We start from the raw sequence: 576,716 nt of genomic DNA, 5'->3' as shown, positions 1-576,716 counted from the left end.
ATTCCCTAATCTTTATTCCCATTAAACTTAAATATTGTTGTTCCTGACTCTTCAGAACCTCTTCTGAAATATCTTGGTAAATGAACCCTCCATTTCATATGGTTCAAAAATTCTTGCAGGGGCCAGGGGAGTGGAGAGAATAGAAGGAAAAAAAAAAAAACAGAGCAGAGAGATGAGATAAACCAACAGCTGGGAGCTGGCTGGGCCAACCAAAGGAAAATTTTAGTCATTGGTTGAGCAACACACAGAGTGACCCTCAGTAATGTTTGTTACAGACAAAAGTGCTTTATGTGAACAGATATTTTGCAGAAGTAAAGGAAAGAGGTAAGTGTCAGGGTTAGGTCACTGTCATACATATCAGAGAGAACATACATGCCCTGGGAATTCAAGATTTCAGTAATTTGGGCTCCACTAACCATGGTTAAAACTCAAGTGACCTTAATTAATTAATAATGCATTGAAGGGCCCTCTGTCCTTGGCCACGTACATACTAGAAACAGGAAAGGAACAATTGGTTTATTTCCCCATACAATTTATAAAATATGTTTGTTTAAAATTCATGTATGTGTATTTTTTATGGAGAAAGCAAAACAGAGATACTATAGCTGTTATTTCATACAACACTAGATTTGAAAGAAAAAATGCATTAACTGACCAGAAAGAGTCTAGATAAAATTCTTCATAGTTACTTTAAGTAAAAAAGGGTGTGAACTGAAATTTTCCAACTCAGGACCAACTCTGTGACTGAACGGATATGATTTAACACCTCCTGAAAGTCCCTTATATTAACTGGTAAACTTAAGGAATTAGCCATTTTTAGGGGATCAAATGAATTGATATGATAAGTGTCATCTATCATTTTATGTATTGTATATGAGAGACTTGAGGACATAGGTTAAAAGATTTTTTTCCCTTTAATGTTCAGAAATGTAAGAATTTCAAAAATAAGAGTGACCTAGCCTCTCAGTATGTAGTCAAGAAGACAGTCTTAAATCTCCAAAGAATATTAGATCACTGGAAATATTGCTAAAAGATCAGATATATTTCTCCCTCAGGGATTAGAAAAGAAAATAAATTTTATCCTTTTTCTAAATACTTCTTATAATAAAAATGTAGCTATATTAATGACAAATTACCTTTGATTAGTTATTACAGCTTACGTTCAAAAGTAATATGCATGATGACCACTAAAAAGCATAGAAGATAATACTGCTTTAACCACATTAATAAAGGATTATTGCTTAAAGGATTCTAAAACTTTGGAAATCCAGATCTTAACTAAAAGATAAAAGTAAATTATTAGGTCTGCTCCTATCTACTTTGAATGCACTTCTAAAAATCTGTATGAATTAGGAACATTCTCTATTGCTGTTATTGATTATTCATAAGAATGAGAACCATATCACTAACTCCTTCTCTTATCATTCTTCACTCCATATTAAAAACAAAGTAATATAGTGAGGAAGGGAATCTTAAAATATGAGAAAACTTTATAATGGATTTTCTAAGTTAAGGAGAACCTTTTAAAGGGGAAATATTTTTAAAACAACAACAATCTATGAATTATACACACCTCTTCTAATACTTGGGGTTACCTTTGCAGAAGAGAAAATCATATCATAGAAGAAATAGTTAATTGATCTAGAAGAACACATAGCTTCTTTCTTGAAATGTTTTTAAAACTACTAGAACTAGGATAATGCAGTAATTTGTACTTCTGAAAGATTAACCTTTTCAGTATTTTGTCATTAACCTGAATTTGGTGTCCCATTTCTAAGTTTGGTCCATTTTTAACTATCACTAAAGCAAAAGTCAGATTGAGTTCCTACATTATTCTAAAATGTCTTTCTTAATGTAAATATCTAATAAAACAATTTACCTAGTAGGAAGTTCCTAATTTACCATTTCTGTAATTCTCTCATAAACCCAACAGCATCTTAGCTGGGTTTTAGGGGCCTCCTCTCCCTTTTTGCTATAACAATACACTTTGATTCTCCAAAGTAGGATACATTTTTCTCTGCCTCCTATACTCATCAGTGTTTATCAATCACTGCAGTGTCAGATGCCTTTCCTGGGAAAACCAGAGCTCTGCCCCACTCTATAAAATGAAAATACCCTTACCTCAGCACTACCTCTGTTAACTATGAGCAAGGCTTTACTGAAGGAACAATAAGAAAAGCAAAAGATGATCGGGACAGAAATGAGACAGCCACAGAACAGAGGTCTTCATAGTGTACATGCTCAGAAACTATTCAGTAAACGGACAAACTTACAAATAAATGGAAATTAGGAAAATGTTGTGCTCTTACTCCTGAACTAAGAAAGGGGATAAAAATGTTTGTGGAATCCAAACTCAGAACATATTTTATAATGGAAACATTATACTAAATTGTGGTTAAATGCTACTCATATTGTAGTATCATAAATAAGTTTTTATAGAATGGTCTTGGGTTTTATCCACCATTAATTGCATTCACTACAAGAAATGGATCTGAGTTTCAAATAATGAACACAGGTTACATGCCAACTTTATTATCTGTTAAATACAAATAATGGGGACCTAAGAAATGCTGACAGCCTGAACCTCACTAAGAGATTTTAAATCACTCAATCCAACTCTGAGGTGGGTTCTTGTCTGCATTTACATGGAGTAGAGCTTATTGTCATGTGGAACTGAAAATGGAGAGAAGGAGCAGTTGTGGCTCAAATGCCACTCTTCTTAGCAAGATTTAGTAGACTTATTGAAAAGGGATTCCTTCAATTGTTTTATGTCCTTAGGACAATTTCCAGAAATTTTACATAGTTGTTAATTTATAATTTTCACCAGTGAGGATTGCTTCACTGGGAAGAAGATCCATGGAGCACCTCACTCCACCATTCTGGAAGTTCCCTTCTTGCTCTTAAGTCTTAATTCTGATCCCTAGCTTTCTTTGCTTTCTAGATATAGGAGATGAAAGCCTCTACATAAGCTGTCAAGGAGGCCCTCTACTTTCACACTTGACTTGGAATTACCATTTAATTGCTCTCAGCTTTTTATTATATATTTTTAGGATTTCTATCAAGCTGAGCAAAACTCATCCAATCCCACTTTACTATTTTCCCCATATTCTTCAAACCCTGGTAACAATCTCACTAGCTAACACAATCCGTTCCACCGGAATATCATTCCAATTAACACCAATGAAAGTATTAATAATAGGACTGCCATCTTGTGTTAGGAGTTATCTGTGTTCTACCTATTATCAATGATAATGTTCTCATTGTCAGTTGAGTAATGAGAGATTCAGCTTAATGTTAGGATGCTATTAGGCAATAACCCCTAAGGGTGAACACCCGTGGAAAGGAGGTGCTGGAAGGAGAATGACGCAGAGGAAGAAGCTAAGCTGAAATGAAGGCTCTGTGGCATCAGTCAACCCCAAGGTGAGCTCTAGAGCTAAAATGGTGCATCAGAGTTATAAGGATTCAAAATAGCCAACCTTGATACACCACCTCATTCAGTCATTGAATATGGGCCATGCTTTGAAGGACATGGTATTGATTGAGGAGACTTTCTGAAACTGCAGTAATCCTTGAAGGAGCTGGCAGTTGAAGGTTCTTGACCAACAGGCCTTACAAAAGCAGTAAAAACAAGACCTTGAAAACAAATCATTGAATGTAAATCATGACATGATATGTTACCACGTCTACCTGTAGCCCAGGTCTCAACTCCAAAGATGAAGGAGTTTCAGACTCTCTTAGTATCTGGTCTGAATACAAGCATTGCAAATATTCACCAACTTAACTTTCAGAACTTTAGATCTTAGAAGTGATAAGACTTCTTGTACAAGGGCTAGGGTTTTTATTCTGTACTACAACTAGGAAGGACACTATTTTCCCTTGCACACTCCAATCTGAGCTTTCGCTCTAAATTTACTGTTGCTATGAAAGATATGTCCTACTGTAGGATTCAAAGTTTCAAGAAATCCACATATCTCAACCCTATATTCAACATCTATCTGTTCCCACGGTTGATCCCATTGACACAATTATGACAAAATCATTACCACGCAAAACAGAATCAAGTTCAAACCTTCTGATTCGAAATTCTGTGGTCTGTAACTGACTCTGAATACTCAGCACATCACAATAGAAGCAGAATTCATATCATGGGGGAGACTGAGGGAGAATAAAGGAAGATATTCTTTCTGAATATATGGTGCTTTCTGAATGATCCATATTTAATAGGTAGACAAGAGAAAAAATATTTTTATTAATAATATGGCAATAATTTTGGAGAAAATGTCTCATCTTTTCTCAACACATTTTTATCTACATATTGACTAAATGAAGGTTTTGTCTTAGCCTAGCAAATAGTCATTGCCCCTTTGATTCCTTGAGCACAATATCGTATAAGCTATAATACTAGCTTCTGTAATGGAATTTGCTAGTCCCAGAACTGTATATACACTGGAACTGTATATAATAAACTCATAAATCCAAGTCTTTCTAGAACTCCTTAACCCTAGGTTGTCTAAAGATGTTGAATTGAAAACATTTTAAAATATATCTCCCATCCTCCTTCTTATCAATCTCTTTAAAAAATTCTTTAGGGGTGTCCTTGTGGCTTAGTGGGTTAAGCATCCATAACTCTTGATTTCTGCTGAGGTCATGATCTCGAGGTCATGAGACTGAGTCCCACGTCACACTCCGAGCAGGGAGTCTGCTCAAGATTCTTTCTCTCCCTTTCCCTCTGCCGCTCCCCACCATGCATGCTCTCTCTCTCTCTCTCTAAAATAAATAAATAAATCTTTAAAAAAATTCTTTAACTTGAGCTCCAATATCTCTAGGTCCTGTGGCTCTAGATACTTCTAAAGCATTCCAAATCTATCTAGAGAAAAGGTGTAATGTCTTCAAGTAGAGATAGCATTTCTTCTTGGGAGATAAGGGGCAATCTAATTTTGGAGAATTAATGATTTCAGCTGCTCTATATTTAATATGAGAGAAATAGCAGCCATTTTCTAGACTATGTGCCCCAACATAGAATATATAATGCCTTCTATTTTTTTATTATGTTATATTAATCACCACACTTTACATCATTAGTTTTTGATGTAGTGTTCCATGACTCATTGCTTGCATATAACATCCAGTGCCCCATGCAGAACGTGCCCTCTTTAATACCCATCACCAGGCTAACCCAACCCCCCACCCCCCCTCCCCTCTAGAACCTTCAGTTTGTTTCTCAGAGTCCATAGTCTCTCATGGTTCGTCTCCCCCTCCAATTTCCCTTCCTGCTATCTTCTTCTTTTATTTTTTTTAACATATAATCTATTATTTGTTTCAGAGGTGCAGGTCCGTGATTCAACAGTCTTACACAATTCACAGGACTCACCATAATGCCTTCTATTTTGTTATATTTTATGTTATAGTATTTTAAAGTTGTATAGGACTATTGTAGCAATAGCACACAATGGCCAGAGGCCATATAAGTAGTAACCATGGAACTTACTTACACAGCTTCAAGTGAGGGCCTTAATGGTTCAGCCAATCAATGACTATATATAGTATAAAAATTATTAGCCTATCTCAGTCCACAATTGTTTCAGTTAACATATGATTCAAGTTGGATTAATCAGAGTGAGGCATAAGAATTTGTTGATAATTAGGGGAAGAAATGTGAACAAGGAAGCAGGTAGCCCAGATTGCTGCTGGGAGCCATCTTAAACTTTGATGAGAACTACCATTCTGAAAAGTTAGAACTATAATATCTGAACAGACCAGTTCCTGTTGACATTTTAAGTCTCTGAATAGCCCCTCATATCAGCCCTCATTTACATAAGTAGAAAATTTCTATGATTTAACTGAGCTTCAGTTTTCTGTTATTTGCCATTGAAAATATCCAATTTATCAAGGATTTTAATACACATCATCTATTTTTTTACTAATTTGAGAGGAGGATTTAGTGATTCATCAGTTGCATATAATACCCAGTGCTTATTACATCAAGTGGTCTCCTTAATGCCCATCACCCAATTATCCCTTCTCCCCACCCACTGCCCCTCCAGCAACCCTCAGTTTGTTTCCTAGAGTTCAGCATCTCTTATGATTTTCTTCCCTCTCAATTTTCATCTTATTTTATTTTTCCTCCCCTTCCCCTTTGTTCATCTGTTTTGTTTATTAAATTCCATAAATGAGTGAAATTATATGGTATTTGTCTTTCTCTGACTGACTTATTTCGCTTAGCATAATACCCTCTACTTCCATCCATGTCATTGCAAAAGGCAAGATTTCATTCTTTTTGATGGCTAAGTGATATTCCATTGTATACCTCTGGTCCCAAAGAATTCACCTAACAACTTGAAGGTAAAACAAAGACTGAAATCCAGGTATTTGGATTGCTATACCTGTAGACTTATTTTAACTTTTCTCATTATGCCTAAAATTATCATTTTAATCTCCAATTATAAGTGTAGTTCTCTTTCAAATTTGTGTATGATATCCCAGACCCCTCTGTTTTTGTTGTTTCTTGGGTAAAAAAAAAAACTAAAATAACTATCTATATAAAAATAAAGTTCTGAATAATTTCCCTTGAAGTTATTATTCTATTATAAAACATCAGTTAAGTATTTAATCTAAACCAAGTTCTATGGGTACAAAATACCCTCACAGTCTAATTATTGAAGCAAGTAAATGAATATATAATTATGGTAGGCATGTTAGGTCCTATAAAAGAGAAAAACCACAAAATGCTGTGGAGGTCTATAGGCTAGACTACACATGTTGGGAAAAGGTTCACACCAGATATAACATTTAAGCTATAGCTTGAATGATAGAGAGGGGTTTACTTAGCAGGTTGGGAAAGACACACCAGGCATGAAGCTTAGCACAAATATGAAAACTGTACTTGCTTTATAAAGAAAAGGAGATAACAGAGAGAAATAAGATCTATGATCACTTACTAATTAACTAAGATCAAATGGACACCTTATACATTCTCTAAAAAGATAACCAAAGGCAAAAAGATACAGCACATTACTGATAGTTTCATAGTTCTGCGTGAGACCAGAGATGGTACTAGAACGGAATGGAGTATATGGAACCACAGTGTGGCCTGAAGGAAACTTAAAGACTCACTTGCCAAGGACTATCTATTTCACTGACCTGCCACAGTGCTCCTGGTGGATGCATCTTCAAAACAAAATCCTGACAGGGTAAGAATTTTCATCCATGAAGTATGATGATTTTTTAGAGCATCAAGAAGCAGAAACTCTCAGAGCCTGAAGAAAAAGAACAGGGGGGGGTGGCCTATGTTGAGAAAGGTAGATTCCCAGAGGACCCATGCAGGAGGCAACTGGACAGATGGTGAAGTCCTGGGGGATGGAGCACCAAAAGGGAACAAAATGAGAACAAAGGCAATCCAAGTCATTTGATAGACTTTTATTTCTAAGAAGCAATCATGGAAAGAAATAGATGGAACATGGTTGGTTCACATAGGTTAATGTAGAAAACTCTAAGGGCAGACAAGAGTTTTAGTGAATAATGCATAGAAAAAAATCCCTTTTGCAACAGACAACATTTTTTTTAGGAAAAGATCAAGGATAGGAGGATGCTAAAAGCCCCTACATTTCATTTTTTTAAATAACATTTCTTGTTTCATAGCACAAAATTAAATAGACTCCTACATTTTGATATAAAGATGGGGGGGAAAAAGTAAATGATACAGCTGACCCAGCAAACTCACAAATGGAAAAATGAGTCTTTAACTGAAAAAGGCTTGTTAAGATTGGGGGTTGGCCAAGACATCTTATCCTAGATGATTTACAGTCAGGAAAAACTTATCTGCAATTCTAAAACTGCAGACTAATATTTTATACTGTAAATAAGAAGTAAACTTTGCCATAGATTTTGGAAGAAAATCACTGTTTTAGATTAAGGCTTCCTATTTATATTCACAGACCTGCAGTTGGTAAAAGCTTACTGGCTAGAGGATTATACTGATAAGAATAATAATAATAGTTCATCAAACAATTACTCCGTCAGGACTTGCTCTGAATTGTTTACTTATAATGTTTCATTTTATCCTCCCAACAAGACTATGAACAAGATTATTATTGCCCCAAATTTATAGATGGGATGTACTGGGCAGGTTTCCTCTTACCCAATGACACACAGTAAGATTTAGAACTGAAAAAGAACCAAGAAGGCAGACCCAACCTATTTTTTTCCTGCCTGTTAGGTGGAGATTCTCTGTGCTATTTCTTTAATCTGCTACATTTTGATATTGCAGGGAAAATTACAACAAATGTAATTGTGTTTAGGGTACATAAATCAGTATATTTGTGTAGAATTAGGAATCAAGAAACTTGAGTATATGATGTCTTTCTGTCACTGCCATGTTCTCTTTAGACATGTTCTTCACACCCTTCTATCTTTAGTTTTCTTATCTGTACTAAAAAAGGTGTAATATTATTTTAAAATGGTCTAGGATTCTGGAACTATACCAGCTAAAGCTGCGTACTCACAAGGTCCTTACCTTTCAGAGTTTAAAATCAAGTATCTATCAAAATCGAGTGTCTACTGAAATCAAGTATCTACTTTTCATGTTTTTTTCTGCCCCTTTCTGACATACCATAAGTAATCACGGGGTACTATATGTTTTTAGCACTGATTTGCAGCCTGTGTTAAATTTTTATTCCTTTACAACTGTATCTGGTTTGTCTCAATGTGAGTTTATCTAATTTCAGGACAGATACCATGCCTTATTAGTGTCTTCTGAAGTAAGATGCATCCTCAGAATACTACATCCTTAATAAAAACATAATGGGATTATGTTACTCTTTGAAACTTTAGTAGAATTCTAAAAGATAACGCAACATTATTCAACCAAGGATTTCTATGGGGTATGAAGAATATTCCAAGACTATTCTTATGTTTGGAGTGTAAATGCAACAAGAATAAGGAAATGTTGGAGGACTCTTGAAGGGAGGTAGTTATATGCCCTCAAAGGAAGGACAAAGAACTCGTACACTGGCCTTGAGCATCTGATTAATCAATATTTTATTAAAAAATATATAATATAATGAGAATACACACACACACACACACACATAAACACTCATGCCGAACACACAGACTGCTTCTGGATGATTCAATTTTAAATATTCTATGCAACCATCATATTGCATGTCTCCCTTTTCTCAATTGGGACAGGAGTTTGGAAGATATAAAATTTGGTTATGGAAGCTATAATTCTCATCCATGTTTTGTTCTTTTTTTTTCTTGGAGATCAGGGTATCTATCTTCTTTATAATAAAGGATATTTCTTGTGCTGATTTGTTTTGGTGCCTGAGGAGAAGGATATCTTTATGTTTTTCTCTCTGGGCATTTCCCATCAAGCTTTCCCTCAGAGTTTTGATGCACTTTGCTTTGAGCCTTCCCTCAGAAATAGTGACTTCCAGGTATAATTTCCAAATTCGTGTTCCAAATATACTGTTTGCATTCAGTAGCTGCCTGTGGTTATGTTTCTCCACAAGTTGACTGTTCTTGGACTTTTTTGTTGTTGTTTGCTTTTAGGCACTCATCAGAACAGAAGTGTTACAGATGCTTCTTAGACGCTGAAATGGCCACATCTTGAGGCTACAACATGGCAGATGTGCGCTGGCTGCCTGTCACCTAAGCTCTCATTTACAGCTAGCCCCAAATGCCCCTGACGTCCCTCCTGCAATCATATAAATTAATGAAACATCAGCCCCCAAAATATAAATACTGAAGTTCTGAAACCCAGATTTAGGTTACCAGAAAGACTATTTCTTTATCATCATCACAGTTCACCGGCAAATGATAGCATTTCTGTGGCAACAGAAGTAAAATTCTGTATATAAACAGTATGTTAGCCCCACTAGCTCATTCATTTCTACCATCAGAGATGCTTCTGAAATTTTAATGTCTTCTTCCTTACTTCCTTACTACCTTACTACCCTAGATCCAGATTACTTGTTATAATGATGAGTAGGACCTCTTGCCAAACAAATTCAACAGTATTTATTGCTTTGCTTACTAGATTCTGAAAGTGTTCAATATTTGAATCCTACCACTTTATCCTGTATGTTATACATTCAATATTTTGTACATTTGTACAGTGTTACATATAAGTAACTAGGAAATCTTACTAAGGATCATTTCCCTAATAAGAATAGGAGTATGAAAGTAAATACTATATTGTCTACTTCTTCAGTATTCTTTATACTACTTTGCATGAGTCTGAAAATATAGAAAACACCTACTAGTTTATGTAAAATTTATCTCATTGGAAAACTTTAAAGATTTTTTTCATACTCACCAGAATCAGTGAAAGTACAGAGGAAAAGAAACTCATAAATTTGTTATGACTATAAGTTGTTGCAACCTTTCATAGAGGCATTTTGTCATTATCTGTCAAAATTTCTAGGTATAATACATTTGAATCAGGAATTCCATTTTAAAGAATCTAGTCTATGAATATTATCAATCAAGAAAATAAAGATATATTACAGCATTTTGTAATAGCATTACTTTTATTAGCAATAAAAACGAAGTCAATCTGAACATTCATCAACATGAGACCGGTTAGATAATGCTATATTCATACCACAGACTCTGAAGCAATACTTTAAAAAATAAAGCAGACCTAGATGTACTAAGAAAAAGAAAATTCATAGTATACTGTTAAGGCAAAGACAACCTAAAACACAAATAAACAAGCAACAAACAAAAAATATATCAAAATTTGCAGAACAATGTATATAGTACAATCATTCTAGTAGCACAAACACACCACATGTGTTTGGGGAAGCTGTAGGTATGCATATCAAATGGGGTAGGGAAGAGAAATCATTTTTATTTTGACTAATATTTTGGATGTTTTTTTTAATTATTAATTTATTTGAATGCCTATTATATTCCAGACAATGTGCTAGGTGGTGATTTCATTTTATTGTAACAACTGTACTTTTTTGGTCATTTGAAATTATTTGTTTTTTAAATATGTTTTCTAAAAATACTATCATGGTTCATCACAGAACTATGCCTTTAAAAGTACTGAAATTTGTTTATATAGGCCACTCAAGGAAAATGGCAAGATTATATTCTAAACAAGTCAGAGCTGCAGGCATGTAGAATCCATTAAGCTTATCATGACAGAACTATGTAAAATCCTTGAAAAAAATTCCTATATCAAGGTGCATGATGAAAATCTTACATATGGATGTATATCAAGTTTTCATAGGAGTTGCTGAAAGAATGCTGGCCTTCTAGCCAGACCATAATAAAAAGGAACTAATTGCCTTAAAAATTGTCTCATGCTTCTGCTGAGCATTACATAGACCATGGTATCTCCAACTGGACATGACTTTAGACATCACTTTGCCCTTAATTGTGGATGAAAGTCATATATTACAGTGGTAATAGCATAACAGTTTGGAACAAATGGATATGATTCACAGCCTTTCTCAACCACTTAGTAATGTGTGATAAGGTACAGATTACTTAAAATCACTGCTTCATTTTTTTCATCAGTAAATAGAGATACTAAATATAAGTTACCTATGGTTGTGTAACAACTCGATAAGTGAATGCATATAAATAAAGTAATGCATGTAAAGCACTCAGTATAGCACTTGATACATAATAAGCAACAAATAAATATCTCCTAGTACTATTATGTATAATATTTTTGATGATTGAATTTAGAATGTGTGATTCTTTGGGGCATTACAAATTCTTTAGAGTATCTATTTATATGTTTTATGTTTTTCCACTAGTTGACTAGTTTCCTATTGCTGCTATAGCAAATTGCCATAAAGTTAGTGACTTAAAGTAACATACATTTATTATCTTTTAGTTCTTAAGTTCAGAAGTCTAAAATGGTCTGCAGGACTGCATCCCTTTTGCAGGCAATAGGAGAGAATTCCTTTCTTTGCCTTTCTCAGCTTCTGGAGAGCACCTACATTCCTTGGTTCTTGGCCTCTTCTTCCATCTTCAAAGCCAGCAATAGCTGGTCAAATCTTTCCCATGTTACACCACTTTTACACACTACTATTACAGTCAAATCTCCCTCTTCCATCCTCTAATAAGAATCCTTGTGATTACATTAGGCCTGCCTAGATAATCCAAGATAATTACCCCATCTCAAGATCCTTAACTTAGTCACATCTTCAAAGTCCTTTTTAAAGTAACATTAAGTAACATTCACAGGTTCTGGGGATTTGGATATTAGCATCCTTATGGAGCCATTATTCAGCCTACTACAACTAGTAAATAAATTCAGGCCAATTTGAATAGATTTTCAAATTTTCTGTTTCAAAAACTTCATCTGTCAGTCATTCTGTTATATTGGGGCAGTGTGAATTCTGTGTTCAGTTTCACTATAATTATCCAATGAGATGGTCAGACTGTACATGTACATCAGTTAGCAATTAATGAGTACTCATTGATATAACAGAATCAGTTGCTCCCTTGAGAAAGTTTGTAATTTCCTACTTAACCTCATAACATCCTTTATTAGACATCATCTAAGACCAGGAAGAAATTTTGATTCTCATTAGAATGTAAAAGCTGAAAGTGACCTTAAAACCATCTTTTCAAGAATATCCTCAAGTGTGTTCCATAAAATGTTAGATCTGGGAGATATAAATACTTGGCTCTCAGAAAGAGATTTCATGGTCAAAAAAGGTATGTAGGGGCGCCTGGGTGGCTCAGTCATTAAGCGTCTGCCTTCGGCTCAGGTCATGATCCCAAGGTCCTGGGATGGAGCCCAGCATTGGGCTCCCTGCTCAGCAGGAAGCCTGCTTCTCCCTCTCCCACTCCCCAGCTTCTGTTCCCTCTCTCACTCTCTCTCTGTCAAATGAATAAATAAAATCTTAAAAAAAAAAAAAGATGTGTAAACCACTGTATATTATATACCTTATTTTGAGATAAAAAATTCATGTGATTATATTATGTTAATTAACCTGATAGGTTTTGCAAAAGTAAATTATTTTTATTTAGAATTTCATAGATTTTATAACAACACAAAATTTATTTTTCCTTTTGTTCATTTTTTTTTTCAAAGAAGATCTATGAAAATGAGTCCATTGCACACCACTGTGGGAAAATGACTAATCCAGTGCTTCTCAACTGTTGTTTCTGGGGCAGTAACATCAGCATCAAGAGAGAACTTGTTAGAAATGCAAATTCTCAAAAAAAAAAAAAAGAAATGCAAATTCTCGGTCCCTACCTCAGACCTACTGAATCAGGAACTCTGGAGTAGGGCTTAACTATGTTTAAACAAATTCTCCTGGTGATTTTGATGTCTTGCTAATAAGCAAGAATCACTGTTCTAATCCAATCTGTTTGCACAGTTGAGCATGCTCAGTCCCAGAGTTTACATGCTCCTTCTGCCCTGTAGATTAGAGTTTTACTTTGTGTATTGTCAGACCTTAGGCACCCCAAGTCTCAAATTATTCTGCCATTTGATCATCAACTTTTCCTGATGTTCCACAGTGACACCCATTTTCAGCACTGGCCTCATAGCAACAGGCTATGTAGTTGTTCTCCCTGTAGAGGATTTATTCTCTTATGCTCATGCTTTGATTCTGTATCTCTAGGTAGTATTTACAGCTTGAATGGACATAGTATATCTTAATATTGCCTCTGTCCCTATTCTAAAACAAATGGTAGATCAAACTATTGTTTCCTTATGTACAAAAAGTCTTTCTATATTTTTAATCTAAGAAATGGTTTGGAAAAGCCAAATGATTCTTTTCTGTAGCCTCCTTATCTTTGTGTACAAAAAAAAAAAGGCCACTAAAACCAAAGATTTAAAAAAAAATCATTGTACAAATTCCTTTGTTAAACTGAACTACCTAAGTTTTGCTGTCATACTGTTTTCTCTTCAATATATGATGGTACAAGAACAATGTTAAATGAAGTGGGTAGTATTGCAGGAGAGAAGTTCAAATCACAGAAGTAAAAAGTTAGAATATTTGTCATTTTGATGAGTTTAAGTTTATTTTTATAAGGAAGATTTTTCTTCCCTAAAATTGTTTCTGGAATGGCAAATAGTTTCTTCCCATTATTAAAAGGTGAAGTTGTTAAAAAGAAAAAAAAAACCTGCTCTGGAAATAATCTAGCATCCTAAAACACTACTAACGTATGATTAGAGGAAAAAAGCTAATTAATCAAGCAAGAAGGGTGAGGAAAACAAATTTTATAAAAAAGGAAAGAATGCTAAATTTAAATGTGAGTTAAGAAATATAACTGGTAAAGACTTTTAAAATATATAAGGAAGAACACTGATAACAGAAAATTTTATTTGCGTGAATTTTGTGATGGTGGTCATGATGGTGATGGTTTTTAACTTTAAGAAAAGGAAAGATGATAAGGTAGGCAAAATTTGTTGGAAAGCAAATATTGAAAAGAAAGCCTTTTTGGAAACTTTTTTTTAAGTTTTTTAAAAATTAGTTTTAGAGAGAGAGTGAGGGACAGGGAGCGAGAGTGAGCAGGAGAGGGGCAGAGAGAGAGGGTGAGAGAATCTCCACACTCAGCATGGAGCCCAACACGGGGCTGGATTTCACAACCCTTAGATCATGACCTGAGCTGATATGAAGAGTTGGTTGCTTAATCAACTGAGCCACACCAGGCACCCTGGAATTTTAAAATTTGTATTTCTTATAATCATTGGTGTTATGCCTTTCCAATTATATATAAGCTGAACAGAAGAAAAGTAAGTCTTCTTTAGCCATTTATGAGAATGTAGTTCTACCAGTGTGATTTCCCCTCCAGCTGTCACAAGCTGAGAGGATATATTCCCTCTGGGTAATTTAAGAAGCCTGGCAGTAACATGAGTGGAAGGCAGTAAATAATACTGTCACCTGCACTTAAATGGAATTTCTGATGTCTTGTTTTTCATTGCTGTCAGTAGTGTATCTTTCCCTAAGACAATATTTCATCAAACTTATAATGAAAATGATAATGTGGCCATGGTTTATTTATAGCATAACTTCCTATCGGTTGGGTTGTGTTTTTGTTGTCACATTAATCAAACACAAACTTGAAACTCTTCAAAAATACTTTTCCAAAACAAACACTTTTAAAAACATAGAAAGAGACAAATTTTAAAGCCACAAAATTTTTTCAGTATAACATCAGCTAAAATAATGCATTTTCTTTTATTATTAAGAATTTTGGTGAGACACAAAATTTTCATGAAAACAAAGACAATATGGCCATATCTACCAAAATGAAATTACAATTTCCACTAAAGGAATTTTCTGAAAAAAGTAAAATGGTCAAGAAAACAAAATCTCTGGCCACTGGCCATCTTCATACAGATTGGAAGAATATACAAAAGGTTTCATTTCATTAAAAATAGTTTTGGTTTTAATAATTTTAAAACTTTTTTCAAACAAAACATGATAGCAAACATGCTGCTTTTTATTAGATAAAATTCAAAGAAAAGCATATTGTATGCTCAATATTGAGTTTGTATTCATATTTCATATTCATAATTTATAACATGACCATATTTTATAGGTATATGACAGAATCAATTAGGATTATTGGTCATAAAAATGATTTATAAGGTGAAAGGAAAAGAATATTGTTAGCACAGAATAGAAGCATACAAAACTAATTTCCAGCAATTATCAGTTGTGTGAATCTTGGGTAAGTTATTTAAACCCTCTTAGTGTCTTCATCTATAAAATGGGTATAATAGTAGTACATACTTCATAGGGTTGCTACAAAGATTAATAAGTTAACATTTATAAAGTGCTGAGATGAGGTCTATCATATAATAAGAGCTAGATAAATATTTATTAAGTGAAATAAATAAATGGGACAAAATAAATTGGGGACAACAGCCATTTCTTATTTTAAATATTTCTAATGGTGTCTCTAGTAATTAAGCACTGTTATCCAAGACTGAAAATGTCATTCATTAGAAAATTAGTACATTCAATAAGAATGAATTTAATATTAATAGTTATTTGCACATAATTGATGACCTCATAAAGTTAAATATGAGAGTGTAAAAGCAAAAGAAGAAAATCTTATATATTTAGCAAGACTACTTTTGAATTACCTATAATAAAAGATTCTTCAAGATGAAAATTGTATTCAAAGTAAATTATATTTACATGACACATAGCAGAGTAAACAATGAAACAAATGCAAGTGTCCAAAGTATGAGCATAGGACAAATGCTAACTCTCAATTCTCTACTTACATTAAGTAGATAAATAAACGATGTAAGAACTCATATATGAAGACGACCCCAAACTGAAAACCTGAAATGTTTACACATTTCTCCATTTCACATTAATCTAAAGAAGTTACCTACTGTAAATCTAACTAGTTATTAGAATTACTAGAAAATGTAGAAGTATTGTTTTGTGTGTTTTGGTGGGGCATGGAGTGAGGGAGAATCTAAACGGAGTTTTTCATCTAAACAATATTTAAATTATCACTAAATCATATTGTAAGAGATATAATGAAAAATACACAAAGAAATATACCTCATTAAAAATCAATTCCACAAGTGGTGTGTTTACTTCACTTGTGGGCACCAGAATTTTGACTGCAATAGTCAGTTCAAATAGCAATTTCTAAAGAACAATGATGGGAGGGGTCTTTGACTTGGAACTTTGAAAACAACAGGAATGACTATTTAAGAATAATTTGGTCATCCAGTATGGCTGCAGGCATGGATAGTCTGTGTGTGGGCCCCTGCAGGAACTGATGTTTTGATAGGATTATAAAAACAATGAAATTTAGGATATTGGCAAGAGCAGTTGAAGTGATGGACAACAGACTCTAAAAAGGATAAAGAAGGGCCTCTGCATTTGAGAAAATAATTCCACTCAATTTGTACTTGAAAAATACTTGGTCTAGTGGAATCAAAGAAATTTTCCCTGATATTTTGGCATTATTGATATATTTTTTGAGAGCAGTGATTCTTCAGCCATTGTATCAAATTGCTCTGGGTAGTTGTGAACATATAGTAGGCCTACTGGCATATTTTAACAAGCATATAATCTTTTTAACTATAACTGAAGGCAAAAGTTGTTATGGTGATTTCCTTCAGATAAAACACTGGGTTAAAGAAAGAAACTTCAGGTCAACACCAAAAAGAACATGTGTTTATGGTTATAATCAAGAATTGTAGCTAATAATCTTTTAAGGAAATGAAGTCAGAAAAATAGCCATTCAATTCACAATGTTGAAGGATAACTAAATGAGGAAAGTGATAATTATTGATCATTTAACCCAATCAAAAATATATCTTTTGTATACATTGAGGGCTTAGAGGAAAGTAAGGAAATGTTATTGATAATGAGAAAATAGATCCTTGTAATGTAGTGGCAGAAATGTTAGCAAAACTGTCATCTGCAGTAATGTACAATATAGAAAATATACCTCGTTATAAGAAGATCTCCAGACAAAATACTGTAATTACTTCCTGGATTGATTCTTCTTGCTGCCTATAATAAAATGTGAGAGGAGAGAGAGAAACCAAAGAATGAATTGTTAAATGTAAAGGATCCAGGGCTCTTGTCCTAGCCACTTTCTGCTGCTATAACAAAGTACCGTAGACTAGATGATTTATATACAGCAGAAATTTTTCATAGTTCCAGAGACTGGAAGTCCAAGATCAAGGTGCTAGCATGGTTGGGCTCTGGCAAAAACCCTCTTCTGGGTTAAAGACTTCTGAATTCTCATGTATCCTGGCATGAAAGAGGGCTAAGGAGTTCTCTGAGGTCTCTTTTATAAAGGCACTAATCCCATTCATGAGGGCTCCATCCTCATGACCTAATCACCTCCCAAAGGCCCCACCCTTTAAGACCTTCATATGGGGGTTAGGATTTCCACATATGTGGAGTATGTATGTGGGGGGCACAGATCATTTGTCTCTTTAGTTCACAGACTTGAGATAAAGAAAGAAACCTTGATGACCTCTACCCAAAGAACTGAATTCAAAGATCCTCATTTGTATACAGACTTGACTGAGATGATGAGATTTTGGATCTGAAGCCTTAACTTGTTGTTTAATAAGATGGGACCTTGGAGAAGTCTGGGGGTAAGTGAGTACATTATACCCAGGAGAGAAATGCAAATAATTTTGGTCATTTTAAAACATAGCCTAGAAATTCTTTGACACTCATCCTATCAAGATTTGGGGTCCATATCCCATCACAATAAATCTGATCTCTGTGACTAAGCAATAGAATAAAGTGGAATTGATGCTATGCTAGTTTCTAGGCCTTAAAAAACTGGCACCTTCTATACTCTGTTGTTTGAGATACTTGCTCTTAGAACCTAGCTACCAGTCTGTGAGGATGCAGCCTGTGGAGAGGCCCACACAGTTAGTCATGTGGACAGAACCAAGGCTCCTGGCTCTCAGTCTCAGTTGGGCTCATGATCATCAACCAGTACCAATCTGCAACCTATGTGAGTAAATCAACTTAGAAATGAATCCTCCAGTACCCAGTTGAGTGGTCCCAGCTATCTAGAAAAGAAGTAAGTTTTCTCTTACTTCAGAACCTGACCATATTACAATTTCATGCAATAATAACTGTGATTTATTTATGTAGTAACAGACAACCAGAACAGTAACTATTACCGAACAAATAATCCTGAATATGAAGATGTTTCATGAATAAAATTATGAGTGCTACAGAGGAATAAGGGAATAATAAGGGAATCCTTCCCTCTCCTGAATTAGTCCAAGAGGTTGGGTGGGTGGGTGAGAGGGGTGTGTGTGTGTGTGTGTGTGTGTGTGTGTGTGTGTGTGTGTGTGCGCTCACGTGCTGTCTGTGTACCACATCTCAAACCTATTCCTAATTTCCAGGGGTTGTAATAGAGTTGTTTTTTAAGCAAGTAATCTCTCTTTGTCTAGTATCTCACACTATGCAGTCCAGGTCTCTAATAAAATAAAGAACCTCTGGAAACTAGCTCTTTTTCTTTTAAAGGAGAGAATACTAAAGTTTTTTTTTTAATTAATTCGAAGTTCAAAGTGAATCATCAAAATAATGATCAAAAAAGAAAAAAATATTAATTCCTATATCCTTGTTGTTTGAAAGACTGAGGCTGACACAAGTTTTTATTAGAATAACTAATATTAGAAACCAATTGGATTTATACTCATGACATTCAAGCCAAATATTCAACTAGTTTCCATGCCAATCAGTAAAACCACTGACAAATACAATTCTACTTTTTATAACACTGTTATAAAATAGTCCATAAACATAAATCAAAGGCAATTTTTCTTCCTTATAAAATGATAAGGAAACAAATAAGGTCACCTTTCTAGTATTTCCTCTCCTTCATCTCTTCCTTCTTTTATAACTCTTCAAAAAGTTAGAAGTTACTATATATCCTCAAAATCTAGTTGGAGAGCAACCCATTTGCTTTTCAATCTCGTAAATTTACAATTAAGTTTTAGGTAGAAAATATGCTTTGAAGTTGTAAATATATTATTCAACCAAAGACTATTCTATGAAGTGTTAATATTTTTACCATTTTTCAGTGAATATGGGGTGTTTGGCTTATTCTTTGTGGGGAATGTGTTTCAAGTTGTACAGTTGTACATTCTCGCTGAGCGAGAATACCTGATATGTGTCTCCTGGAAAGTGTGCAATTTACCCGTTCCAGTTGGTGGGCACAGCAGCTGCAATGTGATCTGGGTTATAATCTTAGCCATCTGAAATTAACTCTGCTATTGACCAGACCTTTAGCAGACATGGCAAGAATCACTTGATTTAAAGCTCTTTTGAATTATGCTCCAGTCACTGAATTACAGATTACACGAGATGAAAGGACTTGGTTTTTAACCAGTGTATTCTCAAAGACAACCAATCTGTGCACTTTAAGTGGGCTCAGTGTATACCTGAGAAAAAAAAGAATTAAAATTAAAATTTATTTAGGGGCACCTGGGTGGCTCAGTCAGTTAAGAGTCTGTCTTTGGCTCAGATCATGATCCTGGGGTCCTGGGATGGAGTCCCACATCAGGCACCTTGCTTAGCAGGGAGTCTGCTCCTCCTTCCTCTGCCTCTCCCGCCTGCTTGTGTGTGCACATTCTCTCTCTTTCAAATAAATAAATAAAATATTTAAAAAAAATATGACAAGTAGAAGGTTTTTCTTCCTAACAGGCATATAAACAAACAACTGGTGAAAGGATGTGGCATTTGGTGGGGATCAGTGTTCCTGAAATATGATGATAAATTAATACTGGGGCATTCACTGAGAAGAAAGGATATTAACCCTGGTTATGTAGTTTCTGTATACATAATCTCAAAAAGCATGACATAGAAGGGTGAATCATGGAATAAAAAATGGGGAACCTTAGGTAATCTTTATGGTCCCTTTCAACTCTACACTTAGAAATATTCATAGGTAATTTTCTTTTTTTTATTTTTTTTAAAGATTTTTTTATTTATTTATTCATGAGAGACAGAGAGAGAGAGAGAGGCAGAGGCAGAGGGAGAAGCAGGCTCCCCGCCGAGCAGGGAGCCCAATGCAGGACTCGATCCCAGGACCCTGGGATCATGACCTGAGCCGAAGGCAGACGCTTAACCGACTGAGCCACCCAGGCGTCCCAATAGGTAATTTTCTTTTTTTTAGAAAGGAAGCCTAAGTAAGACAAATGTAAAGTCATTGAAAGATAATAAACTGTTATGAAAGAGCATAGATTTGGAGTTTTTTAAATCACTGCTCTGCCTCTTATCAGACAAACACCTTACTTTTTTAACTCATTAATAAAAAAGGTAAAATAGCTTACAAGTTTAATTATTAAATTTCTTATTACTTTTTAAATGTATGTAGCATACCTATAAATGTTTAATTTATTGTAGAAATATGAACTCATGAAAAAATATTTGTTATAAAATTTTATATGTGAATATATCAAATACATATAAAATATGTATTTTCAAGAGATCAATTTAAGAGAAAAACTCATCTAAGCTCTCTATAGAAAATAAGTTCTAAAAGTATAAAAATTGTTCTTTGTATCTAAAATGTTATTTTAAATACATGTAGTACACAAAGACTTACCTCCTCCTATTAAATAAACAATTTACCATAACCTATTTAAAAGATGTTTCCTTTACTATTACATATATTCCTATAAATGTATCTTAAGTTACATTTTTCATATAAGTGTTTGGAAAATTTAGGCCAATATTTCATTATGGTTTTTAATCTCTCATTGATCCATTCAAACCAAACAAGGCTTGCCCAGATTTTTGCCTAAATTTTCACTTAAATATATGTTTTCTTCACATGGCATAGGGCTAGGAAGATAATTAACTTTGTTGATCAGGACACTGTCTCTTGTTTGCCATTCCATAAACTTAAATTCCTGTTTCATCCATGTAGCCATCAAATGATCATTCTCACTGATCATTGAGTTTGATCATCCCTATATTTCAGAAAAATGTACAAATATATAAAATTGCTCTTACGAATTCTAATGAAAAGGTTTAAAAAAACCTTTAGTTTCAAAACTTCTTTGAAATTCTACAATTTAATGTAAACATGTTTTATTATTTAATTGAAAAATTAAGTCTAAACAGAGAAATATAGAAACAGTAGGAATTGTATCAACTCTAAAATTAGTGATTTTACTCAGTGTTCAGCATGTCCAATTTGAGCCTTGGATGAATCTAGTTCCACAGTTCTCATTGTTAGTTCAGTTTTAGACAGTAGCTGGGATATTCTAATTGATTATATACTTTGAGCATGACTATCTTCCTACTCACCCCACCATCAGAATTTGCTGCCTGGTCAGGTGTTAACTGAACAGTTGTGGCCATGCATATGGAAAGCAAATTGCTCTAATGGGCAGCTTTTTGTAAGTAGAAAAAATAATGTTGGTAATCATTTCACAATATATGTAAATCAAACCATCATGCTGTATGCCTTAGAGTTATATAGTGAAGTATGTCAATTATTTCTCAATAAAACTGGAAAAAAAAAGAAAACATAATGCTTATAGAGACACAGGGTCTGGCTTACTACTAGGTTTACATACCTATCTGTTATATGTGGGAGCCATAATTGATTCGTTTTTCCAGTTTGAGCAAATTATTTGAGCTCAGAGAGTAACAGTTACAAACCTAGATATTTTTAGTGCATATAAAGTTTCATCTACAAAACCATCCATTTTTTTCTAAAAACATTTCCCCCCTCACCTTTAGATATGCAACAAGAATAGCTTTTGAAGTAAAAACAAAACGAAACAAAACAAAATGGGTTAACAATCCTACCTTCCCATCTGCTAACTATATGTGTAAACTTGGACAAGCTACTTACTCTCAAAAATTCTGCTTCCTCACTAGCAAAATAAATGAGAAATTAAATTAGATGGTGTGTACCAAGCACTTAATGCAGTGCCTGGAATATATAAATACTTTGTTAATGTTAGCTATTACTGCATTATTATTATCATCATCATATGTTTCCTTCCAAAATTCCTTTCAACAAATATATATTGGGACATATCTATTCTCCTAGAGTTTAGGATGAAATGTAAATATATAAAGTATTTAGAAAATATATTACAGTGACATAAATGTCTTTTATTTTTCTTATAGTTCAAGGATTTCTACAAATACACTATGAGCCATATTAAGTATGATTATCTTTCTTTTACATGCAAGCAAATTAAAAATTAGAGAGTAGGTATCCTGAAAATAGAATTGCATAGCAAGCATTTTTTCCATAGCATCATGCTACTATTTACTCTTAAGAAATAACTAAATTACATAAATTACGTATTTCCATTTATAAAATAATTTTTTTGCCATTGGCAGCCAAGATCACTATAGGATAAAACCCAAGAAGGGAAGAGTTCATAGAAGAATTTGCAAAGAAAGTCTCTGAAAGTAGTAAGTACATATAGAAGAGAAGTAGTACATGCCAAGGAGGGTCAAAAGCATGGCCAAAAGCAAGGAAGAAGAAATAAAGGTGTCCTATGTATAGGACATGCTATACATACTAACTCTTCCTCTATTCCTTCTTCTTTTATCACTAGACAGCATTTTCCATCCCTCCTTCATTCTTTCAACATTAAACATTACTTCCTTAGCATTTCATTGATAGTATGATCCTTCCTAAAAAATCACTGCATTTCTTATCTAACATATCCAAATTGTTAGGAAACATTTTTGAAATTCAAATAATCTGATGCAATTGTCTGGTAAGTTTCATCATTTTTGACATATATGAAATTGAATGTGTTTTAACATGACATTGAATTTGAAATCACCCAAGAAATAGCCATTAAAAAACTGCATCAAGGCAACAATTTAGTCATAATTCCCTTCACTTTGAAATAGCCATTAAGCATTCTTGATTAAACGAACAAAACAAAACAAAAACTATATTGCCAAAATAGAATAAAATTTGGGTGGCTGTTAAACTCATACAGATAAATCAAGGACCCTTTCCTCAATCAAGTTGTGAAAGAGCCTTGGAGGGTGATGGGCATAAAACAGTGTTGGAGCCATGAATATTTAGAGTACCATCTTTTAGTCACTTAAACTGTTTAGTAAGCTTACTTGATCTTGTTACACTGGTGAAATGATTACAAAGCCTGAAACCTGAATGTTGAAATATTTGCACTAAAAAAAAAAATAGATTCAAGAAGTTCCAAATCCCACAAATTTAGTATAGTGTAGAAGGCTCATTCCTATAAAAATTTTCTTCTGAAAACCTGAAGGTTTGAATCCATTTTTTAATTTAGTAGACTAAATTCCTTATGGATATGAAGACTCTAAAACTAAAAAACGTTGATGCTTTTATCATTTGTGAGTTTTCAAACATTAGACATTTTTTAAAATACATCATATGTTCTATTCATAATAGAGATATGTATGGATTCCTTAAATTAAAAAAAAAAACTGAGTCTGTGTATTTGTGTATTTGGAGGCAGTCAGGTAGGGAACAGTTAGAAGAAAGAAAACTGCAGTGGTTAAGGAGGGTAAAACTTTTGTCAATAAGCTTTTGTTTCAATAAGTAAATAGGGAAAATGTAGTAATAGCTCACTGGAAGTTGACCATCGGTCCATTTCTTCCTTTAATGGGTTTTGTTTTATAATTCTGGTTACAAAACTGGTATTGAGACTACTAGTAGTTATTCAGACCTTCTTCCACCCAGGTAGTTGAGCAATGTCTTATTCTGCTCAAAAGCAGAGGTTATCTTTTTCTTGTTTTTTGTTTTGTTTTTGTTTTATACATCTTATGGTCAGTTTCATCTATATAGTGTTTGGTAAAGCAATAAAGATTTCTAATCTCATTATTCACCTTTACCAAAAGGAAGAACTATAAAAAATAAACTAGATCATCCAGGAATTCAAAGGTGAAAGAAAAGAGGTAATACAATTTATATCTATATCATCTATATCAACATCTATTGATATGGACACATACACTCAGTTTTTAGTAGTTTGTAGTTCCCACCATGTTTCCACACCCAAATAAACTACATAAAATATTTTATTAAATGCAGAATTATTTTTGCTCTCCTTCTTTAGATTCATTGCTTTGGTTTGTATTCCCCCTAAAGCAAACGTTGAGATAGGGACTTGAATGCAGGTAACTTATTTGGCAGGTAATCAGGAAGCATAAAGAAGGGAGTTAAGGAATTAAGAGAATAAAGAGAGAAAAAAATCAATCAGGGGTTATGTTAATTAGCTAATAATCATCCTGGGTAACTCCTCTAGGAACTCTATAAGGAACCATGGAGACTGAGCTCCAAAATTGCCCTACCATGGGATGGAAACTGTTGCCCATTCACTTCTGAGTCTCACTGGTAAAGGTTTTTTCCTGAGGGGGTTAAATCCCTGCATATAGCAGATTACACCTGGCCTCTGGATTTTTGGTGTCTGACAAAGAAAAATCTGTGCCCTTGATACAAGAGCTTGAATGTACAGGGAACTCTGCTGCAGAATGTGTTAATTTGTATACTTGTGCACTTACGAACTCATTCAACAATGCTTGTCTCTGGGATTATAAAATGTGTTTTTTTTTTTATTTTTTTTATTTCAAATAACTCACAGGCTAGTGAATTATATAAAGATAAGAAAATATGTTACAACATAACGCAAGCCCTGGGAATTTAAAGAAGTGTCTACCTTGCCTACGGATGTCAAGAAAAACATCACAGAATAGTTATTATTTGAGGTCAATTTTGGAGGGCATATAATTTTATTCTTTTCTTATCATAACTCTATTAGTAAATGCTTTTTTTTTAACTTGTGCCTTATAAGGAGTCAAATTGTTCTATACATGGAAAAGCACTCGGACCTGGGAGCCAGGCTCACTGGGTCCTAATCCTAGCTCTGATATCATGAACTGAAAGAGTATTAACCTCTGCAGATCTCAATCTTGTTCAATAAGAGCCTTTTCAAACTCTATTTGAACGCTGTAGTCATGGTATAGAAAAATATATAAATAAATTAAAAAAATAAGTTTGCACAGATGGATTATTTTCATATCCCTTAGTTATCCTGGATGGTCCAACAAATAAACTCCTGGAAATGTAAAGGTAAAGGTTGATGGCCTCACAAATGTAGCACATGAATATTTTGCTAGCAGCTGTGATACTGAGGTCATGTTATTAAATACCAAAGGGCATTTGGGCTAAAGACATTCTGAAGAAAATTAGCTTACCTCTCTATATATTAAAAAATCTAATTTTATTTTTGTTTTTCATATCACTTCTCTGCCTTGTGAAATTAGAATTATTTAATATATCGTTGGCATTTTTCATTTCTTTCTACAAATTCACTTGCTAAGTTAAATATCTATCTTTTGATAAGCCTGATATTAGCTAGATTTAGAAATCATCACTAGATTTAATATCCTTTCAAAATTTATCTTTACAAAAAGTATTGTATGATGAAATACTGATTCTCCCCTTTCTATAAATGAGAGATGAATGCTAGCAAAACAAAAAGCCAAAACCAGGGTGCTGTTGTTTGCACTTCCTTACCTTTTTGTTTTTGTTTTTTCTCAAGGTGAATACTGTTTTTGAATTTTAGCTCTTTGGTCTCTCATATTTTTAAACTTTAGTGATGAAATGTGTAAAGTATAAAGCATGATATGTGTCTAGATATTAACCAGAAGTCAGAAAGAAGTGTTAGAATGCTCAGAGAGAATGAGATTTCCCCAAAGAGTGCTCTCTTACAGTGGGTCAGCCTTAAGCAGCCAGCTTTCCTCAAGAGTCCCTGGTATTATCTCTGCTGTTGTTCTTTGCTGATAAAATTTGAATAATTCTCTCTTAAAAACTGTGCGGAGGCTTTTACCGTTTGCTTATGTATCCATAATAAAATAAAACATAGCTTGCTTCAGAGCTATCATTTTAGGTTGAGGAATTGTTTACACAGAAAAATAAGACACGTTTCTTGAGAAATAAGTACTTGTTGGTTCCTTTCAATTTTAGGTGGTGAAAGGAAAGCTATGGTATAATCATTATTAAAAGTAAAAGCACTCATGAAGAAAAATAATAAAATAAAAGGAAAAAAAACAAGAGCCACGCCAGTATCCGCAACTACTCATAAAAACTTCTTTTTGAAAAATTCATTAGGGAATAAAAGATTCAAAGAGACTAACCTGACACATATTAAAATAAGAAGAAAGAACTGTGTGAAAGGAACTCCAAGCCTGTGTATAGACGCAGAGCAAAGTTAGGAAGTGTATTTATGAGAAAAGAAAATTCAGGATAAAAGTACAAGAAAGAGTGTCATGAATTCCTTAACCATCTGTGCTCACTTCTTTAGTTGCATCCCTATCAGGCTTCTCATTTTGTCTACTACTCAGGAAACCTGCCTCAGAGATCAGGGTGGTTGATTACATTAGCTAAGGCCATGTTACATCCCTCTGTGTTCTAATCCCCTGTGGTGAGAGATGATCTTGGAAGTAGGTAGGGATTTGTGTAGATTTTGAGATTCATTCTATGCTAACATGATGTACTTTATTTAAGTAGAAGAATTCACACAACTAGTTTGGAAAAGCAATGTTCCTGCATGGAGAAAGCTGATTTATTTGGAGTCAATGAATGATGAATTTGTTCTCTGATATTGTATCATTAGATTCATGCCAAGACAGGAAGCTTCATACGATCATTATGAAACTCAACTTTCTAGACTAAGTTGTTTCACTTTAATTGAGAAATCTCATTTGAAGCATAGCCCCATACCAGGTCAAAATGTACATGGTACAAGGAGCACACACACAAAGAGCATTTAGACCTACTACTACCCTGGCCTTGGTGGCGGCTGCCTCCTGAGGAATGCCTGATTACATTCAGTTTCAAAGGCAGGCTCAAATGCAGTCACTTAACTCTTTGTCCTCTGTTTCCAGGGAAGATGGGAAGAGCAATTCACCTCTCAAAAGGAAGCAGTGCTTTTTCCCCAGTGGATCCTAAAGCTTAACAATGCCATGTATATACTGGTACTGATGTGGGAAACAAAGGCAGAAGAAAAATTATTAAATTTCCTTACCACCTACAGCCCACTGACAAGTCCTTGAAACAGGCAGTGACATTCCTCTAGGGACTCAACTATCTTGATGTCAATACTTTGCTAGGGACAACAGGCAATCTTAGCCCAACCCCCAGGATCCTGTGAGTCTACTGTAATATATGAAAATTCTTTTGGAAACTTCCTTTATCTCTACCCCCTCAAGATACATATTGGCAATCATCCCTCAAGCCTATGACCCACTGATATATATCTCATGACTCAGATTTTATTAGACAGTAATAAATAACCCTTTCCCAACAATAGCTAGTCCCCTCCCAGCCCTGGAAACCTTGTTTCCAAAATTCCTTAGACTTACGCTATCTCTAACCCCCTCCCAACTTGAAAGGATAAAATGGGCCACTCCTCATGACCCCAGTGCAGCTCTCTCTGCCCATGGGTCCTGTGCCTGTGCCTTAATAAAACCACCTCTTTGCACCAAAGATGTTTCAAGAACTCTTTCTTGGCCATTGGCTTCAAACCCTAACATCTTTTCCCTACATCAGTACTGCTCATTATCCCTTTGAAAAATCCTATATACACATAAGAATCATTACAGCTCTTTTTTTGCCAAACGATTTTATTTTCTAAAATTCTTAACTAGCTATATTAGACTCCCTAAATTTAGACCCTAAAATTTTCCTTATAGAAGTAATGTTCTGCTTTTCAAGCTTCCAAGGAGCCAGCTTTCTTTCAGGCCACCAGGAGAGCGGTTCTGAAACTTCCCATCTTTAAAGGATTCCCCTGATAAAAACAGGCCCACCTGGGATAATCTGCCTTTTGATTAACTCCAAGTTAACTGATTAATGACCTAATCAAAAAAGTAATACCTGATCATATTTATTTGATCCATCCCATATTCAAGGAGGGAGGATTATATAAGGCATATAAAGCAAGGCACACGTATCTTGGAGGGACATGTTAGAATTCTGCCTACTACACTCATTACAAATCTGTTTCTGTTCTTGAATTCTTATTTGATTCACTTTTGATTACTTAGACTTCATCAATGCATAGGTACTTTGAGAAAAGATCCTAGGACTATAGCCCCTGAGTTCTTTTCTTTGAGAATGTCAGTCAAATGTTGCTTTTACTATAAACGATAACTTAGCTACGTAAATATTTTTAGGTCATTTTTGCTTTCCCTCAGAATTTTATAGGCTTTCTAGATGGTATTGAAAGTTGTTGTGGAGAAATTTGTGATACTTATGATTTCCTGCTTTCCAGCCATTGCAGGAGACAGGACTATTTTTCCTTCCTAGATGTCTAAAAAAGTCTTTCTCTGAAGGCCATAATTTATCTCAGATCATTCTAATATCTGTCTTAATTTAGGAGGAATTTTTCCCTTTTTTATCTCTTTATAGTTTTCTTGTCCATTATCTAGATTCTCAACTTCAGAGTCAGCAATCATCTTTATATGAGATCATCTTTGCCCTCCAAAGCTCTCATCTTCTGTAACTTTTAAAATCTTTTTTTTCATTGAATTTATTATTAAGTATTTCACCCAGGGCATACATTCAACATTTTACCCTTTTTCCTATCTCTTGTTTCTAATTTATTTATTAGAGCTCTAAATGTAGATGTGGGTTTTTTTTTTTAAAGATTTATTTATGTTAGAGAGAGAGCACATGTGGACATGTGCAAGCAGGGGGAGGGGCAGAGGGAAAGGTAGAGAGAGAGGGAGAGAAGCAGACTCCCTGCTGAGTGCAGAGCCCCATGCAGGACTCAGTTTCAGGATCCTGAGATCATGATCTGAGCTGAAAATAAGAGTTGGACACTTAACCGACTGAGCCACCCAGGTGCCCCTGTAAATGTTATTTTGAACTTTATTATTTTTACTAGCCTTGAAATTTCCCTTTTCATTTTACTCTCTTATATAATGTCTTGTTTTTGAACCTATTGTTTTATTGATTTTGTATTTTTATTAAGTTCTGTATAGCTCAAAACATACTTGGAAAGTTTCCTTCCCTTCCTAGAACAATAGATTTTCTTGACTGGGTATTTCATCTGTTGTGAATTGCTATATTCTGTTTACCCAATATTTTGCTATAATATGTTTGTTTAGTTCCTGGACATTTTTTAAAACCTTGCCGTTCGTAATGTATGTACCTCTAATCTTAACATTTATTTTCTCTGACACGGTGAGGGTTAATTCTCTTTGACACTTTCACATTTTATCCAAACTACGGTTTGAGGACAAGATCTGGTTTTCTATCCATTTATCTGCAGTTTGAGTTTGTAGTGTTGAAAAAGGGAAGAGGCTACAAGAAAATACCTGCGCATCTTCTAAGGAAACTGTTTTCTATTTTATCTTTGTAATTCTTTTAATGTCCTGTAAAGAGCACAATCCATACAACCAGGGGTATTTCCTGCTATAAAAGACTTTGACTCATTGGAAAAGGTAATTTCCTAGAAACCATTTACAGTGCTGCTGAGATCCTACTCTCAAAGTTTTAATTTTGACTTTATCCCATGCTGCCTAGTCACATGTTCAGTCTGCATCTCCCCAAACGAGGGCTCTGACTGAGAGACCCCAGGATTTTGTCAGTTCCCCTTCTGTTTTCATTTACCCTTCTGCCATGGAGATGAGGATGCCAACAGAATCAGAATATATTTTGATACAGAAATTTCTATTTCTTTCTTTGGTCATCATTTTTCAAAGTTTTTGGCATAAGATTTTATCACTTATTTATTATATATTAGGGGAGAAAAATCTGTGATGAAACTTCACTCAGTCTTCTTTACCTAAAAGTTTCCATTACTTTGCTTCTCTTTTTTAAGAGCAGAATTAAAATATTTGAAAAAATCTAGTGGTCTAAATATATCACTGGCTTAAAAATTGTTGGATGCCCATGTAGCTATAAATAAGAAAAAGGAAGCACTTTTTTTTCTATGAAAAGATCTCCAGGATACAAAATTAGATGGAAAAGAAAGAATAAAGAACAGAGTATACGGTAGTATAAAATGAAAAAAGGAATGGTATAATAATGGTGTGTATGCTGATGTGCTAATACGTGCCTAACTATCTCTGGAAAGAAACATAAGTAATTGATGGAGATAGGAGACTTTAGACTATATTACTATATTCTACCTTTTGAATTTTTAAACATATGAATACCTATCCAAAATAAATTGAAAGAGCTGACTTAAAAATGCATTATCATTGCATATATTATATTCAAGAGGCTGTCCAAACTATAATTGTCTTTCTTCCTCTTCAACTCCAAGCAAAATGAACATAAGTTACTGCCTATCCTTATTTTCTGGAGAGGCCAGCAACGGTTCTTCCTGCAAAGATTCGATGAGTAATTTGTTCATGTATTAGTTTTCTAGGGCTCCCATCACAAAGTACCACAAACTGGATGGCTTTAAACAAGTGAAATTTCTGTGTCAAAGTTCTGGAAGCTGAAAGTTCAAAATCAAGCTGTTGGCAAAAGAACCATGCTCCCTTTGAAAACTGTAGAGGGATCCTTCCTTGCCTTTTCTTAGTTTCTAGTGTTTTGCTGGCAACTTTTGGCATTCCTTGACTTGCAGCTGCACAACTCCAACTCTACCTTATCATCACATGATATTCTCCTTGTATGTGGTGTCCTCATATGGCATCTTTTTGTAAGGATACTAGTTATGTTGGAGTAGAAGCCCAACTTACTCAAGTATGACCTTGTCTTAACTAATTATATCTGCAATGATCCTATATCCTGAAGTACTGGGGGTTAGGGCTTCAATATATTTTGAGGGGTAACACAATTCCAGCCATAATAGCTAGACTTCAAAATACTAGTAATATAGTGACTCCTCTAGCATTTGAGCAATTCTCCTATTGGCAGAACACTGTCATATATATATAAAACTTTTCAAACCTGAGGGGTATTTATGGCTCACCTAGCACTCCCTGTGTTTTTTTGTTGTTGTTGTTTTTAGGTTGTATCTTTTTAATTTCAAGTTTTTATTTAAATTCCAGTTAGTTAACATATATGGTAAAATTGGTTTCAGGTATAGAATTTAGTGATTCATAACTCACATATAACATCCAGATCTAGCACTCCATTTAAAAAGGTGTTTAGTAAATGTTGGAAAATTCTAAAATAAAGCTATACTTATAAGGGATAAAGAAAACACGTATCACACCCATGTATATGCCAACCAGGTTAAGAAAGAAAAAATTATCATTACTTTGAAAGTTTTTATTTATCCCTTCCTAAAGCCAATTACTGTCTTATCTTCTTAGATGAAATAATTATACAAAATTTGTGCTTTTCATAACATTGTTATTTACTTTTGCATGTTTTTTGAGGTCTGCATTACTTCAATTGTATGGTATATATTCTCCTTGTTTCTTTTGCTTAAGACTTACATTTTTTTGCAAATTTAGCCTTACTGATGGATGGAGCTCTAGTTCCTTTGTTTTTTACTATGTATTTTTACTATGTATTCCCCTATGTGAATACAACAAAATCCATTTATTCATTTGACTGTTGAAAGATTGATGGGTTGATTTTCAAAGACTTTTTTCTTTTTAAAACATCACTGCTTTAAACATTTTGTACATATCTCTTACTTCAGGTATAGGAGTTGAATCGATGGCATAAGAATGATTCTGCATAATTTCATGAGGTTAATCCAACTTGTTTTCTAAAGTAGTTGTACTAGGGGATAATGATTTTGGTTGTTCTGCATCATTACCATAACTTTGTATTTTCTAGCCTTTTAATATTTGCCCCCTTGTTGAGTGTTAAGTGTTATTGCATTGTAGCCTTATTTTGTATTTATTGGCAGCTTTGGCTTCCCCTTTGTAAAGTGCATGTTCAAGTCTTCTGACCATTTTTTATTATACTGTTTACATTTATCTTATTGATTTCATGACTCTTTTATATGTTTTTAATACCATCCTTTGTCAGATATATTTGCTGTAATTTCTTCTAATTTGTGGATTGTCTTTTCATTCTATTTATGATGCCCCTTAATTAACATAAGTTCTTACCTTTGATGTCACTAAATTCATCAAACTTTTCATTACATGGTTTCTGTGTGTGTGTGTGTTTAAGAAAATTTTTTACCGTAAGACATACAGATGGCTGAGAGACACATAAAAAATGCTCAACATTACTCATGATCAGGGAAATACAAATCAAAACTACAATGAGATATCACCTCATACCAGTCAGAATGAGTAAAATTAACAACACAGGAAACAACAGGTGTTGGCAAGGATGTGGAGAAAGGGGAACTCTCTTACACTGTTGGTGTGAAGGCAAACTGGTACAGCCACTCTGGAAAACAGTAGGGAGGTTCCCCAAAAAGTTAAAAATAGAACTAAAATAGAACTACCCTATAATCCAGCAGTTGCACTACTTGATATTTATACAAAGGATACAAAAATACTGATTCGAAGGGCGCCTGGGTGGCTCAGTTGGTTAAGCGACTGCTTTCGGCTCAGGTCATGATCCTGGAGTCCCGGGATCGAGTCCCACATGGGGCTCCCTGCTCAGCAGGGAGTCTGCTTCTCCCTTTGACCCTCCCCCCTCTCATGTGCTCTCTCTCTCTCTCATTCTCGCTCTCTCAAATAAATAAATAAAATCTTTAAAAAAAATACTGATTCGAAGGGATATATGCACCCCGATGTTTACAGCAGCATTATCAACAACAGTCAAATTATGGAAAGAGCCCAAATGTCCATCAACTGATAAATGGGTAAAGAAGAGGTGTTGTATACACACACACACACACACACACACGTATATTGGCCATAAAAAAGGATGAAATCTTGCCATTTGCAATGACATGGATGGAGCAAGAAATTATTACACTAAATGAAATTAAGTCAGACAGAGAAAGACAAATACCATATGATTTCATGCATATGTGGAATTTAAGAAACAAATGAACATGGGGGAAAAAAGAGAGGCAAACCAAGAAACATACTCTTAACTATAGAGAATAAACTGATGGTTACTGGAGGGCAGGGGGGCTGGAATGGGGCAAATAGGTGATGGGTAATAAGGAGGGCACTAGTTGTGATGAGCACTAGGTGTTATGTATATAAGTATTGAATCATTAAATTCTATACCTGAAACTAATATTATACTGTATGTTAACTAACTGGAATTTAAATAAAAATTTGGAGGAAAAAAAAAAGAAAACTTTAACTTGATGGCTTAAAAATATTCTCCCGTACGGTTTTTACAAAACTTTTTAGTTTGCCTTTTACATCTAAGTTCTTAAGACAACTATAATTGATTTTTTTACATGAAAAGAGGTAGGATTTCAACTTTATTTTCATTCCATATAGAAAATTATGTATCCTAACTTCATTTAACCAAAAATGTTTTTGCTACTAGTTTGCATAAATCAGATTACTATTTTTGTAGATGTATTTCTATGTTCTCACTTCACTAATTTGCTTATTCCTTCACCATTAAACTGCTGAATTAATTACTGTAGTAATAAAATAATTACAGCTTATACAAAAAAGCAAGTCTCCCCACTTGTTCTACTTATTGATTAATTGGTTATTCTTTGCCCTTTGCTCATTCACATAAATTTTCAAATAAGTTTATCAGATTACATATACACAAGTATACATACTTACATAGAAGCCTGTTAAGATTTTTTTTTAGTTTCTTGACTCTACTAATATAATACTGTGACTTCTAATCAATAAACATGATTAATATATCCATTATTTGGTACTTTTTCAATGTCTTCAAAATGTTCTTAACATAAAAGACATGCATAACTTATCTTAAATCATTCCCAGATACTTTATATTCTTTGTATTTTTGTATCATAATTATTTGTTTTCTCAAGTACAGAAATGTGATTGATTTATAGAAAATGAATTTCTTTATCCAAAAAACTTTCTAAATTCTCTGACTTAACTAGTTGGCTATATTTATCTCATCTTTTGATTTATCAAATACTAAGGAGGCTGAGTTAAAATCTCCTAACAATGTTGTAATTTTTTAATGTCTTAACTGATTTAAACCTTCTCTCATCTGACTAGAAATACAAACTATTCTCATTTTTGTAGGATTCATCTACTGCTTTATTTCCAGTTTTCCCATCTAATTTTGCATCCCTAAACAATATAGTTTGGGTTTGCCTATTGAAATTCATATAATTGTATTATAGACTATGTAAAATGTTGTATCTGGCTTCTTTTTCTCAATTTACCTTTTTGTGTTATTGACTTTGACTTTGTTCTTTTTTTTTTTAAATTTCTATGCTATTGTTTTGTATGACTATTCTCTGATTTAAATAGTCATTGAAATGTTAAGGATATTTTCTGGTTACCACAATACTGGGACTTCACTATGGATTTAAAAACAGCTTATTTTTGTTTATTCTCAGTATTAGTTTTTTATACCTCCAATCAGCACCAATGTTCAGAACAGAGCAATTTTCTTTGTTTTTTGGGGGGGGGTAGTTTGCTATTTCCGGTTTGCCTTTATACCAGGGTGGTCTTTTGTGCTTGCAGCTTTATAGAGAGTCTCCTATTTAACTTCTTACCTTGTATTTTTATGTCCTATTTCTGAGACTTATGAAACTTAATTTACTCAGTTTTGCAAATGCCTTCAAGACATAAAGCAGCTTCAGTGTCTCACGTATTTCTTTTAGTATGCACCTTCATTTAGTCTTAGGCTTGACTATTCCTTTATTTCTTATCAGCAATCTGATGCATTTAAGATGACGTTTTTATAATATTCAAAGCTGTAATTGCTTTTAGTAAGAGGCTTAACCTTGGTACATTGTTCAGCATATTACAAGAAAATAAAGTAACTACTTGCACTTTTTCAGTGTGCTCATTTAGCAGTTTTGAAAATGGTTGAATTCTTTCATAGTCCTCCTATTGAGAAGTATAGTCTACATCCCCACTCCTTGAATCTGAGCCCTGCAACTGTTTGAACAATGGAATACACTGGAAGTGACATTGTGTTTCAGGCTCAGACCTTAAGAAAACAGTAGCATGTACTTATCTCTTGGGAAATCTGCTTTTTCAAATTACATCATGTATGCAACTATTTACTTTGCGTTACTATTCTCACTAGTTGACCTGGTGCTCAATCATCTCAGTCACTGAACTAGGCAAATCAAAGTTGTGGTTTAAACAATTATTCTACATGTTTAATGTAATGTGTTAGTGTAATAAGCGCATAGCAAAGTATTCATAACATTTTCAGAGAGAAGAAATAAATTATATTAAGAGTATAATTAATGGGTTTACTTGTATTTAATATAAACAATGATGCTAAGCATATATTATCAAATATTAATAATGTGACCACGCAAAAGATATAATAAGAAATAGGTAGAGGTTTTTTTTTAAACCACACATATATTATTTGGGAAAAAATGTATTCCAAAAGATATAAACTGATGTGAAATAAATATAAAAGGCAAATAATACTGTCTGATGCTGTGATTCTCAGCTGTGACTCCAAAGTAGAATCACATAGCGTTTTTAAAAATTAGCTAAGCTCCATTAATATCCAGGAGGCATACCAAGGAGGCAGGGTTGAGAAGAACTGGGTAAAGCAGTGGGTCTCAACCTTGGTTTAACATTATAATCATTTATGAAGCTTTTAAAATACAAATTTCCAGAATGTATTCCAGACCAATTAAATCAGAATTTCTGGGGGTGGGATCCATGCATTAGAACTTTTTAAAGCTCTTATACTTTTCCAATGTGCAGCCAAGTCAAGAACCACTGGTCTAATACCTAATTGGTTGTATATACTATAATAATATGAGGAAATACTTTTAAAAACTAAAAATTATATAAAATTATATTTTCATTCCCATTAATTCCATCTAAATTAATATAAAATTTGGCTACAAACTCTTTTAAGTACATTTTACTGAGACTAAGGAAAATAAATCCTCCTAGAAAGAGAAATTCAGTGATGGGTAGAAAATTTTAAATGAATGGTCTATTCAACTTGGAAAAACTAAGAATGTTTTTCTAATCAATACAGTCAATTACTTCATTCAATCAAAAGTCAGACTCTGATATCAATTTAACACTACACAAGCATGGCTTCTCACCCAAGTAAATGAACAAAATATTGAATTTATTTCATTTATTCATAAAAAATACTATTGATCATCTATATATGCTAGCCATTGATTTAAATGCTGGAGACACAGTAGTGAGAGAAATCAAAGATCCTTACCCACATAACGCTTATAATCTAATGGGAGACAGAAAATTTTAAAAGTCACTCAAATATCTGTATAATGACAAGTCATAAAAAGAGGTATGAAGAATAGATTCATGGTGCTATAAGACATCTTTCAGGAGAACTTTGCAGAAGTGACCCTATGCCAAACTTTTAAAAAGTGGCAGCTTCCACCTCCTGTCTACTGGACCCTCACTCTTGGAATCCAGCTATCATGATGTATGTAATAAAGAAGTTCAATCAGCATGGGGGGAGATCTACATAGAGAAAAGCCAATGCCCCTGGCCACAGCCCTGGCTGAACTCCAGCCAGCTGCAAATTGTCATACGTGTGCATGAGCAATCTGGAAAAGTAAATCACACAGTCCTCTCTTTTTCCAGCGTTGTGGGATCAGGGAGACCTTCTCAGAAAGCTTACTTTTGAAGACGGAGTAGGTGTTATGGAAATGTGCAAAGGCCTCTGACAGAAAGGTCACTTACAGTTATGATCTATCTATAAATCACAATATTTTACTTGGGCAATTGACTGGATCATGTGCAAATATGATGACTATTACTTAAAAATGTATTGAGTTAGAAAACAATGGAAAATCAAATATATTTTGTATAAAATATCACTAGCAACAGGACACATAATGGTACTAAAAGAAAAAGCAGTATATGGTAAAAAAATAAAGGTGACTAATGATAGGTATAGATAAATCAAAAGAAATTTTAAAAATTCACTCTATAATTTGCATATCTAACCATATTCATGAAAATATGCTATTTTTTAAACAACAAAAGATTTTTTTTAGGATCCAGCAAAACCATATGAGATCCATAATTTTTTTCCTATTTTTATTTCGGATTAAAAGAAGATAAATGTAGAGTCTTCTCATCAGTTTCTGTGAAATACTTGTATTGAATTCAACCTTATGAGTTCCAACACTCGAATACCCATGTATACACTTAAATATTCAGTTTCAACCCACTGATTATGAATTATACTCACAATGCTCTGAGATATCCTTGCATAAACATTCCTATGTAAAGGGGAGCTGGAAGATGAGTGAAGCATCATCATTATATTCAGCTTTTTGCCTGCAATTTAGAAACAAATGTATGTTGAAATGTTTTCCTGTTCATGTGTTGCCCTCCTTCCTGGCACTTGTCAAGACATGATTGAAAACAGTGATACAGTATTAAGACTCAGAGAAAATCCTGACATATGATGGATTAAAGCATAGAATTAGTCAGACCTTATGATTTTCAGACAACTTCTGCAACTGCTTCTTTTTGATTCACTAGTGAGCTGAACTGAGCATGAATTTTTATCCTTCTCAACATTGCTCAAATTCATGACCTACCAGTTCTCTAGAAAGTCCAAGCCCTCTCTTAAGCGCCATTGAGGTCACCAACATCACTAAGAAATTATGATTTTTGAGTTAAGTACTCAGCTACATAGTAGTTCACGTTGTCCCCTGTTTTTAATGTGTCCCATTGGGTATTAATAGTGGTCAGATTTATTTTTCATAATTTAGAGCCTGCTTTATGAAATATTAAAATGTTTATTAATGTTTGGAAAAGTGGCAGAGGCACTAATATATACTGCAAGCAGCACACTCCTGTTCTTCAGCCACATACTAATTAGCCACACATATAAAAATACATCAATTAGGGGCGCCTGGGTGGCTCAGTCATTAAGGGTCTGCCTTTGCAAAGCTCAGGTCATGATCCCAGGGTCCTGGGATCATGCAAAGCCCCACATCAGGCTCCTTGTTTGGCAGGAGGCCTGCTTCTCCCTCTCCCATGCCCCCTGCTTGTGTTCCCTCTCTCACTGTGTCTCTCTCTGTCAAATAAATAAAATCTTAAAAAAATAAAAATAAAAATACATCAATTAAATTTTGTGTTCATTGTTCAGAAGGCAAATAGAAAAGGGAACATAGAAGCATATTTAAAGATCTTTGGGACAGGTTAGTGTTTATTTGAAACTGTAGCCATTAGCTCAAACTAGTTATAATAATATTTAATGGTCATAATATTTATGCACACATATTATGTACAATAATTTAAAAGGGTTCTTACCTCAGCACACATAAATAAAAAATAGTAAATTCCCATACGTTACTAAAAACCAAAATAAAAATCATATACTATAAAATTAGAAATCTTCTGTGTTTCTCAATCATCATTACCAGATCCAGCACTTGTTTCCCCCAAGAATGGTAATGAATTCAAATTTTTTCATTCACCCTTCTGACCACCTGCTGTAAGCTACATTTGAGAGATAACTGAAAAGATCTAAAGATTAAAACTTTCTGCCCATGGACCAGTACCATACATATTATATAGTCCTTGGTTCAGCTGATCCCACTAACCAAAAAGTAAAATTATTTTATAAAATCACGCATTATAGTGTGTGATAGCCATATTTCTACAAGCAAAATGTCACTAAACACTAACATTTGCCTTCTGACACCAGTTGCCAATATAGTGATCAACATTAAGCAAAATTAAGAATAAATTAAATCAATACTAAAGACTTACTTGATTCATTGTTAATTTTAGCAGTGTGAAATTTGCTGAAACATGCTTTATAGGGCTTTTGCAAATAAAGATGCTTTTGACCTATTTGCCACTTGATGATCTTTGCTGGAAGAGAAGATAAACAGAAGTGAGAAATTAAGCATAAGGCAAAATAAATTCCCCATTACCGCAATTTTTGACATACTGCTATGCACCAATTTCACCAACAAACTCAATTTAATGAATTAAACACAGATAAGCAATTCTGCCCTTTATGTTAATGGGGCTAAGAACCAATTTTGTATTTCTCTTGTAGGTGACCTTGTTTCCACTGTGAGAGTGTATCCTGCCTCTCCTATTACCAGTGAGGGGCACTCGGAAACTGTTTTATCCATCCCTCTGAGCCTGTTAAAATAATAAGTAAACCTAATAAAATAATAAGTAAAATACAAATAATGATACCTGCCTTAAAGGAAACAATTTACATAAATCACTAATCATAATGTAATATAATCCTTTAAGAAGTATTAGCTCTTACTGTCATGTTAAACATATAAAACACAATAATTTTTTAAATCATTTTCAACATTTTCATTGCTCTTAAAACTTAAACTGAAACTTTAGGAAGTTATCTAAACTATGAAGGGAGGAATAGGAAATAAGGCATTATAAATGTCAATTGGATAATTACTTCCCACGTTGCCTAGTACACAATGCTATCATTTTGAAGAATTTCTGTATTTATGCTTCTCATCATTCCGAAATGTATTTATATTTCAGATAGCTGTTGTTTTGAAGTATTTTGTAAGAAAATTATAATATGCTATTCACCCAGAGAAGGTTGACAAGCCATCTTTGATCATTTTTACTATAAACATAATCTTGACTGTGGGAGAGTGGAGTTTTGAGTGAATGTACACAAGGACACAGGTATTAAAAACAGTTGGATGACTGACTACAAGTTGACTGGCAGGAATATTAACAGGAAGTGATTTTCAATGGAGGGTGTATACTGACCAATTCCATTAACCATGATTGTTAATGGAATACCACAATATGAATTATATGAATTGTTAATGGAATACCACAACAGACTGTAAGAAATTCTTGTTTACTATTTGGGACTGAGGATTAAATTTTTTTTTTTTTTAAGATTTTATTTATTTATTTGACAGAGAGACACAGTGAGAGAGGGAACACAAGCAGGGGGAGCGGGAGAGGGAGAAGCAGGCTTCCCGCCAAGCAGGGAGCCCGATGTGGGGCTCGATCCCAGGACCCTGGGATCATGACCTGAGCCGAAGGCAGACGCTTAACGACTGAGCCACCCAGGCGCCCCGAGGATTAAATTTTTGTTGGTGTGAAATCTACTGTGAATAACAAATATGTTATGAACCTTTGTCCCAGAAGGATTAATATACACTAAGTTTTTTATAATTTGTTTGCTGTTTTCTTTTAAGCCATGAGGTTTTCATAGAGGCCAAAAGTTAAATGAGATCAAGAAATAGGAAATATCTCTCTCCTCTCTTCCTCCATCTCTCTCTCCCTCTCCTTTTAAAAGATTAAAGAAGAACCACCCCCTACTAACTGTAGATAATTAAATTAAAAAAAGATAACAGAATTTATAAATTAATAAAAGGGGATATATAAATACATTTTGTTCACTTAATTTTTTTTTTTTTAGATTTTATTTATTTATTTGAGAGGGAGAGAGATAGAGAGTGAGAGCGCAAGAAGCAGGGGAAGGGAGAAGCAGAATCCCTGCTGAGCAGACAGCCTGATGCTGGGCTAGATCCCAGAAAGCTGGTATCCTGACCTGAGCCAAAGGCAGATACTTAACCTCCTGAGCCACACAGGCACCCTTCACTTCATATTTATTAAGAGGATTTTTTTCAGGTATATAATTGAATACTAAGCTAATCATCAGAAATACCTGCTAGGGAACCTTATCAATTCCTGTGCAGTATTTAATGTATATATATTATTTCTCTTTATTTTCCCATATAAAAATATGTGACTTTAGAATACTGAGCCTTCTGAACTTACTTTTTGTTTATTTAAATCTTCTCCCTCCATATTGTAATAAATTTGTTTTAACTTTTACTATCTATTATGGGATCTTTTATTAATATATAGCAGTATTTATTAACCTTTGGGAGAATCACAGACCACTTCTAAGACACTAATGAAAGCATTTCCAGAAAAATGCATACACTCAAGTACACACACAGATACATATAGATACATACACAATTTCCTATAATATAAAGGAGTTCATACACATCCTGAAGCCCATCTGCAGACCCAATAGGACCACAACTGAAGAAATCCTGATCAAAGGTTATTTTTAACCTGAACTACATAAACTCTCTTTTGAGAGTTCTGAAGACTTTGAATCAAAAGACTTGGTTTCCTCTTCAAACTCCACTCCTCAATTCATTTATAAAATTAGTATCTTCATTTATAAAATTTAAAAAATTGGCATCTACGTCTCTTCTGACCTAAAATTCTCTGGGTCTAGGCAAAGAGTAAGTTCCTTTAAAAAAAGAAAACTGTTCTTAAGAATTACTAAAAGAAAATCAGTTACAGAATAGGAAGAACATTTTTTGTTTTTCTATAGCTTATTGACATGAGGAAACTTAAATAGAAAATGCATGTGCCATCTGAATCTTGTTAATATACATGAGTTTATAGCTTTTAGCAGTCTCACATATGGGGGGAAAGTGAATCAATTCAAAAGAGTCATACTTACATATGATATGAACTGTGTTTTCATATTTTCTTTTTTTGGGGGGTGGTTTAATGATACTAAATGCTAAATTAATTGAGTAGAAGTATAACTGCATTAAACATTTAGACAATAAATTCAATTTTATTAATGATACCATCTTTTGCAATAAGTGCCTGAATGTTTCTAAGGAAATAACCATTATACTGACCTAGGCTCACACATTGACAAAGGAAAAATATGTACATCAACAAACCTGACAGCCTTTGGTTGACTTAGCTTAATTTTGAACTTTGAAAAGTAAAGAGTAAACATATTTCTACTTAGAAATGTCCTCCTGCACATATCTTCTATAACTAACTTCAAATTCAATTTTGAAACGCATGGGTTAGAACATTAATTTGAGAAATAGAATCTAGTTTTCTCTTCCCAGAAATGAGAGGAAACCTACAGCAGCAAGCAAAACTAGAAAAAATGTATTCCACCCTAAAAATATCAAGAAATTCCTATGAGATATAGGATATAGGAGACCACATTGAAGGAAGGATTGATTCAAAACTCCCACTCTGTAAGAGAATATCTTTCTAGAAATAGGTGGAATACGCTGTCACAGAATCTGGCATGTGAAACTTAAGAAGACATTGAGCTTATTGGGGGAACCTATTAATTCCATGACCACTGTATGAAATATTCTTGAATCAAGATATCATGAATAAAGGGAGTAGGAGGAAATTTTTGGAGGTGACAAATAAGTTTATGGCACAGACGGTGGTGATGGTTTCATGAATGTTTACTTAGCTTCAAACTCATCAAGTTGTATATATTAAATATGTACAGTTTTTTGTATGTCACGCAAACTTGAAAAAGTGGTTAAAAAATATAAAAGAAAATCCCTAGGATAAATGGAGAGACGATTATTCCCTGTTGGCCTACAAGAGTTATCAAATTCTAAGATTAAGTTTCTAAAATCATAATGCAAACTAATTAGATTAAAAGATGTGACTTCACTAAACTGATGAAAGTCATTTGATATAGAATATACAAAATACATCATATATAGAGAGAATATATATATTTTGAATATAGGATATATTTTAGTGAACCAACTACAATCTCAGAATCTGTAATAATTTACTGTGGATTATATTAAACTTAAATATCAAAGATAAATCATTTATATGGCAAATTTATGTTTGTTACTAGGAGTAAGCTTAAATTTTCATAATTTTTAAGATTAAATTATTCTCACACAAATGCAAGATTTTAATTAAAAATTGACACAGAAGCCTCTACTTGAAAAAATACTCTATTAGTAGTTAATTGCTGATATACTTGAAAAGTATTTCTTTGTTTTAAAAGATTTCTATGCTGAAATTTTCACTAATTCAAATTGACTCTTTCTCTCAAACTCCCACATCTTCCCACAAACTTCCCACAAACCTCCCTCCCACATTTGTGATGTTAATTCAAATAGGTGATATTTTACTGCTATGGCATTCTCCATTTCCAATTTAGAATTATATCAGATAAATCAAATTAAAAATAAAGCAAAAGCTGTAAAATTAAATTTAAAAATATATATTATGGCAGCATTTCTTTCTCACTTACATATGACATAGACACTTCTGTCATTAGCAATAAAGGCACCATCATTTCAAAGCCTGGCAGACAATTCACATCAACAAGAAGTACATTAGCTTCCTGTATCAACTGTCACTAACAAATTCTGGACCACGTAATCTGTTTCCCCAAGTAGCTAAGTTTCTAAAGTATTATAATGCAAGGAACATAACTCTACATTTTCCACTCTGTGCCTCTGGGCCTGTTAGATTGAGACTGAGACCCACATTAATCTGAGGGAAAGCTTTCAACTCAAACTGTCCCTTCAGCCAAATCTGAGAATATAAAAATCTTCAGTTCTTTCTCTTTAATGACGTGAAAATGGAAACAAGTCTCCATACCCAGAAAATATTCGTGGTTCCAAGAGCTCATATTGTGAGAAGTCTGTCCCTCTGAAATAGACAAATGGTAAAAAAGATGAGAAGGGGAGGCTATATTTAGAAAATTTCTATTTTGTGTTCTTAACAAGAGTCAAGATAGTATTACATCTGGAAAATTAGGCCAGCAGTTATGTAGAGAGAATAAATTGAAATCAGTAAAGATAGTATGAAGATGAAAAAACTGACAGCTAAATTTAAAATTATATCAGAGACAATAAGCAGAATATTGAAGACTCAAGAAAATAAAATTGGTCCAGGAAAGCACAAATACTTTCTCAAAACTCAAAAGAAAATAATAAAGAAATTAAAATAATAAGGAAAATGAAAAATGGAGAGTAGACCCATTATACTTATAATAGAAAACACAAAAAGAGAAAGCAGATGATTGAAAGTCAGTAAGCCAAGATGCTCAACACATGAGGATGTGCCGGAAATGAGGACTGTGGAGAAAAGAGACATGGCTGACCCTCAGACTCATTTCACAAGAGGACCATTTAAGATTCATTGTTTGTGCATAACACCCCATGATCCATGCAGAATGTGCCCTCTTTAATACCCATCACAAGGCTAACCCATCCCCCTACCCTCCTCCCATCTAGAACTCTCAGTTTGTTTTTCAGAGTCCATCGTCTCTCATGGTTCATCTCCCCCTCTGACTTACTCCCCTTTATTCTTCCCCTCCTGCTAACTTCTTCTTTTTCTTTTTTGTTAACATATGTTGCATTATTTGTTTCAGAAGTACAGATCTGTGATTCAACAGTCTTGCACAATTCACAGCGCTCACCATAGCACATAATCTACCCAATGTCTATCACCCAGCCACCCCATTACTCCCACCCCCCACCACTCCAGCAACACTCAGTTTGTTTCCTGAGATTAAGAATTCCTCATATCAGTGAGGTCATATGATACACGTCTTTCTCTGATTCACTTATTTCACTCAGCATAACACGCTCCAATTCCATCCATGTTGTTGCAAATGGCAAGACCTCATTCCTTTTGATGGCTGCATAATATTCCATTGTGTATATATACCACATCTTCTTTATCCATTCATCTGTCAATGGACATCTTGGCTCTTTCCACAGTTTGGCTATTGTGGACATTGCTGCTGTAAACATTGGGGTGCACGTACTCCTTCGGATCCCTACATTTGTATCTTTGGGGTAAATACCCAGTAGTGCAATTGCTGGATCGTATGGTAGCTCTATTTTCAACTGTTTGAGGAACCTCCATACTGTTTTCCGGAGGGGTTGCACCAGCTTGCATTCCCACCAACAGTGTAGGAGGGTTCCCCTTTCTCCACATCCCCGCCAACATCTGTTGTTTCCTGACTTGTTAATTTTAGCCATTCTGATGGCTGTGAGGTGGTATCTCATTGAGGTTTTGATTTGGATTTCCCTGATGCCGAGCGATGTTGAGCACTTTTTCATGTGTCTGTTGGCCATCTGGATGTCTTCTTTGGAAAAATGTCTGTTCATGTCTGCTGCCCATTTCTTGATTCGATTATTTGTTCTTTGGGTGTTGAGTTTGATAAGTTCTTTATAGATTTTGGATACTAGCCCTTTATCTGATATGTCATTTGCAAATATTTTCTCCCATTCTGTCGGTTGTCTTTTGGTTTTGTGCACTGTTTCTTTTGCTGTGCAAAAGCCTTTTATCTTGATGAAATCCCAATAGTTCATTTTTCCCTTGCTTCCCTTGCCTTTGGCAATGTTTCTAGGAAGAAGTTGCTGCAGCTGAGGTCGAAGAGGGTGCTACCTGTGTTCTCCTTTAGGATTTTGATGGACTCCTGTCTCACGTTTAGGTCTTTCAACCATTTGGAGTCTATTTTTGTGTGTGGTGTAAGGAAATGGTCCAGTTTCATTCTTCTGCATGTGGCTGTCCAATTTTCCCAACACCATTTGTTGAAGAGACTGTCTTTTTGCCATTGGACATTCTTTCCTGCTTTGTCAAAGATAAGTTGACCATAGAGTTGAGGGTCCATTTCTGGGCTCTCGATTCTGTTCCATTGATCTATGTGTCTGTTTTTGTGCCAGTACCATACTGTCTTGATGATGACAGCTTTGGAATAGAGCTGAAAGTCCGGAATTGTGATGTTGCCAGCTTTGCTTTTCTTTTTCAACATTCCTCTGGCTATTCGGGGTCTCTTCTAGTTCCATACAAATTTTATGATTATTTGTTCCATTTCTTTGAAAAAACTGGATGGTATCTTGATGGGGATTGCATTGAATGTGTAGATTGCTCTAGGTAGCATTGACTTCTTCACAATGTTGGTTCTCCCAATCCATGAGCATGGAACGTTTTTCCATTTCTTTGTGTCTTCCTCAATTTCTATCATGAGTATTTTATAGTTTTCTGAGTACAGATCCTTTGCCTCTTTGGTTAAATTTATTCCTAGGTATCTTATGGTTTTGGGTGCAATTGTAAATGGGATCGACTCCTTGATTTGTCTCTCTTCTGTCTTGTTGTTGGTGTATAGGAATGCCACTGATTTCTGTGCATTGATTTTATATCCTGCTACTTTACTGAATTCCTGTATGAGTTCTAGGAGTTTTGGGGTGGAGTCTTTTGGGTTCTCCACATACAGTATCATATCATCTGCAAAGAGTGAGAGTTTGACTTCCTCTTTGCCGATTTGGATGCCTTTGATTTCTTTTTGTTGTCTGATTGCTGTGCCTAGGACTTCTAATACTATGTTGAATAGCAGTGGTGAGAGTGGACATCCCTGCCACGTTCCTGACCTTAGGGGAAAAGCTCTCAGCTCTTCCCCATTGAGAATGATATTCGCTGTAGGTTTTTCATGGATGGCTTTTATGATATTGAGGTATGTACCCTCTATCCCTATACTCTGAAGAGTTTTGATCAAGAAAGGATGCTGTACTTTGTCAAATGCTTTTTCTGCATCTATTGAGAGGATCATATGATTCTTGTTCTTTCTTTTGTTAATGTATTGTATCACGTTGACTGATTTGCAGATGTTGAACCATCCTTGCAGCCCAGGGATAAATCCCACTTGGTCATGGTGAATAATCCTTTTAATGTACTGTTGGATCCTATTGGCTAGTACTTTGGGGAGAATTTTTGCATCCATGTTCATCAAGGATATTGGTCTGTAATTCTCCTTTTTGATGGGGTCTTTGTCTGGTTTTGGGATCAAGGTAATGCTGGCCTCATAAAATCAGTTTGGAAGTTTTCCTTCCATTTCTATTTTTTGGAACAGTTTCAGGAGAATAGGTATTAATTCTTCTTTAAATGTCTGATAGAATTCCCCTGACAAGCCATCTGGCCCTGGGTTTTTGTTTGTTGGCAGATTTTTGATGACTGCTTCAATTTCCTTACTGGTTATAGGTCTGTTCAGGTTTTCTATTTCTTCCTGCTTCAATTTTGGTAGTTGATACATCCCTAGGAATGCACCCATTTCTTCCAGGTTATCTAATTTGCTGGCATAGAGTTGCTCATAATATGTTCTTATAATTGTATTTCTTTGTGTTGGTTGTGATCTCTCCTCTTTCATTCATGATTTTGTTGATTTGGGTCATTCTCTTTTCTTTTTGATAAGTCTGGCCAGGGGTTTATCAATCTTGTTAAATCTTTCAAAAACCAGCTCCTAGTTTCGTTGATCTGTTCTACTGTTCTTTGGTTTCTATTTCATTGATTTCTGCTCTGATCTTTATTATTCTCTTCTCCTGCTGGGTTTAAGCTTTATTTGCTGTTCTTTCTCCAGCTCCTTTAGGTGTAGGGTTAGGTTCTGTATTTGAAACCTTTCTTGTTTCTTGAGAAAGGCTTGTATTGCTATATACTTTCCTCTCAGGACTACCTTTGCTGTATCCCAAAGATTTTGAACAGTTGTGTTTTCATTTTCATTGGTTTCCATGAATTTTTTTAATTCTTCTTTAATTTCCTGGTTGACTCATTCATTCTTTAGTAGGATGCTCTTTAGCCTCCATGTATTTGAGTTCTTTCTGACTTTCCTCTTGTGATTGAGTTCTAGTTTCAAAGCATTGTGGTCTGAAAATATGCACGGAATGATCCCAATCTTTTGGTACCGGTTGAGACCTGATTTGTGACCTAGGATGTGATCAATTCTGGAGAATGTTCCACGGGCACTAGAGAAGAATGTGTATTCCATTGCTTTGGGATGGAATGTTCTGAATATGTCTGTGAAGTCCATTTGGTCCAGTGTGTCATTTAAAGTCTTTATTTCCTTGTTGATCTGTCCATTTCAGTCAGGGGGGTTTTAAAGTCCCCCACTATTATTGTATTGTTGTCCATGTGTTTCTTTACTTTTGTTATTAATTGCCTTATATAATTGGCTGCTCCCATGTTAGGGGCATAGATATTTACAATTGTTAGATCTTCTTGTTGGATAGACCCGTTAAGTAGGATATAGTGTCCTTCCTCATCTCTTATTACAATCTTTGTTTTAAAATCTAATTTGTCTGATATAAGGATTGCCAGCCCAGCTTTCTTTTGGTGTCCATGAGCATGGTAAATGGTTTTCCACCCCCTCACTTTCAATCTGGGGGTGTCTTTGGGTCTAAAATGAGTCTCTTGCAGACAGCATATTGATGGGTCTTGTTTTTTAATCCAATCTGATAGTCTGTGTCTTTTGATTGGGGCATTTAGCCCATTTACATTCAGGGTAACTATTGAAAGGTATGAATTTAGTGCCATTGTATTGCCTAGAAGGTGACTGTTACTGTATATTGTCTGTGTTCCTTTCTGATCTATGCTGCTTTTAGGCTCTCTCTTTGCTCAGAGGACCCCTTTCAATATTTCTTGGAGGGCTGGTTTCGTGTTTGCAAATTCCTTTAGTTTTTGTTTGTCCTGGAAGCTTTTTATCTCTCCTTCTATTTTCAATGACAGCCTAGCTGGATATAGTATTCTTGGCTGCATATTTTTCTCGTTTAGTGCTCTGAAGATATCATGCCAGTCCTTTCTGGCCTGCCAGGTCTCTGTGGATAGGTCTGTTGCCAATCTAATATTTCTACCATTGTAGGTTACATATCTTTTCTCCCGAGCTGTTTTCAGGATTTTCTCTTTGTCTCTGAGACTCATAAGTTTTACTATTAGATGTCGGGGTGTTGACCTATTATTATTGATTTTGAGAGGGGTTCTCTGTGCCTCCTGCATTTTGATGCCTGTTTCCTTCCTCACATTAGGGAAGTTCTCTGCTATTATTTGCTCCAATATACCTTCTGCCCCTCTCTCTCCTTCTTCTGGGATCCCAATTATTCTAATGTTTTTCGTCTTATCGTATCGCTTATCTCTCGAATTCTGCCCTCGTGATCCTGTAGTTGTTTCTCTCTCTTTTCCTCAGCCTCTTTATTTTCCATCATTTGGTGTTCTATATCACTTATTCTCTCTTCTGCCTCATTTATCCTAGCAGTTAGTGCCCCCATTTTTGATTGCACCTCATCAATAGCCTTTTTGATTTTGACTTGGTTAGATTTTAGTTATTTCTCCAGAAAGGGTTTCTCTAATAACTTCCACGCTTTTTTCAAGCCCAGCTAGTATCTTTAAAGTCATGATTCTGAACTCTAGGTCCAACATTGTACTAATGTCCGTATTGAGTAGGTCCCTGGCTGACGGTACTACCTCTTGTTCTTTTTGCTGAGGTGATTTTTTTTGTCTTGTCATTTTATCCAGAGGAAAATAGATGAATGAGAGAACAAAATGCTAACAGGTTAACAATGTCCCCAGCAAATATAGTGTATACAAATCAGAAAAGACCTGAAACCAGGGGAAAAGAAAGGGAAAGAAAGAGAAAAGAGAAAAAAAAATAAAAACAAAAACAGAACAATACAAAAAAAGCAGAATATGATCTGATAGGATCAGGCTAGTGCATAGATCAGTGCCACACACTAGATTTTGGGCGTATTTTGGTCTGTTAGAAAAAAGTGCCTCCTAAAATTTTAAAGGAAGAAAGACATATATGTACAAAATAAGGGTTGATACAATGAAGGGGTGGAAGATGACTGTAAAGATGAAAATTATAAAAGATTCTATAAAAGGAATTGATAAGATAAGTTGTTTGAAAAAAGAAAGAAGAAGATTTAAAAAGAAAAAAAAAAAGAAAAAAGGGAGAGAATGTGATCAAGCAGGAGACTAGAACAAAGCCATACACTAGTGATTTAGGGTATATTTTGATCTGTTAGAAGAAACTGTATCTCAAAATTTTAAAGAGAGAACAACTTATATATATATATGCCAAAAATAAGGGTAACTACTATGAAGGGATAAAATATGACTCTGAAAATGAAAAATAAAAAATGTTTTTTTTTTTTAAAAAGGGATTGATAAGATGTTGGTTGAAAAAGGGAAAAAGAAAAATTCAAAAAAAAAAAACAGTTAAAAAAATTAACTTCGATGAACTAATGAATCATGGTAAAAAAAAGCCATGAATTCTATGTTCAGTATTCCCCTAGCGCTGGAGTACTCCCGTTCTCCTTGATCAGTAAACTTGGTCTTGGCTTGCTGGCTGTTCGTGCTGATCTTCGCGGGGAGGGGCCTGTTGCCGTGGCTTCCAAATGTCTTTGCCGGAGGCTGAATTGCCCCTTCCTTGTCGGTCCGGTCTAAGCAAGCTGCTCGGGTTTGCTCTCAGGAGCTTTTGTTCCCTGCAAGCTCTCGGTACAGCTTTGGAGGACCAAGGTGAAAATGGTGGCCTCCCAATCTCCACCCGGAGGAGCTGAGAACTCGGGGCCCCGCTCCTCAGTGCGCCCCCAGAGAAAAGCAGTCACTCCCGTCTCCCTGGTCTCCGGCCGCACTCCGTGCTCACCTGGCCTGTGACCCAGCATTTCTATGTCTGGCACCGGACCCGTGTGGAGTCTCCAAACCCAGCAGATCCCTGCGGTGCGCTTCCACGCCACTCCTCCCAGGGGAGGAAGGAGAGTCTCCCCGGCTCTGCCGCTTGTTGGGTCCCTGCTGGAAGAGCAGTGGCCCGACTGGGCCGCGGATCACAGTTTATGGCAACCCCGAGCTGAGAGCCCGCGCCTCGGCTCTGCCTCTGCAGCCAGCTTCCCTGCTCCAATACCTGGGAGCTCTGCCGCACTCAGGCACCCCCAGTCTTTCTGTGACCCCGAGGGTCCTGAGACCACACTGTCCCGGGAGGATTCCACCCCCCCCACCCCCCCACTTAGCCATTGCAGCGACGTCCCTCAGCGGAGCCGACTTCTAAAAGTTCTGATTTTGTGCTCCGCGGCTCTATCACTTGCCAGAAGTGGCCGACGGAGGCCCCCTCCCCCACCATCTATCCTCCTGAATATCGCCTCGGATTCACTTCTCTGCATGTCCTACCTTCCAGTAAGTGGTCGCTTCTCTGTTCAGAGAGTTGTTGCTACTCTCCTCTTTGATGTCCTGTTGAGTTCGTAGGTGTTCAGAATGGTTTGATCCCTATTCAGCTGAATTCCTGAGACCAGACGAGATCTAGGTCTCCTACTCCTCCGCCATCTTGCTCCGCCCCCTATCACAACACAGTATTAAAGTCATTGTCACCACATAGTTTCCTTTATATATCAAGGAGTTGACATCATTTTAAAATAAAATTTTAATTGTGTCTTGAGAGCAACATTTTTCACCTTTGGAAAATTATTTCCAAACTTGTATTGAAATTCAAAACAAGATGGATTTAGTTTATAGAAATTCCATTCATTTATGGTAACATCAGAAATAAACTAAGTAGATATACCAACATTACAGTTAGCAAGAAGTGAAAGAGAAATTAAAGCATGAGCAATAAATTAAAACTCAAAAGGAACTGCAGAAAGCATTAAAGAAAATCAAAATGCTGATATAGTTATTAAACAATTTCAACAGAAGTGAGAAAATCTTATTAAGTTGGTTTTGCGAAGAAGCTGGAACACAAGCTCCCTGTACTCACCCACAACTAAACCTCTCTTCAGGGTGCTCCTTAGGAATCAGCCTATATCCTTGCGCTAAAATGAATGCAGGTTCTCACTGCCTCCACACCTTCCTTCTCTCAAAATCCCAGTTCCTAAAACTCCTTCAAAGACTATTTCCTACAGGAGGTAACATGCAAAGTTCTTAATTTAATTTAATATGAATACAGTTACTTATTGAGAAAAGAACTTGCTATGATTGAGGGAAAGTCAAAAAGTTAGTAAAACTTGGTTGCTGACCTCTAATAAGAGTTTAACAATGAGCAGAGAAAGACACATGTTGGACATAGACAACAAGGATAGAAAGCAGGAGGTGAGAAGATCTATGGAAGCTATTAAAGGGGCATTCGGAGCTTGGGAAAAGTGCCCAGCACCTGAGTGTTTTAAATGTGTTTACAAGACTTTTTCTATCATAAAGGGAAATAATCATTATCATATTTATTTTGAAAACAGTAAAATATTTAGAAAGTAAATTAGAGAGTATTAAATCCTAGGTCATTGTGATGGTTAATTTTGTGTCAACTTGGCTAGGCCATAGTACCTAGATATTCATACCTTTTAAATATAACTAAAATTTATTTCACATATTATGAAGTATGTATCTCAATTATCCTCCACATAAAAAAGCCCACATCACTGTACTAGTTGTAGGTAACTAGTTCAAGGACAAGCTAACATTCAATTTAATTTAGATATGAGGGAGTAGTTCTACCACCCTCATCACATAGCATCCATATCATAGTCAGTAGTCCCCAGATACCAAGAAGGGAAAAAGGCAACATGAGAACACACACCCAATCATTAAAAGGACAAGATCCAGAAATGGCACAAACAAGCACCTCACTTCCATTTTCTTTCTTTTTTCCCTTTCACCAGTACAAAGTCACATAATTATGCCTAGATACAAGGGAGTCTGAAAAATGTAATCTTTAGCTAGAGGGTCATATACCCAGCCCAGATAAAACTCTATTAATATGAAAATGGAAAAAAAAAGAATATTAGGGCACTACCAGCCATCTATCACAATTGTTATTTTCCTTATAAATTAAAATGTCAACTTATATAGGCTAGGTTATTTCTCCTTGACTCTTCTCTTCCACGGGTCTTTGTTCTGTTGCTATGCCAACAACATACATGTTGTATGTAACCTTACAATGGTTAACTAAGTGTTAACCTTTAATGAGGTTTCTCTGCCCCTTTAACTTTTCTTAACTCTTCCATACAAATTTTAAATTCTCACTATTCAGAGACAACATGATACTTTATGTAGAAAAGTTAAAAGACTCCACCAAAAAATTGCTAGAACTGATACACAAATTCAGTGAAATCACAGGATATAAAATCAACGTACACAAATCTGTTGCATTTCTATCCACCAATAATGAAGAAGCAGAAAGAGAAATCAAGGAATTGATCCTATTTACAACTGCACCCAAAACCATAAGACACCTATATACTCTGAAAACTATAGAACACTTATGAGTGTTTGAAGATGACACAAAGAAATGGAAAAATAGTCCATGATCATGGAATAGAAGAACAAGCATTTTTAAAATGTCTACACTATCCAAAACAATGTACACACTTATGTAATCCTTATCAAAATACCACCAACATTTTTCACAGAGCTAGAACAAACAATTCTAAAAATTGTATGGAACCACAAAAGACCCCGAATTGCCAAAGCAATTCTGAAAAAGAAAAATAAAAGCAGAATGCATCACAATTCTGGATTTTAAGCTATATTACAAAGCTGTAGTCATCAAGACAGTGTGGTACTGGCACAAAAAATGGACACATTGATCAACGTAACAGAAAAGAAATGGACCCACAACTCTATGGTCAACTAATCTTCAAGAACATAGGAAAGAATAGCCAGTGAAAAAAAGACAGTCTCTTCAACAAATGGTGTTGGGAAAACTGGACAGCCACATGCAGAAGATTAAAATTGGACTACCTTTTTATACCATATACAAAAATAAATCCAAAATGGATGAAAGACCTAAATGTGAGACAAGAAACCATCAAAATTCTAGAGGAGCATATAGGCAGCAACCCCTTTGACATCTGCTATAGCAACTTCTTACTAGACATGTCACCTGAGACAAAAACAAAAATGAACTATTGGGACTTCATCAAGATAAAAAGCTGCTGTATGGTGAAAACTAAAAGGCAGCCTATGGAATGGTAGAAGATATCTGCAAATGACATATCTGATAAAGATTTGTATCTAAAATCTATAAAGAATTTATCAAACTCAACACCCCAAAAACAAATAATCCATTTAAGAAATGGGCAGAAGACATGAGTAGACTTTTTTCCAAAGAAGACATCCAGATGGCTAACAGACCAATGAAAAGATGCTCAACATCATTCATCATCTGGGAACTGCAAATCAAAACCACAATGAGATATCACCTTATACCTGTCAGAATGGCTAAAATTAATAATACAGGAAACAACAGATGTTGGCGAGGATGTGGAGAAAAGGGAACCCTCTCACACTGTTGGTGGGAATGCTAACTGATGCAGGCACTCTGGAAAACAGTATGGAGGTTCCTCAAAAACTTAAAAATAGAACTACCCTATGATCCAAAAATTGCACTATTAGGTATTTACCTAAAGGTTACAAAAATACAGATTTGAAGGGGTTCATGCACCCCAATGTTTATAGCAACATTATCAACTCTAGCCAAATTGTGGAAAGAACTCAAATTTCCACCGATTGATTAATGGATAAAGAAGATATATATATATGATGGACTATTACTCGGCCATAAAAAAGAATATAATCTTGCCATTTGCGACAAGTGGATGGAGTTAGAGTATATTATGCTAAATGAAATAAGTCAATCAGAGAAAAACAAATACCATATGATTCATTCATGTGTGGAATTTGAGAAAGAAAACAGATTAACAAATGGGAAGGGGGGAAGGAGAGAGGAAAACAAACCATAAGAGACTCTTAACAATAGAGAAAAACCTGAGGGTTGATGGAGGGAGATGGGTGGGGGGTGGGCTAGATGGGTGATGGGTATTAACGAGGGCACTTTTGATGAGCACTAGGTGTTGTATGGAAGTGATGAATCACTGAATTCTACTCCAGAAACCAATATTGCACTGTATGTTAACTAAAATTTAAATTAAAAAAAAAAAAGAAGTTAGCTCCATTACTTGTGTGATTATAAGTTCTGTATCTATTTCTACCCATGAAAATCTTCTTATCCAAACTACTATCCTGGATCTGTCTTCCAGGTGTCTCATATTTTCATTAATTATTTTCAACCAAATGTGGTGAGATACTTCTACTGGGTTTTTCCTACCATCAAAACGGTTCACCAGTGAACACATTATCTTTCAGAAAAAATTGTGGGATTTTTTTAAAAGATTTTATTTATTTATTTGCCAGAGAGAGAGCACAAGTAAGTAGAGCAGCAGACAGAGGGAGAGGGAGAAGTGGGCTCCCCACTGAGCAGAGAGCCCGATGCAGGGCTCAATCCCAGGGTCCTGGGATCATGACCCGAGCTGAAGGCAGACACTAAACTGACTGAGCCACCCTGGTGCCCCTGTTTTTAATTTTTAAATTCAAAATTCACACTACTTAGTTCATAAGTCCTTCTGGTTTTTATGGAAATAATCAGGACTCTTCATAAATATCCCAGTATGGTTCTGCTTCTAAGACCATGATAGAGTTATACTTTCCTACCCTTGCAGTGCACCATGTGATTTTCTTTGGCAAATAATATATAAGCAGAAGTAATGTGTGACATAACTGGCCAGAACTTTAAGAGCCCATTAGCAATTTCCATGTTCCCTTCCCCTGCCCTTAATAATCACCGAGGAGCTTGCCCTTCCTGATTTTGTACTCAAGCAGAAATGGTAAATGGACCTAGAGCATTTCACTGACACTGTTATTTTCTCAGGTCTCTTTTTACCTTTCCATTCGTCAATCCCCAGCAATTGAGGGCTGAACACATAATAAGTATTTTAGAGTTTTGTTTTTTGCTTTGCTTTGTTTTGTTTTTATAAAAAAGAACAAATTGAAGAGAATGGGGTAGAAATAAGGGTAGATTTCACAGTCTACTGAGTGAGTGAGAGAATGCAAAATACACAACTGGATCTGTTAGCACCCAGAACAGTGAATTTGAGAAGCATTAAAGGTGAACGGGTTGTTTTGCCTCCTAGTGGTGGCATAGTTTGTTCTGGCTCTTACTCTTGATAAACTAAATATATCAGAAAGGTATTCTAAGATTGTATCAAGTAAGTCTAAACAAAGGTAAGTATGTTCTTGTTTTTACAACCACAATTCTGGCATGTGTTATTCCATCCTCTTTCTTCCTTGCTACAGCCTAAGCAGCTACAGAAGTTTATTGCTGCTAAAGTATCCCCTCAGTAAGGGAATAACCAAAGAAGGCTGCTCTATTGCCCCTAACTAGTACCTTTTGAAAAGCTGGAATAGTTCCTTTACAACAAGCAGAGAGAACAGAATCCAGTTAGTTTTACTGCTACAGTGTCACTTTTAAAGACTGATCCTATATAAGCCAGATAGACAATTATGTTTTGTAGAATAAATCCTATTATCCCCTGCTCGAGCTTTAGGAATTCTTGAGGAGATGATTAAACCTACTCTTTTACCACTAAGATCAGCCAAAACTGTTACACAGTTGGGCTCCCAAAGCCCAGCTCTTTGTAATCAGCTCTTTCAGTTCCCAGTTATTTTCTGAGAAGAATTCCTATGAAAATTGAATCAAGTACATATGGTTCCAGAAAGATCATATTGATTTCCTCTTTCTTCATCTCCAGGGATAATTTTTTTTTTTCTTTTAAATCTGAAATACAGAGATCTTCTTAAAGTCCCCCTTCCTCTGGATAATTAGGGCTGATTAACCTGTAGTCAGCCCTATGATTTCCCCAAATGATTCCAAGATGTAATCTCTCCTTTTTTAGACTCTATTCTTTACTCTTTAAAAGACTACCTCAGTGATTTTAAGGTGAGGTTTCCATCTTGGACTTTGTGATGAAGTAGTTGACATTTCTTTCACCAATAAGGGGCAAACAGTTAACCTCTGATAGAGGTTGATATATTACAGAAATTTTCTCTATTGCAGTTTTGGGATAGATATCCTTCAAAATAATTTTTAATGGAATTCTTCTTCTTTATCTCTCCAGTACCAATTTCTCCTTCCTTCCAGCAAAAATACTGTGATTTTCTATTAAAGAATTACTCCTCTCCTGGTCCCAGTCAATGTGGTTTAACTAGAGTTGACTCTACCCTTAGGGACCAATTGGTGTAAGTAGGTCAATTCATCTCATCTTCTGGCTAAAATCAGTGTATCAGGGATAGACATAAACAAAGTAAGTAAAAAAATTTCTGGGGCTCTGGTGAAAGAGCAGTTTTCTTTTTTCTACTGGATTTTTGTTGTGAAGTGTGAAACTCAGAGATTCTACTACAGTCATCCTTACCCTCAGGAGAGGATAAAGGCAACACAAAGAACAGCTGAAAGACAAGTCTTGTTGACATCATTTAGGTGAGCAACATGGGAAAAGGAACCTACTCCTTTGGTGTCTTCATGAAACAGTGTACCACACTAGCCCAGGTAATTTTGGAGAGGAAAAAAAAAAAGTTCTACATTGTCCAAGGCACTTATATTAAGCCAGGCAGCCAAATCTATAGACTAATACATATCTAAAAATATAAACATGACATAAGCATTTAAAATATGCTTAACATTGCAATGATACCTATTCTTTGAACTCAGCAGTGGACCTTTGACTTCAAGAAATCTAGTGAGAGAAGAAAGAATATAACTTGATAGTGTCATATATTGTTTTTTTTTTACAATTATGAAATCACTTAGTATTGCTTATTTATTATTTCTTTATTTATTTTTATTTTTATTTTTTTTTAAGATTTTATTTATTTATTTGACAGAGAGAGATAGCGAGAGCAGCAACACAAGCAGGGGGAGTGGGAGAGGGAGAAGCAGGCTTCCTGCCGAGCAGAGAGCCCAATGCGGGACTCAATCCCAGGACCCTGGGATCCTGACCTGAGCCGAAGGCAGACGCTTAACGACTGAGCCACCCAGGCGCCCTCTTTATTTATTTTTAAAGATTTTACTTAGAGAGAGAGACAGATAGCAGGGTGAGGGGCAGAGCGAGAGGGAGAGAGAGAATCTCAAGCAGACTCCACGCCTGACACAGGGCTCGATCTCATGACCTAAGCTGAAATCAAGAGTCTGACGCTTAACTGACTGAGCCAACCAGGCACTCCTATTTATTTATTTATTTATTTTAAGTAGGGCTGTAACTTACCACAATGAGATCAAGACCTGAGCCAAGATCAAGAGTCAGACACTTAACCAACTGAACCACCCAGGTGCCCCATTATTACATATTTAAAAAAACAAGACATGTGGTTGATTTTGACAGAATACTCTTAACTACAGTGTTGTATTATTGTCACTATCTTCAATGAATGTTGAAACTTTATGTGAAGCATAAGCAAATTTGATTACTATTAGTAACTTTCTTCCATCTAATGAGCATAATAATACTCTATCCTACAAATATGGTATTAAAGTCACTAATTACCCATGAAAACTACTCTTCAGTAGAAGTTTCAAAACTCATTGGTATTTTAATGAATTCATTGAGCCTAGAATTATAACGAAAAAGTTGTTACTGTGGTACAAATGTTCAGATTTATTGACTTTTGCCTTATATTAGGATAAACACAGACCATGTGTTAAGAATTAAATATTTTGGATATGTTAGATAATAAAATGAAGATTGTCACTAGTTCTTAACACACTGGTTCTGGAACATACACTGACAGAGGAGTCCAAGACAGAGGTCTCGACTTTGGTAATTGGAGCATGTATGGAACATTTCCTGGGTCTTCATTCCTCTGTGGTAGGAATGTTCAGCTCCTATCAGTTCTAGCAGGCTCTCTCACCTCAAAATTCACAGTACATGCCATTTATACCACCCATTTTATACACATGTGAAACTGGAAGCCAACTGTAATATAAAGAGTATTGCAGGACTATTTTATGTGTTTATACATTTTTGTCAACATATTTTAAGCATTTCAAGTACAATGGGCATAGTTCTTGAGTATAAAATATATTATAAAAACAGCTTTATTTCTTTGATATCATGTGTACATTTCTGAGCACAAAATACTCCTTAAATATTTTGTTGAAATGACTTGATAATCATTTCTATTCTTTCACTGCATAATAATGAATTACTAACAAAGTAAGATTGAATTACATGTGACTGAACTACCTATTGATGATTTAAGCTACTTCAAAACTGTTCTCAATGCCTTTTTTAAAATAGGTAGGTAGAAACAGGTTCTTTATAATTTGTGTTGTAGGTATGTATATATAAAAGGGTCTAGAGCTAGGTTGAGCGATTTCCATAGAATTATAAGGCAAGAACTAAGGTAGTAATTTACTTTTGACAAAGAATTTTAAAATAAAATAAGATTTGAGAAACAAAGTTCTAGTGCAAAATAAGTATATTCTATAAATGCAACTATAAACCCTGGACAGAATGTATAGAACATCTATTTGATGTCTCTCAAAAGCAAACAGTAGCATATAAATAAGAAAAGAAGACCATAATTGGAAGCATCCCCAAATAAGTTTTCATTTTTCCCCTACAGTATCCTCCAATCTCATCTCCAAACAAGTCCAAAACAAGTAACCACTGGGGTGCAGGTAGAGAGACCTCAAGAAGAAACTACCTACTTTTTTATGACCAAATATTAAACATTCTTTTATTTCATATATGGTTACATAGTGTTCTTCATATTATCCTTTCCTGATTCCATTAAAAAGCAAAAGAGGCCAATCAAATTCATTGCAAGATCTTTGTTATACTGAGTATAATGTGTAAGTCTGGGAGCAGATTGTCCTCCTTTGTTTTTTAATTTTTATTAACAAATAATTTGATTCAGGGGTACAGGTCTGTAATTCATCAGTCTTACACAATTCACAGAGCTCACCATAGCACATACCTTCCCCAATGCCCATCACCCAGCCACCCCATCCCTCCCACCCCCCTCCACTCCAGCAATCCTCCGTTTGTTTCCTGAGATTAAGAGTCTCTTATGGTTTGTCTCCCTCTCTGGTTTCATCTTGTTTCATTTTTCCCTCTCTTTCCCTAGGATCCTCTGCCTGTTTCTCAATTTCCACATATCAGTGAGATCATATGATAATTGTCTTTTTTGATTGACTTATTTCACTTAGCATAATACCCTCTAGTTCCATCCACATCATTGCAAATGTCAAGATTTCATTTTTTTTAATGATATTCCATCATATATATGTGCCATATCTTCTTTAGCCATTAATCTGTTGATAGACATCTAGGCTCTTTCCATAATTTGGTTCTTGTGGACATTGCTGCTATAAACATTGGGGTGCACGTGCCCCTTTGGATCACTACATTTGTATATTTGGGGTAAATACCCTGTAGTGCAATTGCTGGGTCATATGGTAGCTCTATTTTCAACTTTTTGAGGAACCTCCATACTGTTTTCCAGAATGACTGCACCAGTTTGCATTCCCACCAACAGTGTAGGAGGGTTCCCCTTTCTCTGCATCCTTGCCAACATCTGCTGTTTCCTGACTTGTTAATTTTAGCCATTCTGATTGTTGTGAGGTGGTATCTTATTGTGGTTTTGATTTGGATTTCCCTGATGCCCAATGATGTTGAGCACTTTTTCATGTGTCTGTTGGCCATTTGGATGTCTTTGCAGAAATGTCTGTTCATGTCTTCTGCCCCTTTCTTGATTGGATTAGTTGTTCTTTGGGTGTTAAGTTTGATAAGATCTTATAGATTTTGGATGCTAGCCCTTTATCTGATATGTCATTTGCAAACATCTTCTCCCATTCTGTCAGTTGTCTTTTGGTTTTGTTGACTGTTTCCTTTGCTGTGCAAAAGCTTTTTATCTTGATGAAGTCCCAATAGTTCATTTTTGCCCTTGCTTCCCTTGCCTTTGGCGATGTTTCTAGGAAGATGTTGCTGCAGCTGAGGTCAAGGAGGTTGCTGCCTGTGTTCTCCTCAAGGATTTTGATGGATTCCTCTCTCACATTGAGGTCTTTCATCCATTTTGAGTCTATTTTTGTGTGTGGTGTAAGGAAATGGTCCAGTTTCATTCTTCTGCATGTGGCTGTCCAATTTTCCCAACACCATTTGTTGAAGAGACTGTCTTTTTTCCATTGGACATTCTTTCCTGCTTTGTCAAAGATTAGTTGACCATAGAGTTGAGGGTCCATTTCTGGGCTCTCTATTCTGTTCCATTGATCTATGTGTCTGTTTTTGTGCCAGTACCATACTCTCTTGATGACAGCTTTGTAATAGAGCTGGAAGTCCGGAATTGTGATGCCACCAGCTTTGCTTTTCTTTTTCAACATTCCTCTAGCTATTCAGGGTCTTTTCTGGTTCCATACAAATTTTAGGATTATTTGTTTCATTTCTTTGAAAAAAGTGGATGGTATTTTGATAGGAATTGCATTAAATGTGTAGATTGCTCTAGGTAGCATAGACATTTTCACAATATTTGTTCTTCCAATCCATGAGCATGGAACGTTTTTCCATTTCTTTTGTCTTCCTCAATTTCTTTCATGAGTATTCTATAGTTTTCTGAGTACAGGTTCTTCGCCTCTTTGGTTAGATTTATTCCTAGGTATCTTATGGTCTTGGGTGCAATTGTAAATGGGATCGACTCCTTAATTTCTCTTTCTTCTGTCTTGTTGTTGGTGTATAGAAATGCAACTGATTTCCGTGCATTGATTTTATAGCCTGCCACTTTACTGATTTCCTGTATGAGTTCTAGCAGTTTTGGGGTGAAGTCTTTTGGGTTTTCCACATAAAGTATCATATCATCTGCAAGGAGTGAGAGAAACTATCTACTTCTAACTCAAGAAGTGGAAAAGGGAACTCCTGAAGTACCAAGTGTGGAAATGGCTTTTTGTCTTTTTCTCTAGTCTCTCTAATCTTAGGCCACAAACAATCCTATGATGAGAAATGGACCCCATAGGAACCAAACTTCTAAAGAAGGGAAACTTTTTTTTTGATTGGGGGAGCTGTAATCTCATGAGGGTAGGTCACATTATCCATTGTTTTTTCTCTCTGTTCTCCAGATGTGGGTGCAGGCCTGGAAAAGCCTGGTCAGGAAAGTACCACTCTACTAGCTGGATGACTGAAGAAGAGAGCCCTAGAAAAGTGGTAAGTACTGGAGAGATTGCAGAGAAAGAGAGAAGCCCATGAAAATAAGCCCTTAAAATTGTTTGTGAACTTCATGAGCTCACCCTCAAGCTGCACAACTATAGATCTGATCACACTTCCAAAGAACCTGAGAAGTGAACTAACTTAGAGACCACCACCCTGGTCCAGGAACACTGGGTGATGCACACATGGCGTATTTTGAATAGCACCAAAAAGGCTTTGAAAATTAAATTGACATTAGAACCACAGCACACTGAAGGTGTGCTGGAACTTGTGCCCTGAAACTAATTAGGTTAACTGTCTGATAAAACAAAATTATCAACATGCCTTATAGAATTTATAAGATTCAGAATTTTATAACATTTAAAATGTGCAGATAGTAATCCAAAATCTCAACTCACATGGAAAAAGACAATCATCTCATGCCAGGCAGAGATGACAAGACATTGTACTTATGTAACAAACACTCTGATGTAACTATTATAAAAAGACATCAACACACAAGTGTAAACATTCTTGAAGGGAATAAAAAAATATAAAGAAACACCAAAGAAACAGATAAGAACAATTAGAAATTTTACAAATGAAATATACATAACAGAATTTTTAAAAAAACACCCTCACTGGAGAGGCTTAAAATTAAAATGGAGATTACAGAAGAAAGAGTCCATGGACCCTGAAGACAGATCCATAGAAGTGTCAAATCTAAACACAAGCAAGAAAATAGATTAAAAGTAAATAAACACAGTCTATAGGGATTATAATATGCATATTAACATTTGACAAGTCTACTCAAAATCAAATACTTACCACTGAAAGTCAAATGTAGATTTTTCTACTGTGTAGGTCTCTTTAACTACCTCCCTCTTATTATATACAAAAATTAACACAAAACAATTCATAATGAGGGGCGCCTGAGTGGCTCAGTTGGTTAACCATCTGACTCCTGATTTCACTCAGGTCATGATCTCAGGTTCATGAGATCAAGCCCCATGTTGGGCTCCGTACTCTGCGGGGAGTCTGAGATTCTCTCTCTCCCTCTCCCCTTTCCATCTGCCCCTCCTCCTGCTCCCTCTTTCTCTAATAAAAAAATCTTTAGAAAAAAAACAAACAGTTCATAACCCTAAATATAAAAGGTAAAACTTTTAAAGGAAAACATGGGAGAAAATCTTCATGACCTAAGATCGGGCAATGAGTTTTTAGACATAATGCATAAAAGAAAAAAAATGATAAATCAGACTGTATGGTAATTGATAGGCATTATTAAGAGAATGAAAAGACAAGCTATAGATTGGGGAAAATAATTGCAAATCACAAAACCAACAAAGAATTATATATTTAAATAGAAGAACTCTCAAACTCATAACAAACTGATTTTAAAATGGTTAAAAACTGAACAAACCCTTCACCAGAAAGAATACAAGGATACTAAACAAGTACATGAAAAAGATGTTCAATATCAGTAGCTATTAGGGAATGAATATTAAAGCCATGATGAGATAACACCACATACTATTAGAATGGCTAAAATAAAAAACACTGGTAATACCAACTTCCGGCAAAGATGCAGAGAAATTGGAGCTCTCTTACCTTGCTCATGGGAATGCAAAGTGGTACAACCACTGAAAATGTTTCACAGTTTCTTATAAAAGTAAACATATACTTACAGATGACCCAGCAATGCCACTACTGGGTACATAAATTTCTATAGCACTATAGTCATAATTTCTAAAACTTTGAAATAAACCAGTCTCAAAATGTTACATACCTTAAAATTCCATTTATATTACACTCAAAAAAAAAAAAAACAAGACTGTAATGATGGGAAAGAGATCAATGGTTGACAGCGTTTTGAGGCAGTGGAAGCACATATCACAAAAAGATAAATAAGGGAGGTTTTTTTTGGGCAATAAAACTGTTCCATATTGTGATAGCAGTGGTGATGATTACACAGGTCTATACATGTGTTAAAATTCATAGAACCAAAAAAATAACATCCATTTTACTGTATAATAACTTAGAAATTAAAATAAATACTTGTAAGACAAATGACAGAAATTGCTAGAACGGAAGAAGAAAAAGAGATACTTTAGTGATCACATAATGATTATGTTTGCCATAATGATTTTATATTTCTAATCTGGACTTCTTTGATAGTAAAATAAGACCATGTATTCTGTTTCCTATGAATCCTGAATACAAAATTTTTGTGCGTGCTGGATGCCCCAACACATGATGCCTGACTGATGACTATCAGTTCACATACTGTACACCATTTAAGCACTGTGGGAGAGGGGAGAAATTTCTGTTTGGGATTTCTGTTAGCTTCTATGTCTTTTGAATTATGAGGTACAAACTACCCACATGTCTTTTTCTATAAATCTGGTAATAAATTTCTCTCTCATCTGAGTTACACACAGCAATAAGAACATAAATGTAATACACTCTGACACAGGAGGTGGGGGTGGGGATAGAATGGAAAATTACTCATTTCCTCTTTTCCTTCTTTATATGGGTAGGAGAATTAACTGTTGTCCTGGCTAAGTTCCAGCTCAGGTAATTACTTTCTCCAAAAATTCCCACTGTAGTTTTAATTGAACAATTTATTTTTTACTTCCTGTCTTAAGTCAGATACCTATGCCTATTTTCAACTACTGCAGAAATATATCTACTCTGAGGTAAAATTCAAGAGACTGTGGATGTAGCCATTTTCATAAAAAAGCAGTATACTTTTTAAAAAAGGATTTTATTTTCTTTCTGGATGAAAAAGAGCTGAGTAAGTTTAAAATAAGAAGTTCCCTCTCCTCTCTTCAATGAAAAGATAGATGATGAAATAAAACTATGCTTGAGTCTTCCTAGCACACGAAAAAATCAGCAAGGCAATGGACTTATTAACATCTGATACTTTTGCAATATCTGAGAAAACATTAGATTTCCATTTTTCATTCCCAAGGTCAAACAGTTATCCACACTAGTAGAATCACTGGCCAGCTACGCCCATTTATAAAGTTTCAGAAATGGTTTCTCAGAAAGCCATTTTTTCTCCTGGGTATCAGAAAGTAATGCTAAAATGCAAATATCAGACCTAAGTGATCATAGGTGTTTTAATAAAGGAATAAGGCATTATTATTATAACTACATATGAAAGGCCTTTTTTTGATGATGAATTAGGTTAGCAGATTCCAAACTTGACTGATAAGAATTAATTGAGGCACTTGCTTAAAATACAGATTTCCAGACCCCTCTCTTGGAAATCAGAGAAGTTGTTGCTTAAAAAAAATCTGACCTTACAAACCCTCCATCATCCTTCCCAATCCCAAATCTTCATGTCAGTTCCCCATCTGCCAGCCCATATAAGGCTCTCTCATCTCAAGATTGGTCACACAGTGGAATGATAAGAATTAAAAATACTGATACCTAACCCCACCACAAAAGATTCTGACTTGATAGCTTTGAGAAGTAGGCATTGATATTTTCAAAGTTCCACAGCTGATTCTAACGTGTACCCAAAGTTGACACCCACTGAATAACAATGGTTCTAGAATAATCTAGAAAAAAAGTGATGAAAATTAAACCCTGACTTTCTGACCACATTACCATAATACACCAGGTACTGCAGAGATGCAACAACAAAGTGAAAAGCACACACAAGCATTAGAATGAGCGATCTGGGTTTAAATTCCAGATCCACCATTTTTAACATGATCGATTGCCACTTAAAAGACAACTTGAGTGAGCCTCAGTTTTCCAGTTATATAACTGGGAAAATAGTGCCTATGAATCAAACAGGTAAACCAACTTACCTGCCATGGTCACTTTCTCATCTGGCTTAGCCAGCCCTTTCCATAGGCCCAGGAAGTGATTGTCCTATAAATAGGGTGGCCCTCTCCATCTGCCCCAAAAGAGTTCTGTTTATGCTTATTAATTAGTAAGCATGCTAGCTTTTATTCTCAAAAGTGCTCTAGTTTGGAATATTAACTAAGTAGTCATCTTTCTCATATACCACATTTTTCACTCACCATTTACAACTGATTGCTCTAAGGGAGAAAGCTGGTCCATAGAGTTAACTGGGCCAATCAGATTCTTTATATAATTTTATCTAAAAGATAGAGGGGCACCTGGGTATTTCAGGGTAGCTCAGTCGTTTAAGCATCCCACTCTTGATCTCAGCTCAGGTCTTGATCTTGGGGTCATGAGTTCAAGCCCTGTGTTGGGCTCCATGCCCTGTGTTGGGCTCCACGCCCAGTGTAGACCCACTTATAAATAAATAAAAATAAATAAATAAATAATAGGGTATAGATGGCCAACAGACACATGAAAAGATGCTCATCGTCACTTACCATCAACGAAATGAAAATTAAAACTACAATGAGATATCACCTCACACTTGTCAGAATGGCTAATAACAACACAGGAAACAACAGGTGTTGGCAAGGATTTAGAGAAAAAAAAAAAACACTTGTGTACTATTGGTGGGAATGAAAACTGGTGTAGCCACTGAGGAAAACAGTATAGAGTTTCCTCAAAAAGTTAGTAACAGAACTACCTTACCATCCAGCAATCACACTATCAGGTATTTACACAAAGAATACAAGACCACTAATTCAAAGGGATACATGCACCCCTATGTTTATGGCAGCACTATTTACAATAGCCAAGATATGGAAGCAGCCCAAATGTCCACCAATTGATGAATGGATAAAGATGAGGGATAGAATATTATTCAGTCACAAAAAAGAATGAAATCTTGCCATTTGCAGCTACATGGATGGAGCTAGACAGTATAATGCTAAGCAAAGTAAGTCCATCAGAGAAAGACAGATATCATATGATTTCACTTATGTGGAATTTAAGAATCAAAACAAACAAAGGAAAAAAAATATATAGAGAGAGAGAGCAAGAAACAGATTTGTCATTATAGAGAACAATCTGATGGTTACCATAGGGGAAGGAGGTGAAACTGTCTCAAAACCATGTCTCATGAGGAATGGCTAAAGGAACCAGAGCAGAAGATTTCTGTGGAATCTCAGAGAATCTATGCCATGAAAAACCTTTTTTTCTTTTAATTTCCTTAAGCTAATTTAGATGGATTTTAGTTGCTGCAACCAAGTCTTCACTAAGACAATTTAACTGAGTTATTGCAAAAATTAAATGAAATAGTATAGATAAATTGTGTGGAACTTAATTGGGACTCATAAATAGAAATTGTGCTAAGCCATGATGAATATAATTATCGAAGGGACTAAAGTAACTGAAGCATATGTGGAAGCAGGTGAATAGGTGGTGAAACTGTCTCAAAACCATGTCTCATGAGGAATGGCTAAAGGAACCAGAGCATTTACCCAGCACAAGGGTATCCTCTGAAGGCCTACTGCAATTTTTTCCAAATGCTGAAATCCTATCATATAGAAGACGACTCCAAAGACATAAAAGCGGGAAGCTGTGAGGAGTTATAAGAGGATGGATGGAAGTGCTTTAAGGGGAAGAATGTTCTTCATCACTGAAAGAATTGAGCACAGGAAGTTTCTTAGGAATGCAGAAAATTTAAACCAGCCGATGTTTAAAGTCTTTACAATCTTAAACTTACATAAATTTGTGAAATAAAACAGAGAAATTTGATCTTTCTAGGCCTTGGTTTCCTCTTCTGTAAAATAGGATAGTAACTGCATTATCTACCTGCAGTTGTTAGAAGAGCCCAATGAGACCTTAGAAGACTACACAATATTCTATAAAATATAAATTGAAGAATCAACCTCTGACTAATTAAAATCTCCATAAAGACGTGTGATGTGTAATTTTAATCGGCACTCCTTTAAATGCTTAAAATATACATTAGTAAAAAATAAAAAATACATAAATACATTAGCAAACAAAATAGATAGTAACAATTTATTTTCATATATAATGTGAAACAATTATATATGAAACAATTCTTAATATTCTGGAGAATCTTAACTATGATAAGTTTGCAGCATGAGCTCAGGACTCAATCACTTTACAAAATTAAGGAGAAAAAAAAAGCTGATCAGGCGAACTAGCAGGACCTACAAGGAAGGACGGATAAAACTAGCTTTAGAAAAAAAAAGAAAGAATCACTGATAGACTATTAAACCTCCCCCTCTTACTAATTCCCTCACCCCCTTCCACCACTACCCCATCATTAACAAAAGAATAGCTTTACCATTTAGCCTTCTCAGTAACCCTTGCTTTAACCCCAGGTCTTGAAGTCTCACAATAACATCTACTTAGGTTGTGCTTCTGACCTGTTTCCTTAACCATGGACAATCTTATCACTGAATCACTGACATTGCCCCTCCCCCAACTCCTCTTTGAGAATTATTATTCATTTGATAAATACGTTCTGAAGGGATCCTTAGGAACTAGGCACTGGGGTTCTAGGCACAGGGGATTCAACAATGAGTTGTTCTCCTTTACAGTATTTATATTCTAGAGAGCATACAGACAGATGATATATATAGATACACTGTATGTGTGTATATATACATAATATGTTTGTGTAAGGAAATTAACAATTTTCCTTTTTAGATCAAATTACAAGTGGATATCAACTAAGGGCTTTCTCAAAACACCCATATATATTCTAATTCAGTAGATCTAAAGATATAAAATTTGAAAAGTAATTTTGATAGGTATATTGGATTCTAAATTATTGTACCAAAAAGAGAATTAGGTTAAAAAATAAAATTAACTGACAAAGCTTTCTCTTCCACCATCCCATCCCACCTATGGTTAAAACAAAAAATCTTTAGCTTATATGGCTGAATTATATAATGCACAGGATTTGTTGTTTAATTCATGCTCATTCATAACACAGACATTCATTTAAAGAACTGTAATGCTTTAAAGTATCTTTAATTGTTTATGGAATGATCCAGTTTTTCCTAAATCATTCCTAATGCAAGAAGAGCATGTTCAATCAGAGAGCTATAACTATTTTATTTCAAAATCAACTTGAATAACCGTAATGGTGGGTGACATAGTCTTGAATAGTTTTACTGGAAATAGTTTTACTGTTTTTAAGTAGGAAAGAGATGGAGAGACTGTACTACATTGCTCTTTCCATTCACATTTTCAAGAACAGTGTATGGCTGTTTATCTTTGCTGAAAGGTGTAAAGCCTCTATGCACTGCTTCATTATTGTTACTGTTTCACTAAAAGAAGCTGACAGGTCTTTCAACATTCCCTCCTATTATCATGCACTCCAGAATGCTCAGGTTATTTTCATTCTGATAGAAACTACATCACACTTTTTCTGAGTTCTTCTCCCTATAGAAAAATGAAAACAAACTAACTATAGGTCCTAGACTGCTTCTATTGTTCACTGGATTGTATTTAATCACCACCAGGTTTATTAATTTATTTGTAGGTCAAAAGAATGCAACATGGCATAGTACAATGTACACCAGAACTACAATCTTTTTTTTTTCCCCCCAGGGAAAATCTCAGATTTTAAAAGACATTTAGTGGGTCCAAGAATTGATAAAGCAGCTGGATATTTCTGAACATCAGGAAGCAGGATATTATAGTGGGAAGAAATGGACTGGGGAGACAGATCAATTTGGGTTAGAATCCTGGCTCTGTCATTTTCACAGTAGCCTTAAGCTACCATACCATAACTAGCTATTTGTCTCATCCATAACTATGAAATAAGATTTTAACACCAATCATTCAGGGTTGTTGAAATGCTAAGTGATAATATATCATAAGCTCCTAAAATAGTTTTCATTATAACTATGAACATGTCTACTAAATGAATGGACATCTGCATGAAAAAACATATCTGTCCTTTAGTCAATACACATATTATAAAAGCCAACTAAATAAAACATAGTATAAAGCACTACAAAACTGTTCAGAGGTTTGTAATACCTAGTAAAAAAAAATCTTTTAGTTACTCATCTAGTATTTTGTCTAGTCTCTATCAAAGAGACTAAAATATTCCAAATCTGGAATGACTGATAGAACCAATAAATTTATAGGTTATCTTGTTCGTCTTGTTAATAAGATTATAGGTACATAATCAGTCATCCTTTCTACAGTTGGCGTTCAGTTTGCCCATACATTATTATTTCCCTTCAGCCTTTTTTTATCCTGGTCATTTACTAAAGTGATAGACTTCTGAAGGATTAGAAAGGTAAGAGAGAGAGGAACAGAGAGAAAAAGGAAGAGGAGGGGAGCGGAGCAGAGGAGAGAAAAAAGACAAAAAACTCTAAGATTTAGTTTAACTCCCAATTAAGAGCAAGCTGCGTCATAACCCTCCTTGATGAATTAGTTTTGTTTTTGTTTTGATCATAAATAATGGACTATGACTTTAATAAATTTAGGGGAAAAAATTCTTATCCTTGAAATGTATTTTTTCTATGAATTCACTGTTGCTTTCTTCTTTAAATTATATTAAAAATATATGATCCACCCTATTTATAAAACATTCAAGTAGTATATACATATGTACCAAAACATGAAGCTATTCTGCTACCTCCATCCACTTCCAATTCTTCCCTACTATCAACAGGCATTTCCCCAAGCTCCAATATAAAAATAAACTATATACAGCATGAATACGTGGCTCTGGGTGTGAATGATTAGACACTGCAATCAAGCAGCCTTGAGTTTAAATCCTGGGCCTTCCTCTTCCCAGTTGTGTGACCTTGTGTGTGTGTGTATTACTAAACATCCCTAACCTCGGTTTCCTCATCTGTGAAAGAGGATAATAATGATAACTTGTTACAAGGTTACTGAGAGAATTTAAGTAGATAAGTCATTCAAGTTCCTTAGCATAATGTCTGGGATAAAATGAACATTCAATAACTAGAGTTATGGTTCTTTACATTTTCTTCATATATTCTTTTTTTGTTAATTTTCTTGTTTTCTTACAATGGGCTAATGTAATTCATCAATATATGCTTTTTTAATTTGTACTTATTCTATTTTTAGTAGACTAATTTTTACAGCACTTTTAGGGTCATAAGCAAAATTGAGAAGAAGGTACAGAGATTTCCCATATACTCCCTACGCCTACACATGCACGGTCCCCCCATCCCCATTATCAACATCCTCTACCTGAATGGTACTTTTTTCATAATTGATCAAACTATACTAATACATAATCATCACCCAAAGATCACAGTTCACACTAGGGTTCACTCTTGGTATTGTACATTTTATAATGATATGTATCCACCATTATAGTTTCATATAGAATAGTTCCACTATTTTTAAAATTTTACTGCTTACTGATATTCTGGAAATATCTGTTATTTAATAAGAATATTTCTTGCTTACCCTTCCATTATTGCTAGCATCAGAACTTTGTGATACTTCCTTTGTATTTATTTGTGTGTTTTGCTTGACCCAGGCCCACTTTCCTGTATACAAAGTAAGGATCATTCTGCTATAATGTTCAAGCATCAATGTAGGTATATTACTCACACTCTTCTCATAGAAGAAACAAGGGAGAAATTACATTCAGCAGTGACATTCTTTTTTTTACTAGTGACATTCTTTTTTTACTTATTCTTTCTTGTTCACATTACATTCTTTTACTAGAAAAAAGAATGAATAGTGTAAATGTTAACAAAGTTATGTTCAATACACATATTTAAAAAGAATGTAGACACCATAAATGCATATAATATTGAAGAATGAGAAAATCAGCCACAATACCTGAGACACAAGAATAGTCTTCTCTTGATATAGACCATAGCACGACAGACTTAAAGATTTACACGATCTCTGATCTGGTGTGTAATGGGAGCAACGAGAAGCTCATTGCCAAAACTACACCCTTGGTTTCTGCCAGGATGTTGAAATGTCACCATTAGAATTTTTGTATTTATGTTCTTTATTAAAATGCCCATGGAAGTGAACAAATCACAAGTTATTATCAGCCTACATGTAAGAAAAAATAATCAATGCTAGTTTAGAGAAAGGCAAGGTAAAGGAAACAGGATAGGTGTCTAAGAAGAAGAGGGAGAATTTCTGGTGTGGGAAGTTATGTGTGCGTGTGCGAGAGAGAGTAGAACTAAAACAATAGATGAGGGAAGTGATTATATCCAAGACTAAAGTACAAACCGTCCAAACAGGCAAAATTTCTCTTTCACTTAAGAAAATGACTTAGAAGCCACTGTTATCCCTACGCCCTCAAGAACAGAAATGTAACAACATCCATCTTCAATGACAACAGAAAAAGAAATCTGAGAGTTGCAGGGCTGGGTAACCTTGCAAGTACTGCCACAGCCACAGTCTCCCTGATTTACGGCAATGCTAGGAATTGAGGCTGTCTCCTTTCTGAAGTACTGCAACATGCTATAAAAGGGCACTCTGAATCACAAGGCATAAAATAGCATGTCAAGAGAGGGATATTCCAAGTCAAAAATAATGGTAATAAATCAAAGTAGTGAATGTGGTATATGGTTTTATTTTGTTAAATAAAGTCTTTGCTACACTTTTTAGTACACTCTGTTGGAAACTAGTCACGACAGTTACACACAACTATAGGGATTTTCATTTTAATAAGTATTCTCAAAAATGATACACTATGCTGCACTCTAAAATTAGAGAAGCAAGTGGATTTTTTCAAGGGATATATAAATTAACTGGAGTTCCATTTGTATTTTTAAAATTAACTATAGTTTACCTATGAATATATAAAGATGTAAATAGAATGTTTTAATTATTAACACTTAGTGGGCCCTGTGTGTATGTGTACGTACATGTGTGTGTTTTAATTTTTAAAGTCTAAAAAATAAAAACATAAATTTATTACAAAAAGTTCAGAGTTCAAAAAAAAAACAAAAAGTTCAGAGTTCATTTAGTCATGAATTAATTAGATATGCTATGAATACCAAATACTTTCCTCAAAGAAAATTCTGCAATATCTTGATTAGAATTGAATGAATCTTAAAATTATTTCCCTATTAAAAATTTATCTTTCAGAGAAGTTCAATAGGTTTAGTCATATGATTAGTTACTTGTGAATATCTAAAATTTTTATACTCAAATAATCATGGGCTTAGGATCACCATCTGTCTATCCTGTTATTTGTTTTATACTATGGTGGACTCTTGGGTCCCAGTACTTTAAATTTACTCTTTTGAGTACTTGTAAGTGGCCTCAAAGTCTATGACATATAAAAATTTACAATTTGTCTTTGGCACAAATTATCATGCTTTAGCTCTCAGACCTAAGACAAATATTACTGTGGCTTCATGTTCTCTCAGTGTAACCAATATGTTTGATGTTCATATGTGAACAATTACTCCCTCCCACCAAATAAACAAATAGAAGCCAATTGCTAGTACTTGGGAGGGTAATAAAGAGAATGGGTAAAGGGCTAATTAATTCTTAGTCTTAAATCAGAGGTTTGAGATAAATAAAAAATTAGAATTTTGAAGGTTATTGTATGCTTCTTATTTTACCACATGCTTTATACGAAAAACAAGCAAAAAGTGATTTGTAAAACTGGTTCAGTGTTCCATCCACAATTGTTCATCTATTAAAAGAGAAAACAAAACAAAATGGAAAAGGTTATGATTTTATGGTGCAAAGATGTGCAAAATGACCAATGATTCCTAATGGAAAAATAATTCACATGAAAAGGTTTTAAAATATGTTCATGCTTGTGATTTTTAGACATCATGAAGGAATCTGGTTGATTTTCTCTCACAAACATCAACGTAAGAACAGCTTTTTCCTTTATACACAAAAAAAGAAAGTGATATAATGTAAAGAAAAAAATGATGTCCTGAAGAATCAAATAAACAGAAATTCCAATTCAAGCATCACTTTTTACTAGTCATATGACCTTGGAAAACTATGTCTTTAAGTTCTAGTTTCCCAATCTACAAATGGGACTTAAAGTTGGTGTGAGTATTAAATAAGGTAGTGTAAGCAAAGTACCTGCATACAGAAAGCAATCAATACATAGTTTTAAAGAAAACAAGTAGTATCTGATTTAAGTTGTTTTTCTAGTGGAACAAATGACTCCATATTACTATTTACCGGTAGACATTTATGGCATATCCAAGATTAGAAATAGGTTACGGCCATGAGTCAAGTCTAGAGCTTTGTATTCATTAACTAGTTATTGATAATGCTTTTAAGTAACTAACCTAACTGGCCAGCTAAGCCAGTGTTTACATAGATTAGACACACACACACTCACACATTAATTTACAAAATAAGCATGTATTTTAGTACAAATTCCAAAGTCTAATTATCTATTTACTACAATATAGCAAACCACTTAATCACAATGTTGATCAAAATGCATAAAAAATTAATTTTTGTGTCTGCTTTCCATGTATATAAAATGAGACCTCATTAGTATTCAAATACAGTTATAAAATAAAACCATTACTTCACATATCACTATGTTTATAAAGCAGCTTATGGTAATTGTTTATTTAGTAGCTGTAACTTAGGAAATTAATAGCAGAGGATAAGAGAAAATTCAATTAATCCATTCTTTATCATTCTACAATCACCTTTGATATTAGCTAGCTTTTGATCTTCAATCATTACATAAAATATATACAGCTTTTTACTGAACGTTATTATAAAGTATAAGGGTACTTTTGAATTAAGATTTTACTCTACAACTTACTATAAATAACAAATGTTACTTCATGCTTTATCTTTTTAAGATTTTTTTTTAAGATTTTATTTTTAAGTAATCTCTACACCAAGTGTGGAGCCTAAACTTAACACCCAGAGACCTAAAGTCACAAGCTATACTGACTAAGCCAGTCAGGCACCCCTCAAGATTTTTTTTAAACCACTTCTGTTAAATAGAATCTCCTTGTTCAATGTGCTTATTAGAACAATTTTTCTCCAAGTTATTAGTAAATCACTTGCTTTTCTTTCTATCCCACCTTCAAAAATTAATATTTATTATCCTTTGAAGAAAATAGATTAAGAAAAATGAGATAAAATCACTTTGTATGAACTCTTCATGACACACTTTCATCAACATGAATCAATGAGGGATCAATAGATGGTAGAGAAGTAGTGAGAATCTGGCACTTTGCTAAGTATTAGAACAAGTAGCCATCATAAGAAGTAAGTCCAGAGATAAATTAAAACTGTTTCCTACAGCTTAATCTGTATTCAGAATAATCTTTTAGTACTAAATCAAAAGGAGGTTCTAAACTGAAAATACACCAACTAAGTAAGCTTTTGCTGTATATACTGTAACACAATATTAAATACACCTCTGCTTGTCAGGTTAAAAAACAAAGGTTACTAAAATGAGCAAGGTTTCAATCACCTCTCCCCAGATGATTCAAGGTGACATAAATTATTGAACAAGTACAAAAACTTCTTTGATCACATTACTATAACAGATTATTTTGAAACTATTATAGCAACTCATTGGTTTTCCAAAACACACCTTAGACTTTGAAGTCATATTTTAAAGAAACTCACAGTCACAATTTGCTAATATGGTATTACTATTCAACATGTTATTGATAATATTTAATTTGAATCTAATATCTTATGCCAGTAATAATAAGACATCAGTTCAATAAAACAGATTTATAAGTTAATCATCAGCTATTGTTTAAAATTAATTAGTTTACTGATAACCTATCCCCTTCCTAAAAGCATCTGTGATGGCCTAGGTAAAATAAAACTGGAAACAACATAAGGCAATAGAAAACTAAAAATTAAACCTTGAAGGAATGACTGTTTTAGATAATCTTTAAGAATTAAGTTCAAAACTAAATTCTGAAACTCTTACTAGAAAAAGTGAAAAGAGCAACCATCAAGTTACTTATCAGTAGCAATGGGGGGAGGAGAGTCCTAATTCCTGTTATAGAAGTAAGAAAACAGTTTGCATAGGTTCATTGAACTTACGAAAATGAAAAAGAAAAGAGATGTGTTATACTGTATATCAGTTTTACTAAACATATTAGAAAATTCTAATAAGGCAGTTCCATGGGGTAGGGCTGAAATAAGTAGAAAAATAAGTAGCATGAAGTAAGTAAAGTAAGTAAAGGGAGGGCTGAAATAAGTAGAAAAATAAGTAGCACGAAGTAAGTAAAGATGGTTCTAGATATGAACCATCTCAAGTCCTGTCTTAATTCAAGATTAAATTAATACCCCATTTAGTGTAAAGTTTAACAAAATAAGCTTTAAACAGTAAATAGTAAAAATATCTTCACTGAGAATCTACCAAGAACATAAGGTACAAGTATTCTAAGTATTGTTTGAAAGAAAATGTGTCAGACACCAAACATTGGGACACGTCTAGTAAAGTTTTATTGTAAAAGATAAATTTTAATTGTATAAAGTTTTGTCCACTTGAATCCTTTTCTAGGTATATAGGGCTACATGGAGATAACTGTAGGAACTGCTTTTGACCGAACCTCTATTTTTTCCCTGCAAAGTAATTAGATATGTTAATGTTGCCAGTCAAAATATCAACGTTCTATGTTGTTAATATGAACAAGATAGATTTGAATGATAATTTTTAATTTAAAAAAGCTAACAAATGTCATCTCTACCTCTGAGAAACAAAAATATTGATTATGTAATATCTTGATCCTTCTTACCTTTCTTCACCTGACACAAAGGAGATAACATCCATTCCCCTACAGAGACCAATCTCCCATGTGCCAATGGATATCATTCTTTCCTACCTTCTCCAGGACTACACTCATCAATTATTCCATTCTCTTCTGCATCATCCTCTCTTTATTTTTTACTATTTCTACTGGTTTTGAACTACAATATTCAACCTGTTCTAGTTCTATATTTTTTCATGTTCTATTTGCACTTCAAATACAGATTCCTCTCACTGTTTTCTTTTTGTAGGCAGGTTTAAGCTTGGTTGGGAAAATAAGTAAGAAGCATATACATCTAAAGACTATTTTTACTTATGAGTTCAGGAAATAATTGGTGAGAATCTAGAAAACAGTTGATAAATTTGGAACAATAATCATGAAGATAAAATTAGCTTACTAAAGATAATATTGAGGATGTTGAGAGATTAGAGTGGCCATAGCTAATATCAACCTTTTCATTCTAATTATTATACATGTTGAGAACTAGATGTCTTTCATAAAGAAAAAGACAAGCAAAAACCTTCAACTTAATGAGACTATAATTTTGACAATGAAAACTCTTAAACTTGTGATTTCAACAAGTACCATGACTCTGTTTTAACTTATGCTTCCACATTTGAACATGCTTAAATATCAACCAAATGGTTATTACTGATAAGGTTTTGAATTTCTAAATTTTAAGTGACTGCTTTGAATAAATATACCTTCACTATTTTAGTTCCTTATGAACATTTTAAATGTAAATTTTACTCTTTTATAATTATGTCATTTTAAAATGTGTGACTTTACATACAAAATGCAACAATATATTTCCTCGGTTGATATGAGGTCTCACTCAAAGAGTGTTCACTAGGAAAAAGAAAACACAGCAGGGATAGATTGAAGACTTAATATAGAGGTGCAAGAAAGATACAGAGTGATTTGTGGGATCTACACAGAACTTGAATCCCTGATTCCAGTTTATTCCTGATGAACCCTAGACTTTGGAGACCATAAAATTCTTCCATAAATCCTCCTCTTAAAAAATGTTTCTTGGAAAACAGAGGATCATAGGGAAATGGAGAGAAAAATAAAATAAGATGAAATCAGAGAGAGAGACAAACCATAAGAGACACTTTTTTTTTTAAAGATTTTATTTATTTATTTGACAGACAGAGAGACAGCAAGAGCAGGAACACAAGCAGGGCGAGTGGGAGAGGGAGAAGCAGGCTTCCCGCTGAGCAGAGAGCCTGATGTGGGGCTCGATCCCAGGACCCTGGGATCATGACCTGAGCTGAAGGCAGATGCTTAACAACTGAGCCACCCAGGTGCCCCCCATAAGAGACTCTTAACAATACGAAACAAACTGAGGGTTGCTGGAGGGGTAGAGGGTGGAGAGATGTAGTAACTAGGTGATGGGCATTAAGGAGGACAATTGATATAATGAGCACTGGGTGTTATATGCAACTGACGAATCACTAAATTCTACCTCTGACACTAATAATACACTATAAGTTAACTAACTGAATTGAAATTTAAAAAAAAAAAAACTATAAAAATGTTTCCTGGGAGTTTGGAAGATGGCAGAAGAGTAGGAGAACTCTAGGCTCATTTCATCCCCAAAACACAATTAGATAACTATCAAATAATCTTAAATACCCCAGAAATTGACCTGAAGATTCCACAATTAAAGGGAGAGAAGAACCTACCTACACTGAAGGAGGTAGGAAGTGCAGAGATTTGGTTTAGGAGAGAAATAGATCAGGGGTGCTGCAAAGGGGAGAGGGCAAGAGGGATAGGAGCACACAGGGGAACACACAAGGAGAACACTTCCGCAAAGCCACTGGTTTAGGAAACAAGAGTTTCCTAAGAGAATTTCATGAGTTCTTGTAACCAGCAGGGCTTAAAGACTGGAGTTTTAAAGGTCAGCAGGCTTGGCTGGGATAGAGCCCCAAGGGCACTGCACTGCTCCTGGGGAGAAGGCAGGCAAACAACTCGGGGGGCAGCAATCTGAAGAACAGCTAGGGCACACAGAGGGGAGATTATTCACTTTTTCAGAGTGCATCCCTGAGAGGCAGTATTTAGAGACACCTCTCTGAGAACAAAGGAACTGGCCAGTGCCATTTCCAACCTCTGCACCTCAGAATAAACACAGAGCAAACACTTGTGGGAAGTAGCACAGTGCTGACACTGGCTGCCTAACTTGCTTACACCAAACCCCACCCCAATGAGATCTGGTAAGACTTCTCTTCTCAGTCAATCTTGCCTCAGTCCCAGCACGGTGGGACCCTCCCCTCCAAACACCAGCACAAACCCCTGCTCACACCATTTCTTCCAACCAGAGTTCTGCAGGGCCTCAGTTCTGGTGGAAGTGATGTCAGGTCTCATTTCACAAGCAGACCAGAGCATACCTAGTTAAAACTCCTGACATTCAGACCAGGGACAAACACTGCCCACAGCAGGCAAGAAGAGCCTCTGCAGATGACTAGCATGAAGGATAGAGTAGCCAAAACACAATAGGAGAGCACATGCAGCACACACCAGAGACATTCCCTGAGGTACTACATGACCTCCTCTTCACAAGGCCACTACTTTCAGGAGCAGGAGACATAACTAGCTTTTCTAAGACAAAGAAGGCAAAGACTTAGACAAAATTGAAGACAGAGGAATTTATCCCAAATGAAAGAATAAGATAAGACCACAGCCAGAGATCTAAGCTAAACAGATATAAGTAACATGCCTGATGGAGAATTTAAAAGCAACAATCATAAGGATACTAGCTGGGCTTGAGAAAAGAATATAAGACACCAGTGAGACCCTTACCACAGAGATAAAAGAGTTAAAAAAGAATCAAACAGAGATGAAGGATATAATAAGCAAGATTAGAAACAGGCTTGATGCAATGAACAGCAGGCTGGAAGAAGCAGAGGAATGAATTAGTGACTTTGAAGATAAAATAATGGAAAATAATGAAGTTGAATGAAAGACAAAGAATTGTGCAACATGAGAATAGACTTAGGGAATTCAGTGACTCCACCAGATGTAATAACATTCATATTATAGGAGTCTTAGAAGAAGAAAAAAAGAGAAAAGGGGGGTAGACAATTTATTTGAAGAAATAATAGCTGAAAACTTCCATAATTTGGAGAAGGAAACAGATATCCAGAACTCCCATCAAAATCAACAAGAGCAGGCCAACACCAAGACATATTTTAATGAAATTTGCAAAACACAGTAATAAAGAAAAAGTTTTAAAAGCAGCAAGACAAAAGAAGTCCTTAACTTACAAAGGAAGACCCATAAAACTAGCCGGAGATTTTTCAACAAAAATTTGGCAAACCAGAAGAGAGTGGCATGATCTATTAAAAGTGCTGAATGGGAAAAATCTGCAGCCAATAATATTCTATTCAGCAAGATTATCATTCAGAATAGAAGGAGAGATAGAGTTTCCTAGACAAACAAACTAAAGGAGTTTGTGACCACTAAACCAGCCTTGTAAGAAATATTAAAGGGAACCCTTTGAGAGCAAAAGAGAGACCAAAGTGACAAAGACAAGAAAGGATCAGAGAAATCTCCAGAAACAATGACAAAACAAGTAACAAAATGACAAAATACATATCTATCAATAATTCCCTTGATTGTAAATGGACTAAATGCTCAGGTCAAAACACATAGGGTGTCAGAATGGCTTAAAAAACAAGACCCATCTATATGCTGCCTACAAGAGATTCATTTTAGACTTAAAGACAACTGCAGATTGAAAGAGAAGGGAGAGAGAAACATTTATCATGCAAATGGCTGTCAAAAAAAAGCCAGAGTAGCAATACTTAGACAAACTAGACTTTAAAAAAAGACTATAACAAGAGACAAAGAAGGGCACCATATCACAATAAAGGGACAATCCAACAAGAAGATATAATTGTAAATATTTATATACCCAAAATGGGAGCACCCAAATATATAAAACAATTAATAACAACCATAAAGGAACTAATTGATAATAATGAAAAACAGTAGGACTTTAAGACTCCACTTACAGCAATGGACAGATCATCTAAACAGAAAATAAACAAGAAAATAGTGGCTTTGAATGACATACTGGAACAGATGGACTTAAACATATATATTCAGAATAGTCCATCCTAACACAACAGAAAGCACATTCTTTTTAAGTGCACATGGGACATTCTCCAGAAAGATAAAAAATTAGGTCAAAATTCAGAACTCAACAAATACAAAAAGATTGAAATCATGCCATGCACCTTTTCTGACCACAATGCTATAAAACTAGAAGTCAACCACAAGAAAAAATTTGGAAAGACCACAAATACAAGGAGTTTAAACAACATGCTACTAAACAGTGAATGGGTCAACCAGGATATCAAAAAAGAAATAAAAAAAAAAAGTAAATGGAAACAAATGAAAATGAAAACACAATGGTTTGGGATGCAGCAAGAGTGATCCTGGAGGGAAGTATGTAGCAATAGAGGCCTACCTCAAGAAACAAGAAAAATCACAAATAAACAACCCCAACTTTATACCTAAAGGAGGTGGGAAAAAAACAACAAATGAAGACTAAGGCCAGCAGAAGGAAGGAAATAATAAAGATCAGAGCAGAAATAAAGTTTATAGAAACAAAAAAATAAAATAGAACAGATCAAGGAAAACAGGAGCTGATTCTTTGAAAAATTAATAAAATTGATAAACGTCTAGCCAGATGTATCAAAAAGAAAAGAAAAAGGACCCAAATAAATAAAATCACCAAGAGAAAGGAAAAATAACAACCAGCACCACAGAAATACAAACAATTATAAGAGAATATTATGAAAAACTATATGCCAACAAATTGGACATCCTGAAAAAAATGGATATATTCCTACAAACATATAAACTACCAAAACTGAAACAGGCAGAAATGGAAAATTTGAACAGACTGATAACCAGAAAAGATTGAATCAGTAATCAAAAAACTTCCTACAAACAAAAGTCCAGGGCAAGCTGGCTTCACAGGAGAATTCTACCAAACATTTAAAGAACAATTAATACCTATTCTCAAACTATTCCAAAAATAGAAAAGAAAGGGAATTATCCAAATTCGTTCTATGAGGCAAGCATTTTTCTGATACCTAAACCAGGTAAAGACACCAGTAAGGAAGTAAAACTTTCAGTATTTGCAGATGACATGATACTCTATATAGACAACTGGCTGGAAAAAAAAAAAAAAAAAACACTAAAACTGATACACGAATTCAGTAAAATTTCAGGATACAAAATTAATGTACACAAATCTGTTGTATAGCCACACATCAATAATGAAGCAGCAGAAAGAGAATTTAAAGAATCAATTCCATTTATAATTGCACCAAAAACCATAAGATACCTAGGAATAAACTTAATCAAAGTGATTAAAGACCCATACCCTGAAAATTATAAAACACTGATGAAAGAAATTGAAGGTGACACAAAGAAATGGAAAGACATAACATGCTCATGGATTGGAAGAACAAATATTCTTAAAAAGTCTACCCTGCCCAAAGCAATCTACACATTTAATGCAATCCCTATCAAAATACCAACAGCATTTTTCACAGAGCTAGGACAAACAATCCTAAAATTTGTATGGAACCACAAAAGACCCCAAATAGCCAAAGCAACCTTGAAAAAGAAAAGCAAAGCTGGAGGCATCACAATTCTAGACTTCAGGTTATATTATAAATTTGTAGTGATCAAAACAGTATGATACTGGCACAAAAATAGACATATAGAGCAATGAAATAAAGAAGAAAACCCAGGGGTGCCTCAGTGTCTCAGTTGGTTAAATGTCCAACTCTTGATTTCAGCTCAGGTCTTGATCTCAGAGTCATGAGTTCAAGCCCTGCATTGCACTCCAGGCTTGTTGTGGAGCCTACTTAAAAGACAGGAAAAAAAAAACAAACAACCAACCAACCAACCAAACAAACAAAACAGAAAACCCAGAAATGAACCCACAACTATATGATCAATTAATCTTCAACAAATCAGAAAAGAATATCCAGTGGAAAAAAGAAAGTCTCTGCTATAAAGGGTGTTGGGAAAACTGAACAGCAACGTGCAAAAGAATGAAACTAGATGATTTTCTTAGGCTGTACACACAGATAAATTCAAAATGGATGAAAGATCTAAATGAGAGACCTGAAACCATAAAAATTCTAGAGGAGAACTCAGGCATTAACCTCTTTGACATCTGCCATAGCAATTTCTTTCTAGATATTTCTCCTGAGGCAACAAAAACAAAAGCAAAAATAACCTATTGGAACTTCGTCAAAATAAAAAGCTTCTGCATAGCAAAGGAAACAGTTGACAAAACTGAAAGATAACCTACTGAATGGGAGAAGATATTTGCAGATGACATATCTGATAAAGGATTAGTATCCAAAATATATAAAAAACTTACACAACTCAACACCAAAAACAAATAATCTAATTTAAAATGGACAGAAGATATGAACAGACATTTCTCCAAAGAATACATACAGATGGCCAACAAACACATAAAAGGCGCTCAACATCACTCATAATCAAGGAAATGCAGATCAAAACTACAGTGAGATAATACCTTACACCTGTCAGAATGGCTAAAATGAAAAACACAAGAAACAACAAGTGTTGGCCAGGATGTGGAGAAAGAAGAACCCTCTTTTGCTGTTGGATGGAATGCAAACTGGTGCAGCCACTCTGGAAAATAGTATGGAGTTTCTTCAAAAAGTTAAAAATAGAACTACCCTGCAATCCATCAATTGCATTACTAGGTGTTTTCCCTAAAGAATACAAAAATACTAATTCAAAGGAATACATGCACCCTGCTATTTATAGTAACATTATCTACACCAGCCAAATTTTGGAAACAGTCCAAGTGTCCATAGAGTGATAAATGGTTAGAGAAGTTGTGGTATGTATATGTAATGGAATATCATTCAGCCATAAAAAAGAATGAAATCTTGCCTTTTGCAATGACATGATGGAGCTGGAGAGGATAACGCTAAGTGAAATAAATCAGTCAGAGAAAGACAAATACCATATGATTTCACCCATATGTGGAATTCAAGAAACAAAACAAATGAACAAAGAGGGAAAAAAGTAGAGAAAGGTACAAATCAAGAAACAGACTCTTCACTAGAGAACAAATTGGTGGTTACCAGAGTGGATGTAAGTGGGGAGATGGGTGAAATAGGTGATGGGGATTAAGGAGTGCACGTGTTATAATGAGCACAAGGTGATGTATGGAATTATTGAATCATTATACTGCACACCTGAAACCAATATTACACTGTATGTTAACTAACTGGAATTTAAATAAAAACTTTAAGAAAATAAAAGTTGAAGTGTTTCTTGTCCTCATCATGCAGAATTTCTAGGTAATCATCTGCAAAGAAAAGATTTTTCAGAAGAGTTGTTTCTGCACGCCATCTTGACTTGCTCACCTCATACCATTCAAAGGACTGCAATCTACCTTCAACCTATACTACTTAAACAACATGAAGATTAAATGAGCATGTTTTAGTATCTTCCAGCAATGATTCAAATCATGAATCATTTTAGTTTGTTTCATAAGTGGACCATAATATTCTGGCACAGACTTCTGTTTTACTTGGGAGTTTCTCCACACACTGGCCTTTCTTCTGTTCCTAAAACATGCCAAGCATGTTCCTTCCTGAGGCTCTAAGAAAGAATATTCTCATCTTCCCCCATGAACCCCAATTACATACACATAAACACAAAGGCACTAGTGTCTTGCCCTGATTAATACCGATTCACCATAAAGTTCTGTTTTATTTCTTTAAAATATTTTATTTATTTATTTGACAGAGAGAGAGCAGGAGAGCACAAGCAGTGGGAGCGGCAGAGGGAGAGGGAGAAGCAGGACCCTGCTGAGCAGGGAGCCCGATGTGGGGCTCGATCCCAGCACCCTGGGAACAGGACTCGAGCTGAAGGCAGTTGCTCAACCAACTGAGCCACCCATGTGCCCCTCTGTTTTATTTTTTTAAAAGATTTTATTTATTTGTTTATCAGAGAAAGAGAGAGCACAAGCAGGGGGAGCAGCAGGCAGAGGGAGAAGCAGGCTCCCCGCTGAGCAAGGAGCCTGATGTGGGACTCGATCCCAGGACCCTGGGATCATGACCTGAGCCAAAGGCAGATGCTTAACTGACTGAGCCACCCAGGCATCCCTAAAGTTCTGTTTTAATATCATTTCTACATTGGGACCTTGCACTTCACCCACATAAATTGAGTTTCTCTGTCTTACTCTCATGGCATGCTATACTTCTTCATAGAAACGACCACAAGTTGTAATCGTGATACAACCTGTTTCATGTCTGTCCAAAACCCTAACCACACAACATCCTCTAAAAACTGTGGTTCCCCTGAGAAAAGATGCCATACAGTTGAACTTTGAACAATGCAGGAGTTAGGGGCACTGACCACCCCGTGCAGTCAAAAATCTACACGTAACTTGTGATCTCCAAGAACTTAACCACTAATAGCCTACTGTTGACCAGAAGCCTTACCAATAATATAGTCAATTTACACGTTTTGTATGTTATATATATTATATAGTGTATTCTTATAATAAATCAAGCTAGAGAGGGGTGCTTGGGTGGCTCAGTCGGGTAAGCCTCTGCCTTCGGCTCAGGTCATGATCCCAGGGTCCTAGGATTGAGCCCTACATTGGGCTCCCTGCTCAGCAGGGAGTCTGCTTCTCCCACTCACTCTGCCCCTCCCCCCACCCATGTGCACTCTCTCTCTCTCTCTCGCTCATTCTCTCAAATAAATAAATAAAATCTTTAAAAAAAACAAAAATATCACGCAAGAGAATAGAAAAAGTCATCAAGAATATAAGGAAAATACATTTACAGTACAGCACTGTATTAATAAAAAAAAAATCCATGTATAAGTAGACACACACAGTTGTATATTTCTGATGGTCAACTATATTTAACACCAAATATCCTATGCTTTTCCCATAGTTCATGCTTAATACCTGGCAATACTTCCTATTTAATTTAAACATAGATTTATGTTTATTCAGCCAAGACTTTTTTTAGTACTCAAGACTACTCTCTGGTTATAAAAGAAATATTTGGAAGTATTAATTCTTTAAAATATATTAGAGCCTGAACATAAAATAGTTCTTCTAGTGTGTCAATGTTTATCTACTAGCATTGGCTGTCTATAATGCGGTCTGGTGGCTGACTCTGATGCCAAGGTTAGATTCAGCAAAGAGTAATGAGACAGATAAATTCTCTCTGCTAGGGACAAAGAAGGAATTGGCAGAATATAGTTCTTGATTTTCATGTTTGACATTCTTGGCCTAGTAAAATTAAATCACCCAGGATGCTAACTATATACTTAGTTGAGTAATTGTCTTATTTGAATTATTATTGAGATTAAGTTCTAAAATCATCTTATTATTTTACTGGTTTGAAAGAAATACAGGGATGAAATCTAATTTACAGGTTAGTCCAAATGCTTTTATAGCCTAAATCCATTCAAAATGTCTCTTTGACATTTGAGGAAATCAGTGGGTGGACCTTATGTTTGATATCATATCACTAAATCAAGGCTCAGGAGAACTTAATGTCCTCCAAACTCTGGCTTCTAAGTATTTTAACTAATTTCATTTGCCCACCTGGAAAATAAGGATTATACAACCTTATATGAGTAACTATTAAAGGAAACTCTACAATATTTTCAAAGTTATACTTAATTACATTTTTGTAAAAACAATTTTTTAAGATTTATTTATTTTAGAGAGAAAGAGGAAGAGTGCGAGCAGGGAGAGGTGTGGAGGGAGAGGGAGAGAGAGAGAGGGAAACAGACTCTGCACTGAGCATGAAGCCCGACATGGGGCTTGATCTCATGACCATGAGATCATGACCTAAGCTGAAATCAAGAGTCCCAGGCTTAACTGACTGAGCCACCTACATGCCCCAAAACAAATACTTTTTAAATACTGGCTTTAATCTTGGTGTGACAGAATGTTGAATGGCAAAACATCAAAAGACAATAATTTAGATACAATTTCTAAAAATAAATAATTACTTTAATTTGAAGCAATAATGCATATTAGTAAAGAAAGGGCCCAGCCTTGGATATGATTCCAGAAAAAAATTCAATAGTCTCATTTAGAATTAATATCACTTAACTCTTGGGAAGTAGAACTCAGTAATTCAGGTTTCATTATGTAAACATCTTTAGCATTTCATTTACTTTCTGAGTGCAAACAGCTGGTGAAACAATAGAAGTACAAGATTATTTGAAAATTAGTTCTTGGATTGATTCTCAAAATGGCTCTAGGACAGAAGCAAATGTTTCAATCTGTTGTTTTACTTGAAATTAGTATTTTTCTTCTTGATAAAAAATAATAATTTTTAAGGTAAAATCTGGAGCACAAAATTATGATTTGTGATATAAAAAAATAACATCAAGAAAGTAAGCAAATATAAATATCACAGTCAGTCTTACTCCCAAGTTATAGTCTAGATATTGCCATTAACCATATCTGTACCCCTTCTTTAATTTTAGGTTCAAGCACCCCACTTTCTGTCTGCTTCCAGGTCCCTTTAGTACTACAATTCTAATTACTTTTTTTAAATAATTTTTTATTGTTATGTTAATCACCATACATTACATCATTAGTTTTTGATGTAGTGTTCCATGATTCATTGTTTGTGCATAACACCCAGTGCTCCACGCAGAATGTGCCCTCTTTAATACCCATCACCAGGCTAACACATCCCCCCACCCCCCTCCCCTCTAGAACCCTCAGTTTATTTTTCAGAGTCCATCATCTCTAATGGTTCGTCTCCCCCAATTCTAATTACTTTTTAAAATCCCCTCTGTGACCTACAATAAATTGATTATACAAGCTTCCATCATTCTTATTTCCCTATTTCACTATCCAGATTAGTTTCCATGTTTCTTTATTAAAATCCCATGCATATACTTTAAAAGCTTTAACTGTGCCAAACAAAATCTCAATTCTAGTTAAATCCAGCTAATTGTCTACTCCATGCATGCTTGTACCATGCAGCCAGGTCACCCTTAAATTTATGACCATAAACAGGTGGGCCTTAGTGCTGTAATGAATCTACCAGTATTTCCTATCTTCTTCTTAAACTTCCCACATGCCTTCTTTCATTCTCATCCCAAACACTGACTTGCTTCCAATTTTACTGAATCACACAAGCAACAAGAAAAGCCCTTCTAACCACTTACCACTTTATGTCAATCCAAGAATTGTATGTCTGTTTACACTCACCTCTCTTATTAGATGAACCATTTGTCCTATCTACAGTCAATCTTTCTAGTGTGTGCTAGAGTGAGACAAAAAGGATGATATTACATCACTCTGGTAACTTTCCACTATTTCCCCCACCATTTTGATTATTTATTTTTTGAGTATGTTATTCTTATTCACAAACATTACTTTTGTCATCTAAAGAAACCAAAAAAAACAAGCAAACAAAAACAGTTGACTCCACATCCCCATCTAGCTCCAGCTCTTTATCTCCACTCACTTTTACAGAAAAACTTGAAATATTTATCAGTATCTTCTGCCTCTTCCCATTCTCTCTTGAACTTGCCCTAATTAGGTTTTCACCCTACCATTCTACCAACACCACTCTTGACAATGTCACCAAAGGCTTCCATGTTGCTGAATCCAATAATCAAGTCTCAGTCTTCTCATAATTTGTTATAGCAACAAAATTTGATACAACCGATGTCATTGGTCATGCTTCAGTCTCCCTTGCTGGTCCCTCTTCATCTCCCTAACATCTAAACACTGGAGTATATATGAACTCAAGTGTCTATACTCAGTCCTTATGTGATCTCAGCTGGCATTTTATTTTAAAATTCCACCTATAAGTTATTTCCAAAATTATAGCCCCGTCTGATACCTTGAACTCTAGATCTGTAGTTCCACTTATCTACTCGACATATCCACTTGCATATCTACTATACATTCCAAATGTTTTATGTCCAAATCAAACTCCCGGTGTTCTCCCCAAAACCTGCTCCTCCTAAAATTCTCTACTTCCCAGTGGTAGCAACTCCAATCATCCATTTGATCAGGACAGAACCCAGAATAATTTTTTATTTATTTTTTTCTTTCACAACCTAAATCAATCTATTAGCTAATCCTACTACATCTATCTTTAAAACATACCCTTAATCTGTATACTTCTCATGACCTCCACTTCTGCCATGATCAAGGCATAATTATCTCTGGCCCAAACTTGTGCAGAAGTGATCAATATGGTTTTTTTTGTTTTCTGCTACTTTCTCCCTTGTTCACTTTGCTCTAGCCACACTAGCTTCCTTGATGACTTGGAACAGGATAAACATACTCCTACTCAGTGCCTTTGCCCTTTGCTGTTCTCTCTGTCCAGATTATTCCTCTCCCAGATATTCACAGGTCTCATTTCTATCAACTCCTTCAGATATTTATTCAAAAATCCTTTCTTGGTAAGTCCTTCCCTATTAAATATTATATCCCATCCCATATCTTTAGTAGACATTTTATATATACATATTATATATGATATAGATTTGATATATGAATGACTATTCTATGTGGTATTTCAGAGGCAAGTATTATTTTTCAAAGCAGGATACATTAATTACTCAAAGCATCAATCATTTATATGGTCAATCACATTCCTTTGGCATCCTTTAATTTTTGTTGTTGACCTTACAACTACATAGATAAACCTTTCTACTCTGTAAATAATAATTAATGGATATATTAAAATATGATTGATAGAGATATTACATGAGGTTTAGAAAAAAAAATAGGCCTGAGATGATTATAACATCTAAATTCTGTTAATTTCCTTAAGGTGTTTTTTTTTTTAATTTCCTTAAGGTTTTAATCAGAATCTAATTCACATTGCTCATCTTAAAATGAATAAAAGCTTTAAGAGGAAAACAATATATGATTTTCTTCTAAAGTTGTATATGGTACTACATTATTTTGAACAAATTAAAATAAAATTTGTACCAAATCAAAAGCTGCAGTACTAGCAACACTACTTTTCAAAATGTTACTGATTTATAAAAGCAGATAAAATCATTAAATGCAAGAAAAAAATACAAAGTTTGACTTGATTAAAGCCTTTAAGGCCACATTTGCTAGCCAAATCAATGGTCTAAACTGGTGCTCTCAAATTTTATCATTCATAAAAAATCACCTGAATGGCTGGATAAAATGTAGGTGACTGAACCTCCTATTTCCAAGTTTTTGACTCTGGGGTGAGGCCTGATCATTTGCATTTTTATCAATTGTCCAGGTGATGTTAATTTGGTAACCACACTTTGAAAACCACTGGTTTAAAATATCATGCAGATTTACTGAAAGATAAACTCCAGAAAGAAACCAAAAAAAACCAAAACCAAAACAAAAAAAAAAAACCTCCCACTCTTTCCCCATACTTAGAGAAAGAAGACAGTATTCATTTTTTTGTTGATTGGCTGATTTTAGAATTTCCTTTTGCTGTGTGTGGAATTCACACCACCCTTCAGCCAACATCACCAAAACAAAACAATTTCAGAACAATATGGGCTTTAAAACATGTATCTAAGAATATCGTAATATCCTAGATTATGTGTCTGCAACTACAATCTGTAGTCTTATACATATAACTCCCTGTTGTGTTACTTCTATAAGGGGAAATCCAGGATAAAATGAACAGAAGTTTTAGAGTGTCAGAGCATTATATCAAAATCAAAGCAACAGTAGTTCAGAGAATCTAATTCTGTGGTGTTATTCTTGATTTACTAAATATGCAGTTGAATCTCTTAAAATCTAATTGCCAACATAAAGAGAAAAACCCTTAGCTTTTCCTCATAGCCTGTACTTTCTACCGACATTTTGCTATAAATTATGTCTTCTGGATTAAACCCAATTATTTTTAGCCACCATATATTCTCTTCACACTCTTCAAGATTAATGGTGTTATGTGCCCAACACCATGCCATAATATAGTGATGTGTCCCAGATGGGCCATGTACCAGCCCTCCACCCTCCACACTGAATCATCAAAGTAAAAGAGAAAGCAATGGAATTCACCCAAGCAGAGCAGAAAGAAAAAAATAATAATAATGAAGATAACTTAAGAGACATTTGGGGCAACATCAAGTGAAATAACATTCACCTTATAGGAATCCCAGCTACAGAAGAGACAGAGAGGATCATAAAAATTATTTGAAGAAATAATGACTGAAAACTTCACTAATCTGGGGAAGGAAATAGACATATATGTCCAGGAATTCCAGAGAGCTCCAAAAAAAAAAGATGAACCCAAAGAAATCCACACTTATACAGATTAAAATTAAAATCGTAAAAATTAAAGATAGAGGATCTTAAAAGCAGCAAAAGAAAAACAACTCAATGGAAACCTCATAAGGCTATCAGCAGATGTTTCAGCAGAAACTTTGGAAGCCAGAAGAAAGTGGCACAAATATTCAAAGTGCCGAAAAGGAAAAAAAAAAAAAATCCAACCAAGAATTATCTATCTCGTAGGGTTATAACTCAGAATTAAAGGAGAAATTAAGAATTTTCCAGATAAGCAAAAGCTAAAGGAGTTCATCACCAAACCAGCCTTACAAGAAGTGTTAAAGGGACTTCTCTAAATGGAAAAGAAATGGCACTAGTAGCAAGAAAGCATATGAACATATGAAAGTAAAATTCTCACTAGAAAGGTAAATATAGGGGTGCCTGTGTGGTTCAGTTGGTTAAGCGTCCGACTCTTGATTTTAACTCAGGTCAAGTTTTCAGGGTCATGATATCAAGCCCTGCATTTGGCTCTCTGCTGGGCATAGAGCATGCTTAAGATTCTCTCTCTCCCTCTCCCTCTGCCCCCTCACGTGTGCTCACACTCTCTCCCTCTCTTTCTCTAAAAAAAAAAATATATATATATATATATATATAGTAAAGGGAGAAAATCAATCAGTTATAAAATATGAAGTTTAAAAAACAAAAATAGTAAAATTAACTAAAACTACTATAACTGGCTAAAAATAAAAAGTCATAAAATGTGACATCAAAAATATAAAATGTCAGGAGGAATGTAAAACTTTGGAATTTGTTCAAAGTTTAAGTTGTCAGAACAGATATTATATACCTGAAAAGTTATATGTAAGTCTCACAGCAAACACAATAAAGACTTAGGGCAAATACACACACACACACACACACACACACACACACAGACACACACTCACAAAGAAAATGAGAAAGGAATCTAAATACAATGCTAAAGAAAGCCATCAAACCACAAAGGAATAAAGAAAGCGACAAAGAACAGAATAGGGACTATAAAAACATTCACAAAACAGTTAACACAATGGCAATAAATACATACCTATCAATAATTACTTTAAATGTACATGGACAAAAATCTATATCAAAAAATAAAGTGGCTGAATGGATGAAAAAACAAGACCCATCTATATGCTGTGTGAACACACACAGACTGAAAATAAAGGGATGCAGAAAGATACTCCATGCAAATGGAAATAAAGAGAAAGCTGGTGAGGCTATACTCATAGCAGACAAAACAAACAAATAAGGGCATTACATAATGGTAAAAGGGTAAATCCAACAATAAGACATAACATTTATAAATATGGATGCACCCAACATAGGAGCACCAAGATACATAAAGCAAATATTAATGGACCTAAAGGGAGATATTAACAGCAATACAATGATAGTGGGGGGATTTTAACATCCCAGCTTACATCAACAGATGGATCATCAAAAAATAAAATTAATAAGGAAATCTTGACCTTAAGTGACACATTAGACCAGACTTGATAGAGCCATACAGAACATTTTAACAAAAAACACCAGAATACACATTCTTCTCAAGTGCACATGGAATATTCTCCAGGATAGATCACATTAGACCACAAGAGTCTCAACAAATTAAAAAAGATTGAGATCATATTATATTTTCTCTGACCACATGATATAAAACTAGAAATCAATTAGAAGAAGAAAACTGGAAAAACTCAAAAATATGAAAATTAAATAAAATGCTACTGAGCAACCAATAGGTCACCAAAGAAATCAAATAAGAAATTTAAAAAATACCTAGAGACAAATGAAAATAGAAATGTGGCATACCAAAATCTTTGGGATGCTGCAAAAGTGCTTCTAAGAGGGAAAATCATAGCAAACAGGTCTACCTCAAGAAACAAGAAGATTCTCAAATAAAAAATCTAATCTTACATCTAAAGGGTCTGGGAAAAGAACAAAGCTGAAAGTCAGTAGAAAGAAGGAGTAATAAAAACCAGAACAGAAACAAATGAAATAGAGACTTAAAAAATTGGAAAGGTCAATGAAACTAAGAGCTGGTTCTTTGAAAGGATAAGCAAAATTAATAAACTTTTATGTAAAGTAACCAAGAAAAAAAGAAAGAGGGCTCTAATAAACAAAATCATATATGAAAGAGAAATTACAATTGATGCCAAAGAAATACAAAGGATCATAAGTGACTACTATGAACCATTATAAATTAATAAAATGGATAACCTAGGAGAAATGGATAAATTCCTAGAAATGTACAATCTTCTGAGACTGAATCAAGAAGAAAAAGAAAACTTGAGTAGACCAATTATTAGTAAGGAGAATGAGTCACTACTCAAAAACCTTCCCAAGAGGGGCACCTGGGTGACTCAGTCAGTTAAGCATCCGACTCTTGATTTCAAGCTCTGGTCATGATCTCAGGGTAATGAGACCAAGCCCTGTTTTGGGCTCCACACTCAACAAGGAGTCTGCTTCTCTCCCTCTGAACCTCCCACCACTTGCACACACTCTCTCTCAAATAAATAATTAAATCTTAAAAAAAAAACACACACACACACAAAAAAACAAAAGACCCTCCCAACAAACAAAAGTCCAGAACCAGATGGCTTCACTGGCGAATTCTACCAAACATTCAAAGATTTAATATATATTCTTCTCAAGATCTTCAAAAAATTGGAGAGGAGGGAACACTTCCAAACTCATTTTATGAATCCAGTATTAACCTGATACCAAAACTATTTTATGGTCTTCCAGTGAGACTTAGACATAGTTCAACATCTCAGGTTTTGGGATTTTTGTGTGTGGTTTTGTTTTGTTTGTTTTTTGGTTATATGTAAAATGGGGGTAATAATACCACCTTACCTATCTTAATAGCTTTTGGTGAAGATCAAATAAGAATGAATGTGAAAATGTTTGAAAAAAATTTTTTTAAAGATTAAAGGGACTATGAACAGAAAAATAAGACTACAGTATATACTGGAAAGTAGTTAGTGTTTCTGATTCAGTGTAAAGTATAGCTTGATTGAGAAAAATGAGACACTGGTACATACAAGGTTTATCTTTCCCTTTTATTTACAGTTCTTGATAAGCAGGCAACTGAGAAGACAACTCCTAAAATGAGCATAGTACATCAGAGATAGCTATCATGACTGAGCCTACTCAAAAGGTAACGTTTGTTTCCACTATTGCTTTTGAAAAAATCCTAGCTTAAGCCACTTCCTTCCCAGTGCTTCCATTCTTGCAATCTGTCAGAAACACCATTTCATTCTACATTTAAATTTTAGAGGGAATAAACTCTAAGGCATTTTTATTCAAAATACTGACATCATTCTCATCTATAAATTTTACACACTAATATACCTTTCATGAAAAATAGATTTTTCAAAAGTATGCAGTACTTTTTTGTTGATAATGTTGACATACAATAGGTATGTTAAAATGACTGCTATTAAGTCCTCAGAGATATAGTGGCGCACAGAAAGATGACAGCCTTCATTTGAGCTCACAAAATCTTAATAGATAACCGTAGTCTCTAGTGGTTTAATTTCTGAATATAATTCTGAATCTATTTTTTTAAATTAACATCTTAGAGTGTTGTTACAGAAATAGTGATTAAAGTAGAATTAGAAAAAAACACAAAAGTTCAAATCATGAATTTATATAGAAATAAAGGACTGAATGTGGTCTACAGGTTATTCTGACCATATAAAATTACTTGGCAAGTGCTAGAAGAACATCTAGATTCAAAAACCTCAAAAGCTACCATGACTTTTAGTTACAAAAGAAAGTATATCCTACATGAGAAAATTAAAAGTATTGATTTAACAACCCTGCCAAGATAATCATGAGTTTGGCACATTTTATCTGTCTCTATGGCATGACATTAAAAATAAAATCTGAGAACCTAATTGGAGTACATTAATGTGTGGAAGTTAATGAAAACTTAGATACTGAAATCGAGAATAAAATTTTCTTTGATTTACATGAAAAGGAAAAAGTCCTTGATCATTAGTTACTATCTAATGGGCTTCTCCATCCCTCAGGATTAAGTAAAAAATAAATCAAGGAACCATATGATAAATACCAACAATAAAATATCAGGTGGTTTAAAATAAACAAAAGTAGACTAAGATTTTAATTACTATTGGTGAGTAAGGTCTTATAGGTCTTAAGAAGGAATGAAATAGAATTCCAGAAAACGAAAACCCCCCTTTTCAGGGAAAAACAAGGAAAGAAGGAAAGAAGAGTTTACCTTCCAATGATTTCCCATTAATGCTAGAAACTAAAATCTCTGCCATAATTCTAATTGTACTTATTAGACCCAGTGTGGCTGCTCATGTCCAAAGCAGTAAAAAGCAATAAGGCAAATGATTACTGAGGCCTTATTTACCCCTTTGTGTTTGTGTCTTTTTGATATTCTACTTCATTTTTTAAATGATTAAGGATGCTTTCACAGTTACAGTGTAACAAAATTAAAAAATGGATGAGGAAATAAAGGCAAGGAAAAATAAAGATTGGAAGGTAACATGAAGTAGGACTAAATATATAGATATAGATGATAAAGATAATGGTAGATATATGGATATAGTATATTGATTATAGACACCATAAATTCCTATAGTTACTATAAATGTATTACAAATTTGCCTCTAGGCTTAAATTAACTATAGAAAATCACATTTTTTGAAATCTTTAATCCTTTAAAATCAATAATGATCAAAAGTGAATGAACAAAGGTATTTAGACTTATTGTGGAGATCATTTTGTAAAGTATATAAATGTTGAGTCACTATATTGTACACCTGAAACTAATATACTATTGTATGTCAACTATACTTCAATTTTAAAATAGGAGTAAATGAACATATTTGAACCATAATCTCTCATTTGTTTGATATTCTCCAGATTTCTCTATAGTTCTCCCTTAAAAGTTCCTAGATCTTATATTGTGCAACTGAAAGACAGGAGTTGAAATTTAACTCCTCTTATGTGATACCAACATTGATTTCCATGGCAAATATTATTTATATTTGACATCTATGTAACAAATTATTTTCTGTATTTTTCTCATATTATCACCATTCCTTTACTTCTCTAGTTATTATAATTCCTGAGAGGAAATCACAGATGATGCTTAATACATTTCTTCATAGGAAAGAAAAAAAACTGTCCATTTTTCATTACTAATAAGAACAATAAGAGTAATATTAAACATTTATTGCTAATGGGGTCAGAAGCCATTGACTAAGCAGAGTAGCACTGCTGCTTTTCCAGCTTTTATCTAAAATACATGCTGGGCTTCTTTATCCACCCATTTAATCTCTTAAACTTTTAATCTAATTTCTTCTTTTAAATCCTTTTTTCTTGTTTTGTTTGGTCTCCTAACCCTTGAAGTTCTCTTAGATAAGCTCTAAATTCAGTTGAAATAATCCCTATTGATTCCTGTGTTTCTCATAAAGCTTGAAAGCAAGAAAACAAACTCATATCAAAAGCTGAAATAAATGTCAGAGAGCTAATAAAAACAATAAATGCATTTAATATTTAAGTTAACAATAGATATTTGCAGTAGAAACATACATGCAAACACTTCATAACACTAAATGCTCAGTTAATTCTTATATACCCCTACACAGCAGATACTTCTATCCCCATTTTACAGATAAGGGAACTGAAGAGAGGCTGACTAAGCCCAAAGTCATAGAGTTACTGAGAATTGGAGCTGCAATTTTAACACTAGCATGGTGCTCCAATCCATGCTCAAACCTCCAAATTGCATCTCCTAAGATGGAACTCTTCAAAGACAGACTTCCTTGTTCCTTATGCAGCTTCTTATATAATCCTGATTATTTGCTCTCCCATATCCAGCTGCTCACACCCCTTCCTAGTAATTTAACATTACCAAATAAAGCATAATCTAGATTAATTTATTTCACCAATATGTAGAATGACATAAATGGTTAGCCCTCAAATAGATATATCTTTAAATTCCCAAGCTAATTTGCTAATCACCCATTTGTGTAATTTTTCTAGGCTCCCAAATAGTAGCAACTCTATGAAAATTGTAGACATTTTGAAATTCAGAATGTTGAATTCACCTTAAGGCTAAGTGAAATATTGGCTAAATAGTCTAATATATCTAAATGTCAAATACAAATTTTAGTGTGCTAAATGAGAACACTATCTATTGTTAATTAGTTCTACGATTATGACTCAAATGATGGACAATTTGCATAACAAATACTTTCAAATTGTAAGTGCAAAGAAGCAATGGGTTAGGATAAATAAAAAGCATCTGTCATTTCTGTTCTTTTAATTTTGCCTCTGAATAGGTGAGGATATTTAATTTGCATTTCTGGGTTCAGTCCAATACAATAAACCTTTTCTGAGCACCTATTATCTTTTAAACCTCTGAACTAGGTAATGGAAAGAAGAGAAGCTACTTGTTCTCATGAAATTTAAGATCTACTAAAAAGAATCAAATATGTATAGAATAACTACAATACAGGGCAAACTGCTATGAACATAAAGGAAAATGAAATGCTATTAAAATTTATACAAGGGAAGAAATTGAAGATAGACATTATGCAGGACTGGGTCCTAATAAATAAACAGATATTTACAGGCAGAAGTGGAGGACAGACACTACCAATGGAAGGAACATCAAGATCAAGGACAAAGTGGCAGGGAAGATCAATATAGGCTCTGGGAGTGGCAGATGCTAAGCATGGCTTTGGGGGGCAGTGGAAGGAGTAATAGGAATAAAATGACCACTTGGGATCAGATGATGGGGACCCTGAAATCCAAGAAATACAAGTGGAAGTCACAGAAGATTATGGAATCAAAGAGTGATATGATGATATGTGATTTGAGAAACTTTCTCTCATGGCAGTGACCAAAATTGACTGGAGAGGCTGAATGCCAGAGGTGGGAAACCAATTAGGAAGCTATTACAGTTGTACAAACTATAGGAAATGAAGGAATAGGTCAGGTCAGTGACAATGTTAACAGAAAGGAGGAGATGGGGAAGTGCAGAGGTAGAACTGACTTTTCTTGGTAATTTGTTAGACTTGATTTCTAAGAGAAAGAAAAATTAAAATTAATTCTAAAATGGCATATCTAGTTGATTGTAAAAAATATGAAGCCATTAACCCAGTAAAGGATTATAGAGGAAAATGTTTGGTGTTAAAGACAAATCTGATTGTAGAAATGATTAATGTGAGGTCATAGGACAAAAATCTATGTAAAGATACCTATTAAACATTTATTAATTTAAGTATGGAACTTAATGGAGAGATTGAGGGAATAGATGTATATTTGGGAGTTGTTTGGATATAGAAGATAGCTGAAATTATGGCAATAAATAACATGGCAGAGAAAAACAAAAAGACAAAATAATATAGAAAAGGAAAACTGAGAAGAGATTCTTAGAGATAATATGTATATTTTAAAATAAAAGTAGTTAGGAAGGAAATGTCAAAGGTTAGCATTGAACAATGACACAGAAGCCTAAGAATAATTTTCATACAGAAGATAATGAAATAGAAGAGGATGAGAAATGAGGTGTTATTTGATTTTATAATGAGGAGACTTTTTACAGAGAAAATTAAGAAGATCACTAGGGATAAAAACTATGTTCCTAGGAAGTGAACACAATGAAAAAATGTAGATGTGGAGTATATAGATTTATGGAAAAGTGAAGAGTAGGTTTACCAAGAGTTATTAAATGACAAATTATACTGTTGTAAATATTTATTATATTGTTATTTATTTTATTTTATATGTTAACCACTTTTGGCAGCCCAGCATGTGAACTCTATCCTATGTTTGTGGGATGTCTCACTGTATAAATTTTGGTGGGTGACATTAAAAGCTACAAAGTCATTCCCTTAAGCTCACCCTTAGCAGCTAGGGCAAAAACACAGGACTGAGGATTGTTCATGCACATGCTTCTGCCCACAAGTTTGATTCTGAAGTAAACCACACAGACATGTAGAGAATGGACAATTTCTTTCAGGAGCAGCAGCAGCAACATTCTATTTCTAGAAGCAGCAGAACCAAGTGCCACCAACAGCAAGTGTACAGCAGTGGTGGTAATGGCATTTCTCAAGCCATTTCTGAAATATTATTTTGGATGTAGTTTTGGCTATGCTGCCCATCTTGGTTCTTTTCCATTTTTTGTTTGGTTTTCTAGCCTTCTAGTTCGAAGAGCTACTCAATATGCTATAAATGCATGACTTGCTTGTGCAAATCATCTTGAATTGATTTCTGTTTTTTATAGCTAAGAATACTGATTGACACACAAGTATGATGAAAGATGAAAGTAACCAGGAATTTCAGGCCTCTGGCTTGAGAATATTTGCAGTCTCTGACCATGATATCCAGTCTTGGTAAAAAGCAACTGAAAAGAGTAAAGAATTAATTTTACAAAGTAATAAAAGGTCAATAGGGACTTGAGAACTTGATGAGAATAAATAATAGATTAATGAGAACAAAAAAGTGAGAGAAAGGTTACAGGAGAATTTAACAGTTCAGTATTGTAGAATTTAATAGATGATATGATTCCATGCTTTCCAGGTAACTGCATGGCATCAATTTGAGCTTGCCAATAGCTACACACCCTTAAGGAGTGGTAATCATATTAACAGGAAACAGAGAGAAGCCATATTTGGGTGTTATTTGGTGCCACTACTTCCCATCAACCTTCCCTTCCCTTCATGTAGTGTTTCTTTATCCCCTCAATTCCAGTACATCTGGTGGCTCTCCTAGGCTGACTTGATAGCACTTGATTTACTTTATATTCCTTTTAAATGTTCATATCCAAGTAATACTTACATATGGTAAAAATTGAAAAAGAAAAGCATATAATGAAAAACAAGTTTCCTGCTTCAATTCTCCCCAGCATAGTCCTATTCCACAGAAACAAACATCTCTATTTTTATATTTTTACTTCTCCTGAGGTAAGAGTTAATTGAAAGAAAGAAGAAAGAAAAGAAAGAAAGAAAGAAAGAAAAAGAAAGAAAGAAAGAAAGAAAGAAAGAGAAAAGAAAAGAAAGAAAAAGAAAAAAAAAAAGAAAGGCAAAGAAAGGAAGAAAGGAAGAAAACTCCTGAAAATTCCCACTATGTACGTTTGGTACAAAATGAACCATCATCGTTTATATTCTGCAAGTGGAAATCTCCAAAAATATATATAAAATAGAATTGCCATAGAGTTACATTACTCAGGAAACTTCAAACTTTGTTTCTTCTAAAACAGGATTCCTGTGTTGGTAGATGTGTGTGTGTGTGTGTGTGTGTGTGTGTGTGTGTGTGTGTGTGTGTGTGTGTTTGCTTATCTATTCACTTGTTCATGCTTGGGATTTTGTTTCTTTTTTTTTAAGATTTTATTTATTTATTTGAGAGAGAGAATGAGATAGAGAGAGAGAGCATGAGACAGGGGGAGGGTCAGAGGGAGAAGCAGACTCCCTGCTGAGCAGGGAGCCCGATGCGGGACTCGATCCTGGGACTCCAGGATCATGACCTGAGTCGAAGGCAGTTACTTAACCAACTGAGTCACCCAGGAGCCCGGATTTTGTTTCTTTGATATGTAACTGAATATCTGAGCTTAGAGACAGAGAGTAGAGAGTGCAAGTGGCTTATATCTGTGTCCTCTTTTTAAGTAATCAAGGCAAAGCACAAATCAAAGTGTACAGTTACTCACATTTTATTTGCCTAAGCATCTATGTGCTTTTAATTATTTAATTCGAAGTATTTATCTTCCCCCTAAGAAAAACCAATGAAAAATTAAATTTGGTAGCAATTTATGAAAATTAAGATCTCATCTAAACAATGATTTAGAATTTAAAGATTACAAACTCAACTGACTTCAACTACTTGACTTCATACAGAAATTTATTATTAGAATATTTGAAAATTTGAAAAATGAATTTTAGGGTTAGGGCTAAAAATGTTATCTATTTCATCCTCCTACCCAATGGACAAACTTTTCTGGAATATATTTTTTAAAGATTTAATTTATTTTGGGGTGCCTGGGTGGCTCAGTTGGTTGGGCATCTGCCTTTGGCTTGGGTCAGGATCCCAGGGCCCTGGGATCGAGTCCTACATCAGGCTCCTTGCTCAGCGGGGAGCCTGCTTCTCCAGCTCCGTCTGCCGCTCCCCCTTCTTGTGCTCTCTCTCTTTCTGATGAATAAATAAATAAATAATTTTTAAAAAGATTTAATTTATTTTAAAGAGAAAGAGAGAGAGCACACATGCTCACATGAGTAGGGGGATGAACAGAGGGAGAGAATCTTCAAGCAGACTCCCTGCTGATTGGGGAGCCTGACCTGGGGCTCAATCTCACAACCCATGAGATCATGACCTTAACTGAATCCAGGAGTCAGACGCTCAACTGACTGAGCCATCAGGGTGCCCCTGCAGGAATATTTCTAATTCAGGGCATCTATATGTTGGAAAACTCTAGCATTGGAAAGTTCTACCCTATTATCAAGCCAATTTCCTTCTATAATGTTTTTTCTTTTGTCAAAGTTATACTGACCAAAACAACATAACTTAAGTACCCTTCATTCTTCAGAATCTAAAAATAACTGAATAAAACAATTATTTCTCCTAATATTCACAGAAACTTTAATTACTCTTCATATAAAACAAACCTATTTTTCATTCTCTCTTAAAATGAAAACAATAGTCCAGGCATTATATCATTGATACAAGTATTTCATAAGATCAGAATGTTCCATCTCTAGTAACACAGCCTAAGAAAGAATTAACTTTTTTTGACAAACGTGATATCATATTGACAATATGGTCTTCCAAAGTCCTTAATGTTTTCAATATGTACTGCTTTCAAGCCAGTCTCCCTTTATACCATTTTATTTGCATGAGTTCTGTACATATGATTTAATGGGGAAATGGTGCATTCACTGCATAGTTCCATTTAACAGAGTTTTCAGCCATTACTCATTTGTTCATGCAGAGCACAATCCAACAAATGATTTCAAAGACCACAGAATAAGTTATCAGCTTGCTATAGGCTTGACATAATAAGGCTGTCAACAAGTTTTTACTCAAGTGAAATAAATAGCCATAAATAATAATTATGTATTATTATTACTCCTCAAGGCATTTTTCAATAATTGATCTACATCATGTAGCAGAGGCAAAAAAAAGGGGGGGTTGTTATGATAGGACTTACAACATGTGAAAATATATTAGCCTTACCTTAATATAGAATCTTATAATTTCTTCCAGTAAAGGCAGCTCCCCACTTGGTAGTAGGTATAGATAACTTAGCTTTGATAGTAGCTCGCCAGTCTGAGTTTTATATATGTCCTATTTTTGTCTCTTCATGCTAGCTGCCTTATCAACAACTATCTTCCTGTCAATATCTTTCTTTGGTCATAATTTCTCCTCGTGCTGTCATGATTTCCTTCAAGGAATTAACGAAGGCAGTTAGAGAATGCCAGTGAGTATACGGAAATTTGGTTTTCTTTGACTGAGCTTCAAAAGAAGACAGGGGAAACAATTATTGAGCATCCTCTATGGTACAGGCACTAAGCAGAGGTATTCCAGAAATATATCATTTCAGGCTTATAAGATGCTGTAAGTGACATACCGTTTTTGTTTTAGAATGAAAAAGGTGACAGAAATAAGAATCAAAGAGGTTAAAGTAATTGGCTGAGTTTCAGAATGTGATTCAGCTGAGATTCAAACACAAATTTTTCTGACTCTGTATCCATTCTCTTTCCTCCAGAAGAGTTTAGGTGAGATTCATTATGTTTAGTAGAGGAATTAGGAATTCCTTTAAGCATTAAAGAAAGTGTGGCATATCTTCTTTGGATCTCCAGTATAAAGAGATTCTGAAGAGATATGGAACTCCAGTTTCCATGTGTCATAGGACCGAAAAGCTTTAAATGTGGATGCTGTTTTATGGAGGCTCCAGGTGAAGAAACAGAGTGATTATTTCATTATATTTCTTTGCCCAAAGTAAAGTTGAACAAAATTCACAAATTCAGTTCCATGGCCCACTAATGAGAGTTTACAAATAATTATGAGACCACAGAAAACTTTGCAGAAGCCAGACACATTGGGATAGCAGAGAGTTACATAAGGTATCTGCTGCATAACCATTACTAGCTTATAAGTGCAGTGATCTCACTCTGCTTGTTTCATCTGCCAATTTCAAGATGACCATCTTAACCATCCAACTTGTCCTTTCATCTCCCCATTGTTTTTCTTTGCAAAGATGAAGTAATAAGGTGATATTTTATGTTGTATTTTGCCTTTTATGGGCTCAAAAACAGCTCAGTTTGTTCAAATTTTTCATATATTGAAGGAATGTCTAACAAGGCTTTTGTTGTCAATGGATTTCCTTTTCACAGATGTCTGGCTTGCTTACCAGCTGTAGTTTGATAGTTATTACAGTTAATTTACTTAGAAAATGAGGGTTTCACTCTGCAGCCAAAGGGTATTTTACACTTAGACGACAAATCCAATGCCCTTCTAATTGCACTGGCATACTTGGACTACCATGCCTGACCTTGCTCATAAATCTCTAACTCAGCAGTGTAGACAGTAGCCTGGGTTTAGAAACCTCTTCGCAACATACTGCTCTATCAGCAGTCAAATTAAGAATCTTCCTCACAACTATAGTTGGGAGGGTTAAATGATAGAAGTAGAGAACCATTTTAATCTTTGAGTGAAAATCAGAACACCAAACCCAGGAAGAAAAGAATATATAACCTATTTTATCATATAGTTAAACCCCCCCCAAATGTACATAGCTTGCATTTAAGAAGCACCAGATCCTTGGATTCAAGGAGCCTAGAATTACTAGGAACATGATGAAAGTCAACTCAGTTCTTCTTCTACATTGCTCAATTTCCAGTCAAATAAAAATTTTGTTTCTGTCATTACTATGATGCAATAATAATATGCATAGTGCATTGTCAGGAATGTTAATGCAAGTGGACGAATAAATTTTCTCAACTGGATGTATGGAGAAATACCAAGAAACCCCATGACTCAAGACAATTTTTCCAACCAATTCTACACCTTTAGAACTTCATTAATTTGTGGGTTTTTTTTTCTTTGAAATGTATTTATATTCCCAGGATGAATCATATTTTTCAAATGTTAATGTGGTAATAGATCTTGTCAGATTGCCTTTCTCCTAACCAGAAAAACTCAGAGTTAAGGTTCTTTTATAACTCAGAGTTAAGGTTCTTTTATAATACTAACATGGAAATAAGTTTGTGTATAATTATTAAGTGAAAAAGGCAAGTAGAAAATCACATGTATATGTATATACATGCTTATATATATATATATATGGTCACACACACACATACACACACACATATATATACAATCGCAACTATTTAAGATAAAAAATATAGAAAAAGATTGAAAGGAAATATAACAAAATAGTAACAGTCATTGTTTCCAGGAGTGTAGATTCTTATATTTACTGATTTTGTATTTTCTAAATGCTTTATATATTTTTTAACTAAAATTTTAAAATAATACCAGGCTCTTGAGAAAATGGTATGTGTTTTACATTGTGCAAAAAGTTAAAGTGAAACACTGGCACTAAGAGCTGGCTCTTAATGCACCCTTGCGTTTCTCCTCCTATTAATTTCCTGGCTGGCTCTTTGGCAATTGCTAGTGTCCAGGATGTCCTCCCACTTCAATTGCAATTTTGTTGACAATGTGTTCCCCTGACCTTGGTTAACTTTCATGCTCTACATTCAGAATTGTGTAAAGAGTTCTCTATAACTTTCCCCTGTTTCTAAGTGCTTAGACTCTACATGTCACTATCACATTCCTCCCTAAGGAAGAATCAATTTTTGTTGTATCTTCCTGTCCTTTTTTTTTTTTTTTAAGGAAATGATTTTCCCAAGGAAAAGTCCTTTTTCCAAGGAAAACATCAACCCACCTTTCTTTGGAAGATTTATCTTCTGTAGGATTTGATGTCCCCCACCTAGAAATTGTCCCTTAACACATTATGGTATTCTTTTTCATAGAACTAGGAGATAATGAAATCTCACACAAGCCTGTTTTTCTGCTTTGTTCCTTCAGCTTTTTAATTTTTTTCCAAAGGAGATAGGTGTGAGTGCTTATTAGAAGTATCACAGTGTAAGCCAATTACGGTGTCATAATACATAATACAGTGTCACACACTAGGTTGTTTTTCAAACCAGTGAACTACTTTTGTTTTATCTATTTGCTTATTATTTGGCTAAAAAATAATAAGTTAAAAATAAAAAGTGAGTCATATGATAGACTAGTAATACAAATTCCCTAAAAGCCTCAATGTACAAATCAAAGAAGCCTGTTGAAAACTGAATGTGAGTAGAATTTCAGGATACCATGTCTTGTTAAAAAGTCATTGTTATCTAGTGAATCCACATTAAATCAGGTGTTTAATTCAAGGGAGGCTACTAGAGTTTTATTTAAAAGAAGAAAAAGAAAAATCTATGATTGGCTATGATTTAAAAGAAATCATATAGGACTGGTTTAAGATTTGTCTCATCTCTCCTAAAAGCTCATAAAACAACTGATCAGTAATACATTTAGCAATTTTCAGAAACTTTGAGGGTATAAAATGCCAGATGTAACCAGAAATCTTATTTTCAGGGACAATATATATTTCTTTCAAGATTTCACTAAAATTAGGAGAGCAAGGGTGAATTGTATTAAAGAAAGACTGTGAATTTGAAAGCAGGCATTGTCATCTGCAGTTTGGGGTCAGCATCTCAATTTCTCATCTGATTTGTCTTAGTCTTCTCAGATGTAGAAAGATTGTGAGGTTAGCTGGGGCTATGTCATGCAGCTGCTCTGCTTTATTGAGAAGGCTGGTCCAGGGAAACTGAGAGCTGCTTGAGGTCCTTTGGGCAAAGTTGATCCACTGGTTTCACACCACATTACTGCCTTTCAAAGCTGAATGATGGATTTGCAAGTGGATTTAAGAAAGTTAAGAGGAGACAGAATAATTTCGCATTATGCTTTATTCTTATGTCTTTGTCCATTCACCTATCTCAGGAAACATTAAACATCATACTTATTTTCACTGATGACTAAAACTATTCACCAACTTTCAGAAGTAAAACTATGTCCACTTCCATTGTATAATATAGTTTCTACACAGATAAATTTTTATGTTTAAAAATATTCTTTTTCTAAAGATTTTTTATTTATTTGTCAGAGAGAGAGGAGAGAGAGCACAAGCAGGGGGAGCGGTAGTCAGAGGGAGAAGCAGGCTCCCCGATAAGCAAGGAGACCGGTGTGGGAGTCAATCCCAGGATCCCAGGATCATGACCTGAGCCCAAGTAGACACTTAACTGACTGAGCCACCCAAGTGCACCTGTTTAAAAATATTCTTGATATGATTTTAACACTTAAAATATACTTAAAATGAAAAATACTCTATGTAAATCAGAAACCAAAATAACCACGTTGGACTTTGAAAGAGTCTCTCATTTTAAATGTAGATTCTGTATTATCCCTATTCATAAATGAAGACTAACAGATGGTATTTCTTCTCAGAAACAACTGACAAGTGTGATATTTGCTTTTCCTTTTCCATTTTAAAGGAGATATAGGAAGAACTTTTATATTATTTTCCTTTTTGTTAAATAAAACTTTCCCAATTTAAACTACTCAATTCAACATAGCTAAAAAGTGAAAGATACAGCAAATCAGCTACTCATATGTTTTTCGTTATACTCAACAATTACTTTTAGTTCTTCATACCCTCATAGTTTCCCTCCAGTTTGACTGTTCAGCTTTCATGTAAATACTGTGTGGATCTATATGGTGTCGAACTTTACTTTCTTTTCCCCCAAATCAAATTAATGTTAAAAAGCAGGTGGTTTCTATTATGTATGCCTCCCCCCATTTCACTGATATTATTTCCTGGGTAAAATAAATTAAGACCAAGACAACTGGCTAGCATAAATGTAAGAGATCTGAGTTCTTATGGTCAAATCTGACCCAAAAAGTGGAAGCCTCTAAGATTTTATATATTTTCAAATTACAATAAGGAACCAAGTTTTCTCCCACAAGCTACATCACCCCATAAACACCCATATCCATTGATAAGTAGAAGAAAAGCAAAGGCGACAGTATCAGGTGGGAAGGAAAGGATTCATCAGCTTGCACTTCATTCTTTCCTTACATGGGAGTGAGGAAGCATGCCCAGAAAAGAAGGGAGGTAAACTCAGATTCCTTTGTAAGCATGCTAATGAAAGGCTTTCAGGCAAATATACTAGTGATATTTCCCTGAAAGGCTTTATGGATAGAATGCTTTTAGTAAAATGTACCTGCTCATTCTAGGATTACCTACGGAAAAATACAAATAAACAAATAACAACAACAACAACAACAACAACAAAACCCTGGAATCTGTGAATCAAGAGAAATAACATGTAAGCTATATAAAATAGAGATGTATTTATGACTGAAACAGCCCCTTTTGTGTATGTGATTTAGCCACATACATTACTTTGGGAGGTCACATATTAAATCTTGGTCAGAGCATGCAACAAAGAGGGACCCAGGAAATGACATTGGCTGTGTCAGACTTCTCCATGCCCCACTATTCCTTGAGATTACTTACATCCTTGCAGTTACTAGTAAAGCTGATACAAGGTAAAATCTCTGACTCTCATGAGTTTGAGATAAAATCAGCTCTGTTGTGTGATCTCAGCAAGAGAAACAATTCATGGACATGCTGTTTTGTCATGAGAGGTCTCTAATCCTATATGGTCCATGTGAGTTGTTGATATTATGATCCTCAACATTCAACTGCAAACCCTGAGAATTCTAGACTTTAGCAGACATTCTGACACCTTATTTCAAAACTCAAAATTCCCAATATCTGGGTTACATACTAAAGCCTGGAAAACATATATCCTTGAATTTTACACCAAGCCTACATTTGTTAAGTATTCTGGTTAAGCCAAGGTCCTCAACTATGTTTGTTTCACAGATATTCTAGTTCATTTAGAATAAAGCCAGTAATGGCCATTTAAAACCTTTTTGCCTTTGACCGCACCTTCCAAGGAAAAAACAAAGTTTTCTTCCCCCATTATTTATAATTTTATTTTAATATCAGATTTCTGTGCAATTAAAAACATTTTAATGATAATTTTATATCAGATTGTAAACTTAATAAATCAGTATTAGTCATTTTGAATGTTAACAGTATCTTGATTCATGAACATTTACTCAATTACTCATAAAGCATTTGTTTTATTCCTACTATGTGGCAGATGTGGTACTATGCTAAAATCTATAGCAAAATAAAATACAATCATGATTCTTTTTTAGAAGAGTGTTTAATAAGTAAAGGGAGTAAATCAGGTAACCAAGTAATTAAAGTAAAATGTGACTAATATTAGTTTAAGTGCTGAGCACTATGGGAACACAGATAATGATGAGCTGGAAGGAAGAGTGGATAAGATTCCTCTCAATAGGTGCCTGTTGGTCTAAGCCTTGAAGACTGAGTCAGGTCATGTGCAGGAGGATGGAAAGGGCATTTCAATGAAAAGAAAGAGCAGGTATGTAAGCAAATCATGAAAGATGGCAATTGTTCAGAAACAGATAAGAGAGTGTATGGAGTGACTGGAAGGCAAAGGATATACTGGAGTAAAACCAGTCTCTAGTAAAATACCCTTTTAGAAGCTATTGTAGCAGCTCTGGAATCAAATCTGATTTTGCTGACATTAATTAAGATTGGGGCAGAGAATTCTTTTTGAAAAGCAGGAGGAAAAGTAGGAGAGATTCAGAGGTGCATGAGTATGGTATGAGTAAAAAATAAAGGAGCAAAGAAGGATTTGTAGGAGTAGCAGGCCTCTAGGCCTTTGGGTTTAAAAACTGGGGTGATAAGACTCGTTTGCATAAGGATTACAGGAAGAAAAGCAAGTAGTTGAGAAGTAGGCTCAGACCCACTCAATCGTATGCCTCTGGGCCCTTGACCATGCTATTCCCTCTGTCTGGGAGGCACTACCACCTTTTACCCTTCTCAAGTGACTTCCACAGGGCTTTTAGATACAAACTAAATATTACTTTCCAAATATTTCACAAGGAGCAAGCAGTTTACTGTTTATATATCTTCCTCACATGCCATCGTCATTACTTCTTTCTTCTTCCTCCACTGAAACTGTAAGGTCCTCCAGGGCAGAAGTCATACTCATTTCTTTAAATTCAGCATATATCACAAAATGAGCACATAACCATTACTGTTTTGTGTTTTTACTATTTGTTATGCCTTTTCTAAATTAATGATAACAGTACCAAAATTGATTAGCTTCAAATTATATTTTTTGTCAGTAGAAAAACCTGCATACATCTTAAGAATCAGATATAGGCTTGGTTATTCACCTTTGCCTGTAAATTCTGCCGTATGTTTTCTTGTGCCGACGTAAGCATACTGTTAGTATACATGTATGTACACTGAACGGTCAGCAGGAAAAATGATACCACTACTACTACTAATGAGAATTCCTTTGATATTTCTCCAAGCCTCCAAAACATTTGAAAAGACTAATTGTTGTTGTTGGCGAATGATGTCTGAATTTTTATGATTCTAGGCAGCCAATGAATCAGGAATCAATGTATTTGTCACTTTCTGTCTTCTAGCTTGGTTGCTTTTGTGCTCCAGTATTCCAACAATGTAAAGTGTTAATGCAACTGACAGGTAGTACCTGTAAAATAAGCTCTCTCTTCTCTTTTTAATGGATCCTGGATTGAAGAGCTAAACTAGAAATCTTTTTGATCTAAATAGTTCTAATTATCTTGCTCAAAAGATATATGTCCCTTTAGTTGATTACCTTTCTTAGTTATCTAAGGAACATAGTATTTTTTTTCTTTACTAGTCTCTGTTTCTTTTAACTAATTTCCAGATTTTTCAGTGAAGTATAAAACCTCATAGTAAGTGAAAACTTTGCAATTTCCACTGGGTTCAATTTCAATTAATTCAAATTTTTAGGTCAGTCCTAAGGACTGCATTATATGTCTACATTAGAACAAACTAATAAGTGAAACAAAAATATCAACAGCTCACAGCATCACAAGCCTGGAGAATTATGGAAGAGGCACTTTTCCCGAAATGCTTATCATCTACATATGAGCCCTAATGACCATGTTTTGATGATTAATTTTCAAAAGAAATGGCTATCCAGGCTAGAATATTTTCCTACCACTGCCTGCTTAAAAAAGAATTCTGTGTTCTGAAATAATGTAATAATTAATAGTCATGGCTGCTGCTTCTTGTTGCTTTTTTTTTTCTAGAAAAGCACTTCTTTTGGAGTTTGTTGTTTTGACATTCTGCCAAAAGGATTTCCTCAGAAAAGAAGTCAGTGGATACTGTGTGCTATAGCTCCCATACTCATTTGAAAGCTAACAGAGTCTTAGCAGGCTTTCATTCACTCCCAAATACTATTACTGCCAAGCATATTAAATAATACCCCCCTTTTATGTATCTTTTCAATCTGAAAGAGAAACCCTAAATTTCAATATGTGATGTGCACCTGTATTGGAGAATTTTCTTTTAAAAAATCACTCAAAATTTCAAAACTATAAATGGCTACAAACTGCTTTATCAACACTTTTTAAGCAACCAAGGCTTTCAGGACACATATATGATGAAAATTTCCATTATGAGGCTTGATATGGCTTCAGGTTGTTTACTCTAGTGAAGCAGGATACTCAGGGTGCTTCGAAGATTTTATTTTATTTTTCAAAAAATTTTTAAAGATTTTATTTATTTATTTGACAGAGAGAGACACAGCGAGAAAGGGAACACAAGCAAGGGGAGTGGGAGAGGGAGAAGCAGGCTTCCTACGGAGCAGGGAGCCTGATGCAGGGCTCGATCCCAGGACCCTGGGATCATGACCTGAGCTGAAGGCAGATGCTTAACTGACTGAGCCACCCAGGTGCCCCTTAGAAGATTTTAATATGATGTGATTTCCTGAGGGACTTACAGGTAATTATAATTAACCCCAATCCAAATGCAAATATCCCAAGGCAATTCTGTATTACGGTGGTCTTCTAGATTTAGGTCTTTCTGGTCTGGGTACCTCTGAAGGCCAATGCCCATCAAGGATGTCATTCTGATAATATCAGGCTTCCTTCCTTAATAGGTAGATGACAGACATTCCCAGAATGGAAAGTCATATTCTTGAAAAGCCTCTACTTTTTCCCTTAACAATGCCAGTCAGTTAGCATTAACTTACTGCATTAACTTACTGCATTAACAGCATTAATTGTTAGACAAAGTGGTAAACAGACAACCAATTTAACTTGATTTTACTTATCTAGAGACTAAGAAGGAAAATATTTCCTATAATGTATCAGAAACCATATGAAGCACTTTACATATTTAATCCTCCAATAATCCTAAAAGAATGTTATCTTTTTAGAGAGAGAGTGGGGGGGGGGGTGGCAGAGGGAGAGTGAGGCAGAGAAGCAGACTCCCTGCTGAGTGAGGAACCCTACGCCCATACCAGGCTTGATCCCGGGATCCTAAGATCATGACCTGAGCCAAAACCAGAAGTCAGAGGCTTAACCATCTGAGCCACCCAGGTGCCCCTCTTTTCTAATTTTTATATGAAGAAATTCCTAATCATAGAAGATAATAGCTTAAGTATGATAGTTGCTTTCTTTGCATATTATTTCATTTCCTAGCTTTGTGTTTTTTTAATACTCTAAACAAAGAGTTTTCAAAGAATTCCCAACTGTTCATGTCACTCATCTACTTACAATCATTTATTCTTTTCATGAAAGGATGAAGATCAAACTCTTAACATAGTCCTGAGGCTCTTTGTCCCATCTCTCCAGACATTTCTTTCCTCTCTCTGGTGTTCCAGATAAAGCCTTCTGCTTCCAAATCTCCCAATATGCTGGCTTCTTTCTACCCAAGGGAGCATATGCCGTCCTTTCCATTCACGATGATCTCTCCAAACCTCTCCACTCCCAATATGTCAAGCTTACTCATTTTTGAATTCTCAAAATAAATTGCACTTCCTCAGGCAGTTAAAAAATATCATTTCTGTAAGACTATTGCAATATATATTTTGGTACTATAAGGGCACATATTAAATCTTGTTATATACTATATACTAACTTTTCTTAAATCATATACTTTTCGTATCACCTATAACTGCATGGTCTAAGAGGATATGAGCTAGGTTTGCTTCATTTACTGCTATAGCCCCATGACCTAGAACAGTGTTTGGCACATAGTAGGTGCTCAATGAATATTTGTTGAATGAATGAATGCATGAACAACTATTATTTTTTTAAGTAGGCTCCACCCAACTCAGTGCTTGAACTCACAACCCTAAGATCAAGACCTGAGCTGAGAGAGTCAGACACTTAACCAACTGAGTCACCTAGCTGCCCCGAATGAACAACTATTCTGCAGAATTAGTTTCCTTATTTCACTTTAAAACACCTTATGTGAATTTACCCTGAGTTAACGTTTCCAAAGGTTTGTTTTTTTTTTCAGTTTTCTTTCATATCTTAAAAGCTCTTAGCTGCCTTTCTGTGAAATATGAGAATTCACAAGGTTGTAACATGTTAAAAAATAAAATAAAATACTTGTTTTCACTCTTAAGGCCCCAGATTGCAGTTGTGTCTGTATATTATTGATTATATAATTTAACCTACATTTAACAAAACATAATTTTGCTTCTTGACAGTCTTATTTAATGTACATTTGTTGGTTTTGATAAATATGTACTTCAGAGAATTATAAGGGAAATCTGAAGTTGAATAAAAAGAAATTCATCTACCAAAAACATGGTCTGACATTCATTCCACTACTAAGATTTTATTGAATGTAAATAAAAATAAAATACATGTATTTGGGCTTCTGTATAAAAGAAGAATAGCACATGTTCTAATTTTACAATTTCTATTTTGTGTAACCCCTTTGCAGCTCTAAACACTGTTGACAAGTCCTTTCTTGAACCTCCTTCCTGGGTGTACATGACACTAAGTTTTTCCTCTTAATTATCCTCCTTTGTCTCTTACTTTTCCCCATTACTTCCTTTTCTGGCTTCTCTTCACTATTTGTTCCTTAAACAAGCATACACTGAAAGGTTACTACGTATCTGGTACTTAGCTGTCCTTGAAATACAGCAATGAGGAAAACAAATATAGCCCTTATCCTCATAAATCTTGCTCTCTTTTCATCTCACTATATCCCCTTGAAGGGTATTAATTCAAGTATTTGCCAACTTCTACACGTTGATAACCACAAAATCTGTATCTAGCCTATACTGTTCTCCTAAGAACAAGCCTATACTGTTCTCCTAACCACCTGTGAATGGGTATAACCGCCTAGATGTTTCACAGGCATCTCACACTCCGTATGTGCAAACTGAACTTGCCATTCTCCTCCTAAAGTGTATCCACACTCTATTATAGCTGGATAATCTACTTCACAATCTCCCAAAGAAGGAACATGCAACGCATTCTGACTTTCCGCTTCCTTTATTCTCTAAATGCAATTCGTCCTCAAGTCTTACCTAATAACCTTTTCCCTTATCCTTTCTCACTGCCACTCTCCAAATTTAAACCCTCCTCATCTTTCTTTGGTATTACAGTATTTGCCTCCTAACTGGTCTTCTTTCATTTCTTTTTATCTCTAGTCCACTTTTCATACTGCCACTAAAGTGATATTTCCACAATTTAAATACATCCCATACTTAAAACCCAAAGATGGCTTTTCATTTGTTATATTTTGTAGCATCGTATGTGTCCTGATTTGATCAAAATTTGCCTCTCCAGACTCCTATTTCTTATCTTGTACCTATGATGCTATCATATCATAAAGTTCTCTGAATGAGACATGTTATTTTAGATTTCTATACCTTTATAAGGCTTTCCCTCTGCCAGAAATAGCCTACCCAACTTCTCTACCAGTCAAATTTAACCACCAGAATTCAAATTAGACACCTTTTCTATGAAGCCACTCCTGACCTCTCCAGAAAAAGCTCTGCTACAATGAAGGGTTTACAAATATAAAACATATTATTTTCTACCACAATTATAAATTTACATATGTGCCTCCTCCAACGGTGAACACCTTTGGAATCTCAGGACCTAACACCATGAACCATAGCACAAAATGTGTCCTTAACAAATGTTTGTGGAAAGAGTAAGTTAATGACCATAAGTAAAGTAATAATAGATTAGAGTTCTCCTCTGACAAAGAGTCCCTGCAATGAAAAGTCAACTAGGAAAGCAAGATGGGTATCACTAAACCATATTTATGATAATTCAAACTAATATTTTATGAACTATTATAAACCAGAAGAGAAGACAAAGGTTTGCAAAAAAGGTTTTCACTTTTGGTCGGGGTTGGGTGGGTGGGTGGGTAGAAGTCATCCTTGGGCATTAGCAGATACTAAATTTTGGTGTTCTGCTCCTGAAAATACCACCTACTTCCTGTCCTAGCCTCTGAATTGTTATCTCTATTTTCCCTTGGACAATCTTAGCTTAGCCATTTTATGAACACTTACTACCTTCTTGACTACACTTCCTTATTGTTCATCTATAAATTCCTTAACCTCAACATGTAACTTGAGTCTGATCCTTAATTACTGCTTTACTTGACCTTACATATAGCAGAGGATGTCATTGTTTGGCTACCCCAAACCTACCCCTCTCTCTTCTTTCTTTAAAAGAAAGCATGGGGGAGCTGTTGGAGAAGTTTTCTCACTGGTAAGCAAGATATCCAGGAATATTTGTTCCTCTTCCTTCCAATGGAGATATATATGAATATTTTTATGTAGAAGATAATCATCCCTATCTGAACAAATTTTTCATGACCATTTTTTGGAAGACATGAATGATTTGTTATTGTTAATGTTATTGTTAATCACATTTCATTCTTTTTAATAAAGATGATGACAGCAAGTTTTAAGAATCTTTAACTCCTACTTATAAATGAATTGTGTATTAGGTTTCTTGTCTAAAAGTTACAGAGTATTTTTGTTTTTGCAATTGAGAGAAAATGTCATGTCTAGTAAGTGCTTAATGATTAAAAATGGATTTTATCTCATTTTGAGAAAACAAAAACTGAGAGTCATGTTGAATAGATTTTGATTTGAAATTTACTTCTCTTGGAAAATTAAAGATAATCTTTTTCTGGTACATGTGATAGGAATTCAAAAATGCTAAGGTTCCCATATTATTTACATTTTGTATCCCTAAGAGACATATAGATCAATGGAACAACATAGAAAACCCAGAAATAAATCCACAATTATGTGGCCAATTAATTTTCAACAAAGCAGGAAAGAATATCCAATGGAAAAAAGATGTTCTCTTTAACAAATGGTGTTGGAAAAACTGGTCAGCAACATTTGTAAAAGAATGAAACTGGATCACTTTCTTACACTATGTACAAAAATAAACTCAAAATGTATTAAAGACCTAAATGTGAGACCTAAAACCTAAAAATCCAAGAAAAGAATATAAGCAGTAATAGCCTTAACATCAACAAAACTAAAAGACAAACTACAGAATGGGAGAAGATATTTGCAAATGACTTATCTGATAAAGGGTTAGTGTCCAACATATATAAAGAACTTACACAACTCAACACCCCAAAAACAAATAATCTAACTTAAAAATGGACAGAAGACATGAACAGACATTTCTACAAAGAAGACATACAGACGGCAAAGAGATACATGAAAAGATGTTCAACATCTCTCATTATCAGGGAAATGAAAGTCAAAACCACAATGAGATAGCACCTCACTACCTGTCAGAATGGCTAAAATCAACAACACAAGAAAGAAGAGTTGGAGAGGATGTGGAGAAAAAGGAACCCTCATGTACTGTTGGTGGGAATGAAAACTGGTGCAGCTACTGTGAAAAACAGTATGGAGGTTCCTCAAAAAGTTAAAAATAGAATTACCCTATGATCCAGTAACCACACTACTGGGTATTTACACAAAAAATACAAAAACATTAATTCAAAGAGATACATGCACCCCTATGTAATTCAAAGGGATACATGTACCCCATTATCTATAATAGCCAAATTATGGAAGCAGCCCAAGTGCCCATCAATAGAAAAATGGATAAAGAGGTGGTATATATTTACAATGGAATATTATTCAGCCATAAAAAAGAATGAATTTTGCTGTTTGCAACAACATGGATAGAGCTACAGAGTATAATGCTAAATGAAATAAGTCAGTCAGAAAAAGACAAATACCATATGATTTCACACTCATATGTGCAATTTAAGAAAGAAAACAAGCAAAGGAAAAGAAAAGAGAGAGATAAACCAAGAAACAGACTCTTAACTATAGAGAACAAAGTGATAGTTACTAGAGGGGAGGGGAGTGGGGGAATGGGTTAGAAAGCTGATGGGGATTAAGGAGGGCACTTGTGATGAGCACCGGGTGATGTATGGAAGTGTTGGATCACTATCTTGTATACCCAAAACTAATATAACACTGTATGTTAACTATACTGGAATTTAATTAATTGATTAATTAATTTTATATCCCTAATAAAATGATTTGATCCATAAATAGTTAGAGCCACATTTCTTTAAAAGATCTTAAAGGAAAATGAGAAGTAAGCCTTAGCTTTTGATGTAGCAGCCTTGGGGTGATGGAGCAGTGGGAAGCTGATCTTGCCCTAACAGACAGGAACGAAAGAATACTATAGGAGGATTCTGATATGAAACAGAATTGCTGCTACTGGTTAATACCACCTGTCTTGTGTGGGCACCACTGTAGGCTCAAACCTTTTCCTCTAGAGCCAGTCTCTTTTGCAGCCAGTCGAATACACCTCTAGGGGAAGAGTTCCTGTTACCTGAGAGTACCCTGCCTTAGGAAACAGGATGTGCAGAGTTTTAATGACACTTCCTTGTTTGTCTGGTATGCTAATAAATTTGCCTTTTTTTCCCCCTTTTTTAAAGCCTCAGTACAGAATGTGCTCTATCCATCTAGAACATATGGATGGGTTGGTAGCATTAAAACAGGCTGTTCTTGGGGCGCCTGAGTGGCTCAGTCGGTTAAGTATCTGCTTTCGGCTCAGGTCATGATCTCAGGGTCCTGGAATGGAGCCCCACATCAGGCTCCCTGTTCAGCAGGAAGCCTGCTTCTCCTTCTCCCACTCCCCCTGCTTGTGTTCCCTCTCTCCCTGTCTCTCTCTGTCAAATAAATAAATAAATCTTTAAAAAATGATAAAACAGCCTGTTCTTAATATCTCATTATAATTCAGAAGTCACTACAACATTAATAATAGTGAAATCTATGATACTGCTTCAATCTCAGGATAATGGAAAAATAGGTGAAAAATCCCACCATAATTTATAAATGAAAGGATCCCTAGAAATTCCCATAACCTTTTCAAGCTTCTTAATGTAGTCGATTTATTTATTTTGATTAATAAATTAATTGAGCTTTAAGCATCTACCTTTCCGTAGGGGAAATTTAGTTCTAGTATTAAAAGAAAGTACAAAAATCTAAGATAGAAAAATATACCAAATAATAAATAAAGATCTATTATAAAAATTAACTGGGTTACTAAGGAAACTCTGTTAACAGAACTCTCCAAATTTAAGATTTAGTAATCCAGACAAGTATTTTATAGACTTGTTATTACTACAAGACATAGTTATTACTACATATAAAACTAAGTTTCAATATATAAATCTATACTAAGTATACTTTTTCATAATAGAAAGTCAAATCATTATAATAGAAATTTATAGCACTAAAAAATTACATAAGAGAGTTACTATGCATTCAGAAAAGATCTAAGTTCAGTATAAACCTGATGATTTTTTGCACCTTTAAATTGCCTGAGTATATTTACTAAAACACTTGAAATCATTGTAATTCTGCTCTCATTTCTCTAGATCCCCTAAGAGCTGTCAGGTGTATCCTTGGAAACATCATTGCTTTTGTTTTCATCAGTTCACATATTCCTGAGACTTCCCATTGCTTGTCAAAATAATTAATACCTGAAGTAGAAGAAATAGATATACTGCATTTTAATATAAACTTTTTGAGGAAAAACATGCTTAAAGAAATGGTCTATTAAAAGTGAGCTTTCTGTCTTTGACCTTTTGGTTGCATTGCAAAAACATTTCTGATCTGCTTAAAGAATTATGGACACAGCTGTCATCTCTAAAGTTAATGAAGGGTTTATTTTCAAGAGAATATCTTGCCAAAGTTTTGAAAAAGTCTGGATGTTAATCAGTTTAGGGTCCACTTCACAGTCAATGAGAATAAATATGACAAAACCATTCTATGGAAAATGGGTGAAAGCTTATGAGAATTTGAAGTGCCTATCACTTCATAATAAACATATTTAAGCCAGTTGCATATTCTTGCCAGTTACAAGTAACTTATCGACCACTTCACTATGTGACCATGGAGTCAAAACATCTTGTTAAATTAGCATATCTAATTCTTTTTATGATCCACTACAAAACACGATAGTGGTTCATTTTCCCAGGGTATGACAAGTACCTGACATCATGCACTTAACATTACATCATCCTCCGTATAACACACCTGGAGTTTTTAGGGCCCACTGACTCTGCTTTTAGTCTATGGTTAGGAACCTTTGTCCCCTTGTATAAAGTCACTCTCTGGAGTTACTTAAATCAACACCAAGTCCCATAAGATGGGTAAATGGAATACTATTCCAGGACCCACACATCAATAGTACTAATGAAATCACAAATATTTGGGAAAAAAGAATATAGTTTTCCTCCCAATATATTACATGTTTAAAAAATTTACTCTTTCACAAATTAAAAGTAATTAAATAATAAGAAAAGTTTGCAAATATCACACAAGTTCTTAGAAAACATTCCATACTACATACTTTTCTCTATTGGAAGACCCAGTGATGTAAGGGCAAAAATGTGATGCCTTTAAAAGGCTACTAATTTTATATCATTTATAAGACTTTTACTTTAGAATTTCAGATAACCAAAAAGAATATTTTTAAAAAACTTTAACTTCCAAAATCCTCAAAAATAATTCTTGTGCTATTTTTTTAAAGAAGTAATTATTAGAGTAAAAGAAAATTGTATGTGAAAGTGTCTAGAAGAGTGTTTGGCACTGAGCAGATACTCAGGAAAATCAATATTCTCATTCCTTATCCCTCCCTTACCAAAAGAATGTGAACAAAATTTTTCAATACACAAACATAGAGACTTTTCAGAGATGCTAAAATCTCCTATTCAAACAGCAGTTTTTACACTCTGGAATTTTATTTCGTTTTATTTTATTTTAACATATTACTAATCTTTAAAATCCTTAATTGATGTTACAGGTGGTAATTACCTCAAAGCAGACAGACATTAGTTTTATATGCTTTCAGGAAAGTTTAAGGTAAATCAATGTAGAGTTCAGTAAGTTTTATTACTGAAGTATATAATTTTATACTCCTGCACAACATCCCAAATAATAAACCTTCCTCTAGTTGACTATTGGTGCCTAAAAAATCCTTTAACAGAAAACAAATCTTGTATTCCGCAATTATATATTAAGTTTAAATATGCAAATATAATTTGAAAAGAGTAGCAATCTGACTTCAATTTACCACAAAGTTGAAAAGACTGACTCGAGAGCCTCTGTGGTAGCCAGTTTTGACAGAGGAGGAGAGATTAAAGAGTGCCATGGTGTAAGGAAAGAAAGAAAGTGAGGAGCTGAAGAGGAAATGAATTAACCAAGGGCAAACTTTGTCTTTTACCAACAAAATCCTCCTCTTCTGCCTTTCCATTTTCCTATCTCTTTCTTTCCCTCTGTCTTACTTCCCAAACACTTCTTTTCTTGGGAGGGTAACAGCTGTGTGCATATTTTCAGGATTGTGGAGGTCAAGAGGCAACACACTAGACACTTCTCAATGCATTCTTTTTAGGTGTTCTAGATAAAAGAGTTGGTCTGGGGGAAGGATTTAAAAGACTGAAAGGAAAAGAACCACTGCAATTTTCTTTATGGTTTTCTCTTAGCCCTCAAATTACAGAAAGTGATCCCTTCCTGCTTTTTTAAAAAGAAGTCTTGCTACTATTGTAACATGTTTACATCTTCTTACTGCATAGAAGTCATGAAAAACTGAATTAATGGACATTTTCTAGGGCTCTACTATAAATTATTCAAACTTAAAAGCCAATTTCTTTTTATCATTCTTACTCCCTGCCCCAGTTAAAATAAGAAAAAAATTAAATTATTCCTATGACTTATAAGACATGGTCACTATTATTTCGTCTCTGAATTCTCTTGCCCTTCCAGCCTTCTTACACTTTACTGAAGGTCAGGCTATGTGAATATTTGCTTCTGTGGATTAGAATTGGATAACCAGTAGGTGGTAAAGTTGAGTAAAGTTCAGAAAATTGCACGGCAGACACAACAAGACAGAGATGCAAGGTACAATGGATTTGCAGAACAGCATGAGCCTGTGTAATTTAGCATGACCTTTCTGGTTTTCTTTGCGGGAGTGTACTATTCATTGGCAATTAGGGGAATTTAGCATGAACTGTGTGAGGTTTATTGAGTCTGAAGTTTTATATTGAATTTCTTGGCCTGATTGCATAGTAACTACAAAGTTTTCTATCAAGAGATACTTGGATTTTTGTTCATAATAAAAAACTTATCTAGATCCTAATCTTTCTGCTCTTTTCCCCACTTCCAACACCACTACCACAGAAAGAGCTCACTTAAGAAATAATTTCCTAAAGATTAAAACTCTTTCAAGGACACCCTACTATTTAACATCTATAATGAGAGAGTTCTTCCTTTTGGTGCAAGAAAAGATTGTAGCTAGAAATAAGAAAATATTAAGGCTTTAAAAAGCACAACACATATACATTCAGATTTTTTTTCTTTTATAGCAAGGTGGATTATATACCTTGTTAATTTACGCTTACAGAATAAAATATTTATTGTGGATCAAAATTTACCTTATCAACTATAAATAAAAGCTGATTGCTTTTTAGGATTCTCTCTGTAGCTGAACTTTGTATATGCCCAAGTAGTAGTTGCAATTATTTTCTAAAATACATTTTTTAATTTTGAAAATAAATTAGGATTCCCTAAAGAATAACTATTCTATTGATTCCCCCAAAATGCAAGCATAAATAGATGGGGAGTAATTCAATGAATAAATCATTTGATTGCATTTATCATAAAAGTCTCACTTTTCTATCGTGCAGAAGGGAAGAAGTACAAGGCAGTAGTGCTGTACCATTCAGAAGAATACTGTGTTTAATATGTTTAAGATGCTTTGAAAAGAGGAAAATATTTTTTCCTTTTATTTATGCTTTGGGAGTTGAGCCCAAGAGGACTACATTTGTGATACAAATCACATTGAAAATGAAAATCTATATCCTGAATTAATCTTTAAAGGTGTTCAAATGATATCATAATTTATTGACAGTATGAAGGTAACATATGCTAACAAATTATATAGCACTCTCCACCATGAAATTAAATGAAAATTTGGATTATAGATTAGGATGCCATTGGTGCTAACTGATCTTTATTCAAATTGTTGAAAACACTCTATTTTTGTATCTAATGCTAAAGAAAAGAGTAGCAGCATCTCTTTTTGGAATTCCAGTGTTTTGTTTTGTTTTAATTTAACCTTGCCATTAAAAAAAACAGGAACTAATTAGAATTTTGGAGACCGGAAAAATATGGAATTGTTTCCCTAGCAGAAACAAAAATGTTCTTTTCTAATGTTCAAATTGTTAATATAGTTATCTCAACTAGTGACTCTTGCATTTCATAAGTTAAAAGTAAAATGAAAAAAAATATAGATTTAGGAAACTACAGAAATAATTTCATAGATTCCACCAACTATCTCTAAGTTTATACTATTTTTTATGAATTCAAATAAATCAAAAGACAGTTAAGTTTTAAAATAAGTCAGATTAAGGATTTGTTCTACTTTAATGTTTTTGGACTGATTTGGCTAGCCATGTTGATCAAATAATTGAATTTGTTTGTTACAGAGAGTGAACGACATAGAGTTTCAAGCAGCTACAGGCTGATAGAGCCACAGTTTTGTTTTGTTTTTTTTTCTTAAATGGGGGTCTAATGTGGAAATGTTAATTCCTCATTTGCCTACCCAGACAGCCCTTGCATTTATACCCCCTGCCACAGTGCAACACTTTCTTTAGCACTTGGAATAAGCAGTGATGATATTAACAGTTGAGTTTGGTAGAGAGAGTACTGGACTTGGAATCATGAGGACTGTTTCACCATTAAATAGCTCAACACTCTTAAATAAATGACAACATCTCTCAATCACACTTTCTCCCTCAACTCTAAAATAGAGCTTAGACTAAATGGGATTATAAAGATTCCTAAAGCTCAAATTCCTGTAGCTTGTTCCGACCAAACTCTTTTAGCGAGTCCATCTTCTGTCATTTGTAAGATCACTGGCCAAGCAATATTAGGAATGAAAATAAGAATGAAACAAACTTGATTTCCATTGGAAAAATCAAACTAGAGTTAATCCATTAATCTTATGTCCCATCATGAACTTACTGTATTATCAAGGCAGACAGAAACAGAGTGACAAAGACAGAGGAAAGAGAGGCAGCACATAAAAAATTTTTTATGTATCATCCTCACAATTTTTAGAAATTAAATATTTTCAAGGTCTAGCCTATAAGGACAATCAAGAGAAAACCAAAATATAAAAAGATTTTTGTAATTGGATTACTAAATATAAAGTAATTTATAAAAATTATTGGATATAAACTATTCATATATAATTGAATTTTTATTACAGATGATGGATCAAATATGATGCATTTTAGTATTTCATCCTAATTTTCCTAAAATATTAAACTAAAATATAGACAATCATACCTTCCTTTATGTGTTAGAATGTTAGAATGTGTTCCTCATTATGTATTCTTTTCAGAGACCTGGCTTTTGAATAGTATTTGGTTATGAGGTTTGGGGATTTAAAGAACTTCATTAATCTTAGGTCCCATCATGAACTGAAGAGTAGCATTTCTATACCATCATTTCGAAGTGACCTCTTATTGCTAACACTAGTTGTTCCATTACAGTTAGAATTAAAGACTAAGGAAGCTTGTTTGAAGGAAGCTTAATGTGGTTTTTCACATCCAAAGACTCCTAATTTGCCACTGCAAATATATGACTAAGTACAGCAGTTATTCATCATTTTGATGCTACAGCAAAACGAGCATTTGTGGCCATGCTATTAAAAGGAATGGAGGGCATTGTTTAAGATCTTTTTTCTTTTCCCAGACTTCCAGATACATTAAAATACTAAAGAGACACAGTCATGCAGCCTTAGAATATTCAGTGATTTATAAGAAAACATTTCAAGGCTGCATCATGGGAGATAATAAACAATCTATTCATTAAGTCAATCATTGATATGAAAGGAAATTAAGAACTGTTTATATGTAAGTAAATAAGCACACAGACATTAAATCCAAATTTAAGAGTATTAAACAACTTAACTATATAAATATTTAATTTCTCTATTTCTTAGAGTACCAGAAACTTTTATCCTCTTAAAAAGCTTATAATGGTTAATATATAAAACAACCAAGGGGAAAAAAAGATTCAAGGAAACTGTACCTTTTGTTGTTAATGCTTTGCAGAATATCTGATCTTTTAAAGAGTATTAACTGTCAAGTGGATACCAGATACTTAATGTTGTTTGGGTTGTTGATGTTAAAAAGTTAGTTAGGCTGTAAGGGGGAAAGGAACTAACTTTTACTGAGCATTCAATATGAGCCTGGCTCTATGCTAAGCATTCTAAATTCATTCCATTTAATTTGAGTTCATTAGAGGACTGTGAAGAAGAATTTGCCCTTTAGATCCATAGGTCAGAGCTCTTACAGCCATGAGGAACTAAAATGACTCTGACTGATTTTCCATACTGACAGAGCAATAATTTAAATGCTTTTGATTTCTTTTTAAGATTCGATTTTTTAAATAACTTTTTATCAGTCTACATAAAGTAGTCAGGCTGATTGCATTATATTTTATCTCTTATATCAGAGTCATGCGCATGAAACCAATGCATAATGGACATGAAAGAGTTAAGAGACAATAAATCTGCTGCAGTAGGTAGTGATATTTCTGACAGGAAGGAGACTTATGGGTCAAGAATACCTTGCAAGTACCATAATGTAGTGAAGGAGCATATAATTACTATATTTTCTTGTTTTCTGTATTTTCTGGCATCTGGGGTCTTGCTGACTGGGGAGAGATTACCCCTCGCACGACTCCAATTCTTGGAGATAGCAAGCAACTTAACAAGGCCACACCTTTGCTTTTCCAAACCAACCCATCCAGAACCCATACCTCTGACCACCTTCTTGGTTTAACTCCCATACACAAACCCAATATTCCCCCTGCCCTAAATAACCCCAAGGCCAGAAACTGGAAAATTAGGGAACACCCGAACAGCCCAGACTGCCAAAATTATTCAAACTATCCAGCCCTTTTCAAGCCTGCTAAGCTGTTTACCCTGCCTCACCTATTCCTTCCCATGGAAACCACAATAAAGATTCTGACCAATGATTTCCCCCTCATTCCTTCTGCCTCCTGACCAAAACCGTTGCTTCCTCATTGGCTTTGCATGGCATGGCATTCCTCCTCCTCTTGAGAACTCTAGGTAACAAGCCATCTTTATAATGGTAATCATCTCCCAATCTTTCCAAACCTGAATAAAAACAAAATCCCAGGCACATTTTAAATCAGAGCAATATTCAGATTACAGTTAGTCCTGAAGATGCTCTCTTCTTTCTAACCAAAATGCTAAGGAATAGGGAGGAAATAAAACCTTTTCATTCTATCACTGCACCTCCTTGCAACAGGGACCAGATGAAGACAGGCCAAAAGGTCACAGCAAATTCACAAGAACCATTCCTGGAGTAACCAAGTAACCAGTTGCAAGGATCTTTGAAAGAACATTGGGGACTTCCATATAATTTTTTATGCAGTTGAGATTGGTGATATCTAGAGTTATAGAAATATAGTTAATAAAAATTATGTACTTAGAACGTAATGTGTGTAAATTTGAGCAGGAGACAGAGAATTACCTGTAATTTGTACAAAAGCTCTGGTGCAGTTAGGCAACAGATAATGCAGAACTCAGAAGTAGAACACTGGAGAATATCAAAGTAAAATTATGATAGAAAAGGGAAGGCTCCCTCCTAAGATTTGAAGAAATGTTTGCTTATACCACAGGTCCATTATTCTAATGGGAAGGGTTTGGAAAAAAAAAATACCAGAACCACATTAAATAAGAATTATAACCATTCTGCATAGTTCTCCTCCCACAGCATGGGTTTAGCCACTTAATTATTCCTTAGTTGTAGTGAATTTTTCATGATCTTTTTAAAAATAGCTACTTAAGCCAATTGTCAGACCCAACTCATAATTATGGTCATCATACTAATGCCCAGCCTAAACACACCAGGTAGTCACTTCTTTCATCCATGCTGCCTTAATAAAAACTTATTTCATCCTGGTACCAGCAATTTTGTTTGGTCCTAGTGAAGAGACAATCATAAAAGCAATCTTTTTATTTTAATCTGTCAATCACCAAAGAATAAGAGTGGGGTGAAGGCTATCTGGGGAGCAATCTAATTATTTAAATCTACTAACAATTCAATTTATTGACTTGACCAGTTCATATATTTATTGGTTCATCCATCAGTAAATGTGGATGGAGTACTACTCCATGCCAAGCCCTCTAACTTCAAGATTATAATTGTGCACAAACCTAGCATGTTCTTTTTAAGTTTAGAGTCTAGTAAGAGAAGTAGACATTGAAAAAACACCTCACAAAAACTTAATCTACAATTGTGGGAAGTGTTAGAAAGGAAAGGAAATGCCCATGAAATGAACTAATAAGCCATATAAGTAATTTGATGTCATAGAATATTTTTTAAAGAATGTCTGAATTTCGTATCTCATAAGCAGATGCTCTGCTTTGTAAATATTTTGTTGGAGAAACTGTACTCAATTTAGCAGTTCTTTTAACTCTTACTGGTTTTTCATTATGTCAGAGTTTCATGGTTTATCTTTTTAAAATTTTTTTCTCAAAACCTAACAGCTTGACCCTTATAAGACTTCCCAAGCATTTTATAGGGCAAGAAGATGGTATAAATTATTTACTTTGTAAATGCCTTTCTAAGGAATTTTTCCAATACCAGCAAGAATCTGTGTTTCAGGGATTATTTTCTGGCCAGTAAGAATTAGTCTCTATCTAGTCATTACATACTACATCATTCATAACTCATCTACATGAAAAATGTGTCAATATTTCCTTGGTGCATACTGAGCTTCTATCTCTATTTAGGTAACTAATAATCTTAATAATAATCATAATGATAAATAGCCCGTAATTTCATACATATTTGAAAGCTCTTATGGTTATATGACTTTAACCAAAGAAGCATGCATGATATAACATTTATGGAGCCTTTATGATGTGCACTATCTTTGGATCAAATACAGTTTGATAGTCAAGCTTAAAGATCATGTCTTTCATAACAGCAAATTGCCAATAATTCAAGTGTGTGAGTGTGTGTGTGTGTGTGTGTGTGTGTGTGTGTGTGTGTAATAGGAAAATTCTCTACAATCACATTTAGTGTAATGACTTATATACTTGACTTCATTACTTCCATCTTATTTCATTTATGCTTATTAGCTATTTTCAGCATTTTTTCTCTTCTCACAACAACTCTGAAATGTAGCATTATTGTATCCACTATCGAATGGGAGAATTCTGATTCTGATGAAAACGCTTTGGGCTTTTAATCTTTGAGTATGATTTGGCTTTTTCAAAATGTTACAGAAATATATTTTTAGAAAACAATGTTTATATCAGGATTTAATGTTAAATTTCATCAAATATACTTGGCACTATATTAAAATAATTACATTAATCTTTTTTTGATCTATTGATAAAGTGAGTTATGTGTTTCTAATACTGACCATCTGCTTAACCCTGAAAAAAAAATCTTGGTTGTAATCTGATACACATTTACTAAGCACCGCCTTCTCAACTGCATTATTTTATTAGTATTTTTACATCTATAATCATGAGAGAAATTGGTCTGCCTTGCTTTTGGTGTTTTCTGAGGTTTAGGTTTCAAACAAGCAGCTTCTGTGGCATCTTCATATAAATTCTGCTGGGTGGCATAGTTCTGGATAGGGTTTGCCAAGGAGAATGCAAAGCTATACTCAACACCCTCCCAGAAATGGAATTTCTGGATCATATGGTGGTTCTAGTAGTTTTTCTGAGGAACCTCCATATTGTCTAGCATAGTGACTACACCACTATACAGTCCCACCAGCAGCATACCAGAAGGGTTCCTTTTTCTCCCCATCCTCATCATCCTTGTTATTTCTTATCTTTTGGATAATAGCTATTCTAACCAGTGTGAGGTGGTATCTCATTGTGGTTTTGATTTGCATTTCCCTGATGATTAGTGATGTTGGGCATCTTTTCATGTGCCTATTGGCTAGCTATATGTCTTCTTTAGAAAAATGTCTATTCATGTCCTTTTTAATAGATTGTTTTTTTCACTATTGAGTTGTAGGAGTTCTTTATACATTTTAGATATTAAACCTTATGGGATATATCATTTGCAAATATTTTCTCCCATTCCACAGGTTGTCTTTTCATTCTGTTGATGGTTTTCTTCACTGTGCAGAAGCTTTTGAGTTTGAAGTAGTCCCACTTGTTAATTTTTGCTTTTAGTACCTTTACTTTTGGAATCAGATCCAAAAAACCACTGCCAAGGCTGATGCCAAGAAACTTACTATCTATTTTTTCTTCTGAAACTTACAGTCTTAGATTCAAGTCTTCAATCCATTTTGGGTTTTTGTGAATGCTTTAAGACAGTGGTCTAGTTCCATTCGTTTGCATATAGCTGTCCAGTTTTTCCAGCACCATTTATTGAAGAGACTGCCCTTTCCCATTGTATATTCTTGCCTCCTCTGTTGTAAATTAACTGACCATATATGTATGGGCTTGATTCTGGGCTCTGTATTCTGTTCCTATGTGTCTGTTTTTAAGCCAGTACCATGGTGTTCTGATTACTAAGTAATATAGTTTGAAATCAAGGAGTATGATGCCTCCAGCTTTGTTCTTTTTCAAGACTGCTTGGCTAGTCAGGATCTTTTGTGGTTACATACAAATTTTAGGATTCTTTATATTATCTATGAAAAATGTCATTGGAATTTTATTAGGGATAGCACTGAATCTGTAGATTGCTTTGGCCAATATGGATATTTAAACAATATTAATTTTTCTAATGCACGAACACAGACTATCTTTCCATTTATTTGTGTCTACTTCAATTTCTTTCATCAATGCCTTATAATTTTCAGTGTACAAGCCCTACACCTCCTTGGTTAAATTTACTCCTAGGCACTTTATTCTTTTTGATGAAATTGTAAATGGGATTATTTTCTTAATTTCTCTAATAGTTAGTGGTTAGTACTTAGAAACAACCAATTTTTGTATACTGATTTTGTACCCTGCAACTTTACAAAATTTGCTTATTAGTTCTAACAGTTTTTTGATGGAGTCCTTAGAGTTTTGTATATATAAACTCATGTCCACAAATAGCGATGGTTTTACATCTTCCTTTCCGACTTGGATGCCTTTTATGTCTTCTTCTTGCCTAATTGCTCTGGCTAGTACTACCAATACTATGTTGAATAAAAGTGGCAAAAGTGGGCATACGTGTCTTATTCCTGTTGTTACAAGAAAACTTTTTAGCTTTTCACCACTGAGTATGATGTTAGCTGTGAACTTGTCATATATGGTCTTTATTACGTTGAAGTACATTTCCTCTATACTCACTTTGTTGAGTTTTTAACATAAATGGTTGCTGAATTTTGTCAAATACTTTTTCTGCATCTATTGAGATGATCATATGATTTTATTCTTCACTTTGTTAATGTGGTGTATTGCATTGATTGATTTGTGGATACTGAACCATCCTTGCATCTCTGGAATAAATCCCACCTGATCATGGTGTAAGATCCTTTTAATATAATATTGAATTCGGTTGCTAATATTTTGTTGAGGATTTTTGCCTCTGTGCTCATTTGGAATGTTGGTCTGTACTTCTCTCTTTTTGTGGTGTCTTGTTCTGGTTTTGGTATCAGGGTAATGCTGGCCTTGAGAAATGAGTTTACAAGTGTTTCCTCCTTTTCAATTTTTTGGAAGAGTCTGAGGAAGATAGGTATTAAATGAACTTATCCCTCTCAAGGAGAAGCTCCATATTTGTGAGATCCTATGCTGGGAGTAATGTTTCAGGAAGACTGTGGCTCTACCTCTCCTACCTATCTCAGTGTAGCCCTTTTATTCTTTCTTATGGAGAAGCTTCCAGCTAGTTTTCAGGTCTTTTTCAGAGAGAACTGTTCCATATGTAACTGTAGATCTGTTGTATCTGTGGTAGGAGGTGAGGTCAGGATCTTCCTATGCCACCATCTTGGACTACCCCTTTATAGTTTTTTAGAAATCTTTTTAGGCATAGAAAACTTGCAAGAACAGTACAAAGAACTTCAAAATATTTGTACTCCAGATCCACCAAATTCTAGTATTTTACAGAATTTGCCTTATCATAATTTTTGTACCATGAGAGTACGTAGAACTACATCAAACTAAAAAGCTTCTACACAGCAAAAGAAATAAGCAACAAAATGAAAAAGCAACCTATGGAATGGGAGAAAATACTTGCAAATCATTTATCTAAAATATCTAAGAAACTTAATGGCAAAAATAATCTGATTAAAATGGGCAAAAGACTTGAGCAGACATTTTTCCAAAGAAGATACACAAATGGCCAACAGGTACATGAAAATATGCTCTACATCACTAATCATCAAGAAAATGCATATCAAAACCATAATGAGATTTTACCTCATATATGTTAGAATGATTATTATCAAAAAGATAAGAACTAACAAGTGTTGACCAGGTTATGGAGAAAAAGGAACCCTGGTGGGTTCCCATTACTGGTGGGAATGTAAGTTGGTGCAGCCACTATGGAAACCAGTACGGAAGTTCCTCAAAAAAATTTAAAATAGAACTATGATAACCTAGCAATCCTACTTCTCAATATATATCCAAAGGAAATGAAATCACCATCTCAAAAAATTATATACACCATCATGTTCACTGAGGCATTATTCACAACAGCCAAGACATGGAAACTACCTGAGGATCCATCAATAATGAATGGATTAAAAAATGAGGTATACATACGCACTGGAACATTATTCAACCATTAAAAAAAAGGAAATCCTACCATTTGCTACAACATGAATGGACCTTCAGGGCATTATGCTCAGTGAAATAAGTTAGGCATAGAAAGACAAACAGTATATGATACCACTTAAATGTATAATCTTTAAAATACCAAATTCATAGAAACAGAGAAAAGTGGTGGTTACCATAGTTTAGGGGGTGAGGGAAATAGGAGCATGTTGGTTAAAGGGTACAAACTTCCAGCTTATTCCAGATGAATACTTATTCCAGATGAATGAGTTCTGGGACTCTAATAAACAGCATGGTGACTATAATTAAGAGTTTTGTATTATATACTTGAAAGCTGTTAAGAAAGTAGATCTCTATTTTTTTTAAAGATAGATTTATTTATTTATTTATTTATTCAGGAGAGAGAGAAAGTGTGGAGGGGAGGAGCAGAGGAAGAGGGAGAGAGTGAATCCCAAGCAGACTCCCTGCTGAGCATGGAGCCTGATGCAGGGCTTGATCTCACAATGCTAAAATCAAGAATCAGATACTCAACCAGGTGCCCTAAGAAAGTAGATCTTAAATGTTATAAACACACACACACACACACACACACACACAAATGGTATCTATGTGAGAAAATGGCAGTGTTAACTAACCTTATTGTGGTAATCATTTGGCAATATATACTTATATTAAATTATCATATTGTACAGCTTAAACTTACTTATGTTATATATCAATAACAACTTAATAATGTTGGAAATAAATAAGTAAAATTCACTATCTTAACCATTAAAAAAAAAGAAGCCAAACTTTCCAAAAATAAAAAAAAAATTTCATGTCTGAGTGACTATTTCAACAGGTCCCTTTCTATGACATCCCTTAAAAATAAAGGGGGCTGCGCCTCACACTGACATTCTGAAATGTTACCTCAAAGGATACCACCCTTCCAATCAGATTATCATTCTCCTATCAACCTTAGTATCAACTAACCTGAACAAAAATCTTTTCTTCCTTTTTAACTAGCTACAATTCATTTGTCTCATTGTTAAATTAATTCTTTCCCATTTTTTGCCACTGAATATACCCTCTCTCCAAAGCCATTCCCATCTGTATATTGGTAGCCTCATTCACACCAGGTGATAGAGTGCTGCATAAATAGAAGCTTGTTTCCTTCCCCTCCTGACTTGACGTGATCAATGAAATTACCTCGGCTTATTCACATCAAGTTTACATTTGTTGTGATCCTACTTCTGCCCAGTCAATCTCACTGGAAAAAGGCACTGGCCCAGGACTTCTAAAAGACTCATCTCTGCTTAGAGAGTTCTGCCACTTTGCCTCCCTCCTCACACTGGACTGGAACATTATGGTCCTCTTTCATGCCCAGACCAAATGGTCATCTTCCATTCCCAATGTGAAATAGGATTTGGAGACTTTATTCCTCTCTCAGGAGCCAACTCTAGACTTGATCTTCTAACCATTTTTTTTTTATTCCATTATCCCTGATGGTCATAAAGAGGAAAGTGGAACTGTGAGGAAAGCACTAATTTATGTCTCAAAATAATATAATCCTTCTCTGTCCTATAACAGGACAGAGTTCAAGCCCTTTCTACAAGCAGAATTGAGGGAAACAAAAAAATGGAACTAGTCCAGTCCAATGTGTGTACACATTAAGTCTCTTTATTTTTTCGCTGATAATGGGAAATACTTAAGTAGATACCAGTTAAGCACATGGTGCTTTGTATTCCCATCAATTTGCTTAAAAGGATAGTAAGACATGCATCAACACATTCCAAGATATATATAACCCTACAATAACGAAGAAAGTACTCTGGTCCCTGAGGTTTCTGCAGTCAGCTCTTTTATAGCTTCAGGTTCCTATGGTACAAATACAAGTGAGCCAGTGGCGTCCTTTAAAAATTTCCTGTGGTCTTTGCCCTCAGAAGACAAAGGCATTCATTTTATCTTTTGCCCCCAAATATAACAAGCTGGAAGTCAATGTCTCCCTAGGTAGAAGGAACTATTACTGTTCTGTCTCCATCCCCCTGGAGGAATAATTCAGCCCCCAATAAATCCATAGGCATTAAATAAATGTTTGCTAAAAATAACACTGGAATTTGGAACTCATTATTAGATACTGGCTGTAACGGATTTCTCAGACTATTTCTTGGATAAATATTCTGATGAGCAGGAAAAATGCAGCAATTTGTAAATTGCCATAATTAACCTGATTTCTAAGTTGCCATTGTGTTCTGTGCTATATATATTTTTGCAACTTTGAAGCTAACAAGCCTTTCAAAAAAGAAAAAAAAACCCACAAGAATTCCATGCATTTCAACACTTTAACACATGATTATTTATCATATCACTTCACTTGATTCTCATGAGTGAGATCTGCATACATTACTCTGGAATAATCTACATAAACTGTAAACTGCTATACAAATATAAACTATCACCCCCATTACTAATCATCATCATCATCATCATCATTATTCATAACAATCTATCATTTTCTCTCCAGGATCTCCCTGCAAATCACCACTTCCTCATCTATACACAGTCAGTCACTGCCCTTCTAGACCCTCATTGCCCCATGCCTGAATATCACAATTTGTTGTGAACATTTTTTCCTAACTCCTTAATATCCTAGCCCCAATCCATCCTATGTAGGACTACCAGATTTATCTTGCTAAAAAACTGCATTCACTGTGTTTCAAAACCTCTAATTTAATTCAATATTCACTTGAGAATATATCATGTGTAAACATTCACTATAAGAAAAGCAAAGGTGAACAAGACAGGAAAGCAAAAATGTACACACAAATTAGTAGAGTCCTAGGTAGAACTGACAGGTGACAGAGCAGAATTAAAACACAGTGCTATGGAAACTCACAGATGGTAAGGCTTAATTTGGGTTGAGTAGATTTGGAAATGTTTAATTGAGGTGGTGGGATCTGGAGACAGTTTCAAAGGAATGGATGAATTTTGAAAGGCAGAGATAGGAAGAGCTACAGGAGGAGGAAATTGTGATAGAGGCACTTGAGCAGAAGAGTACAGATTGTATAATACAAACAGCAACTGAACAATTACGTTGAAAACTACAGTGTGTGAGGGGCAATATATATCATTATTCATTTCCACTGTAGATCACATAGCCCCCTTGGGCCATCTACCATGCAGCACCCAGATTAGAAATACTAAGAGAGTTTTATAAACAGAGGAAAAATTAGGGTTCCTTTATTCTTTATATCATCTGTTGGGTGAGGATTTTTTTTTAATTTTACCAAACCAAAATTTTTAATTTATCTGAAAATGGAACAAAGCAGTTTCCAAGACAGAGATCCTTAGTTCTTCTTGAAGAAAGCAAATAGTGATTGAAGTGAGTAATAAGAAAAAAGTTGGAGACAGTCGTCTTCCTTGTAAGTTGGTTTCTTACTGCTCCATGACTTCAATCAAATACCTACCTCTGTTTCTAAGAGTCCTAACAACCATTTGCACCTCCAAGCAAGAAACAGGTTACAATCTCTTTTCAGCACTGCCATTTGTCTTTGCATTTTACTGTTCCAATCCTGACACAGATCGTTCCCACTGCATAATCTCCAGTTGCTGTGCATTTGTGTACACAAAAATGTGGAATGAAAAATACCTAACAATTTACTTCATTTTTTTTCTGTGAGTCTTGTTTATGTTTCTCGTTATCTGGTCATTGTGATTTTTTTTTTTTTTTTTTGCTCATATCAAAACCCATGTTTTTATCCGGAATATAACAAGAATTTACAAAGCAATTCTTTATTTGAATTAAATTTATGGCTATTGAATAAGGACAGGACTTACATAAAAAGGCTAAAATTAGGTACAGAAAAGGTAAGAAATCCTGCTCTTGGTGCTCCTTAAATACCAAATTATAAGACTGACTTCTGACTAAGGTAAAATTGTTTAAATCCTCAACTGCGAATTCCTTGTTATTGTATATTAAACAAGACCAACAAAAAAGTCCAATTCCTTCTCACCAAAGTGGTTAAAAAAATATTTTTTGTTATCATCTTGCTGCTGCTTCTACTTTTTGATTTTATCTTTGGGTCTCATGTCCTTATTCACCAGCATCTGCCCATCATACCTGCTTTTCCAGGTTCTTGCTGGAGCTGCTTCCTCGTCTCTCTTTATATCAATGCTTGAAAAAGCATGCTTAAGTAAAAAAATCTTTAAAAGTTAAGTATATTACAGTACACCAAAACAAATTATGTAATATATGGTGATTAACATAACAATAAAACAATTTAAAAAAGTTAAGTATATTACTCTCACACGTCCAAAGGATTAAAATAATCCTACTCCTCCATCCAGAGCAATTTCATCACCAGGTTGTATAAGAACCCTCTCTTGATGTATTTATTTAATTATTTCCTTTTATTTCCATTCTCATGTGTTTTGAAATGCTTTAGTTTAATGTATACTATAAAAATATGGATTGTGGGCGCCTGGGTGGCTCAGTTGGTTAAGCGACTGCCTTCGGCTCAGGTCATGATCCTGGAGTCCCGGGATCGAGTCCCACATCGGGCTTCCTGCTCAGCAGGGAGTCTGCTTCTCCCTCTGACCCTCTTCCCTCTCGTGCTTTCTATCTCTCGTTCTCTCTCTCTCTCAAATAAATAAATAAAATCTTTAAAAAAAATAAATAAAAATAAAAATATGGATTGTAGTTTGCTGTGTATGAATTTTTTATCTCCATTAATACTATTGTTCTATAGCTCTCATTGTAGCTCTTAGGCATATCATGACTGCTTGAGAGCAAGAATTCTGCAGCCAGATTGCTGAAGTTCAAATCCCAGCACATACACTTACTTTGTGACATTATGTACTTTAATTTCTTCATCTTTAAATTGTGGATAATAATAATACATCACAGGGCTGTTATGATCTCGGAACAGTAATTGGCAGGTAGTAAATACTACATAAGTGCTACCTATTGTTATTAAGATGATTTCTATTTTTATATGTTATTGTTTCATAAAATCTATCCATGTTGCTATGTACAGCTGGGCTGTTGCTTCTAACTGCTGTATCCTAGCTCATAGTTTGTGTCACCATGTTTCATTTCTCCATTCTTCCAACTAAACTGCCTCCAACTCCCCATCATCACAAACAATGCCCCTCATATATGCCCCCCAAGCACCTTTGTAAAAATATTTCTGTGCAGGGCACCTGGGTGGTTCAGTCGGTTAAGTGTCTGCCTTTGTGATTCCAGGGTCCTGGGATCGAGCCCCGTGTTGAGCTCCCTGCTCAGTGGAGAGTCTTCTCCCTCTCCCTCTGTCCTCCCGACTCATGCTCATGCTTTCTCTCACTCTCTCTCTCAAATAAAGTCTTAAAAAATATATTTCTGTGGTATACATCCAGGAGCAGGAGGGTTAGATTATAGGTCACAAATGCATTTAGTCTGAGTAAATACTCTTAGGAGGAACTCAGAATAGCTGCCTGACACAGATTTTACAGTCCCACTAGTAATACAGAAGATTCATGCACCCTTGTATCCCTAAATTTGCATTATTCACCACCAAACTGATGGTTATAAAGTGATGCATCACTGCTGCTTCAACTGTACTTCTCCAAATACCAGTCAGACTGAACATCTCTTTAGATGCCTGATAACTTTTGTGGTACTTTTTCTGTGAGTACCCCATTCCTACCTTTGCCTTATTTCGTTGTGGTTAATTAAGTTCCTTGTGTTACAGATATTTGTCTTGTCAGTTTTAGACATTGCAAATAATTTTCCCATTCTTGTATCTGTCTATTTTTTTATAATGTCCATAATTTAAAAGAAATCTTCAAATTTTATGAAATCAAATTAATCCATTTTTTACCTCATGATTTGTGCTTCTAAGGTTTTCTCTATAAGGTCTTTCCTCTACCTTACATGACAAAAATAGTCTCCTATATTAGAATCTATCAATTTTGCAGGATTAATATACCTGAAATTCAACTTTGTAGTAGTAAGTGGAAATTCACTTTTATTTTTCCATAAAGACAAGTTTTTCCAACATTATTTAGTAAGCAATCTATTCTTTCTTCAGTAATCTGGGGTGAGATAATTTCTATGAAACATTACATGGCCAAATCCTAGATGCCTGCTATATAAAGACTATTATAGTGTTCAAGTCTGTATACTTCTCTCTAAGCAGATCACAGAGCTCTGTCAGGTATGCACCCAAAGCTTTCATGTTTAATCACCTCATCCGAAATTTATGTGGGCATTTATCTCATTAAGCTCACATGGAAGAATAAACTCAAAGCAAATATTCATCTCGCCTTCCTGCTCACCCTTAGAGATTGGTCTGCTTATTTAAAGGACAGATATAAGCAGAACCTAGTTTGGGCCTTGGCTTTGGATTCCATTTCTGAGCAGTGGCCTTCAGTGTTTTCTATGCCCAAATTTACTTGGAAGTCTGTCCTGCATTTTTATTCCTCTAGCTATTATTGCATCTCTCCTTTCTGACTCTCTACTTCATAAGAATTTCATTCATTCAACAAATTTTGAGTAGCTGTTAACACTCAGCAAAGTGCGAAGTACTAGTTAAACTGTATGAAGAGTTTAGTGAACAACTGTGAACAATACAGACAGGGTCTCTAACTCAATGGAGTTAACAGTGAGGAATAAATTCATTAAATGAATAGCTAAATGTGTCTATAAATTGCGAACTGTGGTTGCTGAGAAGGAAATCTATAAGGTACTGTGTAAGACTATAATGGGGAGGGAGAGACTCACTTAGATTAGAAATTAGGGAAGGCATTTTTGAAGTAGTGGAATTTAAACTGTGAGCTAAGGATGATGTAGGAATTTGCATAAGAAGCAAGAGCAGGAAGGAGAGATCCAGGCAGAGGAGCTGGATGTGATGGTCCTGAAAGAGGAAAGAAGTTGATGGTATCCAAATGTGAGGCCCCGCAAGAGATCCAGGTGGCTACCAGGAATGTTTTATATTGTGTTCTGGGGCCATGGTTGAGGTAACTGGAATTTGAACCAAATGATATATATATCATCTCACTATATAGAGAGAGAGCATGCACAAGTGGGGGCAAGGAGGGGAGGGACAGAGGGAGAGAGAATCTTAAGCAGGATCCTTGCCCAGTGCAGAGCCCAACATAGGGCTCAATCTCACAAGGTCATGACCTGAGCTGAAATCAAGAGTCAGTCACTTACCCAACTGGGCCACCCAGGCTCACCAACCAAATGAATATTTCTAAAATGGAATTCTCACCAAGGCCAAGATTCCATGGTGTTTCTAGAGGCACTTGCAGATTAAGTACATTTTTATAAAGTACATTTTGATATTTGTAGATGTTCCCTATAATGAGAATCCTAAATCAGAATACAAAAGAGAAAAATCAGTTCTTCCACTTGGGATGTAAATAAAGAGGGTATTACTTCCAACCTAACTATGACTAAAAGCCAGACAATCTATATAATATTAGCTTTATTTCAGCCTATCAGAGCGCCACGATTTTAAAACAACCAAGATTCAAAATTCCAAAGTGTAACAAGCTGTTTCAAGGAAAATTTGAATCACAAACTATTTTGATCTTGGCAGAGCATGGATGGAAGAAATGGCAACCACAAAAGTAAGAAGAATAACTTTTAACAAATCTTAAAGGCTTACTATAGGCTACCATCATAATTCAGAATCCCTAGGAGCCAAAGACACAAAAAGTCTATAAACACTTACTAGCAATTTAAGACTCTCTGCCAGTTACTCACAAAAAAGAAACTGGGGGCAGTGCCAGAGACCTGGAAGAACTGCTCTCTTGGGCACAGGCACAGAGGTATGCAATCAGCTGTACCATGGGTAACTAGCACAAACCTAGGAGTGTTCTAGACTTGACTCATCATACAAACTAAAACCCCCACACTGACTTCCCCTTCCCCACCCCAGAAAAATGTTGGTGGCCCCTGGGAAAGGGTTAGAAATAAACTCCATGTGGTATTAGGAAAAGGCCAGAAAGCACTCCTACCTGAAAATCCCATGAAAATGATTTCAGTTGCTGGGGGATGGGGATGGACATTACCCACCCTGCATTGAACCTAAACAAAAACCATCAGTCACTGGGGTAAGGACAGGAAATACACTCATACTCAGGATCTTAAGCTGACCCAAAGCAGAGGTCTGCTGCTCTAAGGGAAAAGCAAGTAACTTGTACCCAAGACCCTTCAAAGACATAACGTAGAATTCAACTGGCATAGAGGGGAAGGTGAGGTATATTAAGCAAACTCACTCCTCAGGCTGGGAACACAAAGCCTTACTAAGACTATGACTGGAGAAGAAAAACAGAGGCCCCCTTCCCTGCCACTACTAGTAGTCTTGAAGCCAGTGAGAAACAATGGCACTCTACTACTGGAGGAGGTAAAAGAGCTGAAAGAAACCCATTTGTGATGCAGGCATGCAAACCTACCAAAAACTACGAATGGATCTTACGTGAAGGGGAAACATTCAGAACCACCACCACTTCCACCTCCACCATGTAAATCCCAGACCTGCACTACAGAAAAAATGGCAACAGTCTTCCACTATAAGAATTTAAAGTCTGTGGTGAATAATAATACTCAGTGAAACTACTGAAATTAATCAAATTCCCCATACTATTAATGGCCTGATAGGAAAAAAGGTCTGACCATTTCAAGACATAAACACTATTTACCTTAGTTTTTACTGATTTTCCACACATAATATCGGCAATAAAACGATTATGAGACAGAAATATCAGCAGGAATAATAGATCCATTGTCAAGAAATCAAGCAATAAAAAGAAACAGACCCAGAGATGCACCAGATGTTGGTACCATCAGAAACTTTAAAATGAATATGATTAGGGGCGCCTGGGTGGCTCAGTTGGTTAAGCGTCTGCCTTTGGCTCAGGTCATGATCCCAGAGTCCTGGGATCGAGCCCCGCATCGGGCTCCCTGCTCCGCGGGAAGACTGCTTCTCCCTCTCCTACTCCCTCTGCTTGTGTTCCCTCTCTTGCTGTGTCTCTCTCTGTCAAATAAATAAATAAAATCTTTAGGAAAAAAAAAATAAAATGAATATGATTAACAGTTAAAGTATAGATGAAATGAACAAACTCTTAGAAGGAACAGATAATCCCAATAGCCCTCTACCCATTAAAGAAACTGAAACTTCTCCCAAAGAAAATTCCAGGCTGAAATAGCTCAACAGAATAAAAGAATTAATACCAATTTTAGGTAATACTACTTCATAAAGTAGGTGAATGGGGAACATCAGCCAACTCATTTTATTAGGTCAGCATAACCTTATTACCAAAATCAGAAAAAGACATTACAAGAAAAGAAAACTACAAGCAAGTATACTTCATGAATACAAATGCAAAAATGCTTTTTAAAGGTATCAGCAATCAAATCCCACAACATATAAAAAGAGTAATAGGTCACAAGGAATTTAGGTTTATCCTAGGAAAGCAGGGTTGGTTTAACATTGAAAAAAATCAATCAATATAATTCACCATATTAACATACTGAGAATGTATATGACCATCTCTGTAGATACAGAAAAAATATTTAAAAAAATTCAAATTAATTAAATTTACTTAAAATTCTCAACAAACTAATTTCCTCAACTTTACAAAGGGCATCTATAAAATAACTACAAACATATGCACAATAGTCAAAGACAGAATTCTTTCTCCCTAAGATCAGAAACATGGCAATGTTATCTGCTCTTATCACTCCTAGTCAACACTGAATTGCAGTAAGAATTTAAGAAAAAAAAAAGCATACAGATTAGGAAGGAAGAAATAAAACTATTTCTCTTCATAGACAGCATAATTATTTACATAGTAAATTCCAGGGAATCTACAACAAAACTACCAGAACTAACTAAATTTAAGCAAGGCCATAGGATGCAAGTTAAGTATTTTAAAAACAATTGCATTTTCATACACTAACAACAAATAATTGCAAATTGTAATTTCAAGAACAATATCATTTACATTAGCATCAGAAAAATAAGAAATTGAGATAAATTTCACAAAATATGTATAATGCCTACACTTGAAAACCAAAACATTGCTGAAAGGATTTAAAGACGTGAATAAATGGAGAAATACACTGCAAGGTAGAAGATTCAGCTGTTAAGGTGTCCATTCCCCACAAATTAATCCATCAATTAAATATAACCCCAGTCAAAATGCCAGGAAGCTCTTTTGTAGAAATTAACAAACTAATTCTAAAACTTGTATCAAAATGCACAGTATCTACCTAAAATATCCAAGACAATTTTGAAGATTAAAAAAACTGGAGGCCTAGAACTACCTGTTTCAAGATTTCATAAAAAGTTATAGTAACTAAGGTTGTTGTTTTGGTGTAAGGATAGACAAGAGAGACCAATGAAGGAGGACAGAAAGTTCATAAACAAACCAGTGTATATGATCAGCTGATTTCCAATAAAGGTGTCCATATAATTCAATGGGAAAAGAACAGTCTTTTCAATAAAAGGTCCTGGAACAGCTGGACATCTATATGCAAATATAAACTTCAATCACACTTTTTAATGATATAAAAATTAACTCTAAATAGATCACAGATCTAAATTTGAGAGCTCTACCTACAAAACTTCTAAAAGCCAATATAGTACAAAACCTTTGTGATTTTAAGTTAGTAAAATATTTCTTAGATGCTCAAAGCACAAACCATGGAAGAGAAAAATGATAAATTTGACTTCATCAAATTTAACTTTCCTTCTTCAAAAGACCCACTAAGTCAAGGGAAAAACAAGCCATAGATGGAGAAAATATTTATAAAACTCATACATGATAAAGAACTTATATCTGAAATAAGTAAAAAAAATCTTACAACGTAACAATAAAATAGCCTAATACAAAACGTGTGAAATATCTGTACAGACACTTCACTAAAGAATATATATGAGTGGAAAGAAAATAAGCATATGGAAAGATTCATAATATCATTAGTCATCAGGAAAATGAAAATTAAAAACCACAATACTTGGAGCACCTGGGTGGCTCAGTCAGTTAAGTGTCTCACGCCTGGTTCCAGCTCAGGTCTTCATCTCAGGGATGTGATTTCAAGCCCTGTGTTGGGCTCCATGCTAGGCATGGAGCCTACTTTAAGAAAAAAAAGGTGGGGGAGCCTGGGTGGCTCAGTCAGTTAAGCATCCAACTCTTGATTTTGGCTCACGTCATGATCTCAGGGTCATGGGATCGAGCCCTGCATTGGGCTCCACACTGGTTGTGCAGCCTGCTTGAGATTTTCTCTCTCCCTTTCCCTCTGACCCTCCCCCGATGCATGCTCTCTCTCCTTCTTTCTCTCTCTTTCAAATAAATAAATCTTTAAAAAAAATCACAATATTCCACTGCACATCTATAACAAATGCTAAAATTGACAAGAGCTACATTATTAAGTGCTGGCAGTAATGCAGAATGACTGGAACTTACGTATCACTGGTAATAGTACAAAATGGTACAGCTACTTTGAAAAACAGTTTGGCATTTTCATATAAATTTAAACATACAGTTATCTTGACGCAGTAGTCCCCTCCTCATTACTTACCTAAGAGAAATAAAACATATATCCACACAAATACCTCTGCCCAAATGTTCACAGACCTATTCATAACATCCATCCTGGAAATAATCAAATGTTAATTAATTGCTAAAAGCTTAAACAAACTATGTTACATAAATACAATAGAATACTCATCATCAACATAAAGTCTAAACAACAGATACATAAAATATGGATAAATATGAAAATCATTATAGTAAGTGAAAGAAGCCAAACTTGAAAGGCTACATGATGTATGGTACCTTTTAGATGACATTCTTTTTTTTTTCTTAAAAGATTTTATTTATTTGAGAGAGAGAGAGAGAAGATGAGTGGAGGGAGGGGAATAGAGAGAGAGAGAATCCTCAAGTAGACTCCATGCTGAGCACGGAGCCCAATACAGGGCTGGATCCCAGGACCCTGATCATGACCTGAGCCAAAATCAAGAGTCGGGTGCACAAGTAGATGACATTCTTTAAAAAAAAAAAAGAAAACCAAAATTTAGAAAATTTATTAATGTTTCCCTGGGACTGGGGTAGAGAAAAGGTACTGACTGCAAAGAGGCATGAGTGAAATTTTTTTTTAAAGATTTTATTTATTTGACAGAGAGAGACACAGTGAGAGAGGGAACACAAGCAGGGGGAGTGGGAGAGGGAGAAGCAGGCTTCCCACCGAGCAGAGAGCCCGATGCGGGGCTCGATCCCAGGACCCTGGGATCATGACCTCAGCCAAAGGCAAACACTTAATGACTGAGCCACCCAGGCGCCCCATGAGTGAACTTTCTGAAATAATGGATGTATTCTGTATACTGATCATGGTGGTGGTTACATAACTACATATATTTGTCAAAACTTTAGAAATGAGAATTTCATACATATACCAAAGTACAGAAAACAGTATAATACCCATTATCCAGGTTTGACAATTATCAATATTATGTGAATCTTATTTCATTCTTAAAGTACATTTTAAGCTTTATATCAGTTCACTTAAAATATGTCAGTAGGTATTTCCAAGTGATGAGGACCTTTTAGCATTGTCACACCAAACAAAAATTTATGGCAAGTTCTTGATGTAAGTTAACAGATAATAAATTATATTTTGTTTTGCTTTTTTTTCAGATGGGAGGAATGATAGGATGTTTCTGTGGTAATGGAAATAATCTAATGGAGGGAAAAAAATGATGATGCAAGAGACACAGAAAATATTGGTGGAATAATACCCTTGAGTAGGCAAGAGAGCCATGGTGTCTAGTGCACAAGTAGAATTAGACAAGAACATGAGTAGTTCATCTATAGTGAGCAGTTCATCTATGGTAACAGGTGAGAAAGTACAGTATTTGCTATGGTTATAGATGTTAGGTAGCTTGAAAAATGGAGTGGTGAAAGTGTGTGAAATTTCTCTTCCATCTGTTACTATCTTTAGTAAAAAAGATTTCAGTTTGTTAACTGAAATGGAGGACAGACTGGATGGTTTGGAGATTTGCAGAGATAAGATAATGTGTCAAGTAATAACCCAAGAAATTGAGAGAGTGACTAGGAACATCCACTATGATTTTAAGAGCCCACTTGAAAGTTGTGGTCACAGATTTAAGGAGAGACTCATCATCATGGTTGGATATTTTCCTCCCACCACATTCAGCTCCAGAATGGTGGAGCTATCTACTGGATATTATAGATTTCTGTGGATCACATGATTAATCCCAATAGTCAGAGAAAATGCAATCTAGATGATGCAACACCCAATTTGAGTCTAGAAAAGTAAGTAGAGATTGATCAGGAAAAGAAATGTGGTGAAAGAGAGGGTAAGGACACACAAAGAGGCACTGAAAATTCACAAAGGCAGAGAAATGAAAAATAAATGCTTGAGTTTAAGAAAGTATAGCAACTTGATTATTTTGCTGAAATTTAATATGTGAAGAATAGAAAGGTAACACATCAAACTAGAAAGAGATGTAGATCATGGAGAGCTTAGTTTTATCCTATAGGCAATGAAAGGTTAATGAGTGGTTTTAAACAGGAGAGTGAGAAGGTTTAGTTGTATAGTTTGGATAAAATATTAAAATAAAATAAATATATGTAAAGACTTGGGAAGACACAGGCAGAGTTGAGAAACCACAATATAACGCCTGTACAGGAGTCTAAGCAAGAAATCATGAGAATCTGAATCAGAGCAGTGGAAAAAGGCAAAAAACGAGATTAAAAACTTAAGAGGGTAGAATTAGCAGGATTTAGCATGACAATATAGTGGTTGTGGAAAATAAACATTAGAACTTTTAACTTTTATTTTGAAAACATTAAAAATCAGCTTTCCTTAAAGATGTGGATTGAAAACATGTGGAAATAATATCTAACTCATTTTGGAGTGCTTGCTTAGTATATTTTCCTAAGTGCAAAGATCAAAAGAGTTTGGAGACCACTGATATGTTAGATATAGGAAGGAAGTAGGAGGGAAAAGGTATGTGGAAGACTGGTTTCTACTTGAGTGACAAAATATCCTTTCTGTTGTTGCTGTTACCAAATGACATTGAAAATAACAAAACAGAAGGCATTTTTAGGGAGGAATGACATTATGGTTATTTAATTTTGGATGTATGTTGAAGTATCTGTGGGACATCTTGGTAGAGCTTTCCACCTGACAGTTGAATAAATGAACTTAAAACTCAGGAAATGAAGATAAAATTTGGAAATTAACAATGTACAATAATGGCTAAAACTTTGAGAGTTAGGTAAGCAGAAGAATACTGGGAAAGGGTAATAATATTTGGTGGCAGAGATGGTAGCATTGTTGATGATGGGTGGTGCATGGCAAAAAAGACACTCATGATAGCAACCAAAAAAGAAAGAGAGAAAGAGATACATGAGGAAAACTGGAAGAGTTGGATACAGAAAAGTATAGAATATTTTAAGGAGTATGTGATCAATAATGTCAATGCAGGAAAGGGAGAATGAAAATAAGTGTCAATTGAGTTTTTTAATTGGTACATTTACATTCTTTATGAGAGCAGCATTTTAGGAACAGTAATTGGTAACAGAAAGACTAGTCAGTTGAAAAGTGAATAGGAGTGAAAACGGGGAGAGAGTGAATACAGACTTTCTTTTTTTTAGAATTTTGGATGAGTAGGGTAAAAAAGATTAATTTTACATCCGTCCACTTTAATTCTTCATGTCCATGACTATAATTCCTCATCATCTTTAACTGGACTATTATAATAATACTGTCTCCTAGGAATGAAAGAAATGAAGAAAGAAAAAAGAGAATATAAATATCAAATAGTAATAACAACAACTGCAATGACAGTATTTAACATTTTATTCCCATTGGGGCAACCCATTGAGGTAGGCCCTGTTTTTGTTCTATTTTTGTAAATGAACTAACTGAGACAGGTTATTTAACCAAAGTCATGCAACTAGTAATGTAGAAATGATTGCCGTGTACCTTGAGATCAAACTGTGTCACCTAGAGTCAGCTTGGCCCACTCTGCCTCTCCGAATCTAAATAAGATTAGACAGAAAGCTCAGACTTTCTCAGAGCCACCTCTGGCTGAAATTGTCTACGCCTCGTGAATTTTTAGTCTTGGTTCCATCTCATGAGGTTGTTCTTTCCTGTCCACTCTATACTGGTTAAGAAACTCAACCCCTCGGGGTGCCTGGGTGGCTCAGTTGGTTAGGTGACTGCCTTTGGCTCAGGTCATGATCCTGGAGTCCCGGGATCGAGTCCCACATCGGGCTCCCTGCTCAGTGGGAAGCCTGCTTCTCCCTCTGACCCTCCCCCCTCTCATGTACTCTCTCATTCTCGCTCTCTCAAATAAATAAATAAATCGTTAAAAAAAAAAAAGAAAGAAACTCAACCCCTCTTCTTTAGCTTTCACAAAAAGAAACGCCATTCCATGTGTATTGAAAGGTCATGCTTTGTAGAATTTGACTAACTGGAGAGAAAGAAGTAATATCACTGCAAAGAGAACACCTTCACATTTGATACCTTTGTTTTTTAAAAAGTCCTTTGAACAATTTTGCCATTTGGGGTCTCTCTCCATGTTGCTTCATTCCATCTCTTTCCCTCTCTCATTGCTACTCTCAAGACCCCAAATGCTAGCATATCTTTTTTTTTTTAATAACAAGGTAATTCTGCTCTAGGATTTTAAAAATATCTTCAATCCAATTTCCCTGGTATCTTTCCCTCCAATTGCTAGTTATCAAAGTCACTTATCTTTATTTTTCTAAGTAAAGATAGTTCCTTTTCTAAAAGGAACTTTATTTCTAATGAATAAAAATATACTTTTTTTTCCCATTCAGTTATACATATAAAAGGTTTTGGATATGTATCTTTTGACCTATAATCACAATTGATTATATCATTATTTTTGTTGACTGTCACCATATTTAAGGTTAATAATTACAAATGTGGCCTCAAAATAACTACAGCAAAATTAAAAACCTGACAAAACTCATAATTCACAATTTAGCTATTTTCTAGTTGAATATATGTATAATTTCATTTCCAATTTATGATTTAGTACAAACATGAACTTTATGAGAACCCAAAGATTTATCATTTGAATAAAAGTATACTTAATATAAGTTGAATTGCAGGAAAGCACGAATGAAAACAATACTAAAGGGAAACTTAACCTTAAAAGCAAATAATGGTGTTTCCTCATGTTGATGACTCCATTTGTCACATAATATAGGAATACAAATGAGAAAATGATAATTTACCCTCAAGGCTGAGTTCAGTTGGAAACTACATGAAGTTAGGCATTATAATGACAAAGAAACAAAATTTCAAAAACGTTAAATTATGCCCCAGTCATATAACTAAAGATGGCTGAGTTTTCTGGAGGGCTATAATTGGTCTAAATATCACACCTAATTTGAACATTTCAGGAGTATAAGAATTAGAACATTCTGACAAAAATCTCATTTACCCATTCATGCCACAAACATTTATAGAGGGACCACTATATGCCTGGACCCGTGCTAAATGATAGGAAGCCTTAGTTATTTCTCTGCCTAACTTTCCCTGTAAATAATCCCTAAGTGAGTAAGCCAAATTTCTGTATAAATCTATTTTAATATTATTTTCTCTATATCCTAACTTTACACTCTCATATTTTATGCAATATTCCGAAAAAAGTTATACTGAAAACCATATTTTAAAGTTAGAAAAGTGGAGAGACACAAGAGAAACAAGAAGGCCATTCTGAGTTTCTAGAGGAGTCTTTTTTTTTTTGATGTAGTGTTCCATGATTCATTGTTTGCATATTACACCCCGTGCTCCATTCAATATGTGCCCTCTTTAATACCCATCACCAGGCTACCCCATCCCCCCATCCCCTCCCCGCTAGAACTCTCAGTTTGTTTCTCAGAGTCCACAGTCTTATAAGAACATGTGTACTCACCTTTTCTGAACCATTATTGTTTTAGTTTGAGTTCCCTGGGGAACAGACTCTGAGACAGGAATTTACATGTAGATATTTTCTTGAAGTATGCTCCTAGGAACAAGATTTCTAAGGAAGTGAAGGAAGAAGAATTGGGCAGAAAGAATATCTCAACTGTGTTACAGTGACAACAGGGGACTTAGGAGATCATACAGGAAGTTCTAGAGTCAGGATGACTTTTCATATGTGCCTGGAATTGAGGCAAAAGGACTGAGTCCTTGAAACCCTACAATGACCAGTCATTGGGTATATCCCAAGGAAGGGGTAATGATTTTTACAAGGCAAGTCCCTTTGGTTAAAGGCAATTGCTAGAGAGGGACTTAACTATGAGCCAAAAGCAACCAATATACCTGACAGCTGGGGAAATGAGTGCCTAGATCATGAAAGGAGAGACCTGGGCAGTCCACCAAAATATCCACTATAGCACACCCTTAACATAATTTGGATCCAATTACTTTGTATAATAAGTTTTCCCCATTTAAGGACAGCTCAAATGTATTCTTTTCCTGATAAAACTTAAAAGAGGGAAGTTAGTAGGGAAAAACTATAGCCCCCACCACTGCTTCTGATCTTAGAGGTACTATCAATACTCATCATCCCCCTCTTCCATAATCCACTCTAGATTCCCCTCACCCTCATCTAGTACCCCTACCGGGGTGACCCAGAATTTTATCCCTGAAGATTCTGAGTCACTGGTCATCATACCCTTCTCAGACAGTAACTGCTTTGCTTTTATACTTAGAATCAAAACTTGCCTGTATACCACAAAATGCCCCCAAGGAACACTTGGGAGCCAAATGCATTCTTCTTGCCTCCATTATATAACAGTAGCCTTTCTTCCCCCATAGTGATCAGGGCTAATTATCTTTGCCAACACAGTAACTTCTTTCTTTGCTTGCTATTCTCTTGCCACAAGGTACTTGAAGCAACCAGAGAACATCTATAGCTTAAAATTGAATAGGATTCATGCTGTGTCTCCTGGTAGATGCATCTCCTCTCTGGGACGTAAGAACTCTAGTTTCTAAGAACCTAAAATGTGGGGTTGAAATCACAAATGGCCAACTGGGTTACCTGGAATAATGATAAATCGGGTCACTCCTATTTTCACATCCTGGTTCTTGGAATTCTACATCCCTATAATGATAGTTGCCTTTGAGTGCATAGTGTCCAATCAGGTGCCTCAGCTGCAGCTTTAATATGCTGTCCCATTGTTCTATAAGGCCAGCAGCTTCTAAGATAGGACTTTCTTTGTTGTAAAGTGAGTCACTTAGTCCCATATGATGTCATATGGAATATTGTGTCAGTAGATCATACATTCTATCAGTCCATGAATAGTGATGCTGGCTGAGGCTCAGCAAATGCAAATATATATCTAGAACATATGTTGATTCCATCCTGGACCTGCTCTGAGCCTCACCCAAAACCAAAAACTTCCAGGCACTTGTGAGTGGGTCAGGGAATTATGCCCAAGTCCTGAGAATTATGAGATATAATAATTTGTCCTATATTTTGGAGGGGATGGCCCAGCAGGCCCCAGACCACTCTCTACATAAAAATTTCATTGACATAATGGACCAATGAATTTTTGTAGGGTTTAAACCCTATCTCTAAGGATGTCATATCCTATTAACCATTTCCATAAATCTCTCTGTGAGTTGGTACACACACACACACACACCCCTCTGATATTGCCACTCGTTACCTTACTTCAATGGTTTCAGATGGTTAAGTGCTATGACCTGGTTTCTATTACTTCAGAATCCTATCACTTCCATTGCTATTAGGGACCCCAACTCTTAACACCATCTCCCCTCATCACTTGTAATCTACAGAGGACAGCCACCACTGAGAAACTCATTAATGCTGGTTCCTTTCACCAGAACACTTCTTATTACTTTGGAAAATGAGAGTGCCCTGTGTATTCGCAAAGTACATCTCTCTAGCATGCTTACTTCTCTGTGTCTTTTGATTTCTTCTTCTATGGTTTGTCATGGCAACTCTGTCATTTCTACATCACTTAGTATGGGCCAAGCTTCTAAGAGCCAACTTAATTCCATTTTAGCAGCATTTCGTAGGACCTTTAACAGTGTTAAATTCTGTAACAGAAGAGAGTACTCCCATATCAGGAGAGTACTCCCTTATCCAACTTAATGTTCTAGTCTCCTTTGATTCAGTTATCCCCAGAATCCAGTTCCACCCATATTCTCCAGACTCCTGCTGGTTCATATTGGCTAGGTCCCTTCTCTTACATACTAAGCTGACCATTACCCTGGTTGGGTTATGTTATTACTTGACAAAAGGAGAGATGGAGGAGAAAATTTTTGTCTACATTATCTTCAAGAAGAATTATAGTGCTTGTCTTCAAAAAGGAAGAGTGGACCACTTCTGTAGGTTCGGAGAGTTAAAGGAATGTGAAGCTTCAAGGTTTTCAGTCAAGTGTGTTGATCCAAATGTCCCTATCCCAAATCTCAGGATTCCATACCTTCCCAATTAGAGCCCTGACCTTGACATTGAGACTTGCAGAGTCTTGCCTGCAAGACTTGTTCTACTTCCTTTATAATTAAGTCTGAGCCCTGATTCTCAGCATGTTCTGTGCTCCATCTGCAGAAGACTCATCTACTCCTGTATAGTTTACCATGTACCTTTACTAAATATGAGCAATAAACCTGGGAATCATTATTACCTTTAACACCAATACCCCTAAAATTTTGAACTATTGAAATTCTCTTCTCTGATTCAACTTCCTCATTCTACAGCTTGATCTACTGATCCTGCTCCAACCTCAACATAATTTAATGTTGATTCTATGTCCCCTTCCTGATTTCATTCCCTTCCTTATCCAGTCTAAATCCATTTCAACTTGTTCTTACAAGTATTCACAAATTCTATGGCCTCCCCAACTTTTTACCATGACAACTTTTCTAATCAACCCTGAAAAAAAATATTTTTCTTATTTCTCTCCTTTGCACTATTGTACATTGCTGGATAACATTCATGTAACAGTAGAAATCAACTATAATAAAATTTGTAGTTTTCATTTTCAAAGTGTATTTAATGTTTTCTACCCACCACTGTATTCACCAACTTCTCATAATTCTCTTTGTCAATGGAATAAAGTAGTTTCAAACCCAATCTAATATGATATGATCATACCAAATTAGATTTCAAACCAAATCTAATATAATCAATCCTTCATTCTCAATAAACTCCTTTCTTTGTAAAAAAGCAAAAGCAAAAACAAAAACAAAACAAACCCATCTGAGATTTTCTCCTTCAGCTTCAGCTTACCTTCTACATGTAATCTATAACATCATCAGTCCTAATCTTCCTCAGTGAGAGAAAACAATAGTTCTGTTCTTTTGCACACTAACATCTCCATCCATGACTTTTATTTAGGAGATTTCTAACAACAGCAACAATAATAGCTGTCACATATTGAATGGTCACCTGCACCAGTCACTAGGATAAGCACATTAAATAAATTGCAACATTTAATCTTTACCATAATGCTTAATTATTCCCATTTAATAAGTGACAAACCTAGGCTTGCCCAAGTTCACACAGCTAATAAAAGATAAATCCAAGTTTCAAACCCTAGTGGTCTAGTGTCAGATCATCCAAGGTTAGCATTGACCAAGACTTCCTTCTTTATTGCTAAACCTCAGTCTATTCCCATCATGTTCCTCTTGATCTCTAAACATGCTCAAGTATTTTTATCTTAAAAATAACTTTCTTCAGTCTTGATTTCTCTTCAAACCACCACTCTAGTTTCTTCTATTTTATGATCAAGCTCCTTAGAAAAATAAGATGTATGTCCTAACTGCCTCCACTTTCTCATCTCCAATTCATTCATCAATCTTCTAGAGTCTACCTTATTCTCTCATTAATCTAATAAAATTGTCATCAATCACTTTACTGAGAACCAGCAGCCACCTGTCAATCCCATTATGATCAACCTCTCTGTGGTTTTCATTCTAGAGTCAACTTCTCTTGACTCATGACACTATTCTTATTGACTTTCCTCTTATTTCTTAAGTCCCCTATTTCTCAGTCTTATTTACTGTTCTATTTGTTTTTTTACTAAAATATTGGTCTCCTTGCCCTTCTCTCTCCTTATCCCTCCCTCACACGCACCTCAATACAAAAACTTTAGAGAGCTGATCACCGTCCTGAAGAAGTTTACTAACTAGTTCACTGAGCAATACTATACACAACACTCCAAACACATTTACAGAACTTACAGTAACCAGATACAAATGACTATACAAAGCATTATGGTACATTAAGTGTTTGAGGAAGCACAGGATAGAAGATTCAGTTGATAAGGTAATTCATTAAGGTAGATTTCTCAGAGGAGCTGTGTGTTGAAGAACCTGTGGAAAATGAATTCTCTCTCTCATCTACTTAACTTGGAAAAGATCATTCATTTTCCTTCATTCTCAAAGACAGCCAAAGAAAACAACTCAGCTAGCTGCTTTAGTAATCAATCCTGTATGTTTAATGAGCCTTACTATTTTAATTTAGTGATCCATGAAATCATAAAAAAAAATTGGTGGAATTCAAATTCATAGTCTTTACCATCACTTTGCACATGATCCATATTATAACCAATTAAATAAAATTTTCTCATTTTTATCAAATGCTGGAATAGGTAGATTTGAAGATGGCTGACTATCATTTTTACAAATGACTTATTCATGTGCTCAAAGCCATCCTATGGATTTCCTACATTTCTTTGTCTTCTCCAGGCCCCACAGTCATAGTGTCATAAATATCCAGAGTTGGTGTCCCACAGAGTTGTTTTAAACCCCATTTTTTTTATTAGCAGTGTAACCTTCTGTTTATTACTTGAAATGAGTCTTCATTTTTTCCTATACATGGTAGGAACAATTACACACACATACAATTAGGATATTGTAAGAATCAATGAGATAATTTGTATGAAAGAGCCTGACCTAAAGAGGGTACTCACTAAACATTGGTCTTCTCCCTTTCTTCCATTTCCATTGCAAATTGGGACTATTTTCCCTTTGCCTATCTTATCCTTCATTTATATAGCAAATAAAGCATTAACTTTGAAAAACAATCTTTAAATCAAGTTGTTTACAATTTGTTGGCATTATGAATATATGGTAATATGTCTTGCACCTCTAGCATAGTGTGTTTGATATTCCCAAGAAAACTTAAATACATATATCTTCTGTTGAAGTCATTGTGTCCTATCAGTGTAAGAATTATGGTAAAAATAATTATGAAGAAATTGCCAATCTATCACTCTGATGGCTCTGCACACTTTCCTGATGCTTATTCATTCTTTTCTATTTTATTTAAAGAAATATTATATGTCTTTTAGTATAGAGAAGGTAGTAAAATTAAAAATCCAAGTAGGAAAATGTGCAAGGAAAATTATGCCTATGAGAATTTAGTGGAAACTAAAATTTGAAAACACATGTGTTGTGGGAATCCATATAAAATATGGAAAAGACCTTCATAGAAAAAAATAGTTAAGTTACTAAGATATCTCTAAAATGCAATAAGAATGAGATGTTGGTATGGAGAAAGCTTAAAATTGGTCGCCTTTGAGGAGCTCTAAGGTAGGCCAAGATTAATTTAATGATAAAATGTAGTGCTTTTGGGGAAAATAAAATGAATGTACTTTTTTTTTTTGGTCCACTAAAAATGGCTTCTTTTCTAGAAGAAAAAGAAATGGATTTGAAGACGATCAATATTACTTGTGGAACAGAAGAAACATGTAACTTATAAAACCAAGTCCATTTGGGATTCATTCCGAAGGTGAGGAAAGTGGCAAATGTTAGGAGAACCCTCCATCAGCTATAATTCACATCTCCCTATAAACTGGGATGGGACCTACAGGCTACAGAAAAAATGAATATAGCTCTATATTAAAAAAGGACCTTTAAACCATAATGAAGGTCTTGTTACTTTTATTTTCAGAGAGCAACAGTCTTATAGAATGTGCTAGAATTTTTTTCTCTGACCCATTTTATCTCACAGTTTTCAGTTATTGGCTCTAAATGATACATCTCCTTTAGCAATTTCTAAATTTTTAAAGTTAACATTGCTTTGCATTTAAGATGCTTTGGCAGGGACTGTAATGAGAATTTTAAATTTGAGCAAAACCTCTTGAAGTTCTAAATGAGGCCATCAAAGAGAACATTCAACAGATGGAAACAGTGATTGATCTAAAGCCTCGAGTCTTGTTTTTAATCTCTTGTTTTCCAGCAAAGAGAAATTTTACAGAATCTTCTCTCTTCCTAAAGACTTAAACTAAAATAGATAGTTAAAATAGAGATACTACACTCTAAGGATATTTATAGAATGGAAAGTAAAAAACCTTATGTCCAATCCCAATCAAGAAATAGGATACTCTAAAAAGAATGTGGATACCTCTAGTTAGGGTTCCTGTTCTGTTGCTACTCCTAAATTAATTTTTCACTGCTGGATGGAGGGCAGTCCCCAGAATTCTCATGCCTTTAGATTGCTCACCAAGATCTATGACTTCCTCTGATTCCTTGAGACACTGCTAGCCTGCACTTATCGGCTCCCTTCCACCTACAGAGAGCTTCTCCTCACTTTCTCCTTTTCCCATATACCAGCTGAGTAGAGATGATGCTGAGAATGTAAAGGAAGGCAGAGGTACAGCTATAAACAGTCTGGATGCTCAATACACCTCATGGATGCTAAGCTTTTCTATAAGTAAGAAATAAATTTTGGCAACCATCAGTTTGTTCTCTGTATTTGCAGGTTGCCAAATTAGTATGTAAGGTTTTTGTGTATCAATTATATTTCAATAAAGTTATTTTTAAAATTTTAAAATACTAAAAAAATTAGCTTCATACAACATCTACTACATGCAACTTTTGATAAATAGTATTCAATTACAGAATGCAATATCATACCAGCACATGATACATTATAGGTATTCAGTAAATGTTTGTTAAATTTTACTGCTTTTTAACACAGTGATTTTCCTCAGCAATAATTTCTCAGATAAAACTTGGATAAAAATAAAAAAAATAAAAAAAACAAATAAACTCTCATTGTGTTAAGCAACTAAAATGTTCCAGTTAGGCTAACTATTGCAATTAGCCTAAACTTTTCACACCATATCCTGAGAATTCCACACAAACATAGAGTGAGAAAATTTGGAAAACAGACCAGCTATTTGAGATAATTTCACAAGTAAAATCTCTGTCTGATGTGGGTTTAAAGGTTTTTAATGTTCTTAGGGAAAACAATAACCAACCCTATCATTAGTGTCTGTAATGGTTAATTTTATGTGTCAAGTTGGCTAGACCACAGAGTCCAGATATTTGGTCAAACACATCTGGATGTTGGTATGAAGGTATTTTTTAAGATGAAATTAATATTTAAATCAGTAGATTTTTTTTTTAAGATTTTATTTATTTATTTGAGAGGGAGAGAATGAGAGACAGAGAGCACAAGAGGGAAGAGGGTCAGAGGGAGAAGCAGACTCCCCGCTAAGCAGGGAGCCCGATGTGGGACTCGATCCCGGGACTCCAGGATCACGACCCGAGCCGAAGGCAGTTGCTTAACCAACTGAGCCACCCAGGCGCCCTAAATCAGTAGATTTTTGAGTAAAGCAAATTACCCTCTATAATGTGAGTGGGTCCCATCCAATCAGTTGAAGGTATTAAGAAAAAGAATGACCTACCCTGAAGTAAAAGGAATTTTATCATTGGACTGTTTTTGGATTCAGTTTCAGCATCAACTCTTCCATGAGTCTCTAGCCTACTGTCCAACCTTGTAAATTTCGGACTTGCCAGCCTCCATAATCATGTGAACCAAATCCTTATAATGCATCTTTCTCTCTCGCTCTCTATCGTGTGTGTGTGTGTGTGTGTGTGTGTGTATGTGTGTCCATTTTAAAATAAATCAGATCAAATTTGAAAAAACATACCATTACCAATTAGTCAATGTCAAGTAAAATGGCATTCTAGGTTCAGTTTGGAATTAATACACTTAACATAGAAATATGTTTAGATGTTTTTTATGAGTCTTGCTACTGTTTATTGTATCCAAATTTGTCTCATTTTTTTTCAATTACAATTAGAAACAATGAGTTAAAATTTAAAAAGGCTGACCCCAGAAAGTTCAAACAGAAAAACATATGCACATGAACTGAGAGCAATAAACCATTTTTGAAAATTACTTACTGAGTGTTCACTTCAGCAGCACATATACTAAAACTGGAACAAAACAGAGAAGATTACCATGACCCCTGTGCAAGGATGACACAAAAACTATTTATTGGACATCTCATATTGGGCACTGTGTTAAGCATGGGTAATGTAAAATTTGTAGAAACATGGTTCCTGTCTATGGTAAGTCAGGTTTTCCAAAAATAGCAGTAACAATACCTCTTAACCCTCATGCTCTTTGACTATATAAGTATGATATTCCCCCCATCAGGAGGCAGTCTGTCTCCTTCTCTTGAATCTAGATGACATTTTACCTCAACAAACACAGTATGTCAGAAGTAATAAAATGTGATTTTAATACAAGAATATAACAATGCTATGTTCTTCTGCCTTACTCTCTTGAGACACTTACTTTGAGGGAAGCCAGATGCCATGTAAGCAGTCTAACAACCCTAAGATTTCTATGCTGAGCCCAAACTACTTCACATGGAGAGGAAGATGGCAGCAGAGTAGGAGGACCCTAGACTCACTTTGTCCCATGAATACAACTAGATAACTATCAAATCATCCTAAATACTCCAGAAATTGACCTGAGGGCTGGCTGAACAAATCAGGAGAGGTTATTTGTTCATCTCAGAGTGTGTCCCAGGGAGGCAGCATTCACAGAAATTCCTCCAAGAACAAAGGAACTGGCAGGTGCCATTTACCTCCTCTTACACCTTAGCATAAGCACAGGGCCACCTGGGGGAACCAGCATAGCACCATTCACTTGCTACCTAACTTGTTACACCAAGCCCTGACCTCATTGAGATCCAGTGGAACTGCCCTTTCCAGCAATGCCTGACTCAGTGCCAGCATGGTGGGCCTCTCCTCCAAAAGACAGCCTAAACCCCTGCCCATACGTGTCTCCCAACCAAGGAGTTTTTCAGGACCTCAGCTGCAGCAGCAGTGGTGACAGGTCTCATTTCACACATGCACAAGAGCATATTAACTTAAAACTCACCATTTAGGTCATGGACCAAACACTACCCACAACAGACAGAAAACCTCTATAGATGACTGGTTTGAAGAATAGAACAGCCAGAACAAAATAGCAGAGCACACACATCGCACACTGGAGACCTAAAGACTAGGCCCTGGGGAGCAGGGGACACCAGACTGAACTACAGGACTTGTTCTCCATAAGGACATTACGCTCAAGAAAAGGAGATGTAGCTGACTTTCCTAACATAGAAGCAGGCACAGAGACTTAGGCAAAATGAGAAGACAGAGAAATCTGTCCCAAATGAAAGAACAGGACAAGGCCACACACAGAGATCTAAGTCAAACAGATATAAGTAACGTACCTGATAGAGAATTTATTTTTTCTAAAGATTTATTTATTTATTTATTTACTTACTTACTTACTTACTTACTTATTTATTTTTATTTATTTTAGAGAGAGGGAGCGCATGAGCAGGAGGAGGGGCAGAGGGAGAAGAAGAGAATTCTCAAGCAAACTCCCCACTGAGCATGGAGCATACCTGATGGGACGAAGAGCAGGCTGGAAGAAGCAGAGGAACAAATTGGTGACCTAGAAGACAAAGTAATGGAAAGTAATCAAGATGAACAAAAGAGAGAGGGGAAACGTTATTTAAGCAAAATGAAAATAGACTTATGGAACTCAGTGACTCCATCAAACATAATAATATTCACATTATAGAAGTCCCAGAAGAAGAGAGTGAAAAGAGGGCAGAAAATGTATTGGAAGAGATAAGAGCTGAAAACTTCCCTATTCTGGGGAAGGAAACAGATATCCACATCCAAAAGGCAGGGAGAAACACACCCCCAAAAAATCAAGCAGATCTACCCCAAGGCATATAATTAAAATGGCAAAATACAGTGATAAATAAAAAAATATTAAAAACAGCAAGACAAGAAAGAAAGAAAGAAAGCCAGTTACATACAAGGGAAACACCATAAAACCATCAAGGGATTTTCAGCAGAAACTTTCCAAGCCAGTAGAGAGTGGAATGATATATTGGAAGTTCCGAATAGGAAAAATCTGCAGCCAAAAACCTCTAGCCAGCAAGGTTATCATTCAGAACAGAAGGAGAGATAAAGAGAATCCCAGAAAAACAAAATTTAAAGGAGTGGTCAAGAGACCACTAAACAGCCCTGCAAGAAATATTAAAGGAGACTCTTTAAATGGAAAGGAAAGACCAAAAGTGACATTTTAAAGGTAGGAAACACAAAAGCAGTAAAAATGGAAATTTTTTTAAAATACCAGTCAAGGAAATCACAAAATAAAAGTATGTAAAAGATGACATATACCTAAAACATGGGAAGTAGACAAGTAAAGAAGGGGTTCAAAATTAAATGACTATTGACTTAATATAGACGGCTATATGCAGAAGATAGTATATACAAACCTAATGGTAACCACAAATCAAAAACCCCTAATAAACTTGCAAAGAATAAAAAGAAAGAAAACCAAATATATCAGTAAAGAAAACCAGCAAACCATGAAAGAAAGACAAAAAGGATCAGACAAATCTTCAGAAACAACCACAAAACAGGTAATAAAATGGCAATAAACATGTATCTATCAATAATTACTTTGAATGTAAATGGACTAAACACTCCAGTTAAAAGACATAGGATGACAAAAGGAAAAAAAAAAAGACTCATTTATATGCTGCTTACAAGAGACTCATTTTAGACCTAAAGACACCTGCAGATTGAAAGTGAGGGGAGAGAAAAATATTTATCATGGGAATGGATGTCAAAAGAAAGCCAAAGTGGCAATATTTATATCAGACAAACTAGACTTTAAACAAAGACTGTAACAAGACAAAGGACACTATATAACAATAAAGGAACAATCCAACAAGAAGATGTAATTGCAAATATTTATGCATCCAATACAGGAGCACCCAAATACATGAAATAGTTAATACTAAACATAAAGGAACTAATTGATAATAATACAATAATAGTAGGGGACTTTAACAACTCACTTACATCAATAGATCATCTAAACAGAAAATCAACAAGGAAACAATGGCTTTGAATGACACACTGGAACAGATGGACTTAACAGATATATTCAGAATGTTCCATCCCCAAACAGCAGAATACACATTCTTCTCAAGTGCACATGGAACATTTTCCAGAATAGATCACATATTGGGCCACAAAACAAACCTCAACATATTCAAAAAGATCAAAATCATACCATGCACCTTTTCTGACCATAACGTTATGAAACTAAAAGTCAGTCACAAGGAAAAAAATCTGGGGAGACCACAAATACATGGGGGTTAAATAACATGCTACTAATCAATGAATGGGTCAACCAGGAAATCAAAGAAGAAATTTAAAAAGTATGTGGAAACAAATGAAAATGAAAACACAATGGTTCAAAATCTTAGGGATGCAGCAAAAGCAATTCTAAAAGGGAAGTTTATAGTGATACAGGCCTACCTCTGGAAGCAAGAAAAATCACAAACGTTCTAACCTTACAACTAAAGGAGCTAGAAAAATAACAACAAACAAAATCTAAAACCAGCAGAAGGAAATAATAAAGATTAGAGCAGATATAAATAATATAGAAAAAAATAACAACAATAATAGAACAGATCAATGAAACCAGGGGTTGGATCTTTGAAAAAAATCAATAAAACTGATAAACCTCTAGCTAGATTTATCAAGAAAAGAAGAGAAGGGATCCAAAATAAATAAAATCACAAACAAGAGAGGAGAAGTAATAACAAGCACCACAGAAATACAAACAATTATGAGAATATTATGAAAAACTATATGCCAACAAATTGGAAACCTTGAAAAAAATGGATAAATTTCTTCTTTTTAAAAGATTTTATTTATTTATTTGTTGGAGAGAGAGAGCACAAGCAAGGGGAATGGTAGGCAGAGGGAGAAGCAGGCCCCCCACTGAGCAGGAGCCTGATGCGGGATTTGATCCCTGGGATCATACATAACCTGAGCCAAAGGCAGATGCTTAACCGACTGAGCCACCCAGGCATCCTGAAATGGATAAATTTCTAAAATCATATAACCTACCAAAACCGAAATTGGACGAAATAGAAAATTTGAACAGAATGATTACCAGCAAAGAAATGGAATCAGAATCAAAAAACTCCCAACAAGGAAAATTCGGGACCAAATGATTTCACAGGCAAATTTTACCAAACATGTAAGGAGGAATTAATACCTATTCTGTTCAAACTATTTCAAAAAATAGAAGAGGAAGGAAAACTTCCAAATTCGTTCTGGAGACCGGCATTTCCCTAATACCAAAACCAGATAAAGACACCACAGAGAAAGAGAACTATAGACCAATATCTCTGATGAACAAAGATGCAAAAATCCTCAACAAAATACTAGCATACCAATCCAACAATACATTAAAAAAATCATTCATCATGATCAAGTGGGATATATTCCTGGGTTGCAAGAGTGGGTTCAATACTCACAAATCAATCAACATGATATATCACATCAATAAGAGAAAGGATAAGAATCATGATCATTTCACTAGATGCAGAAAAAGCATGTGACAAAGTACAACATCCATTCATGATAAAAAAAAAACAAACCCTCAACAAAAACCCTTAACAAAAACAACAAAACAAAAACAAAAACCCTTAACAAAGTAGGTTTAGAGTTATAAAGGTCATATATGAAAAACCCACACTAACATAATCCTCAATAGGGAAAAACTGAGAGCTTTTCTCCTAAAGTCAGGAACAAGACAATGATGTCCATTCTCACCAGTTTTATTCAACATAGTATTGGAAGTCCTAGCCACAGCAATCAGACAACAAAAACAAATAAAAAGCATACAAATTGGTAAGGAAGAAGTAAAACTTTCACTATTTTCAGATAACATGATGCTATGTACAGAAAACCCAAAAGACCCCACCAAAAAACTGCTAGAACTAATAAGTGAACTCAGTAAAGTCGCAGGATACAAAATCAATGAGCAGAAGTCTGTTGCATTTCTATACACTAATAACGAAGAAGAAGAGAAATTAAGAAAACAATTCCATTTACAATTGCACTAAAAATATAAGATACTTAGGAATAAACCTAATCAAAGAGGTGAAAAGACCTATACCCTGAAAATTATAAAACACTGATGAAAGAAACTGAAGGTGACAAAAAGAAATGGAAAGATATTCCATGCTCATGGATTGGAAGAACAAATATTCTTAAAACGTTTACACTGCCCAAAGCAATCTACACATTTAATGCAATCCCTTTCAAAATACCAACAGCATTTTTCACAGAGCTAGAACAAACAATCCTAAAATTCATATGGAACCACAAAAGACCCCAAGTAGCCAAGGCAATCCTGAAAAAGAAAAGCAAAGCTGGAAGCATTACAATTCCAGACTTCAAGTTATATTACAAAGCTGTAGTGACCAAAACAGCATGGTACTGGCACAAAAATAAACACACAGATCAATAGAACAGAATAGAAAATCCAGAAATAAACCACAACAATATGGTCAATTAATCTTCCATAAAGCAGGAAAGAATATCCCCTGAGAAAAAGACAGTATCTTCAACAAACGGTGTTAGGAAAACTGGACAACAACATGCAAAAGAATGAAACTGGTCCACTTTTCACACTATACACAAAAATAAACTCAAATTATATTAAATGCCTAAGTGAGACTTAAAACCATAAAAATCCTAGAAGAGATCACAGGCAGTAACTTCTCTGACATCATAACAATTTTTTTTCTAGATATGCTCCTTGAGGCAAGGGAAATAAAAGAAAAAATAAACAATTGGGATTACATCAAAATAAAAACCTTCTGCACAGCAAAGGGAACAATCAGCAAAACTAAAAGGCATCCTATGGAATGGAAGAAGATATTTGCAAATAACATATCTAATAAAGGGTTAGTATCCAAAGTATATAAAGAACTTATACAACTCGGCACCAAAAAAATGAATAATCCAATTAAAAAATGGGCAGAAGATATGAATAGATATTTTTCCAAAGAAGATACCCAGATGGCCAACAGACACATGAAAAGATGCTTAACATTACTCATCATCAGGGAAATACAAATCAAAACTATAATAAACTATCACCTCACACCTGCCAGAATGGCTAAAATCAACAATACAAGAAACAATAGGGGTTGGGGAGGACATGGAGAAAGGGGAACACTCTTCCACTGTTGGTGGAAATGCAAACTGGTGCAGCCACTCTGAAAAACAGTATACAGTTTCCTCAAAAAGTTAAAAATAAAACTACCCTACTATCCAATAATCATACTCCTGGGTATTTATCCAAAGACTACAAAAACACTAATTCAAAAGGATACATGCACCCCAGTGTTTATAGCAGCATTATTTATAAGAACCAACATACAGAAGCAGCCCAAGTGTTCATTAGTTGATGAACAGATAAAGAAGAGTTGGTATAATATATATAATGGAATATTATTCAGTCATAAGAAAGAATGAAATCTTGCCATTTGCAACAACATGGATAGAGCTAGAGAGTATAATGCTGAGCAAGATAAGTCAGTCACACAAAGACCAATATACTATATGATTTCACATATGTGAAATTTAAGGAACAAAACAAACAAAAGGGAAAAAAAAGAGTGAGCAAGGCAGTCAAGAAACAGACTCTTAACTATAGAGAACAAAGTGATGGTTACCAGAGGAAGTGGGTGGGGGGATGGGAAAATAGGTGATGCAGATTAAGGAGTGCACTTACTGTGATGACCACCAGGTGATGTATGGAATTGAATCACTATATTGTACAGTTGAGACTACAATAACATTGTATGTTAAACTAATTGGAATTAAAGTAAAAACAAATCAAAACAAAACAGAAAAACTAATTCACACAGACAGACCACACAGACAGATCCTAAGAATATATGAAGAAAGAGAAAGAGACTCAAACAGCTCCAGCTCCTCCAGTCCTGTGTTTCAATTCCATCCATGTGAGATAGTCGACTACTATGGACTGAATCATGACCCGCACAAAATTCACATGTTGAAGCCCTAACCCCCAAAGTGACTGTATATGGAGATAGGGTCTTTAAGAAAGTAATTAAGATTTAGAGGGCACCTGGATGGCTCAGTCTGATGAGCATCTAACCTTCGATTTTGGCTCAGGTCATGATCGCAGGTCATGGGATCAAGCCCTGCCAAAAATTCCTCGCTCAGCTGGGAGTCAGCTTGAGATTCTCTCTCTGCCTCTTCCTCTGCCCCTCCCCCTGCTCATGCTTGCTCTCTCTCTCTCTCTAAATAAATAAAATCTTTTTAAAAAAGAAGGTAATTAAGGTTAAATGAGGTCATAAAGGTGGGGCTTAATCCATGGAACTGGTATCCTTATAAGACAAAGAAGAGATACCAGAGATATCTCTCGTTTCATGTCTGCACAAAGAAAAGGCCATGTGAGAACACAGTGATAAGTCAGATGACTGCAAGCCAGGAAGAGAAACTTCACAAGAAACCCACTCTGCTGGCACCTTGATCTTGAACTTCTTGTAATGGCAGTCTGAGCATACTAATATAAAGACTTTGAGCCATAACCATAGTCAAACCCTTCCCAAATTCCTGACCCACGAAAACCATGAAAGGTAATAAAATGATGATCCTCAAATTAAGTCACTAAGTTTTGGTGTGATTTGTTACACAGAAATAGATAATTGAGACATTGCCCTTGAGGCACTCATAGGGAAGACAAAATATATAATTATTCATCAAAACACTACATTAGTTATAGATCAAATTCTTTGAACTGGAAAGTAAGCAAAGAGAGGACAGAAGGTTTTTGAACTGGAATTTTTTTTTTCTTTTTTTGAGAGAGAGAGGGAGAGAGTGGGGAGGAGCAGAGGGAGTCTTAAGCAGACTGTACTGAGCATGGAGCCCAATTGGGGCTCAATCTGATGAACTGAGATCACGACCTGAGCTGAAACCAAGAGTCAGACAGATAACTGACTGTGCCACCCAGGTGCCCCTTGAACTGGAAATTTTTAAATATTAAATAATTGGCTGGAAGTAGACCTGGGATGAAGACAGCTTAGGTGGGTTCAAACTGGGGGAAGGGAGGTATCACTAAAGTAGATATTACTGAGGTATACTATGAATTGAACTATATCCCCCAAATTTCATATGTTGAAGCCCTAACCACCCCCATGTGACTATATGTGAGATGGGGCCATTAAGGAGGTGACTAGGTTAAATGAGATCCTAAGAATGGAGCCCTGATGTAATAAAACTTGTGCCTTATAACAAGAGGAAGAAACACCATAGTTCTCTCATCTGTAAGCCAGGAAAAGGGCTCTCATTGGAACCCGACCATTCTGGCAACCTGATCTAAGACTTCCAGCTTCCAGAACTGTGAGAAAATAAATTTCTTTTGTTCTAAGCCACCCAGTCTATGGCATTTTGTTATGGCAGACTGAGCTTACTAGTACAGGTGATTTCATACTTTTTTTAGGACTTAATTAGATTATCAAACCCTTAGTAAATGTGGAGAAAAATAAAAATATGTATATCATTTGTCTGATCCACATGTTAGTCTACAAGCAACCTCAAGGCAGGAGTTCTATTCACTTAGGTACATCCCAGCATCTAGATTACTCCTCTATCTGAGCTAGTAGTAATTGCTGAAAGAAGGGAAAAAGGGAGGAAAGAGGAGTGAGGAAACCAAAATCTTTCAGTGATATAGAACCTAATACTATCTAGTAGAATATCTAAAATAACCCAGAGAAAGAAACCTTTCAGAGAGAATAAGTGGAACATATCAATTAGTGGAATGGAACCTGCCAAAATGGAGAAAATGTCCAGAATCACTGGGTTAAACAGGGTCAGCAGTACACAAAAGGCTGTATTTTTTTTTTTTTTTTTGTCTATGCTTTAGCCCACTCATTCTCAAAACTTTCTTCCTACTCATTATTCCCTAATAATTATTCAGTGCTGGTAGAATCACCTGTTGTGACCAGTCTGCAGTGCATGGCCACCTGCTAATCCCCACCTTGCTTTCCAACCTCCAACAGCTTTCCTCTCCTGACTTTTCAGTGTTACTCCATAGACTTCCCTGAACTCACTGTTCAATTCTTAAAGGTTAATACACATCTAGTTTTGGACACTTTTAAATGCAAAGAATGTAAATAAATGTGCATCTCACACAAATCATTTTAAAAGAGGCTAAAACTTTTTAAAGGCCAACTATGTCATTAATAAGAAAAAAGCCATTTATTGTGTATTTAAGAATTCAAAAGTGAGTGCAAAGCAGGAAGCGAAAGATAAGCAGAAAGAGAAATTCCAGTCCAAGATCTCTCAGTATAACATTTCTCTGTCTTTGTGATTGTAAGCACTCATTTATAGTAAGTAGATTTTTCAGTGAACTTACTCTAGACCAAATTTTTACGTGGCCTTTTTACTGTAATCAAATATCAAGGTGGGAAGACAGACCAGGCCAACTCCTAATGCCCCTGCCTTCAGCTCCTTTGATTCCATAACTCTGGGCCAGATTGCCTATAGGGTCTCACTGGGGGGAACAAATTGAACTAAAAGTTCAGCTTCCTTTACACTGAATATTACTTTGTAGTGACTTGCTATTTAATCTTAGGTATAACTTGATCAGTCATTACTCCAGTTTCCCCTAAAGGGAGTTACTTTTTATTGAGATGGGACTAGATTTCCAAATTTACTTTTAATATAGATACATATTTCCTACTGGACCTCTTCTTGGATCTATGCGGTAGTAAAACCTATTGGATTGTGGATTATGTATGAAGGATATATATTTATTTCTGAATATGACCAATTCGAAATATGGGGTAAGAGTTGAGCCCTATATTGCAAAATAAACTAGAATTTTTCAGTGTCCTAACTATAAGCCACATAACAACTCTGTGATACAGATAAACCCTGAAAGAAAATAGGACTGCATTATGTATGATGAGCTATGAAAACACTACTTTTCAGCTAAAAGGCAACCCTAAGTTTTGGGTTAAAATAGGTGACATCTACCTTATATCCTCTATGACTATTTGCAGACATGGGAGAGCAGAACTATTCTTTTTTTATTGTTATGTTAATCACCATATATTACATAATTTGTTTTGGTGTAGTGTTCCATGATTCATTGTTTGTTCATAACACCCAGTGCTCCATGCAGAATGTGCCCTCTTTAATACCCATCACCAGGCTAACCCATCCCCCTACCCTCCTCCCCTCTAGAACCCTCAGTTTGTTTTTCAGAGTCCATCATCTCTCCTGGTTCGTCTCCCCCTCTGACTTACTCCCCTTCATTCTTCCTCTCCTGCAATCTTCTTCTTTTTCTTTTTTCTTAAAATATGTTGCGTTATTTGTTTCAGAAGTACAGATCTGTGATTCAACAGTCTTATACAATTCACAGCGCTCACCGTAGCACATATCTTCCCCAATGTCTATCACCCAGTCACCCCATCCCTCCCCCCCCGACCACTCCAGCAACCCTCAGTTTGTTCCTGAGATTAAGAATTCCTCATATCAGTGAGGTCATGTGATACATGTCTTTCTCTGATTGACTTATTTCACTCAGCATAACACCCTCCAGTTCCATCCACGTTGCTGCAAATGGCAAGATCTCATTCCTTTTGATGGCTGCAAAATATTCCATTGTGTATATATACCACATCTTTTTTTTTTTTTAAAGATTTTATTTATTTATTTGAAAGAGAGAATGAGAGAGAGAGAGCACATGAGAGGAGGGAGGGTTAGAGGGAGAAGCAGACTCCCCGCTGAGCAGGGCGCCCGATGCGGGACTTGATCCTGGAACTCCAGGATCATGACCTGAGCCGAAGGCAGTTGCTTAGCCAACTGAGCCACCCAGGCACCCTATACCACATCTTCTTTATCCATTCATCTGTCGATGGACATCTTGGCTCTTTCCACAGTTTGGCTATTGTGGACATTGCGAGCAGAACTATTCTGACTACAACTTATCCTCAAAACCAACTTCAAATACAACTGGACAACAAAGGCCATAAATATTGATTGATTGGTCTGAATGAAAAGGTATGCAACTGGCTCAAAAGGAAAATAATTTCTCTTGAACAATTGTACTAGATAAAACTATAAAGTAATTTTTAATTTCCACAAAACACACACTGAAATCAATATTTAGCAAGTTAAATGTTGCACCAATTCATATGTAACATTTAGAATTTTCTAAAGCTTACAGAGCGTAAAACAATGTATAGTGTTACCTGATAGCCAGAATAATGATTATTTCAAAGTTAAGCCTCTGACAGAAATATCTTAACATGCAACCCACTCAAGTGCTGCTTCAGATTTATAATTATTTTTGTTTTTGAGAATTTTGAAAATAAGACTGTCATGAATTTGTGTTTACATCCCTAATGCAGCTAGATTTTAGCTTCTAGAAAAAAATTTCTGGGCTCTGATGACTCCATGAGAGTTTAGTCTGTCTCTGTAGCACTGTTACGTTAATTTTACAATGGATCCTTTATAAACTTGTGATCCCAGACTTCATGTTTACCCTGGCTTCATTTGGACTTCTTACTGCACTCGGGTAGCTTTGGGGCACTCTAACATTTCTCTGCAACTTACATGGCAATGCTAACTCATACCACATCCTCACTTCTCACCCTGTATTCCCTGACAACCTGTGAATAATGAGTGAGTCTTCACTGGGTGATTGCTTTGTGAAGAAAAATGAATAATTTACCTGATAATCATGGTCATCTATCAGACTATGCATTTTTTCCTAATAAGTGATTTTGCTATGTTTGCTTAAAACTTATGCTGAATTTTTCATGAGTTGGATGACTGCTTTTCCAGCATCTGTTTATAATGTCAACTAACATTTTTTTTTTTTTATGAAATGAAACCTTGGAAGATGAGAACAGAAAAAGGGGGTGTTTAAAAAGATATATTACCTTTCAGAATGGGGGCCCTCTGTGCCTGAATTACAAGAAGTTCTCCAGAGATTTCAGAGTGATTTAACTATTTTCAAATCTTCTGTTCAAATGATCACATGCTGCTCAGCGTATTATGTGTCATTTGCACACTTCTTAAAGACCAATTTGTACTTGATGTTTTGAAAGACAGGAATCATGGGAGGTGAGTACTTACATTCAAGTATTCTTGATGAGTAACATCTAAAGGTCTGAGCACTAAAATCTATTTAAAAGCTAGCTTTAAACCTTACCAAAGCAGCTAGTATGTCTCTTTGAGAATATTAAAGGCATAGGGGTGCCTGGGTGGCTCAGTTGGTTAAGCATCTGCCTTTGACTCAGGTCATGATTCCGGGGCCCTGAGATCAAGCCCCACTGCGTTGAGCCCCCGCAATGAGTCCCCAAATTGAGCCCCTGCATTGAGCCCCCACATCAGGCTCTGTGCTCAGTGGGGAGCCTGCTTCTCCCTCTCCTTCTGCCCTCCCCCCGCCATGCTCTCTCTCATGATCTCTCTCTCTCTCAAGTAAATTTTTCCACTACCAATGGAACAGTGAAAATGATAATTTAAGAATAAGGCTGTGGAAAGGCTTAGTCCAAAATGAATTGGATTTCAAAAAGCTGTGGGTCAAACAGTACAAATAATAATGGTCACAACTTAAAATTAAACTCTTACTTCTAGCAAAAATTTTAGAGTTTAGCTTAGAAGATGAAAATATATAAAATTTGTATAGTGTTTTATAATTTATATAATTTAGTAAACAATTATACATTATCTTATTTGCTCCTCCCTCCTGGGATTTGGATATTAATATTGTATTTTATTTATTCTACGTATTTGAAGGATAGCAAAGATACAGGAAAATGCATAAAGAACTCTCACCCTAAGTGTACAGCATGATTTTTTTTACATGTATATGGACCTGAGTAATCACACCCAACTCAAGATATAAAACATTTCCAGAATCCCATAAGTTTTCCACTATTATTTATTATCACTGATTAGTTGTCTACTCTCATACTTCATACAGATAGAACTATATAATAAATATGTGTTTGTGCCTGACTACTTTCTGTCAATATAATATCTATAAATTTTATCTATATTGTATCATATACCAGAGTTGGTTATTTTTTATTGCTGCCTAGCATTTCATTGTATGAATATACCAATATTTATCCATTCTCCTGTTGATATTGTTGCTATTATTAATAAAACCGTGAACATTTGCATAATACTTTTGTTAACATGCACTCATTTGTCTTTTGTACGTAACCGGGAGTGGAACTGTTTGGCCATAGGTTCCATACATATGAAGAAGTTGTTGAACAGTTTTCCAAAGTGGTTATACAACTTTATACTGCTATGAGCAACATATGTTCCATATGCTTGCTAACACTTCATATTATCAGTCTTTTTAATTTTAACCATCAGGTGGATATGTAGTAGTATTTTATTGTGGAGTACTCATTTTAAAAATGAGAAAACTAAACTCAGAGCAATTACATGGCTTAACTATAATTACATATATAGTATTAGCTATGACCCCTAATCTTGGTGTCCTGATTCTATATTCATTCTTTTGTTTTTTCTATTAAACAATGCTAGTGTTCTTCCTTCCTTCCTCCTTTTTCTTGGTCTTATCTTTGTATTTTTGTTATGAAAAATTTCAAACAGAGAAAAGCAGAGAGAAGCATATAAAATTTAGATTTAACAATTGTTTACATTTTGCTATATTCATGTATTTTTTGCTAAAAACTTAAATTACATACATCATGACATTTTACCCCTAAATATTTCATTATGTACTTCTAAAATATAAGGATATTTTCTTATATAAAATGAATTTTATCTCAACTCAATTAACAATAAGCCCCTCATATTATCTAACAACTAGTCCTCAAATTTATCCAATTAATATGTTTTATAGCTGTTTTGTTCAAAGTAAAAATCAATCACGACCATGCATTCACTTGCTATGATTCTGTGATATTTATAAGAATTCAAATGCAAGTTTCAATATTATTATTATTATTATTTGGCAAAGTGTAATATTAAGCCTATATAAAGTTTTTTCTCTTCATACTGAAATCAAGTATTATAGAACATGGCATAGCTAAACATTGTCTTACATATTTATTTAGCATTTATTAAAACTCTACAACGTGTTCAGACACTGGGTACACTGTAAATGAGTGGCTATTACACCAAGATATCAAATATTGTTTCTTAAAAACAAATACCCCAGTGGTGCTCAAATAAAAGAACATGAAAAATGCAATTGATATGGAGAAAAGAATTAATAAAGAAGAGATCTTGGTCTTTGTTCTTTAAAGGATTACTATTAACTATGCAGCTTTTTTCTCACATATAATTTCCATTCTCAGTAGGAATTGATTAACCTTTTATTGCTACTATTATTACTAATGGGTGGAATACCAGATGAAAGGAGTCTGTATTCATTCTGAATAGAAAATCAAATGAAGCCCACACACCGTTCTCAGTACAAAACTGTATTAGATTTTTCTTGTCGCTCCAATTAAAATTTGAGTCTGTTTAAATATTCACGGCATATCTAAAGCAAATATGTACAATAAAAGTTTACTGTATTTTTTGGTATCTATTTTCTATAAAAGCGTGGGCCACTAAATACACCAGAAAGAACCTAGATACTCATAAAATAGCAGAGGGCTGACCAGCTAATTTAAGATTGATGCCACTTCTTACCCCCATTAGTCTTAAAACAATTGACTACCATGTATTACTGCTCAGTTACTTCTAGATTATTTATATTTGCACAACTCTTACCTTAAAATGGAAAAAAATCGGAGGGGCAGTTCATACCTGCTGGATAGTTTTCTTCTGCATTTAGAAAAGAAAAATAAAAATTTCTTCTTAAGGAACTGATTATGGCCCTCTTGACTTTCTCTTAACTACGTATCTGAGAGTTATCTCTGTAAAGTACTGCCAATTTTAGTTTCCTCAACATTTGCTCTTTTCTAGAGGTTGTTCCAGGAGCAGTACAGAAAGGCCTTGACTTTCCTACAGCTAGTTCAGTACTTGATATGAACACAGGGAATGCCAGTCAGACCCAGGCTGGAAGTTACTCCAAGAGCTGAAGAAAAGTCCAAAAAGCAATTGTTTTTCTTCTAAGAGTCACTGATTCTTCACTGGTGTTCAACATGTTGGTGAGAATTTGTGGTGTTTCTTAGTTTGGGGAGGTGGGGGAAGGTTGTCAGGATATGACCTTTAGTGGAAATAAAGTCTGTACAAAACCAAACGTTTCTTACTAAGACTTCTGCAGCATAACTTAAATCCAAACAGTTAAAAAAAATCATTCAAAACACACCACTTCAGAAATCAATAGCTTCTTTGAAGGCACAGTAACACTTAAATATGTTTGACTCAGACGCATAAATTTGGTTGGCTGGAAAGCTAATTACACTTTCAACTTGCTCTAATAGAATTTCAAAAAACAATTAAAAAAATACGTCCGCTGAAATCAACATTGGACAACTGTTACAATAGAATCTTGAGGTAACAAGGAAAACAGGCATCGTCTGACAGTCTTCTATTTGTCCTTTTGCCCATTTTGAGGTGTGTGGAATTTTACCGGCAGCAGCAACTGTTGCCAAGATGATAGTTCCATTCTTCCTGGGCAGGAACCACAAAGTGAAACTGATGAGAAGAACCTGCACCGAGAGCTTTTCCACCACCTTTCAGTCAAGCCCACTTCGCTCAGCGGTGAGGGACTCCCCGACGCCTGCGCGGTACCCAGCAGCCGTTGCGCCCACACTTCCGACACTGGTTGTCCCACACTTCCGGCGTCCAGCAATGCGGCTTTCGGAGGACTGCACACCAGCTCCGGATAGGAAGCACTTGGTCTTGGTTTTTGAGCCCTTCCCAGCCTATCGGTGTCATTTTTATTTCTTCTGGAACGCAAACAAGCAAGGCAAAGCACTCGTCGAACACCCGGGGAGATCCCATTGCCTCCTCCCTGGCTCTGTGACTCCCCTGTGCGGTCTAAGATCTTCCCTCTCCCTTTTACCGGAACTGTCAATTATTTTGGGAGAAAAAGAAAGCGCACTCTCCCAAAAGGTTGTGAATAGCTGAGCCAGAGGTTTGACGCATATAGAGGATCTATTTTTCCTTTCTCTAGAGTGGCAGTATTTTTACTTACAAAGTTATTGTTAATGTTCTGGTTAAATTATGGAATGTGTGTCAAAGCAAGGCTTTCAGTTCCTGCCAGAATTTTAAAAATGAGCACTGAATGCTGGATCCTTTTGGAAAATCAACCATAGAGGAAAACAAGGTATCTAGAAATAGGGGTGGGGGTGAAGTGTGGAATCCATGAAAACTCTTTATAGAGAGAAAGTGAATTCAACTATACAGAGTAGCCCGAAGTAGTTTGGCTTGTGGCACAGTAAGAAAATAGATTAGAGGGGCGCCTGGGTGGTTCAGTTGGTTAAGCGTGTGCCCTCGGCTCAGGTCATGATCCCAGGATCCTGGGATAGAGTCCCGCTTTGGGGTGAGGGGGTGGTGCTCCTTGCTCAGCGGGCGGCCTGCTGCTCCCTCTGCCTCTAGCTTCCCCTGCTTGTGTTCTCTCTCTGTCGAATAAATAAATAAAATCTTAAGAAAAAAAAGGAAAATAGATAAGAGAAACATCTTTCAAACTTTAGTCTTTTCCTGCTATCAGTTTGGAATCATGCCTACATTCTCACTACAGAAAGCAGGGAAAATTATCATATATTAATGGAGTTGTCCATGAGAATAATATGAAGGATGTGCAAAAATTCTACTTAAAATGTTGATGAAAATAACCATTGGAATTGACAGTCTGAGCACTAAATCCTCTGCCCCTCCATCTGTGAACTCCTGGTGCTCTTAGATTATAAACTAGAAAGACAACCTCCCCCCAATATTTCAAACAAAACAAAACAAAACAAAACAAAACCCTCATCTAATGAGAAGCTTAATGGAAAAATAAATGGCAAAGATTACCCATTATCTTGGGGAACATAGTGCTTCGGTCCTAAGGCTTCTCACCTCCTTTATCCTTGATTTCACTAGGGGGGGAAACACATTTACAATCTGGCCCTTGTAATTCCCCAGTACATTTCATCATATACAGAAGCCAGTATCTCCAGATAGATAGGAGTACACAGGCCAAAACTGTACTGAGTACAATTATCTCAAATATTACAATCTGAAAAACATACACTAGCCTGGTGATGGGTATTGAGGAGGGCACGTTCTGCATGGAGCACTGGGTGTTACGCACAAACAATGAATCATGGAACACTGCACCAAAAACTAATGATGTAATATATGGTGATTAACATAACATTAAAGTACTATTGATATTGTAGCTTCAGTCCGATCCTTTAAAAGTTACCACACCTGGGCATTCTCCTGACTCAAGCCAAAGTAGCAGGAACTTTTTTTTTTTAAGATTTATTTATTTTAGAGAGAGAGTGGGCGGAGGGGCAGAGGGAGAGGAAGAGAATCACAAGCAGACTCCCCATTGAGCCTGAGGTGGAGCTCCATCTCCAAACCTCAAGATCAGGACCCTGAGGTCACAACCTGAGCCAAAACCAAGAGTCTGATGCTTAACTGATTGCGCCACCTAGGTGCCCCAGTAGCAGGAATTTTTATACTCCTATTGTTTATAGGGAAGGAGAGGGAAGAGGCAATTTGCAGGTCTTCTGGCTCTCCATACGCAATGGACTTCAGTGTTTAATAGCCATTCTCTATAAAAGAGCTGCTGGTGCTGGCTGTTGGAAAAAAAAAACCCACCAAATACTAGGGGATCTGAGTGGAGCCCAGACATTAGCAACTTAAATCTACCTCTTGTGCCATTCAGATTCATTTGCATCTCACATTAAGTTTACTCCATCCTGTTATGGATTAAATTATTTTTCAGAGTCCAACCACATAGTAATTTGAATAGGGCAAGATAAAGAATTGTTAATTATAGGGGATTAGGGTAACAAAGGACTGCTAATAGGAAGCAAAGTGAATTCTAAATAACCTAAATAACATTCTAAATAACATAGGAATGCCAAAAAATTCCAAGGCTGAAAAAGAGCTCTAAAGAAAACAACTACTTAATATAAAGTCATGAGCATTTGGGACAGGATATGGAAAAAGTAGACATATTGAGAAAATGTTAAAGTTCTTATATAAAAGAAATATAAATATTAACATCCAAATAGCCAAGAAAGTAGAAAAACATAGGAAGAATGGGATAAATTAAAAAAAGATTTAAAATGTGCAAATATATAATCATTGTCAGTTGACACTGATTTAAAGTTAAAAAGCTCAGGCTGTCAGTATGTAATTTTTATTTTTTTTTAAGATTTTATTTATTTGAGAGAGAGAATGAGATAGAGAGCAGGAGAGGGGGGAGGGTCTGAGGGAGAAGCAGACTCCCTGCTGAGCAGGGAGTCCGATGCGGGACTCGATCCCGGGACTCCAGGATCATGACCTGAGCCGAAGGCAGTCGCTTAACCAACTGAGCCACCCAGGTGCCTGTAATTTTTAAAAAATCTGGCTACATGCTCTCCACAAAGGATACCACAAAGGATACAAAGGTTGAAAGTTAAAGAATGGAAAGTATCTGGAACAAAGGAACCAAATGATGTTGCTCTACTGACATCACACAAAACAACTTTAAGCCAAAACTTCGTAAGAGTCTCTAAATAATACTTTTTAGAAGACTTAATTCACCAAGAAGCTACAAAACTATTCTAAATATGCAGGCATAAAATAAAATACCCTCAAAATATATAAAGCAAAAATTGAATTGTAGGAAGAAATTAACAAATCCACCATCATGGCAGGTGATTTTAACATAGCTATAAATGCTATGTCATAAAATGACACATAAGAAAATTAAAAATACATTTGTAAACTAACAAGTATAATTTTATATATATACAAGTGCAGATCACATTCTTGAACGACAGTTGAAGAAGTAACAAAAATATGAGTTTTTAAAAATCTACATATCTTAAAGATTATAAAAGTTTTAAAGAAATCAGTAATCAGACTATCACAATGTAAATTTTAAAATCCATAGAAGTTAATAATGAAATACTAACATACCAAATCTTTAAAAATACAATGACAGATGACCTGCAAGGAAAAATTTTAGCCCTAAATGTACATTTTAAATAAGAAATTCTGAAAATTAATAAGTAAAATCCTTCACTTAGAATCTAATAAAATTAGAATAAATCCAAATAAAATAGAAGGAAAGGATATAGTTAAGAGCATATTTTAAAAAAAGCAATTGAGAAGAAAACACAATGGGGATGATCAACAAAATCAAAAGTTGGTTCTTTGAGAAGAGTTAATACACCAGCCAAACATCTGTTAAAATCTCATGAAAAGAAAGAGAGAGAAGGCACAGGTAAATAGCATTTTAATGTAAAATGGGACATGACTATGATTTTTTTAAAGACTAATATAGTTAAATAATGTAGTTAAATAATTTTAAATGGATATATTTCTTAAAAATGTTACTTACAAACTTAAAAAAGAGATAATAGAAAGCCGGAGTAGTTCTATAAACATTTTTTTAGTTAAAGGCAATCATTAAAAATTTTCCCACAAAGAAAAGGCCTGAGTTTTAGAGGAAATTCCACCAAATTTTCAGGGAAAAACCATTTCAATTTTGTACACTTAAAAAAAAAAAGATAAAAATAGACACCATTTCACTTAATTAAACCAGAATAATCTTAGTACAAAATTGAGAAAGCACATTATAAGAAAGAAAAAATCCCAGCCAATCTTTCACATAAATGCAAAATCACAAATAATATATTGGTGAACCAAGTTTAGATATTTATTGAAAGAATAATATGTTATATCCAAGTAGGATTTATTCCACGAATTCAAAAATAGTTTAATATTCAAAAATAAATCAATGTAATTTACCAGATTTACAGAATTAGGGAGAAAAAAAATCACAGAATCATATCAGTTGGTGAAGAAGAACTTGATAAAATCAAAAATACATTTTTGATTTTTAAAAAAATTACAAACTAGGGGAAAGATCACTGTGAAAAAATGTATCGATAAAATTCTATATTTTACTGAATAGTGAAAGTTAAAAGATTTCCTTTTATGATTTGAGGCAAGACAAGGACCTCCACTGTTGGATGTTTTATTCAGTATTATACTAGATGCCTTAGCAAATTTTAGTAGATGTCCTAGCTAGAGAGTAAGAATAAATAAAAAGTGTGAAGATTGGAAAGTTAAAAGTGAAATTTCAGGGGTGCCTGGGTGGCTCTGACATTAAGCGTCTGCCTTTGGCTCAGGTCATGATCCCAGGGTCCTGAGATCAAGTCCTGCATTGGGCTCCCTCTCACACTCCCCCTGCTTGTGTTCCCTCTCTCGCTGTCTCTCTCTGTCAAATAAATAAAATCTTAAAAAAAAAAGTAAAATTTCAGTTCTAATCATATCAAAGGTGATTGTATATAAAGGAAATCCAAAAGAATACACAAATAAATTATTAGAACAGACTGCTGGATAGATGATTGCTTTGCACAAATAATTTGCATTTCTACATACCAGCAACAAAGAGAAAATTAAATTAAAAAAATTTCAGGTAACATGAAAATATTAAATACCTACAAATATATTAAAAGTGGTGTGAAACCCTGATACAGAAAACAAAAACACTGAGATTTATTTTTAAAAATAAATCTTAAAGAAATGGACTGATTGGAAGACTCAGTATTATAAGATGTGTGTTCTTCCCAAATTAATCTATCCATTCAATACATGCCAAACAGAGCTTTATCAATTTTCATTTTAGGCCTGGCACAGGAATTAATAAGCTGATCCTGGAATTTGTATCTAAATGCAAAGAACTAAAAATAGCCCAGAAAACCTTGAACAAAGTGAGCTAAAAATGACTTGCTATATATCAAGCTTATTAAAATGTAATAATTACCTCCATATGGTATCAATATGAGAATGAACAAATATACAAGAGGAATCAAATAGGGATCCCAGAAACAGACCTCAAACAGACATAGCACTTGATAATTGATAAAAATGTCACATTAGAGCACAATTTCTATATGTCAATACTAAGATAAGCAACCCAACTGTAAACGAAAAGGGCAAGAGACTTTAACATATAACTTACAAATGATAATAAAATGATAATATTCAAACAGCCAGTAAATCTATGAAAAGGTTTCCAAACTTAATAGTAACCAGAGAAATACAAATTAAAACCACAATATACCATTTCTAGTTTTGGGATAAAATGAAATACTCACATTCCACCCTATCTACCTCAATGAATACAGCTATAAAACCTTGGCAGAATGCATGCAACAGCTGTTAGAAGACAGACAATTAAATATCAGAGGAGGATTGCAGAAGACCAAAATTAAAAGTGCCACGGAATTGTCATTGAGTTTGACATTTTGTTCTTCCAGTATTCCCTGACTTGAACTCAAAGCACTGGTGACCCAAAAAATGGCCCAAAGTCAGTGAATCCCTCTAGTTCTGGCTCCAGGAGCTGGAAAGAGAATTTTTTTTTTTTAAGATTTTATTTATTTGAGAGAGAGAAAGCACAAGCAGGGGGAGTGGCAGAGGAGAGGGAGAAGCTCCCTACTGAGTGGGGAGCCCGAAGCTGGGCTCGGTCCCAGGACCGAGGGATCATGACCTGAGCTGAAGGCAGATGCTTAACCGACTGAGCCACCCAGATGCCCCTGGAAAGGGAACTTCTAATGGTCACGGAGAGACCAGCATTTTGTTTATATCAGGTTTTTTTTTTTTCTCTTTTATCTGTCCATTGTCTGTGATCCCAGCACCCCAGCACTTCCATGGTGATAGTGGTGGTGGTGGCAATGACTGTTAAGGAGAACCCACAGGAAACAAAGTTTGATAATGGGAAACTTCTCCAGTTGGTGAAGCTAGGGTTTTAAGAAGGTGAGGCCAACCCGCATTGCTTTTTCTCTCTGTCTTTCTATCACTTGGCCCTAAATATGAGCACAGTTGTGAAATTATGCAGCAGAGGGGGTAATTAAACGCCAGACTCCTAGTGAAAGGACCATTTCAAAATAGTACTTGACCACCTATAGCAAAAGTAGTAGCAATGTAGTAATGTATGACAGTATTGCAAAAGGATGGGAGGAACTGGAAATAAACAGTTGTAAACTTATATTGTAAACTTTTTATACTTAGGTGAAGCAGTGTGATATAATTGGAAGGTAGGCTGTGATTAAAGATAAAAGGTATTTTATATATATATATATAACTTGTTATTATATATAACAACTATATATATAACTATCGTCATGTTACATATAATTATATGTAATTATAGTTACATAGTCACATGTGCATATATAACTCCGTATATATAGATATAGATAAATCGATATAATAATATGGCAATAGTGGAGATAAAGTGAAGCCTGAAAAATACTGAATTAACCAAAAGTAAGCAGAAAAACAGGTAAATTAAACAACAAAAGAAATAAAAATGGAACAATGGTAGGTTTCCATCTAATTATATGAATAATTACATTAAACATAAAAAATTTAAACACCAATTGAAAGGAAGATTTGATAAAAAGCAAACCTTGACTACATGCTGTCTACAAGAAACCTACTTTAAATACAAAAACATAGATAGGTTAAAAGGATAAAATAAGATATACCATGCAAACAGGTATCAAAAGAGAGCTGGTATGTCTATATTAATAAAAGACAAGGTAGACTTGAGAACAAAGAATGTTACCAGGGATAAAGTTGGGATATTACATACACATTATTGGGTTGATTTACCCCGAAGACTTAAAAGTCCTATATGTGTATGCATCTAACAACAGAGCTTCAAAATGCATGAAGCAAAACCTAATAGAATTATAAGCAGAAATAAGCAACCTACAAGTATAGTTGTAGATTTTATCACTCTATCTTAGTTACAGGACAAGTAGACAGAAAATCAGTTAGTATATTAATAAAATTAGTTTGACCTAAACAGGACTGTGAACCAACTTAATTAATATTTATAGTGTACTCCACTAGCATCAGAATATACAGTTATAAAGTATACATGAAAAATCACCAAGTAATCCATATACTAGGCCTTAAAATGGCTTAACTGATTTTAAATGATTAATATCATATAAAAGGTATTCTCTGATCATATAGATTTACGCCAGAAATTAATAACCATAATATATCTGGAAAATCTCCAAATATTTGGAAATTAAATAACACACTTCTAATTAACTCAAGGGTCAAAGAGGAAGTCAAAAGTTAATTAGAAAATACTAATTGTATTTCTTCAGCTGAGTGATGGTTACACAGAGTTTCACTCTGTGAAAATTCACAAGCTCTACATTTTATTTTGTGTACCTTTCTGTATATATATTTCTTTCAACAAATAAAATTTAAAATGGAACGGAAAAATTCCTAGAAAAGTATAATTTAGCACAACAGAATCAAGAAGAAATTAAAAGGGAAGTTGGGGCAAGACTGCAGCTACAGTAGGCAGGCTACTTGGGTAAATTCCCCAAACCCCTACAAAATCAAAGTAATTAGGATAGCAGAGAAAAAAGTCCACAGACAAAAGCTACAATAAACTAAAAGACGAGTGATCTCCACAGACTTCAAAATTAAGTGGGTATGGACAAACAGCAACAGCAATAGGATATGTGGGGGTGTCTAAGTGCCCAACAAGAAGCAAAGGTAAAGCAAAAAGACCTGTAAGAATCCCAGAATCTGAAATGTCAGCAGGTATTCACCTCTAAGACAGAGTCCCTACTCAACATAGAAAGCTCAGTAAGCCAATCGGAGAAGAGTAGACAAATTTATGACAGAACTCATGGGTAAGAGTGAGGGGAAACACAAGATTCAGGTGATGCTGGGGTGATAACAGGCCATAGGAACTTTTGAAACTAGCCAACACAAGCTCTCTTCCAGGATAAAGCCCTAAAAGAGGAGAATTTACTCAGAGAATCTAAGTTGAGCCAGACAGGGACACACTGGCTAAGGAACAGGACAGATGATACAGATAAGAATGGGGAAGGAGAGTAGAGGGGACATAGAAAGGTCAAATTTTTGTACACCTCAAAGCAACCTCAGGAAAGGGAACCCTTGAGCTGAAGCTAGCAGTTTCTCCTGGCCCACGCTTCCCTACTAAGAGTTCAGGAAAATCCATCTTACTTGTATCTTACTTATACTTCACCAACAGAAAAGGGTAGTAGTCAAATCTGAACAGTTATGTAACAAGGTTATATAAACTCTCCCCTTTACGAAGACTAGAAAAATCTTTATTGCACCAACACCTTTATTAAGTAGTGACAATTTACTGTGTTACAAGGTCATATATGAGAGACGATAATGTGTTGTGTGGACCTCATTTGCATCAGTTGTGTTCAAGTTTTGGCAAAAAAAAAAAATGTACTAATACAACTACCATAATACACATAAAACCCAGAGAGGTGGAATTTTTGCCTGGTGCTTTCTTGTAGTTAAAATTCATCACTGGGTCAGTAAAGTATCTTAAAACATTTAAGGAAACTTTTAGTAATAGCAGAGAAGATGTTTGCACAGTGATGGATGACAACATAAACCCAGATCTATTAAGTTCAGGAGCTTGCATCATTAATGTCAGTAATTATTTCAAGCAGTGACTGCCCAGAGGAAAAGTGGTCTGTGCCACTACAGAAAACAACATAGCAATAGCTTTTGGCCATTGTACAGATTTACGGCGCTACAAAAACTCATTAGTTTGGGCTTTTCTATTCTTCATTCAAACACCTATGGTGAGTATAATGAAATTGGACTAAATAGCCAAAAGAAAGAAGCACACACTTTTTGCAGGTGGAGGTAGGGTTTAGGCTCTGATCAAATATGAAGCCTTGTGACTGTGTTTCCAGCTGGGCCCTAACTGAGTTTCCATATTTTCAGGCCCAACTTCTCAAATTTTCAGCTGATGTTTTGTTTTCCTTTTAGATTTTGTTAGTTGGTGCATTTTTATTTTAAAAATTGTATTTCTTTCTGTCAATTGTATAAATGTGTCTATCTGGTATGGTTGCAGGCATTTGTGCAACTGCCAAAAAAAAAAAAATCTGTCAAAGTAGAAGTCTGAGATAATTATATAAACTCAGGTGTTAAAAATATTTTCAAAATATTTCATATGCTATTAAAAGTATAGCATCACCAGCAACGTGTCAACTAAGAAGGACAGATGACTCTATTAAAAAAATATTAAATCCAATGCTAAAAATTTGGAAATAAAGACTCACTGTAAAGGTTTTGGTAAATTATTAAATTACTCTTTGTAACTGTTTCACTTCTTCCAATTCTAATTTTCCCTTGAGATACTAAAAGGAAAACTTCTTATTTTAAATAAAAAACATAAAAGCAACAGCTTTTGTCTTGGACTATCAAAGTAGCCTAATCTAATTTCACCTACACTCATTCTGCCCCTACTCACTTGACTACTTGTCTGTTTTCAGTATATCTTCCTGTCACATTATCATCCCACCTTCCAAAATCCCATCAAAATAATAGAAAATGGGTAAAAAGATATCTAATCCATAACAGCTTTGAGGATTGAAATTGACAATATCAAAAAAATAATTTCTGCAAGATGGAAAGAAGGGACTGTATTAACAGATAAGCCAGGGTTGGAGGTAATTCTTGAACAGACACAAAGAGAGATGGATCCAAGGCAAAAGCTATTCCTGGTACAGTATCAGTTCTGGAGGGTGAAGGAATTGGGACAGAGAATTGGGACAGAAATCGAAGTTGAGTACTTTCTGAAAACATGGAACATTATATTTAGGAAGAGCTAGGACTCCAGGATTGGGGGTTGTGAGGTAGAAGCATAGTCAGTCTACCTGTTTGGTTCATACATGCACAAAGTAGAATCGGCCAGTGGATGAATGTAAAACATGTTTGTTGAACAAATTAATAAATGAATGCAGAAAGATTACTCTTATTATTTACCAGCCATGAAGAAAATAAACCGACTGAATTGTAACCCTGGAAGCAATTAACTCCAGACCCACAGTTACAGAAATTTCAAATTCACCCACTCCTCAAGTAAAACTAGACTAATCAGGAGAAAATCCCCAGCCACAATCTTTTTCAAGGGTTCACACTACCCCAACTCCAAATATCAGTTCACTGGTGTTCCTAACCTTCTACTCTGCAGCCTCAGCCATCACTGCAGTAGTAGTTGGACTGCTCTCCTCAGTGTTGTCCTTGCTACCATCCTTCCCCAACTCATCCCCTGGGAGCCAGAGGTCCTTCCACCTCAAGAGAGAAATTTCTGCCTATGTTAACACTGATTTCAGTCACCTTCGATAATTGATTTCCCAATGATTAAATTTTGTTCCACCCAAAGTAGCTATATTCTTTTACTAAGTTATGTCACATTCCTCAAGGCTGAGGAGGTATCTGTGTGACATACCCCTTCCTCCCATGTTTAGACTCGCTCAGTAAAAATTACCTTGTGTCCTGAGAGGCCACAGATCTTTGAGTCCACTGAAACTTGAGCCATGCAGAGCTCCCCTGGGTTTGGCCAAACTCTGTTACTCAAGACCCTCAATCCTGATACAAGTATCCCCCAGTTTTCAAAAGTTTGCATTTTGCCACTACTCTTTTACAAAAGACCTACATTAGTACCTATTTTCACTAACAGAAAGAAATCTGAAGAGGATTTTTGCCTTTACAAAAAGGCGAAGAGTGAAAATAGCACTCAGTGTTTTGCAGCAAGCAGTTATAGAGGCAGAGCACCCCAAGCAGTGAGAGTGGCACCTCCAAGCGCCTTCCCCGAGAACTACACTTAGCATCTCAGCATCCAGCTACCAGAGTTTTGACTGTGTGAATATCTGTGCTTTATCTTGGATTTTCTTTGGTGCATCTGTTAGGCATCTGTTAGCAAGATGTGTCCTAAGGTGTTAGAAAAGCCTGAGAGGTTATTTTTGGGGTCTGGGAATGTTCAAAAATTTTTCCATATAAATTAGTGGTAATTGCTTCTTTGATCTATGCCATTTTGGCTTTGAATGTTTTCATAGGAACACTCTACTTTTAGATAACAAGGGAAAACTGTATTTGCACATACGGTCATAGTTTTAGTCGTTCCTTCACTGTCTTTTCAAACTGCCTAGGGAATCTTTTGTGCAAAATACTTCCCCGGCCTAAAAAAAAAAAATCCCTGGCCTACTAAAATGACCCAGATTTCCTGAAATGAATGATCCTCTGGAGTAAGTTAAGTAGTCATCATTACCATTGTCTACTCAAGGTGTTTAGAAGCTTTCCAATTGAGTAGCATGGTAACTACACTATTTTGTTAATCACTAGAACTATTTTAGCATCACAAGTTTTTTTCTGTTTTTAAATCTTGGAAAGCAACCATGAATAATATTATGAGTATAATATTATTAGACTGGCTTATTCACATGAAGATATCAATCCCTTCTTTTTAGTCATACCCTATTATTTTGACCTCAAACCCCTCATTGCCTTCCTTTGCCTCATGTATCTTAATTTTTTCATCATGTTCCCAGGGCTGAGATTTGTTAAGCCAAATTGATCTTCTGATAATTCTCAGTGGTTTAACATCGGTCAGTCAAAATAGGAATTTTTATGGTTTAAAAACTTGCAAGAGTTTCTGTGATAAATTTGAACCACAAAATTAGAGTTGATACTGTGAATTTCGTATTTTTTGACATTTTTTAGCTCCACTTCTAAAGTCTTGCTTTTTTTCCCCCCATCTTTGTTTCCCCATACCTCAGTATCCCTGCACCCTTCACAACATTCATACGAACAATCTAGTTTCTATTTCACTATATTTTTCTTGGGGCTTATATAACAATTTACACACACACACACACACACACACAGGTTTTGTTTAACAAAACAATAGTGTCATACACATATTTTTGTGTATCTTGATATTTACATTCAAAAATACTTCAAGAAAATCCTTCAGGTTAGCTGAGAGAGCTCTAAGTCATGCGCTTTAATGGCACAGTGTGTGGAAGTACTGTGCTTTAGTCACCCCTTTTCTTATTGACAGGTATCCACATTATTTCTGGTTTTTCACCATTAGAAACAACGCTACCATAAATATCCTCAAACCATGGTTTTTCATATGGGTGCCTTTATTTCTGTGGGAATCACCTCCCACAGAAAAGGATTACTGGGTCAAAAGGTATATGGACTTTTAATTTTAATAGATATTGCTAGATTACTTTCAAACTGTTTCTCTGCCAACTACACATGAAAGTATTGCTTTAGAGATTTTAGTTCTTTTAAAATACAAAATTTTAAAATTCTATCCTAATTTCAGATATTGAATACTTTAAGAGGATGAATTATTGCTGATAATTAATATTGCTTTTTGTTAAACACTGTTCAATACAAATTTTATGAATCCAAGCACTATAGTTTCTAATTTTCCAACCTCATCTGCACTAGGAATGTTGCCATCAAATTAAAAACAGCAACAAAGAAACCTAAACAGATGGCCTTCCTTACTATTTTCCTGGGCACTTAATATCCTTAAAACTCAATTTACTGCCAAGGTTACTGTAATGGTTTCAAATCTTGCCTTTGCAGCGCTCAAGAAAAGAATTAGCTCTCCTCCTTGTCTGTGCTAAAAATAGTTTTACTGTTGATTAGGGGTTTTGTTTAAACTGAAATTAAAGAGAATGGGAATAAGATGAAGCTACGTAATAACATCTCAGTCATAATGGATTCTCAATATAAGGAAATCTAATAGGCAGCAGTCTTTCACTGTTCATATTCAAAGGCAAACTGTTTTAAGACAGTCCTTCTCAATACCTGGTTATCATTTTTGAAGTGTCCAATACCCATTAAATACTGGCTAATTATGATTATAGACCAGATTCAAAAAGAGTTCAGACTTGTTTCAGTGATATATCTGTAGAAAAAAAGTAGGTCAACACTACTGTATTCTCATAAATTATCTTAAGTAATGTTTTTATTTACACTGAAAGGTATATGTGTGTTTATACAATACTTTGTTTCCACAGACTACACAATAAATATATCACCTCCATCAGTATTCCATATAACTTATAATTCTCATCAGGAGTCCTTTTAACTGGGGCAGGTGGGTGGCTCAGTCGGTTAAGCTTCTGCCTTCAGCTCAGGTCATGATCCCAGGGTCCTAGGATGGAGTCCCATGTCGGGTTCTTTGCTCATGGAGGAGCCTGCTTTTCCCTCTCCCTCTGCCTGCCACTCCCCCTGCTTGTGCTCTCTTTTTTCTCTCTGTCAAATAAATGAAATCTTAAAAAAAAAAAAGTCATTTTAATGAGAAACACAAAGACAATTCATATTTTAGTGCCTAGTATGGCCACTGGTTTAAAATCACATTTAATAAGTTTATTTTGAAAATGCCAGTGGGATATGGGTAGGAGATCACCTGAATTAAGCTTCAGTAACATGGCACAAAATATTAGAACAAAAGGGTAGACTAGGATGATCCCAAGAAGTTAGTTGGTTAGTACATTTATTTTAAGCCAGAAGAAATGAGGCCCACAAACATTTAGGTGCTGAGATGACATGGTTTGCTGTTCATGGTATCAAGACTAAAATACACACTATTAACAATTCGGCCCCATTGTTCTTCACTGCACTATGTAATATGATTAAATTTGAAAGGAGATTAAAGTTAGGTAAAGCTCTAGCCTGTGGAATATAGAACAGGGGTACCTTGGAAGGAAATCAGAAAGGATCACATCAGTTGATTCCCTAAGGAACTGTGGGCAAATGATGAAGAAGAGGTATATTTCCTAAGCAACAGCTTTGTCCAGGGGCCAATGTCCATACAGCATTTAAAAACAGCATTAAACCTATTGTCAAGATCCCCTCACAAAGTAAAAACTGTGCAATTGAAATAAAAATTTAAAATAAATAAAGTAAAAAAAAAACAAAAACAAGAAACAGTATGGATGGTGGCCTCTCAAGGTTACATCCTTTGATCTGCTCTCTATGGCTGTGTTTTAACAGTCAAGAGGATTCTGTACAGGGCTTTATTTTAGCTTTGCTCTCATTAAGGACTCATAAACTTAATTACTTCATATTCCTTAAGAAACACAGCTTGAGATAATTACTTCATTAGAAAAATTTAGCAGTGTTCATTCTCTCTCAAATAGATTCTTGTTCTAGAATTGCTGAAGGTTTTATTTGTCCTTTTATTCTGAATGCAAACCTCTTCACCTTCATGTGTCTTATAAAATTGCATTTCAAATACCGTTTAAGGAGAAATTAAAAAATCCTGCTTTAAGTCATTTTGAAGGATGCTCCTTATTAGCATAAATCACAGCTTAAAAGGTTCTAGAGATGTGCACTACTGGTAAATAACTATGAGGTATATGGTATATGATAAAAGAATAAAGAATAGAAAAATTTGACTTTAAATTGTTTTCAACATAGCATTTCAGTCATGATAGATTAATATATTTCATAAAATTTGCTGAATAAAAAGTGATTACTTAAGCTAGAAATTCTTCAAAGAGAAGTTTTTAAAGAGAATTTGAAATAAATTAGATCTGTAGTTGCCAGAATATTCAAAGATGTTTAAGTTTTACAATTAATTACTATGTCATGTTCCTCTTCTGTTGAAAAATCTTCAGTTATTACTCACAACCTACAGGAGAAAGTCTGAATTACCCGGCCAGTCAAGTTTATCTTCCAGTATTTTCCCTTAAACAAAACCTCCACACTAGTTAGAGGGTTTTATACAAACTCCCTCATTGCTTCTTGTAGTCTCACTCTGCTCAGGCTATTCTCAATATGCCCTCTACTGCTCCTGTGCTGTTTTGCTCTGTTCCTATTGTTCTGGATGAAAATCCTGCTACCCCCACGGTCACTTAACCCGAGGTAATACCTGCTTCCTCTGAATCTTCCTATCACAATTGCTCTCAGGACTCTTCAGGACTTACAAAAGATGCACTTGTATTCTCATCTTTTCTTGTACAAGTTTTATCACTCTCAGTCATAAGCTCCTTGAGGGTAGAGATTCTCTTAATTTTCTTAATTAATTATTTAATTCAAGATTGATTTCTTCCTCAGGTCACAGTCCAACGTGGGTTGACAGGGAGATTTTGCTTTTCACAAATTCAAGTATCCAGGCTCTAGGGGCACTAGGAAAGAGAAAAGAAAGCTCATAGAGAAGGCACACCTGCACTTTATGCCTTGGCTAGCTTACTTACCATCAGTGAAACTGATTAAATGCCCTGCAGTATACTTAGCCCAGGAAGAAGAAACTGATTTTGGAACATTAACCAGTCTCTGCTGTACCCATCATCCATTCTAATAAATACTTAAGCCAAAATAATTTCATGATTATAAGCAAAATATTAATGCAGTTATGTTGATATAATATGGAGATCATTTGACCAATAGAAGCATTTTGATTTCCATTATCTGATGATTTCCAATGAAACTGTAGTTAATTATATTTGATGTTGAAAGAGAAAGGATTTTAGAGATGCTCTAAAAAAGATGAACTTTAGCATTTCAGGTAAAGACTAAATATAAATGTGTTATTCAATAAAGAACTGACACTTATTCTGATAGCAGATCAAAGCCTAAATCCTGGATTAGATGATCAAATTTTAACAGCCAACATTTTAATAACTGTCTCCCCCAATGTATCTCAAATGCACTCTATTAGCAAACATGACAGTCCACTTATTTCCATGGTGCTTAGCATTTCATGGTGGCCTACTGCCAACAGTAAAATATGGAGTGGGAAACATGCCAAAGAAGTTAACTAATTTTAAAAGCTAAAATACTGCTAGTGGTGAAAATTCAGGGTTTATATTGAGGCTAACTGCCCTGACCCTGTTTAAACTCATCAGATAAGTAGGTGCCAACGTATTTTAAATAATAACTCTTAATATTCTGCTGAAAAAAATGTAGGTAAATCAATTTTGCTATAAAGAACATGTTAGTAAATTTTTGTCACATAAAACATTTTAACACTGGAGAATATAAAACAATTCAAAAATACATTGCTAATCCATTATACATAGATCTGTCTGTATCACAAAACCTAGAGTATGAAAAAATTCACCTTTCAAAACAGGAAGGAAACATGGAGAAACTGAATAAAGTACAAAAATATGTTTAACCTTGGATTGTATAGGACATTTCTGTCATTTTATAACCGGTAAGGAAAAGATAAAATAGGAAAATATGTTACTCCTGTAAAAGGCTGAATGAAGGAAAAGATTATAACCATACCTAAAAGTGTCTGATCCACAGTAGGAATTTAATAAAGACATACTAGGTGACTAAATGAATAAATAAATAATACAGTTAAAAGAGGTTTGAACTTAAAGTCAGAAGAACTAGGTTCCAGGCTATGCAATCACCAACTAGCCTTATGATAGCAAATAATAATGAAGGCTTGCTAAGGAATTGTTAAAAACACATACATTGCATCATAATCCTATGAGGTAGCTACTACTACTATGCCCATTTTACCAACAAGTAAACTGAGGTACAGAGGAGTTAAATAACTTGATGACAGAGCCAGGATCTAAATTCAGGCAGTCTGCCTCCTGAGCTCTCAGTTTTATCTACTTCATTATTATTTCTCCTCTATATAATCTTGGGACCCCCTCTTTACTTTCTGAGTCATAGCTTCATTTGTGAAATAAAGGTTTTGGATTAGATGTCCTCTAGCGTCTTCTGTATTTCTAAAAAGTTTATCCCAAAGTGGATTTGGATTTATACATGCAGTTAGTACTCTAAACCAGAGTACTTCCTGTAAAGGGCTAGATAATAAATATTTTACGTTTTGCAGGCCACACATACTGTCACAACTGTTCAACTCTGCCATTGTAAAAGAGCAATAGACAATACATAAACAAGCAGTGTTCCAGTAAAACTTTATTTACAGAAAGAGGCTGTAGTTTGTTGGCCTATGTCTAAACCATCATATATAATATAGAAACAGTAAAGACAGGCTTAGCAAGAACCAATTTAGAAATATTCAGCATCATTGTCCTGGGAGAGATCTTGACACATGAGATGTTCAAGTCTTCTGCCTTCAGAACTACATCATTTAGGACATATGACTGTCTATCTGATTATACAGATTCAAACACCAAATTTATCTGTCCACTTTTATAAATAAAAGATAAGCACACATGGTGTATTTCAAAAAGGTATTTCCAAATAATGGTTAGATTCTCAGTTAGGTCACTCAAGCCTATCAGATGCATGTTATAGCCAAAATAATACCAATATGCAATGACCCACTCACACATGCATACACACACACACACACACACACACACACACACAGAAGGAAAACACACATACATTTTAGTTATAATCGCTGCTAAAAAGAATTTAGTAAACTATTATTTTTATTAAAAATACATTCCACAACGAACAATAAGCAGAAAACATATTTGTAACAAGAACATAAGGTGTTTCCTCCCTGCTTTACCTATTAAAGGAGTGGAGGGGAAAGTGTGGTCTAAGGTTTCAAACTATGTTCCTTCTGTATTATTGTAATAATTCAAAACTTTGATATTTCATGCAGCAAATAATCTGATATTCTGCTTTGTCCTTGGCACGGGGCTAGAATTTCTGGGAGAGGGGAATTAATAACCTTTGCCTCTGTCCTTCTGAAATATATACTTAATTTTGGGGAGATGACGTTCCCAAAGAAAAGTGTTTACTACTGATCCATTTGTTGAATAATAATGCTAGCATTAAATAATAAGAGTGAAAAAAACAATTCAAAATAATACAAGAAATAGCATGTGAGACTATATAATTATTTACAAGAGGATAGTGGAGAAACTGTTTATAATTTAAGAGAAATGAGAGAATACTTTGGATTAGAGTGACCCAGTAAAGTTTTGGAGTTTATTCGTTATAAGGTTCTTATACTAAAGACAAAGTGGTGTAATATTATTTGAAGGTAGACTGTGGATAACTAAAGATGTGTAACATAAACCTGAAAGTTGCACTAATATAAAGAAAGAAATACATCTAATAAACCAGTGAAGGGGATAACATGCAATCAACTAAAGCAATCCAAAAGAAGGCAGGAAATAAAAGGGGGGAGTAAAAACAGTTGAAACAAACAAGATGAGAAATGCAAATATAAAATGTAAACCCAAACATATCAATAATTACATGATATGTAAATGGTCTAAACATCCTAATTAGAAGGCATGATTTGCCAAGACTGGGGAAGGGGTAGAACTAGGCTCAATAAAATCACTTTAAACATAAAAATATATAAGGGTAAAGTAAAATAATGGAGAAAGATCACACAAATCCTAAACAACAAAACAAAACCTTGGAATAGCCATATCAATATTAAATTTAGAAGACTATTAAATATTAGATATTAAATTCAGACTTCAGAAGAAAAAATATTACTAGGGATAAACAGAGTTACTTCACAAGGATAAAGCAGTTAATTCATCAAAGGTATACAACAATCATAAAATTTATACACCTAATAATTGAGCTTCAAAATGCATGAAGGAAAAACTGAACTGAAAGGAGAAACAGAAAATCCACAATTACAGTTAATTTCAACATTACTCTCACAGTAGCTAAAACAAGTAGCCAGAAAGGTCATTAAAGATACACAAGATAAACAATACCAAACAACTGATCTGAGATTCACAGACCACTCCACACAAAAACAGCAAAATATATATTTCTTTTAAGTTACATGAAAAGCATTTACGGGTAGATAATCTGGGACATAAAACAATTTTTAATAAATTTAAAAGGATTAACATAAAGAATGTTCTAGCCACAATGAAATTAAGCTAGAAATCAGTAACAGAAATATAGATGACCCTTGAACAACACGGTGTTTAGAGGAGCTGACACTCCCACTCCCCATAGTGGAAGATCCACGTATAACTTCTGACTTGCTCAAAAACGTGACTACCAATAGCCTACTGTTTACTGGAAGCCTTACTGATAACAGTCAATTAATACATATATTTTTGGATATTTTATGTATTATATATTCTTATAATAAACTAAGCTAGACGGAAAAATGTTAAGTCATAAGGAAGAGAAAATACATCTACAGGACTGCACTGTAAAAAAAACTATAAATGAACCTGCGCAGCTCAAATCTGTGTTGTCCAACTGTATACCTGGAAAAATCCCAAAATATTTGGAAACTAAATTACACATCTCTAAATAACCTATGTATCAAACAGAAAATCAGAAGGTAAAATATAAAGTATTCCCGACTATATAAAATGTCAAGATTTGTGGATGCAACTAAGGCAGTACTTACTGGGAATTTCATAGCACTGAACACTCATACTAGACAAGAAGGGTCTCGAATAAATGACTTTAAGAAACTAGAAAAACACGAGCAAATGAAACTGAAAGTAAGTAGAAGGAAATAAAGTTCTGAGTGGAAATCAATGGAACAGAAAACTGAAAAAGAGAAATTGTTGAAACCAAAAGCTAGTTGTTTGAGAATATTCATAAACTTCTAGCCAGACAGATCAAGAAAAAGCAGAAGATACAAATGAACAATACCAAAACGAAGAGCAATGACATCACCACAAATTCTACACATATTAAAAGGTAACAAAGTAATATTATGAACAGCTCAATGCCTATAAATTTGAAAATTTGATAAAATGGAGAAATTCCTTATAAGAAATTACCAAAGTTCACTTAAGAATAAATATGTTGAATAGCTACATATCCATTAGAGAAGTTGAATTTATTTTTTGTAAAAAATCTTATCACAAAGAAAATTCCAGGTTTCACTGGGAAATTCTACCAAATGTTGAAGGAAAAAATATACCATTTTATACAGACTTCTAGAAAACAGATGAACACTTCTCATTTTATGAAGCCAACATTACCATGATATCAAAATCAGAAAAAGAAAACTACAGATCAATATCACTTATGAACATAGACATAAAAATCCCTAACAAAATTTTAACAAATCAAATATGACAATATGTAAAAATGATAAAATATTATGACTAAGTAGGGTTAATCTTAGGAAAGCAAGGTTGGTTTAGCATTAGAAATGTTGGGAAGTTACCATATCAACAGACCAAAAAAGGGGGAAATTCATGCAAATATTACTTTCACATAAAGTATTCGATAAAATCATTTCCAAACAGAAATTCTATTCCTGAAACTCTCACCAAAATAGGAATGGAAAGGATTTTCCTCAACTTGTTTAAGGCATCCACAAGTAACCTACAGCTAACATAATTGCTAGTGTTGAAACACTTCCATTATAAGGGATTCGTCAATTTCTCTTTGCAGTATTTATCTTTTGATAATCAGCTTTATTGAGGTGAAACTTAAAATTCACCTATTCTAAGCGTACATTTCACAGTACTTTTAAAAAATGTAGTCATGTAGCCATCATTACAATCATGACATAGATGTCCCCTCTGCCTCTATGCAGAAAATCCCTTTTCTTCACACCCACCCCCAGTTTAGGCCCTGGAAACCAGTAACATTTTGTCACTATAGATATACCCTTTCTAGAACATCATGTAAATGGAATCCTATAATATGTATACTTTGTGTGCATCAGTAGGTGGCACTTTTTAATGCTGAGTTGTATTCCATTTTATGGAATGAACTACATTTGTTTATCCATTCACCAGTTGAGGTTTGTGTTGTTTCCAGTTTTGAACTATGATGAATAAAGCTATATTATTCATGCATGCCTTTGTATGGACATATCTTTTATTTCTTTGGGGGAAATGCCTAGAAGGAATATTGATGAGTCACATAGTGAAGTGTGTGTTTAACTTAATTTGAAAAAGAAAAAAAACAAAACAAAAACTAAACTTCCAAAATGGCTGTTGCCGTTTTCATTCCTACAATGAGTCTTATGACATTCACTCCAGCATTTTTCTCTTCAGCATGTTTTTCTTTCTCTACTGCATCATTTCCACTCACATATAAACACACTTCCATTTTCCATTTTAAAAAAGTCTTTTGACTCCAGACCTCCTCTAGCTACCACCCATACTCTCTTTCCCTATTCAGCAATGCTCCTAGAAGGATCAGTCTCCAGTCTCTCCTCTCAGCATCATTAACCCTGCTCCAAACAAACTTCACTACTCCATCAAAACTGCTTTTATCAAAGCCACCAAATCCAGAGATCAATTCCTGTCATCTTTAAAACTACATTTTCACAGTTTAAAATTATTCATCTCTCACTATGGATTCTGTGAGTGGCAGTGTTGTTATTTCATTTATCCTATCCTGAATATCAAAAATATTTCATTATATGTGCAACCCTCAAAACATGTCTGTTTAATGAATAACCAAAGAAATGTCTTTAACATCTTGGAATTGAAAAATCAAACTAGAGCATGCCATAATTTAATAATCATAAATTTAGGTAGAATTCTGTTAAGGTTAGATTAATTTCTGAGATTTATTTTACCTTCACAGATTTCTTAGATGCTTATGAATAACTATAGAGATGAAATTTTGAAAACAGATATTCAAAGATTTATATATGAGCGCTTAATTTTTGACAAATTTGTTTATATTGTTATCATAAAATATAGTTTCTTATAATGAATCCTGTAAAATGTATGAGGTACCCGTTCACAAAGTAGAAATAAAGTCTGTCCTAAGGACTTATACTTTAAATAATTAAAAACAAAACTGAAAGGCAAGGCAGGTTGTATTTATTTCTATTCTAAAGAGTATTCTTAAAATAATAGGTACAAAAATAATTTACAATGCTAGCTACGTAAACTACCATATTTTACATTTTGTTTCACCAAATTGCTAGGTTATTGTTCATAAAACATTTATTTAACAAATGAAAACAAACACCTTCTGGTTCCAGCTGAATTCACTTTTCTAAAATGTAACTGTTATTATCTAGATCTTCCTTCAGTTTCCAATCAAAATCATCAATGAATATTATAAAACTAAGTTAAAGTTCCTTCTCCATTTGTATTTCCAATTACCATGTAAGCGCTTTTAAAAAAGGAAATAAAGCTGCAATTTCTTAGTATCAATAACAGTAACTCAGGAGCAGAATAGGAAGAAAGGAAACCATAAACACGTATTACAGCTTTCCAAAATTAAGTTTGAAAGTAGACAGAGCTTGGTATTTTGAGTAACCTAGGACTCTCTTACTTAACTCCTATCAACCAGAGCTAAAGGGAGCAGCAATATGTCAAATTAACTTGCTCAATTTTCTTTTCTCAACTTTTTCAGTGCCCTTTATGAACACCATTACTGAGCAGCTACTGTTAGCATTTACAGCATAAAACCTAATTTTGGAAGGTTGATATTACAATAGCCTAAATATCACAAAACTGAAAATCGTATGGTGCCGGTTGTTTCATGATACTGAAACGAGAAATGAGTTTGTGGATGAGCTATATTTTTGGTTTAAAAAAAAAAAGGCTTCAAACTGGTTTTAATAGTTGACTTATATTTAAATATAAGTAATGCATACAAAATGACTACTACCTATAATTTAGAAAAACTTGTTAAAATTGCTAACTGAAAAATATTTTTGTGTATTATTTTTCATATATTAAATGTGACAGTTATAAGAAAATAGACCTTAGCATATTATATTAATCTCATTGGAGCAAAGCCTTCTATTTAAATAAAACACGGTGTTAGTCATTTAAAATAATTTAGAAATTATTCTCCTTAATGTTTTTAAGTTCAGTACAAATAAAATTTATCACTAAGAAAAATGCATAATAAATGAAAGTCAAATGCTTATCAGTATGAAATAACTAATCTTTCTTTTAAATGAACCATGTAGAGCCTACATTTCACATGAAAAATTATAAGCTGATATAGGTACCAAAAGCAATTCCTAGAAAAACAATTATGTCTGAGAACAATAGTCTTCTTAGCATTTGCCATGTTAAATATCATTTATTTCCTCCATATGTAAAATCAGTAATTGTGGCTTTGTCTATTTTCCTTTATATGTGCAGACAAAACATGAAGAAAACAAATGTCTTCCTTGTTTCTGTGGACTCTCTCTCTGGCTAGTCAAACGATTATTTATAATATTGATGCTTCTTTCAAAACTCATTTGGAAAAATAATACTTTAATCTTCTGGTGAAGAAAGATGTCGGTTGGGACTAGCTCTTAAACATAAAGAACCATAAGTAAATTAGATCTGATTCTAAAACAACCTCACGGAACAACGAACTTAACAAAAATGAATTTACTTCATGTCACAAATTGAGATAATTCCTACTTGAATATATATTATTATATTGAAAAAGTCCCAGTATTGATTCACAATATGTGTATTCACAAAGCATATGTTGTTATAGATACAGAAAACAATCAAGTCCCTCCGTTTCCTTTACAAATAAATAAAACACGACATTTAACTGTGTACTCCACCGTCTATGTGCTCTGCACTCTAATGTTCCTCATGTCTCTCAGCACCACTGGTCGGTAGTTTTGTTCCAAAATCTCCATGTATTCAAGGTAATCACTCACTCGAAAACCATGTAGTGCTTCTTCCTGTCAAAAAATACAAAGAGAAGTTAATTCACTGGGGTAAAAAAACACAATTCTAAGTTAATGAATTTTAAATAGTTGACTTTTTTTTTCAGCTATAGATGTGGGCTGTAAATGTGTAATTGCTTTTTATCTAGTAGGCTGTGTATGTATGTGATAGCAAGAAATCATGTACCTATGAAACAAAGTTGTCTGTTTTTAAAACCAAATTTGCTTTACAGCTTAAAAAAAAAAAGACAAACTCTTAGATAATGAAATCTTCCTAATATTTTGGATAAAGTTTCAATTATAGAATGATTGTTCACATATTTAATTAATAAAGAACCTAAAGCTTATCAAAGGATACTATAATGTTGTAAGAAATATCTGTTCTACAGCTCTGAAGGTTCATAAAACCTTCAATAGTCTGTAACTCATAATGTTGGTACAACACATGTCTATGCTAATTCTGAATTTAACAGTTAGTGTCCCAAATGAGGCACTCAAGAATAAATTAAAACAGGAGGAATATTCACTTAGAGTCTTGGAGACTTTAAGGGACTTGTACAGCTATTTCTTTTAGCATTTCCAAAGACTAGCTATGCAGTACCTACCCTCCAAAGTAAAACAAAAATTCTAAAGAAAAATCATATCTGATCCAATGTAGTATTATGTCCAGAGTTTTGGAAGCTATTTTAAAAATTGGACAATTCATGCCTTTCTAGAGATTACAGTTTAAAGGTAAAAGTTACTAACAAAAAAAAAGCAGTTCAAAAAGAAAATATATTATCCTATACCAGATATTGTGTGAGAGACAATCAGTTTATAGTGAGACTCGTGAATGTATAACAACTAGAAAAACATTACATGCAATTCTCACAAAGAATGAATGTTTGTACAGGCCTCCCTCAGATGTCACTGCTCACTTATTTAAGTAATAGTTCATAGTTTGCAAATAACTTGGGAGAACTTAAACTTATTTTGCCATGTATCAGCTAAAATATGGGTAACCTGGAGGAATAGCTGGTACATTAAAAAATATTATTACTGATCTACAAGTCTGATGTTATAACTAAAAGAATTAAATGATGTATGCATAATATTATAACATTGGCTAGAGCTAATTCCTTCCAACATAAAATTTGAACTTTACTCTTAATTTTAAAAATAATTGTAATGTTATCTATTCTTTTATTTCTTCATTAACACATTCATTCTTTTTTTTTAAGATTTTTATTTATTATTAGAGAGAGAGAGAATGAGAGATAGAGAGCACGAGAGGGAAGAGGGTCAAAGGGAGAAGCAGACTCCCTACCGAGCAGGGAGCCCGATGCGGGACTCGATCCTGGGACTCCAGGATCATGACCTGAGCCGAAGGCAGTCGCTTAACCAACTGAGCCACCCAGGCGCCCTAACGCATTCATTCTTGATTATAAACTGAAGACACAAAGATTAATTTGGCAAGTCCCTGTCCTAAAACATTAACAGCTGAGGTATACATTGTGTCTCCAGTTTTATGTATAAGCAACTCAATCAAAGGGAAGATGTTAATCTTATGAATAGCAGAAAAATATTGGGTCTTCATAAATTTCTCTCCTATCAAAAAACACTTCACTTTGCTTTCGGGGAAAAATAAGATTGAAGTAAGACCATTCTTACTGTTCAAGAATTCACTTTAAACAGTTACCATTGTGGTCATGGAAATATTGATGAATTTCTCCATTCTTTTCATTCAAATTATGTGTGATTTGGCACTGATCAGCTCCTCATTAAAACTATATCCCAGTTGGAGAGAAATTATAGTAATGTGTTATTCTAACCAGATAAAAACCCAATGTCAGAAAAATTGCTTTAGTGCATATTCATGATTTTTAAAATAATGCTTATTGTTCATTAACTGAATCACAATAGGAGATTACACCATTTGAACAACAGTTCTAATAATTCTTTTCTGGGAAAAACTATGTAAAATCTATTGAACATCTTTTAATTACTGTCCCACTTAATTTATAAATAAAAACTACTTATGGAGAACCATTGTTATCACTTGTTTTACATATATTTATTCCTTAAGATGTTTTCTGAAATATTGGCTTAATTTTGGACATTAATTTTAAAATAAAGAGAAAATACCCTTATAACTATACTGAAGAGACACCCATATTGCAAACTGGTGCAGCCACTCTGGGAAACAGAATGGAGTTTCCTCAAAAAAGTAATTGCTTTTAGAAAGTAGAACCCAGTAATTGCACTACAAGGTATTTATCCAAAGGATACAAATATAGTTATTTGAAGGGGCACATGTACCCCAATGTTTATAGCAGTACTAACCACAATAGCCAAAATATGGGAAAAGCCCAAATGTCCATTGGCTGACGAATGGATAATGAAGAGGTGGTAATATATACACAATGGAATATTATGCAGCCATCAAAAGAATGAAATATTGCCATTTACGATGATGTCGATGGAGCTAGAGAGTATTAGGCTAAGCAAAATAAGTCAAAGACAAATACCATATGATTTCACTCATCTGTGGAATTTAAGAAATAAAACAGATGAACATAGGGGGAAAAAAGGGAGACAAACCATAAAACAGACTCTTAACTATAGAGAACAAACTGAGGGTTGCTGGAGGGAAAGAGGATGGGGGATGGGTTAAATGGGTGATGGGGATTATGGAGGGCCCTTGTGATAAGCACTGGGTATTGTATGTTAGTAATGAATCACTGAATTCTACTCCTGAAACTAATATTACACTGAATGTTAACCAGAATTTAAATAAAAACTTGAAACAAAAAAAATGGCCAATTATGTGTATAAAGGTCATATTTCATAAGAGAAAAATATTCATTTTTAAAAGAATGTTTTTAAATGATGTAGTTCATTGTTTAAATTTTACAATTTATAACTCTGAATAAAATCTTCAGAATCTCCAATTCTACTTTTTGTCTTCAGAGTGGTATACTTTTCCTTTTATCCTAAATGTTCTCTAATGACTTTAGTGGATAACTTTACTTTGTAATTATAACCATTTAAACTGCCAGCTTATCATTCAGTTTATAACAGACCATTTCCTCAGAATATCACTTTATCATTTTGTTTATAGACCTCAGGATAAAAATATGAATTCCCTTATTCCTTTTTATTTAAAGTAATCTCTACCCTGAACATGGGGCTTGAATTTATGACCCCGAGGTCAAGAGTTGCATGCTCTGCCGACTGAGCCAGCCAGGCACACCTGAATTCCCTTATCCTTTAAATAAGCAGACATATGTAATTATATAAGGCAACACTATCCCTTTTTTATATAAACAATGCACTATTTCAAGGTTTTTTTTAATATGTTACTTATGAAGCGGTTTATATCTTGGCTAGAAGTTCATTTTGAGCATATTGCATTTTCTTTTTTGTACCTAATGATTTTTCAACCAGTGTGCCTTTAATGATTGGCTCTCTTCATTAATTCTGGGTTTCAAATGTTGAATCATCAAAAAGCATTAAAAATTACTATTCTAGGGCACCTGGGTGGCTCAGTCAGTTAAGCGTCTGCCTTCAGCTCAGGTCATGATCCCAGGGTCCTGGGATCGAGTCGCTCAGGCTCCCTGCACAGCGAGGAGTCTGCTTCTTCCTCTCCCTCTGCCTCTCCCCTCTTCTTGTGCTCTCTCGCTCACTCTCTCAAATAAATAAAATCTTTTAAAAAATAATAAAATAAAAATTACTGTTATAAACCACAATATTTCATGTGCATTCAATATTACATGATATGGCACATACACAGCTTGCCTCTCTCCTTTATATACAGAACCCAGTTTCAAATATGTATCCACTGATTTTCTTTTACTATTGAGAACATTTAATTAGAAGGTCCACTGAATTCAGGGTTTTTAAAAGGGTAACCAGACTAGTCGGTGAGAGACAACCTGATATACTAGGAAGGAGTACAAGATTTGGATTCATACCAAAAGTGGGTTCAAACTCCCCTGTATTAGTTACTAGGTGTATGAACCTGGGGATGTTTACTGACACTCTAAGCCTCAACTTCTCATGTGCAAATGCAGACAATAATGGCATAAGGTTGTACTGTCTGAACTCCTTTTCATGGACTATAAAACCTTATATGATCTGGCTCCTGACTCCTCTCTTACTGTTCTATCTCACCTTGTTCTGGTCACAGTGGTCATCTCAACACTTTCTAAGTGGGCTAACCTCATACTTACCTCTAAGATTCTGCCTTTGCCCTTTTTCCTATTTAGAAGAATTTTGCCCTGAAGTCCTTGCATTGCTTTTTCCTTTGCTTCATTCAGATCTCTGCTTACTCTCTCAGAGTAGCCTTTGCTGGACTATCTAAATAGCATCTCTAACTTAGTCTGACTCTCTTAAGATGTTTGATTTCCTTATAATAAGATCTATCAATACCCGAAGCATTATCTATTTATTCAAATATTTGTCTACCAGTAGAATGAAAGGTCAATGTGGGTAGGGATATGGCCTGTCTTGTGACAGAGCTGTGCCTGGGACACAGCTGTTGTACAATAGTTGACTAAGTCAATGAGGGAATTAACAATACCCATAAATCCCTTTGCTCAGTGCCTGGCATTCAATAAGCACTCAAGGTATCAATGGTAGAACATCTTTATTAACTGATGGTCTCTAAAGTGGCTAAGTTAGATTTTCTTGATCACGCTACAAATCTGTAATGTTCAACATCGAAGACTATTGACTCCAGTCTGTTTTTCAACCTCTTGCTAAAAAGATAAGGGAACAATTCACTTAAAGTATTATATTGTCTTATCTTGCAACTTCTCAGGAATATGCCTCTTATAGAAATCAAGCTATACCTATACTTTCAAACATTACTTGTATCAAAGTTTCCAAAAATAATTTCTAGCAAAAATGTTTTTAGAGCTACTACAAGCCCTGTAAATTTGGAATTTTAATCAAAGGTAAGCTTTTTGGGTTGGTAAATAAATACAAAGTACAAAAAGATTGAGTGTGTTAACATTACATGCCTTAGTTTTATGACTTTAGGATCAAGTTTAGGTATTTTCTGCTATATTCTTTCCCAAATTTAATTATTAATGTATTTGAAAGGTGATTTCAAAAAGACATAATAGTTCTTTATAAAGTCTAAAAACAAGTCACTTTGAGTGGGTTAAATAGGAACAATAATCACCTGGAGACATACAAAAGTTTAACACAAAAGGTGTAGAATTTAATACACACTGAGATAACTTAAAGGATTTACATGAATATCAAATCTCACATAAGAAACATCAAATTATATAGTAAGAGTCACATGAGAGAAGTTTTGTGAACTTAGCTCTGCTCTTTACCTTTGCTAGAGATGATTTTTTTGTGTGTTGTGTTTGACCTATCATGACAAAGGACCTTCTTTCTTGGTCAAAGTGGTAGAAAAACAACCAATCTGTAAGTAATGTTTTTTCTAATATGTTTCTCCTGGGGTGCTTGGTATAATTAGAAATTTCTAAGCCCAATAGCCCCCAAACTTCTGAATCCCTGGTGTTGGCATTCTGGATTCAAGTTTCAAAGGTAACATTTTTACATATTCTAAAGGTTTCAAGTTATTTGAGATTTTATACTAAAACCTGGCAACTCAGGCCTGTCATGAAAATTGTTTTGGTAGGTCTGTGGAGGAGTCTAGATATGTCAGTTTTAATAAGCACACTAATGATCCTCAGTATTAGGGACGTGTATATAGTGTGTGTAGTTCTGGATAGAGTATGAGGTTCAAAAATATTTAGGAAAGAGTATGTAAAAGATTTTAACTCATGCCACCTCACACTGATCAGAATGGCTAAAATTAACAACTCAGGAAACAAGAGATGTTGGCGAGGATGCAGAGAAGGGGGAACCATCTCACACCGTTAGTGGGAATGCAAACTGGTGCAACTACTCTGGAAAACAGTATGGAGATTCCTCAAACAGTTAAAAATTCAACTATCCCATGACCCAGCAATTACACTACTAGGTATTTATCCAAAGGACACAAATGTAATGATATCGAAAGGGCACATACACCCCAATGTTTATAGCAGCAATGTCCACAATAGCCAAAATATGGAAAGAGCCCAGATGTCCATCAACAGATGAATAAAGAAAATGTGATATATACACACACACACACACACACACACACACACACACACACACACAATGGAATATTAGCCATCAAACAGAAAGAAATCTTAACCATTTGCAATGATGTGGATGGCACTAGAGGGTATTATGCTAAGTGAAGTAAGGCAGAGAAAGACAAATACCGTATGATTTCACCCATATGTGGAATTTAAGAAACAAAACAGATGAATATAGGGGAAAGGAAGAAAAAATAAAATGAAAACAGAGGGAGGCAAACCATAAGAGACTCTTAACTACAGGAAACAAACTGAAGGCTGCTGCAGGGGAGGGGGTTTGAGGATGGGGAAATTGGGTGATGGTTATTAAGGAGGGCACTTGATGTAATGAGCACTGGGTTGCACTTATATGCACCTGATGATTCACTAAATTCCATCCCTGAAACTAATAATACAGTATATGTTAACTAAATTGAATTTAAATAAAAAATTTAAAAATAATAAATAATAATTTATAAAATTATTAAAAAATAATAAATAAATAATTTTAACTTAGCTGAGGGATACATGGGCATATGTGATGGCTAGGGAGATGATCCAATCCCGGCTGTGTAAATGAGGGAATAAACCTTGATCAGACACAATGTAAGAGAATGATCCTGACCTAGATCTGAAGTATATGCCAGGTATTACTATGATTTACTAAGATGGCTATGGGGCTAGAGAAGAAAAAATGGGAGCAAAAGTATATAGTCTATCTATGGACTTGGAAAAAAGGCCTATTTTGCTTGCTGTGTTCTCTACACATCTTTTTCTTCAGTTAATAACAAGAGAAGGATGGGACAGGGATGGGACAGGGATGTAGATGTTCAAATAACTGCTTTTTTTTTTTTTTTAAAGCACTTGCAATGTGCCAGATAATGTTCTAGAAGTATTTTACAAAAAGATATCACTTAATTCCTCAACAATTCCATGTAATAGGTATTATTTCACAACGAATTATACAGATGAGAAAACTGAGGCACAGAGAGGTTAAGCAAGGTATACAAGCTTACAGAGTGAGAGCCAGAATTTGAATACAGGCAAACTCAAGCGATATAAGAACAATGAGAAACACTTACTGCAAACCACAGTTAACATAAAACTGAACGTGTTTTATCTATTCTCTCAGATGATGAATTATTTTTTGTACTATGTATACTTTTGTCTTTTAAAAGCTTAGCAATTCATGTGATGTTTCTCAGTCTGATCTCCATTCCTTATCTGTCAACATGTTCTGGTAACAGCTGCAGGAACAACAACAAAATTCCTCTTGACAATTTACTGATTGGATTGAAATTAATCTGATTTTTTCATAATTATAAATTGATTTTGCCATAACATGCAGGATTTAGTTGAAGCATTTTAATTAAGTATTTTGAGCCTTCACAGCCTGAATTTCACTGGAAGGCATTCTTTTCCTAACCGGGCATTTCAGTGAAGTTTTCCCCAAGTTGAACTCAATTGAATTCACAAACTAAAACCAAGATCACTGCCAACCTGTTATCATGCTAGAGAGAAATGCAATATAGCCAGTTGGTTAAACAGTGGGTCTTCTCAAGTACTATTAAACTCTTTCTAAACTGGCTTGCTTTCATGAGTGCGTGAGAGTGAGAAAGAGAGAGGAAGAGAAAGAGACACTCCACTTAAACTTTAGACTTTCAAGCTCACTGGTATATTTGAGAGTACTGCACTTATTTTTCTGGATGATGTTTTTCTTTCTGGTAAGTGTGATGCCCATCATCTGTCACAGATTAAAACATCCAGGACCCTAAATCCAAGGACTAAGCCCTTCAGCAAACCATCAAAAGTTGTCTTAGCTCAGGACTGATGTATCAATCACTGCATGTGGGAATAATGCACTTATTATACCTAAGTATATAATAATGCTGCTCTATTACCAAACCCACTTATTTGTTGTGTCTACAAAGATATTGTGGAAAACTCAGAAAACACCTTGTTGATATCATCTTATATCCATGCCATTCATTTAATCATTTAGTGGTTTAGCCAAAAGAGGAAAAATAAAGTATTTGGGGTTTGGGGATGATTTTGTTTTTCAAGTAAACCTGGTTTGACTATTCATGTTCACCACCTGGTCTAAGAAATTCCAAATCATCTTTTTAATACATTGATCATGAAGAATTGCTCAGTGGGCTATCAGAAATGTAGTCAATGAGTCTAGGCTCCCAATTACCTAATTTAAAATCTCGAGCCTAAACCCAAATGAATACAAATGGGTTAATACTATCTCTATACTATATGCTTCAGACAGATTATTATTCCTAAAGCAATGCTTCTATCATGTTACTCTCTGTCAATAAATGAAGCTTAAACTAGGAAAATTTTAACTGCATATTTTCAATCTTCTGGAACCATCTCATTACCTGAAGTTTCTCAGGATAACTGATAATAGTTGAAAACATGTTTGCGGTTTTTCAATATTTTGGAAAACTTTCAATTGGGCCTGATTATTTGAACATATTTACCATAGTCAGATGCTTATTTTATCTATTTTATATAATGATTCAATGCCCTCCTTTTAAAAAGTTTTATTATGCAAGAAGTATGGACCCATTCTTCTAAAATCAAAACAATAACAATAACAAATACACTAAAAAGTAAAAGTCCTCTGTTCTACTTCACCTCTTCAGAAGCAATCGTATTTAAATATGTATAGTCAGAAAATAACATGTAATCTATGTAAGAATAGTATTATGGTTGTGGTATATAGTTATATGGAGAATTACTAAGTTTTTTTTTTTCACCCTTTGCACAAGTCTGAGATTTCTGGATTAGAAAGTATAAAACATAATTCCCCAGGTTTAATCCTTATAACTACAGTTGAATGAGAAATTTTTAAATCTATAACTATTTCTGACTTGCGTTGTGTTCAGGGGAAGGAAAAATGAACATCACTTTTAAATCCTTATAACTACAGTTGAATGAGAAATTTTTAAATCCTATAACTATTTCTGACTTGGGTTGTGTTAAAGGGAAGGAAAAATGAACATCACTTTATTAGCTAAAGTTTCACTATTGGTTAATATGTGAATAAGTGGAAAAGAGTCTATATATTTATATACATGGGAAACAACAGGTCATAACAGGACTTTATAAAGTAAAGGGGCATGTAAATGCATATTTAAATAAACCATGCTGGAATTTATCTCACAAGAAAAATAACTGCCCACCAAAAGAGATCAGTGAACTTGAGACCTACCTGTTGAAAATAAAACAAAAAATAAAATGGAGTCCAGTATCAGAAAGATATTTTTCCTAATCCCTGAGATGAATGCAAACAGAAGGAGTAAGAAGTAAGGTTAGTTCCAGGACAAGTGCTAAAATTAATTCTTTGCCAACATGTTCTTAGTTTGGATTTAAATCAATTCAATTAAAATTTTAGTAATTTAAATAGGACTTGAGTAGTAACCTTTTCCCCCTCATTTAAAAATTCCTAGTTTTAAACTGATAGTTTTATCAAGAAGTAGTCAACAAAGAGAAGAAACTGCAATAATCACCAACATTAATTAGATTTAAAGAATTTAGTAATGTTTGTTACTAAATGTGAACAAAAATAAGTTCATCTTTCCCTTTATATGTATTAGTTGTTTATTCTATCAGCAAATACTTATTGGGCACCTATTATATGCCAGCTACTGTTCAAGGCATTGAAAATACATAAGTAAACGAGATGGACAAAATCACTGTCCTTGTGGAACATAAACATTATACTGAGGAAGACTGACAAAAATATACATTAAAAAATTTCAGCTAGTGACAAATACTCTAAGAGAAACTGAAGTGGGATAAAAGGTTAGAGCATTACAGGTTAGAGGATATTATAAGGTCCTGGGAAAATTTCAGACTCTGAAATTCCTATAATTGACCACAGTAGTGATGAAAGTGTCACTTACTAAAAAGGACCCCACATTTTGTTCTCAACATAATCCCCATTTGTTTAACCATCCCTGTTCTCCAAATTACTTCTTGCAGATAATTGTTTTCTTTTTCTACCTAAGTTTTCCTTTTACATGTACAATCATTGTCTTGGTATATTTTTTTCATTAAAAATGTTCCTAAGGAGTACCTGGGTGGCTCAGTCGGTTGAGCATCCAACTCTTGATTTCAGCTCAGGTTATGTTCTTGGGACAGTGAGATGGAGCCCTGCATCAGGCTACCTGCTGGGCATGGAGCCTGCTTAAGATTCTCTCTCCCCCTGCCCCTCACCCCCACCATGCTCATGCTGACTCTCGCTCTCTCTCTCTCAAAAAAAAAAAAAAAAAGTTCCTAAGATAGCAATTCCAGTGATATATGTAGACAGTTTGAGACCTTTTGAATTCAGTATTAATGAAATAAAAATTCTTGATAGTTTGGCAATCTTGAATAATCAATGATGTTTATTTATAGAACATCATGATTAAAGGGAAAGAGCTCTGACAAGTATCTAGTGGTAAAGAATAACGATAAAATTAAAACTACAATGAGATACCACCTCACACCAGTCAGAATGGCTAAAATTAACAAGTCAGGAAATGACAGATGTTCACGAGGATGCAGAGAAGGGGGAACCCTCCTACACTGTTGGTGGGAATGTAAGCTGGTGCAGCCACTCTGGAAAACAGAATGGAAGTTCTTCAAAAAGTTGAAAATAGAGCTACCCTATGCCTAGCAATTGCACTACTGGGTATTTACCCAAAGATATAAATGTAGTAATCCGAAGGGGCACCTGCACCCCAATGTTTATAGCAGCAATGTCCACAATAGCCAAACTATGGAAAAAGCCCAGATGTCCATCACAGATGAATGAATAAAGAAATGTGGTGTATATATACATACATATATATATGTATGTATACACACACACACACACACACACACACAATGGAATATTATGCATCCATCAAAAAAGGGAAACCTTGCCATTTGCAATGACACAGATGGAACTAGAGGGTATGATGCTAAGTGAAATAAGTCAATCAGAGAAAGACAATAATCATATGATCTCACTGATATATGGAAATTGAGAAACAAGGTAGAGGATCATAGGGGAAAAGAGGAAAAAATGAAACAAGATGAAACCAGAGAGGGAGACAAACCATAAGAGACTCTTAATCTCAGGAAACAAACTGAAGGTTGCTGCAGTGGAGGGGGGTGGGAGGGATGGGGTGGCTCGGGATGGACACTGGGGAGGGTTATGTGTTGTGGGGAGTGCTGTGTATTGTGTAAGACTGATGAATCACAGACCTACACCCCTGAAACAAATAATACATTATGTTAATTTTAAAAAGTAAAAAAAATAATGATAAAATTAATTAACAAATTATTTGCTGATCTAGAGAAAACCTAGCAAAGGACAAATGCTGGTTTTGGTGTATGCATGTGTATGTGTGTCTGTGGGATGGTGAAGGGAGCAGGGGGAGGGAAATACTTGAGGGAATCTCTCAAATTCAAGGAGAGATTTTAACTTAAGACAAATACAGTTGGATTTCCATCAAGAATTGCACACAGGGATGCATTTATATAACTGTATTTCCTAAAGTTCAGAGCTTCAAAACACACTACTGTGAGAGAGAAAGCAAGTTATATTTTGTTTTAAAATATTAACTTACATAATGTAGTGACTTTTTAAAAAGAATGTTATGATAGAATAATCTTTCATGGAAACATTCTATAGAAATAGGTGAAAGTTTAAAAAAATATAGAATATGAAGGCACAGGAAATTGCATGAAATATTTTTAAAATGTTTCAAACCTCTGTCCTAACATAGTAGCTTGAGCTTTTAGTGACCAGATAAGATACAAAGAATAGACAGATAGATAGATACAGATATGAAATACATCTTGTGGGATAGAACACTGGCTAACAGACATCTCAGCTTCTTCACACTGCAGTCCCACCACTCCCTAGTGTGTCATCTTGAGCAACTTAAGTTGGTGCCTCAGTTTCCTCATCTCTAAAACGAGAATAATAGTACCTACCTCTTAAGGTTGTTTTCAGATGATCGTCAAGAAAAGTGTCTGACATATAAGCATCCCATCAAAGTTAGCTATGAACTCTCAACCACAATTTTCCCCCTAAAGTTACTTACTTTTAGGAAAACCTGCAGATCTTGAGTCTGAGTGTGCTGCAGAATGTCTTGCTGCAGATGTTTGAATATAGCTATACAGAGATACACTTGATAATCAGGACCAAGGAAAACACAAGTAGCAATATAATGGCAGATTTCTATCCAGTCTAAATAATTCCAAAAACACTGAGTTATCCATTGCAGGCAAATCTAGAAAAAAAGAAGTTACTTCATTAGAAAGCTTATAAAACCATACTTTAAAAAAGCAGTAACCACTAACTCACACAAAACTAATGAAGAGCTTGGCACATGATCCAAATGGAAAGACATCCTAGGATGCTTCATCTATTTGCTTAATGCGTGAGAAAACTTTCATGGCCTAGGGACTCAAGACTTAGAGGTAACTCACGGTGTTCATACTGCTCATATACGTATTGCTAAATGCCTTCTTTATTCATACAGTCCTCTTACCCACAACATCAGTCTGCTCTCTACAGATAACAAATGCTAACAGACCATTTTAATTCAGAGATGTTAGTTTTTTCTACCCTACCTATAATCACAGATGTATAATTATGCAGATGACAGATTGCTAAATGTTACATAAATGCAAATGGACTCTTGCTGAATCAAAAAATCATTTAAACCAAACAGGATTATATAACATAAAAAGTGGAAGTTAATGTAGAAAATAAAAGTGAGACTTTTACAAAAATCATTTATGTTACTCTTTGAGTAACATTCAGATTGTTCAGATTATAAAAGGAATACGTGCCCATTGCGGAAAAAAAATAGAAAGAGTAAAAAAAAAAAAAGCATAGTAACAGTGGCACAGTGATGAACACTGTTAACATTTTGGTACATCAGTGCTATGGGTGGAATTGTGTCTCTCCCCCAAAAGTATGTCCAAGTTCTAAACAACCCACAGTGCTTGTGCATGTGACACTATTTGGAAACAGGGTTTTTACAGAGGTAATCAAGATAAAATGAGATCACTAGGGTGAGTCCTATCCTAATATGACTGGTATCAGATAAAAAGGGAAAATGTGAACACAGAAACACAGAGGGAAGATGAAAAGACACACATGGGGAATGTCATATGAAGACAGAGGACTGGAAGATGGCATTTACAAGTCAAAACCATCTAAGGCTATCAGAACCTAGGAGAGAGGCATCAAACAGTTCTTTCCCTAGTGCCTTCAGAGGGAACACAGTCTTGCTAACACTTTCATTCTGGACTGCTGGCCTCCAAAATTGTGAGTCAATAAATTTCTGTTGTTTTAAGCTACCCAGTTCATACTGTTTTGGTACTGCAGTCCTAGGAAACTAAGATAATTACTTTCCAGTATTCTAATTTTCATTTATGATTTACAAATTACCATTGAAGAAATATTTCCTTTGTTGAATCTCTTCCCTTATACTTTTGTTTTTGGCGGTGGGGAGCAGGGAATGGGAACAGATATGATGGCTTATCTCAATTTGTCATAGATCTAAAAAACAGATGTACAAATCTTCCTTTTTTGTTCTATGATTTTACCCTTTTAAAGATATATTCTTGAATACTTTCTAAAACTCATTTTTTTAAGATCTGATTCAATATGGGGAATGCTGATTCTACCATTAAGTGGCTTCAACATGGTGTATTAGTCTGCTCAGGCTAGCATAACAAAGTACCACAGACTAGGTGACTTAAATAACAGAAATGTATCTTCTCACAGTTCTGCAGAAGTCTAAGATCAAGGTGTTGGCAGGGTTGGACCTCTCTCCTTGGCTTGTAGATGCCAATCTTCTATGTTTCACCTGGTCTTCCACTGGATATCTGTGCCCAAATTTCTTCTTTTAAGGACTGTAGACAAATTGGATTAGGGCCTACCCTAATGTATCTCATTTTAACTTACCCCTTTAAAGACCCTGTCTCCAAATACAGTCATTCTGAGGGTAGTGGTGGTGAAGATTATATGAGTTTTGGGGGTGGGGTGACACAATTCAGCTCATACCAGATGGTATTAATGAATTTTGTTTTCCCTATGTTATTACTTATGTCAACCAATAACATTTTAATTTCTTTTATATTATATTATAGGCTATTATAGGCATATCTTTCTATCTCATTTTCTACTCATATTTCCTATTATTGATAATGCCAACTACATATCACTAATATTTTCTTCTGGTTTTTTTACTGTAATTCCATTCTCAGGTACAAGATTTTGCTTTTATAAATATTATGAGCCCATTCTATAAGGCTCAAAACCTAGTCATAGAGCCTATGAGTTAAGTCAGTATTGAATTTTATCTATGAATGCCCAATGTTATCAACAGGTAGAATATATTTGATTTCCTTTTGTCCCAACTTTAGTCTTAGCACTAATAGGATTCTTCTCCCAGATCTTGACCTGCAGGGTAGCTTGGCATGCAGAGCTCATTACCAAACTTCCATTGCCCACATAATACGGCTCTACAGCACTGGGGAGAAAATATCTTCTACTCTTACTTTACTAGATAGGTTGAAGCAGTCATTTTTAAAAAAAACAATATTTTTAATTCCTTTAATGCACTGCTGCCTCTGTTCTTTGCTATAGCTATTAATGCCAAGCAACTTATGGCCATACTGTTAATAAAAATGAGTCTCTGGATGAATTAAGGAGAAACAAAAGAAGAGTAGAAATTCGTACAGATGATCCCTGCAGCCAGAAAAGGCAGTTCCCATTCTGCTGTCAGTTTTAGGGGTGAGTGACATGTAGACAGAGATGAGGGGTCACAGCATTTGTCCATCTTTTTCAGCAGCCTTACTGTTCTAGAGGTTGGACAGTGTGAAACTGCTGATCCTCAACTCATTTTGATCTTGAAACCTCACAACTTTATATGGTTCAAACAAAGATATCTGAAGTTAAAATATATGTAGGGAGATACTTATCTTTATTGGTTAAAAGAAAGCCACCCCAAAATCTGCAATTAGTTCTTTCTTATACATAGTTATTACTGCAGTTTTCTGGCATTTACATACATTCAAGCATTGTTTTCTGTACATTGTCTATTTTTCTTCCATTAAACAGAAATAATGCCTTTTTCTACATATGGGAAATTTAGGAAAGGAAAATGAGATTATAACTGAAAGCACTTTGAAAGTATATAAAGCACTATATAAATGTTACTCTATAACAAAGTACAGATGTTTATTATTCATTTAATATTTATCAAGTACCTAATATACAAACAAGCATTATAATTTTTAAGTGAACAAAAGACATTTAGTCCCTGCTCTCATAGAGCTGACACTCAAAGGGGAGATGTACACTTTTTAAATATATGTCCCTCTTCATTTGGCAGAAATTATATCAGCTAATCTGTGTGCAAGATGATTTAGAATCATTAAACTGTAATAGAATTCTAAAATCACATTCCCCTAGAAGACTGAGCAATGAGTCACAGTATTTAATCCTTAAGCAAATAACTTCTCTCTTTATAGAATGCAAAGGTTTGCAAATCAGCTAACAATCTAGAATTCTAAAAGGATAAAGGAAATAGTATGTGTCCAAGCAGAATGATAAACTCATAAAACATTTTTTATTATGGAATTTTTCAAATATATACATAAAAGGAAAAACAGTACATGAACCAGACCCATCAGAGATTCAAAATTTTGATTGGTAAGGTTCTTCAGCACATTTCCCGCTCCAGATTCCCCTTCTTTAAACTTTTTGAAAGAAATACATCATAAGTTGCTATAAATTATATCTGTGTTTGCTTTAAAACACACAGAAAATCTCAGTTACCAGTGGCATCAGTTTTTCTTTTTATCTATCACACAAGACAAAAATAATCTTAGAAAACCAGCACTACCACAAGTAATATGATTACTTAAAACAGTATTTTTGCTGTTCTATGTCTTTAGACAACATATCACTTCACACAGATTCCTGTGTTTTAAAGTGATTCTCATGAGTTTATACTATCCAATGTGTAGTTAGGTTCATTTGATTCAGTTTGACTTTGTATTCTTAGGGACAGAATTTGTTTATTTTGTTGGTTACATGTTTTTATATCACTATATAAAAAAATATTTAAATGATTCCAAAGTAAAAATATAAAAGTAAGGTATATTCCCTGACTCTTCAGCTCATTCCTTCCCTATCCCTATAAGCAATCGTTTAAAAAAATGTGGTATATTCTTTCATGTTTTTAATAAAACACATTTGTACATGCATTTGTATGTTCACTCTTTCTTGTATAAATGGTAACATACTAAACACTCTCTTTACCTTTTTATCACTTAAGAAAGGATCCTGAATATCACTCCAACACAATATACAGAGGTATTTTTCATTTTTACAACTGCATGGTATTCCACCACAGATAAGCCATAATTTTTCAACCAAACTCCTATTTATAGACGTTTGCAGTTTTTAGTCTTTTGATACTATAATCAGTGCTATAACAAACATTTGTATGTATTTTCAAATTTTTGTGAGATAATCTCCCGGATAGATTTCTATACATGAGATTGCTGGGTTAAAGGGTAAATGCACGTAAAATTTTGCTAGACACTGCCAAATTCCCTCTTATAAGTCCAAAGATGTACTGCATCTTCAAAACTAAGAAGCTGAGTTCTTCCATTCATCAAAAAAAATCAGTGATGAAATGGTTTACAAAGAAAGTGAAACAAACTAATTACATTTGTTTTTATAGTAAAACCAACGTTCTTTAAACCCAATTACTTTTTAAAACATTTAAATGGTGTTTTAGGCCTAGGTGTTTAGGTGTTTCTAAGTGATTTAGAAAATCACTTGTATGATATACATGAAAACGTACCACAACCTTCCTAGGAAATTCTGCTCTTCAACCATACTTAAGCTATTAAAGGACATTAAGATGCAACACTGAGATAAACATAATTATTTTATCTGAGGTAAATTATTCTCACTTGTATCTAGATCTAAAAAACAATCTTCAAAAAATTCCGTAAGAATTAAGTAAAAAAAGTTTGGTTAAAACAATTTTTTATGGATACCTGATTAAGTCAGAATAAGTATAAATTAAATGACCAAGTTTTATAACTCAAAGACAATGTTTTTACAACTCTTCTGGCTTTATTTTATTTGCTCTCACCATAGAAAGAATATTAGCAAAGAAAGAAAGAAAACTAATTTCAAAATCAAAAGATGTGGCTTCAAGTGAAGTCCTTGCTATCAAGGTAACCTCAATAAGTCAATTCACTGACTTCACTGATTCTGAATTTCTACTTCTGTCACATGAAGTAGTCAAAATTTTGAATGAGATAAGCTCTGGAAATACATCTTTACACTGCAAAGAGTTGTTATACATAAGAGTATTTCTGTTGTACTTCTAGGCAAGATACTATATCACACACCCAAAGAACCTCAAGATAAATCAGGCACACATACCTTTAAGGATCTTCAACTATTAAAGAGATAAAGGACACATCTGTGTCCTATTCCACAAGGCAAGATATAGATTTCTACTGGAAGTATAGAAACAATACACAAATTCAAATCTACTTGTAGTTCATTGAAGAAAAATTTTCCACTTGGACAAACATAAAGGATAAGTAGCTGACACAAAGATGTGGCAGAGGGAGAAAGAAGGTACTATTTCAAGTCATAACATCAGCAACATGAGAGGAGGGAAAGCCTGGGGAGATAGAGATACATATATAGATAGATAGATAGATAGATAGATAGATAGATAGATAGATAGATAGATAGATATAGATATGTAGACATTTATGAATAGAGCATGAATAAGAAACATTCTGCTTTGCATTTATATAATTCTGCATTTTCAAAAAACACTATGTCACAAAATATGAAACGTTAAGAATAGTTTTTTTTTTTAAATCCAGTCTTCATGATGGGAGGAGGAGAAAAAAACAGCAAAGGAGAAACAACCATGAGGTTTTTCTAAAGTATATTCAGAGGATTATCCATGTTAGCCCATTTGTGGACACAGTAGAGTACAATGATATGCAGAATAAATACACCAAGGAATTATAAGAGATAAATCATTAAAGATATGTGGTACTTCTTAAGCTAGGAAAGTTAAATAAAGTACAATAAGGAAAGTGTTTTACCAAAGGATAAAATTCGTCAAAAAGTTAATTAGAATATGTGATTTTTCTGTTCATTTAAAAAAGGAGGACTATATATTTGGAATTTCTATTTTCCACTCTCAGTTACTCTTAAACTCTAATCAACATATATTTCTATTTTAATTTTTTTTGTATTCTAGTTGAACATATATTTTTACTCTAGAGACATATGTATTTTATTTAGCAACCTACTCACAAATCCTTCATTAATCAACCAATCCCTTAGTGTCTGTAAATACACAACTTCAAAAAGCACTGCTCCTAATTAGATCAAAATGAATAAGCTTTGAAATACGAAATCTGTATCCAAATGATTACTTAAGCATCTACACCTATTCATTACTTAAAAGTTGTTTCATATTTTATAATTAGCAGTAAAATGGCAAATAATATCAACAAAGCAATGATATATATTTAAGGAAGAAAATGATTAGCTCACAAGAGCCATTAAAAAGGCATTTTTACATTAGATAATTTAAGAAACATAACAACATTACTGCTTGGAAATAATGCAGTGGGTTTTATTAGATAAATCTGCTACATATATGCAATTTCAAATTGATAAATGCCAAAATAATAAAAAGGTATCGAATTGATACAGTGAGGCCAGAGGTACTACAAGTTTCCCCACAGTTCATGGTAGTCTATTTTAAAATTTAAAGGATATATGTTAAGAACTAATAAATGATTGAAGGCATTAGACAACATATATTACTCAAGACTAGAATGGCAAAAAGAGCTCTCAGGAACATTTTGTTCCCTAGCTTGGATTTTTAGAAGAGTAGAAAGAATAGATTATTCAGCTTACAGTAAACATTTAGGTATCTACTTCCAACCAGAATTCAACATTTTATGATTCAAAATTTCCAAAAATGTTTTAGTACATGCCAAGTAAGAGCTACAACTGCTCAGGAAAGAATATTCCTTTTCATTACATGCAATTCCTTGTTATATTTAGACTTAATAACTTCAGGAAATTTAGAACTCAACAGGCACAGTAACCAGATGCAAGTAAATGTAATTACATGACATAAGGGCTCTTCAAAATAAGTCTAAAGGCACATTACCAAGAACTATATGGTCTAGTTAAGAGGAAAGGTTGCCAGGAGGACAAATCCAAGGAAATGCAACCATTGTTTACTATTAAGAAATCTATCAATGGTCACATAAACAAGTCACATAAACCCCAAGATCAAGATAACCTTAACCCTAGAGGAACTTGACAAAATTCAACATTCTTTTTTGATTAAAAGAAAGGAAACAAAATTCAATATTTTACATAAAGTAGAGGATTCTTCCATAGCACGACAGGGAATAATTCTCTTAATGGTGAAATACTAGATGATTTCTTAATAATTGTTCAAGTCTAAAACAAGCAAGCCACTACTTAGAATTATTCTGGAAAAATTACAGAATTTAATTAACAATGAAACAGAAATAAAATACATTACAAAATTGGAAAAAACACAAATCTAGAAAAAAATGTACGACCTAATGATTATAGAAAATTTAATGCCTTCACTAATTATTAACAGTAACCACAAAGGAAATAAAATTGAAAAAGATTTCAAGCTACACTACTTAGAAATATCTGTAATAAGAAAGATATTACACCTATATGGAAAAAATATACAACTTTAGTAAAATATAATACAAAGAAAATAAATGGAAAAACTTACTACATTCCTAGATAGAAAGGCTGAGTCAGTAAGGACATAAACTATAAATTACTTTGAGAAAAGTGAACATAATAGCATTTTATCCACATCCGAATGCCCAATTAGAAACAGGAAAAATCACTTTAGAGGGCATATAAAGGAATCAATAGAAATAGTTAAATTAGCTTTTTCAGGGGGAAGTTAGGAAGTGTATAACAGGCTGATTCTTACCAGCATTAAGACATAATATAAGGATGTAATAAGAAAAATGTAATAAATAATACAATAGTAAATACCTAAAAACACTAACAGCAAATAAGTAAGTAATAAATTACAATAGTAAATAAAATACATAACAGGAATTGAAGAGATTTGGGTAGTGGGGTTACTTTTAAAGAACATACAAATCAATAAGAAACACGCTAAGACAGGTAGGTAAGCAATTAAGAAGATTCAATATTAATTAGGCTATGGAATTACAGTCAACCTTGCTAATTTTTAAAAATTCACAAAATTTTAAAAAGAGAAAATGCCACCTATTAATTTAGCTATTAGTTTTGAAAAAGCCTAATACCCAGACCTGAAAAACAGATACTTTCTTCATTTCTGTTAGAAGAGTAAGATCAAAGCAACTTGATAATATGTGTCAACAGTCTTAAAAGTGTTCATATCTTTTGGTTGAGTATTTCTACCTTGTGGAACTCTGTTCTAAAGATTTAATTCTAAAAACAGAAAAAGGTTTAAGCTCTAAAATTTTAAGTTGTAGCCTGCTTTTAACAGTAAAAAACAATACACCCCTCCACCAATGAAGGACTGCCTATGCACAGGAGGCACTCCTGCATGTGACAAGCACAACTCCAGGCCCTGGAAAAATCATTAATCCTTCCCAGATCCCGAGAGCAGAAATAGAGAGCTGGGCTTTCTTGTTAGGTTAAGATACAGTATCTCAAATGCCAGATGTTCAGTCTTAAGAATTCTTACCCTCAGTTACCTCACTTAATCCTTACATTAGCCTTAGGAAGCAGATATTATCTCCATTAAAAAGCCTACATGTCATAGACTTCCAGAATGTCTATGTCCTTGAATAGTTGAACTTGAAATCTGAATGCCAGGAATCTACTATAAAGAAATCTGTATATTTTAACAGACTTAGGGGAAAAAATTCAGTTAGAAAAGTATGAATACTTATAAAATGATCTTATTAATTTAAATGTATTTCCTATATTTGATGAGAATTTAACTTTCTTTAAAGACACTGAGATCTGGGAGTTGAAGAAATGCTATTTCTTCTGGATTACCTGGGATGGTGCAAAACCAGACATGTGAAAAGCTGAAAACACAAGTGGCACCTCCACCTTCAGGAGCATTTCAATGTAGTGAGTGCTGCAAAAATATACTGGATGGATGCCAGATTCTATAGTGTCAGTAGCTAGGTACCTCTGCATAAAAAGGAGAAACAGAATTAATGAACATGCGACTAATGTAAAATAATCAAACCAATTTACCTAAGTCTTTTGCTTTGAGTTGCTATTTCAAAATTAATGTGGTGGCATAACAAGTTACTGCAAACATTATAATTATGTAAGCTAAAAAGTCAGAATGTTATAAACATTGCAGAAAGAATAAATCTCAATTAAGGCAATATTTATACCTTCCAAGACAAAGGAATAAAGTTAATACTGTAATTCAGTGCCTTGTGAAATGAAGGGGATGGCTGTTGCATGAAAGAATAAAAGTACGAGTACACAAGCAATAAAGCTTTACATTTCAGTACTTGAGTGTATTTCTAATATGCTGGCTATCCAGCTGGCTTTGGCCAATGATTCTATCACATTAAAAAGTTTTAGTTTGTCAACTCTTTGGGATATCTGCATAGTCCCCTTTTTCTAAGATAATATTAACCTAAATCTGAACTTGAGATACTAATAACTGAAATTGGGAACTCCATAAGAAATATATCACTAAAACTGGGAAAAAATGCATAATGCATTCCCATCAAAGTTCTTAGATCAGCTCTTTTCTATATATTTCTATAATAATTACATATTAATCTTACATAATTTATATATTTTATATTTTACATTTATTTATATGCCCATTTATATAGGTGTCGATATATGTACACACATCTTCCAAACTGGCATTTTTCTCCAATTTCTTCATAAAGTTGGTTATATTTTCAGTTTGGCTCTTAGGTACAATTTATGTCATCATGATCACTCTATAATACTTCAATGAGTGTTACTATAAATCCAATATCTAACCACAACATTTTAAAACAAAGAATAAACTTGGGAGGTATCATTTTATGTCAAGAAAAACTGACAGACTAGCAACTATACCCAATAGACTTATACTAAAAATTTATAATCAAATTAATTCTGAAGAATGGATAATTAAGAAACTTCTTCCAGAAAGGCATTTTATGTTCTTTACTGGGTAACTGTAATAAAGAAAATTAATGCTTTTAAATTAAAACAAACCAACTTATATATAACAATTATATATGAGTTAAAATGAGGATTTCTTTCAAACTTTATTGCTAAAGTGCTTTTAAGGATTTAGGTTTGAGTTATATACTAAAATTTCTGAAACCAGTAAGATGATTTATCAGTGGTTTTTCCGTTTTATCATTTATCATCATAAAGGACAATTTACCATTTCACACTGCATATATATTTATAGGAATATATATATAGAAATATATATTTTATGACAGGTTCTCAGAGATACCTCAGAGTACACACACAAAGAATTAATTTATATACTGATGACTGGAGACATACGATAGCACATTAAGTGGACATCTTATAGCCAACCTCAGGTGAATGTCTAGGACAAAAAATAAACTTTCTTGAGTAGTTAAAAATAATATAAACTTAGGGGCACTGGGGTGGCTCAGTCAGTTAAGTGTCTGACTCTTGATTTCAGCTCAGGTCATGATCACAGGATCATGAGATCGAGCCCAGAATCAGGCTCGTCTCTATAGCGAATTTGCTTGAGATTCTCTCCCTCCTTCTCCCTCTCCCTCTCCCTCTGCCCAAGTCCCACCTACCCCCCAACTCATCCCCACCCATATGCACGCATGCTTGCTCTCTCTCAGGTAAATACATCTTTAAAATATATACACACACACATACATAATGTATATGTATAGGTACATATACATTAACATATACATATTAAAATATATGTATATATACATACATATAAATATATAGTATTCATATATACATATATAAACTGAAAATTTGTATCCTTTATCTTCTTTTATGAAATATACATTTCATTAATGACTATTTGTACAGAATTAATGAGTTTAAAAAACACAAAAAAATCAACTTATACATATATATTAATTTTCAATGAAAGTTTAGGTAATAATTTTCTGAATATAAGCATAATAGTAGTGTAAGAAATGTATGTATAAGAAATAATTCTTATACAATGTCTTTTCTATGTTGTATTGAAAACAATATATTTGGAGTAGGTGTGTTTAGAGATGGAGACAAGAGATTAATTATAATTACACTCTCAGAAAAAACAAGCTATTACGTAATGGAGTCCCAAAGCTCAGGCTAGAGTTCTTCTACTCTTATAGATTACCCCGTGTTGGAAGAAATTATGCCATACATTTTTGTAACCAACATAACTCCCAGCACCAAGCCTTGCATAGAGTAGCTACACAACAAATTATTGACTGAATTACAAGAAAAGATGTTAATGATTGTACCTTGTAATCACAGTACACTCACTTATAATAAAAGTTTTATTAATTGGTCTATTAATTGCCACTACATAACTAATTTATAGTAAATGGTGTTCATAAAAACAGATCAATAATAACTCTGATCTACCTAAATACAACACAGTCTTCTGAATCATCAAATTATAAAGCCTGTTTGTTATACTTTTAGTGTTTTGATGTATTTTGCTTAGTCACAACTCTCTGAAAAGATGGCAACTTTTAATAAAGGTAACTGTAAGTAAAATTCAGAATATAGGATTAAGCACAAAACATGTAAGAAACCAGCATGTAATATATCATCTAAGTGACATAAAATAACATACAAACTATGCTAAAACTGTGAAAAAGAATATCAGTAAAACTTTTGGGTTGGGATGTACTAGAAAGCATCATAACAGGAAGCAAGGACTTTATAAAATAATACTTTTTAGAGTATTTTACTTTAGATATTAAAAATGAAAGACATGCGCCTTAAAAAACAGACCATAGTAAGCAGTCTTTTGGTTTTTCCCTTCCACTACTGGTAGTTCTGATGAGTCACTCTATTCCTGACACTAGAAAAATCTAGTTCTACGGAAATTAAATAGAAAGACCCTATGAGAAAGACATTCCATCCACAAATCTATATTCCATATTCAATGATGCTATCAAAATAAATCTAATAAAATCCAAGCCGCTAGAGTCCTGCCTGATTTCAATTTTATGGAAAGAAAACCTATTAGAGCACAACATCACTGTTATGTTAAAAATAAAATGTGTTTTGAAAAAGTTATATTAGTCACCGTATAGTACATCATTAGTTTTTGATGTAGTGTTCCATGATTCATTGTTTGCGTATAACACCCAGTGCTCCATTCAATATGTGCCCTCCTTAATACCCATCACTGGGCTATCCCACCCCCCCAAGCCCCTCCCCTCTGAAACCCTCAGTTTGTTTCCCATAGTCCATAGCCTCTCATGGTTCGTCTCCCCCTCTGATTTCCCCCCTTCATTTTTCCCTTCCTTCTGTCTAAGACTATCTAAGATTTTTAAAATCTTCATGTACAATTTAAGGAATTATTCAAATTCTGGTTAACAGAAGGAAAATATTCCACTGATTAGAGAAAAACTGTACACATTCTTTTGCCATTTGCTTCTGACTGTTCATGTGAGCAAATTTCGCATTATGCTTAAGTACAATTCTTATTCAGGAATTACATACAGTTATTTCAAGCATAAAAATATAAAATTTCAATATTTATAATATATTCCTCCTTGATTCTTTGCTTTTATATTCCTTATCACAAATACATACTGTAAAAACATGTAATACATAGTTTCATTGAACTCCACATATGCTCACGATCCCTTAACTTATTTATCCTTGGGTGCAATGTGATTGCACTGTCCATGTGCAGTATGTCATAGGAAAGGTTCGGGAAGTATTAGCCTATCTTGTATAATAGACAGTTTTCCCAAGTTGGAGATCTTAATAGCAGTAAGTAAAACAAAATACAGAAACGTTAGTAAATTGAGGGATGCTCTTACCTCTAAACTCTAAGATCTCATGAAGCTAGTAAAACCCTTTAAAAAGTCAATCAGAGAAAGACATGTATCATATGACCTCACTGATATGAGGAATTCTTTTAATCTCAGGAAACAAACTGAGGGTTTCTGGAGTGGTGGGGGGTGGGAGGGATGGGGTGGCTGGGTGATAGACATTGGGGAGGGTATGTGCTATGGGGAGCACTGTGAATTGTGTAAGACTGTTGAATCACAGACCTGTACCTCTGAAACAAATAATACATTATATGTTAAAAAAAAAGAAGATAGTAGGAAAGGAAAAAGAAGGGGGGAAATCAGAGGGGGAGACGAACCATGAGAGACTATGGACTCTGAGAAACTGAGGGTTCTAGCGGGGAGGGGGTGGGGGGATGGGTTAGCCTGGTGATGGGTATTAAAGAGGGCACGTATTGAATGGAGCACTGGGTGTTATAGGCAAACAATGAATTATGGAACATTACATCAAAAACTAATGATGTAATGTATGGTGACTGATATAATAAAATAAAAAAACAAATAAAATTAATACACTACAATAGTGTAATCAAAACTCATCATAGATTTCCAAACTCATCATAGATTTCCATATTCCACATAGAATACGTTGACAATTTTGACCTAATTATTTTCTTACACTGTAATTTAACTGATTCTAACAAAGACAATAAAAAAATTCAATAGCTCCTTTTACATATGTATTTTTTATAATTTACTAAATGACAAGTTTAAAATTTAATAATCCATCTATTATCACTAATCTTTCATTCAGTTACCATTAGATAAGACACCAAGCATTTGGGAAAATGTCAAATCTGTGTCTTCAAAGAGAATCAGACAAAAAGCATTCAGGTAGAAAATGAACATAAATTATTACGGACCCCTCTACAAATAAGATCCCAATGAATTTAAATAGGATTTGCCTTAAAATTTAACACACTCATTTAAAGACAGAGCAAAAAGTCTTACAGAAATATGTAGTCTTGGCAACCAAAGGAAAGCAGAGGTCAGAAGCCTGGAGAAGTGCTGAAGAAATCTGAGTGTTTTCTCTTTGTCCCCCAACATTATCATGAACAAAGAAGATACAAACCAGTCATGGCCAGCATAAGTCCCCTGCAGGCAGACTGAAACCACAGTTAAAGAACTTTTGCAATATTTTATCTTAGAAGATAAAATATAAGAACTCCATTAATCCTCATTTCCAGGATCCTGATCAGGAAAGAGATATTGATACCTAGTCCTCATTTTATCTTCAACCAATTTACAAGCTAAATTGCTGTTTACTTACATAAGTAAAGGAGGGCAATGGAACTAGTAAATGCAGAAAAAACTATCTGCTTTGTGGCAACATTTATTCAAGTCATTAAAATCATAGTATCACTTCTTTCTCTGGTTTAGGTTACCTGCTAAATTACTAAGATAATCAAATATTTAAAAATCCATACATTTTTAGAATTCAGTAATGCAAGTGGTCCGTATGCTTTTTTCCCTTCAAGTCAAACCTATTTCTGAAAAATAACCAATTCAAGTAAAATAAGTATATGTTCCATTGTTATTCTAGATTTACTAACTCTAGAATATTCTTATTCTAGATATACTAAACCTATTTTTAAAAATTTCTTATATGTATCTGAAAATATAGCCTAATAACTTTAATTACTCAGTTTAAGATTCAATAAGACTGAATTTAGTAATTACTACACAATTTAATAAAATTCATATTTAAAATAGAGAATACTATAAAGGTACATCATAACGAATCAGCAATATAGGTTAAAGTATTATTTTATTATACATGTGTTAAGGTACCCTATCAAAGAACTATGAAAAACACATAATGTTCAATTACTGTGAATCCACTCAAAAAGGATACGAAGAGCAGATTTTATGGAAGCTTGCTGCTGTTTCAGGAATCTCTCACAGTGCTTTAAAACCAAGGTAAGATCATTTTCTGCACTGTCTTTTAACAGGCTGAGAAACTTGCCATATCTACATTAAAAGCCCACAAAACATACAAAATGAAAAACATCAGGCTCTGCGTTGCAAATTCACTTTTTTAAAATCCATCAAGCATAGTCCTCTTGAGATCCCAAGGTTTTAAGTTTTCTTTTACTTCTAGAACAACTATGCTACACAGAACACTTATAGGGAGAGCTTAACACTCAATATATGTTCCTGATAATTATATCTGGATTAGTAGTAGTTATCTGCTAAATATTGACAAATTTAAAGGAAAATAAAACAGTGATGAGAGAACAAAATGTAGATACTGTAGATAAGAAGAATACAAGCATTTTTTCCTGAACTTAATCTAAAACATGCAATGTTGACAGGTTAGACTGACTGAATGTTAAGTCTAGAAGCAATTTCAGATTTCATCTAGTCCAAAGGTTTTGAGAGGGAGCACTTCCCCTGTTGGGGCCACTTGGGAAATTCATGGGGGCGTTTTTGATTGCATAGTGACTGGGGGCACTAACGGCAGTTGGTGAGTGATCGTCGGGAGGTTTGATGTGGGACAGTCCTGCACAACCACCTGCAAATGGCCTGCCTGTTATTTGCATGGGTGAAGAAGCTATTCATAATAATTTGAAACCAATTCTGTTTTATATAAGATCATATTTTTTTCTATATTTTTTATGACACACTGAATGCAACTATGTGTAAATCAGGGAAAGACAGTACTTTCATTGTTTGAAGCCTAAGACTTGTTCTCCATTTTGGAAAGTCACTTTGCCAGTGGCAAAACTCGAGCAGTATTTGAAGCACCAAGACACAATCAGTCTCTATTTGCAGCTGCCAAAGTCACAATGATTCTATATGGTTGACAGCTATGTCATATACTGTAGTTGGGCACAAACATTTCATTACAAATTACTTTCCATTTACTTCTTACCAATAAGACATTATATTGAATTTTAAAAATATGTGACTAGCTTGCTCATGTTATCTATGGATTCCATTTCAGAATAGAAATTGGACATTACAAAATAAAAAGCAGATATAGGGTCACAAAACAATGAGTGACATGCTTTATGCGATACAGATGGATTAGCCAGAATTACTATCACACTTTTCATTATAATGCTATGAATTTATAAAAATAGTCATTTTAAAAGCTTCCATATGCATCTTTTTTATAACTGATTCTAAAGATTACCCACTGAAGTAGGATGGAACTGTTAAGATTCCCATTTAATAAGCAAGAGAGGAGACTCACTCCTTAATTCACAGTCTGCTGTTTAGCTTATGTCTTTTGAAAATTACAATTTGAGTACTAAAAATTCAAACTACTATAATTGGTTAATTCATTTTTAACTTCAGTGTCTATCCTTAAGGTACTTTTGTACTCATCACCATAGTTTGACAATTAAAATCTATTATATTTTAGAAAATGGCATGATTGTGCTACCAATGTGCTGATTTTTACAATGCATTTTTTTTTTTTTTGGAAAAAACCTGTAGTCATAGAGACTTAAATGCACTGTAATTAGCCTCTGAAATGATAATGAACTATAACTGATTTACCAGCAGAGGTAATTAATCATGTGCCAATATCCCCAAAACAAAGTTATTATTTTCTGAATGATAAACTCTGCATTTAAAGTACACAAAATAGTCAGTTGTTAAATACTATTAAGCACATATCAGGAAGATAAAACAAATTCTAGAAATGCACATGGGATTTTTTCCCTATAATATACCTGACAGTCATTTTAATGCCAAGCTGCTGCACAGATGAAAGACTTTCGTTCTTCACATTTGCATCAGTAGCTAAAAACAACAGAAAACTGGGTTATAAAAATGTATAAAAGTCTGCATAATAATCACATTTTAATTGAAAATTGATGAAAGTAATATTTTTACATATTTTAATGTGAATTTTGAAAACACTGATGAATTTGTTCTTTTAAGAGCTGTCAGTTATATTTTCAAAGAAATTAACAGGAAACTTTTTACAAATAACTTTTCTCCTATAAAAATCATTTAAAAGCATATTAAGTACAAAACAACTAATTGTAGTTTTAAAGCAATCTATTTTTACTTGGGTCCCAGAACACAAAAGCTATTAACCACAAAATGATCTAGAACATTGTACTTTCATCAAGCAATGCATATATAAGACTTCAAATTACAAATATGTATAAGTATGGTTGTTCACTTCTTAAAGATTTAAACATGAGTGTCAAGAGGGAATAATCAGTATACTGCTTATAATGTATAACAATATACGAGGGTGGAGTCAAGAAGGTTCTTCCAGCAGGAGGATTTTCTTTGTGGAGCAGGAGTTGTGATCTACCAAAAATGAAGAGGCTATATGGTATAGAGGACAACAGGAGTGGTTGAAAATTTGGATTAGGTCTGGAGAACATGGATGACGCAGCTAACAGTGAATGCTCAATAGCATCATTAGATAGCACTGAGGGTTCTAGTTGTAACTTTCAATTTTGGCTAAAGAAACTATAGCGTGCATGTGCATACACACACACACACACAGTATTAAGGGAACTGTCCAAAATCACATATCTAGTGGTAACAAGGACTAAAAGCTGGGTTTCTCATACTCATGTCAGTAGTTTGTTTTTTTTTTACCTTCTATTACACACTGCTGCATCTCATCCTATCAGTATGATCTACTTAACTTGTGGGCTCATTCATTCCTTTTAATACACCTTTTCTGATAAAATAAGTGTGGAGCACCATGCTAGAAGCTATAGGGAATAAAAGATAAATTATACCTCATGCCCTAAAAGAACTTTCCATGTAGTGCCAGAGATAAAATTCGTATATAGATAACTCTGATAAAGATGTTTTAAAGGACTAAGTGGAACAAGAATGGTACAGATAAAGTGTTATGTGAAATCAGAAAGAGAGAGATTACAAAGAAGTGGCACTTAAATTGAACCTTAAAATATAGCTAGACTTAAGATCTACAGAGATAAGGAAGAACAACAAATTAAACATCACTGTTATCAAACATCTACTCATTGGACAAGCAATAATTCATCTTTTAGCACTCTTAGAAGTAAGGTACCCTGTTTCTCCTAGTCTCATGCCCCAGGAAGCCCTCATAATTCCAGCCAAACCAGACTGGTCTTTTACCTACCTAGACTGGTAATTGTCTTTAAAAATAAATTAATTAATTAAAATAAAATGAAATAAACTTAAGTGCTCAGTTAATTTCTTGACAAGCTACATCTCAGTTTTACTTATTCAGATCAGAACACAAACTTAGCAGTATTGTTACAGTTGGCCTATAATGAGCAGTGATTTTTTATATATCTTAGAATTCCTCCCTATTTATAAATCTAACTGTACTAATAGATTTACATTCTAGATGTAGAGATTGCTAAGGACAGCTTTGCCCCATTTATATGAGCCAGTATCTTTCTCCTAGACAAAAAAAAAAAAAAAAAAAAGATTTTCCATTACTTTATACCAAAAACATACATGTCACAAATTATTCTCTCACAAAATGGCCAATTTTTAAAACTATTAATCATCATTCATATGTTCACCATAATGTCAAGTTCTTAGTCTTATCAACAGCATTTTTAAAAAGTCAGCCATAATTTAAATAGCTTTACCAATGTCCACTACAACACAATCAGATTAAATTCATTTGGGTAGTGACCAGGAAGTTCTTTCTGTGTCAGTACCTGAATACAATTATGGTGATCCTCTATGTTATTATTAATTGTATTTTAATTTCCCAAGTTTAAATAATGTAAGATTTCAGTGCTGCAGTGTTGGTTACACTGGCTGAGTTTGCAAAATTTAAGTAGTTCCAATAAAATATTTTGGCTTTATACATTTCTATAGCCATGAAATAGACCTACCTCCTAGCAACTATCATAACAGGGTATTATAAGATTGATTTTTTAATTAGTAATATCATATTTTATTGAGGTATACCTTACATTCAAAGAAATATAAAGATCTTAAATGTATAGCTTAATTAATTTTGACAAATGCATACAAGCTGTATAACCCAGACCCCTCTAAGATATGGAATATTTCCATCATCTAAAAGTTCCCTCATGCTCTCTTCTAGCCAATTTCTGCACAGCCTTCTTCCCTAAACCAGCCACTGTTCTGATCACTTTCAGTTAGTTTAGCTTTACCTAGAACATCATATAAATGGAATCACACAATATGTATCTTTTGTGTTTTTTATTTCACTTAACACAATGTTTTGAGATTAATTCCATGTTGTAGCATGTATCAATAGTGCTTTTTTATTATGAGTAGTATTCCATTATGTAAATATGGTAAAATTTGTTTATTCAACATATATCCTTAAATTCATTTTTTTGGGACATTTGTGTTTCTTTTTTTCAGATTTTGACTTTCATGAATAAAGAGCTCTGAACATTCCTGGGCAAATATCAAAGGTGAGCTATTACCTTACACCTGTCAGAATGGCTAAAATAAAAAAGATAAGAAGTTAACAAGTGTTAGTGAAAATGTGGAGGAAAAGGAACCCTTGTACACTGTCGGTGGGAATGTAAACTGGTACATCTACTGTGGAAAACAGTACGGAGATTCCTAAAAAAATTAAAAATAGAAATACCATATGATCCACTAATTCCACTATTAGGTATTTACCCAAAGAAAATGAAAACAAACACTAATTCAGAAAGATACATGCACCCCTATGTTTATTGTAGCATTATTTACAGTAGCCAAGATATGGAAGCAATCTAAGTGTCCATCCACAGATGAATGGATAAGGAAGATGTGGGGTGTGTGTGTGTGTGTGTGTGTGTGTGTGTGTGTGTGTGTGTGTGCATGTGCACGCATGCACACACACAGGAGTATTATACAGCCATAAAAAAGGATGGGGTAACAATGCCATTTGTAACAACATGGATGGACCTAGAGGGTATTAGGCTAAGTGAAATAGGTCAGACTGAGAAAGACAAATACCATATTATTCCACTCATATATGGGAAAAAAAAGAACAAACAAAAAGCAGAATCAGACCATAAATACAGAGAACAAACCGGTGGTTGCCAAAGGAGAGTGGGGTGGAGGGTTAGGCAAAATAGGTGAAGGGGTTTCAGTTATGGAATGCATAAGTCATGGGGATAAAAGCCACAGTATAAGGATTATAGTCACTGATATTGTAATAGCAACGCATGGGGACAGATAGCAGCTACACTTGTAGTGAACACAGCATAATGTATAAACTTATTGAATCACTATGTTGCACACTTGAAATTAAAATAACATTGTGTGTCAACTATACTCAAAAACAAAACAAAACAAAAAACAGTAAAGTTATTCAGGCTGAAGAGAAATGATACCAGATAAGTACACAGATACATACACACACAACACACATAACACCTGTACAAGAGTATAAGAAATTGTAAATGTATGGGTAAATATAAAATTACTTTGCTCTTGTTTCTTAATTTACTTAAAATAATTGACTCAAAGGGAAAACAACATGTAAAAGTAAAATGCATAGAAAAAATAGCACACAGGAAGGACAAATGGAAATAAACTTTTGTAAGGTTCTTACATGAAAGACATGGTAATTCATAGTACACAAAAATATCAAAATCACAGATAAAATTTTAAAACATCAGTAATCATGTAAATGGGCTAAAAACACCAATCAATGGCAGAAATTCTCAGACTGAATTAAAAACAGAAAGCAAAATGCAACCATATGCTATATATCTTTAGATGCCATTTAAATTAAAAAACATGATATATTAAAGTTGGGAAGACATACCAACACTACTTATAAGAAAGCTGAATGTCTATATTATTATCCGACAAAATACACTCCAGGGCAAGGAGTATTATAGATAAAAGACTTTTTTTTTACATGATAGCATAGTCAATTCATCAAGAAGAAAAAGCAATACTAAATATATATTTACCAAATCGGAAAACTTCACAATATATGAAGCAAAAACTAAAGAATTAAAGGGACAAGTAGATGAATATAAAATCATAAAGGGAGTTCAACACTACTGTAACAGTATTTGGTACCAAAAGCACACAAAAATTTAGAAATTACCTAGAAACTCTGAATAGCAGGATCAACTAAATTGCCCTTATTGGTTATTTATAGAACACTACAACCATCAACTCTAAAATATATACTCTTTTCACTTGTCAAAGGAACATTTACTAAGAACATTTATTAGCCCATAAAAAGTTTCAAAAAAATTGAAAGAAATTAAATTATACAGAGAATAATCTATAAACACAATAGAATTAAAATAGAAACCAGTAACAAAAAGATATCTGGAAAATCTCCAAATACTTGGAAGTTAAGCAACACACTGCAAATTAATCAAGGTCAAAGCAAGCTAGCAGCTAAATTAGAAAATATTTTTAATGAAATGATAATTAAGACATTTCTAAATATGCTTTGGAGGCAACTGAAGCATTGCTTAGGGGAAACTTTATAACTCTATATACTTATATTAGAAAAGAATAAAAGTTTAAAGTCAATGATGTAAGCTTCCAATACAGAGGCTAGAAAAAGAAGAGGAAATTAAACCCAAAGTCAGCAGAAAAAAGAAATAAAATATAACAGAAACCAAAAAATACAAAATAAAGAAGCACAGAGGATATCAATAAAACCAAATGTTGGTTCTTTGAAAAGACCAATTATATCAACAAATCTCTACCTGGCTTATAAAGAAAAAAGAGAAAGAGAAAACACAAGTTATCAGTATCAAGAATAAAAGAGGAAATATCACCATAGATCCAACAGACCCAAGAAGAAATAAAAATCCAAAGAGTTTTACATTTATTAATGAAGTTGAATTAATATTTAAAAAGCAGACCATGAAGAAAACTTAGACCCAAATGGTATCACTAGTAAATTCTATCAAATAAGTAAAATAATAACAATCTTGCACACTTAATAAGCACAGCAAAACCAGATCCCCAAACAATTCAAAGACATTAAAAGAAAACTAATGACCAATATTGCACATGAATATAAATAGAAAAAATATTTTTAAAAAATTAGCCACTCAAATTCAGCAAAATATTAAAAGGATAAAGGATCACGATTAAGAAGAATTCATCTCAGAAATGCAAAGTTGGTTTAACATTCAAAAATCAATGTAAAACTTTTCCCCTAAGGATAGGAACAAGTAAGTTATATATTCCTGCTTATATACTCAATTAAGTTTTAACAAAATATAAAAGCAATTCAATGAGCTAAGAAAGCTTTTCAATCAATTGTTCTGGAACAACTAGATCCCAGGGAAAAAAAGATGTAAACCCTTACCTCACACCATACACAAAACATAACTCAAAATTGATTATATAGACCTTCAGGTAAAAGGCAAAGTATGAAGTATAGAAGATTATCTTTATGGACTTGATGTAGGCAAAGATTTTTCTGAGCAAAACCCTGAAAGTACTGACCATAAAAGAAAAACACTGACAAACCGGACTTCATCAAAATTGATCTTCTACTCATCAAGAGCCACTATCCCCCCCCAACCCGTGGAAGAAGTTTTTTATATATTTTTTTAAATTTTATTGTATTATGTTATGTTAGTCACCATACAATACATCATTAGTTTTTGATGTAGTGATCCACGATTCATTGTTTTCATATAACACCTAGTGCTCCATGCAGTACGTGCCCTCCTTAATATCCATCATAGGGCTAACCCATCCTCCCCACCCCCTCCCCTCTAAAACCCTCAGTTTGTTCCTCAGAGTCCATAGTCCATCAAGAGACACTATTAAGAAAATGACTAGAAAGAGGCGGAGCAAGTTGGCGGAGGAGTAGGAGACCTGGATTTCTTCTGGTCTCAGGAATTCAGCTGAACGGGGATCAAACCATTCTGAACACCTACGAACTCAACAGGAGATCAAAGAAGAGAGTAGCAACAACTCTCTGAACAGAGAAGCGACCACTTACTGGAAGGTAGTACATGCCAAGAAGTGAATCCAAGGTGATATTCAGGAGGATAAACGGTGGGGGAGGGGGCCTCCACCGATTCTGGCAAGTGATAGAGCCGCTGAGCACAAAATCGGAACTTTTAGAAGGCGTCTCCGCTGAGGGACGTCACTCCAGTGGCTAAGCGGGAGGTGGAAACCTTGCGGGACAGTGTGATCTCAGGACCCTCGGGGTCACAGAAAGACCGGGGGTGCCTGAGTGCGGCAGAGCTCCCAGGTATGGGAGGGGGGAAGCTGGCTGCAGAGACGGAGCCGAGGCGTGGGCGGTCAGCTAGGGGTGACCATAAACTGTGATCCGCGGCCCAGTTGGGCCACTGCTCCTCCAGCAGGGACCCAACAAGCAGCAGAACCAGGGAGACTCCCCTTCCTCCCCTGGGAGGAGCGGTGCAGGAGCGCACTGCAGGGATCTGCTGGGTTTGGAGACTCCACATGGGGTCTGGTGCCAGAGATAGAAACGCTCAGTCACAGGCAGGATGAGCACGGAGTGAGACCGGGGAGACGGGAGTGATTGACTGCTTTTCTCCGGGGGTGCACTGAGGAGCGGGGCCCCGAGTTTTCGGCTACTCCGGGCGGAGATTGGGAGGCCGCCATTTTCACTCTCATTCTCCAAAGCTGTACCGAGAGCATGCAGGGAACAAAAGCTCTCCAGAGCAAACCCGAGCACATTACCTAGCCCGGACTCACAGGGCGGGGCAATTCCGCCTCGGGCAAAGACATTTGGGAACCACGGCAACAGGCCCCTCCCCCAGAAGATCAGCATGAACAGCCAGCCAAGACCAAGTTTACCGATCAAGGAAAACGGGAGAACTCCAGCACTAGGGGAATACTGCACATAGAATTCATGGCTTTTTTACCATGATTCATTAGTTTTCAAAGTTAATTTTTTTAACTTTTTTTTTTGATTTTTCTTTTTCTCTTTTTCAACCAACATCTTATCAATCCCTTTAAAAAAAACATTTTTTGTTTCATTTTTAGAGTCATATTCTATCCCTTCATAGTAATTACCCTTATTTTTGGCATATATATATATATGTTGTTCACTCTTTAAAATTTTGAGATACAGTTTCTTCTAACAGATCAAAATATACCCTAAATCTCTAATGCATGGCTTTGTTCTAGTCTCCTGCCTGATCACATTCTCTCCCCCTTTTTTTTTTCTTTTTTTTAAATCTTCTTTCTTTTTTCAAACAACTTATCAATTCCTTTTATAAAATCTTTTATAATTTTCATCTTTACAGTCATCTTCCATCCCTTCATTGTATCAACCCTTATTTTGTACATATGTAAGTCTTTCTTTCTTTACAATTTTAGGAGGCACCATCTTCTAACAGACCAAAATACACCCAAAATCTAGTGTGTGGCACTGATCTATGCACTAGCCTGATCATATTTGATCATATTGTTTTTTGTTCTGTTTTTGTTTGTTTTTATCTTTTTCTTTTTTCTTTCTTTCCCTTTCTTTTCCCCTGGTTTCAGGTCTTTTCTTATTTGTTTAGAGTATATTTTCTGGGGACGTTGTTAACCTGTTAGCATTTTGTTCTCTCATTCATCTATTCTCCTCTGGACAAAATGACAAGACAAAAAAAATCACCTCAGCAAAAAGAACAAGAGGTAGTACTCTCTGCCAGGGACCTACTCAATATGGACATTAGTACGATGTTGGACCTAGAGTTCAGAATCGTGATTTTAAAGATACTAGCTGGGCTTGAAAAAAGCATGGTAGTTATTAGAGACACCCTTCCTGGAGAAATAAAAGAACTAAAATCTAACCAAATCGAAATAAAAAAGGCTACTAATGAGGTGCAATCAAAAATGGGGGCACTAACTGGTAGGACAAATGAGGCAGAAGAGAGAATCAGCGATATAGAAGACCAAATGATGGAAAATAAAGAGGCTGAGAAAAAGAGAGAGAAACAACTACTGGATCACGAGGGCAGAATTCAAGAGATAAGCGATACCATAAGACGAAACAACAGTAAAATAATTGGGATCACGGAAGAAGAAAGAGAGAGAGGGGCAGAAGGTATATTGGAACAAATTATAGCAGAGAACTTCCCTAATGTGGGGAAGGAAACAGGCATCAAAATCCAAGAGGCACAGAGAACCCCCCTCAAAATCAATAAAATAGGTCAACACCCCGACATCTAATAGTAAAACTTACGAGGCTCAGAGACAAAGAGAAAATCTTGAAGGCAGCTCGGGAGAAGAGATATGTAACCTATAAAGGTAGAAACATTAGATTGGCAACAGACCTATCCACAGAGACCTGGCAGGCCAGAAAGGACTGGCATGATATCTTCAGAGCACTAAATGAGAAAAATATGCAGCCAAGAATACTATATCCAGCTAGGCTGTCATTGAAAATAGAAGGAGAGATAAAAAGCTTCCAGGACAAACAAAAACTAAAGGAATTTGCAAACACGAAACCAGCCCTCCAAGAAATATTGAAAGGGGTCCTCTAAGCAAAGAGAGAGCCTAAAAGCAGCATAGACCAGAAAGGAACACAGACAATATACAGTAACAGTCACCTTACAGTGGCACTAAATTCATATCTTTCAATAGTTACCCTGAATGTAATGGGCTAAATGCCCCAATCAAAAGACACAGGCTATCAGATTGGATTAAAAAACAAGACCCATCGATATGCTGTCTGCAAGAGACTCATTTTAGACTCAAAGACACCCCCACATTGAAAGTAAAGGGGTGGAAAACCATTTACCATGCCAATTATATAAGGCAATTAATAACAAAAGCAAAGAAACACACTGACAACAATACAATAATAGTGGGGGACTTATCACCCCCCTCACTGAAATGGACAGATCATCTAAGCAAAATATCAACAAGGAAATAAAGACTTTAAATGACACACTGGACTAAATGGACTTCACAGATATATTCAGAACATTCCATCCCAAAGCAACGAAATACACATTCTTCTCTAGTGCCCATGGAACATTCTCCAGAATAGATCACATCCTAGATCACAAATCAGGTCTCAACCGCTACCAAAAGACTGGGATTATTCCCTGCATATTTTCAGACCACAATGCACTGAAACTAGAACTCAATCACAACAGGAAAGTCGGAAAGAACTCAAATACATGGAGGCTAAAGAGCATCCTACTAAAGAATGAATGGGTCAACCAGGAAATTAAAGAAGAATTTAAAAAATTCATGGAAACCAATGAAAATGAAAACACAACTGTTCAAAATCTTTGGGATACACCAAAGGCGGTCCTAAGAGGAAAGTATATAGCAATAGAAGCCTTTCTCAAGAAACAAGAAAGGTCTCAAATACACAACCTAACCCTACACCTAAAGGAACTGGAGAAAGAACAGCAAATAAAGCCTAAACCCAGCAGAAGAGAAATAATAAAGATCAGAGCAGAAATCAATGAACTAGAAACCAAAAGAACAGTAGAACAGATCAACGAAACTAGGAGCTGGTTCTTTGAAAGAATTAACAAGATTGATAAACCCCTGGCCAGACTGATCAAAAAGGAAAGAGAAAGGATCCAAATCAATAAAATCATGAATGAAAGAGGAGAGATCACAACCAACACCAAAGAAATACAATTATAAGAACATATTATGAGCAACTCTATGCCAGCAAATTAGATAAACTGGAAGAAATGGGTGCATTCCTAGAGATGTATCAACTACCAAAACTGAAACAGGAAGAAATAGAAAACCTCAACAGACCTATAACCAGTAAGGAAATTGAAGCAGTCATCAAAAATCTCCTAACAAACAAAAGCCCAGGGCCAGATGGCTTCCCAGGGGAATTCTACCAAACATTTAAAGAAGAATTAAGACCTATTCTCCTGAAACTGTTCCAAAAACTAGAAATGGAAGGAAAACTTCCAAACTGATTTTATGAGGCCAGCATTACCTTGATCCCAAAACCAGACAAAGACCCCATCAAAAAGGAGAATTACAGACCAATATCCTTGATGAACATGGATGCAAATATTCTTACCAAAATACTAGCCAATAGGATCCAACAGTACATTAAAAGGATTATTCACCATGACCAAGTGGGATTTATCCCTGGGCTGCAAGGTTGGTTCAACATCTGCAAATCAATCAACGTCATACAACATATTAACAAAAGAAAGAACAGGAATCATATGATCCTCTCAATAGATGCAGAAAAAGCATTTGACAAAGTGCAGCATCCTTTCTTGATCAAAACTCTTCAGAGTATAGGGATAGAGGGTACATACCTCAATATCATAAAAGCCATCTATGAAAAACCTACAGCGAATATCATTCTCAATGGGGAAAAGCTGAGAGCTTTTCCCCTAAGGTTAGGAACGCGGCAGGGATGTCCACTCTCACCACTGCTATTTAACATAGTATTAGAAGGACTAGCCACAGCAATCCGACAACAAAAAGAAATCAAAGGCATCAAAATCAGCAAAGAGGAAGTCAAACTCTCACTCTTTGCAGATGATATGATACTGTATGTGGAAAACCCAAAAGACTCCACCCCAAAACTGCTAGAAATCATACAGGAATTCAGGAAAGTGGCAGGATATAAAATCAATGCACAGAAATCAGTGGCATTCCTACACACCAACAACAAGACAGAAGAGAGACAAATGAAGGAGTCGATCCCATTTACAATTGCACCCAAAACCATAAGATACCTAGGAATAAATTTAACCAAAGAGGCAAAGGATCTGTACTCAGAAAACTATAAAATACACATGATAGAAATTGAGGAAGACAAAAAGAAATGGAAAAACGTTCCATGCTCATGGACTGGAAGAAAAACATTGTGAAGAAGTCAATGCTACCTAGAGCAATCTACACATTCAATGCAATTCCCATCAAAATACCATCCACTTTTTTCAAAGAAATGGAACAAATAATCCTAAAATTTGTATGGAACCAGAAGAGACCCCGAATAGCCAGAGGAATGTTGAAAAAGAAAAGCAAAGCTGGCGGCATCACAATTCTGGACTTCCAGCTCTATTACAAAGCTGTCATCAAGACAGTATGGTACTGGCACAAAAACAGACACATAGATCAATGGAACAGAATAGAGAGCCCAGAAATGGACCCTCAACTCTATGGTCAACTAATCTTTGACAAAGCAGGAAAGAATGTCCAATGGCAAAAAGACAGTCTCTTCAACAAATGGTGTTGGGAAAATTGGACAGCCACATGCAGAAGAATGAAACTGGACCATTTCCTTACACCACACACAAAAATAGACTCCAAATGGTTGAAAGACCTAAACGTGAGACAGGAGTCCATCAAAATCCTAAAGGAGAACCCAGGCATCAACCTCTTCGACCTCAGCCGCAGCAACTTCTTCCTAGAAACATCGCCAAAGGCAAGGGAAGGAAGGGCAAAACTGAACTATTGGGATTTCATCAAGATAAAAAGCTTTTGCACAGCAAAAGAAATAGTCAATAAAACCAAAAAACAACCGACAGAATGGGAGAAAATATTTGCAAATGACATATCAGATAAAGGGCTAGTATCCAAAATCTATAAAGAACTTATCAAACTCAACATCCAAAGAACAAATGATCCAATCAAGAAATGGACAGACGACATGAACAGACATTTTTCCAAAGAAGACATCCAAATGGCCAACAGACACATGAAAGAGTGCTCAACATCGCTCGGCATCAGGGAAATCCAAATCAAAACCTCAATGAGATACCACCTCATACCAGTCAGAATGGCTAAAATTAACAAGTCAGGAAATGACAGATGTTGGTGGGGATGCAGAGAAAGGGGAACCCTCCTACACTGTTGGTGGGAATGCAAGCTGGTGCAACCCCTCTGGAAAACAGTATGGAGGTTCCTCAAACAGTTGAAAACAGAGCTACCATACGATCCAGCAATTGCACTACTGGGTATTTACCACAAAGATACAAATGTAGGGATCCGAAGGGGTACGTGCACTCCGATGTTTATAGCAGCAATGTCCACAATAGCCAAACTGTAGAAAGAGGCAAGATGTCCATCGATAGATGAATGGATAAAGAAGATATGGTATATATACACAATGGAATATTATGCAGCCATCAAAAGGAATGAGATCTTGCCATTTGCAACGACGTGGATGGAACTGGAGGGTGTTATGCTGAGTGAAATAAGTCAATCAGAGAAAGATGTATCATATGACCTCACTGATATGAGGAATTCTTAATCTCAGGAAACAAACTGAGGGTTGTTGTAGTGGTGGGGGGTGTGGGAGGGATGGGGTGGCTGGGTGATAGACACTGGGGAGGGTATGTGCTATGGTGAGCGATGTGAATTGTGCAAAACTGTTGAATCACAGATCTGTACCTCTGAAACAAATAATGCAATATATGTTAAGAAAAAAAAAAAGAAGAAGAGAGCAGGAGGGGAAGAATGAAGGGGAGTAAATTGGAGGGGGAGACGAACCATGAGAGACGATGGACTCTGAAAAACAAACTGAGGGTTCTAGAGGGGAGAGGGGTGGGGGGATGGGTTAGCCTGGTGATGGGTATTAAAGAGGGCACGTTCTGCGTGGAGCACTGGGTGTTATGCACAAACAATGAATCATGGAACACTACATCAAAAACTAATAATGTAATGTATGGTGATTAACATAACAATAAAAAAATTTAAAAAAAAGAAAAGAAAATGACTAGACAAGCCACACAATGGAAGAAAATATATGCAGTATAAATTAGACAAGAAATTGTATCCATAATCATTATATAACCACCACCTATAACTTATAAAATGTCATAAAATTCATATAGAAATGATGGGGGTAAGTAAAGCAAAATACTTGCATAGACATCTCAAAAGAAGTGTTCAACATCATTTGTCATCAGGAAAATGCAAATTAAAACCACATGGAGATACTACTGCATACCCACTAAAATGGCTAAAATTTAAGACTGAAAATACCGAGTGTTGGTAAGAATAAGGAGGAACTGGAATTGTCATACATTGCTGGTGAGAATGTAAAATCGTACAACTATTTTGGAAAATGGTTTGGCAATTTTTTATAAAGTTAAACATACCTCTACTCTCTGATCCATGAATTCCACTTCTGTGTATTTATACAAAAGATTTTTTATAAACGATTACCAGAACAATTCTAATTTAGATTAGATGATAACACTTAAAATTCTAGTACATATAAAACTGGATTATTAAACATGAGAAATATTTATCTTCATTAATATATATATCTGTGTGCTTGTAATACTAATGTTCCTCTTCTGGAAAGTATAATACAGCTAAATATCTTAATAGAAGTAGGAGGAATGTGCAGTGGGCTAATGGTGCTAATAATGAGCCTTCCTGAAGCCACTGTATTCTATAGATCAGGGTGACTTCTAGAAGAAGATGCTGACCTCGCTATCAATGAAGAATGGAATAGTTAAGGATCAAGGTGAGAGGAGTTGCCCAAAAGGACTATGACACTCATGTTACATGATTCAGATTCTTAGTTCTTTCCCATGGAAGGAAAGAATCATTTCAGATTTATCTAGCTGTCTGTCTAAGGAGTCCTTTTAACTTTTCTGTGGTTATACAAATAATTCCTCAGACCTATTCCTTCTCTAAAAGTTTATGTTTCTGTATATTCAGAATAGAAACTTAATTCTGCACATTTCAACAGATAATAGTTCCCAATTACAGCTGTACATCAAAATTCTCTGAGTTTTTTTTTAAAAGTAAAGATAAACAGACTCCACTCCAGACCACCGAATGAGATTGCTGAGGGTAAAATATCCAGTCATTTGTATTTTTAAGGACCTCTACAGCTTATTTCTTGTGCACTGAACTTGAGATCCACATTTAAAGGAATAAAAGTAAAGTTTAGATATAGTTAAAATCAGATAGTAATACTTCACTTCACAAATTTCACTTTAAAGAATGTAGTAGTTAAATCTTTAAAAAGGCTTTTAAATGAGAATATATTGGGGTATTAGGCATACCATAACAAACATCAAATATCCACTCAAAAAAAAACCCCAATATTAAATAGATATAGGTGACAGTAGTGTGAATAAAACCCCTTTGAAAAAAATAACATTTTCCAAGCAGGAATAAGAAGTGAGAAAATAATTTTCTATTTACTAAATATTTTATTAAAAGAGACACTTCAATTTTAAATTTCTGTTTGATATATGACAACTTGACAAACAAACAGATCTTGGACTACAAAAGTTCGGTGAAATAATCTTTTGTTATATACAATCTGGACTAAATACAACTTACGAAGTAGGAACTAAAATCTTCAGAAATAAAACAAAATTGATAGGATAAAATAAATAAAATTCAGTGATAAAAATGGATGTCTTCAAGGGACTCTGATGTATCACTGGTAACCAGTGACTTACTGAAATGTGCAAATCTATGTATGAGATATGTTAATAGGTGCTTAACACTGAGTGAATGAAGAGATAAATGAATAAATGAACAAGAAATTGTACTTCATATCAAATGGAGAAAGTTGGAGATGGAAATAGATAGGGACTTAAAAATATTTTCTATACATTGAAATTAAGTAACAAACGGACGATATAGCTCCCACTCCCTGGAGCCATTATGAAAAGTATAACAAGTTGGGGCGCCTGGGTGGCTCAGTCGTTAAGCATCTGCCTTCGGCTCAGGTCATCATCCCAGGGTCCTGGGATGGAGGCCTGCATCAGGCTCCCTGCTCCGCAGGAAAGCCTGCTTCTCCCTCTCCCACTCCCCCTGCTTGTGTTCCCTCTCTCACTGTGTCTCTCTCTGTGAAAAAATAAATAAAATCTTAAAAAAAAAAAAGTATAACAAGTTGCTGATAAAAAGTCAACCAAACAATGACACCTGTAGCATCATACTTACCCTACTTAATGTCTAATTTAATCAAAGCATTAACTCTTTGAAGTAACCGATCCATGTAATTGTAAATATAATGGTCTCAGAACAAAATGAGTTGGAAAAATTTACTTAATATTGACTGAAATTACTCACTCTGGTAATGCAGTCTATTCTATTTTTGGTTTGCAAAGCTAGCACATAGGGCAGTAGAAGAAATGATATCTATTCTGCCTGGTACTTGGCTAATGGTGTGGAAAAAAAATTAATTTTCGGAAGAGTAAAGAATTTTTCCACTGGAATACACTTCCATGGTTAGAGAAGCAGTTACTGCTTGGCTGTTTAGTGATTCTTCTAAAGCCCTGCTATAACTGTTATAAAGTCAAAGAACTCTCACCACCCAAAGAAGTCAACCCGTCATATACTCTCTTCTACCTCCCTCCTTTCCCAGAGTCAGTCTGCAGATTCTGTTGCTTCTCTTTTAACATACAGTTTAACTATCCATTTTATTCAATTCATACAGACATAAAATTCAATTTCTGGTGGCCAAGTTACTGTAAGAATATCAGCCTCCTAATTGGCATAGTCAGCATTATTTGGGAAAAAGGATTTCTTCCCATGTCCTTATGCTATTACCCTTTCCTGCAAGGCTCCCCTTCTCCTGTTTTTTCTTTTAGCCATACTAGAGCCACTCCTCTTGCTCCATTATCACTTCTTCCTGTCTTTCCTGACAGCACTAGTCAACACTGATCACTCTTTCCACCGAACACTTATGGCACTTAAAAACAAAAACCCTCATTTGACAATAACCCAATTCAAATACCACACTTAAAGGCACAATGCCTGAAATAAAGCAGCTAGCTGGAAAATGTCAGTTTTCCTTATTTTTTCTTACTAATTGTTGCAATTTATTTAATTCATCATTTTAGGTGTATGAATTATTTCCCCTACTTGGGGATAGTCTAATTAATTCATATTATATACTTCCTTGCAATTATTAAGCATACTCATAAACATGCTCCATAAATGGAAGGTGGAAAAGAGTGTATTTGCTGAATATCCAAAGAAAGTATAAAAGGTGTTTAACAATACATATTAAGTTTACAAGTATTTCAATAGTCAAAAGGTGAAACAATGCAAAATTTTCTGATTTCTTCCCGTTTTGATTAGCAACATAAAGAGTAAAGGTATAAAATTAAAAATATTTCCTACTTTTAAAGGAGTACTTAATTTATCATTTAAAGAAGCAATTACATTAGGAAAAAAAAAATCTCCAACTCATTCCAGGGAATTGAACCAACAAAAAATTAACATTGGTTAAGATTTGGAAAGATACCTATATAGATTTACAAACTGCAAATGTGCAGAACTTTGTTCATTCCTCTTTCTTTAAGGGGATAAACAGCTAAACTAATTTGATTTTTCCAGATCTGCAAATTTTATAATAGATTGGAATCCTAAGGGAACTAACAACAGATGGATGATTGTGTTATTCTAATCTCAGCTACCTCAGGGTTTACGCAAGCTGTCATTTTTAAAAAGACAATCAATTTCTCATTTTAAGAAACATGAAAAAACACTGAATATATCTATCCTGCATTTTCTTTTTTATATCAAAGCATGGTTTTTATTTATTTAAAGTAAACAGAGTGAAATTTTATAATAGGAAATAATTGTTCCACCAGCCAAAAAAAAAAATAAATGATGAAGGGTGAGGATATCTTTAGCCATGGGAAGAAAACGATATTAGCAACAAGCTTAGCCCATATCATAACAGCATATATTACACAATCAAGAAACAGGAAGCCACCTTATTTTTGGCTGTACTCTGAAACTCCAGTGGATAGCTATTCATTTGGAACCTTTAAAGAAATTAAATGCACATTTGGGGTTTATCTGCCTAGATAATACATTCAAAAGAGCCAACATCTGAGAAGTCCCTCATCATAAAATTTAGAAATTCAACAGAGGGCAGTGAATGTGTACACACTGGGCAATTAGTCTTGTTGAGTATTTAGATGATGTATGTAACATAATGTTAATTTTAGATTATTTACAGAAAATATGATCCAACAGAACAATGTGCCAAGCTGCAGAAACTGGAGATTATAGTGAAACTAGGGAGATACCTACTCTGGCCATGCAAATCTCCATAACTATCACTTTTTATTTCCTCTCATACTCATAGACTTGACCATTAATCTCTGTATCTTTTCACATATATTTTCAGGTTTATTCATAGTGTTATAATTTTCTTCACAAATGCTTTTTTTTAAAACTCTCTTCACAATTCCTGTTCCTTCCTCTGTAGCTCAGTTTCCTGATTTTAAAAGTGATGATTATGCCTACTGCAAACAGTAGTTTTAGGGTTGAATAATATAACACACATCAAGTTCTTCAGCACACTATTTAGTTCACAAGAGGTCCTCAGTAGGTATCAATTCCCTTCACCTACCTTAATCTGTTTATTGCTACCTTATGTTTTCCTCTCATTTCTTTGTTCTCATTTTCTTATGTTCTCTTTTATCCCTTTGCCAAATTTGCATTAAAGGTTGCTATGTAAATAATTAGGTATATGTTCATACGTGTATTTGTAAATATCAATATATTTAGAATTGTTTTTTTTTTTAAGATTTTTAAGAGAGAGAGATAGCGAGAGCAGGAACACAAGCAGGGGGTGTGGGAGGGGGAGAAGCAGGCTTCCGGCCGAGCAGGGAGCCCGATGTGGGACTCGATCCCAGGACCCTGGGATCATGACCTGAACCAAAGGCAGACGCTTAACGACTGAGCCACCCAGGTACACTATTTGTATGAATATAGATGCTAATGAAACAGTATATATATTTAATTCAATAAAGATATATAAAATACTATATTAAAGATACAAAGGAGTTTGAGACCTAATGGAATAATTTAAACTAGCCACATACAATATAATAAATATCAAAATGGTAGTTTAAAGTGAATACAAAGAGTGCAGAAGAGGAACATCTACTTAGGAGTAAGAGGGAAGGGAACATTTTAGCTGCAACTTTATAGTTAAGTTTTACATTATCATATGGGAAAAGAAAAGCTCATCTAAAGGAACAGTAGTAGCAAAGGTTCAGTGACATGAATGCACAGGAGGCCTTTGACCAGTGGTGGGTAATAGCACCAGAAGGATAGGCTGGGCCAGACTGGAAGCATATATATATTTTTTTTAAGGAAATAGGACATTTAGTGTCTAACTTGAATAAATATTTAAATGATGAGTTCTTCAGCAAACAGAGAAGTCATTTTACCCTTACAAGGAAGAGGAGCAGATTCCCTTGATTATCTATTTTCATAAGTCTCTGCTACTTCTCTGCTTTCTTCACGATTTCTTTACCGACTCTCATGTCCTGGAGATTCACCTTTGGCAGATTTCAGTTCTGCACTCTAGTTCATCCTTTATACAGTCACTAAAATAATCTTCCTAAAGTACAGATGAGTCAAAGCTTTTGCTCAGAAATCTTAAAGGGTTTAATCTACTGCCTATTAAAATTAAGACAAACTGATTGATAGTTTATAAAGCCCTCCTCCTTCATTCTTTTAGCTATTCTTTGTCAAATATTTCTTAACACTGTCATTCTAGTTGCAGAGGATATGACAGATAAGACGCGAAAACTACCCTACAGGAGTTTACTGCACATTAAGACCTTAAGTTGGAATATGAGAAAGCCATGACAGAGATGCATACTGGCTTTATATACCAAGCTGATGATTTAGCAATATATATTTCCAACCCATATCTTCCCCCTAAATTCCAGATTCAAATATCCAATGTATAAAAAAATATGTCTATTTAAATGTATAACAAGTATTCAAAACCTAACATAAAAGCAAGCTCTTCACCTCCTCTCTCAAACCTATTTCTCCCTCATTCCTCCCCATCTCAGTGTATGATAATCTAATCCTTCCCGTGGCTTGGATCAATGAGTTGGAGTCTTCTTTGATTCCTTCCTTTCTCTCACATTCCACTGTCGATCTGTTACTCAATTCTGTTGGCTCTATCATCAAAATATACCCAGAATCCAAATACTTCTCACTATCTCCCACTGACATCCTCATCGAAACCACTGCCATTTTTCATCTGGATCTTCTCAATAGCTTCCTACTTCATCTCCCAGTCTTAACCCTCTGTCCTCCCTTCAGTCTTTGCTCAACACAGGCTCCACAGCAATCTTTCGTAAAAATATAAATCAGAGCCTGTGTTCCTATGTTCAAGACGCTGCAGTGACTTTCAAAAACCCTCTATCATCCTTCCTTCTCTGACTTCAATACCAACAATGCTTCTCCCATACTCCTGGTCAGCCATACTCGTCTCTTTCCTGGTCACTAGCTGGAATTCTCCTCTCCTGAAAGTATCTACATCTCTTGCTCCCCACTTTGCTAGTCTGAACATGATTAATAATGTAACCCCCATCCCCAGTTAGCACTCTCCAGCCCTCTTCCCTGCTGTGTATTTCTCATTTGCCGCCATACTATTTGATATACTAAAGCATTTGTTTATTGTCTGTCTTCCCATCAAAAGGCAAGATTCTTTCCCTCTTTTGTTTACTGCTGTGTCTATATGCTTATAAAAATTCTATTAAATAGTAGAAAACTGTAAGTATGCGTTTAATCAATGAATGTGTCTTTGAGTGGGGGAAGGGAGAAGCCGGCAATGCTGCTAATAGTTTAGTGTTCCTGAAAAATAAACAGAAGGCATGGAGAAAAAAACATGATGCCAGAAAGGAAGAAAAGGGAAGGAAAATGTAAGGCTTTGGGTATCAAGGTAAGAAGCTTAGACTTTAGGCAATGGTCAATGTTGATCCTTCCAAGGAAGGATCTTCCTTGCACTTCAAGGAATGAGTAGGTCAGATTTGCACTTCAAAGGTCACTCTGAGAGCAGCATAAAGGATACCTTTGAAAAGAAATCAGATTCCAATCAGTGACACCTGGAAAAGAGGCTGTTGTAATACCCTAGGCAAGAAGTAATGGGGGCCTGAACAAAGAAGTGGTCAATTAAGTAGATAAATTTGAGATCTATTAAGAACATAGAATTAACATAGTTTGGTAATTGAGAAGAAAATATGGACTTAGATCATTATTCAGTTTCTGGTTTAGATGGGCAGTAGATGATTGTATTGCCCCCCAAAACACAATGTAGAAAAGGGTATATGTTAATAAGGTATGATGAGGTGAGGGCCCTGCTGGACATTTAGAGTTTGAGGGTTTCTGTAGCACATCCAGGTGATGTTTACCTTTTAAGCTGCTGGGAATACCACAATGAAGCTTATGGTAGATCTCTGAATAGAAGATGTGAATTTTGAAGTTATCAACATATGCGGTAGGTAAAAACAGTACAAAGGAGATCCTAGAGGATAGTGGATAGAATCAAAAGAGAGGAAGACAATGCCTTAAGGAAAAACAACTTTTGATGGGTAGATCGGAAAAAAAAGCTCAAAAAAGAGAAAGTTACAAGAAAACCCAGACACTTGCACAGAAGAGACTGAGATATCTATACTGTATATGGCACCAAGTGAGAGATTTTTAAGATGAGAAACCTTGTGCATATTTTTAATCTAATTAGACAGCTCTATGAAATATTATCTATTTTTTTAGATAATTAAGTGCTTTTCAAAATTCAAGACGCTTAAAACATACCTGTATATTCCACTGAGGGGAAGTAGCATTCAGATGCGCTTTCGGAGAGATGAAGCACAAATTTTTCAAGCAATTCTAGTAAAGCTGTAATAAACAAGATAATAATTAGGATATTAAAGGTCAAGAATAATACATGATAATGCATCTCTGAAGTCACAGACTAGTAGATAAAAGTCATCTGAACTTCTTCACAGTTACACCCTTAAGGGGGTCCAATTCAAAACACAAAACACTTTAATATTCATAACAATGTTTTTGATGTAAATTAAATTTTAATTGCTTCACTGAGAACCTATTCAATGTAAAACTGGAAAAGAATCATCTGTTATCTTTAGATTCTCTAAGGATTACTTCAGAATTCGCTAAATGATCTAGATACAGAAAGAAAATCATCACTAACTAGGCTATAATATCTTATCGTCATTATTCACACATGCAGAAAAAAAAATTATCTAAACTCCAAGACAACAATCAAGGCATAACTCCCTTCCCTTTCAAGACCAGGGCATATTATGTGTTTTATACACTTGGCAACTTTATATCTGTTTAAGGCAACTGGATCAAAAGTAAGCTTGCCAGCAGTTGGGTGGAGGGAAAGATGCATAGGTAGAACACAGGATTTTTAGGGCTGTGATACTCTTCTCTATGACACAACAATGGTGGGTAAATTTCCCCATTATACATTTGTTAAAATTCATAGAATGTGCAAACACCAAGAGTGAACCCAATGCAAACTACAGACTTTGGATGATAATGATGTGCCAATGTAGGTTCGTTGATTGTAACAGGTGTTATAGTGGGGGAGGTTGTGCATGTGTAAGGCATAGAATGTATATGGGAACTCTCCGTACTTTCTGCTCAATTTTGCTGTAAATCTACAATTGCTCTAAAAAAGTTTATTAATCAAAAAAACGTTGGAAAAGACACCTATCTATCAGTGAAACAGTAAGGAACTGTATCAAAAAAAAAAAAAAAGTAAGTTTTTCTCTATCTGGTTTAGAAGAAACAAATGATTCCTGGACTGGACTGATAATGCCACTGTGTTTGCATTTACCACTCTCAAAATGTATGTAATGAGATGAATTATACTTAATATAGAATCCAGAATTGGTTTTTTGGAAAGAAATATATCTATAAAGTAAATGATATGCATACACAGAATATATATATATATATATATATATATATATATATACATACATATGTGTATATATATATATATATAAAACAAGCAAGCTTAAGCCACCTTTTAAAACTGCGTTACATTCAGGATATTGACTATGACCTATATTAACTAAATGGACCCTTTTTTCATATCCAAGTGCATTTTAAGCACATAAGTCATAAAGAAAATTAGTGTTCAACATGTGAAAAATGTGAAATCAAACAGGAATAACAAGCGCTTTCCAACAATTGTAGCTCTGACAAGCTACATATCACAGTTTTTAATGGCCTAAGATTAAAAACAAAAATTTTAACGAACCAGGAGAGATGATGGACTCTGAAAAACAAACTGAGGGTTCTAGAGGGGAGGAGGGTAGGGGGATGGGTTAGCCTGGTGATGGGTATTAAAGAGGGCACATTCTGCATGGAGCACTGGGTGTTATGAACAAACAATGAATCATGGAACACTACACCAAAACAAATGATGTAATATATGGTGATTAACATAACAATAAAAAATTAAAAAAAAACAAAAATTTTAATCACTGAACTCTATTCATATTCTGATTTCAAATAAAGTATTAAAAAGTATGAGAATATAGTAGTGGAGGGTCAGAAAGGGCAACAGTATTGTCAATTATTTAAACTTATAGTTGTGTAACGGTTCTATCTTTACATGCATAGGGATAAATTCTCTCACAGAAAAATCTTTCAAAGTTTTAACCTATGAATCTATACATAAATAGCTCTTAGGTGAGCTTTCAACCTCCATGTATTTGTTTATGTTATTTAATATAAAGAGGAAAAATGAAACAAAACGAAACCAGAGAGAGAGACAAAACATAAGAGACTCTTAATCTTAGGAAACAAACTGAGGGTTGCTGGAGGGAAGTGGGGTGGAGGGATGGGGTAACAGGGTGATGGACATTGGGGAGGGTATGTGTTGTGAGCACTGGGTATTATAAAAGACTGATGAATCACAGACCTGCACCCCTGAAACAAGTAATATATTATACATTAATCAACTGAATTTAAATTAAAAAATTACAGTCTTGAGACTCTTGAGATTATAATTTTTTAAGAATATCTTAATGAATTTTAGAAAATCATTCTGAATCAAACTATAAGAATAAAATGTGAGATACACATTAGTAACAAAGATTATATAAAAAGAATTTTAAGTGGAAATATCCATTTAACATTATAATTATTCTCATTTTAGCACAACCGTATGTTTGCTACATGCTATGCACCGAAGTAAAGTGCCTGAGTTAATGGGAAAGGTCACAGCGTACTGCTAAGCAATTCTTTGAATCATATGCCCAGAATCAGGTTTAGCCATCAGACAGATACCTAAACACACTTCAGTGAAATAAAAAAATTCTTTATCATATCTGTGGAGCTAAACACAATATAATTTGAAACTGAAAGAGTTACCAGACTAACTGCAGACTTTGCAAAAGCACACTATTTTATGGCAAGTACTGATCTTGAAATGCAAAATTATGCCATTAGATCCATACACTGGAGGCTTTTAGATTAACTACTTTTATATTTTGTATGCAAAAATTACATCGCCAAACTATCTGGAGAAGGTTCTGGATTTCTACTGATTCCAATAGACTCATTTTGCCCAGCAACCCTTATAAACAGCACTATGCACTTCCAAATATTTTGAGGGATAGGCTATAATCATGGAATAATACTAAACACTGATCTACATACAGTAGTTGAACACGTGGCTAAAATCTCATTGGCACATCTAACTAACCAAACATAAGTGTAGCTGAACTTGCATAATTACTAGAGTGGCTATTTATCTCAGTATGGCCAACCACTTCACTCATTGTCAATTCACTAAAAATTCCATCATCTATAACTCAAGGAAATTAGTTCATATCATGAAACACTTACCTTTAAATACAAATTAACTCTAGAATATTACTGTCCAGAAAGTTAACCATAAAATATTCTTTTCATCTTAAGTGGATCTTTTTATTTCAAATGACAGACCTGGAATTTCTAGAAAGGATTTTAGATTATAAGCTGCCTCCTTTAAAACATATTTATTCCATGGGGCTGGACTATGACACAGACTATAAAAAAAATGTATAAGATATATATATATATGTATGTATGTATGTATGTGTGTGTGTACATACAAACTACAAAGGGACATGGGTTTATCTAATGAGAAAAGACTGAGGACAGATTGTTCAGGGATACTTGGGTATTGACTAATTTCTCCCTTGGCACTGCTGTCACAAGAGAAGCTGGTTCCAAAACTAAGGCAGCTCAGTGTTTGTAAACATGCAAAATTTCTCCTGGATTCATTCTTTTTTAATTCTTTTTTATCTTTTATCACTGCTAGCATATCATAAGATAATTACAATAGAGACCCAATGTTTTCCCAATCAGTCCATCTTACATGGAACCACCAGAGGCTTTTTCCTTGAACACTTGCTTATTCAAGAACTAAATCATGGCTCCCATCTCCCTACCCCATGAAGTTAACACTATACTCATGGGTTTCAGGCACTTTACAATCTTACTGCATCCAACCATATCCACATTTTATACAAATTATAAGCACAGTCAGACTATTTTTCTCAATGTTCTCAAGTAGTTTATATTCACTTTCCTCTATAATTTTTAAGAAAACTTATTTTGTATAGAGTCTCAGGAATTTGTGAGGATAGTACAAAGGTAGAGGACTTTTATCCCTTCATTTAGGGTAGGTCTGCTGTTGACAAATTCTTCATTTGAGAATATCTTGATTTTCTATTCCTGAAGACTATTTTCAATGCATAGAGAATTCAGATTAACAGTTCTTTCAGTGCTTGAATGTCATGCCACTTCCTCTGTCCTCCATCTTTTCTGGTGAGAGGTCCATGGTCAATGGTATTGATTTTCCGCTGTAGGTATGATGTTGTTTTTCCTTCTCTGCTTTCAAGATTTTTTTGTCTTTAGTTTTTATAAGTTTGACTATATTGTGTCTTGGTATGGAATTCTTTGGGTTTACCCTGTTTGTGGTTCTTGAATCCATACTTTTAGATTTGGGTTTCTTGATAAATTTGGAAAGTTTTTAGCTATGTTTCTTCAAATACATTTATAGTCCTAACCTCTTCCCAGGTCTCCAATGGCACAAATGCTAGACCTTCTGTTATGGTTCCACAGGTCTCTCGGTCTCTGTTAATTATTTGTTTTGTTTTGTTTTTCAGTCTATTTCCTCTCTGTTGATACCTTCGAGTCACCAATTCTTCCCTCTGTCCATTTTATTGTTGAACCAATCCATTTAGCTTTTTATTTTGGTTATGGTATTTTCACTTCTAAAATTTCCTTTTGGGTTTTATTTCTTTGCTGATACCTTCTAATTTTAAATTTGTTGCATGTGTGAGACAAACACATGTGGAGGGGAAGAAGGAGGTCTGGCCCTGTTACCACTGAGTGATAGTGAAAATCCTTAACTCTCTAAGTCTTCTCTGATACAATCCTAGCAAGGAGTGGCAAGGGTGTCCCATTACTGCCAGGTAAGGATGGAAGTCCAGACTGTGCCCAAGTCTTGCTAGCAGGATTTTCTGCGGTGTTTGGCTGGATTAAAGTGGTCACTCTCTATTAAAATGTATCCTGATAGACTACCCCTTTCCTGGTCCTTTTCGCTAGAGAGTATGCGTTTATTGACCCCACCTTTTTATCCTGCATCTGATGATGTTCTTAATCACTCATTCTAGGATATATGAGGCAAAAAGAAAATCTAGGGAATTCATCTCTGAGTTGCCCATAGATTATGTCACTATTCTCAGAAAATATACTGTCTCCAACAACAAAATATAAACATTTTTATTTCCCCCTTTTAATTTTATAACAGTTAAAATGAAAACCATAAAGCATGGCTAATAACGTGGACAATTTTAAATTACAGCTTTCAAAAAAATCTACCTTATATTTCCATTAGAACCCTTTTCTTAGACCTTTATTCAAAATTTAAAAATGATTTTTAGAAAACAAATGCACATATATTTGAATATAAAACAATTTATTTGCTAGTTTAGGAAACAGCTATTCCCTCACAATAAAATTTCAATTTCCTTAAGAGTGACTAAATTTACTTGGCTAGATGTGGCACAGTTTCAAAATACGTGTCAATAAAAAAATCAATAAGGTTTCCAAAAATATAGCAGTATGGTATAGTGAAAGCTGGTGAAACTGAGTAAATGGTTACCTGGGTAAAGGCAGATCAATGTTCCAACTGCTTACCAAGACCTCTTAGTTTAAAAAAAGTTTAGTAGTTTCTCAGATTTTAATATTTTTTGGCAGTTTTTGGGCTGCCTACAATTTTACTGTCATTAGGAGGTGAGGGTCGGTGGGCCTCTTCCTCCATCTTCTCTCTCTCAGCTTCCCTGAATTTCAGATTATAATTTTTGTTTTCCAGGATCATAAGTTTCTCAGAAGTCAATGGACTTCTGGAGTCAGTATTATGTATTCTAGACATGTCAACACTGGTCTTTAGGAAACACAGCTTTCATTAATATAATATTCATACCAAAAATACCACAAAAATTAAACAGCATACTTACCACTTCCACTGATTATATCAGGTTTGGCCTTCATCATTTTACAAAATTGTCTTCGGCAGTTTTCTATCCACTCGGTTTGTTTATCAGACATTTTGAAGCGTAATAAAAGTTTGCCAAGATCACTGTCTAATAAGAAACACAACATGTTATATTATTATAATGAGATGGTAGAAACACCGAAAAATAAGTATTAATGTTAAATATATAAACAGTTACAAATTCCAGAAATAGTATATAGCTTTCAAAAGAAAATATTTTTCTGTAATTACATCTTATACCATCAATTATACTTATTAAAATCCTATAAAATGAATTTATTAAAAGCTCACAAAATGGATTGATTTGTAACCATAATTCTTGAATGTTTTTTCTTACATGAACATGATTCATTACTGAGTATTTCAAGCAACAGACATCAAATAACAGATGTGATAGATGTAAGATTTCACTACCTAGATTGACATGAACATTATACTCCTTTCCCATGCACATTCAGACACAATTTGATTCATTTCTTTAAAAGCAAAAAGAAAACATAAGCATAGAAAATTTCTAGTCAATTATTTATTTCCACTTCTTGCAAAAAAATTATACCAAAAATGAGTGGTGCTGAAAGAGTGTCTATGGCTAAAATATAACTTCTTACTAAGCAATTTCATGAATACATGGCAACTTCCATCTAATTTTATTTTTCCATTTTAACTTTATTTTTATTCCCAAGAGACTTTTCCATCTTCCATTTTAATATCATTCCCGTGAAATTTTGTATTAGAAAACATCTATAAATAATATATTAAAAAGGATGTAGGTATCCTTAAAAAAAAAGATATACAAGTACTTATCCAAACAAAAATATACTATCTTCCCACACACATATAAAGATTCAAGGGGGAGAAAAAAGAGGCAATAATGTTTTCTTATTTTCCAGAAGATCATGATGAAATAAGTAGTCACATAAACTCATACCTTTTAACACTTTCCTTGAAAGAGATTTGGGGATCAAAAAGGAACAAGAGCCTTTTGAAAATAAAGGGTCAAAGTCCTGACTGCCCCTGTCCAAAGATGTGTCTGGGAACACTAACACTACAAAATATATTGGCCAAAGCTCTCTTTGGGCTGATAAATCCCAGCAGGAAGATAACAGTGGTCAATCTAATACTACAGAGAGTTTCAACCCACTCTTACCTTCTTAAAAAAAATAATATTATTTTTATAATAATAAAGCAAGTCCTTACTCTTACATATTTAAAAAATTAATCTTTCTACCATACCAACTATTTTCATTTTTCCATCCAGTCTTTGTAAAAAATACATTAAAAATATATGTATGGAGTTCCTCCTCCCAAGTTCCTACTTGGCTATAATAATCAAGCCAAAGTCACTTGCCCTTATGAAACCCACATGTCATAAAACATATGCTTATATATATATACACACAATTATAATACTACAATTAAGACACACTTATCACTCTTATGATCTAAATCGGTTTTATTTAACACTGAAAAAAGCAGCTATATGTCACACAGTCCTCATGGTTATGATATCTAAAATATTATGTTTAAATATATAAATCATAATTTATGTAAATATGTCCTTATTTGACAAGTCACCAAAAAAAGCCTCCTCATATCAAAGCTACATATTCTTTTATAAAAATACATGAGTATACAAATAAATATACCAAACATATGTATATTCACACAAATATACATATGAACCAGAATGAATTGTGTTGTTGAAAGAATGTGTATTTCAGATGTTTAGTACTAATCTATTCTCTTTGAAAATTAAGACCAAAATGATCCTGTAACATTTCATAAATAGCCTCAATCAGAAGCAATAACTACAGAAAAATTAAAGTTACTAAGTCAAAGGAGAAAATGATTCTTTTTAATAAAAACTTTCAAAACCTTTAACCTAAACTCAAGAAATACCAAAGCTGATAATTTTGTTGAATTATGTTACTAATAACAAAGTTATAATGTTAAATGTATCTTAATATGAATTAGGTAAAATACTTGATTCAACAGCATTAAAATAATTTTTATAGTTTCCACTTAGAATATCTACCTTACTTCTTTCCCAAGAACAAACTACCTAAAGCCTAATAAGAGTCACTAGTGGCATATGACTGCAAAGACAAATGTAGTTTTTCATCTCTGTTTCTTCCTCTATATCATCTTTTCTATCCATGTATAACCTGTCTTTTATAACTACTACTATCTCCTTCAAGTAGAAGATGCCAATGTAGCTCTTTTGTAAATTACCTGCTCTTGAAAAGTCCTATATTATCTGTTCCCTCTTCCATCCTGCCCTACACCCTCCTCTTGCCCTATCCTTTCACATTAGCTATTCTGTTTTGCTTTTTATCATCTCATTCTAAGAAAAAGAGCACAAGGTATCACAACTGTAAACAGTGCTGAAGCAGCAGATGTGGTGTGCATGTGAATCTACCAGTTGGTGGAAGGGCTAAAGGGTTCAGTTTACCTGGAAATTGGAATTTAGGCTGAGCTAGAGACAGAGTGACTACAAACTCCTAGAGACAACTTGGTAGCCTTTATATGTATCTGGTTACATTTTCTCAATCAATGAGAGTGTGAGCTTTTCTTTTCTTTTTTTTTTTTTTAAGATTTTATTTATTTGAGAGAGAGACAATGAGAGACAGCACAAGAGGGAAGAGGGTCAGAGGGAGAAGCAGACTCCCCGCCGAGCAGGGAGCCCGATGTGGGACTCGATCCCAGGACTCCAGGATCATGACCTGAGCCGAAGGCAGTTGCTTAACCAGCTGAGCCACCCAGGCGCCCGAGAGTATGAGCTTTTCAATTTGCATTCCTCGCGGTTAAAAATATTTAGTGATTTGATATAATGTTAACTGAAAAATACGTATATCTGTGATATTTAGGTTTGAGGGGAACAGTGATTCCTTTATTTCCCCCTCCAAATCTGGGACTAACAGAGTAGTAGATAGGAGTAGATAAATGGAGTCCAAGAAATCTATGTTAGTACTGAAACAGCTAAAGTAGACACCATTACTTAGATCTGCTGCCATATGAACTTCCAAATGTCTTCCCTGAATTAAACTAACCTATTCAATCACAGACAATGACAGACAACCAAAGGCCTCTGCTAACTAAAATGTACCAATATAACCTAAAGATAGGCTAACATGAAAGTACACCTTACACAAGTAGGCTAATCCAAGATTTTCCAACCTTCTCCCAAGTTCCCCTACCAAACATTCTTCCTACCTTTGTGCAGAATAAGTGGGCAAGGCCAGAGAAAGGCCAATGGTGTTAGACCAGCAAAGGCCCTTGGACATAGAAATGAGGCAAGAGGAAATGGAATCACAGGAAGGAATACAATAACTCTAGTAACTATGCGAGTAGAGCAAATATAAATCTGATGTTTTCCCAAAATTTCTATGTTTATAATAACACAAAAGAATTAAAACCCAGAGTTTTGCTTCTGGCCATGATGGAGGTACTAGGAATAGACTTGCTGTCCTGCTGTAAACAACCTGAAAACTGAATAAAATATAACAAACAATGGTTTCCAAACATTGGGCAACAGACAGTACAGGACTGTTTTGCCTGAGAAAAGGGAACTTTACAACTGGCCTTTTATCTTGAAGGAAATTTCAAGATCACTATGCAGGATGGGGATGCTATGGAGGTCTTGCAGAGTTGAAGAGACAAGTCAAATTGCAGAGACTGAGGAGGCTAAAAAAATTTGGGATCATAGTACTGAAGAGGAAGAGCAGAGCAAAGAACTACAGAAATCCGTGTAAGTCTTCGTCAAGCGGATTGCAAAATAATCAGCTATGCAAATGAAGAATGAAACTCCACAAGGTTGGGCAAAAAAACAGTTGGGAGCTTGTAAAATGAACAATTTCCAGAATATACTTAGTGCTAGCTGATGTCCAAGTTCCAGAGTGAAGAGTCCTATAACTACCAGGGTAGTCCATAAGGGTGCCAGAAAAGTAACACCTTAGTAATAGAGTTAAATTTGCAATAAAGGCAACTCTACACCCAACATAACCAAAAAATGAAAGTCTTGAAGGATCAAACTGATCCATGAATAACTTGACAGCACTCTAAAAAATGTCCACTACTATTTAAAGAAAAACAAAATGAATGAATGTGTGTGAATGAATGATGTGAATGAATGATGTCTGATATTCAATAAAGAAATCACTAACATGAGAAACGGGAAAAATGTGGCTCACAATCAGTAGATAAATCAATAGATCCAGAAAGGACTAGTGTGGTATGATTAGCAAAGATTTTAAAGCAGCTATTTTTAAGTATTTAAAGAAAATGTGAACAAAACCAAATGTTTTGGTACAATTTAACCAAATTATACTTTATCCATACTAGAACCCCAATCAGTAAAAAGAGATAGCAAATGGTACATGTAACAAACTGGCTGCATCTCAAAACCATTATGCTGAGAGAAAGAAACCAGGCACAAACAAAGTATCGTATATGATTCTATTTCTATGAACCGCTAAAAAAAAAAAAAAATAGTATAGGAAAAACTAATCTTTGGTAGCTATTCGCAAGCGGACTATGTTTTGCTCTCCAGGAGTTACTTCAGCAGTCTTCACAGACATTTCTGATTGTCACACCTAGGAGTGGAGAGTACAGAGAGAGTTCTACTGGCATCTAGTGGGTGGAGACCAGAGAGGCTGCTAAAAATCCTACAAGGCACAGGACCAGACCCTCTGGCAACAAGCAATTACCCAGCCCAAAATATTAACAGTGCTGAGGTTGAGAAATCCTAATCTATAGTAGCGGGGGAAAAAAAAATCAGTAATTGCCTGAGGCTGGGAATAGAGAGCAGTCAACTGCAAGGGACAAAGGGAACTTTTGTGGAGTCATAAAAATGTTATATATTTGATTATGGTGGTGCTTATGTGTGCGCAGACATGTCAAAATTCAAACTATTCTTAAAATGGATGTATTCTGTTGATATAAAAAATTGATTATACATACATATGTGTATGTAAATGTGGGGTATAATTGAAAGTGACAGTGACTAAAAGCTTCTAAGCATATTAGTGCCTCTAAAATACGAGCTATTAGAGTTCCTAATTTGGTATAAAGTCTATATAAGAACTCAATAAACTTCAATTAAAAGTATGGGCATGTATAAAATGATTCACTTGAAAAGAAACCTAGTCACAATTTTATAATAAAGTGTTTTAAAGTATAAATTTTTAAAATCCTCATTGTTGTATCTTCTTATGAGGTTCTGGCTCCTTTCTCGGTACAATCCAGTCTCCTGTAATGAAATGAATATTCACTTCTTAGGGTTATGAGAAAACAGTTGATCTATTTCACCAGGAAGAATCCAGGTTTATATTCTACACACTGAACACAATTTCTTTCTTAACTCACATTTTTTATTCAATTGTTTTTATATACTTCTTACCCTACAGTATTATTTTTAGAGAAAGTACCATATCATAGCTTAGTTTCAGTGTATTAATTATACATCTAGTTATGAGGTTACCATGTTCAACTACTGTTTTGTTTTCCCAAGACTGGTTTGGTGTGTCTAGTGAGTATATGCTCTTCTTCTCTTTGCTCCTTCAGACCACTATGATTTACAGACAATGCAAAGTTGGAAGAGAAAGTAAAAAATCTATTTTAAACTCATTCTTTAATACCATTGAGGAAAATGGAAAAAAAAGGGGGGGACATCAAGTTTCTTGTTCACCAATTATTGTTCATATCTAAACTCTGAAAGTCTTTGTTATGGTGAGCACTATAATTTTTCATACTTGAGGATACTATATAATTTTTTCTCAAAAGATTATTACATAGAAATGTTATATTGATTATAAAATTATTATGGACAATATAAAAGGAACCTCAGTTTCAAAGGGAGGAAAAAATATAAGCTCATGTTAAGTGTGGAGAAAACCTGCTATTTACATGGAAAACTTTTAGTACTTCTTTCCTAAATGCAATTGTGAATGCCCACTTTACACAGAATATCGTAACAGATTCTGCAAAAGAAACAAAATAAATGGAAGATTTCATAAACTAACTAGCAACAGATTCCTAGGTTTAATTTAGATAGTCACCTTTGTCTTATCCTGAACCTTATTTGTGTAGTATTTACTTTCCACTTGTATTTCTGCTTGTCCTTGTCCATGTAGTTTAACACAGTCACTTCAGGTTACTTTTATTATAATAAACAAGGGAAGACTTTGGAGTGGTCTCTGAGAAGCAACTGAAAATATGCCCCAATTCTGTGTATTAGTTCTCTGTACATCTCTAAATTTGGGAGTATCTAAATTCATTACACATTTTCATTTTATTTGAACTGCATGGACTCTTAACACATGACATCTATATTTTACACAGTTATTCTTCACTGTGGAATTATATCACTTTTCCTTTTTTAAAATACGTGATAATCGGGGTGCCTGGGTGGCTCAGTCGTTAAACGCCTGCCTTCAGCTCAGGTCATGATCCTGGGGTCCTGGGATCGAGCCCCGCATTGGGCTCCCTGCTCTGCTTCTCCCTCTCCCACTCCCCCTGCTTGTGTTCCCTCTCTTGCTGTGTCTCTTTCTGTCAAATAAATAAAATCTTTAAAAATAATAAAATATGTGATAATCATTTACTATAAAAGAAATGAGTCACATTTCAAGAAATGAGGAATTCGTTTTCCCTTATCATCTGCACTTAAACTAACAGGTGATCTGTTTTCCCTGGTTGCTATAGATATGTATGTTTCAAGCATGAAGTAAGTAAGTACATGAAAATAAGAAGTTTTATTATTCAAAAGTAAATACTTACTCTGATTTATAAGCTAAGTATCTCAACAACTGCATCTCGAGATTTACTACAGTGAAAAGAAACCATAATCTCATACTCCCAGTCCCCTCAGTTACCAGAATGATGTCAAATAAAAGTCATTTACCTTTACCTGCAGAAAATAAATCTTAATTGCAAGGTTAGAAACAATAAGAATAAAATGTCTGACTTGACATAAAGGCCTAAATAAGTAGTTGATAGAAGAGAGAATTCATCACTAAAAATATAGACTGACTATATGTACCAGACATAGTTCAAAAGCTTTTAAAATCAGAACAATATCCATCATTATGTTGTACTATATTTTATGTAATTCCTTACTATTTTCAAAGACTCTTACATAGTTTTCCTATGGCATTCTGTTCTTAGTTGACTGGAGAAGGAATGGTAATCCTAAATCTATCGGACTAGCAATGAAATAATCTGGCCTACTCAACTTGTTAATTGGGTAACTTTCCTTCTTTTATTAAATTGTAGTTGTTGTTACAGTTCATCTCATTCTCCCTTTTTTTCCTCTTGAAAAGTTTACTTCTACATATTATGTAGGTAGTATTCCAATTTTGATCTATACTATTAAGATTACATAATGGATTGTTATCCCATTGGTAAATTTAAAAGGCAAAAATAATTCATCAAGGACATGGGCATGGACTTAATGTCTGAAAAGAGAGAAATTATCAAAGTGTCAGCAAGAAGTAGCATCAGTGAATAAAGAATTAAACCCAGTAAGGACACAAAATTTATTAAACAAAATCAATACAGATTAATGAGAATGGTCTTGTTAAAATAAGAACATTATTCCAATGACAAAATTACAGTATTTGTAGTTGAAAGTCTAAATTTTAATATCTTTTAATACAAACGATTTAAAATACCAGCCTGTCTTGAGAGCTAGGATAAAATATGCAGGCATCATAAGAATGCAACTACAAAACCCATAAACTTTATTTCTCATTCACTGCACAATGCCTAACTCCAGAGACAGAGACTATAGTACTCTTATTCTTCAGTACCAGCTCTAATTTAGAAACTTTCTCTATTATATTTGTTTCTTTCTATTGAACAAAATACATTGCAAAGATTATTTTATAAATAGTAGTCTGCAATTACAAAATGTTCAAAATTAATTTATATGTGATACCTATCAAAAAGCCTTTTCTACCCCCAAACATATTATTAAACATTGCCAATGGTTTGCATTTTTGTTTATGCTTTTATAAGGAACCAAATCTATGCAAATAATTTAGATTTAATACAGTGGCTTAGATTCAAGTTTCTCACCTAAGAATGGTCCTAACAGACTTTGATCAGTACGTGGAACCTAATTTCAACATATATTTTATACTGAATTCATTCAGAGCTGAAAATGTACAAACTGAAAAGTAAATTTTAATTGGAATTCACTTCAATTTTGTATGATGTCCTCCCTCCTGTTCTTATTAATTTGAAGAGAGAAAAACTACTTCATGTTGGGGAGGGGAGATACTACAGTGAGATAGTTATATCTCACATATTATGAACTTTAAAAATGACCTGTTTTCTCATATAGGAATAATGTCATCTAAGAATATCCAATTAAAAATATCTGAACAATCAGACTATAATGATTTTAACATTATGTGGCGCATTCCATTAAAGGGAATGATTATCACCAAGGAACTTACTCTTTTATATAGTATTTGAAAGAGAATGTTTCGCCAGGCAGAAAATCAATTTCCTATCAGATAAGTAAAAATGCAGCAGAGGAAGCAGTAAAGTTAAGATACTGAAACTACAAAAGATTAAACTTGAAGTAATCACAGAATAAAGGCTGTACATTTTTTTGGTTATTTTTTTCAATTGTGGAAAAAAATGAGATGTAATGCTAACAGTGTGTACCTTTTATGTGCTATAAAAACATAAAGTACCATTTTGTAAATGATAAAATAACTATAATAAAGGTGTATACTTCATGAATGATATATACAGGAGTCTAGCTGAAGGGGCTTTCTAACTGCAAAGCTACTGATGCTCTAAAAACATGAGTGAGATAAGAGATTATTCTAGGTTTGAGTAAAAACTTCTAAATTTACATATTAACCTGAAAGGAATTCCCAACGCCCACTGACAAAGATTTGGAAGATAGTGTTTGATGAAAGGAAAAATAGAAAAGAAATTCAATTGTTAATTCATCCATTCATTCAATAGACATTTACTTTTGTCTACTACCTAAGGCAGGCAGCATTTTTGTCTTATGGAAGTTACACTCTAGGGCAGCTGATAGTGAACAAATACACAAACTCATAGTAAGGTACAGTGCTAATAGAGGAATCCACAGAAAGCAAGCCAGAAGGGAAGAAGTATGTTTTAGATAAGGTGGAGATAACTTCTCTGAAGAAGTAACATTCAGATTCAGCATAAAAGGTTAAGAAGGAACTACCTGTGTAAAGAGGAGGAGGTAGTACTCCAGGAAAAGCGAACATCAAGAGCAAAGGCCCAGAGGCGTAAACTTAGTGTATTCCGAGATATGAAAGAAGTTCCCCAATCATATATCCCATAAGGAATTTATATCTAGAATATATAAAGAACTCAATAATAAAAAGACAATTTAAAAAATAGGCAAAGAATGTGAATAGTCATTTCTCTAAGAAAGATATATAACATGAAGAGATGCTCAACATTATTAGTCATCAGGGAAATGCAAACCAAAACCACAATGAAACTGCACTTCACACCCACTAGGATGGCCAGATCATAACATGATGATGATGATGATGATGATGATGATGATGATGATGATGATGATGATGTGGAGAAATGAGAATCTCATAATACTGTTGGTGAAAAGGTAAAATGGCGCAGCTGCTTTAGAAAACAGTGAGCCAGTTTCTCAAACTATTAAACATAGAATTACCATATAACTCCGCAATTCTACTTCTAGGTATATATTCTAGAGAAATAAAAACATATGTTCACGCAGAAATTTGTACATGAATGTGTACTGCAGCATTATTTCTAATAGCCAAAAGGTGGAAACAATCCAAGTGTCCATCAGCAGATATAAATATATAAACAAATTGTGGTATTTGCACATAATGGAATGTTATTTAATTATAAAAAGGAATGAAGTACTAATCCATACTACAACATGAACGAACCTTAGAGATAAACCTTGAAAACATTATGCTAAGGAAAAATGTCAGTCATGAAATACCACATACTACACTATTCCATTCATATGAAAAGTCCAAACTAGAGAAATCTCCAGAGACAGAAAGTAGATTAGTGGTTGCTTAGGGCTGGGTGAGAGAAGTGGGGGAAAAGGGAGTACTGGTGGTGAAAATGAGGTGGTGAGATGTTCTAAAGTTGTTTGTGGTGATGGTTGTACATATCTATTAATATACTAAAAAGTCACTGAATTGCATGCTTTAAATGGGTGAATTATATAGTATGTTAATTACATTTCAATAAAGCTGTTTTTAACTAAACAAAACAACAAGACCTATAGGGTTATGCAGAGTATGTAGATCAATTACTATAGCGAGAAAGGCCATGAGATGAAGTCAAGGGCAAGGGAGAGAAAAGAATGGGAAAGTGACACATTTGTTTATACAGCTGGCTCCCATTAGCTGTTACTGTTTACTTATTAGAAAGCCCAAAGGAGGTAAACTCTCTTGTTTTGTTTCGTTTTTTGTTTTTTAAGAAAGGGCCTTTGGAAGGATATATGGGTAAAGAGTGATATGGTGGACTTGTAAGGAACATGCCGAAGTTCACTTGCATTAGGAGTCACTAATATATTTGAGGCTTTCAATGAGTAGCCATCCGAATTTCTAAGATCAAAGAAAAACAATGCCACGTGGCCCTGCTGCCAGTGGCCCTGGGAGTCAGTGCTGTGCTTTTCCTGCTGGGATGGCCCTGTCAGGAGTACTAGAAACATACAAGCCATGACACAAAAAACTCAACTCTCTACTTTGAAGATACCAGCCCCAGCTGAGTGAATATAGATCCAAATGGTCTCCTGATAAAGACATGCATTCCACAGTAATAAGGTATATAGAGTACAGATGTAATCTAGAATGCTGATTATTTTATAATATAACATAAAGATAATATCCAAGTTATTTCTACCACGTGGAAGAGAATTTTTTCATGTGTGTAAGATTATTTATATATCACACACGTGCACATGTGTACATATATACCTGTACATGCTTATATATGTATACACATAATGTACATATATACATACACAAATAGATAATATTAATCACTAGCTTTTAAAGGGCTTTTACATTTTAGTATGGTGACTCTAAAATGGTGCACAAAGAAAAATAACTGAACCAGATGATGTCTCAAGATTCTTATTTACAGATGAAGATAAATTATCTAATAGCTAACACTAATGCCAATGAGCTAACAAGAGGCAATTTAACAGATGAGGAGATGCTAACTGTAGCAAGGAGGATAAATGTAGAAGCTGGGAGACAAATGAGAGGATGTCACCATGTGCATACAACCAAAGTTGATTTTTCCCCCCACAACAATGAAATTATATCCCAAAATTTTGCAGTGCAAATGACAAGTAAAATAACACCTATCAGAATCAATGGATCATTTTTTTCCAATAAAAAAAGCAAAATGAAAAGTATAAGAACTTCTGCCTTCAAAATAGCTATGTTTTAAAGTATTATAAGTTTAAACACAGTATATTTAAAATTGTACAATGTTTAGTTTATTGAACTGTATTTAACCAGAAACATACTTTCAATTTAGCTTTACAGGTGTTAGAAATTCATTTGGCTCCATTTTTCTCATTGAGTTCAGAGAGATATCTCTGTGATGTACATTCTGGATTATCCACTGGTGCCTAGATCATTCTCTCCTGCTTAACAAAACTAGGACCACTATTATTAGGAGAACGTATTAGGTATTGCTATTAAATTGAGAATAATGTCTTAGTCAAATACTTGTGTTTTAGAGACAAAGAGAAAGAATAGAAGTTGTTGTCCAATATGGTGGGGAAATGTGGAATTAAAGAGGTTTGAAATGGTACTAAAGTAAAACAGCATTGACAGGAATGAAGCCACAAATGTATTGGGCCTTGTTAGCGATGAGAAGCCATTGGAGGGTTTCAATTAAGGAGTAACGTGATGCAATGAACATTTCAGCAGCATTACTCTGGTTGCTGTGTTGAGAACACACTGACTACTTGGCAGATTACTGCAATAATACAGATGAGAGAGGAAGGCTGTCGTGCAAGAGAGAAAGTAATTTCAGATAGGCAGAGTCAAGAGTGTTTGCTGACAGATTAGATGTGGGTATGAGGACAAAGAGAAGTCAAAGAATGCCTTCAGGTTTATTGCCTAAAGAACTGGAAGCAAAAGTTGCCACTTCTAAAATGAGTAACAAAACCAAAGGAATAGATTTTGAGGAAGTATGAGAAGTTTATGTCAGACTTGTTAGACGTGATATGCTTATTAACCCTCCTAGCAAAGGTGTCAAGTAGGCAGTTAGATATGAATGCAGAGTTGAGGGGAGAGATAGAGGTTAGAGATATAAATCTGACAGCCATCAGTATACTGGGCAGGATTTTAGTCATGAGATGAGATGTTCCCCAAGAGTAAGTACAGCTAGAAAAACAGGCGACTAAGAACTGAGCCCTGGGGCACTCCAAAGCTTAGAGGTTAGAGGGAAGTGAAAGATCAAAGGAGACAAAAGAATTTGCCAGAAACACAGGAGGAAAATCCCATCATGCATTTTCTAGAAGCCACGTGAAGAAAGTGTTTCAAAAGAAAGGGAGGAAGTGAACATGTTAAATAATAATGTTAAATCTAGTAGGATGAGGACTGATCTAATCACAGTGTAATGGTAGGAGTGAAAGCCTCTTTAGCTTTGTGGGTTCAGGAGAGAATGGAAGGAGTTACTGGAATATCAAGATTAGACAACTCCTTCAAAGAATTTTGCAAGAAAAAAAGACAGAAATTTAAAAGTGGGTTCAAAAGAAGATATTTTAAATATGGAAGAATTAACAGTATGTTTGTCGGTTCACAAAGAGCCACAATGGAGACCCACCCACAACACCCCCCAAAAACAGCAATAAAGGAAAAAGGGAGAACTGAGAGAAGCATTATCTTTGAGAAGAAGATGGAATGTAGCAGCCAGCCTTTCTCAGTGACATTGGCAGTTTATTTATAGTAACAAAAACCCAAAATTGGAATAGATTCAGCTAAGTGAGTTGGTGTTTATCAGGAGCACATGGAAGATTTTTTTCTATTTCCTCAGTAACCTAGAAAACAAAATTATATCATTGGATAGGATGGGCAGGGATGGAGTGAAGGTTTGATGAGAGAAGATTTTAAAATGGTCATCTAGGAGAGTGGGAGAACATGGACCTGGGGACACCATGTATGACTACCCGGCAGTATGATGGGCCCACTTACGGTTAATAACCATTCTACAGTTATCTTCTGGGCTAGACAGAGATGCTATTATTACTCCCTTTTCTAAATCACTCACAAGAGTAGAGCAGGAATAAAATTATATTCCTCTGTAAACCAATTCCTAGGAATTGATGTTGTATCATTTCTTTTCAGGAAGTGTCCATTTAACCTTATTTTTCTTATTTCTGTCTGCCCTGTTCTGTTTAAAAAAATAAGGGACATTTTTTTAATCGAACTATTTTGAAGAACCAAATTATCAAATATGACAGTCACATAATAAAACTGATAATGAATGAATCTGTTGTTCAAAAAATTAATATTAATTTCCAAGTGAAACTCAGCAAAGATAACAATGTTTTTATTATAACAAGGAAAGGATCAGGAAAAGGGTTGGGGTACCAAGAATGGATCATGTCTTAATACATCATTTTATCTCCAATGCCTAGTGAAGCACCTGGTAATTAGCACTTGAGAAAAATGTTAAATAAAGGAATGAGGGGGCAAATAAATGATGAAACCTACAACAACAATGACAAAATATAAAGGCATTAAGAAGAATGAAAGTAGGAACAGGAAAGCATGAGAGTAACAGATTGAGAAAGGCTTGGGTTCACTGAAAGATTTGAGTCAGTGGGGTAAAGTGTTCAAAATGGTATTCTCTCAAGAGTTTTTTCTTGAAAAATACTTCCTATCACTCACACATCTCTGAAAGCAATAGATTAGGTTGCACAAGAGGAAAACAAAGGCAAAATTTTTAGTGCATTATAAAGACAAATATTAACTTTAGGGGCACCTGGGTGGCTCAGTCAGTTAAGTGTCTACATTTGGCTCAGGTCATGATCCTGGGGTTCTGGGATTGAGCCCCGTACTGGGAATCCCTGCTCAGCAGGGGATCTGCTTCTCCCCCTCCTTCTGCCCCTTCACCTGCTCACGCTCTCTCTCTTGCGCTCTTTCTCACTTAAATAAATAAAATCTTAAACACCTTAAAAAAAAAAACCTTAAAAAGCTCCCTTTCTCTTTCCCTAACCCCTAAGTAGATTGAAATAAAAAACAAAGCACAATTTTTGTCTCTATGCAACTGTGAGAAATATAATGTGTATCTCAAACACTGGATAGAAATAAAAACAATACATATCAATTGATGGCTTCTTATAATAGTTTCAAAGCAAGTAAATGTAGGAAAAAGTGAAAGATACATGAAGTCTCACACAGAAACATTTTTTTAACAATCACTCCATAAAATCTTAACCTATGTTAAATGAATCTTATACCTGCTATTTTTTTCCAGCACTTCAATAGTATTAAAGAAGATCGCACTGATAAAAGGTTTAACTTCTCAAATTAATGAGTAGTTTGATCATGTGTCTTCATATTTCATCTTAGAATTCTCTAAGAATGGTTTGAATTTTCATTGCTCTCACAATAAAGTCTTGAGCTACACTTGTCTTATGGCTGACCTTGGCATACCAGTTGTCTCACTTCTGGTCTCTCTTGCCCTCACATACCAAATCTCAGACATCCTGAACTACTCACAGTTCTCTGAATATAATTTGCTCCTTTCAAGCCTCTCTGCTGTTTTCCTTTGTCAAAAATGCTCTTATATTACCCAAAAATACATATTTCGTGCCTTGCTTTAAACATTGATTTTCTTTGGAAGGGTGTCCTGCATATATGCTATGTTAGCAGGCTACACATTTGACTATTTAGTTCCTAACACACTGCACTACCATACAATTATCTAATTACTTGTATGTATTCTCCAAAAGTTCATGAACTCATCTGAACTTTTATTATATTTATATAATTTATATTATATTTATATTTCAAATCTTGAGGACCCAGAACTTATGCATGGCATGCAGATACTAAAAAATATTACTCTGCTGAATAAAGTCCTATGTATCTAGAATTCATCAAAAATCATAACTCCTTTTTTTAAACCCAAAAGGTTCTGATAAGAATTATTCAACATCATACAAATAATTCAGTAAGAAACTTACAAAGAAATAGGCATAAATGTATCTATATACACAAGCTGAATGAAAAATAGTATTAATCTCCCATAATACTACTTTATCTTTTTTCAAATTATAACCACAAAAGCACTAAAATAACATGGCAGTTGATGGTAAGTGTCTTACCGTTTTTTAGATCAGCATTTCTTGTAACTTCTGACAGATAGCAGTTTGGTAAAGGATATGATGAAAACATTGGCCAAGGATATGGATCATCACCCTAAAAAGAAGACAAATGACTTCAGGAAGTAATATAATATATTGAATTTTAAGGCTTTCTGAAATACAAATTTAAACTGGCTTTTGTTTCATAGATACTAGAGTTGTAGCCTAACTAACCAAAACCTATTTGACAATTACAATTCAATACTCCAAAGGATAATAACTGAAATGAAATGTAATAGAAATGACATTACACAAGTCCTGAAGACAAATATATGGTAACTTGTTCTAGCAACTAGGACTGATAATGGTAGCCTTACTATTTTTTTTTCCATCAAAGAGAAATTATAGTCTTCGAAAGAAACCTGTATTTCCTATATTGAAATAGGAAACAAATTCAAAAAACCAAACTGTTTATCTTGTATTATCAATCATTTCTATCTCATCTTTCCCAGACTGACAGAGCAAAAATGTACTTAAAAAAAAAAAAAGGCGCTTCAAGGGAAAGACAATGTCTATGAATATTGATGAAAGAAGTACTCAATATTGCTAATTAAATACAAAAAATATCTTCATCTAATAAAAATTAGGTATCATGAAAAACAAAGACAGTGAAAGTAAACATCATAGACACAGAAAAATGACAACTTTTTAATGAAACTATAGCCTACTTGGCAACACAAACTAACACTTATGACCCCTCTGTCACAAAGAATGCTATTTTCATTTTATGTTATTTTTTAATTTTTTATTGTTATGTTAATCACCATACATTACATCATTAGCTTTTGATTGCTATTTTCATTTTAAAGTGTTTATTTGTATCCTACAGCTTTTCTATTGACAAATATTCCTCTTTACCCTACTCACCTTCTCCAGTACCCTTGGGGGCAAAATACGTTCCATGGGACCACCAATAAAATTTATTCTAACAAGAACATGATTTCTCTCTACCGATAAGCCATCAATTATGAAATCCCTGAAATATAAACATATCAATTTTGTTATCTTGATTGAATATGGTTTAATTCCAAAACCAACAGTGGAATGTAAAGAAAAAAGAAAATTTTCTATAGAAAAGTCTGGAAAAAGATTAACAATGTATCACTTAAAAAGGGCTAAATTCACTTTATCTTATAGTTTTTGTCAGAAAGCAAAGAACTGATGGAGATATAATTGATATAATCAGATAAATATTATGAAATAATATTTTCTTGTCAAATGTTACTGCATTTAAAGAAATGGAATTAAGACCTACATTATTTCCACAATGACTTTTTCACATTTTTAGTAAAGGTTCCCTTAGGTTCTAGACTCAGCACCTTAAATTCAAAATCTAAATGTTGCTTTTGAGCAGGTTCCACACTTCCTGCAGCTGTTAATACCATCCTTCTATATCAAATCTAGAGAATCCAGTAATGTGCCTGGTCTTCTATATTCTTCTAAATCCCAGCTAGAATGGAAGCACAATTTTTTTTTAATTACTGACATGAAAACAATACCAGATATTGAATGTGTATTCAAAATGTCAGCCAAATTAAAGTAATGACAAGTGTAGTAGAAAAAAATCATCAAGATATTACCATAACCTCGTTTTGCAATAAACGGAGCTTATGAATATGAATTAACATAATTAAGAGAATGAAGTAAAGAGTTACTACAAGGGACACAAAATCAAACATTTTGTTTAATGACTCTTCTTACACATGCAGCCTGAATTTAAAGGTGATACAACTTCATGGAACCATCAATAAAATCAGGTCTTAAACAAAAACTCAGAAAGGAGTACTGTTCAAGCTTTCCCCATGAACATCTATCACAATCTTTCTAATGGTGACATTTATATTTTAATTGCTTTTTACTCTGTTATTCGAATCTGTTGAATTCAGATAGGGGAAAACATGAAACTATATACACAAAATTACTGTCTTAACAGAGCATCTGTAAAGAAAACTATTGTTAATAATACTGTCTTAACAGTTTTGTTTTTGTTTTTACCTGTGGCTTTCAGAGGTCTCTAAGATATTTTCTTCTTGAGCATTTAGTAACATTTCAGATACTTGATACTGAGCCTCTAGTAGGAGAAGAGTGTCTAGATCACAGCATACCACACTTAATAACCTATATAAACAGAAACAATAAAAACAGATTTTATAAAATATATTCTAAAAGTTTAGAAACTTTCTTGGTGTCTCAAAGTAATACCTACACATGGAAATACAAATTTTATGAGAAATATCAGTTACTTCAAATACATTTGTAATAATTTTGATTAGTAGTAGACTTCAAAAGTTTTTCTCTTTGGCATATTATTTAAAGACCATGGGCAATTTCTAATCCAGTTTTTCTAAAAAAATTATCTAAATCTAGGACTAGTAAGTTCTCACAACTAATTTAAAAATTATACAGGGAACATTAGCAAATCCATAAAAACTGCAAATTGCCACCACTTTTTATCAACAATTAATTACATAAGAAATGACAGAATCATTTTGCTACCAATCCAGGAAATGCTCACTAGGTGAAATGTCAATGTCTGACTTTATAATGGTCAAATAAAGCTGAGAATACCAAAACACACTGATCTCTCTCTAAACATGCATGATTTCCACCTGTCTCTCAACATTGCTAAAAGAAAGGTAAGTGGAAATCATGTGGCTCCCATTGTGATACAAGAGGACATTCATTGCACAATCTATGAAATATTCTTGCCAAGAAAACTGAACCTGAAACTAACCAACCATTACTACACATTACACTATCAGTTTACAGGAAATACAAAAATCAGAGAAATATGTTAAAAAAGATGACCATAAGGAGGAAAGAGTCAACCAAATCAATAATTTGGAAAATCCCACACATCATTATATATTATTTCTTCTGGGGAAAAAATATGAAAAATGGATAAGGTAATTTATAAATTAAAAGCAAATGTGAAGATTTTGTTGTGACTGTGATTCAAGCAAAAACTGTAAAATGCATTTTTGAGTTACACAGGAAAATATGGGATAGGTACTAGAGGAGATCAGGAAAATGGTGTTAAGTTAGCTGTAACAATGACAAAGTGGTAATGCTTTTTTTTTTATAAACAGGTCTTATATGTTAGAGATACATACTGAACTGTTCATAGGTAAAATGGCATATCTGGAATTTGCTTTAAGGTACTTACGAAAAAAGTGTGTATGGGAGTGAGAGAGCTAAAACAAGATTGGAAAATACTGGTAATTGATAAAAACAAGGTACATGAACTTTCATTATATTATTGCTCTTTCTACTTTTTATATGTTCAAAAATTCTATGATAAAAAAGTATATAAAAAAGATAATGTGAAGGTAACAGCAGGGGCTAGGGTAGATTGAGTGGTTAGGGACAATTTCTCTGAAAGGTGGCATTTGAGGAAACAGGAGATCCAAGAAGAAACTAACCTTCTAATCACTCATTTCCTAATTTATCTTAGAGTTATAGTCAAACATGAGCATAAAGTCATACTTATAAGAATACTTATTGCTGAGTGGTCATAAGAGTAAATAAAAAATTTTAAGTGTCCACTCATAGAATGAAGTTCAAGTGTTTGGAGTAGATTTTATAGTGGTATACTATGCAGATATTAGAACAAAGCAGCTACATATGTTTAGAAAAAGAATTATCTCCAAAGTACGTTAAGTGAAAAAGGAGAGGCACAAAGCATTGTATACAGCAGTAGCATTTGAACAAAAATGGAAAAGCATTTGAATATAAATAAATACATATTTGAGTCTTTTTTGTTTTGTTTTTGGGGTTATTTAAAAAAGATTTATTTATTTTGAGAGAGCAAAAGAGCATGTGCACACAAGCAGAGGGAAGGGCAAGGGGAGAGGGAGAGAGAGAAAATCTTAAATGTGGAGCTGATGTGTGGCTCAATCCCATGGCCCTGAGATGGACCTGAGCCAAAATCAAGAGTCAGATGCTTAACTGACTGAGTCACGTAGGTGCCCCTAAATACGTATATGTTTTTACAAAGAATCTCTCTCCAAGGACAAAACAACTGGTAAGAATTGTTAGCTTTGGGGATGGGGAGGAGATCTGAGGGACTGGAGAGGAACATACTTCTCGCTGAATGTCTTTTATAGTTTTTGAATTTTGGTGCAATTGCATGCTTTACCTATTCAATAGCATCCATAGAGAGAAAAAATGTTTGGCAGATGCTTTTAAGAGTCAAAAATGGCAAGAGGAGTTAAAATCGTGGAGTAGTAGGAAGACGTTATGTTTCCCTCATCCCTTGAACACAGCTAGATAATTATCAAATCATTCTGAACACCCAGGAAATTGATCTGAGGACTGAGAGAACAGACTGCACAACTAGAAGAAGAAAAGAGGCCACATCATGGAAGGTAGGAGGTGTGGTGATGTGATTTGGGGAAGAAAAGAATTGTGGGTGCTGCAGAGAGGAGGGAGCCCTGATCATGGAGAGATGAGAGGAGAGAAAAAAAAGAGAAAGAGGCAGAGAGAAAGCACACAGGGGATTACACAAAAACACTTCCCCAAAAACACTGAGTGCAAAAATAAGAGGGGCTGATTATCCCAAGTTTTTATAAACAGTGCAGCTTCTGAAGTCTTAGAAGTCCACACCACTGCCAGGATAAACCTGGGGGGCATAGCAGTGCTCTTGTAGAGAAGGAGGGCAGAGGCCCTGGAGCTGATGGCATGCTCTGAGGATCCCCTGGGTCATGATGGAAGAGAGTTCCCCATCTTGGAGTGCATTTGGGAGAGGTGTCTCCTGTCTATCAGGAGACAAACAGCCTCAGGTGCTACTGAGCTGCCCTGTTCGTTAGCATATGAGCAGAGATGTCTGCTGAGGGCAGCTAATCTGGATGTGGGCTTTTTGCCACACTTTACCATAAACTCCAAACTCCTGAACTATCATTTACCATAAACTCCAAACTCCTGAACTATCATGCAACTGCTTTTCTGGGACAAACCAGTACTAGCCACAGCTCAGTGAGACCCTCCCCCAGAGGATCAGTGCCAGGTCTCAAAAATTTGGAGTTTTAAAACCCAGCTGCAAGCCTGAGATAAAACACAAGAGCACTAGGCCACCGGTAGGCAGATGGCTTGGTCACACACAGCGTGAAGGCAGGAATCTCATGGAAGCCAGGGACACCAGAGGGGAGATTGTTTGTTCTTCTGTGAGGGCTTCCTGAACAGTGATGGGTGTGAACTCCTCTGTCCATGAACAAGAGCAGGCTGATACCATTTTCACCCCTCCTATCAGCACAGAAGGACTTTAGCAAGAGGCACAGTACACACAGTGGAGGCTTGAGTAGCTTACACCACACCCTACCCCCTGTGCTCTGCAAGTCCCTTTTTAATAGGGCAAGTGTGATTGAGAGCCAGAGCAGCAGCAGGGCCCTCCCGCAGAAGACCAGCACAAACCCCGTGCATGCACCAGGTATACTGATCATAGGCCACTGCAAAGCTTCAGCTCTAGTGAAATTAGGAACAGGAACAGCTTTCCTAACACACAAAACACAGACATAGACAAAATGCCAAGATGGAGGAATTCATCCCAAAAGAAAGAACAAGAAGAGGTCATGGGCAGGGAGCCAATCAAAACAGATATAAGTAATATACCTGAACCAGAATTTAAAACAACAACCATAAGGATACTAGCTGGACTTGAGGAAAACATAGAAGAAACCAGAGAGACCCTTACCACAAAGATAAAAGACCTAAAAACTAGTCAGGCTGAAATAAAAAATGCTATAACCAAGATGCAACAGACTGTATGTAATGAACACAAAGATGGAAGAAGCAGAAGAATGAATAAGTGATATAGAAGATAAAATTATGGAAAATAATGAACCTGAAAAGAAGAGGTAAAGAAAAATTTTGGATCACAAATACAGACTTAGGGAACTCAGTGGCTCCATAAAGCATAATAACATACATATCATAGGAACCCCAGAAGAACAAGAGAAGGAAAAAGGGGCAGAAGGTTTATTTGAGCAAATTATAGCTGAAAACTACCCTAATCTGGGGAAAGAAACAGACATCCAAATCAAGGAGGCATAAACAATTCCAATCAAAATCAACAAAAGCCTGCCAACACCAAGATATATTGTAGCAAAATTTGCAAAATACATAGATAAGGAAAGAATGCTGAAAGCAGCAAGGGAAGACAAATCAGGTTAGCAGCAGATCACTCCACAGAAACCTCGCAGGCCAGAAGAAAGTGGCATGATATATTCAGTTTGCTGAATGGGAAAAATCTGCAGCAAGAATATTTTATCCAGCAAGGCTGTCATTCAGAATTAAAGGAGAGACAGAGTTTCCCAGATAAGCAAAAACTAAAGGAGCTCGTCAACACAAAACCAGCCCTACAAAAAATACCGAAGGGAATTCTTTGACAGGGAAAGAAAAACCGAAAGCAACAAAGGCCAGAAAGGAACAGAGAAAATCTCCAGAAACAATGACTTTACAGGCAATACAATGGCACGAAATGCATATCTATCAATAATCTGAATACTCTGAATGTAAATGTAATAAATGCTCCCATCAAAAGACACAGCATATCAGGATGGATTAAAAAAAAAAAAAAAAAAGATCCATCTGCATGCTGCCTACAAGAGACCCATTTTAGAGCTAAAGACACCTCCAGGTTGGAAGTGATGGAATGGAGAACAAATAGAACAAAATACAAAAATAGCAAAAATAGAACAAATACTGCTAGGGGAGGGATAGAAATTGAGAAAAAAATGTCATGGCTGCCCATTACAGGCAAAACATAGCAAAATAACTCCTCCCCTCCCCCCTGCCAAGAATAAATTCTTGAGTAAAAACAACAAATTTCTCAAAATTTAGGGATATAACATACATGGAAAACCTTATTCTCTGTTTCCAACAGTGGAAAAAGAATACATAAGACAGCACCAGGAGTATCCCTGGTCCTACTATGTTTCTTAGTAGAAGGAAGAAGGTGGAACAAGGAGTCAGAAAAATCACTTATTAACTATTAGTTATAGAGATAATTATTAATAACAAAACTACCTCCATAGTAAGATAGGTGGGGACAGCACAAAAAAGGGACACTCACACACCCAAAACTTAGGCCTATAGAAAAATTCCAGGTAACTGGAAATATAACCCTGCTTTTTCTTCAACATGAACCTTCTACAAACAGCTAATAATGAAATACTTCATCTCTCTCCAAAAAGAAATACCATGAGATACATACAAAGGTGCTCCAAGAAAAAGGAGGATAGATATTGTTAGAAAAATAAGAAGGATCAACTAAATAATAAGGCTTTCAGTTATGAAGGTATAGGGAAACCTAGTGACCTTTCTGCTTTCTCTAGGCTACTAAATAATCAATAGGAAATGAAACTGACCCTCAGTGTCCTCTGGTTTATGTTGGAAAGAAGGGGTCTATAGGATCTAAATGTACCATGAGATGGTCCAAGGTGAACTGGAGCAACTCTGAGAGCAAATACACGCCAGACAGAATTCTCCTCATTAGAGAATGAGTAAATAGAAACTTTAACAAATGATGTAGAACTTTTAAGATCTACAAGTACTAGGAATAATGTAAAGCTTAGCAAATTTGGCCCAGCAATAAATTAAAAGAATAGCAGACTGTGACCAAGTACAGTTCCTTCCAGGAAGAAAAGAATAGTTTAATATTAAAACATCTCCTGATGTAATTCATAACATCAATATGTAATAGAAAAGAACCATATAATCATCTGACCAGATGCTTAAAAGCTACTCAAGATTCAACATCCACACTCTATTCCCTGCCCTCCAAGAAATTTTAAGTAAATTAAAGAAAGGTTACTTCTTTAATTTGATTTAAAAAACAAATTTATCTCAGTGCAAGAGCTAAAAGCATAAACAGGAAATGCATTCCCATTAAGGTCATGAGGAAGGCAAAATTGCCTATTATTATTTAACATCTTCTAGAAGTTTAAACCAAATTCAAAGACAGATGAAAATAAAAAACAATCTGAAAGGAAATAAGGTTCATTATTAGAAGACAATGAAACTGTTTAGTTGGAAACCACTCCTCCATGACATAAAATTCAATTTACTTAATTCTAAGAAATACTGGTTGAATATCTACTAAGTCCCAACCACTGTTGGAAGCGCCCAGGATACATCACTGAACACAAAGGCACAAAAATCCCAGTCCTTATGGAATGCAAAATACTAGAGGAGGGGAAGACAATATAAAGAGTTAAACAAAACACAGCATGGATACAACTAAAGCAGGAAAGTGAATAGAGTTTTAACAAGGGGGTAATAGGGATGGATAACTGTAATTTTAAGTAAGGTGGTTAGGAAAGACCTTACGGAGAAGGTGACACACTTCAGTAAAGACCTGTAAGAAATGAGGAATCAAGCCATGGACCTATCGGAGTGAAAAGTGTCCCTGGCAGAACAAGCAGCTTGAAAAAAGGACCTAAGGCGGGAGCATTTCTGGCATGTTTGAAGAGTGAGGTGCCAAGTATAACTGAAGAGGGAAAAGTATTAGGAGATGAGGTCAAAGTAATATTAGGGGTCCAGAACACACGGGACTCTCTAAGGCCATTGTAATAACTCCAGATTTTTCTCTGATGACATGAGAAACCACTGGAGTATGGTTTTACCCTGAAAGGAGAAACCTTGTGAGTATAGAATTGACATGATCTGGTTTGTTTTTAAATGGGATCACTCTGGCTACTGTATACAAAATAGGCTGAAATTAGGCAGGGACCCAAAGAGATACACCAATTTTAAAAGCTATAGCAATAGGCTTATAGCAATAAGATTAGATAATGACTTAAAAAGGGTTTTGTTAGTAAAGAATCTATTAAACAGAAGAATAGCTCTGTGGTGAACAGACTCTTGGGGTGGTCCCTACCCTCCTGGTACTCATGATTCCCTTGAGTGTAGGCAGGGGACCTTTGACTTGCCTCTAATCAGAGAATGTTAAAGGTGAGAGAACAGATATGATTATATGATTATATTACATAAGAGTTTGGGTCCTTCTTCCTGGAATCTCTCTCCTTTGATAGCTTTGAAGAAGCAAGCAGCCATGTTGGGGAAAAACATGCAGCAAGGAATTGCAATTGGTCTCTAGGAGTTGAGGGCAGCCTTCAACAGACAACCTGCAGAGGCCTCTAGCATCTAGGCAGCAAGAAAACAAGACCCTTGGTCTTAAGACCATGAGGAACTAAATTCCACCAACAATCTGTGTCAGTTTGAAAACAGAACCTTCCCTAATTGAGCTTCACATGAGACCACAGCCCCAGTTGACACCTTGATTGTAGCCTTACGAGACTATAGACAGAGGACCCAGCTAAAGGTGTACCTCGACAGAAACTGGGATAATAAACGTGTGTTGTTTCTGGGGTGCCTGGGTGCTTGCTCTCAGTCGTTAAGCATCTACCTTCGGCTCAGGTCAAGATCCCAGGGTCCTGGGATTGAGCCCCGCATCGGGCTCCCTGCTCCGCGGGAAGCCTGCTTCTGCCCCTCCCACTGCCCCTGCTTGTGGTCCTGCTCTCACTGTCTCTCTTCTCTGTCAAAATAAATAAATAAAATCTTTTAAATAAATAAATAAATAAATGTGCGTTGTTTCAAGCCACAAAGTTTCTGGTAATACATTATAGAAAAATAGAAAAAAACTCCAAGACTTATATCTAAGCAACTAAAAGTATGATGTGCCGTTTGGTTGATATGGAGAAAATAACTAGAAATAAGAGGAAAAAAATTATGTGTGTGTGTGTATGAGATATATGAATATGAGAATTATGAGGGTAACCAGTAACAAAATACAAAAAATAATCTACATATAACATACTAGTAGTAACATACCAGTAAGAACCAATTAAAACATTACCATGGGAAAAGAAATTGTGTTAACAATAGCAAAAATAATAACACAGAAGATACTAATAAGAAATGCATAGGTCCTATATGTAGAGAGCCAAAATATGTCACTAAATAATGTAAAAATTTTCACTAGACATAGCACCTATCTGGATTAGAATATTAAATATCATAAAGATGTGTATTCAATTCAGTTATGAAGTTAGTTTAAATGTACATTATGCAATAACTTAAATATTAAGCTTTTTATAAGAGTTCAACAAAATACCTCCACTAATAATCTAAAAGAAACATTTTTAAAAGAGAATAATGAAATGAATGAATAATTTGTATATACATTAAATCTCATAGACTATCAGATGTTTACCATGTTCTACATTTGGGAGAGGCATAACATATTTAGTCTCACAACTCTGTGAGGAACTTTGTCACTCTCTCCACTTCCATATGAGGAAATAGAAGCATGGGGAGGTTAAAAATCTTATCTAAGATTACTCTGGCAATGTGATTCAAGAGTCCATGTTCTTAACCACAGACTGATATTTCCACATACTGTAGTACATACAGAGGAATATAATATTAGTCTACAAATATTAAATTCACAAAAGATATAGAAAACCTCTTTGGAAAAAAACATATTAATGAGAGTAACTAAAGAACACTTAAACTAAACAGAGATATATACCATGTTAACAGACTGGAAAACTCAGTATTATAAAGATGTCAATTAACTCACTATTGATCTATAGATTCATTCCAATGATAATTAAAATCCCAGTGGGCTGATTTGTGTGACAAACTGAATGTAAAACTTATATGGAGGGGCGCCTGGGTGGCTCAGTCAGTTAAGTGCCCAACTCTTGCTTTCGGCTCAGGTCATGATCTCAGGTTATAAGATCGAGCCCTGCACTGGGCTCTGTGCTCAGGGCAGAGTCTGCTTGAGATTCTTTCCCTCCACCTCTGCCCCTCCCCCCACTCACTCTTGCGTTCTCTCTCTCTAAAATAAATAAATAGAATCTTAAAAAAAATTATATGGAAAGAAAAAAAGTAAAAGTAGCCAAGATATTTTTGAAAAATAAATGGAAAGAATTCCTCTATCAGTTATTGTAATTTATTACAAAACTATACTAATTAAAACAATGTGATATTTGTACAAGAATGAAAAAAATCCAATTGTCCACAATAGGAAATTCAGAAACAGATACCTGTTTTGCAACACAATGAAAAATTATGCATGTATGTATACAAATAAATATGTAGCTGACATTTCACATGTAACAGAGTTGTTTATAATAGCCCAAAGTGAAAAGCAAAAATGTCCACCACCAGCATAATATATAAACAAAACACAATATATTCATACAATGGATTATGCAGCAATGAAAATAAATTAACTGAAATACATGCAACATTAATCTTAGAAACAATGCTACAGAGAAAAGGTCAGAAATGATAGAATATACAGTCTATACTACCATTAATATACAGCTCCAAAAGCAGCAAAATTAAAATATATTGTTTAGGAATACTTGCCTATATAGAAAAAATATAAAGTAAACCAAAGAAGTAAATTTAGCCATGAAAGTCAGAATAATGGTTACCATTAGGGGGAATGAAAGGACTCATGATCAAACAAAATGCACAGTGCTAGTAAATTCTCTTAAACATGTTTACTCAATGGGGATTATGTGGACATTTATTTTACAACAATTTGTTAAGTTATAGGTTTATATTTTATGTAATATTTATATTTTTAAAATTTCAGAGAAAACTTAAGTATTATGCTGGGTGAGTAATGGAAAAAGTAAGTCATTACATCCATAAGAAGTATAAACATGAATGTAACAAATAAATCCAGAACACTAATAAAAACGCATATTCCAATAATTATGCAAAAAGATTCTTATAAGACTCAGTAACAACTAATACCATTCACTACTCAATTATGTAATCATCTAATGAACAGATCTTAATGGCTCATTAATTATAAGCTAGCAGTCAGACTAAATATGGAAGGAAAAGCCTAAGTAAGACAATCTTTTTAGCCTAATGATAATATTAAAGCTAAGTTTACAAAGTGAATAGTGTACAGATTATTTTATATCCACTAACCTAGAAAAATGATCAGAAAATCTCAAAATGTAAACATGAGTAGGTGTATAAGCAACAAACTGTTAAGTTTAATTTTTGTTGGTCCTAATCCCAATTTCCAGAAGTCATGAAAAAAATCTCTTCATTTCACATATAAAACAAGATGGTTATATCCAGAAGCATTCCAAAGAAAGTCAGCAATTAGCCAAAATAAATCCAAATTCACAGGTAAACTGGATAAAAGTTTTAGTGGTATATTTCCAGATTTTTTTACGAACAAAGTATTAAAAACAATTTAAAGTAATAAGTTTATGTAAAAATATCAACAGTAAGTACCACGGGCAAATTTCACAATACAAGATTTACACAAGGTCTCCTATGATTTCAGGGTAAATCCATGTTCTCTTTGTTAAATAAATATTCTTGTCTGATGAACATAATCTCCAGCTCCAGCCATCAGGGCTACTTGGTTCATAAGCCCATGTGAGTAAGCCACTAGGGTAGCTATGGAAAGAAGCTGACCCATCAACAAAAGAGATTATTTTACCTCCTTTATAGAAGGAGAGATCCCATTCAAGAACACTGACATGAGTCAAAAATATCTTAGTCTGGGTATATTCTCAGAGGACCATCTATATACCTCTTCTACCAATCTTCTTAAACCAGTCTTCCAATCTTTTTTTACTCTGAGCCCCTGACCATCCAGGACAGCATTTAGGCATGTTCTATAAGTTTATAAATCAATATCTGAAGTCATATCTCCTAGACAAAATGACTAAGTAGACATGCTACTTCAAAATTTTCCCTCTGAAAAGCTATGAAGCTATAGTAGCCCAATTCTAACAGGTAGTAACATATCATGCAGAAACAGATTTAGTTTTTTCTTCTTCCCGGGTCACCCAGTTAGAGAAACTTCCCAGGAGCCATAGGTAGTCTCGTGAATGTGTGCACCACATGTTCATACAATTTACTTATGTTCTCAGGGCCAGTTAATCTTCTTATAAATACTACTTGCACATGGTAATGGAGTTATATGCATATAAAACTTTGTTTTGGAAAATAACATAATATCCAATACCTAAAAAAATACCATATATTGCCTGGTGATTCAGAGTATCTTGTAAGATAGCACTTCAATATTGCAAGGTATTGTGCCCCACATGATACCATACTGAGTTTTCAACATGCCATTCCACCACTATCTAAGATTAGCTACTTCAGGGGCGCCTGGGTGGCTTTGTTGTTAAGCATCTGCCTTCAGCTCAGGTCATGATCCCGGGGTCCTGGGATCGAGCCCTGCATCAGGCTCCCTGCTCAGTGGGAAGCCTGCTTCTCCCTCTCCATTCCCCCTGCTTGTGTTCCCTCTCTCACTGTGTCTCTCTCTGTCAAATAAATAAATAAAATCTTTAAAAATAAAAAAAAAATAAGATTAGCTACTTCAGGGAGGAAAGGTTACATTATAAAACTAGTGAATATTGTGGATGTTAGCTCAATGCTTTTTTTGTTGTTAAATTAGTTTCTTGGTCAGAAGTGGTGTTTATGGATACCATGACCTTCAGTAAGTACAGAGTTGGTAAGATCATCTTTGGTAGAGAACCATGGATGTCAAATTTCATAGGAGGTATAAGAAGACATTTAATGTTATTAGCCTGCCACCAAATAGATAGCTGGTTGGTATCTCCAGATTATGTGCTATATTTTGAGTCCTCTTTTGCAATTTGGGCACTCAGTGGTACCTAGCTAGATCATCTGTGATGAGAGAATTCATGTCATTCAAATCATGGATAATTCCCTATGTAAGTTTAGCTATTGTGCTACATTAAGTCATGGCATCTATAAAACAACACTTTTGACCAGGAAACTAACAAAAGAAGCATTGAGCAAACATCCACAATATCCACTAGTTTTATAGTGTATCCTTCCCTCCCTGAAGTAGCTAATCTTAGATAGTGGTATAATGGCATGTCGAAAACTCAGTATGGCCTCATGTAGGACATAATACCTTGTAATACTGAAGTGCTGTCCTACAAGATACTCTGAACTACCACCAACCAATATATGGTGCTGTTTCAGAACTGTAATATGGGTCTAGGAGCTAAAGGGTAGAAGTAGAAATGATCATTTTCTTTGGTTTTCTCACCCCTCAACTTTGTAGCATGCAGCATGGGGGTGGAGGACTATAGTTTTGAGATATTATTCCAAAAAAGAATACTTCTATACTTCTACCACAACATTCCTCTAACCTTTTGAGGCTCCTCAAAACCCTGGAACAATAAGCAAAATAAAGTAACTTTGTAGACTAGAGGGATTGACCATGATCATAAAAACAAATAAACTAACAAACAAAAAAACCCTACTATTGTTCAATAGAGACACAGAAAATCAAGCGTAGTGTCCACGGAATACTCTGTAGTACCTCCTAATATTGCCATATCTAGGAATAAAAGTTAAGGAAGATTAATGTGGCTCAATACAGTTAAGACCACTAAGGACTCAAGAACCACAAGGAAGCTCTGGGTTGCCCTACTAGATTAAAAAACCCTAAGCTCAGGCTGGTTGGGTATCAAGGGAAAACAGAATGAAGTAATTGGGTAAAGAAGGTATAAATATCAACTAGAGCCTCATATCCACTTGTAGAAATGAGGACTACAGTAGCTAACCATATTTTCAACCTTGCTCTGGTTTAAGCAAGCACTTAGGTATTAACCAATTTCCTTTTTTTGATTTCTTTTACCTCCTATTTTACATAGGATGTTGATTTGTAATTTAGTCTATAGGCTAAAGGATATAAGTAAGTGACTGTAAATGAACAAAGAATGAAAATCACCTAGAAATTTATGCTAACATTGAAGAGACTCTAGATCTCCCTGTCAGGGAAGAGGGTAAGGGCACTTTTGTTTGTGAGAGGGAAATTATTTTGTGCTAGTGAAAGAACGTTTGTTGCTATCATTGTTGTCTGGAGCTTTAATGCTCTAAGGTTTGAATGACTCAAAATATTTAAAGTGATCAGACTCATATCTGGCACACAGTAAGCAATGCTGTAAATATCTGACATTGTTATATTTTACAGGAACATCTCGAGATATATTACTGCTAGATATACAGGGAAAAGCAAGCAAATGGAAAAAAGATGTCTTATTAATACTAAGAAAAATAAATTTGGGGAGGAAAGGAATAATAAAATAAAGGAGAGATAAGAGGAATAGGAAAGGAATAATAGAATAATAGCTCTTGAATTGGCAGAGAGTAACAGTTAACCCTCTTCAGCACAATACCCTTTTCTCTCAGCTGCAGTAACTGCCTCTGACTCATGATTTCCAGAAGGTAAAACCTCCAGTGTTCTGCCAAAAAAGGGAAAGAATGGATAGGAGTAGAAAGAACGTGAGGGCATACCTGAATCTTTTCATTTCAACCCTGTTCGTGAAAGTCTTAGACTTTCGCCTAGTCCTCTACTTCCATCCATGTCCATGTTGGTGCCTCTGGGTCCTAGTACTTCTAAAATGTGACACAAAAAGTTGCTTCTGGGCCTCCCCTTGTCACCTTGGGTTTTAGCTTTCCCGGCCTACTCAATCATTTACAACTATCAATTTGTTTTGTAACTCCTCCAGTTATATTATGGAAGGTTCCATCCCTTCAGGCGACTGTAGGGCGCCTGGGTGGCTCAGTTGGTTGAGCGACTGCCTTCGGCTCAGGTCATGATCCTGGAGTCCTGGGATCGAGTCCCACATCGGGCTCCCTGCTCGGCGGGGAGTCTGCTTCTCCCTCTGACCCTCCCCCCTCATGCTCTATCTTTATTAGCAGGAACACAAGCAGGGGGAGTGAGAGAAGGAGAAGCAGGCTTCCCGCTGAGCAGGGAGCCCGATGCGGGGCTCCATCCCAGGACCCTGAGATCATGACCTGAGCTGAAGGCAGGCGCTTAACAACTGAGCCACCCAGGTGCCCCATGCTCTATCTCATTCTCTCTCTCAAATAAATAAATAAAATCTTAAAAAAAAAAGAATGACTGTAAGGCATCTTGACATTTATGTTGTAAAGCACTACAGGTCTATGGGGTCAGGTATTACATTCTCTGGAATCAGACTATCTGGGTTCAATACCAGCTTCACTAATTACTAGCTGTGTCACCACAAGCAAATGGCTTAACTTTTCTATAGTCATTTGTAAAAATGGGAGATAAGAGTACCTATTTCAAAGGGCTGTTCTGAAACTGTTTAAATGTAAAACCGGTATCAGTACCTAGGACACAGTGAGAACTTTGTAAGGACGAGGCTATGCCGTAACAGAGGCAGCAGTGTATTTTTTAATGATAGTCTAGGCATACATTAGTAGATACATAAAAAATGAAGCAAGTGTAAAATCATTTAATCATTAACTTCAGGGAAAAAAATACTATGAAAAATGAAATATAGTCATAGTATACTACTTGGCCCATAAAGAGATAATATTTATATAGACATAAAAATATAAGCTTTTTTTTATGTTATGTTAATCACCATACATTACATCATTAGTTTGTGATGTAGTGTTCCATTATTCATTGTTTTCGTATAACACCCAGTGCTCCATGCAGTAATACCCATCAGGGGGCTAACCAATCCCCCCTCCCCCCTCCCCTCTAGAACCCTCAGTTTGTTTTTCAGAGTCCATAGTCTCTCACGGTTCGTCTCCCCCTCAGATTTTCCCCCCTTCATTCTTCCCCTCCTGCTATCTTCTTCTTTTTTTTTTTTTTAACATATAATGTATTATTTGTTTCCTAGGTACAATATAAGCTTTTAATAGTGACTTAATCAGATTTTGGATAAAACTATAAAGCAGGGAAGGAGGGACAGCAGAGGACATCTAAATCCTAAGCTTCTAAATCTCTAATGACAAGATAAAATCTAAAGTTTAAAAATCACAACATAGTATAAACATGTTACTCAAAAATCTGGAGATGAATGCCAGAAAAAACCAATTCAAGGAGTCGAAAGTGACAGTCTCTGAGGACTGGGACTTGGGAGTACAGAAGGATGGGGAGAGGACTACTCTTCATTCTTAAATGCTTTTCCCGTACTATTTGGCTTTTTAAACTATATATCTTTATTACTTTAAAATATTTTATTTAAAGATTCTATTTATTTATTCTATTTATCCACTAGAGAGAGAGAGTATGAGAGGTGGGAAGGAGCAGGGAGCTTGATGCGGGACTTGATCCCAGGACCCCGGGATCATGACCTGAGCTGAAGGCAGACGCTTAACCGACTGAGCCACCCAGGCACTCTATACCTTTATTACTTTAATAAAAATAAATAAAAAATAGTGTTTGGTAGATGTGACACAGACCATGAACTAATATCTTTTCTAGCTGCTCTGACAAAAAAGATAAATATAGACTCTGTGCTGGAAGTGGAAAATAAATTTAAGCCACACAGAATCTGGACCCTTACTCAGTCCTTTACTTTTGCTCAAGTAGATAAAACAAAAACACATATATTTGTTTTCTAAGCTCTAAATTGTCTTTTTTAAAAAGTTCTTTTTACCTTATTAAATTTTATGTCTAATGTAATGAAACTCAATATGATTTAATTTTTCATCATACAGAAAAATGTTTTGGGTAAAGAAGTTAAAAAAAAAGATTTAAATGCCAATTTGGCATCCCAAATAAGCTTATCTTGCTTATATAAGAAACCTCAAACAAAATTCCCCCTGGGCAAAGGATTTAGGCTCAATAATAGGAAACTTGCATTACTGATCTACAAAAATGGAACTATTCTTAGGGGAAGGAGGAAAAAAAGATCAAAGTATACTCAGAACTTCAAGGCAAATACTGTTAACGAGGGTCACCAGACTCCTAAGACATGCAAGATTTTGTGCTAAACATTAAGAATCAAATTGGTCACCATTCTTAAGAGATAACAATGTACTGTGAGGGGCCTGGGTGGCTCAGTCACTTAAGCATCTGACTCTTGATTTCATCTCAGGTCATGATCTCAGGGTTGTGAGACTAATCCTTTCACTTTTTTTTTTAATTAATTAATTCATTTATTTTTTATGTTATGTTAATCACCATACATTACATCATTAGTTTTTGATGTAGTGATCCATGATTCATTGTTTGCGTATAACACCCAGTGCTCCATTCAGTACAGCCCTCTTTAATACTTTCACTCGTTTTAGAATGTATCTTGAATATTACAGATTCTCCCAGGAGTCTGCTAATAACCCAAATCAAATCTCACCACACGAATAATTCTCTGTTCTTAATTACTACATACTTTGTATGTCACTTTCAAATATTACATCATTAATATGTAGGTAATATCCAGGTACTCTGGATGGTTCTGTGAAGTTCAGTCTTAGCTAGGGTACCTAGAATGGTTCTGTGAAGTTCAATCTTAGCTACCATCTCCACTTGAAGAAATTTGAACCATGTTTTTTGTTTACCTCATGCCTGAAGTCACAAGCCCTTTCTCTTTATCCTGCCCCTTTTTTCTAAGATTTCTTCCTTAAATACACTGAATCAACACATTTCATTTCTACTAACATTCTGAATATTTCCATGTATGCATCATGATAAATTCCATAAGCTATTCATTAACTCTGTAATCAAATGTATTGGTTAAGATATATACAAACAATACAAAACCCAACACAAAAGATTTCCTTCTGATCACCACATACAAACTAGCTAGCAGAGATGCAATGCCCAATTCCCTGCCTGTTGATCAAATCCAAGAATGGGACATGGATTACACACACAATAACTGTACCTCCAAATCTGGAGATTAAAGTTTCTGATGCACATACAGCCATATCTGGAGAGGGGAAGTGGGGAGTAGAGTCAGTTTGCCAATACACCTATGTGAGCAGAGGCTTACAGAGCCTACTCACTTGCTCTAGATACCAAATTCATACCTATTTCAGAAAGTGCTCTGGGGTCTCCTGAAGCTAGAGGTTAGTTTGGACTCTTGTAAGTATAGAGTATAATTTTTGGATATACTGAGTTTGCTGACGTTGCATGCTATGCACAGCCTAATGTTCAATAACTCTGGACATATGATCACGGGAAAGCTTAAGGATTGATACATAGATACAGGAGTATAGTCAGTAAAGAGGGATAACTGAAGCCACTGCGAGGAAAAGAGGTAAATGTACTGAAGACATACACTAGAAGAGATTTCTATTCAAAGGGTAAATAGAGGAAGAGGAAAAAGAATCAGCAAAAACAAAGGAGAAAAGAGAATCCAGAAATAAAAAGAGAACAAAGTCACAGAATTCCCAAGAAAGACCACAGATAGGGGCACCTCAGTGGCTCAGTCCATTAAGTGTCTGACTTGATTCTGGCTTGCAATTTTGGCTTTCTTCAGGATCTCAGGGTTGTGGGATCAAGCCCCGTTGTCAGGCTTTGCCCTCAGCATGTAGTCGGCTGGAGATTATCTCTCTCTCCCTCTCCCTCTACGCCTCCCTGCCCATGGGCACTCCCTCTAAAATAAATAAATAAAATCTTAAAAAAAAAAAAAAAAGACAGTAGACAGCAGTGCAGCACCTAATAGGAACTCAATAAATATTTTCTGAATGAACAAGTTAATGAAAGGAAAAGGTGTCAATAGTGGGTGGAATATAAAATGGTACAGAGATGTAAAGTAAAAGGAGTCATGAAAAGAGGGAAGATAGAAATATATTTGAAATGTGCCTAACTTTTTAACATAGCAAGTCCATTTCTAATGATTTGTTGTAAAGATAATTATGGGCATAGAGATATTTATAAAAATGTTCAATAATTTTTAATAAATAATCTACACGTCTAAATACAGAAAATTGGGATTCATCCATATACTAGAATATTATTCAATCCTTTAAAATTATGGTATACATGAACATTTATAAGTATGACAGGATGATTTAAAATTAAATTAAAAAGGCAGTGTTAAGACAATAAAACTATTAAAAAAATATCCAGCTAAAACATGAAAAATTTTGGCATGAAGAGGTTAATGGTAAATATCTCTAAGAAGAAGACTAACAACTATGGTTTTGTTTTCATTATTTTCTAATTATTCTATAAAAATGGGAATTCTTTGATTAAATAAGAATTTTGAATCCATTACTGATGTCAATTAGTAATAGAGCATCTGTTTTTTTCAAATTAAATTAAATATCATATATCTATTTATGTGCTCAAGTACATGTGTATACAAAATCCAAAATGTGGATGGTTTTGTAGTCAGATTATATCTAATTTCTGATATTAAAAAAGACTGCAAGAGATAATTTTAAAATTGCTTATTACTAATGTTAATCAAATTTAAGTCTAGTTAGCATCTGGGTCACTGGGAATAAACAATTTCATGATTTGTTGTGATGGAATATTAACACTTACCTATGTTTGCTAAAATAACCACACTGGGTCTAAACTGAAAATTACTTTTTACTTTTCATCTTAAAGTCATCTTATAGGTCAGATTTTTTACAAAGAAGATAGTCATACATAAAACTGTTATAGTGGGGCACCTGGGTGGCTCAGTCGGTTAAGCGTCTGCCTTCAGCTCAGGTCATGATCCCAGGGTCCTGGGATCAAGCCCCACATCAGGCTCCCTGATGAAGCAGGGAGCCTACTTCTTCCTCTCACTCTGCCCCTCTCCCCCTACTCCTGTTCTCCCTTGTTCTGCTTTCTCTCTCTCTCAAATAAATAAATAATCTAAAAAAAACAAACACACACAAAACCTGTTATACTGTATATATAATTTACTGTTATGGGTGTTCTATGGGTGTTTAAAAGGTGTTCTATAAATAAAGATTTCAGAGTTTTTTTGTTTTTTAAGAAAACTAACAACAGGCCACATGACAGTTTCAAATAAAGAAGGAGTAAGTTTTAGGAGAACTATACTAACATTTCTTTAACCATATTAAATTTAATGTGTATATTTAATGAAAAATTACTATATAAGATTTAAGTTGCTAAAAATGTGCAATTCTAGACTCTAATTAAAACTTAATTTGTAGTTTCATATAAAGAAAACTATTAATACTGAATGATATAATTTTTTCTCCATGAAATACAGTTTTTATATTGAAATAATTTAGGCATGAGCATAACAGTCCTCTAATCGAAAGATTGTTAATAATATCTTACTACTAAGCCATGATGAGGAGGATCAAAAGTTTCCAGGAGATGTGACATTAAAAGCAAAGGTAACAAAAGCAAAAATAAACAAGTGGGAGTACATCAAACTCAAAAACTTGCAAAGGAAATCATCAACAAAATGAAAAAACAAAGTCCTGAATGAGAGAAAATATTTGCAAATCTTATCTCATAAGGGGTTAATAATATTCAAAATATTTAAAGAACTTACACAACACCAAAAAATTTTTAAAAATCCAATTCAAAAAATGGGCAGGGGATCTGAATAGACATTTTTCCAAAGACAACATGCAGATGGCCAATAGCTACATGAATAGATGCTATCAGGGAAATGCAAATCAAAACCACAGTAATATCACCTCACACCTATCAGAATGGCAGTACTGTTGGTGGGAATATAAATTGGTGCAGTCACTAGAGAAAACAGTATGGAGGTTCCTCGAAAAATTAAAAATAGAACTACCACATGATCCAGCAATTCCACTTCTGGGTATTCATCTGAAAACAAAAACACAAAATTTGGAAAGATTTATGCACCCCATGTTCACTGCAGCATTATGTACAATAGCCAAGATATGCAAACCACCTAAATGTCCACCAATGGATGAATGGCTAAAGAAAATGTAGTATATATACTATGGAATACTATTTAGCCATTAAAAAAATGAGGTCTTGCCATTTGCAACAACATGGATGGACCTTGAGGGCATTATACTAAGTGAAATAAGTCAGGCAGAGAAAGAAGTACCATATGTTCTTACTAACATGTGGAATTCCAAAACAACCAAACTCACAAATACAGAGAATAGACTGATAATTGCCAGAGGTGGGGAGTGGGGAGGGGGGAAATGTGTGAAGAGAGTCAAAAACAAAATTCCAGTTAAAAAATAAATCAGTCATGGGGATGTAATGTATAGCATTGTGACCGTAGTTAATACTGCATTGCATATTTGCAAGTTGCTAAGAGAGTAAATCTTAAAAGTTCTCATCACAAGAAAAATAATTCTTAACTATGTGTATGGTGACAGATATTAACTAGACTTCTGTGGTGACCATTTCACAATATATACAAAGACTGAATCATGTTGTAACCTGAAACTGATATACGTCAATTATATATCTTAACTAAGCCTCAACTTTGGAAAAAAAGAAATTATAGAGGATAAGAACCCCAAGGTGCCTTAATTGTTGTCTGTAAAAGACAATGTTCAAGAAAATAATTTGGACCCAAACTTTTCAATAAATAATTTGGACCCAAACTTTTCAATAAATAAATAAATAAATACATTTATTGAAAAGTGTGTTGTTGTAAGTCACAGAGGAAGTAATTCATAAAGCCAGCTTTGCCTTGAAGGATGAGTCAAATTTTTGTAAGATGACAAAAGTGAAAGCAATATTCAAGACAAAAAAAATAGGTATACAGGCAATAATAAACACTGTGCTTCAGAAGAAGTCTAACCTATTCAGCATTAGTTCAGGCTGAGGAAAGGTGGAAAATAATGTACATAGGAAAGGTGTAGGTATATTATGGAGCTGAAAGCCACATAAGGAAGTCTGGAACTGCCAGTTATTTAAAATGAGAAGGTGGGGAGCTTTACAATGTGTTTCTTTTCTGCATTAATTACCTCACTTTTTTATTACCTTAGTATCTGATTCCTCATTAGGTTGTAAGGTTAAAGAGAATGAGCACCACATCTTATTTACCCATCATTACATCCCCTACATCTAACACAAAGCATAACAAGCGCTTAATAAATATTGACGGAGTAAATGAAGTAGAGAAGAGTAAACTAACAATTATAAATATTAATCTGCAGTCATATTAAAGAAGTGCTGCCTATCTCATGTCACTACACTAAGAAACCTGGATTAGTTTAATCTCCCTCCTGGGTAGAGAAGAAAATAAGATCGAGGACTTAGGAAGGCAGGTTAGGAAATGGCAGAACATCCTTCTAACACAGGTGGACACAGGGAAGGTGGGAGGCCAATGAGAGCAATAACGTCCTCATCTCTCATAGTAGAGTCAATCAATATTGTCTAGAAGTGAAATATAATGTTCAAACCACTTGAAATGTTTTACATAATCTTTTCTTTCTTAAACTTAGAGGAATCTCTGGGGAAATACTAACACCTGGAGTGAAAAAACAGTTATTTGAAATTCAGCCATTTCTTCTGTTTCACTAGTTTTTCTTTTCTATAAAATTCAGTTAGAATTTAAAATTTAAATTAAAATGGTAAATTTAAATATGATTCCATTTTTATAAAATTATCTCCATATATCTATTCTTCTGTATGTACATGCGCAAAAAGATGTCCAGAATAATTTTCCTCAATGTTAATGTTACTTTCAGATAGGTGCAGGGGATTAAGAGTACACTGACTTGATGAGCACTAAATATAGAACTATCGAATCACTGTATTATACACCCGAAACTAATATATAACACTGTATGTTAACTACACTGGAGTTAAAATTTTTATTTTTTTTATTTTTTATTTTTTTTAAAGATTTGATTTATTTATTTGACAGAGAGAGAGAGACAATGAGAGAAGGAACACAAGCAGGGGGAGTGTGAGAGGGAGAAGCAGGCTTCCCACTGAGCAGAGAGCCCGATGTGGGGCTCGATCCCAGGACCCTGGGATCATGACCTGAGCCGAAGGCAGACACTTAACAATTGAGCCACTCGGGTGCCCCTGGAATTAAAATTTTAAAAAATAATGTTACTTTCAGAGTTAGGAAGAATGTCACTTAATGTATTATAATTAGTCTCCTGTGTTGGTTAATTTCTTTATAATAAAGATAAATCACTGTTTGAAAAACAAAGAAAAAAAGTTAAGATGACTTTCAAGACTGAGCAACTGAATAGTTGGTTGGGCCACTTAATGAGATGGAAACAGAAGATTTATTTTGTTTTGTTTGTTTTTGTGGGAGGAGATCCAAAAGTTCAGTTTTAGACATGTTAAGTTTGTGATGTCCAAGAAATGTACGAATTGAGATGTCAAGAGAGAGTTGTATATTTGAACCTGGTAGCTCCGAATAATGATTTAGGTTAGGGATATAAACTGTGGGGCACCCACAGACATACAGGATACTTAAAGGTAAAGGTGTAAGTGGATGAACTTGGGGTAGAACAAAGAGGAAAAAGTGCAACTGGGACAAAGTCCTTAGTATTCCAAATTCTTCTTTTTTTTAAGATTTTACTTATTTATTTGAGAGAGCGAGAATGAGAAAGAGAGAAAGAGAGAGAGCACATGAGAGGGGGAAGGGTCAGAGGGAGAAGCAGACTCCCTGCTGAGCAGGGAGCCCGATGTAGGACTCGATCCCAGGACTCCAGGATCATGACCCAAGCCGAAGGCAGTGGCTTAACCGACTGAGCCACCTAGGTGCACCTTTAGTATTCCAAATTCTAAAAATTGCTTAGAAAATGCAAAAGAGAAAAAATAGCAGCTGTGGAAGTGTCACAGAAACAAAGAGAACTTTCACATAGAAAGAAATGGTCCACTCTATCAAATGCTGATAGTTATAATAAGAAGAGAATTAAAAAGAGAAGAATCTATTACATTCATCAGCATAGAAGCTACAAGCGACTTGAGCAGGATGTGCAATTCTGACAGAGTTAATAGAGTCAATGTCAAATCTAAGTGGGCTGAAAAGTAAAGAGAGGTGAGCAAGTGGGGACAGTTTGTACAGATTACTTGCTATGATGAGAGGAAGAGAAACAGGCCAGTGACTTCAGAGACAGGAGGTCAAGAGAAATTTCTTTTCGAGTGTGTTTCATTGTAAGATGAGACATGTGAGGGCATGTCTGCACCCAGATACCAAAATTAGAAAAGGACAGGCTAGAAGTGGAAACAAAGAGGATAGGAGGGCTAATCAAAGGAGCAACCTTCTCATATATTAGTCATTTACAAGATTTCTAGGATCTGAACAAATAAAAATTCAGAAATTTACAGAGGATGTGATTCTATTAAAAAGTGAAAATTCATGGGGCGCCTGGGTGGCTCAGCTGTTAAGCATCTGCCTTCAGCTCAGTTTATGATCCCAGGGTCCCTGGATCGAGCCCCAGGTCGGGCTCCCTGCTCGGTGGGAAGCCTGCTTCTCCCTCTCCCACTCCCTCTGCTTGTGTTCCCTCTCTCGCTGTGTATCTTTCTGTCAAATAAATAAATAAAATCTTAAAAAAAAAAGTGAAAATCCACATTTCACTAAGCCCTGTATTAGCCTCATCTAAGTGCTGTGGCAAACCTACAGAAACTGTATTAAATGTACCCTTATTCAGAGGGGGAAAAAGTGAATGGAACAAGCAGTGCTAAGTATAGAAGGCAAATACACTCATGAGATGATCTACTGAAGGGAACGGTATAATAAAGGTACAATTAGAAACAAAACCAATGTAGAAAGTAAAGAAAATGATGTAGGTAAGAATCCAAAACACAGAGAAACACAAGATTTATAGAATACAAAGCTATGATATAAATTATCACTATTGGTCCACAAAGATCAAAGCTAGACTGAATTATTAGAAGAAAGCAAAGTATCTAACCTCAAATGTATGACCTAAAAATATAACTGAATATTATGAACATAAACTTGGAAATACAATGAAATAAACATATTGTCAAAGAAAAACTTGTTAAAAAAGCACAAAAAATAAAATACAAACTTTTCCTCAGAAAATGATTTGGTCTTTTTCTTTCTCTTATTTTTTTTTTTAAAGATTTTTATTTATTTATTTGAGAGGGAGAGAATGAGAGATAGAGAGCACGAGAAGGAAGAGGGTCAGAGGGAGAAGCAGACTCCCCGCCGAGCAGGGAGCCCGATGTGGGACTCGATCCCGGGACTCCAGGATCATGACCTGAGCCAAAGGCAGTCGCTCAACCAACTGACCCACCCAGGCGCCCTTTTTCTTTCTCTTATTGCTGATGCTGTAAACATAGCAAATCACTTGGCAGCATGTAGAAGACTACTGGGGTACTGAAAGAATGAAGACAAAATTTACTTCCTAGTCAAACACAAAAATCATATAAAGCAAGCAGATATAAACACTTGAAGTACTACTGCTACTACATCTATTATGAATATTTTTATAGTGCTTGCTACATGCCAGGCACAGTTAAGTCATTTTAATTTTTCTTATGCAATTCCCATAATAGTTCTATGAAGAAAATAATACAATTTTCCTCTTACAGATGGTATCTGAGATCCCAACTCACACAGCTAGTAAAGAGCAAGCAGTCTTGACTCCAGAGTCCATGTTGCTGATCTAACCACTGTATACCACACAACTCTATTACATGTATCGACAATGCCATGGCAAATTTTCTCGTGTAGAACAGAATGACTCCATTTGGATATTGCATTCCATTTGAAAAAAGCACATGCTATGCAAATTAATATATTTTATTCCCTGGGACATTTTACTTCTTGGATGGCTTTTTACATGAATTAAAATCCTATTATTTTTTTAACAAGAATACTAGGGAAAAATACTACTCTTCTTTTTTTTCTTTTTTTTAAAGATTTTATTTATTTATTTGACAGAGAGAGAGACAGCGAGAGCAGGAACACAAGCAGGGGGAGTGGGAGAGGGAGAAGCAGGCTTCCTGCAGAGCAAGGAGCCCGATGTGGGACTCGATCCCAGGACCCTGAGATCATGACCTGAGCCGAAGGCAGACGCTTAACGACTGAGCCACCCAGGCGCCCTACCTTCTTTATATAAAGAAAAAGACATTCACTCACTGTATCAGTAAAAAGAAGCTAGAATCTATATTCTATAACTACAAAACTCAGAAATATACTTGCTATGCAGAAGCAAGTTCTACTGAATAGATTTTTCCTAGTATTTTCATCATTGCTTGCTATATGATGTACCTGATGCTATACATGAGAAGTTAAAATGTAATGTGAAAATACATTTTGAGATAAAGGACACACCATTCAAAGAACTATAATAGCTACAGTTTTTCTACCTTCTTTGAACTAAAAAGTCCAAAAATGAAACTCAGCTATTAATGGTAAAAAAAAAAAAGTTTGAGTATAAGATCTGTAATATATACTACCATCAGAGATTCTAATTTTTAAAAAGTGATTGCTTTATTTCTTAGGTAGAGCATTCTCACTGATCCCCTCCCTGTTGGCTGAAAAAGTTACTTTGCTAGTAGAAAGGGGGAAAAAAAAAGAAACACAAACCTATCCAGCTGTTTTTAAAAGTGGTAATTTATAGATAGGAAAACAAATTATAGGTGTATATATGACCAAAAAGGTTTAAACCTTGGGAAAACTGAGATTAAGGAGTAATGGTTAACATCGAGGAGCAAAATTTGAGCCTCAAGATAAATCATGCATTTTCAGGCCTTTTTCAAGTCTCTATTATGGAAGGAGTCCTATCAAATACCAACCCAGGGAAACCCCAGTTGACTCCCAAGTAAACTGTAGAGTAAGCAAAATGCCTCTTTTTAAAGAGGCATTTGTAATATAAATCAAACAAAAGTGGAAGACATTGTACTAACACAGAGCCTAAATGTAGACAAAAGCCATTATATAAAAACCTAATAGCTATATTTATTTTGTCTAAAGTTACAACTAACCTTTAAACATGCTTTAAAAATTTGCTCATTTTCAATACTTTTTGAAAGTATACAGAACATATGCTTAATTGTTTCTGCAAGATAGAAAATGTACCTCAGGTAAAATTTAGCACCTTACCTTAGACCAAAGATGTGTGATTGTTCATAGTTGAATAAAGAACGAATCTTAGCTTCTGAATTCAAAATTATAAGTCTATCTATAATATCCTGAAAAAGAAAAAGTTGGAGTGAGACCATTTAAAGAAAAATCAACTCAACAAAGATTTATTTCGATTTATGGTTCTCAAAATTGGCTTTACATTTGATTACCTAGAGAGAGGTTAAAAAAAAAAAAAAAAGATGCCCAAGTCTCACCCTTAGAGATTCTGAATTAATTGGTCTAGGTGTGTCTGGGTATTAAGATTTGTCAAAGTTCCTGAAATGAGTCATCTAATGTTTAGCCAAAGTGGAGAATCACTAATTTCTACCCCATTGTGGTATTGCATGAGCAACTTATCTACAAATGTAAAGCATGAACAGTGGATTTAAATAGTTTTATCTAGTAGCTGAAATTTTGTTAATAGTCTCTGCTCATGTAAATCAGTGGTTTCCAACCCTGGTTGAACATTGGAATTACCTAGAGAACTTTAAAAAAAATTATATATACATATAAATATATGAATAATGCCCAGGCATACGAATATATGAATAATGACCAATTAAGTCACTATCCTTGGGGGTCAGATTCTGACATTAATATCCTTTTAAAAGACTTCCAAGTTGTTGCACTGTCTAGCCAGGCTTAAAAATCACGATGCAAGTGCAGAGAGAACCTGATGACCCAGGTGCCACCAGACATCCCAAGCCCTGACAATGTAAGCCAACTATGCGATTTTGAGCACTCTCTAAAAGTCTTTCTTTTTATAATGCCCTGCTATAATGCCCTATATTTTATAATATTTCTTTGGGTTTAGGCCTAAGAAATTTATTCATAGATGAATACTTGTCTCTCTCATTGCTCATTTTCCTGACCAAGAAACTTGCTACCCTCCAGTGAGTTCAAATTGAAGACATTTCTGTGACCTATGATAGGTCAAAATGAAGGTTTTGCTAGGGAGTAAAGTCATGTAATATTTACAGAGGTCTACGTGGATGATAGTACAAATGTCATATGATCAAATAAGAAGCATGGAAATGACTTTGCAAGGTTGAGGAAATAATGAATCTTTCAAAACTTGAAAAACACAAATCAAAACATAGTAAAAACTGTATTTTGTGTCAAGTTGTATAGTAAAAGTTTATACCTAACACTTAGGAATGCATTTATTATCATTCTACGGATATCTTGCAAAAATTTCTAAGTACTCAAAAGTTTATAATCAGCAAATATTAAATAAACTACCTAAAATGAAGAATAAAATGATTGCTATCTTAAAATCTGTCATTCTGTCTGCTTCTTAGCTGGGCACTCCTTGTTTCAAACCTTATGACAGAACATGAACTAAGTAATTCATTGATATTGCCAGCTTCACATTCAGATTCTCAATAATCCCACTCTCTTCTTTTTCCTAATTTCTCCTCTGACAGTCCTGATTAACCACAGTGACAGAGCTGTGGAGCTCTCCTTGACTTGTCCAGGCACCTGGATACTATTCAGTAGTCTTTACAGTGTGTGCAAACTTGTTGGACAAACTTGTTTGCCAAGTGTTGCTTCAAAAAGGTATTTTTACTGCTTAAAATAATTTAAGAAATGATCACTGTTTTATCATAATCTTCAGAGATTAATCTAGAATTATGTATCACTGGCCTTCTCTTATCTGAGAGAAGAGAATCTGCCAATCAGTTCTATGCATAGTAGCTTCTGGAAGGATTACTACAGATTCCTCTTCATTAGTAGGATACTAGTATAGGTGACTGAAATTTGTCCATCTATCTGAATACTAAGCTCAGACTTTGACAGCCGGTGACACTTTGGGACTCTATATAAAGTTCTAGTTCCATACCTAAGTACTGGATATGTTAAGAATAAAAGAGAGAATGTATTACCAGCAAGCTAATGGAAGAGTAGATTGCAGGGGTCTATCAATGATAATGCATTTTCAGAGAACAAATGTTACAGTAGATAGTATGTTCTTTAAAGAGGATTACGTTGATGGATCACCACTTAGGGAAGAAAACGAAACTCCTGGGAAGCCTGCCTTATGGAGAACTTCAGTTTCTAAGCACTGCAACATGTGTCAATAAGGCAATCACTTTTCTAAATCAAGCAGCATCTTCCAAACAATGAGCTAGTGGCAAGTAAGGCCTGAGACTCAAACAAACAAAAACAAAAACAAGTCTGAAATTCTTTCAAAGGATACTGTCCAGCTGGAAAATACATTCAATGATCTAGTAGGCCAGAATGAGACCAAAACTAGGAAAGCAAAGGAATATCTATTCACATAAATACATACATGCCTGAGGGCCTGCTGTGAAAGGAGAGGGAGAGATCAGTTATAATGCCAATACTCCTGCACCTGCACCACTAGGAGTGGCTTGTGACTGGTTAGCCTATGAACATCCCCAAACAAAACTCAACTTCAACATTCTTCCTTGGAATTTTTCAAGTGGGAGGGGTCTTCATCCATTCTGGCTGCTGTAACAAGAGTACCATAGCCTGGGTGATTTATAAACAACAGAAATTTTATTTCTTACAGTTCTGGATGCTGAGAAGTCCAAAATCAAGGCACCAGAAGATTTTGTGTCTGGCAAGGACCCACTTTCTAGTTTATAGACAGTCATCTTTTCACTATGCCTTCACACGACAGAAGGGGTCAGGGATTTTTCTAGTCTATTTTTTTTTTTAATCAGCCATAATTGCAGCACCTCAGATAAACCTCATTGGCTACGATACTACCATTGTGCAAAACCGGAGTCTATTTTTTTTTTTTTTTAAAGATACTAATCACGTCCCGAAGGCCCACCTCCAAATATCACATTGGGGATTAGGTTTCAACATATGAATTTGGGGGGTACACGTTCAGTCTACAGGAGAGAAGTAGAGGAAAAGGCCACTCTCCTGTTTGGTGGCATAGTGAATTAAATTGTGACCCCCAACAAAAGATATGTCCACGTTCTAATCTCCAGAACCTATGATTGTTACCCTATTTGGAAAAAGAGTGTTTGAAGAGGTAATTAAGAATTCTGAGATAAGATCATCCTGGATTAACCCAACTGGGCCGTAAGACTGTGACAAGTGTCCTTAGAAGAGAAAGACAAGGGGAGATTTAAGACAGATGAGGGAGAGAGCCTTGTGAAGATGGAGGGCAGAAACTGGAGTTATGTAGCAACAAGACATGGCATGCCGGGAACAACTAGAAGCTGGAGGCGGCAAGGAAGAATTCTCCCCTGGATTCTCTGGATGGAAGGTGGCCCTATTAACACCTTGATTTTACTTTTTTTTATTTTTATTTTTTAATTTATTTATTTGACAGAGAGAGAGACAGCGAGAGAGGGAACACAAGCAGGGGGAGTGGGAGAGGGAGAAGCAGGCTTCCTGCCGAGCAGGGAGCCCGACGCGGGGCTCGATCCCAGGACCCTGGGATCATGACCTGAGCCGAAGGCAGATGCTTAACGACTGAGCCACCCAGGCGCCCCAACACCTTGATTTTAGACATCCGTCCTCCAGAATTGTAAGAGAATAAATTTCTGTTGTTGTCAACTATCCAGTTTGTGGTCATTTGTTATGGCAGCCGTAGGAAACAAAGACAAGGGGAAATGGTGAAGATGTCAGTATAGAGTAACAGGGAGTCTATGTACTGCCCTATAGAGAACACCATCTCAAGAAGAAAACACTAATAATAATTATACCAGACAATTCTATAGCATTTATTACCTGCCAAGCAGTGACTTAAACTTTTATATTTCACTTAATTCTCACAACAACCCTGGGATAGGAACGTAATTGCTCTTTTAACAGAAAATTAAGGTTTACCTTGTCTGAAGTCATATAGTTTGTAAAAGGCAGAACTGGGAATCTAATCCAGGCAGTCTCGCTTCAGAATACAGACTCTTAACCACTACACTATGTATAGCTTTCAATAAAGCCAAGATAGAGAGCAGTAACAGGACAAGATGACACAGAGAGACAGACAGATGTGAACCTGACTACATTCAAAGTTCTATTTCTACTTGTCCTTGTTTTTTGTTTTGTTCTTTGCTCTTGTGGCAAAATGAAGTCTACAAATATTTTATTTAGCATATCTGCACATCTACTGTGTGCCAGGCATTATGCTAAATACTGCAAACATATTCTCAGGGTTGAAAAAGAGCTTAAAGATTATGTACTACAACCATCCAATAGGTTCTTGGATCTGATCTGCAATATCTCCACCAAAAAGAACTCAGGATAAGAAACTTACAGAATCCCAAGGCAGCCTATCCCACTTTTAGTCAGCTCTGACAATTAGCAAGTTCTCCCTTAGGTTAAATAATTGTTTATACTCCTCGGTTATGCGAAGAGAATCATAATCAGCCATCACCTCTTGTTAAGAATATGGAATACTCCTGTCACTGGTACTGGCATCCAAGTTTCTCAGTTATCTCCCACACCATTACTCCACATAAGCTGCAGATGTTTACTAGAGCCAACAAATTTTTTTTTTAAGATTTTATTTATTTATTTAAATTTTATTTTATTTTATTATGTTGTTAGTCACCATACAGTACGTCATTAGTTTTTGATGTGGTGATCCACAATTCATTGTTTTCGTATAACATCCAGTGCTCCAAGCAGTACATGCCCTCCTTAAAACCCATCACCAAGCTAACCCATCCCCCTACCCTCCTCCCCTCTGAAACCCTCAGTTTGTTTCTTGGAGCCCATAGTCTCTCATGGTTCCTCTCCCCCTCTGATTTCCCCCCCTTCATTTCTCCCTTCCTTCTCCTAACGTCCTCCATGCTATTCCTTATGTTCCACAAAAAAGTGAAACCATATGACAATTGACTTTCTCTGCTTGACTTATTTCACTTAGCATAATCTCCTCCAGTCCCATCCATGTTGATGTAAAAGTTGGGTATTCATCCTTTCTGATGGCTGAGTAATATTCCATTGTATATATGGACCCCATCTTCTTTATCCATTCATCTGTTGAAGGGCATCTCGGCTCTTTTCACAGTTTGGCTATTGCGGACATTGCCGCTATGAACATTGGGGTGCATGTGGCCCTTCTTTTCACTACATCTGTGTCTTTGGGGTAAATACCCAGGAGTGCAATTGCTGGGTCATAGGGTAGCTCTATTTTTAATATTTTGAGGCACCTCCACACTGTTTTCCAAAGTGGCTGTTCCAACTTGCATTCCCACCAACAGTGTAAGAGGGTTCCCCTTTCTCCACAACCTCTCCAACATTTGTTGTTTCTTGCCTTGTCAATTTTTGCCATTCTAACTGGTGTAAGGTGGTATCTCAATGTGGTTTTGATTTGAATTTCCCTGATGGCTAATGATGATGAACATTTTTTCATTAGCCATTTGTATATCTTCTTTGGAGAAGTGTCTGTTCATGTCTTCTGCCCATTTTTTGACTTGATTATTTGTTTTTTGGGTGTTGAGTTTGAGAAGTTCTTTATAGATCTTGGATATCAGCCCTTTGTCTGTAGTGTATCTTCTCCCATCCTGTGGGTTGCCTCTTTGTTTTGTTGTTTCCTTTGCTGTGCAGAAGCTTTTTATCTTGATGAAGTCCCAAAAGTTCATTTTTGCTTTTGTTTCACTTGCCTTTGGAGATGTATCTTGAAACAAATTGTTGTGGCTGATGCCGAAGAGGTTACTGCCTATGTTCTCCTCTAGGATTTTGATGGATTCCTATCTGACATTGAGGTCTTTCATCCATTTTGAGTTTATCTTTGTGTATGGTACTAGAGAATGGTTGAGTTTCATTCTTCTGTATATAGCTGTCCAATCTTCCTAGCACCATTTATTGAAGAGAATGTCTTTTTTCCATTGCATGCCAATAAATTTTCTTATGCAGGTCAATAAATTTCCTCTTCCGCTGAAACTAATTCAAACGGAGTTTTTCCAATAACCAAAGGGGTCTTACCTAATACATCACTTATATAGCTGCAAATTAAGTGATAGGAACTGAAAAACAATCAAAGATTATATGTATTAAAGGGACAGAATATTTTGTTATTGACCTTTAACTCACTAAAGTGCAACTTGAGAGTTGTTTGCAGGACCTAGAGTTTTGGTAGATACCTGCTATGAAATCATGAGAAGTTAAGGTCTAACATCCGAAAATATAAAGAATTCCTCAAAAGTAAGAAAAAGAAAACAAAGAGAAAATTAATAAAAATAAATTGAAACACCACTGAGAAGTCACCAATGGCCATTAAGCATATGAAAAAATGTGCTATTCACAAGAAAAACATACATTAATATTTTTCTCCGTCAGACAGTTATCTAAACCTCTGATCACATAAACTTCTTAATGAGACTACTAAAAAACAGTCACTATTATAGCTCATTGATGGGAAAGCAGAAAGATTATTCCCTGTGTATAAAAAACTAGCAATATATACTAAAATTACATATGAATTTACCTTTCAACCCAGTGATCCCACTTCTAGAAATCTAGCCCAAAGATTCTATAGTGGGCAGAATTTAAGAGCCCCAAGATTCTGAGGCCTTAAACACTAATGCATGTATTGCTGTGAAGAGATTTTTGTGGAAGTCCTTAATTGATTTTAAAATAGGAGATTATCCAAGTGGCTCTGATATCATCACAAGAGCCATTCAAAAGAAAAGAATTTTCTCGGGGCTGTTCACAGGAGAGGAAGTCAGACAGATTCAAAGCATGAAAGGGATTTGACGGAAGGGATGTTGTTCACAGTTGAAATGGAGAGGGCCACAGAAAAAAAACCCCAGGAGCAACTCCTGCCTGACAGCCAGCAGAAAGCCAGGCACTTAAGTCCTACAACCTAAGAATTCTGCCTAGTATTAATTTGGAATTGCAGTTTTCCCCAGGGCCTCCAGATGAGCACTTAGCCTGGCCACCATCTTGATTTCGGCTTATAATAATACTCTGAGCAGAAAACCCAGAAACACAGTGCGAGATTTCTGATGTACAAAACTGTGAACTCCTAAATGTGTGGTTTTAATTTGTTTAGTTTGTAGCAAGTTGTTATGCAACAGCAGAAAAACTATATAGGCACACTGATAAATACAATAAATATAAACCAAGCTATTAATTTTGGCATAACTTATAATAGCAAAAACCTTAAAGAATCCAGTGTCCACCAATAGATGATTGGATGAATAAACTCTAGCACAACAGTATACCATGCATTTGTAGAAAAGGCTAAGGGTGGAGCTCTATATACTGGTATGCAGTAATCTCAAAGGTAAAGAATTAAAAGAAAAATGCAGACAGGGCAGTGTTTAGAGCATACTATCTTTTGCTTAAGTCTGGAGGGAAAGAAAATATATTATTTTTTAAAGTAACAGTTGTAAAGTAACAGTTGAAAGATAAGCCAAAAACTAACAAAAAGTGTTAGCTATAAGGCAGTGCTATAAAAAAGAACTTTCTGCAATGATGGAAATATTCTGTCTGTGCTATTTAATGTGGTAGTCACTGGCCACCTATAGCTAGTGGGTACTTGAAAACTTGAAATGTGGATAGAACTTACAGGAGAGAAATTTTGAATTTTATTTAGTTGTCATTAATTTAAATTTAAATAGCTACATGGAGCTAACTGCTATTATAATGAAGATCAATACATACATATGGTGAAAAAGGACAAAAGGGATTAATATGTAAGCACATTCTGTGACTATGCCTTGTTACATATTGGAGTCACATATTTTAAAAGAACATTAAATCATGTAAGAATCAAAAAGACAAAATTAATACAAAAGGTAAAACAACCTCTCAATTTAGAACATTCTAAAACAAGTCTATTCAGTTAGTGGCATAACAAGGCAGAACAGAGATTTACTTCAAGTAACTTTAAAACACAACATTTTGATTGCAAATCCCTGGTGGCATAAATTCTAATAACAAAACTAACTGAAATGAAATGTCAATATGCATGCACTAATTTTATTCTGAACTATTATATGTACACTGTACAATAAAAGCAAATAAGTAGTTTCGTTCATGTCATTAGTAACCAAGCTTTTCAGTGAAAGAGAAAAATCTAAGAAAAAACTCAATATAGGATCATGATGAATTTCTCTTTAAAAAAAAATACTTATACTCTTCAGCTGTCCCCTGAAAGGACTAGAAATAATGACAACCCTAAACGATGAAAATTTCTAGTGTCCCGGTTATAGTTTCTAAATAGCAAGTCCTAGTAAAAGGAACGACAACTCTTTGAAGATGGCCGATTCCAGGACTGAGCCAGAAAATGTATACAATGAGCCCAGAACATCTTACATTAGAAAGAAATATATCAAACAGGAATAACAACATGTCAAAAGGACTCTGTAGCCAAAGAATATCTTGATTATCAAAAGCAATAATGACTAACTGTGCTGGATTGAAACATATACATATAAAAACTAGAAGCTCATAATGATAATAATAAAAAACATCCCTTTTGGAGATTACTAGACCAATTCACTATTTTGAAAATTTATAAATAGTCAAGCATTTATTCTGCCATGCCTGAAAAAAAAAAACTTTTTCAGGGTTTCCTTTATTAAATAATTCCAGTGAAATATAAAAAAAGAATAACAGAATATAATCACCATTTCACATCTCCTGGTGAAACAATGAATCAATGCAACCCAGGACAAATAACCCAGTTTTTCCAATAAATCAATGGCATGGAAACAAAGAAAGAACTGTTTTAGAAAAAAGATGTAAAAGACATAATGACTGAATGCAATGTATGGACCTTGTTTGGATCATGACTTGACCAACTGTTAAAAAAAAAAAAAGACATCTTAAGAAAAAGGAAACTTCTATACAGACCACATATTAGATAACATTAAAGGATTATAGCTAACATTTTAGATATGATTAAAGCCATGATGGTTTACGAGGTGGTAATTCAAACAAAACAAAACAAAACCCAGAGGCCCTTATTACTTAGAGATACATACTAAATTATTTACAGATAAATTGGCATTATACCTAAAACACGCTTTATAATTCTCCAGGAAAAGAAAAATGCAGAAGTAAAGGAGAGGCAACTGGTTAAGAATAGGGGAATAGATGGCAGAACACTGACAGAATGTCGATAAAAGCTAAAGTTTAGTGTTGAGTATATGGGAGTTTATTATACCATTTTTTAAATGCAAGTTTGAAAGTATCCACAAAAGAAAGCCCACCCATGAATGTATGCAGTTAAATACACACACACACACACACACACACACACACACACACACACACACACAGCTCCTCAGTGTAACTTCCTAGGGTTCCTGCCACGGGAGTCCCAAAGAAAACAGAAAGATACTAAATTTAAATTCTTTTGAATAAAGCCTAAGAAGGGCCAAGATCATTAAGAGCCTATCATATAATTAATAAAAAATGAAGTTACTGAGAACCCACCATGCTCACAGTAGCAAAAGAAAAACAAAACAACAACTTGCTAGACTTTTTGGGCAAAAGACAAAATCCAGTTCCTCTCCTCATGGATTTTACAGTCCATTAGGACAGACAAATGCAAAAGTAATTATACAATACTGTGACATATGAGATGACTTCCTTTGAGTAAAGCATGAAAAATGAGGAGATACTATCTAGCCAAAAAGCAAGGTTTAGAAAGCTTCCAGACCCCAGAGAAAGGAAGAAACTTGTTCGAAGACCCTGGAAATCAGAGTGGAAGGTGACAAGAGAAAAAAAAAGGGCTTTGAGAAACAAGGAGAAGCTGTATGTCAGGCAAAGGAACATGGCTACGCATGGAGGCAAAAGGAAGTCAGCAAAGATTTTAAATAGAATTACTACATCCGGTTTTCATTTCTAAAGGACCACTTTGAGAATAAATCAGCATGAGGATAAATTACAGGTTGAGACTGGGGGGAAAAAAAGCAGTTAGGATCTCACTGAAGTAATCTAGACAACAAATGAGAATCTGAGCTAAGGTAGCCTTAATAGGAATAAAAAAAGTAAACAAGATGTAGTTATTAGGGAGGCAAAAATCTATACATGGTGATTAATTGCATGTACAGAAAGAGAAGTCAATGATGACTTCCAGGTTTCTAGCGCATTATGTGATGATGGTGCCATATGCTGAGATAGGAAAACAGGAAATGGAATTGATTTAAAATAGGAAAAAAAAAACACATTATATTCAGTTCTAGAAGTGGTAAGACTAAGATGCCCATCAGTGTTCCAGATGTCCATTATCTGGTAGAAATCTGAGTATAGATTTGACAGGTGAGCAATACAGGTCAGAACTGTCCATATACAACTAAAGTCACAGTACTGGATGAGATCAATCTGGATAACAGACAGCAGAGGAAGAGAAGTCCACAAAGGAGACTATATAAGAGAGATCAGAGAAGCTGGAAGAGAACCAGAAGTAGAACCACAGACATAGGAGAGAGTGACAAGACTCCCATAACTGATTTCAACAAAGGCAATACTTTTAGGAATATCTTCAAAAACCATTCACTGGACATCTACTATGTGCTAAATGCTAAGGATGACTAAGATGTCCTACCTGTTCTCAGGCACTCACAGGGTAGCAGGGAAGACAGACACATAAATGGCTAATTATAAAACTACTTAAGAAATGCCAAGATACAAGTAGCACAATGTAAAATTGAAACACTTCAAGGAAAAGAGAATAGAAATTAAAAATCCAACATTAGATGTATCTATCTTTATATTTCATTCATAAAATTATCCAAAAATTTCCAGAGTAGAGAAAGTTTTACAAAATTAGAATGTTCAGGATTAACAAGAATTAAAAATATTCACATGGGCAAAACTATAGAAAAAACAATAACACACAGGTCAAAGGGACCAGAAAATAAGAATGATTAATAGAATTTCAGTGTTAATTAAATAATTCTTTATGAATGCATAAGTACATATTTTATGTGCTTAATTCATAAAGTTATCCAAAGATGAGAAACTAAATATCTCTAAATGATTAAAAGAAGTTACCCATTTCGGAGTATGAATATGAAAAAAGTCTCAAATAAATATGTACATACTGCCCTCATGGGGCAGTAATAGGTAGTTCATTAAAATATAAGCAGAAAATGTATTGGACTCCTTGGATCTAGTTTAATCCTAATTATTGTAGCCAATGAAGAAGCAACACTGGTGTGACTAGTAACATAAACCATCTAAAAATCATTCATGTACATATTTCTGTTTATGCCATGTTTCTTTCCTGATTGGGGAGCATTAACCTTGTATTCTAAGAGGTGTTGTAACTTTTAGGTGATGTGGATCAAAAATCCCATGCACAGATAATTCAGAGCATATCCCATGGGTAAATAAATCAAATCAGTCTTTAAACACCATTAAATAATGTTCCTTTTTTTTGCCAAACTGCACTGTACTACAAATCTCAAATATCATTTATATAAGGTAAAGATTAAAAGAAAATGACTTACAATAACACACGTTGGGACTTCACGAAGAGAATACTCTGCTTTATTAGGAAGATCTTGATTTCCTACCAGCTCATAAACAGCAGGATAAGGTAACAAGTTCACCAGTGCTAGAAAAGACTAGGCAGGGAAGAAAGAAAACACTGTCATTTAAATGGTGCATGTTTTTCAACCACATCCATGATACAGTTTTATAGGAGTATGACTATGAGGTTTAATTTTTTCAAATAAGCCTAATTAATCTACATAAATGTGAAATATATACGTTAAGTGCCAAATAGCTAACCTCAACAATAATCTATGTGCTGATAATGCATAACAATTGTAACAGAATATACAGGAGTTGGAAAATGTTTTAAAATGTCTTGTATCTCTTGAAAAAGTTTGGTTTTGAGGAAAAAATGAAATGATTTTATTGCTGGAAAAAGCTGAATAAAATAATATTAAATGTTAAAAAAAGAACTGATCCATCTTTCTCATTATATGAATTGTTTTAACTGATGTGTAAGAAATACAAGAGAGTACACGGTGGGGCTCTGAAGCAAGGTAATAAATTCTATATATTTTCACATTCAGGTCACAAGGCTTTCTTTATCCTTTAACTACTAACTAACTGTAAATCCAACTAACCTAAATATTATAGTTAATTTTAAAAAGCCATGGCTTTACCTATCAAAACCAGCTCATTTTCTGGTACAATCTTAACAAGTTAATCTCTCCATGAAGTTTTTAAGCTCTCACATTTCATCTTACTAAAAACAACCTGAAGATTTTTCTCAGGCACAGTTCATTCTTTGGATCACCTGCACAAAAGCATGCAGTGGTTGCCCATCACTATCAAGCCTAAACTCCTTAGCAAGACTTTCAAGGCACTTAACTAATTGACACCTTTCTTCTCTTCACAGTGTCAAAAGCCTTGTTTTCCATTATTCCTCAGCAGGAAGTCACTACTTCAGTCAATTGAATCTGCCTGTGGTCTCCTTCAAATAAATGACTGCCACATATGCAAACCTTTTGATCCTACCAACATATTCCTCCTACCCTCCCACTTACTCATTATCCCACTTCATACACTTGCCACATTTTTTTTCTAGAAGGCTTTCTAATGAACTCTATTCACCTCTAGAAACCCTGTATTCTGCCAATACTTGTATGTTTCATTCGTATTGTATTAGTTGTATTTATTTGTAACTATTAAGTTTTCTGCTTATTTAAAAAAAATTTCACTGGATTCAGAAAATTTGAGAATCAAATTAAGAATTTTCACTGTAATCAGAACACGAGAAAATTTAAAAGAATAGTTAATTCAATCTCTCACATACTAGATGAAAAAACTTAAGGACCAGAGAAGTTAAGTGACTCAGCCAAAGACACGCAATCAGAAAGTTGGCGGCAGAACTAATCGGCATTTTCTTATTTTCAGGCTAGATTACTCATTACAAGTCCCAGTATAATCTTCAGACACTATTTAACAATGTCACCAGTGCTACACAGTCCTTGTTTGAGGACTTGGAAGGTACAGTCCATTTTATCTCCACCTCCACCCTTATTATGCCAAATGCAATATTCCTTAACAAATAACACTGGTTATAGTCAATATATTTAACACAGTGGATTTTAACAAAATGTTGCTGTAGAATGAAAAATGAATTCTTTAAAAGTTTCCTTTTCTTCCCATGAATATGCCATAAAATGAAGATAGAATTTTTAACTACTTCTAAGAAAATAATCTATATACTCCTGATTTAAACCTAGTATCATTTGGATAGCAATAAAGTTATCATAAAGTAGAATAACTAAATTTAATAACCTAGTTGCCATTTACTGAATGCTTATCTAAAGAACACTATGCAAGAAGTGTTCACTATAGAGAAAACAAAACAAAACAAAAAACTGGTATCAAGGAAAGGATGTTTAAGGAATGTGTCAATTAATTATACATAAAATGAACTGCAGGGAAACTAGAGAGTTCATGGCCACCTACAAAACCACCTAGGAAAAATTCACTAATCAAGGTATTGACTACAAAGATGATTAACATAGATTTCATATTTGTATTATTCATCTAGTTTATGAAAAAAATAAGATGCTAAAAAATAAGCAGAAAATGCTTTATAATTTAAACATGTAAATATTTTATAAATGTTCTTAATATTTACCCAGTATTTAGAGTTATAAATGAGTCTTATTTAAAGTATCCTTCCCATCTATTATTACAAGAAACTTTTAATAAATGTTCACCTTAACATCTGACACTGTCCATAAAGGCACATGGTCTTTACAAATCACATATCAATACTATCCTGAGAATTTTTGTATTATTTGCACATGAGGAATTCCATGGGTAAACATGAAACTTCCTCCTTTCACCTAAGAAATAAAACAAACTAGACCACATAGAATCATGATAACTTCTGATATGGTACTCTAAACTAATTATGTAAAACATAAGGTAAAAATAATTCAGTAATATATTTGAACAAAACAAACTAAATAATCTTAAAGAAACTTGAGAAAATTTCAGCAACTTGTTTCTAGGAGAAAAAAATGCATTTTTCATACAGTGAGCATTTTTTTAAAAACATTAGCATACTATAAAATTGTGATGTCTTATTTATAACATAATCATGAGTTCCCAAGAAAACATCATAAGATGTGCTAATATCAAACATTAATTATCCTAAAATTTATATTAGCACAAAACATTTTACTTCCATGTCTTGAAGAAAATAAGGTTTTGTAAAGTAATAGTAAAGAAACTAATTAAAGGTCAAATATTTGATATATCTTGAGACCAAAGCATTTTAAAATTACCCAAGATCAAACACTTTTTTTATGAATTAAAACTCCTTCAGGTTGATAATGAGCATCCATTCACTTATTAATTCAAAATACTTTAACACCAGCTGCTTATCAGCTATCATGCCAAATGCTAAGAATAAAAATATGACTGAATAAAGGAATGGTCCCTGCCCTCGAGAACTCACACTGTAATGGAGGACAAATACACTATTAGATCATTTAAAATGGTTCTCTAAGTGACCTGATGGTACCATACAATGGAGAGGGTTGGAAGGACATTGGGAGGATCATACTATACAGCAAAGCAAGAGGAGATGAGAGCTATGACTGCAAAGTAGCAGGCAGGTAGGCAGGAGGAGATGTACTATGTTAATGATCACTACCTTTACACTCTAGGAAAAAGAACCAAGTTTTTCCAGAATAGTAATGGGAATTTCATTTTACCTTATAGATAGAAAACTGTGAAGGAAAATGATTTTAAGGGAGACAATACCGGGGGAAAAGAAATTAAAATTTGGGGTTCTGTCAATTATACTTATTAGACCAAAAATGTATTTTTAAGTTTCTAATACAGAAATCAGAAAGTGATTTAAAAAGGCAAATTTGATAAGAGAATCAAACCATTTTAAATAGTTTTACATCTTTCTAATCTGTATGCCTTTTTTTTTTTTAATTTATCGCACTAAGATCTAATATAATGTTAAGTTGGTAAGGGTGAATAGATTTTAGGTCCAATATTTCACCATTAAATGTGAGATTCATGTTTTTGATAGATAGTATTTATCAGATTGAATGAAATCTGCCAAGTTTTTATCATAAATGGGCATTAAATTTTGTCAAATGATGTGTCCATGTCTACTGAAATCATATGAGTCTTCTGTATTGTTAATATAGTGAATTATAGTCCCATTTTAGAATGAGAAACCAACTTTCTGTTGCTTGGGATAAACCCCACTTGATCATAAAAAATGATGGATCCTTTTATATATTACTATATACAATTTGATATTTTGTTAAATATTTAAATCTATGCTCAGATATACTTTTTTTTTCAGTAACAGTTTTATCTCATCCACATCAATATTATGATGGTCTCCTCACAAAAGTTAGAACTTGATTCTTCAACCTCTGTTTTGTGAAAAAACTTGTGGGAGAGTGTTGTTCTCTCTCCTATAAGAGTTTCATAGAATTCACCAGTGAAACCACGTGGCTCTCTATGGAATTTGATAATGAATTTGATTTCTTTAACAGACACATAGCTATTCAGATTTTCTATTTTATACTGGGTCAGTTTTGGTAAGCATATTTAAGGAATTTGCCAATTTTATCTTAGTTGTTTAACTTACAGCATAAAGCTGATTATAATATTCCTTTATTATTCCTTAATAACTACAGGATCTTCAGTGAAACTCTTTTTTCATTCTTGATTAACTTTGGGCCCCTCATTTTCTTGATGAGTCTAGCCAGGGGTTTATTATTTTTAATAATAATTTGCAAGTACCAACTTTTGGCTTTGTTACTTTTCCATTTGTCTTTTTTCTGTTTCGTTGATTTCTGCTCTAATGTTCATTATTTCCTTTCTTCCATTTGCTTTGGGTATAATCTGTTCTTTTTCTAGTTTCTTAGAGTGAAAACTTGACTCATTAATTTTAGATATTTCTAATATAAATATTACAGTTAAATATCCCTCTTCGCACTACTTCAGAAACATTTGCAAAATTTCTATTTTACTTTTATTTTCTGCTTTAAAATATTTCCTAATCTCCCTTATAACTTCTTTGAGCTGTGTGAATTTAGAGGTGTATTTCCAAATATATGGGCTTTTACAGTTTCTAGCTTGTGATACTTAGGCTCACTGTGGTCTCAGAACATACTTTGTATTATTCCAATCATTTTAAATTTATGCAGACTTAACACTCTAGCCCAGCAAGTCTCTTGGTAAGCATGCTAAGTGCTCTTGAAATATGTGTTCTGCAGTCACTGAATATAGTAATCCATAAAGAACAATTAGATCAGGGGCGCCTGGGTGGCTCAGTTGGTTAAGCGACTGCCTTCGGCTCAGGTCATGATCCTGGAGTCCGGGGATCGAGTCCCACATTGGGCTCTCTGCTCAGCAGGGAGTCTGCTTCTCCCTCTGACCCTCCTTCCTCTCGTGCTCTCTGTCTCTCATTCTCTCTCTCTCAAATAAATAAATAAAATCTTTAAAAAAAAAAAAGAACAATTAGATCAAGTGATAACTAGTGATATTCGTATCGTGTACCTGAGAACAGACTGAAAGATCTGTTACATCAATTGCTAAAAGAGGAATGTTAAAATCTTCAGTATTACTGTAGATTTGCCTATATTTTCCTTAAGTTATGTTAATACTTCATATATTTTGAATCTCATTTCTAGGATCATAACTAATTTACGATTGTTATATCCTCCTGATATATTGACCAATGTTTCTCAATCCAACATTACTTCATTTTCTCTGTCTCTGACATTAAATATGGCTACTGCAGTCTTCTAGTGTATATTTTTTCCTCTCTTTTTCTATTCATTGACTTTCAACTTATCAGTGTCTTTCTTTAAAGTGAATTTCTTGGAGACAGCACATATTTGGGTCTTATTCTGAAAACCTCTGCATTTTAAATATTTAGTCTCTTACATGTAATGCAGTTATTGATTAGGGCTACTATTTTCCTATTTGTTTTCTTTTTTCCCATCCCTTTTCTGTCCCTCTCTGCATTTTGGGGGTTATTTTTAGGATTTTATTTTAGCTCTATTTTTTGCATTTTATTTTGTGGTTTTTCTAGGTCAGCTGTCCAACAGACCTCTCTGTGGTGTTGGAAATGTTATATTATTTGAACTATGCAACAATTGCTGCCTACATGTGGCTACTGAACACTTAAGATTAAATGTACTTGAGGGACTGAATTTTTAACTTTGGTTTTAAGTAGGTTTAAGTAGGTTTTAAGTAGCCGCATGGTACTATTGTCTATCATATTCCAAAACACAGGTATCGTGAGGTAAGAGGAGGCTGGACCGGAAATCAGTTTAGTGTACCTCATTATATACGGAGGCCACATTATTATTTTCTATAATTTAAAAGACAGTAAAATTAAATCCCAGTTCCCTAGGGAATAATATTTAGAACTACAAGCTGGGAACTAAGAATGTTTGCTATGAGTTATTTCTAGATAATTCAGTTCACAGTTTAGAGGAGTATACGTTTTTTTAATAGAAATTAACCATTAGTTTACGCTGACATTTCTAATTCAAAGTCAAAGAACTGTTAAAGAAAATCCCAACCTTATAATGGAAATAGAAATATTTTCTAGGGATTAAAAATTAATGTTGTTCCACTTCATGTAAAATTTTAGAATCTTGAAACCACACAGATTTGTATACCAGTATACCATTTGCTTGCCCTGTGTAGTAGAGCTGTCATATATATTACCTCTAAGTATAAAATAAATCCCACTATATGTCATAGTTTTCTTTTAAAGAGTCCTATGAATTAAGAGAAAAACAGGGTTGTTGTTGTTTTTTAAAGATTTTATTTATTTATTTGAGAGAGAAAGAGCACATGAGCACAAGTGAGCAAGGGGTAGGGGCAAAGGGAGAGGGAGAGAGAGAATCCCAAGCAGGTGCCATACTGAGCGCAAGCCTGACAGAAGGCTCAGATTTCATGTTCCTGAGAGCATGACCCGAGCCAAAATCAAGACTCAGATGCTTAAAGGACTGAGTCACCTAGGTGCCCCAACAGGCTTTTTTATACTCACTCACCTACTTGCAATTTCTTTTCAGTCTGAAAATCCAAATATCCATCGGTATCATTGTCCTTCAACCTGAAGAAATTCCTTTTGTGTTAAATAAAATGCAAGTCTGCTAAAAAATATTTTCTTAACCTTTAAAGTTTATTTTACTATTATCCTTGAGTACTTTTGCTGGGTACAGAATTCTAGGTTGACTGGCCTTCCCCCTTTCAGCACATTAAGGATGCTCTATTATCTTCTGGCCTCCACAGTTTCTAATGAGACATCAGCACATTTTTCTGCCGTTCCCCTCTATGTATGATTTTCTATGGCTTCTTTCAAGATTTTCTCTTTATCTTTAGTTTTCAGCAGTTTGTTGGCTGTAATGAGCCTTGCTGTGGTTGCCTTTGCATTTTCATTCTTTGCATATTCTTCCTTGCGATTCACTGTTTCTTGATCTATAAATTTACATTTTTCAAGATATTTGGAAATTCAGCTTTTGTTCAATATCTTTCTGTCCCATTCCCTTTCTTCTTCTACTTCTGATATATCAGTCAAACGTATTAAAACTTTTGATAAGGTCTCACAAATCACAGAAGCATTCCCTAGTTTTTCTGTTCTTCAGATTATATAATTTCTATTTATCTATCTCAAGTTCATGGACTAGTTCTTCTTAATAGAATATTTAAATATTCTATTAAGCCCAACTAGAAAATTATTTCAGATAAGATAGTTTAGTTCTAGAATTTCTATCTGGTTCTTTTATATGATTTCTATTTCTTTACTATAATTTCCAGTTTGTTTATTCATTACAAGCATATTTTCCTTTGCATACTACTTATAACAATTCCTTCAAAATTCTTATATATAATTCCAATTTCTTCATCATTTCAATCTCTATTAGTTGCCTTTTTTGGGTTTGAGTCACATGTCTCTTATTCTTCATATTTCTATTAATTATGGACTATATCTAATACATTGTGAAAGATCTATTCCCCAATGCTGATTTTAATCTAACAGTTAACATGGCAAATTAAAAAAAAAAAATTGGGGAAACATATCAAATACATAAAAGCCACTGAACTATAACAGAACATTGTATACGTACTTTAGAATTTCTCCTTTTTTGGCACATTACACTAAATGATAGCATCTTCTCTTTGCCCAGTCATCCTTCAAATAATCCTGACAATTTTCTATTAGATTTAAACCCAAGGGCAAAAAGCTTCCTTATCTTTTTTTTTTTTTTTTTTGCTTTGGTTTTTGTTTTAGGGTTTTGGTGGGGGCAGGGAGGTTGTTTTTTCATAGCATGTCTAGTGTATATTACTTTTTATTAAGAGAAAAATTACAGTAAAAACATTGTGAAAGGAAAACATCCTTGCAAAATGCAATTCCCTTTGAACACTGGTAGTTCTAGCCACTTATTTTGAAAACAAAAAAATTAGAAATGAAATAAAGGAGAGAAGAGAAAGTTTGGAAAAGCTGCTGGTTGTAACTGAATATATATATAAAGTCTGGATGAAGTAATTTTTGAGAGAGATACTCAGATCATTCCCTACCTTTTGACAGCTCCGGTCAATAGGATCCACTGGAGTAGATCTGGGATGGGTTACTCTAACATCATCTCTTCCACATTCCAGATTGGCCCATAATTCAGTTATAAGTCCATTAATAAACCCTAAGAAGAATTATGTTACATCATATTTACAGTACACTATTTCTTGGGATTATGGGAAAATACATAATTATCCCTCTGATAAGATTGGTCCACAGTGACAAAAGACACATACTTACATCTTGTATAAGAAATAACCTCTAACCTTGGTAGAAATTATATCTCCTGCTGTTCATTATACCTTCATGATACCTCATTGTCATAAAACTGCATAATGACTAAATTCTGAGACACTATTTCCCTGGAGAACTGAATTTTGAATCTTAGTATTTACCCCTTAGCCAATAACTTCTGAGCATGTTTTTCTGAAAAATAAGATTTACACTTTACTCTGCAAATGAGCCAACAATGAAAGGCAGCTGAAAGATGGTATGTATGTGCATGTGTGCATGCGCGTGTGCATGTAGCAGGTATCAAAAGGCAGGGTAGGCACTTAAAGAGTGAATGTTCCTTATTCTAATATAACTTTTTTTTTGTAATTCTTATGCTTAAAACGATTCATTTCACACAACTTTAGGCTCAATTCAGTTTAAATTTTCACGAGTCAGATACTATATATCTAAATGAAAGTGATTTTTTTTTTTAAAGATTTTATTTATTTGACAGAGAGAGAGACAGCGTGAAAGGGAACACAAGCAGCGGAAGTGTGAGAGGGAGAAGCACGTTTCCCACAGGGCAGGGAGCGTGATGAGGGGCTTGATCCCAGGGCCCTGGGATCATGACCTGAGCTGAAGATGACTGAGCCACCGAGGCACCCCTAGATAGCCCATCTAGTGAAAGTGATTATTAAGGTTGATTTTTAAATTCTTTTATGAAGAATCAAATTACATAAAAAAGTGTAAAACAGAACATCTAATCATAAAATCGGAAAGTTTGTGATAACATTACAGCAGAAAGTCTCCTGTGGTATAAGAGAAAAAACATGGGCTCTGAAATCAAGAATATCAGGGTTGAAATTATAAACCTGCCAGCTCAGTAGTTGTGTGTCCTTATACAAATCCCTTGACTTCTTAGAGCATCAGTTCCCCCTTTTGAAAACTGAAATAGTGCTATATTTGAGGGTTGCCATGAAGAATAAATGGGATGATATATGTAGAGTTAGTAATATAGTACCCTAAGTTCATAGGAACTCAAGCAGTGTTAGTCTTCCTTCCATTGTCCTGTAAAATAACTGCATTTAACCCTCTGATGAAAAGCTTGATACCATGAGGCTTAGAAGCTTAATGACTTGACCAACAAGGAAATCAGAGATAAAATCTAGTCTCCAAATGCTCCCATTAATGTGCCTCTAGTACGGCAGTATATTAGATTTTATACTGAGCAGAAGAAAAAATAAGTTGTTCAGTTTAGGACAACTTCTACCAAGAAACATGTTTCATAATACAAATAGTCCAAATTAGTTTAGCCAAAAGGTTTTTAAGATATATTATAGTAAAATATTTTCATTTAAGGAGAGAATCAGTTGTGGTCAGTGATGTTATAATTCATCAACCTTAAGCTTTGAAAAATATAACCATAGCATCTGTTAGAGGTATGTCTTGTCTCCGGTTCAGGGTTCAGTTAACCTTAAGATATATTAAGTTAGTGATGTTTAAACTTCTAAAAACTCCAATCCATAGTAGATAATACATGCTGACTGCAAAGACAGTGGTGAAAGCTAAGTGGTGAGAGGGAAGCTTTCAACAAGCAAAAGAGGAAGAAGGGAAATAAGGAAATGGGATGTATGTATGTATGCTAACTATTATGGTTGTAAATTTTGAAGCATATACAGGCCACTAAAACTGAGCACTAAGAAATCCTAGAAGATTCAAAAAGAAAAAGAAAGAAAGAAAGAAATCCTGTAAGATTCAGTTGTACTGAAAGGATGATATCCTTTTGATTTATAAGATGAAGACAACTTCCTAAAGATCAAGTACTTCTCAGTTTAATTTATGTTCCATTGTTCTCAGAAAAGAGAACAAGGATGTGTGTATACATATCTTTCAAGGGAAAAAAAAAATCCCCCATTGCAATTCATGGAAGAGAAAAAATAAAGGAAACCCCATAACTTTCCCTTACCTAAGGCCTAACTTTTCCTAACTTGGGAAAAGCTGGGCCTTACTAACTTTTCTAAAATAAATATCCTGAGAGCTGACCATGCCAGTTAAATTTTCTATTGGCTTGCTCATTTTATTTAAAATAATTAGAATTTTAATTAAAAGGAAAAACTTACCTGAACTTTGTAGTGCTATTGCACCTGCTGCTGTTGATGCCACTTGTGCTACCAAAACTCCATAGCCAAACTTTTTATGCCTGCTGATCTAACAACATAAGTAAGGAACAATGAAAAGCAGGAAAACATAAAATGATAATATTTTATCTACTTGTTACATGTAGAGTTACTGATTCTTCTTCTTAGAATATAGACATTCTTTCAGGTAAAGATAATGAGCAGCAAAACAAACTCAGACACCCTAACAATGAGTTAATATTTTTGACAATCTTATTTCAGATATAGGTTCTGGCCCCAGCCTTAAAATTAAGTAGATTTTTGCCTTGAACAAGTCACTTCTTTCTCTAGTTCTAAGTCTCGTCATACATAAAATAAGGGACTTTGACCAGATGAAGATGAGCATGTCTTCCAACTTTTAACTTTTATTATTTTATTCCTTAGGTTAGTTCTTCAATAATAAATTTCCTCATTAATAAATCTATATTGACTACCAGTTGAAATATACTTGTAAATAATAAAAAAAACTTTAAAAAATAGTATCTCCTCAATGGTAATTATTTTTAGACGAAATGTGATTTTTTTTCCCTAAGGTAATTATATATATACATATATATATATATATTACACACACACAAAGAATCCTCATTAACACACAGGTTTCTAAACAGTGTTGTAGAAGACCCTGGATAATCTGTTATGTCACAAAGAGAGTATTATACATATATTCATGATTAAGTACAAAAGTATCACTCTTGGCAGAAAACAGAATAAGGAAATAATAGACATTAAAAAAATATTCCTCCTCAGATCTTAGTTATAACCAGGTTGGCTAATAAAATGGTTGACTTCTAAACAAAGCTAACCATTTACAATTCATATTTTTTTGACATTTCATTAAAAAGATCTGTTTTAACCAAATTTTAAAAATATAACTGTACATTCAGTTTTGAGGGCAAAAAAAAAAAGTAGAAAGGAACTAAAAGACCATGGGAAAGAATTAGATTTCTTCAATTTTCTGCTATTCATGTCTTAAGTTTGCCTTCCTTTTCTAATTTTATTACTCATATTTTCCACTTTCCTTAATTTACCATACATTAGTTCTGTAGTTAGATGACACAGAGGTACAGAAATATGAATGTCTTTTTCCTGGCTTCCCCTCTTCCATAAAAACTGAAAAAACACCTTACTCATCAGTCATCCCCATTGACCCTACTTATTTTGATACTAGCAGCCACAGGAGCCTCCCAAATTCACATTAAGTACTGAAAAGGAAGAGGCAAAGAAAAACTTCAGAGAAGTCAGAGATCCTTTATTAAACTAAGAGTTAGCTTTCAGGAACACTGTTAAAGACAAATTTGAGCTCTAGTCTTACTGCTTTCAGTAACTAGGTGTGTGAGCATTCACAGATCATTTAACAAGCCTGGGTCTCTACTTTCTCTTCAGCAAAATTAAGGAAATGGCCTAGTGGCTTTCTTATAAGATACCAGAGAATCTAAATTTTCCAAAACAAGTCCTGAATAACAGAAAGCACCATTAAAGTATTGTATCATATTATAAGGTTGTGAATTACTGAGAACAGGGAATAGTATCTTCTATTATAACCACCAGTGTGGTACAAAGAAAGACTAGATTTTTTTTCATATTCATAAATGTTAAAACAATGACATCTAGTCCTAGATATATTATCACAGTAGCAAAAGTTATGTATGCATAGTCTCAAGCATCTGATGAGAAAGAAAAATGTCTTTGAATTGCTTGAATATTTTCAAAAATGTAAAAAAAAAAAAAATCCAAATGGTTAACTAAGTACACAAGGAGATTCAAACTCATCAGCAGAGAAATTCATATTAAAATGACAAATTCATTTATGTAAACTTAAAACTCCCAAGAAACTTCAATATTTACTATAGTCTGAATGTTTGTGTCCCTTCAAAATTCATATGTTGAAATCCTAATCCCCAAAGGTGATGTAGTAAGTGGGACCTTGATTAGATCATGAGGTGGAGAGTCCCCAAGAATGGGATTAGTACTCTTACAAAAAAGACCCCAGAGAGCTCCTTAGCCCTTATCCATGTGAGAACATAATGAGACATGTATGACCAGAAGAGGGCCCTCCCCTGACCACACTAGCATCCTGATCATGGACTTCCAGTCTCCAGAACTGTGAGCAATAAATTTCTGCTGTTTATAAACCACCCAATCTATGGTATTTTAATAGCCTAAATGGACTAAGACAATATTCAACAAGAAGTATATACATCCTAGGATATTACACATATTAAACACATTAGTATGGAAGCCTGGGGTAGAGGGATGCATGCCGGGTGAAATGGAACTGTAAATCAGAAATGGCAGGGGAATAAAATTAATCAAGACAGACATCTTACAGTATGCCATAAACTGAGGCATGTAAATAATTAGGTTCTCTATACTTGAGATCCATTTAAATAAGAACAATAAAAACATATCTGCACATACAAGTCTAATATCATAAACCCATGAACTAATGTTCATATGTTTTATTTGTGAAGGGATGGTCATGACCCTCCCTCATAAACTGCTAACTCTTCACAGGCAAAAACTCTAAGTTTTTGTGCTTTTACAGGCTTAGGCAAAAGCAGGAAATTAGAACTGAAGAACAAATAAAAAGGTATTTACAACCTGGTAACCTAGTAACATCAATATACAACAGATGCCAGAAACAAAGAAGACACTTTTAAAAGCATACATATGACCCTAAAAAGCCAAGAAGTTCAGAAATGTTTATACTATCACACCAAAAAGCTGAATATACCTCATTGAACATACCTCATTGAATATATCTCACTGAACATCTGAGAAAGGACTAAATTATACTCTACATTTTATTTAACAGTATCAGTAAAATCTCTCTACAAATATTTTTTAATGTGAGGACTAAATTCTTATTAACATGTATATTTAGACCCAAAGAGGTTTCTCCCTCTCCTGAAATTCCACCCAGTTTTAGTGTAACCAGATGTTTATTATATTTATAACACATCTGGATGGTTAACTATATTTTTCGATTCCATCTGGTTGCTTCCCATCCTGTAAACATATCCACAGATAGAAACAACAACTCTAATCCTTCCCTGAAAAAAATATCAAGTTAAATATTACAATGTTATATGGCTTTTTAATTGAGGTTTAATAACCTCTTCATGCAGAGAAGACAAAATGATGTTCTTAATGGCTTTTACAGCAACAAAAATTCTTTTTGCCTGCAGCAGATGGTAATTCATACCTGTAATTTTTTTGCATATCGATTGAACATAAACGTCACACATTCGTTGATGGCACCTGTTCTATGAAGAAATAGTAGTCCTTTGGGAGTGGCAGCAAAATTTAGTAAATCATCTAACAAATTCTCTTCCCAAGCCATACTGAAACAGGTAAAAAGAAAGGTATGCATTTCTTTATTACATTCAAAACTGAAAAGAAAATATTTCAGCTTAATACTGCTGGTAACCTTATAGAGTATATATTGATGGCTAAGTATTCAGTTTAAAAAATAAGATAAAAAGTATGGTTTCTTTGATATTGAGTTTTTATTATTATACTTTCTAATCCAATAATTTTAACTTTAATCAAATATTAACTATAGGTGTCAGCATTTTTATTAAATCTAGGTTCTCTCATCTTCACTTTAATTACATTCTCTTCTCCTACCATAATTCTGCTGGGCCTGGAGTCCCCAAGTCCCAAATCTCCATTATTTCTATACTTTTCTTTTCATTACAGAGTATCTGTCTTCCAACTTTCTAAAGCATATCAGGTACAGTAGCTTTATTTTCATAGGTTTTTAATTTTACTTTTGGAGAATGATATTTTTTTCCTCAAAACACTTTTAAAAGGAAGGCCACTAACATTCTTCAGAGAAAAAGTCTGAAACATTCAGAAGACACCATTAATAGAAGAGTCAGAGCTGGAAACATGGAAATGTAGGAGGGGATATGAGCACTTCATTCACAAGTACCAAAAGGAGAAAATGTACTACCTACTGGATAGTCCTAGTTGTCTGGAAAGAAACTGGATATAAAAGTAGGCCAAAAACCAATATCTACATGTATAGTGAAACTGTGAGTATGGAGATGTGTGCCAATCCCCTCCCTACTAAGGAAGTGTTAGAGTCTGTTTTGAAAAAGACTGTAAAGAAATTTGAAATCCAGGACTTTTCTAATCAAAACAAGAATGATTAGTACATATTTTGACACATATCCTCTATGCCAATCACAAAGCAATGGCCAAAGAGATAACCATGTTAAATAACAAATTCCACCATGGACAGAGAACAGAAATACAAAGAAATGGAACTCTATTTTTAAGGTAAACAGAGACAATGGAAACCAAATTTAGTTCCAGTAGGATATAAAGGACTAACAGAATTACATATGAGACAAAAGACCAGTATTAGGTTCACTGCTTTAGACCCAGGACTGGGTAAGACTAACAAAAATAATATATATTTAACTGATTTAAAATAAAATTTATATATTTAAAAAAAATCACATATAACAAAATGCATATAACAATATACATATGTATAACACAGGCTCTATAAGTGGGACTTTGACAAGCCATAAGCCTAGGGCAACAGGAAGACACAGACAGATCCTCATTTCTAGAAATGAGCATATGATCAATTTATTTTCTAGTTCTTCAGTTGTATCTGTGATATCTACATCATCACTGACAGAAGCCTCAAAATGCCAATACAATATTTATTTAAAACATGACCATAAAGAGAAAAACCATAAAACTGGACATGAAGAAATGAACATAAAAACACAAGTAGGGAGACACAGTAAGGGAAGAGGGAGAAAAGTTAAGGAAGGAAACAAACAAAAAAATCTCTCAAAAATGAACTCCCAAACTTTAAAAGATATCTAAAGCTAAGAGCTAGCAGAATCAAACTTATCAAACGAATCCATTCCAGCTGAAATAATTTTCGGAAGTAATGACTAAAATAAATTTATGATACTCAAAGGAAGTTTTTAAAATTTTTCTATTAAAACTGAAGCAAAAAGTAAAAGGGAAATAAAAACAGGCACATTTTTTAAAAAGAACTTTTGGAAATTTTGGAAATAAAAAAACAGCCACTTAAACACGTACAAAGATTGACTGGATAGCAGATAAGTAAGAAATAAATGTTTAACAGAGGAGACACAGAACACATACTGAAAGGTCTCCACATACATCAAATAAAAGCAGTAAAAGAGAAGGAAAGGAATATTTAAAAAGATAATAAGAATTTTCTAGATTTGAGGAAAGACACCAGTCCAAAAAAAACACAAAACAAAAACCCAACACAAATAAATCATAAGCTATGAGAGACAAAATATATGACCTATAAGAGAATGGTGATTATATTAACAGATTCATCAGTTACTACTTATTCCAGAAGAAAATGGAGTAATAGCTTGAAATACTGATGAGAAATAATTACCTATCAAAACTTTTATACCCAGAGAAACTATCAACTACCCATAACAGTGAGGATGAGGGGCGCCTGGGTGGCTCAGTCAGTTAAGCGTTGGACTGTTGATTTCAGCTCAGGTCATGATCTCAGGATCGTGGGATTGAGTCCTGTGTCCAGCTCCAAGCTCAACACAGTGTCAGCCTGGGATCGCTCTCTCCCTTTTCCTCTGCCCCTTTTCTCTCTCTCCCTCTCTCTCTCTATAAAATCTTAAAAAAAAAAAAAAAAGTGAGGGTGAGACAGAGGGTAGGGAAGGGATGGAGAGAACAGATACACTGAGGGGTGGGTTTGTGGGTTGGAAGGAAAATAGTCATTTTCAGATAGAAAGAGAGTATCAGTTAACTACTCTCAAATCCTTAAAGAATAATTAAAGGAAAACTATTTGGAAACTTAAAAATATACTTTATTAGGGGGGAAAAAGGTGAGCCTATGAGAAAGAATGGGCTACAAGTTTCAATGAATGGCAAAAATAATAAATGTCTACAAATTGAATAACTGATTGAAAAGAAAAATTAGGAGCTTCCAATAAAGAACACAAAGTAAGGTTTTTCAAGCAAAGGCAGATTATGGGTTTAACTGACCCTGTACTACATCACAAAAGCTCAACCAACTTAAAAGGATACATATCATTCCATCCAGATTCTCTGAAAATATAAATTATCAGTCAACAGTTTAAAAAAAAGATAGTAGTAAAAATAACTGTTTGAAAACAAGTGTACTGCAAATATTTCATGGATTAAAGAGTAAAATCAAAATAGAAAGTTCTTAAAATATTTAAAAGAGCTTAATATGAAAGTGCTACATATAAAAATAATAGTATTAAAATTAGTATGGCTGATGTAGATTGCTTCTCTCACCATCCATTCTCATTTCCCTTTTCATTTACTTTCCTGTACTACAGAAGTGAGGGAAGGAGAGACAATGAAAAGGAGAGGGAGAGAGATGAAAAGAGCATTAGCAAAACCAAAACCTGGTCTTTGCATAAACTAATGCAACAAAGTAGTTAAGGGGGGAAAACGGTCAAAACATACAAAGACTCAAAAAATAATTACAGCTAAAGAATTTCTTTAATCATACAAGAATACCTTGAACAAGTCAACAAAAATGTGTATGTTTAGATTAAAAAATGCAGTATTTTTAGAAAATATAATCAAATATCTGAAACACAAATAAAAAATCTGAATAACCATTAGCCATTAAAGAAACAGAATTTTAAAGTTTACCTTGACTCCCACCCCCCAAATAAAACAACACAGGCAAAAAAACTTATAGGTTGCATCCCATTCTCAAAAATTACAGAGAATTGATTTTTTCTGCCATGATCTTAGCATTTAATTCTCTTTCAATTATAGAGAAGATACTATTTCAAAATGGAAAATCCAAGCCATTGAATTTGTTTATTGGTGCTGAGATAAAGGCAACGGCAAAGAACACATGGTTTTGTCAGCTTATGAGAACTCCATTCTTTGAATGGTTAGATATTATGGAGGGTTAGACACTTTCATGGAAATTGAGTTTTAGGTGTTTATTTCTTTGAGATCATAGGCTGAGTTTTACAGATTAAACACTCCCCCTACCCCCAACTTTACTTCACCCTCTAGTTTTCTAAAGACCCCTTGATGATTGGTTGGGGCGGATTGGGCACCCTGTTGTCCCTCTGATTATATTCTTCTCTATGGTCACCCTAATGATGATCCCACATAGCTTGTCGTCACAATTAATCAACCAAACCAGCATGGTAGAAATTTGAGTTGAGACTGCAATTCAAAGTCTAGATTTAAAAGACACCAATCCCCTATGATGACTATATAAATACTTCCATCTTCTCTGTAGTAAACATCAATAAATGGAAGGATGGAGGAGAAATCTCTAACATATGCTATCAGAAAATATAAGATCAAAATACCTAACATTAGTCCGTCAGAGGCTCAAAAATAAGACTTTTAGCAACTTACTCTTAATTTTACCTTTATCATATCAGTCTTACTGTTGGTGTCATTATTTAGAGACTAGTGTCTAGAGGTAGGAAAAGTGTTATTAATTTATTCACTGATTCAAGAAAGGTATCAGGAAAGGGAGAAGATATTTGCAAATGGTGTATCTGATAAAGGGTTAGTATCCAAAATACATAAAGAACTTATTCCAATTAAAAAATGGGCAGAAGACGAGAATAGACATTTCATAAAAGAAGACATACAGATGGCTAACAGACACATGAAGAGATGTTCAACATCAATCATCAGGGAAATGCAAATCAAATCCACAGTGAGATATCACCTCACACCTGTTATAATGGCTCAAATGAAAAACACAAAAAAACAGCAAGTGTTGGCGAGGATGTGGAGGAAAAAAGGAACCCTTGTGCACTGTTGGTGGGAACATGAACTGGTGCAGCCACTGTGGAAAACATTTTGGAGGTTCCTCAAAAAATTAAGAATAGATCTACCATATGATCCAGTAATTCCACTACTGGGTATTTACCCCAAAAAAGCAAAAACACTAATTTAAAAAGGTATGTACCCCTATGTTTATTGCAGCATTATTTACAATAGCCAAACATGGAAGCAGCCAAAGTGTCCATCATTAGATGAATGAACAAGAGGTGGTACGTATCTGTATGTGCATATATATATATATATATGTATGTATATATATATATGTATATGTGTGTATATATATATATATATATACAGTTGCACATACACACACACACACACACACACACACACACACACACACACACAATGGAATAGTACTTAGCCATAAAAGAGAATGAAATCATGCTATTGGAAATAACATGGATGGAGCTACAAAGTATAATGCTAAGTGAAATATGTCAGCTAGAAAAAGACAAATACCATGTAATTTCACTCATATGTGGAATTTAAGAAACAAAACAAATGAACCAAAAAAAAAAAAAAAAAGACAAACCAAAAAGCAGACTCTTAACTATCTAGAACAAACAAATGGTTACCAGAGGGGAGGCAGGTGGGGGGATGGGTGAAAACAGGTGAAGGGGTTTAAGAGTATGCTTATCATGATGAGCACTGAGTAATGTATGGAATTGTTAAATCACTATACTGTATACCTGAAACTAACACTCACTGTATGTTAATTATACTGGAATTTAAAAAAAAAAGGAAAAGAAACAATATTAGGAATCTGCTATGTACTGGCATTAGGACATGTTTAGTTAACTAACTGACCCAGATGGTTTTACACTCAAGTTTTACCAAATTATGAAGCAACAAATAATGTCTATCATACCAACTTCTCAATTAACACAAAAGAACAAAAGACATTCCACTCTAAGTGCTAATTTAAATTTGATAATGAAAATGAAATCAACAGTTCTGACTCTATATTATCAAAAACTCTATTAAATCTTTTGTTTCTAAGACATTAATGTCATGTTGAGGGAACCTCCTTTTCCCCCCAGAAACAAGTTTCCCAGTTTAACACTGCTTGCCCCTCCCCACCTAATCACTTACTCCTCTCATGGAAGAAGGGACTCTCGAGATTTGGAGAATGACCTAAGCATGCCTAGCTAAGCAATGCCTCTCTCTCAGCCTACTTGTTTGTGATCCAGCTACCTGTAGGAAGCACACATTCTGCTCTGTTCTACTATGTAGTTAAGTTTGATCTTAAGCTCTGCCTTAGAGGGAAGCCTATGGCTGTCCACTGCCAATTGTGACAGAAGGGTAAATCTAATTCTTGAGATCTTAGGAAGCCTGTGTTATTCAGTGTTTTGAATTGTTTGACTTCTTTATCACTATTACTTGGTTCACAATTCAGGAGGGAAGGAATGGCATATAATTTATTAGCTCCTTCACACTCTAACTTCAGAATCTAAAAATATTACTGAGAGTAAAATGTATTAACTACATTAATCATGTTTCCTCTTCTAGCCTACTGACCATTTCTTCCATCTGAAATAATGTTTAGTTTTTAGTCAATTAACATATATTCTCTTTAAAGTAGCTTAACAACTTCTTATGGAAAGATTCCCCCCTAAGTTGCCTCCCAATGGACCCCGCATGGCCCCATCATATAAATTTAGCATACTATACTGCCACATTGTATTTATTTGTATTCTAGAGGACACAATAAGCTCCTTTAAGGCATACAGGTATCCTAAGAAGTCAAAGCACTTGGTCCAATATGAAAATGAATGCATGAATGAAATGAAAAATGACAAATCACAGAAGATCTCAAAGAAAACAGATCTCTGAGTGCCTGGGTGGCTCAGTCAGTTAAGCGGCTGCCTTAGGCTCAGATCATGGTCTCAGGGTCTTGGGATGGAGCCCACATCAGGCTCCTGGCTTAGTGGGGAGTCTGCTTCTCCCTCTGCCACCCCTGTCCCACCCACCTCTGCTCCTGTGCTCCCCCCATCTCAAATAAATAAAATCTTTAAAAGAAAACAGATCTAAAAATTACCTCAAAAATTGCAGAAATTTTCTCCCCTCCTCTCTCATACATACACACACACACACACACACACACACACACAATGGCAATGGATTTAAGTTTATGACAACTATCAGAAAAAAAAATTTAGCTGATTTTTAGAGAAGAATTAACTATTTGTTGAACCATCACACTGTTAAGGAAATGAAAAAGGCTTTTTGTTTGACTTCTTTAAACTATGTCTACCTGAAATGTTGATTTTTAAATTTTTCTTAAGAATATCCCTTAAAGTTCTATTACCTGTTTAGTATGCCAACAACTAAGAAGAGAATTCCAGTACATAAGTTACCAGATCTTAATTTTTAAAAAATGTTTTTTTTCTCATTAATCTGACTCCATGTCCTATTGGTATTTGTGAAAAAACATGGAGACGTCTAAATTAAAAACCAGTGTAAATACTGATTTTAATTATTTTCCAATGCCAAAATCTAATAAAATGCATTCCCACACATTTTGAAAAATCATAATTTAAATATAAATAGACTTCATTGGCATATGAAAACACTTTATTCCTACGGGAACTCCCTAGTTAGCTTTCCAAATCTAGTATTTGAGAATTCTCCACATTTTCGGGAAACATTACAACAGATCCAATTTCTTAACCCAAAATGTAAACACAGGATAAAGCAAGTATAATAAATAATGCTAGATTTAAGGTAAAAGTATGACATGATCTCTCAAGTTCCCCCTAGATGTAATTTTCCCTAATCCTATATGTATACAGTTACCTTCCTGTATTTTCCTTTTTAGTTTTTATTTCGATCCCAGTTAATTAACATATGGTGTAATATTAGTTTCAGGTGTATTTTTGCTATACCATTCAATTACATTCTCGTTTATTTTTTATTTTTTTATTTTATTTTATTTTATTTTTAAGATTTTATTTATTTATTTGAGAGAGAGAGCATGAGAGATAGAGAGCACAAGAGGGAAGAGGGTCAGAGGGATAAGCAGACTCCCTGCTGAGCAGGGAGCCCGATGTGGGACTCGATCCCGGGACTCCAGGATCATGACCCGAGCCGAAGGCAGTCGCTTAACCAACTAAGCCACCCAGGCGCCCCTACATTCTCATTTAAATTATTTCAGCAAATGTAGAGAAACATAAGTTTAGTCAATTGTGCTTACATGTTTTGGGATTCCTGGCTTACTGAAGAAACAGAATCCGAACACTTTACTGGAGTAGGAATTCTTTCTGATAGCAACCTTGTCTAAAATACAACAGATTACATTATTTTTTATAGATAGCATTATTCATAAGATCTCATGATACATTTTTACAGTTGATCCTTAATATAATTAAAATTAAATTACCTTCAAATTTTAAGTTATTTGGTTTTTAATTAAATATCATGTAAAATTATTTTATAAAGGAAGTATATAAATGTGGGGGAAATCAGTGTAGTTCACTGATACATACTACATTTGACTATTGCTACATTATAATCTCCAGTGTCCATAACAAAGCCACACCTGTCTGTAAAAATTGCTCAGAAATAGCTTCTAAAGAAGAATGTCAGTTTATGCAAAGATAATTTATCTAAAGCCTCTCCTACCAGAAGAAAAGACTTTGAAGTGCCCAGTTTGGTCCTAGAACTTTGCCCTGGAAATGAGGTGAAGTCATCCTGTACCAAATTAAAAAGCATTATGTTCCTAGAGTACTGTGACGCTAAGAAACTCATATTTGCCCCAGTAAAAGATTTTAACTGCATTATAATGGTGACTATATTTGAAATAAAGATTTACAGGAAGGGAAAAAAGCTTGAAAATTCTTACCTTCTTCCACGCCTTTGCTATAGACTCATGCAAACTATAAGGAATTAACACTTGTAAGCCTTCACATGTACCATATATTTGACGACACACAGAGATAAAAGCTCCTTTAACCATGGGCAACATTTCCGATCCAGAAAAAATAGAAATATCTTCATCAAGAAGTTTTTTTGAAAACTGGGCAATTATATGAGCACCTGTAGGACTAAAACATGATAGACTAAAAGTGATTCCAAGGTTATAAATCATGACCTCTTAAAGTACTACCAAAAAGTTTAGCCATATCACAAACTTCACATTTACTTGGCTCCCCTTTGGTTCTCTACCTATTCTCTAACATATCAATATTCCTGTTCCCACACATGTACAGACAAATGTCTAATAAGGAGAACAGTTACAGGAGACTAGAAAAAAGAATACACAGATAGAAAAAAGCAAAACTATACACTTAAAAGGTTATAGACACCATGGGCCCACAGCCATATGTAACTTCACCTGATTGTAGTAAAAACATAATCCTGAGTTCCCAAGCCATTAATAGGATGTAGCTCCTCTATTTCAGAGGCTGGGCCACTTTCATAGCAATAATAAATAAGGAAATCATAGTAAATACTTAATATGCCAGGCATTGTTCTAAGTATTTCGATGTATTAACTCATTTAATTCTTACACTAACCGTATGAAGTAGATATATTCTTCATTTTTTAAAAAGATAAGGAAATATAGTTAAACCTTACAGGAGTTAAGTAACTTAAACAATATCACATAGCTAGTAAGAAGTGGAGCCAGGACTCAAACCCAGGGTATCTAGCTCCAGAGCAGCACACTTTTAGTTTTTCTGGCTTTAAAAACAAACACAGTAAGCTGTGGATAGGATAGGGTGCTGACTTTCCATGTACCCCTCCACCCATCTTCAACAGTTATTAACATTTTGCCAGTCTTGTTTTATCTATTCCCTGACCTTCCCCTCTGCCCACCTCTACTAGAATACTGTATGCTAAATGCCAAACATCATTTTACCTAGTGTACATCTCTAACTGATTAAGGTTTCTATGTTACATGCCAATACCACAACTAACAAAACATAAATTTTTTAATATTATCTGATAATCCATCCATATCAAAATTCTTCTGATTGTCTTAAGGTGTTCCTTATAATAGACTTATATAAATCAAAATTCAAACAAGTTTCACAGAGTGCATTAAGTTATTGTGATCATTTAGGCCCCCTCTTTTCTTTTTTACCCATGCCATTAATTTGGAGAAATGACATATTTTCCCTATCCATTCTTTATATGGATAATTACTTCACCATGCTGTCATTTAATGTGTTCCTCTACTTCTCCATATTTCTTATAAATTGATAATTATATCTAGAGGCTTAAAGTTCAATTTCTTTTTTCTTGGCCAAATAACTTCATAGGTGGTCGCTGTTGTGTACCTTCTACTGCATCATATCATTAGATACATATCTGGTTGTCCCAATTGTAATGATGCTAAAAATCAACTGGTCAGATGGTATGAGCCTGAACTCTCCAGTGGGAAGTCCTCCCCACATCAAGCCTTTTACCTAATGGTTTTAGCATCAATTCATGATAATTTCCTAAATCAACTATTTCATTAGGAGTTACCAAATGATGATTTTCTAGTTATTTTGCATTTATTAACTAAAATTTTTCTATGAAGAACTTTATCCACAGTAACTTAATAGTTATATTAAAATACAGTTTGTACAGGGGTGCCTGGGTGGCACAGTCAGTTAAGTGTCCAACTCTTGGTTTCAGCTCAGGTCATGATCTCAGGGTCAGGAGACTGAGCCCTGCATTGGGCTCAGCACAGACTCTGCTTGAGATTCTCTCTCTCTCCCTCTGCCCCTCCCACTCGTACTGATGCTTGCACACTCTCCCTCTAATCAACAAATAAATCTTTGGAAAAAAAAATACAGTTTGTACAGGAAACAGAAAAAAGATTTTGAACATTTTTAACCAACTTGCAAAATAATGAGTTGGTGTCCTCACAACCTCAACTGGTAATTGACAAGGGTTTTTTTTTTAGTTTTAGTGTGTTTTTAAAACCATTTCTGCATGCTTTATGTATGTCAATCATTAAAGTCATTTTTTTAATCCTCAAATTATCTACCTTAAACCAGTAGGAGGCCCCTTCTGGTAGCTTGGGGTACTTCTGACACTATGTCTTTAGTCTTAGATAATTTCCTTACTTTCTAGAATGGTAAGATACCTCAGGATCACCTTGCATATTTCCTGGCCCAATGCAGAAATAACTACCTTCAAGGATCCCTTCCCCCTTTTTTAGGAAAAAACAACAATAACAAAAAAGATATTTAGAGACCACAGTCTGGGTGCCAACTCATTGCTAAGGGGTTATTATTACTTCTAGGCCTCTTCAGTGGTAGTTCTGAGAAAAGCATAAGAAAAATAAATTAATACTTATATTTCCATTATGAATTTAAAATTCAAGTTTAACTTCTTTAATTCTATATTCTAGTTCCTTATGATGCTAATTGCTTATTTATTTTAGAATATGTTCATAATAGTTTCAAAATATATTGATTGCAGTGTAAGATTATTTTGAGAATTTTTTCTTCCAACCTTATGATATATCCCACTAGAAATGTTCAAATCAGGTCACTTGGGGTAATTCGTTCCTCTGCATGGGTAGGTCACTAACTTGCTTGGTAGTTAAATTCACTTATTCCCATTTGTTTGAATTTCTTTGAAATGTGAATTTTTCTTTTTGATTTAACTTTTACATTCAGCATGTAAAACAGCGACATGATTCCAAAGTCAAATCTAGGTACAATGAAGGTATAACCCATATATCCTCCATCTCTACCTCCCTATCCACATGTTTTTCTCTCTTCCTCTAAAACTATTACTTTTCAGTTTACCCTTTTATCACTCCTTTTGAAAAATAACAATATGATTTGGTTTATTCATAGTCCCTTCTATTATATAAAATGTAGCATTCTAAAACATTCTTTTGAGTTTTGTTTGTTCACAGATATCCTGAAGATAACTCCACAGCAATACATAAAAAAATTCCATGTTCCTATCGCACAGCTGCTAAGTGCTCCTTTGTACAAACACAATTTAATCAATTAGCCTCTTGTTATTGGACATTTGAGATGATTCCAGTATTTTACCAATATAAATAGTATAATCAGAAACAACCACAGCACAATGGTGATTCAAAAGAAACTTGACATTTAATCTTATCTGTTTAACTTCAACGTAAGGGAAACTAATTAATCGTTGAACACTACATCAAAAACTAATGATATACTGTAAGTTGGCTAACTGAACATAATAAAAAATTTTTAAAAATTAAAAAATTAAAAACTTAGAAATACTAATGATTGGGGAAAAATTGACTACATAATTAAATGTCTATAAGCAAAAAAAAAAAAACAATGAAATAGGGAAGTAATGAATAAAAAGAAACCTTAGAACTCATGACAAAAGGTTAGTCTTCTTCATTTTACAAAAGATTACTATCTATACAGAAAAAGACTTCCAGTTGAATATGGCAGATTGAACACATACATTCACATCTGCACCCTCTTAAAATACTAAAACGCAAAAGTGAAGGGAATTTTTCAGAAGGCTTTTATAGCTGTCAAGGAGAAAAGAAAGGATGTGACAGTAACGATGTTTTGGAATCTAGAAAGTTGAAAAAAACAAGAAGTAACTCAGGACCTGGAAAAACTGAATGATCAGCCACAATACAGAAAACAGAACACAATTTATCTCATAGAATCTCTCAAAAAACTCAAATTGGTGATATCAAGTATCTCTGAAATTAGGGGTAGAAGTGGGACTGAAAACAGAAGAGCTGCCTGAAAGTCAACTTAAAAAGAAGTCTGACCAGCTTCCCTTCTACATTCCATATAGCCACTCCCATGTATCTTTTGGAAAGCAGGCAAAGATCAAGAACAGTAGAGAGTACCACAGGGTTAAATCAAAGCTTATACAGTAAAACTTGAAAACCACTTTCTCCACCCAGTAATCTTCTCCCACTAAGCTTATACTCTCTGCAGGCAGCTAGCTATAGGAACCTTCTCGATGGAATCTGACCAGAACAACGACTAAAGAGGTTGATATTAGAGGTTCCCAAAATGAATCCATGGCAAGATTCCCCCACAGCAAAGACCACAAGTAACAAGGTCCCATGTTCCTGCATAGTTTTCAAATAGCTATTTACTGACTTTTTAAGTATCTGAAGAAATCTCTAATTTAAAATCAGAAACCAAGACAACAAATAGAAAAATCAATGTGGAAGGAAAAAAGAAAATGAGAAATGAAAACTCTGTATCTTCATGGATATAAGAGAACTTAAAACTCATGAAACAAGAGGATAGTAGAATAAGAATGTTCTCTTATAGAAAAAATATAACTTAAGAAATGCAAACCACAATCTGAATCTAAGGGCTAGAAAATAAAGCTGAGGAAATTTCTTAGATGGTAAAAACCTTTTTTTAAATTTTTTTAAAGTTTTTATTTTTTTTAAAGATTTTATTTACTTATTTGATGTAGAGAGAGAGCACAAGCAGGGGGAGCAGCAGAGGGAGAGGCAGAAGCAGGCTCACCAAGCAGGGAGCCTGATACAGGGCTCGATCCCAGGACCCTGGGATCATGACCTGAGCCGAAGGCAGATGCTTAACGACTGAGCCACCCAGGCGCCCCATAGACGGTAAAAAACTTAAAAAGCAAGTTCCCGGAGGGGAGGTCCAAGATAGTGGTAGGAAAATCCTCCTCCCATGGACACACCTAAGCTACATATGATCATTTCCCTGTGAAAAAGATCTGAAAACTAAATGAACTGCTTCCCACAACAAAGGATAAAAGGACCAGATCAAAGCAGGCAGGAGAAGCAGAGACACAGTCTCCCAAAAAAACACCCCATCTCGCGGCATGGCAACACATAAGAAGGGATCTCACCAGACAGATGCTTCTCTCAGAGGAGTAAAAGGTTGGTACCCCATATCAGGGACCCCACTCCTGGGATCTACACCAGAGAAATAAACCCACAGAACACCTGGCTTGGAAAACCAAAAGGGCTAACATCCAGGGGGTCTAAAAGAGCTATAAGGAAACTCCCCTCTTGAAGGGATTGTTTGTGGTCTTGCCCCAAGACCCAGCAAAGAAAAAGTAGACTGGAAAGGACCCTAGACTGTATGTATGTAAAGGAGACTCATTTGCTAATGTGGGGGCATTGGCTGGAGGGGCGGGGGACAGCTGAGATGCTCTTCAGAGACAGATGAGGATGGTAGATGCCACAGATGCACTCTCCACATGGCCCGCTAGCAGGGCAGGGCTACCACCACCTTGCTGGTACAACAGGGGTGAGCTTTTGTGGCACTTGCTGAGGCCAGGTGGAGAGTTGCAGTACTCCCCAACTCCCCAGCTGGAACATGGAGTGTGAGCTGTCAGGGAAGTCTCCTATTCCCAACCTAAAGCCAGCATACAGACAAGGCACTCTCCCCCTCCATTACAGAAGCCCATGGAAACATACACTCAAGACCCTTTCCTGTTGTCTTTCTAAAGCTGGTGAATGTGCCCTGTTCTCTACACCCTCTAGCTGCCTTGCTCAAGCCAGCAGATGGCACAAACCACACCCCTTGATCACCTGGCCCTAAGCTCCACCAGAGTGTAACAACTGGAAAGACCATTCTTGACAGGCCATCAATCCCAGGGCCCTGCACCAACAGCAGACTGAAACAACCCCAATCTTCCCATAAAAAAGGCCTATTTACTTACCCTACAGCTTTAGCCTCAGGAACAGGCTTCAAGTTTCCCACACATCAAGAGGCTAAGAGGGCCCTCCAAGGAACAAAAGCAGGAAAACATCATCCTTGCACACCTCCTTGGCCTCACTACAGCTGGATAAGACTTCCCAGGGAAGATCTTATACACTCAGCTGGAACTCAGATTTTTGTAACTCACACCCTGGAGAAACCTCCAGATCTGGTCTAGAGGCCAGCAGTGATTACAAATGTGACCCCACAGGACTAAATATATTTGCATACTTTCAAAGCTGTGGCCTGAAGGTCTGGCTTCTAATCAGACTGAAACTAGGTGCTAAATGAGTTTCCTCCCCTTGGATCATGGACAGGCCTTGGCAAGCCCTCAAAAAAGGCGGCATATCAATAATAAATCAGACAGTTGAGATAATCACAAAGGTTTGAAAGACAACCAAGAGCTAGGACAAGGTCGAACTAGAGATTCATCACCTATTCAAGGCCACTCTTTGAAGACTGAGAAAAGTACCTGCATTTTACCTAATACATAGAAAAAACAGAGCTAAGACAAATTAGGAAACAGAAGAAACAAACAAAAAAAAAGACAAAAACCTCAGAAAATGATATGGAGATAAGAACCTAATTAAAAAAATACAAATTAATGGTCATAAAGATGCTCACTGAACTCAGAAGAATGGATAAACACAGAACCTCAATAAAGAGATAGAACATATAACAAAGTATGTTATTGACAGATCCAGCATGACTATATTAAGGACAAAGCTGAACTGAACATCATTAACCAACTAAATATGACTGACATCTATAGAATACTTCAACAACAGCAGAATATACATTTTTCTCAAGTTCACACAAATATTCACCAAGATAGACCACATTCTGAGCCATAAGATACCTTAAATTAAAAAGAATGCACTCTCAGACTCATAAATACATAGGTCAAAGAAGTCTTTAGGGAAGTTTAAAAATATTTTGAAGTGAAAATGAAAACACAAATTATCAAAATTTATAGGATGCAGCAAAAGCAGTGCTTAGAGGAAAATTTACAGCACTGAATGTATATATTAGAAGACAGATCTAAAAATCAATAATCAAGGCTTTCACCATAGGAAATTAGGAAAAGAACTAAAACTAAAGGAAGTAAAAAATAAAAATTAAAACAGAAATCAATGAAGTTAAAAACAAAACCAAAATCAGCAGAGGAAAAAAAAGTTGGTCTTTTTAAAATATCAATAAAATTGATAAGCCTCCAGCTAGGTTAAAAAAGAAAAACAAGACGACAAATTACTATTATCAGAATGGAAAGAGGGACCATCAATTCTAATCGCATAGACATTAAAAGGGTAATAAAGGAATATTATAAACAATCTATATCCACAAATTTAATCACCTAGAAAAGTGGACCAATTCTATGAAAGACACAATATGCCAAAACTCACAAAAGAAGAAATAAACAATCTGAATAAGCCCATATCTAATATAAAAATTGAACCAATTAATAATCTTCCAAAACAGAGAACACCAGGCCCAAATAGGTTCACTAGTGAATTCTATCAGACATATAAGGAAGAAATTATACCAATTCTCCACAATCTCTTCCAGAAAACAGAAAGCATTTCTTCTGCTTCTGACTCATTATGATGCTTTCATCAGAATAAATCAAGACCAGATGACGATATTACAAAAAATACAGACTGATATCTCTCATGAACATAGACACAAAAATCCTCAACAAAGATTAGCAAATCAAATCTAACAATGTATAAAAAGAATTGTATACCACAACAAAATGGGATTTATTTTAGGTATGCAATGCTGAGTTCAATATTCAAAGATTAATATAATCCATCACAATCAATAATATTAAAAAAAACACTTATTGTGGCATTATTTATGGAAGCAAAATCCTATCTAGGATAGGATAGGATAGGACAACCTGATATCCATTAATAGGGGAAAAGTTTGAAAATATTATGGTAAAGCCATATCAAAGTACTATGGAGCTATTAAAAACAGTGTTTCATTTTGTGCTCATCTGGGAAGATACTTATGGTTACACATAAGAAAACTGAATATCTTATATGATGCTATTTTTGTGAAAAGGAAACAAAAATTCTATGATCGTGAATGTACGTTTGAATGTTTGACAGATCATTATAAGTTCAGAGAAAGTCTAAAAGCATAACCAAAATGTTACCACTGGTAACAGCCAGGAGATAGAACTAAGCGAGGGTAGAGAAGGAAGATGGAAAAGTTAGCTTTTCCTTTGTGCACCTTTGTGTGCTTTGACTTGAATCAATCGTGGGTCGCTTTAGAAGACTGAAAGAGCCCAAGAAGCAAAAATATCCCATCTAGAGTGAACCCTCCTATTCTCACTTTGAAGTTGCTCACATCAAGGCCTAATCTGCCTGCATTGTCCATAATTCTGGTTACTACTTCAACCTGAAATCATCTAATACATTGTTAGTGGCTGATCAGGAACCTATCTATAATAGTTATCCTGATTTTCATTATTAACATATTGTATGACATTTTGGAAACTTTTGAATCAGATCGAGAAAATGTGCTAAAAATTCCACAAACTTAAAACACAGACATATACCTTTTTTCGTCAGAAGAGTTCATATTTTCTCCATAAAGTAGTAAGGTAAGTCCTTCTTCTACAGATGCAATTCTTGCCAAAATATCAGCTATGTGAATTAAAGCTGTTTCAGAGCAATTTGGAGCAGTCTGTACATTAAAAAGATAACAAACCATATAATTTTATGACATGCTAACATTTCACAGACTAAAATTTAAGGGTGATAGTGTAGTCTAACAAAGTTATATTACCACAATAAAAAGAAAGTTAATGACTGTTTGGCTATGAAGTATGTCTGAATTAAATGTGTCACTATATTATATTCACTTACCAGCACAGTTGATGAGGCAGATACATATAGACTTTTTGTCCAAACCAGTTATTGTTTATTAAGACAGTTGAGAGAACTGCTGTTCTCATTAGTTTTATATATAATTCTGTTTGACAAATGCAGTAGCTCCTCTAGATCCATCTTGCCCTTTACTTCCCACTCACCAGTTCCTGAATATCCACCCTAATTTTATTATACATGATTTCTAACACACTGCCATCATTTCTAAGGAACACCATTCCTTTGTGCAATTGGTTGGGTCATGAATTATAGGTCTGAGTAAGAACAACCAATTCATGGGCTGACCAATAACCAATGATGTCATCTAATGGGGGGTGAACAAATCATATTTCTTTACTTTTAATTTTAAGTGGAAATACTAAAAACATCTTTGCCAGCATATAGCAAATTAGTACAAGGAAATTACTAAAAACTAGAGTCATATTAATGCTGGAGCCCATCTAGAAGCCTAAGTCTACTAAAGTTCCTGTTTTTTCTGGGGCCTACTTATTTGTCTATACCTGCATAGCTGCCAATACACATATTGTCTATAAGAAATCTGAGTATCTATACTTTGAAACCAATACGGCCTAATAAATTCAGTGAGTTAGCTTTATAACTAATGAGTCAGGCATATTCACCTGAATATTTCCTTATTATATTAGGCATTATGATACAGTCGATTACTTTCACTTTAAATATCTTTCTTAAAACAACTTCTCTGCCTGAAATACTTTCCTTCTCTCATATATTCGTTTTTTTTAAACCTTTCTATTCCTCATCCAGTATTTTAATAGTCTGCCTTTCCTATTAGAATAGGTTCCTTCAGAAGAAGGTATAAGTCTTAATCTCTTCTGTATTTCAAATACCTAGCAAAGCGCCAATGATACAGTAGTGGCTCAATGGGTGATGCTGAATGCTTTAAGATTAAATACAGAATGTCTATAATGTGCCAGAGGGCTATTTCTTACACTCAAGAATAATTCCAGCATAATTACAGAAGTAGATAACATGGGAATATGCAGAAATAAACACCTAACTTTCCCAGGAAGAACTAGGACAAATTTTCAGAGGAAAAAAAAAAAAAACTATAATCTGAAGAAAGGAATTTTTCACTTAGACCAAGACTTTCCAGGGTGAGGGAAAAGTATGCAAACATAGGGAAATATTAATAACCTTGTCAAAAAATGCAAATAATCTGTTATAAGTGAAATACATGGGAAAAAATGGGTAGGATACAACATGAAAGTTGATAAATTTCAGACTTTTTACCTAGACATTTATCTAGCAAGCAACAAGTAGGAAAGTATTGTGATGGCTTTAGTGACAATACAGAGGACAGGCCAGAAAGGTTAAAGACTGGAAAAAATAAGAAAATCATTTCAATATTCCAAGCAAGGAATTATCAGAGCTTAAATAAAATCAGTAGCAGTAGGGATTAAAAGACATACATGGATTTTAGAGATACATAAGAGAACAAGTCTATAGGGCTTAATTACAAATGGAATGAAGAAAATGAGGAAGCAATCTAGATGTACAGCAGTCCTACTCATCACACGGGAAAATGGGAGCAAGCTTGAAGAAGTGGAGCAAGAGAAAAAAAAAAAAAGGAAAGAAAAGAAAAGAAAGAAAGGGGGCGCCTGGGTGGCTCAGACGGTTAAGGGTCTGCCTTCGGCTTGGGTCACGATCCCAGAGTCCTGGGATCAAGCCCCACATGGGGCTCCCTGCTCAGCAGGGAGCCTGCTTCTCCCTCTCCCTCTGCCTCTGCCTGCCGCTCCCTCTGCTTATACTTTCTCTCTCTTTCTCTCTGTGTCAAATAAAAAATAAAAAAATCTTTAAAAAAAGGAAAAAAAAGAAAAAGAAAACACTGACAAACCAAAAACTACTATTCTGAAAATGGCATTTGATTTGCTCATAGAGCAACTCAAAAAGGTGTTTAGCAGGCATCTAAAGACAAATCTAGAGTTGAAGAGATCTAAACTTAGATGTTAACTATACATCTAATCTTCATGACTGGAGGAAATCACCTAGGAAAAACTCTCTTTCGAAAGAAAAGAGTGAACCAGGTCATGACTCACTGAAGACAGCAGGGACCTGGAAGGGGAGCCCTCATAGGTGACAGGGAAAGAATGGTTAGAAAGGGAGGGCAAAAAATATACAGGAACTTAGGAAAGCCAGATAAACAATTTTAGAAGTTGTCTATAATCAGGTAGATAATAGTCTGAAAAGTGGTCACTAGTTATAGGTGTAGGAAGTTACAAGCAACAGCAATCAATGATGTGATGGAGGTAAGATCAAAATGCAATGTTTTGAAACATGACAGAATAGAGGGAGACAGGAAACAATGGCAGTCTTCCATAATTAATTGTTAAGAAGATCAGATATTAGGTGGTAGCTAAAGATGTGCATTGGATGATCAAGGGCTTCTCTCATCCCAACTATGAGACAGATTCAGGCATATTTACAGATAAAGGAAAGAAGCCACAAGAAGATAAAAAGTTAAAGATATATGAAAGCAAAGACAAACAACAGTTCTGAAACAAAATCCAAGAGCACATTTCTCAACTCTGGTATGAGGTTCATATTTCATATTACCATTGACATTATGGCATTCTATTATATTAAACTGTATTAGGAATTCTATTGGTCCTTCTCTACTTATCTTCCTAAGGCTAACCATAAAATCAAAATTACATCCCCTTAATTTGCTACAATTCCATACTTTGCACCACATTCACATAAATGCTTAATGTTTTCTGAATGAGCAATGAATAATGACTATATGATGGGATGAACAGTTGCCCAGCCCATTGAGGAGTGGGCACAAGAGATGGAAACAGTAAAAACACTACAAAACACAGACATGGAAAGGCAAAACCTTTAGCCTATTAAGATTTAAGTCATTCCCCCGAAGCTTAAGTCATAGAAATGGACAGAGAGCAGTGCTAGTAGTGGTACCAACTCTGCTACCTGTTAAATGTCGGAGCTCGAGCAATCCACTTCTTTCAGCCACAGTTGTAAGGATTAAATTACATAATGCAAAGGAACAGGCCATACAAACTGTAAAGAGATATGAGCATCCCAGTTCTGAACATATGTGTAAGTCTTTTTTTCTAAAAAACTAGTTCTTCATATAAAACAGAGCTGACTCTTCAGAAAAATAATGTAAAGGCTATAAAATTACTGTTAAAACAAATAATAAAATTCACAAGATTAGATTTGCAAGACAAATACCTTAATAACTTCCCTCAATACTTATACCTAAGCCTGACTAGAAAAGAAAATTATGTTATATGTATTTTCCCCCTACACTGTCAATAACAAATAAATCAACTGACTACATAAACTATGATTTAACATTAAATAAAAATCGAGGGTCAGCATAAAATATTCATATGTGGAAAGATATCGTAATAAATATTTCAAATACGTCAAATTTAAAAATAAAGTCCCATTGAATGTTCCCAATACCCAATTAAAAAGACTCTCTTTAGTAAATACCAACCTTAGTTCCTTTCATTAAATTATGAATAGGCTGAAGAAGTGCCTCAATCACAGTGTTATTATATAAGCATTCGATTGCACATTCTTTTTGATCACAGAGTATCCGAAGAACTTCAGTCACCATACTTGCAGGAGAGTAATTATCTGATAAACAAGTACTTTTAGATATTAAAATTTTAAACATTAAGAACTTAATGTATCTTATTTACGAGTTAGCCATTGCTGTTCTAAAAAGATCAACATCAAAGTTAAATAGTTTAAAAAAAAAAAATCACACAACGCAATGCCCAAAGGATGAGGTATTGTCAAGTCATAACCTGAAACCTAAGGGGTGATCAATTAAGCTCAATATATACTCAAGTTAATTTTTAAAAAGTAAATGACAAATCTGAAGGCTGAGAAACAACAGAAGATCATTCACTGTTTGACATTAAGTCACTGCTAACAGTGAAGATGTGATTTGAAGCAAATTTACAACTTTTCTCTTCCCAGCAAACACTTGTATTCACTTTTTCTTTTTTCTTAAAACATGTATTTGGGGCACCTAGGTGGCTCAGTCAATTAGGCATCTGACTCTTGATTTCAGTTCAGGTCATGATCTTGGGGTCATGAGATAGAGCCCCACTTCGGGCTCCAAGCTCAATGGTGAGTCTGCTTGAGATTTTCTCTCTCTCCCTCTCCCTGTGCCCCTCACCCCTCAGTCACACAGGCACTCTCTCTCTCAAATAAATAAATAAATCTTTAAAAAGAAAAAAATATATATGTATTCAAGTGTCCAGCCTAGTAGAAAATGAAAGTAAAACAAAATGATGGCTAAAAAGGCAGAAAAGGTAAAACCTCCTTTTAAGACTCACACACCACTACTTATATCACCATAAAACTGGTGAAATGAATGAGCACTGTAAAAACTTTCTTTTAAAATATATACGGGAAAACACAAATACAAATAAATGCAACACAGGGAATAGTCACTAAAATAAGCGTGATATTTTTGGTTTCATAAATCAATAGATTTTCAGGTTATATTACCTAATATACTCACAAAATAGTGTTCTACAAGAAACTAAGGAACCAAAAGTTAGCAGCTTAAGGTTGTAAGCTATAATACTAAAAGTAACACCAAAATTCTTAATTTAGGTTACAATATTCTATACTCCATGAACACACTAAGACCTCAAGTCAATACTTGACAAAAAGAAAATGGAGAAAAAAGTTTAGTGATTTTTTCCAACCAGTTCCAGACCCTGTTTGCAATGAGAGATACTACTGATGAGCATATGGCCATTCATTCATTCATCCATTCTTTTATCTATTTTTGAGTGCCTACTATGTGCCAGACACTGTGCTAGGTAGGCACTGTTAACTAAGACACAAAAAAAAATTAAAAAACAGTCCACTAGATGGTAAACCAAGACACTGGCAAATAATTATAAGAAGGAACATTTTTTTTTAATCAACTCACCTCATATTCTTTTTTTTTCTTTAAATTTTTTATTGTTATGTTAATCACCATATATTACATCATTAGTTTTTGATGTAGTGTTCCATGATTCATTGTTTGTGTATAACACCCAGTGCTCCACACAGAACGTGCCCTCTTTAATACCCATCACCAGGCTAACCCATCCCCCCATCCCCCTCCCCTCTAGAACCCTCAGTTTGGTTTTCAGAGTCCATCGTCTCTCATGGTTCGTCTAAGAAGGAACATTTTTAACAAAGGAAGCACCGTATGTTATAGGAACATATCACAGGCGGACATACGCTACATGTTTATACATAGAAATGCTGTAAAGGCAGAAAGAAGTTTGAGAGCCATTGTTAAGACTAATAAGTTGTTATAATTACATAAATAAAACATACTGATTGATAGATGCATATAGCATTAATATATATGGCCCAAACTATCTTTTTTTCTTTGATTCACTTGAATTCTTCTCAGAATTTTGCCAGCATTTCTACAGTCATTTCCAGGTTTAGAACACTATCAGCCTATAGATTATGGGAGTGTTTTGTTATTAAAGTGTTTTACTTTGTAAACTTTCAATGACAGTCAAAGGAAAAAGTGTAAGTTATCTTTTAAATGTAAATATTATAGACCACTTTTTTATAAGCCAGTCAACAGCTAAAGACTAAAAGTTATTATATTGAAAAACATGAAGTTTTTGCTTTTGCTTTATTCTTTCATTAGAGAAGATCTGAAGTTTTAGATGTGAGCTAAAACAAGCAGGCTGATCAAAACATCAGGCAAGTATAAAGCATAGAAAACAGCAAGAAAGAACACATTAGTACCTATCAATCAAATTTCCCTTAGTAGCATTTCTTAAAACATCCTGATCTTAAGAACAACATTAAAATTCTCAGAAAAATCAATTCTACATAAAAAGGTAGTAAATTAGGAACATCTTAAAACATCAATGAACAAAATTAAATTTCATGGTTTACTTCCAGGACCAATGTAATTTGTTATGAATAATACTGCATCTTAGGAAACCTCTTTACCAAAACTAGGTCAGTCACTCAAAATGTCTAGACAATGGAATATTAAGTATTTTTAGATGTTTTCTATTACACTATTTAAAACAGAAGCAGAATTACCTAAATGTGCAGCTGATGTCATCTTTGGACAACTTGGTGAGTAACAGATAAGTTGGGTAAACAGAACCAGAAGATCTGTAAGGGATACTAAATCTTTGAAAAGGAAAAAAGAAAAAGATTATTTTCTAGTATACACTTACAACTTAGAAAAATTTAACTGAGCTTCCCATCCTCCTGAGTTTTCAGAGACTGTGGTAAAATTAGGAGAAGGGAGCTGGAACCCCAGATAGAAGGCCCCAGAAAAACAAATTAGACATGGGAAGTTAAAAGGTGGCAAGGACAATAATGCAGCAGGTGCTATGTGCAGGTGCAGTTTTACCACTTATGGTGGACCCGTCACTTCATATAAACCTACAGCAGGAAGATCTAGGAATCTCATTAGGACCATGAGTTTTTTAGGAATGATAAAATTCAGCTTCATATGTTGTTCCAGCCAACTTATCTATATAGAACTGTAGAAAAGGTACCAAACTTTTTCAAGGAAATATTTTGGGCTCAGTGGCCAAACTGTTTCTGTTACAAATACTCAATTATGATGTTGTAAAGTAGCCATAGACAATTTGCAAATGGACAAGTATGGTGGTCTTCCAGTAAGACTTTACATACACCAAAATTTTAATTTTATTCCACATGTCACAAAATAGTCGTAATTTTTTCAAGTAATTAGCTCACAAGCCATACAAAACAGTACCAGATTTGGCCCATGGGTTGTAATTTACCAACCCCTGCTGCAGAAAATTTTCATCAAGATTCTGGTGAAAATGCAGGTGAAACTTAGCAGTAAATGTTGACTTATGCTAATATAGTAGAACAAAGCTCTCAAAACTCAGCTTTGAGATGACCTATGACATTCGTCAGGCCAAAAAGTCGATGTTAAAAGTCAACATAAAGTGCTAAATTACAGATGATAGACATATAAACTTCAGTTCAATACATGCAGTAACATTACAAGCATTTATTAATCTTTCTATCTCTGTAAAGTTCAACAGTATCCTATAAAATGGCAGCTCTTTTCTTGAAAGCCCATTCTCTAAGTGCTCATTATGCCTAGAATTACATGACCACAGGATGTATCAGTACATAAAACAGTTTTTGTTGAGGAGCTCACAACCAGAGTAACTGAGGAGAAAACCTTAAGTAAAACAACTAGGAAACAGTACAAAAGTATTCAAAATGAAGACACTCCATAATAGGATTGGCAAACCATAGCGATTATGGTCTAATTTTGTAAGGCTCGTAAGCTAAAAATGTTTTGTTTTGTTTTACACTTTTAAAGGTGTATATGGGGCACCTGGATGGCTCAGTCGGTTAAGCAACTGCCTTCGGCTCAGGTCATGATCCAGGAGTCCTGGGATCTAGCCCTGCATTGGGCTCCTTGCTCAGCGAGGAGCCTGCTTCTCTCTCTGCCTGTTGCTCCCCCTGCTTGTGCCTCTCTCTCTCTGACAAATAAATACATAAATAAATCTTTAAAAAAATAAATAAATAAAGGTGTGTAAACTGTGTCAAGGATCTCTCAAACCATACCCAGATTCAATGGTTCACTAGGAGGACTCAACACACAGTTGTGCTCCCAGCTATGGTATTTCACAACAAAAGATACAAAGCAAAAGTGTATGAGGTGACGTCCAGGTGCAAACGTCCAAGGGTTCTCTTCCAGTGGAGTCACACAAAATATACTTAATTCTTCCAGCAACAAGCTGTGACAACACACGTAAAATGTTGGCTACCAAGAAGCTCCTTAGAGACTCAGCGCCCAAGCTTTTTACTGGGGGCTGATGATGTAAGCACACTCTGCATAGCACGTACCAGGATTCCAGACTCCCGGAAGGAAAGCAAGTATTCAGTATAAACTACATTGTGTGTACAGATAGTTTAGGTAGGCACAGTGAACCACTCTTATCGGTTCTAGGAAGAGTGAGAAATCCAAGTTCCCAGATGCCAGCTAGTGCAACCTTGCAAGCAGGCTTTCCTAAGGATAACAGTCTCAGGCCTGCTGTGATAACTCTTTTGCACACATGAGCACATGAATACACAAATATACAGGATATGAAACAGAGACAGTATGTAGCCCACAAAACCAAAAATATTTACTATCTGACACATTACAGAAAAAGTTTGCTGGTCGCTAGACTATAGTCCTATATAGACTTAAAGTTTTAAGGGAGGCAAAAAAGTAATAGCATGTGCTGAAGTTTGACGGGGAAAACTTTAAAAATAAGACCTAGGGTAACATAGTAATGTTATCAAATGGTACAGAGCTTTGCAGTTTATAAAACAGCATTCTGAAACTGCATCTCTAATCATCACAAAAACCATGTGAGCTCAGTTATCACTGATATTATTCCATCTTTGTAGATTAAAAAAACAAGCAATGGTTAAGTGAGTTGCCCAAAGGTCATAGTCAGTTTATAAGGGAACTAGAATTTAAACAAGGTCTTCTAGTTCTGAATCCAGATCTGGATCGTTCAGTATGTCTAGGATTTTGAAAGACAGGGAGAAATAAGGAAAGCATTAAAGGCTGGATGAATAGAAAAAACTAGAATGTAGGGGAAAAGCACATACTGATAAAAGCAAATGTAATACTTAAAGGTATACAAGCCATCAGTAGACTAAAAGGTATGTCACTAAATATCCTAGAAGAGACCACGCAAAATCTCCAAAGTTTAGTAATTCATAGCACATTAACCTTACCAAGCTGAACATATTCGTTTCTCCTAATTGTACTTACCTTTTCTATTCTTCAGCTTTATGGGAAATAGCCGTCTGCCTTGTGTATAGATCAATAATCTTCCTAAAAGGCACAGTGAGTGAATGAAATAAATATATTGTAATTCTTGTCCTGAGTAGTAGAAGGTTTTCTGTTTGTTCCCTTAAAAGAGAAGCAAAAATATTTATTTTAATGCTATATTTTAGATAGTACCTATCTTCATTCCCTTCCAAACATTAAACAAGGTTGCAGTCTATAATGAAGACTCTGTTGGTGTTAAAAAAAAAAAAAAGTTAATTATCTTTCTTAAGATCCTATAACACCTAGGGGCGCCTGGGTGGCTCAGTTGGTTAAGCTACTGCCTTAGGCTCAGGTCATGATCCTGGAGTCCCAGGATCGAGTCCCACATCAGGCTCCCTGCTCAGCAGGGAGTCTGCTTCTCCCTCTGACCCAATCTTCCCTCTTGTGCTCTCTATCTCTCATTCTCTCTCTCTCAAATAAATAAATAAAATCTTTAAAAAAAAAAAATCCTATAACACCTAAATCTCTGGGGAAAAGCATTCATCACAAAATTTAAGCTCAGGGAAATGTAAGATGCATACAGTATTCCTTCTAAATCAGCATAAGATTGTCAGAATTACCATTTGTTATCAAGAGGAACTTCAAGAATAAGTTAAGGGAGGAAGTCAACAGAAAATATTACTGTTTAATTCTACCAATTAAAAGTCAATACTATAAAAGACTGTATTTATAACCATGTTAGCAAATGAAATTAGAATCTGTAAAATATATACACCTAATATATATCATTCATCCATACATTCAAGATCTACTGAGTACCTGTTTGATATAAGACCTTGAATTATTTGCTGGTGTCAAAAACCAGTAAGAAGCAGGACACTGGGCTTCCGATTCAGAGTATGGCAGTCTGGTATGACCAGAATTTGAGGGGCAGGGGCAGATCACAGAGGACTAAGCTACAAAAGGAATATGGATTTTATTATAGAGGTGATTGAAATGATATTAAAGTGTTGTAAGCATGAAAGTAATCAAATATGCAGGTGAAAAACTAACCCCGATGGTAGCATAAAAGGTAGATGGAAGAAGGTACAGGTCTGAAATGAGACGACAAAAAAATCATGAGCAAAAGCATCAGCAACAAGAATGGAGAAGAGAAGACAGATAAATCTTGAAGAAAATTAAGTCAATAGGCCTTAGACAGGACTACATGGGGACTGTGAAAGAATAAAAAAATTCTCAAGTTCCTACCTCAACATCTGTATACATAGTGAATTTAAGTAATTCTAAAGGAGAAAGGAGGGAGAAACCACTCTAGATACAGAATAAAGTGATTTCAGTCTTTGATATTTTAATATTAAAGTGCCCATGGAGCACCCAGATAGATATTCTAAGTATGATAAGGGTATATGGACCTGGAATTCAGTAAAGTGGCAGACTTAAATATTTCAGAGTCACCATACACATATATAGTTTTTGAAACCATGAAAGTAAATGGGCTCCCGCAGAGAGAACAGGTAGACTAAGGTGAGAAAAAAAGGCAAAACCCTTGTGAATACACACATACAAAGAAAAGCCTTTCCAGTGAAATGAGCATTCCTCATGAGAATGAGGAAATCCAAGAAAGAATGGTACCATGAAGAAGATAGGGTCAACAGAGGCAAAGGCTATAAAACTAGGACAAGAAAGAGGGGAAATGGATAATGGGAAGATATGGAGCACTAGAAACTGCCTCATTTCCATTGTTGAAAAGTGAATAGGAGGTAAAGAAATGGGCCCTGGGCGTATTTAGGATACTTAAAAGAGTCTTCACTTCAGGAAAGCTTCTCTGCAGGAGGTTCGGATAATGCAGGGCAAGTACCAACAGAAAGGGAGACACAGTAAGAAGTAAAGCAATGTCCCAGTTCTAAAACAGAAACAAAACCCAAAGAACACCAGAGGGGAACAGAATCAAGAACAAAACAATCAATCTGGAAAAGAATACCTATTCAGTGCAGTCCAAAGAAAAGGGATATTGATAAGGGCATATAAACATGCATTTGTATGCTCAGAAGCAGGACATTTGGGGAATTCATATCTGCCAAGTTCTACTTTTCTTAGTGTAGTAGGTAGGATGCAAAGTCTCCTCTTGAAAGAAAAGTGAGCCACGGTAAAGCAGGGCCCTTGATAAGACTGGTAAAAGCTTGCAACAGCTACTGTGGACACTGAAGAAAAAATATCTAAGAGGATGCAACACAGTTGCTATGGTTAGAAAAGTAGTACCCCACTAAATGTATAACAAATGCTCTCTGCTCAATTTCCTGAAGACCAGAGAGGATGGAAGACTGAGTTGATCTAAAGACTAGAAACTGCAGACAGGAAACTGAAATGAAAGAGAAAGAGCAAGGATTTTGAAAGAAATGGCTAAAAAAAATGAAGCACCCCAGGTCTTCACTAGATAGGGAAGAGAGCAAAGCCATGATGTCCTAGTAGAATGGTAGGGGGCGGGGGGAAAGCACTAGATATAACATTTTAATATCAAGAAATTTTTAAAATCCATAAATTTATAAATGAAGTAAGTTTATATAAACTTATTCTTTTCCTCCTCTTGAATAAATTCTGGCTTCTACATGTCCCCCTTTACTACAAAACACTAACTTTTGAAACCCACTAATTACTGGTCTTTGACCATTTTTCTTGCTTGAATTAGATAAAGAATTTAGCCAAGGATTAAAAAAAAAAATAAGATCTTCATATTCTCAGAGAACTTACTATTTGCTTAGAGAAGTGACAAAAGAGAATGAAAAAAGATTAACAAAAGTGTATAGACATTGGTACGTAGCAGAATCTGACTATAAGAGAAGATCCTTTACTTATTCCTGAGATTCAATAGAGTGATTAAGGCCAGATTATGAAACATCTAGGGTATTTTAGCTCAGAAAGAGGATAAGCAGACAGGAATCAAAGGGTGGGATATCCAATAATAAAACAATATTTTATAGAAATGTTCCTCCTCCTAAAATGCATAAAGGTCAATTAAATGACTAATATACCAGAGGAAAGAATGAGCAGTATCTTATCGCAATATAACAGACTAGAACATATACTCCAGTATAAATTGAAGAACTGCATATGTAACAATCCATATGATAATGCATTAGTTTCAAATGTACAGCTGTTATTAAAGTCATCATCATGCTGTCTTTTAAATTTGTGAAAATATTTTACGTTAGCAGAAGTGATCTAATTTACCATGCTACCGACCATTAAAAACTAAGTTACTAAAAGGTATCATCTTTAAAAGTATGTAACAGAGGAAAACAATACTTACCACAATGCTTTGAATGACCCAAAATCTCATCAGCTTTCATGGCTTCACACAACTCAAAGTACTGAACACACTGCTGAACTGCTGTAGTTATCTAATAAAATAATAACTTATTAATAATAACTTATTATTTCTCGAAATTAATTCCATGCAATTGTCTTTTGCTTTGTAAGAGCTCCTTACATAAAGGCTTTAATCATGGCAGTGGGTTTGGCATGATGACCTGCTAAAGCATTTCTTCTAGCTTCTCCTCCATACTCTCATAACATTTTCTACAACTGTGGAATGTCTGCATTGTCCAGCAGAGTGGCCACTAGCTATATGTGGCTACTGAAAACTTGAAATGTAATTAGGGAAACTGAGGGAACTGGGTATTTTTAATTTTCTTTAATTATAATTTAAAACTAATACATGGTTAGTGGCTACTCTGGGCAATTCTATTACATTTATGACATTTATGAAATTTTAAGTAGGTAGCATTAGGCAACACAATTTATGTGCCTGCTGTCAATTTTTTTAAGATTTTATTTATTTATTTTATTTATTTATTTGAGAGAAAGAAAGCGTGTATACAAGCATGGGGGGTGGGGGGAGAGGCAGAGGGAGAAACAAACTCCCTGCAGAGCAGGAAGCCTGATATGGGGCTCCATTCCCAAGATGCTAGGATCATGACCTAAGCGGAAGGCAGACACTAACTGACTGAGCTACCCAGGCACCCCGGTGCTGTCTATTTTTAAGAACTGAGAAAGCTGAGAGCTTTATTTCCATAGCATTGTAAAGTCATGAACTAGCTGAAAAGCATTTTGGCTATCAGCATAAATATTTAACTTTTTATTTAAACAACTTCATTCTTTGCCCAATCTACCCAGAAGGGAATGACTTCTGAAATGGCTTTATGTAGTCTATTTCCTTTTTCTTGCCCTCGCAAAATCATTTAAAAAAAATATTGACAGCCAGAATTTAAATTTTCTCTTCATTTTTCACATACCCTGTTTTTTTAACTTCCCTCCCCTGCCCTTCCTCCATCTTAGGAGTTAGCAATTAAGTGCACCTGAGTTGCCATCCATCCTCTATTATTATGAACTCACTCATATTTTGTAAGTTTAGGAAAGCTTTTTAAGAGAAAATAAGGTTTAAGTTGAAATCTCATGCAAGTTTGACCCATTATGTACAGGACATATTTGATATAAAGTTCTTTATAATAAAGTAACTATTTTCAGACTAAAAACTGATTATAGTATAATTAACTCTTAAAAATTTGTTCCTTATTTAAAAGTTAATCTATCAGAAACATTTGCAATACTTCCACCCGGGCCCCTGTGATAGCAACAGTAAATTATTTGTATGACAAACCATGGGGAGGGTGAATCACTGGGGTTTATCCCCCCTTCCTCTAGTCTGACAAGATCAGTCTATATCCATATGGCAAAAATCTTCATTTACAATAGGAATGGGAGCGAAATGAGATGTGGAAAGACTTTATTTCAATTCATTAAAAATTTTTAAACGCTACTTTAGGATTTATCTGAGAGAGAGAGAGATAAAAAGAAAGAGAGCAGCCCTGCAAGTAGGGGGAGGGGCAGAGGGAGAGAGTGAGAATCTCCAGCAGACTCCCCACTGAGCTTGGAGCCTCCCTCTGTTGGAGATCATGACCTGAGCTGAAATCAAGAGTCAGTCACTTAACGGACTGAGCGACCCAGGCGCCCCAAATGCTTACTACTTCTACTAATAAATCCTCACTCTATTCTTCAACATTCCTCTCTTCTCCTTTCTGAAACTCAATGCTCTTGATTCTCAAACACAGAAAAATTATTGTTCTTTCATTTTATGCTCTACTGCACTCAGAGAGTTCACAACTCTAGGAATATTTCACTTGCCCTTTTAAACTCAAGATTCTAACAACAGAAATCATACTTATTTCAAAGTCATATGAGAACTTTTAAAAATATTTTAATAAATTTCACATTTTATGTTTGTCAATTGTTATTAGATTTGATTGCTTTTCAATTCCTTTCAATGCCCATACATACTATTCTACTAATAGCAATAAATGTAGAAAATTTTGCTAATATATTTTACAGTATTAGTTTATATTTGGTGTAACTTGAATTAATTTTTGTAAATACAGAAGCATTTATCATTCTGAGTTTTTCATACAACCTTCAGTCAAAAGCCCGGGTATATTTTATAGAACTAACTCCCCTACAAATTCCTGACCTGAATTAAGTTATAATACTTAAAAATAGGGCTTATCTCAAACTAGCTCAATTTACTCTATAATTATGGATTTCCTAATTGTTATCCTGACTATAATTTAAGTCTCTCCTTATATCCTTTTATATTTCACAGAAAGGTAGTTTTAAAAAGATCACATAAAAGGGGGATTGTTTCATTAACCAAGATTACTTATCACTCAACTTTGCACATTCAACTTATTACACTGTATACCTTTTTGTGATATTATTTCTCAAAATTAAGGACAGAAATAGACTTACCAGAGATTTATATTTCTTTTCTAGAAGTCTTAGTACTGCAGTTCTGCTATAATATGCATGCTAAAATTAGGAGAAAATGATATTTAATTTAATATTCAAGCTATACCAAAGTCTATTTTTCCTGCATCATTTCCAATAACATAAATTACCAACAACAGTTTTAAATAATTGTAATCAGCACAAAAACAGGTTTTTCTATGTACAATGGATTATGAGCATAGCAATCACAAGAATGCAAATGATAAGAAAAAACTACGGATCTTTTATTGACCAGTAGAAAAAATATTCGATCCCTCAAATGCAACCAGTTTCTGTGCTAAGTTATTTTAAAACCATTATCAACACACATATCTGAAGGAGAGATACAAAAGTGGGGGAGGAGAAGATCACAACCCTCACAATGAAGAGGATATTCTACTGTCTACATATGCAGAAGTTTGCCAAGCATGAAATGTTCTGAAAGAACAGTATCTTAATCATTTTCTGCCAATCACATATTTTAAGTGATTCGAAGTGCCAAAAAATAATTCTCTCCTTATAGCTAAATATAGTAGGATTAAAACATGCTTTTTATGCATTGCACAAAGGGGAGACTATACATCAATATTGCTAAATTATATTAGATATGTATTTTCAATGTAGCTTCTTCATTTTACTTAATAAAAACTATTAAACAGTATTATACTTGTTAAAAACTATCACAATTCTAGGAAATAGAGTTTAATTAAATGGGGTATTGGTTAATTGAGGTTTAATAGCAACTCTGTGTGTTTTAACCCTAGTGGTTTAAAATGTTTTCAAAAACCATTAATCCTTTATTCAGTTTTAAAAGAGAATGTTAACCAACATTTCAACTTTTGATCACGTTCTGAAAAGAAATCTTCATTGGGCATGCCTTAGACCAGTCACTATACTATATCCCTCACACCAAGTTCAGCTGCTACCTGATTTGGTACATAAAGTTTTATATATTATCTATGGATGCTTTTGGGTTACAACAGAATTGAGTAGGTGCAAAGACAGTACAGCCCACAAAACCAAAAATTTACTGTCTGGCCCTTTAGAAAGTCTGCCAACCTCTGACTTAGATGAGTATAGGGTAATATGATGAATTTTCATTAATATTAGAACACACTCAGGAGCTGATTTTTTTTTAAAGAATTTTCTGTTGGTTAGTTTTCCTGTAATCTGCTGCATACTCTTGCAAATCAAGTACTAACAATAAAAAATGTTAAGTGAAAAAATTATAAACAGAATTGGATTTGTTTTTGTTTTAAAGATTTTATTTAGTTGTCAGAGAGAGAGCGAGAACAAGCACAAGCAGGGGGAGCAGCAGACAGATGGAGAAGCAGGCTCCCCACTGAGCAAAGAGCCCGATATGGGAGTCGATCCTAGGACCCTGGGATCATGACCTGAGCAGAAGGCAAACGCTTAATGACTAAGCCACCCAGGCGTCCCAACAGAATAAGATTTGTTAAAGACCTAAACCGATAAATTTACAATTGTATATAATGTAACTACATAACCAAAATCTTGATAGTTATACCTGTTATAGAAATTTAATTTGTGGTTTTACATATTTCACATGTTTTCTACAATAAAGGTATAATTTGATAATTAAAAATTAAGGAGAAAGTGTCAGATGTAAGAAACAAAGGGTTCAAGTTAATTAAATTGAGCCAACACTTATCAAACATAAACAGTATAGGCCAGGTAAGGGCTAAACCCTAGATAGAACTGGGTTTTGGTTAATTAGGCATCACTATCCAGTTTAGATAACAAAAATCAAAACAAAAGTAAAAATAAAAATAAGCCATCAACTAGGTAATGTCCAAAGTGTGCCAAGCAGTAAATAAACATGTTGCTGCTTTGCATGGCAAGTCATGGCCCCACCCTTCTCCCTTCCCCACAGCTGCAAATACGTAATGCCTTGCAGACCAGTTTTAGAGGGACAAAGATGTAAGAATAAAAGCCAACACTGCTGCAGCTACTATCACACAGACCACTTATTCCACAGCAGAGGAGGGAGGAACAGCATAAGGATCTCTTTTACTCTTCAATTAGTTTCAGTTCCAGAACAGTAATGAGCTCCCCTGGAAATCACCGGCATTCAGGCATTAAACATTTTCCAAACTACAGGTTCAGGAGGAAGTAAATGAAAGGATATTTTCAGACATATTTCCTAAGTCAGAGAAAAATGAACACTGAACTCACACTCTACCATACCTACTTAAAAAATTTGAAGCTTTAAATAAAAAAATAAAAAAATAAAAAAATTTGAAGCTTTTAAACTAAAAAAGACTAGATTTTGGATAGATCATTCAGTTTACTAGATTCAAATGAATTATCATTTAAAATCCCATACTGGCTCTGTCACTTACTAGGTAAACAATCAAGTAAGTTACTTCTCCATGCCTCAGCTCCCACATCATTAAAATGGGGTAATAATACCATCTATCTCATAGATTGCTGTAAGATTTAAACGAGTTTAACATGTAAAAGTGATTAGAACTCTTAGCACACAGTAAAAACTGGAATATTAGCTATTCTTTGAAACAATACAGCAATGCACTGAAAAGTATAAAAACTTTCCATTTTTCCTTACCATCCACTTTTTGAACCACACAGCCTTGGTATCAACCAATGCAAAAAAGTAAATTGGATCCAAAATCTTTTGTGAGACAAGATGGCTCTGATCATGTTTAACTGATAATAAGGACAAAGTATTCTCCACAATTTCTTCCATATACCTTAAAGTTTGGGAACAAAACAGTTTTAGAAAAAAACAAATGCTATTACACATACACACACCCACTGTACCAATGATATATTTTATATTTATGGAATAATAAAGTGAAAATTCTTAGAAACAACTTTTTTTTTTGTTTCAGCAAATGGTAGAGGTGGGATTCACACCCAATTTCTTCCTGCTTTTTATAAAACATATGTTCTTTCTACTTCAACACTGGCTCTCCAAACTTAACTTTCCTTTTTAGACTTACATTTGCTCTTAACAACCTTATTAAAAAGTTTTAGAACTGAAAGGAAAAAGGTTAAAGAACACTTAAGGAACTTGTCCAAACTAGCAAAGACAAATTATAAAAGAATTGGAGGCTACAACAACTTCATTTTGCTTTGTTGTGATAAATAAATGATATAAAATGATATTTGCATGGAGCCATTCATGTAGGAAAGCACAAAACATGAAAAGCTAAATAAACTTATGAATCCCTTCCCAAAAACGTAACTCAATTAAGACTGTCTCTATTCTTTCTCCGTGTAATGTACACGGGACAGTAACACCCCTATATTTTATATTAGCATAAATTAGAGGACTTACTTTTCTGGGTGACGAATCCAGAAAGATGGAGCCTCTTTCTGATATTCATTTAGAAGACGAACCTGAAAAGCAGTGCATAACAGTTCTCAAAAATCAGAATTCTTAAATATAGAACTATTTTAATTTTAAAAAAGCATATAGGAAGTGAATACCTTTTTAAGTAAGCAGATCACATTAGGATTACTTATATCTATACCAGCTGAAAGAGTAGGAATATGATTTTCTCTAGAAAGAAAGTATAACTTCAAATATTTAGCTGAAAAGAAAAATTTAAAAATATGATATCATTCATTTACAGTGTTTTCTGAAAAGTTATTTCCTATCCATTTTCTTAAGCACAAAAAAATTTAATAAACATACCTAAGCTTGTATAAATCTCCTTGGTCATATGTAATGGTGAAAGAGTAAATGTCTGTGCATAGAATTTTAAAATCCGGTCCTGCGGAAATGAAAAGATTTGCATCAGAGATTCTTACAAAAATAGAGATGAAAAAACTATTTTTCACATAGTAAAAAACTTAGAAAATAAATAATCCATTCAGAAACTTAAGTAGGAATGTACTTATAAATAAGAGCACAATCTTATATTGGTCAGTAAAAAGTAAAATTGACCAAAACTACATGGGAGGGGAGAGAGTGAGGTTTGATAGACAGAGTAAGGTACAATGTGAAGGTATCAAAGGAAAAGTAGGAGTACTAAATGGTTAACACAAACAAACAAAAAATATTCCACTCTTTTACAAATCCAACATTTGTTGTTTTTTTAAATTGTTCACATGGGTAGTTTCAGTAATTTGACATTTAGGACTCTAATATTTTGCCCATTCCCAAGAAAAGTATTATTTAACACATTTTCCAAATTTGCATTATTAAAACCTAAAGTAGAAACTATCACAAGGTAAATGAATTAAATGTTAATAGATGTAGCTAGAAAAGTATTTGGCACTAGTTAAGTACTTAAAAATGATAGCTATCATTTTAATTTTACCAACTTTAATATTGTGATGAAATTAATCCTAATTGTGAAATTCAATATCCCATTAAAGAAAAACATAAGATCTCCTCAAGTGTTCTACTCTGGGGCGGGGGTAAATAACTTGCCTATATCAAATGTAGCATAATTAGAAAAAATGGTTACCCAAATGACTAAAAATTTCTAATAACCTAAAGGAATTCTTACTGAATACAGGATATTAAATACTTTAGAAAGTTTATTTTTATAGTTACAGCAATTGGTAAGTATCTGTCACACTCTTCAAACACTATAGGCTTCACTCAGTTACATGCAAGAGTCTTTTAGAATAGGAAATGAAGAAACAGAATCCAACTCAAGAATTTAGATCAAGCATAAATTCAAAATGAAAAGAATGCCATGGCTTGTTTTCTAGTCCAAAATGATGGGTTCTATTACCATTTCCCCTCTGTAACAACTTCTTCCAATTTTATTAAACATTGACAATATTCTTGCTGAATAATCTATAATGGCTAAACATAGCCACTTATATTGACCCATTAGGATATTTACTGTTTATAAAGTTGTTATATAACTTTTTAAATAATAAAAGGAAACCTGACAACTATTCCTTGTTAAGAAAAAAAATACAGAGAAATTTACAACTGTATTTCCTTTTAGAAAGCCTAGAAATGTTAAAAGTGACCCTGAAATATCTTTTTCTCTTTTGAAGTTCTTGGATCATTGAGTTTTACAGAAGTCTGCATCATCATCTGATTGAATGATGAATCCAGATATTAGGTAATTGAATACATTTTCCCCCCTTATAAAAACAACAAACCACTTGTTTCCAAACCACTTCTGTTTATCAGTATAATTGTATCTTCATTGATGGAAGAATGTGATTTTCAACAGATTTTTTTCCTTAATAATTGTTCACTGTCTGACTCCTCTACTAGAATGTAAGTTCTATGAAGCAAAGACTTCTGTCTTGCTCAGTGTGTTTCCTTACACTAAACACAGGATCGGGATCTGAAAGAGACACTGTCAGTTTTTCACAGAGAGTCGTCCAATTTTCACAGTTCAAAACATCAGATGGCGGAGCTGAACATAATGTTTGCAAGGCTTCATATCTCACCTATAATTTAAAAGATTTTTTATTAATATCCAGCCACTAGAATACCAAGACTTCAAATATTAAACATTGAAAAGCAGTCTAGATGATTGTTTCAAAGAGCGAATTGATGAAAATCAGAGGTCCTTTTATAAAACAATTTCTGAGAACTCATTTTTTTAAACTAAGCGTTAAACAGAAAAAAATAGGTTGTTGTTTTACATAAAGCAAAAATAAAAACCTAACTGTTGGAGATTCTAGGTCACATGTCTAAGTGAAAGAGGAAGAAGAATGGTGGCCAAATCTGAATACAGTTCTCACAAAATAATTTGGACTAGTTTTTGTTGCTACACCATATTTTCTGACCTTCTAACCACTGCGGTAGGAAGAGTCAACAGTGTGATGAAAAATTGAAGTCTGTATTTTCATGGAAAGCTTACTTCTTAATCATTCTTTGCAAAATCAAATCAGAATTCACGCAAAACAGTATGATCCAAAGGACAGCAGTGAAAAATAGCTCTACTCCAATCATGAATGGAGCAAGGCTTCTCCCCAACCACTCTCCAACTAGTGAGTAATAACACACTGATTCCAACCCGTTTCTCAAAATCTGGTTGTTTCCCCAGATGAAATAACTGAAACCTAGTGGTCTAAAAAGGGCAAGAGGTGGGGGGGGGGGCAGGAGAAGCTAAGACCTTAGAAAACCAGACCCTCTAAATCAAGTTTTAGGTGAAAAAGAATACACATGCACTTAAAAGTGTCTATATATATTCTTATGAAAGAAGAACTCCTAAACACAACTATATTTGTGATAGGGACTGGAGAACTTTGGAGAGATTTTAGAAACATTAAATATTTTCTCCTTTTCAGTTAATTTTTAGGACAAAATCCCATTAAGAATTTATTACTTGCAGAAGCACAACAAAAGTTTCCGAACAAGTACAGATTTCCAACTAATCCACTTAAACTGAAAATAAGATTGTTAACATATAGGGTGCCTGGATGGCTCAGTCAGTTAAGTGTCCGCCTTCGAGCCCCAAGTTGAACTCCCTGCTCAGTGGAGAGCCTGCTTCTCCCTCTCCCTGTGTCCCTCCCCCGACCCGTGCTCACACGCGTCTATCTCAAATTTTATTTATTTAAAAAATAAAATAAAATAAAATGAAAACTTGAAAAACATTTCAAAAACTGAAACCAATTGGCAAGATATGCACAAAAGTCTTAGGTACTTAAAATCCTATTTTCTATTTCAGACTGATTTAATGAAATAAGACTTGATAAACAGTAATTTATATAATCTTAAAATATAAACAGGCACAATTCAATAGAACTCCTTCTTTAAAATCCTTTTTCTTGGGGCGCCTGGGTGGCTCAGTTGGTTAAGCAACTGCCTTCGGCTCAGGTCATGATCCTGGAGTCCCGGGATCGAGTCCCACATCGGGCTCCCTGCTCGGCGGCGAGTCTGCTTCTCCCTCTGACCCTCTTCCCTCTCATGCTCTCTATCTCTCATTCTCTCTCTCTCAAATAAATAAATAAAATCTTTAAAAAAAAAAAAGTTCATTAAAATCCTTTTTCTAATAAATGAACATATGTGTCAAAGTTGCTCACATTTTCCAGAAGTAGAAAGAACATTAAATGAAGACCGTTTTTCTTCAAGGAAATCACTAAAATATCACATACAAAGCAACAGTGAAAGAACAGTCTGGGAGACAACTGCTTATAACTTTATCCCTTCAAAACTGAAACTAGACATAAAACTTTCCTCCCACAAACCATGACAATTCTCTGACAGCCTCCCTTATTCTGTGACCTTTCATTTCAAAACTGGAAAGTCTAGCAGGGACATCAGTCTAGGAGCACCATGATAATAAAGGCCTATCTTCAAGAGAAACAGTCCAGCTGCTACTGATTATAATCTAATATATTATAAATATATACCTGATTGAACTTGACAGCTATCCTTTAAACTTACCTCTTTAGGTTGCCCCGGATCCAACTGGTCTAAAATCAATTGTAATTTTCCTTGACAAAATTTGTAACTCTGTAACACAATTGACAGAACATTCATTTAGTAGACTTTTAAGAAGTACTGCTATAAATTATTTTTTAATATAATTCCAAGCACAAAATGCATTCTGAGCAAGAAAAGAGAGTGATCTATTCTGATTTGACAGAAAACTTGGAATTTGTTTCCCAAGGCATTTAAATGGGAACTGAAGTCTCAGGAGAACAGTGTACTTCATGTATATGAAAATTATTATTATTTGCTGAGCAACTGCAATATGTAGTACATTGCAGGATTCAAAAGATGTAAAGCCAAGATGTTTTGTGAGATGAATGTGAGATGAATGAAACAGAAAGCTAAAACAGGAAGGCACTAATGGTACCCTAGGCATAGCTATGATGCTGCTTGAACATTTTTGTCCCTTAATCTTTCCTGTACTTTTCCTTAGCCCTCCATGCCTCCTCTTTGGTGAAAAATTCCTGAGATACAAGCCTCTATCTAGAGAAAAGTTTATAGTAGATCATAAGTTATTTTGGAAAAGGAAAGGGTCTTTTTCTTGCTGAAAGCAGTTTAAATATGACTAATACCTAAAATAACCATCTAAAAATAAAACTGCCATTAAAATAATAGCTGTCATTTATTACCTTTTATGTAACAAGCCCTATATGATCTCAATTCACAATGACTGAAATATGAGAAATATGAAAACTAAGGTTAAATAACTTCTCCAAGTCACCCAGCTATCAGAACTCAGATTCCCATCCACATTTTTACTATGTACACTCTTCCCTTAGGTGTTCTCATCCAGTTCTTTAGGTACATCATGATGACTCAAACATCCATCAGTCACTTCTTCTCCAAAGTTATATATAATTATCCTCTCAACATTTCCATTTGGATGTCTAATAGGCATCTCAAACTTAACATGTCCAAGACAGAATTCTTGATTTTATTCCAAACCTGCTCCTCCCCAAACTTCTCCAGCCTCCTAAATGACATTACCCACCCATCCAGATTTTTTACTTAGATCAAAAATAGGAGTCAATCTTGGATCTTCATTTTCTCTTATTTCCTATACCCAATATCATTAAGTCCCATAAGATAACCCCTAAGTTCCACATATCTTAACTCCAACAACCCAATACTTCCCTGCTAAAACCTTAAATCAAGGCACCATCAACTCTAGCCTAGACTCCTTCAATTCATACTTAGTCTCCTTGCTTCTATTCTTTTTTATATTAAAAAAAATGTTTTATTTTATTTATTTATTATTTTTTATTGACATATAATGTATTATTTGTTTCAGGGGTACAGGTCTGTGATTCATCAGTCTTACACAATTCACAGCACTCACCACAGTGTATACCCTCCCCAATGTCTATCACGCAGCCACCCCATCCCTCCCAACCCCCTCCACTCCAGCAACCCTCGGTCCTTGCTTCTATTCTTAAATCTCATCCTCCTCCACCCTACCATCCACTCATTCTCCAGCAACAGTCAGATGGAGCTTCTCAAAGTTACAAATCAAATCTCTTCAACTCCCTTATTTCAATACCACAAAGGAGACTTCCTACATTACTCAGAATATAGGAGATTTACTTACATGATCTAGGCCCCTGCTTCTCTAACACACTCTCCTACAATTCTTCCCTCTGCCAACCAGACTTCAGTCACACTGGCCTTTTTTCCCCATCCCTGGAAGACGCCATGCTCACTCTAGCCTAAGAACCTTTGCCATCTCCATCCTCCCGCCTGGCAATGCTCTTCCTCCAGAGTTTTGTATGGCTGCCCTATTATTGCTTAGAATTTGGTCTTTTTTCACTATAGTATCCCCAATACCTGAATTAGTGCCTCATACAGAGTAGTCACTCAATACACATTAGTTTAATATATAAATGATTACAAAGTGAGTCTTCCTACAGTATTACATTGTCCTTAGCAACACAGGGTACATACAACCATTCTATAAAAAACCCAAAACAGCCTGATATTCTATTTCTTAAAGAGCCTTAAGTTTTACTTTTACTCCTTTCTAAAAGTATATAGTTGAACTGCTAAAGACTCTGTACATGCTACTTTTCAAAATTAAAAGCAATATATACTAAACAGACCTTCAATTTTGAACTTTTATATTATAGTTAAAATATTAAAATCTATGAATACTAACAATAAATATAAGTATATGAATGCAGCAGTCTTGCCAAATGAAAAAAAACATAAATATAGAATATCTTAAATAGTATATGTAAGCATATGTATGAACTTATATGCATTTGCGATACATATATAATGCATATATGTACATTTAGAAGTATATACATATACATGCATATAAATGTACTCAAATACATGTAAAGTATATATGTATATACTTACTCATTCTGTTCTACTGCTAAACAAGCTTTTTTTTTTTACCCCCTTTAGTCTGGCCCTTTTGCCTCTCTTGTAAACTTGATTTCTTCTCATCCTTCCACTCCCATCATGACTTTTACCAGATCATTATCAAGGTCTAAAATGTCTTGCCATCTAACTTACTAAGAAAATAAGTATGATGTCAAGGACATGAATCTTAATTGGATAGATGAAGTTTCAAATCCTGGCTCAATCTTCAACTAGTTATGTGACCCTGGAGTCTTGAACCCCATCCTCAGTTTTCACATCTACCTCCCAGTGTCACTGGGAAGAATTAAATGGGAAAACTGCAAAGTCTTTTGCTTTATTGTTATAAAATTCTAAAGTTTGAAGTAATCTGTTTCTCAGGAAATTTTCTATGAGAAAATATAAAATAACTGACTCTACCTACCAACCACCTATTCAAGATCAAGCAATCTAAAGATATAATTCATTCATTTCCACAGATTCCCATTCTAATCCAGCCTCTTTCCCAGTATAGAGGCATATTCTAAAACAGCCCTGATAAATGGGGAGCCAAACATTGTTCAAACATTCTCAGCTACAGCCAGTTCATACTTGGTGAAGCAACCAATATTATGTCAAAGCAGTAGTCAAAAAATGTAACACATAAATCTTAACAAAATTCATTTATTTAAATGCTCCCCTTGACAAAGGCTGTTTTCTAATCTTATGTGCAATACTCTAGGCAAGCAACCCTTACTCTCTGAAAATGGTTTTGCCTTTTATTTCACAAAAATGATCAAGGCTAATCAACATGATGATCCTCCAACTTACCTCCTCTTCCCCCCCAATATTATTCTGTGGTGAACTATTAACCAAATTCAAAGATCTTTTCTTAGTCCTCAGCATTGACTTCTCTTTAGCCTTCATTACAGCTAGTTAACCATCACCTCCACCTTGAAATTCATACCTCCTTAAGTTCCTACCCAGTGCATTGTGGTTTGGTACCTTCTTTTCTGACCTACCCATTAGTCTCTCCTGGCCCTCTGAAAATGTGTTTCCTAAGGTCTCACCTAATTAGGTGGGCCCAACCTTTCTACCAAGTGAATCCTGTATCTTCAACCACTTGCTACACCACTGGAATACCTTACTGGTATTTGCCATTTAAAATCTTGGAAAAAAAAAAGAGAACTCCCTATATTCTTCTCCACACCTAACCTTCCTCCCTAATCCCAGGCATGGTTTATGACACCATGGTCTTCCTACCACCTCAGCTTGAAACCATAGCTAGACTTTTGACTCTATTCCCACTCTGCACTACTCCTCCCAAAACACTTCAATAATCAAGTTTAATGATCATACCTCTGTAATAATTCTCACATCAGTCCCTATTTATTTCTACAAAGCCTCCTCAGTTTAGGCCTTCTTACTCCAACTATCACGATAGCCTTCTAACTTCTCTCCCTATATCTGCTTTCTCACCTGCTCATGCCCTTCTGCACACAATTATCAGGTAAATCTCCCCAACACACTTTTCTGTTCAGAAACCTAAAATGATATCCCTTTACTTACAAAATAATCTAATTTAGCTTTTAAATGCATTCATTTATTCCTCATACATTTATTTGACATCTACCATGTTTCGGATACCTATTACGTAACATACCAGGCACTAGAATTCTATAGCTAGGAACAATAATTAAGATCTAATCCTTGCCCCATAATTTGGCCTTAATCTACCCTTCCAATTTACTTCCACAAACTCTTTGTTCTAACCCTTCACATAAACTACTCAGGTTCCCCAACAGGCCACATTCTTTGTTGATTTAGAGCTTTTGTCCATTCCCTTGTTTGAAATACTTTCCTCCATAGCTCTTTGATAGTCTTAATAAAGACTCTTCTTTAGATTCCCAGGATGCACTATTCCTACCTTACAACTCTGTTATTTATATACATAACCTCTTCACAATCTCAAGTAAGCTCCTTGAAGAAATAACGTATACCTGATTAATCTTTTCAGTTTAGCAGTGCCTATCACAAAATATTTCACATAGTATATGCAAATAATATATTGCACATAATATATGTTGGTGAACAGACAACCAAAGAGGTGAAATCCTTCAATTCTACCATATGTGCCTTTTCTCCCAGATTAAAATACATATTAGAAAAGCATAGCTTGGGGGTGTCCAACTCTTGGTTTCAGCTCAGGTCATGATCTCAGGGTCAGGAGACTGAGCCCCACAATGGGTTCTGTGCTCAGCATGGAGTCTGCTTGAGATTCTCTCTCCCTCTCCCTCTGCCACTCCCACTCATGCTCATGTGCATGTGCTCTCTCTAAAATAAATAAATCCTAAAAAAAAAGCATAGCCTCTAATAGTTAACTGATTGAAGAAGCCTCATTAATCTATCTACTTCCCTTTAATTATTTATCATTTAATTACTAATTCTGTTCATTATCCAACCTAATACCTGCCTTAAAGGTTACCTATTTTTTTTTACAGGTCTGTGTGTTATTATGTATCAGTGGATTGACATAAATTTCCATAGCAACTAACCAGTAACTTCTTTAACTAGAGCAAGTAGATAGTGTGTCCCATGTAATACAGATTTGTTAAGATTTTTCAACAGTTCTAGATATCTCTTAGATTGAAAATTCCTGAGGGGAGTATATGCCAACTTGATTTGTAAAGTAACGCAAGACAGATCTGTTGGTGATATCAATATAGGTTGATACTTCCAAAAGGAAGATTTTTTTAAACATATTTATATATGTTAAAGCATAAGCTGGCAAATAATTTCTGAGCACATTCTAAGGAGAAAGAGCAAGAAACAGAACTGAACGACAATCTAAAATGTATCTGGTCCTCTAGAGGATAATATAGATCCTAATTAAAGGTATTGATACGCTGAAATACGATTGGGATATATTTCTGTCAAATGCAGTTTACTAAGGATTGCAAATATAAAGCATTCTGTAATTTTTTGGTAACAGATATCACACTCAATTACTTTATTACAACATATACTAAAGAATATTCACATTATTCAATGACTACACTTAAACAAAATCAAACTACCCTCAAAATTAATTTACCCTAGAAAACTCCAAATATTTGGTTTGTAAACTGTATAAACCATTAAAATACAACCAAAGACAGACAACTATTATTGTTTTTTGAACTATAGGAAATAAGAAATACATAAATACTGAACCTAATGGTACTTCAGGCTTTAATGTCTAAATGCACAAGTTCTTTCCTATTCTTAAAAAAAAGAAAAGAAACATCACTCAATGATGATGAAGAGGACAAGATCAAACACTTAGTGCTTACTATGTGCCAGGTAGTGTTCAAAACGCTTTATACACATTAAATCATTAAGTCCACAAAAAAACCCTATAAGGTAGGTTCTATTATTATCTCCACTATAACAGATAAGAAAACTGAGGCATTGAGAGAAAACACCAAGGTCCACAACTCATCAATGGCAGAGCCAGACTTTATTTCAGACTGGTTTATTTCTTTTTTTTTTTTATTTTTTTTAATTTTTTTATTGTTATGTTAATCACCATATATTACATAATTTGTTTTGGTGTAGTGTTCCATGATTCATTGTTTGTTCATAACACCCAGTGCTCCATGCAGAATGTGCCCTCTTTAATACCCATCACCAGGCTAACCCATCCCCCTACCCTCCTCCACTCTAGAACCCTCAGTTTGTTTTTCAGAGTCCATCATCTCTCCTGGTTCGTCTCCCCCTCTGACTTACTCCCCTTCATTCTTCCTCTCCTGCTATCTTCTTCTTTTTCTTTTTTCTTAAAATATGTTGCGTTATTTGGTTCAGAAGTACAGATCTGTGATTCAACAGTCTTGCACAATTCACAGCGCTCACCATAGCACGTATCTTCCCCAATGTCTATCACCCAGCCACCCCCTCCCTCCCACCCCCGACCACTCCAGCAACCCTCAGTTTGTTCCTGAGATTAAGAATTCCTCATATCAGTGAGGTCATATGATACATCAGACTGGTTTATTTCTAAGATTCAGAATGAATCAGCTTCCTGTAGAATAGCTTTTTCAAACTTTAGTACATCTAAAACTTTTTAAATTATGCACCGCCCTTTCAAAATGTCTTATATACAGAACAAAGTTACTAATCCAAAATAAAAACAATGTTTTAAAAACATTTCAAATGATAAATTGTTTCTTGGGTGCCTGGTAGCTCAGTCAGTTGGGCGTAGGCTCAGGTCATAATCCCAGGATCCTGGGATCAAGCCCTGAATTGGGCTCCATGCTCAGCAGGGAGCCTGCTTCTCCCTCTCCCTCTGCCTGCCTGTCTGCCCACTTGTGATCTCTCTCTCTCTCTCTCGGTCAAATAAATAAATAAAATCTTTTAAAAAAGTGATAAATTGTTTCTTAATTCCCTATGTTTTAATTATGTTTTAACAAAAACAGTTTTCACTTTAAAATTGCTACCATTGAGAGATAATAACAAAAATCTACCAATATTTTAAAATATAAAGAAACTTTAGGTATTCATAAAGAAGAAATTTAGCACTGTTAATCAATCAGTTTTTCTGGTGTCAAACTGTCTCAAGAGAGAACTATTAAGCAAGCAAACAAAAAAGCTCACACCTGCCTACATTACTTCTCCCCAGCAATCCACCTGTCTCCAGCCTCACAGGAGCAAGCTGCATTATCAACGCTATGATCTTCATTTTCTCTAGTCCCAGCTACCTTTCCCTCTCACTTCTACATTTAAGACTTTAGGCTCCTATCTTTTTCTGCTTGTACAACAAGAATAATCAAAATCTGATGGACTGAGGATAGCTAGAGATGGAAGAACTTCTGAAGTGTGGTTTGGGCTGTGGCTATCCTACCGTTCTCTGGCTGATATTGCTAAAAAAGAGGAGAATCTTATAATCCGTCAGCCATAGTGTGATATCCTCAAAAGCAGAATTCCCCACCAAAAAGAGCACTGTTTTAAGATTTTAGGGAGGCCAGAAAATGGGTTGAACTCAAAATACTCTAAGGTTTGAGGAGTTAGGATAAAACATATACTTAGGGGTGTTGAAAGCAAATACTCTAAAAGACAGGGGAAAGACCATGCACCCAATAAAGGAAAAAATCTACTCAAGAAAAATCTTACTGGAAGAATTCAAAGCCTAACAAAAGACAGGATTCAGATTGTTCCCAGGAGACAGTTCAAACACAAAATCAAAGGAATAGTATCTTCTTTTCTATGAATTAAGAAACAGGAAAGACCATCCCTGAGCTTTGGGGAGGACAGGTGAACTAGCAAGGACGATGGCACTAGATTAGTCTCCTGTTGCTACTACAACAAATTACCATAAATTTAGTGACTTAAAACAACATAAATTTATTATCTTATAGTTCTGGAGGTCAGAAATCTAAAACATATCAGCAGGGTTGTGTTCCTTCTGGAGGCTCTGGGGCAGAATCCATTTCCTTACCTTTTCCAGCTTCTAAAGACTGCCTACAGTCTCTTTAGTTAATTGGCCTCCTTCCATGTTCAAGGCCAACAATCCCCTTACTCTGACCTCACTTCAGCCTACCTACACAGTACCTACTCTGACTCTGACCCTCCTGAGTCACTCTTATACAGATGCTTGTGATTACATTTGACTCTTCTAGGTGAGGATAGCCTCCCCATCCAAAAATCCTTAATCACATTAACAAAGGCTCCTGCACCATGTAAGCTAACAGGTTCACAGGTTTTGGGGATTCAGATATGGATATCTTCAAGGAGTCCATTATTCTGCCAACCATAGATACAAAAAGATGGGTTTCAAAGAGAGGCTGTCTTGAAAGCAAAGAAACAGTAAATGCCTTAAATAAGTTAACATTATACAAGAGCAACAGGTTACTGCTATCCTAAACTCACCTCCTCCATATAAAATAGTGTGTACCCTGGCATTCCTTTGGAACATAATGAAATAGTTTGCAATAGGAAAGCTTATGAATTTTAAAAGCTTAAGGTATATTAGAGGTAATCCTCTTACTTCCCAGCTGTAGAAAACAACCCAGAGAAGCTCAGTTAAAAACCATACAGGACCATAGCTGAGAAATTTCTATTTTTAGTATGTCTCTGCATGGCACCCATTCCACTACATCCTTTAAGAGATGAAAGCTAACATGTCTAGAGTAGCAGCAACAGTTCTAAGGACTTGCTATACATTAACTCAGTTAATATTCTCAAAAACCATATGAGGTAAGTGGTAGTATCATTCCCATTTTACAAATGAGAAACACCATGGCACAGGGAAGTTAAGACATTTGTCCAAGGTCAGATGGCTAGTAAGTGGGAGAACCGAGATCTGAACCCAAGCAGTCTCCAGGCAGTGTAGTATGGAACAAAGACTTTGGAAGGAGAGGGACCAGGCTTAAATTCACAGTTCACGCCTAACTAGCAATACGAGTTTGGGCAAATTACTTACCTATTCTTGTAAGCCTCTCCTTTTTTCTATAGAGTGGCCTAGTAACACCTATACTGAATATAAAGTCAAGTACAATCTATAAGTACCAATGTATGGCAGAAATCTCAATAACATACAGCTAATATTATTATTTCTATCTTTCCAGCATTATTTTACAATGACTTTTTTCAAGGTTTAATCACAATACCAAATTCTTTCAGTGCTCTGCTCACAATTATAGTAAAAGCCAATCTCTCTTCTTTATTCTTTAATATCCTCAAATGTACACCAATAGTGTCCAAGGCCAACCATGTCCAAAGTTTTTCAATAATGGGTCAGAAATCCATATATAATCAGCCTGCAATTGTTAAAATTAACAACAATGAAATAAAGCCTATTCTAGTCACAAAATACAAGTTTTCTACCAATATCAAAACAGCAGCATCAGAACTGTTTACTCAAGGTTATTCATACTATTCAGACAGATTTTTCTAAGCCCAGAGCAAATAACTTATCAATGTTGAAAGCATTATTAACAACATCTGTATTTAATGGAATGAATGACATATCTTCAGAGACCCTTTCAACTTCTGAATATAGTAATTCATGCTCTCTTTGGTCATGTAAAAGGGTCTATTTTCACTAAGCAAAGGCATACCCAAACATCTCCTGGAGTTTGGTCACACTGAAAGAGTTTTGGGGGTACTTCTGGCATTCATATGCTTTTTTCTCAAAGTCCGGGGATCCCATGCCTTGGTGGGTGGACACAGTTCACTTTCAACTCAATTAGAGCCTTCTGAAACAAAGTCATATCCATAGGGCAGATACTTGAAAATGCAGATATACCCTGTGGGCATCCCAAAGAAGCCATATAAACTTAAAGTCTGATTCCTTCTCAAGAATAAAACCAAAACAAAATAAAAAACAAGAACATTTTCTGAAAGTATGACCCCATTTCTACCAAAGCTTTGAATTTCTTAAAAAACTTATGATTCTAGGACTGGAAATAATTTAGCATTTCAGATTAACACCTTTTGACTGCTAGCTACTCGATCAACCCTATGTGGTCTGAACACCTGGACTTCTTAGAACAAATAACAATGCTTCATTTTTTTTCCTCTTGTTCAATTTCAATGTAAACAGATGGTTCATCAAATAAGAAAGTATAATTCTGTGAGCACCCAAAGTCCTAAAAGTTGGGTCTTTCTGTGCCTTCATTGATCTGAAGAAGCAGTTCCATATCCTACTGAATAAAACTAAAACTATATAATCTCTATAACCCAGCTTCTTCCAAAGAGTCAATCAGCAAAGAAATATTAAGGGCTACAAGGTGAAGAAAAATCACAGTCTTTGCCATTTCCTCCATCACATCAGAAAATAAACCTGACTTGTAAAATTCAAAACTTAGCACAATCTCTCCTGAGCAGAGCAACTTTTAAGTTCTGCTTTAATGACTTCCAAACACTCTTCCTTCATAAATGCAGTCTCAACTGTGACCAATATGTGTGACTGTTTCACATTTCACCCAAACTCCCCAAATCCCTTTTGGTATATGGCTAGGATCTGTTAGAGCTATGTCCCCAAGTTAGCACTAATTAGGTGAAAATGTTTCATTAGAAATATCAGGTAGCCTTCACACAAAGGTCAGACAGACTCCATTTGGCCTGGAAGTTTCTGTGGGGAAGTTGATAGTACATGCATATAAGGTTCTAGTCTAACTAGTCTCCTTTGTCTTCTATTAGGACTAATCTAACCTGTGGCTTTTCTGCTAGCTCTGCTCTAGCCAAATGACAAGGATTCCAATAACCTGGAAAGAGAAAATGTAAAACCTCAAACCTCTTGATGTCAAAAAGAAGAAGCTTAATGTTTTTTGTTGTTTTTGGTTTTGGGGTTTTTTTTTTATTTAAATTCAATTAGCGAACATATAGTACATCATTAGTTTCTGACGTAGTGTTAGTTGAGTATAACACCCAGTGCTCATCATGTTTTAAAACAATTCACAGTGATCTTCATCTCAGAAGATAAAGGAAATGTTTTATCTCCATATCTCATTTATAATGTAAACTCTGATTAATAAAAATCAATTAGGAATGTTTTGTTTAACTAAAGCTTAAGCAGATCTGTTTCAAGTGTTTATTTTTTTTAAATCCAAAATCAATTAGTTTATTTCCATACCTCATTAAGATTTCTCAGATATAATGTAATCATTCACTGAACATATAATTCTAGAAGATGTTATTTCATGTACTCAATCTTTAAGATTAGGTAATTTTATTATCTTTCTTCTGAATCTTAGATAGCAGAAAAAATCTGGCTAACAAAGAATGTATTGAAGTTACTGATTATTAAACACCATTTCAAGACATAAATGCAAAATGAAACAACACACCTGATTGAATGACGAATCACTATCAGAGCAATTATCTGTGCAGTAACTGTTGCTTTTCTCCTTCTGGATTTTTTTCTGCCTCTCTTGACTTCGCATCTCATCTTCTTCAAACTTGTTAATCATAGATTCCACCACTACCATCATGATATTCTTCAGGGAATGCATCATTTCTTTGTATCTTTAAATTCAAAGCAGTTTTGGTAAGAGAAAGACTATTAGCACAAATCAAAACACTCAGCTAAATTAAACTATCTTATTTTTTTTTCTGTAAAGTCCCTTTAAGAGCACAGTTCTAAAAAGAAAAAAAAATGTATCAGTTTTTCTTAAAGAACAAGTAGCACAATGGAATTCACACAACAGGAATAAAAATTAACAAGAATTCCAAAACATATGTTATTTCACAGGTTTCTTCATCTCATTACATGGACCAAGGTAGTAAAATTAATACAGTCTAAAGCAAGATGTTCCAATGGCATGGATACCTGTACTCCACAACAGTCAACTGCTAATATCATGCTACCAGAACAATCTATCTTACATACCCCTTTTATTCCCTGTTTATTTCTAACTCTTTCTCTATCCTGCTCCCTTCCTCTATTTTCTTTCCTTCCCTTCTTCCCTGTCTATCGTTATAGGCACCTATAGCCACCATTAAGACCTAAATAAGAGTTAAGTTATGAGTAAGTCCTTTGAAACAGAGGCTAAAGAACCCACTGTCAGAGATGTTAAGAAAGGGATTCCTGCTTCTCTCCCTCCCACTCCCCCTGCTTGTGTTCCCTCTCTCGCTGTGTCTCTCTCTGTTAAATAAAAATTAAAATTAAAATTAAAAAATCTTTAAGAAAAAAAAAAAGAAAGGGATTCCTGAAATTGGTAAGAGTTTGAACCAGACAGCTTCTAAATCCCTTTTAGCTCCCGTCTTAGAAAGAGGGGTGGCTGGGTGGCTCAGTTGGTTATGCATCCAACTCTTGATTTCAGCTCAGGTCATGATCTCAGGGTCATGAGATCAAGCTCCACAAGCCCGCTTAAGATTCTCTCTCTCTCTGTCCCTCCCGCAATTCACGCATGTGTGCTCTCTCTCTCTCTAAAATAAATAAAATCTAAATAAATAAATAAACAAAAGTCTCAAAAAGAACTTAAAAAGTTCTCCACTTATTATGTGCAAACTCTCAAGTATCCATATTAATATTAGATTGAGATTAATCTAATATTAATTAGATTAATTAATTAATGCCTGGGTGGCTCAGTCGGTTAAATGTCTGCCTTCAGCTCAGGTCATGATCCCAGAGTCCTGGGATTGAGTTGCGGCATGCACTGGGCTCCCTGCTCCATGCGGAGCCTGCTTCTCCCTCTGCCTCTCTCTCTCTCTTTAAATAAAATCTTTAAAAAAAATAGAATGAGAGCCCAAAAAGCCTAGAAACTGAATTTTAGAGCTAGATGAAATAAATAAATAAAATCTTTAAAAAAAATAGACTGAGAGCCCAAAAAACCTAGAAACTGAATTTTAGAGCTAGATGAAACTACTAAAAAAAATTCAATCTAGCCTTTTATTTTTCCTAAAGAACCTGTAATATGTGACCTGGACCACTGAAATTTCTATATTTAAAACAAAAAGGCATAATGATTTAAATAAACATAGTGAATAAAATATTATTTTGGAATCAGAAATCCTGGATTATAATCCTGACTACTTTACCTACCAGCTTTGTCATCATAAATCAGTTTCATTTTCCTCAATTATAAAATGAGATAAAAAGAATACAATTTAACTGACCTATTTCATATAGCTGTAGCAAGACATAAGAGTATGTATCTGAAAGTTCTTTGTAAATATAAAGCATGAAAAATATTATCATTTTGTAATAAAAATATATTAGGAAAATAAGCACAGAAACTTCCCTTTCTTTATATTTCTGTTAAATGGGTCACTGTAACTCCATAAATCTGAGGAAGGATAGGTAAGTTACTCTTATATAAACAATAAAACCATGCTGGGGTTTTGGATAGAAATAGGAAGCTGAGATTTTAAAGTTTAAAGGAATTTTAAAATACATCTTAAATTATATGATACACATTATATATTACTAAATATATGTAATTCTATATATAATTTAAAATATATTCTCATATATTTAATATGATTCAGTAACATATAATTTACATAAATTATATAAATATAATATATAACTAGAAGTTATATATATAGATATATAACTAGAAGCTAATTCAATTCATAGTTAATTTATGTATGTATTTTTAAAGCACCAGAAATTGTGAGAAAACACAAAAATATTGAAAGAAGATGAGAATAGTTAGGAATAATGCACGAGGAAAACACATACAGAAGAGAACTGCTATAGAGGTGAGGAAAAAGTCCAGGGAAGATCCAAGTTTAAGGTAAGGGGCTATAAAGAACAAGAAGGAATCCTAGGACACTCATCAGACTAAATGGCAAAGTACATACAGGATAAATGAAAAAGTCTCCTGCTTTCTCCTCTACACATTCTCAGCAGCAAGAAACAGGGAAGCATAACAATGCCTTGGTAGCAATCAAGAGCTATCCATCAAATGCTACTCTCTCCTTCCACAGTATTTGTATTATAGCTAGACACAGGTCTAAACTACAGTCCCCAGACTCCTTTGCAGTTAGGCATAGCCATGTAAACAACACAAAGTCCTTTCCCCTTATAATTTGCAATATAGTAATTTAATAAATGAATATAAAGGTAAGAATCTCAATGATATATATAGGTTAGGATCAAGGGTCATTAAAATCCACAGAAAACATAAACGTTTCATCTTAGACATGTTTCCTCCAGACCGTTTTGAAAACACCAACATGAATTCTTCTGCAAGAAGTATCAGCAAACTGACCACAGAAAGAGATAAGAATAAAAAATTTTATTTTTATCTTTTTTAAAGATTTTATTTTTAAGTAATCTCTCCATCCAACAAGGGGCTCGAACTCAGAATCCCAAGATCAAGAGTCACATGCTCCACTGACTGAGCCAGCCAGACACCCCAAGAATAATAATTTTTAAAATTTAAAAAAACAAAAAAGCTAGAGAGCCAGACCCTCAATATCAAGAGTCAAATGAACTAGTCTTCAATAGTAGCCACAGCAGTTTTGAAAAAGCCAAAGTAAAACAAATATAAAATGGATTATAAACACCATTAAGACTCATTCAATACTCCAAGAAGTCAAAATAAGAAAAAGTTCTAAGAGGCAGTGAATAAAAACCACATCAATTAATAATGAAAATCTACATGGTTAATAGTTGCACTTATATATATGAGGAATAGATGACAGACCCTACAAATGAATTCTTCTATCTGTAAACCTCTATTTAAAAAATATCAAAATGTTTAAGAAAATAATTTCTAATTATTACAGTAAAAATGCTGTTAATAGAGATACTATTGCCTAATCATTAGTCCTACATAATTTCTCAATTTCACAAACACACAAGAAAAAAATAATATTCTGCACAACTTAAAATCTATCATCTACGACTCATAAAGCAGAATACAAACACTCATTAAGACATTGAACATTTTTGTGAGGCAATCATCATTTTAATTTTTACACATGGATGAACTAAAACATAAGAAAATTAAATGGCTTATGCAGATATAAAAAAAATTTCCTAATATTCCCATATACAACTCTGCTCTTAGCATGAAAATGCTTTCATTTTCTGACTAACAAAATATTTTAATACTCCTTTTAGAATAAATTTAATAGTACTACCAGAAATAGATTATCAGAAATTATATTATCCAAAGATGAACATGACTCTAGTATGTGTTTTTTCTTCAATCAAGAAATAAGAAATCTTGGGGCACCTAGGTGGCTCAGTCTGTTAAGCGTCTGCCCTTGGCTCAGGTCATGATCCCAGGATCCTAGGATCAAGTTCCACACTGGGTTCCCCACTGGGTGGGGAACCTGCTTCTCCCTCTGCATGCTGCTCCCCCTGCTTGCATGCTTGCTCTATCTCTCTCTCTCTGACAAATAAATAAATAAAATCTTTAAAAATAAATAAATAAAATAGAAAACACATGGAGGTTGGGGGGAATGGTAGGCTCCTCCGGAAAGCATAGGAGCTCCACACCCCACATCTTGACCCACAATGCCTCCACCTAGCTGCTGGTGACTTTTGTCTTTTTCTAGCAGGCTGGTGATTGAGGAGGAGCAAGATGGTGGAGGAATTGGAGACCTAAATTTCGTCTGGTCCCAGGAATTCAGCTAGATAGTTATCAAACCATTCAGAAGACCTACGAACTCAACAGGAGATGGAAGAAAATAACAGCAACTCTCTGAACAGAAAAGCGACCACTTTCTGGAAGGTAGGACGTGCAGAGAAGTGAATCTGAGGCGATATTTAGGAAGACAGACGGCGGGGGAGGGGACCTCCATCAGCCGCTACTGGCAAGTGATAGAGCAGCAGAGCCCAGTATCAGAACTTTTAGAAGTCTGCTCTGCTGAGGGATGCCGCTCCAGTGGCTAAGTGGAGGGTGGAACCCTCCTGGGACAGTATGGTCTCAGGACCCTCGGGGTCACAGAAAGACCAGGGGTGCCTGAGTGCGGCACAACTCCCAGGTATCGGAGCGGGGAAGCAGGCTGCAGAGATGGAGCTGAGGAGTGGGCTCTCAGCTCGGGGTTGCCATAAACCATGATCCGTGGCACAGTTGGGCCACTGCTCTTCCAGCAGGGACCGAACAAGCGGCAGATCCAGGGAGACTCCCCTTCCTCCCCCAGAAGGAGCGGCATGGGAGCGCACTGCAGGGATCTGCTGGGTTTGGAGACTCCACATGGGGTCGTGTGCCAGAGATATTAACGCTCAGTCACAGGCTGAGTGAGCATGGAGTGCGGTGGAGCCCGGGGAGACAAGAGTGATTGACTGCTTTTCTCTGAGGGCTCACTGAGGAGTGGGGTCCCGAGTTCTCAGCTCCTCCAGGCGGAGATTAGGAGGCCACCATTTTCACTCTCATCCTCCAAAGCTATACAGAAAGCTTTGGGGGAATAAAAACTACCAAGAGCAAACCCGAGCAGATTACCTAGCCTGGCCCCTGGCAAGGGCGGTGCAATTCCACTTCAGGCAAAGACATCTGAGAATCTCTGCAACAGGCCCCTCCCACAGAGGATCAGCAAGAACATCCAGCCAAGACCAAGTTTATCGATGAATGAGAATGGCAAAACCCCAGTGCTAGGGGAATATAGCACATAGAATTTATGGCTTTTTTCCCATGCTGCTTTAGTCTTTGAAAGTTAATTTTTTAAACTTTCTTTACTATTTTTTTTCTATTTTTTAGTTGAATTTGTCTTCTTTCCTTTTTCAACCAACATCTTATCAATTTCTTTTTTAAACTCTTTTATGAATTTTCATTTTTACAGTCATATTCTATCCTTTCATTGTATTTAACCTTATTTTTTTGTATATATGTAAGTTTTTCATTCTTTAAAATTTTGGGATACAGTTTCTTCTAAAAAAACAAAATATACCCTAAATCTAGTGTATGACACTGTCCTACCCTCCCACCTGATCACATTCTTTTTTTTTTTTAATTCTTTTGCATTCTTTTCTCAACCAACTTATCAATCCTTTTTTAAAATCTTTTTTTAATTTTCATCTTTATAGTCATATTTTATCCATTCATTGTACTTACCCTTATTTCTGTATATAAGTTTTTCTTTCTTTAAAATTTTGGGAGGCAATTTCTTCTAACAGACAAAAATACACTCAAAATCTAGTATGTGGCTCTGTGCTATTCACCAGCCTGATCATATTCCTTTTTTTTTCCCCCCTTTCTTTTACCCCGCTTTCGGGTCTCTTCTGACTTGTTTAGTGTATATTTTTCTGGGGTCATTGTTACCCTTTTACCATTTTGTTCTCTCATTCATCTATTCTCTGGACAAAATGACAAGATGGAAAAACTCACCTCAAAAAAAAGAACAAGAGGAAGTACCAACTGCCAGTGACCTAATCAATGCAGATATTAGTAAGATGTCAGAACTAGAGTTCAGAATAATGATTATAAAGATACTAGCTGGGCTTGAAAAAAAGCATAGAAGATACTAGAGAATCCCTTTCTGGAGAAATAAAAGAACTAAAATCTAACCAAGTTCAAATAAAAAAGGCTATTAATGAGGTGTAATAAAAAATGGAAGCTCTAACTGCCAGCATAAATGAGGCAGAAGAGAGAATTAGTGATACAGAAGACCAAATAATGGAGGATAAAGAAGCTAAGAAAAAGAGAGAGAAACAACTACTGGATCACAAGGGGAGAGTTCAAGAGATAAGCGATACCACAGAGCTAAACAACCTTAGAATAATTGGGATCCCAGAAGAAGAAGAAAGAAAGAGAGGGCAGAAGGCGTATTGGAGCAAATTACAGCAGAGAACTTCCCCAACTTGGGGAAGGAAACAGGCACCAGAATCCAGGAGGCATAGAGAACCCCCTTCAAAATTAATAAAAATAGGTCAACACCCCAACATCTAGTAGGAAAACTCACAAGTCTCAAAGAGAAAAATCCTGAAAGCAGCTTGGGACAAGAGGTCTGTAACCTACAATGGCAGAAACATTAGATTGTCAGCAGACCTATTCACAGAGACCTGGCAGGCCAGAAAGGACTGGCATGATATATTCAGAGCACTAAATGAGAAAAATATGCAGCCAAGAATACAATATCCAACTAGGCTGTCATTTAAAATAGAATGAGAGATAAAAAGCTTCCAGGACAAACAAAAACTAAAAGAATTTGCAAACACCAAACGAGGCCTACAAGAAATATCAAAAGGGGTCCTTTAAGCAAAGAAAGAGCCTAAAAGTAACACAGGCCAGAAAGGAACAGAGACAATATACAGTAATAGTCACCTTACAGCAATATAATGGCACTAAATTCACATCTTTCAATAGTTACCCTGAAAGTAAATGTTCTAAATGCCCCAATCAAAAGATACAGAGTATCAGACTGGATAAAAAAATAAGACCCATCGATATACTGTCTGTAAGAGACTCATTTTAGACCCAAAGACACCTCCAGATGGAAAGTGAGCGGGTGTGGAAAACCATTTACCATGCTGATGCACATCAAAAGAAAGCCAGGGTGGCAATTCTTATATCAGACAAATTAGATTTTAAACCAAAGACTGTAATAAGAGATGAGGAAGGACACTATATCCTACTTAAAGGGTCTATCCAACAAGAAGATCTAATAATTGTAAATATCTATGCCCCTAACATAAGAACAGCCAATTATATGAGCCAATTAATAACAAAATCAAAGAAACATATAAATAATAATACAATAATAGTAGGGGGCTTTAACACCCCCCTCACTAAAACGGACAGATCATCTAAGCAAAACATCAGCAAAGAAATAAAGGCTTTAAATGACACACTGGACTACATGGACTTCACAGATATATTCAGAACATTCCAACCCAAAGCAATAGAATACACATTCTTTTCTAGTGCACATGGAACACTGTCCAGAATAGATCACATCCTAGGTCAAAAATCAGGTATATTCAGAACATTCCACCCCAAAGCAACAGAATACACATTTTTCTCTAGTGCCCATGGAACACTCCGCAGAACAGATGACATCCTAGGTCACAAATCAGGTCTCAACTGGTACCAAAAGATTGGAATCATTCCCTGCATGTTTTCGGACCACAATGCTTTGAAATTAAAACTCAGTCACAAGAGCAAAGTCAGAAAGAACTCAAATACATGGAGACTAAAGAGCATCCTACTAAAGAATGAATGGGTCAACCAGGAAATTAAAGAAGAATTAAAAGAAATTCATGGAAACAAATGAAAATGACAACACAACTGTTCAAAATCTTTGGGAAGGAGCAAAAGGCAGTCCTAAGAGGAAAGTATACAGCAATGTAAGCCTTTCTCAAGAAACAAGAAGGGTCTCAAATACACAACCTAACCCTACACCTAAAGGAGCTGTAAAAAGAACATCAAATAAAACCTAAACCCAGCCAGAGAAGAGAAATAATAAAGATCAGAGCAGAAATCAATGAAATAGAAACCAAAAGAACAGTAACAGATCAACAAAACTAGGAGCTGGTTCTTTGAAAGAATTAATAAGATCGATAAACCCCTGGCCAGACTTACCAAAAAGAGAAATGACCAAAATAAATAAAATCATGAATGAAAGAGGAAAGATCACAACCAATACCAAAAAAATACAAATAATAAGAATATATTACGAGCAACTATATGACAGCAAATTAGACAATCTGGAAGAAATGAATGCATTCCTAGAGACCTATAAACTACCAAAACTGAACCAGGAAGGAAAAGAAAACCTGAACAGACCCATAACCAGTAAGGAAATTGAAGCAGTAATCAAAAATCTCCCCACAAACAAGAGACCAGGGCCAGATGGCTTCCCAGGGGAATTCTACCAAACATTTAGAGAAGAATTAATACCTATTCTTCTGAAACACTTCCAAAAAATAGAAATGCAAGGAAAACTTCCAGTCATTTTATGAGGCCACCATTACCTTGATCCCAAAACCAGACAAAGACCCCATCAAAAAGGAGAACTAGAGACCAATGACCCTGATGAACATGGATGCAAAAATTCTCACCAAAATACTAGCCAATAGGATCCAACAGTACATTAAAAGGATTATTCACCACAACCAAGTGGGATTTATTCCTGGGCTACAAGGTTGGTTCAACATCTGCAAATCAATCAATGTGATACAATACATTAATTAAAAAAGGAACAAGAACAATATGACCCTCTCAATAGATGCAGAAAAAGCATGACAAAGTACAGCATCCTTTCTTGGTTAAAACTCTTCACAGTGTAGGGATACAGGGTACATACCTCAACATCATAAAAGCCATCCAGGGAAAACCCACAGTGGATATCATACTCAATGGGGGAAAACTGAGAGCTTTTCCCCTAAGGTCAGGAACACAGCAGGGATGTCCACGATAACCACTGCTATTCAACATAGTACTAGAAGTCCTAGCCTCAGCAATAAGACAAGAAAAAGAAATAAAAGGCATCTGAATCGGCAAAGAAGTGAAACTCTCACTCTTTGCAGATGATATGATACACTGTGTGGAAAACCCAAGACTCCAAACCCCAAAACTGCTAGAACTCATATAGGAATTCAGTAAAGTGGCAGGATATAAAATCAATGCACAGAAATCCTCAGTTGCATTTCTATACGTTAACAATAAGACAGAAGAAAGAGAAATTAAGGAGTCGATCCCATTTGCAATTGTACCGAAAACCATAAACTACCTAGGAATAAATCTAACCAAAGAGGCAAAGAACCTGTACTCAGAAAACTATAGAATACTCATGAAAGAAATTGAGGAAGACACAAAGAAATGGAAAAACGTTCCATGCTCATGGATTGGAAGAACAAATATTGTGGAAATGTCTATGCTACCTAGAGCAATCTACACATTTAATGCAATCCCTATCAAAATACCATCCACTTTTTTCAAAGAAACAGAACAAATAATCCTAAAATTTGTGTGGAACCAGAAAAGACCCCAAATAGCCAGAGGAATGTTGAAAAAGAAAAGCAAAGCTGGTAGCATCTCATTTCTGGACATCAGGCTCTATTACAAAGTTGTAATCACCAAGACAGTATGGTACTGGCACAAAAACAGACACATAGATCAATGGAACAGAATCGAGAGCCCAGAAATGGACCCTCAACTCTATGGTCAACTCATCTTCAACAAAGCAGGAAAGAATGTCCAGTGGAAAAAAGACAGTCTCTTCAACAAATGGTGTTGGAAAATTGGACAGCCACATGCAGAAGAATGAAACTGGACCATTTCTTTACACCACACACAAAAATAGACTCAAAATGGATGAACGACCTCAATGTGAGACAGGAATCCATCAAAATCCTTGAGGAGAACACATTTCGAAGCAGCAGCAACTTCTTCCTAGAAACATTGCCAAAGGCAAGGGAAGCAAGGGCAAAAATGAACTATTGGGACTTCATCAAGATAAAAGCTTTTGCACAGCAAAGGAAACAGTCCACAAAACCAAATGACAACTGACAGAATGGGAGAAGGTACTTGCAAAAGACATATCAGATAAAGGGCTAGTATCCAAAATCTACAAAGAACTTATCAAACTCAACACCCAAAGAACAACTAATCCAATCAAGAAATGGGCAGAAGACATGAACAGACATTTCTGCAAAGAAGACATCCAAATGGCCAACAGACACATGAAAAAGTGCTCAACATCACTGGGTATCAGGGAAATCCAAATCAAAACCTCAATGAGATACCACCTCACACCAGTCAGAATGGTTAAAATTAACAAGTCAGGAAACAACCGATGTTGGCAAGGATGTGGAGAAAGGGGGATCCTCCTACACTGTTGGTGGGAATGCAAGCTGGCGCAGCCACTCTCGAAAACAGTATGGAGGTTCCTCAAAAAGTTGAAAATAGAGCTACCCTACGACCCAGCAACTGCACTACTGGGTATTTACCCCAAAGATACAAATGTAGTGATCCGAAGGGGCACCTGCACCCCAATATTTATAGCAGCAATGTCCACAATAGCCAAACTATGGAAAGAGCCTAGATGTCATTCAACAGATGAATGGATAAAGAAGATGTGGTGTGTGTATATATATATATATATATATATATATATATATATATATATATATATATATATAATGGAATATTATACAGCCATCAAAAATGAAATCTTGCCATTTGCATCAACGTGGATGCAACTAGAGGGTATTATGCTAAGCGAAATAAGTCAATCAGAAAACGGTAAGTATCACATGATCTCACTGATATGAAGAATTTGAGAAAGACAAAAGAGGATCATAGGGCAATGGAAGGAAAAATGAAACAAGAGGAAACCAGAGATGGAGACAAACCATAAGAAACTCTTAATCTCAGGAAACAAATTGAGGGTTGCTAGAGTGGAGGGGGGTGGGAGTGATGGGGTGGCTGGGTGATGGACATTGGGGAGGGTATGCACAATGGTGAGCACTATGAATTGTGTAAGACTGATGACTCACAAAGTTGTACCGCCGAAACAAGTACTACATTACATGTTAATAAAAAAATTTTTAAAAAATAAAATTAAATAAATAAAATAAAACAAAACATTATTATGGCCATACTCACTCTTTAGATTCCTGAGTCCTTTTAGTAACATGCTGTACAACTGTGTCATAGCCAAAATCCTCATCCTGATTCTGATCAGATGTCCATTTTCCCATTTCTTCTTCAATCATAGACCCCAAAGTGTTACATATATGCTGCCGAAGATATTTCACAAATTCATAGCTAAAACAAATATTTAAAAAATAAATCAGTAAATATCATGAACTCACTTATTAAACATATCCAGGAAAAAAATGTTAGCACAGAATGTTTTATACAATACTCATATTTACCTTTCACTAGCATTAAATTTTTCATCCCAAATCACCAAGCTAATCTAGAATTTTTTTTTTCTGGGACATTGGCATTTTCTGCTTGCACTCCATGCCCACTCACTCCATCACTCCACCCAGTCATCAACGCTTGTTAATATTGCCTACACATGCTTTGGCTTCATCGCTTCTCCTTTTTTCCCACTTCTATTGGTCAGTGCAAATCCACATCACCTCACACAGAGATTACTACTGCAGCCTTCTTGCTCATCTTCTTTCACCTCCCCTTCCCTCTCATATTTATCCTGAACACTGTAGTTATCTTGGTCCTCAAAACTCACAGATTTCATTATTTCTGAGTTAGAGCCATTTTATTCATATCAATACCTCACACCACATCACATACATAATGTCTCAATAAATATTTGTTGTATTTAAAACTAATTATTGGCTGTCTATTATCCTTCAAATACAATTTCCTTGGCTTAACATTTAAATACCTAATCAGTCAAGCCCCTTAATTACTGCATCTCCACTTACATGAGGCCACGCTTAATTTTCTCCACAAACACCAAACGTTTTGACTTGCATATAAGAAAGGACGGATTTTTACGTGATTATCATGTATTAGACATTGCTCTAAGTATTTTATTAATATTGTTTTATTTACCACATGAAATAGGCAAAATAGATGAGGATACAAATTGAAAAGTTAAAAAGCCTTGTCAAATTCACAAGCTACAAGGGTGTCTGTGGCTCAACTGGTTAAGCGGCCAGCTCTTGATTTCTGCTCAGGTCATGATTTCAGGATCCTGGGATCAAGGGAAGCATCAGGCTCCATGCTCAGCGGGGAGTCTGCTGGAGGACTCTTTCTCTCTCTCCCTCTGCCCCTCCCCCAGCTCCTGTGCATGTGCACACACACTCTCTCTCTCTCAATAAACCTTTAAAAAAAAATTCACAAGCTACTAATTCAGTTCCACCTTAATCCAAAACTCTTGTCATTCCCACAATCCCACACTCTCCCAAAAGTGGAAAAATTTCAAAAATGTTTAAGAAATAAAATAAGATGTTCTGTAGTGCTCAATGGAGATTGGAAAGGGAAATAAGTAAATGTAACGCTCATGTTTTTACCAACTGTATATTATTTAAATTTCTTGCATTTAGGGAGATAAATCTATTACATTTTATTTTCTCAAAATTATAATTCACATGTTAAATTAAAAAGTATAATTTACTTAAAATTTATTTTAAGTTATTTATTGAACTTACTTTTAAATGTTTAATATTTAAATTCAATGTTTAGCTAGTAACTTCTAAGCTTTAAGAAAATAGGTATCTATTAATGGCAGAAGAGGAAAACAACATTATTTTGTAAACTTAGTGACCTGCAATATTAGATCAAAATGATGAACACTGATTTTCAGAAATACTCCAAGAAAAACAAAACCCAAAACTTACTGAATCATATATCATAGAAAATAGCCTCTAATCATCATTTAAGCAGTTTTGCAGTTTTTGCTTCTTCTGGTGATTCATCATTGCCTTATATTACTTGAAGATCTTCCCTTATACAAGCATAACTTACCATCCATTTTAAATGTTAAAACTTATTTTTTAGTTTGTATATTTGTAATTATAAACCAAATCTTTGCATATTCTATACAAAATGGGGAAAACTTACAAAAAGGAAAGAATTCAGAGATTAAGGTTTCAAGAGAATCTTTTAAAGATGCTAATTTTTTTACAGTAAGTCCTTTTTTTAATTTAATTTTATTATGTTAATCACCATACCTTACATCATTAGTTTTTGATGTAGTGTTCCATGGTTCATTCTTTGCGTATAACACCCAGTGCTCCATTCAATATGTGCCCTCTAAAGATGCTAATTTTTTAACATTTGACAGTCCCTATAATGCCTCCACAGAAGGACAGCTAGCTCTGAGATTAGAGTTGGCAGATATGTGTGATAAGATCTGAAGAGCCCAAAAAATGTGTTCACCACAACCATCCCACCACAACCAGAAACCCTCTAAAGAATCAGAATATCTGAAATTCTAAGACCAAAAATTTATCATTGCTTTCTTTAAAATGTCCTTGTAAATAAAAAAGGATCCAGGAATAGATAATCCTTTCAGCCTAATCAGTATGACCTCACAGCCAGACTCTTAGTACTGGGAAAAGGAAAAGTGTAATTGGAAGAAATTGCAAAGAGATGAAAGGTCCCTAAAAACAATCTTGATCTTCCTCACAATCTTGCCCTAGGCTAGTCAAACAAACACAGGAGTTTTCCTTCACATCTCTGAGATACTCAGTGAGAAACAAAACACGGGGAAGCCTGAGTTAATTCTCTGAAACTAAAGGAAGGGCCACTCTGAAGATGAATTCTACATCTCATCATCAACGTCTACTATGCAAAGGCAAATGATTCCTTAGTTTGATCAGCCCCGTTTTTGTGCCACAAATTAAGCAATCACAAGAAATGAATATTTAACTGAGAAATATAACTTTTGTGTTTGCTTTGTTTAAAGCCCAAACTATAAGCCACAGAAATGACATTTTCATAACTAAGGCAGTGAAGAAATATAAAACAAGCCCATTAACAAAATGTATTCAAAAAGTTGAGAGAAGGGGCACCTGGGTGTGGCTCAGTCAGTTAAGCGTCTGCCTTCGGCTCAGGTCACAATCTCAGGGTCCTGGGATCTGCCCCATGTTGGGCTCCCTGCTTAGCCCGGAGTCTGCTTCTCCCTCTGCCTCTCCCCCTCCCCCCTGCTCATGCTCTGTCTCTGTCTCTCTCTCTCTCTCTCTCTCTCAAATAAATAAGAATCTTTAAAAAAAAAAAAAGTTAAGAGAATACCATTCTAAAATAAAAGACACATCAAAAAAACAAAAACAAAAACAAAAACCTCCCCACTATTTAGCATCATCTATAAATAGCAAACAGCAAATATGCTGAGAAAAAATTTAAACCTCCTCTTTGGGAACTTGAATAACCACATACTTTTTTCTAGTGACATCATTTTTATCTATGACCATAGTACTATGTCCCAGAAGACACCATTCAAAATACTTCAAGGTTTTGGTTCATCTTCCAAATTAAATGAACCCAAGAACCCCAAAATTGAATATTGCCTAATGGGTTACTGCTCTTTTAAGAGAAAAGATCTCCAGGGAGGATAAGGCCCTCTGTCATGTGAGGACTACCAGGCTGCCTATGGCCCTTTGAATGCTCTACTGACTCACTGATCATTGGAAGATTCAAATTAGTAAAGTCATTTCTGCAATTGGACCCTTCTCCTCTTTGGGTAAGAAAAATCCAAGGCTTCAAATTCTCATCTGACAATTCATTTTGTGTTGGTTCTTTTACCATATGAATTCACGGCAATGTCCCATAAAATCCTACAAGGAATGCTGTTTTCTATAGTGGTGCCCAGGATCGAAAATTATTGTTGCTATGGGCTGGGAGAAACACTTCTATAAAATTAAGTACTGTGTTGCCTTCATTGTAATCCTCATAGTATTGGTGCCATCGAGCTGCTCTTATGAAGTCTACAACTAATCCAAAAGATTAATGATAACCACAGCTCTTTACATCAACCCATTGCATCATTTTTAGAAATTATTCTGGAGGTGTTGCAATATTCTTATTTTTTATAAAAGCAAAAGCCCTCAATGCACAAAAGAGACTTTTAAAAGGTCCCATACTTATTCCGGAATTGCAAACTCAGATGTTACCTAGGGGTAGACAGGTAAAGTCGGCCATGTGTAAGAGAGAAAAGAGGCAGGGGTGAAATAAAAGGACATGTCTCAGGTAAAAGGAAGAGCTTCTACATGGCTTTAGCCATTTGTTGCCATTTAGGAATATTAGCTTAATGTTGATTTTTCAATGTTTTAAGAAAAGCCAGAAAACTATTTTATGCGCCACCTCCCAATTTTTAAATGTTGCCTTTTTTTTTAAACAAAGCCAAAGAAATACATCCACAGACCAAATATGGCCCGCAGAATTCCAGTTTGACCATTAACATCCACTCACTCTAAGCATTATAAAACCCTGACCACTAAAGATACTGGTGAATCACCTCTATGTTTAAAATTTCTATTTAAGAAATGTAAAACTTCCTTCAAAAAATGTACATTCTTAATAACTTATTTTAGAAGATCCTTAGGAGGCTTAATTTAAGTCAATTCTGCTACAATTTAGGTCCTTTCCTTTCACATTTATTTTTAGCAGACTCCTCTGTGTTAACATTTTCAGATTAACATACTCTAATTGCACTGGAGATATAAAGAATAATACAGCTTTGCCATGGACTACAATAAATACAACTTCCATTTATTTGTAAGTCTATTAATATTTCTTTCTTGTTCATCTTAAAATTTTCTAGTAATGAAGTTTCTTATTTTTTAAAGAATGTGATATATACAATGAATAAATGTTATACCTTTAGAAATCTATGAATCCCTTTGCTTCAGGTTTAAGTTCTAAATTTTACACTGGTCAGTCTTGTAACCTTAGACAAAACTTACCTGACCTCGCCAAATTTCAGGTTCCTGCTACATAACAAGAATGGTAATCCTAATGCAAAAACCGTTATTACACATAGCTATACTTTGACACTTTTCAAACCAAATATACTATACATATATTTGACTAACCTTGTTACCTTAAAAGTAATTTAATGAGAAAAAAATAAAAATTTGGCTTCAAAGACACTCTTACCAAATGAATGCAAAATATCTTTTTCCAAATATTTCTCAAAGAAGGACATTAAAAGCCAAAAGTACAGTTGTTTGCTACTAAGGAAAAATGTGTTCACCTCACATTTCAGAAGCAGCTCAATTGAAATACACAGCAATGTGCTTCATCATTTTGCTTTACTACTGATGAATATGAAATTTTTCACAGTTACACAGGAAAACTTCACAAAGTTGGCTAAAAGAACATTTACTTTTTTCAATTTTTTTCTCCAGTTTTATTACCTAGATTTTTCCAAGAAAATTCAATTATTTCTTTCATGATAAAATTGTGAAGTGTTCAAAATATACCAAAATATGCACTGATACACAGAGTACTATTACAACAGAAAAACAAAAAAAATCTAGTATAATTTTGTTTCAAGAAATCATTCTCTTAGCTATTTAAATATGCAAAAAAATTTTCAATCATATATAGAAAAAATTATCAGCAATGACGTTTTAAAAAGAGACTTTATTAGAGTGAGTTATGAATTATAATGCTATTTGGAATTGCTATTTCAGAATGAAAAGATTTATTATATGACCAACCTAACTTTATATATCATATCAATATATAAAAGGATATGTGATAGAAGGAACGAGTATTTTACATCACCTACAACCTTTTAGGTCAAAGAATAGGCTTCTGAGTCATGATAAACAATTACTAGAAATGCATTCATTAATTATGGAAGCACACATATAATTCTTAGTAATTTCACTATACATGGATATCACTTTACACAATGGATGCTTTCTTGAAGTTACCACTTAAACACCCTAGAGTTCACTAATTTAAAAAATCACTGGTAGGGGTGCCTGGGTGGCTCAGTTGTTAAGAGTCTGCCTTCGGCTCAGGTCATGACCCAGGGTCCTGGGATCGAGCCCCACATCGGGCTCCCTCCTTTGTGGGAAGCCTGCTTCTCCCTCTCACACTCCCCCTGCTTGTGTTCCCTCTCTCGCTGTGTCTCTGTCAAATTAAATCTTTAATAAATAAATAAATAAATAATCACTGGTAGATTCTTCTGTAAAACAAAAAATAAACCCAAATCAATGAATACTACTGTGTTTCATCTGTATCAGACCCGAAGTATATTGGATGTGACGGCTACAAAGATGAGCATCTGCATTAGAGACTTTTATAATCATCAGGGTTGATAACTACTAAAATAAACACACACACACACACACACACACACACACACACACACACACACACAAAATTCTTGCATAAATGCAAATAAATATGCTCTAACTCTGTGGTTCTCAACTCTCAACCCGGGCTGCATGTTAGAATCACCTAGAGAGCTTTTTCAAAAACAAGGCCAAGCCCCTACCATTCCCCCACTGCCAAGCCCTTCCTCCACCCCGAAATTCTGATGTGTTTATGAAGATGCCCAAGCATCAGTATTTTTTTTACAGGGGGCCCAACTGATTCTGGTGTAGCCAAGACTGAAAACCAGGCCAGTTTGTTTCCTGGGGGCCAGTTTAAGTGTCAAAAGCTACACAAAACATACACACATAACATTTTGAGTTAACTCTTGTATACAGTGTGAAACAGAGGTTCAACTTCATTCTTTTGCATATGGGTATCCAGCTACTCTAGCACCATTTGTTGAAAAGGCCATTCTTTCCCCCATTGAATGGTCTTGACACCCTCCCTGAAAATCAGTTACCTGTGGATGTGAGGGTGTATATCTAGACTTATTTTGTTGATCTATTTGTCTATCCTTATGCTATACCACACTGTTTTGATTACTGTAGTTTGTAGTCAATTTTGAAATCAGGAACTGTGAGCCTTCCAATTTTGTTGGTGGGCATGAACAAGGGTTAAGGAACTTGCTCAAGATCCCTAAACTCAAAAGTGGCAAAGCCAGCGCTGGAACTGGAGACTTTAAAATCAAGCCAGGCTTGGGGCATGTGGGTGGCTCAGTCGCTTAAGCGTCTGACTTTGGCTCAAGTCATGGTGTCGGGTTCCTGGGATCAAGCCCAGCATGGGGTCCTGGGATCATGTGGGGTCCTGGGGTCATGTGGGGTCCTGGGGTCATGTGGGGTCCTGGGGTTGGGGGTCCCAGCTCAGTGGGGAGTCTGCTTCCCTTCTGCCCCCGCCCTCTGCCCCTCCCCCTGCTCATCCTCTCTGTCTCTGTCTTTCTCAAATGAATAACTAAAATCTAAGAAAATAAAAATTAAAAAAAAAAAAAAAACCTAGCCAGGTTTCTAACTGCTGCACCACACTGCATCTTTGGGTACTTACTTTATAGCATGCCCTATTGTACAATGAAGACTTAACCTAACCTAAAAAGAGGTCTGGCCTTCACTCTGGGCTATTGAGAGGTGATCTCTTCACCCCTTGAATGGCCTGCCTGATGGGAGTGTCTTTGTTTGCCTGGGGCTCTGGCCGCTGGACAGCCTCACAGTGTGATTTGTGATGGGAAAAAAAAAAAAAAGCAATGTCCTCATCCCTACCTCTCTCCCCTCCCACAGGCCTCAAATCCTTGTTGCCACTTTCAGAGACAAAGGGGAAAGCTTGGATCTTTTAGGGGCACCTGGGTGGCTCAGATGGTTAAGCATCTGCCTTCGGCTCAGGTCATGATCCCAGAGTCCTGGGATCGAGTCCCACATCGGGCTCCCTGCTCCTTGGGAGCCTGCTTCTCCCTCTGCCTCTCTCTCTCTCTCTCTGTCTCTCATGAATAAATAAATAAAATCTTTAAAAAAAAAAAAAAAGCTTGGATCTTTTAGAAAATATGTGTAGTTTTCGGCAGAAAAATAAAAGAGGTTCTGGAAAGCAGAGATAGTTTAGGAAAACTGCCCATTAGGGCAAACCCCCCAGAAAGGGCTACTATTGCCTACACTATGGTTTCTCCCCAAATGACTGTATTTTCCCCCACTTTAGTTTATCATACTACCTGAAATCCATCATGTATGGACTCAATTGTCCTAACCATCTTCTTACAAAAATACAATAGTCTAAAGACACCAGTTTCCCCTATAAGTCTGTTTAATAAAATTGTTCTTGCCAAGACCAGGACAACATTGGGTGGATTTAAGAAACCAATGCCCTGATAATGGAGATGGGAAGATAGATAATTCTGAAGTAGGAAACATTTCAGGAAGCAATATATGCCTAAGTGACTCCAGAACATATCATGTTCGAGGAGAGTTAGGTCAGTGAAAACAAAGACAAAATATGAGCAGCTGGACTAACTGACCTTTACTATCACATCCAACTCTGAATTGTAAGATTCTATGAAAACACCAAAGACAAGCCATCTCCTCTTTTCCTTTCCTACACAGAGTTCCTTCCTCCTAAGACACAGGTCTCAGGTTAGTGAATTAACACGTAAATTTTACCATCTATGCTTTTAAGACTACAAACTAATTAAAATACCTTAAGGACTATAAATCTTAAAGACTACAAACTAGTTATAATTTGAGAGTGTCTGGATTTTTTTAGGTAGGCCAAAAGTAAATCTCTTCAGTAAACAGTGAACATTAACTATGAATGTTAATCAGCATGCATTTAATCTAATACACTGTTGAAGAGTAAGTTACTTTATTACAAGAGTCATTAGACTGCTGAGAGGAACATCAATGACCTAACTTTAATCTGAAAAGCATTTTAAAATTGGAGCAGCTGAAACAATACAGGCAAATATGTACCCTTAAACACTACACTAAAAAGAAGAAGAAAAGCTGCAAATTAATGAGCTAACCACTGATCACAAAAGTTTTAAAAATTTTCCAAGAAGAAAGAAAATAAAGAACAGAATGTAAAAACCATAAAATATACACATAATAGAAAGGAAAAACTAAGCCAATAGCTGATTCTTTTAAAAGACTAACAAAATAAACCCCTAGCAGAACAGAAGAGGGAAGGCACAAAAAAAATAAATAAATAAAATAAAAAGGGGGACATATAACTACAGATACTAAAAATATTAAAAAGTTAACAGGATATTAATGAAAAACTTTATAGTGATACATTTGAAAATCTAGATGAAATGTACAAATGTCCAGAATACGATCCTAGGAAAAACTGATAGTAATTTACAAATTATTTAAACAACTGCTTGCATGTGAAATAAAACCCCAAACTTAAATGTTTAAGAGGATCTGTGTGAGGTAAATTTGTATTACATGAATTTACAAAACACTATTTAATTAAACTTTAATTTGAGAAAGTTGCAACTATTCTACAATCTACTTAGCTATTAGCAATGGATTTAATGAAGAAATAAACAAAATCACAGAAATACAAAAAAACTATATGTATAACCAGAAATATTAATGAAATTAGTAACTTTATATTAACAAGAATTCCACACTTTTGAAAACTCCCTTGAGAATCTGGTGAAAACTGTAAATACTCCTATAAAACTGCAAGTAAAAACAAAGTTTTACATTAAAGGGCTCAAGGATCCCTCTTTGCCCATGTAAGAAATGGGTGGAGTTCCAGATAAATACAACTTCAGGGCACCCAAGAGTCAGTTTAAAGGTAACATAAGATAAATTTTCATCTCTGTGAGATCAAAATGAAATACAAACACTGAAATTAAAATACTGCTACCAATAACAGTTAATTGAGATACCTGCAAGACTTTTCAATGCAAAAGATTAATTTAAACGAACCAAAACAAAGAAAAAAAGTCTCTAAAGAAACATAACCTTCCAGAATGATCTCAAATGGTACCTCTCTCATTAAAAACTCCTCTGTCTACTGCTCCCAAGCCCAGAGTACTCTAGCCCTTCTACAGCACTTATATTTCTGCTATGTATCACAGGCATTGGAGTATGTGGCTTATCCCTTCATAAGAACTTAAGCTATTCCACAGGACGTTAATAATCTCACTTCAGTATTCCTGCAGTGCTCAGAACGAGCAACTGGTGCAGCCACTGAAATACCACATAGCAAAGAAGAGAGATCTTGGAAACTCACTGCTTTCAGGCATGGTGAAATAACAGAACTGCTCTTAGAAGAACATGAACAATTTACAATTGTTACTGTGCTGCCCATGAGGAAAAATGAAGAATTAGAATATGTTGGTTGTGGCAGTAGAAACACAGAGGAGACAGAAGCTTTGGAAAGTAAATAAATAATACATAAATTCGGCATTTGTGTAAATAAACCCCCCAAAAATGAACCTCCAACTTGGGTGTTACTTTAACAATAATCAAAGGAACATTTTTTCTCTAACTACACTTGGACCTTTTCTGGATCGGCTAGTTTGTTTGCTTAAGACATCAAAAGCTATTTTACTTGTGAAAATTTTCATCAGTTTCCTCCAGATGTAAGAGGATTTCCTCGGCGCACTCCAGGGAGGGAGCACCCGTGATCTTCTCCTTCACGCTCTGGAACAACTGCCTCAGCATCGCCTGCAGCATCACCTCGTCCTCGCCTGAGAAATGGGCCATCCTCTGCAAAATCAAACGCCCACACCCATTACTCCAGGTCGGCGCAAACGCCGCGCATTGCGCACGCGCGCCCCCACCCAGGCCTGGCCTGCGCGCTACGCCGTTCCCTGGGAGACTGCGGCAAGCGCTTGGGGTGGATCCTTGGCTGCCCGCGCGTTTTTCTGGGAAACAAGTCACCTTACTTTGGGGAAGCAGGGGTCCGTAAGGACCCGCCTTTGGTCCTCGTCGTTGCCGGCCTTCCGTACGAATAGAGTTCAAGTTGTCCCCGCTAGCCGCAAAAATAGAGATCCCGGAAGGTTTTGCCGGGTGGGCCTGACGGCGGGACGTCTGCGGTGCGCGTGACGTCAGCACGTTGACGGGCTTCCTAGGTGAGAGGGAGTGGCACTGGGGACCTGCCTGGCTCCTAAAGGAAGTTTCAGGTTCGCTCGCTGTGCTTAGCCTTGGATTGTAGATGGGAGGGAACCGACTACGAAGAGAAAGAGTTGAGTAAAAGTGAAACTGAAAATAGATTGAAACGTTTTAACTACGTGAATGGTATTGAAATGTTACAATGCGGTTTTTCTTTAACAGCCAACATCTATTGATGCCTTCGCCTTACCGAGCACCTTGCTAGGAACTGTGAAGAAGACGGCCTTCATACAGACACAAAAAGAAATCAACTTTTACACCACAGTGCAATTAAGTGTTATGTTAGAGAAACGCACCAGGTAGGTGTGGAAATCCAGAATCCACTTTTAACCCGTTAGAAGGGTCAAAAAAAGAAGCGAAGAGAGAGGTGTACCATAGTCCAGTACTCGAGTTAGTAGAGTTAGAAGGAGGAGATGAGAAGGCTAGAGAAGCAAATAGGCCACAACTGAAAGGGTCATATTTGGCACGTTTACGAGTTAGAGATTAATCTTGGAAGTAACAGGACACAATTGGATTCCATAGTAACACCATGAGATACCGTATATGAGGAACCTGTGCAGGAAACTGCAGTGCATAATCATAGACCTTCATCCAGTTTCCAATCTAGATAAATCCCCAGACCATGGTCATGTCCAAGGTAAGGAGCCAACCCATCAGAGTATTAGCATCAGATCCTGGTGTTTATGGAATAGTCCCAAGCCACTGATGAGTCACTCGTTTAATGTCAATTAAATTATCCAGCTTAAATTTTACACTTCTGGTCCAATAACATCTGATACACTTCACATGTTAGCCAGGATCAGTGATTTCCTTGATGTTTATGCTGTTACTTCCAAGATTAAAAGTATAATATGTCCTTGCCAACTGTGGCAGCATGTTTCTTGGTAAAATGTATGCTTAATCTACCAGAGTAGGCACACTTGTAATTTTATTTGTGGGTGAACCTATAAAACCCATTATGTGTGTGTGTGTGTGTGTGTGTGTGTGTGCGCGCGTGCACGCATGCACAGAATCACCAGCAATGTGATAGCTACATATTTAGATTAACACAGATGAGTTGTATTGGCACCTCAAACATCAAGATTAACATAGCTAGTAGTGGTGTGATTTTTCTGAAATAGTAAGCTATTGTTAAAATTCAGAACAAAATAATACCCTTTTCTTGATTTACATAGTTTTGCATTCCTGGAAAATTTGGTGTGTTAGAACTGCCAAATATTTTTATATAAATGGAATTCATTTCTATACTCAAATACTTATCAAGAGTTTTTTCATCTACCTGAATGTCTGGCACGATCATTGAGAGTCATATAGGAACCAGAACAATTCTTTTGTGTGGGAAATTGTCTGTGTGTAATTCAAGGTGTTTCATATCTCTAGCTCACACTACAAATGCCAGTAACTGCCATCTAATCATTGTGATAGCAAACATGTCCCCACGTATTTATAAAATGCTTTCTTGGGAAGCAGGGGTGATTTGAGCTGCACAGATTGAGAACCACTGTTCTAAAGGATATAACTTAGGATAAAGAAAAACAACCATAATAGCATACCTGAGATACACAAATGGAAGATAGCCAAACAGCAACTGAGGGTGGTAATGCATTTAAGTAAATCTCAATAAATATTGTCTCTATAAAATAATAACCTATAATATTCTAATTTGTGAAAGTAAAAATGCATAGCACTAAAATACTGTAAACAATCATGTATGAGTAGGAAGTCATGATAGGTTGAAGTATTCTGCAATTCTTGTATTTTTCTACATGGAGTTTAAGATATTGAACTTGATTAGGTAGGCATGGTAAAATTTCAGATGTAACCATTACAAAATTAGAAACAAAGAATTTAAATTCAAAAAACAGAAGGAAAAATGAAATAAGGAGAGAAAAGCAAAAATCCCATTCAATTAAAAAAAGTCAAGAAGGAAAACAGAACCATAAGAAAAATAGGAAAAATTTAAAATATACAAAGACACATGATAGAAAAAGTCCAAAATACTGATAAATTTAAATAAACTCAGCCCTCCTCTTATAGGAACTGTCAGACTGACTATTAAAATAACCAACAATAGGGGTGCCTGGGTGTCCAACTCTCGGTTTGGGCTTAGGTCACGATCTCAGGGTTGTGGGATTGAGCAGCAGGCTCCCTGCTCAGTGGGGAGTCTGCTTGAGTTTCTCTCCCTCTGCCCCTTCTACTACTTGTACTCTCTCTCTCAAATAAATAAATCTTAAAAAAAATAATAAAATAAGCAGCTATATTCTATTTATCAAAACCCTAAAAACAGAAAAATTAGGACTAAAAAGGTGGGGAAAGATAAACCAGGTGAATATTATCCAAAAGAAAGCTGTTGAGACTATATTTGTGTCAGCAAAAATAAAACTTAAGGAAAAAATACATTAGGGACATAGCATGGCACTTCATAATTCAAAAGGAAGATAAAATTTTTAACTTAAAGTAAGTAAGCAAAATTCTTAATCTCTCCAGAAGTCTTTAATATTTTCTAGAGAAGGTTTCTGCACATAAGATACACTTCAAAGTTGAATACCAAGATCTATTTTTTAGGTTTGCTTTTTCAGATTGTAAGAAACGGAAAAAATTTTCTCAGCAAAGTTAGTGTTTATGAAGAACTGAAATATCATTTATCATTGTTAAAGATACAAAAACCTCTCAAGATATCCCAAAACTGTTGTAGCAACCTAATTACCTTGTTGTACATATTATAATAACCCTATCATTTTCATGATTCACTTTGTCTCTTTCTTTATCATCTCTGCTTCTACTGTTTCTGATCTTTTTTCTTTTTTTTAAATTTGTATTTCTTTTATTATGAGCAAAGTTGGTTATTTTTTCATATTTTAAGAGCCATTTAAAATCCTTATAAAAAGAATTCACATAAAGTGAACCTTTGCCAATTTTTCTTTTAGTTGTTAATCTTTTTCTTATTGTTTTTTTTATTATGTTATGTTAATCAGCATACATTACATCATTAGTTTTTGATGTAGTGTTCCATGATTCATTGTTTCCGTATAACACCCAGTGCTGCAATCAATACATGCCCTCTTTAATACCCATCACTAGGCTAACCCATCCCCCACCCCCCTCCCCTCTAGAACCCTTAGTTTGTTTCTCAGAGTCCATAGTCTTTCATGGTTCCTCTCCCCCTCTGATTTCCCCCCCTTCATTTTTCCCTTCCTACCATCTTCTTTTTTTATAACATATAATGTATTATTTGTTTCAGAGGTACAGGTCTGTGATTCAACAGTCTTACACAATTCACAGCACTCACCATAGCACATACCCTCCGCAATGTCTATCACCCAGCCACCCCATCCCTCCCACCCCCCACCACTCCAGCAACCCTCAGTTTGTTTCCTGAGATTAAGAATTCCTCATATCAGTGAGATCATATGATACATGTCTTTCTCTGATTGACTTATTTCGCTCAGCATAATACCCTCCAGTTCCATCCACGTCGTTGCAAATGGCCAGATGTCATTCCTTTTGATGGCTGCATAATCCATTGTATATACCACATCTTTATCCATTCATCTGTTGATGGACATCTTGACTCTTTCCATAGTTTGGTTATTGTGGACATTGCTGCTATAAACATTGGGGTGCACGTACCCCTTCGAATCACTACATTTGTATCTTTGGGATAAATACCCAGTAGTGCAATTGCTGGGTCGTAGGGTAGCTCTATTTTCAACTTTTTGAGGAACCTCCATACTGTTTTCCAGAGTGGCTGCACCAGCTTGCATTCCCACCAACAGTGTAGGAGGGTTCCCCTTTCTCCGCATCCCCGCCAACATCTGTCGTTTCCTGCCTTGTTCATTTTAGCCATTCTGACTGGTGTGAGGTGGTATCTCATTGAGGTTTTGATTTGGATTTCCCTGATGCCAAGCAATGTTGAGCACTTTTTCGTGTGTCTTTGGCCATTTGGATGTCTTCTTTGGAAAAATGTCTGTTCATGACCATCTTTTCTTAATGCCACCTGCATTTAAAACTCCCTAAGGCAAACCGTAAGAGAACCTTAAATATAAAGAACAAACTGAGGGTTGCTGGAGGGGAGGTAGGTGGGGGGATGGGTTAAATAGGTGATGGGCATTAAGGAGGGCACTTGTTAGAATGAGCACTGGCTATTATATGTGGGTGATGAATATGGATTCTGCTCCTGAAACCAGTGATGCACTGTATGTTAACTAACTTGAATTTAAAATAAATAAATAAATAAATAAACAAACAAACAAACAAACTCCCTAAGACTCTGTAGAGGATGCCTTGATGCATAACCCATATCCCTTCAGGACAAAGCACTTATTCCCTCATCTCCTTGAAGTGTTGGCTACTGATATTTTATAGCTGAATCCCTCTTCAGGAATTGCCCTGGAAGAAGGAATTGGTCATGCTCCCTCCCTGAGAAAGGCTCATGTCTGATGACCGGTCAATGTGGTATCTAATCAGCCATTCTTTTTGTCTCAGTTGGAACAACTCTGAAGCATCCCAGTTTCAGAACTCCTCATGTGATTTCCTGAAGCCTCTGTTGCAAGGGCATTACAGTTGAACTTCTTTTTTGTTTTGTTTTGTTTTGTTTTTAATATTTTATTTATTTGACAGAGAGAGACATAGTGAGAGAGGAGACACAGGCAGGGGGAGTGGGAGAGGGAGAACCAGACTCCCCGTTGAGCAAGGAGCCCAATGTGGGACTCAATCTCAGGACCCTAGGATCATGACCTGAGCCAAAGGCAGACGCTTAATGACTGAGCCACCCAGGCGCCCTACAGTTGAACTTATTTTTCCTAATTTTACTTCCCAAAGTTCTACCAGATGCTGTCTCCAAGAACACACACTAATAAGTCTGCATACAAATCTCAGATTCCTGGAGTCTGTTTCTGGAGAAATGCTATCTGCTACAGAATCTGACTGGGTCAATTAGATAGTATCCCCCTATCTGATACATATTGTTCCTAATAGGATGAGTTTCTGATGATGGCATAAACTGCTGGTCTTCCTTATGTCCATGGAATTTTGTCAAGGCACTGAGTTTTGTTCCAAACATACATGGTCACAGGAGCAAGGTCAATTACCCAAAACATGGTTTTTACATGTTTGCTTTAACTAAAAACAAAAACTAGACTGTGGACATAAAAGGTGCTTGGGACTCATGGACTTGCAATGAGATAACACACGTAAAAGACTAACAAAGGCCTTAAATTTGGGGAAAGTGTTGTTGCCCAATTCTACAGCTTTGAATTGAATATTTTCATAGAACTTGGTCAGATCCAACTTACATAATCTAATAAAAGAGTAAATCATTTCAAATTTTCAAAGCTTTGAAATTGGCTCTTTTTTTTCCCTAGACAATAAATCAGAGTGAAATGAGGATATAAACCTCTAACATTGCTATTAAAGCCTTCTTTATATCTGGGATTTCCCATTTCAGAGTGGACTTCACTTTTTCCCAGAGGGATATTGTCATTTGATAAGAAAACCAAAGTCTTACTGATGAAAAATTCTTCCAAAAGTCTCACATGGCCGTTGGCCATTTACCCAAAATATAAGTATTTAGCATTGAGGGTATGCTCCAATGTCTAGATAAAGAATTTGAATTAGTATAGATACCTATTTGTCCTTATATACAGGGTTCATGTACTGATCCCACCTAACTTGACCTAAAGAATATTCTGAATTAATCTCTGAGCTATGGTCCTATCCTGTCTGTCAATTCTTTTAACAGTATGTGAGTGAGACAAGAAGCTCACTCTTTGAAAGCAAGGTTATAATACACTCTCAAGTATAACTGAACTTTGCCTTTGAAAATTTGATTTAACACAGTTTTTATTTTTTTTAAAGATTTTTATTTATTTGAGTGAGAGAGAGAGAGAGAGAGACCATGAGCGGGGGAGGGTCAGAGGGAGAAGCAGCCTCCCCACTGAGCAGGGAGCCCGATGCTGGACTCGATCCCAGGACCCCAGAATCATGACCTGAGCCACCCAGGTGCCCCTAACACAGTTTTTAAATACTTTACCCAACTCTGTGTTTTGAAAGCATATTACCAGCCTACAGCCAAAGGTCTTTTTACATAAGAATTGTAGATGAGCTACTCTAAGTCATTCCTATAAATATATGGCATATGTTTATAGGAATACCTGTTAATAGAGTAACATTCAGTCATTTTAAGACTTGACCTCAAACTTCAGAGTCCACATATATCTTGTATTAGTTTAGGTTACAATATAAGCCACTGTAAAAGAAAGGGGGGTGGGTGGAGCAAAAATATAGTAGTTTAAGCAACAAAGAGGCTTGTTTACCTCTTATGTTGCCATCCAAACGCTGGTAGGGCAGCTTTGCCATCATCAACAAGAATTTTTCATCTTTGGGTCCAAGGTGGCTTCTCCACCTTCCATGACTACATCTGTTTTTCAGCCAATACAGAAAAGAAATGGGCAAGAGCATCACCAGGAAGTGACATACATCACTTCTGTTTACATCCCATTAGCTAAGATGTAGTTATATGAACACTGGTAGCTGCCTCAGAGGTAAAAAGTAGAGTCTTTGCCTGGCTAAGAAAAACTAGGATCTTCAATTACTAAAAGAAGAAAGAATGGATATTGGTGGATAGCTAGCAGTCTCTGCCACATATCCTTGTGGCAAGTTGTTCTAACTTTCCAAGTTGTACACATTTTTAGTAAAGGGCTAAATCAGTCACAATTCAGGTCAGGAAACAGAAACCACTCTAGGTATTTTAAGAAGTACAGGTATTTAGAAGTTTACAAAATTACTAGGAAGGCAAGAGAAGAAGGCTTTAATCTGAGACTTCAGAAATTATTTTTAGAGCACTAAAGAACTGACCGTGCAGTAGAAATACTACTACTGAGCTACCATGGAACTATTGAATTTGTGAACACAGAGCAATAGCCAAATTCAGGGATAGGAGACCTGAGTCTGGAAGCCACTATGATCAGCACAAATGCCCATTAAATCCCACAGAGCCATTTACTGGGCACTGAAATAGGGCCACCATCTCCACTGAAATTGTTTCAAACACCATAGGAAGCTGGAGATAGGATTATGAAATGCTGCTACAGAAAATGTCACATTTCCATGACCACGTTTACCAGCATATACGCAACCAAGAAAAGACATAAAACATTTGGGTTACCTTCCAAATTGTGCAAGTGCACTTAATTTGCAGAAACTAATGCACATCCAAAACAAGCTGCAAAGGAGTCTAAAAACGTCATTGAGGGGTGCCTGGGTGGCTCAGTCGTTAAGCGTCTGCCTTCGGCTCAGGTCATGATCCCGGGGTCCTGGGATCGAGCCCCGCATCGGGCTCCCTGCTTGGCGGGAAGCCTGCTTCTCCATCTCCCACTCCCCCTGCTTGTGTTCACTCTCTCGCTGTCTCTCTCTCTGTCAAATAAATAAATAAAATCTTTAAAAAATAATAAAAAATAAAAAAATAAAAACATCATTGATAGTATAACAACTTTTATAGAATAGAAAGATATAGTAGGAATATAGATTAGAAGATGAGCAAGTCAAAAACCCACCACTGTGGCAAGTAGCACCATATATTCTGGAAAAGAAATTGATCATGAATACTGCTCGGCAAAACCCCAATTTAAACTCCCACAACTGACTGATTGACTAAATATTTTTGTACTTATTCAACTAGTCAAATTCTACCTATTAGTCCTAAGCTTTCACCTTTGACATGATCTCTCATCTTCTCACATACCTGTAAGTACTTATTTTTAAAAAATTAGAGTATGCTTAACAAGTAGTGAATTATATCATTCATTATATTCATAATATTCCTTTGCTTTTATTGGCTTTAGTGCTCAGCATATAATTTCATATTCCTAGACATGTTCAAAACCAAGAAATATTAAGCTAATGGAATGAAAATAAGGTCAGCCAGTGGTGACTGATACCATTCTGTCAATAGAAGCATTTCTTTCATGTTAACACATAATCCTAAAAGAATGATACTCAAAACCAAATGAAATGTAACTTATTACTACATAGTACTATTTATGGTTTTATATAATAATGAATAATAATGAAGGGCTATTATATATTCCTAAGGTGCTTTTTGTTTTACCAAACACTATTTTAAATAATTCAGACAATATTTAATTAGTGTGTTTATATAATGTAACTGAAAACTTAAATCACAATACTTACAAAATAATATTAGTTGGTCCAGGATTCCCTCCACCCCACTGGGGAAAAAATGTTATTAACTGACTTGAGCTAGTAATTAATTTCAATGTTCATGCATTCCCTGATTAGCCCAAGTATACTAGTGCTCAGTTGGGAAACAAGTTTGAGGAATCTTTGTGTAGTTAATTCTCAAAAACATATAGTCATCTAGATTATTAGAGACCAAGATTATATAGTATATCACAAGAATAAAACTTTATCCAGCAGACAATGGCTCCATTGAAAATTCTTCAGCAAAAATAAGGTAATTGCTATTGGTTTTTTTCATTGTCTAGGATCCTCTACCCTGTCACAAATTTGGGGGAAATAGCCTCTCGTTTTTAAAAAAAAATTTTCCTCTTTTTAAATTGATGTAAAATTGACATATAACACTGTGTTCATTTTATGTGTCTCTCATTTCTGATTCCACATGAGGAAGACGCTCCCTCTCTCAACCCCAGACAAACAGACATAGGCAGTTGACATAGCCTGAGCTAATCAGTTGCTACCATGTGAATTTTGTTGGTAATACAGTGGAAAGGATTGCTCTCTTCTCTGCTTACCTCTCCTAAGCATAAGTTACTACAGGGATTCTTTTTCCTTTTTTTTTTTTTTTTAAGATTTTATTTATTTATTTGACAGAGAGAGACACAGTGAGAGAAGGAACACAAGCAGGGGGAGTGGGAGAGGGAGAAGCAGGGATTCTTTTTCAAATTACACAAATACACACATCACACACCACACCACACCACTCAAATGACAAAAAGTAAATGGGAAAACCATGGGAAAGATCAAGATTAAAACAATGTTCATAAAGCATCAAATACATAAAGTACAATAAACATTGGCAGAGGCCTTCTAACTTATAAAAACCATCTCACCTAAAGATGGCAATAATATGTAATGACTGTTACACAAATTTCAATAACAAAAAGTTTAATTGAAATTCCATGACCCACAGTATATAATGAAAAGCAAAATAAACATATCTATGCAGCTAAATTTTGTATCACTGTAAACTGTTAATAAGATTGTTAATCCTTAACATCGCTTTCCTGTGGGATTTTTTTTAAGTGTAAAGAATAGCCAATAATGTTAAAACCAAGAATAATTTATAAAGTACTTTTCTGAATATTAAAAAATTCAAATTAGTGATACAGTAAAATATTAAACTGAAGAAATTAAAATGTTATGTAATAATAATAGGACAAAAGAAGTAATCTTCAGCCACACTGGCAATCAAAAAAAAAAAAAAGGCAAACTAAAACAAGTAACCATTTTAAATTTACAAAATTAGCATAGTTTTAGAGCATACACATATTTAGCATTCAATAGTATGCAACAAAATGAATACTCTTATAATATTCCTTTATAGTAATCTCTTTTATTAGGAGTACAAATAGGCAAAATCTTCTTGGAAAGGAAACTGGCAATATGTATCAAGAACTTTTGATTCAGCAATTCCATTTCTAGGCATCTACTCCAAGGATCAGAGATACAGTTGATGGATTTATTATAAGGATGTTTATAGACAGGTTATTTGTATCTTTAAGAAATTGGAAAACCTCCTAAATATTTCATAATATCCTGAAGTTTAAATAAATTATGGTGCAGCCATATGTTATTAATGTCAGCCATTTAAAAAAATGTTTTCTGGAGTGCCTGAGTGGCTCAATCAGTTGAGCAATCAACTCTTGGTTTTCAGCTTAGGTAGTGATCTCAGGGTCGTGGGATCGGATCATGGGATCAGGTCGACGGATGGGCCTCTGCATCAGGTTCTGCACTCGACATGGAGTCAGCTTGTCCCTCTCTCTCTCTGCTTCTCCCCCTGCTCTCTCTCTCTCTCAAATAAATAAATAAAATCTTTAAAAAATAAAAAAAATGTTTCTTATGAATCTTTAATAATGGGAAATATTCACATTTTAAAAATGGAAAAATTTGAACCTAACATGTATATATTCATTCAATATTTATTGTCTATAATCTGAAATGCATGATTAGGTACTTGGCAATACATACACACATACATTTCACAATTATGCATGAAAATTTCTTCTACCATAATTGTGATATTAGTATATATAATGCTAGGCCTAACAAGATCTTCATACAGGAATGGTATAAGTGCACTAAATCCTTAGACACCAGAGAAGAAAGAAGCCAATGGACTATCTCTAAAGTTGATAAGTTGGTAAATAATGATATGGTGGTATTATATTGAATTAATGAGAAAACTATCAAGACAATTAAAAACAAACATTTGACTATGGTTGCCTCTAAGAAGTTGAAAGTACAATGGAGTTGGGGCAGCAATGAGGCAGAAGGGCTTGCTTTCTGTTATAAGCCCTACTATACTATTTGATTTTTATTAATGTATATACTTTAATTTTATTTATTTATTTTTTCAATTTGTTTTGAGAGAGAGAGAGAGCACATAGCAAGCGGGGGAGCGGGGCAGAAGGAGAGGGGAGAGAGAAGCTTTAGCAGGCTCCATGCCCAGCGCAGAGCCCAGTGCAGGGCTCAGTCTCACAATCCTGAGATCATGACCTGAGCGGAAATCAAGAGCCACATGCTCAACCAACTGAGCCACCCAGGCTCCCCTATACTTTCATTTTATAAACAGAATGCCCTTTTAAATGTTGGTAGTACATGGGGCTCAATAAATAGTACCCCCCTTTCCCACCAAAGATCAGAACTGAAAGGTCAACAGAAGAGTCAGATAGCTAGGGATAAAATATCAACTTCATTAAAAGGTTAATTGAAAGAAGCACATGGCTGGCTCAGTTGGTGGAGCACATGACTCTTGATCTCTGGGTTATGAGTTCAAACCCACGTTGGGTGTAGAGATTACTTAAAATCTTTAGAGGAAAAAAATGTTAATTGAAGATGTAACATATATGTGTCATAACAGGCTTGCTAATATTTCATCACTAAATTTGCCTTTACCTACCCAGTCACTTGCATAGCTGTAAAATAGCAGGCCACCCCCACAGAGGAAAGCAGAGAGAAAAGTGCATGCATCCTACACATCAGCTAAGACTAAAAATCAAAAGGAGAAGGGAGGTGAGCAAATGCACTTGGTTTCTTCTTTCAGAGTCACTGATCATTTCCGTAAACTCACTCACTAGCCATCTACTAATCAAACATATATATCTGCCATGTGTGAGGTACTTTGCTACATGCTATGCTAAGACCAGTGAACCATAAAACTGGTAAGACAAGACTACTATCTTCAGCTTATAATCCAGTGAGAGAGACATGTAACAAATAAGGGAGACATGTATGTAAATAATTACACAAGATGCTACATATCATCTTGAATGATTCCATACACTTCTAAAAATCTGTGTTTGGGTGGTGCCTGGGTGGCTCAGTTGGTTAAGTATCTGCCTTCGGCTCAAGTCATGATCCTAGAGTTCCAGGATCAAGTCCCAGGATGGAGTCTTGGGATGGAGCCCAGCATCGGGCTCCCTGCTGAGCAGGAGTCTGCTTCTCCCTCTGCCCCACACCCCACTCGTGCTCTCTCTCACTCTCTCATTCTCCTTTAAACAAATAAATAAAATCTTAAAAAAAAAATATGTGTTTGGGGAGATCTTTCAGTTCATCAATTATTTATTTTATCCATATAGAGATAGTAGTTTTGTTGATTGTCCTCTAATCTTGCCATATAGTATTTGCATTATGTAAGTAAAGTTGTAATAGTCTAAATTCTTCAGATGCCTGTATTTATCCCTTTATTACTATTTTTAATCCCTTTATTACTTTTGAAATCTGCTTTCCAGCCCAGTTTCTTTGTACATAGATTTCAATAGCCTCTGTGTTCTGTAATATTTGATATTTTAGTGGCAGTTTTCAAATTTATTGATATAAGTCTCTCAACAATAAAATTGATCATATTCTTTCATTTCCCAGGTATTTTCCTGTTGATACAGAATATAAAGATTAAGATAATGTGTTTTAAAGATATCAAGGCCCTAAAATAACATTTGAATTGAAAGAGGTAATTATTATTTTTTTTAAGATTTTATTTATTTACTTGAGAGAGAGCATGAGAGAGAGAGCGCACAAGCAGGGTGAGAGGACAAAGGGAGAGAGAAGCAGGCTTCCCGCTGAGCAGAGAGCCTGACTCGGAGCTTGATCCCAGGGCCCCGGATCATGACCTGAGCCAAAGGCAGACACTTAACCAACCGAGCCACCCAGACGTCCCAAGAGGTAATCTATTTAATAGAGTTTGGTGCCTTGAGGTTTTCTGAAAATTTAGTAGTCTTTTTTCTAATACAGATATAAAAAATTGCCAATATAACCCAATAATACAATATTCTAGTGAATTACAAAACTATGGTAAAATGTCAAGGTACTGTTAGACTACTAACAATAAGCACGGAGTAATTTTAAAAGCCTTTTTTTTCATCACTTCAAGAAACTTATCTTGCTATTAAGCAAGATCACCTGGATGATGTACATTTGCTATAACTAGAAACATCCTATAATATAGAAATATTTTATGGAAAAAATTTTATGAATTTTTATTATGTAAAATTATTTGGCCTGTTAAATATGGCAACTTGAACACATGCATTTATTTCTACCCTATCCAGAAACCCTACTAAAATGATGATGAGGAAATACAAGAACCATAAACTCACAAGGACAAAGAGAATGTTGAGAGGAAATAACAGAGAATTTGCTTTGTTCAAATGTGGAGACTGTAGGTGAGGGTTTACCTACTCAGACATGCTAACAGTTCTGGGAATAATTGTTACCAGTTGTGAGTACAGATTTAGCTTGAAATCTCACCTTATCCTATACAAGAAAGCATAATTTAGGAAGAATACTCTGGTTCATGTAGATAAGAATTTTCCAGGAGTCAAGCTATATCATAAAAGAAGACAAGAGTTGGGTGGAGACCTTATTTGTGTTCTAAGTGAGTTTACTGTTATGGATTTATTGATAAGTCAAGCTGTATTATACACCAAGAGACAGGAGGAAAGTTTTTGTGTCCTCTGAGTGTAAGTGAGGATTTATCCTGAAATCAGACCTCATCAGACATAAGCTGATATATTCAGAGGAAAAGTCTTTGGTGTGCAAGGAATATAGGCATGAGTTTACTGAGATGTCAAGGGCAAGCTAACTTGAGACAGAGAAACCCTATTTGTTTTAGAAGAGTGAAATGAGTCAGAAGATAGAGCTCACCAAACTCAGGCAGCTACACCCTACAAAGACTTAATGATCCATGATTTTAAAATGCTGGGTATACTGTGATGACTCTCTAGCCTTTATCTCCAACCCTAACATTTCACTTGTACCATAGATTCTTATATACAATTGCCTGTTGAACATTTCCATTCAGATAGATAATAGGACTCTCACAGCTTAACATTTCCAAAGCCAACTTTTGAACATACTCTGCTTCCTCTTACTTCCTGAATCTCTCTCCCATCTGAGTCTTTACTCAGTGGGTGGGTCCTTTGACCCACCCTCATTTCCAATTGCTCAGCCTAATTGAAATCATCCTTGACTCCTTTCTTACATTATATTCCATACCCACCCAGGCTATTAGGAAATTGTGCCAGCTCCACTATCAAGCATGTCCAGAATCTCTCCAGTTCTTACCACATCCAGTGACACCACCCCAGGTCAGGACACCATCAATTCCCTCTCCAACTTCATCTCCATCTAGTCTTCCTCCACCCTCCCCTAGTCATTCTGATACTTACAGTCTTCCTTGCTATTCTTAAAACACAGTAAGCATTCTCTTATCTTCAGGCCATTGTGTTTTGGTTCCTCCAGCAGGAATACTCTTCCTTTCAGTTATACATGTAGCTGATTCTTTCACTTCCTTTAGCTCTCTGCCCAAATATCAATAAAACAAATAGAGATCAGTAAAGAAGGATCTTTTACTACCTTATATTAAAAAAATAAACTTAATACCCTTTCATTATCATTTTTCACAAAGTTCTCTCCAGTCTTTACACAGTCTGATTACTTCCTGAGCAGGAAGGATCATGCAAAACCTTTTCAATTCTTGGGTTACGTGGGTGGCTCAGTTGGTTGAGCATCTGCCTTCAGCTCAGGTCATGATCGTGGGGTCCTGGGATTGAGACCCCTGTGGGGCTCCCTGCTCAGAGGGGAGCCTGCTTCTCCCTCTCCCTCTTCCCTTCCCCCCAACCCTGCTCCTGCTCTCTCTTGTGCACGCTCTCTCTCAAATACATTAATTAAAAAAAACTCAACTCTCTAAAAACTTTAATATTGATTTTTTTACTTCACTTTGGAATGTCATATCTATTATACATAGATGTCTCAATAGAAACTTTCAGTTTCACATCCTACTACATTTTTTTTATGTTATGTTTCTCTCACTAGAACTTTAGCTCTATAGAGGCAGAGACTTTATCTCCTTTTCATCAATAGAACTACAGTATCCCTAATACTGCCTGGCACATAGCTTTCTAGAATATTTGTTCAATAGATGAATAAATGAATGAACACAGAAGAGAGGTGAGGGAATAATCTGGATAATGATCAAGAGAAATAGCAGAATGGCAGAATTGATAGACTGGAGTGAGACCCCAGCCTCCATCCTTCAAGAGATTAACAATTAGATATCCACAAACAAAAACAGCTGTGAGAGAGCTCTGACACCCACTTTAGCAACATAGTGGAATGAAAAAAAAAAAGAAATCTGAGAATAACTTCACTAAAAGAGAAAGAAGACAACCTCATTTTTCCAGCATCATCCCAAGAATACCCCAAGCTAGCACTGTTCAGTGCTAAGAGGCAATTTCCCAGCTCGTAAGAGTTCCCCTTACCATGAAAGGAAAAACCGGGTAAGCATCTAGCTTCCCCAGCCTCTTGGAGCACCAAAGTCCTGTTTAGGTTTCACCTCTCCCAGACCCACAAAATTGAGACATATAGAAACTACAGACACAGCTAGGGACAAGGAAGAAAAGCAGAGGTTACCAATAGCCACCACATATTGGGAGAGACTGGTTTATAGTGACCTGCTCTGCAGACTAACACAGCAGATTTCACTACTGAAGAAACTAATAGCCAGCACTGCTGCCATGGAGAACCCTCTGCAGTTTTCATTAGCTTTTGTCCCACTGGCATTTGTATTCCATGATGCCAGCCCCCCACTAGAGCCTGGGAACCACACTGACAGCCAGCCCAGGCCTCTACAGCTGCCCTACTGCAAGATGACAGCCTAGACTCCTGCAGCTGACTCCTACAACCATAAGCACTTTTGAGGCTAGCCCATCCAGCCATGCACTTGCACATCGCCAACCTGACACCTGTCATTAGCATACACTGTAATGCACATGCCCAGAAGACACTGTATGGACATGAGAAGCCCTCCAACAGCCAGGGTCCCCACAGCTGCTTGTGGGCCCAGATCAGGCCCTGTCTTCTGTCACTGGCCTGCACCACTGTGCTTCAATGCCTACTCTCACCACTCCTGTTCAACATACTACTGGAAATTCTAACTGGAGCAACCAGACAAGAAAAAGAAATAGAAAGCATCCAAGTTGGAAAGAAAGAAGTAAAATTGTCTTTTTTGCTGATGATATGATCTTTTATATATAGAAAATCCTAAAGACTCCACCAAAAAACTGTTAGAACTAATGAAGAAATTCAGTAAAGTTGCAAGGTACAAAATCAATATGTAGAAGTCAGCTGTGTTTCTATATACTTACAATAAAATATCTGAAAAAGAAATAAAAAATCTCATTCACAATATCATCAAAAACAAATAGGGATAAATTTTTAGCAAAAAGGTAAAAGATGTGTACACTGAAAACTGTAAGACTTTGGTAAAAAAAAAAATTGAAGAAGACACAAGCAAATGGAAAGATACTCCATGTTCATGGATCAGAAGAATAGCCAAAGCAGTCATAAAAGAAGAACAAAGCTGAAGGCATAAAACTTCCTGATTTCAAATTATATTACAAAGATATAGTAATCAAAACAATATGGTACTGGCATAAAAATAGACAACATAGACCATAAAAACTGAATCAAGAGCCTGTAAATAAGCCCTTACAATACAGTCAACTAATATTTGGCAAGGGAGCCAAGAATACTCAATGGGGAAAAAATAGTCTCTTCAAAAATGGTGTTGGGAAAAATTAGAGTAATTTTTCTAAGATTTAAAGGAAACTGACAGATTTCCTGATTTTTTTTAACTATGTCAAAACTTTCTTTTAGCTTTTTTGGGATTTTTGTTATAGAGTTTGGGGAAAAATTAACGACAGTTCCATAAAAATCTAAACCTCCCCAAAATGAGGCAGTTATTAACTCTAAAAGGAAATGTAACTATTGTACAATTCATATCTCAGCAGTGAGCAATATGTACACAGTAATAATATATAACTATAGTCATAATAATGTAAAAATTAAAAGTTGATTTCACCAAAAATAATTATGTAAATATCCTAGATGAATGGCAATTGGTAAAAGGCAGTTAAATCCTCTGCTTTCATAGTAGAAAATCAACTTATAACACTAAAATTTATAGAATGAGAAATAGGAATTTGAACAAAAGTTTTAGAAATATAGAAGTAAATTCTAAAAGAAACTGAGTTGAAAGTGTTTTGTTCAGGAGAGAAGTTATTTGGGAGGGAGGAGGAAATGAAGCAGTGGACTACTTGCTACTTTTCATTAGAAACACTGTATTACTATTTGGCTTTTAAATTATGTATATGTTTCACTCTGAAACATAAAAAAATACTGGTGTGTGTGTGTGTGTGTGTGTGTGTGTGTGTGTGTGTGTGTGTATGCCATATTCACTACAAGTACAGAAATTCACCCAAGGTAGATCAAATGAAAACACTACACATAGGCAACAAGGAAATTTGAAGCAATCAAATTTAGGACACAAAGCCAGCCTTCAAAGTCTGGCCATTACTCTGTAAATCTTTTTCTCTGTAGGACCACAAAGATCCTTGTCTCTACTTAGATTTATGTATTTGCTTCATTTTTCTCCTTGCAGATTGATCTTAACATCTTCTCTTCTTCCCTTACAACTTCTGCTTGCTGGCTGTTCAGGCTCTCCAAGGAACCAGTTCTGGCACTGACTTCACAAGAAGAATCCAGTAGGCACATTTTTCAAAACAATGTTTGTGTTTGTGTCCCTTGGTTCGAATTCTAAAGGTTGAGACTGAATGATTAGGTCTATGTACAGATTGTCTGCCCATTCATGATATCACATGATACAAACATGACCACCCAAGCCCATCACCTCAACAAGAGTTCTGAAAGGATAAAATTTCAAAGAAGGGGCTACTGTTGGAAAGTTATATAGACGTACCTATTCACCCAATCATATTCCATGCTTACCAAACTAACTTTAAATAATTTGATTTACCTGAAGTTTGCCTACTGGGGAAACCAAGGCACTGGACTTTGGGACTTATATTTCCTCTTTGTAAATTAATAAGTTGACTTCAACAATATATACAAAAGGAGAGAAGATAAACAGAATAGGTCTACAAAGAGGAAAATTAAAAATAGACAGTGGGAAGTATGGACAAAGAAAGAGAACTAGAAAATTCCTTGACTTTCCATTCCTGAGGTTTGGCTCCTCATCATGAAATTCTTTCCATGAGATTCACCTGTAGCCCGCAGGGCTGATCCACTTGAGTCAATTCTGGTTTTTCAACTGTGGCACATTGACAAAAATATTAAAAATTTTAAAAGCCTGAAACACTGTGTCAGACCCTAAAGTCAGACTGCATTAAATTGTTCAAGGTAGTGCTGTCTTATGAGGTTTCTTGGCAGTCAGCCAACTTTAACTAACCTTCCTTGAGTCAATAATATTTATGGATTTGTTCATCCAAACAAAATATATTTAATAAAAAGCCTACAGTAATATTTTTACTTGTGCAAAGAAAACTATATAAACCCTGAATATTTTAATCAGCAGTAAATATGAAACGTTGTCACTGAGTCTTTTTTCCTCACCCATTTTTTTTTAGTCCAAGAAGTATGGTAGGAAGACCATGGGAGTATTTTGAGTAAAATTATGATAAACCTAGCACTTTTAGATTTTACAGACTACAAAGATAGTTATAGAATCCAAAATCTCAGTACCTTTAATATGTCATGGATGTCATAATGGCTTCGTATGTAGTTTTCTCTGAATCGTGTTTAGACTTTACTTCAAATGTCAAGACATAGAATACAACAATGATGTTCATTGATTCTCACCATAACTTCGACTAACTGCAATGCACATAGAGAAAGAATAATAGCATGGTATTGTAAGTGCTTGCATTAAAGAAAGCTACAAGGCATGGCATGTGGATAGAAAGAAAGGGTTTTTAAGAGACAAAACAAAATGTTATCCACTCACTAAGTGAAAAATCAAGACCCCCATAAAAACACTTAAAAGAATAGCTGAACTCACTAGTTTTAAATGGTTTTTTAAAAAAAAATGTAAGAAAAAAAGCAAAAAAGTGAAATAAAATTTGTTCCCTCAAATTGTCCTACCTAATGTTACATAATTATTCTACTTCATTAGTTTTTCTTAGCTAGAGAGGTTGGGGAAGAATGTTAATAATTCATAATATCTTCGGGATGCCTGGGTGGCTCAGCTGGTTAAGCGTCTGCCTTCGGCTCAGGTCATGATCCCACAGTCCTGGGATCGAGTCTTGCATCTGGCTCCCTGTTCAGTGGAGAACCTGCTTCTCCCTCTGTCCGCTGCTCCCCCTGCTTGTGCTCTCTCTCTCTGACAAATAAATAAAATCTGAAAAATAATAATAATAACTCATAATATCTTCGATAAGGCCTTTAAGATTCTCTATCTTGTCCAATAGCCAGTCATCTGGAAATATTTCACTTTCCAAGTTAGCAAACCAGTGAATAAAACATATTTCATAGTTCTTCTGTTGCTTGTTAGTTAGCCTATGTCTACCAAAAGTGTGGTCCTACTCTTTGATATCAAGGTAGTGCTTATTCAGGGTACATTTTTTAAGGCTAGTGATTTCTTCTTCAGCCTGGACCTAAAGGAAGGATTAGAATCCCAGTGAGGGACATAGCCTGCAGATCAGCTACTTCCAAAACAGGGCAATCTCAGGGACCTGTGGGTAAACAGGAAATTGTAACCAGGATCCTGCCCCCTCTTACATTATATCTTGCTGTTTAATTTTCTGCAGAAACAATATAATTAATCTTGGCAGTGGAGAACTTAACAATTGCTTCTCTCCACCTAATGTTGAACTCTTTGTTTCCCTTTGCCTTAAATATTACTGAAGCATAATTTCACATGCGTGCAAAAAACAGCCCATAGAAGAGTTTTTGCTTGTATCCTATGTACACTTTTATGGTAAGGACCATACTATGGAACAATTTATGTGCTGTACATCTTCAGAAGTTGCTAAATGTCACTAACCAGAATTAAGGATAGCCCCGTGGAATGCATCTTAATATTATCTTACAACCAGGCTAAGGGTAACAGAATTTTCTCTAAATCACTTAGATTCTATAATAGTGCTTAAATGAGAACTTATCTTCCCACTCAACAACATTATTTTTTTTTCTGGGCCAACTTCTCACAGTTAAACATAAAACACTATTTATACTCACTATGAAAAATTGTTAACAGGTGCACCTGGGTGGCTCAGTGAGTTAAGCGACTGACTCTTGATTCCTGCTCAGGTCATGATCTCAGGGTTGTGAGGTCAAGCCCCACGTTGGGCTCCGCACTGGACATGGAGCCTGCTTAGGATTCTCTCTCCTTCTCTCTCTCCCTCTGTCCCCTTCCCACTCTCTCCCTCTCTAAAAACAAAAACAAACAAACAGCAACAACAAAAAGTTGATATGCAGTTGTTACGGAAATAATAAGTTATGCAGTGAATAATTAAATGATTACTATTTTCCTAAAGGTCTAATCCTTACATCTACTTTAAACTACAGCAAAAAGCCAAGACTAGGGGCACTTGGATGGTGCAGTTGGTTAAGCGTCTTGACTCTTGGCTTCAGCTCAGATTGTGGCCTCAGGGTCTTGAGAGTGAGACCTGCATGGGGTTATACCCTCAGTGTGGAGTCTGCTTAAGAGTCTCTCTTTCTCTGCCCCTCACACTCATACTCTCTCTCTCAAATAAATAAATAAATCTTAAAAAAAAAAAGCCAAGACATATCATTCTTTTTGATGCCTAGCTGTTAAGACTTTGAATAAGGTATGATAATCTACAGCAAAAAGTCAAATATGAGGCTGAGGTTCAAAAACTCTTGCTATTGATTGTATAATGTTTTATTGTTTTTTTAAGTTTTTATTTTAATTCTAGTTAAGCATACAACATTAGTTTCAGGTGTACAAGATGATGATTCAGCACCTCCATACATCACCTGGGGCTCATCACAAGTGCCCTTCTTAATCCCCATCACCTATTTAACCCATCCTCCCACCCTCCTCTCCTCCGGTCACCGGAGGTTTGTTCTCTATAATTAAGAGTCTGTTTCTTGATTTATCTCTCTCTCTCTTAATTTTTTCCCTTTTGTTTCTTAAATTCCACATATGAGTGAAATCATACGGTATTTGTGTTTCTCTGACTTATTTCTCTCTCTAGCTCCATCCATGTCATTGCAAATGGCAAAATTTCATTTTTTTAATGGCTGGGTAATATTCCATTATATATATGTGTATATATATATATCTCCCATCTACTTTATCCATTCATCAATTGATGAACACTTGGGCTGCTTCCATATCTTGGCTATTGTAAATAATGCTGCTATAAATATAGGGGTGCATGTATCTCTCTGAATTAGTGTTTTTGTATTCTTTGGGTAAATATCCAGTAGTGTGATTGCTGGATCACAGGTTCTATTTCTAACTTTCTGAGGAAACTCCATACTGTTTTCCACAATGGCTGCACCAGTTTACATTCCTACCAATAGTGCAAGAGGGTTCTCCTTTCTCCACATCCTCATCAAAACCTGTTGTTTCTTGTGTTGTTGATTTTAGCCATTCTGACAGGTGTGAGGTCATCTCTCATCATAGTTTTGATTTGCATTTCCCTGATAAGTCATGTGTCTGTTGGTGATTGTGTACTGTTTTATTCAAAAATAACAATTTCGGGAAAATGCCTGCCTGTGGTAGAGAATAACGACATAGCTCATAACTTTATTCTAAATATCCAAATGAATGCTCAGAGAGTCCTATACTTGATTCTTCAATAAATTCTTTGTAAATGTGAACCAAACGATGTGTCAGTTTCATCCCTAGGATGAAATCCCTAGATCTTTTTAACATGAAGCATATTTTCAACTATTGATTTATCTTCATTTGACCTTTAAACATTTTTCAAATTGATTACACCATCTGTAACATAATATTTCAAAAATTATTCCTAATCTAAAAACTGATTTTGGGGGGTGCCTGGGTGGCTCTGTCAGTTAAGCATCTGACTTCAGCTCACGATCTCAGGGTCCTGGGATCAAGCCCTACATCAGGCTTCCTGCTCAGCAGGGAGTCTGCTTCTCCCTCTCCCTCTCCATGTGCCCCTCTTCCTGCTTGTGCTCTCTCTGTCTCTCTCAAATAAATAAATAGAATCTTAAAAATAAAAAATAAAAATAACTGATTTTAGGGAATATTTAGGCAGTAAATAGTATAAAACAATTAAACATTTTATCACTTGGTAATAATGTTGTATTGAATTATCCACTTGATTATACTTTGTCATGATTAAAGGACATGTCAGCAATAAGCTATACAGAGAAACTGGAAAATAAGATTTACTGAACTGAGTACTATTCAGTGTTGCTATTCTGACCCTCCTTTTCTCTTCCATGTTCCAATAGAATGTTTCAAATTAGCAGAAATTCTTCCTTCCTGAATTTAAAAAAACATTTGATAAGGCATTAAGTTCCCCATTCTCTTATTTTTGTTTAAACAAAATGAGACATAAAATGATCAGAAATTCAAAAAGTGATTCAAAGATTCAAAAAGGGTAACTCAACTAAATATTCTGATGAAACAGAGTTTTATTATTCTTTTTGTTAACTCTTGGAAACAAAAGACACTATCCAAAACACATGCTTAATAACACCACCACTAATATACAACTACTTTAAGGTGTAATGAATTATTACTTTTTAATTAAAATCAATTGATCTCTTTTTTCTAAAAATAGACTTAAGTCTTACAAAGCTTCCCATGTATCTAAAGAAGCATGATTTGCACTTACAGCAATTTTTTAAATATTTATTTTGCCAGGTAGATAGTAAACAGAAGCAAAGGTTGAAAAATAAATTCTAAAGATTTATATCAGTGTATGTCTATAAATTATCATATATTCTAATAACTTTCCTGTTTTACAACTCCTTTTGGTGCAGGAAAAAATATTAAAATATTTTCATGTCCTCTTTCTTTCCTTGCCCACTATGAATAATTCTCTTTTGCCCCTTAAATTCCTGGGTTTTGTTGTATAGATCAGGGTGCCAGAATTGAAAGAAGTTTGAGCTAGTTAGATGGCTTTAAATGGGAAATGACAGAGTTGCTTAAGGACGAAAAATATGGCAAGGAAGAAAAAATAAAGAATAAAAGGGCAAAAAATGTTAAAGATCAATCCATCTGGCTTTAGGGGATATTTGGGGGAGTTCTGAGGATCACAGTTTAGGGTGATCTGCTCCACCATGTGGTGCAGGACTCTAAGAAGGTAAGTGGGAGAAAGGATTTAAAGAAATTCTGTTGTGTATTATTGCTGAAACTTTTCTTTGGTGTTTTTTGGGGAGACAATTAAGGTGCTTTCCAAGTTTTTAGAGATGTTGTATTATGTTTTTTATTTGTGTGTTTGTTTTCTAATTATATACCGTGTTCAGGTTGATTTCAGAATGAGAGTAATCAGGTCCAGCTTTATATAAATTATAATATAGATTATTATTGCTCCACTAGTGGTGGATATTTAATCTGTAATTTCAAGGAAATTAGTCTTATTTTTAAATTTCTCCCAAGTTTTGCTATGAGCTGTAACATATTAAACCAGATGATTAGGAAGCTGATATATATTCTGTAGCTCCTATTTGGTTACAAGTACCAAATAGCTTATGAGTAAATATTTAAAACCACACAAGTTAAAACAGATTGTGGCATGGTAAGTCCACAATAATGCATAACTAACATTTATTAAATGCTTACTCTGTGCCAGGCTTTGTTCTAAGCAGCTGACATGCATTAATTAATTTGATATACTACAATTCAATGATGTAGAACTAGGTTTTCCCCTATTTTTCCAAAGAGGAAACTGAGGCAGGAAAAAGATAAATAACATGCTAAAAGTCACACAACACCAGCTGGTGTATAGTAGGGCTGGATTCAAAACCAGTCTGGTTCCAGAACCTGCCTTCTTAACCTCTGTATTACACTATCTCTTTAATCAAGGCTTGTATTTAATCTATAAACTGTAAAACATTATATTACTGGTAATCACCCAGATAGGGAAAAAAATGGAATATAAAGGCATTTCATAATTAATAACAAAGATATATAAGGAAATCAATTTTTACACTCTGAATTTCAAAACAATTTTGTTCTCAATAATACAAATAATATGCTTTGTGCTGTATTTTGCTAATGTTCTACCTAAACCATGTGCTTACCTGGCTTTCTGGCTAGAACTGTCATTGTTACCACTACTGGCTAATGCACACATAAATCTTGGTGTGACTTACTTAAGAATAAAAAAAAGCAAATCACTTTTTTTTTAATCTTTTTTTTTTTTTTTTGACAGAGAGAGACGCAGTGAGAGAGGGAACACAAGCAGGGGGTATTGAGAGAGGGAGAAGCAGGCTTCCCGCCGAGCAGGGAGCCCGATGCGGGGCTCGATCCCAGGACCCTGGGATCATGACCTGAGCCGAAGGCAGACGCTTAACCACTGAGCCACCCAGGCTCCCCAAAGCAAGTCACCTTTGTCTGCATGTTTTTCTTAAGTGAGGGAAAAAAAATAGTGTGTCGGATTGTTTCAGATTTATAAAGGGAAAATTTGACTGAGGGCTTCTAGGAACACCTAGTGTCTGCCCATGTATAGTACAAAAGGATGAAATCTGTCTACAAAGAGAGATGATAGATAAATTGTGTATTATGTATTATAATTCATTTAACACATAACATATATATTTGACAAAACTGATAAATACAAATCCTATTGCTGAATCTGGGTTGCTACCTGAGAAAGTCATATCAGGCTTCTTCATTGTTGCTCTAGGGGCATAATAGGGTGATGGATGTAAACCCTAGGGGTACAGATTATCAGTTAAAATTCATGGTCATCTTGAAGAGAAATGCATGTCACGGAAATGTAGAAATGGTCCCAATAGGGCACTAATAGGGTCAGTCTGTGGACAAATATATCTGATGATCACCATGGTAACAACCCTGACAGGTCACACATGGAGTAATCTTTCCTTCATCATCTGAAGAGATAATTCTCCTGGGGATGACCTATACTGAGGCTTTACCAGGATTATCTCTGTAGGTGTTGAAATAAAATTACCACTTCCATAGGGATTTGCCTAGAAAATGACCTTCTCATGGAATAATCTAAGTCACTTCAAAATATGGTACTTACAGGACTATTTTCAGACTGATGAGAGCATTAGTAACCATTCTAAGAGAGTGTTCCCAGAAACACCTAGATAGGCTAGACAGATTTCCAAACCATCCTATTGTGCAGTTCCATGGGACTCCCTAAATGTGGAAGTTAAAACCCAGGAACTTTTCAACATGTGGATGAGTTCATCCACAAAGCTGTTTGTGACTCTGACAATATTTTGTGGGGTTTTTTGGTGTGGAGAGATGAATGCGTTATGGGAGACCTTCAGAAAATCTCATTTGGGGAACTCAAAATATCTCCCACCACCATGTAATAATTTTTTTCCCTCCATATGCGAGGTAGGTAAGATTAATGGATTATGATTTTTGTCTGTTGTTCTTACTCAAAGAATTGTCAAGATCCACTGCTCCTTCCTAGAAAATAAGGTACTAACTCTGCTGGGGAAGAGTTTCTTGCAATGTGTAAGTCCTCAGCTCAAAGCACCTTTCTTTAGGCATCAGTTCGGTTTTGTTTTGTTTTGTTTTGTTTTCTGTTTTTATGAAGGATAAAGAAAAGCTTGGCCTCAGTGCCCCAAATTTGGCATGAGGATTATGAGTAGGTCTCACCATGGGCCCATGCCTTCTTCCCTGGGGAAGGTAATAAAAGAGATTGGAACACCTTTATCCCTTTTGACATTAACCCAGTCCTGCTGGTGGAGACTCTCCGATAGGTGTTGAACAAGCCTTTTGTCATTCACTCCCATCTCTGAAATTCCAAACCATGGAAAATTAAAGAATCCAACCTTCAAGCAGAAGGCAAAAACAGTGCAGGTAATATCTTGATATTGCTTGTCACTATGTTTGAGATAGAAGAAAGGAACAATGAAAATTTTGGCTGATGCCTGTATTTTGAAGACTTATTATTTTTCTCTTTGTGATATAACAGTTTCAACAAGCAGACCAATCCCCAAATGGGAAGTATCTCTATTTTTGACAAGCCCTAGAACTGTACAGAAACTACCCAACTTGTGGCTGAAATTCTCCAAACATTGACCCCATGCAAGTGTAGATCTAAAGAAATATGATAAACAAACAAATAAACAAAAATTAACAAACTGAAAAACAAGTGTAGAGGATGAGGTGAAAATGTGCTGACCTAATAACTGTAGAACTATCTGGAGTGTATTAGATTAAAGGCAAGAGAAATTGTACGTAAGCACAATATTCTAGTTGATAATTTTTTTTTTCTCCACAGAAGTGTAAGTTAGCAATTCTAATACTGCTATCCATGTGTGCTGGACTTAAAAAAATAAGATGGCAGATAGTAGGAGCCAGGTGTCTCACTGTTGGAGTGAGGTTTACAAATAAACAAGTAGAAGAGGATAGAAGGATTTTGTGGTGGAGCATTAAAGTTGGAGACATCAGTATGAACTCATGTTTAGTCTAATATGGATATAGATGGTTACATATAAAAATATTTATAGATATGTGTATATACACAGGTTAGTATATACATATGTATTTCCTTCCTCTATCAGCTGAGAGGACCTAGAAGCAATGACATTTTAAAAGCAAAGAGCTTATCTAGCATGTAAATCTGGTTTCTAAGATCATTCTCCAGTTTAAAAAAAAAGAAAGGATCCTTGGATAAATAGCTGATTCTAGGACTGGTGCAGGCAAAACATTAACTGGATCATCTTGTAGTGTCAAAAAGTAAGGAAGTGCTCAAAATAAAACAACTCCTCATGATGATGGGGATATGTCAAGGAAACATGGACACCACTGAAAGAGCTACCAATGAGCAAAACTGGCACAATTCAAACAAAAAAATAAAGTAGCATTAGATTAAAACCCAGCATAAAATAAATGCCCATAAGTCCTACTAATATAAACTAATGATTAAATAAGTAAATGGGAGAGAAGAGACAAATCTCTCAATCTCTCATACAGAAGAATTACAAATAATTTATGTTGATACTCTGTCTTCAAGGAGATGGAGTATAACTCCCACTCCCTAAGTGTAGGCTGTGCATAGATAGTGACTTCCTTTCACAAATTACAGTATGGAAAGAGAGAAGAAAAAGACTAACTTTACAGTGAAGAAACCTGACAAAAATAACTCAGCCAGGCAATCAAGGTCAACATCAATAGTTTCAGTCATATTGACAATATGTACCCTTGATATGAGGCAATGAAAACAACACTTTACGTCTGTCATCTTCCTCTCAAAACCCATAATGCCAGTCTAAATAGTGAGAAAAATATCAGAAAAACCACAACTGAGAGACATCCTACACAATGCTTAACCTATACTCTTCAGAACTGTCACAGCTAAATGTAATGTGGTATTCTGAATGAGACCTTGGAACAGTTAAAGGACACTTGGTAAAACTAAGGAAATCTGAATGAAGACTTTATATATTTGTATAGACTGGTTAATAGTAATGCATCAGTATTGGTTCATTAATTGTAATGTATCATACTAATTTAAGATGTTGATAATAGGGGAAACTGGGTGAAAAGTATGGTAATTCTCTGCACCAACTGTGATTTTTCTGTAAATCTAAAACTCTCCTAAAAAAATGAAGTTTATTAGGGAAAAAAGTACACATCTCACTGTGTGTGTCTAGTTGAATTAATTTTGCAAGCACTGGCAGCCTTCTCTGATTTAACATATTTTTAAGTGTTTTTACCAAAATAGCAATTTAATAATTTTTAATAGAATATGTGAACATGTAATGACAAAAGAATTGCATGCCAATTGTGATTGGTAAACTAATAAAGAGATAAAGGTAGTGTTAATTATCACACTGCTCCTCTGTCCCCCAGGGAACTATTATTAACAGTAGGGTGTATATTCTTCATGTCATAAAAACATATATACACATATTTAGGAGGTTTTTTTAATTATGTTAATCACCATACATTACATCATTATTTTTGATGTAGTGTTCCATGATTCGTTGTTTGCGTATAACACCCAGTGCTCCATGCAGTACATGCCCTCTTTAATACCCATCACCAGGCTAAACCATATTACATACATTACTCTAGAATTTGAATTTGTCACTTCCTTGCACATTACACATGAACATCCTTCCAGATAAATATATCGTGTCCCCTCTTCTTATAATGTCACAAAATTCCATATTATGAAAACAGAGTTTATTCAACCATAACTCTATGGATCCTATTTAGGTTGTTTCCAGTTTTTACCCTCTCTGTAGTAAGTATCTCTTATAGGTAGTCTGCTATACTCATGCCTTTATTTCTATATAGTAGGTTCCCTGTGGTGTATGGATGTTTCTAATTTAAATAGATTTTCCAAGTTTACTTTCCAAAAAGTAGGAAATTAGCATTCTTACTAATGATCGAATGTATGACAATAACTCAATGATTGTATGTATGAATATAACTCTTTCCTTATATCCTCACCAAGCTAGATGTCTCTCTTTTAGAGTTTTACCAATTTGATAAATGAAAAATGCTATCTCATTCTTGCTTTAATTTCCATTTCCTTGACTAATAGTGAGATTCAGCATCCTTTCATGTATTTATTGATCATTTGGATTTCCTCTTAGTTGTTTTTCCATTCATAGATGGTACCCTTTTTTTTTTTCTTATTGGATGGTCTGTATTTTTTCTTAACAAATTTAGAGATCTTTTTATGTTAGGAGGATTAATTCTCTAAATCATATATAGCGTGGAGTTAAATGACATGCCTACTGCAAAGAGTAATTGTGAGAATTAAATGATTTAATATATGTAAAGCAGAACAGTTCCTGCTCCATGAGGAGTACTAATTAAATGTTAGTTGCTATTATAATTATTACTACTAATATTTTCCTTAATTTTATCTTTTGGAATTTATTGGGATATAATTTGCTATAAAATGTGCTTTTAATTTTAAGTAGACAAATATGTCCACTTTTACTTTGTGTCTTACTTAGAGAGAGCCTCCTGGCCACTTTATATATAAATTTTCTTCTATAATTTCATCTAATATTTTTAACATTTATCTTTGTTTTAACATTTAGACCTTAATATTTGATTTAGTTTTACATGTGGGATGAAAGAGAGGTCTTATTCTGGTTTTTTTTTTCTTTCAGATGGATAACCCATTAACACCACTTATTAACTTAATAATCCTTTACTCATTTAATTAATATATCACTATTACATTAATTTTCTGTATATACTTAAATCTGTTTCTGAATGCTTTATTCTGTTATACTTCCTAGTTATTTCTTCTCATGCCAATACCTTACTGGTTTGGTTACAGTGACTTTATAGCCAAGATTAATATCTAGTAGAGCAATTTCTCCATCATTGTTCTTTTTCATATTTTTATTATTTATTCCTGGTTTTTTATTCTGCCACTTGAATTTTAAATAAAACTATTTATGTTGAGAACTGCAGGGTAGGGAAGGGTGAATGTCTTTCAGGAGGCCATGTGAGCCCCATTTCTGACAACAGCAACCATAATTACATACCTTATTTATATCTGTCCTCTCCACCTCTTTCCTCGTCTTGCTCTCCATTCTACCCCACTCCTGCTTTCTGCCAAATAAACTCTTTGCCCCCAAGACCTTGCCTTGGGCTCTGCTTTTGGGTGAACACAAATTAAGACACTTTTCTCTTTTTTAAAATAAAAATAAAAATATTTATCTCATGAAAGCAGTTTTAGCTAATCCCCACAGTATAATCTCTTTCAATAATTTCTATGTAGTCAATGATAATTTGATTTCCTTTTTTTATCAAATGGATATTTTGGAGAGTTTTTATTGATTTAAAAGTAGCTAAGCTTTTTACAATTATAATTTTAAAAATGTGGTCTATGAAAATAAAAAATACATCGTTTTCTTTTTCAACAAAGTAAATGATCAATTTTACAAATGTTGCCAATATAATGTGTAGTCCTGTTGAGTATAAGTTTCTACATATAAATTTACTGAAGAGAGGAGCTTCTTATATTATTTAAGTAGTTTATATACACCCAGTTCTGTCAACTCAATTTTAAAAATTATTCTTATTTCTGGTTTTTGCTTTGTATATTTCATTGATAATATTATTTAGTGCATATGGTTTTGTTTGCTTTATCATTATGTAGTTTAATGCATTTGCCTAGAATTTTCACTTGGTCTTGTTTCAATTTTGTCACATTTGCTTTCTTTTGGTTTTTCATTTGCCTGGTATAATTTGCCTGGACCCTTGTTTTCAATATTTTCCCAACTCTGTTTGAAGTAAGTTTAGCTAATTTTTTTTTCACCCAAACTGACAATTCCGTTTTTAATTGTGAAAGTCAGTAGTTCACATAAGTTTCACAGGTCACTTTTTTATTACTTTGCCTTATTTTAGGTTCACTATTTAACTATTTTCCCCTAATTTCCTTTCCTTTCCTCTGACACGAGCAGTTATCTTTTCATTACCTTTTTTCTTCTTTCTTAACAAATAAGGTCTACTATACCTACCAGATCTACTGCTTTTTACCTTCCTGTTCCTAACAAGCATAATTAAACTACATATCTCTATTATTATATTAAAATAAAATATCAGTTCTCCCTTTCACCTTACTTGGCAACTTCCACCATAATAAGATGAAAATTTAGGGGCACCTGGGTGACTCAGTCAGTTTAGTGTCTGCCTTTGGCTCAGGTCATCATCCCAGAGTCCTGGGATCGAGCCCTGAATCCTGCTCACCAGGGAGTCTGCTTCTCACTTTCTCTCTCTCCCTCTGCCCTGCACTGCTCATTCTCTCTCTGTCTCTCTCAAATAAATTAAAAATCTTAAAAAAAACAAGATGAAAATTTAAAAATTATTTTATATTCACTCAGTTTAGCCATTGCTCTAAATAAAACCTTTAGCATATTTTACTCCTCCACTCATCCTACTCCATTCACAACTTTGTTTTGCTCTAATTTAACCTTCTGGGTTGCAGGTTATGACTGGAGTTTCTTTCACAATTTATCTCCTCTGTTTCAAAAATTCTTACTTCATGATTCTATTACAAATTCCTAAGCAATATTACTAATTCCTTAAGATTTGTAACCTATGTAAGATTCATCACTCCCCACTTATTTTTTTCTTTGTCTTTCCCTACTTTGAAAGCTCTCTTGTAATTTAATTATCACTTGCTAGAATACTTCCTAAAGTATTTTTGTTAGGGTATAAAACTGTTATGCTTTCTGAATCCTTACCAGCTCAAAATGCCCTTCATTTTCTCTCAAAGGTAAATGGCTAAACTGGAGAATCGATGGCTTCTTTTCCTCTCTCAATAGACTGTTGTCATTATTGTTCTGTATGCTAATTTCTAATATTACAGATGAGAAGTCTGATACTAGTTGTTAATCTGCTGTTAATTTGTTTTTTCTTTCTGGAAAGAGCTTCCTTTATCCTTAAAATGCAGAAATATCATCATGCCATGATCTTTTTAATGAATCGTATTTGAGAAACAGTGAGTCTAATATAGTCTTTCATCAGCAAAGAAAATTTTATTTAATTTTCTGTTTATTACTTCCACATTTATTCTTTTTTCTCTTTCTGAAATTCCGATTTTATTATATTCTCACTTCTGGAACTATCCTCCAAGCCTTTTCTCTTTTCCTCATGATTTCTATCTCTCTTTGTGTTTTTGCTTTTGGTTTTTTCATGCTACAGTTTTTTGTTTTGTTTTGTTTTTTTGTTTTTGTTTTTGTTTTTTTTATTTTGTTTTACTTAATGTCCCAAACTACTAATTTACTTATCAGCAGGAACCATTATTTTTTTCAGTTAGTCTAGTGAGACTTTTTTTTTTAAGATTTTATTTGTCAGAGAGAGAGAGAAGAGAGAGAGAGCACAAGCAGGGGATGTGGCAAGCAGAGGGAGAATGCAGGTTCCCCACTGAGCAAGGAGCCTGAAGCGGGACTTGATCCCAGGACCCTGAGATCATGACCTGAGCCGAAGGCAGACGCTTAACCGACTGAGCCACCCAGGCATCCCTAGTGAGACTTTTTTTTAAAAATCATGATTCATAATTCTAAGAAGTTTTTTGTGTGTGTCCTATCATTTTGTCCCTGGAAGCCTTTGCTTTTAAAGGTTAATTCTGGTTTGTCTCCCTCTCTGTTTTGATCTTGTTTTATTTTTTCCCTCCCTTCCCCTATGATCCTCTGTTTTGTTTCTTAAACCAAAGATACTCTTAATCATAGGAAACAAACTGAGGGTTGCTAGAGGGGAGGGGGGTAGAGGGATGGGGTAACTGGGTGATGAACATTAAGGAGGGCACTTGATGTAATGAACACTGGGTGTTATATATAATACTGATGAATCACTGAACTCTACCTCTGAAATTAATAATACCCTATATGTTAATTAATTGAATTTAAATTTTAAAAATACATAAAAAATTAAAATAAATTTTAAAAAATAAAGGTTAATTCTGTCTCTTCCATTACTTTTAGTCCAATGAGAGCCATCAGGTTTTAGCTTGGTCTTTACCTTTGTGGTGACTGAATCTACTTAAGTGATTAGCACTTCCCCTTTGCTCATGTTTGATTTTCCTTGGCTGTTCAGCAATCTGTTAGGCTCCCTCAAATAGGAAAAAACTAATAACTGATAAAAGGTACAGCAGTTTTTTGGTTTCTTCATCTTTTCTGATAAGCCAGGTTTTTTGTTTGTTTTAATGTTTCCTCTCTTTTGAGGCAGAAGAAAGGGCATTTTTGCTCTCTGGTCTCTTTCAACCACAGGGACAGTGAACAAATCAGCCCAGTGGTTTGCTTCTGGCCTGGGTTTAGCTTGTTTCCTTCTAGGCCATAGGCCATTGGAAACATAGCCCTCCTCAACAGAACTCACAAATTTGCTTGAAATACTGGATTTCACACCAAGCCTTGAAGAGACATGGGCCATCTCTTCTGTCATTGCTTCCTTACCCAGCTCTTGCCTAACACTAAGAAGAATGAATTCTTAACCTAAATTCTCATGCTCTGGACAGTCCTGCACCTATGAGGGCATAGGTGTGCCTGAAGAAGGAACGGACAAGTGATCCTATTAAGAAACCTCCCCCCTCAAACCCACCAACAATCACAACCTTACCAATGTAATTTATCTGAGAGACTCTTTGGACCAATCTAACATTCTTGTGTCCTGCAGCCCTGATCCATCTTCCTGGAACTCTCTTTCCCCACTTCTCTTACTTTCTTCAGCTTTCTGCTCAAATGTGACCTCCCATAGGGGCCGTCCCTGTTCACTCTATGTAAAACAGCAAAAACCCATTCCCCTGTCCTCTTAACCTGCTTTATTTTTCTTTGTAGCAATCAGTTTATTTTTCTTATTATCTGTCTCTGCTTACTAGAATATAAAATATATAAGAGCAAGATTTTTCCTGTTTTTCCTCATTGTTATTGCTGTATTTTCATAACCTAAAACAGTGCCTGAAATATTATAGTTGCTTAAAATATACATGTTGAATAAAGAAATAAATGAGATTCTGTTACAAACAGTGGCTTCGGATATATTTTCTTAAATTGGTCAACTCACAGATCTGGTTGTTTTATTATTCCATAGGCAGAGTAGGTGGTGAGAAAAAAAATCCAGAATATGTGGTCAAGCTTTCACTTTCTATCTGAATACTCCCACCATGGACCATATGAATTTTTTAATCCAATCACTTTTACTTCCAAATAGATAAAACAAATTTGTATGAATTCCTAATCAAAGATCACACACTGAACACATGATTTTATTTCTGTTCCTTTTTTAAACCATACTAAAGTGATAATGAAGAATTTTTTTTTTTAAAGATTTTATTTATTTATTTGACAGATAGAGACACAGTGAGAGAGGGGAACACAAGAAGGGGGAGTGGGAGAGGGAGAAGCAGGCTTCCCACCGAGCAGGGAGCCCGATGTGGGACTCGATCCCGGGACCCCGGGATCATGACCCGAGCCGAAGGCAGACGCTTAACGACTGAGCCACCCAGGCGCCCCGATAATGAAGAATTTTTAAGAGTATAAACTCACAAAAGGGAGAATAGATGCAAAAATAACAGCTATATAATTTTATAAGCTAGAAAGCAAATAGATAAGCAGGAAATGACTCAGCAGACCTGAGAAAAACTAATCTTAAACTAGAAGAGGAGGAAGCTAAGAGCCAAGAGGAGAACCTGGTTTAAGTGACAGAATTGCCCCAAAGTTCACAAATCAGCAATCACAGATGCCACTAAAAATGGAGATGATCCCAGCTACGACTTGGGAATATATTCTCTGAAGAAATAAACAGGACTCTAGACTTGGAAACCAATGTTGTGGCAGGAAAAACATACTCAAAACAAAGATGTTACATAAATACTTGTACACTCAAGGCTAAGGCCATTACTTTAGCTTCTCCCTCCCTTAGCAACCAGACACAGACACCTAGGAAGTCACCCTTTCTGCCAGAAATGGATAGAGTCTTCTCTAGGAACTGGACCAGCCCCAAAAGAGAGATCAAACTTCTCAGACGCATCCTATAATTAAATTCACAGTCCTTATGTTATGTTCTTCTATTGCCAGCTTGGCTAAGTTGGGAGTTACATTTCCCCTTCTCTGTATGGTTCTCAGTTAGAACTGGCCAGGAGAAAACTTGCATGAAATTTGAGGACAAAAGTTAAGCAGTGGTCATTCCTCTCTAAATAATCAGAGCTAAATATCATGCCAGAAAGTGAAAAGTTCCTAATAGGTTCTGTGGGGTGCTCTGATCAGATGGCGGGGCACCCAATGGGGGGCATTGCAACTGGGGGGAGGGGCCTGGCAGCATGGGCTGTGAAAGAATTCACCCAAGGCAGAACAGAAGAGATTGAAGTTTATTGAATATATCACAAGTAAGCAGCCAGCAGGACAGCAAAGGAGGGACTGACTGTCAGGAGGCAGTGGTGAGGAGCCACAGTTATAAGACAGAATGAGGAAGATTGGAGACATATGGAATTTTCCTTTTTTTGGTAGTTCCTAAGATTACCTGTGCCTGGTTGTAATTGGTCAGTTAGAGCTTATGGCTATTTCCAGGTGGGTTGTTTAATGAGCTTGTTTGCATTAAGCTTGGTAATCACTGTGGGCCTTTTGCCCTGCTCAAGTTTCCATTGCTCAAGCCTATTGCCCAAAAGCAGCCTCTACAGGTTCCAGCTTGTCTCCCCCTCTCAACTCCATGTCTAGCACTTCTTCTCAACTGTAGGCCCTAGTAACAAATAGCATTCCCAGGCTTACTACCAGACACCTGGCAACAAACCTACAGAAACAGTCCAGAAATACTAGTTTACCACAGACCTCTTCCTGAGCTCCTGTTTTGTAGTCTTATTCTGATGGCTGGACATACCTGGTTTCCTAGATTCCCCTACAAATCCCAACTTGTCTGTGTTTCACAGTGCTGAAGAAGAACTTGCTAGAGACTTCAGTGATCTGCCAGTCCTTCACTTCCAGGACCCCCTTATAGTCTATTTCTATAGCTCCTCCCACACTTATTTAAGTCTAATCCCTACAACAAATATCTCAACATTTATAGACTTACAGAGTTCATAGGCCCAACCATGTGCTGTTTCCAGTCAGCTTTCTAATCCCCTACTCATTTGCCTGACCAAGAATCTGGGAAATGCCTCTAATAGGAAAGGCTTCTAATAGGAAAGACCTAAAACAAGCAAACAAAAAAAACCCAGTTTATAGCAAACAGAGGAAAAATACCCTTCCTCCCCCCAAATACTCTCATAAATCTCCTGTGAGAGAAAAGAGATAATATTGCAGACACAAAACAGGACAGGATTCTATTATAAACAAATATTCAGACAGCAAAAAGAGCTCTGGGAATTAGAAATATGACAGTAAATTAAAAAAAAAAAAACCTCATCAGAACCAAAAAATAACATTGAAGCCATTCTTAGAAGGTAGAACAAAAAAATAAATTGATGAAGAAAATATTAAAAAAAAATAGAAGTCTAATCCAGAGAATCCAGTATCTGAAAACAAGAAGTTTGAAAAGGTGAGAAAAGAAGCAGAAAGAAAAAAATCAAAATCAAATAATTCAAGAAAAAAAAAACCCAGAACTGAAGAGTTTCTAGATTAAAAGCGTTCATACACTGGCTGATGGAATGGATGAAGGCACTATGTCAAGGTACATTCCTTGAAATTCCACAACACTGGAGAAAAGAGAAGATCCTAAGATCTTCTTAAGAATAAAACATGTTCACATACAAAGCACGAAAAGTTAAAAATGGGTTTAGACATCTAAACATCAAGAATGGAGCAATGTCTTTAAATTTCGAAGGAAAATCCTTTCTCATATACAATTCTATACCATCATCACTTTTTTTGTTCTCATGATTTGAAATATATATTCGATATTCCTCTGTTTCTAGCACAGAGCTTCTAAAACCCTTGGAATTTCCAGGATAGAAAGCCCAAGGTGTCCTTTTTTCTGTTAATGAGCTGACTTTTGGAAAGCTTCTAAAGTATGGCCCTGGTTGCCAGTGGAGCCAATCATGTGATTAGAGGGTTGGAACTTTCAGCGCCCCCCTCCCCCAAACCCCCATGCCTCCCACTTCCCACACCCCCCATAAGGGGAGAGGATCTGAAGGTTGAATCAATCATCAATGGCCAATTATTTGATCAATCATGCCTAGATAGTGAAGCCTTCATAAAGCACAAAAGGACAGGGTTTAAAGAGCTTTCAGTTTGGTGAAGACATGAGGACATATAAATGCAAGGAGAGTGGCATGCCCAGAGAGATCATGGAAGATGTGCACCCCTTCCCTACCTTGTATTATACATCTCTTCCATCTAGCTATTTCTGAATTATATTGTTTTTAGATAAAACTGGTAATCTAGTAAGAAAAAATGTTTCTCTGAGTTCTCTGAACTGCTCTAGCAAATTAATCAAGCCCAAGAAGGGGTTCTTTGGACCCTCCATTCTATAGCCCAGATCCTTGGTCAGAAGCACAGGTGATAACCAGGACTTGTGATTGGCATCTGAAGTGGGGGTGGGTAGGCCTGAGGAAGGGTGAGGTCTGAGCCCTTAATTGTGGGATCTGATGCTATTTCCAGGCAGATAGTGTTAGAATTGAGTTAAACTGTAGAAAACCCAACTGCTTTCAGAGAATTGTTGGTGATCTGGGGAAAAAAACCCACATACTGGAATTGTCAAAACTTTTACTTAACCATCTTTCTAGAAGCTGCCTGAAAGGGTGAGTGAGTTAAATTCTTTCTTGGCCATGTATAAAAGTCTCTCCACAGTGAACAGATAACATCTTAGAAAATAATGGAACCATTGCTTTTTTGATAAGATCTATAATACTTATAATGTATGACAGAGATTGAATGATATGTCAATGAATAAATGACCTAGGTTAACATGAATCATTATATTAAAACTCAGTGCCTCACTTTTAACCAACATCTTAGCAAAAGATGTCTGATTCCTGCAGAGTGCGATGCCTAAAACACATACTCACACAATCTGTGCAAATGAGAGGATTTATGTTGATAAACTGATATGTAAATATACATGTAAATAGAATATCTTCAGGAGTTGGATATTATAAGAAGCTGGTAATAGTGCTTGCAACTCTGAGGGTAGGAAACCAGTTGACTTGGGGAAAGGAATGTGAGAAAGACTTACTTTTCGTAACCAGGGCACATGGATGCAGGAGACCTGGCTCTGGGGTTCCCAAACAAAGTTCAGTCACTTGCCGCTGACAAAATCCAAAGGCAGAGAGACAAGTGTTGGTGAAACAAGAAAGGAATTTATTTCAGTGAAGTGAACACCAGGAAGATAGCAGACTAATGTCTCAAAAACTGTCTCCAAAGTGCCGAAAATACTTCTAGGTTTATAAAGTAAGGAAAATATGAGACAAAGTTCGTTTGGTACATGCTGGTAGGCGGTAAAGATCAGGTCGATCATTGTCTTGGAATCAATCATACACTATCTTTTTTTAAAAGATTTTATTTTTTCTTTATCAGAGAGAGAGCAAGCACACACAAGCAGGGGGAGCGGCAGGCAGAGGGAGAAGCAGGGTTCCTGCTGAGCAGGGAGCCCGATGCAGGGCTCAATCCCAGGACACTAGGATCATGACCTGAGCTGAAGGCAGACACTTAACTGACTGAGCCACCCAGGCATCCCAGTCCTGCAGGGTCTCGTTGGCTCCAGAAATTCCTTATTGCTTGAAGGGGTAGTTTTGGTTCCATCAGGGGATGCTTTGCCTGCTGAGTCTTTTGCCTGAGTTAAGAGATAAGCTGGAACGAAGGAACTTAATCAATTAGAAAGTACAGACTGAGGTCAAAATGGAGGTAGCTAAAGTCATCTTTCATTTGCTGTTAGCATTTTGTTGCCTCTGAATTTTGGACCATGCACGTATTACCTATTACAGCAATCAAAATCACACACACACCCGAGAAAAAGAATGGCTTTAGCCTTCTCAATAGCCAGTGGAAGATAAAAGGCAATGGAATAACGCATTCAAAATTCTAATGGAAAATTGGCACATATTGTGGTATGTATGGAATTATTACCTAGAATTCCATACATAGTCAAACTATCAATCAAGCATGAGAATAGAATAAAAATATTTAGATATTTTCCAGCATGAAAGACCTCAAAATGTGCTTCCTGGGTACCATTTCTTAGAAAGCTACTAGAAAATATATTTGAACAATTGAACAGATAAACCTAGAAAGAGAAACATGGGGTTATAGAAAATAGAAAATCCAGCTCAGGACAGAGACAAAGGGAATCCTCAGGTGAAGGGTGATTCCAGAATTCACCACTGGAGCCAAGCCTCATAGATATCCAATCCAGTTAGAGCTGGTAAAAGACTTCAGAAACCCCCAGGAGAAACTGCTTCCCAAAGATGAAATGACTAGAGCCCCTAGTGCATTAGAAAATGCTGAGAGGAATTTTAGAAAACTGGTTTGTGCCATTCCTGGTCCTGCTTGCTCTCTGATGCATTCTTTGCCTTTCCCCTGCTCTACTCTGTGTTTCAAGAGGGATGGCCCCTGAAGATTGACTTTCCCAGGCCTCTATGTTACCATGTGTCTTAGTCTATTCAAGCTGCTATAGCAAGAAAACACAGACTGGGTGGCTTATAGACAACAGAAATTTATTTCTCATAGTTCTGGAGGCTAGAACTTCAAGATCAGGGTGTCAGCATGGTTGGGTGAGGGCCCTCTTTGGGGTCACAGATTTCTCGCTCTATCCTTACATGGTGGAAGGGACAAGAGCTCTCTCTTGGACTTATTTTATAAGGACATTAACTTCATTCTTGAGGGCTCCAGCCCCATGGCTTAATCACTTCCCAAAGGCTCCCCTTCCCCCCAGTGCTATCAGAGATCGCTAGGATTTTAACGTATGAGTGGTGCAGGGACACAAACATTCAGACCATTGTAACAAGCAAATGACTGAAGCCACTGGAGACAGTTGAAAGAGAGGAAAGGAGGAAAAATCAGATGATTTATTTTCCTCCTTCTCTATCTTGGGCAGCTTCTTTAGCAATATTGGTGTTTCCTTTTTGGTTCCAGCTCTTTTTGGATGTGGAAGCCATGGCTTCAGACCCTGGGGTACAGCAACACCACCCTCTTTTTTCTCTTTAGCATAAAGGTGCTCGTAACTTTCTGCTGTTGCTAAATTTTTCAGTTACTCTACTGCACTCTATTAGCTTCTCAGCTTCTGCCTGCATTCCAATTCCACACATTAAATTCCCTTTATTGTAAATACTGAAAGTGATTTCTTTTTTCCTGATGAAACTTAGATTGACAACACGGTTGAATTACAAAGAAGTACCTAGAACTCTAAGAAAAATAAAGCAAAGTAATTAATAGCAAATAAAAAAAAACTGTGGAGGGAGAAGGTGTTCATATTTTACTTTTTGGCTCAGCTCATTTTTATTTAAATGGTCTAAATAATGCAAATAATGAATAATAATCTAACAAATATTAGTTGCACTTTTAATAACCCAAATCCTCCAATCTGATAGACCAGATCATAGGATTTCTCCCCCAGAGTAGAAAAAAGAATTCCTTCTACTTATAATAGCTAGGATGTCTTGCAGTCCTGTTGTAGAAGGAGAATATGATATAGAGGAAGTAAAAGGAAAGCCCTTCCCTTTGGATATGGTGGGGGGGGGGGCGGGGAAAGAAGAGAGGGAAAGGAAGTGTGGGTAGTAATCTGATCCACCTCCTCTAATCTCCTTTCCAGAGAGGACAAGTTAGGGTAAATTTCAAATGCAGGAGACTTCTTTCTTCTCTATCTTTGGAACTCTGAAAGGAGACCCATCTCTCAGAACCAGAGGCAGGCCATGCCAAGTAAACTTGGCGGCAATTCTGAATTCTAGCTGGGAGCTTGTAAGGAGTGGCTGCTGTGTAAGGATGAGGGTTCTCAAAGCTGGAGATTGAAGAACAGACCACTCTGACTGGATTTTAGGAATTTAGGCAGCATTAATGAGTGCCAAGCTGAGACCAAGTCGATATGGAGAGAATACCAGGTCCTCACTGAGTTGAGGATCAAGAGAGAACGAGCTCATTGCCATAATTGTCAGCACTGGATTTCAGCAGTGGGCACAGCCCAGAAATGAAATAAACCAGCCAGAACACTCCTAAAGACCAGGCTGAAGCCAAGGATATCCTGTTTCCCTCTATTTGTTGCATGTCCTAAGGTCCAATAACCCCTTTCCCCAAAAAAGTACCGCTTGGGAGGAACCCAAAAATGAAGCAGAATCCTGGAAGATTATGAATAATGCAAGATAAACTGGGTTTTTACCTAAAGAGAAAAATTAAATCATAGGACCCTACTGCTTCAAGTTGATGTGCATTAAATTTGGTTTATAGAGGGTTTTTTTTTTTTTTCCCTCACTACCTAGGAGACTTAAAGCTCTTTTACTTTGCACATCTGAGTTGTAGTGGAGTCCATTTACCACCTCACAATACAGAAGTTGAGCTGCAGAAGATGTCATCCATGAAGAGACTGAAGCACAGACCATGCTGACACCCTGATCTTGAAGTTCTAGCTTAAATGTCCTTGCCAAAGCTGAAGCTGAAAAAAGAAGGGCAATTTTAACTACATTTGACCTTAGTAGAAAGCTGGCCCTCTTTGCCAAATACAAGTGTCTTGATTCCTCGGCAAGGGCCCTTCTCCCTACATTTGACTGTCCAGTCACTACCTTTTCTCTCCCAGCCCCAACTTCTAGTTAGTATGCAGCTCTTTATTCTGCTCAGGCCCATGTGTCTGATGCTTCTTACAGGGATAGCTTGCTTTAAAAAATTACAGTTACACAGGGTGCCTGGTTGGCTCAGCCCATTAAACGTTTGCCTTCAGCTCAGGTCATGGGTATCGGGGCTCCCTGAGCAAGGAGTCTGCTTCTCTCTCTCCCTCTGCCCCTGCCCACCCCCACCTCCACTCATCCTTTCTCTCTCTCAAATAAATAAATAAATAAATAAATAATCTTTTTAAAAAATAATTAAAAATTACAGACAGCTAAAAGGTTATTTTATAGCAGGCCACCTATGAAAACAAGTCAAGGAGGAACCCAAAGTCACTGACAGATTCACATCAGATGTCTTTGGCGAGAATGGAATGTAGGAAAGAGAAAATTCCAAGCCACAATCCCGCTTGGAGTGTTCTATTAATAGTGATACAACTTTCCCAGTTTAAGGTTTATAATGGCAGTACAACTCTGGTGAAAATGTAAGTGGAGAATATATCAGCTGACAAGAGACTATCTTCACCAAGAGTGATCCCTCAGACTTTTGACAACTGCTTCAATGTATGGATGGTCAAAACAGAATAGTTATTAGATACATGAGGATTCTGAACATAAGGCATTCCCCTCCCCCTCCACCACTTACTTCCTTTTACATTGGAGGTGCTCCTGGGCATCAAAGACCTAATTACTTTAACTGTTACTCTTTCTGTGTTTAAAAATTATTTGATTCCTACTCAGTGCAGACCTTCAATAAAACTGTGTGGTCTTGAGATAATACTTGGTAATTTATAGCATTCTGTTAGATACATTCTTTCCTGTTATTCTCACGATACTCTCTGTGATAGATGTTACAGATCAGAAACTGTGGTTCAGAGAATTAAAGTGATTTCTCCAAGGTCACGTAACTGGAACTTGAGGAGCTGGGATTCAAAACAGAGTCTTCCAACTGCAAATCCTTTTCCACATGGATTCATTCCTGAATTTATGTGATTTATAACAAGGTAATGACTCCCTAACCTTGACTCTGCCCTAGCAAATTATTCATACTTTTCTTTATCATCAAAAAGTAGTTTGTCAAGAATCACTGTCAAAAATTCTTAATCTGATGAACTGTATTGCCCTTCCAAATTTAACTCTATACTAAATTATGCAGACAGAGATTCCTTGGCCTGCAGGCTTGAGATTTTGAAATTTTCTGAAGTGCCTAACAGACCTTTTTGATCCATCACATTTAGTCACATCAATCATATCACCTCGAAGAACACATTGTAAAGAAAATAATGTAATGTGATTGATGTGAACAGATGTGACATGGGACAATTAAGTTTCCGTTTAAGGACCCAAGGAAAAAAACACCTGATGCTCTATAGGGTTCACTAAACAAAGACTCCATTGCTAACAATATAAATACAATTTATAGGCTTTGTTTTCCCAAGTGGTAGAGAGAAGAAATACAATATATGTAAATAGTATAATGTGTGTTTATCCACCATGCATGGGCAGAAAATTTCCTCTGAGTGTCTGAAATCTAGTATTTCCTATTGCATTCTGGAGCCAAGTCTAACTTAGCAATGCTAATCCACAGGGAAAAAACTGTTTTAAGAAATAAATTATCATTATTATACATATGGATGAGAGCATATTAAAATGATTCAATATATTCTTTTAAGAAAAATAAAGGATTTTAATAGATTTGAAATATAAATGATATTTTGTTGGGAATATTTTTAAAGCATTTTAGATGGTGAATTTTTAAAAGGTATTTACGTTATTACCAAAGGTTGTGATCGTTACTTTCAAGGTCTTCTTTTTGTTGAGCTTTACTTCATAATTTAAGCCTATGTAAAACAACCATCAAAACAGGTATATACATATATGTACATCGATATTTTAAGCTTCCACATGTTTTCCTGGGATTTTTTCCCCATTATATATTGAAAGATGTAATGCATTTGTATATTTAATATCTTGGTAGAAAGAATATTTATAATCAACCCAATGTTTTTAAAGCATATCTTTATTGTCCCTTTTTCTTTCTCCCTTTTCTATCTCTATTACTCTTTCTGTCTTGCTTTCCTCTTTTCCTCTTTCAATTTCTCAATTATTTCTTTTACAAAAGGACCCCCCAGGATCCCAGCGGCTGGCTCTCAGATGCTGTACTTCGGGCCACTCGTATGCACCCTTAGTGCTTCCTGAGAAGCCTGTGGCACAGACGAAACTATCCAGACAGACCATTCCACATCAAGGTAGTTTGTGACCTTGGCCATGTGACTGAATGCCTGTGCCTGAGGTTTCTTATCTTTATACTTGAGATAATTACAGCTATAGATCTGATGCAGTAATTTGTGGGAATTAAATTAGGCAATTCTGAAGTGCTTAACAAATTTAGTAGTTGTCCTAGATGCTCAATATGTTAGTTTCTTTTCTTGATTAGTTAAGGGATTGACAGTTTAATCTTTTTGTTGAAGCTACTGTTTTATCTCCCAATTGTATATCTTATTTCTCTTCATTAATGCCCAAGAAAAGGGATGAAGATGAAAGCTAAAGGCTGCTTCTCCTCTCTGCTTTCTCTAATTTAATGTAAGTGCATACCAGGAAGTATTCATCATGGTGCCATACCCCATGAGAACTAAAGAAAAATAAAACAATTTATGGAGGTGAAAATTGGGGGAAGGAGTGGAGAGGTATTATAATTAAGAGACAAAATGTTGTATATGGCATCCCAGACTCTTTACAGTAATTCCATTCACACAGTCAAACTCTTCGCCTCTCTTCCCAAGAAGTACCTACTTCAGCCACACAGGAAGGCTTTCCAGGGCCCAGACTTTCCTATCTGGGCTGTTGCACATTCCACTGTTTTTATCTATAATGCCCTTTTCTCTTTTCCACCTATCAAAATTCTACTCACTCTTTGCAAACCATCTCAAATGTTACCTCCTCTGGGAGGCTTCCCCTTCTTCTGTCAGATGAGATTAATTACTGCCTCTCTGGCTCCACAGCTTGCTTGTAACACTACTGTAGCCCCCGTGTTCTTTTGACAGTCTCCCCTACAAAACTTCTTTAAATGAAATCTTGTCTTACTAATTTATTTAGCCCTAGCAAGAAAATTCAGTAAATTTTTATAGAGGTTTAGAACTATAAATATCTAGGTAGTAACCATCCTACAGTCACATTGTTCTTAACATTTATTTAAGATAATAGAAGGATGTTGAGAATTTAAGGCATTTCTTTCAACTTGCCTGTGTAGCACCCAACTTAAAAGATTCCCTCGTGTGAGCACAGTAACTAACAAGAAGAGATGTTTGGAGAAAGCACTTAAATGGGAGATTGGAAATCTGATTCTGTCCCAGCTTTGCTACTCACTAACTGCATTACCTTCAGAAAATCATGTCTTTGGGCTACAATGAACTCATCTGTAAAATAAGAACTTAAGCTAGCTGATTTCTTTTTCAGCTGTAATACTCTACCATTCTACAAATACCAGTCCTAAGATTTTACCATTACAGTACTTTCATCCAAGGACTTACCCTGAGAACACTGAGCTCAAATGAAAGTTTAAAGTAAGACGAGGGTGGTGACTTCAAAACAAATAGAAAAGAATTATATGCGAACAGGATGCTCTGCCATCCCTTTTTTTCTGAAAAGCTTGGGAAAAACAGAAATGTTGACATGTGGTCTTGGTATGCCATCAATGAATGCCTTAGCACAGGGTCCATAGAAGAAAGCCAGAGATGGAAATTCCTATTCAAATGACTTATTGGGGGAGTGTCCTCAGGAGAAGCAAAGTGAAGGCAAAAGAATAAGGCAGGGAAAAACGAAGCTCAGCAGTGATGCTGAACAATAGTTTCAGTCTGATCCCATGGAGAAGCTCCGGGACATGAATTACACCACAAATTTGACTCACCTTGAGGCAAGGGGGCTGACCTTTGGATTCCTTTGTCATTGGCCAAGGTTGGGAGGGGCTAGCCTCCAAGATAGGTGAGGTGGGTCCTGGCTACCACTTGACCTAAGGCAATTCTCCGGAAAGAGAAAGGGGAAGCTTTGAGTTGTTAGTAGTTAACAGAGTCCTTGTAGGATGCATGCTTATAGGCTGATAAAACAAATCTAGGCAGGTACCAACACCATTCTCTGATTAAAATCCCTTTGCTTTCCAGAGCAGAAGCAAGCACTAAAGAAGTAAAAGCATTTCCATGTTTGAGGAATAATTTACATAGTAGGATATTCTAAGTTGTGAGTGTAGCCATTCATTTCTTCATATATTCAATTAATAAACATTTCTTGAGTCCTGCTTACTATGACCCACTCCAGCAAACAATGTGACCGTGTTTGAGTCAGATGCCCTTGAATATAACAGTCTAATGGTTTTTATTGATTTAGTATAAGAAACCATACTTTTCAACAGAAGAGTTCATCACTAGGTGGGATGGATCCATGTATTATCCTTTTGGCAAAAGACCTCCGAAGAAGTGAATGGATAGCTTAGACTGAGCTACCTGTACCAGAAGGTAGATCTGAACCTACCAGAACCCTCAACCAGTGACCTGTTGGTATCAAGACCCAGGAGCCATGGATATTACTTTTGTAAAAATAGAGCTCTCGGCAGTATAAGGGCCTCTCTATGGCATTACAGAACACACAGCTTTTCGAATTCTTGTACTCTGTAAGTTGTATATTAGGAGTTTGGTTCTTTCCTCTTGGTAAAATTTCTTTTGGGTTGTGTATGGTAACCATATTTGCAGGTAAGGAAGTTGTTGCCAGCCTACTGGAATATGCAGAGTGTTCACTACAACCCTCAATGTAACCAAGGTCTTATGGGTCCCAGATGTTTCTAACAGATCGAAAAACTCATATTTAAATCAAAGAATAACTCCAAGGTTTCTGGCATGATTGAATAAGGGATTCGAGTACCAGTAAGTCAGAAAGAAAATACTCAAAGAGGAGATTTGGAAGACAAGCATTTGAATTGGCTCTAAGAACTTAACAGCTCTTCCTCATTCATGCAGATATCTCATACGAGGGTGCCTCTTGTGTAAGGCTTTGTTTCTTGAGTGTGATAACTCCTTTTTTTTTTTATTAACATATAATGTATTATTTGTTTCAGGGGTACAGATCTGTGATTCATCAGTCTTGTACAATTCACAGCACTCACCATAGCACAGACCCTCCCAATGTCCATCACCCAGTCACCTCATCCCTCCCACCCCCCTCCACTCCAGCAACCCTCAGTTTGTTTCCTGAGATTAAGAGTCTCTTATGGTTTGTCTCTCTCTCTGGTTTCCTCTTATTTCATTTTTCCCTCCCTTCCCCTATGATCCTGTCTTCTTTCTCAAATTCTTCATATCAGTGAAATCATAAGATATTTATCTTTCTCTGATTGACTTATTTCACTTAGCATAATACTCTCTAGTTCCATCCACACTGTTGCAAATGATAAGATTTCATTTTTTGATGACTGCATAATATTCCATTGTGTGTGTGTATATATATATATATATATATATATATATATATATATATATATATATACCACTTCTTTATCCATTCATCCATTGATGGACATCTAGGATCATTCCATAGTTTGGCTATTGTGAACAAGGAAGAAATAGAAAACCTGAACAGACCCATAACCAGTAAAGAAATTGAAGCAGCCAAATGGCTTCCCCGGGGGAATTCTATCAAACATTTAGAGAAGAATTAATACCTATTCTTCTGAAACAGTTCCAAAAAGTAGAAATGCAAGGAAAACTTCCAAAATCATTTTATAAGGCCCCCCATTACCTTGATCCCAAAACCAGACAAAGACCCCATCAGACAGAACCACAGACCAATATCTCTGATGAACATGGATGCAAAAATTCTCACCAAAATACTAGCCAATAGGATCCAACAGTACATTAAAAAGATTATTCACCACGACCAAGTAGGATTCATTCCTGGGCTGCAAGGCTGGTTCAACATCCTCAAATCAATCAATGTGATAAAATACATTAATAAAAGAAAGAACAAGAACCATATGATCCTCTCAATAGATGCAGAAAAAGCATTTGACAAAGTACAACATCCTTTCTTGATCAAAACTCTTCAGAGTATAGGTATAGAGGGTACATACCTCAATATCATAAAAGCCATCTATGAAAAACCCACAACAAATATCATACTCACTCTCAGCTTTTCCCCTAAGGTCAGGAAAATGACAGGGATGTCCACTATCACCACTGCTGTTCAACATAGCACTAGAATTCCTAGCCTCAGCAATAAGACAACAAAAAGAAATAAAAGGCATCTGAATCGGCAAAGAAGTGAAACTCTCACTTTTTGCAGATGATATGATACTTTATGTGGAAAACCCAAAAGACTCCACCCCAAAACTGCCAGGACTCATACAGGAATTCAGTAAAGTGGCAGGATATAAAATCAATGCACAGAAATCAGTTGCATTTCTATACACCACCAACAAGACAGAAGAAAGAGAAATTAAGGAGTCGATCCCATTTACAATTGCACCCAAAACCATAAGATATCTAGAAATAAATCTAACCAAAGAGGCAAAGAACCTGTACTCAGAAAACTATAGAATACTCATGAAAGAAATTGAGGAAGACACAAAGAAATGGAAAAACGTTCCATGCTCATGGATTGGAAGAACAAATATTGTGGAAATGTCTATGCTACCTAGAGCAATCTACACATTTAATGCAATCCCAATCAAAATACCATCCACTTTTTTCAAAGAAACAGAACAAATAATCCTAAAATTTGTGTGGAACCAGAAAAGACCCCAAATAGCCAGAGGAATGTTGAAAAAGAAAAGCAAAGCTGGTAGCATCTCATTTCTGGACATCAGGCTCTATTACAAAGCTGTAATCACCAAGAGAGTATGGTACTGGCACAAAAACAGACACATAGATCAATGGAACAGAATCGAGAGCCCAGAAATGGACCCTCAACTCTATGGTCAACTCATCTTCAACAAAGCAGGAAAGAATGTCCAGTAGAAAAAAGACAGTCTCTTCAACAAATGGTGTTGGAAAATTGGACAGCCACATGCAGAAGAATGAAACTGGACCATTTCTTTACACCACACACAAAAATAGACTCAAAATGGTTGAAAGACCTCAATGTGAGACAGGAATCCATCAAAATCCTTGAGGAGAACACAGGCAGCAACCTCTTCGACCTCAGCAGCAGCAATTTCTTCCTAGAAACATTGCCAAAGGCAAGGGAAGCAAGGGCAAAAATGAACTATTGGGACTTCATCAAGATAAAAAGCTTTTGCACAGCAAAGGAAACAGTCCACAAAACCAAAAGACAACTGACAGAATGGGAGAAGGTATTTGCAAAAGACATAGCAGATAAAGGGCTAGTATCCAAAATCTATAAAGAACTTATCAAACTCAACACCCAAAGAACAACTAATCCAATCAAGAAATGGGCAGAAGACATGAACAGACATTTCTGCAAGAAAGACATCCAAATGGCCAAAAGACACATGAAAAAGTGCTCAAAACCTCACTCGGCATCAGGGAAATCCAAATCAAAACCTCAATGAGATACCACCTCACACCAGTTAGAATGGCTAAAATTAACAAGTCAGGAAATGACAGGTGTTGGCGAGGATGCGGAGAAAGGGGAACCCTCCTACACTGTTGGGAATGCAAGCTGGTGCAGCCACTCTGGAAAACAGTACGGAGTTTCCTCAAAAAGTTGAAAATAGAGCTACCCTATGACCCAGCAACTGCACTACTGGGTATTTACCCCAAAGATACAAATGTAGTGAGCAGAAGGGGCACCTGCACCCCAATGTTTGTAGCTGCAATGATAACTCCTAACATCGTCTCTAGTTCATTCGTTTCATTTCTTACTCTTTTCTCCCTATAATTGTGAAGTTTCAAGCTGTTTCTTGTGTCTTTAGGCACTTTGCCTGGCATTGTGATGTTATCTTTTTGATGTTATCCTTCTTTTATGAACTAGGACTAGCCTTAACCTTTCTATTCATAGCCTTGAATAGTGAAACCCCAGACCAAGAAGAGCCCCAGATTCCCCACTCACCAAGAAAGAAAGTTCTTTTATTTGAGCTCTCAAGTCTTCAGGACATTTGGATCTCTAAAATAGTGGTTCTCAGTCAGGGGCAATTTTGCCCCTGGGGACATCTGGCAATTTCTGGAGACATTTTTGATTGTCACAGTTTGGGGAGAAGAGTGCTACTGATTTCTAGAGTACTACTAGGGATCCTCAAATCTAGGATACTAAGCATGTTAGCCTTTCTCACTTTGAGGCTCCACGAGTTGACTCTTCTCTTACCGGGGTTGTGAAATCATTTCTTCCAGATAATAAGAAGACTTCTATTTTTATTAACAAATGCCTCTCCAATGTCATGCTCATTCTACTTCCAGCTGCCAATGAAGAGCAAGAAGTGGCCAACGTGGTCCTTAGGGGACTCGCTGCTTACTCTCCATGGTCTGATTCCTCCCTCTAGTGGTAAATATTGCAAATGCAGCTGCAAGGACAGAATTCCCCATTCTGCAATAGGAGGGTGGTAATGGGAATTGGTGTGCAGTGTTTAACTAATTATCTATCTCCTGTCCCCTCAATTTCCAAACTCAAACATATTTTGGAAACATAATAGAACTTTAAGAAAATACATGAGATCACCTTGAAAGAAATGTTATTTATTCAGTTACAGTGTAAAAGTTATGCACTTTTCATGAAGATGGAAATGAAAACCTACCTCTATCAAGTGTAGTTCATCTGTGTTCCTTCAGCATTTTAGGAACCATCCCTGAGAATCTAAGCATGAATTTGAGCTCAGACATTTACTAACTGTGTGATCCTGTACAAGTAAATTTTCAAATCCTTAGTTCCTTTATTTGTTTAAAAAAAAAATTCCTTCATCTGTTTAATAGTACCTATCCTATGGGGTTTAGTGTGGAGTGAAGTATTGTGTGTAAATCACTAAGAATGGTGTTTGACATTCAATAAATGTCAGATATAATGACTATTAAGTTATCTGCACACACTAAGTTCTGGGTTTAGACAGGCAGCCATCCATCACCTTTTGATTTGCATTAGGTGGCCAAAGTAAGAAGTGTGCAGTGCCTCTCCTCTGGCCTGTTCAGAAACTACCCCAGGCCTTTGCAGCACAGATCTGTCTGCTTTGTGACCCGTTATAGACAATCTTCCATGGTTATCATAGACAACTGAATCAGAGGCCAGGTTAGTGGCCTACTCTACTATTTAGTTCTGACTCCTAACCAAGAGATTGAATGGACTGACTAGCTCTTGATCTCAAGTCTAGAAGAGTCCATTACATAAATCAGTGACCTGGAAGGAACGATGACTCCCCCAGCAACTCTGAATGGATTTGACTTCACTGGGACCATATTCAACACCATCTACCAGTTACTGCTTCTCCTCCCCCTTTATCACTCAAGGGGACACGCAGGTACTTGAGATCTAATTCAGAAACCACTGTAATACAGAAAGGTTGGGGGCAGGGTGGGGTGGATGGGAAGTGGGAACTTCAGATGCAAATACAGTTGGTAAAACTGCAAGAAAAGCAAGGAAATGATTATCATTAAAACTGATTGTAATTCCTGTAAGGAGTAGGAGAGTGCATGCTGGGCTTCTTGGGTGGGTATTACATTCTTTTGACATAGGGGGTCATTTTCTAATTATTTGTTGAACTGTACTGTTAATTGTTACATACTCTTTTCTATATATGTTACATTTCACAATTAAAAAGTTAAATATGCTAATTCAAATACCCTAATGGCACAGAGTGATATTGTGAGGAAAAACTGGTATTAGTGACTGAATCTCTCAAAAGAATTGGACACTGAATGTGAGGACGTTTTAATAATATTTTAATCAGCATATTTTGCTTATATTTTCTTTGGGTACATGCCTAGAAGTAATATATGATAAAAATATGTATCTAATTCCAAAATAATTATTCCAATACATATAAAGTCAACATCCCAAGTTAACAATAAATAAAATAAGTACTAATAAAAAAGGATTTACAATAAAAATGAGAGAAAAGTTCTCTTGTATCCATTGAACCTCTTTACCATCACCCAGCACCCTTACATACTAACCCAGTCAGCCTTATATAATCAAGATTACTGCCTCCAGCTGGCCTTTAAGGCCATTCTGCATTTTCTTCCAGCAGAATTTGCTCTGGAAACCTCTGCCTACTTTTTTTTTCTCATGAAAGTTGGCCACAGCAATCTCCTCTGAACCTTGGAAGCATTACCTCCCCCAATAATGTTCTCTCATGAGCTGAAGTTTCAGGGGGTGGCAGCCACAAATTCTTGCCAGAAAATCCTTTGACCAGAAAACTTCGTAACCGTTTATTCCACCTGAGCCAGCAGAATGAATAAAAATTATTCATAAATGAATGTGCTGAAAATAAATCAACTCTGAATATATGTAATGCATCTATATTATATTTAAACACCAATAATATATTTAAACATTCATAATAAGATACAGTAATTCCAAAATTGTGCAGAAAGATGATTTACATAAATAATTTTTATGATTGCAGTTGAATGCTACTGTATATGAGCATAACCTCTTCACACAAAATGGCTTTGACAGAATTGCTGACATTCATTTAGCTCTTCATTTACTTAAAGCAAAGTATAATTAACATATTGTAATCATTGGAAAAACCTGTTCATTGACCCATGATAATTTAAAAGCTTTCTTACCTACCCAATTTTAGGAAATTCCTTTAGGGGTTATTTTTTAATCTCGCCAACAATTCATAGGTGGTTGGATGAATGAACAAATGAATCACTCTGTCAATCAACAAATTTTATTTATGGCTTCTGCAGAAGAACAATACTCACACGGAGCAAATAGAACTGACAACTGATTTCATAAGAGGTACATTGAATGAGACAGTGTACCTGAAAGCACCATACAACGATGTTTGGAACATCGTAAGGATTTAAGTGGGGTTATTAGAATTTCAATTTAAATGTAGTACACCTCTAAGTTGCTTATTGTAACATATGTAAAAATATGAAAATTATAGAGACAATAATATTCAGAATAAAAATTCCTGCCATCCAATAAGCATTTCAAAAATATTTGTTTTATGAATACATGAATTCAAACAGGTTTTTTTTGGCTAATTGTTATTTTAATAGACTTTCCTAAGTTTTTTTCCTGTGCACTTTTTACAAAGTGGGATCATCTTGTATGTATTATCTTATATTCTGCCTTTATGGCTTTATATTATAAAATGTCCTTTCCCCATAGGCACTAAAAACCATTTGAAAATATAATTTTATGACTCCCTAAAACATTTTATATTTCTTAACTTACAATTCCCCTATTGTTGGGCAAAAGTCTTGCTCAAGGGTTTTTTGTTGTTGTTGTTGTTTTTGCTAAAGCTTTATAACTAAAGCTGTAATAAATGTAAATCTGGGGATGCCTGGGTGGCTCGGTTGGTTAAGCATCTGCCTTCAGCTCAGGTCATGATCCCAGGGTCCTGGGATAAAGTCCCAAATTAGGCTCCCTGCTCAGCGGGGGGCCTGCCTCTCCCTCTGCCTGCCGCTCCGCCTGCTTGTGCTCTCTCTCTCTGACAAATGAATGGATAAAATCTTTAAAAAAAATTTAAAAAATAAGTGTAAATCTTTATTATTTCGTAGCATTGATTCACAGTGTGTTATTAAAGGGTAAAACTGTACTAGAGTAACTTTTTCCTTTTTTTTAAAGATTTTATTTGAAAGAGAGAGAGCACAAGCAGGGGGAGGGGCATAAGAAGAGGGAGAAGCAGACTCCCTGCTGAGCAGAGAGCCCAACGTGGGGCTTTATCCCAGGACCCCTGGATTTTGCCCCGAGCTGAAGGCAGACGCTGAGCCAACTGAGCCACCCAGGCATCCCTAGAATAACTATTTTTCCTGACTGGCCTTAATTTCCCCTCCTTTTGGTGACAGTATCTCCCTCTGGAGAATCACCCTGTATCCCAAGAGGTTTGGGTTAAAGCCAACTCCATTCCTAGTTCCAAAGGTACATGCAGGACCCACGCCTGGGAATTAGGGCATCTTACCTCCTGGCTGCAGTGACTGGCTCAGGACTGAATGTGAGACCCAACCCACACAAGGACACTCAGTCTTGGGTTCTTCCAGGAACTACTGTGGAAAAGTCATTCCCTTTCATTAGGGATTTTGCTGAACAGGTGTGATATAAGCCCAATTTTCTAGTGACCACTAGAGAGAGCTTGCCTTGGTATGAAGCTAACATGGAGGAAAGAGAAAAGCCAGAAATTAGTTTTAAGAGATTAGAGAATCCTAATAACATAATTTTAGTAGCAGATTCCATTCTGAAACTAGGATATGATTTCCCTTTTGACCTAAACAGGTGTAGTGTGGTTTCTGTAGCTTGCAAACCTCAGAGGCCAGACTAATACAAAAATGTAACATGTTTAAGACTGATGTTTTGTTGCTAAATTACTTTTTTTTAAAGTTTTATTTATTTACGAGAGAGAGAGAGACAGATTGCGCACCTGAGTTGGGGGAGGGGCAGAGGGAAAGAATTTCAAGCAGACTCCCTTCTGAGCTCAGACTCCATGCTGAGCCTGTAGTCCAATGCAGAGATCGATCTCAGGACCCTGAGATCACTACTTGAGCCAAAATCAAGAGTCAGTCATTCAACGACTGAGCCACCCAGATGCCCCTAAATGATTTTTAAAAAATTTTAAGTTATACACACAGTAGCATTAAATAGCATGTCATCACACCCTGTTACCAGTGTTTCATATTGCTATTTTATAATCTCTACTAATTCTGTAGAGAAAATGCTATTTTATTTTAATCTATAGTTCTTAAATTACTAGTGGTGGTAATTTTTTTAATGTGTTAATCATTTCGATTTCTTGGTTAATATACTTTACCTATTTATCTATTAGTACCATTGATGTTGTTTTATGTAATCCAAATTAGTCTTTTGCTAGGTTTTTCTTTTATTTTCTATGTGTGTTACAATATTTTTTTTAATCTATCGCTTCACTTTATGTATTAGGAACTATTTTTTCCCCCCTAGGGAAATTTCTCTAATTCAAACTTGAGGAAGAGAGATCTGATAGGAAAAGCAAGCATGTTCACTCTATATTCTCATTTAACTTACCTTGTAGAAAACGTAAGTTTTAGTTTATAAGACAATAAGCATGGCATCTCTTGACTGGCTCTTTCTCAATATTCCTAGTGTTATTTCTAATAAAGTAAACTTTGATATTGTGTATGTTCATGATCATCTAAACATTTCTTATCTTCCTTCTTAGATCCCCATATCTTACAAGGAATTTATCAGAAGCAATTATGGAATTCTCAGGGAAGGCAGTTTAAATGATGAAAAGGCTATTAACAACAATTTTATTCAGTCTTTAAAATTATAGCAACAAGGGGGCACCTGGGTGGCTCAGTGGGTTGGGCGACCGCCTTTGGCTCAGGTCATGGTCCTGGAGTCCTGGGATCGAGTCCTGGGATCGAGTCCCACGTCGGGCTCCCTGCCCGGCGGGGAGTCTGCTTCTCCCTCAGACCCTCCTCCCTCTCGTGCTCTCTCTCTCAAATAAATAAATAAATAAAATATTAAATAAATTAATTAATTAAATTATAGCAACAAGGATTATAAAACCTCTTCTAGATGTCAAAGACATTGAGTGCCATCAGACCGAGGGGAGCCTAACTGAACGCTCTTAGCTCATTTTATCTAAACTACTCTCACAGCAACAAGTTCTCCAAAAATACAAACTTGTTTAATATGTATATACAACACTACTCAAGAAGAGAGATAAAACTACCTAATGGAAATTATTATCATCTTTGTGGAAGTGGGTGAAATGGTTTTTTACCGTGTTTAGGCTTTTTTTTTTTTTTTAATAAAAGCAGCAGCTTGTTGCTTGACTAGTATGTCTTTTGACAAGGTAGATAAGAATTCTATGATAATGCCAAAATGACACTGCAAATTGTTGAAAACAGCCATTATATCTCTCCCTTGTTGAGTAGTTGAGCATGAGCAATACATTGTGTGTTTCATTAGGGAAGAACAGGATCCTAGAGCTGCCCCACAGTATTGTCAGTTTATTTTCTCAGTGAAGTGAGTGTACTTCAAAGGGAAAACTATAGGAATATTGAATTGGTTTTTTGGTCTTTATCTTCCACTGGGATATAAGTCTGTTGAGGTCAGAGACTCCATAATATTCAACATTGTATCCTCAGTGCAGGGGAGTGCGGTGCCTGGATCCTGGCAGGCCACAGTGATTATTTGTTGTAATAAATGATGAATAAATGAGCAAATGAACAAGGCTAGCTCTTTCTTGGTTTTGTAGGGGTTAAATAGTATGTCTATTTTTTTAAAAAAATTATGTTTTTTTAAAGATTTTATTTATTTGACATAGCGAGAGAGAGAGCACAAGCAGGAAGAGCAGCAGAGAGAGAAGCGGGCTCGATCCCAGGACCCTGGGATCATGACCTGAGCTGAAGGCAGATACCTAACCGACTGAGCCACCCAGGCGTCCCAATAGTATGTCTACTATACTGAACTATAGTTCTAAGTCATTTTGGCATCAGCACTAATAATGATCACAGTGTCTAATGAATTAACTTTTACTGAGTTCTTACTATGTGCCAGGTACTATATGCAGAGCCCGATCTCAGGATCCTGAGGTCACTACTTGAGCCAAAATCAAGTATTGGCATGATCTTAATTCTCATAATTGCAAGGTGGATAGTAGTATCATCCCAGTTTCACAGATGAGAAAACTAAAGAAATTGAACCACTCTGGAGAAAGGCAATCACTTTGAAAAGCAGCCCTTCCGCCCTGTTAATTCCCTACTTAAATGACTTGTCCAAGGCCACATTATCACTTAACAGGATAACCAGGATTAGAACTCAGTTTTCTAGATTGTCAGATGAAAAGTGTCCTCATTACCAGAGGGACTTTGCTGTGATTCAGAGTCACATGCAGATCTTTTGTGTGTGTGCAAAATGGTGGTTTTATTAAAGCACGGGGACAGAACCCATGGGCAAAAAGAGCTGCTGCACCGGGTCATGAGGAATGGCTGATTATATATACTTGGGAGTTGGGGGAAGTATGGAAAAGGGAAGTTTTAAAATTATTAAAAAAGACCTACAAGATACCAGAGGCCATGCCATTGTCCAATTAAGGTTGTTTTCCCCTCTAGCAAGGCATTAACATTAAGATAGTTGGGAGATTCCTGGAAGAATGTCACATGTCCCACCCAGGAGTGGGGGGCGAGGGGAGGTTGCAGGTGTCAGCTTATGCTTTGTCTTCAGTTAGCCTTCTTCTCTCTCATCATATCCCCCCTGAACAATTTTGCCCCTTAAATCTTTAAGGTACATGCAACTGTTCCCACCCCAAGATTCAGAGTCACTATACCTCTGGTGGATCCCAATCATCTGCATTTAATAAAGTTCACCAATTAAATACCATATTCTGCAAATGTTGCACCACTATTCTAGAGTCTATCTAAAGTCAGAGGGGTTCCAATGATATAAGTAAAAGCCTTTGTGAATAACTATTCTAGAGCCTACTTAAAGTTAGAGGGGTTCCAATGATGTAAGCAAAAGCCTTTGTGAATAATGTTTAGATAAGATTTTAATGATAAAAATGCTTTTTCATTGTGCAGCTGCATCTGCTGTCCCATTATCATGATCTGTGCCTAAAGATGGAGGTTTAGCATCTATACACAAAATTGTAGGCTTGAAGTCTTCTGTCCAAATCTTCATTTGGTTTTTAGAAGGAATCAATATTAAAAGTAAAACCTTACACTTTGGAAACAAAGGGCAAATTCATGCACATACTACATTAGAATGACACCTGTTGTAGCAGTATTTTTCGTCTTAAATATATGACTGTTAACTTTCTGAAATGTTTCACTATCAGTCTTAAACCTTTGGAAATTAGCATGATAACCAGCAACCACCTTTAGACAGATCAACTACACATCTGAAAATTTCAGCAAATATGAAGGTAAGGTAACTTAAGACAAGCAGGTATAAAGTGAACAAACTGTTTCTACCCACTGACATTGGTCTTCTAAATATTAGCCTACCAAATCATGTACTGTTTGTGTAAAAATGTAGCCTTTTAAAACAGGCTGTTCTGTGATTTGATTCTGTGTTTGTGAACCTGAAGGAAATACTTTCCTAGCTTATAAACCTAATTCATCATGTGGGAAATGATTTAGAGAAAGACCGGAATAAAATTCACACAGAGATCAGAGAACCATGTCTTTCTATAAACATGAGCCTAAGGAAAAAAAAGAAAGAAAGAAAGACTTAATTCAAAGTTCCAAATTGAGAAATAAGTTCTAGTCCTAGATACACAATTCATTTGTTTACCAGGCCTCTTTGGATCTCAAGTACCTTATTAATAAAATGGGAAGGTGGAGGATGGGAGAGAAAGAAAAACTAGAGAATCTCAAGGATACTTTAAGAGTAGGGGTTGGCAAATTGTCTCTGCTAAGAATCAGAGTGTGAATATTTTAGTTTCGGGGGTCATATTGTATTGGCTACAACTACTCACCTCTGCCATTATAGTTCAAAAACAGCCATAGACAATAAGTACAAAATAATCGTGATTGTATTCCAATAAAATAACATAACATAAAATTTTACTTACACAAATAAATGGTGGGCAGGATTTGGCCTGTGTATCATAGTTTGCCATTCTGCCTTATAGGTCTTCCTACAATACTATGAAATATATTTATGCTTCCAGAGGTAACTAACCTTCTTACCTGCTTGGACTCTGAAGTCCCATGCCAGATCAGTCTCCATATGGATGTCCTTCTCACCAAGCTCAAGCCGAGCTCAAAAGTTTAACTGGTCATGCCAGGTATAATTCATCCACAAACAAGTCAATCTTGGGTGGCTCCAGGGGGAGTTTTGAACCTAAAACAGCATATTATAAATTATTAGTTAGCTCACTGATCTTTTCTTGGCCAAGATTAGGTGACAGACTTCCAGATGTCCCTAAGATAAACATAGAGATGTCCTAGTTCAGCTCTAAAATAATTTTATCCTACAAAAATTCCAATAAGATAATTGCCGGCTAAAACAAAAGAAATAACACACAACAGAGAAAAATAACAGAATCCAGAATCTCAAAAACTTAACACTTATCATTTCTAGGGTATAATTTTAAAATTGCCTGACATGAAAAACCAGATAAGTGGAACACACTGAAATAGAAAAGAAAATCAACTAAGAGCAGCCCTAAGATGTCCCAAATGTTAGTATTAGAAGTTAAGAATTTTAAAGTGGCTATTTTAACTAACTTCAATGAAGTAAAACAAAATATGTTCACAATTGAATAAAAAGATATGAAATCTCAGCAGAGAAATAAAAATGATAAAGGAAAAAACAAATGAAAATTTTAGAGCCAAAAAAAATATGTTAAAAAAATTATCAATGGTGGACTCAGCAGAATGGAGATGACAAAAGAAAAAGCAAATGAACTTGAAGATAGATAAAAAGAAATTATCCAATATGAAAATAGGGAGAAAAAGAATGAACAAAGCCTCAGGGTCCTGTTAGATGATAGTACATAGTTCTGTATACATCATAGTCCAAAACAGACATGAGAATGAGAATGTAGTGGAAAAAAACACTTTTTTTCAATTGAAGATGTAATGGCCTCCAATTCCCAAATTTGATGAAAGACAGAAATTTTCAGTTACAATAGTTGTATAATTGAAAACCAAAGATAAAGAGCAAATCTTACAAGCAGCAAGAAAAAAATGACACTTTACATATACAAAAATAATAATCCAATTAATAGCTCACTTCTCAGGTACTATGAGGCTAGGAAAGAGTGGAACATGATGCATGCAAGTGCTTAACAGAAAAAACTGTCAACCCCAAATTCTATATCCAGTGAAAATACCTTTGAAGATGAAGGCAAAATAAAGAATAAAAATCTATAGAATCATCCTAATGCCATCCCAATAACCTTAACAGGTTTTTTTTTCTTATTTATCTTTTATTTTGTATGTATTTGAAAAATGAGATGATTTTTTAAAAAATCGTATGAAAATGCAGGGCCAAGTACAGCCAACACCATCTGAAAAAGTAGAACAAAGCTGCAGTACTTATATTATCATATGCCAAGACCTTTCATAAAAGATTAGTAACTAAGAGAACATGTTATTGGTACAAAGATAGACAAACTGACCAATGGAACAGAATGGAGAGTTTTCAGAAATAGACCCGGACATATATAGTCAGCTGATTTACCACTGAGAGAACACTACAGTACAATGGAAAACGGATGATCTTTTTATTTTTTTTAAAGATTTTATTTATTTACTTGAGAGAGAGAGAGAGTATGAGCAGGGGGAAGGACAGAGGGAGAGGGAGAAGCAGGTTCCCCACTGAGCAGGGAGCCCAACATGGGACTCAATCCCAGAACTCTGGGATCATGACTTGAACCAAAGGCAAACGTTTAACCCACTAAGCCACCAAAGCACCCCAAGGATGGTCTTTTTAATAAATGATGCTGCATAAGCTAAATTTCTATATTGACAAAAATGTAATTTGACCCCTACTTTATGCCATACACAAAGTTAATTTCACAGGTATTGCAGATCTAAAGGTGAAAGGTAAAACAATAAAACACAGAAGAAAACAGGGGAAAATATCATCTTGATTTTAGTTGGAGTAGGCAAAGATTTTTTTAAAAGATTACAAAAGATCCTAATTGTAAAGAAAAGATTAACAATTTAGAGTATATTAAGTCTAGAAATTTCTCTTTATCAGGAGAAACCATTGAGAGTAAAAAGGCAACCAGAGGAAGAAAAGCTTTTCACAATATGCAGAACAAAAGGACCCATTAATTAAATAAAGGGCTCTTACAAATCAGTAAAAAAATGACATAAAACTCAAAAGACATGTACTAGAATGTTCAGAGAATTTTTATTTGTAAAATCCAAAAATTGGAAGTTACCCAAAAGTCCATTAAAGGTAAAAAAAATAAACAGTGGTATTTCATACAAGAGTATATGACTGATCAATAATGAATGACCTATAACTTTCTACAGAGATACAGATGAAACTGAAAGAAGCCAGACAACAAAAAAGCACATTCTTTAAGATTCCATTTAATTAAAGAGAGGAGGGAAAAATAAGAAAGACTGGATAGTGATTACCCTTATGGGGGAACTAATGAAAGAAAGGGGCTTCAAGGAAAGCTATGGGGATGATGCTGATGTAATTTTCCAGTTTTGATAGGATTGCTGGTTAAACAGATGTATCTGATTTGCAAAAATCCTTCAAATGACACATGTAGGATATGTTCACTCTTCTATAGGTATGTTACACATCAAAAAGTTGGTAGAAAAGAGAGTCAGGGAATTATCCAAAGCAAAAGTAGGGGGGGACCAGCAAGTCAATGGCAAAGGAGAAGCTTCAACTCCTAGCCTGGATTCCAGATCCTTTTACTAAGAGGCCAGGGCACAGAGTAGGAGCTAAACAGAAAGGCCATTATCAGAAGGGCCATTTGGTCTGGGCCTTCTCTTCAGGAAAGGCCTCAACTGTGGAGTTTTGATATCATTTCCAGATAAGGTTATACATATGGTTAGATAAACTGACATTTGCAAAGAAGACTGTAGTCATCAAAAGCCTTTAAGCATTATGGGCTCATCTTGCCTCATGATGAACTATTAGGCAATTTTATATTGTTTTAAATATATCCTATAATTTGTGATACGAATAGTAAAATTATATAGCTTTGTGGGGTTTTATATTGAAATTATTAACTAGTTAATTTAAATATTAAAGTATATCAAGCATTTTACAATTTGGCTTTAGCATGTCTTCATATTTAAGGATATCGGAAGCCCCTCCAAGTGAATCTGACTTAATTAGGATTGCCTTTAGGTAAAACCACAGAAATATTAAAGACATAATAGGTTTCTATAACTGTTTCTTGAATCTGAATCCAAAATTGCAGTTTTCATTGCCTAATTAAGGTCCAAAATAAAGATTGATTTTATGTCCTATCTGGTTTAGTGGTCAATTCATGAAAAATATCTGTTAAAGCTGGCTGTATTTTAGAATTTATACACACAATATGCTATCTTTTTATGGATAGGCATAATCAAAAGGTCTGGTTCACAACTCTAGTCTTTTTCCCACTGGCTAAACTATTTCAAAGAAGCCAAGTAAGTTACTGAAAATCTTTATATACAAATCCATGAACGAAGAATTACATCACTGAAGTACATTCATTGTGTCTATTAATGCTTCAGGATTTAAAAAAAAAAACCCACTCTGTTACCTGTAATAATAACTTGATTTCTTTCACTTTCCACGCCTTAATATTTTAAATTTCAGTATTTAAAAACCATGAGTGTTTTACTCAAGAATGAAAATAAAAGAACTACTCAAGTTACAGAAGGGAAATTGATTACTGGAATGAATTCCACCCAATACTGCATGAATTTCTAATAGATTAAAAAGTCACCTGACCCTTTCAAACATACCAAGTCTGCTATTTTGACTAGGAATTTTATAAAACAAGATTGTCAGGAGACTATCCATATTGCTTGCAAGATCTTCTGATCTTGTTATCAGGTGATAACAACCTGCCTACTAGTATTTCAACATGAATGATCTGGGGTTGGGAAAATGTCAGGGGTGTGGGGTGGGAAGGTCTGTGTGGAACATGAAGGAAAACCCATTGAATATGAGTAAATCTGGACTTACATGATGTAGGATTCAAGTTACTTATGAAAGTAAACATAAAGTATTATGAAGTATTAAGAATACATATTAACTTTAAACTAAAAGCATTTAAAATACCCATGCCTTTTTTTAAGGAGTAAATGCATAACTTCTTGAGATGGGGCCATGCAAATGTAAAATTGTTAAAATATCCCTATGTGTTCTTGATATGCTCCAAATCTTCTGGCATCTGCTTTCAACTACTGGCTTTCTCTTACCCTCTTACCACCAGGAATGCCAAAAGCTAAGTCCATTTTCTAGTATACTAAATTGTACTACCTAAGGAATGCATACTTTTCCTGTTTTATGATTCGCTTTTTAAAACTTCAGCAAAGATACAGTGCTATAGATGTGTGTGTTGGTTGGTTGAAGTTAGATGTAGCATCTGGATATTTAATCAAGAATTCGTGGTCTGGGGGTGGGTGGCAAATACACATCAGAAAGGCCACGTCAGAGAGAACTACCAGTGATTCTGTATCCCTGTCCTTGAAACACACCAAATGTTAAGATAGGTATTTTCACTGGTGAAATTAGTGGTTTGCTAGTCAGCAAAATGAATGTTAGAAATAGGCTCTTCTTGATGAATTTAGTAAATGTACATTGGCTATAATTTCGCATGAACAGGATATAAGAAATTAGTTACTTGACCCTTTGTTCTGTGTCCAGTCATTGGTTTGGAGGATATCGGGGGACCAAGTCTTTGTATTATAATATGAGTGCTGTTTCTGGAATATCATCACTTCTTTTCATGTGAAGGGGTGGTCTCAGCACCTACAAAGAACAAAGTTGGGACTTCATAGAGAATACAAACCAAGTTATACAAAATGTTCAGTGCCTGCCTACTACTAAGTGCTTAAAAAGTGTCTAAATGCGAGGCTGACCTTGGTCTAAAAGCTTGTATTTTAATCTGGCACTAATGTCATGGCACATGGCACAAATTTATATCCCCAGATTTTTAAAGCTCTCTTTGAAAGTCACAATGGTAAATTAATTATTGTTAAATTGCCCATAGGTTACCTTGTCACCTCCTTAAGGACTCCAATGTCTTAATCCACAGGTAGAACTTTAATGGTGGAACATCTACCCTCCACAGTGAATGACTAGGGAAGATGGTTTTGGTCTGAAAGAGCTTTGAATGGCCTTAAACCATACTTCACTGGGTGGTAATTTTACATTGTGCTGGCTCTGACCTCTAGTGTTTTGTTGTAGGTGACTACATGAATCTTCAAGAGTTTAAAAAATCACCTACACCTTCCAAACATACTAAATTTGCTACAACAGTTTACAGTTTTGGACCTTGTTTTTATATCAGTAATCACCTGACACTAAAGTACTACTCATTTCCAGCAGCAAATAATTAATTAATAGGAAAACTGGAGGCTCTCTTAAGGTCTTACAGAGTTTTTTAATTTTGTCATTCTTAGAGTTAGGCGGGCTGTAATATTTTTACTACATACAGAATTTATAGTTACTATGAAATGTAATTTCTTTGTTTTTGAATTTTAAATTTAAATTCAATTAATTAACATATAATGTATTATTAGTTTCAGAGGTAGAGGTCAGTGATTATGAAACATAATTTCTTATAGATAATTGTGTTGTTTCATGCTATCCTAAATGAAAACTCTATTAAATTTGGTGGTGTCCATGAAGGACATGTACTGTATAAAAGCTGCCCATAGGTACCTTTCCCTGTACACCAAAGCAGGCTTAGACATACAACAGAAGGACATTTTAACGACTTTAGTAAGTGGTGCTATAACCAAGCATATAAATATTTCATTTGGGAATTTTTATCTCAGCTGACTTCTGAAGCAATGCTGTCTTTCCCTTTTCTTTGGCATCAACTCAACATGTATGTGAATAATTTTGTTCATGCATTTGTTATTATAACTATATGTTTGCTCATGTTGATTGTTTGCAAACATTTTGCATATAAAGGAATCACCTGCACTTGTAAAATATTCTCTCTGTTCTCCAAATTTCCACTGCATTCAGTACAATGCCAAATATAAAATGATGGTGAATGATTAAATTGACGAGATAACTATTTTGCTGAATGATTTTTAATTAATTAAATGATGTTCATTTTCTTTGGCCTAAAATACTACAATATTTTCTCATTGTTAGATGAGCTTTAGCTGACTTAAATTGTTAGAGGAAATAGCCAACTGTCAGTCTGCCCAAATGCCTTAATGTGTCTCCTTAATATAAATTAATATATGTGCAAAATCAGTAGTTTCAGATCCAAAACTTCTAGCTTTGCTTCTGGTAATTTTTTAAAGGGGACACAGCATTAATAGGATGCTTAAAAATAGCAACTCCCTGTAGAAACTTAGAAAAAAGAATATGTTCCTTTAAGAAAAAAAAACTATTATTTTTCCAAAAATTATTTGGTCGCTTTTTCAAAATTCAGTTAAAGAAAACTCAAACCCTAAACCTGAATGAATTTCAACCTAATACTGTTTTTGTTTTCACTGCATAACTAAAAAATCCTCACTAGCATAGTTCCTCAGACATAGGAAATATTTGCTGCATGAAGGACTATGAACATTAAAAAATGATCATAAAAAATGAACCAAGCTTAATTTTAAAAAGGTAAAAATGTTTTTAAGTGAAAGTATTAAATGATTTACCAGTTATTTCTGATGATGTTCATTTTCACTTTGTACAGAAGGTGGAGCCAAAGACAAATATATCCACTGGCTGGGACTCTCATTAAACAAAACAGAACAAAACAAAACAATTCTTTCTTTGACAAATCTTTTTTTTTTTTTTGTATGTAGCCTCACAGTAAGATATACTTGGAGATAGAGGTGGAGAGGTGGGCTATCTATCAGAATAAGTTCAGATTTTACCCAGGTTGAGACAAACTCTGATCCTTAAATCTCTCTCAAGGATGATAGAATGCTAAATAAACGGGAAGCAAGTCTCAGTTAAGTGAATTCTCTGGAGTTATGAAGCAAATTGTCAGACCCCAGAAATACATCTACTGAAAAAGGATTCTAGCACAGGTCAGTAATATGTTGGGAAATCTTCACTACTCTAAAGGAAGTATGATAGATCAACCGTCACATTAAGGACACACTTTATGGCTGGTTTTACCAATTTAGGTAGAGTATTTCTGAACTTGCATATTATTGAAGTCCACATTAACTTCTGCTTCCTTACTGTCCAATCATTATTAGATAAAATGGAAATTTGGTGCATAGAAAAGAATTATTCTGATGCTAATGAAAGGAAATCTATAAAACAATGCCATTTTACTCTAATACATAATCACCCTAGAACCTCCCTGTTTTAGATAATCCTTTTATTCATCTGTCTTCGAGTCCCCCAGAGGTATTGCAACCTTCAACTCAGCTCAACTCACTCTTCATTTGTAGTCAGCTGATAACCTCACCGTTTTTGAAAAGTTATCTTCAAACCCTAGCTTCCTAATGCTCATACTCTCCACCCCAAAACATTTTTTTTTCTTTATGCTCTGCATTCACTCTTGTTTTAAAGGAATAAATGTCCTTTTTTCAAAGTTGAAACTCTCCCAGTACTTAGGTGATATTTCCTTACAAATAAGCCCTTGTGGTCATTCTAAATATGCTTCTCTTTCCCAGATTCTACCTTGCCCCTTTTTTCATTTTTTTTGATTTGCTTACATTAAATGAGGAAATCCACTCAGGCTGTGTGTGTGTGTGGCTTTTGGCATATAGCCTAAATCATCATATCTCTTAGTAATCTCATCTGTACCTGTTATTTTCAAACATCAGTTCTATGCGTATAATCCCAAATCTTATAACAATTTTAACCTGAACTCCATAGCTAATATTTTAAATTTCTAGTGAGATATCTTTACTTAGATGTTTCACTTCTTCATACTAAAATACTCCAAATCAAAATCATTACATCTCTTTCAGCAAATCAGTTCCTAATCCAGATTTCCTTTTTTGTGTTAGTAACATTTTCCCAATCAAAACTCCAAACTCTGCCTCCACACCTTCTCTCCCTTGTCCTCCTCATTCAGTCTGTCATCAAGTTCTGATAATTCTATTTTCCTTTATCTTTCTTACTCCTAGTACCCTAGTTCAAGTTCCCATAACTCATTCCTTTACCAGTACAATGTCTCCTTACTCATTTCCAATCTACAACCACGAATTATTTTTGGATATTTATGCTACTCATTGAAATGAGAGTAATCCACCACAGTTTATGTGAGATAGGCATTTAAAATCCTTAAAAACGAATCCATCTGTACATCTCTTTAAAAATTCCAGAAGTTGGTATTTTGGAATAAAGGTAAAAATCCAAAAATACAGCTGGTTCTCATATTAAGAAATCCTCACAGTTCTGAAAAAGAGTCTACTCTCTACTGTGCCAATAACGTGCATTTTTCAACCCACAGAGCAACAAGGATACAGCAGACTCTAAGCCTGGCCCATGATGGTGCCTGAAGAGGCTGTGCAGATGATGGCAACTGTAAGTGACTGTCCCTCAGCCCTCAAGAGCAGTAGTGCCTGACTAGCAAATCAGACTGCATCCATTTCTTCTGCACAGATAAGACCTAGCAATCAGAGAAATTACAGTTCTGGAAAGTCAGTGTTTATATTGATGAAATGGCATTAGTATTTCTGAGAATACGAGAAAAACATATTTAAAAAAATCTGTCCCACAATTTTTACAAAACATTTCAATTGAGACAAGCTTCTAAGTTCAGGTAAGGGAGATTCTTTATAAAAGTACATGACTGGGGCACCTGGTGGCTCAGTCAGTTAAGTGCTTGCCTTCTGCTCAGGTCATGATCCCAGGGTCCTGGGGTGGAGCCCCGAGCCCCATGCCCGGCTCGCCACTCAGCGGGAAGTCTGTTTTTCCTCTTCCTCTGCCCCTACCCCTGTTTGTGCTTTCTCTCTTTCAAAGAAATAAAATCTTTTTAAAAAATAAAATAAAAGTACATTACTGATCAAAATGTAACTCATCAGCACTGCCAGAGTAAGAATTATAATAGGAGTTTCTACCAGGCATTTGGAGAAGCTGGTAGGTGTTCACGAGAGAAAACTGGTTGTCAGTGTTCTAACAGGGAAGACATTCACAGTAACCTACCTCCCCTTTAGCATTATTACTTATAGGATCACATTTTGGTAGAATTATTCCAAAAGAGGAGAAAATCACAGAGTGTCTTTTAGGAATGATTCTGTGAAAATCATTTTAGAAATAAAAGATATAGTATATTCCATATGTTAAGAGAATATTTAATTACTGGCTCATGCTTTGACTAATCCCTTTGGCTTAGGAAATGGTTCAAGTGATATCCGTGAATAACTTAATTTGGTATAAATTCTTTAGTTTTATTTCAAGTTGGTCATATAGGCATAGACTAAAAAGAAAAGGTAAAAGAATACTTAAACATCAATATTCTTTTGTATACTAACAAAACATAATTGAAAACAAACACAATTTTTTGTTTAAAAAAACCTTGTTATAAAATAATCACAACTTTTCTATCATGCAACTAATTCTGAATTAGCATTTTAGGAGATTTTTAAAATAAAATGGATAAATGCAATAACAATTGTACTTGATAAATAATTTTATTAAAGTAAAACACATAGTAATGTAAACTAAATGAAGCACAGACTTTTTTTTTTTTTAAGGGGGGAAGCAGAGTTTCTTATAATAAAGAGAATAAATCACATTTTCATGAATGTTTTCTGAATTGAATACAATAATTTTTAGTTAGGACAACACAATAGACTCATGTGAAGGACAGGATGATATATATACAAGACCAAAACAATATTCATGGGTTGCTGAGCTTGGAGATATGAAAGTCAGATTACGATTTCTACTTCTTTATTCACCTTCTTTAACTTAAAGAAAAATGTACCCTTGGAAATAGTATAGCCCAGCAAATGAGAGCAAAATTGTGTCTTAAAATAACAACATTTCAAAAGGTGTTTTATAATCATTTTAATGAAAGTAGGGAAAGGTATCTGTCAGGAAATATTTGCCATCTCCTTTCCTTGGTACTTGTATTAGTGAGAAAAGAGTAAGGAATATTCAGGCTAGATGAGTTTGCTTTGTTTCCAGAAAATAATGGCCAAGAGATTTCCCTGCCCAACTTCAGGAGCATCACTGAAGTCTGTTTATGGGGAATTGTCCTACCGCAGCCCTCTGGCATGGCATCTGGGGAGTCCTCAAAGGAGCTACCCACTCTAAGAATGAGGCAACATGACTCAAGCTATTATAAACCCTAATGAAGAGTGCTGAAGAGGGAAGTGGAGGAAAATCATCTAAAAATTGTTTGCACAGTTCTGCTGTCATTGGTCAGAAAACTCTACAGTGGGTTTTGGAGAGGGAGATGGTCACCAGGAGGGTCAATTGTTTTGGGACCCACTTAATGCCAACTTACATGTGGGTATTTCATTAAAAAAAAATCCTGACTTTTCACTGCAAATGCATTATTTTTTAATGCATTGCCATGAATGGAACTGAGATATTATAAATTTTCAGTTCCTCAAAGACCTGGTAGAGGTCAGATACCACGAACTCACAGTCAAAATGTTTTATATACAATACAGTTGTAAATATAAAACTAGTTTTTGCTAAACTGAAGGAAAGAGTAAAAATTCAAAGCAGTCAGGGGGGTTGGAAGGTAGATTTGGGATGGGCATACCACCATATATGTTCATTTTTGCAATGTCTCTCTCCCATCCTACCATTTCCTTTGTTAATTGTCCCTACTTAAATTAAGAGGAAAGGAATTAGATCATCAAATAACTCACACCCACCTTTAACTTCACACACCTTAGCCAATATGAAACAAGTTTGCACTGGCTAAACTCTGTTCCACCATTTTTATTTACTGCAACATGAAACATGCAATATACATATATATATAATTTAAGAAAAGATTGTAGTATTATAAAATACATAACTTTTTATTATCCCTGGACTTTTGGTGAAACAAGCACTAGCTAAAACTAGTAATTGCTATCTATAAAGAGTAACTACAAGTAGTGGCATTCACTTCTCTAATGCTATTCCATTTTTCTCGTCAGCAAATTTAAACTACAACTTGATCTCAACCTGGCTATTCCTCTGTGCCTTTTTTCCCCCACCCTTCCACGTTCACCGCCCTCCTCCCCACTCTCCTCCCCGCCTTTCCTCTGCCCCTCCCCTTCTCCAGCCCCTCCTCCTCGTTGAGTCAGTGGCTTGAAACTTTTAAAAGCTCTGTGCTCCAATTAGAAAAAAGCTTTTACGAGGTATCAGCACTTTTCTTTCATTAGGGGGAAGGAGTGAAGAAAGTACCAAACAGCAGCAGACTTTTAAACTTTAAATAGACAGGTCTGAGTGCCTGAACTTGCTTTTTCATTTTACTTCATCCTCCAAGGAGTTCAATCACTTGGCGTGCCTACTTCTTTTAAGAAAAAGAGTAAGTTAAAAAAAAAAAAAAAAAACCTTTACCTATTCGTTTCTTTTTCTACACGTAAAAGTTGTCTAAAGTTTTAAAATGTGTTAAATGTAGCTCTGATATGATACTGTAAGTGGAATGATGTACTTGAAAATGTGTCTATAGTTTTAAATTTAAAATTGAACTTTCAGTATTAACTGTTGAAATGTTTCTAACAATAATGCAACAGGTAAAATAAGATCCAAACCTTTCCGATTAGAATAAAGCACCAGTTTACTGGATATTTGGTTCTTCATTTTAGAGTATAATTTTACTTTTTTTGGTAATCGATAATAGTTTAGGTGTTTTGTAACTGGGGGGGGATGATTGGGGCCTGGGTTGGGGATTTGACTGACAACAAAACAAAAAAATCAAAGTGCAAATTTGCTTAGCTTGCTTGCTATAGAGTTCTACACTTTGTGCTTTTTCATATGTAAATCCTGATTGATGTTCTATAGCTGTGCAAAGCAAACTTCTTAACAAAGTGCTTTGTTAAGACCTTGCGGTTACTTGACTTCCACGTGGTCCCTTCCTAGAATTTTCCCCGGTAAACAAAAAGATATAAAAATCAGAGTTGTAATATTGAGGTTTTTAAAGCAACAGTAAGTTGTTACTTTGTGTTAGCAACCACTATGGAAACATGAGACCCTCAGGAGAGCCACCTTTTTTACTCGACCACGTTGGCAATTCAGCAGATTAAATCCCTTGAATGGGTGGTGGTTACTTACAGAGCATTAGAAGGGAAGAGACGTTTAGAACAAAAGTGAATGCCAGGGTGCATTTCCAAAACCGTCTCCTAAGACTGAAACTCTTAGAAAGAATATGAAACAAAATTTCTTAAACAGCGCCTTAGAGGGAGCTAGCCACCCCCCACCCCTCCGACCCCTCTTCTGCCTGTCCGAACCTGTAACAGACTTCAGAACTGTAGGGCAACTTTGGGTTGGAGGTGCTTGGGTGCTGCCTGTAGGCAGTGATTACGTTGATTTGTTATGTTAAAGGTTCAGTTTCTTAAATGCTCTTGTTGGTAACACGCCTTCTGTTAGCCAGAAGTGCAGCCATGCATTTTCGTGCCCGCTAAGGATTTTGTCTGTTCACACTTCACAGGCCAAAGTAATTAGTTTAAATTCTTGGTGCGACCCTGAGGTTTGAAGTATTTGCACCGGCGAATGCTGAAAAGCAAATAAAAATGAAAGCTTATGCGGAGGCTGGGGGGGGGGGGAGGGGGGGAGGAGGGGCGCGGGGCTCCTCTGCCATCTTAGCACCCGTCGGGCTTGCCCGGGACTCCTGCGCTGCCCGACCGCGGGGTTTGTCGAGGTTTGCTACGTTTCCCTGAAATCCTTACCAGTCAAACCGAGCTGAAGTCCGCGGCCGCCACTGTGAAGAAAGGGGAGGGGGGAAAAGGAGCAGGGGCAGATGGACTTCGTGCCAAATGGTAAAAGAAGAGCAAACGATTAATTTAATTAAACGTGTCAATCCAATTTACCTTCCCTCCCCCCTCCTTTTTTTTTTCCTCTTAAACTTGTTGAATCCTACCGTGTCAACGTTGGTAAGGCAATCTGAGTACCTTGGGAATTACCGTGCTTATACTGCACTTGTAACTCTCTTGGAAGTTCTCAAAACTTCCCAAGAATGGGAGTGGGGAGCCGGGGGGAGGAGGTACCCGTAAGGAAATGAGGGAAGAGCTAATGACGTGTCCAAAGGCAAATCAGTACAGAATTCGGAAACTCAAACCTTGAGTTCCGAGCAGCGGATTGCCCACACTATCCTCTTCGGCATCCAAATGTTTGCTGAGCGTCTCCGATAAAGTTTATCATAATCTCCCCTTGACCAGCCTCATACTCAATCCTCACCCTGAGGCGTGCCTGTGTTTTTCTTCAGAAGTGCAAAGTGGGGGTGGGAAAAGGAGAGCTACACATAGTTGGTAGCTTTGGGTTTATTTGGAGGTGGATTTAATTTCTGTATCACCAATCAAGTTAGTAAGAAAAAGATGCTTCCTCTCACCCTTTGAAAATTGGGCACACTTGATCACAAAGTGCCCCGTTGCAGTTTGAACAATAGATTGAGATTTCTTTTTTTTTTTTAAAGATTTTATTTATTTATTTGAGAGAGAGAGAATGAGAGATAGAGAGCGTGAGAGGGAAGAGGGTCAGAGGGAGAAGCAGACTCCCTGCCGAGCAGGGAGCCCGATGTGGGACTTGATCCTGGGACTCCAGGATCATGACCTGAGCCGAAGGTAGTTGCTTAACCAACTGAGCCACCCAGGCGCCCCCTAGATTGAGATTTCTTAAAGAAGCCTAATTTTTATTTTTGTACAAGGATTGTGAAAATAAAAGCCTGTCGTAATGCAGAGATCTCATTAAATTAATTCCATCTCAAATAATGAAAAAAAAACTGGTTAGGTAGAAAACACCTCTGGGGAAGGGTAATTAATTTTTCTAGGTAGGCCAATTGAGAATTATGGCAGGAGTAGGTTCTGTCCTGGCAGTGTGTATGTGTGATGATATGTACTTCCCAAAGTCAGAGTATAGCTGTCACCTGTCCTTTGCGTGGAAAATGGCAGTGGTAGTGTTGTGCTCCTACTTTCTTCACTGTTTAAACAGGTTCCACATTTTTCTAATGCCTTTTAGAGTTTATCACCACAGCTGCCCATCCCCTCAGTTTCTCACCCTTTACTGTAAGATTGATTCCCATATTGCTGACCCTCTCTGGGAAACAAGGTTTCAAAGATACTCTGTAGCAAGCATCTAAAAGGGTGTGTTTGCAGATACTGAGAGCTGTTTTCTTAGATGTTTCCAATTCCTGCATAGAGAAGGATGGAAACTCATGATACAGTGCATTCCTTCCTTTCTTTTATAATATCCAGAGGTATCGCTTAGTATGAAGCCTCAGAGCCTTTTATATATGATACCAGAGGGAAGGGAATGATAGGGAAGTCACCAGTGATTAATACTTTCTACTCCACCTTTCCTGTTGTTCTGACTTCCCTCCAAGATTCTTGGTTGTTTAAATAGATTGTTGAAGCTTATCCACAGATGGCAGTTCAGCTCTGGAGGGAAAAGTAGTTTAATTTAGTGTTTATCATTAAGGTCAATATGCAGTATAGGTAAGTCAAGTTTAAGAAAAAAATCCCCAGAGTTTCTCCTTCATTGGGAGATTGATTATATATTTTTTGATCCTTGGGATAACTACCTAAAATCTTCACTTAGCCTGTCTAAATTCACCACTTGGCTATGTAGGTACATCCTGTCTTTTGCCAAAATGAAAACACAAACCATGATGAGATATGTATATCAATGGCTTTAGCCTTAAAATTTTCTGTAATCTTTATATCCAAATTTCCGTAGCTTTCTAATTAATTTCTAGAAAATGTGTTTTATGGAATGCTTAAAATTCACAGTAATACAGAAATGGAGTGGTGGGGTTTTTTTGTGTTTTTTTTTAGCAATTTCTGTGAGCCAGATATGTCTCTGGATATGTCATAGGATATGGCTCTTTTCATGATTTGGGGAAGATGCCTTCAAATAGAAACAAAGACAGGCAGACATTCTTCGAGGTTTTTTTCTCCTTATCAACTGATAAAGAGTAAATTCTTCCTTCTCACAGATCTGTATGGGATTGCTATTAGCAATATTGTACTCATTACAAGAACGTCTTGAAAACTAATTTTGATTACCATTAGGAAAAGGTTAATCATTTCCTAGTTGCTGTTTTGCTAAATATTCCAAGATAAGAAAATACATGACCTGTATCTATATCTAAAGATCTTTTAAAGAATAATAGCTAAACTTCATTGAGCTCTTATAAGAACTCCAAGTACATGAGTTATCTTATTCAGTGCTCACTGAAGAAAATAGACTGTTCTTAATCAATACACTTGTGAGTACCCTAATGGTGTGTTTACATGATGAGAAAATAACCAGGCTGTTCAATAAAAATAGTCAATTTGCAGGTGAGTGGAGGGGAACACCAAGAACTGACAGAAATTACATTTTTTAAGCTCATCAGATCACAATAGAAGAATGTGGCTTTTTGCCTGCGGCTTCTGGCTTAGGGTTTTTCTTCTAGCACCCATGAAGTGACCATGAGGCACTTCTATTAGTGGGGGAGTTGAGTGGTGGCTGCAGAACTGGGGTGGGGTGTTGTCTCTCTTTGGTAGGCCTCATACTATCTTTGGAGTCCCTCACTCCTCAACATCCATCTCATCTCATTGTTCTGTGGACGTTGATACAGATTGACTTATGTGATGAACAGGGGTAAGAACCAAGGAAAGAAAGGCTAGTCTCTCCCCACCCCACCCCTCGCCCATCTCCCACCCCCCAAAAAACAAACCATGCAGTTCTATGCTGTGCATCATATGCCTGAGGAAATAAAATGGTATCATTCTTTATAGAGGAATCTAAGGATAATCGGGGAACCATGAGGCAGAATTGTAAATAGATGTTTAAATGGAGTAGGTTTGACACACCACAGAATTAGGGTAACAGTCCAGGTATAAGGAAGCAAAAGGTTGTGTATTATTTGAACTGGGAATATTTGCCATGGTACCCGATTCAAATCACTTAATTGCCTGCGTAGACGACTACACCGAGATGTTCTGTTACCCAGGGTTGCTATCAGCAACCCTTCAGAGCCCCAGCCTACCTCAAGATTTGTCATCCTTGAAATAGAAACAAGTTTAAACAGGCCGTTTCTTCTATTGCGAGACACTCTGGGTGTTACTTATTCTCAGCCGTGATTGCATCACATAGTACAGAGTGAGAATACTGCAGAATTGGGGGGATGACAGCACGGGGTGGTTGTTTTAAAATCTTAACCTGTAACAACAGAATAGTAAGACTGAGTAAACATCGTCGATACCTGACGCAGTGCTGCAAGAATCCCAAATTACTATGATGTCACGTAATAAATTCAAGAAGCTCTCTGTTAAAGAACATTTTTTTTTCTTACATCAGTCCTTACTGACTGCTCAGGAATCACTTGAAGTATGTTGTTTCAACAGACAGTTTTCTGTTTTAGCAATTATCACTTGAAAATTTAATGCCTGTATAGCAGGAGATGCTGACAGTCCTTTTTTTTTTTTTTTAACTATGAAAGTCCCTTTTTTAATTAATTGAAACTTCAGAAGTTTGGGATATACATAAGAGAATCCCAAAGAGGTAGTAAACAACACCGATGAATGGAACCTGGTGCCTTTTTTTTTTTTTTTTTTTTTGGTACAGGCCTCCTTTAATTCATTTAATAGATATTTAGTATCTCTGACTCTTAAGTACTGTGGTTACAGCCGTGGACAAAGACACGTCCTCGAGGAGCTCACATTGTAGTGGAGGAAAGCAGATAGTACTAAGTCCTTGCCATGGAGGGAGACAAACAACAAACAGGTAAATATATGTAATACGTTAAGTACAGCTAAAGACCATTAAAAAGAAACAAAACAAACAAACAAAAAACAGGACAAAGGGACTAGGAAGTGAGCGGACCAGAGGGCTGGCTGATGAAGTGAGACCAGAGTGGAGACCTACAGAAGTGAGGAAGTGAACCACAGAGACAGAGCCGAGCTTGAGTGTTCATTCTTGAGGTTGACTCTTGGAGGAGAATGGTTTGGCGAGCAGGGTGACTAGGCCAGTGACCTGAAACCTGAGGAGGTGATGATGGCCAAGATGGGGCTAGGAGCAGGGGTGGTGGAGAGATTCGTCAGTCTGGGTTTTGGAGGAAGATAAAGCCTATAGTATTTGCTGACAGAATGAATGTGGGTTATGTTAATTATGTGTGGATGTGAATATTACCAAGGAACATCTGGCCATTGTAACTGTAGAGGAATGGTCTTGACTGAGCCCCCTCAAAGACATTTACTGCAAGGGACAGGGGTTCTTATAAAAGTTCAAGAAAAACATTAGGAGGTTTACATTTTAGCTTAGGGGCTTAAAATTTTTTTGGTTGTAGTATGTTTAACACATAGCATTACACTTTTCCCCAGATAGATCTATTTAATGATTTTTATGAGGAACTTACATAGTCATTTTCTTACACATTTTTAGCCCTCGTGATTTTATTTTTTTCTTCATCTTCTCTAAGTGCTTACTTTCAGTCATAAAAAAGGTGATAGGTGTCATGTCTCACGTTAGTTTTTAACAATCCCATTTGCCATTTTTAAGTCCCTGCTCCAAGCTCATTACAGCTGTCATTTGGGAAATTCTTTAAAATTGAAATTAAAATACTTTCTAGTTTTCCTAACAATTCTTAGTATATTAATGACATGAAATGACTTGACTACAGCTTTGGCATGGTGATTTGCTCTGGCAAAAGGGACAGTCAAAAGGTGGCTCAGATGGTTAAGCGTCTGCCTTCAGCTCAGGTCATGGTCCCAGGGTCTTGGGATCGAATCCTGCATCGGGCTCCCTGCTGCCTGGGAGCCTGCTTCTCCCTCTGCCTCTCTCTCTCTGTCTCTCATGAATAAATAAATAAAATCTTTAAAAAAAAAAAGGTAATTTAAAATTGAAGACTTTTTTCATTTTAAATAAGGTGTTTGAATCCTTGTGCACTTGGGGCACGTCAGATGGAAGTGGAGTGACACAAGGTGGTGCTGTGAAGGGTGAGCTTCATTCCCAGGCACCCGGTGAGCCTCTGCTCCTGATCCTGGGCCACCCCTTTTGCCTTTTTAGGTACTCTCTGTCCCTTTCTGCTCTCCTGGCATTTCCCCAGTCCTAAATATTTTGAAAAAGAGAGCACCGAAAATGTCAAGGAACCCTTGGCTTGCCTCCTGGCCTGAGACTTCAGAATCACCTGGTGCATTTGTTTAAAAAAGAGAAAAGAGACAAACTAATATCCCAGCACTCTCCCCCCACCCCCCCAAATCAGATTAGTCAGGCTGGTGAGTGCCAGGAATGTATGTTTTTAACAAATGCTACCAAATGATTGTGGTGTGGTTCGGGAACCACTGGAGAGGTGGTCATGCTTGGATATCTGTGGCTTTTGGCCTCTAGACTAGAGGGCCATAAAGAGCAAAGGAAAATGTGACCTAATATGGTACACAGAGGACAGAAGAAGGATGCTCCAACTGCTGTCAATCATTTGCATAACTCCTTAACGGAGACCTTACTTATCCTACTTAGAAAGTTCCAACCTGGGAACCTAGAGGTAGAGGCATGAATATATATGATGAACATTCAGCTGCCTCCACTGCTGTGCTTTTCTTGTGTATCATATAAAAAATAGACCTGTCTTAATGCTGGTGAATATGAATGAGGGCTGTAGTGTGTAAATCAATGCCAGAGATTCTGTGAACATATAATTATGCCTATTATTTATAAAAAGACATTAATTTTTTGACTAAGACTTGGAAAAATGAAAATACTAATGGGGTGTGGGAGGGTCAACTAGTTGATAGAACTTTTGACTCAGAACAAAGGGAACACCTACCCAGAAAAGGTAACTATTTTTGTTACCTCTCCTTGAAAATCACAAGCATTATAAACCATCACATTAAACATTATCTGATGGTCTCTATGATAGTGGTAATGACTGGTTACAGGATACCAGGTGTCTAATTGGACAATTCATCTCATTCAGATGAAAGAGTATAACTCATTAATGCAAATGACAACTCTGTGGGTGCTTAAAGAAAAGACAACTTTGCAATTAAATTGCTGGTGTATTAATAAAGAATACTACCTAGTGAACTGCTCAGTGACCCAATTCACATACTTTGGCACTGTGGGGCATTTTTGGGAATCTCAGAATTGGATGAAAGTCAAGTTTTATTTTCCATAGAATGTACCGAAGCTTAGTCATTAATTGCCACAAGCGTCTACATAATCCTATTTTAACTTTGAGCCTTGAATAATGATGAAACACTGACCAAAATGACTTCTCAGTATGCCCGGTAATATATCTAAACATGTTAAATTTGTCTTGAGCTCGATCATTGAGTGAATTTGATGAGATGTATGCAGACAGTTTATCATTTTAGAGTTGATTTCACCGTCCCACTTCCCTCCCGGCAATTGGAGTATTGAGCAAAAGCAGATGACACTGGCAAAATATTGTAATTCTCTGAAAACAGAATTAAGGCCAATTTACACATCATCACATAGAAACTATCTACTGATAGAGCTCCAAAAATTCTGTTATGTTTGTTTGACCCTCATGGACTGTACTTCTTCATTCCCAGGGTAGTATTTTCTGCTAAATTGTAGGTTTTTTCTTTTATGTTCTCTCACCATCAAACTGTCCCTCAAAGCTAAATTACTCCCTATCACTTTGAGCCTTCCCTTGACTCTTTAACTCTCTTTGTCAACCTTAAAAGCCTTTGTTCTTTTTTCCCTTTGTTCTTTTGTTCTTTGCTCTTTTTATATATCAGTTTCACTGTCTAACATGTCACTTCAGAATCTAAAATGGTCCTTCCCAAAAGTGGAAGGGAAGCTCCCTTTTTTATGACCACTGGAAAAGCATTATTTCTGTGACCTGCCCACCTACCTCCCACTCTTCCCTTAGCATTCCTTGGCACCAGTCTTTGGGTTGCCATCAAAGACACCCATCAACTTAGATTTAGATAGCTGGTACATAGTTTCACATTATGGATCAGCCATCTCTTTGTTCCATCCAGGAAATCCCAGGCCAGATTTCCATTTAATTTTTTCTGGCCCCTGTAGCCCAGAGGTGCAGGCATTAAACAGCAATGTAATGTTGCATGGTGGGGAAGAAGACTCCCTTGGATTTCATTTACTTCCTACAAGTGGAAGGTGGCTCATAATTCAATACCAGATGAGAAACTTTCGTATTCAGATAATGAACATATTTCCAAGAAGCCTGTATAATCCTACTTTCAGTTGCACTATTTAAAATTTCATTACTAAGCTCCTGGAAAGGCTTTGCTTTGCTTGTTTTTGATTATTAAATAATCTTTGACCTCTTCATCCTTTTTTTACTCTCTACTTACTACTCTCTGAAAATTAAACTATATTCTCTATGCCTGCCACATGTAATGTCACTCATTTATTCCCAGCTCTCAGCCCTTGCTAAGATTGTATCAAAGCATGAAAACATTTCTAGCCTTAATCCAGCTTTACTATAATTTTAAAACCAGTGTGGTGCATTGGAAATCCTAGCCTTGGGATCATAATTCTCCTTGTGGCTCTACTGATAGCCGAATATTTCCTATACCTTTAAGAGCTCCACTTTCGGGGTGCCTGGGTGGCTCAGTCGTTAAGCGTCTGCTTTAGGCTCAGGTCATGATCCCAGGGTGCTGGGATCGAGTCCCGCATCGGGCTCCCTGCTCCGTGGGAAGCCTGCTTCTCCCTCTCCCACTCCCCCTGCTTGTGTTCCCTCTCTTGCTATATCTCTCTCTGCCAAACAAATAAATAAAATCTTAAAAAAAAAAAAAAAGAGCTCCACTTTCATCAGTTAAGTGAACTATTGGCGTTAGAAGTATGAATTGAATTAGCTAAATAACTTTTGAGATCCATGTCATCTCCACAGACTTCGGTCCATTTCTCATCCCCAGCAATGGGGAAGTCCTAGGCTTAAGATATCTAGGTATTGATAGAAAAATTAAATCTAGTCTATAGGATGAGGGTCCCAAAGCCTGATAAGGGAACTTGAAAGTATACAGCAATCAAAAGATGAAAAACCAATCATTTTTGCTAGAGATAACACTTTTAAAATGGTGTCCACCACCCCCCCCCCCGCCCCTTAGGCTATAATTAGTATTGCGACAAATTGAACTTTTACTTGAAATGTGATGTGCGGGGGTGCCTGGGTGGCTCAGTTGATTAGACCTCTGGCTCTTGGTTTCAGCTGTGGTCATGATCTCATGGGTGATGAGGTCAAGCCCCATGTGGAGCTCCACACTCAGTGGGAGTCTGTTTGAAGATTCTTTCCCTCTGCTCCCCCAACTCGCGCGCACAAGCACTCTTTCTCTAAAATAAACAAATTTTTTTGTAAAAAAAGAAATGTGATGTGCATTTAATCTTCGCTTGTTTTGAAAGTAGTTTCCTGCACATAATGACACATTATGTCAAAATGGTGAATTTTAGTACAACATATTTTTCTCTGGGCAGAAGACAGACTTCTGAACCACATAAGTCACTGCTTAAGAAGAAACAGCAGTATAGATGACCATAATATAGAATATGCACAAAATACAATTGAAATAGCAAGGTGAAACAGTTCAGAGTATAATTAGGAATAAAATGCTATATAATAGGATTGAGGTTTGGAAACAGGTTGTGTGTGTTCATGGGTGTTCTTATCCCAGTTCTAAAATATCCATACTTTTTGAATACCATCCTTCAGCATTTTGCTTAGGCATGTATCCAGACACAAGCCTACCTGGCAAGAATTGCCCTCATTTATCAGATGGATAAAATAAGCAGAGGCACTTAGCATAGACAGTTTCTCAAGTCACATGGTTGAGCAAGTAACATATCTTTGCAAGTTAAGATTGCAATTTACTGGGCACATCAGCTCTGCTTCTAAGACTTACCGTATCTCAAGAAAATTGTGAGATTTGTTTGCAGGGAAAAATGGGATAGGAAGAGTTTGCACTTTTTTTTTTTTTTGAAAAGTGATAGAAGGATATGAGACCTTTTATAGTATTTTGACTGTTGACTGGAAACATCTGTACATTTTAACTAATAATTTGTAGTCCGTGATCATTTAGTTGTCTTGTTTCTTTTTAGGTGGTGCCCAGGCAACATGGGTGACTGGAGTGCCTTAGGCAAACTCCTTGACAAGGTTCAAGCCTATTCTACCGCTGGAGGGAAGGTGTGGCTGTCTGTCCTTTTCATTTTCCGAATTCTGCTACTGGGGACAGCAGTTGAGTCGGCCTGGGGTGATGAGCAGTCTGCCTTTCGTTGTAACACTCAACAACCTGGTTGTGAAAATGTCTGCTACGACAAATCCTTCCCCATCTCTCATGTACGCTTCTGGGTCCTGCAGATCATATTTGTGTCTGTTCCCACACTCTTGTACCTGGCTCATGTGTTCTACGTGATGCGGAAGGAAGAGAAACTGAACAAGAAGGAGGAGGAACTCAAAGTTGCCCAAACGGATGGTGTCAACGTGGAAATGCACTTGAAGCAGATTGAAATAAAGAAGTTCAAGTATGGTATTGAAGAGCATGGCAAGGTGAAAATGCGAGGGGGCCTGCTGCGAACCTACATCATCAGTATCCTCTTTAAGTCTGTCTTCGAGGTGGCCTTCTTGCTGATCCAGTGGTACATCTATGGATTCAGCTTGAGTGCCGTTTACACTTGCAAAAGAGATCCCTGCCCTCATCAAGTAGACTGCTTCCTCTCTCGCCCCACAGAGAAAACCATCTTCATCATCTTCATGCTGGTAGTGTCCCTGGTGTCTCTTGCCTTGAACATCATCGAACTCTTCTATGTCTTCTTCAAGGGTGTTAAGGATCGTGTGAAGGGGAAGAGCGATCCTTACCATGCTACCACTGGTCCACTGAGCCCCTCCAAAGACTGTGGATCTCCGAAATATGCATATTTCAATGGCTGCTCCTCACCCACGGCTCCCCTCTCTCCCATGTCTCCTCCTGGGTACAAGCTGGTTACTGGAGACAGAAATAATTCTTCCTGCCGCAATTACAACAAACAAGCAAGTGAGCAAAACTGGGCTAATTACAGTGCAGAGCAAAATCGAATGGGGCAGGCCGGAAGCACCATCTCCAACTCCCATGCACAGCCTTTTGATTTCCCTGATGACAACCAGAATTCTAAAAAACTAGCTACTGGGCATGAACTGCAACCACTAGCCATTGTGGACCAGCGGCCTTCCAGCAGAGCCAGCAGCCGTGCCAGCAGCCGACCTCGGCCTGATGACCTGGAGATCTAGAGCCAGGCTTGAGAGCATTGAGATTCCACTAAGTTGTGGAGAAGAGAAAAGGTGCTGTAGAAAGTGCACCTTAGGTGTTCATTTTGTTCCAGTGGAGGTGGTACTCAACAGCCTTTGTCATGAGGCTTAGAAAACACAAAGACATTAGAATACCTAGGTTCATTGGGGGTGTTTGGGATAGGTGGGTGGAGAGGGAGGGGCAAAGGGAGGTACAAGTTGGTATTTAATGTAGTGGATTCAAAGAACTTTAGTTCTAAATATAAGTTGCATTAGGTGATACATAGGTAAGGGCTTTTTCTCCCCCCCACACACACACCCCCTAAGAATAGTTCTGTGTATGTGAAAGAGTGGGTGATATTTTTGGTTAAATACTTTTTTGTTTTACCATGAAACTGAAATAACTTTGGCCAGGAAACAATACTTCCTGAACATCTTGTTTCATTTTATCAAGAAAAAGTTGGAGGGTTGTCCTTAATGTCCCTGCTAAAACATTCCATTGTTAAAATTTGCACTTTGAAGGTAAGCGTTCTAGGCCTGACCCTCCAGGTGTCTGTGGACTTGTCATAGTGTATTTTCTGTTTTTGGTATCAGTTAAAGGTTCAGACAAGGCCCACAGAAGACTTTCCATGCATTTTCAAATCTCAGCCAGTCATATGTACATTATTAATTTTTTTTTACATCTACTTGCATCCTATTAATGCTATCACTTTTTCATCATTCCTCAACTACTGTTCACATTCATTTAATGGTTTCTGTAAACATTTTTAAAACAGTTGGGATGACACTTAACATTTTTTGAATTAGAGTCAGGGAAGCAAGCCATGCTCAATATTTAACAATCACTTGTATGTGTATGTGTGTGGAAGAGTGTGTTTTATTTGTCATGTATTGGTACAAGCAGAGCAGTGTAAACTCACAAACACAGATTTGAAAATAATGCAAACACAGTGTTCAAATTTGAGCCTTTCTCATGGATTTTGTGGTGTGGGCCAATATGGTGTTTACATTATATAATTCCTGCTGTGCAAGTAAAGCACACTTTTTTTTTTCCCCTAAGTGGTTCCCCCCTGCCCCCGCCCCGCCATGTATCCTATTGTGGATACTGGTTTTTGTTAATTGTGATTTTTTCCCCCTTTTTTTCCCCCCTCTTTTTTAGAATATAGCAGTAATGCTATTGCTGAAACAGATGATTTTCTTTTTCTGAAATGTAATCATGGATGCTTGAATGATAGAATTTTAGTACTGTAAACAGGCTATAGTAATTAATGTGAGACACTTAGAAGAAATGCTTAGAGTGGCCTTTTAAGTGTGCCTAAATGAATTTTGCAGTAACTGGTATTCTTGGTTTTGTCCTACTTAATACTCATTAATTAAGAACTTGTATTCTATTATAAGTTAGGCAGTCTTTTGGAGTGACCAGCAACTTTGATGTTTGCACTAAGATTTTATTTGGAATGCAAGAGAGGTTGAAAGAGTTTCAGTAGTACACATGTAACTAATTTATTTGAAATATACCCTAAAGAAATCTACCAGTTTCTTCAGATGCCTTTTTAAAACTCATCAGAGATGATTAGTGAAAATGCAGAGTATCATACTTTTCTTCTTGCATGTCAGCTACATAAACAGTTTTGTACAATGACAAATATTAATTTGTTTGACATTCCATGTTAAACTACTGTCATGTTCAGCTTCATTGCATGTAATGTAGACCTAGTCCATCAGATCATGTGTTCTGGAGAGTGTTCTTTATTCAATAAAGTTTTAATTTAGTATAAGGATAGCCTCTATATCTTGTGTGATTTTTAAACCTTGTAGTACATCTATTCACGATTATCAAAGACATTTCCATTGGTTATGATGATTTAGGCAAGTAAGATTCACAAGTTTCAGGAGTCTTTAAAACAATTATCATTAGCTAGGTTCAGTGCAACATTGATTGTTAACATTTTTGGGTATTTCTTCAACTGAGAAGAAGATAAAGTACCCAAGTGTAGCATTTGGGATGTAAGATTAATGAGATGTGTGATAAAGTTTAAAATAAGGTAATGTTAGGTAATTTAGCAGATATCTCACATGACAGAAGCATAAAAAGATAAGGTTGATGGTATTTTAAAGCTGTGGAGCCTCCTGGAGATAATAAGAACAAAGTCAGTATGGTTATGCTCTGTGACAAAAGAATGAAATAGATCTATGAGTTCATTAATCCAAGACATTGTGAAAATACAGAAGATACATTTTAGAAATTCCTAACGTTCCCTTCCCGCCCACCCCCCCAAATTGAATCATTCAGAGGGAGTAGAACAGTTTGGGGCAATGTATAATATTGTAATTTTAAATATATATTAACAGTAATATTCCTAAGTCACATTTCAATAGCTTTTTTTTTAAATCTACATATACATTATTACAAAGCAAACAATTACTACAGCATAAGATTATTACTAATTTAGAAATGTAATCTAGTCCACTTCAGTTGCTTTTTTTTTTTATGAGCAAAGGTTATGAGATCTGCTTAAGATCAAAGGATTATCTAAATAACCAGTTTCCCAGTCAGTTATGTAATTGGTAATGTCAACATATCTTCAGGTATTATCATTTGGCTGGCTGAGAAACCAATGGGAGAGGCAAGTTTTCTCTGTGCATGTGTGGTTTGCACCTACTACAGGGAATAGAGAAACTAATGATTTATTTGAATGTACATGTTTCTCTGTCCTGCACATGCAGGGGTCACAGGATATGAATGGACAAATGATTAGACCACTGAATGTTGAAGAAGTAGGGTGGTGGTATGAAATAGGTTTCTGATAACAGCTGTGTGGACATGAGAGGGCGAGTTACGTATTTCAGAAATAGTTTATTCTAAACATTTCCCAACTTTAAAGCTTTCACAATTTATTAAAAATAGGCATATTAGAAATACACACAGTTTTGTAAATGTATACATGTATCCAAGAAGTTCTCATTCCCAAAGGAAATCACTGTTAAGCATTTGTCAGGTAGTTTGTTAAGGAGTGGCAACTTTTAGAATGGCCGCACAATTCCTGCCCAAGGAAGCTTCAAGGTGAACCCTTCCAGAAGTTTAAAAAAGATGTTCCACTCTACATTTTGCTTAATTGGCTGCCTGCTTTCCACAGCTAAAAATTAAATTGAGTTGTGTTTTAAAAATTATGAGAAAACAATGTGGTTTCATTCCACGAATATTACTCATTTTTTGTATAAAATTTCATCTTTAAAAAAATAAATATTTTGAATCTTCTAGAAGTAGTAGAACTTTCTATGGTGGTGGAAATGTTTTATTCTGTTCACTATGGTAGCCACTAGCCACATCATCTATTGAACACTCGAAATGTGGCTAGTGAATCTGAAGAAATGAATTAATTTAAATTTTAATTAAACAGCCACATGTGGCTAATGGGTATCATTACGCAGGGCAGTTCTAGAGTCTGCTGGGGGAAAAAAAGTTTAATATTATAATAGGAATAGGGAAGAGAAACTCCAAGGTTCTTTTTTTTTAAAGATTTTATTTATTTATTTGAGAGAGAGAATGAAACAGAGCATGAGAGGGGGAGGGTCTGAGGGAGAAGCAGACTCACTGCTGAGCAGGGACCCCGATGCAGGACTCGATCCCAGGACTCCAGGATCATGACCTGAGCAGAAGGCAGTCGCTTAACCAACTGAGCCACCCAGGCACACTCCAAGGTTCTTTTTTATTGTATTACAACACTATTTCTTATTCTATAAACACTAGGAAACTTATTTTTAAACAAAGCCTCTGCTTTTTTTTTTTAAGATTTTATTTATTTATTTGACAGAGAGAGAGAGAGAGAGAGAGAGCACAAACAGACAAAGGGAGAAGCAGGCTTTTGGCTGAGTAAGGAGCCCGATGTGGGGCTCGATCCCAGAACCCTGAGATCATGACCTGAGCCGAAAGCACACGCTTAACGACTGAGCCACCCAGGCGCCCAAAGCCTCCGCTTTTATGTGAAATTCTCTAGTCTCTTGTTAGATAATCATATATTTTATGTTACCATTGTTTTACTTCAGAATTTCATACGCAAGCTTATGCTGCCTATTTTTAAAAGTGGCACGATTGTCTAATGTCTTCAAATATTGGGAAGAAGTCCAGTGTCCTTCTTTGGTTCAGTGCATTAACATCCTAGCCACTGTGAGTCTCTATTAAGTTTCCAGTCCATGGGCTGTTTTTTTACCTTATTTTGAGAAAATTGCTGAACCTCAACCTGCCCAGGATGCTAGTTTTCTGCCCACACACTGCCTCTCCTAAAAATTCCAAACTTCAAATTCCAACATGCCAAAACATCTGTGCTTTGTACTCGGAGGGAGAGCAAAATAATGAAGTTTGGGGGCTTATTAAAGTCTTAAAGTGAGTTCTTTTTATAAACAGCACACCAACAGTGTAGAAACGTGTTTATAATTTTCACTGGCTCTGAGATTCTGTTTTTACCTTTTCTTGGTTGGGCAAATACAGCTGAGCCCTTGGCATGTCAGAATTCGCAGCTGGCAATTTTCAGAACTCAAGAGCAGACACGGAACAAATACCGTGGAAACACTGCTTCAACAAGAATAAAGAGTATCGTGTAAAGAAGAAAGCTGATTCGGAGGAAAAATTTTGCATTTGTTTCCTGGTCTTCAAAAGTGTCGAAATTTTAAATCATTATTTCTTCTGGTGCCGGATGTTTCTTCCAAATGACCAAATGTTTATTTGGGCTATGACGTGGAGAGTAATTTCAATGCCTACACACTTTCCTGTTGAATACAAAAACTGTCTCAAAGAGGCACCCACTTTGAAAGCAAAGCCTGGCCCTAGTCTTATTTAATGCAATGAGCCCTCTGCCTCTCTGCAACACAGGGCGCCTGGGTGGCTCAGCTGGTTAAGCGACTGCCTTCGGCTCAGGTCATGATCCTGGAGTTCCAGGATCGAGTCCTGCATCGGGCTCCCTGCTGGCAGCGAGTCTGCTTCTCCCTCTGACCCTCCCCCCTCATGTGCGCTCTCTCTCTCTCTCTCAAATAAAATTAATAAAATCTTTAAAAAGATGCAACATGGAACTGGAGACTTGTTGGGCATTTGTGCTGGAATCTCTTGTCAGTCACTTTTTTTTTTTAAGATTTTATTTATTTATTTGACAGAGACATGGCGAGACAAGGAACACAAGCAGGGGGAGTGGGAGACGGAGAAGCAGGCTTCCCACTGAGCAGGGAGCCTGATGCGGGGCTCGATCCCAGGACCCTGGGACCATGACCTGAGCCGAAGGCAGACACTTAACGACTGAGCCACCCAGGCGCCCTGAGTCAGTCACTCTTTACAAAACTTAATCGGAATTATTGTAGACATTAAGATAGTTTTTAGTTGCTATGGTAGCAGAAACCATGAAGTTTATTTTAAAAGTAAGTGAAGAAAAGTGTAAGACTTTCTTCTGCTTTGAAAAACTTGGGTCAGAGTTATATAGTTCAGATATTCAGGCATATTTATTAATTCTAAACACAGTTAATTAATTTAGAAAATTAATTAGAAAAAAGCTTCCTCACACAAAATGTAAGCTAACCTTAAGCCTAAACTCTATAAAAATGACTACAATTGAGGTTAACTCAAAGAACTCTCGGAACAAAGGGGAAAATGTTGAGATTCATTAAAACCGGCCTTGAAGCCTCAACTCCAGCCAGAGTCCCAAAGTTGAATTGGTCATTGCCCTTGAAGACTTTGATGTGATTGTGGGTCTAGTTTAAGTTTTCCTCAACTCAGAGCAACTGGAATTACATTGGCCTTCATAGTGCTCTACCGTATTAATTTCTAATCATCCAAGCTCCTCACTATATAAAGATTTATTCAAAGATAGAACAACAGGAGAACTAGTTAAAGACAATGTTTGTTCTGAGACAACTTTCCGTGTTTTGGCCAAGCTTGACAATGACTGCCTTTTTGGGGCAGGTAATTAAAAAATATCTGGGGGGAACCACTTTACATTCATGAGTTTCAAATTTCAGTGAGACCAAAGTAATTTGGAAATTAAATGTAACTATATCCAGCATCTTCCCATCTATAATTCAATGTAAGTTAAAACTGTAACAGAGATTTGCCTGTTATATTACTTTCTGATACTTAAAACATATCACAATTTATAATTTTATAATTCATAATTTTAAAAATGAAAAATGACAGCAGATACAATAAATTAGATTGTGATTGAGGGGATTTCAATGTAGAACTTTAAATCACATTTCTTCTCCATTCGTTTCTTCAGTCTAACCTCTCATCAGAGTTTTCTGGTTTGTCATAGCTGTATACACACACACACGCGCGCACACACACGCGCATGCACATGCGCACACACACTTTCCTCTCAGGTTTTGTTCATAGCTGGAGTTTCAATTGTGTAATTTTTCCACGCTGAATTTGCAATTGAAGATAAAATGGATGAAATGACATAAAGCTTCCATCAGACTCCTTCCTTTCTATTTCTTATGCGCATGTAGAATAGTTTTGTTCCAAGATTGTTGTTAGGTGTTTGTTAATTTGTGGTACCAAACACTTCCTTTCATCATATATACCTTTTCCTTGCTCCCATAAATATTTACTTTTTAACAAGTGCCAAGTTAAACATTTCAGTAGTAACTCTGGAATAATCTAGCAGAGTTTAACATTTGTAATTAAAGACTATCATTAAAAACCATCAAAATATTCGTTTGGTTTTCATCTTTACTCTGGTCCTCACTTGTCTGGAGGACTTGCAGCATTTATAATTAAAGAGTATAAGAACTGTAGGTGATGGTTATCTAAAACTCCAAACGTGGCAAATGTGGGAACCAGGGTGCCTTGGCATTTGACCAGTCAGTTTTAATCAGCATTATAGGCAAGCTCTGCCTCTGAACTGATGATTCTCCATGATAATTAGCTATTATGTATGAGTGAAAAAAGAGCTAAAGAAGTTATAATGTATTCCAAGTAACACCAAATTAGAGAAAAATTTTGGTGTGGGAATCTATTCATATAAAATACACTAATATCGTAAGAAAAAAAGAGTAGCTCTGATAGAAAAAAGTGTGGTTAGCTAGTTAACATAGGAATTTACAGCTTTTGTAGGTGTACAGTAGCACCTTAGCTTTGGAAATAAGTCATTAAGACAAAAGAAACTTCACTCTTTCAATGTGTCATGAATCAGTCTAACACAGTACAAAGCCCATACAGAATGGTTCCCGATTTATGATGGTTCGATTTAGGATTTTTTTGACTTTATGATGGTGCAAAGGTAATAATATTCAGTAGAAACTGTACTTCAAATTTTGAATTTGGATCTTTTCCTGGGCCAGCATTATGTAGTAGGATCCTCTCTTGTGATACTGGGCAGAGCTGCAACTCCCAGTCTGCCACATGATCAGGAAGGTAAACCCTCAACCATTCTGTACCCGTACAGTCCTTCAATTTTTCACTTTCAGCACAGTATTCAATAAATTACATGAGATAGTCAATGCTCTATTATAAGCCAGGCTTTGTGTTCGATGATTTTGCCTACCTGTAGGCTAATGTAAGTGTTCAGAGCTCATTTAAGGTAGGATAGTCTAAGCTATAATGTTCCATAGGTTAGATGTACTAAATGCATTTTCGATTTAATGATCTTTACAACTTCAGATGGTTTTATTGGGAATTAACCCCCTCATAAGTCAAGGAAGACCTATAGTTTGTGGTGACAAAGATAACCCTATGATTGGTTCAGGTATTTAGACTGGATTTTGTTTTTCATTTAAAAAGTATGTTTAACAATCCTCTCAATTTGTGGCTAAATGCAAGATGACCTTTAAAATGCAGGCACTGCTTTTAAAAGCCACATTACATTAAGGCTGCGGATGGTTTCAAGAATTAGAAGCATGAATGTCTGAAGATTTTCCAAAAATCCCAGGACTTCTGGGGAATTTCCAATATTTGTAGAACATAAACTCTGTTGCTTCTTGAAAAGCGTTCACAAACCTCAGATGATCAATACAAGTGTGCTGTGCAATGAAATGACATGTCAAGCAAACATGACAAGTGGAATTAGACAGGAAATGTCAAGAAAAGGGTGTCTGAAAAAATTCTTGGTGCATTAAGTAAAATTTGGTCTTGTATTCATCCTTATACACTACATTTTTAAAAGATGGTGCTTTAAACAAGTCTTGTGCCCTTTCTTATTTTTAGTATCTCCCCAAACCATAAATACAACCATATGTCAGGGTAAAGCTGTATTGATGGTTTGGACATGGTGTACTTTTATTTTTACCGTTCATTTCCATTTATAGCCAGTAACATGTATTTTTCATCAATGATCAGATTTTGCATATTTTGCTTGTGGGCTAGAAGTTTGAGGAGTAGTGTACTTTTCCTTTCATACTTTTCAATGCCCATAATTTCAAACATGAATTTTTTGAGTCTATCCAGAAATACTATTTTTTTAATTTAAATTTATGGTTCTCAGAATTTTTGAAGCTGACAGAAATACAGGTAAACTGAAACAGACTACTTGAGTTAGTTGTCATTTATCCACTGTGTGACCTTGAACAAGATCTATATAACATCTGAGCTTCAGTCCCCCAACTATAAACAAAAATAAGCATTCATTTCTGCAAGGTTGTTGTGATGATTAAATGAGATATGAATAACGTACATAGGACATGCAGTAAGTCCTTGATAAATGGAAAGCAGTAACTAATGTTTACAATTTCTTTCAAGAGAAATGAACAAAGGGAAAGTTAGTAATGCTGGAAAAAAAAGACCCAGTACAGTCAAATTCAGAGCGTCAAAACACAGCCTCTGTGTTTTCTTTTCCTATTGTGTGTGTGTGTGTTTTCTACTTCTGTAAAAATTGTAATAAGTGAAACAGTGGTATGTCAATTTGTGTATCACAAGGCCATTGGAAAACAAGTCTTAGTGCCTTATGCCAAATTCAACAGTGTAGACAAGGACTAGAAAATAAGAACAGTATAAATATGAAAAGAAAACAAGGTGAGAAGCACTTCACATAAATTCAGTTCCTATAGTAGATAGGTAGGTACACACTGTGGGGAACCTTCAGAACTCTTGAGAATTTGATGATATAAACCTATAAGGATGAGTCAGATGTGTCCCCACCATAGAGTAGCTAAGAGTCTAGAGCATTATTAACATAAAAAAAAAAAAAAAAAGAATAGAGGGAAGGAAAGACAGATTTCCAGTTAAGCAATCTTTACTGGCTCCCTTTGTCTTTATGGAAATAATGACTGCAATCCTTCAGTTGCCTCTCAGACATTACATCAGCTGGACCTGGGCTCTTGTCTCATTGCTCTTCATAGCTCTCTGAGCCATAGCTGTTCTAGACTTTTCCCAGCACCTCCGAAGCTCTCAGTTTCTTTCTACCAGTGGTCCTTGCACAGATGGGGTTCCTTCTGACTAATTCACATTCCTCCTCCTCTTTTACACGGCTAACTCCTACTCATCCTTCCGTTCTCAGCTGAACTCTTGCTTCCTCCCGGAAACTTTCTCTTTTTATACTCTACTCCTAGGGCACCTTGCTCTTTTATCACAACATAGACGGAATGATTCAGTGTTTGACTTTCGCATATACTGTACTCATTATGAAAACAGGAGCCTCTTCTGTCTTTTTCTCTGCTGTTACCATCAGCGCCTAGCATTTTGTCTGCCATAGTAATAACAGCAACACCTCCAAATTACTGACTGCTGATCCGTGAGCACAATTGTAGCACACATGACTCTCTAGTTCTATACCAGACATATATCTCCACTAGGGAAACATGCATAAGTCGAAGTTAACCTTTCACATCAAAGTTCTTCCTTCTTTTTCTATGCTCATCAAATTACCTCCTCAGCATATTAATATTCCCTTTTTCTGCACAACAAAACTGAGAGATCATTATTAGTATCTTCACTTCACAAATGAGTAAACTGAAGTTAAGTAACTTGACTAGAGTCAATAGTAGTAAGTGGCCCAGTCGAGATCTGAAAGCACATCTGAATACTTTTAACTACTCTGCTGTCCCTAATGGCCTTGTAGAGAGGAGGGGGCTAGGCTCATCAGATAATATAAGGCTCTGGTTCAATATTTGCATCTCTTTCTAATTATAAATGTATGAGGTGGTTTCCCACTTTTTATAACTGCTTCATATTTGGAGAAAAATTTAAGCTCATCTTTCACAAATAGATCAGCTCTTGGTAAATGGACATTCAAGCTGCAAAATTGTAGAACCATACCCTGGCCTACAGTGATTTCACTAAGACAATGCCATCGTGGGACACCCTTTGTGGATGGTCAAGGCCACCTCCAGAGAATGGCCCTTCGTGGCTGTGATGGCTGCAGCTGCAAATTCTCCTTCCTCCTCCCTTCCTTCCTTGCTCTGCTGCTGCTTTGCTGGTGCAGTTACTGTTGATCCCTCCACCTCCCTCCTCCTCTTCTTCTTTTCCTTTAGTTATTAAAGCAACGCCCTTTCATCACAAAAATCAAACAGAGGCAGAAGTATGTAAAAAAGTGAAGATCCCCATACTATCCACCCGCTAAATGTTACTAAACTCTACACATATACATACTGCTTGTGAATCATTTATTCTTTACGGTAAACTTTCATGGCAAACTATAGGGACTTGCCTCCTTTCTTTTTTTTTTTAAAGACTTTATTTATTTATTTATTTATTTATTTATTTATTTATTTATTTATTTATTTATTTAGAGAGCATGAGTGTGGGGAGGAGCAGAGGGAGAGGAAAGAGAATCTCAAGGAGACTCTGTGCTGAGCTTGGAGCCTTGATCTTACAACCCTGAGATCATGACCTGAGTTGAAATCAAGAGTCTGACTCTTGAGCTGTACCCCTGAAATAAAACAAGCAAACAAAAAAGAGTCTGACGCTTAATGGACTGAGCCACACAGACACCCCAGACCTACCTCATTTTTAATGGCTGTATAACATTCCACAGGATGAATGTCCTGTACAATATTTAATTATTCCTCTGTTACTGAGCATTTCAATTTTTCCCCAATATGTCATTATTACAAATAATACTGCAGTTCTTGTATACATATCCTAGCCATGTATTTAAAATTAAAACTAGCAGTGTTAGTTAGCAGAATGTCTTTTCCCCCCTAAATGATATATCTCAAATATTTTGCCACTCTCCATAATCAGTATATGGTTCTTAATATGATTGATATTATGTTTGGTTCATGATATAAAATATCCTGATTATGATGGCAATTCTTGATTCAGAATAATATGAGGCATTATCTTTCATAATCTCCAAGAATTCTGCTAAGGGAAGATGAAGAACTCTGCCAGAGATCTTTATTTTGTGTGAACTCAGCAATTCCGTTTCACTTTCTGCCTAGCTAGCAGCTTGATACAAAGATCTATAATTAAAGGACACAATAAGCCTCATTACAGCATAGTGTATCACTATGAAGATCAAGGGACAGTTTAGATTGTGCAACTTCTTTGTCATTCTTTCCTCATAAACACTAGTTGTTTGCACTGTAAGTATAGCATATGTCTTTTCCAAAACATATTTAACAAAATTATAAAAGTAAGGAAAATTTATTAGAGAAAATTTGAAAGAAATTTAAAAGTTAACAGAAAATAAGAAGAAAAAAACCCTCATTTAGTCTCAATATCCAAAGGAAAAAATGGCTAAATATAGAGATTTTGTTTTAGTATTTTTGAATCTATAAGTAGGTTTGCCTTTATTTTGAACATCTTAGCGATAGTTTTTATTTTTTTTTAATTTTTTTATTGTTATGTTAATCACCATATATTACATCATTAGTTTGTGATAGTTTTTATATGGAAACCTACATCCTTCAATTTTTTAAAAGCTTTTATTTATTTATTTATTTATTTATTTATTTATTTGAGAGAGAGAGAGAGAGAGCACAAGTGGGGGGAGGAGAAGAGGGAGAGGGAGAAGCAGACTCCCCACTGAGCAGGGAGCCGGACATGGGGCTTGATCCCAGGAAGGGATCATGACCTGAGCCAAAGGCAGATACTTAACTGACTGAGCCACCCAGGTGCCCCCAATTTTTTTAGACTTAATCATAAAATGTAACCATTTTTGCATTAACAGAATCTCTTAATTTTTAAAAATTTTTTATTATTGAAATATAGTTGACACATGGTGTTACATTTGTTTCAGTGTACAGCATATTAATTCAACAAGTCTATTCATTATGCTATGCTCACTACAAGTGTAGCAACCATCCTCAGCACTCAACACTATTACACCGTCATTGACAATATTCCCTATCCATATCTTTTATGCCTGTGACTTACTCATTCCATAACTGGAAGCCTGTATTTCCCAGTCCCCTTCCCCCATTTTTGCCTATCCCTCCACCCACCCTTGCCCCATCTGGCAACCGTCAGTTTATTCTCTGTATCTATAGGTCTGTTTCTACTTTTTGTTGGTTTGTTTACTCTTTTGCTTTGTCTTTTAGATTTCACATATAAGTGAAATTATTATTTTTTTTAAAGATTTTATTTATTTGACAGAGACACAGCGAGAGAGAGAACACAAGCAGGGGGAGTGGGAGAGAGAAGCAGGCTTCCCGTGGAGCAGGGAGCTGACGTGGGGCTCGATCCCAGAACCCCAGGATCATGACCTGAGCCGAAGGCAGACGCTTAATGACTGAGCCACCCAGATGCCCCTAAGTGAAATTATTTAGTATTTGTCTTTTCTGTCTGATTTATTTCACTTAGTACCATCTAGGTCCATCCCACTGTCACAAATAGCATGATCTCATTCTACTTCATGGCTGAGTAACATTACATATGTATATATGAAACATATAGATAGATATTATCATGTCTCAATTAAAAAAATGTAAAATAAAATGAAAGTTCTACTTATTAAAACAGTAATAAAAATGTATCAAATATAATTCTTGTTAGTACAAAAAAGCTTTTAAAATATTCTAATCTTTGACTCTAATTCTTTTTTTATATATATTTTATATATATATAACTTCTTTATCCATTCATATATCGATGGACTCTTGGGTTGCTTCTATTATCTTGGCTGTTGTAAATAATGCTGCAAAAACACAGGGGTGAATATATCTTTCTGAATTAGTGTTTTGATTTTCTTTGGGTAAGTACCAGTAGTGGAATTAGTGGATCATATGGTGTTTCTATTTTTAATTGTTTACAGTTAAACGCCATTCTGTTTTCCATAGTGGCTGCATCAATTGACATTTCCACCAACAGTATGTGAGGCTTCCCTTTACTTCACATCCTTACCAACACAGGTGTTGGTAGCAAGTGTGAGGTGTTATTTCATTGTGATTTGGATTTGCATTCCTATGATGATTAGTGATGTTGAGCATCTTCCACGTGTCTGTTTGCCATCTGTACGTCTCCTTTGGAAAAATGTCTATTCTGCCCATGTTTTAATTGGATTATTTGGTTTTAGTGTGTATAAGTTCTTCATATATTTTGGATAGTAACCCCTTATCAAATATATCATTTGCAAATATCTTCTCCCATTCAGTAGATTGTCTTTTCATAACAGAATCTTTTTAGATGTCATTGAGCATTTGAGCTATTATTTGTTTAAACTTCTGTTGTTGAACAGTAATATTTTTCTCAATATTTTTGCTATTATAAATAACATTTAATGAGCAACTTTGCTCAATTTTTAAAATTTAAGGTTTGTTTCTTTAGGATACATTTTAAGAATTAGAGTCAAATGTTCTGGGGTGCCTGGTGGCTCAGTCGGTTGAGCGTCCAACTCTTGATTTCAGCTCAGGTCAATTATCTAGGGTTGTGAGATCGAGCCCTGTGTCAGAGGCTCTGTACTCAGTGTGGAGTCTGCTTGAGATTCTCTCTCTCCCTATTCCTCCACCCCTCCACCAGCTTGTGTGCACTTTCTCTCTCTAACAGAAGTAAACAAATCCTTAAAAATATATATATGAAAAAGAATGAGTCAAAGGTTAGAATATTTTATTTATTTATTTATTTAAAGATTTTATTTATTTATTTGACACAGAGAGAGAGACAGCGAGAGAGGGAACACAAGCAGGGGGAGTGGGAGAGGGAGAAGCAGGCTTCCCGCCGAGCAGGGGGCCAGATGCTGGACTCGATCCTAGGACCCTGGGATCATGACCTGAGCCAAAGGCAGCCGCTTAACCAACTGAGCCACCCAGGTGCCCCAAAGTTTAGAATATTTTAAAGGCTTTTTTGAACCTAACAAGAATTATATTTGATACATTTTTATTGCTGTTTTAATGAGTAAAACTCTCATTTTATTTTGCATTTTTTAAATTAATAGAGACATTAATATCTATCTATATTTATATAGATATGCCTGTGGTATTTTTCTCATATGAAATGACAGTTTATGACATTTGCCGTTTGCTCTTTTGTGGTCTTAGTGTTTTTAAGAACTCTTTTTATAATAAAAAGTTTAACCACTTTCTCTCTCTCTCTCTTTTTTTTTTTTTTTGCTGTGGCTATTTTCTAGCTTATTATGTGATTTTAAACTTTAAAACATTGCTATGTATGAAATTTCTTAGACTCTGTATAGTAAAAAATTTTGATCTTGACTTTCAAGATTACAAAATCCTATATCTCATGTAGAGACCTGATATTCAACTACAATTTTATCTTAGCTCTTCATTTTATGCTTTTACTTTTATTTTACATTTGACTATTGCTCTCGAAATTTTGGTGAATGTATGTTAGGCATATACTAAATTTTTTCTGAATAGTTGACCAATTGCCTCCACAGTATTTTCTTTCAGGTTTAATAGTCCTTTATTAATATGAAAGTTATGGTTAGTGCTGTGGTGAAACATCCCACACAAGGACGCCAAATCAAAAAATGAGGAACATATTTACCAAGTTCTTAGGCATCAAGAAAAAGGGAAGCGTGAGGTCAGTGTGAACAAGGGAGATCACTACCTGGGGAGGTGGGTGAAGGCAGTTGTACCAGGAGGTGAATACAGTGTGTATTCCTATGAACAGGTTAGTTGTGGGATGGTTAGTCAACTCTGAAACTATGGAGCTTGGAGAGAGCCTCTGCTGTGAGCTTAGGGAGTTGGACCAGATGCAGCAGTATTTAAACCATGTTCCATGGAGACATTTCAGAGGCTGTCATGGGAGAGGGTGAAGAACTAGGAGTTGGTAGCCCTCTCTTCTCTCTTCTTCCAGAGAAATACTTTGCCTTTTTTTCCCCTATTATTATGTGAGGTTTTATTTGAAGAACTGATTCCAGTGTTTTTTAAAATAACTTTGTGTTATAGAAATTTTCAAAAGTACAGGAAACTAGCAAGAATAATGTAATGAATTCCCATACTTCACCAATGATCATTTGTATTCCTTATATCATCGCTCTCTCTCCTCCCCACTGTTTTTGTTTTTTTAATCTTGAATATTTTGAAACAAATCCCAGAGATCTGGTCATTTCACTGTAAATAATCTAGTATGTTTCTCTAACTGAGAAAGACATCTCCTTTTAAAATATATAATTGCTGTGCCTTTATCCCATGTAACAAAATTAACAATAATTCTTTAATATCAACTAATACTCAGTCCATATCCAGATCTACCTGAGACTCTGGAGGTGTCTATTTACAATAGATTTCTTTGAATCTGAGACCAAAGTCCATATGTTGCATTTTGTTGTATCTCTTAAGTCTCTAATTTTCTCTTTCCACCCTTTCTATGACATTGAATTTTTGGGACAATGAAATTTTTTGCATTGTCCATCTGTTTCTCATTGCTTTGTAATGCTTCTTATATCATATTATAATTTATATATAATAGAGTCAGTTCTGGTCCATCAAATCTGTTTTATTGAATTGTGTCTAGTATTATGTTATAATGGCCTCATAAAAGTTATGCTAATTTCAGAGTAAATTTTATTATCTAGAAGGGCATTTTAGAGCTCAGTCTATGATTTTGAAATCTATTTTTATTAAATGCTCTTACCCATTTATTTTCCAGTTGCTACCTTAGATCCTTTTAACTTTTTAAAGATAAAACAGGTGTATCTAAATCCAAAGGCTTGGGTCACAGGTTCTTACCAGACATAAAAGATTTATATAAACGAATAATTTCTAGATGAATGTCTTATTTTCAATTTTTTCCACATAAAAAATTTCTGAAAACATATTTAGAAACCAAATCTACTCAATACCTTCATTTAGTTCAAAAGTTAATGTGAAGAAATAAATTATTTTGTACTAACTTGCCTGGACATAATGCAAAAGAAAAGAATTGCCATGAAGGGGAATTGCTGTGGTTTAAGCAGCCAATGAGGACACTGCTGACTTCTGAATTGAATCCAGGGGAAAAGTGAGAAGCTGGGAAGCTAGAGATAATAATGTTCATGAAATCAAGGTAAAAGTTCAAAACCACTTTATTGATTGGTAATCTTGACCAAGAATGAGCAGAGTAGAAAGGAAGGGCAAGGAGTTAGGTGTATGCATTTGCATTCATGCTCTAAAAAATCCTTTCCTATGAGATCCAGGCCCATTGTAGAGAGAACTTTAGATGGCCAATTCCATTATGCCCCGCCTTGATGTATTCTCCTTGATGTGCTAAGGTCACAGTTTATTGCCATAGGTACATATTGTGAGGGTGACATTTCAAGCTTTTGCGACTTGTTTAACTTGTTTGTAAGATGATGTATGATATTATTTTGACATCTAAAGTTGTTTAGGGATAGCTGGCTGATTTCTCAACTCAAGGTAGAACAATATGTATTAAGGTGAAAAGGAAATTAAAGAAAAATTAGCCAGATTTTCTGTGTATACTGAAATGTAGGACCACGAAGTATGGGCCTTAAAAACACAACCAACCCTCTTTTTACAGCCAAACATCCTGCATGCTATGTCAGCCAAAAGACTGAGGCCTAACACAAGATGTCAGATCATTCAATAAATTCTGGAGTTGTTTTTGCAGCAAAGGATGAGAACTCACTGGATAGGGTGACATTAGAAAAGCTAGCACCTGTCATTTTCAACAGTTGCTGACGAAGTCTTATATTTTCTCGTATTTTCAGTTGCCAAGTATTGGCATCCCTCAGATCACAAATATGCTAGTGCAAATATCTTCTGCATGACATGCCTGATTGTATACCATCTCCCAAGGCCACTTCTTGACTCAGAACCAAACACCTCCAATATGGTGCGTTTGGTGAGAAGGGGAGTTTGGTGTTGTCTCTCTTCTTCCTCCTATTTTGCTTCTTGTGTGCTCTTTTTAGCTATGATTTAACAATTATTTTTCCTCAACCACGATTCCATACGGCATATTTCTTCACCCAACTTACCCTTTTCCACCTTCCAAAGCTTGTCTTAGTCATCTCCTCTTTTCTGGACAACCCGTCCGGTCTAGGTTACTTCGACTCTGTGCTTCTATAGTACGTCCCTCTCTGTCCTAGCATTTATTATAGTATAATGTAATCCTATTTCTGTCCTCTACTTTCTCTCTTAAAACGTGAAGTCACTGAGATCAGGACCTGGATTATATTCATGTTGGTCACCAGTGCCTTCCACCATAAAATAACTTCTCAGAATAAATAAATAGAGCTTGATTTAAGGACATCTCAGAAAGAGAAAGAAGGGACCGTGGGTCTGAGTGAAACAATGTCTCTGCCATTCAGACAATCATTTGGCCCAGTTTCCATGAATTTTTGCCTTCTCCCTAAGGTTGGGGGATAAAAACTGAAAGGAGTGTTTTACCAGAACTCCTACAAGATGCTAGCTCACTGCAGCACTGCTTTAAGATACCCACCCCTCAATATAATACATTCTTTCTACTCTTCTGATCACTAGCAGCCGCAGAGACAGCTTCTAAATATCAGAATCCTTGGCAGCTGGGGACCAAAGTGATCCAAACAGAAGAGAAGGCAATTGTTGTCACCACCCCACAGCAGATAGCTCTGTTTCTGAGCATATGGGAGAAAAAAATCTACCATATTTGTAACTGCTTTCTTATTTTTTGTCTCTTTGCCGTCTTACATTTCTTTTCCTGCCTTCTCTGCTTATTAACTGAGCATTTAACGATATTCCATTTCTCTGTTCTCTTAGCATATCAAATTCTTAAAACTTTCTTAGTGGTTGCCCTAGATTTTGCAATTTACATTTACAGCAAACTAAGTCCATCTTTAAGTAACACTATAATCCTTCATGGATAGTGCAGATCAGTCTTATAACAGAGTGTTCTCAATTTCCTTCTCCTATTCTTATAACATTGATATCATTCATTTCACTTATCAGTAAAGTATAATCACCCAACACAGTGTTGCTATGATTACTTTGAACCAATAGTTACCTATAGATCAATTAAGAATAAGAAAAAATAAAATATTTTTATTTTACCTTTATTCTTTCTCTGACACTCTTCCTCTTTTTATATAGTGCCTGGCACATGGTTAATGCTGACTCATAATAAATCCAAGATTATAATATAATTTTGAAGGTAGAGAGGGGAAATAAAGATGGGTGGTGATTTGAGTGCACTAATTCCCTCACCTTTCATAGCTGGAAGTAAACAGATAAAGAAACAGGGCTCTGTGATTTAAAGTTAGAAGGGAACCACCAGAACTGAAAGCAATACATTTATGGTCATGACATCCACAGAATGGAATTAGGATGCTGGGGTCTGTGGATCCCCTAGGTGTTATTGAAATTTTTTTCTATGTAAAAATACATATGATAATAATAATGTTATTATCCAACAAAAAATTGATAACTGTTAGAAAGTTATATTCAGAAAATATTTACGCATGTGGGAAAAGATTTAGCTACAAATATGTTTCATGTCAGGATTGGTTATTATACTGAAATGTCAACAATTTGAATAAGCAGCATTAGGGAATTGGGGAAATAATCCTATAATGAAATCTCACTCAGCCATTAAAATAGTATAACTATAATGATATGACAAAATGTTCACAATATAGGAAAAAAGTAGATTAAGTATCAATTTGTCTAATATGGTTTCTTTAAAAAATATAAATGTATTTTGAAAGTATGAAATATTCATAATGTATTGTTATTATTAATTTAAAAATTTTTGGTTTTGTTTCTTAAAATTTATTTCACAATGAACATATATTGATTCTGTAACAAGAAATAAGAAAAGTTTTAAGAAATTAAGAAAAATTATCACTTTTAAATTTTGTTAACTTTTTATTTGAAAACATTAAAATTTCAGAAAAGTTGCAAGAATAGTACAATGAATTTCAATAGACCTGTCAACCCAGTTCACCAGCTGTTAATATTTGCCATGTTTTTTTTGTCATTTTCTGTGTGTATATATCTGCAAACATACACATATTATGTGTTGTGTATGTATTTTTTCTGAACCATGTGATAATAAGTTAACATCATGCCCCTTTACCACTGAATTGTCAGTGTGCATTTCCTAAGAAAAAGAGTATTTCTTACATAGCAACAATATCAAATTAAATCAGGAAGTATATGATATCAGCCTAATTTATCATTGGTGCTGTTAGCCTCGATCACCTCGTTAATATAGTCTTTGCCAGTTCTTTCCAGTGCAAAGTTACCAATTTTCTCTTTCCATGATCTTTGGAGGTATCATTAAATCCAGCCCACACTGAGGGAGAGAGGGGATTGACAGCAAACTAAGTCCATCTTTAAGTAACACTATAATCCTTCATGGATAGTGCAGATCAGTCTTATAACAGAGTGTTCTCAATTTCCTTCTCCTATTCTTATAACATTGATATCATTCATTTCACTTATCAGTAAAGTATAATCACCCAACACACTGTTGCTATTATTACTTTGAACTTTGAGGAGAGAGATCCTGCATTTCCAGGAGGGAAATATCTACATATAGTGTTTGTAATTCTTCTTTAAGGAGAATCTTTCTTTCTTTCTTTTTCTTTCTTTCTCTTTCTTTCTTTCTTTCTTTCTTTCTTTCTTTCTTTCTTTCTTTCTTTCTTTCTTTCTTTCTTTCTTTCTCTCTCTCTCTCTCTCTTTCTTCCTTCCTTCCTTCCTTCCTTCCTTCCTTCCTTCCTTCCTTCCATTATTTATTTATATCATTTTGAACTCCTGTATATTTATTTTATACTTTGGATACTAACCCAATTGTATGGTATTTATTGTGTTGCTCAAATTGTTCAGCTTTGGCCAATGGAGATCTTTCACATTGGCTCCCATGTATCTTTGACATGCCTGTATTCTTTTGTGTTTTTTGAGCACTTATTTACTTTCTTGTATTCTAGATGTTCTAGGCTCCCCTTCTGTTTTCGAAAAACTATTTCTCCTTCAATTGAGAATGGCATTAAAAACCAAGATCTGGGTGCACGTTTCCCCATTGCTACTGGGGTATCATTGCTACTAGTGGAGAGCACTAAGGGATACATGAATGCATTTTAATCAATGTATATGCATATATCTAAAATTATCTATCATCTACCTATCATCTATCAATTATCTATCATCTATCAATCATCATCTATCATCATCTATTTATCTACTTATTACCCATGTATCTATAAAACTAAACATGTGTTCATACTGATGTCTCAAATCTAACTTAGTACCACATGGTTCATTCTAGACTTCTCCACTTGATTTTAATTTATTTCTCCTGCAGTGAGAAACCTGGCTCCCATAATCTAACATTAATTTGCTTGTTTGTTCAACCCTAGGACAGATGTAACATGCTTTCAGAATTGTTAAACCATACTCTAGTGAAGAACAAGTTTACAAACTAGAGTACAATGTATATCCACAGTTCTTTTGTCTTTAGCCTGATGGTCTCCAGTCAAAATACTGTTTTCCAAAGTTACTTAGGTCAACAACTTTTTCTGCGCCTACTTGAGAGAGCTTATATCTTATATTTGCAATACAGTTAGATTCGTTTGTCACAGTGCATTTTGATAATCAAGTTGTCCCAAATTTGGCCTGTAATACCTCTTCAAGCTGGGTCCTTCTTATATATTTGTATCATTTTCTGAGCAATTATTTGCTCTCTGGCACCACAAGATAGTCAAGGCTCATATTTAACTCTGCCTACCCCGGCCCCAGAATCAGTAATTTCTTCATGTTATTTTGGAGATATCACTGCTGTAGTCTCTTTTAACGGACAGAGCTAGGAAAGATAAATGCATTCTATACAGCTATACCTTAGGGATATTGCAAGTTCAGTTCCAGACCACTGCAATAAAGCAAATATTGCAGGAGAGCAAATCAAATGAATTTTTTGTTTTCCAGGTGCATATAAAAGTTAAGTTTACACTATACTGTAATCTATTAAGTGTGCAATAGCATTGTGTCTAAAAAATCAATATACATACCTTAATTAAAAATGCTTCATTGCTAAAAAATGCTAATCATCATCTGAGCTTTCAGAGTCATTAATCCTTTGCTGGTGGAGGGTCTTGCCTCAGTATTGATGGCTGCTCACTGATCAGGGTGGTGGTTGCTGAAGGTTGGGGTGCTTGTAGCAATTTCTTAAAATAAGACAACAAGGAAGTTTTCCACATCTCTTGGCTCTTACTTTCATGAAAGATTTCTCTGTAACATGTGATGTTGTTTGATAGTTTTTCACCCATAGTAGAACTTCTTTCAAAATTGGAGCTGGGGCACCTGTCTGGCTGAGTTAGTGGAATGTGTGACTCTTGATCTTGGGGTTGTGGGTTCAAGCCCCATGTTAGGTGTAGAGATTACTTAATTAATTAATTAAAAAAAAAAACCAAAGAAGCCAAAATTGGAGCCAATCCTCTCAAATCCTGATGTTGCTTTATCAACTAAATTTATGCAATATTCTAAATCCTTTGTTGTCATTTCTGCAGTTTTCATAGCATCTTCCCAAAGAGAGGTTTCCATCTCAAGAAACCACTTTCTTTGCTCATCCATAGGAAGCGCCTCCTCATCTGTTCCAAGTTTCATCATGAGATTGCAACAATTCAGTCCCATCTTCACACTCCACATCCAATTCTACTTTTCCTGCTATTTTTACCGCATCTGCAGTTATTTTATCCCTGAAGTCCTGGACCCCTCAAAGTCATCTATGAGGGTTGGAAACAACTTCTTTCAGATTCCTGTTAACACTGATATTTTGACCTCTGCCAATTAATTGCTAATGTTCTTGACAGCATGTAGAATGGTGAATTCTTTCCAGAAGGCTTTCAATTTACTTTGACCAGATTAGAGGAATCACTATCTATGGCAGCTATAGCCCTATGAAATGTATTTCTTAAATAATAAGACTTGAAAGTTGAAACTACTTGATCCATGGGCTACAGAATGGATACTGTGTTAGCAGCCATGAAAACAATATTAATCTTGTTGTACATCTCCATTAGAGCCCTTGGGTGACCAGATGCTTTGTCAATGAGCAGTAATATTTTGAAAGGAAACTTTTTCTTCTGAGCAGTAGGTCTCAACAGTAGGCTTAAAATATTCAGTAAACCATGTTTTAAATAGATATGCTGTCATCCAGGCTTTGCTATTCTATTTATGGAGCAGAAGCAGAGTAAATTTAGCATCATTCTTAGGGGTCCTAGGGTTTTGAGAATGGTACATGAACATTGGCTTCAGCTTAAAGTCACCAGCTGCATTGGCCCCTCATAAGAGTCAGCCTGTCCTTTGAAGCCTTGAAGCCAGGCACTGACTTCTCCCTTCTAGCTCTGAAAGTCCTAGATAACATCTTCTAATATAAGACTATTTTGTCTTCATTGAAAATCTGTTGTGCAGTGTAGCCACCTTTCTTAATGATCTTTGCTAGATCTTCTGAATAACCTGCTGCAGCTTCTACATCAGCACTTGCTTCACTTTGTACTTTCAGGTTATGGAGATGGCTTCTTTCCTTATTTTTTCTACAGCTTCCTCACCTCTCTCAGCCTTCTTAGAATTGAAAAGGTTTAGGGCCTTTGCTCTGGACTAAAAGGTTTAAGGGAATATTGTGGCTGGTTTGATCTTCTATCAAGACCACTGAAACTTACTCCGTATCAGCAGTGAGGCTGTTTTGCATTCTTATCATTTGTATGTTCACTAGAGTAGCCTTTTTCATTTCCTTCAAGAACTTTTCCTTTGCATTCACAACTTGGCTACTTGGCATAAGAGGCCTAGCTTTTGGCCTCTCTTGGCTTTTTTTTTTTTTTTTTTAAGGGCTGGAGTGAGGGGAAGGGGCAGAGGGAGAGGGAGAGAGCCTAACACAGGGCTGGCTTTCACAACCCTGAGATCATGACCTGAGCCCAAACCAAGAGTCAGACGCTTAATCAACTGAACCACCCAGGTGCCCCTTTGTCTCTCTTGGCTTTTGTCATACCTTCTTCACTAATGTTAGTCATTTCTAGCATTTGATATAGAGTGAGAGATGTGTGACTCTTTCTTTCACTTGAACACTTAAAGGCCATCACAGGGTTATTAAATGGCCTAATTTTAATATTGTTGTGTCTCAGGGAATAGGGAGGCCCAAGGAGAGGCCGAGATGGGGGAATGGTTGGTCGGTGGAATAGGCAGAACACACACAACATTTATTGATTAAATTTGCTATCCTATATATGTGCAGCTCATGACACCCCAGAACAATTATAATAGTACCATTAAAGATCACTGATGACAATATTCAGAAATGATATATCCAGTAAGCAGTTAATATTCAAGATGTATAAACACAACTCAACACCAAAAAACAATTTGGTTAAAAAATGGGGAGAGGATCTAAATAGACATTTTCCCAAAAAAGACATGCAGATAGCAGACAGATACATGAAAGCTTGCTCAACATCATTCACGATCAGAAAAATGTAAATCAAAACCACAATGACATATCACCTGATGAAGTATGCTTGTAAATATACATAGGCTTTATATATGTGTGTGTGTATCTAATGGTTAATTTGAATTTAAAATCATAAAGGGAGAACCACAGGAATTAGCTGCTAATGTGCTTGGGAATGTAACACCAACTCTTTCACAAATGTTCCTTCTTTATCATTTTGGAGTGAGACATTTTATCTTTCCAGAACTACTATTCAGAATGAATTATTAATTTTCTTTCCAATCCCTTTGTCTTTTTATTGATGGTTATGAAACAGTATTGTTATTTACATTTTTTAACTTCCTTAAAAAATATGTTATTACAGCACTGTATGGAAAAATGCATTGAATTAGAAAAATCTACTTAGAAATAAAATTTTGGAACATCTATAATTCAGGGAATTTTATACACTAAATCACAAAATGTGATAATTTAAGCCTATTGAAAATTTTAACTTAAGGAATGTTACACCAAATAGATATTCTAATTTCATAATTGGGGGTTTTCCAGATAATTAGGGTACCTTACATCAGGTTCAAATAGCCTCATCAATAACTTTCTCCCAAAGTAGATACACTATTTGCAAATGACAAATAGAAGATTTGGAAAAAAGGAAGAAAGTGTTCTCACTTTTTATTTCACAGACATTTGAACTAGGCAATTGGTTATGCTGATCTTGAAAACCCAATAAAATTCCGTAACTATTGTCTGAGGCAGATTTTTCCATTTCCAATTTGAAAACTGAAGACACATTTTAATATCATAACTCTTAGCATCTCACTATGGAGTAAATATTTAAACCTTCTATTTAATAACTGATATGGTTAGATTCTTATGGAAATATAATTAAATTTCAACCATACTTTGTAATATGAAATTAAAACAATTATTGAAATATAGTATTTTGTTTCTGCCATAGAAACTTAGGCACTAAACATAATATGAAAACTTGTACCCATATCTGGTGACTCTGACTTCTCAGGCAATTTGAATAAGGTGAAAATTTGGGATGGATATTAATATTGGTTTGTGATGATTACAGAGTTAATGAATCAACACTGCAATTGAATAGACATAGACAATTTTATGAGATCAGCGAGATAATTTTATGAAATAATATTTATGCTTTAAAATATTTTTAATATTTTTACTATATTTTAACATTTTTACTATCTGACTCAATGAGGTGGAAGATCCCCTAAAATATTTGGAAATTTGCAGTTGCTCTTTAAACATTTCTTTTCCTTAATAGATAATCTTATCTAAGAAACACATCTAATCTTATGTAAGAAACATGCATCATCTCTGATTTGTGAAGTCAATCAATGTCAATAAGCAAAAAGTACCCTATAGGACTCAAGATGTTATGTGTAACATAACATGTAAGCTGTTCATTTAAAATACATTAGGCATATTCTCTATCAATTTGTTTCACTAAACTAGAAAAGGAATGAATTAAGGGCGTATTAGAACTGTTCTCAGATTTATTTGTTTTTGTTTAAAGCAAAGATTACAATTTCTACATAACTTTTAAATTTCGCTTTAGAAAAAGAAAAGACAGTGAGAAAAACATTTATGAATCTCTCAGTTCCTTTTATAAAATGTTGCAGCTGAAACTAGGAATCATTCACATATACAACCGTCAACTCTGAATAACAATATGACTTACATGTAGGAAGTAGAGAATTTTCCTAGGTGAGTTCTGGCTGTTTTTAGAAAAATATACAATCACAGAACACTATGGTTTCTATAAAGTCATTCATTGTTTCATTGTGCTTCACTTTATTGCACTGTGCAAATACTGTGTTTTTTACAAATTGAAGGTTTGTGGCAACCCTGCATCAAGCTAGTCTATTGGCACCATTTTTCCAACAGTGTTTGCTCACTTCATATCTCTCTGTCACATTTTGATAATTCTTGCAATATTTCAAACTTTTTCATTAATATTATATTTGTTATGGTGATCTGTGATAAGTGATTATGACTTGCTAAAAGATCAGGTGATGGTTAACATTTTTTAGGAATAAAATATTTTTAAATTAAGAAATGTACATTGTTACTTTAGACATAATGCTATTGCATACTTCATAGACTACAGGCTAGTGTAAACATGACTTTTGTGTGCACCAGGAAACCAAAAAATTCATTTGACTTACTTTATTGCAATTTTCACCTTATTGCAGTATTCTGGAACCAAACCCACAATATCTCTGAGGTATGCCTGTAGTTTGAGTCAGTTTGGAGAAGCAAACTCCTGCCTCCATACTATAAATGAATAAGAATAATTTTTTCATTTCATCCAGTAAAAACAAAGTTCACAGTCTAATTTACTTTTATCAAAAGGTAAAATGATCCATCCTGTATTTGCTTAGGTTATTTTGATCCTCAGTAGTTCCTAAACACAAAATAAATTTAGTATGTACTTATATCTGTGTTTCCCAAAGCAGAATACTGACACAAAATATATTATATTGGCTGAAGTTCATGGGCTAAATAAAGGAATTGAATAATTGAATATAAAATGCTTACCAATTTTATCCTTTCTATTTTTATAGGTGGTATCCCACTCTAGCAAGTAGAAAAGAGCCCCAAGGAGCTGTATAAAATGGAAGCCTCTTCAAGCCAAAGTGGGTAAGAACAAGGGAGCCATAAACAAAAGAAAGGATTATTTCAGGCAAGGTCACCTTTTGAGGTGGGGGGAAAGGGAGAGGGTCTATCATGTGGATTGCCTCTATCAGTGGTGATCAGGAAATTCCAGATTGACTGGGTTAAAATTCCACTTCTGCGTGAGGCTGAAACTGCAATTAGGTTGAGTATTAATTCTTGGTTTGCTGGCATGGGACTTAGCACAGATGACTCCATTTTGGACCTATTGTTTCTTTTTTAACACATCCACCTTCAATTGTTCCTCCTAAGATTTCATTTTATTATAACAAATTATATTATCTTTAGCAAGTTGAATGTATACTTATTTTTGAAACTAGACAGATTTTTTCAGTTTTCACTTACAGTCACAGCTTTACCTATGATGAACCACCTTAGCTTTTCAGAAGCTTTCAAATACAAAAATGTTATGAACTGAGTGAGCATGGGCTTTGCAGTTTTAACACGTTATTAACTCCCCCCATCTCTCTTTTACCACTTTCTTTTCAAAGTTTTTGCAAGACTTCTTTTTCCAAAGTTGTAATCTGACTTGGAGTTAGCTGTTCTTGAATTCTGTTTCCTTTGAGCCTCTTCATATATTTGGGTTTGCAGCTTTAAATGTGGGTTCTTTAGAAAATCAAAGGTATTAAGTCAAAGTCTTTTATGGATAACTTCCCAAGGTGGATGGAAATCATCCAGGCACGTAGGGCAAACTGAAAGGAATGAACAATTCCATGGCCAGCTCAGAGCTCCTCCTGACTTTCCCTGGGCGCTCACCGAGCTCTGTAAGTTGGGAGAGGCACACATGGCACCTACAGATGATACGGTGATTTGCTGCTGGCACAATAAAACAACCCCAAGTATGACTCTTGAGCCCCCGTGTGTGACTCTCCTGAGTTTATCACACTCACTGTTGGCTTTTTTTTCTTTTTTTCTTTTTAAACTAACCCTCAGAAAATATCACATTTTTTAGATTTGGGTAATGAATAAAATGACATCAATATGTTTAATCTGTGTAAATATTTATAATGCTAATATTGTAAGACACTGCCTGCAGGATCCACCTCTTCTTTTCTTTAGGCTTTCATTCATCATTTAAACATGGCCAAGTCTCTCCCATAAAAACACAAAATAAACAAAACAAAAAGTAACCTCTCTTGCCTCAGCTTCTGTCTAGCAACAACCTGGTCCTTTCTTTCCTCCCCTTCACAGACAAACTTCTTGAAAGAATCTCCTCTATATCTGTTTAAACATGTCCTACTTTACTCTTCCACCCACTGAAATCTGGTTTCTGCTGCCTGTGCAAGAGAAACCATTCTCATGTAGTCATCAGTGACATAAACTGTTATACTCAAGAAACATTTTCCTATTCTTGCTTGATCCTTGGGATGTATATGCCACTATCAATAATTCCCTTCTTTAGATTCAAAACTATCTCTGGAAAATACTTGGATATTTCAAAGGAATGCAAAACAGAATATGTTTAAGATAAAATTAATCATATTTCCCCAAAATCTGCTTCTCAGCTTGAATTCCATAGGTCACAAATGGTACCACTATTTGCTTTATGGATTGATATATTTTAGTTATTAATATTTACATATTCATTACTTCACATTATATAGATATATTGGTTTGGGGGTTGCACGGATATGTTGTGTAGTATAATGCAAAAAGTTGCAAATTTTTGTTAATTAAATGAGAGAAAGTGTATGCTTTTTTTTTCCCAATCAAATTCCACTTGAGAAGTTGCTGTGTGACCAAAAATAAAGTTTGTAAGTGGAAACTAGGAAGAAGTTGTGCTGTTCCAAGCACTTGGAAATTAGGGAAAGAAGATGACCTCTAAGAGTTAAACTAGTAAAATCCACAATTATTCAATAAGATTAGTTATCTGTGGTTTAAATTTCTAACTAAACCAAAGATGGTTTAAATTTCTAACTAAAAACACTGAAAATACCCAGAACCCCAACAAAGCATTCTGGGTGTAAACATTCTCACTGAAATGTTTAGGAAACTCAAACCCAGTCAAACGTAAAACGTATGGAAAGCTCAAGCTGAAAAGAGATATTTAGCAAGAAAATAGAAAACAAAATTTCAGTGAGTCAGATATTGACATGGCAAAAATGGTGAAAGTCTTGAGTCAAAAATATCTCATCTCTTTGGTACAGATGTAGGACTCAGACTCTTAGAACCTAGTGCCATTAAATATTTCAATCACATAACTGATTCCCTTTTCATGCTCAATGATCCAATCATAAATTGACTTTCCCTGGAGACCAGCCTACATGAAAAGACTATAGCTATGCCCCATGAATTTACTGGTTCCAAAATATAAATAAATAAATACACAAATCCATTGTCCTTACAGTTATACCACAGTCTCTTTTGAGTTAGCTAACCCAATCATCTATGACTTCTCAATTTCAAATTCATCAATGATTTCTAGGGTCAGGCTTTAGAATATGAAGGCCTAATTAAAGTAATGCCCCCTCTCCCACCCCCGGCCAACTTTCAGGGACACCACTCTTACTTGAGAAATCTTTATATGTTTGTGTAATTTTTTTTTAAAGATTTTTATTTATTCGTTTGACAGAGAGAGATATAGTGAGAGAGGGAACACAGCAGGGAGAGTGGGAGAGGGAGAAACAGGGAGCTGAGCAGGGAACCTGATGTGGGGCTCGATCCCAAGACCCTAGGATCATGACCTGAGCCAAAGGCAAACACTTAATGACTGAGCCACCCAGGCGCCCCATATGTTTGTGTAATTGATCAAACTTTTTACCAGTGTTTTGCTGCTGAAACCGTAGAAACAAATATATGCAATTAAATGTTAATTGACTTTTTCTTTTCCATTTCTATAAGAACAGGCCTTTCGTGTGTAACTTCTATTAATTTTACATTTAAAAATTTTCTTACTATATCACAGACTGGCTAACTATATTCACACACTTAGCATTTGTTACTCATGTGGGAACTATGCCAATTCTTCTTGCCCCACCATTGTGAATTACCAAGATGATCTCACTGCCCTCACTATTCAACATGAATTATAGGGTGAGAAGGAAGCCTAAACCTGCCATGACAGAACACATCCTTTGGTCTGATTCTAATCTCTTGACTTTTCTGGACATCTTGTCTTTACTTATCATCATTGCTTTTCCACAGTGAGAAAACTGATATTTTGATTTTTTCTTTCCAAACATATTAACATTTAATAAGCATCATTAGCAAAACCATTCTTCTCTTCTTACATCCGCAACTCCCAACACACCCATCAGTTTGGATTCTCTTTTTGTCCTCTCCTATTTTTTCTCTCTAGTTTTAATTTTTTTTCTAAATAATCTTCCTTTTGCCTTCTCTTCCAAGTTATCTCCAATTTTCAACATGAATGTTAACCTGGCTGCTGAAGATGAAATTTCTATATCGCTCTTTGACTCATAAAGGTAGTTGTTTTCTCTATAAATTAAGGGATGAAATGGAGGACAAGTACTCTGCTTAGATCTTTGAATTTTCAGTGCTTCACTTACACTATTTAAAACAAAGAGGGAACCAATGATAAATATTTTCAGTCATGGATAAACCCCTTCATTTTCTCACACGAATGTAGTAATGAAAAGTTGACAAAGCTATATATTTTACTTTCTAGATGTATTTGAAATGTATAATTATGTGACTTGAAAGGTGTTAAAAACTAGGGGCACCTGGGTGGCTCCATCTTCAAGCATCTGCCTTCGGCTCAGGTCATGGTCCCAGGGTCCTGGGATCGAGCCCCGCATCGGGCTCCCTGCTCTGCGGGAAGCCTGCTTCTCCCTCTCCCACTCCCCCTGCTTGGGTTCCCTCTCTCACTGTGTCTCTCTCTGTCAGGGGGAAAAAAAAAAAAGAGGTTTTAAAAACTAGACAATTGTATAAGAATGAGCCCCACAACTAAGTATATCTATTTTTAAAAATTTTTCTACTCACGTTTAACAAAAAATAGTACGGGTTTTTGTGGTATAGTCTTATGAAGATAAGGCCCATAAAACCCTTTGAAATGCTGACAATTTTGCCATTTTATATTTCTTGTGGTGTTTGTGCATCCATCCTCATGTGCTCTAGTGATGTCTCATGTCTTATTTTCTCTATCAAATTTAAAAAGTTCAGAATTTGGATTGCTGTTTAGATAGTGCAAAAGACAATGTTTCAATATAACGTGGAACATTTATTTGTGCTTTCATGAGAGAGATTTTTACGGAAAAAATATTTTCTCATGTGCCTTTTTCCTCCTGCCATGTCTTCCTACAAGCCAAAATTGTAATAATTGCTGGTGGTATTAAAAAAAAAATTTTTTTTAAAGTAATCTCTACACCCAACATGGGACTCCAACTCATGATCCCATGACTCCAAGATCAAGAGTTGCATGCCTATTGACTGAGCCAGCCAGGCACCCCTAAAATTTTTTTGTTCCATGCTAAGCAGTGTTCTTAGAGTGTGTGTGTGTATAATTGTTTATACTTTATCTCATAGCAATCACAATTCTTACTCTTTTTTTTTCCAGAAAAAGAAAGGGTCAGAAAGCTTCTTTATAAAACATCAAAGTCATTTTCTTTAGTATTGCCTTTTGAGGAGCTATACCATCATAGCATATATGGTAAATAGAACTTCTAGCATCTTTATTACATTATTGTCTTAATTGGGTTGCCCTAATGGGTGCCAACACTTTCTCTCTAACCTTTATTAATTAGAATTTTTGTTATTTTTGCAAGGCATTTCTTGGTTTACCTCCAGATATGCAAATACAAAATAAAGTTAATATTTACTGACTTGTTTATACACTAACGACGGAATGACAATGCACTGACCTGGCTTCTTTATTCTATTGAGATGATAGATTTTTCATTTGCTTATTATATTTCATTGACAAGTGGTCAAACATGCATTAAACAGAGATTAGGTAGATTGCGGTTGAGTTTAGAATGCTCCTTTGGTTCTGAATAATTTTACATATTTGCATGGCATAACTGCACTAATGCCTTTATTAGTTTTAAAATAATATCATAACTAAATTTTTATCTATGCAACTTTTGAAAGATCTAAATAATAAATAATGTTGCACATATCTATTCTGAGAAACAAATAGTTGGGATAGTTTATATTTTCTGCTATATTTTTTTTAAAACAATAATAGGCAGAATAAAGTCATTGCAAAGTCTTGAATTTTTTTGTGCATTTTGATCACATCTTCTATTATGCTCTCCCATTTCACCTTAATTGCTTTTGTGCCTTTTAATTCTTTATAATTACCAGTATAACAGTGGATTATTATCTTTTTTTTAAGACAGCAATTTAATAAACTAGAAGTGTTCTCCTGGTCCCGTGGCTAACAATCCTCTCTCCAGGATACCACTTGTCTGGCTCATTCTTTAGTTTTTACAACAGAATAATTTAAATTTGGAAGTTAATTGTGGGAATGAGGGTAGGATTAATATTGCCTTTTTTGAAGAAGCAATGATCTATGATTATAGGAACTGAGAAAAAAGCAGTGAGGGGCGGTGAGTGCATCTATTGAGAAAGTGTTAACTGTGTTCCTCTAAGGTTGAGGCAATTTGGTTAGTTTGCATAAAGGGAAGTTTTTATAATGAGGTAAGTGTTCAATCCTTTCAGAGAGAGTGGGTGTATTCAGGTGTGGTGTTGTCCCTATAGTCTGGAGGATAGTTTCACCTTCCTGCTTGAAAACCCACTGTTTTAGATAGATCTAAGTCAACCAGACCTCTGCTTGGGGTAGCTCTTCAATGACACTATTTTATTTTGAACTTTACACAGCCCCTTTCCCTTCTGCGAAAGGAATTAAATGATTATAAGCAGTTCTATCCTTTTCTTCAACTTAGATCTTTAAAACGTATATCTGTTGCTCTGAGTCAATTAAAGAAATACGGACCAGTAGCTGTGCAAACTTTTTTTTTTTTTGCAGTAGGAAAAAGTGAAGGCTTTTTGCTTGTAAAAACATTTACTGTCTCCTAGCAATCTGCAGTTATGCTATGCAAGTCTGACAATAGATGAATGTTTTCCAATGTCATAAAACTTTACAGTAATATAAGAAAGTTGCTTAACTGTTTACCTCAGAAGGTGATGTCCTGATTTTAGAGTTTTAGAGAGACTTGCCTATAAACTAACTTCATGGAATCATCCATTATTAACAGCAACATAGACTGAAAGTCATTGTTGTTTTGTCCAATGTCTGTATTTTTCAGACGGAAAAACTGAGATCTTGAGAGATTAAATAACCTTCCAATGTCACATGATTGTTTTAGGTACTGAGCAGGGGCTAAAGTGCTCTTAAAACCCACTACTTTTTCTACTGTGGCATGCTAGCTCACCTAAAATGCTTAGACCTGAGGCTGAACTGATTGGAGGTTCTGGAAAAAAAGCAAGAACTATAAAGTATGTGAAAAACTACTTGTATTTTTAAGGTGTAAGTGATGGGATGCAACAGTGTATAGTCAGTACAAATGTGCAGCATTCTAATAAAATTTCCTCCTTCTCAGTTGGAATTTGGACATGGTCAAATGTCCATCCTGTGCAGATGTCACTGTTGGTGGATATATGCAAACACATAGCTTGTAAACATGAAGAGTGGATTAGACAGGGGTTGAAAGCTCATGCCTGCTGGATCCAGGAAGGGGCAGGTGGTGACTGCATTGAACCAGAGAGCAAATTAAATGATCATCTATAAAATGGGCAATACATACTCAGCTCCAGCTGGTGTGATGCAAGAATGTGAGCCCACTGTTGCTGTATTTCCTTCTTCTTTTTTTTTTTTAAAGATTTTATTTATTTGACAGAGAAAGACACAGTGAGAGAGGAAACACAAGCAGGGGGATTGGGAGAGGGAGAAGCAGGCTTCCCGCCGAGCAGGGAGCCCGATGCGGGGCTCGATCCCAGGACCCTGGGATCATGACCTGAGCCTAAAGCAGACGCTTAATGACTGAGCCACCCAGGTGCCCCTCTTCTTCTTCTTCTTTTTTTAATTGATATCTGGATTTTTAAAAACAGTATATTTACTAAATAAAACCAGCCTACAGTTACAGTTGCCAGGTCTAGCAAATAAAAAACGGACCTTCCGTTACATTTGAATTTGTTTATCCATTTATCTGTATTTTATCAGGCAAACCTAACATCAGTCACCCACCCCTTTGCAAACTCTAGTTTATGGAAACAATAGGTTTTTTGACTCCTGCGTGTATCCACTTTTGAGGCTTGTAAATGAACTTCACTTAGGATACCACATCTTATTCTGAAGGCCAGTCCAGAGATGGTTGTTCTCCGTTTACACAATAATAAATTCTTTCAGTATTCTATTTTTCAGGTAGCAAATTTCACATTAGATATGTAAAAATAAAATACCCGAGTTTTTTTTTTAATTACCTAAAGAACATAGTAGAAGTGAATAAAGGAAATTTTATTCCTAGCTTCAAGAATCGATTAATGTTTTCAATATAAGAAATACTTATAGGAAGGCTTCCTGGGAAGAAAAAAATTCCTATGTGTTATTACTGGAGAGTAGATAATAATAGAGGCAGAATGCTCAGTCTCCTTGAAGCTTTGCCCCTGTCTGTTCATAAAATCAGATAGGCTGAGAATAAGTTGCGAGGCATCCACCAAAGTTATAATTAGCATTAACTTGAGAAAGAGTGGTGGCTCCGCTTAATGTTAAATTCCATTTGATCTTAATTGAAAGGAGGCTCAGAGTTACAGGAAACAGACCCTGGCATTGAAAAGGCTATGGTAATATGTTTAGAATTTCCCAAGAAACAGAGTTCTCGAGAGCACAGACATTTGGAAGCTGAGAAGCTAAGCCTTTAACACCTCACAGCAGCAAAACTCTTCTGTCAGGCTTCGAAGGCCTCGGTGCCGGGATTTATCTGCTCCTCATCTGAAATAGGCCCAGAAACTTAATTTTGCTTTTGAAGCAAGTGATTCTCCATATAACATTTTGTCAATTGGTTTCCAATTACCTTCCTTCTAATGCTTAGTTACTTCTGACAGGGTACCCAGCTTTGACCTTTTCTGGATAGGTAAGATTTTTTCAGAGAAAGTCCTGACGTTGAAACAGGCTGAATATAGCAATTTTTAAAAAGTTAATCAACTCATCAAATGTTTGCACAGTTTCCCAAGCACTAGGCATTATTCTAGGCCTGGGTATGTTCTCAAAGAACATACAATTTGAAGGGGAAGACAGAGGCACAATAGAGACCATAGTACAGTAGACACATAGATGGGAACACAGGAAGAACCTCTTCATTCTTTCAGAGGAGAGGGGTGATATTCAGGGAAGTTGTTTTTTAACTGGGGTCTTAAAAGCTGAATAGGAATTTCCTAGACTAATAAGGGAAGGCAGGTCACTGTAGTGAAGGGAATAAATAATTCGAGCAAGGGAATACGATTGTGTGGTGTATTTGGGACTTGTAAGCAGTTTGGGGTCATGCGTAGAGAATATTATGGAAAAGATGGGAGAAGGTGTACGGTCTAGAGACCCTGTAAAGGTCATTTTACTTGCATGCTAGTAAGTTTACACTTCTTCTGATTATAGGAGAGCAAGAGATTATTTTAGTTAGATTGTGTTTTAGAAAAAGACATGGGTACAGAACATGGATTGACAGGAGGTGGAGGGGGCTGCGGTAGAGCACATGGACAAGGATTGGAAAGTGGGGATTACAAGGCTGGGAGCAGTGAGCAGGTGATGGAGAAGTTTCAGCATGAGAATGGGACTGGAAATGAAATGAGACAGCAGAAGGGATGTCTTTGAAACCAAATGCAGACTAGTGTTGGTCTGTAGGCTAACTGCCTCTCAGTCACAGGCTCATAAATTTGGAGATTTTTCAGAGTGGGGGAAATTGGTCCAGACAAGTGTTTTTGTTTGTTTGTTTGTTTGTTTTGATTTTAGGTAATTTTATTTTGAAAAAAAAAAACTGTACAAAGACACAATTGTTCAAGGACCCATATCTAACCCATATTCATCAACTGTTAGTTTTGCTACATTTAATTTCCACTTTTTTTTCCCTGAGTCACTTGAAAGCAGTTTTAAACATGAGGTCACCTTACTCTTAAGTACTCCGGCATATATGTTTTAAGAAAAAGGATATTCTCCCAGAAAAATCTCCAAATCATTATACAACTCAAGAAATTTAATATGATACAATAACATTAGCTTCTCTACTCTCCATATTCGAATTTCCCAATTGCCCCAGCAATCTTGTGGGTGCGTGTGTTTTAAATCCAAGATCCGTGTAATGATCACAGGTTGCATTTAGTTGTCATGACTCCTTTGAACTTTTAATGTGAAACAGTGTCTCACCTTGGTCTTCTGTGACATTCATTATGTGGTATTCATGATGAGTTCTAGTCAGTTGTTTTACAGTTGTCCCTCAACCTTAATTTGTCTGATTGTTTCCTCAGGTTAAACCTTTCTGGGACTGTAATATACTTCCCACTGAATTGTAACAGGAGCACATAATTTCAGTTTGTCCTCTTACTGTTGTTGGTGATGTTAAGTTTGATCCCTTGCTCAAGGTGGTCTACATCAGACTTCTCCATCGTGAAGATGCCTTTTCCCTTTCATAAGTAATAAGCGGTCCCTGGGGTGGGTAACTTCAACATGTTCTGTCTATACTGCTTTTTAACAACCTTTCACCCAGAGCTTTTAGCATCATTGGCTGCATGATGTTAGAAAACATAAGAAGTTGCTCACAAAAATCTGGATTCCCAGGTTCCTGTTAAAAATTGGAAGATGTAGCAACAATGGGCCTTTATTCTTAAGTTGCAGTAATTGTTAGAAAGGGAGCAGTGACTGTCTCCTAAAAATGCGGCTGTGATTTTCAGTTTGCCCGTTTCTACTATTTCCAGTTGTTTACCACTGCCTTATTTCACTCACTTATGGATTCTATTTTTCTTCTGTAACCATTTGAGTTTTCCATCCTTGTACTATAGTTTCTAATGCAGGGATCTGCATGACTTGCGATGATGAGGGCTATGGAATCCAGGGGAAGAAGCTTAGGGGAAAGTATTGACAACTTTGGTTTTAGATGTTTCATCAGAGTTGGCAATCGCTGTCAGAAGGTTGAAAGAGACATCCGAACTGGGGGTAAGATTTGGAATTCTAAGGTGCTAGTTGAATTCATGGATGTGATCATTTCTTCAATATAGTCTGTATTATTATAATAACATTACAACACAATATAAGCATTTTCTTACAATATGTCTCCCTTACCAGTCTATCATTTATCTTTTATCCCCTGTACCCGACACATATTAAACACTCAATAAACTTTCCTGAAGAATGAATGAATGAATGAATGAATGAATGATTCATATGAATGAGGACACTTATTTGTCAAGAGGCATTTGAGGAGAAAAATATTCCTGAGCCAGTTAACATGAACCTCCAAGGATAGAGAAGGGAGGGGAAGGTTGACATGATCTGTAGAGTCTGAATGTGGTAGAATGAACTGCTTCTGCTCTAGGTAGTCTGTGGTAAAATACCGGTCAACAGGGGAGAAACATTTCAGTGAAAGCAGGAAGGTGGTCAGCGGGATCTATGGAGAAAACCTCAGCAGAATGGACATTAGCAGTGAAGTTAGTGGACAAGAGATGATATCATGATGTCAGGATCTTTTGGTGACCCAGAATAACAGACAAAAGCAGAATGGTGGGGTCCAGCAACTTCAGTTTGGGGCTAATACAGGCTATCTGTATTATGAATATCTAGGTAGTGTTAGGGGTCTGATAAGGTAGATGTCGGTAAGATTTATTCTAGGTTCCAGAGACAGAGACAGTGCCAGTGGAAAATTACTTTGTAAAAATTTCACCTAAGTATTTGGAGATGGAATTAACTTGCTCCACGGATTCAAACATTCTGATGGAAACAACAGCAGCCCGTAGTAATTTGAAAGCCCACTCTTAGGTTGTAATTTGACACTACATTCAGGTTGTTAAAGTTGAGGCCTTCTGCAGCAGACTGGGGAGTGCAGACCCCAGAGTGCAGGAAACCCCTGGAAGGAGGAGATTTTACCAGGTTAGACCAGAGTGGTTCTCAAATGTCCTGGGCATCAGGATCACGGAGGGAACTTCAGAGAGATAGATTTCTGAGCATGACTTAAGATTCTGATTCACCAGGCCTGAGGAGGAGCCCAAGAACTGTCCTATTTCACAAGCAAGCCAAGTAATGACAAGGGCCACCTTACGAAATACTGATTTGAATTTCAGAGAATGTTCTCCTCTTGAAGGAAAATTACTGCTTTAGAAAAGACATGTGGCTTAAGCAGAGGAGTGGCAAAATTAATTTCTGAATAATAGCCAGTTTCTCTCATGTTTTGTACTAGAGAGCAACAGCTTACTAGAAATGAGGTACAGCTTTGCACACTTGGCTGAATGGCTCTATATCTATCAAAACATTGTATTATTCTTCAAGGAGCTTTAAGTGTACCTTTTAGGGAAATGAAATTAACAATCAACTTAGAGATATTCCTTTGTTATCAAAAGGAAAAGATTCCTCTCATGGTGTGTGTGTGTGTGTGTGTGTGTGTGTGTGTGTGTGTATAGATTCTCCACTTGTCCTTTTTTCATGATTTTGCTGCTCTTGAAAAGTTAATTTTGAAGACTATCATGTGGAAGTTATATAAAGTTATTTAACAAAGTATTACCTGGATCTGCTTTTGAATTTAGAAAACTGTTATAGGCCCTGATATCAATAGTTTCTTTCAGTTCATTTCAGCTGCCACCGAGTACCTGCTTCAAGAAGGACAAGGCTATGAATTGTACCAGACTATGGAGATAAATAAGATGCAAAACTTGCCCTTAGGAAATCCAAATTTTAGAAGAGGAGATTAAGGGGCCCCTGGGTGGCTCAGTTGGTTAAGCAACTGCCTTCAGCTCAGGTCATGATCTCAGGGTCCTGGGATTGAGGCCCACATCGGGCTCCCTGCTCAGCCAGAAGCCCCCTTCTCCCTCTCCCACTCCCCCTGCTTGTGTTCCCTCTCTCACTGTCTCTCTCTCTCTGTCAAATAAATAAATAAAATCTTTAAGAAAAAGAAAAATATATGTATAAAAAAAGGAGAGGAGATTAAGAGGTAAATAATGATGAACACTATAGCACCAAAAAGTGCAATAAGAAAACTGTCTGTAAGGTAGCCCAGTAATTAACCACATAAACCTTGGAAAGGGGCAGGAAGTAGAGAGGACAAGAGCATCCTTCAGAGTCAGATAGCAATAGACTCAAATCTTAAATATCACCTCTTACGAGCTGCATGGCTGACTTTTTCAAGCCTCAGCTTCTTTTTCTTCCTTCCTTTCTTTCTTTCTTCCTTCCTTCCTTCCTTCCTTCCTTCCTTCCTTCCTTCCTTCCTTCCTTCCTTCCTTTCTTTCTTTCTTTCTTTCTTTCTTTCTTTCTTTCTTTCTTTCTTTCTTTCTTTCTTTCAGATCTTAAAATCTTATTTATTTGCCACAGAGAGAGAGAGCACAAGTGCACAAGCAGGGAGAGCAGCAGGCAGAGGGAGAAGCAGGCTTCCTGCTGAGCAGGGAGCCTGATGCGGGACTCGATCCCAGGACCCTGGAATCCTGACCTGAGCCGAAGGCAGACGCTTAACCAACTGAGCCACCCAAGCATCTCTCAAGCCTTAGTTTCTTGATCTATAAAGTGGGAATGGTCTTCAGGTGGTTGTGATAATGTTTAAATAAAATAATATTCATATGGCACTTTACATGTTGGTGCTTGGGGTTCAGTCCGGACATGATACATTTATCAGAGACGTCCTTCCTGTTCACATTCTATAGCAGAGCTACAGGGCATGGTACACCGTGGCTTGATATTTTTAAGATCTTGTTTCACTTTTGGAGCATTATATAACTAGTGGTGTCTTAGCACAAAAAAAAGTAGTTTCTTTTGTCTTTCAGATGGCCACTCATATATTGTTCTTCTTGAGGATTTTTTAATTCAAGTGTTTTAATGAGAAAATTTGTAATTTATGTATGTGAATTTACCTTTTCGGATATGAAAAGCGTTTTCTACCTACCAGAAATAGAGTCTTGAGCTTTTGCTTTTTCTGGTATAGGGACATTAACCAGCAGTGTTTATTTAAAATACCTGGCAAATTTCCTTGAACTTTTCATTTTGAATAGACACAGGAGACATAACACAAATGGTTTGTTTTGATATCCTGGCTGTCGACATCTTTAAAATACAGACTCTGGAATGAAAAAGTTCCTAGTTCTTTTTCACAACTGCCACATAACTGTTCTGTTTTAGAACTATTATTCTCTATAATGTCCTAAATGATTATGATTTCTACAGATTTTAGCCTAGAGAGTGGTTTGTCTAGCTGAAGGTCATGTTGATTTCCATGTATCATCATTATGCATATAATATTTGCTTGTAAGTTGCTGAGCATAACAGAAATTGGCAAAATTGCAATATTGACAATGGGAGATTCATTAAAGCTTCTGAAGTTAAGGTCTGTTTTTGCAAACAATGTAACCTTAAATCTTACATATGAGATACTTGGTGAGCTCAAAATGACCAAGTCATTCCCTAGTTGGACATTTTGTGCTTGAAGAAATGTTATGTTTCTTTTAGAGCTTTAGAAATAATGCAACATTTTAGAAGGATAAATTTTTCTCTCATAGTGTCTGATGTTAGCTAGAATTAAACCGGAGGTAGGACAGGACCCCATAGACAGTTAATGATGATTGAGGAGTGACGTGTATGTGAGAAAGTTTAGAAGGTATAACGTCCGTATAAGCACCACAGCCAAACCCTACAAGTTGTTTTCATCATTTTCCGTGAGTGTCATTAATCAGGTGAGAAATTTTTCTGAGTAAACAGTCTAATCTCATCTATGTATTGAGGATCTTTGATAGGTCTAGCAACAGGTGAGGTAATCTGAGAATTTAATAATAAGAAGAACAAACATGCCAGTGGATCCCTGAAGCTGCTTGAAATCTTTTCAAAACATGTCGAGGTGAAACAAGTAAAAAATATCATACACCAAACAAGGACCCCAGTCTTCTGTGACCTATAATATCCTCAAAAAAGATTTAGTTATCAAAAATCTCTAGGTTGAGATAATGTTAACATTAGCAGACAAACATGTACCGACCCATATCTTCCATGTGGCTTTTAAGTCCATTATCAAAATATTCAGGAATCATTTCTTTTATTATGATAAACTAATGTTTCTCTCTCCAGGAGAGGCTAAACCAGAGAAAATAATTTTAAGCTGTAGCAGAGAAGGAATTTAAGTTAGAATTTAAGTTTTTTTTTTTTTTAAGATTTTATTTATTTGACAGAGAGACACAGCAAGAGAGGGAACACAAGCAGGGGGAGTGGGAGAGGGAGAAGCAGGCTTCCCGCCGAGCAGGGAGCCCGTGGCAGGCCTCGATCCCAAGACCCTGGGACCATGACCTGAGCCGAAGGCAGATGCTTAACAACTGAGCCACCCAGGCGCCCCTGTAAGTGTATTTTTTAAACAATATTTCATTTTTGGATTTTGTTTGTTGAACAAATATTTCTTGAACTTTTACTGTATGCTCTGCACTCTGAACAGTCCTGGGGAGATAAGGTGTTAAACAAAATACAGGAGGACATGGCTCTCATGGAACGTACGCTCTGGTGGGGGAGAAAAAGACGAAATAAGCACATATATTGATGAGCAAGAGTGCTTCAGATACTTAACACACTATGGGCATCTGCAGTGATATCGACAATCATCTTCCTTGGTTTATTGCTATTTTTCCCTGGGCTACTTTCAATTCTAATTTGTTGGAGAGATAAAACTGCTCCTAAAACTGTAGGTAGGAGAGAAAAGAGATAATGTAAAAATTAAAATGTCATTAATCTGGCTTTAAGAGCAAAAGGAAATGGATACTTGGCTGAAGATTAAGTAAGAAAACAGTGGAGAAATCTTCAACAGTTACAGATTTATCCAGCAGTTATGCCTGGACTAGGACTGTAAACAATTTGTACTTTTAAGTTCTCCAAATTCTGTCATCTTCATTAATCATATTTTACAATTAAAGCATTGCCAAATTCATGCCCTTGAAACTTTTTCTAAGCCTTGTCCCCTTTTCTGTTCTCATTACATAATTATTTAAATTTTATTTTTGTACTTTTTGAAGTTTCTATTTTATATTTCTTTTCCCCTTTTAGTCTAATTTGAACCATTGTTCAAGTTGGTAAAAGCATATTTTTTGCCAGGTCATTTAACCCATTGCTTTTTTATTTTTATTTTTATTTAAGAGAGAGAGAGAGAGAGAGAGAGCCGTAGAGACAGAGCAGGACCTGGGGGGAGGGGCAGAGGGAGAAGCAGACTCCCTGCTGAGCAGAGAGCCAAGCAGGGGGCTCCTTCCCAGGACCTGGGGATCATGACCTGAGCTGAAGGCAGACACTTAACTGACTGAGCCACCCAGGTGCCCCTGTATAATTTAACAAAACTTAAATACAAGTAAGAATGGCAATGTTAAACACTCTCAGTAACTTTCATCAAGTTTAAAATTTATAGCAGTACTGATTGTACTACAGAAGTTAACTACCACAAACATACCATGAATGAGTGAAGAAAACCACCCCAATGCTTTTTTTCATTCCTCGTTTTTGGCTTCATCCTTCCAGCTTACCCTTGCCCATACTCCCCAGATTCACACCCTCCCACACTTTATTCCAGTAGGTTTGCAACTTCATTGTCAGTCAGAAATGTTGAAAGTGCCCTTTGGTATTCAACAATGGCAGACGGATCCACTTGGACTCCCTTTTTTCATTTAACTCATGGAGTAATAACCTTGTTTCAGGTCCAAAAAGTTCATGGGCATCCTCTAGATTTATTATAATTTCGGGCTAAAAAATACTCAGAAATAAAGAAAACATAGGTCCTGACAGTTTGAGAGAAATTAGATAATTGTATGCAATATTGCTAGCAAATAAAGAAAACATACTGTGGCAATGGAAATGAAACATTATTATTTAGTAGGAGAAAGAAAATTAGGTAGAGAAAATTTAACAACATATTTTCAATAACATAGAGTCTAAGATTATAGAAATTAATCATGTAGACTTTTATAAATTTATTAACTTAATTTTTATCACATATGATAAAAGCCATAATATGACAGGAAAATAACCATTTCTTGAGACTCTCTTCAACTACTTAATGGAAAATCTTAACGCCAAGTTCTCTTGAGGTAGTTGGGTACATAATTAAATTAAACATTGCATATCTTGATACAACCTTTTGTAAGAAATCTCATTTGTTTAGGGAATATAAAACTAGTCTAAAATGTGGACACTCTAAATTAAAATCATATTATGAGCAAATAAAAGAAAAAATAAAAATACCTCATATGCATAAGAAAAGATGCTCAAACTCAGTCACAATAAGATAAATGCAGATAAAATTATACTGATATCTATATCTATCTATCTATTTAACCTATCTGGTTTATAGAGATCAACAAATTACAGGACATAGTTGGCCAGACTTGTTGATGTATAAATTACCAAAATCTATCTATCAAAATGACAAATACACAAATTCCTTAACCTAACAATTTAAGTTCTAAAAGCTCATCCTAAAGATATATTTGTACTGGGAAATAATAACACGTACAAGGTTATCAATTGTAGCATTTCATATGATTTAACATAGTAACAAAAGATTGGAAATAATCTAAATATTCAAAATGGAGAATTCATTAAATATAGTATATTTTCCTACAGTGGAATGCTATGTAGCCATAAAAAATAATGAGGAAGATCTCTATAAATGGTATATATATATATATATGTATAGTTCTATACTCCCATACTAGGGTTGCATGGGATTTAGTAGCATGGGAGTGAGTCTAGTAGTGGGGGAATGAGTAGGCAGTAGAGAAAATGGATGGGTAGTATATATAGTACACGGTTTTCTCTAAAGCCTAGGAGATCAGAGTGAATGAAAAATATGTTCTTCCACTTATCCTGTATTTCTTCTGCATCGACTGTCTATTTAGATCAGTTGTCCCATGAACACTCTGAAGAGTCATAGTTTATCTAACAGAGACAAAATCTGATCAAACAGAATATTGCTCTAACTTGATGTTAGAATTGTTGACACTTGAGATGAAACTCTGGAGCTTTTATTTAAATAGAATTGTCACCATATTTTAATTTAACTGATAAGGTTATGGTTGGGGTGGAAATGCTTTCTGTGTGGTTAAAACTTTAGGGTGTTTGCCAGAAAGTTTGTCTTCTAAACTTTGATGATGATCTTGTTTGGAAGAAGACAAGCTCTGAGAGAACTAAGAGTGAAGGCTACAAACACCAAGTGAGGCGGGGAGAGAATGAAGAATCAGGACAGTTCAAAAATAACAAGGTCTTTTTTATAAGCTATGTGCTTGGAGAAAAAAAAATGGTACTTGGTAACCTGAATGACTCAAATATTGCCTCAGCTCTTTACCTTTCTATGTTCGGATCCACTTAGATAATATGTCCTTAACTTTTTGAGTACAAGTATGTAAGTGAAGGTTCTTTTTCTATCCATTGAATTCCATTGAATTAGAAATACTCTTCTTTATCTTCAGATTTTATGTAGACTGTGGGGACAAACCACTTTACCTTTCTGTCTTTCCTCTGGTGAAAATTCTACCTCCGGAAATTGAGAGTACTAGATTGCTAAATACAGAGCTGACCTATTGCCTTGGAAATGACTCACAGAACATGGTGGTGGCGAAGGAGGAAGTGATGTTGGTCCCACTAAGAGGACATGCAAATAGAGTGGTTGAGGTCATGTCTTAGCAGATAGCCTTGAGGAGTTCAGAAGTCCAATCTTCTGTATTTGCTTTACTTACTCTTCCTAGTATCTCTAAAGAATATGAGGCATTTACTGATTCTATTTCTGGATGTGAAATTGGAATTTCCAACCGGAAACTACAAAAGGTCGTGAGTATAATTTGGGAGTTTCAGTTGGCTCCTAGAAACTTTATCAATGAATCCTGTTGGGAAGTAAATCTGGTACTAGAATTAAGACATCACTATGTTTTATACAGAGACAGATGGAGAATCATTGAGCTGAAAGGAACTTTTGAAATCTAGTTCAAAACATTTCGTAAATGAGGAAAACAAAGTTCAGAAACACTGAGTAATGTCGTTTTAGAAGTTCAAAGATTTAGCTTAAATCCTTTGTTTTGTACCATTGAGTAATGGTTTGCAATTTTTTTTTCTAGATACAATGGCATAATTTAGATCTGTCTTTCAAGACAGATAGCAAATTTCTAATAGTCCCCATAGATGGCTTTTAAGTCCCCTCCTTTTAAAATTTCTCTGATGTTATGGATTTACTCTTTTCAACAAATCATAGATCCAAATCTTATGGCTTCTCTGGCCTTCAAAATCAAGAAACCTCTTCCTCCATATCCTGTTTTTCTATTGTGATCCTAAGCTGACTTTGCAGATGCACCTGGGCTGTGGATATATGCTTCAAAAACTGGTTTAGAAAAGGAGCCAAATGTGTCACCATATCAGATAGACATTTCTTCCTCCTACCTTATCAGGTTACATCTGGTTTCTGAATCATGGAGGAGAAGGAAAGCTAACCATCTAAGGCAGTGTTAGGTCAATGGAGAGAAAAGCATATTAAAAGTAGCTGGAGCTGTGGTGGGCACAGAAGTCAGAGGCTAGGGAATATTTATAAAAGAATGGTCATAGGGAGTTAAATATTTCCTGTATGACTTCCTTTGACCTCAAGAATCTACATCTGACTACAGATTCCAACTATATCCTGGCCTTTAAAAACTTCAATAATGAGAGACACTTAATATATATATATTGTATTCACTACCTCTTTATTGAGTACCACAGGCACAGATATTACTGTTTTAGTTGGACCATAACATTCCATCAGGTGCCCTAAATCCTTTCTTCATAATTATAAAGCTCATCATTGATCCTTGGGATTTGTCCATATGTTTTCTTCTCTGTTACTAATTATTTATTTTCAAATGTGAAAATTCATGTTTTAATGTGAAAAGTTTGATTCTCAAGTCAGAAAATCAGAAGATTTAAATATATGTAGGAAAAATAAAAAATATTTTGGGAGTGTGGAGGTTTGAAACAATATTCTGATTTTTCTTTCCCCTGGCATTCATGTCCTCCTTCAGCCCCTTCCTCCAACTCCCTGCATCCCAATTATATACTCACATATGTGCAAGTATATCCACACATTGAACAGTTGTAAGAGATGGCCTTTTTCTCTACTATGAAAATTTAAAAACATGCAAGCAAAAAAACTTTTGCCCTCCCCAAAACTCACATAGAATAATCATGTTAAGTATTTTTTTTAAGGCATCAACGATATTCTGAGGACTATTACCCTCAAGACTCTTTTGAGCAAAGGGTAGAAATTGTCACATGGTGGCCAGTTGATCCTAGAACCCTAGCTTGAACCAGAGATTGGCATTTGAGTCAAGGGCAGCTTTCCGTGTGATGGCCAGCCGCCGATGAGATGGTCCGATGAGGGATTTTTTTTCTAGAAGCTGTGTTCATGCCAGATAGAGTGAGGAAATAATCAAAGGAGATTTTTCTTTCCTGGTGAGTCCTTTCTAATCAGATTTGTTATCTCCTGGTGAATATGAATATAAAATACCCAAAAATCCTCACAGAGAGCAGAATGCTACTCAGAGACAAAGAATATCATCAGGAGCTAGCAATAGGTTGGAACCATAAATGCAGTTAAGTAACAAGTGATACAGAGTTGAATCCTGACACCAGCATTCTCTAAAGGGGATCCTATCTTCAGTGCTGTTTCAGGGCACCAGAAAGCCAGAGTTTTGGAAAGATTTCCTGAGCTTCCTTCCTTGGTTATTCCTGCAGCAAATAGTCATGGTCTCTGTCATGTTGAAAGTATCTCTTTTCCCTTAGCAACCTGAAAAGACCCAACACAGTATTAAAAATCCAACTGCTTAAACACTAAATGCAGATATGCTCAGACTTTCCCCTGAGCTATGAAGGACAAGGTATTTTTTGACTTCACATGACAAGGGCTAATGATAGTGCTTTTTTTGACTCATCTTTTGAACGTTACCAAAATTGCAACCCCAGATTACAAGCTTATTTTCCACAAGATCAAGCACTGTGAATAAGAATTGCAGAGGCAAGGACAGAAGAAGCCACAGATATGGTTCTGGCTTGTGATGTCCTAGATTTCCTTTAAGTATATTAACTATTGCAAGATAAAGGTCAGCAGAATTAAAAAGATGAACCACAAAATCACTGGATTTCAGTTCTCATTGTGGCAAGATTGAAGCAATGGGAAAAAATAGAAGTATATGTCCATTATCATTTGATAGTAGATTTTGTGTTTCACTTTTTTTCCCTAAAGAGCATAAAAGATCTTCTGAACTGTCCATCTTCACAACATTCATAAGTACTTTCCTTATCATATAACTAATAACATATTGTTAGTTCATTGTATAATGCTTTTATTATTTCCAGAAATGATGTGAGAAAAGGAACTATGTTGTTGTTGTTTCATACATACCCAGTACCTAGCACAAAATCTGTGGGACCCAGGGCAAAATTTAAATGTGGGATCCCTTGCTCAAATATTTCCAAGAATTTCAAGACAACATTAGCAAAACATTAAGACAAGCGCCGGAGGCTCCTGACCGTGAAGCCACAGGCGGCTCACACCTGAAGCTGCCTCTGCTGGGACATCCAGGCATCCAGTAAGTACGTGGTGACTAAACAACTTCGCGAGCAAGGATTCAAAATCTTTTATTCTGAACACTAGAAATGAAATATAGGTGGGTTTGGGTCTATAACACCACTTGTTTCTCCAATAATCAATTTCAAATTTTCCTATTTTTAATCCTACTTTTTCCCTAAAGGTCCAGAATACTGAAACCTGGTCAGCTGTAAGAAAATAGATTAAATTTTGTGTTATCTTTCTTTTCATTCTTGTTCACGTACAAGCTTACTAATTTTGGCAATTCTCTCTTTTTCATTCCCTATCTTCTAATTGCTTTGGATACCTCAAGGTTAAATCCTGAAAAACCCTCATTAATACACAAAGAGCTATAAATCAATATTAAAAAAATTATGCATACATTGCCTTAGTGATACTAAAATAACAGGGTGGAAGAAAGTGCAGTTTCTTGCAAAACTAGTTATGCCCTATATCTGGGAAGTCTCAAACCACTGATAAAGACCAGACTACTTTAGAAAGAATAATAACTTGAAGCTGAAATTTACTCAGTACATCACAAATCAATGACAAATAAGTTTCTCCACTCAGTCCCTGACAAAGTATTTTTTTTCCAACTGAAGGAACATACTTGACTTTTTCCAGAAATGACCCGATTTTGGAACTGTCAGAGGAAAATTTTTTTTTGAAATAAATATATCTATCTGTAGTAATGTGCTAAATCAGTTCATGCAGAATAATGGGTTTTTAAAAATAAAGTTCATTTTTGTTCCCTTAGAGTTAAAAAAAAGAAGTAATTTAATAATAAATCATGACGGTTTGCTTAAGGCAAATCCTGTAATTTTTTTTTTTTTCCAGAATCAAGTTTCTTACTGCATATTGGTCCCATGAGACTTTGGATCCATTCCAAACTGTATGAATGCTACCCCTTTTCATCTTTAAACTGACTGGTTCCTATTTTTCTTCCTCTATATTGCTTCAAAATGTAAAGTGGGAACTACATGGATTATTCTTGCCCTTAATAGTATAATGGAAAGAGAACAGTCTTTGAAAAAGGACTAACTTGTATTTGAATCTGAGTTTTGCTGATTTTCTCCTGTGTTGCCTTGGGAAGTTGTTTAATCTTTCTAAATCTCAGTTTTGCCTTCTGTAATGTGGAGATGATGTTTCCTTACAATATCTGTTATAAGGATTCATGATTATACAGGTAAATTGAATGACACATAAGTATTTGAAATATGAATTATGATGATGATCATTAATTCTCATTGTTAATTTTTTTATAAATCTTTTCCCCACACAACCAAAGGAATATATGCTTATCATAGAAGGTTTGTCATATACATAGAAGTCTAAAAAAGCAGAAAAACAAACTATCTATACTATACGAAAGGCTAACAATTTGACAGACTGATATCTAATCATTTTTTTGTATGACTTTTTTTCTTTAGCTAGTTAAGATCCTACTTAATATGTCTCTTATTCTTTGCTCATTATATCACAAAGATGCTCCCATATCATTAAAATCTTTTGATAAATGCCAGTTCAATTGTTTCTGAGTAATCCATTATATAAATGTCTCCTCCTCCTTTTTGTGACTGAACTATCCAGCCACTTTCATTTCAATGACTAAAGGGCTAGAAACACCTAAACAATTATCTTTTAAAGAAGATTTATTTATTTATTTGAGAGAGAGAGAGAGAGAGAGAGAGAATCTCAAGCAAGACTCTGTGCTGAGCTCAGAGCCCGATCGGGGCTCAATCTCACAACCCTGAGATCACGACCTTAGCCAAAATCAAGAGCCAGACACTTAACCGACTGTGCCACTCAGGAATTCCCCCTAAACAGTTACCTTTTAAATGTTGTGGTAGTTTGCAAGAATGGACAGATTTTGGCCTTATACTCTCAGGTACAGACTCCTCCATTCCAAGGACAGCTGTTCTTCAGTGACTTGACCTCAAAGTATCCTCTTAGAACCAATGATAAAAAAGTTGGCTCTGCCCACTATGCACATTTCCACTCTAGGGGGGAAAAACCCAATTGTTTAAGCAAGAAAATGAGTGTTTCTAAAATGGCACATCGTTATTACCATGTTGACAGAAATAAAAAAGGTGGAGGAAACTTATAAAGAGATGCTCACAAACATTCAGTCTTTTGACCTCTTGAGACATAAGACTTAAAATTAGAAGAGCAAATGATAAAGGAAGAAAAGAAGGTGGCTAGGGTAACTTTGTGGCCCAGCTCTAGGATGATAAGTGGTGAGCAAATTCCCATTTATTTAAGTCCAGACAGAAGACATTGGGTCACAGAAACATAGATGAGACACTGAACTGGACCAGAAGTATAAAATTACTAACCCTTCAGTAGTTTGCAAATTGAGAGTTAAGTATATTGAAAAGTGATACAATCATATATGTTGTTTGATACCACTAGTTACCTTCTCATGGTTGATGTGCGTTAGTGAAGAACCCAAGGATGAGAAATTTGTATGGCGTGAGTATCTGCCCAAGCTAACTGACCCTTAAGATCAACTTGTATTGGTAGCAAAAGAATGGACATCATAAGAGGAAGTAAATATAAGATGTAAAATAGTATTTTGAAATGAATCATAAAAATTAAAGACCAAGTAGTTTACAAACAGTATTAAATATTCTTGTCTTCTCCTTTGTGAAGTGGATTTTTTACAGATGAGCAATAAAAACAAGGGAGGAATTGAAGCAACAATTGCGTAAAGAGAAAATTGACCTCACAAACAAGTCTGAAAGGGCAAATATAGCAGTTAACTTTGTATATAAAAGTGATTCTTTTTGAACATATCATGGTAATGGTTTTTAATTTAATTTCAGAGGACTTGAAGAGAGGCAGGCTTTCCAGGACAGGTAACATATCCTGCAGCTAAATCCAGAAAGCAGGTAAAACTTTCTGGAAGAGATCTGGAAGGATCTGAGTTACATTAATTACTCAGAGACTCAGTGTTGATGCAAAGATGTAAGCATTAGTTGGCACATTGGTGACTGGCTCTGGAGATCTCAAAAGAGCATAGCTTACTGAGTTATTCCTCCCCATTGACTCTGTGCCCTGCCCCAGGGTTTCTTTCTGTGCCCTCCCTCTTCCTGGCCATAGGCTGCCAGGCCTAAGACTTGGAGGCACGTCATCCCTACTTTCCTCATCCTGTGACTCTGCGAGCTCTAGCACCTGATAATGCCCTTCCTGTCTTCTTTTATTCCTTCTTCCTCTTATTTCTACCTCTGTCAAAATCAATCAGATTTATGGCAATGAAGTGGCTTAAAGAGATCCAAAAGATCATCATTGATTCCTCTAAAGATAATGATTAATAGTTTTCATCAAAATTGGGAAAAGTTAATTGCATTTAATGAAAAGAGACTGTAGGGAAGCAGCAAGCCCAATGCCTAGCACAAGTAGGGGGATTACATGTAGATATTTGCTTTCCCTAGAGTTAAAAGAAAAAATGTTGGAATGGAAGACAAGGATGAAATGGCTATTATTCCCTATTTCATAGCATTTGGCCTTATATTTAAATTGACTGTGTTTCAATGGTAACTATTGATTAAAAAAAAATATATCTCTCCAACACAAAGCAATAGATACACAACATGTTAACTAGGCTAATCTTAGGGGGTTTTATGTGTGTGTGTGTGTGTGTGTGTGTGTGTGTGTGTGTGCGCAATAAGTAGTAGAGACATTAGCTTTATTTTGATCATCATTGTCCGGGTTATGTTGTGTTAATAATGACATCAACAAAATAAAAGTTCTTACTGATTTATTAGTAGGTTGAAAACAATACCTATATTGGAGAGGAATTAATGGATAATTTAATGATAATCTATAGGTAATCTAACTATATAACTGGTAGTAAAGCTGTGCTTCAAAGCCTATGACTACATGACCAACAGACCAACAGGAGAGTAGGGCAATCAATAAAGTGAACCCATTTGGATAGCTCAAGTTACTAAAAAATTTTTTTTTCCTTTCAAAGCAAAATATCATGACTGTGTCAACACTGTGCCTGAATGAAAATTAAATCTGATCCAATAAAGCAGCAGTTTTATTCACACCCAGCTCCAAATCCAAGAATTGAAGCAAATCACTACCAAACACAAAGATTATCACCCGTAGGACGTCATTGATCATCTGGTCCAACCCCCTACTTTTTTGGATGACAAAACTGAAAAATAGTTTGTACCTTGAAAATGACTTCTGAATCTACCATGTCAAGTGTTATGTACTTCAACTTTTGAGGAATGTATCACACAGCTTTCCATAGCCACATAGACTACTTACTACACTTTTCTACACTGTCCTTAGCATTTCCTTTTATTATATACTTATGTGCTAGAGGACTTTGAAACTTGATAAAGATGAAGGGCAACAGTATAATTAAATGAGCAGTGTGGGAGCCCTCTGAGCGCTAAGCCATCGGAAGGAACTCTAGTTACTTATTGCTCCATAGAGTTCATTCTCATAGATTTACTGGGTATCTTACCATGAAGTGGCCCAAAATCACTACCAGCAAAAGTCAGGATATAATCTGTGGTTGACCTTTTATGAAGATAATGATAGTTAAAACAACGTGGTCTTGAATTTTTTGCTACTTAAACTAGTCATAATTTGTAAACTTAAACCAACTGAAATTGACTTTATTGTTTCAGGCAAAAAAAATTTATATATTTTATTTTGGAGTATTGCTTTTACTTTTTATTTGTGTTCAGAAGTGAACCTATTAATGCTCAATGAGAGTCGACTTCCCAAGGGCGAATTAAAGATCTTTTTAAATAGATGAAAGGAAAATTCATTTCTCGACATGCAAGGAATATTTCTTGTCCACTGAATAGAAGTAAATTTATTTTTTACCATTTGTTCAACTTTTTTCGTCTTTATTGAATTGTGAGGGACTACCCAGAGCAGATCATTGCTGGGTAGGGCATAGGCCTTTCAAACAGGATGCAGTTGAAAGTTCCTAAAGGTATATAAATTGTCTACCTGGAGAAAGAAGTTGCCTACAGATTTGCCTTGATGAAATTTTCAATCCTGATTTGTTCATTCATTCACAGGGAAAACAGCTACAGGGTGTTCTTGAAGGCAAGGAAGTGATAAGGGAGCTCCACCTTAAACAAAACTAATTCCTATCTGAAGTGAGTCTGTGAAAGCCAGGGACCGTTCTTGTTAGAAGTTTATAAACTTTGTAACTAGCCAACGTTCAAATCTTGTTTCAGTTTTCCCACAGTGATTAACAATGATACATCTAAATAAAAAGGGCCTTTGTGTTTGTCTTCAAAGGCAACCATCCCTACCTGAACCCGAGATGGTGGTGGTAGGCAGTATAGTTTCCGGCCACAGCAGGCATCCGAGAAAGAAACCCTGAAGGGCCTTGCAGTTGACAATCAGAGCAACGGAAAAGAAGAAGTGAGTCTAGAGGTTGCTGGCCTGGAACTAAGGAGTGATCCCAGGACTGAGATGTTTCTAAGTGGAATTCCCTGATTTCCATAGATAGTCTTTTTTATTTTTGTTCTATGATTTTCTATTACTTCTATATTTATTCTACTATTTTTTTTAAAGATTTTATTTATTTGAGAGAGAGCGAGAGAGAGAGAGCAAGCATGAGCAGGGGGCAGGGCAGAGGGAAAGAGAGAAGCAGACTCCCTGCTGAGCAGGGAGCCCTACTCAGCTCGATCCCAGGACCCCAGGACCACGACCTGAGCTGAAGTCAGATGCCCAACCGACTGTGCCACCCAGGTGCCCTCTATTATTTTCCATTATTTCTATTTCTACAATATCTGTTCTAGATAAATTAATACAAAATTCATTGAGGCACCTGAGGAAGAACAGAAATGTTAGGAGAAGGTGGGATGTTAGGAGATCTGAGTTCAAATCCTGTTTATATCATTTATTGGATAAACTATTTTACTTTTTTAAGCTTCAGCTTCTTTTTCTATAATGTAAGATTTTTTTTACTCTGTGAGATTAAAGAGAAAGGATCTACTTGGTACCTGGCACCAACTCACTGATCAATAAAATATCCATTTATTTGGAGTTAACAATTTCTTAAAATTGCTCAATAACGATAGGCATCTGTAAAGAAGGAGGAAGAAAAGCGGTAAAGTTGTTTGCTTCCAAATACAAGGGAGTGTATTCCTGATATTAAGACAGTGCAATTCTGTGGTTTTTAGATGCTCACAAGTTTTCTTTTGAGTTACTGCTGCGGTGAGGAAATAAATATGTACATCGACTTAACTAATGGAAGAAAGTACTTTTGTGGGCTGATGCCTCTAAGAATATACCACACCCTTATGCTAGAATGGGTCAGGGTGAATACTCTTCCATTGGTTTCCCCAAATGATTTTCTTAGCCTAGAAGTTTGTCGAAAAAGACAGGAACAGTTACAGGACCAGTTAAAACATCTTGCTCATTCCTCACAATGTGATTTAAATTGTTTTGTTTATCAAGATTTTAATGGCTTAAATAAAGGGGCTTCTACTACTTCCCTTGGGAAAAAAATCGATGGATAGGATAGTGTAAAAGCTTACAAAATGGAGACATTGCTTTGGAGAGATCATAGATAAAAGTGTCCATTGTACTTATCTTTTGCATATTGACTTTAATAAAGAAAAATTCTTGTGATTTAGGTCACACCAAATGAATGGCTACTTCAGCTACACACTGAGTAGACAGCAACCATAGCAGCATGAAGGAAAATGACTGTAGGCAGCAGGTCTGGTTTTAAGCATCCTCTGTTACCTGCGCTTAAGTAGAGTGTGACCTGTGGAAACGGTCAGAACCATATCACACTCAAATCTCTGAGTCTCTCACTGAATCTTGAGTAATGAGTATGCATCCAAGGTTGGCTTTTCTCTGAACATTGACTCCTTTAGGTGGAGGTTAAAAGTGACCAGGGTCAAGCAACAATACAAAACAGAAATAAACATTGACCAATTCAAATACCCAGTTTTCCAAAAACTATGCTGCGCACTTAGGTGTTTTTTGAGAGTACGAAGTACATTGCTATAAAAGTGATTCCTTATGTTGCTAGAAATAAAATCATAAAATATGAGTTAAATAGAAAGCACAATGACTGTAATTTGTATTCTCATCCAAGCTGGTGTTTCTCATCTGTAGGTCTCATTACTGTGTAAGGCAGCATTGGGAAGTGATTGGCGGCATGTGTTCTAGAGGCCTGGGCTCCAGTCACGGCTCAGCTCCTTTCCAGTTGTGGGGCTCTGATCAAGGTGCTTAACCTCTCTGTGCCTCAGTTTCCTAATAAAAAAATGACGATAACAAAAGCACCTGTAGAGTGGAGTTAGTCTGAGGATTAAATGAGTTAGCATTCAGTGCTTAGAACTGCGCCTGGATCTTAATAAATGCTGGCCGATCCTTGTGTTTACCTAGGAATGTCTATCTGTCCTGCTAGACTCTAAGGGACCGAGAGAGCTGTTTTATCACCATTTTATTCTCAGCATCTACCATAATGGCTGGTGCACAATAAGAAAGCCTGCAAAAAAAAAAAAAAATAGGTTCAACAAACTGAACATAAGTGAAAAATTTGTTAGAATAACAGCAGAAAAATAACTGTAGATTTTAGTTAATTATGTCTCAATATTGGTTCACTAAGGTAACCAATGTACCACACTAATGCAAGATATTGACAATAGGGAAAGCTCTGTGCCTGGAGTGTGGAGGTAGAGGGTGGGTATATTTAACCTTCAGACTATCTGCTCGATTTTTCTGTTAATCTAAAATGGTACTTAAAAAAAAAGTCAACTAAGTGCACAGAAAATAAGTAAAATAAGGAGCTACTAATGAGGTTCAGTCTGATTAACTAACGAGATTCAGTCCTGCATGGTCAGATTGCAAAATGACTGAATTAAGAACTGAATTAAAGGATTTAGGAAAACCTTATACTGGAGGGTGTCTTGTCAACAGTGAAAGACCTAATTTGCTGCAGAGATGGACCATAGAAATATTAACAGCAGTATATGTTACAGTTTACATTTTGTATTAAGTTTCCTTGCTTGTACATAGGTCTTGTCCCAAAATAATAATTATACTGTTTTAAGAACATTGGGGCTATATCTAATATTAACAACAACAAAAAATCTCCAGAATGCTCAAAACCAATAAACGCCAGACTGATTAAACACTGCCCCTCTAAGTAACAGGTGCCTAATAAATGTCTGGTAAAGGAGTAAAATTAAACAAGGGGACTGTGGCCTTGCAGACACTGCCCACGCTGTGCAACCATGGGCAACCCTCCCACCCCTCCACCCCCTTGTTCTTGGACGTTGCCATGGACTGCTAGCCCTCAGACCACATCTCCTTTGAACCATTTGCAGAAAAAGTTCCAAAGACAGCAGAGAACTTTTGGGCTCTGAACCCTGGGGAAAAAGGATTTGGTTATAAAGGTTCCTGCTTTCACAGGATTATTCTGGGATTTCTGTGCTAGGGTGGTGACTTCACAAGCCATAATGGCACAGGTGGCAAGTCCACCTATGGGGAGAAGTTTGATGATGAGAATTTCATCCTGAAGCACGAGTGTGGGGGGTGGAGCAAGACGGGGCATGTTGGCCAATGCAAATGCTGGACCCAACAGAAATGGTTCCCAGTTTTTCATCTGCACTGCCAAGACTGAGTGGTTGCATGGCAAGCATATGGTCGTCGGCAAGGTGAAAGAGGGCACGGATACTGTGGAAGCCAGAGACTGCTTTGGGTCCAGGAATGGCAATACCAGCAAGATCTCCATTGTTGACTGTGGACAAATCTAATAAACTTGACTTGTGTTTTATCTTAAGTAGCAGAGCATTCCTTCTGTAGTTCTGGACAGCAGCCCTTCATCCCCATCTGTTCCAAATATCCTATAATCTTTGTGTTCTCCCTACAGTTCTATGGGTTCTATATTTTCCTTGCTCCCCTCCAAGTCTAGCTGGATTGCAGAGTTAAGTTTATAAATATGAAATAAAAACTGAACAACAACAACAACAACAACAAGTAAAATAACAATAAACAAGGGGACTATATGAGGAATGCTTTTTCTTCAGTGGAATAGTGTCACATGCAGAATTACTCTATATAAATCACAACAATTATACCCCCAAATTTTCTCCCAGAGGTTTTTGATCTAACAAAATTACAAATATACAGCTTCATCATATATTAGATATGGACTATTTATAAATACATAAGAACAGTCACAGAAAGATTATTGGAAAGATTAAGTAGAATTATAATCTAAGGTACAGATTTAATTTTGTGGTTAATGCATGTAGAACTTCTATTCTATTCAACATTTCCTAATTTTTAAGTAGAGAAAACCAGGGCCTCTTAGTTTCTCCTTCACCATCATTTTCCCAGAATTGAGGTACTGATGTGTGTACTGTTTTTTTAAGGGAAAAATACTGTTTAATTTAAAGTAACTTAATAACCTTTTTATTTGTATGCAGATGAAAAAAATGTTCAGAAAGATACTTAAGTGACTGCTTGTATCATGCTATTTGGGGAAATATATCAAGCTTGTAAGCTTTTCTGAAAAGCCTGTGTCCTCAGAAGATCTTGATTTTGATGAGAACGCAAAGGCAATAAAAGACATTAAGCAACATGAAGTACCTTCTAAGTGTCTAGCACCGTTCTAAACATACGGGGATACATCAGTGAACCAAGTGAATTATAAACCGTGCCTTGATAGAGCTTACCTTTCCTCAATGAGGTAAGCTAAACTGGGTGGCACAGTTTTGTCCTTCAGGTATAATGTCATATGAAGAGGAAATACTGGATAGAAAGTGTGTTTTGTTTTTGCAAATGAGCTGTATTTAAAAGAAAGAAAAAATGGAGTCATCTCTCATGTCAAAAGGATGATAGTCAAGCAGAGATAGAATGGCAAGACTTGGGATGGGAGAATGTGTTGGTGGTGTCCTGAATTTGTGTACTGACTTGATTGTTGTCTGCTTGTGAGCTGTGTGACCATTCTGAACCATAACTTCTTTATCTGTATGATGGGCTATTGTAATGGTAACATGAGACGCTGTGTGTAGAGTGCTCTCCTGCTACCTAGAGTGGGCACGTAGTTGAGGGCACCTAAACTGTCAAATTTCTAAATCGAAGATTTTTATTTCTATTGAGTATTATTATCTTTTATAGTTCACTGAAGAGATTAAAATTGATCTCTGCTTCTCAGATTTATCTATTTAGCTATGAGATCCAATACAATTCTTTGTATTCTTGATGCAACTTCCTGTGTCAGTTTATTTAGAGGTGCCAGAGGGTGGCTGGGCTCTGTCTCCTCCTTTACTCTGATGTAAGCTTGACTCTTTTTATTTTTTTTAATTAAATTAAAAGAATTTCATTGGGATTTAGCTTTCAAGCTATAACAAACCTCAAACACAGTGTCAGGTCTTGGCAGAACTTGGCAGAATTCAGTTTTGAGAAAATAAAAAGGCAAGCTCTAGTCCATGAGAAATAATAACCCACAGGGAAAAACTTGGTGCAATAATACCACAGACAATTTTGGGTGTGTATTCCCAGAGCAAATAAGGAGTAATGTTAGATTTACGTCGAGTGGCCTTTGGAAAATATTACTAGCTTTTTTCTAGAAAAGGTGTAGAGAATTGAAGAAAGGATTTATTCTTGTGACATCCTAAATAGATAAAAGCACTTGATACATATCATCTCATTTTCCTTCAAAAATTATTTGCAGGGGAGGAAGCAGGTAAATATAATTTTTCCATGTTTATAAACACAAGAATTTTTATTCCTAAGTTCAAAACTAGGTTGGCCAGAGACCCAAGGTAAGAAACCAGTCCTCTCTCGATCAACTTCCACAACTTCTTTTCCTAGTGTTCTAATCACAGCAGCCGTCCAAATTTAGGAATGAATCAAGACTATTAGTGACCAGTGTCACGGATCCTGGAGGATGAAAAGAAAACTTTTTAAATACTTTCTTTACTCAAGGTTCTTTTCTTTTGGTTTTTATTTCAAACATCATAGGGGTACCTGGGTGGCTCAGGCAGTTAAGTGTCCAACTCTTGATTTCAGCTCAGGTCATGATCTCAGGGTTATGGGATGGAACCCAAAGTCAGGCTCTGAGCTCAGCACAGAGTCTTACCCTTCTCCCTCTACTCCTCCCCCTGCTCTCTCTCTCTCTCTCTCTGTCAGATAAATAAATAAATAAATAAATAAAATCTTAAAAAAAAATCATAAACCTCCCTGCTTCCTGGTTACAACTACCAGCATAGCTCCTAACTGGGCCAAGGCCACTGTTGCACTTCTCTTTAAGAATGTAACAATGGCATGGTGCAGCTTTGAGCTTAATATGTAGATTCTATCAATTTCTTTAAAACTTCTTATAAATGTGTAAGGTCAAAATTGTCTGATAGATTATAAACACATAATGGTTTACTTGTGAAAAGCACTACTGAGCTTGGAGTCAAAAAAAATGATTTTGATTCCCACCTAACACCACAATTAGTAATTGTAAAACCTTGGGCTGATTACTGAGTCTCTCTGAGCCTCAGTTTCTTCATTTGTGAAATAGGAGTCATAATAATACCAGTATTGTTTAAGGCTGCTAGATAGATAGATATGAAAATATAGCTGGTAATATATATTAATGTACCTGAGAATATATATTATTATATATATTATCTAAAATTTTAAGAGTGATAAAATATGTTAAACATATTAGCCTTATTATAAGTCTGTGAAATAAACATAATTGGGATTTAATATATTTAATTAAATCTGAGATGCCATAAGTTTTAAGTCACAACATTATTTTAGTTATCACTATCAGAGAAAAAAACATTGTCAATTAAACTAGGACAGGAAGCTAAGATGCATCCTGATTTCAGAGACATTAACATCTGAAAAAAGGTGCATCTTATTTTAATTGATGGGATATGGAAAATTATAGTCACCCTCATTTAATTTACATATGTGTCATTTTAGTCTTAACTGTTGTGAAAAGAGCATGGTTCTTAATTCTGTAAAGTGCATATTCAATTTAAAAATAATAAATCTAAAAAAAATTAGTATAAATCTGAGAGTAGTATCCTGGCAGTCAAGAGCCTAGACTCTGGCATGACAGCCTGGTTTAAAACCTGTTTTCTACTATTTAACCAGCTGCACGATCCTTGCTAAGTAGCTATTACTATTCATCGTCACCATAATGATTATTGTTATAAATATTGTTTATGATATGAGACAACAAACAATCCCCATAGTAACTTGTTAGCACTGGTTAGAGAAAATTAATCCTATCCGAGCATATCTGAAATATTTTTTATTGATCACAGAAGAACTAAGTGGAAATTTAGCTGATTCAAGGCAACATATCTCCATTTCTGGAGAAGCAGCCTGGAGTACTCATGCTGCTGACAGTGGGTCAGAATCCGATGGATGAAATGTTCATACATACTATTTGACTACAGTGTGCTAATAAATCATTTCCTCCAAATGGTGTTCCTGTCATCATGTGAAGCAGTTAACAGTGCAACGCTTCTCAGCAAACATTGGGAACAAATGTGCACTCTTTTAAAAATATGTTATATTTTATCCAAACCAAATACCGTCAGGCTCATTTCGATTTTATTCACAATATGTAAGAATATATTCTGTTTTGCCGGAAGAAAAAAATACTCGATGGAAGTCAACATGTTTTGCTTATTGTGAGCTAAATAATGTGATATATAAATGATACATAAATTATTTATCAAAAAGCCCAGGATGCAAAAAAAAAAAAAGATTCATCTTTTTCTTTTTTGTATTTATAGAAAGAAGCTTCTTGCCTCTGTCAATTTGTGTACTGTGTAGAATAGGAAATTACTAAAACTCTTGGGCTTCAGATTGGTCACCCTTAAAATGCAGATAATATCAATTCAACAAAAAGTTGTGAGAATAGATAATATAAAGTGATAAAAATACATAACATAGACTCAGATATGCAGTTGCTATCTCTTCCTTTCCTCTTAGAATGATGTAGGCTTTATTTTGTTTCCATTTCCGTTTCTCCAAAGGGCCAAATCCTTCATTTTGACATTCCTGGAGACTCACATATGGCAAATCTGAATGAGAATTTGACAGCATGAATTAAAGACTTTTTTCCATGTATTTAAAATAAGTTTCAAAATTAACATTGAGGTTGGGTTGGAGCAGGATCATTAACCCTTTCACTGACATTCCCCATTCAGTCTCAGCTAAATGCCCCTGTCCTCTTAGGCCAAGAAGCAGGGTTGGGTTTAGTGTTAAAGTTTACACAAATGTGTGCATGGTTGTAAAGGCAAACTTTGCTCCTCAATTTGGTTGGCATCAGCTGGCCCTTAGTTGACTTGCTGTAAAAGGTTCAAATCCACTGTACAATGGAGGGCATTTTAGACACAATGCTCATTCAATATTCTCTGGGCTATTCTGAGGTGTGTAAAGACTGTACATTTTTAGATTTTTTGATCTCCAGCCTCTAGTTCATCCATAGTCCTGCATTATTTTCTGTAAAATTAAGTCTCTCAGAGTGGCTGTCCCGAGTGACCACAAAAGAATGTTTATGCAGTAAGAACAGTTTTCTTGGACAGTTTTTTATCAAGGTCAGCAGTGAGCCTCTGGCCTCCTTGATACTTGGGACTTCCTAGTGTGACACTTTTTGCATCAGTTATCCAGAGAGAAGCATTGTCAGTGCAACAGGAATTGGCTTAGGTCAAGCTGACATGGCTACACTGTCAGCTGGAGGAAGGCTGCGGTATATAAACCTCCTTGCAAGGAGGCCCAAAGTTCAGTGGGCATTGCTTAATCGGGAAATAAGTGATGCTTGTGATTCAGGATCACACTGTAACTTACATAAAGTTTGTGACTAACACAATTAAAAAACATGATTCTAAGAGTGTCTACGGTTTCTTCTTAGCATTCGACTCAACTTTGTTTTTAATTGCACAGACCTCACTGCCCAAGTATGTCAAATTCACTTTTTCCTTTCCTTTTTGGATGGCAATGCATGGAATGCCCTTGTATAAACACAGCCAGGGCATGAGCACAGTTCTACTTCATTTCCTCAACTCTTTGTTTTGCTCTTCCCCCATTGTCCTGTGTCTGCATTCCTTGACTACTGATGGGTTCAGTCAGCATCACCCAATGAAGTGTGTACAAGGATTCACGAAGCAAAGGTCAAGGAAAAACTCAAGCTAAAAAGAAAAAGAAATAGTAAAGTCGGTGTATTAGTTAGGTTTTCCAGAATCAATAGGTTGTAATACACAGTCCCCCACCCCCCACATAACATGCATATCTCTCTCTCATCTATGTATCTATGTAGCTATCTATCTATCCAGAGAAGGGGTGATTGTTTAAGAAATTGATTCACGCCATTGTGTGGGCTGGCAATTTTGAAATATGCAGGACAGGGGACCCAAAAATAGTTGATGTGGCAGTTAAGAGTCCAAAGACTTTCTGGAAACATTTCCTTCTTCCTTGCGGGACCTCGGTCTTTTCCTCTTAATGTCTTCAACTGATTGGATGAGGCCCCCCCACCCCCCCGTGCTGTCTTCAAAATCTACTGATTTAAATGTTAATCACAACTAAAAAGTACCTTCATTCCAACAGCTAGACTGGTGTTTGATCAAGCATCTGGGTGCCTTAGCCTATGTAAGATGACACATAAAATTAAGCATCACAGTGGTTACAGATATTCGCTTACAATAAGTGAAAGAACATTTAGGCTCTGAAAGCTGATAAATAAAATATATTTTACAAAAAAATGAAAAAAACCATAATTGTGAATGATTTTTAAGTCCATCAAAAATGAGTATGATGTTAGCCAATGTTCAGAGAAGATCACAGGACTCAGGCCAAAAAATTAACATAAACTCTATGACCCCACTCCTTTGAATTCCATTTTTGGATAATTTCTTAGACTTGTCTTTAATGCCACTTGTGATAATTTTTTCATATTTGTCTCTAGTGCATTTTTTTAAAAAAGATTTATTTATTTTAGAGAGAGAGAGAGAGAGAGAGAGAGAGACAGGAGCAGGGGGGGAAGGGCAAAGGGAGAGGGAGAGAGAAACTCAAACCAACTGAGCCCCTGAGCATGTAGCCAGATGTGGGGCTCGATCTCATGACCCTGAGATCATGACCTGAGCTGAAACCAAGAGTCAGGTGCTTAACCAACTGTGCCACCCAGGTGCCCCTCTGGTGCATTTTATGGCTAAAATTCTTTATTCTGACTCTTAAAAAGGAATAAAAATATGAAAAGATAAAACATACAATTTTCATTTCACATATTTCATATGTTCATCACACTCAAACTAAACATTTTGAACTAAATATAGCACATGTATCTTTCAATATATATATGATATATGATTGTGTCTAAAACAGAATTTATGCGCCCGTGGGGAATAAGAGTAAGCACTTTTATGCTTTACTTCATTTGCATATTATCGTCTCAGTCCTTGATTAAAGATGAGACACCTTGGAGTTAGATGAATTCTAATGACCCTTCTAAATAATACCTAAAAATTTGGCTTTGCTATTTTGATTCTCCGGTTTTTAAAATTACTTATTTATTAAGCTTTCTTATTTGATTTCTAATTGTTGGATGGATTTATTAGGCATGTAGTCAGCTTTCTTGAATGACTGAAACAACAATCTATAGGGTGGTGGATGACTAGAAAAAACTTCTGAAAGTCTATCCTGTTTATTTCAATAATAAAATTTTGAGTTAAAATACCAAAAGTAAATTCAACTGGAGATAGTCATCAGTGACAAGGTGGGATGAATTTGAATGTATAAGCAAAGGAGTAGGCTGAGCAAGAAAATCAAAGAAGTGCCACCAAACACAGGATGTGTCATATTTCTGACCCCATTAATTTAAATTGTTAAGCAAAATAAATGCAACCCTTCTCATCTTCAAAGCACTTACTTCATAGAAGAAAACAAAATTAAGTACCATAATACTAGGGTGATTCCTATTTTGCTGATGAAGAAACAGATGAGAAACTCTAATGGCCTTTCTAAAGCAGCAGTTGAGCTTTGACAAAACCGGGATTAAAGAAAGAGCTCCCTGTCCTGTCTTCAGCAGCGCACTTGTCTGCCGAAATCCTGCAAACCGGTCCAGATGAATCATCCCAGGAGCTGGCGATCTGGTTGCCGCATGGAAACAAGCGAACTCGGGATTCTCTGAGAGTCCCTTGGGTTGTTGGTTCGGTTTGGGTAATGCAAGGGGCAGCCGAAATTCAGCAGCACTGTCTCAGCTTAACACAGAAGAAGACGAATAAAACCCTGAAGGGAACAAAGAGATGCTCAAAACATTTGCAGTGCCACCCCAGGAAAATTCAAAACAAAGTAATAAAAGGAAAGTTGATCTGTTTGGAGCACCACTCAGGAATTACACGCTTTTGGTGCTGAAATCTCCTCCCTGAGGAGAGCTATCAATTCTGAAAAATACACCCAGTTTTAAGAAGACTTCTTTCCGAGACAGCTTTCTGACTTGATCTGTTGGAATGGTTGGTTTCTCCTTTAGACATTTTGCTATTAATTTGCAACGTGGAAATAAAATGGCCTTGGAAACTCTATACACATTCTAGTTTAAGAAGAACTTTGTTTTATAACATCACAGGTTTTTCTTCAATAGACTGGACGGTTTGTAGCTGTTTGGCCACAGAGACGTTTCTGTGACTGTGAAAATTTCTGCCCCCATAGACACACAAAGGACACAGGGCCACGTGGTCTGAGCCAAATATACCCCTCTTGGCCTTCCTCTGCAGCCCCCAATCCATACATGAATGTGAAATGAATTACATTTCAGTCAGAAACAAAGTGAAAATTTTAGAGCCTGAAAAAGTTGAACATTTAGCTGGGCTTCTTTCTGAATAAGGCATTTTCCAAGCAACATAGACCAGATCTCACATAAATGTCATTTACCCAGACTGCAGAGAGCAAAATTATCCATTAAGTAAATCACAGGCACTGTTAACATTTCCCTTGCTACAATATCCAACAATGATTTAAAAAAGAAATCGCTGGTCTCAGAAGAAAGATGGCTGAGGTTACTGTAGAAGACGAGGGAGTGTTCCCTTCTAATCTGTAATATTTTCCTAAATGAACAACCAAAAAGATGTCAGAAGCAAGCAGGTCTGAGCCAGCATGGTACTGGTTCAGGCTTATGAAATATAAGCAACAGACTTGTCACATCATGATTTCCCCTCCCAAGCTACACACCCAATGTCGGCTTGCCTTCTCCCAAGGGATTTCTTAAGCTCCCCTTTTAGTTATTATTTAGACAAGTAGATAAAGATGGGAAAATATTTAAGAGTTATTTCCCACAATTTCTCTTTGTTAGCAATTATTTGGCTTTGAGGCTTAGTGTCCATCTTTCCATTGAGAGATGCCCACTGAAGTCAGCGTAGAATGTCGCTGTGAGGAGGAAGCCTTGGTAAGGAAGCCTAATTTTCTTCACAGTAGCAAGCAGTGAATGCATTGTAGACTCTAGAACAAACTGCTATTTCCTCGGCCACCGGCCGTGCCCCTTGTGGGCACAAATCACACTGTGTTAATAGTCTATGAAGGCAAATAATGAAGCTCTGAGGAAGAAAGGGAAGGAAACACACCCACAGGAATGGAACTTTTGCTTCCACCGATATCTCGTCTTATGGAATGTCAGCCGGTGTTCACAGAAGGACGCCAGCAAGTACTTGCTGACGAATATTTTCCATACCAACCCCAAATCAGAGATTTATTTTAGCGTTTCTTGAAGGCATTTTGGCTTCTACTGGTCACAAACTAAAATACAGAAGGCTCTGGGGAGTAGAGGGGGAGCACGCTTAGGAGGAGTTGGAAAGCCAACTGAAAATGTGTCTGTAAGAAGGAAACAAAACAATGCTCCCAGGGGCGCCTGGATGGCTCAGTCGGTTAAGCTTTTGCCTTGCTCAGGTTATGATCCCAGAGTCCTGGGATAGAGCCCTGCATCTGGCTCCCTGCTCAGCGGGGAACCTGCTTCTCCCTTTTCCTCTGCCCCTCCCCCTACTTGTGCTTGCTCTCTGTCTCTTTCTCTCTGACAAATAAATAAATAAAATCTTTAAAAAACAAACAACAAAAAACCCCCAAAAAACCCCCCAGTGCTTCCAGAATGGCAAGACGAGTAGAAAGACATGGCGTAATACCAAGACACACCACTGATGATTTTGGTCAGTATCAGATGCAGCAGCACTGGCAAGCTTTCAGTGGATTACAAGGGATTGAGCTGTCTATCCATTTTCTAGACCAGGGCTTTACTCAGTTAAATGAAAGCCTGAACCATCTATACAAGAAACATGGCACTGGCACTGGGCGGGAGGCGGGTGGGGGGGGTGGTGGTGATAAAAGAAGAAAAAGAAACACTGCACTAAAACAGGGTATAATTTTTCATTAATTGGGAAAGATGGAGGCTAATATTTTAGGCCATATTTTACAGTCTAGAAATAGAAGAGCTCTGAAAAACGTTTAGATGGAGAATTCCATCAAAATGATCAATGTGATAGATCTGAACAACTGTGAGAGAGCTGATAGACACAGATTGCTCTTAACAACACCTGCTGGTAGGAAGGAGTGTGCTGATCTATTTTAAAACCAAGTACACACATAAATATTTAGTCCTATAGTATATACTGGACCTTTTCTGTTTCTGTGTGAGTTATAATATGAAACCACAGTTGACCCTTGAATGACACAGGTTTGAACTGTGTGGTTCCACTTCTATTTGGATTTTTTTCTATAAATAGGTGCTGCAAATGTTATTTCCTCTTCCTTATGATTTTCCTAATAACACTTTCTTTTCTCTAGCTCACTGTATTGTACGAATACAGTATAGATCCATACAGCATACAAAATGTGTGTTAACTATGTTATTGGTAAGGCTTCAGCTCAAGAGTAGGCTCTTAGTAGTTAAGTTTTTGGAGAGTCAAAAGTTTTATGTGGGTTTTTGACTGCAGGGGTGTTGGCACCTCTAACCCCTGTGTTGCTTAAGGGTCAACTGTAAAACAAATAGGAATTTTACTCTTATGTTTCAAGGCCACATCCTGTGATCACTCTTCCTTCATGCAGTCCCCTATCTTCTCAACTTGCTTCAGTAACTTCCCTTCTCTGTGCTTCTTGGCCTTCTGCTCTGCCTCTGGGATAGCACTTGTTCAACTTGTTTTATAGTCAGATGTTTGTATGTTATTTTCCCCCATCAGACGATAAACTCTTCAAGGGCGGAGGTCTTACCTTACTCCTCTCTCTCTCTGTTCTCATTGTGCAACCAATACTTTCTTAATAAATAGTTTCCAATTGAATTCATATATTGAATTTTATCAACTCACTTAGCACTAAATCATCTAAAATATTTTAAAAATCATAATTGCTTGGGTTTATACAGTATATCTTCTCCAATACCTAACTTGGATATCTCATCTGGTTTCATTACATCTCTATAATAAAAGATAGACTTCATTCCTCTCATGCTTAGCTATAGAAACTAAAACACAAAAGGGAAAAATAAATATTTCATAAAATGCTAGTGACAGAAGGATCAAAGTCCTTCAGGATCCTGAAGTCCTTCTCAATGGTGTATACAAAAGCCCAAGAGTTGGGCTTTGCCTGAGCACCTTTAACTGTCTGGGATTTCACATCATATAAACTGTTAAGTAGCAGCTAGGCTACCTGAGGAGTATCTCATTGATAACTGATGTTCAACACACACAATAGTAGAATAAAAAAATATACAAGTGACACTTACCTTTGACTCTTCAGAGAAGCTGTAGGCTACAACCAGGTTAAATGGCTGAGGCTCAGAGAGTTCCTAGAAATTTTGGGTCAAATTAAGTTGGAAGAAAAGATGGTCAAAAGGGGCAAGGTTAATGGACAGCTTTTATTTCCTTACTTTTTTCTTCTAACTTTGTTTTCTGAAAAACTTTTACTGGCTTCCTTAATAATTCTTTTGAAAAGTAGATGCATAGGGCACCTGGGTGGCTCAGTTGGTTAAACGTCTGCCTTCGGCTCAGGTCATGATCTCAGGGTCCTGGGATTGAGCCCCACATTGGGCTCCTGGCTCAGCGGAGAGTCTGTTTCTCCCTCTCCATCTGCCTTTCCCCCTGCTCATGCTCTCTCTTTCTGTATCTCCCTGTCTCAAATGAATAAATAAAATCTTAAAAAAATAAAAGTAGGTGCAAAAAGATAACATAAAATGCAACAGGCTGTATACGAATTTTAAAATAGTAATTAAATATTGTCAATGCCACTGCAAACAACTTAAATTTTTAAGAAAAGATAAATAACTTTATAAAGGTCAGAGTGGATAATCTTTTGTTTTTGTGGGTCCAGTTCCATTCTCCACTCTTTTTTCTGGTATCACATACTACTATTTTATTCCTGGGCTCAGGACTTCAGTTATTTAACAAACACTGCATGGTCCATAAGAGTGCTACACACTGTTCTAAGCATTTTAGAAAGTTAACTTAATATCAACAACAACCCTACAAGATAGATAATATCATTATCTCAATTTGAGAAGAAATTGAAACATAGAGGGATTACATAATTTATCCAAGGTTAAACATCTCATGAAAAATGGAGCTGGAAGACAAGGCATCCTTAGTAACTGTGTTTTGTCCTACAAAGCTTTATCTCCATCAGGAAGTGTGCTAAACAGAAGCTGATGGTTTCTCTAACTCATCATGTTGTCTTTCCGCTTAAACACTTGCCCTTTTCTAGTCCACACAAATATATTTGTTATAAATACTTTAACTTTGGTCCAACTGTTTTGTTCTTTGTCTTTTGTTGATATATACCAACTGAGTCAGACTGAAACTTCCTAGGAGAAAGGGTTATTTCTTGTAACTTGCGCTATGCAGTGTCCATCCTGCTCATGGAACAAATCGCTTCTTAATAGACTCATCTGGAGATTAAAAAGTAATTCAACTCAACAAATGTTTATCAAGTACCCATTAGATGAGATGCATGGTGATAAGCATGGAATTTATAACAGAAGCCATGTGCATACTGCTAGCACATGTTAATAGAAGATATTAGCACAGGGAAGCAAGATAGATGCTGGGAAGGCCTATAGGGCTCTCTCCTTCAGTAGCCCAAGGTGAACCTTCACTTCTGCTGGGAGCCAGGCCACTCCATGAATGATGGTGTTTCAGGATTGTGAGGCCTGGAATATGTTGCTTAGTGGGAGGCAGGCTTCTTGTCTTCTACTCCCATTTGGCAAAGATGCCTCATTATGTAAGACTGCCACTGTTTATCTGCACCATATTTATGGCTTTTACAAGGGTTATTCCAAGGTTTGGCAGATATGGAGAAGAATTTTATAAAGCAAGGCTTGTAGTGGGCAAGATCTCAAATGAAATTTCTGGAGTGTATCTAAAATACCTTTAAATTGTTGTTCATGCTAAGGTGATTTAATGCCTCCCCTTCACCCCTCATTGGTCATATTCATCAGATTTAGATGAAGAGTAAACTCTTTAGGCCAGGGTACTATGACTACATTGTAATTCCTAAGTTTTGGAAAAATCAAAGTACATTTTAGTTGCTTTTTGAAGTCTAACCAGCCTGAAGACTATTTAAGTTTATCTTGTCTTTAGCAAACAGTAATACCTAATCTTAGGTATTACTCTTCACTGGCCAACCTGAATCCCATAATACCATTTTTAATGGCTTGTAGTTAACACCCTGATGCTTATGAATGGAAGAGTTCATAAAGGTATGTTTGGGGAGATGTAGCAAAGTGCCAAGTGTCTACTCAGAATTAGTTCTTTATCCAATCATTATTATTTTATTGTTAGCTTCATTGGACATTTATACCTAACAGTTGCTACATAAATCTGGAAATTAATAAAACAGAACCTCAACACAAAAGAGTGGTCACTTTACATGTCTTTGTTCTATAGCTGATTTAATGTCCCTGGGTGTATAAGAGTCGTTTTATGAACAACTTCTGTGGTCTATTTCCAATACCACCTACCATATTTTATGCTTTAACATACATTAGACTTAGATTGTCTCCATCTGACTAAACATCTTAAGGAAAAAAAAAAGAGTAGTTTAAGATTGCTTCTTAGTCCCAATGTAGAAGAGTAAATATTTCCATTTAAAGGAATTATAATATATTAAAATAAGTAAGTTTTAAAAGTCTAATCAATTTTGTGGTGCTTTCTGCAAGCTAGTCATAAAATAAAGGTCAATCTTTCAGAATTTATTATAAATCATGAAGCCCTTTCATCTGTGATAAAGAGATAAAAAAAGCTGACTTTACTATACATATAGATGTCCTTGAAAACGGCCCAATAAATCTTCCATTTTATAACTAAAATCACAGTTTAAATATTTCTAAAGAGCTTCCTATTTGGAGGAAAAAATGTGTCAATACTCTGGTAAAAAATCATCTTTTGAGATACCCATTTTGTAAGGTTATATTTTAGCAAGGCAAGATAAACTTGTAGTACACAGTTTTATTAATTTGTAATCACTTGAAAACAAAGCAATAAACAATAAATGATATGAGTTTGTAAGAACACAACTGATCAGAACCAATTAATTGTTTCCCTTGATGAAAGAAATAGAAAAAAGACTGGTAACCATTTGCAATTGAGTCTTCAAGGCACAGTTATCAATAAGCCGACAAGGCAAAGAAATATTTTAAGTGGTGTAAGCATAACCTTATTCAAAAGATTGCTTTTTGAAATAAATCAATCAGAGAAAGACAATCTCACTGATATGAAGAATTCTTAATCTCAGGAAACAAACAGGGTTGCTGGAGTGGTGGGGGTTGGGAGGGATGGGGTGGCTGGGCGATAGACATTGGGGAGGGTATGTGCTATGGTGAGTGCTGTGAATTGTGTAAGAATGATGAATCACAGAACTGTCCCTCTGAAACAAATAATATATCATATATTAAAAAAAAAAGAAAGAAGATAGTAGGAAGGGAAAAATGAAAGGGGGGAAATTGGAGGGGGAGACAAACCATGAGAGTCTCTGGACTCTGAGAAACAAACTGAGGGTTTTAGAGAGGAGGGGGTGGGGGGATGGGTTAGCCTGGTGATGGGCATTAAAGAGGGCACGTTCTGCATGGAGCACTGGGTGTTATGCACAAACAATGAATCATGGAACACTACATCAAAAACTAATGATGTAATGTATGGTGACTAACATAATAAAATAAATTTTAAAAAAAGATCGTTTTAGTCTACTAACCTAAACTTGGTATACTAATAGCCTTTGTTTGCACCACTGTTTTTCTATATAAAATTATAAACACATTTCTTATGTGTAGTATCTTCTAAAAATGTTTTCCAATACTTGGTGGAATTGTAAACCTCATTATCTCCATGATTTCCTCTTTTTTTCGTTGCCCCTTTTCACTCTCAATTGTACTCTCACTTTTCCTTCTCATTATATTTGTTTTTCTTGTAAATAAAAAATGTGAGATAAATAAATGCGAGACATAAGTAGTATCTTAGAATAAAAACAATTCTCAAGAACTCATGAGCTAGACTAACCTAATGATAGGTAGAACAAAATCTAGCTTCTGTTTGATTTTGGGGGCCTTGCAAAATTCACCCTATTTATACCATTATATATATTTGTTGTTTTAAAAGAATTGTTTTATAAGTGGTTTTATTTTAGCACAAACAATCTTAAGTCTGATTCAATTCTGTTAAATTCTAATGTCCTAGCCCAAGAAGATGCAGTTAGTTTGCCATTTACTCAACTGACAAACATAAATATTGCGTTCTCTATACTGCATTTTCTCTCGCCAAGCATTGTACTTGTGATTGGAGATACCAAATGACATGGACTTCACACTTTTGGAGCTCAAACTAAGTGGAGGGGAGTGGGAGGTGGGCACAAAACTATAAATAAATAACTGCACTGCAATACAGAAATCACACACACACACACACACATATTAATGAAGGGAGTTGTTGGGTACATACGGCAAACTGACAACTTATACATGTGCACAACTAGTTGAGACATAATACTCAAGATTACATTGTCAAGGTGCAAAGAGGGAAACTGTTTATGACGAAAATCCAAAAACCACAGTGTGTTACAAATCAAGCATGAAATAATAATATATTGTGATGATAAAAAAGAATTACAGTTCAGGAATATAAATGGAAATGGAACAATTAGAAATCATGGGGTAATCATTCCTTGAGATAAACTCGTCATCATGTTCAGTGTAGGAAGTCCTTTATTACGCATTTATGACAGTCCAATTTTGGGCTTAACAACTTAAGGGAGATTTAGAATTTTGAATTTTGAATGAGACATAAAGAAAAAACAAATATAGGTACATCCAAATATGAGAAAGTCTATGTGGTCAGGAATGCTTATATAAATTGAAATTATTTATATTAGAAGAGGGACAGGGGTGATCAATACCAGTAATTTAAAAATATATGAAAACTTATAGAAAAGAATTCGTTCTCTGTAATATAATCAGAGCACAGAAGAGACCTTTTTAGGTGGGCACAGAAGACATCGATGCTCCTCCTTAGGACGAGTGTTCTGAGAGTGAGCTAAGGATGACTGGAGAAGCACAAGAAAAAATTGAAGTTGTGAAATCGTTCTGGGAGAAAAGGCTGAAATAACAATAGTGTTTCAGCTGCAGGAGCAAAAGCTACACTTTGGTTCTCACGCCTAGACACCAGAGGACAGCTCATCTGGCCCCTCCTCCCTGCCAGTGACAAGGCTGTCATGATATAAGTGACAATGAAACAATTCTAGCCTGAGTCCAGATGTATCCCATTTAGCTGGACTGACTTAAGGATTCCCAAGGACAGAAATGTGGGAGTGGGGGGGTGAGGAGAGCAGTCTCATTCGAGGTTTAGTGAGAGATTCAGGGTGTCTCCAGTGACACAATGCAGTTACGGCCCTGTCCACATGGTTCCTTTGTTAATAGCGGCCCCCCAAGGGATGGGGCAGATCATGGAGGCCTGGCCATGGTTGAGCAGGAGAGTAAAACTGAAACCTGAAAATCTGAACTTTTATTTGAAAGCAGACTTGAAAAAATTGCAAATTGAAATAAAAACACAATGTGGGTCATACTAAAAATGTTTGCTGGGGCCGAGTCTGATTCGTGAGGGTGCCCATTTGTGATTTCTGGTTTAGACTCATTTCTGTTTTGAAGGAGGAGGATTGAGTACATCACTGCTCACAGGGCTTTGCAGCCAGATACATTCCACAGTCAGTGACTCTTCCAGAGTCTTCTGAATCTTGACAAGGCATCAGCACCAGGTTTTATCCCTCTCACGACTGAATTCTGTTGGAGAAGAAGGGGACGAGAAGTTCGGTACCAGCTTCCTTAGAGCTGAGCTGATTTTCTTTCACATGTGCATCATGCTGTGGTGTCAGAAGAGCAATTCTGTGGGGACGGTGAGCAACTAACTTTGGTTCTACCTTAGAAAAATCCCTGGAGAAAGTCCTGACTGCATTCAGGAGGTTGGGTTTGTGGCTTTTGGGATTCCATTCCAAGCTATGATTGCATGGTTCTGATCTGTTTCTGATGATGTGTCTTATTTTCTGTCATTATAAGTATTCTCTCCTACCCTTAAAAAATCTTCTCTTCTGCCTTCAAAAAAGAATTACTCTTACCTCCTCCACAAAGCGTCAAAAACTGAATACAAAGAACCTTTGCAATTCCTCTTACATGGACAGTGAAGCTTGAGTGTTCCGTCTATGGATTTTTAAAATCATTGGATTCACTAACATTCCCGAATGATGCAAGTCTCCACCACTAAAGGTTTAATTCATACCTAAAATGTTGCCATTATTTTGGGTAATGATATATAATTAAGTCTGCCAACTGTTCTCATGCTTTCCTCTCAGTGATTCAAGGCTGTTGTCAAAAAGCAGCTGTGTATCTGTGCTCCTTTTGTTAAAGTCCTTGTCTGAAGTACCCAACAAACAGGGTTTTTTTTGATTCATCACATCTTCCAGGTAGTTCACATGCTTTTGTAAAAACCTGAATCTATGCCAGTTTCAAGATATATCCATTACAAGTTTTTTTTTTCTTGAAGCATTTATCATGTTACTACAAACTATGATAAAAAGAACAAGATAAGGCTGGTTGACACTAAACACATTTCTTACTGTATATTCCACAGAGTAACACAGAGTAACACTTCAAGAAGAAAACAGGCTGAGATCTGTGATCTCTTCCCCAAAGACAGATGTTGGTATCCTGCTAGAGTCTCTCACTTTCAGAAGAGAATGGGTATGGAGAGAGACTTGATCTTCCCAGTGCTTTTGTAACTGAAGATTCTAATAGCAAATGGCAGTTTCTCCTTACATAAAGTGCAAAAGTAACGGATGTCTATTCCTTGGGCAGCAGGCTAACTCATCAGATTAGCAGAACTCAAAAACCAAAGCCAAACTCCAGGGTCACCTCCTTTCTGTGGCAGCGGCTGGACTTCTAGAGAGGACAGCAAACCAGAGGACTTGTTCTAAGAGAGGATTGACTAGCTTAGATCCTTAGTACTGAGTAAAACAGAAACCTACATAGAATTCGGACAACATAAACACATTAAAAGAGTAATCTGACTCCTCACAATTTAATGTAATGGCATACCAAAAAAAAAAAAAAAAGGAAAATAACTTTGCTCCCTTCAAAAGGAATTTTTCAGCTTCAAAAAGTCCCTTCTGACTGTTCAATATATGTCTCACAAAACACAGCTGCTTTTCAAAATTACTGTCGGCGGCGAGACAGAGATGTTTGTTTTCAGGGATCTGGAAGTAGAAAGCAAGAGCGGAAAGTGGAGGGACTCACGTGCTTTTTCACTTCAGGGGAAAAAAGGGTTTGATCATGAAAGAGAGATCTGTTTTCCCTAGACCCTGGATAATTTCTCTCAGCTTTGGCTTGATTTTTATAATGAATAGCTTAAACCCAAATTACAAGTTTGAATTAAGAGCTCCTAATCCAAAATCCTTTCAGTCCTCGCAAGAAATAATTTTAGGGATTCATGTACTGTTGAAATTACTAGGCATATATTTTATTATGGTTAATCACAGCTACTATTAAAAGAAAGGTAGTAATATATGTTTTCCTCTGCTAAGATCAGCTGGTGAAACTGCAGTTCTCACACAGTTGCAAAGTTCTTGCTAATTATCTAATCGCTGGGACAAAGACTTACAGAACCAGGCAGGTTGAGACGGCTCCTGTTGCAGACTTCCAAATCAAAGTCAGAGTCTTGTAGACAGTGTGACCTATTTATCATTAAATATGCTGAGTTATTCTAACTGCTGCCAGTTTTGAGAGTCATTGCTATTATTTCTCCATTTGAATAAATGCTGTTAATTGAAACACAGGCAACAACATTCTCAGGGATGGGAAATGATATTCATGAGCTTTCCCCTATAATCCTTTCTTTTATTACCATCTAGTTGCATCTATCAACACATTTGTTACTGTCACTGAGGTAATCCTCACATTTCAAGGACACTCAAGTATTATCTGCATTTTACAGATGAATCAAAAAAGATACTGCTAAATCAAATGGTATCATCTGAACACAACTACTTCAGTGGCATAAATTACTTCGTTTCTAATTGACCTCTTTGTAGGTGTTTGTGGTTCACAATATATCCTAATAGTTTATATGTTTCTGGACAGATTTCCGAATCTTTCATGCTTTTGGTATCTCCTCAGTAGCTTCTTTTTTGTCTCATGGGAGTAAAACTTGGTCAGTGCAGTGATTCGCAAATAGTAGTGTTCATGAGAATTGCCTGAGGAATGTGTCAAAATGCAAATTCCAAGGCCCTCTAACCTAATTCAATACCCATCTTTGTGGGGACCCAGGAACTGGTACTTCTCACACATACCCTGGGTGATTCTGAGACGGGTGGCTCACACACAGTAACTTGCTTAACCCTAATCTAATGACAGTCCCGGATGAAGAGCAATGATTGGGTTTATTTCTTGAGTCTTTGATTTCCTGGAACTTACTACATCATTTTAAGCTTTGGCTTATTTTGTTTCCATAGGGTAGGAATTTATTGTTTGTAAAATACTTGGAGGTTGTAAGTTCGAATGGATTGTGAAAATTTCCCAGTGGAGCAGATCCACACCATGGTCAGTCTCTGTTTTGTGCCCATGAAAACTCCAGTTTGATTGTCATTTATGGAAGATAGTTTAAGAGTTTCCCTCTGTTAAGACCAACGGGGGGGGGGGGGAGGGCGCCTGGGTGGCTCTGTCAGTTAAGTGTCTGCCTTCAGCTCAAGTCATGATCCCAGTGTCTTGGGATCAAGTCCCACATCAGGCTCCTTGATGCAGGGAGCCTGCTTCTCCCTCTGCCTGCCACTCCTTGCTTGTGTTCTCTCTTTCTCTCTGACAAACAAAACAAAACAAAACAAAACAAAACAAAACAGAGCAACATGGTATCAGGAAGAACACTGGAGCAGGAATTAGATCTGGCTAAGCTTTAATTGTGACTTTAGCTGTGACTGGCATTTAGAAATAGGGAAAATATAAATGTCTCTGATGACCCTAAAGGATCATTGAATACACCAAAGAAAATAATGCACCTACAAGTAACTTATAAACTGTACTTTGCTATACAGTTATAATAATGACACATGAATACCGAACACCAACAGAAGCAACTTATTTAAAACTTTATTTAGGGAGTCTCTAATTTCTAAGCCTTGTTGAAGCAAGCGAAGTCTTACAGGGAACATGTGGGTCCTCCTGGTTTGGAAAAAACTACTCATAAACAATCAAAAAGTAATTGTGTGGGAGATAGAGAAGTGTTTTCCTACGGCTATTTCTTAGGAATAGTGTTGATATACCTAGTGGGAGTGTGTTATTGGAAAGCTGGACTAAATGTGATCATGACCCTTCTTTGGGAAAAACAAGAGGCAAGTAGATGACTGTGATATTACACTTTCCTTTCTCAGCCACAGTGTAGCTCCAACTGCACGCTCTTCCTCCCCCCTGCCCTCCTCTTCTCCCTCCCCCTTCTCTCCCTCCCCTTCTTGGTCCTCCTCCTCCTCCCTCCTCCCTTCTTCCTCTTCTTCTTCTCTTTCTTCTCCTTCTTCTCCCTCCCTCTCCCCCTCCTCCTCCTCTTCCTCCACCTCCTTCTTCATCTTAGTCTTCTTCTTCTTCCTCTGCTTCCTGTAGAGAAGGAAGAAACTGGAGGGCACAGGTTACTTTGTGTCACCCCCTCCCCTGCCAACCCCAAATTCACATGTTGAAGCTTAGCCCCCATCGTGATGGTATTAGGAGGTGGGGAATGGAAGGTGATTAGGTCATGAGGGTGGAACCCTCATGAATGGGATTAGTGCCCTCCAAAGAGACTTTGGAGACCCCCACCCTCCACTTTGGTCATCTGAGGACACAGCGAAAAGACAGCTGATTGAACCAGGAAATGACTCCTCACGAGACACTGAATCTGTTGGTGCCTCGATCTTGGACTTCCAGCCTCCAGAACTGTGAGAAAGACATTTCTGTTGTTTCTAAGCCACCCAGTCTATGGTATTCTGTTATAGCAGTCTGAATGGATGAAGACAACCTGCCTGAGAGTAATGTGTATTCCTGAGGAGAGTAGCCTCTGGGACAGCAGATAGTTTGTATATCACTATGAGCTGCCAGCCATACCATACTTTTGGCATGTAAAACCTTTTGGCAGAAGTCTCAGTAACCATGACTATGATTGAGTACACATGGAAGCAGCATCTTTGAATAATTTGAAGTTATTCAAATAACCCTTGAAAACAGAGAGAACTGATTGCAATAACCAGACATCTATAACTTGCTGAGGACAACTTTTCATTCCTGGAGAGAAAAAAAATAAAAATATGAGAGGCAAAACTTTATTAATTTTTCTTTTGCCTTCAGTGACTAAAACATATGGTACTTTGTATTAATATGATGAGTTTACAATCATCTAAAACCTTTGTCTTTGCTCTTGGAGAAACAATTGAATCGGGATATCGAGTTACTTAAATTTGGGCGAGGGGCAGACTGAGATTATATTAAGGGGAATACATGTTAAATTTTAGTTAAATTTAAGTACAGCACATAAATGCACTGAATAATGAACTTCCACACAGAATTCATTTGGATTTTTCTTTTAAGATTAAAAATGATAATTAGGTAGAAGACATGTGTAACTGCCAAATAAGACAGACAGTCTTTGATGCAGTTTTCTTTGGATGAAACATAACCACCATAATAGCCAGTAGTGTATGATGAAAAAGTCTGGGAAATGTTGTCCAACCACATATGAAAATAGGTGCTGGCATTGCAGACAAGGGGATCCATTTTTTACTGAAGAAATAATCTCTTCCATAGAACTGTTGCCTAATTCTTACCAACTCATCTTTATTGGCCTGCACGTAGCTTGAGGTCTAATTTTCTTCCTTTCTTTTCTTTTTAAAAAGATTTTATTTATTTATTTATCAGAGAGAAAGAGAGAGAGCACAAACAGGGGGAGTGGCAGGCAGAGGGAGAAACAGGCTCCCTGCTGAGCAAGGAGCCCGATGCAGGACTCTATCCCAAGACCTTGAGATCATGACCCGAGCTGGAGGCAGACGCTTAACCAACTGAGCCACCCAGGCATCCCTGAGGTCTAATTTCCAACTAATTTTTGATTATTCTCAAGTGTTCCATTTCTGGACTAGGTATAAAGGTCTATCATGGGATGAAAATCCTTGACTTTATTTTTCTGAACTTCATTTTTAAAAGGAAGAAACGTGTATAATGACAATGCAATTTCAGGTGGTGAAGATTCATGAAAAAGTAATTTGCAAGAGATTATTGATATCTAGCAAGATGACATAGTTTAAAATTTAGAATTATTAAGAAAAGTTTACCTTTAGATTAATTTGTCAGATCTTTGAAAGGAAGAACTTTATCTCCCATTTCCCCCCATCTTTCGTAAGCCTTCCAAAGTGCAGTACATGGAAGGAAACACCCTGATTATCTGGCAACCAGCCTTCTGACATCAATCAGAGAAGCAAAACCACTAGGAAATATAAACACATACAATAAATGATTTATTGTAGGGATTTGATCTTATAAAATAATTGTGGTTGCTGTTGTTTCTGGGTCTGGTGCTAGAGTCTGAAGTTCACATGGCAGGCAGTCAGGAAGGGATGGATGAACATGAAGTTGGAAGAGAAAGGAAAAGCAGGGCCTGTGAAGCTAAGCCAGAAACCACAAGGAAGGATTGGAACTCTTGTCAATCTCTCTCTGCCTCCAAACTTCCAACTTCTATGATGGGGCCATTTTACAAGAGAAACTGGAGCCCTCTGTCTAGGAGCTGAACAGGCACTTGGCCCAGAAATGAGAGAAACTGAATCAGAAGATCCATCCAGAGCTGGAAGTGTTGAGGGCCCAGGTGCGGCCTCCTGCGAGCTAGGCAAGTCAGCAGGGAAGAGGCAATGTGTGTGAAATGCAACACTGCCTTGTTCCCTGCACCAGCTTCTTGAGGAGTATGTTGGCTTTTTGATTTCCACCTTCCAAATCTTTTGTAAGACTTTCCTTGTGGACCATGTTAACTATGAACTATGCGGGGAAGGGAATTCTAAGAACTGAAGTTCTAGCTTAATTAAATTAGCATAGTGCAAATCTATCATAGTTTAACCTTAGTTAACTTGTCATCCAAATATCCCTCTTTTGACTACACTTAACTTCCAAAAAAAGACAATGAAAAAATCTTACCTCCACCTAAGTTAACACAAGTACCCCTTATACAACTGGAAACACTAATGCTCCCCTCTAATAAAGATATAAAATCCCTATCTTTCAGTTATTTTTATTTCTTTTCTAAGAAAAGAAGCTTTCTTTCCTTGGTAACTAAGACCTCGAGATCGACAGGTCTCAAAGTGCAAGGACAGGAAGCCAAAATTTCATTAGTGGATCACTAGAGGTAATTGTTAGAACAGCCACTCCCTTGTATGTCCCTTAATTCCCAGAGCCCTAAATCCTGGCTAGGGGAGAAAAAGTATCATATACTTGTCTCTGGACAAGGGTATATATTCCATTCAAGAAGCCATTGGTGCCATGAGCAGGTCTTCAAAAGTTCCTTCCACTATTTGTCTAGCCAATCACTTCAGGGTGACAGAGAAGATGGTAAAACCAGCGAATTCAATGAGCATAATCCCATCATCACATATCATAAACTATAAAATGGGTTGCTAAGTCAGAACTAATGCTGAGAATAAGGGAGTTGGTATGTCCAAGGATGATAGTTTTGGCAGAAACATTGTGAGGAAGGAAAGCAAATTCATATACAGTATATTATACCAGTGAGAACAAAGCACTGCCACTCTGCCTCTAGGTGGCTGGCTGATTCCCCTCCTCTCCAGCAAATGGTGCCATTCTGGAGACTCAGTGTTGGTCTGTGCAGCTGTTAAATTGGGCATTTGGCAGTACCTATAGTCAGGTCAGCCTTAGTAAGTGGAAATCTATATTGCTGAGCCCATGCATAACCTCTGTCCCTGGTGCCATAAGTATGTTTTCATGAACTCATTAGTCACGTATGGGGATGGTTGGGGCAGGAGTCTGACTGTTGTACATATAATGGGTCATCTTGTCTACTGCTTATTAAGATCCTCCTCCACTAAAGTTTCTCTTTGGTGAGCACACACATACATATCTTCACATCCTGTGCACATCCAGAGAGGTCTAAACACATATTCTTCCTCAGGCCTCCACATTACCAGTTTTTCAAATGAGTTCTTTCCAACTGCCTGGCAATTCAAACAAGTTCATTAGCTATTTCTGCTGAGGTAGGATAGGTCCATATTTCTGGCAATCTCCCTTTCTATGTAAAATGAACAGCCAGGTGTATTACTCAAAGTTCTGCCCACAGGGAGGATTTTTCTTCACCTCTGTCTTTCAAGGTACCTCAGATTAGATCTGTAATGCTATAGTTGTCCACTTTCAGGTAAAGCCGGTCTATTTTGCAGAACCATCTGCAACTCAGGCCCCAATATTTCCTTCTCCAATTACCTAATCATAGGAAACTTCTCTTAAGGTCATAGATATAGATTGAGAGGGAGGAGGCTGTGTGGCTGAAATACAGGTCATGAGCTTACTTATGCAACTTCTTTGTTTTAGGGCATAATCAAGTCAGATCTTGTATATACAACTTTCATATAATGATGGAGCCCTGCTGTGTGTGCCCAGCCTGTATGGTTTAGTAGAACATAAAAGCCCTGATAAGCACTCAAGTCTCATGGTAACTTGGTGGCCCATGTTCAAGGGTACAAACCCTGTTAAGGGTTGGAAGGAAGGGAAAATCTGATTTTCAAGAATACAGTAGTAGTAGTTTTCTACTGAAGAAGGCATAGCTTTGTTCCAAAATCCTAATGGTTTGTGCTGTGATTCACCTCTAAGGTGACCATCAAAGGCCCTGCACAAATTTCTGTCTACCATGCATGCTTTAAGCACCTTCAGATCTGTGAGGTCATACAATCCAAGGGTCAGTAAAGGCTGACAGGGCCACCTGGGCATATTGCAAAGCCTTCTTATGTTCTGGGCCCCACTAAAAACTGGCAGCTTTTCAGGTTGCTCTATAAACGGGTTGTAATGGCACCCTCGAATGAAGTATATGTTGTCTTCAAAATTCAAAGGGGTCTAGTGGCACTGTGGTTCTTTCTTAATGGTAGGGGGAGCCAGACACAGCAATGTGTAATTCATTCTGGAAGGGATATGCCCCAGACAGCTGACTCCCAGAAATTTTGCTGATTTTTTGCAGGATTTATCTCTCACCTGTTGGACACAATTGTCTTACCCATGTGTCTGGGATCATCACTACTTCCGGCTCACTTGATCCAATCAGTATGATACCATCAGTGTAATGCACCAGAGTGAAATGAGAGGTGGTGCAGGTCCCTGGCATATGGCTGAGAAGCTGCTATAGCCCTGAGTTAGGACAGTGGAGGTGTATTAATGATCCTGTCACTATCTCCAGGCTTCCAGCTTTCATTAATGTGGCATCCTGCAGTAGAAGCTGGTGCCGGCTTCGATCTGCACCAGGCCTAGGATTCACAGAAGCTTTAATAGGAGATTCAGCAGGAATTACCCATGCTGTTGGCCCGGTTGCTGCCCCATGACACCCTGCAAACAGGCAGATAGACACAGATATGCCTGAGGCCCTGTATTGACTCCTTAGTATAAAGGAATACGGTCAGTGTTTTACTTCTGGCTTCCTGTGCAAATGTCTCTCTCCTGTGGACCATGGTAAGAATCCGCAGGGAAGGAAATTCTAGGAAATGTAGTTCCAGTTTAGCTATTCCATCAGAATAGCTTCGATCTCAAATGAAGATACAACCAAAAACTTAGAGAGCAAGAAACTTCCCCTAAATCTCTAAAACCACGAAAATGTCTGCAGAGTAGCAAGCTCACATGAGAATTTCTTCCCACCTGCTTCACCAATGAAAAAGAAAGATTTCCTATGGCAAGGTGGTGAAGTTCACAAAACATTGCACTTGTGGGGTGAAAGCCATGAAGGGCAGGCAAGACAATTGAAGATAGAAGAACAAAGGAAAAAGGAAAAGCAGAGAAGGTATGTGATGGTGATTAGAAGCAGGGTGTAGTGCTGAGCAGAAGCAGGCAATGGTAGGGGTGATAAAAAGCAAGCAACACCTGTCAACAGAGAAGAGTGACAGTGACCAAAAATTGGAAGAAAGAGCAACTTCTGTCTCTGGGTGGGAAAATGTCTCTGAGCCTGACTTGTTGCTCAGGAAGGAACAGGCATATGGAAGCTCCGTTCTTATAACAAATACCAGGTGACAGATGTCTCCCAGGGAATGGTATTCAGGATCTCTTGGAAACACATGGCATTACTTATAAAGCTAATCTAAACTTCCTGTAAAACTTACTTGTATCAAACAGTTCCATCCTCAATAATTTCGGTTTAAATATATTACATTTTGTCTAATTTAAATGTTTTTTTCTATTTATCATTTCTAATAATAGCTACTATTAGTTTTTATCATTGTCAAAAATTAGGACATAATTAAACATGTAACATTAAAAACAATATTTAAAATGCTGATTAGAATGCGTTTTAGTTAACTTTTAGTCTCTTTTAAGGCAAACTCTTCATTAAAGTATATTTAGTTGTACATGGCTTAGATTATCAGAAATTTTATTTTCCCCATTTTGTTTTTTCAAAATATGACTGGCCATTACTCTGAGGCAGAGGAGAGTGTAAACATAATTAAAAGAAAAAAAAAATTAAAGTCCTAATTGGTATGTGATATCTTGTAGAAATTACTGTTCTCCTTAGCTAAACTTGTAAGGAGATGCAAACAGTATTGTTTGGAGTGAGAGGGAGATTTGGAGATAATTGAAAAAAAAGATTGAGGGTGAGGAGGACCCTAGATACAAAAAGCTGTATTTATTTTTTATGTCATCGATGACTAATCTTCTTGTTAATGCTGTCTTTGTTATTAATCCTGCATAGGGCCCTGATCTCATATAAATTATTATGAAAATTATTAAACACAATACACACTCATATGCATGTGCTATTGAAAATTCATGCCATTTTGAAAATGCAGTAATTATTCAAGATTTTAAAATGTTTTAAAAAAATCTTACCTCTACAGTAATCCCTGAACTTAAGTTTCCTTCTGATTTCTAAGTAGGTATATATCAGAGGTGGTTCAAGGGTCTATTTCTAGCAATGAACAAAGTCACAAAAATGACGGACTGTGTTCTGCAGAACGCTTATGCTTCTTTGACCCTGAACCAGACCTTTTGTGTTTAATTCTGATTAGGCATAGTTTATCAAAACCTTATTTACAACACTTAGCATTTATAGTTTCATAAAAATGATGCTTTCTTTGCCCTTGTTTCTACATTAATGTTGTTACTGCCACAGATCTGTGGAATTTATGAAAACAGTTATCTAACTGATACATTCAGGGGGCCCTTGCCAGAATCACTCATATTTATACTTATTTCAAGGGTATCTGGGAGAGTTTGCACAGCTTAATCCAAGGCCTGTGCTTGTCACTGATCTTTCCCTGCATTTCTTCTGGTGGTACAAGTGAAAGAAAGAAGAAAAAGTTTTAATAAATTCTTGTTACCCACGACACTGGAGGTTTTTCTGTATTTATTTGATTTTTTTTTGTTCACTTCTTTTTTGATTTAATAACTTCATGTTGAGAGAATTAAAGATCCCTTGAAAATCAGTATCAGGGGAATGAATGATGTAATACATTTCAATGAGATAAATATTAGAGTAGATTACGAATAAGGGTGTAGTCCTTGATGAGTAAGCCCAAAGTGACTCTAGGTCAAAAAAAAAAAAAAAAAACAAAGAAAAACTGATTAACTCAAGGCTAATTCAGAAACACATGTCTACAAACAGCCCACTTTTCCAACGGGACTTCTTCACATATTCACTAAACCTGCAGTCTTCTGGTAAAATGGGTATTGTATTATTCTGGATAGCTATTTATTCCGGATATTTCTAAGTTAGCCATAAGAAAGTTTTTGTTTCAAAAGGTCAAAGTTCTAAAATATATTTTCAGTGCATCTGCTTTGGTAAACAGGGTACATTGAAGGTAATTTAATTTTTTATTGAAGATATGGGATGATTCTATTAGTAGAAGAAAAATTATCTTAATTTTCTTGTTTAGCTGAACCCCACCAGGTTAGTAGTAAGTGGAGTTAAAAAAAAATCAACCAGGAAAAGAAAGACACAGGTTATTGCAAGGCTGATGGGATGACTGTGGTGAGCCTGGGCTGTAGACTGGCTGCCGGGGCTTCTGGGGGCCTAGGAGATGACTTGCCATCGTGCGTAACATAAGATTTTACATGACTCTTGGGGAGTGTTATTATGCAGTTGTACTCTATCTACTTGATTTTTGTTGTGGCTGGTATTCATTTCTCTTTTTTAAAAGGGACATGGAAGTTGTTTAAGTTTATGATTTTCCAAGCAGTGAAAAACAAAATTCTATATGCAAAATCTCACATAAACACGATTTTATAAGATCCTCAGGGCTAGATTATGAGCTGTAACTTATCATCACATTTTAGAAGCTGGAAATGGGCCCAGAGAACTAATTATTTTGCCGAAGGCCATATAGCTAATAAGGGGCAAACACAGGATTTAAACCCAGATCTGTCTGACAATGAAGTCAGTATTATGTCTACACCACATTGCAAAGGCAAAGCAGCTTTCTTCTAAGACTTTTGCTCTGCATAAAACTAGCCTTAACAGTCTTCATCCTTTTGTTTTCTGTTCCGAGGGCATCATCAATTGCTAAGTTTTTCATATCACCTCTTAACCTAATTCTAGCTCGTACGTGTGTGGGCCTGTATTGTTGTTTGTTGTTCTAGGAAGGAGAATGTTGCATTGTACGGCCACGCTGACTTCTCTATTACACATCTCCACAGCTTTTGTGCATGTCACTGTACTTGCAAACACATAGGTTATCTTTAAAAGAATATACACAAAAAACTGGTTAAAAATCATCATTGTATTTGGGGAGGGGAGCTGAGTGGCAATGTGAGAAAAAGATCTACTTTTCTTTGTACAACTTTTTTTTTTTTGGTACAACTTTTTGTTCCTTTTGAATATTATACTATGCAATATTTTACCAATAGCGAATTTAAAAATATCTCTATATTATGGACATTTGGGATATGGCTGCCAAAGACCATGGAAAACTAGATGTATTTTTACTAATTCAAATCGGAAATGGAGTATTTTAAATTGTGGCTGTGTTGTTTAGTCAACGATTTACTGTGATACTAGATTTCAGAAGGTGCCAGGTAATCTAAATGTTTTTGGTATTTGGAGCTTGAATAGCAAAAGAAGACCCATGTAACAATAATTGCAACACAGAATTTTAGAATTGGAAGGTATATTATAGATTATTTAGTTCAATGTCTTTATTTAGTTATGAAGAAATTTCTAGTTAGTGGCAGAGCCAGGAGAACAAAACAAAAACACGTCTTTGGGCTGTAAGTTCGACATGGCCTCTAATCTACTGTATGGCAAAGGTTGGCATGGTTAATCCGTAGGAAAAAAGATACTCAGAAAAATAATTATTATACCATACTCTGAAGATCAGGTATCTTCTCTTGGACACATCTTTAAGAAAAGCATTTAAATTCACTTTGCTAATTCAAAAAGGAAAGTTAATTTTTCAGAAAATAGGCACATCTGTGGGCTATTAAATGATTAATTAATGTCCAAAAGGAAAAACACACACACAAACAAAATTTGTGGTTAAGTCATGACAGCACTCGTTATTTCTATCAGCCTAAATTCGTACTTGTAACTGTCCTCATTAGTAGAATATTCTCATTAGCCTGGTATGTTATTACGCGATCCTCAGAGATATCTTGGGTGGGCATCCAACAGATGATGTAACTTCTCAATTAAAGAATTGCAGTGCTCCTTGATGTATATGGCAAACTTTCTTTAGAAAGTTCTTTTTCTAAGAAGTTTTTTATTCTTTTATATTTATTTACTTTTATTATTTTATGTTATTGTATATTGTCTGTGTTCCTTTCTGGCCTATGTTGCTTTTAGGCTCTCTCTTTGCTTAGAGGAGCCCTTTCAATATTTCTTGTAGGGTTGGTTTCATGTTTGCAAATTCCTTTAGTTTTTGTTTGTCCTGGACGCTTTTTATCTCTCCTTCTATTTTCAATGACAGCCTAGCTGGATCTAGTATTCTTGGGTGCATATTTTTCTTAGTGCTCTGAATATATCATGTCAGTCCTTTCTGGCCTGCCAGGTCTCTGTGGATAGGTCTGTTGCCAATCTAATGTTTCTACCACTGTAGGTTACAGATCTCTTCTCCCGAGCTGCTTTCAGCATTTTCTCTTTGTTTCTGAGACTTGTAAGTTTTACTATTAGATGTTGGGCCTATTTTTATTGATTTTGAGAGGGGTTCTCTGTGCCTCCTGGATTTTGATGCCTGTTTCCTTCCCCACATTAGGGAAGTTCTCTGCTATAATTTGCTCCAATATTACTTTTGCCCCCCTCTCTCTTTCTTCTTCTTCTGGGATCCCAATTATTCTAATGTTTCATCTTATGGTATTGCTTATCTCTCTAATTCTGCCCTCGTGACCCAGTAGTTGTTTAGCTCTCTTTTTCTCAGCTTCTTTATTTTCCATCATTTGGTCTTCTATATCACTAATTCTCTCTTCTGCCTCATTTATCCTAGCAGTTAGAGCCTCCATTTTTGATTGCACATCATTAATAGCCTTTTTGATTTCAACTTGGTTAGATTTTAGTTCTTTTATTTCCCTAGAAAGGGTTTCTCTAATAACTCCATGTTTTCTTCAAGCCCAGCTAGTATCTTTAAAATCATGATTCTGAACTCTAGTTCTGACATTGTACTAATGTCCATATTGAGTAGGTCCCTGGCAGTCGGTACTGCCTCTTGTTCTTTTTGTTGAGGTGATTTTTTTCCATCTTGTCATTTTGTCCAGAGGAGAATAGATGAATGAGAAAACAAAATGCAAACAGAGTGCCAACATCCCCAGAAAATATACTCTAAACAAATCAGAAAAGATCTGAAACCAGGGGAAAAGAAAGGGAAAGAAAGAAAAAAGAAAAAGAAAAAGAAAAAAAGAAAAAGAGAAAGATAAAAACAAACAAAAACAGAACAAAAAAAACCAGAATATGATCAAATATGATCAGGCTGGTGCATAGATCAGTGCCACACACTAGATTTTGGGTGTATTTTGGTCTGTTCGAAGAAAATGCCTCCCAAAGTTTTAAAGAAAGAAAAACTTATATATGTACAAAAATAAGGGTTAATACAATGAAGGGTTGGAGTATGACTGTAAAGATGAAAATTATAAAAGATTTTATAAAAGGAATTGATAAGAAGTTGTTTGAAAAAAGAAAGAATAGGATTTAAAAAAAAAAGAAAAATAAAAGGGTGAGAATGTGATCAGTCAGGAGACTAGAACAAAGCCATACACTAGAGATTTGGGGTATATTTTGCTCTGTTAGAAGAAACTGTATCCCAAAATTTTAAAGAGAGAACAACTTATATATATATGCCAAAAATAAGAGTAACTACTATGAAGGGATAGAATATAACTCTAAAAATGAAAAATAAAAATGTTTTTTAAAAAAGGCATTGATAAGATGTTGGTTGAAAAAGGGAAAAAGAAAAATTCAAAAAAAAAAAAAGACAGTAAAAAAAATTAACTTTGAAAGACTAAAGAATCATGGTAAAAAAGCCAGGAATTCTATGTGCAGTATTCCCCTAGTGCTGGACTTCTGCCATTCTCATTGATCGGTAAACTTGGTCTTGGCAGGCTGTTCGTGCTGATCTTCTAGGGGAGGGGCCTGTTGCCGTGGTTCCCAAATGTCTTTGCCGGAGGCAGAATTGCCCTGCCCTTGCCGGGTCCGGGCTAAGTAATCTGCTCGGGTTTGCTCTGGGGAGCTTTTATTCCCTGCAAGCTTTCCCTTCGGCTTTGGAGGACAAGAGTGAAAATGGTGGCCTCCAATCTCCGCCCCAGAGGAGTCGAGAACTTGGGGCCCTGCTCCTCAGCGCGCCCCCAGAGAAAAGCAGTCAGTCACTCCCGTCTCCCCGGTCTCCGGCCACACTCCGTGCTTACCGGGCCTGTGACCAAGGATTTCTATCTCTGTCACCCGATTTGGTGTGGAGTCTCCAAACCCAGCAGATCCCTGTGGTCCGCGCCCGTGCCACTCCTCCTGGGGGAGGAAGGGGAGTCTCCCCGGATCTGCCGCTTGTTGGGTCCCTGCTGGAGGAGCAGTGGCCCGACTGTGCCATGGATCATGGTTTATGGCAACCCCGAGCTCAGAGCCTACTCCTCGGCTCCGTCTCTGCAGCTGGCTTCCCCGCTCCGATACCTGGGAGCTCTGCCGCACTCTGGCAGCCCCGGTCTTTCTGTGCCCCTGAGGGTTCTGAGACCACACTGTCCTGTGAGGGTTCCACCCCCCGCTTAGTCACTGGAGTAACATCCCTCAGCGAGGCTGATTTTGTGCTCCGCGGCTCTAGCACTTGCCAGAAGTAGCCGAGGGAGGCCCCTTCCCCGCTGTCTATCCTCCCGAATATCGCCTTGGATTCACTTCTCCGCACATCCTACCTTCCAGAAAGTGGTCGCTTTTCTGTTCAGAGAGTTGCTGCTATTTTTTTCTTCGATCTCCTGTTGAGTTCGTAGGTATTCAGAATGGTTTGATCCCTATCCAGCTGAATTCCTGGGACCAAATGAAATCCGGGTCTCCTACCCCTCCGCCGTCTTGCTCCACCCCCTCTAAGAAGTTTTTTAAAAAAGATAACGGAAATTTCTTCACCTAGATCATGGCATGCTACTTGATCCTCTTGAAGCCATGATGTGTTTGAAGGATTAATTAAGCTATGAATCATTTGTGTTATGGATTAAAACTTTACTAGAGTACTTTCCTCTATAAAGTAAACTTGTTTTTGATGGTACTAATGATAATTTTAGCAATTAAAGAATCTTAATTGGTGTTTGGGCATGAGTTTTGTTTTTTGGGTTTTTTTTTGTTTGTTTTTTGTTTCTTTGTTTTCTTAACATACCAGTGATGGATTAATAGTATGTCCAATTCAGACTGAATTTATACCACAAATCCAAAAAAATCTTATACTTAGAAAATTAGTATTTAGACATTAATTGCCTAGAACTAGGCTCAATTCTCTATTTTTACAGACCAAAACAGTACTAGAGACTTCATTAAAAGGAAAAAAAAACACATATAAATATATATATACATATCTATTTGTCTGTTCTTAGCTATGACTGAATAAATTAACTACCATGTTTCAGGTATTGTACTTGGTGTTGGTAGTATAAATGTAAATAAGCACTAAGTCTGCCTCCAGGGTACCCTCATAATCTAGAAGGGGAGACAAAGATGGTAACAGTTTTTGTTAAATTCTATAGGAGAGGTGAGACTAAGGTGCTCTAGGAGCAGAGATGGGAAGTGGGGAAGAGGGTAGCAGGGATTTACAAAGGGAATAAAGCTGGTGCCAGACTTTAAAGGCTGAAGAAAAGTATCATAAAGAGCATTTTAGGCAGAAAGGCAGGCAATGGTGGAAGGCAGATCCATGTGAAAGTACAAGAATTTCAAATGGGTCAGAATGGTGAAGACATGTGGGAAAGTGGGTGATTTGGCCAAAGATGTATAAAAAATGGATTGGGGCACATTATAAATAATACAGAGTGTCATACTAAAGAGTCTCACTTTTTTCAGTATGAAATGGGACCATAAAAGTCTTTGAGAAGACTTCTGTCTTTATTTTGGAATAGCAATTTGAAAATCGCTTCTAAGAGAGAGACTAATCTCACAAGTTAAGACTTGTGATTAAACAAATATGCGGTATGCTGCTCTCCCTATTTCCTTCTTGGAGATTCACCGTGCACATTAATGGATTACAGGTGCAGGAAAACTGCATTAAACCTGTTAATGTTTTTTAACCTGCTGTTTCCTAACGTGAATGATCATGGGCCCCCCCTTTTTTTTTACCTTTTGCCTTCTCTCTCTTGCAGCATACTTTAGGGAATTCCATTTAGTAAAGAAAACTCTTCCAGTTGGGTGGAGTGTGGATAAGATGGCAAGGGATTTGGGGCCAAGGGCCAATAAGGAAGAGATATAGGTGAGATATGATTGAACTAACAATAAATAACAACTATTTTGTTATTAATGTTTTTTATTTTTATTTTTTAAAGATTTTATTTATTTATTTGTCAGAGAGAGAGAGTGGCAGGCAGAGGGAGAACCAGACAGAGGGAGAAGCAGGCTCCACACTGAGCAGGGATCCCGATGCGGGGCTCGATCCCAGCACCCTGGGATCATGACCTGAGCCAAAGGCAGACACTTAACCAACTGAACCACCCAGGTGTCCCTAATGTTTATATTTAAATTACGGAATTGTTGATGCCCTGGTGTCAAATGTTTATGCAGACAAATATTAATTTCCATTTAAATTGAATGAGCAAATTCAACTTTTGTGAAACTTTTTCTCAGAATACCCATTATAAGACCATCATGAGAGATTCGTTAAGTGGTACATACTGATTTTCCTAGCTAATGTTAATTTTAAAGGAAAAAATCTTGGCAAAATACAGCTCTTTTAGTCACAGTTACTACTGTCAGTTTTTAAAATATTCATAGCTGTGAGTAACATCAGTGAATGAAATCCATTTGCTGTCTGTAGCTGGAAATTCTACAGTTTTTGAAAGCTGGAATTACTTGGGAGTGGCCATTCAGATGTGTCATGGAGGAGACATTAACCTCACTGTTTCCCCTTAAAATCTGGCCCACACAAAATGCCAAAATACTTACAATATGTTCAAACGAAGCCTGATTTTGTAAGTTTCTAAAATTGGAAAAATAACGGCATATTGTAAAATTTATACAGACCTTCTTGTTCTCAATTAGATGAATCATTCGTAGTAGATATTAAAAACCCCATCGCTTTCATGAATTCTGGAGTACCGTATTGTAGGTATTCCCCGAGATATCTTTTCTGTTAGCTTAGAGAATTCCATTTCCCCTTGTTTCTCAAGACTGTTAATTTGCAGGTGACTGCAATATCAGGTCCAAATTCCTTTCCAAAACACAGAAAATATTTTCCTGTGGAACACTACCACTAAAAATAGGAAAGCTTTTTTGGCTTATAACTACTGAAAATTATAACATTTACAGAGAGCAGAGTGAGTTAAATTGCTATGTTAGCTAAATCTTACATTGCCTCTATAAATCTGTTATATTTAACCTATGAAGATCTGTTTTTATATTTCTTTAAATGAATTTAAAAAAGAAAGTACTATTTTTTCCAGACCTTTGCATCACTTGGCATTAAATATTTCTTTTTTCACATTGTTCAAAAAAGATATTTCTGTAACCTGGTTACAATGCATCATCTGTTTCAGTTCTTAACTTGCTCAAGAGGGAGTCTTTTCCTTATTCACATGTCCTTGAGCTTTTGATGTATAGTTCATTTCTTACCAGGTTTTCTTTTTATATACTTTTTCATTTCTTATATTTTGATCATACAAGGTTGTGATGAGAAATTTGGCTATCATAGCTCTGGGCACATTTATCTCCTTTCTTTATTTCTAACCAATTAGGGTAGGTTCCTTTTTATCCATAGAATAACTACTTGTAAATTGTCAAGACAGATTTCCAATAATCTTAAGAATATTTCACACCCATAAATTCTGTCTCTAATGGATACCACTTTTTACAGCTCCATAGAATCCTTAGGAGGTAATCTTAAGATTGGCAACCTGACAGCCTTACATATTACATAATTTTTCAAATCTTTTGCACAAGAAGCAGTGCAATGAAGAGAAATTTCCCTACTGGAGGACTTTCCATTATGTAGGAGGCAGAGATCCTCTAACATGGAACAGAATTGGAGAATGCACGTTCGTCCCTGTAGGCCATTTAGAAATAGCTATAGATGAATGTCAAATTCGGATGTGAACAAATAAGGATTGACTAAAATGGTTGATGTTGGAAGTCAGAATGACATGCATATTTGGCTTAGAATTTCATTCAAAAAAATGCTGTACTGGACAAAAGCCCTACTACTTCCCACCTATTTAATATCTGTGTGGGAGGGAAAATTTGGACTCAACTAAAAACAGGCTCAACAAGATTTAAAGAGCCAAAGATTTAAATATTGTGTGAATCATGTGCTCTGAGTAACTCCAGCTAAGCTGTGAACGTGTCTCAATGCACACATCATCAAAGTCCTAGTGGGTCAGCTTGCCTCAGACAAAACTGACTCAGAGAAGCATACGGAAGAGTGTTGGGATAGATTCTAACTCATTTGTTTTATGTACACTAGGGACTATTATAACGTATTAGGAAGGAAATTAACAGCTGTAATAAAACAAAGAGATAAATGGTTCGTATGCCAACAATGTATTAGCTCCTTATTTGTCAATATTGCAAACAGAACCAAAGTGCTGTTTTATGAAAACATTCTTCAGAAATTTTATTGGATTCTGTTTTGATATAAAACTATCTTTGATGCTTATTAAAACTTCATAAGCCATTATAGAAGACTGCATTTTAATGAAAAACATTCTTTTCAATAATTTCATTCAAAATCAACTATTCTATGAGTTTTAATGCAGACCTCTTTTTATGTTAGATTGCCCAGGAACCAGGTCTGATATGTTTGGGAAACTTTATGTATAGTAGAATAACAACATGTCACATACCTGGTAATCTCTTACGTTTATTTCCATGAAGAATTAGGATATTCCTATACTTTTGCAATCCTAAACAAAGAGCAATCAGGGAAAATCCATATCAGATATTTGTTAGAATTCCTATCATGTCTACTTACAGTTGGAACATTCAATTATTTTTGAATTTTGTTGCCCATCTCCTCTCCCCACCATGTTTTAAAAAATATGTGTGGTACATGTCCATTGTTAGCACATGTAAGCCATTACTAAGTGTATTCACTTAGTTTTTTATCCATTACTTTAGTTTTAAGATGTCAATGTCCCATTAGTCATTTGGTTGCCTGACGCTCATTCTCTAATAGATTTTTCAGCAAAGGCCTGTGGAAACACTCTTCTCTGAGATCTTGCATGGTGACTACAGCTTGTATGGGACTTGGCAGTCAGTTTTGCAGGATATAAAATCCTTGACTCTCACTTGTTTTCCATGAATATTTAAAATACTTATTCTACTTTCTTCTGGCATTAATGTTGGTGGAAAAGTCCGATGAGAGTCTAATTTTCTTTTCCTTATAAATCACTTGTTACTTTTGCCTGGATGCACAGAAGTTTTTAAATCCAGTATATTACTAGATAATGCCTTAGTGTTGGTTAGTCTAGGAGGATATTCTCAGGTATGAAATATGTTTTTAAATTCAGCATTTCATTTTTTTTCTCAGAAAGTGTTCTTAATTATAGTTTCATTTTTTCCCCCTTGTCTTGCCTTTATTTTCCTATCTAGAGACTTCTGTTATCTATGCATTGGATTTTCTTTCTCTATCTTTGATATATATCACTTTATCTTAAATCCATTTCCTTCTCTTATTTTTTATTTCTAATATTTTTCCCTTTTTAAAACTTCTATTTATTTTATTCACTTTCTTATATTCTATCCTTTTTTTTCAATTGCTTTTGTGTTGTATTAGTTTAAAATTCATTTCTGAAACTATTTAATTTTTAATTCTTTCCTGGGTTCTGCCATGTCATTTCTGAGTGTTTCTAATTCAAATCTGAATGTTGCTCTTTCAAGTCTTACGGTATTTGCTTAAAATCTTTTAGTTTGTTTTGAAGTGGAAAGTTATAGTTTTGGTATATTTTGTGGGCATGTCTCAATCTGGGTGCTTTCATTTTCTGTAGACATGTTATTCTGCTGCTTTTCTTTTTTTCATATATTAGTTTTAAATGGAATTTCACTTTGATCATTGTGGTGGGTTGAATAGTGTCTTCCCAAAATTTATATCCATATGGAACCTCTGGATGTGACCTTATTTAAAAATGGAGTCTCTGCAGATGTAATTAGTTTGTAATTAGTTAAGGACTTCAAGATGAAATCATCCTGGATTTAGGGATTGGTTGTTCTAATGAGAGGACAAAGAGAGAAACACAAAGAGAGGAAAGCAGTGTGAAGATGGAGACAAAGATTGGAGTGATGTGTCTACAAGCTGAGGAACATGAAGGTCTGCTAGCAACCTCCAAAAGCTAGGGAGAAAGGCATAGGGTGGTTTCTCCCTCAAAGCCTCCAAAGATGAACCAACCCTATTGACATTTTGGTTTTAGATTTCTGGTTTCCTGAATTGTGAGAAAATAAATTTCTTCTTAAGTCACCAAGTTTCTGATAATTTCTTAGAGGAGTCCTGGGGAGAGAGTATAATATTTTCTTGTTGTCCTTTTTTATGTGAAATTCTTTTTCCAGAAATTTTAGAAGTAACCATGGTTCAGAGTGACTTTTCTAACCTCACAGAGTTCCTGTTTCTGTTGTGTGTATGTGTATGCGTATGTAAGTGTTCAAAGATTTAATTTCCTAGCTTAATTTCTGAGATTGCCTGGCTTTTATTTTGATCTTTCCTTTCCTTTATATTCTATTCAATTTTGATTGAGCCCTGGCTACTCAACTTCAAGAGTTGATGGAACTGGCCTGCTACAACTTTGTAAGCTTGACCATGAATCTCTTGTACTCATTTGCTTTTTTTTTTTTAAAGATACATCTCTTTATTTTAGAGAGAGTGCACACTTGAGTGGGTGGAGGGGCATAGGGAGAGAATCTTTAAGCAGGATCCTGGCTGAGTGTGGAGCATACAGCCCGAGGCGGGGCTCTATCTCGTGACCTATGGGATCACGACCTGATCCGAAATCTAAGAGTCAGCCACTTAACTGACTGAGCCACCCAGACACCCCCACTCACTTGCTTTTGGATTTGGCAAAATTCCCAGTTTTGGCTGTTTCTCTCTAATGGGCATGCAACATTTTCCAAGGACTACCTACTGGCTATTTTGGCTATTTTCTTTCTCCCTCCCTGATGCCAATAGCATTCAGGTCTTGTGGCTATTGGCTTTTTGTCCCTCGCCTCTTGTTCTGGAGTTTGTTGGGAACACCTTGTCACATAGTTTTCTCTCAAGTGTTTTCTGCGGGTTTTTGGTTTTGCTATATAATTGCTCTCTCTGATTCTGTGAGAGGGGATCCAGGAACATTAAAAAATTACATCATCAACCACCGCCATCAACTTCTAAGAATCTCTTATGCCTAATTTAACTGTAAAAAATTTTAGCTTGCATATGATATTTTCTATATAACTAAGATATATCTCCCATGTATCATTTAATGATTAAATAAAAACACGCCCTGCCCTGAATATTTCCTAAATTGAAGTCAGTGTGCTTTGATTTTTTTTTAAAGTCATTAAGTTAAGAATAGTTGATAACTTTAAATATTAAAACCAAAATATACTTAAAATTTTGTTTGGGTTTTTAAATGGCTCATACAATCTCTTACTGGTATTTCCTCTCTTTCTTTCCTCCTTCCCTTATTTTTTAAAAAATACATTTTTTTCTTCTTACACATGCAGATTAATTGGAAAGTCATAGTTTTATAAAGCTATTTAAATATTAGTGTCTACTCCTCTCCTTCCTCCTCATTTTTCTCCATTCCAGAAAAATAACTTTTAGTTTGTTTAGCTGAGTCTTTGCCTATTGGCTTCCATGTCTCTAAATTAAATTCTTATTTTGCTTCTTCCTGATTATTTCAGTTTTAGGTATTACTCTTAACTTTTTATTGGGATAAAGATCTAGCTATCTTTTACCCCTCCCCCCATGGCTTTCCTTATGCCAACACTCATGCATGCACTCTTCCTGTTCTTTCACCCTCCCTATTTAATTATACAATACTTTTGCTTCAATGAAAATTTATTTTGTTAGATTGCTGTCTACATGATTATGACAGTTTAAGTGCTAGTTACAACTTCCTTTCAAGTGTTAATAATTATCTTATTGTTTGTTTACTTGGTTTTCCACATTTTTATCAATAATGGTCGCCAAGATTCTCTGTCAGTTGTCTAAGGTATTCAGATTCATGAGATCATTCATCGCTCTCATCTTGAAGACCTCTGACCTGGAGCCTCTGGGCTTCTCCAGCTGGCATTGGTTGCACTATATCTTAGTCCATTTGGGTTGCTATAACAAAATACCACAGACGGAGTGGCTTATAAACAGCAGACATTTATTGCTTACAGTTCTGGCAGCTGTAAGTCCAAGATCAGGGTGCCAGCATGTTTGGGTTCAAGTAAGGGTCTTCTTCCAGGTTGCAGATTTTTATGACGTAAATATTCAAAGTTTTCTCTCTCTATCCTTTGCCATTTGGACCTTCTGCTCTCCTTCCCTCTAAACTAGTGGTTCTAATCAAAGGTAATTTTACCCCTTTGGAGACATTTGGCAATGTCTGGAGACATTTTTGTTTGTCACAACTGGGATTGCTAGTAGTATCTATTGGGTAGAGACAGGAATGCTGCTAAATATTCCAAAGTGCACAAGACAATACCCCACAACAAAGAATTATATGGCCAAAAATGTCAATAATGCTGAGGTTGAGAAACCCTGCTCTAAACCATGCATTCTCGCCAAGGGTGATATTGCCCTCAAAGAAGCAAAAATATATTTTTGAGAATTGGAAGAGGGCATGTTTTGGTTATTACAATGGCTCATGGCCTTTCAAAGGGTCACAGTACAAAAGCAGATATGCAGTATATCTGTGATATTAAAATTTCATGGCAGGGACAATTTGGGGAAAAAAATGACTTAAAAGTTTGCTTAGGAGATAAATAGTGAAAAAAGTGTTGAGAAACACAGCTCCAAATCGAAGAAAGTTTGTTATTACTGGTCAAGTTTGATGGAAATGCATTTGCAATCTAGATTCAGGAGGACAGGAGGAAGGGCAGAAAAACAATACAGTGAAGATTGAGGACAGTGAGTTTCTCCATGATTGTGAAAAAGAGCAGTACTGATGGAACTGCCGGGGTGTAGGTACTCCTTTCATAGTATCTGGGAATAAGAAGAATGATCCCTAATCCTTCAACAGAAATGACCTTGCCCATCACTTCTTTCACAGACTTTACCACAGTCTTCTCCCTGAGATAGCCAGGTAGACTAGGAATAAATCTTCTTTACCAGTTATTAGCCGTGTGGTCTTGGACATGTCACTTGCTATCTCTGAGTTTAAGTTTATTCACTTGTGAGAAAGGGGATTAGAATTCTGTCTTCTAGGGTTATTGAGAGAATTAGAGATATATACACAATGCTTAACTCAGAAGATGAGAGCCATAATAGTGCTATTTTAAAAGAACATTTTAAGTAAAATATTCTTTATGTAAATTACATGCAGACATAAATTCACCAGGGCCAACTCACAAATGTACCCCAGTCACCTTTGGTTAACTCAGATTGCACAATATTCTCTTGCTAGCTAGTGGAGAATTCACTATGACCCCTGGGACCACTGTGTACTTTGATGAGCTGTGTGTACCTGAAAACTTATATGTGGCAGCAATGCGAGCAGTGGGGAGTGGTCTACATCAATCTGTAATTGAAGGGAATGGGTATATTTGTTGATACATCTGATGCATATACAGATGATAATACGGCAGCCCCATGGCTCTGTGTGAATTTGGTCTGTTTCTAGGTATAAGTGTATTGTTTCCAACTCACTACTACAACAAAATTTGCTTTTTTGTTTTGTTTTGTTTTTCGGTTCCATGCTGAAGAAACTCAACTTGAAGGGCCCCTGTGTTAATCTCAGTTTCACTAGAAGGACAGAGATAGCAGAAACCAAACAATCACAATGTATACTGTGCAACTATTTTCAAATGCTAATCTAAGCCCTTGAAGCGGTGGTGCAGTTGGACACGACCTTGATAACTTGGGCAAAATTTGATCACAGCAAAACCCAAGGATACTTGGCTTCATGTCCCTTAAGAAGTTGTTATTACAAAACCTTCTACTACATTCCATATTTCTGTGTTAAAAGCCTAACACAGTTGCTAGTTAATTAGTGAGACTTCAGGCATTGGAATGGCAAAAATCATGCGCAATAGAAGCTTTATGAGACCAATTTGTTAAATGATTTGGTCTGTTCTAGAAGTCATGAGATGAGTCAGGATATCTGATAACAAGTCATGGAAGATATCGTGTTAATCTTTTAGAGGGGGTATTCTGCTAAACACATCAGTTGGCATTGATGCAGTCAGATTTTAGTGTTTGTCCAGCAGGTAAAAGAGAAAGTAATCATGGCAGAATTCTTGTTTGGAGAATTATATCTTATTGTGTATTCAGTCTTGTCAGTTTCATTTCCAAGTGTAAGATAATGCTTGTTATATGTGGTGTAGACTCATTGGTACTGCTAGGGAAAAAAGATCAGGATTTTGTGGCTATCTAACAAAGAAATGCCTCATGTTTTCATGACCACCAAGTCTGTGACATTGTGCACTTGCCACTCTGAAATTGCCTCTGTTGCCTATGCAACAGAAGGGTGTTTATTGCAGTGAGAACAGTAAACGTCATCAGAGACTATGCTTTAAACTATTGCCTCTTCCTTGCTTCTAGTGAAAAGTAATACTGAGCATATTGCCTATCTTTTCCATTAAGATAAATCAAGTATTCATTCATTTAACAAATATTTATTTCGTGCTACAACATGTGAAGCACTTTTCTAGGCACTGGGGATGCAACAAGAAAATAGAGCAAACCTGGGTCTCATGGAAACTACGTTCTGGCAGGAGGAGACTAATGACAGCAATATAAAAAAAAGCTGAGATAAAGAGTTAGCTAGTTAGAAAAAAATATGGAGAAAAAACGATATGCGATGTTGGGAGGAGGTGTTGGTAATTTTGGATAAAGTGGCAAGGGAAGCTTTCATGGAGAAAATGACTTTTGAGTAAAGATGGGAAAGAGTGAAAGAGCTAGCATGTGTCTGTGGGAAAAGGAATCCCAAGAAGAGGTCACCACAGGTGCAAAGGCCCTGAGATCGCAATGTGGTTGGCAATTTTGAGGAAAAGGAAGAAGGCGTCATGGCTCTAGTGTAGGGAGCAGAGGGCAGAGGAATAGCAAATGAGGTCAGAGATAAGAAGAAACAGATCATGGGAGACCCTCGGGCCATAGAGAAGACTTTGGCTTTTATTATGCATTTGAAAATATTAAATGTTTCCATTTCTTTTTGACCTTTTCTCTGATAGCAGTACTATTCATGTAGCCTGAAAAAGAATTCTATTGTTACAGTAGGAATGCAAGGAGAGGACAACAGTATGTATGTAGTCTTTCTCTATCCATGTACCTAATTTATTTTTGGAGGTTGGGGATGTTCCAAGTGGCAATAAAGCAGGAATGCAAAGAGAAAAAAGTTAATATTCAGGTTTTTTTGTTTTGTTTTGTTTTCACTTTCAGAGAGGCTTTTGAGTATCAAAAGGAAATCCCCTGGGGTTGTAAAACACTGATTATGCTCTTAACAGGCCTAGAAAGAGAAAGAGATTGAAGACCCTCTGTCCCTGCCCTACCTCAGGAGGGGCTGGGTGACTCCAGAAGGAAGAGGGTGGCTGGATGTGACCTCTGTGTGGGTGTGGGGAGGGGAGCAGGGGGAAGTGGAGCCGGGGCCTGTGCTTGTGGAGATGTGGAAGTTTCTCTAGAGGCAGAGGGCAGAGGGGCTGAGTAACGTGGTGGCCATTGCCAGGAAGCATGTGTAAGCCAGTGTCTATGGAAAAGTACAACAAGCCCTACATCCAAGCTGCCTACTGCCTGGGGGACTATCTAGTAGAAGGACAGGCATGTACGCTCTGAAATTTTGCCAAGCAACCCCCTCCTCCCCACAACCATGAGCATATCCCTGCAAAGACCTATAAAATCCTCCTGTTCATGCCCTGCAAACAAAGAGATGGGGACAAGTTGGGGCATTGGATGTCTGGAAAGAAAAGGATTCAGGCCTGATATTAAAAAGAAACTGGACAGCAGAGCAAACAGCCTGGTGATACCTTATTAAGGTAGAGCAGTTGCCTTGCTGATTGCCAGATGTTTATTCTATTTTAAAAATAATTATGAATATAAAAAAAGGAATTTAAAAACCTTATGAATATGAAAATATTAAAATTTTGTTTCATTTTGACCTTTTCTCTGATAAACAGAATCATTTGTGTAGCTTGAGAAAGAATTAGGATTGTTAGAGTAGGAATGCAAAGAGAAGAAAACATTATTTTGGGGGGACGAGGGGTGTTGCAAATTAGTAATAAAGAAGAAATGCAGAGAAAGAAATACCACTTTTGTAGAGTAACGAATTAATTATTTATTTGTTTGTTTATTTAAAGATTTATTTTTTTAGAGAGAGAGTGCACACGAGCAGGGGGAGGGGTCAGAGGGAGAGAATCTTTTAAGCAGACTCCCCCAGCAACCCCCAGAGTGAGGAGCCCAGACGTGGGGTTTGATCCCAGAACCCATGAGATAATGACTTGAGCAGAAACCAAGAGTTGGAGGCCCAACTAGGCGCCCCAGTAATTTAATTAGTGACTTACAGTATGGATCACTTATGCTTTGGCAAATATATTTGGGCAGGACATATACTTGAATATGTATGTAGAAATAGACATGGTAACTTCCAGAGACTTCTTTACGAAAATTCCATTTCAGATATAGACTCCCTGGTAAAGAAGTCTTATTAACTTTTATTCTGTGCAAATATAGCTAATTTGCATAATAAATCCATTTTCAACTTATTTATTAAATATAATATATATGTTTTATTACCTAGTATGTACTAGTGCTGTAACAGTGAGTGGAGAAAAGTCGTTGTCCTCATAAAGCTTGCATTTCAATAAGTTAGTAGTGTTGAAATAAATCTTCGGGCCTCAAATGGAGCAGTTCCTGCCCAGGGTGCCACGTCAGCAAATCAAAACTCAGATAATTTTGGTGTCCCTGTTAATGCTCCACTTGACACCACTCCTCAAACACTAAGCTAACAAATCCTCAAAAACCAAGTCAACTCTGGGTTCTATACTTTTTCCCTGTTCCTTTTCACTCCAAACCAAGTTGACTGTGTGGCCCCAACCAATCAGATATTTTCTATTTTTCTCTTCTTTGTTTTTTATTTTTTATCTTATAAAAGCTTTCTGCCTTCTACTCCATTTTGCAGTTGTCCAAAAGAAGTCTGTCTGTTTCATGAAGTGTTAAATTAAAATTCTTTTGCATCAGTTAAATTGTCTTAATCTTTTTTTAACAGTAGGTAAATATCTAAAGAAAATAATTATAGTTTGAACCCTGTTCTAGAAATATTTAGCCAAATAATAAACCTAGATTATATAAACTATAGTATATACATGAAAGATGATCTAATTAGTTTGTGAATGCACAGATTAATCCAGGGGTCTGCAAATTACAGCCCATGGACAACTCTGACCTTCTATCTGTTTTGATAAATAAAGTTTTATTGGAACGCAGTCACACCCATTTGTTTACATATTGTCTATTACTGTTTTTGAGCTATAAACAGTGGAATTGAGTAATTGTAATAGGTCCTCTCAGGCCACTAAGCCTAAAATATTTACTGTCTAGGTTTTTACAAAAAATGCGGACCTTGGGGATCTCAGTCTCCTTGTGGCTCAGTTTACCCATTGGCAAAACAACTGTACTAAGACCTGTGGCATAGGAGTGGCAAGGACCCTGGCACCAGGCCTGGGACAGAGGAGGTGGTCCATAAATGCTGGCTACCATTACGATTATTCTCGATGCTGGCGCCCCATGTCCCATGGCACCCCACATGCCCCATCAGCTGGGTCAGAGCTTCCCAACAACGCTCCAGATACCCAGGCTGCTTCAACAATAGCTGTTTGCCTACTCCAAAGATCCCTCACTGCAAACTCCTAAATTACTTCATTGGAAGAAGAATAAAAATTAAAAACAAAAGCCCTGATTTGCACAGGATTCCCTGTAACTGATTTCTGTCCTCAAAGTGGGTAATAAAGGCATGCTGAGCCAAGGAAAAAAAGAATTTTTATTATTTTATTTATTAATCCAATATATAACTTGAGGCAATGAAGTTTGGAAACTTTTGAATTGCACAAGCAGCAGCCTTTCCAAAGGGTTTAGGGCAATGTAGGAGACAGAGTCATATTTACATGTAAATAGTGTTTTTATCACTTTTATAACCAAAGCATCAAAAGCCCAGAGGTCTATAAATATATGCGATGACATGTATGTTCAAAGCTTTGAGCTTCTCAACATTATTAAATAAAAGCCACAGCAAAACAGTCATTGTGCCAATCACCTTAAAAAGGGCATAATTTTTCTTGTTCTTATATATGGTTCTTTCTTTTTCATTGGATTGTTGTGATAAATCTTAGTTTGAACAATTTTTGAAAACATTTTTAAGAGTAATAGCAGTTCAGAATCATTGCTCCAGATTCCAGTCTGTTATTGTTGCTTCCCTATCCCTCTAGCAGATTCCTACTGGTTTCCTAGTGGCTTCCGTGGCTCCACAGCCCTGCATCCCCCATAGCTTCTGCTATTGCTTCTTGTTAACGTTGTGTTGGACTCCCATTGTTTACACTTCTCTTCTGTTCTTTTTTTCCCACATTCTTACATTAGAGTGTATTATATTTGAAGAAAAGTAAGAAGAGCTCCTAACATTTCTACATCCTCCTGCCCTTTCGCTCAGTTTTTATTCACATATGAAATTTTCCTTTTCTTGAACTCCCGACCTCTCTTTCACTCTGGTTCTCTTGTCATTCTTTTGTGTTCCTCTTTCTTCATTTCATTATGATATATTTGCTTATGATCACAGCATATCCTCTAAATTCCCATGTAGGAGTTACAGCACCCATCATTTTGGTGATACCACACAAATGCTCCGAGTATATGATTAGGGAATAGAGGGTGGGGAAGGAGATCTTCTAAGATTACAAAGCCTTATTATGTAATTTGCCTGACTCTGCAACCCTTCAATCCACACAATTGAGGCCATTTAATTCCTATCTGTGAATTTAACTCGACCTCTCAGACCGATTTTCCTTAAGTAGTAAGAATTTAGGAGAATTTGGCCAATGATATCATATCAAGTTAGCCTAGCTCCTTGTTCTCTGATTTTGTACAACATATTAAGTAGATCATCATTCATATGACCAAATTCGTTCTAAGAACTGGTTCCTTTAATGAATTCTGTATGTATTCTGCTGTATCTCAGTTCCCCTAACATTTTCTAACTTGGTCATTCAGGTTTTGTTCATTTACTTGATTCGATAGCTGAGACCATTTTCTTGACCTCTGTGACCTGATCTTTCCTTTGGGGAGAAGCAACTTGATTAAATCAGAGGCGGTCTTTAAAAGCAACAAAAAATGTACCCTGTTGGAATAAATCAAGTTACTCATGAGGATGGCTTTAGAATTGGTCTTGTTGAAATAAACCAGACATTACCTCTTCACATCTAGGTCTTAGGGTGGAGAAAGTAATGAACCTACATTCTTCACATTTCTTTCTGAGCTTCTGTGCACTGCTACAGAAATTTAAACAAAACAAAACAAAATGAAAAACCCCAGGATGGCTACCACTCATTAAATTCACAGTTAACCGTTTCTTTCTTTAAAAAAGATTTTATTTATTTATTTATTGAGGGCAGGGAAGGGCAGACAGAGAGGAAGAGAGAGAATCTCAAGCAGATTCCAAGTTGAGTGCTGAGCCTGTGCGGATAGGACCCTGAGCTCATGACCTAGGCCGAAATCAAGAGCCCTATGCTTAACTGACTGAGCCACCCAGGCGCCCCCATAGTTAACCACTTCTGCTGATAGGCCACGGACACTGATAGGCAATTTTCTCTATTTCCTGAACAAGTTGTCCTCCTGTTCTTCATTATAGTGCTTTCAAATCTAATTAATCCCCTCAAACATGGCCTTCAACCATTTCCCTCCACTTTTCACCTCATTTTCTGCAGAGGATCCTGGTAGAGAAAATAGAAGCTACCCGATAAAAACGGTCTCAATGTTTCAGCATCACATATATACACTGCTAAACTCCTCCCACTTTTCTTTCTCCCTTTCCTCCAGTTTTAATGGAAAAGATTTGCCTCCTCCTCTCTGAGGTTTCTCCTCCTTCCCTGCATTAGACCTGAAAATTATTTTCTCTCCTTTTCAGTCTCCAACTTCTCCCACTTTTGTGTTCTTTCTCACTTACTGGATGCAAGTACATGATGTTAAAGAATGAAGGAAGGGAAAGAAGGGAAGGAAGGGAAGGAAGGGAAGGGAAGGAAGGAAGGAAGGAAGGAAGGAAGGAAGGAAGGAAGGAAGGAAGGAAGCAAAAGAAAGAGAAAAAGAGAACAAGAAAGAAAGAGAAAAAAGAGGAAAAGATGAACAGGTAGAAGGCAAGAATAACAAACTGTCCTCCTCCCTGGATCTCACATCTTTTTTTAGCAATTGACCTCTCTCTTGCTTTTTACAGCCCAAATGCTTGAACAAGTTACCCATAACTTTTGTCTTAGCTCCCTAACCTCCTGCTGGTTTCTTAAAGCCCCACAATGTGCTTCTTACCGCTGCCCGGAAACTGTATTCATCAAGATCACAAACAATATCCACATCCTTAGATTGACCCTTGACTTGCTTGATTCCTTAAAAGAATTTGACACATTTGATCACTCCCTCCTTCTAAAAACCTCTCTTACTAGTTTCTAAGAAAATGCATTCTTACGGTCTTTCTCTTCATTCTCAGGCTACCTTTTACCAGTCTTCTTTGCTGACTTTCCTCTTCTACCCATCCACAAAGAGGCTGGTTTCCCTAAGAGCTATGGCTTGGTTTCCTTCATTCCCTATCCTACCCATTGTTCCTAAGTAATCTTCATCTCCTCTCATAGCTTCTGTCATTATTTATATTTTGAAAACTGCCCCTGAAATCTGTAGTTTCAATCTCTCTCCTGACTTTCAGACTTATAAACTGAACAGAAGGCTTTACACATCCATTTTGCTGGCTTATAAGGCATGGTAAATCCCATTTGTCCAAATCTGAACTTTAAATTCTGTTCCCAATCCCCACAAAAATTCCACTTCTCTCCCTATGTTTCCTATTACTTTGTACACTGACTTGCTCAAAATAGCGACATAAGGTGTCTTTCTTGACTACTTATCTCCAAACTCCATCCTATTAACCTTGAGGGGACATCTAACTTGACCTTTCAGGTTTGTCCTTTTACCCAGTTTGGTA

The 576,716-nt window shown here is 35.7% G+C and overlaps 2 protein-coding genes, 1 long non-coding RNA gene, 1 other non-coding gene and 1 pseudogene across 9 annotated transcripts; 4 read left to right on the top strand and 1 right to left on the bottom strand.

The window, feature by feature from the left end:
- Positions 1 to 155,468: 155,468 nt before the first annotated feature.
- Positions 155,469 to 155,575, top strand: LOC114219564 (U6 spliceosomal RNA). The gene has a single exon (XR_003611410.1). It is a non-coding gene; the product is annotated as a U6 spliceosomal RNA (small nuclear RNA).
- A 38,566-nt stretch (positions 155,576 to 194,141) lies between these two features.
- On the bottom strand, positions 194,142 to 390,873 carry TBC1D32 (TBC1 domain family member 32). Of its 4 annotated transcripts, none has more exons than XM_028117067.2 (34): positions 390,749 to 390,873; positions 390,417 to 390,574; positions 380,175 to 380,336; positions 369,018 to 369,195; positions 357,802 to 357,870; positions 355,731 to 355,856; positions 354,127 to 354,205; positions 353,919 to 354,022; positions 353,767 to 353,828; positions 353,032 to 353,176; positions 350,427 to 350,486; positions 347,935 to 348,025; positions 344,628 to 344,768; positions 341,900 to 341,992; positions 339,306 to 339,448; positions 335,491 to 335,618; positions 327,113 to 327,314; positions 326,465 to 326,547; positions 318,641 to 318,779; positions 315,376 to 315,463; positions 313,048 to 313,166; positions 304,950 to 305,066; positions 293,533 to 293,621; positions 267,770 to 267,892; positions 266,642 to 266,750; positions 265,736 to 265,829; positions 250,346 to 250,471; positions 244,605 to 244,688; positions 223,880 to 223,949; positions 222,052 to 222,167; positions 221,148 to 221,302; positions 216,190 to 216,330; positions 207,146 to 207,334; positions 194,142 to 194,940 (listed from the first exon to the last, which is right to left on the bottom strand). In XM_028117067.2, the coding sequence occupies exons 2-34, from the start codon at positions 390,569 to 390,571 to the stop codon at positions 194,821 to 194,823; spliced, it is 3,900 nt and encodes a 1,299-aa protein (XP_027972868.2). In that variant the 5' UTR covers positions 390,572 to 390,574; positions 390,749 to 390,873; the 3' UTR covers positions 194,142 to 194,820. The 4 variants fall into 4 exon arrangements, with proteins under 4 accessions (XP_027972868.2, XP_027972867.2, XP_027972869.2 ...); XM_028117066.2 differs by having other exon boundaries at positions 390,754 to 390,873; XM_028117068.2 differs by lacking the exon at positions 355,731 to 355,856 and having other exon boundaries at positions 390,754 to 390,873.
- Positions 390,874 to 390,946: 73 nt separating this feature from the next.
- On the top strand, positions 390,947 to 432,818 carry LOC148164056 (uncharacterized). 3 transcript variants are annotated; one of them, XR_015768310.1, is made up of 3 exons: positions 390,947 to 391,052; positions 391,142 to 391,278; positions 432,747 to 432,818. It is a non-coding gene; the product is annotated as an uncharacterized LOC148164056 (long non-coding RNA). The 3 variants fall into 3 exon arrangements; XR_015768309.1 differs by lacking the exon at positions 432,747 to 432,818 and adding an exon at positions 408,177 to 409,674; XR_015768308.1 differs by lacking the exon at positions 432,747 to 432,818 and adding an exon at positions 400,893 to 401,013.
- Positions 432,819 to 459,896: 27,078 nt separating this feature from the next.
- Positions 459,897 to 472,164, top strand: GJA1 (gap junction protein alpha 1). Its single transcript, XM_028117022.2, has 2 exons — positions 459,897 to 460,084; positions 470,779 to 472,164. The coding sequence occupies exon 2, from the start codon at positions 470,795 to 470,797 to the stop codon at positions 471,941 to 471,943; it is 1,149 nt and encodes a 382-aa protein (XP_027972823.1). The 5' UTR covers positions 459,897 to 460,084; positions 470,779 to 470,794; the 3' UTR covers positions 471,944 to 472,164.
- Positions 472,165 to 527,243: 55,079 nt separating this feature from the next.
- LOC114219501 (peptidyl-prolyl cis-trans isomerase A pseudogene) lies at positions 527,244 to 527,835 on the top strand (annotated as a pseudogene).
- Positions 527,836 to 576,716: the final 48,881 nt, after the last annotated feature.

Source organism: Eumetopias jubatus, unplaced genomic scaffold (assembly GCF_037043125.1).
Source record: "Eumetopias jubatus isolate StellerSeaLion01/CBP00866 unplaced genomic scaffold, mEumJub1_p1.0 scaffold_6, whole genome shotgun sequence".
In the NCBI taxonomy this organism is placed as follows: Eukaryota; Metazoa; Chordata; class Mammalia; order Carnivora; family Otariidae; genus Eumetopias; species Eumetopias jubatus.
Note: the sequence above shows the minus strand (reverse complement) of the source record. Positions and strands in the feature narration are given on the sequence as shown.

What these genes read in the sequence shown, in the direction of transcription:
- TBC1D32 (XM_028117067.2), bottom strand. Translation starts at nt 390,571, where the DNA reads ATGGCCCATTTCTCAGGCGAGGACGAGGTGATGCTGCAGGCGATGCTG. An exon ending in CCCCAAGGGTACTGGAGAAG is followed by an intron (nt 265,830 to 266,641) that starts GTGAGTAGGGTA and finishes TCTTCTTTTTAG; the next exon opens with GGTGATGATCCATATCCTTG. An exon ending in TTCCATAAAATCTGCTCTTC is followed by an intron (nt 221,303 to 222,051) that starts GTATCCTTTTTG and finishes CTGTGGTTTCAG; the next exon opens with TCTGCCTGCAGGGGACTTAT.
- GJA1 (XM_028117022.2), top strand. Translation starts at nt 470,795, where the DNA reads ATGGGTGACTGGAGTGCCTTAGGCAAACTCCTTGACAAGGTTCAAGCC.